Source organism: Falco biarmicus, chromosome 2, assembly GCF_023638135.1.
Source record: "Falco biarmicus isolate bFalBia1 chromosome 2, bFalBia1.pri, whole genome shotgun sequence".
Taxonomy (NCBI): domain Eukaryota; kingdom Metazoa; phylum Chordata; class Aves; order Falconiformes; family Falconidae; genus Falco; species Falco biarmicus.
The window spans coordinates 75,297,905-75,874,620 of record NC_079289.1 but is presented as its reverse complement, the minus strand read 5'-3'; the positions used below and the strand labels follow the sequence as shown (position 1 = coordinate 75,874,620).

Sequence of the window (576,716 nt, the reverse complement as noted above, 5' to 3'; positions counted from 1 at the left end):
TGAGTCAAGAGGATTAGCTTAATCCAACTAGTCTCCCCTCCTTGGGGGTAAGGGAGGGGAACAGTAGTTTAGGTCTGAACCTCAAGTGATACCTCATTCATTTAGAAAAAAAACCAGCTGAGAGAGGGGATGCAAGGCCTGAGATTTCTCACACACAAAATAAAGAGAAAAAAAAAAAAAAGCAAAAAGAAAATATCCAGTGTTAGCAAGTCCTAATCCATTTGCTGTGATAGCCATTTATCAGGCCATAAAGAAGCAATGAACAGACTCAGTTTTGCCTTAGTGAAGGCTCAGCTGTAAGGGAAACCTGAGCTTGTTACTGAACAACACGAAAAATTCAGACAAGATGGATGCTTCTGAATCCCTTGGGTCTGAGAGGCAGCTTACTGTACCTGAAGCGGCTCTGCACCCCTTTGGTGCACTCGTTTGGGTAAGGAATAAACAAGGCACACCTTATCTGCACTAGATCTTTCTGCCTGCTGAGCCTTAATTAGAAGCTGAGCATATTCAAGAAAATTGGGAACGATTATCTCAGACAGCATTCCCAGGAATTAGATCAAAGGACATACTGGCACCCACAGAGGGTCAAGGAGGAACAGCAGGAGCCAAAACTACCCACCTTGCCCTGCAGCCCCCGCTGTTTGGTACACAAACCATCCTACAGCAGCAAGGCTCACATCTGCCACAAAGAAAAAAAGCCTTTGTCCTGGAATGAGTGAAAAAACACAGAGGTGGGAAAGCGCTGAAAACAGGCAGAGGTGGGAAAGCATCCGAGGAATTGACTCGTCCTGAAGGGCACCTCACCTCAGGCAGACTCACCAGGATGAGGCACTGCCAGAGCACATTTATTCTCAGCCTAAGGGTGTTTTTACTGCAGTACAAATTTGTCGAGTCAGGCCAAAACCAGAATTTCATGAACTGTCTTTTCCGTGCCCTGCGCCCATGAAAACCAGACCACACGTGCTCATGAAAATGTTCTCATGCACACAAGCAGGACTTTAGTTAAGCCACTGTAGTAGGCAGGCCTATAATTAGGCAATTTTGATCTGGCGTTAAACATGGCTGAATCCGGGAGTCAAAATATAGGCTTCTTTTAGACAGCTGACATGCTTCTTGATTTCACAGCCTGCAAAGGGTGACTAGGAAAATGCCAGAACTAAAAGAATTTTTCAGTAAAGGATCCAGTTCTTATAATGATACCTGCCTGCAGTTGCTGAGCACAAACGAGATAATAACTTACTGAATTGTTCACATATAATCAGCCATCTAATTGTGCGTGCAACTGCCAGGCTGGAATATGCAAATCCACCTGCAAAATGAATATGTGCATTCTGAAAAGCAAACTTTAAAAGGTCTACGGTGAGAAGCAGCCAGCAAGGTCTAGTTCCAAATGTCTTCTACAACCTTATCATGAAAATAAATGGCACTCAGTTAAGTTCTCAATCCACTTCTGACTATCTGACTTTGAGGTGACTTTTCCTAGCTACTAAACTGCCTTCCCTGCAGTCATCCTTCACACTGCTGTGAGACTATAAACTTCAGGTTTCTTCGTCAAGGTAAAGTGCACCAACTCTGTTCCATCTCCTGGAACAGTTCAGAAAGCTGGTCCCCTCATTTCAATCGTAAAGCAGCTGACAGTAATTGCTTGTTCTGTCTTGCTTCCAAGCAAATGAGAGCAAGGACCTGAGGAACAATAGAGTAGAAATGACACTTGTGAAACAAGCATGTTGTAAGTCTTAGATAATCAACTATGACAAATGCATTCATAAATGTATAATTGTTACATGAGGGAGGGGTGGGGGGGGGGAGCTGGAGAGGTACTGTGTTCAGACTCAGAAATGATTGAAATTGGAGAGGGAAAAGAAACAAGCCACCTGGGGCCAGCACAGAATCATCACCAATGGTAGTGCATTAATAAAAGTTCATTAATTTTCCCTAAGGAAATAACATATGGCTAAATGGGAAAATTCAAGAGGCTATGCAGGCTGGACTAGCATACACTTGCATGTTTGGAAAACCAGTCATAATGGAGGCAATGGTAAATGACTGTGAGCAAAAAAACAAGAAGGAAATCAGAAGAGCCAAAATAAGAGTTTGAAAAATAAATAGCCTGAAGCATTAAAACAAATCAGCTAGAGGTCCTGTCAGGATTTGTCTACATTAGTGCTTCAGTTCAGATCAGGAGCATGCTTTTGAAGCAAATCTCTTCGTTTTCACTTCACATGCTGTGTTCATGTCTCAGAGCGACAATCTAGATTCTTCTCAGACAAAACTAAACCAGAAGTCACACTCCGGGAATGCACTGAATGTGCTCCAGCTGGTGGTCACTTTATGGGACCAGGCCAGAACAAATCAAAAATAAAACCCCTTTAAATGTGTAGGGTGTGTGGAACCTGCATCCTCATCAGCACCAACCATTCTGCTTTGCAGGCCTTCTCCTACTGGCCATCACCATGTGCTACCACCATGTACACAGCCTCAGTGTCTCTGAATCTTGAAATGAGAATCTGAAATGAAATCTGAACCAGAAAATGTGTGAAGTAATCTGGGCTTTAACTAGATTGGCGAGACTTTAGGGAAACAGGCACAGCTGAGACTACATATCAAAGAAGCTCAAGGATTCCTCTGCACCCACCTTTAGCACTAAAGACGTTGAGGTGATACTTACCCAAACCTGCATTTTTTAGCTCCTAAAACAGTCTGACATGGAGATGAACGTGTCAGCAATAGTGGCATCTGCTAGAGCACAGGAATGAGTTTTAAAAGCACCCACTTTCTAGGTTTACCTTCATGAGTCTGGGTGAAATCAAGTCATGTTCTTACAGAAATAAGTGAACTCATTAAAAACAGTCCCTGTTTTAATGGCTGGGAGGACAGCACAGTTTTGTACCTTTTTATGAGAAAGCTAAAGAGCTGAGCTACACACAACTAAGCCTCATATGCTAAAATAGTTTAAAATGAGAACAAGATATTCCCAGAAGGTCACTCAGACATGGTCATTTCTCACAAATGGTTTCTGTCCTGCAAAAGTCATGTCTCATCAGTTTTCTAGAATATATCACTAAAGGCACTGGAGAACCGTTTGACAAAGCTTTTCAGGCACTCTAAAGACTACCAACAAAGGCCCTGCAGAAGTCACTACAGGTGTGGGGTGGCTGTAAGAGTCACATTGGTTTAATGAGGCAGTACTCATCAGCTGATCTGCTGAGGCTCCCTATGCCATTGTAATAGAGCGACTTTCACTCAGGTGTCTATGCTCTGCAGACACAAAATGAGTCTAGGCTGTGAGACCAGGTAGACTCATGCAGCAAAAGTGATCTAAAAAAGGATCAAGCAGCAATGACGTGAAAATCAAAAGTTAATTTTCCTCACTGCCAAAGGTGGCAAGGAGACCCTTCCAGTGCCATGCCAGGTCTGCTGTCTTTAAGAATAGGCCCTGATGACCTGGAAAGGGAATTAGGCAGGGATTTCCAAATGGTACACAGTTATTTAGGTTAGTCAAGCAAAAATATTTTCCAGAGGGATGGACAGTACCTATATAATGCCAAGCAAAATTTAATGGTCATAAATAATGCATGGTGCAAAGGAAAACTGTCATTCATTGCTGCAGACCACTGCCAGAACAGCATCATTTCAGCAAAGGGCTATGTGTGCCACTTCAGATAAGTTCAGTTTGAGTGCAGTCAAAGATATTTTTGCTGTAGAAGAAATGGCCTGCAAAACAATGCAGAGAACTATAATTCCAGCTTCCTACATAAGCAGAGGTGCAGGCACAGCTGGGAAAAGGCACTGGTCACCTCATTTCAAAGTCAGCATTACAGAAGTCACTACTGATCACTGACCTCCTGTCGTTCTTTTCATCTGCCAACTCAATCAAAAGAAGCCAAGTTAATGTAAATAGTTTATACAGTAGGGGTTTGCTGCCACAGTAGACTCACTTTGATTGGAACAGGATAAGGAGTATGCACACAGGCAATTATGCCATCAAATCAGAGACAAAATAAGTTTTTTATGCAGTGAGATGTGAGAAATAGATGGGGACAAGCTTGGAGGAGTGTGAAGAGGTAAAGAATACAACATCACTTAACTGCAGCACCAGAAACAGGAAGGTTTGACTGTACCCAAACACGGGAAGGTAATTCCAATAAGGCTATTCAGTTATCTAACACCATTAACTCTAAGTGCATTTAATGCATTTTAATGTGATGGTAGATAAAATGTTTTGAGTACCGGTCTTATGAATCAATTTTTCCAGGCCTAGTGTGGTAAATGTTAAGCCAACAGGATCCAGAAGAGTAAACTGAGAGTATGTTGTCATTGAACTCTCTCCTTGGACATTCTGCAAGGCATTTGTGACTTGTCCCAGCTGTTACCACACAAGGGCAAAATGCCTGCAGTCACTTGAAACTCCAAAATGCACCCACGGCTGCCGAGGTAGCACTCCCGTCATCTAGCCACTATGCAGGCAGGGACAGGCAGTGGTCCCAGCACTCAGAAGTGAAGCTAAGCAAACTTTGTGGTCATCCTGGCAGCTGCAAAGCCTTATCTGCTTAGGTCAGCAGCTCATTTCACATGTACATAGAGGGCTTGGGCTCGTCAGCACTCTCCATTCACTTACGCTGCACAGGTCACTATCTAACAGATGTGCAGGGAGCAGTTCGAATTCACCAGGTGCTGTCACAGGAGAGGGATGGGGAAAGAGTTAAAAGCAGGCAGGCATTGGCTATCACATGGTACTCCCATTTTTGCATTCTCAATGCTCATATTTTTTTGGCCACAAAAGGATACGTATGTTGGAATTGTTTGTTTTGGGGTGGAGGAAACGGGTGTTAGGTTCAGCTGTAATTGTCGCTCTCCCACAGCGTTATACATACTTGCTCTGCTAGCCAGGAACCAGTATGCCCAAACAGTCTTATGCACACAAGTAAACAAAGCCTGAAGTTACTTAGGCTGTGCTTACATGGTTATTTCAATCCAATACAAGCCTATGCTGCCACTGGCTGAGGCTGCTGGGCTCTTGCCTTTACCCCACACATAGCACGACGTGCTCCTGCTCCCTGCCCCGGGCTTTCGTGCACCAAGAAATCAAGTAGCCAAACAGTGATCCAGATCAGGGAACCAACTCATCTGCAAACAGGTTTTCTTCCTGTAAGGTTGGTCTTCAGACAAGCAACCTGGCACAGCATTCAAGTGCAGTGGCATTAATACCACAAGCATTTCAGTGGAAAGGAGAGGTCAGGAGAATGTGGTGGCCTTCCCAGCATCATCATCTGCTTATCTATAGGCTCAAATTCTCTTGCTGTCAGAAGGAAATTAGGCACATACTTAAAAATGATCTTGTGTCTCAGACACTGTGTAGAACGTTTTTAGCCATTTTAAACTCTACTATAAATAAAACTCTATTCTGCTCATAAAATCTGTACAGGCAAGTTTCACAGAAGTAAAATTCTCGATGTATAACAATCACTGATATTATGCAGTATTTGCACATAATATCAGCAGCGTGAAGTCATAAAATACAGACAAGAAAGTGAAAATTACCGGAGATCATCTTGCAACTGTAGTTCCAACAGCGTACATTAATTCCAGAGCTGATCGAAACTCAGATCTTCTTTTCTCGTCCAAGTTTGACGTTATGAAATTTGGTTTTAATCCAAGGATTAAGTATTTCAACAATTTCTCACAAAATGGACAGTCTGGAGGAAAACAGGAATTAAGAGCTGGTTAAAATTAGTGAAATCAAATCTGGCTTCCACAGCCAATTTTAAGACTGAATTTTCATTTTACAATGTATTCTCTTTTATGGTAGTTCTCTCACTTCATATTTTCCTGTTATTTCATGACTAATCGATAGAATTATGCACTGACTAATACCGACATGTCATAATATGACATATCGTAATTTAAATATCTGTCTATTCTACCAAAAAGCATTATTTTTAAAACCATTAAGGGCAGTTGCTGCCTAGTACCGATCAAAACATCTTTTTTTCTCTCACAGGATGGTTTGATGCTTTGACACAGAAAACAAAGGAAGATAAAATGTTTCAGTCAGCACTAAGCAGAAGCTACTCTAAATTACATTTAGAATAAAATAAAAAATAAAATTTAAGTGATAGAATGTTTGAACTGCATGTCATACTGTATGTACTCCATCAATGCTAACAGCATATACAATACCTAGAAATAGTTTAAAACAATGGAAAATACAAATTAAAACAGAATTAAAATATTTTGAAATAAAAAATAACATTACAATTGTGTAAAATTATGCTATTTTCCAAACCAAACGTGCAGCAGGAGGAAAAGAGTAGTAATCCATTTCATCCTGCTGCAATTTTTGAGCCCAAATATGGCTCCATTTTACTGATGAAAGCATTTTTCTTTGAAGCTGATAGGACCACTTCTGTGAGAATAGAAGGAAAAAAAAAAAAAAGGCTCCAAAAGTGTCTTTCTCAAAGAGAAGTGATTAAAAAGTACATTATACCAAATTCCTCTGGTTTTTTATACACTTCTGTGTTCCTAGTAATTAACAATCATGCCTTATCTCTAAGTTTTCTCTAATAACCTTCAGGTGACCTGTAATATATGCGGATAATACCCAAGTAAATTGCCCCCAGCATCTTAAAATGCCAAGGCAACTGAATTCAACACATGGCTTCTTCGAGACTTTTTCATTGGTAGGGAAACGTACTTATGCAACATCTTTAGCTCTACCGATGCCTCTGCAGCAAAAGGGAAAAGGCCAAAATGCCGCCTGTCTGTTCCAGTGACCCAACAGGGACCCACCGAGCTGCCAAGCAAAGATAAAACAGGAATTTGCAGTTGTGGAGTGCAGAAAAGAGGCAAAACACCCACAAGCTGCGGCCGCGCAGCAGCACATTCCTCTTGGAAGATGGAGCTGCGGTGGGCAGCTCCTCAGAGCCAGCAGCAGGCCCACACCAAAGCAACATGCTGAAATATTGGTATTTTTCAGAGACCGCTCAAGCATTTCTGTTGCCTGAACTGCAAGACAGATTTTATTTCATTAGGTTTCAAAAAAAAAAAAAAAAAGTAAATAAATGGGGGGTGCAGGTTTCTGGGCCCTTGACATGCCATTTGCAATGTGCGCAGTGGTGCATGGCAGCCACTACATCCCAGGACTTACCTAACTGGTGGCCTCAGCAACAACAAGGTAAAATTAAAAAAAGGGGATTATTTTAGATTCAGGGTCCAAATGGGTGGTTGGCAGTGTCTAAAGCCCCCACTGTCAGGAGACCACCAGACAGGCATCACTTACATTGTGGCTGCCCATCCCTGCACACCCCAAAGGTGCCACGTGCCCAGGTCCCCTCCTGCCACTGGCTGCCGAGCCCTGCAGCAAGATGGACATGAGGCTTTTTGATCACGACTGTTGCCACCCTTTGCTCTTACATGAAGGATGAACACCTTCATGCTTATCACTGGGAACAGCATAAGGTGCTGGCAGGAAGAAAGTCTGAGTCGGTTGGGTGCTTGGTTTCTCCCGCTCCCCCCCTCACAGAGAGCCTTGAGATGGAAGGAAGCATATTTACATAAATGGAAGAAATTCTCCTAATGAAAAGTGGAGAAGAGAAAACAGCTTCATCACCAGAAGCAGCCTCCCGCTGTGCTCAAGATTGGTTTTCGAGAACCTGCACGAGACATACTCCACAGCGGGCTGAGGTCAGAGACAACGTCTGGCAATGACAACAAAACCCAACATCTTCTCAGGGGAAATAAACATTTGAAGCTGGAGGATGAAAGATGTGTATCTTAATATCAACCCTGATTTAATAGGAAACCTTTTCATTAAAACATGGTGGTGCAATGGGGGAAAACTTGTTCATGTCACAACATCTCCCTACAAATCTTACCCTGAGCACAGCTGTCGATGAGGAAAGACAAGGGGGAATTTTCTCCCAACCTGAGAATGATGGAGCATTATATGAAGGGAAACTCTGGCACCTGCTTTTAAAATAAGCAGCTAATTTCATTTCTGTGTGTCTATAAAGCTCATATGGGTTACAATGACACATGCTCAGATGCAGCCTTTCATTGCCAAGTGCTTTTCAAAGAGTTTTACAAACTCAGCTGATTCTGCAAAACTGTATAAGCACACATGCACATTAGCACATTCCTGCCTGTTCCTGAGGTGCAGCTGCCCAGTAGAGGAAATAAACCCCTTTTTTAAATCAGCAGTGCAAAGCAGGAGATAATTTAAGGAATGTAACAGAATGCCCTCAAGCATCTTCATTGCCCTTGCTGGGACATAGCAGCTCTTGAGTATTCATCTGCAGAGCTACCTGCACATTTTATCTAAACATCCCTGACCACACTGGAACTGCACTGACCCAGACTTCATGCAGCATCTCAGAGGGTACTCAGGTCCTGGCCCTATAAGATATGTAGGTAGGAGTCCCAGTAAAAGCCAGGTGCCTGCATGCCTGTGAGGCTCTAAATTCCAGATATCCTGGGATGAACAGCTTATGGACTCAGAGTGGAACAAACTCCCTGCAGTAAAAGCTAGTAGGCAGAGAATCACACAGCCCACACTTACCATTGTTTGCCTTGCAGTGGGTACCCTCCAGCCTCACAACCTTCTCATGCCATCCTGATGCCAGTCCCTTCCCAGGCAATTTTCCACAGAAGTATGGAAGCTAAATGACCCTTCCGGAAGGATGTTCTCTGTTGTAGTTAGCTACAGCCCAGAGCCTGATCCTCTGATCTATCATCAGCAGACTGGGACAGCATCTACAGCTGGCTGCAGAGAGCCTAGCAGCGTGGAAATGCAACAACTGAAACGCTAGGCCGGTGTGCGTATGCCAACAGGCAGCTTTAGGCATACAGACAATGAATGGGCAGTAAGTACAAAAGCCAGAAAACACAGACCCCTGTTGCTGTGGGAAGGTGTTAGAAGACTATCAGAACCTGGCTTATGGGCTTTGGTGCCCAGATTTTGGTTAACTTCTTACTGCTGCCAAACAGTTGGGAACTCTTTGTTTTACAGTGAAACTAAAGCCGAGTTCCCAGCCAAGTTCAAGTATCTGTTCCCAGCCAAGTAAGCAAGCCTAAGCTTTCAGAACAGTGCCAAGAGTTTGGTGTAAGGACAAGTGACCTGAAGCAGGAGAGTTTCTCCCAGGTTCAGATACCAGGTCATTAGATACAAAACCAAGACACTAGGTTTTTATTAACCATTCAGGTTCTTGCCATCAGGCCTTGCTCTGTGTTCTTACCTTCTTTAGTCCGACCTGCAGCAGCTTCATCTTCAGAGGACAGGGTTTTCTTGGCCATGCCAGTCCAAATACACAGCAGTCAGTCCCAAAGGCTGACAAAGTTCTTTGCCAGCAAAGTGGAAGTGGTGGACCACACAACAGCCACCTTAGTTAGGCAGACCTCTCTGCTGCTGTAAGTAAATTTTCATCCCTGGTCACTTTGACTTTGTCTACACTGTCAAGGTGGCTGGCCTGGAGTCCAGACCTGAGCTAAGTGGTGTGAGCTGGAAGAGCTTGACTGTAAGCTAACCCCCTCCTACACCTACCCTTTCCTGCCTGGAGAGCATACTGCTGCACTCCAAGCAATGGCCAGAGACAGCCAACACACAAGGAGTGTGAACAGGGAGTTCAAGCTAAAGTGTGAATACATGGCCTAAAACAACTAGATGCTACACACACATTTTCTGTGTTTATACCTTTTTATCTCAAACAATTTATGGACAACTTAGGAAATCACATGTAAGAGTGCTGAAGGCTATAATTCGAATGATTTTTCTCTCAAATAAATTTATTTCTTCAGTCTCTTTTAAAATTTCCTCTTCCTGATTAGACCACTTGCTTTTTTTAGTCAAGTGTTTTCTCAAACTATTTCATTATTTTCCTTTTTTTTTTACTGAAAAATATCAAGTTTGGCCATCCCTCTTCCCCTTATGCCATGTTTGGCATCTTTTGTTTCCCCAGACTCTCCCTTTTTCTCTTGTTAGATGAGGTATCTTGACTTCTACTGATCCTCCAGGGAACGGCTCTTGGAAGGAATAGATGCTTGATGGTAATATATACAAAGCTACAAATAAACATAATAGTTATATAAATATAGATGACCTTTCCTGCAAAAGGTCTCGTAAGACTGTTTCTACTAATGGGAAACTGTACATCAGAGACACATAATCATGAGCAGTGTAAGTCTTAAAAGTGAGTATTCTTATGAACACATCTTGACTTCTGCTTCTGAAGGTGACAGGTACAGTGCCTCATGCTGCCTTTTTTCTGAGCTTACACCTTCCATTTTGTGCTTCTTTCAGTCTTCCAGCAGTGGAGAATGTAAAGAAGCTTGTCTACAAAAGCAACACCAGTGACAGTACGAATGGTAGCAAGAACAGTGGGCAGATCTGTAAAAGCCCTCCATCTAAAAAACACTGCCTTAGCAACAACTGATATTGAAAGAGATCAGTTGCTTTTATCATGTCTTTGGGAGTGTGGAGAATCAGAGATCCCGTCTTTTTTTTTGTTTTGGGTTGTTTGTTTTTTTTTTTTTTTTTAAAGGTACATGAGACAAGGGCAAGGGGAAGATGCACTTCAGAAACCAAATCCATGGATTTTTGAAACCTAGAAGTGGGAACCTGTCTCTATCAAACAGATGGAAAATTGTAGGAAGCCAGGCAGAAGCAACACTCATTTTACCATAAGAGTGATTAACCAGTGGAAGAGGCTCTCCAGAGGAGGGACTAGAATAGTTTTCACCTGAAATCTTCATCTGAAGTTTGGCTACTTTTCAGAGAGAAAATCTATGCCAAATCGAACTTGTTGGGCCAACTCAGAACAGGCTGGAGTACAGCAGTAAGTGGAGTCGGTGACAGCCAGTAGATTAAACTAAATGATGTAAGGCACCTTCTGGCCCTTTAAGGTGTGTATGACTATGAAGCCAGGAGAGTGCAGTTCTAAAGAAATGTTTTGAGACTTGCTGTACACCTCACCTGATCTCCCCCACAATCTCTGCAAAGAGCATGATAGAGTGTTCCTCAAACAGCTCACTGGCCATGGACAATGGTAGAAGTGCTTGTCTAGACGAGCTCAAAAGAGAAGAAAGCGATTCAGGAATGCACTGAAGAAGAGATGAGAGAAGTGTAAAAGAGTATGTGAAAATTAACCTATTTATAGAAAGACATCTGAAACAGCTTGAAAATCAAGTATGTGCCAATATCTCCAAACTGCAGTTTCCTATGACAGAAAGAGGATTGACGTACTTCCTTTATTCCCTGACAATGAGGCTCAAATTAAACAATAAATTTGAACTTCTTCATGGTTAGAAGTACTGTGGAAAACCTACAAAGAACTGGACAAGGGATAATAGAGGATTCAGGCATTTCCACTGAAATTCTGTCTGACCTCCAAATAAGGGATGGAACTCTGAAAGATGTCAGAAACAAATGGCATCTGTTTATCTGAAGTCAGGAAAAGCCTTTATCTTTCCCTACGCATGCCTATAACACACCAGCCCGGAGAAGCCAGCAGGCTTTCCATAAACTCCAGAAGGCTCTCAACTGATCACTACAAGGTATTTTCAAATAATGGACACATAGCAAAATGGAGAAAACTCATTAATTAGCCCACCTAGAGAGTCTTCTCTCTGCCAAAAACTGCTTTTTCTTTCTTTTTTTTTTTCTTAAAAAAACCCCAACAACAACTTTTTTGTTAGCACTGATGAAAATCAAACCAGTTGAACTCTCAGTAAAATCTTCCAAAAATTTTACTTTCACCTAGGTCTGAGAAAAAACCTGAAATTTAATGAGGAAATAACTAGTATGCTGGTAACCTGCTAGACTTTATTTTCAGGATTTACAAAAAAACCAACTATTATTTTTCAAATAATGTATTTTAGAAGTCTTTTAGAAGAGCTCTGCAAAAAGCTTTGCTTTTTGGACCTGGATGACATTAAGCAAGTTGTTGATCCTGCAAGTTTTCAGGGATGCGCTTAGGTTTGTGCAAGTAAACAGATTGAAATCAACAGGACAAGCAAAGTAAACATGTTCTCCCCCAGATCCCAGGAGAAATCAGTGACATAGGAATGAAACAAAGCATGTACATGTGTTTGCAGGAACAAGATACCTCGAGGACCATCTGGACTTCTTAATTTTTATCCTCACAAAAATACCTTAGCAAATACTTTTGGTAAAACCATCTACCATGGACTCCAGCTGGCTTCGATGGGTTGGCCACATTTATCATTAAAAGAACCCATAGCGTTTCTGTGGATTCTCACATGAGGAAGACCACTATTGTATTTTCTTAAAAGCCAGCATTTAAGGACCATGTAATTCAAATCATAATAACACTCAGAGGGGGCTTTTGCTCTTCACAGTGCAATTAACTGAGGGTTTTGGACCACAGCTGTTTTTAGAGTTCCCAGAGGTCAAGAGGAATGTCACGTGCTGAAGTGATTACAATGCCATGATTTACAATCCTCTTCACAGTCATCAGCCCCACTCATCTCCGAGTGATTACTCGGTGTCAGCAGAGGCCGTGGAGAAGCCAGCAGCACAGACCTACACAAGAAGTACCGCACTTCTCAGTAGTGATTCACCCACCGAGCACAGAAAGCCTTCAGAGAAACCTGCTGCAGCCTTCTTCAAGTGGAAAGATGGGCTGTGCCTACACTGCCTTGTCAGCCTGCTTCCTGACAACCCTTCCCAAACCCTCCATGCTGCCCCGGCCCTCAGACTGTCTGCAGAGATACCACAAGAGCCCCTTGGTTGGTATGACAGGCAGGGAACCTCATCAGTAGCTTTCCCAGAGCTGCCCAAACCCCTTATGCACCCACAAGGTAACCCAGCAGCAGCCAAACCACAGTACGCCCAAAGCGCTCCCTTATCCCGCCACAGACAGCGTGTCTCCTCCAAGGTCACACATCACCTGCTGCACCAGTGTGGGAGGGCTGCAGCAAGCTCCAGTGCCGGGGCAAGTCCTGCTTGCTACTTGTCCTGCCACCAGGGCCACAGACTTCCTCCACCCACAGAGAGCCTGGGCAGTGCCAGCAGCGCAGTGAGCCTCTTCGGGCACAGCACTGCATGCAACTAGCCGGACACTGTTTTGTCATGTGCAAAGCTATTACTCCCCATAATCTCCATCCTGGCCAAGCCCTCTCCACCCACCCCAGAACCTAAGCTGCAAAGCCAGGTTGCTGTCTCCAACTCATGCAGGCACTGACCATCTAGTGTGGGAGCGTACCTCCTGGCACATGAACACCACAGCTCATCGAATCACAAATCATTTAGGTTGGAAAAGACCTTTAAGATCATACGTCCAACCAAGGTGATACACTTGTCCCCTGAGGACAGGGAAGGAGACGCATATAAGGATCCATGAAGTGACTCCAGCTCTGACCTACCCATTTACCAGCAGCTGTGACACCCCTGATCTCTGCCACAGGCCACCTGCCTGTCACAGCACTCTCCAAACTATCAAGCTGCCACAAGGTCTTTTACCATCTCATACCAACATACTCTTCACACCAGTTCCTCTGCCACCTAGTCTCTCCTCACCCAGGGCACACATGCTCTCTTCTCTTGCTTCTTCCTCCCCTCTCTTCATTGGCTGCCCAACCCCTTAACAGAACCAGCCACGGCTGCACCTGGTCTACAACAGACAACCCACCGCCCCTGAAGGCAGCCTGAAGGCAGTTGTATATTATTAATATTAATTAACCCAGCTTCATTCCTCTACACCTGCCCACACCTCATTCTGCCTCATGTGGTTTAACCCAGCAGGCAGCGACCCACCACCCAGCTGTTCACTCACTGTCCCCCCGGGGGACGGGGGAGAGAATCAGGAAAAAGGTAAAACTCCTGGGCTGAAACAAAGACAGTTCAATAGGACAGCAAAGGAAGGGAAAATAATAACGATAAAAGAATACACAAAATAAGCGGTGCACGGTGCAGTTGCTCGCCACCTGAGCTGACCAACGCCCGGCCGGTCCCAGGCAGCAGGCCACCGCCACCCCCTCGCCAACTCCCCCCCAGGTTTTTGTCCAGCATGACCTCATACGGTGTGGCATGTCCCTTTGGCCACTTGGGGTCAGCTGTCCTGGCTGTGTCCCCCCCTGCCTTCTCGTGCACCCCCAGCCTCCCTGCTGGCAGGGCAGTGTGAGAAGCTGAAAAGTCCTTGACTTGGTGTAAGCACTGCTCAGCAGCAACCGCAACACCAGTGTGCTACCAACGCTATTCTCACCCGAAATCCAAACCACAGCATATACCAGCTACTAGAAGGAAATCTAGCTGACAACTAGCTGAAGCCAGGACAATATCCACACCTTATTCTATACCATCTACATCATGCCCAGGTCCCACACTTCTCAATACATCCCAATTAATCACCACCACCTTTCCTGTCTTTTGATATATACATACAGATATCATTCCCTTAGTCCATAGGTCATCCCTCTAAAATTTCTGTTGAATTCATTTAGTACATGACTTCAGGCTCCATCTGTCACAACAGCCCTTCAGGGCAAGCAGGATGGTGTTTGGTGTTGGATCGTTGCATGCTGAAGCCAGTTCTGGTTCCATCACCGCTGCACTTGTCCAGTTCTATCATCGCTGCGCTTTGCTCAGTTTCATCAGAAATCATTCTTCATTAATCTGAGTAATTCTTACTGTAATACCATTGATACGGTATATAGCTACCATAGTAGTTATGACATACAGTATTATATAGCAATTAACATCATACAATCCAAATTATTGACTATTCTCACCCAAAATTGAATCCCCTTGAAGTATGCACCAGAATTCCCTGTTCTCCTACATTACCTACCAAGTGCACCCAGGTCCCTGAGAAAAAGCAATCCCATGGATGGGCCTGCCTTTGCCTGAGGCAGGAATAACCCTGACTGCCTTCCCCAGAATAATTTTTATGAGCACTACAGGGGCTTTATCCCCTTCTACAGTATGTAAAATTCTGATTGGGCAGGGCCAGCTTGATTGGTAGATCCCCTAGTGTTGACTAACTAGGTGGCTTTTGCTAAATGTGTATCCCAGTGTTTGAAGGTCCCACCACCCATTGCTCTCAGTTTAGCCTTTAACAGTCCACTGTATCATTTGATTTTCCCAGAGGCTGGTGCATGACAGGGGGTGTGATATACCCGCTCAATGTCATGCTCTTTGGCCCAAGTGTCTATGAGGCTGTTTTGAAAATGAGTCCCGTTGCCTGACTCAGTTCTCTCTGGGGTGCCATGGTGACTTAAGACTTATTTTCAAGGCCCAGAATAGTGTTCTGGGTGGTGGCATGGAGCACAGGATATGTTTCCAGCCATCCGGAGATTGCTTCCACCATTGTAAGTACATGGCGCTTGCCTTGATGAGTTTGTGGGAGTGTGATACAACCAATCTGCCCAGCGTCCCATGTTTATATTTCAGCCATTGCCTCCAGAGAGGCTTTAACTGTTTGGCTTGCTCAACTGCAGCGCATTTCACATTCATGGATAATCTGTGCAATACTGTCTATGGTCAAGTCCACCCCTCAATATGTTGCATCTTTTCTTTGCTGCCCCTGAGCTGTCACAAGTCCAGCGAGGTATAAGTAATTCACCCTTATCTTCCCAGTCCAGATCCACCCACGTCACTTCAAGTTTAGCAGCCTGATCCACCTGCCAGTTCTTCAGTGGCCCCACTCTTGGGTACATGAGCATCTATGTGATGTACTTTTGCAACAGGTTCTCTACCCAGGCAGCAGTATCTTGCCACAATGCAGCAGCCCAGATAGGTTTGCCTCTGTGCTGCCAGTTGCTCTGCTTCCATTGCTGTAACCACTCATACAGGGCATTTGCCACCATCCATGAGTGAGTATAGAGATAGAGCACTGGCCACTCTTCTCCATCTACAATGTCTAAAGCTAGCTGGATGGCCTTTTTTTCTGTAAATTGGCTTGATTCACCTTCTCCTTCAGCAGTTTCTGTGACTTGTCATATAGGACTCCCTAAAGCAGCCTTCCACTTCCGATACTTTCCTACAATAAAGACAGGACCCATCAGTGAACAGGACATACTGCCTCTCATTTTCTGGTAGTTTATTATACAGTGGGGCCTCTTCATCATGCATTACCTCCTCCTCTGGCAATAGTCAGAAATCTTTGCCTTCTGGCAGTCCATGATCACTTCCAAGATTCCTGGCTAGCTGGAGTTTCCTATTTGAGGCCATTGTGTGATCGATCGGTGCAATCCAATTACTCCACACAGCATCAGTTGCACAACGTGTAGGGGGAGCTCTCCCTCTGAACATCCAGCCCAGCACTGCAGCTGGGGTGCCAAGAGGAGCCATGCTTCAGCACCAACCACTTCTGAAGCAGCTCAACCCCTTTCATATACTGCCAATATCTCTTTCAGCTGGAGCACAGCAAGCCTCAGATCCTCTGTATCCCCGACTCCAAAAGCCTAGGGGTCATCCTCAAGTCTCCCCTGGTACTTTCTGCCAGAGGCTCCAGGTAAGGCCATTCTCCCTGGCTACAATGTAGAGCAGATTTTTTACATCTTGTCCTGCTCATACCGGCTACTTCATGAACTACCTCCCATTTAATTTGTTCAAAGGTTTGCTGTGGCTCAGGGTCACATTTGAAATTGTTCTTCTTGCAAATCACTTGATAGAGAGGGTTTACAATCAGACTGTAATTCTCCATAAACCCACATCTCTAAGAAAGCTTGTGTTTCCTTTTTGCTAGTTGATAGAGACATAGCTGTTATTTTGTTGATCACATCCATTGGAATCTGATGACATCCATCTTGCCATTGCATTCCTAAAAACTGGATCTCCTGTGCAGGTCACTTGACCTTACTTCGTTTTATGGCAAAACTGGCTTTCAGAAGGATTTGGACTATTTTCATCCCTTTCTCAAAAACCTCTTCTACTATGCTTCCCCATACAATGATATCATCAGTGTCTTGCAGGTGTTCTGGAGCTTCACCCTGTTCCAGTGCAGTCTGGATCAGCCCATGGCAAACGGGGGCTGTGTTTCCACCCCTGGGACAGTTGATTCGGGGTGTATTGGATGTCCCTTCAAGTGAAAGCAAACTGTGATCTGCAAGCTGATGCCAAAGGGATTGAGAAAAACGCATTAGCCACATCAGTTGTGGCATACCACTTGGCTGCCTTCAACTCCATTTCACAGAACACAGAAGTTCTAGCATGTCCGGCATGGCAGCACTCAGCAGCAGCATGACGATAGTCTACTGTTAGTCTCCAGTTTCCATTAGACTTTTGCACTGGGCACATGGGACTGCTAAAGAGTGAGCGGGCCCTGCTGATCACTCTTGGCTCTCCAGTCAGTGGGTCAGCTTATGGATGGGAATCAGGGAGTCTCAGCTGGTGAGATATTGCCACTGATGCACCATTGTGGTAGCAATTGGCACCCGTTGTCCTTCGACCCTCAGCAACTCCACAACAGAAAGCTCCTCCAAGAGATCAGGCAAAGCAGAGAGCTGTTTAATTTCCTGCATCTCCAAGGCAGCTGTACCAAAACCCCACCAGTAGTACCTTTTCAGGTCCTTGAAATACCCTCTCCTGAGACAGTCTATGCCAAGGATGCACAGACTCTCTGAGCTAGTCGCAATGGGGTGCCTTTGCCACTCATTCCCAGTTAGGCTCACTTCAGCCTCCAATACAGTTAACTGTTGGGATGCCCCTGTCACTCCAGAAATACAGATGGGTTCTGCCCCTTTATAGCTTGATGGCATTAGGGTACACTGTGCACTGGTGTCCACCAGAGCCTTATATTCCTGTGGGTCTGACATGCCAGGCCATCAAATCCACACAGTCCAATAAACCCAGCTGTCCCCTGGCTGGAGACAGGGCTCCTCTAGTCCTGGTCATAGTATTCATTACTCACTTCTTGTAAATAAAAATCAGAAGTCCCTTTATTAAGATCAGAAGTAAGATCAACCCTTCTACCCTGCCTGGGGAACTGCCCACTGGAAACTGGAGCAGCAAGTTTCCCCAAAGAATCCCCGTTAGCGATTGTTTTTCCTTGCAACGCACATACATGTGCCTCTAGGGTCAAAGCAGATTTTCCATCCCACTTCTTTACGTCCTCTCCATGGTCATGCAGGCAAAACCACAAGGTGGCTTGTGGGCTGTACCCACTATCTCCTCCCTCTTAGGCAGAGGAACGCTTACTCCTAATAGCTGAGATACGGGTCCGTGCAGGTGGGGAGTAGGACATATTCTCTGAACTGCTGGAACTCCCGGGACAGTTTCTCCACAGCCAAGATGCAAGCCCATAGGGAGGATGAGAGACTTTCTTTGTATTGACACTTGGCCAGTCAATTCATCCACCATTTGTTCTTCTCCATCTTTGCAAGTCATTACTGCCAATGAGTTGGCATATGATGATGGTGCACTCCACACAAAATTCTGCTACATGGGTCATGTGCACTGGACCTCATCTGGATCTTTGGATAACTGCTTGTTGTCCAGGTCATCATAAGTCACCTCCAGTATGGCTAATTCCCTCAGGTACTGGATACCTCTCTCCATGGTGGTCTGCTTGCCTGGGTTACATATAACATCTTCCTTGAAGGGATACCTTTCCTTCACATCTGACAGCAGTCACCTCCAGAGGCTGAGGGCTTGTGCCCCTTTTCCAACAGCTTTGTCAGTGTCCCTTTCCCTACCCTCTAATTCCAGGCTACTGGCCTTATTATTGCAGCATCGGACCAGCCAGGTGACAGTGTGCTCACCTGGACAACAGCTGAAATATTTTCACATATCTCACAGCTCACTTAGGGACAGGGATCAGGTGGTTACTGCCTCATTTATGAGTTCTGCCTTTTCCTCCTCCTCTTCTTCTGATGGCCCTGCCTTAGAGTAGCCTGCCTTGTCCACTTCTTCCTTCTTCATAGGAGCTTCTTCCCTTACTAAATGAGCTGACTTCTGCACCCAATATTTTTTCTTGTGAACAGGGGCAACTGCTACCGGCACAGGTTGGTTCTCTGGCTCAGCTGCAGTGCCTGTCACAGGGGTTGGAGTGGCCACAGTACCTGTCATGTTGCTGTCTGATGTAGAGACCTTCTCTTCCCCTTGAGGGTACTCAACAGTGTTGAACAGGGCTTGGTAGGCATGGGCCAGGCCCCAGCATGTCGCAGTGATTTGTGTCTCTCTGGAATTGTCAGGGTGACGGCATACTTTTCCCAAATATTTTACTAGCTTTTCAGGATTCTGCACTTGTTCGGGGGCAAAGTTCCAAAACACTGGAGGTGTCCACTGTCCTAGGTACTTTCCCAAACTATCCCACACACCCTGCCACTCTTAACTACCCAGGCTCAGGGCAGATCTCTGGGTGGCATTCTTAAACAGTTGTTTAATCTTAAACAAGATGTGAAATACATTCAGGAGACATAGCAGTAGGAACATGCTGATTTGAAAATCCAAGGATATTAAAAATTTTCAAGAGCTATTGTAACTAGCCTCGAAGAGAAGGGGAAGGTGAAGGAGCAAAGTGTCCCCTCTTGTCTCCCCCACAGATTGGCTTTCCAAGGAGGAAAGGTAAAAAGTGTAACTATTAATAGTTCCTAAAAGATGGTTCCAAAAGAAAGAGATGATGGCAATGCCAGGTACAAACACCACATTAGTTCTGTGACCAGTAATCTTATCAGATCATAAACCAGTGTTACACAGTAGAGCAAAATGATAACCTTAACCCAGCCGCCAGAGATGATAAACAACGCAAGAGGGAACACATACAGCCAGTAAGGTGTCAGATAGTGCAACAACTCTGACAGCAAGTAAATCAACACTGTGACAAGCGACTATTAAACAAACAAAATGAATCCTTATAACAAATTTGTTTTACCATGCTCTGGTCACATCTGTCATTATCTCAACCCTTTGAGCTCCACATTGGGTGTCTAAAAGGACTGTCATGGTTTAACCCAGCAGGCAGCGACCCACCACCCAGCCGTTTACTCACTGTCCCCCCAGGGGGACGGGGGAGAGAATCAGGAAAAAGGTAAAACTCCTGGGCTGAGACAAAGACAGTTCAATAGGACAGCAAAGGAAGGGAAAATAATAACGATAAAAGAATACACAAAATAAGCGGTGCACGGTGCAGTTGCTCGCCACCTGAGCTGACCAACGCCCGGCCGGTCCCAGGCAGCAGGCCACCGCCACCCCCTCGCCAACTCCCCCCCAGGTTTTTGTCCAGCATGACCTCATACGGTGTGGCATGTCCCTTTGGCCACTTGGGGTCAGCTGTCCTGGCTGTGTCCCCCCCTGCCTTCTCGTGCACCCCCAGCCTCCCTGCTGGCAGGGCAGTGTGAGAAGCTGAAAAGTCCTTGACTTGGTGTAAGCACTGCTCAGCAGCAACCGCAACACCAGCGTGCTACCAACGCTATTCTCACCCGAAATCCAAACCACAGCATATACCAGCTACTAGAAGGAAATAAACTTTATCCCAGCTGAAACCCTGACACTTGCTGCCAACATTTAAGCCCAGGTCTTACGAGAAGTTCAGGTGACTGAGCTGGCAGTCTCTGGGCAGCAGTAGCAGAGGATATTGGGGGAGTGCTTCTTGGGAGGTGGCTGAGGCAGGACAGGAGGAAGAGGAAGGAGAAAGGCAGGTGCAGCACCAGCACTCACTAGCTATGTCCCTTTGTGCACTCCATGACCCCTACGGCATATCCAAGAACCATCAAACGGGCATCACTGTCACCTCAGCTCTGCCAGCTGTGGACTGCAGCCCAAAGCACAGCTGAGACACAGTAAGATCTCAGGACAACCCCAAGCACCTAAGTCCACATTGAATGAATACACACACATTTTTAAAAGCCAAACCTTGGGCTCATCAATCAACAGTTGACAGTCCTTTTGCAGTTCTCTAACCAGAGAATAAAGTTTCCTTCAGCCACAGTGCAAATATCTCCCAGCAACTCTGCCAGTACATCCACCTCCAGGAGAGAAACCCTTTGCAGCTTGATCTCCTGATCCACTAAATCACTTTTCATCAAAGCTTAACAAGGGTTCCAGAGCAAGCCAGCAGTGATTTACCTGCGCATGTAGAACATGGAAGAGCCACTACATCCAAGCGGAGGTGGCTGCTACTGACCTGGAGGCCAGTCAGTGTAGGAACCCTGGGGTGAAAGTCCCCCTGAATGAGTAGCTGAGCACGACCCAATACATCAGCCCCTCCACCTTCCAACTCAGCCTGCATCCCACATAAGCAAGCAAGCCTCGGGGTCTGGAGTTTCTTGAAAACTACTTTTCCAGCCCAAGATTACGCAGATTTACCTTCCTAATGATAGTCGTCCTTCCTCTGGCAGAAATCCTAAGCTCTCCTAATGCAGCTCAGATGAATCTGACCAGCATCATGAGTGCACTAGTTCATTTCTTGTTTTGTTTTTTTTTTTCCCCTTTTGGCTGGGTGTAGCTGTTACGTAGATTTTTTTCATCAGTATAGGGGAGGGCTTTATTTATAGGGGATTACAGGGATTACTAAAGCAAACCATTTGCACTTTCCAGTGGCTGGTACAACTTGCAATATCTTATCCTGCCTCATAGCTGGCAAGTCGGAGGATCAAACAATTTTGGTTTGATTCTCCTCCAGCATGCTGACGCAGCACAAGTCTTGTGTCTACCCTTTGAGCATGCTGGGCACAGACACATACCCACCAGCTGCTTCCAGCACTCCTCTATGCAAACATACAGATTGCTTCAGGGCAGGAGGGAGTGATGCGCTTTGGTTTCTCCCCCCCAGCATTCCTACATGCCTCTGTGGCCTGTACTTAGAACGGGCTCCTTCAGCTTCTCCACGCAGACCCTTTACTCCTTCAACACCTTTCTCCACCACAGTTTTCACCCAGTGTGGTCTGTTATGACCATGGCTGCAGCCACTTACTCTTGAATGGGATGCTCAGTCCAACTCACCCCTCCACCCCAGTGCTACGGATATTAGCACTTCTAAGGTGCCTGCCTCCTTGACATTTAAGAAGTGAGAGTGTTTATTTCACGACACTCCCACTCACTGAGCAAGAGAATGGGAATGATGCCTGTGCATTAATAAGATAATAAACATCCTGCTCTTTCCATTTTCCTCAGTTATGTATCTCCCAGGTATTGATGCATACAGACAGAACAGATTATTTATGACACTTTCATTCTGCTCATCACATACAAAAAGAGTGGAGCAGAGAGCCTGCAAGCACACAGGGTATGGAACAGGCTTTCTCCACCCTGCCTCACCCCACTGCTTCTTCCAAGGTGAATTGTGAAGGGAAACTCAAAATTTAAGCCTTCTATCACCCTGCATGTAACTTCCATGTCAGGTCTCAGCAGAAAATTGAGCTGAACTTAGCTTATCACCAGTCTGCATGAGAGCCTTGCACGTTAGGCATTCTCCAAGGTGCACCAACAAGCCCATGAGCAGAAGTGTCATGTGAGCCTTCAGCAACAGGAGTTCAGAAGTCTGCAGACCCTCCTAAGGTGGGTAAAGGATTCCCCTTGGGAGAAAGTGTATTGTACTGTCAGGATACACATGCTCCTACATGTGGCTCCTACAGAGGCCTCTGATCCAGTGGAGCTGCACTATCGCCCAAAACTATCCTTGACATAAATGTGCTGAAGATTTTAATAAGGCAGATTTTCTATGTGCCTGTTGACATTCACCAAATAAGGTTGACTTGGCAGCCTAAGCCCCGTGCAAAAACAACAGGGATGAAAACTCTCCCAGGTTTACAGTGCACATTACCTCCCATTAAAAATGCTTTTAGAAGGCAACCTTTAGTACTCCAGAACTGGAATCTGTCAATGCATCACTCCCCCTCTTACCCAGCATTCAATAAGCAGCGACTCTCCCACTCCTCCGCAGCACTGCACAAATAGCTGTGCAAAGAGGAAGATCATTAGCCAAAGGTAGTCCACCAGCTGCAGCCTGCATGTTTTTAAAGGTCTGTTGAGGCAGCACTAAGCAAGCAACACATTACATAGGTCACATAGTAACACATTTTTAATTTTTCCCTTGTGCAGCAGTTGGGAAAATGCATGTTTTGGCTCCACACCAATTCTCACTTTTATCCTATCTGAACTTCAGAATTCCAGGAAAGGACACAATAATGATTCCCTTTTTAGTTTCCCTTGTTCTGTTTCAGTGGGTGGACATAGCACCAGTCCCAATGAATTTATCAACCAACTCATTGCTATAGCTTGTGGTTTTCTGAGAGCTCTTCAGTCAGATGTTACACGAAAATCATGCCAGCAACAAAGTTTGAAAAAAGTGATTCATAAGATCTGAAATGTCAATATAAGGAACTTCATATTTTAAACAATACTTACGATTTTTAAGCCCATGATTACACGCCACAAGTTCAAAATATCTAGGGGGCAGTTGAACATTTATGCTGGACACACTGGCAGTGCTGGACAGATCCTACAAGCCTCTCTGAGCAGAAATAGCGTGTAGCAGACTGGCGATGTCTTAAGTCCAACAGGACCGCTTTAAATTTCAAAGTCTTCCTTCTGTAACAGAGTGTAGCAACTTGCTAAACAGAAACTGATCTCATTAAGTGACAGGTGATATGTTTCAGCTATCAAAGCCTAGATTCAACAGTAGGGGCCCATGACTCATGTCGACTGTTGCCATTCTAATTACTCTTCGGATGACTCCCAAAGCAACACATCCCTGCATGCTGCTTGTAACCAGCTCAGCCTGCAGCTCCAAAGCAGAAGCCCAGCTAAAAATTACTTTCAGAGTGCCATTAAAACATTTAGTGACAGAAACATTCTGCTGACACTGAGCATCATGAAATTCTTTAAGCTCACGCTATCAACTAACAGGATTTTGACAGACTAGCCAGCTGTGCAGAAGATGCGCTCTCGGTCTGTGGGAGCAAATCCCTGCAAGCACAAATTTCCTGGTGTCAAGCTAAGGGCCACACTGCAGAGTGCTTTGACAGCACAGTGCCCTCCCTCAGTCTGCTGAAGAAACCTCCTGAGTGCAAGATTCAGCTGAGAGGGCTAAGATCAGGAAAAAGGAGTTATTGAAGACATACCTAAGACCTTCACCATAAAACCACGTGTGCTCATTTGTTTGCTGAAGGTTAAGTCAGAGAAGAGAAAACATTTCTGAGCCAGGAGAACTGCCAGTTGTTATTTTAATACTTCCCCAATTCTGTGTACCTCCACAATCCACAAACAAGAAAACTAGAGTATCTAGGAGCACAAAACTACTGATTTTATACACTCGGGAACACAACCTAAGTGAAGCTCTTCAACCTTTCCTATCAGATCCTTTGGCGAACAAAATTTAAAGTACTGGCATTCAAACTGTTTAGGTCTCTGGGAATACCAATGGAATTTGACATTTTAGCTATTTGGCTATGGTTTGGCTGGACAAGATTATTTTGGCTCTCCAGCAACACCACATAGCATCCTGAAATTTTATTCTTGGAGATGGAGAGTTGCTCTCAGCCCAGTGGGACAAACCAGCTATCGACAATCAAAAAGGCAAATACATCTGGAAGATGTTCTAGGGTTTCCCTTCCTCTCCAGGGAGAATTTATGATCATTCATGGTACAGTTACGCACTTTCCTCCACGGCACAACTGAGACTGTTTGCTCAAACCCAGAACTGTTCAGATCTTCTGATAGACTTGTGTCCATTCCTGCGTTGAGAGAGAAGGCGCACACTGTTATGCATTAGCTTCCCAAAATAGCTAACTACCAGTCTGGGTGGCTGACTGGGCTAAACAAATTGCAAACCAAGGCTCCTTCCTTAGACTCCCCCACCCCCCATTAAAAAAAAAAAAAAGTTCATATTAGAAACTATCAATTATGAAGAAAATAGTACATCCAGTTGAGAGCCAGCTATTCAGCAGACCTTTTATAAATAAATCCTGCTGCTGAGAAAGCACTAGCACTTATGTAATCACGCGCCAGTTCGGCAAGCACGGCTCTGCTTGTGGCCACTGGTTTCAGTGGTCATTGTTTCCATCCCGAATGCAAAGACTTTCAGTCACTCCCCTCTGTACGGTCAGTACTTCAGAAAACAGGATCTGCCGTGGCTCTGAGAGATACGCTACTGCCGATCCTCTCTTGGGATGAGATGGACACAGGAGCCCAAGTCTTCTGCCCTTAACATCCACCATTCTTCTGTCAAGATCAGAAATGGGCTCCACGGAAAAGAAGGGCACAAATGCCTGACTGACCAACGGTCCTGATTCACAAAAAAATAATGTCACATATTTAATAATAAGCTGACAGGTCCATCCCTAACAAACACCTAGGGTTTTCCTACTGAATGCAGGCATCAACCTAGAAATTGGAACAAATGAAATGCAAAATTTAACACCATGCTAAAGGAAATTGAATAAAGACAAACACACAACATTTGTATCTGTACAGCCTCTGTTGGCCACCTTCATTTTGGGAAGTTGAAAGCTTATATATTCTCCTTTCTACTCAAATGAAATCTAGGGCCCAAAGTCCTAGCCAGAGGCATAGTGACTAAACTACAGGCTTTCTGTTCACTTTTCACTTAAAGAAAAGCTCCTGAGAAACTCCGGAGTAAGACACATTTTTTAAAGCATTCTGTATTTGCCTACTAGTAGTTTGCACTTCCTATGCTGCGAATCTGAATTTTCAGTAGCCCACGAAAAAGGGCAGCTCAGGGAGCCAAACCCATGGCATAGACTTACAAACCCATGGCTCCTCCTGGCTAAGTTCACACCTGTATGGGAGGAAGGTCTGTCCTACAAGCGAAAATCATCAATAAGAAAAGCTCTGCCTGGAGTAGACAACGGGGCAGACAGCAACCACATGATCAAAATTCACTAAATACAAAAATAAAACCACACCTTATATAAAACCCAGCTTCAGTAAGCATGTAGTGCAATCCCTCTGTTCTCCCAACATTTTTTCCAGGAAACAGGAGACAAAATGTGACAGTCTGCTCTTGAAAGAAAAGGAGATATAAACCCAGAAAAAAAAACCAAACCTACAAAAATACACACATTCATGTCTCCTAAATAAAGTTGTACAGAAGGTTTTATTTTTCTAATGCACTTTTTCCTTTAACAAACCAATATACTCAGAAGAAACGTTGACTTCCCCCCCCCCAAGTTCTGCATCCAAAAGAAAAAAAAAAAAAAAAAAGCAGCATCCCCCTGCCAAAATGACCCAGCTATCTCCACCAAAAAAAAAAAAAAAAAAAAGAAAAAAAGAAATAAAGACGAACCTGTGATGAAATAGCATGCTAGAGTAGTCACAACAAGACCTGTCACAGCTCTCTAAGCACCTGGCCTTGGCCTCTGGCAGGCTGGCCTTCCCTTCAGCAACACACAACGCTGGAGCACCAGAGGTGGTAGCTTCTAGATGGAGCTCATTCAGGTAAGGGATATCTTCTTTGCGTAACCGTCTACTTACTTTCTTCTACAGATACAGCTTTCAGAAGGAGAAATGACCAGTGCATTCCTTCAGGAGCATGGGGGAAATACGGAGACCCTCTGGCAACTAATGAATTTGTGCCAGACCTGCAGGAGGTCATACTACATCAGTGACATCTTTCATGTGCATTGCTTTTTCTCCCATTTTCACAAGAGCAAAAGACAGACAAAATACACATTAAGGATTTTTGTCATGAAGTTTTCCTCAGTTTGAAATGTACACCTGGGTCTAGCTGATGGTAAAACAAAGGATCTTTTATTCTTCTGTTCATACATAAGCATGGTTATTCTCTAATCTGCCACCTGGCAGTTTCTGGCCTTTTCTATAGAGAACAATTTTTTGGCGGTACTTTGAATAGAGTTATTACCTTAAAGAAAGAAGTATGACATGTCTTTTGGCAGTGCAAGTTATTTTTTCTTGTACATTTTCTGCTTTAAAAAAAAAAAAAAAGAGTAATTTTATTTTTAATCACGCTTTTATTACCTTTTTCCAAGAACAAGCAAAAAAAACCCAAACCTCCAACAAATCACATCCTATACTGCTATATTTACACTGTAGACTTCTTAATCCCCTATGTAAATATGCATATTCTGAAGTAATCTGTCTTTGGAAAAGAATGCTATTTTTAGCATTCTGATGATGGATAAATCTTCATTATCAATGTAATGCTCTAAGAGAAAAGAAAATCAATTTTCAGAGTTGTCAAATATCAAGATAAACATACAGATTATGTTATTCAAATTATTTTAAACAAAAACACTCTCAAATATTACAGTAATTTAAGATAATGTACTATACCACACACACATCATGGCCAAAATAGATTATTTTTGATGAACATCAGTTATCATAATTGTTTTCCACAGCAGGAACAAAAAAGAAAAAAATCTTTAAAGTTTTCAAACATGCTATTTGGAATATTCACTTCTTGGCCTTTAGTTTATCTTCATAGTTGACTGGGATTATGCCACTGCATTCTTCTGTCTTTGATGGAGGATACTTTACAAAAGCACGTCTAATTACATCAATATCCCGTCCTAAATGTTCCATCATGGTCGATACAATCGAAGGTGGACCCTCTAAGTCTATCAAAAAATACCTGCAATGAGAAACATACACAGAGTAAAATAAAAAAATACCTGTAGTGCAGCAACTTTAATTCAAGTAACTATTCTGTAGGATACCTTAAATGAACCTTTCTATTTTTTTCCCTGCATTTTGGTACCACAATTGTTTTAAATAAAAGCTGTTATCTTGATTTCAAATAAGGGAAGTTCAATTGAAGCAGGCTCAGCCTGAACTCTTCTTTGTTGTACGGCACTGCTTACCCAAGGAGACTGAAGAGAGCTTTCTCTTCTTGTACCTATTCCATTAATTTCCATATCTTGATTTGAACAGTCTTAAAAAAAAGGCAGGGTGGCACATTCAGTTACAACATGCATCATCCTCCTTTGAATTCACAACATTGTTTCTTTGGGGAACAGATGCCAGCGTGAAACATCTCAAGCCTATATACATAAAGGCACATTTTTTCCTTTAATGTTCTGCTTCAGAGCTGAATGGAAGTATTAAAAAAAAAAACCAACCAAACAAAAACAGCAAAAGAAACCCAAGGAGATAGGCTTATCCCAAATTAGGCACATCTTTGATGTGAACATGGCTTAAATTTTCAATCTGAGGGCAGGACCTTGAAGCTGCATACAGGCAATGCCCACTTGCACAGCTGGGACTTGATGAGCCTACTGCTGTGCTGACCTTGGTGGGACTGGAAGGGTCTTACTTCCACACATGCACAGCACGTCTAAAACACACTGCTCCAGGGAAACACTTTGTGTCCACCACACAGCTATCTTTGACGTCCATAAAGAAAAAGCCAACCGCTTACCTATGGGAAGGAGAACATTGCTCCCCATGAATATCTGTAGGTCACCCAGGTTACATCTGCAATAAACTCCCTTCCTGAAGAACTGCACCTTCTTCATGACCTCAACTACAATTTTGCAAGAGGCTTTTAAAACTCCAGTACACCCAAATAAGCAAAGAGGCGTACTGCACTTCATAAGCCTCATTTCAGACAAGGGACACAACTGTGTACTAACTTAATCTCAGATATGCAAATTCAGATCCCTTCTCTTAATGTGAGGTGTACCTTAAATTCACTAGCAACTTGCAGAAACAGGAGATGTGATGTTATAAGCGACCTAGTGCCAGCCATCATACTAATGCAAGAGATGAGTGAGCCATGTCACTGGCCATCCCTCTTCCCTTGAAATGCTGTGAATGAACCAAACCAGCACTGTCAACAGAGCTGTATCCAGCATTTGGCATGGCACTAGCTACAGTACAGTAAAAGGACACTGCAACTTTCTCAGAAATCCTGCTGAAGACAACTAACCACTCACCTCAACTTTAAGACTATCAGTAATTTAAAGGCTAAATGTAAAGTACAGCACTTCCCACCTAGCTATTTCACTTTAATCTTTACACATCCTCTTATTAAAGCTCCTCTTTCCTCCTAGTCCACTCAAGCACACCTCCCCATAAAGCATCAGTATAACCTGAACGTGATATCCCTTAAATGAAGTCGTATTACCCAAGCAGGATCAAGCATCCCAGTCTGATTTAAAAACTGTACCTCACAGAGAGGACTTTGTTCTGCAAGGCATATGGATTCTTACTGAGTCAACTATAGCATGAACATCACAGTCCACCTTCATAAAGGTGATCTTGGAGGGCAAGTCCCCAAGACCAGAAGCTGAAATGGGAGTCCGAACAGGAAAAACAGGAGATGGGGTCATAAACAACAGACACACTCATATTCTTCATGCTGCACTGAGTTCATTTTCATCCAGCTAAGTGTATTACATCAGAAAACATTACACACAGAGGAGACCCATCAGGCCAGAAATGACTCAAGCAGCACGTGCTGGATTACTGCACAGCCATGGAATCCACCTGTGGAAAACACAGCAAAGATGCTTCTCCTTAGCCAGACATCCTAATCCTGAAACGCTTACACAGGCGCCTACATTAATAGACATGAATTATCTCTGAAATCTTTTTCAGAAAGACCAGATTGAAGCACTGAATTCTTGTACGTGAGAGGTCTGATGGCAAAAAAAAAATATCTCCCTGCAGCCCATGCTGAAGGAACGAGTCCTCCAGAACAGATGCCCAGCTGGTGTGGGCTGCGGCCGAGCATCACTGAAGCCAAGGGAGCAGTGCCAGGTCACGTCAGTGAAGGTGCTGCTCCTCTGACTGCAGCAGGGCTACCAAGAGCTACAGGAACAACGTGCCTCAAGAAGGATTTGGAGGAACTGTGATGGGCTCAGTCCTCCTCGCAAATCCTCACCAGCTTCAATGGGGAACAGGATTTGGCTTAATGTATTTGAGAAACTGAACCACCTACTATTTTCTGCTCTCAAGAATTAATAGATCCTACCTGGTTAGAAGTTTAAGGAGATAAACAATTTTTAATCTTGGCTAATTCATTCAAAATACTGCACAGCAGCCTCCGATGGACACATAACCCTTAAAAAGGGAAAGTCGTATTTTCTGTTAAAGCCTTTAAAAGCCACTGGTAAATTCAACAGATGACACTTAACTCTTCACCTTGGGGAGAAGCCTTCCAAACCCCCTTCACAGGTGCAATAACAGAAAGCAGGATGGGGGAGAAATTCTAGCTGGCAATCCACCACCGCTTTCACGCCCCTTCCCTTCGCAAGAGCATTTATTTGTATTGCAATCTGGGCTCTTTGCTGCACCATTTTAGTCCCATTTCTCGAGAATTTAATTTCACTTGTGCTTGCAAGTCGTATGCTGCTTTTCATTGTGCTCCTAAAACAGCAATAGTGTGGTGGTTTTTTTCTCCAAAGGCTGCTTTGCAACTTTGTGCTTTCTCTCACATTAGCAAAGGGTGGAAATTTCCACTGACGCACTGTTGATAACTGAAGGAGAAGGGGGGGATGGGAGGATGAGCTGTTACAGCATATCTTTATGACTCCTTGCAGAATAGGTATTTTATCTGAGGATACAAAACTGCAGTAATTGGGGACAATGTGAGTTTTTAAAAACAACCACCACTCTTCAACGTTAACAAGCAACGAGTGCCTTCCTGTGCTGAAAAAGATAGAAGGAAAAGAGGGCCAGTGTAAAAAATACAATTTCTTCATTAAAGAAAGAGAAGAAACTAACGGCTGTAGAAGCAATAACCAAACACAATTCACAGTGCAATCCCAGAGGAGATATGGAACCCCTTCCCCCTAAACACACATATTTAAATCAGCTGTCTTGAGGCTACGGGGTTTTTTTAACCCACCCTCAATAAGTCATGCAGCAACCTTAATTTCAGGCAGTGATCTATGACCCAATACGCAACACTAGCTACTGTTTGTGTAGTAAACAAAACCAAATCCCAGGGAGACTTAAAGACAGGGAAAAATACAGGAATGCAGGAGGGAAACCACCTCATTCTTGCAAGCAAAAATGCAAAAGCATTTAGGGCTTCTAGGAGTCGGTCATCAGGGGAGAAATGCAGGAAAATTCCACTGATTCAGTGTGAGACCACAGTTATTTGTCATCCGGCTCAACTGCAAACAGAAGGATGATGTAAATACAGGAGAGCAGACTGAGACATATTAAAACAATGCATTAACTGGAAAAAAATTAAAATATCATATGATCTCAAATAAAGCCTTTGCATATGAGAGGGGAAAAAAAAAAAAGACACAAAAAAAAGAGGGAGGGGAAGCCAGGTTTCATTTGTGCTTTTTAACATATTCAAGGCAGAAACTGCTTGAACCTTCAGTCCTACGGATACTCAAATATTTTGCTTTCAAATGGACAGTCTATGACTTCAAAAAACTCTGAAAAGCACTTGGATCAAAACTCAAATCCTCCTAGAATACGACTCTGTCAGCCAGGGGAGCCAAGGGAAAAGTACACGTATGGTGGACTTGGAAGAGGCTGCGTGGTCCCACGGCTGTGCCCAAAATATGTCTGTATGCTTAAATTTCTTCTTTACATAGTGGCAGTAAGAGTACGTAAGCCTCCCCAATGGGGAAGATAAGAAAGGAAAGGAAGTGTTCAGGCATTGAACAGGGAAACAGGAAACTACCTGGAGGAAAGCAAGCTGTGGCACTCATGTGAGAGCAGCTGGACACTTGTTCATTAACGTCTCATTAAGGTAATCCTACATAAATGAAGTTTTTTGCTACCTGAATGATCACTTCATCTTTGGGACCACGGCATTGCTCTGAAGAGAGAGAGTTTGTTTTTCTTCTCAACTCCTATGGTAACTACCCTTCCTCAGCAGGGCAGGCAAGCAAGTTCATGCTCAGAAGGATTATAACTTGTGTACTAGTCCTTCCAGCTACAATGTTCCTTTTAGCTTTTCACATCGTGTTCCTTTTAGCTTTTGAAAAATGCATATGGAATAGACAGAAGTCCCTTGAAAATCACTAGGACAGCAATGGGCAAGTACCAGATCAAAACCAAAGGCTGGTACCTTAGTAACTAGACTGTGCCACAGCAATGACACAAATGATCCATAATGAGCAAGTACTCCAGGGAAAAATACATTTTACCATCCACAGCCTTTAGAAATTTCTTTTGCCAAATTCTATACACAGATGCCTGTTATTAAGCTAAATAACTAATGGAAAGACATTTTGCAGCATTGCAGAAAATAAAAAAAAAAATACTGCTATACTGCAAAAGAGAAACCAGCATGACATATCTGAGTATTTGAAAAAGTCATGCTCACTGGGCAGCATTTGGGAAGTCTGCAAAATTTTTATGAGCAGGGCTGAAGTTACACAGTGAGTATTAATTCTGCTTGTGTCACTTCTCTGCCTCCCGTATAATTTACGGCTTAAAAAAACCCCCAAAAATGGTGACTAATTCCCATCTCCCACTAAGTCCACTATTTGAGAGCGGCCATCACATTTAATCCATGTGCTTGCACACGGATGCTACACAATTTAGTGCCTCAGAACTAGCGCCTCTACATAACAAACTATTGCACAGCACCACGTCCTCTGGTGCTGCACATCAAAATCGCAAAGTGCACTCTCATAGGTAAGGTGGACTGAAAAAAAACTTCGACATTTTAGGGCTGATACTTGATGCACATCCACACTTACATGTATGTGCACGTAGATAAAAACATTTGAAAGAAAAGTATTACTTGATGAGGTTCAACTCATCAATGAAGAAAGCCCCATCTAGTGGAAGAAGACAATCAATATAGCAGAAAATACGACAAATGTGCGTAATACTCAAACATTCAAACTGGTTTTGTTCTCATCCAAGCACATAACAGACCCAGAACTCCTTTTTGCTGTAACAGATCGAGGTGTTCTAAAATCTGAACAGAAACAACACAGGCTGTGATTAGCTGTACATTTAGTTTGGTGGTTTTACAAAAGGAAAGCTTGCCACCCTTTTCATCCGTTTTTCTTTCCTCTCCTCTTTGGTATTCAATAGCCATAAAAATTGCCAAGAAACTCCACCGGAGTGAAGCTAAACAGGCCGGTACATTTCTGGAGGATGAAGTCCTTTATACAATAGTTCAGATTTTACTAGGGGGTAGGGAGAAGAGAAGGGTTGTTAAATCTTGTAAACACTCCGGAGAACAATTCTGATGGGTAACTACTATTTTACTCTTACAAATAAATAAAATTTTATTCAGAGAGCGTGAGTTTTTGAAAGACACTTCAGCATCTCTTGTCCACATGGAATACTACAGTGTCACAAGCTGCTTGTTTAAAACTACGCTGCGTAAGTACGGTTCCTAAGCTCAGGTACTTTACGGACAGAAGAAAAGTTTGACCATGTAACAATTTACATAGCTATGCTTCCAAAATATTCAAAGGTCTTAAACAACATGATGCTCAGTTAGTGAAATACTCATTTATCTATTCCTTGTGCATTAGCCCACTGAGGCACCAAGAAACGAAAGTCACGCTCCCTCTCCTAAGCACGTGCTTTGGCAAAGCAACGTCACATCACATGCCACAATGACGGCAAAACACAAGGTGCTCCTGCAGGAGGGCCAACCACGTCAGACCCTAAACGAGCCAGAGGAGGTGGGAGTGATTTGTGGGAAGGCCAGGACAGCGTCCAAGCTTTCCATGCCATAGCAGAGGGGAAGCTGGTACTGAAGCTTGGCGAATCCCAGCTGCTGGGAAGCAATCGCAGCGCTGCAGGGTCTCGAAGCCAAGTTGAGTTCAGCATGCTGCGCCCTTGGGAAAGGAGCTCCTTGCCTTGCCATTTTCTCCCATCACACAAGTCCACAGCACAACTAAAACTGCAACTGCATTTTCTGACTCCCGATCCTATTAGATGCTGTTGGTATACATCCCACACTCCCCAGTGGACCCTGGCAATCACCAGGGTCCCTGCACACACCACCTACAGAAAATTCCCCATGCAGGTGTTAAGATAAGCTTCCAAAATACAATTCAGCAAGAACAAAAGTAAAACCTGAGTTTGATATTTCAGAGAACAAGTGGGCTGATGAGATAACTGGAAGTGAACAGCAAAACGAAAAGATTAACAGACAAGCAAGTAAATAACAAAAGAAAATTGCCATCTTTTAGAAATCAAATTTGAAAGGGAAAAATAACAAGGCTATGAAAAACTGGCAAATAGAACGTGGAAACTGTTGTGAATAATCAGAATTATAATTTAACTGAAGAACTCACAAATGAAGTAAATGAAATAATAAAAATGTGGGGGCAAAGCTCTAAAAACATTACCGTAGTATAGGTAGATTTAATAGGGGAAAGCACACACATACACAAAACAAAGTAGAAGAGAAAGGTCACAGTGCTCTACCAATTTGCAAAGCCTTACAAAATCTGAGCACTGACCAGGATGATGTATATCATCTTTTTCTATAATAGAAACAACAGAAATAAGAATGGAAGCAACATTTGGAGGGGCAGAGGGGAATAAAATCACTAACCACAAATCTCTAGAGCATAGCCAGGTATCCAGTATTTAAAACCCAGTTACACCTGGACACTTTCTTCTCCCCAAAGCCCTTGTCATAGCTTCTTCCAGTTCAATAGATGCCTGGTCTGCAAAAAATTACCTTCCCAAAGGAGTTTTTTTAAAAAAATATAAAATTCAAATCTGTTTTGCAGCCACCCTTGTACCATCTCCCCTAAAGTAAAAATATCCTGCATACCAACCACGTCCCCCAAACCACCTCCTTTATCTGATGCCCTGAAGCATGAAGCCTCACAAGCATATGATTAGGCATACCCTGGGAAGGCCAAAGAAAACAGGTACGCCACAAAGTGCAAACCCAGATTGCTGCTGAGATCTATCATTTTACAAGCAGTTGCAATATTCTCCACTTTAGCACTAACCAAATATGCACAACAGCTCTGCAATGTCATCACCCAGCCTCAGGCTGGACCCTTTATGTGAAAGCTGCTTTGAGGGATTCAATGCTTCTGTACCATCTTAAACAGCAAACAAATCCAGAGTTTAACATTCCTTGAATTCAAATACCAGTACACACCTTATTTAAATCAGTTCAGTTTTATTTGTTCCAGAAATAAGCACCTCCTGATACATGTAATACAATATTTCAAAAAAACCGCATCATGTGAAAAGCAATTTAAATACAACTCATAAAAAATTATAAACAAGTGGTAGCTAGTAAAACAAATACTTGGCACAAATCTATTGCTCAGTAAGAGAAAAAGTTGGTAATCCTTATTGACATTCTTCCACTTTTTTTTTTTTTTTTATCAGAGACACTGCCACCACGGGCAAGTTTCTCAGGCTCAGTGCCTCACTAAATTTACACACCTAACCCACACTAGAACCAACATGTGGTTGTCACATTTTATTGATCTATAAGGTGAATAGCATTTGCTACAATTTTGTGAGATGTTACTTGAATCATGCTCTTAAATACTTTAAAACCAAAATATTAATGCTCTACTACAGCAATTAATACCCTAAATGTGAATTAGTAGCCAAACCAACTTCCATTTAAAATATCAATAAACCAGTGATTTAAAAGTTTGATTCTTCAGACTTATCCAAACAGTTCCTGAAACATACTATTTTCATGCTTACTTAAATGCAAAAGCTGTCTAAAATCAGGTCTTTAAAAAAGGGAGGGTGCTTTCTGCCAAAAGAGGTGCATTTCAGAGAAAGACCTGAATTTGTTTTAATATACCCTCAATGCACATGCACCACCTGCTCACTGAATATAATTTCCTAGGAAGAAACAAGTCAATTATATGTATGATCTGAAGTCTTCAGAGCTGCCTGGGAGAGTAAAAGTGCTCATTCCAGTGACAGCTGTGGGCCACAATCCCCTATGGCAGGCTTTGAAACAATCGCAGCTTTACAGATCAATTGGCAGTAAAATTCTCATTCTCTGTAAAGTCTCCTGGATATTCTTAAATTTGTAATATACTGCATTACAGGCACATCTGAGACAGATGATGCTGAAGCACTACAGAACTCAGAGGGGAAAAAACACTTTATTAAGGAGACACTATCCTCCCTATTGACTTATAAATATGTATTTTCCAGTGTAATTCTTCACTGTTTACTAAAGACACTACCAAAACCTGGCTAAGTCCAGCAGTAGCTTGGCCGTGCACATGGTATTTGCACGTCCTTTCACTGTCAATCACTCAGTTTTATGATATGCTGTATATAAAGACTTCAAACACAGTTAAAAATGGAATTAACTAAATGAAGAAAAACATACAGCAAAAGCCTGAGAGGAGGACGACTACCAGGCATGCCACAGAGCAGGTCTCAACTGACCTGCAAATAGCTGGTGCTGGCCTACTGATGGCCCTTGGTTTGAGGTTAAGAGACACAGCTTGGACAGCACCAGGAGTTTTATAAGGGAGCAAAGCTAGCCTCATTATGCTGGTGAGGAAGATTGCTTTGTTTTGTTCTGTTTTTCAGGCAAACACCCCTAACAGGTGGGAGGATTCCATGCCATTCTGAGTGACGGGAAGACAGTTCATGCAGTGGTCATTAGGACAAGCGGTGTCTCTAAGGTCACACTATTAAGCTGTGACCCATGCCATGACTATTGTATCGCACTAATTTTCATAGGTTGTTGCTACAAATATTGTGTTCCACTACTTTTCATATAATTCACCAGCCAGGAGGTCCAACAAAGCAACAGATTCAGTGTACATTCTAAGTCTCCAACCACCTCCATACTACTGGAAAATAAACCAGCTGAAGCTCTGCTAAGAGCACAAAATTAAAAAAAAAAAAAAAAGAGCAGCAAACAAAAAAACTCAAAATGAAAAGCTTTGAAATATTTAACACGCTCCCCGCCCCAGACACAAGAGTATCATTTGCACTCTCATAGAAACCCTTTCAGTTACTTCAGAAAAAGTCCAGACTAAGGAAAAGGTGACACACACTGTACTAAATATACCACTCTACACCAACCTGCTAAGAAAGTGAACACAGACAGAATTAAAAATTTACAATGAAGGAGAAAAGACCTCAGGATTTCTTAGTAAGTGCAGGTGTATATTCAGTTTAGAGAGGTATCTTGAAAAGCCTTTTTTTTTTATCTCGCCTTTTTAACTGAGTCCTGTTAAAAAATTACTTTTTACAGATGCTGTAAAACTGCCTGATTTTACAAGGAGGATCAAGAACTGACTTTTCACTTCCTATTCCTAGATTATATTTAATAACCTGAGTAACTTACTCTCCAGACCATATAAAATCCTGGATGGTATACCAGGAATCCACAATACCTGTACACTGAACTGTAGTCTCCCCAGCAAAATCTACAGAAATACAATTCCCCTGCATTACCAGGTACTGAAACTGCCTGCTTGTTCACCTTGTAGTATCTCATGTCTCTTGAACTTGAGTTCTCCAATTAAAAGCACACAAAAGAACCACTTCCTCTAATACCCTCTCTCAATGACTTCTCCCTTTCAAGAAGCCAAGCAACTTACAGAAGGGAACTGTCATATTCAAATACAAAGGATCCAAATCCAGGGCAAGCAGAATTACTGCTCAGTATCCGGAGACAACTGAACTGGGAGGTGGAAGAGGAACAGCGATAGTGACAGTAATCTGATGGCTTCCCACCTGTGTTTCAAGACACAATCACAATTATTTGCTACTAAAACCTTGCCTCATTCAGAACACAAAATATGTCTGCTCCGAGGACTCTTCCAGGAAGAGGGTTATAGCCTACAGATCTCCTGGTCCTGCTTATTAAATAGCTAATCTACTACAGTAAATGAGTTAAGCTAGTTTACACATCTGAAAGATCCCCTGGAGAAATGGCTTCTATTCATGTCTGCTACACAGTACTTGTGATGCTGGTTACAGTCTCCTGGCCTGGTTTCCCTGTTGAAGAACCCAAGACTTGAACTGCAGGAGTACTGCCACCCAAGCCAAGCAGGAACTGTCATCTGAAGTGGTGAAATGTTAGAGAGTACTAAGTACTCTTGGAAAGGGGGTTGTTGAGGGTTGAGACTTTCGGCTTCTGGGTTCCACTTCAGCATCCAAAATTAGTGGATCTTAGTCCTTCTGCCTTAGCTCCCTACCTGTACAAGGAGAGTAACACCAGCTCCTCCTTCTGCTGAAGCCATTGGAAAAGACTTTAATGTTTATAAAATGCTTCTACTCCAACAGGATGAGGTAACTAGCAATTCTGTCCTAAGTCAAGGCTTTGATTAGCTCCTGTGTGTAGGCAGCAAGACCTCATCCTAAAATGCAAAACTGGCAGGATCAAGCCTTGTTGTGAAGGTCGCCAAGAAGCAGAAGTGCAAGACAGTCACGGCCACATCACCATTGCTTTTGGTTAAGTAAGAGGCATGTGGTGGAGATTTCTTCCCCTACCTTTTCTGTCAGTCTGCCTTAACTGGCAGCTGTCACCACTCCCACTCCAAGGAGAATGAAGAGGTCCACAGAAGAGGGAGCAAAACCATGAGTCACCCCTGGGGAGGTGGTTCAAGAAGGGCTTTGTAGAAGGTTGCACCTCTGGAGTCACCTCGCCTCCTCCAGCGCCGAACACCCCCCATGGGAGAGGCAGGTCGGATGGACACACAGTTGCATTACTGGGATTAGGAGACGCACATCACTAATTGTTATTTTGATTAGGGCAGGCAGCCCCAGTGCAGCGTGCGTTGCCTAGCAACACTTCTCCATCCTCCCAGAGCCAGCATCCATGTCGGAGTTAGCCCCAAGGAGCAACACCACACGGGGTAAGCAAGCAGGGATACATCCACAGCACCTTCCTCCTGCCCCGGGGGAGAGCCCAGCGACAGAGAGGTCTGTTCACAGCTTCATTTACATTGACAGCACTTCCCGTAAACCACACTGTCATCTTTTAACACCCATAACAAAAAGTGCATCAGAAACACAAGCAAGTCTTACAGGGTACACATAGTAATTAACATTTAGTTCAGATGCACCGGAGAAAAAGAACCAGACCAGCAATTAGCAGCCAGCAGATTAAGTATGGTTTTTATCAGCAAACAGCCTGACTACCTTGGAAAACAGTTATGTTAAAATGACATTGTGTATGTTGGGGAAAGCAGTTCTGCAGGCCTGGACTCAGGATACTTGTAACACAACAACCAAAGGCTGACAAAAAGCCAACACCACAGAATAAAAGACACAAAACACTCGAAGCGAAAACACACGCACGCAGAAACAGCCACACAACACCTTATTGAGATCACAGACATTACAGGCGTACTCCCAAAAAGCACAAGGAAGACCAAACCATGACAGTTACTTATGTACATTTTAAAAGGAGCACTTAAAGGATTTTAAGGAAAAAACACATCATGCATACCCTCCTCTTCTGTGGCGCTCATTGTGCCTGGAGATTTTGTAGGGTAGAGACCTTTCTCCCAGGTTCTCTAGGTTCCTCACAATGGCTCCTCTCTCCATAAGAGCCTCAACAGTGCGCTTCAGCACAGCTGCAGTCTCAGGCTTTAAAAGAAAAAAGAAAAAAAAAAAGTGGGAAATGTACACAAATCTGGTTACTCTTATTATGTGATTAAAAGGGATACCTGTACTTGCATGGCTCAGCACCAGAAGAGATCGTTCTGTAAACTGAGAGGGCAAAGTGGAAGCAGAAGCAGACCTCCTCCTAGGACAAAAATTTTTAAGAACAAACAGCCAATTCCTCTGTGAATTATGGCAACAGCAAAGTTTCCACAAATTTCGAAGTCAGGCCCCAAAAACAACAGGAAAAAGGAAACAGTTAATGGATTTGACTCACCTGGTATCACTTTGGCTGACCTTTGCACAGGTATAAGTAAATATATGTGGCAAAGAGCAATTATGAATTGGCAACAGTTTTAAGGTCCCTGGACCATCGATGCTCATTAATACTGTTCAACACAACATTTAACATGAACAGTGCTGGGGGAACACTAACCCATGCCTTGCTACAGAAACGATTAGCACTGCACTTATTTCATATTGTCATTTCAACCGCACGCGTGTAATACATATTGGACCCTCGGCTAAACCACTGCGCATCTCATTACTTTTGTACAGCCGACATTCAAGCCTTTTTAAGGGTTAAGAAACTGATGTGCAGTAATTAGTCTAACAGGCAGAGATTTCACTCCTTAGAAAAACAAGTTTGAGGGACAGGCAGCCAAAAAACAGTAGGTAAAACAGATGCAACATTTTCTTGCTCACTGTGTATCAGGGCTCCTTAGAGCACTGAATCATTTTGATAATGACACTCAACAATATCTATGAAAATGTTAATAGAGTACAAATTAGAATGTTTTGAAAACAACTGCAAACTTACATACTCTCAGCAACAAAAAGTATTTTAATAAACAGATCTCATACAGAGAAAGGAAACTAAATGGATGTCCAGTTGAACACAAACCAGACTATAGCTTTCTTCGGTGTTCCTTGCAACATTTCACAAGATATATTCCCAAGTCTACTTGTCCAGTGAGATGGCAACAGCTGTAAATGGAAAAGTAGTGAAAGAACTGATTTTAACAAAATAAAATCTGAATTAAGCTGAAAATCAGACCACCATAATAATTTCATCATCCCTTCTCAGCCAGAAGAAAACTTCTGTAAGCTTTCCACCACTTTATGTACACGACAACTGAAAGTTAGTTTCCTAAGTCTCTAAGGAAGAGGTGCACACCTTGCCTAAGAAAAAGGGTTGTTTAATGCCCAGATCCCCTAATGGAAATTGGTGGGAAAAGGTAGCATCAGAATCCCACAAGATGCAGTGCACCACATCCTCCAGCACGTGAAATTTCCCTTTCATTTTCCTGACAATACAAGGTGATATGAAGGAGTCTCTAAATGCAGAGCAGAGATGTTCAGCACATGATGTTTCACAACACTGACTGCTCTGTGAAAGACCTGCCTTTTGTGGCAGTCAAGAGTCAATCACGGATCACACCTACTGCTCCTCACAATAAATCAGAAATTTTATCATCCTGTCTCCAGCTGCATACACTGTTTGGAAAATTTATTTTCAACACAAAGAGTCTGAACAGTTCTAAGGTCAGCAAAAATGCCCGGAATTTTTCTTCAACGTATGTTTAGATTGTGTTATGAAACAATTATGGGACCAGACAAGAATGTTCACACATGAAGAAATGTTGCTACCTTGCCAAAATCCTTCAATGCATTAGAACAATTGTTTCTCACAAGAGACAAATACTAAAGGTACCTCTTGTTACAGTGTGAAAAGTTAGGATGAAGGGATTAAGAGAGTTCATATTTAAATCATATTTTAGCTCAAAATCAGCAATAACACTATTTTTCAGTTGACTTGGGATGGTTGCTTCCATTATCACTCATTAGATTTTCAAGAAAGCACCTTTCATGTTTAGGACCTCCTTTTCCAAAAGGTTTGCAGAACTAATTGTATCTCCTTATAATTCCTTTTGGCCTCTTGCCTCAAAGCAAGCCATTCCCACAAGTGTTACAGGGGTCAATTTCTGACACTTCCAAAAGTCGTTTGAGCTTACCTGGAAGAAAACCAGTGCATTGAAAACTTACGAAGGAGAGACTGACAGATGGACAGGCAGTCCACAACTATACAGCCCTTTGCTATAAAAATAGCACTAAACCAATTCTGTAAATCATGTAGGCATTGCATGTCGGTGCCACAGCTGATGATGCTGTCCACATTAATACTTTCATTCCCCCCTTTAAATCCGTCTCTCATCTCTCAAATACTTCTGCATACTAGATTCAAATACTAGAGAGCATCCCGTCAACCAAGGATTTTATTCCAAGACTGGATTCTTAACCTTCTCTATATGCTCATATTCTGCATTACTTTTCATCCTCAAATATGTCTGACAACTACCACCAAGCAGTCACATGCAGTCCTCTCTCTCTCCACAAACCCAAGCAGAAGGACAAGCAAATACTGCTCAGAGAAGAACTGGGGAAGCAGCAGCTATGGCACGTTACTCCCTCAGTACTCTGAGCAGTACTCAAGGAGCAGGAAGAGTGACTGTGAAATCCTTTGGCTGAGCTGACAGGACTGAAGGTGAGGAACAGAATCAAGAAAAGCCAAGCAACGACATCAAATAGTGTCTTCACAATAACGCCAGCAACTAGGAGAGCACATAGAACAAAATCTTACTCTGCATCACGTCCACATGTTGTTTTGCCATAGTGGAAAGTGTTCTTTCAAACTTCTGCTATTGGAGAAACATCAGTAACAGCCAGAGAAAGGTAGCAGCTCTGCTTTACTTGACCCTGTTCTCCAAACTCCACAAATGCCAAAACACCAAGAGAGAGAGGGGAACAGAGACTCTTTTCTTAAGACTTTCTCCATGATCTCAGCACTCAAACACATCTAGATCAGGAGCTACTGCTGAGACACTCTCATTTGTTGTCAAGCAGCAGCTTTACACAGGCAAGCCAAAAACTAGGGTAACAAAGCCGCTAGTGATACCCATTCTTTAATGCTGTAAGAACCACAATAGAAACCTGGCTTCAAAAAAGAAGAGGAAAAACAAGAACTGAGTTTGTGAAGCAGGTACTAAAGTATGCATTACTATCTAGAAAGTTTTGCTTTTTAAACAAGAAACTGACACCAACCATTAGGATTTTACTTACCCACATTAGTAAGAGAGATGAGCAGTTTTAGGAGGGAAAGGGCAGCTAACCTAACAGCTTTACTATTTTCTGTACTGCAGTCCACCTGTAGTGCTCCTGACCCCAGGCTTTAACAGATACTCTTGGAAAGGAATAGGATCTGCCATTCAAGTCATCTCCCACTGTGCCTGCTGTGTGTGGTTAGGTTGCAGAAGCCTCCACAGTGCTCAGACAATTATCACAGGAGCAATCTGTCAGGTCAATGAATAAAAATACTGTTGAGTTTACTATTGCTACTTGTCTCCCACTTGCGTAAAAAACGCTGGTCCATAAACAGAGCTTTGTTCAAAGGAGTTCTTAATTGACTGAGAGCTTGAGACAGACAGCTGTATGTCCAGCAGTGGAGCAGTCTGACATACCCTTCTTAACAACCATGCAGATTTAAGTTATATCTTATTGGGTAAGTTTACTCCTCTGATACCCTCAAATGACATATAAGCTTTTTGTCTCTTATACACACCAACAGATCAGCACATTCCCCGAGTGGCTACATGTCCAACATGATGTGCAGTTTCTAAACACAATGAAGTCTAAGATCAAGTCCCATGTATTTAAAAACAAAACAAAAAGAACAAGAAAAGAAAGCCACAGATTTCTACACTAAGGATTGTAAAAGATTACACATTTTTGCAACCTCCCCACTTGTGGCCATACTTTAAAAACGTAAACTAATTGTTGGTTTTGAAAGCTTGTCACTGTAATCCCTCTCATTCTTCCTCTCCAAAAAAGATCATGGTTTATCATAGCTTGCCTAAAGTCATCAACCAAACTATATATAGGCTAGCCTTTGCTAACCATAAGATCCACAGACACAGGTTCCTTGGTTTGCCTCAGAGCCAGGCCAGTTGAGGACATAGGAAATGGTATTGCCTGACTCCCAACCCAGGAGCCACAACATTTTTTTCCTGAACAGCCAGCACTAATTCCAGTACCACAGATGTGGGGAAGCAGAGATGTGGAAGAAAAAAAAGGAGAAAATGGAAGGCAGTGCCAGGATATCCATGCCAGAGAGCAGGAAGCGCTGGCAAGAGTGCATAAGCCTTGGTATGTAATTCTAGCTCTGGTTCCCCCTCCTGTCTGCATTGTCAAGCCAGAGTCCTTTTAACTGCCTTCACCCTTAGCGAACTTGGTGAACTCTGTTAGTGAACTGGCTTCAGTATCATTCAGCCACAAGTATTACCTTGTTCCCAGAAAGGTACAGCTCTACGGACCTGACCAAGCCATGAAAGGAAAAGGAGGGAGGTCACTGCAGGCTTTTTCTTGGAAAACTGCCCCTGGAAGAAGTACCTGAAGGACTGTTGTCTACAGGTCAAAATACCCTACTCCTTTACCCCTGCGTTTTTCAACTTGCAGCTGCCCAGAAGAAACACAATAACTAGCATGTCAACCCTGTATCTGCCAGGCAAAACAACCACAATGGGGTACATTACAAAACATACTTTCTGCATATCATTGGCTTTCTCCACGGATGAGGATTGCTGCAGCCTCATTTACCAGGTGGCTGCACTGCCAGGGATACCCCACACTGCTGCTGCTGCCACAGGAACTATGAGCATTGAGATCACCGGCCACCTTTCCACAAAGGGTCCAGTTCAGTTCATTAAAAGCTCTACTATTCCCATGAAGTTATACGTAGCCCCAGGTGCCACGCAAACCACAGCTGCATGCCATGCCCTAAGCACCATCAACTACTACCCAGGATCAAAGCCACAAACACACAGTAGAACAACCTGCAAGTACTGAAACACAGCACCAACAACCTCTTTTTGACTATATATCAACAGCTGAGTAAAAACTGTATCACAGTTTTTATCAGTCATACAGAACTTACATGGCAACCAGCAAGTGTATTAAAAACAGGCAAACAGAAAAAAAATGGCGAATACTCTGATAGCAAAGTATCTTCTGTTCTAGTGGAGGCCAAAGAGACATGAGCTTGTCCACCATGAAGCTGCAAAGAACAGCTTGGAGACAGACCAGAAATGTGGCAAGGGCCTGAAATAAAGCATTGGTAATGCTGATGTCTCGTAAAAAACAAGAAGACACCCACCTAAAGGGAAGGACAACGCTGTAGCTGGAACTGGAGCCATGCGAAAAGACTCTGCACCACTACTCAATTTTCCATCTTGTTAGCTGGCCAGAGGAGCTCAAGAGAGAGCACAAAGTCAAAGGGGTAAAAATACCAGAACTGGCTAAAAAAGCAGCCTTCTCAAGCCACCAAAGCTCCTCCAAAAAGAGTCTTTAGAGAGAGAAAAGGAAGCAGACACCAAATACTTAAGTTTTAGGGCTAGGACCATACTCAAGTTCTTCTGGCCACTTACAAGGTTCAACAGGAAGCATTTGAAGTCAGCGGGCACATCTCCTTGAATTATAAACAGAAAGAAATCCATCATAATTAGTTTGATTATCCTTTCAATGTAGTAATAGTAGGATAAAATTATGGGGGTTTTGGGTTGTTAACCAGTTACAAAAGGTTGTTCTGAGATTAATTGCCACCTCAGAAAATAAAGAATGCAAAATCTATGTTTAAAAGAGAGCTGCAAATGAAAAGCAGCGAAACTAGGGGGGGGGACGGGGACGGGGGGGACGGACGACAACAACTCATTACTGTCATTTACTACATAATAAAACACTAGAAACTTATTAGTGAAAATGATAAAAAAACCACACGCACATTTGTGAACTTGCCAAGATCAACACCAACATAAGAGCGAGCTTTGCAATGAGAAACAAGGGGAAACTGGAGTCATTTAATTGTCACACCCTTTTTTAGCGTACAAGAAGACACAGCAAGCAGATGAAAAAAATAATCAGCAGATTAAGAATGGACAGCAAAGAAAAAATTAGCGCTAGTATTAGTAAAAACCATAGCCAGAGATACAACACAGCTAGTGGCAGGGTTGTTCTTCATCTGCCTAGGGAACAAACTTGAACTGCTGGTGCAAGATGTAAAGCTGCAATTACTATATAAGCATAAACAACACAGAACAGCAGTCCTAAGTAGTGCACAACTACTGAAGGATACCTACTATTCAGAAATAAAGATAAAAGCAGTAGATGAAGTGAACAGAAGATGTGGGACCTGTGCTGCACCCCTGCTAAAGGCCTGCATGTGTCCAATGAGCACAATCAGGATGTCCAGAAACTGAGCAACAAAAATGTGAGGACTCAGGACACCTGCCTGGAAGTTCAGACCCAGGCAGGGGTGGGGAAGGACCAGTCTAGGGACAGCTGGACATAGGGCAGCACTAGGTAGGGACAGGGCTTTCCATAAGTATGACAGTACAATTTAAATGATACAGAATAAGGAACAAATGGGAGAAATCCAAGTGCTCCCAAACCACATAACCATTCTGTATTTCCATCAAACAGTGATTGAACAAAAAGGTGTGATACTACTCTAGAAGAGGATTTGGCAAATAGCAAAAAAGTTATAGCAGGCAGGTCACCAAAAATAAGTTTGAGGGAGTGATCAAAACTGACTCAGTCTGAACTAAAAATAACACCCCACCCTCAAAACAGATCTTTAATTAACATTTTAATGAGGTATAAGCTAAGGAACTAACAACTTCACCTGATGGAAATATGAAGCCCGGGGGCTTGGATGCAGAGGAAGCAGCAACTTTTGAAGTCAAAGTGATTCAAGTATCTCTTTTGTTGCAAAATCCACCTTTCTTCTTCAAAGAATCAAAATTCCGCTATATTTATAAATTTTTAACTCAACATTTAAGATCAAAGGAAATTATTACAGAAAGTGAACTAAAAAAAAAAAGTAATACAAGTACCCTATAAATACAAAGTCACAGTTAAAGTAACACATCTGTCTCAACTCTGAACTTAGCTCAATTTAATTTGTTTTAGAGCTGACACTCTTGATAATTTCTAAAGAGAACTCTAGAAGGTCTCTTGTAAGTCTGGAGTAAACAGCAACCAAATCCTCCATGATTCAGGGCCATTTCAAAGGTTTATTACTAGAAACAGTTAACATAACAGTTGGCCACAATTTTCGAATCAATTAAACATCTTCTAAAGTCCATTTAGAAACTTACCCTCTTCTTCCCAACCATAATAAATTATATTATGGACTTCAGTGTAATACTCCTAGTCAGCTAAAATCTACTTATCAGAAACTTGCTACGACCAAGCTTACCAGAAACTACAAGTAAGTTCTGTTCCTCTCATCACTTTCAGATGTGAATAATTTCATCAAGTTTATTTTATGTATTCCTGAAGCTTAAATTTTCAAGACTGGAAAGGAAAAAAAAAATAAAAAAACCAACAAATCAAACAACAAGCCAAAAAACAACAGAGGGAGTTATTTTCCAACACCTTTTCTCCCTGGCTTTTGAAATGCACACATGCTCACATACAATTTCTGTTGAACAAAAAGATAACACTAGGAGCAGAAAAACAGAAAAGTGAGAGGGGAAAAAAAGCCTTCCTCAATCTTGTGATACAGAAGTTGGAACCACAGTCAAGAAGCCAGTGCTTCCCTTCACCATCGCCGTATTTCTCACTGGTAAACCTCTTCCTGAGCCCACTGCAAGGGGATACATGGCTGCCGTTTCCTAATTCACGTCATCAATTCTACTCCCCGAAACAATGAACTGCCAGTTTTAAGACACCCTGGAACTGTTTTCAGCTTCTCAAACTCTCCCATTGATTCCTCAAGTGTTTGTACTGCAGTTGCCCAGCCTCACTGATCCACCTTCAGAAGACCCTGAGATAAGCAAAATGTAAAGCCAGACTTAACGTGCAGCATAGTCCAACGAAGATCTGCATCAAGCCATCCTTAAACAAGTTTAAAGAAGAAATTCTGTGCACAACAGTATGTTTAGATGCATTCAGCTTTTTAGCACCATAGAGAGCAGAAGTTTTGCTCTTTCTCCCTCCCCATCTTTCAAGATTACACCTGACTGTTACAGTTTACTGCTTTCTTGAGAAAGCTAGTTATGCCTCCTCTGGATAATAGGTCTTGTGGTGCAATTTTACCTGCCAAGATGTTTAATATGATGCAAGTCCTAAGAAAACAGGCTGTAAATGGAAGATAACGTATACAACTCAGTACCAGAATTAAGCTAGAACTTAAGTTTGGAAGCTTACTTCTCAAGAATGTCACCTATATTACCAAACTTCTCAAGACAAGACTGGTTTTAAGAATGTTAATTCTGGATAAGATCTCTATTCACAAATAGCCTCACTCTTTCATTCTCTTCCCTCTAACCCAGCCTTGTTTCCAGCTCCCCTAGAATTCTCTCTCATCAACTTATTTTAAGCTCTTCTATTCACCCACATATTTAACACCAGCTTGGAAAACTTACAGACGCTGACAGAAAGAGTCCCAGAGCAATGGCTGCTATTTCCAAGGTAAGCAGAAGCCCACCATCCCCTTTCTCCAAGTGTTTGAAAGGGAAAGACTGCCTGAACACAGAGCTATCATACCTTCAGCTGCCTGGCACCTCCGTTCACAAGCTTCTCTGCAAGCTGGGGAAGGGCCACGAATCAAACTACCTTCACGCTGCTGCTGTTATCGTTTGCTTCCCTGGATGCTTCTGGGGCAAAGCCAGTGGTGGTACCAAGAAGGAGGAAGGCTTCAATACATTTTACACAAAATGCTCAGGGCTCAAAACCCCAGCCACCTCCCTGCCACGCGATACTCAGCCTGGTACGTTTCTCCACAGGGAATAGCTTGCTGGCCAACATGGCACAACGCAGACAGCTCTAAACCCACAGAGGCTCTTCCAGTGTAATTGCCTTGGGCATGTTCAACATTTTCCAGATCAACTTTCATACCTCTCTAACTGGGGGAAATCTGCACAGTGGTGAAGGAAATAGGCACTTGCATAGCTTCCAGAAGAAAAACACCAGTTCCGTTGAGTCATGGCTGCAAAGGCCAAATGCAGTCAATTTTTAAATTCTCTGGGTTGGAGGCTTCCAGCCTTAGAGTGCCAGCAATAGTCCAGTCTTGGGAGAAATACCCGCAGCTGTCTAAAGCACCAACTGTAGTAGTCAGGCATCAGGATATATTCCAACCAAGTCCCCAACACTCCAGACCTAGGGTGTACCACTAGCACTGTCCAGACTAGACTAAGCCACTGAAGAGCTCTCTTCCATGAGAGAACCTTTTAAGGACTAGAGATCTGGTTCCTGACATGTAGCTGTCACACCCATCATGCACGCCCTTACTGCTGTAGAACAAAGAAGAGTCAGAACTAAGAAAAACCTGAACATGGTTAGCAAAATCCAAAGAGTGTGCTGAGGACTATAGCCACAATTTTTAAATCATCACACTTTTGCAGAAAACTATCTATCTTTGGCTCTGAACCAGAGTAGCATTTAATGTGGAAGCTGCACTGTTTTCACCAACTGGTGTGCGCAAGTGAAAATTAACCTCCGCAGCTTCTTGCTCAAATTCTCGCATGCACTACAGCATATATACTGGGATACTGCAAACTGACTTAAAAAAACCCTAGCTTCATGGTTCGGGTAAGCATTGAAAATAGTTGCTGATAAATTGAAGGTTATAAACATCGTGACCATGAAGTTAAATTATCACCTTATTCCTATCAGTCTACAAACACCTCAAAAAAAAAAAACCACCAAAAAAACACCATCAAAAAAACCCAAATCATCAAGTACAACCCAATTAAACAGGCTTGCCAGACAGGCAGGAAGAAAGCGTGGCGCTGAAACCTCCTGGCTTGTCCGCTTTCCTGGCACAAGAACTCGTACAGGGCAAACTGGGACAGCCACATCCAAGCAGGCAGAACTCTCATCAGAGCCAGCACGCAAAGAGTACACATTACCAGCACCTCCTTGGGTTTTTCCAGTGAACCCTCAAAATAAATGCTGCTGTGGCATTTACTGAATGTGCCCGCAACTTGCCTGGGCCGGGACTCCACACCCAGAGAAACATTAAGCCTCAGACATCAGTAAATTGGGGATCAGAGTCTTTGCTAATACAAATCAAACCAGCTGGTGATGAAGAGGCTTCTTGAACCTCTTTTAAAATCAATGAAATGGAAAGCTGCTCACCGAATAATCACCTAATAAATTAGATAACCAATTAATTAACAACAGCTAACTAATGAAAACACAGGAGTCCCACTCCCTCCTAGAAATCACAATGCTAAACCAAGCCTGCAGGCAGGAAACACTTGTTTATTTTTCATCCCAAATTCAAAGCCTCCTCCAAAAACGTTCTTTTATCCATTCCTTCAACAGACTGCCGCTTTCACTTTTCTTTTACAACACAGCAGCAAAAGAAGAGAATACCTAGATTAACTTTGATGAATGCAGTACTTCCTCTGCAGATGAAAACCTGGGTTTAGCATCTTTCTCACAGTTTTACCCAGCATCCCATTCCTAAAATAGTATGTTAATCCCCAACCCACGAGTGATTAAACACCAGGCCTGGCCACCTCCTTGTTGAACCATCATCACTGGACAACAAAGAAGTCACGATTCACACCACACTTCCCCTGGCTGTTAGTTCCAATATGTCCTTACGGGGGACACTGACAAGGCGGAAGGCTCACATTTGGTCTCTGCTTACAGAACTGTGTTGATGTCTTAATCTTTTTCAAATAAAAGTTGTGGAAAGGTATCCTTCCCTCCCCAAAGGCAACTATTTAAGTACTGACTACCACAAGCTGTCACTGCTTCCTACAAGGGAGGAGACAGCATCACATGCATCATTCTTAGAGCATGATTGCTGGCACAGGCTCCTTGGAGGACTTAGGCACCAGGAATGATTTCTAGATAAACACAAGACAGACACCGAGGCATCCAAGCTGGGGCAGTCCCAGTGGGATAGCAAAACACAACTGGAGCCACTTAAGGACACTCCATAATCAAGTAAGAAGGCGCCTGTCCCACTCAAGAATTGGTTAAGCAGCAGCTGAACAAGGCATTTAAAGAACAAAAAAAAAAAGTTAGTAATTTTGCATGATATCCAACACAGCCGCTCCGTTAAATGAGGGTTCACCCATATTTTGTTTTGCATGCAGGCTGCTGCTCTGCAGGGTGCTTCAGGCGTTCAGCCTTGCCTTGCTTCAGGCCATAGAAAGAGCAGCCCAGGCCACCCCAGCCCCACCTCCCCACAACATGAGGTGGGCTGAAGGTTCTGCAGTCAAACTCTCCACCCATATTTTGGATCCTTAAGTTCTTGCAGTTCTAAGAATCTGCTTTGGTTTGTTTCCTCTAACCAAACACCCACACCCTGCTTGAAGAGGTCTGCCTTGTAACAACAGGAAAAAAATTGAGAGGTATCTTTGTATAGAGGGATGCAAGGCTTACTACAAGGAAGAATATGTATGACACTTATAGACAAGTTCTCCAAAGTAGCTTCACAAATATCTGTTCTGTTGTTGTTTGTTGGGTTTTTTCTCTATTTTTATTGAAACTTTGTACAGAAGTTTTAAACATTTCCATACAATACTTTTAGACAGGACAAAATGCCATGGTAAAGGAATGTAAACTGCAAGAAACACAGTCTGAAGTATCCAAATACTCTCTAATAAGAGTTTTAGTTTGAAGACTAATGCAGTAGGCAAAATAATATGCATACAGTATACAAAGAACAGTATACACAGGGCCAGCAATGCTAACTATGAAAATTTTGCATCAGATTTACTTCAAAGGTTTATAGCAATATGATGATTCTATACACTAGACCAAAATTAATTTATCATACATCGTTTCTATGACAAAAAGCTTGTCATTAAGGACAGTAGCAACTTACAATATAATTAAGCTGTATTAATCTCATTAACACTTCTAAATCTATATTCCTACTACAGTAATTTTTTTCAGTATATTGTCTTATAAGATCTTAACAGACCTTTAAATAACACTTTACCAAAAGAGACCTGGATCCTTTATAGTGATCTTATCTACATGCCCATTTGGCTTATTTCAAAAAAACAAGGGACAAGCAAAAAGGCAAGTTTCAAATGCTATATGATATCATTTGGTTTTGGTCTGAAATGTATTTTAGTTGAATAGTTAAAAAAAACAAACAACAAAAAACCCAAAAAGGCAGTTCATTAACTGGTATTTTATATAAAATCTGCAGAAAAAATACAACAGCAACAAAAACCAAAAATACTTCACAGATATCTAAAAAAACATATCAGAGATACAAGGTAAAGCAGCATCACTTTGACACTGTGCTTTAAAAATAAGATGATGAATGAAGAGACTGCCCTAGTGATATTAGAAAATTTGCTTTCTTCTTGAAGAAGACTACTAACATTTTGCACAGCAACTATTTTTATAACCACCTCATTTAAAAACGTGTATTTATAGACACAGAGAATTGTCATATCATTACCATTTTTGCTCAAAGTGTCTGACTTTACACAGTGAAACTGATAATGCTAAGTGTCACCAGATGTCACTATACCATGAATTCAATATTAGAACAGAAGTGAAGCAAATGCCTTTAAACCAACACCATAAAAGAAATAATAGAAAGTGTTTTGTAAACAAAACAAACCACTTTGCAAAACAAGAGAGTTCAGAGATCTCACAGTGAAATCAGAATCCTAATTATATATGTTTACATTCTAGGACTACTCTTTACCTTAGGCCAATTAAAGCACATTAAACCATTTAATTATATACAAACATTTTCTTAAAAAAAAATTTGTAAAACATTGCACACAAGTCTGCTTTTTAACATCACATAACAAGGTTAGTTTTATTTTCAAAACAATTACGTTTAAGGGCACAGAACATACAGAATACCAAATTAACAGATGAGTATTTTTGCTTTGCTATACATGCTAAATCCAAAGATTTCCTCAAGAAAGCTAGAGCTTAGAAACTCCAACTTCTTCCATGTATCCTGTTCTCTGAAAGGGAGCATCTCCCAACACCTCCTTTATCTTAGGATTTAAAAAAATATATATATAAAAAAAATAAAGCTGTATGTTTTAAAGTTGTAAGCTTTAAGTGCTCGTGCAGAGACCCTTTGATGGCTCTGCCCGCTTCACTGTAACCTTGTGATAAATCCTCTTCACTACTCAGTTACAGTACTCTCATGACTTACATCAGAAGTCTCATGCTGGCCCTTCTGGGATTAAGGTGGAAAGGGGAACACAGAAGTGGAGAAGTATAAAATACACAAGCGGTATACTGAAGGCCATTTTAGTTTCTTACAATCTCTCACCGTTTCCTTTCAGGTATTACTAAAACCCAACAGGAAAAAAAAAATTCACAAAAATAACAAAAAAAATCCCTAAAGTTTGGCAGAGAATAGCATCAAATCAGTCATTAAAAAAAAAATTAAATAAGAATAGTCTCCCAGAATGTACTACTAAGCTCCCAAGAAGCCTTTTTTTGTTGTTGTTGGGTTTTTGGGGGGGGTGTTTGTTTTGTGGTTTGTTTTTTTTTAAATAAAAGGCTTCAAATAAATTTCTGGGAGAAAATTCAAATATCTTAACAGAAAAATAAGTTAAGGGAAATAGAAAAAAAAGTGTCATTCCAAAATAAGTTTTTCCAAGAGTGCCATTCTAAGCTCAAGGCAATAAATAAACCAATCTCTGCAAGACAGAAGCGCTCATCCTCCTGGATCTACCCCTGCATGACTAGCCAGTCCCACTGAGGAAGCAGTAGCCAGGCATTAAGATTTATGCAACTGATTGTCCTTATGGGAGACCCTTTGTAGTTTTGCTGGACAGAAAAGTTGGTGTTTAAACCAAAATGTATTAACCTGGGTTAACACCTCTTCCACAAAGATCATGATCAGCAGATTAGCAAAGGCATGTTTACGCTATAAAAAAAAAAATCCTCAAGCAACTTCTTACACTAAGGTCCATTACACTAGGCAAGGTACTTGCTCACCAATATAGACAGTTTGCTTGAAGCCTTTTTTTTTTCCCCTCAAATGAAGGCCTTTTATTAAGTGGTTATACACAGCAAAGAACAACAGCAATTTTTATGACCTCTAAGACATGAAAACAGCATATGACTGAAGAGGCTGGCATTAGGCAGAGAGTAGCATAGAAATACACTTTTAAACAACTGAAAAGAAAAATAACTTGCTTAAAAGCTTCTTCAAAATAACAGGTCCAAAGATAGGGGGGATGCAAGGTATTACTTTATTCAGATCCTGACTGAAACAGAACAAGGTCTTAAAAAGATTAGTCAGGATGAGTTTGGTACAATGCTCTGGGTGATGCTCTGTGTTGAGAAAGGAACGGACTACGAATAATTAGAAAAGATAAGGTGGGCACCTGAAGGAGATAAGGAAACCATAAGTCAGGAAATCGTTGAACGAAGAAAGTTGAAAGGTTTACTCCACCTAGATCCCACCTATTATGAACAGAATGATCAGATGTCAAAATCAAATGAATATATTGTAAAGATGTTGTAACCTCTCATGAAAACTGTATAAATTACCTGACTTTTCACTGAAAAGTTGGGAGCTAGTCTGTCCAGTGCAAACCAGCTAGATCCCCAACGTTGCATGAAATAATGACCTTTGCTGCTTAAAGACAAAAATAGTCTCTGAGCAGTTACTCTGTGCCGTTTTGGCATCATGACTGACTGCCAATTACACTAATTAATGCAGCAACTTGTTAGTTTAGCAGAAGTGGGAATACATTAGCTGGGAGATGTAGTATCTCAGATTCAATAGTCAAAGGCTGCACTGCACATTTGTGAAGGATTGTGACTCCCTACCACAGTAAAGGAAAATTTCACTATGGATGTACTGGAGTTATACTTAACAGGATTCAAGCATCCTATTTATTAACTCTTTAAACAGTGTTCTCTTTAAAATATCAAATTACTTGGGTGGAAGAGAGGAGGAAGATCAAGCTGGAAAAGCTATTATAAGCAAATCACTCTTCAGGTGGCAATAAAAGCCATGCCTTCAGCTTCACAACCATGTAAGGCACCCTGGGAAAAAAGCAAGCACAGATGAAGCAATGGCAGCCAAGCCAAGCAAAAGGGTCCCTGAGCTAACCTGGCTTCACAGGTTAGGAGGCAATGCATTTAATATTGGTCCAGAAAAATCCAAGTACCCGTCACCGATAGAAAAATGTGTCAAGTTACTAAGGGACAGTGCCTGGTACAAGAGTCTCTCTTTCCCTGTGCCAAGTTAAGCATGTTAACCAAATCCCAGCCTTTTCAAGAAGATATTGTTGGACTGAGACTATCATTACCCTCCACAAGTTGTTATTTTTCATCCCACCAAGATCAAATTTTGTACTAAATTGTTTTTATGCAGGATAAACTAATCAACTATGTTTTACACCTTTCTTACAGTACTGACCTTCCCAACTAAGCCCACTAATGAAATAACTTGAGATGCCATTAATGTATTTCACATACTACAATTTTACCATTAAGAAGTATTCAAAATGGTTTTTCTGATCAAAGCCAACCACACAAACAGTAAGAAGATGTGTCTTGTCACACCGTTACTAACATCAAGACTCCAGTACAGTAAATCTTCTCTTCTACATATATTGTAACACTGTTCCTACACTTATTTCCAGTTAAAGAGCAGTCTACTTTCCAGGAGCAACAACTAAAAGTGGAGAAAGGTGGGGCATCTCAGCCTCTGTTTAAAGTCTTGGAATGAATGGGATTTAACTGGCTTAAAAATGACATCAAAACAAAAACCCCCACAAAGATGGTAAAAAGTTATTTTTTCTGAAAATATGCATTATACATCACACTACTAAAAGCTATTTGGACGGCCTGCCATTTATGGCACCATTGTACTGGAAAGCAAACCTCCTCCAGCAGTCAAAGGCAGGATTAACCCAAGTTTCATTTCTACAGAACTACTTCACCCATAGGAATTGTTTCTTGTTGGTGGGCCAAGGAAACATTGTTGGACCCCTGAATCGATGCTGCTGAACTGTCAGCATGGTCCCTCAGACAGTTTTTGGCCTAGCCAGTTCACACTCTCTCAAACAAGTCCCAAGACGAGCTCAGGAACAAAGACAACTGGAGGGATTATTTTCACATGGAAAGCCTGGATGTGACCATTCTGTCCTGGAGGATAAAGGAGTTTAATACTGTAAGTGCATCCACACACTGCCAGCTGCCCTCTGTGTCCAAAAGCAGGTGAGCACCCACGATGGCAACACATTCTCCTGCTTTACCAAGGGGGAAGCGGACCAAGCTCTGCAACCTTTCCGTCTGCTAAGCTCCATCAAGCTGCTGGAATGTCCTCCATACCCAGAAACTGTTCATCCCTGTCTGTGGCATCCATCCTTCAGGAGAAAGGAACCTCAGGATCTCGAGGCCTACTGATCATCTATGAACACCTGGGAAAAGTTTAACTTTTTTCAAAGAATCATAAAGGCAGACCTCAATTGCCAACACAGATTATGACTGCACGTGCTCCTTATCTCCTGACACAAAACCCCTCAGTAGTCATTCCGTAAGGGAAAAAAAAAAAAAAAAAAAAAGTTTGACAGGGTGAAAGGGGAAGTGGGAGAAGACATGAGGCAAAAGGACTCTGGAGAATAAGGACCACTTCCACTTCTTTCCCCTCTTGCCCTTACTCTTGTCTTCCCACTTGTTTTTCTAGCCTTACAGGCTCAGTATGCAGCAACGGTAGGGCTGCAGAGTATTTCTTTCTAGACATACACAGCAGAGGCAGAGTTATTTTTCAGTGTGCTTACCAAAGTGAAGACATTAGAAGTCTCACACTTTTTCCCCCCATGATGGAACCTATGTACAATTTTTTCTCTAGAAGAGGCTAACCCTAATTATAGTCTAAAGTTTTGCAGACTGAAAAAGCTGAATAGGTACTCTTCTATTTCAATATAGTACAAAACCCAAATAAAAAGCATTCCTTTTTTTTCTTTTCTCCCCATCTCCTCCATTGCCAGTCTTATCACCTCCAGAGTTTTGGTTTGGTTTTTGGGTTTGGAATTTTTTTTGGTTAGTTTTTGTTTGTGTTTTTTTAAATACAGCAACTTTTCAGTAATGGAATTTACAGTGGATAGAAGTCAAAAGGCAAATTTTCTTAGGTAAAAAAAAGCTCTAACAGCTATCATGTTTTAAGTGCTAAAGATGAGACAAAATATCTTCCTGTTGTTGACGTAAGAAAAATGAAAAACTGGAAAAAAAACCAACAAAACAAACCTAGAAGCAGTGAGCAAAATTAAAAAGTGCCGAATTGGCAAAAGTAATACAGCTATGTTACAAAGAACAACTGCACAGCAATATGCATCACAGCCCTACATTTAAAAAAAAAATAATATTTTGACACAGTTTTAATCATTTAGATTTTACACACTGGTAAATGATCACTTGTTAGCATCACCTTAATGCTGACTGAGCTCTGTAACCGCCTGACTTCAAACACAGCCACCTGCCTGCCTTTGGTATATTTATACATGTATACATGGAAAAACAAAAGGTTAGTACTGCAAGTGGAGGAAGGGGGGGGAGGGGGGGAGGACAAAAGGGAAAAGAAAAAGACATCACATGACACATTCTGCTTTCAGGAGAGATAGGACAACATGTCTCAAATGGTCTCTACATAGGCTAGAGTTGATTTGATCTTACAATTATAGCGTAAACAATGCCTCAGTTGCAGTTACTGTTATTTGAAAAGAAAAAAAAAAAACAAATAACCAAAAATGCAAAACAAACAAAATCTCCAGAGACCTGTATCAACTTCTGTATGTTTAGCCATACCCTTAAAAGTTCACTACTCACTCACAAAGAGAAATAGACAAACATGAATATTCCAAGCGAACAGACACAGACCAGTCCAGTATTTAGTAATAGTTTAACTTTTGGAGTCTCTTCCAGCATTTGTAAACAAACAGTCTCTTCCTCCATCTCCCGAAGAGCTCTCTTGTTCATGTTTTTACTTTTAAAGCCACAGAACCAATCTATGAATTTCAAATGTCTGTCTCTATCATCAGTCTCTTCCTCGTGCTTTTTCTCCCCCATCAAAGCTGCTTGTCCATTTGAGTAACAATCAACTGGTGTCTCAACTTCAGAGTGACTCACAGAAATCACTGGGTTGCTGTCATCTCTGCAAGTAACCAGAAGATTGATATCCTCTGGCTTAATATTTTTAATATTTTCTTCTGATTTGCCATTTGGAATGATGTGGTTAGCGTTTTCATTGCACTTCAGGATGCTCTTTTCTTGCACTTTGTACAGCTCCCCCTTTGCAGCATTCTCTTTCACATTCCTGTTTTTCACTGCCCAGAAAGTGGTCGTCCGAACCTGCTCCTTCGTAGGTGGAGGCGTGAGAAGGCTTACTACAAAGGTCACAATGCCAGTGATCCAGAACAGAGCTGTTGCAACATACATGTAATGGATATTTTTGATAAAGCTTGGCCTAGTATCCGGCTGGTTACACTCCGGAGCACGATAGATAAATGCCAGTATCAACCGTATCGCTCCAAGAACAAACCCGGCCATTCCACCATAGAAAGCCCCCTGCTCATTGCAACGCTTCCAAAAGATACCCATAAGAAACAGAGCAGCCACCGGTGGGGTCAAGTAGTCCGCTACCTCTTGAATATAAAGGTACATCTGACCACCTTGCATTTCTACAATTATCGGCACCCAGGCAATGCTTATAACCACCATGAATGCAACAAAGACTCTTCCTACAATCATCAGTTCTCTAGACGTCGCGCTCTTCCGAATGAGTTTGTAGACATCAAGTGTGAATATGGTGCTAGCACTGTTGAATATGGAGTCCAAGTCACTCATTAGTGCAGCAATCATCACAGCCATCATCAGTCCCCGCAGACCAACTGGCACCAGTTTCATCACCAAACGTGGATAGGCTATGTTAGAGCATCCAGCTCTGCTCCCGCAGACTTGAAAACAGTGTTCCGGATTAATGCAAGCGATATCATCTGCAAACAGTATTCGTGAAATCATCCCTGGGACAACTATAATAAACATTGGCAGCAACTTTAAGAAGCCTGCCATCAGAGTGGATCCTTTGGCATGAGCAATGTTTTTTGCAGCTAAAACTCTCTGAACTATGACTTGATCGGCACACCAGTACCACACAGAAGCTGGTGTCTGTCCCAACAGAAATCCAGGCCAGGGAATATCTTCATCTGTTGGCTCACGCAACATTTTAAGAGCATCAGGCTTTGGGTTGACATTGCAGGAATTGGTATTGGAAATGTTGTAGGTTAACAAGATAGACGTAACATTTGGTGACGCTAACATGTACCTTCTTTTAACTTCTTCAAACCCACCAACCTCCGTAATACTTATGATCATAAGTGTGAGGGCACCAATAATCATAAGCAAAGCTTGAAGGGTGTCTGTATAGATGACAGCCACAAGACCTCCAGTCACAGTCAACAGTGCAGTCATTCCAATAAGGAGGATAACTGACAAATAGAGGTTCCAACCTAGCGATTCTTGAATAAAAAGTGCCCCTGAATACAAGTCAACTGAGAGTTTGGTGAAGATATAAAGAATTAGAGACAATGCTGCAAAATATATTTGAATTCTATGCCCTCCAAAACGCTTGGACAAGTATTCAGGCATGGTGTACACTCCCGACCGGATGTAGACTGGAACGAAGACCCATCCTAAAAGCTGCAAAAGCATTAAGGCGTTGAATTCCCATGCACCTACTGCAAATCCACTCGCCGCTCCAGATCCTGCGAGCCCAATGAAATGTTCACTTCCAATATTGCTCACAAACAAAGATGCACCAATAGCCACCCAGGTCATAGAACGCCCTGCCAAAAAGTAGCCACTTACGGTGCTCCGATTGTATTTCCACATGGCAAAAAAACCTATGCACATTACAAGCACGAAGTACAGTGCCACAATGGCAATGTCTGCTGTTTCCAAAGAAGCCCTCATTTCTGTAAACAAAATGACTTCGCACAGCTGACGTCCACTTCTCGCCCCCCAGCAAACGTCTGTTAAGCAACACGTGAACCAGTTAACATATATCAACACTGTGGATCAAATTCTTTGTCCCTTGGTTTGCTGTCCTGATGCTGGTGGTTGTGGCACATTTACTTTCTCCGCTTCTCAAATGGAAATTTGGAACTTAGCACGCACTTTTAATCCACATTCCACAAGAGCATCAGCCTTAACTCAGTTGATGTAGGAGAAATTCTTAGTTGCAGCTAAGTTTAGTGAGGCCTACTGTACCAACCCTGCAAGGCAGCAAAGACAAAAGACAAAGATTGAATTAGAGAAGAATTTCATGAAGTAATGAGAAAAAATTTGAAGTCTAGTAAAACAATGACTGAACACCACAGATTTTTTTCCCCCTTATATTTCCTGCTGCATTTATGCAAACCGTAACACACATAATTATTCGTAGAACTAAGTAGTAATGCCTTTTACAAATCAACTTTAATGTTTACAAGTACCTTAAGAGACGCAGCGATTCTGCAGTATTAAATGACCCCAATTCCCCAGACCAAGGTAAGGAACAGACATTTTATTTTTCTTTACTTTAGAATTGCCCAAGTCTGCTTCAAGACACTAAACAAGCCTTCCTCTATCAAGCGATCTAGGGGGGGACAATGGGGATGGCGACCAGAACACAAAAAACAACCACTAAGGAGCATTACTAGCACCGCACCCCACAAATCTTGATAGATTCTGGCATCACGTGCATGCACTTGAGACACCAGCTGGCTGCTAGAGCTAAAAATCAAAATGAAGTCACAATGCTGTCAAAAAACAACATAAATTTAAGATCAGCTGGAAAAATCAATGTTATTCCACAGGTTTTAGGTGAGTTTGCACCTGCCTGGGGTACAGATAATCACAGGGTTACATTTTGCTCTGGAAGTCCTTCATACATATCCCATGTAATCCAACTGAAAAAAAAAAAAAAGTCCCATTCAAGCAAGTGACAAAAGCAAAGCTACACCCGACATCTGACTACATCTGATACTCTAAAGAATATTTCTGTCTGCAGTGTGCTTTTTGATACCCACACCCGCATGGTTTCAGGATTTTTTGGGAGCACCCTAGACACAGGAGGGAGAACCAGATGGATTTTGGTAGCAGTTACAGTTGCCAGCACCATCTATCTGCATCCAAGCATGAAGAGGATCACTAACATCAGAGACCCAAGGTTTTGAAGGCAAAGCATACCCTGCCTCTCCATTCCTCAAGCCCCAATCACACCCAATTCTATCAAAGCATGTCAGGAAACAGGTACTCATTTAGGCAAGCAGGACTGAAGCACTCAGAGTAGAGGGAAGGGGATAATAAAAAGACTGCTAGCAGACAACCAGACAGGTGGGAAAGGAAGGGGGTCTGAAGGGCTGCACACTGGGGCTCCTACCTCTGCCACACAGACAGGATGCCTCTATCTCCTATTTATGTTTTGGGAGGTATCATTTACCAATACCCATCTGAAACCTTTCAATGGATTTAGAGGGTGCTGGACAAAGTTCGACTTCCTACACCGAATGTACACAGCAAAGGAAGAGAAGACCAAACCAAAGAATCTGTTTAGTCTAGTCTAATGATCAGAACACAAATCTTTAGTATTCAAGATTATTACAGAAAAGTAGGGAACGGGGTCTGCCTCCATTCCTCTATCCCACCCACCAGTAAAGGTAATGTAGGCACACACCAAAAAAACAAAACAAAACAAACAAACCCAAACAAAAAACCACCAACAAAAAACCTTGTTGAACCTTTTTTGTGACCATAAGGTCTACCAGCCTTAGAAATTGTACAAGCATCAGTTTCAGGCACTCCCACTTCATTTGCAGAAGTGCTCTGGCACTATGCTGAAACTCACATTTCCCTAGTAATTCATCTATGATTAGTACAAACACCCAGATAACGTATTCTAGTATTTGGGTGGGTTTTTGTTTAGCATTCCTGTAGCTTATTCATTTTGTTTTAAAAAAAGAATAAAAACATTAAAAATTCTCAGATAGACAATAATAAAAACTATAGTTGAGGTTGAAAAAAATCACACACTCCCTCCCCTCTGCCTTACTTTGTGCATTACTGAAGGCAGCAACAGTGCTGATATAAAAAAAAAGTGCACTTCTCCAAGGCAAATGTATTTTTAACATAGCTTACAGCAAACCACAACTTCAGCCTTCAGGAGAAATTCACAATCATGTTATTTGTACAAGCTGGCTGTTTTTCAAGAGTAGTTCAGAATCAAAAAAGATAATAAGGGTTCCCCACCACCACCACAAACCCACATGAGAATACAGATATTCATTCTGCTGGAGTTACAGCCAATAATGAGAGACTACGGAGACATGGCACAAAATGGACTGATTACAGTAGTGTGCTAAATTTATCATGCTCATAAGCCTCAAACCACAGATGTATTTTAAATTCTTCCACAGAAGAATTCACATTTATTCCCACCCACAAATGCAGCAGTAGTTAAATAGTCTATTAGTGTAATCCAACACAGAATTATAAACACTTCCAACCATATGATGCCAGATACAGGTATAATGTACTATTCTTAGTTTTAAGCACTTTTGAGCAACACTTCAGTGTTGTTGCATCTTTTACTATATTCGGTTATATTTTCAAATGCAACTACATTATAATGTTTATACCAAAACTATAAATATTGTAATGAAAGGGTAAGAAGTGATTTTACTCAGACACAGAAGAAAAAACCGCTACACAGAATATTAGAATAACGTGCAAGCTAAAGAAATAGTAATAACTGATATTATCCCCTCTTTTATTACTGAAAATGTTCAGACTTGAACTTCAGTTCACATCCCACCATCTTCCCTGTAGGTTAATCAATGACCTGGCAAACTATACTAGACAGTAATATCTATGAATCACACAAAAAAAATATTCTTAAAACTACATCTAGTTGATACAAGGGGTACCCAGCTCATAGCACAACTGTTACAAGCACATTCAAGCACTCTGAAAAGTGCAAGTATTAGACAGCTTCTCTTGAATAAATCATGACATTTCCCAATAAGGATACTTGCAAAACTACAGTGGGCTCAGCCTAACCAAAATAAACAATACATTAAGTTTCTTGAGCATTTTCCACTGGAAGGTACAGCCAGATGATGCATTTGAAATAACCAGTCTACAGAGACCCTAATCATCACCTTTGTAATCAACATCTGAATTTTGCAGGGTTTAGCTCTCTTTAAGCAGGAAGGTGGAAAGCTTTCAGTAGCTGCTACAAATTTGCTGCACTGTTACTAAATTACTGTACTAAAGTAGCTTCTTGTACCAGTTTCTTATTAGACCTAATTCTAAAATAACCCTGGAACTTTTTTTCATTACGAAAATGAGATTCGTCCCTCTGAACTTTCAGCAAGTTATGACCTCAAGTCTTAAGAAGGACTTTTGAGATGCCCCATGTGAGTTTAATCTCAAGTTATTAGAACAGCATACATTGTGGCACTGAGAAAAAAAAAAAAAGACAGAAAGACAGCACTGCTGCCAAGGACTGAAGTTTTTTTTTCCCTAAGGCTGTTTTCTGGCTGGATCATATCAAAGACACAAAATGATGTGCTTCCCTCTTGTCTGAAGATAGAGGGCTACAGCTTTGGTGAAACAATGCATATGTCGCTCCAACAGGCAGCCTGTCCTTTAAGAAAAAAAAAAAAAAAAAAAGTCAAGCAATTCCCTGAAGAGATATTAGCTAATGTGAAGCAGATTTAGGGTGGGATTTTTAGGAGAAATTTTTATGATTGTTTTAAAGGAAAACTTTCTCCACAGTGCTTTTCTAATAAGATGTGTCTTTTAATATGCCAGAATCAAACTGCTCCAGCCCTAAAGCAACTATTTGTTTTCTGCTCAACCTATTTCTCTTCTTAGCAGATGGGAAGTTTCTCAGTTGACTTCCCTTTTCTCTTAAAGAGTCAGTCCCAATGACCATTGCTTTAAGGGTTAGTCTGGGGATGCAAACACCCACATACGACACAGGAATGTCCACTGCTATCATCTGTTAGCAAATTAAGAACATACTTAACTTTTTTCACAGTAGTTTTGAGGCTCTTTCTTAGAAAGAACATTTTTCTTCATCTTCTTCAAGCAGGGGCACGTTAACTCATACCAATAGCATTTTACCTACTCAACAACTCACTTGCATGGAAGGAGTATACCCAGATTGTCAGGCTCAACAGATACATGCAAATATTAACAATAGCTCTCCCAAGGGGGGGGAAAAAAAAGAATGAAAAAAAAGAATAAGAGTCTTATGCCTTGAGCAGGCCTGTACCACATCCAGCTCCTCAAGTGTGTTGTCTGGCCTGCTCACACTGCAGGCTACCTGCTACGGACATGCAAGTTCCTACCCGTCCACTTCTCCACAGTAAAAACAAGGTTGTCTGAGGCAGCCCGTCTCTCAGGGGGAAAAACATAGGAAAAAGCTTTGTTCCATTTATTGCAGCACTCTAGAACACAAAAAAAAAAAGGAGCACAATTGTCCTTCATGGAGTAACTGATACACACCAACTTACTCTTACGTAGTACATGCCCTTGAGAAAGGAGGGGCTAGCCCTGCCAGCTGCTGAGAGCCCTAAACATCCAGGACCACAGTTTCAGGACCTTCCCTTGTAAACCAGGACCTGGAGCAGAGAGGCCAAGCAGGAAACCCACCTGAGACAAACCGGTTATGTTGTAGGAAGCAGGAAAGCTCAGAGGCAGAAGTTGGCCTGTAGCATCTAATAAATAACTTGAGTTAAGATCTGGACTGGCATTCCCAGCAGCTCAACAGTCTGGAGTAGAAGAAGAGTACCACATTTCCAAGTGAGCTGACCCAGCAGCAACCTGACTAACCTGTTTGCCACACATGCTCTGCTGCCCCAAAGTGGTACTGCGTCAATACATCTGCTGGCCTTGAAGAACACAAGTGCCACAGAGACAACTCTATAAACCATCACTACCGTAAAGGTCCAATTTGAGGTGCAATGTTCAAGTCAGTCACTCAAAGGAGTTGTTACGAACATATAACACTTTTTTTTTTTTGTCTGGGGTTTCAGGAATCGCTCCAGTTCTGGTCTTCATTTTACTGCAGCATCAGAAAGAGAAGCTTGCTCCAGAACACAGTCTTCTCGATTCTTTTCTAAAGGACTGCTGAAGGAGACATGAGAGAAATAAGTAACCTCACAGCATGCAGTTCAGCAGCAGAAAAAGAACTACACTGCATTTCCCAGTTGGAAATGTAATGCTACTGTGAACTATTACAGAAGCAAACTGGAGTACTTTAGGCCAACTGAAGCCGAAGGGCACTGTGACTGACAGTGTTAGAGTAATAAATCAATTAGTTGTTTTTGTTTTTAACCATTCTTCCCACCCCCCCATCCCAAGTGTATAGACCTATTTAGGTCTCCCACCAAGTCAGAAATTAAGAAGGGGGGGGGGGGGGAGGAGAGAAGGCAGAAGAAAGAGGATGCAGCTCTAGCAGAGTCCTTATTCAGTACTCCATAAAAACAGAAGCTCCAGTACCGTTAATTGCAAAGGGAGAGGAGGGTGGCTTGTTTTCTGAAACCAGTATCACTAGCAGTGCCTCAGCAAGCCACTTCATACCACTGCCTGTGGCATTCACATTTGGATGGTTTCTCTCCCCATGAGTCAGTCCCCAGCACTGTCAGGAACAGTGGATTTATTGGCTTCTACTTCTTCAGAAACTCCAAACACCTACAAGGGGGTGGGGTGGGGTGTTAAGCTGGGGACAGAAGAAAGGAGATAGAAGGTTCCTTTTTATTTGTTAAAATACATACCATAAAGAAAGACTATCTTCTCCACACCTACCTAGACATACTGTAGTCACCTTACTTGGGTCTTAAGCTGATGGACTTTCTTAAGTTTAACTTGGACTACTAGTTTAAAGAAAACATGTATGCAAGTACTTCCTTTTCCCCTTGTCTGCCCAAAAAATTGGCTTATATTTACACAGGTGACAGGTGTTATCTGGGTTCTCTGAAGAGAGCAGAAGGTTCAGCTGCTGCTCAGCACTGCTGAGGAACTGGGCTACTCTTCCCTGGCAAATAAGCCAAATCATTCATGCCTCTGCCATAACTCAAGCAGATGACTACCAGAGGCTTAGATGCTCAAATATGGGTTGTCACTATATGCAGCTCCATCCCTCAGCAAGGAAAAACACGCTTTTCTTTGCAACTGCAGACACAATGACATTCTTCCTTTTACACAGGAACTGGAAACAGAAGAGGACAGAGGATACTGAGGAGGCAAGTGGTCAACAGTTACTAAAGAGCACAAGAGGGCAACAGGGAAAGAAGCCATTTTAATGCAGATGGGAGGGGGTGTCTCCTCCAGGAGATGGTAAAAAGTAGAAAATTTTGGTATCATGCAGCACCAGGCCGAATTTTCCCTGCCAGGTAAGTGTGTCAAGACATCAGCTAACATACTAAGTTGGAAACTGCAGAGGGACACTTAGCCCGAAGACTCAAATTCCTTTTTGTGGCAACCTAAAGGTGAGAAGCGCAAACATATTCACTGTCACTGATAAGTACTATTCACCTAGTTTGATGAAGTACTTCATCACTAAGAGCAACAGCAAGAGAATGGGTAAAACAAGCATAAATAGGCAAGTATTTGATATCTGTAGAGGATCTGGGAGCACATAATCAAGTTTTCTGGACAGGGAAGTCAAACTTTACCACCCTGTTAGAAGCACACCATCAGGAAATTTTGTAAAATCTCTACTGCTGCCAAAGATGACCTTTTCTTTAGCTGCAAGGTACAAAAATGTGATCCAGTTAGTGATTATCACCATTCAGCAGTAACTGATGTAACTGGCATACTCCACTCCTAGCCTAGAAAAACATGCTGGTTCACCCAGTTTTAAGAGGATCTTGGCTAGGAGAGTACAGACTTCAGAAATTACTTGGGAAATAACAAAGGAGTAGCAGAAGCATTAGTCACATGCAACCAGACAAAATACTACGAATAACTTCTTCCTAGAATTTCTAGGGAGAATAAAACAAATTAAAACCAGACTCATTTTAGCTAATTTAGGACTTCCTCAAGTATCCAACACATTTATGGCTGCCCACACCTTTACAAAAACATAAAGCATCACAAGTTTTATTGAAAGGCAAGACAGAAGTTTCAGGGACATACATAATCCTAGAATTTAAGTTCAAGGCCCTCTAAGCTTCCTGCTCTGCAGTGTGCTCTTACAAGATTTCTAGTTCTTCTTGGGGATTTTTAAGACTCCAAAACAAGGCTTAAATAAAGTTATCTTGGTTATAAAACAACTAGCTAGTCTACATCAAGTTTTGTAATGACCTTTATTAAAAGCTACCAAACATTGATTTTTCTAGTAGTCTCAAACACATCAACTCCACTGAACACATTCCCCTTCTGCATCCATGCTCTGCATGTACCTTTGTTTTTAATTATTATTCCTTAAATATTTGCATAACTGAAGCACAAGGACTGGCTTACAAGTGGACAAACTAGGACTAAAAAAAGATGCAAGAAATAGAACAATAGTTCCTGTGTAGTTCCTCACAATCCTGTTTCTAGGGTTTGTGACCTTTCCTTTACTCCATCTGCTTCTTTCCCTTCCCCCTCCCCTCACCAGGGGTGATGCGTTTTCTTTAGTATCTCATTTCCAGCACCGCTATTTGCAGTAGTGCTCCCACAGCACAGGTCCTTCATTTACACCGATCTTGCCTTACTTTCCATATTTCTACTTCCCATCTTTCCTGTTCCACTTCTGCATAAAACAGTTATATTTTGTGTATCTGTCCTCCCTTTTATTACCCTACCCCCCTCCCCCTAGCACCTTCTTATCAGCTCTTCTACAGAATGCACACCAGAGATATTCCTGCTGGTCCACTGGGCAGCCAGTTTTGAAAGGAACAGCCTAGTGCCCAGTGGCTCCTGCTGCCCCTGGATAAGCAGCACAGAGGCTGGTATATGCAGCTCTATCAAGCAACTGCTTCCACACAAGCCATACTTGATGAAGTACTTAGTCACTAACAGCAACAGCAAGAGAATGGGTAAAACAAGCATAAATAGGCAAGTATTGATATCTGTAGAGGATCTGGGAGCACATAATCAAGTTTTCTGGACAGGGAAGTCAAACTTTACCACCCTGTTAGAAGCACACCATCAGAAATTTTGTAAAATCTCTTCTGTAACAGATGTAAAATCTCTTACTGGCAGACTTGTAGCAGAGGAGGTCTGGGCAGCTGTGGCTCAAATAATTACAGCAGCCTGCTCTGGCTGGAGTCTCACAAAAAGCAAGATAAGTTATGTGATCAATAATCAACAACCACCAACATAATCTTTGGGTGGAAACTGCCAGCGTTATGACCCTGGAACAAGGGAACTGGAGAAAACTACTGAATAAGCACAGAAAGCAAAAGCTCCATCATTAGAAAATATGGTATATATGATATATTAGAAGAAAGAAAACATATACACATGTTCATACTTGAATTAGTTCAACAGCTTATTCTAAGTGATATGATGGACATCTTTTAAAGTGTCAGTTGCTTTTGAGGGTTTTTACAACAATGGAGAGCAATAATTTTATTTTATCAGAATACGTTCTCCCTCCTTCAAACGTTAACAGACAGACAATCTGCCCTTATGAAGTTTATAAGCATCCCCCTGTTCATATACATGATGCATCCACATGTATACATACAGTGAACAAAGGAGGAGAGAGACACAGCCAAGAGAGAAGAGCACATTGCTAAGTAGGTAACGGGGGCAAAGAAAAAGTATTTTAAAGACTAAGCCACCATTCCTGCCCACTTAAGAGGGGCTAGCCAAATCTCACTGAAATCTGCCAGTCCCAGCATGGACACAAGAACCTGCCCACAGCTCAGCCTCAGCACTCAAGGCTTGCAACTCTACAGACTAGGGAACAAGAGTGGCAGAGTTAACCCAGGGCATGCCATTACATACACTCAAGCACACCACTTGATACACTGCGGAAACCTGCATGAACCAAGAGGATTTCAAAGCCTTTACTCTTGACATCAACAGAGCACTCACTTTGGACAACTTTGCCAAATCCACCTAGCTAACAACTATCTGCTATAAAAAGACAAACTATTTTGCAAGAGAGAATAATCCTCTACCTCCCCCCATACCCAAGACAGCCACATATCCCACACCTGGCAGAAACTTAGATGAGGACCACTCTCAAGTCTTAAGATTGAAAAGGGGCAAGCGTCAGCCAAGACTGTATCATTCTCCAATGCTGTCTGTATCTCACACTTCAAAATCAAGTTATTCTTATGGAAATGCTTAAGACAGAAAACAAAAAGCTGACTCCTACAGGACAGTCAGCACGAGATCATGTGGTTTTTCCAGTTTTGGCTTTTAGATCCAGATCTTTGGCCTTCTTTCCAGGACCACCCCCAACACAAGGGTCCTTCCCTGCTATGCATAATACTATGAAGAGGAGCCCGTTTCAGCCTACTAAAAAAGTCAAAGGAAAACAGAGAAAAACATTTCTGTCATTTTAACCTGCTAAGTAGGGGAGCAGGGTGGCAAAGATGTACAATTGAACTGTAAGAACAGGTAGGTTCACCAGAAAGGAAAGGCAATAAATAAAAACAGTATCTGCCTGCTTACTGCCTTCTTCACTCTCCCCCTGCTTCCTCCTAGCAACTAAGATATCAAAAGCCCAATTGCTGCAGCTGCCTACACAGCAATTAAGTGTAATAGTCAAGATGTCAAGCAACACTACTGCCCATTACTTTGGCTTTCCTAAAATAGCTAACAATCTCCACAGCAGGTAGGGAATTTTTGAAACATGGCAACCCACTCCAAAGGCAACAAACAGATGCTGGAGACAAATTATGTTGCATGAACGTGCCAGTCAAACTGAGAGCCCAGATTCACTACAGTACTACAGAGGTGGGTAGATGGGTCCCCGAATCCAGATATTTGCTGAAATGAGGTGATTAGGTTTTAGACTATGACACGTTTGTCCTTTGTTACACATGAAGTAGGGGAGAAGAGTACGCTGCTAATAAAATACTGACACGCTTCCTCATTTTTAGTGAAATACTCTAACAAAGTATTTGCAAACTGTCCATTCACTTCAGTTCCAGTTACAAAGTTGTTTTGTTGAAGACAGGTGTCCCAGCTCGCAAGAGTCGAGCAGCAGCAAGAACCGCATGGGAATATCGCCACCTTCTCTGTCTGTCCTAGGCTCCGCCGGCTGCCAGCTCTCCTTGGCGGGTGTCTCACATTGCCGCCCTGCGGTCAGTCTGCAAAACAGCATCAGAGCAATAGGAAGCCATTTCCAGCTCTTCCTTCCCTTTCCCCCCCCACTTCCTTCCCCAGGCTCTCAAGGGACTTTCCGCAGGACGAGGAGGGTAGGGAAGAAGCCTCCCTGAAGACCTCTCCTTTCTCCAGCAAGCGACGACAACTGCTAAATCACTAGCGGGTCACTACCCTTTCCTGCTGAAGGTCCTGCTCTGCCATAACCCCCCTGCTGAAAGCCAGTGGTGACTCCCCTGGGAGAAAGTTGGAAATAATTAGAAACTCATCTTTTGCTATGAATAGTGAAGTTTAGAGCACAAAACTGTGTCTTCATTCTGCACCTTCACTACAACTGCAGTTCGTGACTCAGGCTCTTGGGGTTAGCCAAACGTGCTGTTTACATACATCTATCTGTACACTACTGATAAGTCTGCCATCAAACTCCCCAAGCTCACCATACAAATTTTGTTGTTTGCATGTTGGAGGGTTGAAAGCCACACACGAGCAAAATTCATTATTTCCACCCTAAGTTCCAGTTACTTCACTGGCCTCATACTCCAGCCTTCTCCCAAAGCATCTCTTCCACATACTCACACAGAGTAACACAATCCAAGTCCCTCACTGCAGCTACTCTTCAAATATAGCGATACCACAGAGAAGTAGCTTTTGATTTCTTTATTTTGGGAGTATTTTAGGAGGGTTTATTATTGTTTTCCTGAAAAACACTGACTGGAGCCTCTGCTGATCAAGAACTCCATCCACAGGCAATTTACAAGTGCAGTATCTCTAGTGCATGTCAATCACCTGACCATACCCTACCTACAAAACAGGACAAAGAATGGCTGCTCATCAGAATAAACTCACAAGCTTTTGTGAAAAGTACATGCAGACAACTGGTGACAAAGTTTGAAAGCAAGAGTTTTCCTCCTTACACACACACACACCCCGCAAACTCTTTGGTGCTGCATTTTTAAGACACAAAAGGAAAGCTGAAGAGACTCTGAGGAAGTCTGCCAAGAAGCAAAGGGACATGGGAGCATCAGGCAGGACTGAGGGGTCATGCTTGCCCTGTAACCATGTCAAGGCTAGCTGTGTAGGGAGGAGACCAGCTGCGCAACAGACTCCATGGTTCACGGCAGAAGCCACATGGAAGAAAAAAAATGAGGCGGGATCCCCGGCTTGAACACAACCAGTACTAGGGAGCAAAAGAGTTTAAAGCAACAAAAGTGAATTTGAGGGATTTATTCTGCCTACATCTATGAAAATACCAAGGTAACTATTAAAACTAACTGGGGGGGGGGGAACCCCACAAAATCACAAAGTTTACCTCTGAAGAGAGCTGTGAAAGCCTACTGGCCTGTAGCTCTGAGACGGCTTGTGCTCAAGCTGCCAGGGAGCTCAGAGAAGTTGACAACAGCCCTAAAGCACAAGAAAGCCAGGCAGCAAAGGTCTGCCTTTTTTTTGTTTGTTTGGTTTTGTTTTTCAAGGCAAGGGAGCCGTCAGAGGTGAGGAAGGATGCCACAGACAGCAAGAGAAAAGTCAACACTTGCTCAAGCCTTCACACTAAAGTGGGCACCAGAGCACACAGCCACCACAGAGGGACTGACATCATGGCAGGACAGTGAACACCTGCCCAGGGTAGCTTCCTCAGGAAGCACTAGCGTTAAACAGCAATGTCATTTATTCAGGACTGTATATGATCTCTCAGACTTCTATAGGAAGGAGTTATGCAGTCACCTTATCATTTCAGACTGCTTAATTAACCCCATATTCAGGTGTCCGTCCTTTGACTAATTTAAGTTAGCATTACAGTCAAGATTATGCACTGCTATGGGGGTCACTAGAGCAACCCCTTTGCCAGGATTCAGCAGCACTGTATAGCTTACAACCACTACAGAAATTTTTTTCAAGTGTTCTCATTACACAAGAAAGGCAGCAGCAGCAAGATACTGGAACACAAAAAAAGCACCTTGATCTGGTGTACTGTCAACAGCAACAACAGCATCTAGAGATAGAATCTAAATTTTAGAGTTACAACAAGGGTACATTAAAAACAGCAGTACACCTGAGCCAAAACTTAAGTGTTTTAACATAAATCACAAAGCTAAAGAACACCTTAATATACATCTATCAGGGAAGAATATACTAGGCAGTCAAACTTCAAAGAGGAAAAGGTTGCAGATGTTAAATCCCGAGTGCATCGATGCTCATTAGAAGCATCTTACAGCTAAAAGCTTATCCCTGCATCTCTGTGTCAGATTCTAGGAACCAAAGATCCTTTCCACCAGACAGCACTCCATGGTATCCTTTCAGAGTAGTCAGTTTATTAGTCTCAGTATTATGTCAGACTTGCTATGCTTTCTGTCCTGCTCTGCATTTACACTGCCCACACAGCATAATGCACCTCCCACATTAACAGCATGTATACAAAAAGCATCTCATCACCTTACCTGTGGCTTATACCCTGATGGGGAGGGGTATGGAAAAAAATAAAATTACCATGTTGACAACCCAAGCCCAAAAGCAGCCAGCATGTTTTGTCAAAGCAAATGCTGCTCCGTGAGGTGGTGCAGCAATGTCACCAGATTTTTCTCTGTTGCTGTATTTCTCCACTAGAGGACTCACCTGAGGTCTACTACAGCTTCTGCAGTTAAGCCAAGTTTAAAAAAAAAAAAAAAGCCAACCCTGACATGTGGATGGTACATGTAAAATGAATGGAAATGTACTAGTATGTGTCGCACATGTAATACATGAAGACATGCTCCTATAACCACAAAAGAAACACAGTAATACTATTTAGCTTCCTGCTATTCTATGACAGCTATACATGTTCATTTAAATTACGGTTAAATGCAACAGCAAGCATGTCCACGCTGGGTCAGAGCAGAAGGGTTACAGCCTAGCAGAAGTGCTGCTACATTCCAACACCAGCACTGCATATTAAGCTGGCAAGTAGCAGATAAACAAAGGCTATAGAAGGTACTAGAGAAGGACCAGTATCAGCTATTATTTTCCAAATAAAGGGTCCCATCTACAGAGATGTTTCTGTAGTATTATTACGCACAAGTACACACACACCCCGCACTGATTCAGCTCTTATAAAACAGAAAGAGCATCATATAGCCTCACTTGCTCACGCCACGGCTTATCATCACGCCGCCAAAAAAAAAAAAAAAAAGCGGCAACGGCTAGCAACCCTTCCCGTAGGCAATACGGCGAGCCGTATCAGCAGAGCTCAACTGGTGTTAGCAACGGCGGGGGGGGGGGGGGAATAATTCTTGAGACTTCCCCGGCAGAAAGGTTGGCTGGAGAGGCAGGGAGCTGCCATCCCACGAGGGGATGCTTGCCAGAGCGAGTCCTTGCTCTCCCCCATCAAAGCCCACCGCAAGGCCTCCCAGAGGCGACGGGACCCCCAGCGCGGTACCCAGCGCGGCCATGGCAGGTGCTGGGAGTGGGGGGGCGAGCACACGGCCATGGAAAGCGCTGGTGCTGCGGGGGAGGACGGGGGACGTGCCGGCATCGGTGTGCAAAGGCAAGGAAAGGGCTAAGTTCACTGGCACCACGAGGGGCGGGGAAGGCAGATAAGAGAGGGGTAAATGCATCTATTTCGCTAAGCGCGGGATCTGCTTACCTGCGGACCAAAGGGGAGGGGGGAGGGGGGGGACTGCGGCTCTAGGGCAGCAACCAGGCAAACTCGCCAAGAGAGCCGGGGGGAAGCCAGAAAGAGGAAGGGGAGAGAGGGCAGAGGAAGGCACACGGCAGCCTGAACGAAGCACGCTGCGCAGCGCCGCTCCGGAGCGCGGCGGGCCGGGCGGGGAGGGCAGGGTTCGCCCCAGGGGAAGGGGCCGGCCGGGCCGCCCCCCGGGCGCCCGGGGCCGGGCCGTGCGGCTGCGGCGGGGAGGAGGAGGCAGCGAGAGGACGCCGGGGCGGGGGTCTGTCAGGTCCCACCTGGCTCCCTCCCTCCCGTCCTCCCTTCCCTCACTCACCCTCTGCATGGCTTTCAGGATCAAAGCCAGTTCATAGCGGGGCATCTTAGAGCTGGCTGTGGCGGTAGGAGCGGGGACGCGGCGGGGCAGAGGGTGGGGAGGAGGGGGCGGCGGCGATGCCGGAGAGGGGGGGAACCGGAGGAGGAAGGCGCGTCCCCGGCGGCAGGCGGTGCTGGCAGCGGCTCTGCCCGCGCGGCTCCCAGGCTGCACAGACACCCGGGCGGGCGGGCGGGCGGCGCGGCTTAAAGGGCGCCGGCAGCTACGCAGGCTCCGCCGCGCCGCCCCCTGCCCGCGCCAAGCGCCGCCTCCCCCGCGCACACGCCCGCCCGCCGGGGGGCCGCTACCGCCCGCCCGCCCGCGGGCTGCCCCGCCGCCCCGGCCCGGGGGAGAAAGGGGACGGGAGGGGGGGACACTCGCCGCCGGGGAGCGGGCCGAGCCGGGCGGGGCGGGCCGAGCCGCGGCACGGGCGCCGCCTCCCCCCCTGCGGCGGCTCGGGGCCTGCGCCCGCCTTCCCCCTTCCCGCCGCGGCGGCCGTGCCTGCTGCAGGGAGTGGAAATTTCCACTGTGTCCGCCCCCTCGCTCCCCCCTCCGCGCACACACACACCCGAGACCGCACATGGCGGGGGGGGGGAGGACAGCGCCGGCGGCGCGGGGGGCCCCTGCGCCTGGCACCCAGCCAACGGCGCCCACGGCCGCGGCGCAGCGGCCATCGTCCCCACGCACCTGGGTGGGGGAGCTGTGGCGGGCCGGGGCTGCACACGTGGGGCACCGCAGCCCTTCCAGAACCTTCCGCGTCCCGGCGCTTCTGGGTGCCTGTCGCCCGCTGACAGAAGCGCAGGTGGATGGGACCCAGCTGCGTGGCTGGGCGTAGGGGCCAGAGGGGCAGCATGGCTGAGGTAAAGCTGCGTGGCTGGAAGGTGTCTGGCCTCGATGCCCAGGTATTCCCGGCGAGGGAGCTCCTGGGCGAACGTGTCCCAGCCAGCAGTGCTCAGCCCTTGGCATTGTACTTGCACGCAGCCATCAAGGTCAGCGACACAGACACCCCCTGTCAGCAGCACGTCCAGCGCTGGTGTCCAGCTGTGGCTGTGCTGGAAGCCTGCAACCACCTGCACCCAGCAGAGAGGGGCATTTGGAAAGCCTGGTGGTGCATCAGGCTGGTTTGGACAGCATTTCTTCCCTCCACAGCAGAAACGCGTCCCTCCAGGCGTACCCCCTTCCCTCACACTCACACGTACCCCTGAGCACCCAACACATGGGCTGGCTTTAAGGAGAGCAAGCTCGTGCTGAGCTTCTGCCCAAAGTTTTGAAGCCCTCATCACTTGGCCGTGTCAGCTGTCAGAAAAGAAGGAATGAGAGAAGAGAGCCACTGTGTCGTGGCTCAAGGAGAAGCAGGGAAGAAGGCAGATACCGTGATTAAAAAAAAACACGTTAAATATCTATGCAATACCAGCCCCAGCACATCAAGAGAGGCCTCAGCATCTCACCTGGGAACCCCAGCCATGCCCTTGCACACCAACAAGCAGGGTCGCTTGCTTTTACCATATGTAGCTGGTGGAACGAATCCCAGGTACTGCTAACTGAAAGCTTTTCCCCACACCTTCCATCGTGACTTGCAGCACAGCCAGCACTAGTAGTGCTTGGCCCTTCCTCATCTTAAGCAGGTGTGAGTTCTGGGTAGTTCCCTACAGGCACAACAAAGCCTATGTGGGTGCTAGGAGCTGGTTTGTGTACTGCTACAAGTTATCAGCTGCTCAGGATGAGTTGCCTATGCAGAAGTGTTTACGCATATTCCCAAACTCCCACCCCCCCAGTGCTTAGGCAGTAATTGCCAGTCAGCTGACGGGTATAATTTACTGCCTGTTGGTGCTTACCGCTTACAAGCCCTCCCTGGATTACTCTGCTTGGGTGGTTTTTTGATATGGTGTTGCCTGGCCTGAGCTTCTTCCTTGTTCTGAACAGGCGCCCAGTCAGTTCCAGAGGAAATCCAAATAGTAAGTGATGGTCCCCAGTGGAGACAGGAATACCTCCCTGCCGCACACACACGATCAGACAGCCATTCCCACCCTGCTAGTGCGCCCTGCCAGTGGTGGCACAGTCACGCCTGAGCCATTCTGTTATCTTCCCACAACATGAAACCCCTACGCCCTGCCGCTCTACCAATGCTTTACCTGCTTAAAATGCTCCTCTGCCAGAAAAAAGGAAATGTATTCATCCAGCCCCTGTTCCTGAAGTCTTTCTCTCTCGCATGCAGAACTTTATGCAAATCCCCAAGTCTATATGCTGAAATATCTAGTGCTGCTTTCAAATGCCAATATTTGATTCTCAGTTGGGATATATTTATATTCACCATTCATACTCGTTTCTAACTACAGTCCACATGCAAGCCCCACAAATACACATCTGCATGTGGCCAACAAACTCTCCTTCCCTTTTCTGTGAATCCCACCCACACCTGTACTTAAATGCTGGGTCTCAGGGCCCCACAAACATAAGACTAACCTGAGTCCACTCACATCTGTGCCTGGGATTTGCTCACACATGCAGAAATACTTGAGCATGAGATCTGTATGCCTGAGGGTCTCTCATGTGTATTAGCAACACAGGTATAGTGACTGTCTATCTATATATCTATCCATGTCTGTAATGCTATGCACGTATGGACATCTGGTCTTGTGCATCATGCCTACACATAGTTTTGCACACTCACTCATGGGCTGACCACTGCATACACCTGCTATGTCCCGTATCTTTGTGGGACAGGAGTTCCTAATGCTTTCTGACTTTGACTACTGATGTAGTGTGTCCACCAGGTATGAGCTACCTCAAGTCTCACAAGTTTGTTTTTCCCTCAAAGTGCTAACCACAAGTATCCAAACACCATAGGAAACTCTCATTTAATATTTTAAAGCACACGATTATAGAGGAAGGTCTGAAAAACATGCAGTGCCCATGCCCTAAACACTCTGCGAGGAAACACAAGCTCTCCTAATAGACATTATTTTATTTTATTTTTAAGTAACAAGTGTAAACTTTTGACTTTTGAGAGACTCGGGTCATGACTTTTTCATGCTGGAGGCTAGGCATGCTACAAAGGCAAACTGTCCTCTCTGCATCTTGGTGTCTTTCACATCCATCCCTATGCCAGAGAGCAGCACAGGGAGCACTAATGAATAATATCACTTTCTAATAAAGCACAAGATAAAAATATGTCCTCATGCATTCTATCTGTATATGTAAATACAGAACCTATTCTGTGAAAAAGCTGTTGCAAATATTTTAGGGAATTAAAAAATGTCATGCAATATCTCATAGACTTCTGACAAAGAAGTTAGCCCAGCATGGCAGGATTAAGTGGGGAAATGACAGAAAAAATACTGCACTTTTAAAACCTCAAAATTGCCATTAATAGCCTCTCTAAGCACAACTATGTTGTGCTTTGGTGATCTCTTTCTTCTAATGGAATATACCTAGTTTTGAAACAAGTACTCTGTACCACAGAAAAGCCAATTCTCTCCTTTTAATAAAAGCTTTAATTTCTAGCTGTGATACATTGCACAATATCAAACTAAAATCAGAAGTTAACACAGGTTTAGGACTAGGATCTTGGCTGTCTTGAACTTCAGATCAGGACAGATACTCAGAGGTGTTAGCAGAAAACAGGAATTGCCTGTGGAAAGAGCAGTTGCGCTGCCAAGTGTGGTTTTGTTTGCTTGTACTGCTCTTTGTCTATAAACTACAGACAGGGATAAAGATGCAGATACAGATACGTGCCTGTTTGCCCTAGTATTTACTCACCTTCTCAGTAAGGTTTGTAGCTGAGCACTATACATTTGAGATAACAGCAGATGAACTAGGGAATACAAAGCCTGCATGGGAATACCTTCATGGCTCTGCAGTCATGGCAGTGATTGTGCTCCAGGCATACTCCAAAGAGTTGACTGGTGGAGCTGCATCATAACAGTGAAATACCAGAAGTCATCTGGTCTCAAGGAAGCAGATGAGTGAGCGAAGCTGAAGTGAAGGACATAGTATTGATAGGTGGGGCTGTTGTAAGCTTGTACATAGGCCCCTCAAGTATCTGGCTGTTGGACACACGGGCAGGGTTGCCCTGGAGGAAGGGTTGAAAGGAAACAAGAGCTGAGAAATGAAGGAAAAGTGGTACGTACTGTCAGGGTAGAGCATGGGCCACAGACCAGAGCAGGGACAAGTGGAATGTGGAGCAGACTGTGATGTGGTGCTCTCAAACTGGGACTAGAGTTTTTACATCATCTTTACGAGAAGATGTAAAAGAGAGGGTAAGAGGAAAGGAAGAAGTAAGGCTGGATAGAAAGAGACTAGGATGGAGAAAAGGCAGTTTTGAAGAAGACTAGGAGAAGGAAAAATAGTAGGAAGCTGAATGGGCTGTGCTGGAAGTAAACAGGAAGAATCATGTACTTCAGACCTAATAAAAGTGCATCTCTCTGGATTCCCCACACCCACTCACCCTCTGCCACCAGTCCTCCTCTGTCAGCAAATACCTGTGAATCCCACAACAAAGTAAATTTGTCTGATATTCCTCCTGTCCGCACATGGATGACAACCCACCGCTCTTACCAGTTTTCCTGTTAGCTCAGAGTGTCAGAGCTCTGCGGTAAAGCTAAAGGCTTCAGCCCTAATGACATTTACAACAACATGATGCTGCACAATGGAAGGGGTTTTGATATTATTATTTTTTTTACTGTTTGCTTTTTTAAAAGCTAGATAATTGCACATATAAAATCTGCTTTAAATGAGGATTAGGTTGCAAAATCAATACTACATAATGAGGAGTGTTATTTTCTCCTTCCTCTCCTTTGGATATGCATATGCAAAGTATATAATTGCATACTTTTCTTTCCGTGGGATCTCAGCCACATTTATTTTTCAGGGTGGAGCTGCTCTGGAGCTGTGTCAGGACTACATAGTGGAGGAGACTGCTGTCTACAGGACTTTTTCCACATTTGTTTCAGCAAATGGAAGATGTGCAGTAAATGACAGAACAGGATCATGTGAAAAAGGATAAGCTCTTGGTTAAAACAGCTGAACTCTGCCTTAGGAATGGATTCAGTCCCTCCTTTGCCACATAGTTCTTGTATGATGCTGGATAAATCAGTTAAACCACGCTTCTTGCAGGTGGCCACAGATTTCATTCTCCTAGTTTCTGGGTATCTGAATTGACATTTTGTGGTCTAATTTGCAGAAGTGCTGAATGATCACAGATGAAACTGAACTCAGTTGGTGCTAGACATATAAAGTGCTCTGAATGAAGAGCCTATCAACTTCTTGAAATGTTCACTTGAAATATTAACTGTGTCAAACCAAGTAAACAGAATCTACAAAACCTTAAACTACAGATAATTCTAACCCAAGCCCATCCCAAAGCAATCACACCCAAGAGGTAACAAAATGTATTTATGGCTGGTGATTCTTTTCTATGGAAAGGAGAGGAAGAGGCATCTTTCTGCTGTTCAGTCTGATACCCAAGGAGGTGTCCTGCCCACCAAAACCCTAAATTCAAGATGATACGCTAAGGTTGCTGTACCTCACCTGGCCCTCTCACAGAGAAGCTCTACTGCTTCTTTGAATGTGTGTTAATGGTTCTGCCAGGTAAGACCATGGGCAAGTCAAATACAGCTGCGTGGTGCTGGGAGTGACAGTGGAGGGGGCAGGGGCTCTGACAGGCTCCAGTTCTTCCAGGCAAAGGCCCTGGCTCTGGCACACTGGAAATTAACGTGTGGTTGGGAAGGTGGAGTCACCAGGAGGGCTCAGGTGAGTTTTCAAGAACTGCTGAGTGCCAATGGAGTCTAGGGAAAAAAGTGGGAAGAGAAGGTTCAATTGTCTAAGGCTTTAAACTAGGAGGTTGGCAGATCAGTAATATGAGTCCAGAAGTAATTGTAACAAATGGTAGTTTATGGGGAATACAAGATGACGAGGAAACATCTATAAATGCATGAGCAGGTAGAGAAGGACCCTGGAAAGAAAGCTGCAGAGCCACAGCAGGCACACCATTGGTTTCTGTGCCCCAGCTTACAGGTAGCAACTTGTTTAAATCTAAGTGGCTCATTAGCCCTCCAATGTGACCACACGCTACAGCAAACTAAGGACAAGAATAAAAGCATAAAAGGAGCCTGTAAGAATAAAATCAGAAATCACAAGGCAAAAAATTCAATATAATTAGCAAAGGAAAGAGAGAGTAACAAGAAAGCATTTCTATGTGTTAGAAGATGGAGCAAGACAATGGCCAAAAAATGATCTACCCTTCAACAGGGATGGAAAGCTAGTAAGAGGTGACACAGAAAACGTCAAAGTGATTAATGTCTTTTTCCTCTCACTCCTCAGCAGAAATAATAAACTATTATCAGTTGACTTAATGTCTAAGGCCAAATAACAGAAAGAACATAACAGACTACTTCAGTAAGTAAGTTATTTTCAAATCAGCCAGACCTGACAGAAACCAACTGAGACCACATGGGAAACTGGCTGAAGCAATCCTAGAGCCATGAGGGACCCTTACCCACAGCACCTGGGGAACAGAAGACCAGTGACAGGTGATTGCAGTATGCATTTTTAAAAAAGAAGAAAAGCAGCTTGAGGAATATAGGCAGAGAAAACAGCCTAACTTGAATTGCTGGAAATATATTGAAACAAATAATTAAACAAAGTTTTCTTTTGTGTATGGGAAATAATGAAATGATAAGTAGAGGCCAAGAAAGATTTGCCAGGAACAAATCATGCTGAACCAAGCTAATTTCCTCCTCTGACAAGTAGCAGGTCTTGTGGACAATAGATATTACATATCTCGACTTGAACAAGCCTTTCAACACCGTCTCTTGTGATTTCTTGTAAGCGAGCTAAAACGGAACTATTGTAAGGTGAACTCATAGCTGCTTGAAAAAAAAAAATACTAGAAGAGGAATTATTGTCCGTTCACTGTTGAAGTGGAAGAATTACAGAAAGCAGTTCCACAGATGCCCTTCCTGGGACTCATACCATTCACTGTTTTCATTGTGTTTTGGAAGACGGCATATCAAGCATGGCTACCAAATTTGTAGAGAAAGATCTATAAGCACCTTGGCAGGATTAGTATCTTGCTCAGTTGAAGAAATGGTCTGAAAACAATAGGATTTGGTGCTTTAAGAAACTATTTTATTAGTTAAGTGTAAACTATTACACTTAAGTAAGAATAAACCCCCAAATGGAAAGCAGCCAGCAAGGCAAAAGACCTGCACAAAAATGCCTTGGGGATTTTGGAAGAGTTCAAGCTAAGAATTAACAATGCCATACTTGCTTTGGAAAACCAAGTATTGTGCTGAAATCGGCTAGGTGAAAGATGTGAAATAATTTTTCCACTCCTACTCAGCACTGGTGAGGTCTCAAACTGGAAAATGGACTGATTCACTTTGGTCACTAAACTCAAGGGGCAAATGGACAATTAGGGAAAGTCCTGAGAGCAACAAAAAGTACAAAAATTCTTTAAAAACTGACCTTGGAGGGAATCTGAAAGAACTATTTGTTTAATCTAGAGAAAAGAGGACTGAGAAGAAACATGATAACAGTCTTCAAATATGTAAAAGGTAGTTGCTCGGTGAAAGGCAGTAGGTAACTCTCAATGCTTAGAGGGGAGCAGGGAGCTTAAATAGTATCTAGAGTTACAGTTTCTGCTACATATGTAAGGAAAAGCTTCCTAGGTAGGTGGCTAAGAAAGCCTTGATGCCAGTGGAGGTCACTGAGTCTTCAGCACTGATGGTTTTAAACACAGCTGAAAAAGGCATCATTTATGTATTGTTGGGCATGTTTGAGAAGGGGGGTGCTAGACCCAAGGACAACAGCTTGTGAGGCAAGTGTACATGATAATTTGCAGATACGTGTTTGAAAGGCATATGTAGCATGGCATGTAGTCATAGCATCGTGAGAGTGTCGTCATTAGATAAAGCATCTCTCGGCTCCCAGTAAGTTCTTTCCAGCCCGTGGAACCTCAAAGCAGAGAAAAATATATCAGATCTAATATGCAAACTTTCAAATATTTCTGACCCCTAGATAATTTCTTGAGGTCTCTTCCTACCTTCTACAATTGTAAATAGAAATAGGCTTTGCCAGAATGGCTGAATTACAGCTGCAGTGGTTTCCTGTTACAGGTGAAAAACAGATATTAAGCCTTCATTGGTAACTTATGCAAAAAAAACCCCAAAAAAACACCAAAACAAAACCAAAAACTAATCTACTACATCATGTGCATTTCTGGCAAAAGGAGCTTGAAATCCCATCACCTGGGAGACAACCACATACTAGCATTTCTCCTTTATGAGAGGACTGAAAGGTTTTGTCATGAACCTGAAAGACTGTTTTTGTTGCATTGCTTTGCAAACATTTGGGAGGCAACAGTCCTTGTCTTTGTCCTGGGGGCCTGCTGTTCTGAATAGTCAAGCCAAGAAAATGGTGTGAGAAACAGCAAAGGTACAAAGAGGGGGAAATGACACGCATCAAGCTGCACAAAACGTGTATAACATGAATGGGAGTAAAACCTAGGTCTTTCTGGTGTTGACACCAGTACCACCCATCTTCTTGCACTGCTGTCCTACTGTAACAGTACTGATTTCAACAGTAAGACTTCCTTTTGACAAAACTTGTATGGAGGTTGCATTTTATGTTGGCAATGACCATAGACTGTGCATATTGCTAAGGCATCCTTCTAGTGCTATGAAAGTGATAATGTAATTCTGTGCAATTAAAATGATGCCTCCTACATGCATAATGCCACTCCCTAGCTTTACAGCTGTTTGCCATGTTCTCTGTGAGGGCATTTGCTGATAATAAATTGTGTTGTGGAAATATAATAACATGAGCAAGGAAATCTAAACTGATCCAATTGTTTAATTTAGTTTAAGCCTACATTTTCTCAGAGGAATCCCTAACCCAGATTAAAGAAGTCATGAGGTTTGATCCCATCACCCTTATAAATCACACATGCAAAGCCCATGCTATTGTATTGCTATTAATAGCACTGACATGTATATGTATGCTCATAATCTTGTAAATATATAAGAAAAGCAAAAAATAAACAAACAAATACAATACTCCTTTGTTTCAGTGGAGCCCACCTGTCTCCTGATTCCCAGGGGAAGCCCTGCATCATTGCTTCAGATTTTTCTCTTCCCAAACTCTAGTTAATTAAAGCAAAGAATGTTTAGCCAGCTTCTAAACAGGATGTTTCTGTCTCTGCCTCTCTTACGGAGAAAATAACTTCTGTACCAGGTTACCATATACCCAGGTTTCCCTGGACGTTTATTCTTTTTCCATTCAAAAATTCTGCCTGGGCAGAAAACACAGATTTCGTATGTTTCTTCAGAATTTTCAGGTATCAGACAGTCTGACTGGAATTTGACTTTGGGCATGGCTGATAGAGGTCTCATTATCATGGGCTCACCTATTGCACACTGGCAGATCACCTCTATGCTTCATGTACAGTGAGGCTGATTCTTCCAAGAAGCTTGAGAGCTATTATGCATATATTGTAAAGCTGATTATCATCTGTGCAGGATTTCTGATGCAACAGGGATGTTTTGGATTTACTGTGCATTTGTAGACCAACTACACGACCTTGCAGAGCAAGTCTAATTTTGGTGCACATGTATTATCCAGAACATGCACAAGTATTTTTGTCTGAGAAATCCCCATGAAAAAAATAGCTTCTGTGGGTCTCTGTGGAGATACTAGAAATACTCAATAAACAAGAAATAGTTAAGACTTAAACATAACTTATACTATGTTTTTTCAAAGGTGCAGGGGAAAGAGCAGGTGAGAATCTGTTGAGAAGAGAGAGGAATATTTGTGAGAAATGGTCAGTTTATGCCAAGTATGTTTAGCAGGCAAGGAGGCAAATCTACCCCTCCCCAGGCTGCCTGCCTGGCGAGTAAGCTAGCTGTGACATGCTTTACTCCCACTTTGAGAAGTGCTATATATCCCACATCATTCATTCCACAAGATTAAGGAATTCTCTCTTGGCATGACACAAAGAGTATTCGTCAGGCACCTTCTCTGTTTCCCTCTCATGCTGCTAGCCAGAGAAAGATTGCTGTGAGGAAAAAAGGCCTTGCTATTAGTCTTGGTTTCTTTATTATGGAGCAACAATTTAGAATTGTCCATAACAAACAGGATCCCATATTTTTCCCAGTATTAACATCAGTGAACAGAGCTCACTGGATTCATACTACAAAGGAATTTAGTCCTAGCAATATTATACTATGAAAGCTATTCAGTGCAACGTGAATAATTTCAGTTACAGAATTTTAAATCTTTTGGATAATAGTTATTCATGCATGTGCAACCTGCAGTCGATGACTATTACAACCAGAAGCTTCAAGTTCAGTTTTTACAGATGACTAATGCAGTTGTTACTCAATTTCTACAATTAATATTTGTTCAAATATACTATCCTTTACAAAGGTCAGGCTGCTTACAGGTGTTCATCATTACCCATATCATCTACCTGGAAATGAGATCACCTGGGATTTTATGTAGGTTTTAAGAATTTAATAGTAACAGCCTTTCTAAAACTATTATGAAATATCTGGTAATTTGTATTTCTGGATGGATGGGAATTCAGTAGCAAAATGTCTTTTTGATAATGCTTCAAAACATGCACACAATAATGAGACTTCCGAACTGAAAGTAAAAGCCAGAACATTTGTCTGAAATCCCCCAGGATCTGGAAGATTTTGGGTTTTGGAATAAAACTGTACATCCATGTCTGAATCTTCCTTTATTTTTCATATAAAGGATCATATGATTTTTCTCACAAGAGAAAAATCCAAGTTCTGAAGAAGTTGTGAGGCAGCCTAATACACACTGCACTGGAATGATTTTGAGAGTCACTTGGCTCTTCTTGCATCAACAAACACAGTCACCTGTGTCACAGAAAAATGATAGGTAGCTTACGGAAGGTTGGCAGCTGGCTAAGGAAGCATTGAACAGCTCAGTCTGAAATCAGGCAGGACCAACAGGTGGGACGTGAAAAACTTTGTAAGAGGCTAGCAAGTCTACCAGCTTCTGCCAGTGTTTAAAGCTCTGCCCCTTCATTTAGCAAGGTAGTATGGAAGAATCACTCCAGATTCTGCAAGTTGCAAGAAATGCTTTCTCCAGGCTTCAGTTTAGAAACCATTCCACTTCCTCCCAATGAACACAGAAACAATCTGACTCACCCACTTACCTCTGCATCATTAGAGTAATCTCACACAGCACAATCAAGAGCAGAGAGTGGGGCTTTGTCCTTGTCTAACTTTGATCTTTCTGCACTTGTCAAGTCACACAAGGAAAAGCATAACCATGGCAAACACACTTAGCTGAAGATCATCTCTAACATAAAGGTTTTTCTGGGTACAAAACTGGTGTTTGGTCCTAAGGTCTTGCGGTTGTAGGTGCCTAATAAAATGTACAGACCACAGGGATGCTATCTGGTGATAGACCAGGATTATCCCTGACCTTTAATAACTAAGACTCCTGACAGATTTCTAAACCACTTGCTCTTCCCTTCTCCTCCTCCTGGCAGATTCAGCTCTGCCAAGATAACTCACCCAGATCTTACAAAACCAAAATTGTTCAGGTTTTTGTTTGTTTTCATCTGTCACATTAATCAAGAAGAGAAGACAGTCAATGAGCTAGGAAAAAGTGTTCAGGTGGGAAAAAATGATCACCAGAAAGTAAAGTTTTACAAATGCTAAATCATCTTGGTGGATATGGCACAGAACCACACTGGGAGAAAACTACAGTATAGGAAATCTTCACAATACAGAAATACTAATGCAAAAAAGGAGAGTAAGCCAATGTTCTTTCTGCTGCTAGGGTAGATTGATTTGGAATGAACTGTCGTGATCACCCAGATTAATTTCTTTCTTCCAAAAAAATTAATTGTTTACTAAAATATCCCATTGAAACTCTTTATGTAAGCAAGAGTATACAACACAGTTTTGGTATCACTTTGTTTTTACCTGTCCGATTCCACTAAAAGTATAATTTAAGTTCTCTTAAGACAAGGAACTGATAGAAGTTTACTGATTTTTTTCACAGAATACAATATAGTGAACACAAATACTAAACAAGTAATCTGCTGTCTTGCTTTTTAGTATATTTTTTAAATTTAAGTAAAATGTGGGATTCTGTGAAATTATTTATAGCAAGCAATACAACTTATCTGCGTGGTAAATATATTCAGCTATATATACAATTTCCAGCAAACAAAATCAGTGCATGGATCTACTGCATTTAAATCATGGGTATATTCAAACAAATCTACATTAAGAACTTGGTGGCTTTCAAAAATATAATGAACCTTGTAGTAAGTCTTCAGCGCAATATGCTGCAAGTTCCTCAGTGAATGAAGTGGCAGAACAGTACAAGTCTGTCTTAGTGACAATTACAGGCCAGTTCTGCATTTGTGAACATGAAACTTTCAATTAATCTGAATTTTTAATTAGGATTCTACCATGAAAAAAGGCCTGAAGTAGGAATCGGGGCTTCCATATTTTTGTCTCAATGACTTTTGCAGGAAAGTTGCTCCACCAAGAAATGAAAGCATACTCTGACCTCCAGACCTGAAAAAAGCATGGGTTCTGAGGATCAGCCCCAGGGTATTTTAATAGCACATGCACCATTTTGAGTCACAATGTTTGTTGGCCCTCTTATGCCCTTAATGGCACCTTAGCAATCCCATTGCCATCAGTGAATTTGAAGAGCGTTAACTCACTGTAGTACAGTAAACGACTCTGTCTCATCTATAAGAGGGAAAAAGCTCTAGCTTGTTGGGTCTGGTTTTTTATTCATGGTGAAGTAACAAAGCAAAAACCTTGGAAGAAAACACTGCAAGCAAGAATATCTGAACATGTAAAAATGGAGGATCAGCTATTTCTTACATACTTTGAATAAAACCACAGAAACCTCTCTCAGGACCACAACCTCAAAAAAAGAGACAAAAATGATACAGCTAACATATGAAAACATTTTGCAGCATCATTTCTTATAGATATCCGAGTCCAAAATCTCTAACTTATTACCTTTCAAGAAAATTAGTAGGACTTACCTATTAGTAGGACTGTCTATCCTTTCATTTGGCAAGGATAGCAACAGGTCTATCTATATCTATAGATAAAAATAAAAATATAGATATCACACAGCAAATGAGTTTCAAGTTTTGAACTGAACCTGTTGAAGTTCTGATAGGTTCAATCCCAGTTTTTTCTGTAATGTGACCAACAATTACTGCTTGTTATCCATAGTAGGGTGTTCCAGTTTAAAGAGATTCTCTTTGGTTTCTCAAATTCAGCAGGCAATACACAATGTCTGTACTCTGAAAGAATCCAAGTAACAGCTAGACTGTTTCATGTTGTGTCACATCCAAAACTCACTCCTTAGACAGATGATCGCTGAACAACGCACCTTTCCAGAAAATTGTATGCTTTCTAATACTAGATCTTTGTCAACAGACCAGCTCAGCTGTTTGCTATCTGGACTGCACATGAAAGAATGATCCATTTGTTTCTTGCTCTTCAGCTGCTCTTACAGAAGACAAGCAGGTTTCTGTACAGGACCCAGGAACAGAAGAAGGACTAATATATAATATGTAACTTGGCATTGCATGCTGTGAGAGTGGTGTTTGGGAACAAGGAGAAAGTGAAAAACAATATGTTCAGTGGAATTTTCCTTCATGTATATATTTTATCTGCAGCTGCAATGTACAGAGGCCAAGTTATTAGAGGTGAACTGGAAGAGAAGTCATAAAACTTTATGCCATTAACTTTAGCACTAGAAGTTAGAGATGGAAATGACCCATAAGACCTCTGCCAAAGAAAGATTGCTCCTTCCAGGACCATGCTAAGTACACCAAATAGGGAAGCATAGGAAGCACAATGCACCATACTTTAACCCTGCCTTTCCACCTTCTCGTCCACCCCCTGGGCTTTGCCTCTCTCCCTCTCCCAGGTGGCATGCCGTTCCAGCAGGTGCTGCTCTGATCCCATCATTGCCCACCCACAAGCTGTGCCAGCACAGGAAGCCAGCAGCATAGGGGGAAAAGGGGGGTGGAGGGGGAAAGTGGACCTTCAGAAACAGGCTGCTGAGTTTTCATGGGTGCTTTTCAACAAATAAACAAACAAATCGTATAATACGAGAAAATGAGAGGCTTTTCCTCACCGAATATGGATGAGAGATTTAATACAAAGAAAGCCTACTATCAGTATATAGTCGCAATATTTTCGTAAGGATTTGTCCTTCAGAGATAGATTATACAACTTTTCTTATTACAGGAATGTGAAGATTAAAGATCCCAAATGCTCTATATTTTTGAGTTGTTGTAATAAATGTGCCAGGAATCTGGGGAGATTTCAAAATGCACTTTAATCCATAGTAGGCTGAAAGCTGTGCACTGTAAGCAATTTTCATTGTTAGATAGAAGTAAATATAAATTACTGAAGAGTCAGAAAATCCTATTCCAACTAGCCACTCGCACAGTATTTCAATCATATGCATAAAGTCTTTTGGAAGGAAGGAAGGCAGGCAAAAAATGTGTGATAAACTACCACTTAATAACACATTTCAAAATTTAAATGTTGGTTTGCATATATAAAAGCTTCTCCTGCACGTCCTAAACTGCACAAATAGCTTTTCTATATGCAAACTAGCATCTGCAGCATGTACGTACCCATATCCAGGATGGTGCACACACAGAAATACATGTGAAAATTGAGACTTACAATTGTAGAGGCTGAGCTGAGGTCCCTTTTGAAGTTAGTTTTCAGATATTAATTTAAATATATAAAAGAGAAAAAATTGGAAGCTAATCTTTCTCCTTCCTCACTCTACTTATTTCAGAATTCCCCAACTGTTAGATACGAAAGGGTCTGAGAAGAAAGTATTATCGTAGTTAATGCAGTGCCCAGGGTATGAGTTATATACCAGAGTGGCCGCTCCTGCATGTGGACAGAGGGACTTGTAACACAAAAGGCTTGAAGGAGGAGAGCAGCACTTCAGCAGCCCCCAGCTACTGGGAGGCTGGAGGTGGAGCTGGCTGGTGATAACTGGATGAATTGTTTCCATCACATGGTTAATGACTCAGCATCATTATACCAAAGTATTTATTTTTTTCATCTTTACCAGCTTATCCAGCACACTTGTGTGGAAAAGAATGGGGAGACTGGGAGAGGGGAGGTAGGCATTAGTTTTGTAGCCTTTGCTGAGTGAACATCATGCATATTTTTCACTGCTGCTTTGCCATCTCTAGTATTGTACCACTACAACTGTAACACCGTCAGAGAGATTCCCACTGACTTCAATGAGCCTTGGATTATGGCTCAGGGGCCCCTCAGTCAATAAATACACCCTCCTCTTCCACAGCAGCAAGGAATTCTAACCTAGTTGCCTCTATGCGCATGTATTGCTTCTACACGCACACACACCGCTGGAAACCCATCACCTAGGTTGACACAGTGATGGTGCAAAGCAAACATTGACTACCTGGTTCCTGCATTCTCCAAAATATCAGGAGTTATGCCTCTCCACAACACTGGCAACTGCTGAGTAGAAATGGCCATGACAAGAGTGGGAGTAATCAGTCTATGTGCAGCATATACTGATATGTAGTCGCTGCAGTCGTCGTTCCATTTAGATGGTTCCCAGAATAAGAAAGTGATAGTATGTGTAGGTTTATTTTAAGTAGGGCTAGAACACACATATAGCTGGCTTGTACACAGTCCCCTGCAAATACTGCTTACTCAATGGGATATATTATGTCACCATGGCCCTAAATACCTCTGCTTAGCAGACCGCATTCAACACATAACTTTTGAAAAACAGTCGCTTCCAATATCTTTTCTGGTGTCACTGGAGTGGAGAAGTGTTAATGTGGATTTTGATGTGTATCTCTATTTACTGCTAGCCCGCTGGCTCTCTGTCACTACTGTTCATAAAGACACCCACAACAATGAACAGTGGAGCCTTGCTAATGCCTCCCACCAGCCACATGGCATGCAGAGCTTAAGGTTGGAAGGTCACGTATTCCTTCCCTTTTGTCCCTGTTTGGTGAAGATCTACCATGCAAAGGCACTCAGTTGCCAGCTTTGGACACTGTTTGGACTGGAAGGCCTTTCTCCAGCAGAAGGTACGCTTGCTCCCTAGTTTTCAAAATGAAATCCAACCAGCAAAAGGAGGATGGGCCCAATTCTGCACAGAAGTTTTTAAAACAATTGTTGTCATTGAAGTGTTAGGGACCATCCTGTCCCTGTGTCCTGCCCCAGTCAGCAAAGAATAGAGACACTGGGGACCCCAGTTCCTAAAGAGCACAATCACTGGTACCAGGCAGCCTGGTGCCACGGGATGCTCCTTGCTCCTCTTTCCAGCACCAACTGATAGCATACTGTATCAGTAGCTGCTTTTGCTGCTGAGGATAACACATGCATATGCTAACACAAGAAATAGCCCATTAGCTATTTTCTAGCTACTAAGAGCTACCTCAGTGTTCAGTCTCCTACATTAGCAGTATCTTCTAGGGCAAAGAGCAGAATTGTTGGCTGGGCAGTCATACTGCATGTAAGGTCACTACTTTGCACTAAGCTTTTCTACCATCTGTGCTTCTCAGCTCTCTTACTTAGTGGGGCAGCCAAAGGCAGAATTCAGCTCTTAATTTAGACCCCAAATGTTACATAAAAGTTATCCATCCCAGATGGACTCGGTCCCAAAAGTCACTGTTATAAAATATACTTGTTAAAGAGTTGATTTTACAAATGAAGATGAATCAATGCCTCCCCATGTTTATATGCTTGTTTCCTATTCCCTACTTCTAGGCATATCCTCACTTAATAACTCAGGCACATGCCCAAAGAGTCGGAAGAGCACCTTTGAACTTAACAAATAGGCTATATTAACCAAGTAAGAAAATGCAGTTTGTGCTTAATTTAAATTTGATGAGGTTTGACACTTTCCATCACCTTGCATATCAGAAACAGCTCAAAGAAACTAGAAGGACTATCGGCCCTGATGAGGGATATTAATACTTGCAGTAATTTGCAGGAAGAAAAGCAATATGGAAGCCAGCATTTTCAAAAGCACCACCCATTCTACATGCCTTCAAGCTGGGTTCACTTGAGCCTGAATTTCTGCTGGGAAGCCACCAATTGCTGGTGACTGAGGACTCCTTTGGTCCAAAAAATAAACCCCTATGTACCTCAACTTGATAGCTCAGAAATGAGGCATCCTAAACCATGGTACTCTTGAAAAGATGGTCCAAAGTCAGTGTGTACTTGGGAAGTCTGAGAAACACTAGGAACACTAACTTCACCTCTGAGTCCTGTCCTGAAGGACAAGGCTCGCATGCAGACCTGTTGGCACAACACACACTTGTGCTGCCTGTTCATGAGCAAGGTTACCAGAAGTTGTAGAAAAGGTGTGCATAATGGCCATATCCTCTCTTTTACAAGTAAAACCTTGGGAAGTGAAAAGAGGAACATATCAATTACATGAGCAAGTTCAGTATTTGTCCTCCCTTTAACCTAATGTTCTGAAGTGTGTGAAAGATTAGCATTAAGGATTGCCACAGACCATTTGCTGTAAACCTAGCTAGACAACTTCCTGAAATAAAAGAACAAATTTCAATTCCTAGGTAGAAACTTTCAGGCACATGAGAATATAACCAAAGAATAATTTACCACAAATGTGGGCTACGTCCAGAAATAAGACAGATCAGTGGTTTACTTGACTCAAGAAGAAGAGGTTCTGAAGGCAGAGAGTCTGCTAAAGTGCCTGCATTTGGCAACCGTAACCTCACTGAGGTATCTAAGATCTCATGATTATTTCCTTCTCTAAGTATAAAAATACACTGACATTTTACTGATACCATTACATGATGGCTGTGGCTAAAAGATGATTTTTAAATGCTGAACACCTTACCTGACGGTACCCTCTCTTCTCTTTTCAGGGAATTATCCCTGGCCACAGTAAAATAAAGAATAAATTCACATGTTAAAAATGCTTGGAAAAGTAATCACAGGGCTGAAGCATGCATTAACAAACCCAACGTACCACAGTCAAGTGGGAAGCCTTCTAATAGCCTTACAATATCAGACACAACAGGTTGCTAATTTAACAAGCTTCACTAAACCAGCATTTCATGGCTGTTTCTCCCTTAAGTAGGCATTTTTGCTAGTTTTGGTTCCTCACTAATTTTGATTCCTCACACTCATTTTTCTGATTTACTGATTTTCTAGGTATTTATTTATTTGAGTGTAACAAATCCATCTTCACAGTATACATGATTCTTAATACACCCAGAATGGATTATAGGAGGTTAGCTCCCTGAATGCACAGTAACTAGGGGACTCTAGAGCAATACCTGGGAAGTTGCTGGCTGCTAGTTAAACTCACTAGGTGCCCCCTTGGTGCCAGGTGTGCCTTCTGTAGAGCCAAGACTTCATCCCACATGTTTTCAGAGAATCCTAAAAAGGTGACTTGTAAGAATCGTCATTGCCCTGCAAGCCCATTCATATTATGGTGTGAAAATGTGAGCAGAAAATAAGCCAACCTCTCCACAATAAAAGGTAAAACTTCTCATGAACTCAGTGAGACTTTTGCTTCCTCTGCATATTGAATCTGCAATTCCATGGTAAGCTTTCTGTAAACTATCAGTGAAATAGCGCTGCCTTGTCCCAGCCAGTTAGCCAGCAGCAGGTTCTGCTCACACCACCTGCATCTGGCACAAGTTAGTGGGACCCTCAGCCTGGAGAGGCAGGAGCATGGCTGCCTAGGGCAGAAAGGCTGTCAGGGTGTGAGACTGGGCCCCCACTGCAGGACAGGGGAAGCAGTCTTTGCAAAAGCAGGAGTTGGGAGGCTCCTTTTTGTTCCTCTGCTGGGTAAAGGGTTGGTTGAAACAGAAAAGAGGTAAGGGTGGGGGTGTCAGGCAATAGCAGTGGGAGGCAGAAGTGAACACAGTGGGAACATATGTTAATTAACTCTTAACAATTAGTAAAAAAATTAATTAATAACTCCTAACAATTAGGAGATTGTTAATTCTTTCACCAGGTGATGGCAGGTTAGCGTGTGTTCACTGCAGTTAAGTGCATGTAGACTTGCACACCACATACAACAGCACATGTATTTTTCACTTGCATGGGTAGGCTTAGCCCATGGACAAGAAGTAGTGGGACTTCTTTTTTTCTGAGTTCTGGGTCTTCCCTGCTCTGGAAAGGATCAGTGCCTATATTGGCTGTCTAAGCTGAGAGAGTGTCAGGTGACCACAACCCAGGTGTTCTGCAACAGGTAGACACCTAATGGACAACCAAAGTGTCATCCAGAAAGAGGTACCTGGAAAAGCTTTTGCCACCCAGGACTCTCTGAGTATCACACATAGCAGCAGACCCTCTCTCAACTGACCAGGACAATTCTGCAAAGAATGGCAAGTGTCTCTCCTGATGGAAGAGAATTTGGCAACAGGAGGTCTGTCATCTACCCCTATAAGAAGAATGAGGCCAAACTGATCTGCCTCTGCTTCAACAGTGTCTTTAATGTTGTTGCTACATCTTCCCCCTACCTCTGAGCTCCCCCATAATCTTGCTTCTCTTGTTTGCTGGCTCCCAGTTCTTGCAGACAAGATGTGATGAAGCATACGGAAAGAATGTGCCCTACCAACTGAATGCAGGATTTGTTTAAATAAGATTGACACTGAAAAGGTACAGGGACCTGCTCAGACACACCCAAGCGCACCCACGGTCTACAGAGATATCTAAGTGTTGGCAGAAAGGCAGTGAGGAGGGCTCCCATCATCCTCCAGAGCTTCCCAAGAACTGGAAAGATCCCAGGGAGACCTCCCTACGAAGAAGGCCATGTGTCCATTGACAAACCTAACTACTGCCACCCACAGTTATGGTGGCTGCATTGGTAGGTGTAGCAGTGGAGCAAAGGCAGAGAGAGCATATAAGGACCTTTCCTTTTTTTTTTTTTAAACCTGTGTCACAATGATAAAACCCTTTGATCTCCAGTCGCTCCACCGTTCCCAGCCCTGCCAGTAACAGCTATAGAATGGCAGGCAGAGTCCTTTGCTCCAGCTCTTCTCTCCTGAGGGAAGAGCTTTTCTACTTTTTTTACTACAGAAAGTAAACTTTGGGTTTGAACAAACTGGATAATAATGTACCAAGGGTGCCCCTCCCAGAGAAGAGCAGAGGGGAGCACAGGTTTTGGGGCTAGGCCTAAGAGGACATAGCTGTTTTATAGGGATATAGTCCTTTCCTGGGTTACTTTCTATTGAAATGGTTTATGCCTACAGTTTTGTTTATATCAGACATAATCTGAGACAATTCTGGTTTAGAGTCAAAAAACCCACAAAGATGCAAAAGCTAGGAAGGAGGGTTTTGTGAAAAGCTTCCTTTGGGATTTGCAGCTGTCCGGTGATACTGACCCTGGGTCTTCTCAATGGCCAGCAAGCATGTTTTGGGTTTAGTCAATACTTAGTATTCACATCCAGGACAAGTGGAGTTCAAATTCTTCCCAACAGACTAATTAGACAAAATATTTAGAAATGCTGTAATTCCATTCATGCTTTTGCCATAACATTTAGAGAAACAACAATTCTTTTCATATACCAAGAGCCTCTGACAGTGTCTATGCTGGAAAAACAGATAGTCCCCGCAATGTACACACACTTATACCCAAGCCTTCATAGTATTTGCCACAGAAATACCTGCTGCACCAGTGCACATGCATCCAAAATTTGCTCATATGGGCACACCTGAGAAGCCTTTAATTGGATTCAGAAGGGCTTGCATCTGTTCAATACAAAGGCAATATCATTTACAGCAGTAGCAGAAAGATAATCAGACAGGTTTATTCTCTGCCAAAATGGGCAATGTATATTTACAAAGCTTTTCTAGTTCCTTTGTTGTGCATTCTTTCCATACACCATTACAGAAAGATCATGTTAACAGCAGTGGCTGCTGCATGGTATCATATTGCCTTTTTATTTTTCCAAATAATTAACAACAAAAAAAAAGAAAGAAAAGAAAGGATATCCTGGAAATGTTAAACAAACTATTCTATTTTCATTAGGCTGTAGCAAAATCATTAAAAACCTACTTATCTTTTTGGGGTTTTTTTGGGGGGTGGTGGTGATACAAATATTCTCTTGCTTTTTTTTTTTGGATTAGAGTGTGTCATGATGAAACCATCACTGCGTCATGATCAGCGTGCTTAAGAGTGCAGCCAGCCAGTTCCAAAAGGGTATAAAAGCTAATGCCCAAGAGTTTATACAGTGACAGAGCCAATTCTAGTACTGATTTATTGAAACTCAAATTGGAGCACTTAGATTTCATTTCTGCCAAATGATGTCGTTGGAATGCCTAGTTATTTTCTCATGCGAATAACTGAAAAAAAAAAAAAAAAAAGGAAAAAAAGGAAAAAAACCCAAAACCTGGAACTCTTAAAATTAAAGGCCTTCTCTCCTTTTGTCAGGCTGCAACAAAACCAGCATATTTCCTGGTGCTTCTCTTTTGCCAATGCTTTTTAAACCATTAAGGTGCTGTTTGTTTGCTTTTTTAACATAAAACTTGAATGGATCTTCTGGGTCCAGGTACCTTATGCAGCAATCCAGGAGGCATGGGCTCCTCCCTTGCCCTACTCCACTCCTCTTCTCTGGTATATGCCTAATCCTGTAAACACCTTAAACGAGAGCTGGTTTTGGGTTCTACTATTTGTGCTATCAAGTGGGAAGGCATTTCATTTTTCTGAAATGAAAGAGCCAATTTATGCCCTTTTATGGACCATTTGAGAACGCGCTGCAGTGGAAACTTTTCTGCAATAAAGGTTCCCTTGTTTATGAGCCCTTTGTATTGCAAGTTGCAGTACCACTTGTTACACTTAGGGAGCATCCTGCAGGCTCTGGTAAGGAAATCAGACCTTCTCATTCCTTCTCCCCAGGATTCAGTATGGGTTTTCCAACACTGTCATTAGCCTGCCATCAACTTATTGCAAAGCTAGTGAAAAATACTCTATCTAAAGATAGTTTGTTCCACCCATGATATGAAACAGTATTCCTCAATATGAATAAGTGCATATTTATGAAGTAAACAATACCATGGGCTCCAATACAGTAAAACACCTTTTATTTACAATATGAAACTTCCTGTCACGCAAAGCTTGACCGTGTTCAGCTGGGAACCACTTACCCCAGCCCCATCCTGTTTATATGGTCCCCCATTTGTTCCCCAAAGCTCTGACATAAGCCAAAAAAGCAATTATTAACAGGAGCTATTCTGCTCTCCGTTAAAACCAGTTCCATCAGTACTGACGCTGCAGTAAAAAAATAGTCTTTATGCATAAATTGGTCCTGCCAGAGGTATTCCGGTTGCCTTTTCAGCTTTGAAACAGTGCTTTTGTTTCCAATTTACAAAAAGCTTCCTTCACCACTGAGTGAAAGACCAATCTGACAAGCAGGCAAAGAAGAAATTTAGCTGACTGACTCTATCAGGTTTATAATAAAACTACAGAACATGTTTGTATCTCCATTTAAAAAATGAATGAGAGGGAAAAAAGAGACAAAATATCTATCTGCCTATCTATCTAATTTTAAAACCTCAAATATTACTTAATACAGCAGCATGTGGTAGGTGTTATTTTTTAAATGGGAACATAAAAATTCAGTCAGTGATAATCTTTTGACAGTATTATTTAACCACAAATGACAGATAATAATCAACTGGAGGAGCTGAGGGTCTCTTAATACCATTAAACTATGAAGTTGTAGAAATGACAGCAAAATAATTACTGTTCTGCTTGTTGAGTCGTAGGAGCTTAGCTCCATGTTTCCATGGATATAGAGTTTACGGTTTACGGTTTGGTCTTTTCCTATTTAAAGATCAATACTGTGCTAAGGAGAAAGCATGACCGAATTCAACATTTCTTTTGGTGTTTAAACTTCAATGCTCCAAAGTGCCAGACATCCTGAGCATGCACATACAACCTGGGCTCAATCCAGGTACCCCATGCACGTGATGCAAAGTGACTGAAAAACCATCTTAGCCACCTGGCAGAAGAACCCTGTCGTGTTCACAAACCTCTTGTCCCCGATACTAAACCTCCAGGGCAACTTTACTCCACCTCCAAAACCGTGACATGGCAAGAGGTAGAGGTGGCTGGGCCAGGGCCCCTTGGCTTTTGTGATTTCGAAGAAGACGTGTGGACTCACACGCCATCAGCTGTATATCAAAGTGGTTCTGTGATCACCCTTGAGTCGATCTTTTCCTTCTGGTGCACATTCCTGCCTCCTCTTCTTTCCCCACATGAATAATCATGGTCACTAGGGCAACCACGAGGATATCAAGGTGGAGAGGAACGTCAACAAGGAACATGCATGGAGGAAGGTGGTTGCATGGACTGAGATCAGCATAAAACTGTCCATAGGGCAGTATCCTGAGTGTTTTGATTTACCAAACCAGCCCTAAAGATGGAGTTAAAGTAAGAGCCCAATGTTTACTTCTCCATGCCTATGCCACACTGGGCTTGCAAAATGGAGAAGCTCATACCAGACAAGTGAATACCACCCTATTGCTGGTTTATCCGTTCTAGGCTTACAAAATCAGCTGGCATTTGGTCAATGAAGTTACTATTTATGAGCATGTTTCACATTCAGACCAATGTTCTGCTATTCAGTGTAGAAGTGCCACCCCAACTAAGTCAACAGGGTGTGGGAGAACAATGTCTGTGCAAAACGAATCACACCTCAGAAATACACGTGCCCCAGACTGAGGAGCTTCCAGGGCTGTAACCATGACACCAGCAAAGGCAAACAAGTCAGGCAAGAGATAATGAGAAATCATTGTGGAAGATGGAAATGGTGAGAATTTATGGAGCAGGTAGGCAAAACACACTTTCAGACCAGGCACTCAGTTGGCAGAAAATGGTAACAAAAACTGTTTAACATTTACTGGTGCAATTAACTTGGGGGGGAGGGGGGGGGGGGGGCGCGTGGCAGAGGGTAGCTCTAGCTAGCACATTTTTAACTGACCTGACCCCAGAGTCTCGACAGTGCCATTGGTGGGGTATGGCAAGCCTGTCGGATGCCAGCATCTGTGAGCATGAAGAAGGATCGGGGTGTTTCCCAACACTTCCTGGCGCCTGCCTCCTGGCAGCCCAGGCTGTCTGTGTCCCTTCCTGGTTGGTGCCCTCCGTGCAGTGCTGCCTTCCTTTCCCCACTATGCTCTTGGACAGGGGGAGTCAGAAAAAACAGAAGCTTTGAAGACAGTAAGTCAGCCAGCTGGACTGGAAGACCTCACTAAGAGTAGCATTTTAGATGAAGGGGATCTGGCAGAGGAGGATTAACATTATCAGTAGCCATCACTTAAGGACGTGAGAGAGAGGGAGAGAGAAATGGTTTTAGCAGTGTGGAAGGGGCTGAACTTCAGCTGTTTAATAGAGAAAGCTTGGAAATACCATGCTCGGAAACTCTGCAGGTGGGGTGACTAGACAGAGGTACTGCCAGCCTAATTTGCCTCCCACTCTTGATCAGAATACGCAAGTCTCTGGGGTAGCAATGGTTTCACTTCCAGCTGCAACACTGTTTTTTTGAATCCCATTATCACCCTTTCCTACATTTCTGAGCAATTCTCTGCTCAGACTGAAGTTTCCTCGCTTTGTCTCCTCGTCAGAGAAGATTTCGCTGAATCCTTTCAGCCACGGCTGAATTTTGCAAGAATAAAAAATACATCTGCAAGACTTGCAGGACCCGACAGCCTTTCCCATCTCCTCATCACAATGAGGAGCAAAGCCCTTCGCAGCGGTCTTCAGCAAGGCTGAGTGCTTGCATCTTCCCCCTCCCCTCATCTCAGTAGGATGTGCGTGGTACTCAGCCACTTTGGAAAAAATCAGGCTATTTCCACAGAAATTAAGTCATCTCTTGGCTAAATCCTATCATGTGCTGTTCAGCAGATGTAGGGGGCCTCTTTTTCTGGCCTATGTAGCTGATCAGGTTCTCCACGCTCAAGAAAGCACTAGCACAGAGGACCAGCTCACCATGTGGGCAAGCTCACGCAAGAGTTTACCACGGCGTGTGGTTTTGGGTTGGGGGGGGTGGCCAGTTTATTAGGCTTGCTAGCACGACAGCTGCCTTTGGAGGAAGGCCCGGGTGTGTTTTTGTTTCAGAATGTACTGCCTCAACCATCCCAAAGAATCTTGGTTTGGCCAGGAGGAGCCCTGCAACTCAGGGCCTTTCAGCAGTGTTTCCTCCTCCCTAATTCAGGCAGGATTTAGCTCTGCAAGAGCAGCACAGCTCAACCTTAAGACCATTCTTTTAAAATTTTTTTTCTTCTTTTTTGTTTTTATTTTTAAGTAAGGTATAATTACACACAGCACACAGACTCATGAATCAACCTGATTCTGTTGTGACAAGTTTAGCTCTGGGTGTGTGATCCGTCCTAGGAGATCACACAATTTTTCCTTCTTATCCCTTTTAATAGTAAAGTACTCTTGCCTGCCCTCTCTTTCTTCTTATTTAATCATCAGCTGTTAAAATGACATGGAGAATAACACCTCCATTTGCCCAAACTGTTCAGCTTGTCATTTGACATCTTTCTCTCATGATCACAAAACAGTTTCCCTGTTTACTCTCCACTCTGGCATGGACCTTCTGGTTCCTTCTTTGTTCCTTCCTTTCTGTGTGTGTCTAATACCAACTTGTCTACTGCTGTCCTGCTCTGGTGGAAAAATATGAAGGAAAAAAAGACAGCTAAAGGCCGTATCAAAAGAGATTTCTTTGAAAAGACAGGTGGCTGAACAACTGCTTATATCCACAAATCATCTGACAAGGGGCAGGTAGAAAGTACACCAACATTTGTGATCATGCGGTTGATCAGTGTCCTTTCACATCCTTTGCCTGCCTCCTTTCTTACTGCTTTTTCCCATCTGCTTTTTTGTCATATGAGTAGATGCCCACGATAAGGTCTTTGCAAAGAGGACTCTCTTTGTTATTTGTGGCTGTGGTGACCAGAGAAACAGGATTCTTAAAATGCAAGCAATAAATCGAATTTATATCACCCTATAAGATGTTACTTGTAGGCCAATTACCATTATACTCCAGATCTAAGATTCACCTTCACTCATAGGATTTGACCTCTCTCCAGTACTGATGTGGACCACACAATTCAGCACGCTGTAATGGTCTTACGACCTTGTAATTCTCTTTTTTAAAGATCAATACAGTTCTTTTAAAAGATTTTATGAGAGCAGAAATAAACACTGCAAGCTACCAGCTGTCTTAATCAGGCCGAATGAAAACCAGTCCCATCATCACAAATACTGAAAGATCAGATGGCAAAGGACAGAGTACTGTTGAAGAGAGAGTAATGGCATCTGAACAGTCCCATCAGTTAGTTACCTTTACAGCTCCTTGCAGCAAAAACACCAGCCTAGATGATATGTAAAATGCTGCCAAGAGGTACCTTGAAGAAAAAAGGCCACATTCCTCAACTGAAGCAAAAGCAAGTGGGCCTCTTAACCACTTTGCAAGGTGGAGCTGAAGTATGCCCTGCTGTCCCTGCTGGGCTGCAGCCTGTGCTAGTCTGCTGCCTAGAAGCTGCAGAGGGTGGAAAATCACCAGGTCCAGAAGCTGTCCCGCCATTGATTTATTCTGAGGCATTCATTATTGAGTTAATCTCTGCTCTGCAAAGAGATTGTCAATAATGCCCTTGTAAACAGACCTCTGCCTGCAGAGCAGGCACAACCCTGCCCCTTCCCTAGGTGGCTGGGAAGCAGGCTTGGGACTGTCACCTCCGGTCACTGCAGATGGTCCCCTATTCACTGCCACCAAGAGGAGCAAGGGTCTTGCTCCCTCTTCTCCATTACTTCCTTCTGTTCTCCAAACTCTGCCTTAGCATTCACCTGAGCCCTTGACAAACCAGTGTGGCTCACTACACCATCAGAAAAACCTTTGCTGGGTTTGTGACTCACTACCACCTCTTGGTGAGGACAGGTGAGCAGCCCTGACCTGCAGACTGGGCAGTGGGAGCAGGGCAGAGGGAAGGGGCAGGCACAAGTGCCGTACCAGCCTGCTGGGAGTCAGCCAGCTCAGCCCACCTTGATGAACATCACCTTCAGACCTTCAATCAGGCCTGCCATGACAACCCCTTCATACAAATGCACCTCTCACATCTCCCCATCCTCTTGCCCCACCTTGCACCCCGCCTTGCAATAGCAAGTCCTGACAGTCCCACTGGCAGCTTCCACCTTGGCCTCATAGGCAGTTAGAAACCCTCCCTATTATGCCAGGATACAACCAGGCCTATAAAACCTAGGTGGCTGTGCACTCGTGGGAGAGGGCGTGAAACGGATTTGGTGTGCCATGGGTCAACACTTGGAGCTGGGGCCCTCCTCATATGCAAGGCTTGCAGCTGGCTCCCACTGCCTGGTCTGTGGCTTGTCTTTGTGCCTTGACATACTTTGTTCTGGCCACCAATATAAATGACAAATAGCTGCAGTAAATTTTCGTCATTGCCCTCCTATTGCCTGTAGGTTGTTAATTGTACATGACTGAAGTTATAAATTGCTGCAATAAATTGTCATCATCAAGTTATCACCTTTGAATTGTTCATCAGTTAACAGCATCCAAAGGATAGCCAGAGTGACAGGGAGCAGGTTTTATGAATCCTCTGTTTATGGCTACAGAGCAGGCAGCATCTCCTCCATGCACACACAGGCATATCTGCACACCAGGCCACCCAAGCTACTCCGAAAAGGACAGCCAGTGGGAAGAGCAGCAGCAGTGCTGCGCAGGACAGCAAAAAAGCATGGCTGGACTGCACCTTTCCTTGTACCCCATTGACTCAGTACAACCTACAGATTTCATTAAATCCTCTCTTGTTTCACAAGACCTGCTCTCGTTTTATGATCGCACAGCTGCTGGACTAATGAGGATGGCCAGGCTTCGCCTCTCCATTCACCCCTGCCATAGCCAGTGGTCTTCTGCTCTCCATACGAAGGAAGCGTCTCCTGCCCAGGGAAGCATGCACCACTGGGTTTCCCCATTGCATGGAACAGAAGAGCTGCCCTCTGGCCAGGGCTGAGCTTTAAAAATAATAGCTACACTACTGCAAACTGTCATGAGGCAAATAAACAAGTCATCCAGACATCAGAAATTGTCAAGGAGCTAGTCTCCTGCTGCTTCTCCAGCACTGAAATAAAGTCCTGCTACCCTGGATTTATACCAGTTATATTTGAGGCGAGTTTTAGCCTCAGGTTTCCAAATCCTTTTATTGAATTAAGGGCAGAATTCCTGTTTCCAAAGTTTCACATCAACATGACAACACTGGAGCAAACAAGAATAGTCTATTTAAAAGCAGGCAAACATTTCACAGATGAAAGACAAACACTGTAGGTATTTATTAAGGCCCTAATCCAACCAAATCTCTAATCCATTTAGCAAAAGAAAAAAGCTTCAAACAACCATTTTCAAGATTCTCGAGAACTCCAAGGCATCTGAAATGCTTTACTTCATCTCCTTGCTCAAAGGCATCCCCTCAATGAGAACTTATTGGGTTATCTGGATACTGCGGTGGTGAAGGACCAGAGGACCTTTTCATGTTTTCACAGCATCACAGACTAAGAGACCCTCTTTGCAGCCCTTTCACTGCACTGCTTTTTAATTTCCCTCTCAAATCCACACTAGTCTTGAAAAACTCCATCAGTAGTTGGATTCAACACCTTATTTTGGAGTACTCTTGCCTCAATTTTTTCCCTCCATGGCTTTTTCATACAAAAGACCTAGAAGTTGGTGGCTGAGAATGCCTAGATAACTTCTGTCCTAATGGAGCAGTGCTTTTGAAGGCTCCAGACATCAGCACCGCAAAATATTTTCATGTGCAGGATGCTCCCTGCATACACATAACATATCTGAAGATTCCTCTGCCTTTCCCTTTCTTCCTTGGGCTTTTTTTGATATTGCTGTTATGGAGCTGCCACTCCTTTTCTGGGAAAAAATGGCATCTAATGTGGCTTAAGTATGTGTTCCCATCTGACACTTGGTCTAGCTTCCTCCAGGTGTCTTCAGTTCTGTCTTCTTCAGACCAGGTCACAGTGACTGTCATGAAATCCAGGTTCTCTTCCTGTGACAAAACAAAAAAAGTATATTCCTCTGGTGCCTATTCTGAGAGCCTAGACAACAGTTCTCCTCAGCATAGCTGGTATGGTAAAGAAGCTTATATACAATTCAAATTTTTTTCATTCCAATGGCTTTCCTCCTAAAAAATAAGGAAATATAAGTTTTAGGAGAAAAGCTGTATGAAGAGCTGTCTAAAATATGAAGTTGCCCAGAACTGCCTTGTTTCCAAGAAGAAAAAGAACATTTGCCTGTTTTTAGATTAGCAGAGGAATAAATACAGATGATTAAATATATCATGAGTCTGAATTTATTTTTATTTTTCTGATGATCAAATGCTGTGCCACTGGCTTTGTTGTGCAAGGTTTTTCCCATTAGTTATTTTTAGGGGTTTTAGATTGTATTTTTCCCTAACTGGTGACATAATGTCTTGTTAAGACAATTGACCCAGATAAGACTATGCCAACTTCATCAGAATTGGTCTTATGCATCTGGATTTTTGATATTTTGGTGGGTCACAGACCAATAGTCTCTGTGGCATGGAAAATATTTAATTTTTTTTTAGACTGCCAGCTTCAGCAAGACTCCTCCAAGCTGACACTAGTTAACAGTGACCTAATTCAAGCTTGATTGGACAAAGATGCCTGGCCCTAAGGAAAATAGTGCAAGGCAACCCACAAAATTCAAGGGTGAGGCAGAAAAGTCTTGTCTTATGGGTCAGCAAGCAACCTGAGGGAATATTGCTGTTTCAGAATATCAACAGCTACCATTTGGGGAAAAGCAAGTAATTGCATTAACATTTTAAAAGCTCCTTCAGTAGCTGACTAATCAATCATCTTCCTTCTCCAGACTAAAAAAACCCTTCCTAGTGGAAAGCAGTGTGCCAGCAAAACAGTGCCATATCTGCTCTGCACTTCTAGCCCCTACTACACAAGTGTGCAGGAGACTCTGAGAAGTGAAGAGCTTGCACTGCCCTTGTATTTTTAGTATCTTCTTTTACTTTTCTGTTCCTTAGTCTGGTTTCCCAAGGGCACAAACCTACAGCGATTCCATTGTTCGCCCAACTATTCGTTCCCACAATAATATTGCAAGCCAGTGGTCTATTTCTGCTAAAACTGCCTGAGAAGGGGAGGATTCAAAGAGGTGAGAGGTGAGGGTTTTATGTCTTCCTTTTAATCTGGCAAGGGAGAGGTGTGGGACCAGTGCCCCCATGGGAGCAAGCAGGCAGAAGCCAGCACCTTGTGTACACCACGCAGTGCTGGCTGGCTGGCCAACATGTGGGAAGCAGATGGGGCAGTCAGCCCACCTACAGCCAGCTGCTTGCTCAGCAGAAGAGGAAGAGAATTTAGGAAACTGATGATTGAGAGAGAAAGAGAGAGAGAGAGGGCACAAACCCACAGGAAGCAAAGCTTCTTCCTTGTGGAACAACTCTCATCTGTTGTTTTAACCGGTTGTGTGGGCAACCTAATCTCTTTCTTAATTTGTAAGGTGCAAAAGTACAAATGTAGCACTGTGGTTGTCCTGTGTACAACTGTAACACAGATTTTAAAAATACAATCTTCATCAAAGGGGCACCCAAAATAACCCTTTGAACAAACTATGAAACAACCAACAGATCCGGATCATCAATTTAAGTGTTCAATACAATAATGTACATGAGATTTATAGCAAAACTTTATATTCTACCTTCTGGAGTTGAGCTTAGGATTGCTTAGAGCTGGTATTCTTTTGGTGACTTAATTCTTACTCAGTATTAAGATTGATTTGCTTTTTATTTAATAAAGTATTTTAATCCTGTATCGGTGTAATTTTACTAATAATTGCTTCATACTGATCATGTGTCTCTTGGTTTTATTTTGCTTTTAAAAAGCATTTTAATTGCATTTCTAAAATAAAAGCTGGCACTGAGTCACTTTTATTTCAGTATGTAACATAGGTCCGGAATATAACAAGGCCTGCTACAGAGACCACATTTCCATCTGACTAGGTCTGTCTAGAGAACTAGGGGGTTTTATACTGTTTTTGTATTTTTCTCCTGCATTTAGAGCTGGCAATAAATTTCTGGGGGCCCTGGTCCCCTCCTTCCTGCCATTGACTCACTGGATGACTTGCATTGCTATCCAACCTCTCCCTCCTCCTCCTCCTCCCAGCCTTACTGCTCACCCCCAACCCTCATTTTATTAACGAGATTACATGATCATTCTTCAAGCAATGACTACAGTTAGAGGGAATGCAAAGCCACTTTGATCCTGACAAGCAACTACTCTATTAACTTGATCCTTGCAATTTAGTCCCAAAGTAATAGAAACTGTTGAATTCTTTGGCTTCAAATTTAGCTACAGAGCAAATCAGAAGAATCGTTATGTATTGAGCCTCCAGAATGCTGGCAAAGACCTTTCCAAACTTTCCAAATTCATCCCCAGACAAGTCTGCTTAGAACTTGACTGGTGCAAGGATACAACACACTGTGCCCTTTTATGGATTAATGAAAATGAACTATTTGAAATCTGAACTATTTTTGGATCTTGCCAATGCAGAATATGACTGTAGCTACTGAAAGAAATCTGGGCAAGGCCAGAGTGTTGATATAGGTAAGTTGCACGTGTCTAATTACTCTAGCAACCCTAACATTTACTCTAACAGAAGCGCTGTCTCCAGGTATAAAATCCAACCTACTTCTTTTCTGCAGTCAGGAAGAGCAATGAATGTAAACTAACTCCTTGGATATCGATGGTCCTAAGAGAGAACACTATTCCTGACTGACCACTACAGCTAAGGTCATGATACAGAGTACAACCCAAAACCCCCTGAGCAGGGGACGAAACATTCAAAATGAGAAAAGGTAAACTGCCTAAGCAACCTATATTCAAGACCTTCAACCAGAGCAAGTCAGCACTGCTCCACTAATATCTATAGCTCATTTCCAGCATGTGCACGTTTTGCAACAAGCACCTCTATTTATGCAACTGTGGTGATGAGCCTCCAGCTGCCCATGCAAATATCACTGTCACTGCACCTTCCTGGATTAAGGATCATTGTGTCACACTGGGCATCTGCAAAGCTAGTATGGCACATGCTTAGAAGCCTTAAAGCACCCTTGTCACAGTATGCCAGCCAAAATGCTGCTGCAGAGGTTGACATGTCCTTTGCCTTAAGCTCTTTTCCTGCTCATGTGTGCATTATTGCTGCTTTAAAGCCCTCTGCCCTGAACAGATACTTTGGCTTTAAATCATATAGGTTCAATTTCAGTAGTTGCCAATCTTGTTTCCAAGTGTTTTTTACGATGGCTTATGTCAACCACTGGAGCCCAAAATCACAGATTAAAAGCTAGGCCACTAAGGAAAAGCTGTTTCTGAGGATTTGGAACTATTTTTGCTCAAGGGGAAGCAACAGCCAGAAGACCTTACAGACATCTTACTCAACAATATAATTCTATCTTGAGCTGGTAGACTGGTATCACAGGAAAGAGGAAAACAATGTGTTTGTTTCAAATTCAACTCATTGCACCATCGAAGAAAATAATATGAAAAGTTTTCTAAATGCCTTGTTCATGTGTCATGAAAATAACTGAAACTAAGTGCTCAGGAATGAATCTAGATGAAATACATGGACTATTTAGAAAATTGGTGTCTTTTTGAAAAAGAAAAAAGCTCTAGAGCATCAGAAAGTTCCTTCAAACTCAAAGGCAAGAAAAAACATTCTGAAGGCTCAGCAGAACCTTTCCAACATTGTTTTTCAAGTTGTTTTCTATATTACAGCTCTGTAGTGCATTATCATTCCAATACTGTTAACCTTCATGCTAATACATCTTTTACAAAACTGTGTGGAGATCTGTTTAGAGAAACATAGAATCATAGAATTGTTTAGGTTGGAAAAGACTTTTAAGATCATCAAGTCCAAACTTAACTCAGGGCTGCCGAGTCCACCACTGAACCATGTCCCTAAGCACCATATCTACATGTCTTTTAAATACCTCCAGGAATGGTGACTCAACCACTTCCCTGGGCAGCCTGGTCCAACGCTTGACCACACTTCAGTGAAGAAAGTTTTCCTAATATCCAATCTAAACCTTCCCTGGCACAACTTGAGGCTGTTTCCTCTTGTTCCATCACTTGTTGGGAGAAGCTACCAACACCCACCTTGCTACAGCCTCCTGCCAGGCAGTTGTAGGGAGCGGTAAGGTCCCCCCTGAGCCTCCTTGTCTCCAGGCTAAACAACCCCAGTTCCCTCAGCCGTTCCTCATAAGCCTTGTGCTCCAGACCCTCCACCAGCCCCGTTGCCCATCTCTGGACACGCTCCAGCACCTCAATGCCTTTCCTGCAGTGAGGGGCCCCAGCACTGAACACGCCATGCCAGGTGCGGCCTCACCAGTGCTGAGTACGGGGGGCTGAGGCAAGGAAGGCATGAAGTACCTCAGTCTTTTACTCATCCTTTGTCACTATGTTTCCGCCCCCCCCCATCCAATAAAGAATGGAGATTCTCATTAGCCCTCCTTTTGCTGCTAATGCATTTATTGATACATTTTTAATTGTCTTTTATGGCAGTAGCAGATTAATGGCCCTTCTAATTTTGTCCCTGCATAACCTCACAACATCCTTGTAGTTCTCCTGAGTTGCCTGCCCCTTCTTCTAAAGTTCATAACACCTTCTTTTCTCCCTGACTTCCAGCCAAAGCTCTCTGTTCAGCGAGGCTGGTTACCTTCTATGCTGGCTTGTCTTTTGGCACATGGGGACAGCCTGATCCTGTGCCTTTAAGATTTCTTTCTTGAAGAATGTCCAGTCCTTCTGTACCCTGTGGCCCTTCCTGACTGCCTCCCAATGGACTCTGTCAACCAGACAACAGGCCAAAGTCTGCCCTCTGGAAGTCCAAGGTACCCGTTCTGCTGACCCCCTCCTTACTTCTCCAAGAATCAAAAACTTGATCATTTAATGATCGCTATACCCAAGACAGCCTCCAGCCATCACATCACCCACAAATCCTTCTCTGTTCGCAAACAACAGGTCTAGTTGGGCACCTTCCCTAGTTGGCTCACTGACCGGCTGTGTCAGGGAGTCACCTGCCACACACTCCAGGAACCTCCTAGACTGTTTCCTTTCTGCTGTGTTGCATTTCCAGAAGACATCTGGTAAGTTGAAGTCCCCTGCAAGAACAAGGGCTAGGGATTGTGAGATTTCTCCCGGCTGCTTATAGAATATTTCGTCTGCTTCTTCGTTCGGGTTGGGTGGTCTATAACAAGACTCCTACCATATCTGCCTTGTTGGACCTCCCCCCACCCCTTACCTCCCCCTGATTCTTACCTATAAACACTCAACCCTACTGTCACCATCATTAAGCTCTAGACAACCAAAACACACCCTAACATACAGGAATACCCCACCACCTCTCCTTCCTTGACTATCCCTTCTGAAGAGTTTATTCATTGCAGCTCTCCAGTTGCGTGAGTCATCCCACCATGTTTCCATGATGGCAACTAGATCATAGTTCTCCTGCTGCACAATGGCTTCCAGCTCTTCCTGTGTGTTGCCCGTGCTGTGTGCATTGGTGTAGATGCACTTCAATTGGACTATTGATCCTGCCACCTTTTTGTTGGGAGAAGCCCTAATTCCTACATGACCATTCTCAGGTGCTTCTGCTGTTTCTAACACACCAATAATCCTTGTGTCTTTGCTGCCACATGGATCTCCATCCCCTACCCCCACTGGGACGGCAGACCAATGCACCTCGCTAGCACTCCATGCTAATGGTAGCTGGTAATGCAGCTATTCCCACACACTAAGTGGGATACTTTCACCACAACAAGTGATTTTTGGCCTGGCATAACTGCACTCCTACTAATGACTATACCTTTATTACAACAATACCAAACCATAAAACCCACACACTTCTGAGACAGTTACATTGGCAAAAAAAAGGAAATGTAGGCCAGTCCTTAGCAAAGATAATGTTGAAACACTGGCAACTTTATGAACAGATGAATGCTCTGTTGAAAAAACTGTGACTAAGAAGACTGAAGATTGAGAGTATGGCTCAGTGGGATCTGGCTAGCACCCCATAAAACAACATCACACTTCCCTTATAAAAACCCTGCCACTGAAATACCACCCAAACATTAGAGTGCTTTGGAATGAGCAATGAAAGAATCAAACTGCTTCCCTCCTGCTGAATATAATCCTTCATCACTCACTCCCACTTGATTATCTCAGTCACTCATGGCCATGCCTGAACTGCTCTATCTTAGACCACAGTTAAGTCTTCCAATACCCTTCAGTTCTTGGGAGATTATGTATTTGCTGTTCAACCCTGCTGCTCCTCCACTTCCCATCACATCCAGGGCCTTCTCATCAAGTCCCCACTGCTCTCTCATCTGTGCTCTTGCTGCCTGCATGCTCTTCACAAATATCACCAATGCATGTTCTCCCAGCAAACTCCTTTCATTTTCACCCTCCATCAAGGAACAATGCCTCAGCCCATACTGCCTGTGGTTCAGTAGCCCACAGATGCTTCATCTCCTTCAGGTTGCCCAAAGGTGGCTCTCCCTGAGTCTCCACATTCCTCACACCATGTCATATTCCCACCAGGGCATTCAAGACCATGCAAGGCCATGGGCTTACTCTCAACTATTATTCCTGTCTTCCGTAAAGGCTTTGCTTTAGAAGATATGACACATTTCCCGAAACGTTAATGAAATGCTTAGAAACATAAAAGTACATGCCAAACATTGATTAAAAATTTAACATAGCTGCTTATGAAAAACATAAATGTTTGTTTGAGGCAATGCTATACACTGTTGAGAAATGTCACCATTTCATTGACTGAGTTAGCTTACCAAGTCTTTTTTAAGCAATAAGCTGTGGTAAGTCACTACCTCTTGCTTTAAATTAGGAAAACCTATTTTCTCTTTCATTCTAAAGCTTATTTATTATGTTTTTATATCCTGATGATAGGGAGAATCTAATTAACCCTTAATATAAGCTCCACTAGACCCGTTCCTGCATACCTGCTAATCTTGGTGTGAGCAAATAAACTCCAAAGATGACACAGGAGTGTTCACATGGCTCAGGTTACTAACTCCAGAAAGCCACTGCTGTTTCCAGCACTGAAACCACAGTGTGAAGATTATTGCATAGTAAACCCGTTTGAATATATGTGTACTAGCCTTTTAGATAATATTTAGAAATTACTAGCAACCTAAGCTACACTTAGGATAAAAACTGACAGTATAAGATCAGGATAATCTACAGTTTATGTAGACTTTGCAGCCCTAAGTCGGTCTGTGCTCAGCCCAAGACAAAGCTAAGGACCCAGGATTTACACATATACATACACAGAGTTCCTCCAGATCTGTTGAATTTAATCCAGTCTTTCCAAAGCTGTCGACTGCTACTTTATACACTCCCCACTATGTTAAACAAAATCCTCTTCTCAGTATCATACCACATAGGCCATTAGTGTTTGCAATTCCTTGTAAGGAGTATGCAATTAAAACAATGAAGAGCTGATCAAAATTATCACTGTCTAAAATGTTTCTCTCTTCCCCATGTGTTCTTGGTCAGTCACTGCTTCCATCCCAATTCCCTGAGATCCTCCACTCCTGGACACAGCAGAGGGGCTACAAGGGGAGGAACAAAGGTGGCTTCAAGCCACTTTCGTGTCTCATAACCCGTGCCAGGCCTGCTTACGCTGCGCTGGCTTGCAGGCAGCCCCCCGGGGGCCCTGATGTCAGCAAGAGTAACCAGTTGCAACACATTCGGGTCCCTCCCCGCCAGCTCCCCTTGGCTCTGCTCCTGTGCCAGGGGCTGCAGCAGGGGGTGGCAGCGAATCACTTCACCAGCCCAGGAGCCGTCCCTGCTGGTGCCCACACCCTGAAGGCTGACAGCAGCTACATTCCCTGCTTCTCAACTCACTGGCATGAGGCAGAGGGGCAAGCTCCTATCAAAGGCTGTGAGCTCTGCATAGCTGGGAAGTGGAAGGGACAGAACAAGGTGGTAAGCCTTGTTTTCCAGGGAAATTTTCCTCCAAATACTCATCCGAGGCAGATGAAAGTCCTGTTTCCATCATATAAAACATCACCATCCCTTAACAGCACTTATAAACAGGACACACAGTACAGCAAAATTATTTCCAGGGCTAATATAGCGCAGGAATCACCAGGGTGAGATAAGAGAAGTGCTGTTGGTCTCACTGCTCCCCATACATAAGCCACTCAGTTGCTCCAGCATCGCCTCCAAGTATAGCTTGGTTTAAGCTAGAAGCCTTGTTCTCTCAAAGAACTTGAAGCATTAAAAAATGTTGAAATACATACTTTCTTCTCCCTGCCCTTTTCCTACCTCTATTTGTTTGCTTGGTAATGATTACTTCAGCCATTTCTGTTGCAAAGTCACCAGTTTGGCCTTTAAAAAATAAATAAATTGGGTTTTTGTTTGAAATCATGGGATCTACACTCCCTGCTCTAGCTTGGTGCTTGGAAACGCATGTTCAATTCCCTGTTCTGCCACAGACGGCCCACATTGCCTTGCCCACTTCGTTTTCACTGTGTGTGGCAATAGAAGGGAGCTGGTTGCGTTTCCTCTGGGGAAAGAGAATATAAACCAAGAAAAGTAAATCCAATAAAGAAAGCACAATATTCCAATACCTTAGACAGACAGAAATACATGTAAATGTAATGTGATCATTAATTTTCTAGTCACTGGATTAGGACTCTGAATAGGCAGTGATAACATTTGCTACAGCACCCAGTTACCTGTATAATCAGTACTGGCACAGGAGGATTACAAAGCCTGTGACCATGATTACAAAGACTTCTGATTTCTGGAAGCTTTAAATGTCACTGATATCACAAATCTTTGTTAAACCTTTCTGGTTTATGTGGTGATGGTGTCACCAAGGAGAGGACAAGGGAGATGAGAAGCCAGGGCAGGGGAAGCTGGGAGGAAGGGGGTGGGTGGTGGCGAAGTGTGTGTAAGTCTTATTTCTGTGTTGGTACACAGCCCGATCAGAGTTCATTGGGATAAGTGGAAGGACTCCCACTGATTTCAGTGGACTTTGAACACAGACCCAGAAGCTTCAAAATGTAAACAGATACAGGTATGTGCCTGCCAGTGTAATTTCCCCTAAATAAAACCACTCCAGCATAAGAAGAGTTGCTCAAATGCATGATTTTAGGAGGCAAGCTTGGGGAAAAAGAGCATGCCAGCCTGCCACATCTCAGTAACAGAAGATTACCAGAGAGCCTGGGTCCCTCAGCTCTGAACAGGGACATTGGCACTCAAGGATGCCATGGCCTGTGCTCCCCTATGCTGCTGGAGCTGTCATGCCCTCTCCAAGAGGGGTCTGGCTCTCCAGGAGGTATGTACCACCTGGATGCAGGCAGCAGCCTTAGCTCCTGCGTAACCTTCCTCCTGGCTGTTGCCACTGAGCAATTCTTTCACTGAACATCAGCACAGCCTTGAGCTAAGCAGAGGGGAAGCTCAGCAGATGGGCTGGCTTGGCTCCAAGTTATCATAAGGTAACCAAAAAGGAGGGGAACTTATGAGTTGTTCCATCAGAGGAGGCCAGTTCAGATGTGCCAGACAGGGAGAGAGTGAATGTAAAGGGAATACCAGGATCAGGCTGTAGTTTACAATTCCCTCCAAGCTGGAAGAGCAGCCAATAGTACAGCCCCAAAGTGCAGGCTGCTGCTAGAGGATGTTGTAGTATGTCCTGCTGTTTCCTCTGATCCAAGTCTAGCTTTCACAGAGGCCAAGCAAGAGGCAAATCAGGGAACTGAAATGCCTGAAAATTAGCCCTGCCAAGCAGCTGAGACAACCCCTTGTCACACAAATACTGGTGCCTGCATGGGGAAGGGCAGCGCAAACTGGCCAGGGTCAGGTAGTGGCATTGTCCTCTCAGATGCAAGGAGAGCAGAAGTCAGGAGGCTGAGGGTGGGAAAAGGTTTCTACAACTGGGCTCAAAGCGTGTCCTCCAGATAGGGTACAGAGACAGAGGGAAATTAGGAGTTTGATCCTGCTTCCAGTGAGACCAGTGGTTGTGGCACTGACTGCAAGAGCAGCGGGATGGGCTTCAGAGGAAGTTGTCCAAGAACACGCACAGCACCTAGGAGCCCCAGGCAGAAAAGCCAGATGCCTGGGCTCCTAGTCAGTGTAGCAACCAAACACTTACTGAAGGGCATGTCACTGCAGTCACGAGGATTACCATTCACCCAGAGTCCATGTTGTCCTTCACAGAGCAAGTATAACTCTGTGAATTTAATCCCATGCCTCGACTACAAAGGATATTGTGAAATCAGTGTCAACACACCTCATGTTACATTTGTTATTCCTCCAGCCATTTTGCACCCATGCCTCGTGAAAAGCAAGTAGCAATGGAGACTACCCAAACATTTTGAGGGTCTGAGACTTTCTATGCAATTCTAGCTTCAATTGCACAATTTCTTTAGGCATTTTACACTTGTCTCAGTCAGTCTATTAACTCTAAATATTATAATAATGAGCAGAATATTCGCAGCAGGAAAATAGTTTTGACCTGGCATTAAAGATGTAATGATTAATGTCCATATTTAGCTATTCATAGTAAACATTTTTCTCCTACTTTCAGAACAGGAAAGTATTTCAACACATACCAGGATTCATTGTAACATCATTAATCATGATGAATTACCCTAGTATTCATGTGGATGCAAAATATAATTCCTTGGGAATTTCACTGTAGCTTAGCATTAATTTGTTTTTATTCTATTACAAACTCCCATTCCCTTTCAATCCTTTTTTTTTGCAGTTCCCCCAGGTTCTCTTGTGTAGTCACATACTGTAACATCTCATTTATTTAATATTGCTTCCTTTAAGTTTATATTATTTGTTTGTTGTTCTTTGCTGCTTTCACCCACTCAGCTATTCATTCATTCCTGTTAGAAATTAACAGGCTATGGCAAAAGCAACTTGTCCTTAGTGAGAGTCATAAATTCACCACCACACTTCACTAAGGATACATGACAACAATACAACACCATAGTCTCTTCTCTCTTTCCCAGCTACCCTACTTGGATTTTTGATCCTTGGTCCTGCAAGTCCATGCTGCACTTAAGCACCAAAATCTCTCTGTCTCCAGCTGGTTCTCATGGTATCCTGCACTTCTTAAACTCAAGTACTACAAGTTACCCATATTATCAAATTACAGATCTTAAAGTGAGGGAATTCCACAGCTTGGGATCAAACAACATCTCATCTTCACTGGGAACGGTCACAATGACAAAGTCATCCTCTCCTTCAGTTTTAATGGAGAAACCAGCATAAAAGCCCTTGGAATTAAGAAAAAGCATGAGCTCTACATAAGTTTATGCTTAAACAAGCTGTCCTGAGGGCAACTACTGAAGTAATCTGTCTGGAAAGACCAAAAAGCAGATTTGTCTGAATTAGTACACAGAAAAAAGACAGAAATTTTCCACTGCCCCAGAAAAAGAGGACTGCAAATACATCCCAATGATTTGTCCTCCGATGATAGCTATTATGTTTAACATGAAAAAAATCTTTATTCATAGCAGGCTTAGATAATATACTTCAAAATATTTCCTTGGCGCGTAGATGTGCATTTTGAACATCTGATTAAGACATTCTTACCCACGGGCACTGTGTATTTTTCTTCATACGTCATCCTTTTTACGCAATTATGTTGCATGTCATACATATTTGATGCATGGAATATTTATGTGAGAAGATGCTAACAGAAACATAGGCTCTGCCATAACAGATGAGGCAGTTTGTCCATCAAGCTCCAACACCCAGCCTGCCAGGAAAACATTCCCTATTGGTACAGTAGGAAAATATTACGTCCAAGAGAGGTCAGAACCAGAATTCTGGATCTGAAAACACTCAGATTTTGAGACAAATAGGACACATCTCCAAAGCAGTCATTTGGAGCCCTTCTCAAAAGACTCCAGATTCTAGTTACAAGTCCCTCTACTGTACTCCCTTATATATCAGAAAAGATTGAATACAGATTCAGGAAACTACGTTAAGTTCGTCTTCTTAGAGACCTTAATTAAATCACTTTATTAGAAAAATTAAACACAGAGAAGGAAAACATCACAGGGGACAACTCCATGTGTTATTGTGCAACCAGTGGTATGAATAAAGCCAGGTTTTCTGTTACTTGTTGCCCTTTATCCCCTACCCAAACCAATTCCCTGCACCTTTCTCTATGAGATTCCTATAAAGCAAGAAACAGCACACAATGCAGCTAGTCCAGGGCTACGTACAGGCTGATCATCCTGCAAAATGCTCACTATCAAACAGAGTGAGTAATGCCTGAATTCTTCCTGCCTGCCCCTCCATGGTGATGTTGAGTTGGCCTTCTCTCTCTCCAGATTCTGATTTTCATGAAACTGGTAAGAATATAGTATCTGTGAAAACCCAGACCCTCTATCTCATAGCTGCAATCAGCCAAAAGGGTCCAAAGTGGTAGGGAGGGAAGAGGAGACTGGCCGTGATTACACAAACCTCAATTCCTTAAGGAAGCAAGTTACAGCTAATGAGGATCAGTGTCACTTCTGACTCATACAGGCATTGGCTTAACCAGAGTGGGGCAAAGGGTCTTTACCCTCACCTTTCTCTTCCTAGCACAGTCTTTTGTCTCCTTGGCGTGTGACATTGCCATGTATCTGCACTGGCTGCCTTGTTAGGTAAGAGCTTATCTTCCCCAGCATATTCAAACTGTATCATCCAATGGCATTAGGTTGCTCTCTGCTATCAAACAGTAAATCTTCAGGTATCCATAAATCTTTGGTTATCACTTTCATTACACAAAACAGTGAGCAATTACTCAAAATGTTATGACTCATTACAGATTAGTTCATTGAGTAACCCCTCCTCATTCATTATGAGGTATAAATTCACTCACATACAGCATTTCATTGTATCTATACCCCTCTTCTACCACACACATGTATTAATATTATAGAAATGAGATAACCTGTGACATTTATCTATATGCAATTTGTGAAATACCAAGCTGTTGTGAGATACCATTCTGTGGCTCTAGAATTCACCATTTGCTGACAAGGACTATATCACTTATTGCAAGACACAGGAGCAAGACCAGTAAATAAATCCTAATGGTTTGTCACAGTATTACAGAAGGATTGAAGTTTGAAGACTTCTTGGCAGGGCATGTGGTCCAACCCCCCTGCTCAAGCAGGGCCACTTATGGCAGGTAGCCCAGGACCGTGTCCAGACGACTTTTCAATATCTCCGATTACAGCAACTCCACAACCTCCCTGGGCAGCCTGTGCCAGTGCTCGGTCACCCCCACAGTAAAAAAGTGTTTCCTGATGTTCAGAGGGAACCTCCTGTGTTTCACTTTGTGCCCATTGGCTCTGGTCCTGCCACTGGGCACCACTGAAAAGAACCTGGCTGCGTCCTCTTTGCACCTTCCATTGATAAGATCTCGCCTGAGCCTTCTCTTTTCCAGGTCGAACAGTCCCAGCTCTCTTCAGCCTTTCCTCACAGGAGAGATGCTCCAGTCCCTTCATCATCTTTGTGTCCCTTCACTGGGCTCTCTCCAGTATGTCCATGTCTTTCTTGTACTGCAAAGCCCAGAACTGGACACGGTGCTCCAGGTGTGGCCTCTCCAGCACTGAGTAGAGGGGAAGGATTGCCTTCCTCAACCTGCTGGCCACACTCCTCTTAATGCAGCCCAGGCTACCATTCACCCTCTTTGCTACGAGCGCACATCACTGGCTCACACTCAACTTGGTGCCCACTAGGACCCCCAGGTCCTTTTCTGCCAAGCTGCTTTCCAGCCAGTCATTCCCCAGCCCATGCTGGTACATGAGGATATTCCTTTCCAGGTGCAAGACTTTGCACTTCCCCTTTTGAACTGCAAGAGGTTCTTGTCAGACTCTTTCTCCAGCCTGCTACCATCCAGAGGCCCCTCTGGATGGTAGCAGGCTTCTCTGGCATATCAGTCACTCCTGCTAGTTTTGTGTCATCTGCTATCTGGCCCATCATCCGTATCATTAATGAAGATGTTGAACAAGACTGGACCTGGTATTGACCCCGGGTGTACACCACTAGTCATTGGCCTCCAAGTGGACTTTGTACCACTGATCACCATCCTCTGGGCCCAGCCTTCAGCCAGTTTGCAAGCCTCAGTCTTTGTCTACTCAGACAAAGGCTATGTGAAGCAAATTTTCTCCAGTTTTAGACTGGCAAATTCTCTAAGGCATGGCAAAGGAAGCAAGATACTGAGTAGCCTTCAGATATCCACAGGAATGTAAACGGGGAGACTCCCAAGTCCACTGAAAGAAGACAGAAACAGTCAGTCGATGCTCTCACAGTTGGGTGGGGTCCAGGCTACTTCAGACTGTCCAAAGTCAGAAAAAGCTGACCAAGATGAGCTGACAGGACTGAGGAGAAGCAAAAAGCTGCAGCAGAAGAATCATAGGCACCCACAAATAAAAAGCTCCCTCAGAAAACTGAGGCAGGGAAAATATACAGCATTTTATGCTTTATTTGGCAGGTGAGAGGGTTAGTAGGTCAGTGTATTTGTGCTATCAAAGTAAAAATTAGGCCCTATAAGAGTCTGACTAAAGTCTGGTACCTCTAATATGTGCTGCATCTAACACATGACCCTGAAAAACTACACTGTAACCGTAACACAAGTATATTGCTGCTCTGGAGGGACATGTTTGTGTGGTACCAGGTGCGGGAGGCTTGAACACTATACAGGAGTGAAAAAGAAGGAGCCTCTGTGCTGAAAATGAGATAGAAGACTTAAGCCAAGGTGTTAATGATACCATAGGACATGGAGTGGAAACAAGTGGAAAGCATTTTACTCCCTTGACAATTTGTTCTTGACTCTGTCAATTGAGTAAGGATGATTTGTGAGATTTGGTCCAACCTTCAAAGTTCACCAAGGACCTAGCAAGAAACACAGCGCAGATTGTAGACTTCCTCTCTGGTCAAAACCAACAGGGCCAAGGCCCATCTCTGCTGGCATCAGACAGCTGAAAGCCAAGATAAAGGCACATGCCATGCCACTCTGCTAAACTTTGAGCTTCCACATCTCCAAATGAAGGGCATCACGAGGCCCTGATCTGAGATCACAATATCCACAAGAGGTGAATGTTCTCACAACAACAGCTGCCAAATAGCAAAGTCTTCCTACTTAAAGATAACGTCACCCAAAGCAGACCGACTGTTTTTTTTTAAATAGACTAAGAAGCCACTGTATCCGGGTGGATCACACAGCTATTGTACGAGTCAGACCTTGAGATTTATTCCTTTATTACTCCATTAAGACAAACTGTCAATGAAGTCAGCGGGAGTTTAATCTGAAAAGTGAAGCGGGGAGCAGAACAAGGGAAACATTTACCCCCTGGCCATGTAGATCTTATTTCAGTCTTATTATATGACTGAAAAGCACTTCAGGTGGTCTATAAGGCTGAAATATCCTCTTCTTAAGAGCAGTCCACTTCTGTGAGCACAGAAGATTCTGCCAAATTCTGCACATGTTTTTCTACATGTTTAATTTCACTCAGGAGTATCCCAAAACAACCAGGATCAAGTTTAAGAGACGTAGGATGATCTGGCCAAATGACAGCATTTTATATTTGGATCTATTTTGGCATTGTTTGTTGGGATCTAAAATATAGTTTAAATTCACATCACCTTTAGCCTTTAATTTTTTAAGTAATCTTCTCTTGCAGTTGTAAAACAATTAGATCTTTTAAAAGGGCCCGTTCTGCTTGCACAACAGTGACAGGCTTTACTTTGCTGAGAAGAAGAACTAACCTCAATGCTCCACTTTATCAAAAGTGATGGTGTTTTAAAGGTCAGATGAACTAAGGAGCTTCAAATAATTGCATAGGCAGCTGGCATAATAAATAGTTAACTTGCTGTATGTTTTCTTCTGTGCACTGTTAAACTGATCAAACTGGCAGGATGCTTATAAGCTACACCTCTTCAATAACAGCATCCAAAACAAGCAAACCCTGCACCGTTTGGTTTGTACTATTCTTGTTTAATCTGGAACAATCTTGTTTAAAAAAGAATTGATCAGTGCCCAGCAAGATTTTGTGATTAAAACCAAACCAAAACATGTTGGGTCAACTTTCCCCCTGATGTCATTTTACTCATTTCAATAAAACAACACCAGGAATGCCTGTGATCTGTGCTACATACTTGCCAACATACTCTGATCAATGTACTACTAAGATAATAAACAAAACAAAAAAGCAGAGAGTGAAACTGGCCTCTTTCCTGCTCCCAGTGAAGGCAGAGTAAAGACCTGCCATTTGCTTGGAACAGCCAGCATGACTAATAACAATATGAATGCTAATTAAACCAACAAATTCTTTCCTATTTCATTTTTGTAGTTCAATGATACAAACGGCCACTTTTATCTTTGGTGCTTCTCAACAAAACATTTCCTTATTTTCACCGGAAAAGCAGTGTGGGCTGGATTGTGCTGCCTCTCACCAATTTTACAGTGGTTGCAGTGAAATTGTCCTGTACTTACACCAGCAGAAATGTCAGAGAGCAGTAAATCCCTACCTGTAAAGATACACGCTGATATTCATTCAATAGTGGATGTGTAAATGCTACTCACAACTCTCCTGGAGCATACACCAGTGTCAGAAGCTACACTGTCAGCCTCCTCAGAAACCTTTTTCTGCTTCTCTGCCATCCTACCTACTGTAAGGCAGAGTGGAGCAATGACTGGGACATTGCAGTCTGCTCCTGAGATCAAGTTCCCAGCTGTACTGTGGACTTCGGTCAAGATCTTTATCTTAGTCCTCACCTTCTGTAAAACCTCCCCTAACAAGTGCTTTGAGAGCTACAAAAGAAAGCCTTGATATAAGAACTGTCTCAGGCAAGTAGCAATCTGAATAATTTAAACAGCTATGTTCTCACCCAATCGTAGCTGCTTTCAGAGAGGACAAGAACCAGATACACTTGAGTCAGCTATGATTTGCTAACCTTGGAAGAAGAACTAAAAGTGATTATCCTGTTTCTCTTGGCATTTATGAAAGACATGTTACCATATATAAGAGAGGGAGGGAATGAAAGAAAGTGAAGCACTCATGTCATGATGAAAGGTTGACTAGGCTAAAATTGGATAGCTGATTTCGGTGTGATTCAAAGTGGCTCATCCATTTTGAAACACCAAAGGTCTGTTGCAGCATCTTCCAGGAAACAAGGGAACAGTTGAGGTGCAAGGCATTTGGGGGTTTAGGGACCAGATGGGAGGAGCAGATGACATGAAAAACAGTGGAAATCCATCAACCCTTGTTAACCGTTACTTAGAGAAAATTCACTACACAGAGGCTGCTATTGCTATTTCAGTCTGAAAGTGAGAAGAATAAACCAATAAACAAACAAAAAAGATAGGGTATGGCTTTTGAGGTGATGCCACTTCAGCTGGTGCTTACGGAGCCATCTCTTGACAAGCAGTGACCAGTAACCATATGAATCCCTTGAACCAGTTCTCACTGTTCTTTCCATGTCTCATAAAAATTACATGGGCAGGAAAGTATCAGAGGTGCATATTGAGATATGTGTGTGTGTATATATATAGATATAAATATATAAATAAATAATATAGATATAAGTATAGCTATGTATATATATGTGTAAATGTACATATATGTGTGTGCATATACATACTTCAAAGTATATCTATCTATATATGTACGTATAATAAGTATCAGTGACATACATTCATATATCATAGAATCATGAAATCATTAGGTTAGAAAAGACTTTTAAGATCATCAAGTCCAAACTTAACTCAGGGCTGCCGAGTCCACCACTGAACCATGTCCCTAAGCACCGCATCTACATGTCTTTTAAATACCTCCAGGAATGGTGACTCAACCACTTCCCTGGGCAGCCTGGTCCAACGCTTGACCACACTTGCAGTGAAGAAAGTTTTCCTAATATCCAATCTAAACCTTCCCTGGCACAACTTGAGGCTGTTTCCTCTTGTTCCATCACTTGTTGGGAGAAGCTACCAACGCCCACCTTGCTACAGCCTCCTGCCAGGCAGTTGTAGGGAGCGGTAAGGTCCCCCCTGAGCCTCCTTGTCTCCAGGCTAAACAACCCCAGTTCCCTCAGCCGCTCCTCATAAGCCTTGTGCTCCAGACCCTCCACCAGCCCCGTTGCCCATCTCTGGACACACTCCAGCACCTCAATGCCTTTCCTGCAGTGAGGGGCCCAACACTGAACACGCCATGCCAGGTGCGGCCTCACCAGTGCTGAGTGCAGGGGCACGATCCCTTCCTTAGTCCTGATGGCCACGCTGTTTCTGATACAAGCCAGGATGCTGTTGGCCTTCTGGGCCACCTGGGCACGCTGCTGGCTCGTGTTCAGCTGGCTGTCAACCAGCACTACCAGGTCCTTTTCCCCCAGGCAGCTTCCCGGCCACTCTGCCCCAAGCCTGTAGCAGCATTGCACGGAGTTGTGACTCAGCTGAAGGACCTGGCACTTCTCCTTCTTGAACCTCATACAATTGGCCTTGGCCCATAGTCCAGCCTGTCTGGATCCCTCTGTAAAGCCTTCCTAACCTTAAGCAGATCAACACTCCCACCCAACTTGGTGTCGTCTACAAACTTACCGAGGGTGCACTTGATCCCTTTGTCCAGATTGCTGATAAAGACATTAAACAGGAATGGCCCCTGTGCTGAGCCCTGGGGAACAACACTTGCAACCAGCTGCCAACTGGATTGAACTCCATTCACCAGCACCCTTTGCGCTAAGCCACCCAGCCAGTGTTTTACCTAGCATGGAGTACACCCGTCCAACCCATGAGCCACCACTTTCTCCAGGAGAATGCTGTGGGAGACAGTGTCAAAGGCTTTACTCAGGTCCAGGCAGACATCATCCACAGCCTTTCCCTCACCTACTAGGCATGTCACCTTATCATAGAAGGAAATCAGATTAGTCAAGCAGGACCTGCCTTTCATAAATCCATTGATAGTCGGGCCTGATCACCTGCCTGTTCTGCACATGCTGTGTGATGGCACTCAAGATGATCTATTCCATAACCTTCCCCAGCATCGAGGTCCATAGTTTCCCAGATCCTCCTTCCTGTCCTTCTTGTAGATGGATGTCACATAGGCTAACCTCCAGTCTTCTGGGTTGTCCTCAGTTAGCCAAAAGTCCTGATAAATGATGAAGAGTGGTGTGATGAGCTCTTCCACCATCTCCCCCAGCACCCTTGGGTGGATATCGTTCAGCCACATAAACTTGTGTACATCTAAGTGGAGCAGCAGGTCACTAACCGTTTCTTCCTGGACTATGGGGACTTTATTCTGCTCCTCATCCCTGTCCTCTAGCTCAGGGTGTTGGGTACCCTGAGGATAACTGATCTGGCTATTAAAGACTGAGGCAAAGAAGGCATTAAGTACTGCAGCCAAGAGGTAGGTACTTAAGAGCATCATGTAACTCTCTTCAGAAAGCTGCATCAAACAACATCAAATTGTGCCAAAGTCCAAATTCTACAAACAGGCACTGCAAAGTCTACCGTCTTGGTTTGCCCCAGCATTTTACACTTAAACCCAATTCTACCTAACTTACATTTTCAAGGTTTTCCAGTTTGCAACCCTAGAAAATTTCCAGTGGAGGGGCAGATGCCTCTGTAGTGATTCAGTTCCCACTCCAGTGGGCTCACTTTCTGTAAACACCTTTCAGTTACTGCAATGGAACAGTCACAGACCAAGAAGCTCACAAACTGCAGGTTGACGGTTGCTGTGTGCATATATGGCTATTCAGTGGTGATTTTTTCACCTGTATGTCACTCAGGCTTGTGAGAAGACCCAGACAACCTTTATTCTACTTGCACATCTACCTCAGGCTCCCATCCTTTCACCTGGGAAATCTCACCACAAAGAGATCATGCAGTGCTGGAACAGCTGTGGACTTAGTGTGGGCACACAGATCAACACTGTAGACTAAAAGCAGAGTGCTCAGCACAGCCCTGACATTCTGGACTCGTCACACATTCTTTGCACAGTTATTCTACACAGGCACAGTGGCCATCTCTATGGGACTTGGAACATCTGCCCCGCAGCTGGAAGTTCAAGGCAGATGCTTACCTTCTTCCTTTTGTGACAGCACAAGGTTTCTGGGTGGAAGAAGGTATATCTGGATGTGTGACGGTCCTGCTCTTGGATGAGCTGTTGCGCATGCAGAAATCAGTGGCAGATTTTAACTGTTATGTTTCTGTTGAAAATAAACAGATTGTCTTAAAATCCTGTTTAATTTTTTAAAAATCCAACCTATATTTCATTGTTTCGACCGTTATGTTAGCAGCCATTGTTCAGTCCTTTATATCACTTTACATATAATGAGCACTTGAACCATTCCAGTTGTTAACCATCTTCACTGTTTCGATATTTTCTACAATTCTGCAGCTGTAGAATTTGTCCATACAAAGCCTTTGAACAATGAAAGAAAAAGAAGGAAAATCGGGGAATATTTTCTCCCTCTTAATAGTTAATTATAACTACAAATCTGAAATTTGCAAGCTTTCTTCTGTCCAGTCCATCAAACACCAGCACCACAAAGTATTTAACAAGATTTGGATCCTGAAAATATTTATTTCTAGACTTAACTTTCAGCAAATAATTACTTGCGTTCTTAAATCCAGGGTTAGTTTTGTGTGGAAAGAGGTGTCAGAATGCCAATACATATGGCCAGGGACATTTTAGCTGATTGAGAAATACATGCTTTTTTTTTTTTTTTTTTTTTTTCCCCTGGAAACAGATAGGTCCATTCTAGAACTTTCTGTCCCCAAATGAACCTTGTTTAAATGCAAATACTGGAAAAATTTCTCCCAGAAATGGGGTCTTTATCTTCCCTCTTTGCATTACAAGTTATTCCAAACCTCTGGTCAGCAATCATGTTCTGTATTGATTTTCCTTCGCTGGCACCTTCCAACAAGGCAGCAAAGGCCACAGAAGGCTAGCTGAGCTCAAGGGTAGTCACAGCATTTATTGCACTAGACACCCCTATTCAACAGGAACCCACATGGGAATGTTTCATCTGCCAGTCAGAACAGGCCAGTGAAACATCAGATGGAAAAAGCACTTGATAATATCCTGTGGAGAAGCAGCTAAGCACTGACAGGGGCTGGTGAGCAAATAGATTTTCCCTACCCTGTTTCCTGTGACTGGCTCTTCAGAACTGTTTAGTGGATTACAATATGCAACTCATAAATATTAATTTTTATCTTTTGTTTATACCACCGCAGTGGTTTGAAAGACATTTTAAAGATAAATTAAATGAGATTCCTGTGAAGAGGTCACTGTTGATCAAATACAAACTGAAACTACAGAAGATGAAAACATCTGGGAGGAAGGACTGAGTGGCTATGTGACAGTTAGATGCAATAAACAGCTCTTGAAACTTGAACAGGAGCCCCTCCAACCTGTAGGCAGAATTTAACCTGACTTTTACTGGAGTATCAAGGCTGGAAACAGGACCACAAAGGTCATCAAGGGGAAGTCAGTGTGACAAGAAGGCAGAAACAATTTTTAAGCTGCCTATACAACAGGGAGCCTGGGTAAAGAGGAGGACTTCTGTCCTCCTGTCTGTCTTCCTTCTGTCCTCCTAACACCAACAAAGTGAACAGAGTTGCAAGGGAATGCTATGTAAATTAAACTATGGGTTAATTTATCAAGCCCTTCTCCACTTTTAGAGCAATGCAGCTCCCATGGTTCTAACTAAATTACCTGTGATCTTCATGGGGCATCTTAGCTCCATGAGTTCCATGTGCCCCTTGAGATCAGACTCAAACTCTCTAAACTAAAAAGCAAAAAGCGCATTGACTACATAACATACATTACAAGGGCGTACAATTTGCTGGAGTAAAGGAGCACAATGACATGCTGATTAAAGCATAGGTTGGCATCACTTTCATTGACATGCTGTCAACAACGGGTTCACTTTACACCGGAGCACAAACGTTACTACGCAGAACAACAGTGTAATATCAAAAGCTAGATCACATTACTCACCCAGACTGAAACAACAGATTTATTGACAGACAGTAAGCTGGCTATGGTAGTGCTGCTATTACCCCTAATCAGTACAGATACGTTCATGAATCAGAAAGATTGCTGTAACTGTTGTTCAATAACTGAATTTTTCAGTGAATTCTTAGTTCATAGCAACAGCATGGTTTTATACTGTGAGATGGCAACAACATTAACACAAATTCTAGGAACAAACAAAATGGTCCCAGCATTTATAAACCAGCAATCAGCAGCCTCCCGTGTATTGTATATAAAAATATCCAGGAGGGTGTTACTCTCACTGATCCAGGACCAGGGCAAAAAAATGCATGCTTAGATATTTTTGTAATGCGTGTTCAACTTCCAAACCAGCTTTTAGGATGCTGGTGTTAAAAATGACTGAATAAAGAAAGGAGTTATACTATTTTTAATTGAATTCTCCCCTCATTTAAAAAAGGAAAAATGTCTTGAAATATCTACATCTACAAAAATCCCGATTTCTTTTTCTTCTTTGCTTAGGAATGTTCCTTCAAACAAACAAACAAACAAAACCCCACAAAACAAAGAACCCATAATTTTTTAATTATTTTTCAATGTGTTGCAATTTGAAATATAAACATAAATAAATGTTTAAGGAAAATTAAAAGTAAATCTAAATGAAAGTAAATATAAACCCCCAAAACATCGTAAATGTGTGACTGCTTCTAGCAACATTTAAAATAAACTTTGCATACAAAGCCTTTGTGCGTATGTAAGCAAACCTGGGCTGGCTACTCTGCAACATCAAATCAAAAGTGCAAGGCAAAATGCAAGCAACACATTTTAAATAAGCATCAAAAGAATACCATCACAGCAAAGTCACATATATTACCACTCAAAGAGTCGCCAGAGGGTGGAGGGAGGAACTGCAGTTTGGGGATCAATGGCCTGCATTTTGCAAGAAGCCCGAGATGAACATGATGGTCCAAAAAGGTTTAATTAGCCTTTTACTGCATTTGGATTATTATACACTGCTATTACAAGACCAGATACTTTTTTCATTTAAGAACAACTACCACATTCAGTGCTTAGGACCAACAGCACTGAGCTAAAGAAGTTGACTTTTTTCTTTTCATCTTCACTAGTTAGCTTGTGACTTCTGCGTCATACTCTCCATGTATGCTTCCAGCCCTTCACTGGGAGGTTTTTTAAAGGCATTTCTGTCTTGCTTTCACCCTGACAGACACGGGTCTGGAAACAACATTCAGTGGTCGCCACCTGCTTCGAGTGGATGAGGTGAGTATTCTATGAACAAATAGCAGGTGACAATTTAATTAAAAGCTCGTCCTAAAACACAGGTGCAGAGAGGTCAAATGATCAGGCTAGTCTCTTTCTTTCATTTATCTGTTCTCAGGGGTTTGGCTCATAACTTTAATACTGTTTTTTAAAGTATCAGAGAGAGTCAAGGAGACCAATACCACCACAAACACATACCCATCCTATCAGATTGCACTTAATTTTTATTAATTGCTGGGTTTCACTTTTTTCCCCAATTATGTTCATTTCAAGAGTTCTTCCAGGTAGAGACATGTAACCTCTTTGACATAACATATATTTGATCACATCTTTATAGAAGAGTTCTTCTGCTTCTGAACATAACAGTGTGTTCTCCCTTATCCACACATACTAGATAGGTATAAAGGAAAGGGAAACATGCAAATAGTTTTTGGGGGAGACTAGCACTGGATTCAGTTCTTGTGAGTTTATCTGTGAAAAGTTTGTTCTGTTAGAGTTGTTTTTCAGATTATGTTGACCCTGAGCCATTTCGAGAGAAAGAAGACTCTGACATCTTATAGCATGAAATAAACAAACCTTAGTTCTTGCAAATAAATGGAAGGGGGGCAAATGAAGCTATGATGATAAGTTTAAGGAAGCAGAAGAGAAATATTGCCTTTTCTTCAAAAAAGAAATAATCGCAGTTTTCCAGTTAACTATAGGATAGTTTGTAGCAGCCTCCTCCCTTACTTTCTCACAGCAAATGCCTACAATTAATGGATCCTCTCTTCAAGCCAGGTGGTAATGAAATGATGACACAATATTTCCAGCTCTTAGCACAACGTCCAACTTGTAAAATGCTGAGGTGTGCCCATAAAACACAGACAAAAGTAGGTGGGGCTACTGCTTAATAGTAGTCATAATAATAAGATATTAATGATACTGAAAACTGAGTGGTATTTACCATGAAACTCCCAGAGAGAAAAAGTCCTTCGGCTATTTTTCTTTTCCAATTTCATTAGAGATTATCTTGTTTCTTTTTTTTACTCCTGCCCAACATAACACTACTCTGCTTTCTATACAGACTTAGACGCTTGCATGTGCTGCATTTGGCATTATTTTGTGGTAAGGTGTAATTTATCTTTTAAATTTTGCTGATGACACTCAGCCCTCAGGAAGGGCTGAGACAGATCATCATTTGTATTAAGACTCTACCAAGGTCTTGCAGCAGGTATAAATGATAGCAAAGTACCTTTCTGCTGCTGAAGCCCTCACGTTGGCAGGAACCAGGCATGGTGCCCTGGCTGTGCTAGACATGCGCTGGGTCTGGCTTTTCTTTACCGCTCACAGGTGTCCTGAAGCAATTCACACCTCTGCTTGAGTAACAAGGGGAAGCCATTCCTTGAGACAACAGTGAACGCACACAGTTACTCCCTTGGTCTTCATTCACCAAAAGTACAGCAGCTCTGTCCATTGTCAAGTGATCAGTGCTGAGAGGCTTTGTGAAGTGACAGAAAGATTTATTAATGTATGGTGAAATTCTGCAAATTTTTCGTACACCTTAATTTTTACTGTCACTGCTGTCAATATTTGTTGAAGCAAAAGAAATACCTTGCTAAAAATGTAGCGATAAAACAGGGCAATCATTCCAATTACAGTCCTTCAGGTTAAAAAAAAGACTGATTATGAATATTCTTTTTTATCTCACCTGACCAAAATGGCTGCAAACTAGGACAGGCTTGTAGATGACATGTGCCTGAAAGTACAAGAGGGATGATATTTCTCTTGGCTGTAGCAGTAGTTTTCACTCCAAAGTGTTAGATACATATACTCTCTCAGTGCAAATTCTGAATGTCTTCTCCTAGGATTAAATTGGCCTTATGTACAAACAAAGACTGAGGACCCTGATGGAGGAGCTGAGCCTCAGGCACTGAATTCACTTCACTATGCCGCAATTTGGTAGAAAACGCGAAATGGAAGTTCTGTCGCTGTCTTTGTTCTGCTGTTGGACAAATGCCATTGAGCTCCACGAGAACGGTTTCTGTATCAAACTGCAGTCACTGTGCTTCTCTGGGTTCTGTAGTGCAAAGACATATCACTCTATTGTAGAAAAGTCTTGATTTATCTGGTTCTACCATACACCCCAAGATGCAGTGAGGTGTGCCTACAATAGGACGGGTTAAGCTACAACTAAATTCCTGCTTTCTTCAAAAATAATTCTCGGACAAACCACAATTTTGCTGACTCCATCAGTGCTGCCATATCTGCAGTAAATGAAGGGTAATGCAGCTGTTCATCTCACAAACCGTTGTGTATTTTGACAGTGTGGTTTTCCCCTCTTGCTTCCCTCTTTGCTTGGCTCAAACAATGAGTCTGTCCGCTGATGTGCAGAAGAAAAACACGGTGTTCAGATGCCAGAAACTATCTGCTGCCTTTTTTCAGTTCTTTTGCATTCCTCCCTTCTTGACACCTGCAGTAAATGTTCAGAAAATTAACATTTTAGGTGCAGAGATTTCAGAACTATTCAGACCCTGTCCTGTGTAGAGCCTTTGCAGAGGCCTCTTTTGCCCTCGGACAAGACAGCTTCTAGTTCTGGGTCCGCATACCTGAAGCTAGCTGCAGATGCCATCTTCTCTGTAGCTCTGGAGACCAGGCTGTCTGTTGTTTGCCTTCTGTAATAACACCTCGGCTTCTTATGGAATGGGATTGGTTTTCTCTCTTGTGTGTGTGTGCATGCAACAGCTGGTTATGCAATCATTTTGGGGAGGGGGCTTGGCAGGCAGACTCCACTGAAATCACACTCAGTCTAAAAAAATGCCACTGGTGTTTGTGATATGAGCTCTCATCCAACAATGCTCTGGTGTGGAGGAGCCTCAAAAATATCCCAGAATGTCGAGTAAATGTCCCTCTCCCTCTCTTTGTGTACACAAACATACAGTCCTCACAACAGGATTTGCTTATGCCAAAGAAAACCAGTGTAGGGGGTTATATCTTACATGTGTTATTCTGTCTGTCACATCACTTTCACTGCCTTGTTATTTACTTATTTATGTTAAAGCCAACCTGTATTCCATCTCAGGCATGGCAAGTGTTTATATCTCAGGAATCACGCCCACATTTTACATACCCAGAGCTCAGCTCAGCCTGTGGCTGCTTGTGATTCCCATTATAGTCAACGGGAGCTGCGCACGTCCACCTGGGAGGCAGTGTACCTCAACCTCCTGGTGCCACCTCTGCTGGTGAGCAGAAAATTAATATTTTATAGCAGAGAAAAATAACTGGAAGCAGCCCTGCTACACCGTAGTAGCCAGTGCTGTGCGTGATGTATAGCATGCTGCCTAGTGATGTTGCTAAGCAACGCAGCACCATCCAAGAAAATCCTGCATTAGCTTGTAGTGGCTGGTGGGGTGGGTTAGACATGACACTTTGCACACAGAGCGGAGAGAGGTGTGCTTTGCTCAAGACTATTACAGCCATCTCTGATTGCTAACATGTCTCCCCTATTATTCTCCCCACACTAACAAACTACATCACGATGCACCATGCTGCAATAATTTTCCACTGAAAAAATACCTCCCCCCACCCCACCCCCCACGCTTCCTGTTTCTTAATGCTCTTCAAACCTGATTTAGGGAGTAGCGAGTAGTGGAATTTTACAGCTACATCCCATGATGCTCTCACTCGTTCTTGCTCTCAATCCCATGGCCTGGCTCATGCCTCAAACTAATCGTAAAGTCAGATCACAATGATGTGACTCACTATTATAACTAAAGATAGATCTTGTCAAAAGCAGTCATGAGCCCTGGATGCTAGAGGTTGGTTATTCAGCTCAGTGTTTTGGGGGGGGGGGTGGGTGGGTTCCTCTCCTCCCTAACTTTTGACATTCAGAGATCTATCCCATGTTAGTGCATATTTGGGTGAGCAGGCAGGTATGGCACAGACTTTTGGCAATCTGGAGGAAACCATAGATGGGCTGCACAGAAGTCTAGCTGCTGGTGTGTGTTCAGCCTCACACAGGTCCTAGATCAGAGCTTCAGAGCGGCATGGGCTGGGGACTCCCAAACACTGCGTGGGTGTGGGGCAGGACAGACACAGAAAGGAGGGAGAAACACTTTTAAGAGGAGTTTCTTCTAAACCAAGCAATCTTTGGGGGTTTGGTGGTTGGGATTTTTTATGTTTACATACCAGCTGTTTTCAAGTGTGAGCATTCATCTGGAGCATTTAATAGTCACACAGAACAAAGCAGTGCTGGTGCAGGAGACAAAGAAGCAACGTAGACATCAAGGGAGACAAGAGGAGCTCTCACCCCAAAATCAGCAGCTCCTGCTAAGGCCACAGAATGGCTCAGCATTCGATAGGAGCAGATAAGTGGCAGGACAGACAAGTCCTGCTCTGTTGTTAGCCACCCTGGCCACCCCCTGTGGCAGTGACCAGGCAACGGAGACACAGGGAATACAGGCTCTGGTGAAGCTCTATGGGCATAACAGCTCTATGAGGCAAACATACCGTCCTGAAGGAAACATCTCCTGCTGGTGCAAAGCAATCTGAACTCTATCCAGCCTCAGCCATCGAAACATGGGGAGAGGAGGACTGACTTTTGATTACGCCATAAACATAGATACGGAAACTGGCAGGTGAGGGAGCTGGAGATAGTTCTTTGTTTGGACATATTGGATCCCTTTCAGCCCTGTGTAATTCCACTAGTGTCAAAGGCATTACATCAGGGACAAAACCAATCCATTATTTTTAACCTGGCCATTTCCTTTTATGCCCTTCATTCAGGAAATCCCTATGCAAGTGCATGATTTCAGTCATGTGAATATCCTCACCGGAGGCAGTGTGACTGCTCATGTACTTAGAGTTGAACACATGCATATATACACATGGGACTGGGGCCTAAAACAGCATTGGAGGGAAAGAACAAAGAAAAGTAGTATTGGAATACCTGAACAACAACATACCGTGAGGGTCTGTACAAGGTGTCTGCCCCCTTGGGCAACAGTAATATTTCCTGCTATGTTTCCCCTTTTAAGCTTAACAATTTCTCTGAGACCAGCAGTATCTTTAGGAGAGCATTTTACAGTACGAATGCTGTAAAGGCGGGGGGGGGTGGGGGGGGTCAGTGGTGAGGAGGTGGTGAGGAGACCAAAATACCCAAAATGCTCCTAAAGTATTAAAAAAAAAAAATTAACAAAGAAGCTAGTTATGCAAATGTCCTTTGGGGACTGCAATCTACGTCTGTGACTTTCACAACCTTGCCCTGATTCCCTTCCCTGCACTTGCAGGGAACACCCTAGGGGTCTTCATAGGAAGCCTCAACATACGTGTTTTTCTGCATTGCTTCTGGTTTCCCACTTCTGCTTGCTGTTCCTTCAAAATCATTACTTCCTAACACCAAGAATTATGATGTCTCACCAGTGTCATATGTCAGCAATTGTCTACAGAAATCTTCTGAACAGCAACTTTCATCTCATATATTTATATCTTGGAGCAATCTAGAAGACAAATCAGGAAAACATCAACCAAATTTCTTTGGTTGATGAATCCCCATTCAGTTTCTGCATTACACCCAGACTAGTTTAAAAATTGCCATTTTGCTTTCACCACTTTACAAAGATCTTTTTCAAAATTCTGCACGCATATTATAATGTCTGGCTGCAAAATGAAATGTAATGAGAAACCTTGACCTATCAGGTTCAAGCCTTCAACATGTGATGTCAACAAGGGTGACTTTTGCAGATACCGTACCACAAGATAAGTGATTCAATGAAGTTGTCATAATCAGCAGAATTACTCTGGTTTGCAGCAGAGTAAATGAGATCAGGTTTGCTGTAATGAATCCGTAAAGAAGGTGCTCACATACATTGCAAAACATGCTAACAAGAGCCAGAAGCCTTGCCAAATTAATTTGTCATTACTATGGGGTAAGAGCTACTAGAAATAGTTAAGTCCATAACTCCTAGAATACTCTTTAATTTCTTATCTTCACCCAAATGAGGGAAAACACCATCTTTATTTTTTTCAAGTGCCATGCCCACCAAAATTCCCCTTACTTGCATGTGGACTGTTTAAATTTGCAAAGAAAGCGACCAGCTTAGTTTCGTCCTGACTTTCTGTTTCAGGTTTATATATTTGCCATTCAAATGAGACAGGCAAATCCATGAAATTCATTTCACAGGACATTGAGCAAATGGAATGTGGAATAATGTTCTTTAGTTTCTGACATATGATCAAATGCAAGTTTGCTACAAGGAAAGAGAAAGAGACAGGCAACAGCCTTGAAATGGATAAAAACCTTGCCACAATAACCACAGTTATTATACAAATAAAGGTATATTAGTATTGGCTTCCCTCTTGTGGTAATGAGTAAGCTGTAGCCCTAATATGTAACTAAAATCTGCTGAGGTATCTGTCTAGCACAAAATGCTGCAATATGCTCATCGGGCAAAATACTTGCATCTATGCACAAGACAGTTCAAGGCAAAGACAAAGATCTACATGTGGCGAGTGGATGGCAGGCTGGGGTCTCAGCTCTGCAGAAATACCTCGAACTTCAGTATTTTTGAGATCTATCCCATTATGACTCAGGCCAGTATCTGGCCCAAGCTTAAACTGAAGAGTGGTCTTCCACTTGAGGGTAGAGGATGGTTCACGTTTTAGATCTGTTCAGTCAATGAACTCTGCTGATTCTGCCACTTTAGTGAGCAATTCTGTGACAGACCTCAACAATATGGACCAAGACCTCTAACTCACTGTATATGTCACCATTCTGATTCCAGAGGTGAGTTTATATTAACATCTCATTTTCCATGGCAGTGATGCTGCTGGCATGATGGTCTTCCTTTTCTTTATTTTCTCTGTAGCCACTTACACATTACCAGAATTTGACTGACATTTGTGAATTTACAATTATTTTTTTTTAACAGCAGCATGTGTAAGAAGGTATCATTGCTCTTAATAAAGTGTGTTTCAACAACAGAGTTTAAAGCTGTTTATAAAGGATGTTGGTCTTATTCTTGCTTTTTTACAGATGGGGGAACTGAGGTGCAGAATAATTAGAAGCCAATCAGAAGACCCAATGCAGAGCTGAAATTAGATCCCAAATCACCCGAGTCTCAGTGCAATGTTCTAACTGCTCCTCTGCCAATGTGTGAAATGATAAAGCTCCTCAATTAGTACTACCTACACCAAAGCATGTCTATTATTCACATATTTTCCCAAACCAGTTCTTTTTTCCACTGATATTTCACAGGCAACCTCTAAAACAGGCAAATGTCCAAGTGAGCCCACATCACCTTTTCTAGTACAAAGCCTTGCACATCAGCCTTATTTCACCAACCTATAATGATCATATCACAAGTCACCCTTAAATTAATTTTTCATGCTTTCTAGGGTATCTTAAAAAAGTGTAGGTTTTTTTAAAGTCTACAATTAAGAAGTGTAAATATTTTGCCAAGGAAGCTACAAGCACCTTGTTACGGTTCTCTTCCTTTTTTTACAACAGATTACTATGGTAGCATGGAAAATAGAACTCTAACACCATGAGCATCCCAGAAGCATCATGTGCACAATAAAATCCTAATGATTAATCATTTTATCATATAACAATGCTAGATGGAAACCTCCCTTGGAGGGCAGGAAAATGTAAGCATAGGTGCTTGGTTTTGCAAATACCCCTATGAAGAGCTTTCAGTAGACTGTTCTGATGCTAAGGTCAGTGAATTCAGTCGCCTGATTCAATTATCATTGTTCTTGCTCCTAATCTGAATTCCCCTAACCATTTTTGTGGTTTTGCAACCATTTTTTCCAGTTTGGAGAGAAAAAAAAATGTTTTCTGTCCCCTGCCACTGAGTGAAAAAAACCTTTTCTGAACAGAAAAATGAATCAGGTCTTCCCCAGGCAGCAAGATTTTAGTGGGTGGGTCGCTCTGCCTGTAAAGGCTTAGTCCCTAAGGAGTCAGCATGACAGAGCACTTGAACTTACCTGCCCGAGCGGAACCGCTTATGGAGCATGGGTATGGAAAACAACCAGGTGAATTAGATTCAGCGAGAGTACCAACTGTTCCTGCAGAAGATAAAGGGCAGCCCCTGGGAGAGAGAAAAAAAGAAAACAACAAACAAAACCCTTCCTTCAGCAGCTGGAGGAACAAAAACATAGTAGCAACAGGGAAGTGAGTTGGGTCATAGCTTTTCTGCACAGCATTCTCTGAGCTTAACTTGAGCACCATGAGAGAAAAACTCCATTTCTTGTAAATAACATAAACATTTTACAGAGAAACTTGTCAGGAACTTGTTTGCAGCTATACTCTGGCTCCTCTGGGACTCCCCCATGCTGAATCCCAGGCTCAGCCAAAGGGAAACAGGCGGGTGCAATTACTGACCAGCAGGTGCAGAACAGCATTCAAAACAGGCCAAAAAGCTCACATTTCAGGCGAGTTGCAAGGTGAGGGAGACAAGTATTCAGTGTTTTCAGCATTGCTTAACAGATTTGAGTCACTGCTATAATTACTAGAGTTCTTTATGAGTGGTGCTTATGGAAGAGCTGGCCATAGTCTGGTGGAGGGTAAGTTTGGGACATTTTGTGGCACTGACCTGATAGGCTCTCAGCACTGTGAGGACCCAGATGCATTATTACAAACCTCATCTCCTTTTTACCTCTGCATGTTGCAAGTTCTTTGTGGAATGCTCTGAGCCTTGCTACAAGTTTTATGACACCTTATGCAGCTGGGCCCTGATTTTACTGCATGCCCACCACTACCACAGTTCAAGCATCATCACGTTCTTTCTGAAGACATGTGAGTGCTGATTACAGTAAACTCCGTGGCTGTTACACCTGTGTGAAATCCATGTGCCTTCAATAAAAGTGCAAGGGTGTGTCTAAATTTAACTAAACTCAGACCAACTTTTTTCAAGATTTCTCAATAAAAGGAAAAAACACATATTTTGAATTATTTCAGTTCTAGTCTGTCTCAAGAGGAGAAAAATGTGATGTTTATAATATCACCGCATTTAGTAAGAATGAGTACTTTAATGTTACAATCCTACAAGCACCAAAGTGGCAGACCCACAACTGAATGTTCTTCCAGGTGTTTCTCACAGAAGAGCTTGTAAATGTTCCAATGCTCCCTAAGTGATCAAATTGAAACCAAGGACAGAGGTAAATGTCAAATGATGAGTGACTGGCTGTATGGGGAGTTTAATTGCTTTGTAGGAGAAAAAAAATCCTAAAACCTCCCATATAGTGATCATTGAGGAATCAATTATGGTAATGGATATCCAAATACAAGAACAGCTTCGTGAGGATTTACATTTTCCTTCCAGTATAAGGTATAAAGGAACAAACTGTTTATCACCTGTGAGGTTTTACTTGTCTAAAATTGACCTGTGACAGGTGTTCCAATTTTAATTCTTGAAAGAACTATCAGGATTTGGTCCAGTCCCTAGTTCATTCAAGTACCCTCAGCTCTCAGTGATTTGACTGGCCTCAATAAGCCAGATTTTCTGTCTATTAAAATGCTACAAGATCATGGAGTGTTTCAGAGTTATACTAACAAAACTTGGGATACAGAGCTTCATTCCAGATAGATCATTTTTTTGCACCATTCCAAAACTTCCCTGCATGACTGTTATCATAAGAAAGGTAAATTTTATTTTTGCTAAAAATAAAACCGAAATTTTTTTTACATTTTAGATATGCTTTTCTAAGTACTGTAGTTATTAAAATTCTCGAGAAACATAGTGTTATGTCAGGCTTAAATCTGTCGTGGACTATACTTTTGAATGCCACAACAGCAAACGCAGCCAGGGATAGAGGACGAAACTGAATTACGACATCCGGAATTAGACCTGTTGGGGACACTGCCTTGTTCCTGGTGGGACGCTAAACAGTATTCCCCAAAAAGCGTTATTCTGATGCTCTGGTTTTGACGTTATGAAGCTCTCACTTGTAGCAACAGCAGCATCTAGTGTTTGAAGTCTGCCCTGCAGACCTCATGCAGCACGCTTTTTACTGACACCGTGCTTTGTGTTTTAATAGCAACGCTCACCTGAGCTGCTCAGACTTGGTAACAGCTCTGCAAAGCAGGCAGGCACTTTGCCTTCTCTTACAGAACAGACGGAAGGATTAGGGAGAGAAAGAGTTTAACCATTCAAGATAGTTCAGTAGTAGGCAGGACCTGAGTGAATTGCTCAAGGTCAAGCAAAGACTGACAAAGTCGAAGCTGCCTACCCTACGCTTTACCTGGAAGATGGTGTCTTTGCCCCAGGAGACATTTGGATCTAGTTTACCTAAGAGGAGGAAATAGCTCATTGTGTTTCAGAAGTAGTTTCACTGTGTTAAGAGGGCAGCAGAAATGTCTCAGAGGAAAGCACAGCTGACGTTTTCTCTGTTGAGCTCATGTGTCACTTGCTTTTCTGGTGCATCTGAACAGGGGGATGTGCGGGGGTGTGCGAGTTACAGGCCCTTAAAGAACGTGAGAAGGGGTGGAGGGTCGCTGCACCCTGCTACAGGAGCTGCATGGCTGCCAAGCGGCCTGTCACCCAGAGCTCGCTTCCGTGCCCTGAGCCCTCCACCTTCAGAGACACAGACACGGGCGCGGCGAGCTGAGGCGCCGGGTGTAACGCTGCGTGTGTGCAGGGCGGCCGGGGCCGCCATGAACCCAAGGGAGCCATGGCCCCGGGCACTCTGCGCCTCTCCGGAGCGCCTGGCGGAGCCACCTGCAACACCACGATGTGCGAAGGGGCAAGGAGGGGGGGCCCGGCAACTGGAACTTCGGCCCCTGCGGGGCAGGGGCGCCACAGGGGCCCCTCCCTTTCCCTCCACCGAGGGCTGCCCGCCCGCCCGCGCCCACGGGAGCAGCACGGGCGGCACAACCGCCCGCCGACGGGGCCCGGCCTCCTCTCTCGGTCTGGCCGGGCGGCTGGGGCGCCTCGGCGCTCCGGTTATCGCCCCAACTAGCGGCAGCGCCCGGCGAGGCTGCTCGGGCAGGGGGAGGCGGGGGCCGCCCGGGCCGCGCTCCAGAACTACAGCCCCCGGCAGGCGGCGGGGCTGGCGGAGGCCGGCCCTTCCCAGCGTGCCCCGCGGCGGGGCGGCCCGGCGGGCAGGGGGCGGGCGCGCCTGCGCACTGCCGCGCCTCGGCAGCGGGCTCGGCGGTGACCTCGAGCGGCGGCCGGGGAAGATGGCGGCGGCGGCGGGGCTCTCCCTGAAGGTGAAGTTGCGGGGGGGCGGCGGCTTCGGGGCCCGCGCGGGGCACGGGGGCGTCGGTGTCTCGAACCTCCCCCCGCCGGCGCGCGCCCCTGTCCCCGAGGCGCGCGCCGACGGCGGCCGTTATGCGCCCCGCAGGTGCGGCAGCTCAGCACGTCGGCGGCGAGGCCGCTCTCCAAACTGGTCAAGGTGAGGGGGGGGCGGGGGGCGCCGGCGGGGCCGCCGGCGGCGGGGGGGGGGGTGGCGGGGGGCAGCCGCCGGCAGCGGGGGGGGGGGGCTGCTGCCGGCTGCCCAGCTGGGGGCCGCGCTCAGTTCCCCCCCCGCTTTCTCGCCCCCAGCCCCCGATCCAGGTGTACGGGCTGGAGGGGCGCTACGCCACCGCGCTGTACTCGGCCGCCAGCAAGCAGAAGAAGCTGGAGCAGGTGGAGAAGGAGCTGAGCCGAGTGTGGGTAAGGCGGTGTGCGGCCTGCGGCCCTCCCGGCTCGCCCGGCGGTGGGAGCAGCGGGGTTCCCTGCTGCCGCTTGTCGGGAGGGGGTGGGCTCGGCTCCCGGGGGCCGTGACTCCCACTTACAGCCTTAAGCTGCTTGGGAACTGTTGGGGAGGAGTGCGAGCTCTAAAGGAAATACACTGTGAATGAGCTACACCTGGAGCTGCCGTTTCACTTCCCATCAGCTTCAGGCCTCGTTCTTACTCACGGGACGACCGTGTCGCCTGCTTTGGGTAGTCCCGTTAGACCTTGTAATGCCTGGAAAACTCCTGGCCTTTATCGCGTTTGTGTATCCTCTTAGACCCTCTTGAAGGACCCCAAGCTATCCAGTGTTGTTATGAACCCTCACACCAAGAGCACAGTTAAACAAAAAGCTGTGAACGATGCCATAGCGAAAGAGAAGATGTCCCCTATTATTGTCAACCTGATGAGTGAGTAACCATTTGACTTCAGAAAAACACCTAAAGCTACTCTTTACTACTGTTAGCTAACCAAATCTGCTCGGGGTGGGAGCTTTAAACCCTTTCAATGTATCTGCATCTTCCAGATTTGCTTGCTGAAAACGGTCGCTTGCGTTACACGCCAGAGATTGTTTCTGCGTTTGGAAAGATCATGAGCGCATACCGTGGAGAAGTGCTGTGCACAGTCACCACTGCACAGGTGAGTTAGGAACCTCTCGATTGAGCTTAATGGGTAGCAGTATAAAAGGCAAACTTCTTTAGCTTAATTTTGCTCTCTCTAGTTTAAATATTTGCTGTATGAGTAGTGAGGAAATATCTCCTCTCTACCGAGATTTACATTTTCCTGCAGATAGCTTTTTGATATCCAGCAATTACTGGTCAAAAATTAAACCTGTTCCTCCAATTTAAGTCTTAACAGCTTACATCTTTCCTTCCTATGTGTGAACCCAGTGGCTGATAAAAGTCAGCTTCGTCTGCAGATTGAGCTGCCCGCATTCTTATTTCTGTCATCAGGATCATACAGATTAGGTCAGAATTAACAGATCAGCTATTATTTCGAGCAAGGCAGATATCTGATAGGACTGAGAATGCCTGTGGTGCTTGGTGCTGTGCTTCACAGGGAGCAGCTACCTGATTCACCACCTGCAGTGATCAGGACAAGCAGCTAACTCTGAAACTGTAGGAATACTTTTTCAAAAGTAGCAGGCAAGGCAAGTCTGGCTGGTGCTGCTCAGGAGAGCGAGAGGGAAGATGGTATCTCTTAGTTGTAAATAACAGGCTGGAGGCACAGTGGTTCTGACACTTCAGTAACATCTTCGTTAACGGATCCATGCCCAGGTCTGCTAGGGTGGGAAGCTGGGCAGCTAGGTGTGTGATGTAAATCTATAGCTCTTGGGTAGGGATACAGTGAGCTACCTACCTGGATGAAATAGAGAGACTGATCCACTTCAGATTAACGGGCTCCCTTCAGGCCATAAGCACAGGTTGTCAGTCTAAGTGGTAGCCTTCAGGGACATGTGGACTCACAGGCCAGTGCAAACCTTTCCACAAGCTATCCTAAATATTTCATATGTAAAGTTACTTTCCTGCTGCTTTTTTGTTGTTGTTAGTTTCTTTTGGCGCTCAAACTGTTAGCTATTAAATAGAAACTATGTAAATTGCCAGTAACACAACGCCAGTACTTTTCAGTGAAGTCCTGTTTGTTTCTGTCTCAGTGGTATCTGAGCGACTTGTAGGGGTGGCAAGGACAGATTCACAGTGTCTCTCCCACAGGGATGCAGAGTTCTTCCATGGTGATGGAGACATGTACTTAGCCAGGAGCATTCTGCAAGCCTGCAGCAGGGCTGGGAGCTCACTGCCAGCATCCTCAGTCACCGCCCAGGGCTTTACATGAAACCATGCTTCTTCTCAAGCTGATTATCTCAATTGTTAGGAGCAGCAAAATTAAACTTTCCTTGTATAGCCTGAACACTGCTGTAAGGCAGATCTCAAGGTTTTCCATCAAGTGCTTGCTTACTTTGGCAAGTATGGATTCCTGACGCTTGCCATCTGAAGATGTCAGCATCAAGCTTTTGCTGGGAATATGTGCACAAATAACACAGTGTTTCATGAAATTAGGAGGGCACAAAGCGAGTGCTGTTTCTGTGCTGTCCTTTGATTATTCCTGTTCAAGAAGGCAGCTTAAACTGCCTTGCTGGTGGAAGTGTCTGTCTTTAGAAGAATCTGAGTAAAAAATCTGGGTTTTCATTATATCATTTGATTATTTTCAAGTCCTTTAATTTTCCTTGTCTTCTGTTCATATTTTTCAGCCCTTGGATGACGCCAGCCTTACTGAGCTAAAAAGTGCTCTGAATGGATTCTTGGCTAAGGGCGAGGTCTTGAAGCTGGAAGCCAAGGTCTGGATTTTTGATTCGTAAACAAATTTTATCAAGTTCCTGTTAAGCTGCGCTTTTTAACTTATTTTACTGAATCCAGTTGCTATATTACATAGTTCTGTGCTTTCTTGTAGACCTGGTGCTGCTTCAATTAATAAAATCTTAACTTTGGAATACAGGGACTGCAAAGTTACCATAAAAAAGGCTCTTTTGAAAGCTTTTTTTCTTTTTTCACTAGTGTAAAAATTGTATACTAGGCTACCAAATTTTTGCTAATAGAATTTCTGTTCAATGTTTCTTCTTTAGATTGATCCGTCGATCCTTGGTGGCATGATTGTCAATATTGGGGAGAAGTACGTGGACATGTCAACAAGGTCAAAGATCCAGAAACTCACCAAAATCATGAAAGAGACTATCTAGCAAGCTGTCCTAGTCACTCACAGTGAAACCTGTCAGATGGAAACAATAAAATACTTCTTCTTGAATAGATGGTGTAAAGTATTTTGATTTGGGAAGCACAGCACTGAGGGAGGAAGGTGATGAAGCTGCGGCGAGTTCCACTTAGTTCTCACCGAACACTTCATGACAGCTTGAAAACTCTTAACTCATCCTGAAGGCAGGTGAACGTTGCTCTGAAGGAAATGGAGAAAAATGCTCTAGAAGCTGATAAATGGGGTCACTGCTGCTGAGGTTCTGTAAGTCTCCAGAGAAATCTTAACACTCTGTACTGTCAGGATAGTGGAGCAACAGTCCTGCTGCTGCCTGTGCTGTTTCTGTGTGTGGAAGGTGTTGACACTGGAACTGTAGCTGGTAGATGCTTTTAGAAGTACAACGGCTGTTAAGACAGTTGTGTCATCAGTGTGTCTCAGCAGCAAACGCCATGTCAGGCCCAGTTGACTTCCACATCAGTATTGCTGGAGAGAGAAACTAAAATTACCCTGGAAAAGCTTGTTAGTGAGAGGCTAAGGTGTTGTTAACTTCCAACTGCATACAAAAACGTTTGTAACAGGACAGGAGTTCACACCTAGGCATGGCCAGCTGGATATGCTTCCTGGTTAACATTTGAACATGGATTTTTTTTTTCTTAAAGTTCTGTGCCTCTGTCTTCTGTTTAGATAATCCTCACCAGGCTTGTGAAGGGGTGTGAACTGCCTCTTTCTCCCTGTTGGTCCTTGGCCAAGAACTGAGTTTGACTTAATTTTGGATGGATACTGTTCTTGCAGGGGTGGGGTGTGGAATTGGTAGTGCTAGCTCATTGCAGTTGCGTTACTGAAACCTGTTAACCAGCCACCTAGTTTTTTTGAACGTTTTTAATAACAAGCAGCAGCCCCAGCAGGGGAGACTGTTTAGTCCTGTGCTTTCTCTGGTGCTTCAGGCTGGAAGTACTTTCCCCACCAGGGCCAGCCCAGGGCTGTGGGCCACGCGTCCTGCCTGGGGGGGCAGAGGTGCAGAAGTAAAGGCTGTGCAGGGCTGGGGAAGGGCTGGGGGTGGAAGTGCCCTGCGGCAGGATGAAGTGCTTGTCCTGGGGGCAGTGGGAGCAGCAGGGTGGGTGTGTGCTGGGACAGGGGAGGGAGCGCTGAAGCTTGAGGGGGCAGTGATGAGGGTGGGTGGCACTTGAGACCCCCAGGAGGCCCAGAGGCGGAGCAGAGGGTCTGCTAGAGGCCTGCGGACAGTGGGGCAGCCGTGGGCCCAAAGGGGCCTCTTGCACCCTGCTTTCTGCTCCTGGTGTCACACCGTAGCAGCGGTGAGGTGCTTCGAGCTGTTCCAGAGGCAAGGCAGCTTTCCAGAGGTCGGTGCTGTGCAGCAGAGATGCCGGCCCCTGCCCACTGGATAAATGTGGCCTCGACAAAGCAGTCCCACGCAGCTGGCGAGCTTCCTGACAGTCCCGTCTCACCTACTTCTACAGCAGCTGTGATCTACAAGCCAGCACTTCGGCTAGTCCCGCTGTGCCAACCCAGTGCCAAAACAGCTGTGAAGAAGTGAAAATAAATGCATCCTCTGAGCTGGACAAAGGGACCCACTTGCTTAACAGGATACGGAGGGTATTGCCCTCAGGGCAGCTGGCCAAGTTCAGTAATTATTCACAAAAATTAGGGGAGAGATCAGCGTGAGACTTGCTATATTCTCACGCAGCAATGGCACAGGCGGTTGCTGACAAGCTGCATGAACTGCTGCTGACGTAAAGTCATAATACGCACAAAGTAATGGCACCTGGCCTATTAAGCAAGTGCCTTTGGTTGGGGTTTCTTTGGAGGATGGGGTCTTACTATTTTTGAAAATTTGTTCTTTCTGTCTTACTACAGATTTGTTCAACTCAATTTTCCACTCTTGAAAAAAATGCAAATAATGCGTTACAGGGATTAAAGGTGGCGTCTGTCAGACATTAAATGCTGGTAAGTGATTTCCCTCCCTATCACTTCGCTTATACCTATGTAGTCTTTTATCAAAAATACTCATCTGGCAGTTTACTTAATGGGTCTGACACCGTATCACTCTTTTTCAGTCCTTCTCAAGAATGTAACAGTACACAGTTAAACTTTAAAAAAATCTGGATTTATTCTTGCATAATTTCACTTGCACAACTACAGTCTCATCTGTGTCAAACACACTGCACAGCCCAAAACCGTATTGGCAGTTTCCACCTCAGTGACTGCAGCCTGGGAAGTGGCACAATTCCTCAAACAGGTGAACACATTTTAAGGACTTCTGCTTAATTGGACCATGTCTGTAAATAGAATTATTTAACCAAGTATAGCTGAGGAAACCAGACATTCACAGCAACCAAAGTACAGTCGAAACTTTCTTATGAGAAACAGTGGTGTCCAATTCATAATTATTCATTATACCTATTACAAATGATTTAAAAAACCAAAAGAAACCAACTTCACTTTATGAATGTTCCACTTGTAGAATAGTTAGATGTGATGTAAATGAACAATACAAATTTATACCATTTTCTCTGGAAAAAAAAACCCAAACAACTTTTTCTCCTATTTGGTCAGGTCTTGTTTTATAATGCCTTTGTAATTTTTAGGATCATATGAATACTAGAGACAGTACAATACCTCCTTTTTTAAGGGGGGGGGGGGAAGAAAAAGAAAGGAACTAATTGATACCATTTGTTTGGCAGCAAAAAGTGCACTAAAAAGTAACATCACCACCAGCGGCGAGGGGGATTCCCCAATTCTAAGTATTAACATTGAAAAAAATACTATGGCTATCTTTTTCTTTTTTTTTTCAACAATTTACCAACACAAAGTAGAAACTACCCATTACACAGCCACAAAGGCTGCCAGAATCTAAATTCCTTTTCAGCAACTTGAGGACTGGAATAGAGTAATTCTGCACAAGCCGAAGCCTCCCAGGAAAACCTGCCTCATGGGGCTGGGGGCAGCTTTGCCTTTTCCCTGTGGGTTCGGGATTGTCTCACCATGGGGGGAGCCCGTACCTGCGCTGGCAGCTTGCTGTGGGCCTCGCCGAGGTGGGATGGATGCCTGCGGTGCAGGAGGGTCGGTGCAGATCCCTCTGCACTGGTGTGACCTTTCAGGCGGTGCTGCCCAGTCACCCCAAAAAGCAGCCCATCCTGGGGTGAGCGTGGTGGTGGCAAACCTGGGAGAGCCTAAAAGACATGGTGAGACGGGGCGAGAGGAAGCGAGAACAGGGGCAGCGAGCTGGCCAAGCACCCAGTCCAGCACTAGAGTCCTGCACCCAACCTTCCCTCTTCCTCCTGGCAAGAACAGGTTACACCATGAGGCCCTTCCCACAGTGCAGCCACCACAGCTGGGGGAGATTTCCCTTCCAATCCATCACCTGATGGATGCCCACCCACGATTTTGGGGGGAGCAGAGATCCTGCTGCTCACCAAGCTCTTACTTTTTAGCTCTGTCCCTATTTTTTCACTTTTTCTCCTACTCCCCTGCATGCCATCCCTCCCCTTTCACCTGTGCTCACCATGGCAAGCAGGAGCTGCTGCCGGGGTCTCAGAGGAAGCACCAACTCCCTTTGTTTGCATGATGCTTTAAGATCCCAGAACCAACCACTAAATCCAGGGTTAGTGACACTTTTGCAGCTTTACAAGCAACACAAGGAATTCACCTATGGTCGCAGCAGAGCCTTTGACAACTATATCAAGTAACTAGGCTAGTTTAATATATTCTTACTGCAGTTCTTTATTCTTTTAAATTAGGTCCTAAATATATCCTTCTATGTACAGAAAAATAATTTCCCAAGGACAGTCTTATTTTAAAATATTTAAATGAACAAACAAAAGGGTGCCTATAAATGCTTTTCTGTTAGATTTACTCAGTATTTGACAATGACAACAGCTGTGTTTTTATATATACAAATAATCACACAAATATATATATATATAAGCATGTATTTAACTATAGATACATTGATATGCATGTAGGACAAGAGTATTGGGGCTAAACAAATGCCAGGATACATGTGGAATGTACGTACAGAGCAAACCCCTCAAAGTTAAGGTGATGTAACCTGATTCCCAGCTTTTCTGTGTTTCAAAGGTTTTGACTGCTGGATTTGAATAAACTGAAATATCCCAGTGGCAAGCAGAGCAATATGAAACTAGACACCACTGTTGCAGTAGAAGACTGAACTTGGCACATCTTAGTTTTGAAAATGTATTTGATAATATTACAAAAACTGCATTATCCACGTTTCCCCCCCAACCCTACTCATATGTAACAAAAAGTGGTTTATTTCTTCTTAAAGGGTAAAAAAATTGTAAAATGAACATTTAAAAAGTTCCCTCATAAAAACTCATGCTGAGAAAATATATAATAATTAATTGCATCTAGAAAAAAGTTCTGTAATTGATCAGTTATTTGGCTTAGTGTCAGCTCAGCGACATGCTCCGTCTTTCAAGGTGCCCAAGTCAACGCACCAGCTGTGTGCAGCCTCTTAGGGCTTTACAGGCTGGCTTTCTACCAGCACTGTACTTGGCAAGGTACTTGGTATTTCCGAGGCCAAGGTCAGCCTAGTGGGTTTTTTATTTTACAGTCCTTCCAAATGTGTTGCAAATCTGTAAGTATAAGAATTATGATTTGCCTGGTAAATACAATTCTGGTGAGTTCAGTAGCCAAAACCACTTTTGGGAAGATAAGGAAGAAAACAGATCCAGCTGAAAAGACTATTGACTACTTCTGTATTTCATCTTAGTCTTGACTTTTTGTTTGATGCTCTATTGCAATCTTCCAAATCCTTACAGAGCTTGAACCGACTTCATAATGTAGGCTCTACATTATCGAAGCCGCCTGAATTCCTCCATGCATCCCAGCAAAGCACACAGGCACCCCGCTGGCTTTACATATGCCTTTGCACTGAATTTGGGCACGAATTAAAGTTAAGCATCTGCTGAAGTGCTTTGTTGAGCCAGGAGCTGTGGCAGAGGTGGCAGCTGCCAGATGAGCTGTCAGGGAGAAGCCTGGCAAGGAGTCCCTAAAACAGCGCTGTTCCACGTAACCGAGCTTTGGGAGTTGGGGTTAAAGGGCGGGAAAGAGTGATATTTTCCAAAGGACTTAATTAGTTACAGAACCAGAAGCGCCCGTTTACTCACAAGATGTGCACAAGGAAAACCTAGTGCGACCGCAACAGAGCAAGGCAGTGAGATGAGGCGAGATGTGTTTTCCAGTCACCCACTGCATCGATTTGTGCAATGCAGCCAGTGTTTGGCTTGGAGGGAGCCAACAGGCTCAGCAGGTGGGGAAAATCATGGCTGGGAGAGGACCTGGGTGATCTCCAACATAAGCCTCAACCCTAACGGCAACAAGCTGGAGGCTTATGGGCTCGCAACGTGGGCAGCGGGAGCTCACAGCCTGGCGCTGCTGGGAGGACAGCACAGATACATGCCCAGGTGGCAGGCTGGACCCCTGAAAGGGGGAGAGCTGAACCTGCCCCAGGCGTGGCTTCCACCTACACCTGGCTAAGCGCAGAGGACAATGAGCTCGGGTGGTTTCCCTCAGAGGCATCTTGGAAGGGCTGACTCCTGTCCACAGGGAGAAAACACTCTCCAGGCAGAGCAACAAGACCAGGCTGATTCTTACTGCAATCAGAGCAATGATGGGGGGATCCTAAAGGGGGAGGGATGCAGGTGAAAGCACAGACATCCACCCTGCCGACATGTAAAGGCATTGCTGGCAAATACCTCATGGGACTGTAGGCTGGGGGAACAAGTCCTTCGAGAGACAGAAAACTGGCACATTGATGCTGGTGCAGCCGGTTCCCTGTACGGAAAGGGCACGTAACCGTGTACCTCACAGATGGTCAGTCACGAGAGCTACCTGGATGGCACCAGGAAAGCAAAGAGCCTGACAGCAATGTTTACAAGCCTATAAAGTCCCTGTGAAAGCATCTTGAAACAACACAGTGCCTAAGCACCTCAGAGGTATATCTCAGAAGGTAATTCCTGGAAAGAGGAGTATGAGGGCTGTCACAAACACCAAAAAGCTCCACTTCTATAAAAAAGTGCATGCAAACTCCCGCATAAATACAGAGCTGCACTAAATCCAGCGTGGCTCTCCCAGGCTGAGGAGAAACACGTGGTTTATTAATCACTGCTGTTATATTATGAATGCTTGGGGTCCTGGAAAATTGAAGTTCTGCTGTGAGACTGCAGATCTGATTTTAAACTAAACACCATCACCGTCCCCCCCCCAAAAAAAGAAAATTAAAAAAGATTCCTTTCCTTTCTCCTCAGTATCCTGTCCTGTCTGCAGCCACAACAATATTGATGTTCTGCCCGTTCCCAGCTACCAGCATCTTTCAAAAGTCATTTTAGTAATTTCTAAAAGTGGTGTTCCCTTTCAGGTTCTGACCCATTAGCTCAGTTCTACTACAAGACTTAAAACCAAGGAAACACTAGGGAGAAACAATATTCTCATTCTCCTTGTTAAAATTAATGTGCCTAAGGGGAAAATGCAATTCCCAGAATTACAGGTTGAAAACTAAACTAGCAGTTCAACTTTTTCCATTGCATGTTTTCTCACAGCTGCAGGTTTTGCTCGCTCTTCTCCCAGGGCTTTTTTCTCCCGATTTATCTACAGCAAGACCACTGTTTCCATGAAGGCAGTGAATGCATTAAAAAGTCACAGTATTATTTTTAGAAAGGCTTGATTGCCAGCCAAGAAGTTTGATGCTGAAGAATTACTTCAAAGCAAAACATCTTCTCCAAAGAAGTGGAGCCTCCTAAAAGTAGAAACCCCATCTTAGAGCCAGTCCCAGTGGCCCATATACCAATTCAGTCTCGCCAGTGCCTCATTTTAAGGACGAGTAATGGAGAGACCTTGTACTCGGCCCCTCTACAGGGATAAATTTTACCAAAGCAAATGCAGCCAGCCAGTCCCGGAATATGTATGGGTTTACAACCTCTGTGTTTTAGTGGGGATGCTTATCTGCATAAATTTGCGCTCAAATCCAAAATGGGACCAAGTATTATCTGCCCTTCAATTTTGTTCTTGTGGTTGTTTTGCATAACATTAGGAAATGTTTACACACATCTAGATGGGGCTGGAAAGGGAGCTGTGAGCCTAGGCGTGCTACTTTACGAAGATATTCAGAGATCAATAACCAGGATCTGAAAGACAGGGTCTACATCAATACAGGTATTTCGTAGTGGTAGCACAGACTAGCAGCGTTTGGCCTGACAGCCAGCACGCGGCGCTCCTAAGAAGATGGCTCAACCTTCATACGTAGCGGGAAAGTCAGCTGGCTTTGTAAACACACACGGAGATGCCGAACTGCCTAGGTATCGCTGCGTGCCTCTCCCTTCCCAGCCCCTTCAGAACACAGGCAGTATTTAAACAAGCCTCTGAGAGCTCACAGTTTTCTCTATGAAAGCATTAGTAGGAAGGCAGATAATGAGTCTCTTTTCAGTGAAAGGCCTCCGCTTTTACAGCACGAAGTCCTGGATGAGAAGGAGGCCTGTGCAGCTACGGTGGCTAAGAAAAGCAGAAACCTGTAGCCTGTGCAGCTGTGGAGTTAATGGAAAGCGATGTGCAAGACTGCAGCATTCCTGAACAGGGAAAACCAGGCAGGAGGCAGCGTGTTTCTAAGAACCTTTGGTTAACCCTGGTGAAAAGCGGCTCAGTCTGGGAAGCCAACAGTGCCGATATGCTACAGAGCACTGAGGGCAAGCGGGCGAGCAAACAGCGACACCCCTATGCACAGTTGGCTGGCTCTAAGGGTATACATACATTCTGTCCTTGATGCACAGGGGTTAGGACGAGCTTCCTCTTTAGGATTAGACTGATTACAAGGGATTCATTAGATATCCATGAGCCAAACCCCAGCCTTTCATCCTCTTCATGTTCGCGTAACTCCTATTGACATTAACAGGAGCTTAACGCGGCTGTGCATTGAGGGTAAGCGGGAAATCAGAAGCGATGGTGATTGGGAAGGTGCTTGGGAAGGTGCTCAGTTCTGCTACAATCGTACATGCCCACGACAAGGGTCACAATCTGAGAGGAGCCCCTGCAGCTATGGGTCCCCCGCTTCCAACACCGGTTGAGTCTCAGAGGAAGATGCAGCTCCTTGAGGCTCCATTTGAAAACCTGGCCAGGATCTCTGTGTTACACCCACGGCCTTTTTTGTCCTGTTTATCTATTTAGTCGTTACCATAATTCATGCTGGTGAAATGATACCATTAAAAAGTGATGGTACTTTTTAAACACTGAAATGAATGTTCGTTGTATTTACAGCTACTGAGTAAAATTAGGACAGCGATAAAAGGTTAGACAATGACATTTAATGTTACTCCATTAATAGATTTTATCACTTTTTTTTATCCTACCACAACAATGTGTATTTTCATATACATTATATTTAATAAAATGTATTGATATGGAATTAGGAAAGCATGGGTTTAGTACTATTTACATATTTTAATTGAAACAATTTTCTTAACAACATTGAAAAATAGAAACTTAAAGTTCTCTTAATCGTGTTTTCAGCCAGTTAGTGGTAAACAAATGCATGCCTAGGAAGTTACACTCCCTCTAAAATGTGGTCAGTTGAAAGTTTCTAACTAAAGTGTGTATCTCTGTTTTGTTTCAAAAAATACATAAGTATGTCTGTCATTTCTGATACAAAATTCTACACTATCTTCAATAAATAAATAATAAAGCGATTCTGAAAAGTATGAAATGTAAACTTTGTTGTCCCTCCAACATACATTTTTTTTTCCCATTGCTTGAAACATTACAGTGGTCTTTTAGGAAATTATAATACACAGACACTTCCCAGCACAGTTTACACTTATTACCATACTGTATCTACCTATCTGTTATGAATATATCCTAATTTCCTAATGGAAATCAATAAGACTTGGAGTGCTAGAGAACACCGCCTATACAGGAAAGGTGGAAACCAGTACTGAAAGGACATGCAAGGAACACCAAAACCTAACAACAGGCTCCACAAGAACGTCCACATGCTAATGAAACAGGCTGACACCTCCCATTCGGAAATAAAATCCTTACAAAAATACCAGTGTATGCATGATAAGTCATGAACAAAATGAATCCAAGCAGAACAAAGAGGAATTTTACTCTTACGGGTCTATTCTCTCTCGAGTCCAGATTCAGCAAAGCACTTACGCATGTGCTTAGGGGGAAACGAGACGTAAGTGCACGCTTAAAGCTGGGTGCTTTCCAAACGGGGAGTTTGCTGGATGTGGGCCTATACGTGTGTATTCATAGAGTCAAATGGATATATAAACCCTGCCGTTCCCCCAGATGACAAGGCTTTTGCTTTGGGGTTACCCACTCAGCACCATCACAAGCACTCTGTTTCTGGCCGCGTCCAGTATCGCTGCCACCAGACCTGCGATCACCCTGGCTCGCCACAAACACCTTTGCGAGTACAGGACGCCGCTGCCCTGAACTCAGTAACATGATGTCGAAGAACACAGTTAGGCACGGTACAAGTTAATAACCGGTCACCAACGATTGCTTTGCAAACTAGATTCTGCAGGGTAGGAATTAGCTTCCTCAGCTAGAGCCATGGGGTTTTCTCTTCCCTGCTGCAGGGGACCGATCATCCATCTGCAGTCACACAATCAAGCAGCAGAAGTAAAGAAGTATTGAAGTGGTATAGCACAACATACAGCAGGGCTCTATGTTTAATCCTTCACTTACTGTGCGAACATTTACTGTGCTATAGAAAACAGCAACTTCCAAAGGTACTGAGTGGGTGGACTCTTCTGAAGTGCAACGCATCTCTGTGCAGAAGGCCTGTACATAATTTGTTTTCAGGGGCAACATGAGCCATGAAGTGGTATGTTAATAGAATCTTCTCTGTTTATAGATATAGACTATTTATTTTCTAAGTCTTTTCAGTACCATCATGAAGATCTTCAAAGATCTTCTTACTGTGTAACTGCTCCTTCCATTCACATAACATTTACAAACCACTTTGCTGAGCAATAGGCACAAAATTCCTTAAGGGGGAAAACTCTGCCGAAAGCCTCCAAAACATACCAACGTTGCCTTCTTCATGTAAATTAAAGAGTAGGGTAACTGGAGCAAGCACAGCAACCTATGTGGTTTGCCAGCCTTTCAGACCGGAGCACAATAAACAACGAGGTTATTTCATAAACCCAGGAAACTAACATCAAGTTCCACATAGAGAAATCGAGGGAGATCTCCTCACTAAATTGGGATTCATTTTTCAGTGAGAATTATCAAGGCACAAAGATGCTCCTGTTTGCTTTGATAACCCTCTTACATGTGAAGGGCAAGCAGCAGTTTCATACCACACCAGTAAGGATTTTGTGACAGCTTCTGCAGGCGCCTATTGCAGTGAACTCAGACTGAAATAAAACATTTGTCCCTTTCCTTCTAAGGCTCATCGAACAATTGCAGGTCTAGTCGGACGACTATCTCTCCTGTTGGGACTTCATGCAGAAGGAGACACTTTGTAACTGGTCCCTTTGAACCCTGATCCTTCTTAATGTCTGCCACACGGATCTCTGTTCTGCCCAAAAAGTCTGAAATGCAAAAAGACAGCATGCTCAGAAATGACACAACTGTTTTACGTTGCAATAAAATGCTCATTTGCAGAAGGAACTAAGCTTCCATCTACGCACAACCAAAGGAGACAACAAGTCTTCAGTCCAACTACATTTCTGCAGCTGAAGGCAGCCAAAGGCTGCCAGTCTGCATAGAAGAGGATTTTAGCTAGACCATATGAGACAGCAGCAGCATTACAATGGTCCCATAAGCAGAAAAATCCACTATGTAATTCACAGCTGCCTTGCTTCAGTAGCTTATTTCTTTTCTGAAACGTTAGAGAAGGGGCCAAAGGCTGCTGCACAGTTCAAACCGAGTGCGAAGCCCTCTGGAGATGACAGAGCCAAGCAGTGCATCACATGAGTGACGAGGTTAACGGGCCAACTGGCGCTGGCCACATGAATGACAGTCCTATCCAAATACTTCCTGAGAGATTATGACTCCAAAATACACTCTTCAGTGCTCCATATATTTATCCCAGGTTAAGACTGGGTTAGGAATCCTGGGTTCATTTCTGCCAATGTTATTGCATGTTCTAGGAACTTGACATTTCTCTCCCTCCTGCATGAACCTATCCATTTCCAAACAGCATCCAGAGTTTTTTAAAGACTTGGCAGAACTGTGAACTACACTTTAGTTGTTGTCAAGTTGCACAAGAAGGAACCCCCACCCAACCGAAAAAAAAAAAAAAAAAAAGAGCTTGATTCTTTTTGCAGATACTAGCATTACTCCACTAGGGCGCAAGGATGAGTAGGCTCCCGATATCCAAAGGGGTTCAATATTGGGGGTGGAACTAGATGACCTTTAAAGGTCCCTTCCAACCCAAACCATTCTCTGCTTCTATGATCGACCTCAGCAGGCGTGCATCTCTTCAAGACAGGAGATTGAAAACACCCTTGGAAGGGTGGCAGCCCCCTACGTACCATCTGGGGAGAACTGGTCCCTCTCGAACACTGTAATGCAGAGCACATCCTGCTCGAGGTCTTTGATAAAGAACTGGCAGTTGGAGTTCCACTTCGGGTTGAGGGTGTCCTGTATTGTCTTGGTAATGTGGCACTGAGAGCCCATTGTCACCTCACAGTACGGGTTACTCTTTCCTGGGAAGATGGAAACAAAGGGAAGAGAGTAATCACATTTTTAGGGGTGTGATCTTCCTCCTAAATATCCTTTTAGTCCTATAGCAAATATAATGGGGAAAAGACTGTGGCCTCACTGCCGTTATAATGAACAGGGACACAGTTCTGCAAGGTGTTGAGCACCTTCCACTCTTCATTTTGGGACTTGGTGACTTGTGATCTCTTATGCTGTGGCTTATGTGGCAGAAACTAAGTTTGCCTGAAATAAATGGGTTAATGCAGGACAACTGCATGACGGCTACTGAACTGCATGAAATCACTTCTGCATATTTTAAGTTCACTAAAACTGCTTCATTAAACAAAACCATGTTTTGGACAGAACCTCCTTCAAAGTCAGTCAGACAAATAGGAATGTCTTCTTCATAGAGCATATTATGAAAAATCCAAGGCAAAGGCACTTACCATGGGACCTGCAAGGTTTTAGTTCAATGCCTTCGACAATATTCACCATCAATCTCCCAATGCCTGTTGCTCTTTGTGAGCGAACTGTGGCGAAACAGAAGAGGAGAGAGAAAAGTCATTAACGTATTTGCCTGCCCTTGGGCTTTTCCACAGAAGATAAGACGCCCACATCCCATGCTGTACCTAAGTAGGCCTTTTCCCTCTTCTTCTTTTCAGTCTCTATGTATAGTTCTGAAGCAGCTTTGATCTTCTGAACCCAGGCAGTCCTTCAGAAGGAATGGGAAAAAAAAGTTGCAAAATACCATTTCCATTTTCCTTCCCCGGAGCACAGCAGACAAAAGTAAAGCTGTCCCTCCTTCCCAACCAAGGCTCTGGCCCCATCACAGGCTCTGCTACCCTGAAGCTGTCTGCCTGGAAGAGATCTTACTGGAATGTGTAGCACCTGCAGAAATGTAACCATCCTAAGCCAGGAGATCCCACCACACAAAGAAAGCTCAAGAGAATCACAAGCAAGGGGGACTGGATGAGAAACCAAAAGGTACAGACAACAGGCTTGCTTTCACCAATCCTTCTGCTTTATTGTAATAAACAAACTTCTTGTAGCTAGTAGATACAAGACAGCTATGTTGCAGAGCTGTCCCCTTTTCTTTACCCCTGAGGTTTCATACCAAAAATCTTTCTGAGCCTCGGGACACATGAACCACAACTCAAGGACTATATGGATGACAAAAGATCATGGCTCCCTATGAGGTCTCCTGGGAAACCATTTCATACTTCAGAGACTGAGTGGAAAGATTGACAAAGAAGTACAGAAGAAGGGGTATCAAGGGACTTCAGGGGTTTAGAAGAGTTGATGTGACATACAAGGGAGCCTGAAACCTGAGTCAAGGAAAAATGAGAGAACCTAGGAGTTGTGGATCCATTTCTGATCCAAAAATGAAGAGCTGCTGCTCTGATACTGGCTGGGATTTGGGTCTGAACACTCACATTCTGCTGCACAGAAAGCTGTTCAAGAAACTAAACACTTCAGGACAATTCTGCCTTCCAGCTCAGCCCTAAATGGCAACTTCAGAAGTATACCAAGCCTTTGATCATAAAGGTTCTTTTAAGATTAAATGGGTAAATGAATCACCCATTGATGCTAATGTTTTATTTGCTCTTATGTTGAAAACCTGAAAGTATCTCACTTAAAATGCTGCATTTATTTAGTAAGCAATTCTGGCATAAAAGAAAGTCAAAGGCATTTGACTAGAGCGGCCAAATTCAGATAACAGTTTTCACGGGTTCTCTCTGCAGTGAATGAAGAGAGACAGGCACCTCCAGAGGCCATTCAGGATGTGAAGATCTGGCTCCTTCCACTGATGGTCCAGCGTAGTGTGCCTAAGCATCTCACTGATGTTCCTCGAGCTAGGTAGGATGAAGGCAGTGCAGAGTTTAAATCTTTCTGACTGCTGCTCTGAGTGCTCTGACACAGAACGGATGATTATTGCTAGAGTCTGATTCGCACAACAGATCTTAAGGTGAAAAGGCTGTGCCAGTTTTCATCACCAAGGGTCTAACCATGATGCTCGTTCATTCTGTGGCACAGATGGACAGACAGCATCCCAAAGGACAAATGGGACCCACAAAAGTACAATCTTTTGCAAGGAAAAACTGTGTGTATAAATAATAATGAATAACACTGTCAGGCAGGCAGGGAGCAAAGATGTTTTATATATTTTTATGTATCAGAATTTTTAGGAGCCATACATTTGAAGCCGACATAATACAATGTCTATACTAAGGGAGGGGGGAGGTTTGCTGCACTTCCAACTTTCATTTTTTAACAAAAGTTACCTTTCAGGACCTTACATTTGCATACAGAAATGTTTTCAGTATAAGTCAGTGTAGTCCTCTCTCTGTAAGCTTGCCAGAGATAAAAATCACGAGCCGACATTTTGAGGTTGCTGTTCCTTTGACTGTTTCAGTCTGGACTGAACCAGATTAAAACTAACTGGGTTTAGTTTGATAGGTTTTTGCTTCAAGTTCTAATTCTGTCCTTTTCCTCAATCTAATTCAACTTACAGCCATAAGAATGCCTGCACTGGCACAAACAGATGGTAACCGAAGAAGATAGCATTGCATCTTTTGGCTTCCTTATGCTAACATAAATGTTAGGAAATACGGCCTGTATTTCAGCCCTACTAGCTATTTCACTGTTGGTCTTACCAGAATTCAGGAAATGTCATTATTTCTCCCTCCTCTTCAAATGCTGAGTACCACCGTATTCTCAAGCAAAAGTTTATCTTACAATTCTCCAGTCTTGTAAGATAAACTGCCTGGAGACTGCTATGCATGTGTATGTACATCATATACATTTGCACCAGACTTTTCAGTACTAACACGGCCTATACAGGTACTTACCTTTCATTAATGCTTTCAGCCCGGAGCGTATAGACTCTATCAATGTGGGAGATATGGAAGATGGGCTCATCTCCAGAAGGGTCTGTGGGTAATTTTACTAGTACCTCATTTAGAAAAATGGGCTGTAAAACATTAGGCAAAGCTAGAGTTCTACTGCACAGTATCTGAACAGATGCATTCAACACAGAGCAATTTATAACAGATTTATCTTGTGCTTGCAGTATCTTTCCCCTTCTGCCTGCCTCCCACCTTTCTTCAGATATGTCATTTTCAAAAACTTTCTTCTTATCAAAGATACAGCTGCCTCCAGAGTCTGGGAACACTTCCCCTGAAGTAAACAAGCAGCCTCACGAAGCATAGCAGTCTCCCCTTTCCCACAAAGAGTAGCAAACGCTACTCTCCCCGTTACTCCCTGACACACGTGGCCTCTTGTTGAAGAGGTTGTTTTAGCAAAACTCCAAAAGCATCTTTCTTACCTCACTAAGGCAAACAACCAGCTTTCTCACAATCAGTTGCTGGAATCTCCAGCGTACGCCAAAGCTTTCAAACCTTTTCTATATCAAGGCTATTGCCCACACCCCCGGTATGGGAGCTGCTGCCCGCTATATGCACTGTTAGCGCATAACCATCTCAGCCCCCACTTAAGAGGGGTACTTACAGTTTTGTACATTTTGTATTGCAGATTAGACTTGGGGCTGAAGACCTTGTCTGTGCCAGAAGAGCCAAGAGGTTTTATGATCTGAGTCAGGAGAAGGAAATCATTGAACAGAAAGCCATACAGCTCCTTGTTACTCTTGGCTTTATAGAGTTTCCCACTGTGCAGAAACTTGCGTGGTCCCAAGCAGTTTGTAACAGAATTAAATACGAGTTGCTGCGAAAAGTAGAAGAAGAACAACAACGCACTGTATAAAGTAAAACAATCGAGGTTCCCCTGAAAGAGATCAAATACAGTTTTGAGTCCTGACATTGGTTTCAATTGGTGTCACAGGGATGATGAGCAATGTCTCTGCCTTGCGCATGATAAGCAGTGCAAGTCATAGAAAGGCCACGTGAAAATTAACTTCAAGGCAGCCTATCAGTTGCATGTGGCATTGCCTGGACAGTCGGAGAGAAGCCAAAAATTCCTTTTGAGTTTCTCTGCCATGCGCATGCATCTCTGCAAGTGGAACTGAGCTGATGCTGACTTGTCCTGGATTAGCAGTAGCTATGCGAATGGCCTCTCCAAATGCTAAGCTTTCTTAACAAGGCCTGGGTTTCTGAACTGTCTTTGAGTTTCACCCAATAAAACATACCAAAGGAATTCCAGATAGCCTGTCTTTGTGTACACAAGATACCTGGGGTTAGAGGACGGCTGCTGACCGCTGGCTGGAACTGGCAGAATTTAAGACATCTGGAGGTTATTACCAGGTGGTTAGAGGCTTGCCCTTTCCTAAAGTGTCATTGTCAGGTTTATTTTTGCTAGGTGATGGTACAGTTCTCACCACCCTAGTTGGCTGGGCAGCTAGATCTGGGGTGGCTCCCTTCACAGATTAGAAACATCTCAAAACAGAAAACCAGGGGAAAACTGGATTGCCCCTTGCCCAGGACTCAAGGCTGCTGCTACTGGCATTACTGAAGCAGCCAGTTGGTCTTCCAGGTAATATTTTTGGTGTTCTAGGGCCAGACATCATGTACAAAAGATAAAAGAGGCCATCTTCCTTCAGGCAGTAGTTGTAAGACAGCTGAATGTGTCTTTGACCCTTCTGACATTGTCATACATGTCTTTATTCTGAAACAGATTTCGTAAGATGAAATGCAATTTTTTCCAGTTTATAAACCAACCAGTAATTATTATTTTTTATCTTCTAGAACTGAAAATTCAGTGCATACTTTGAAAATTAAGCTGTGATCTGTCTGCCTCTATTATCTTCACCAGTAATAGGGAGGCCATCAAAATACCCTCCATTCTTTTGCAAGATACTCTGACACAATATTTTCATTATAGCTTCTGTAGAGAAACTCAGCACGTTACTTTAAAAAGCAGTATGTAATGGGAGGCAGTAGTTCTCTCTGTAAAGTCTTGAGAGAGACTTGATCAGTATTCTTGAATTTTCAAAATGTCTACAAAGTTTTATCACAAAAAATATTTTCTGTTACGAGTTTTAAAGCACTCCAGTCCAGAATGGTCAGGTATAGCTTCAGGATGGCATACAGCAGTCCAATAACCACTGTATTATAAAGAGCTGTGAAACTGGAAAATAGTGGTTGAAAATTGCGGCATTGAACCTGGTACTAGCCCAGAGCCAGGCAACAAAAGCAGCATTTACCATATTGAAGGCCGTAACACGATCAGCAAAAAGGATCACGTGCAGGAGTGAAAGGGAGCCAAACAAAGATGAAAACAAAGGATTGGAGATTGTATGACTTGATTAATTACACTGTTTGTCCCCTGATGCAGTGCTGCAAGTGAGCCATGGTATCTTCCCAACTGGTGGAGAAGTGTGCCTGTATTTACATTACTCTAGACAGCACTTTGTTTACCTCTGACAGGCCTTCACACTGAACGTGAGCCTGGATCCACTCCAGCCTATCTGAGTTTTCCTTCTCCCGCACACCTTCGTTTACTTGAGAACATAATTCTTCTGCTTTCTCAAGAGCATGCTTCAAGTGACTGTGGTCAGGGTGGTTTTCAGGAGTGTTTTCTATAATCTATAGATAAATAAAATACATTAGCCTTTTCCGTTATCTGCAGTTAAAATGTATTCATATTGTCAGCTCTATAATTTTTATTTTTTCATTTTCATCAGAGCCAGAATGTTCCACATTCCTTTTCCTCTTTGACAAACATGAAAAATAGGAGACAATCTCACAGTCTGTTTGTGAACAGCTGAAATGAACGCCTGCCTGCAGAGCCTTTGCATCAGTACACTGCTCACTCTTCTGACATAAGTACACAAATTCCAGCCATACACAGAAATATAGCAATGACTGTTCTAAGGAATCTCTTAAATGTCAACATCCAATTTATAATTATTTCCTGCAAAAGTCTTGGGCCAAGTTCAATAGCATTATTCAGGATGGTAAGTGTTAGGCAACAAATGAAAGTTAGGAAAGGGTTGTAAGTTATCCAGTGATGTAAGCTGCACAGTAAGGTAACTTGCAACAATCTGGCATTCAGGCTTGCACACTGAATGTCATTTACCAGACTACAGGGAGGGAATGATACTGTGGAAAAAGGCAAAGATGAGCTTAAGATTGACCTGTTACTCCTGTTACCTGAATTTCAAAGTTTTCATTCAGAATTTACTGCCTTCTGGTTCTCTGTGCACAAGTTTCACCTCTGTTTCTAATGGAAATATTGAGTCATTTTGCTGAAGCCAAATGAGTTACTGCATCTTCTCTAGTGTGGTCAAACATAAAAGGCTTTCCCATGTTCCCTGGCACATCAGATATCTAACAGTGACAAAGCTTGGCACAAATAGGAAAACTACCCTCTAATCAAGCTATAAGCAAAGCAGCATCAAAAACATCATCTTTGCAAAAGAACGTACATTTTTAATTATTAGTGGGTATCTTGTTACCCGTTGCATAGGCTTTAGTAGAAAACTTGATAGTGGCATTCCTTTACAGCGAGGATCCATTGCTAACCTCTGAAACATTAGAGAGGTAAAATGTTGTTAGTCAGTTTGTTTAAAACCCTGGAAAATGAGCCCCTCCAAGAAAGGAAAAGGTAAGGCAATAAATGAACACCATGCCTCAGCTAAATCTGTTCTTAGATCACAGTCAGTGCAGTAGAATTTCTAGTATTTTTTTACAACGTATTCTTCACCTGCCTTGCCTGTACCAGAGAAGGGCCTCTTCTTACTGTCCCAGCACTTTACAGCAAAACCATGATTAAACAAACTATTTTAGAGCTCCAGAGCTCTTTGAAAACATGTACTCCTTCAATGAAAAAAACGTACTCCTTGAGTGAGTGCTTAAGTCTGAAGACTCTTCATTCTAGCCTAACATTGAGCACTATTTGAGACTGTGTTCTGCAAATTAGCAAAATGATGAGCTAAATTTAGCGTACAAAATTAACGGTGATTGCTTCTTCTCTTACTTTAACAAACTCCTTGAACTCAGGGACTTCATCTGTCTTCTGCTGGATGAGCGCTGCCCCATTGAGCTGGCAGCTACAGAACCGAATGTAAGGCTGCATGTGTGGCAGCTGAGCTGTCAGTATGTCACCAATCATTTTCACTGGCATCTTCTCTCCAGACATCTTCTTACGCACACGCAAAGCCCTAAACACGAAAAGGTCATGTGTGTTGTATAAGTAGACCACTAAAGAATGATTCCTCATTTCTGAAATAAATGGCAAGATCCTTATTTATTATTGAAACAAATAGACCCCTGAATAACAAGTAGATCAGCCACAAGATTTATTGCATATTGTAAGAATTCAATAATCAAGATTGCAACCTCAGCCAACATTTTTTCCTTCTTGTGGTAACCAAACTTTTATCTGACATCACTTAATGCAGTGCCAGATCAGATACAATATAAAAAAGAATATAATTTCCTTTCCTATTAGTTTAGAAAAAGACTAACTAATGTGCTAGTGAATGAGAGATAAAAACCTTCTCACTACTTTAAGCTCAAAGCAACTTCTACTTTTAGCCTGGTTTCCTAAGGAAAGGGGGTTTATTGACATTGAGCTGCCTTGGATATCTGTCCCATCACTGCCACTGTTTTCAACTTGTGGGCGGGCCCTTTTCAAATACATGTTACAAAAAAGAAGATACCTCAAAGTTGTAAAATTCCTGTAAGTTCAACAAAAGTCAGCAGTAGGGAAGAAAGGAACTTTGTTAGTCCTCTTGGTTATGATGATGCAGGTTTAACTCAATCCTGGCTCTGGCAATGACCAGATGAGCAACCTGTGTGCATGTGCCTCCTCTGAATCAGCCACAGCGTTTACTATGTCTTGCCAAAGCAATAGGGACGGGTGAGAAGGATGCAAGTAGGAACTGGATCCATCAGAGGCCACAGAAAATTAAGGGAGAAATAAGGGTACTTGCACTGCATGGAGTTTCATGGTAGACAGTTGGGGTTGCAGTAGCTGGAGACTTTGAAAGGAAGGGTGCACGGTACACTAGGCACAAATCCATAGGAAACCAGGCTTTGTGGGCGTCACTTCTCACAAAACAGCTCATTCAGGTGCTATAAGCTTACAATAATTAAAGGAATGCATTAGCTAACTCAGGATAAGGGAGGCAGAGGTTATTGTCCCTTGTTCTGCATTCAGGGGTAACAGGACTGGAACTAGGTATGAGCTGTGACAGAGGAAGTAAAAGCCTACAACAGGACTGTGGGTAGCCTTGGCAGGCACTATGCTGCAGGAGAAGTTGATCTTGCCTTCTCAAGCACATGTATGCTCAGAGCAAAGTAAATGCAAATAGTTACTCAGCAAAAAACTGCTGGATTTTTCTCAACAACAACAAGTCATAGGAAACGTTGTTAATACTTTGCTTTTTCCAACAAGGAAAAATGCATGGTCCTTTTGGTTACTATTTGCATAAGTGGCAAATATTTTCATGCAGCTAAAAGTAGAAGCAGGGGGAGAGGCCCATGATTTTGTTATTGCTAAGTATGGGGAAAAAACCACTTACTTCAGTAGTTTTATATTGCACATAATCAGCTCCTTCCAATTAACAAAAATCATAGCAACTTCTTTTTCTGTTAGCAGCTCAGATTCCATTAGTGGTTTCTGGAAGATCTAGAGATTCAGAAAATTAAGCAAATTAGAAAGTATATAGTAGTATAATCAAAGTGACTAAGACTGATGATGCTCATTTCCTTAGCCTGAAGGTGAGAAAATTTTACATCAGTGTAGCACCTGACACTCAGTGGAAGAGACTTCAGACATGCACTGTGCCCTAGGGATCCATGGTGTTCCCTAACAATATGTGAGCAGTGCATGGCTTTAAGAGAACAATTTCAATTTGTGTTGGTTTTGACCTGGATAATCTGTTTGAAACTTCGGAATTTTAGTCTGGTCTGAGGTCTCCTGCAAAATATCCCACGATTGCTGTGATAATACTACTGAAAATACATTTTACTTTGGACTCTTATGGAAGTTCTCATTTATCTCACAGTGTCTCAGGTTTGCATATCTTGACCTCTTTTTTTTTTTTTTAAAAAAAAAAAAGCTTTCCTTCTCTGTCAAAAGAATTGTCTAAGTCAGTTGCCTGTGCTAATTCCCTTTCTTCCACATAAGAGATGCACCTTTTAACATTTAAAGAAAATCACAGTGATAACCGAGTGCCACCATGAATGTGGAAAATGTGCATCAAGCTTCAAGAACTTCTACATGAGAAATAAACGTTCAAAATCAGGAGTAAAAAGGGTTTAGTAGAATGATACTTTAGACAGTGCTTTGGTGCCAGTAACACAAGGGCTTAACATTAATTTCATGCACACCCATACACACATGCATATGTGTCTACATACATATATGTATAAAGATGAGTGATTAAAACCTGCTACTTAAGCTGCTGTGCTGTCTTACCTCTGTGACCAACTGCAGATCATTTACATAGTTTTCTTCTGTGACAATTAGCTCGTGGATGTATCCCTGCCTTTTTCTTTCAGTAGGCGTCAACATATCCAGAAGATGCAAGTCTGCGCACCCTGGAAAACACAAAAGGATCCTAGATTTTAGTTACGGTCATTCGCAAATTGATTCAGATCTGTAGCAGTTCAAGTAACACTTAATGACCTGTAACTACTGCCTGTTCAGCTCACTTAATCATTATCCACATGTAATGGCACAACACTAACAACACTTCATCCCTCAGTGACTCAAAACATTTTATTTAACAGCTTGCCTTTTTTTTTTTTTTTTTTTTTTTTAATTGGTAACTCAAGCCCATCTTGAAATGCTATCTTCTCTCTGGCAGCAAAGCTTAAAAATCCCTCTCACCACCACTTGCCCATTTCCAACCTCACTCTGAGGTTCACTGTCCCCTTCAGTTGTGTCATTCAACTGGAGCCATGCTGTAAAACAAAACCTCAAATGGATGGCTACTAATAAAAAAAAAGGCAAAGACTTCATCTGGTATTACTGCCAATGAAAATGTAGAGATACCCTAAAATGGAACAGAATTAGGGCAAGAGCACTATAGTGACCTTAATGGTCTGATGGGCACTTTAGAATTCTATATAAGCCCTCAACTTATTGATACTCTAAATTCAAGGTTCACCTTTATCCTTCTAGTCAAAGTAGGCATCCTGACCAAGAAGGTACTGCAGAGCTTATTTACTTCTTCACACTTCAATTAAACATTGCTTCTAAGTGTTTGAAGGACTTGAGCCAGAACACATGAAGGTCAGTGGAGATCACTCCACATATTTCAGTAATTTACAGGCCAAACCAAAGGGCTGATTGTTGTTATCATTTATGTTTAAAAGCATGGGGTAAGTGTGTAACTAAGAACTCATCTTCCATCAGTTTCATCCTTTAATTTTTGCAAACCACCTCCCTTGTGTTCATCCTGTGTAGACGCTAGAATTTTTGTATAAATTCTAGAATCTCAAATTTTATTTCCTAGTCTGAATTAGACATTACATAATAATTAGAATTTTTTCTGTAAGCCAGTATTTTTCAGTTGAGCTTAATTAAATGCTCAAAGTAAACCACTAGTGGTCCTAATCCCATCACAACCTGCACAACTCTTCCAGTTCTGTGCATATAAAGTTAATACTTGTATAGTATTTACTGCATTTTTAGCTTCCTGAACATAACCGAGGAGCTGATTCTGTACTATGCTGCTAGCAAGGTCCCCATGTATCACAAGTAAGTTTATCGCGGACTACCTTCAACTGTTGTTTTAACTGATCTGTGCTCCTGAAAAGGTAGTGATAGATTTGACTTAAAAATAATAATAATAAAAAAAAAAACCAACCAAAACCAAGAAGAAAAGTAGATACAGTCAAGCTAGTTTCCTCTATGATTAAGAAGCCGATAACAGAACAGATTGGAAGCAGAAGCATGTTGTTCCACTGAGATACAGTACACTGCAGGTCTTTAGAAGATGCAACTGAAACTTTGCTTGAAATATAGGTTTTGAAAATTATCAATTTTATGACAAAATAATCAAAGCATTAGGCACATTTCAAAAGCCAAAACTTTCATTTGTTTAATAAATGGCTGCTTTCAGAGCATTTTCTTAGTTATCATGTAAATCAGAGGTCAAATAAACAGAACAAGTTCTCCCCACGCACTGTCAGCTTCATCAAAGGCAAACGAAGTGCTTAATTATTTTTCTCTAGAGGCTGGGGAAGTTTACTGTTCAAAGATGCTGATGACCTTGGTTTGAAGTGTGGTTTCCAACCACCAACCTTTCAGAGGAAGCATTTAACATTTTTAATCATAATATATTTTAGAGGTTAGCTTGACATCCAGCCAACTGGGCTGTAAATGGGTTACTCTGAATTTCAACAAATGGTCTACTTTTGAACATGAAATATTTGGGAAAATAGCCTGCTTCAATCTGAGCAGAACATGCAGGAGACACTTTTCTGAGAAAGGATTTTCTTCATGAGGTGCACAAGCACAAAGATTTTTCTCATCTTTGTATTAAAAACACCAAAGAAGAACTGAGTCCCCTTCCAAGTGGAAATGTCAGGCCACAGGGCTCTGGCTAGTTTTTCATGGATGCCAAAGTACTTTGATGAACATCTAAATTCCACTTGCAGCTGTAATAATATCATTCATTAATTCAATTTACTAAGAGGCTCCTGCTAGGGGCTAGAAAACACCCTTGATACAAGACATTTCCACTGACAGATGGGAAAGCTCTGCTGTGGTTAAGTACGGGGCTCTGACCTCAGCGTGGAATTGGTTAACGTTCCTAACCTAAAGCACAGATAGCTCCTCATGCATACAGCCACCCAGGTACTTAAAATGAGACACTGGCATTTGTCTTTTCAGCTATTGAGTGCCCTATTCTTTCCGATTTTCTCTCCTGCTCTGAAAAGCAGTGCTGGATCCCACCTGGAAGGTGCCGAATTTGAATCCTTAGCTATGATCTAGTAAACTCAGAAAAGAATGGGGAAATTACAATAGCTAACGTGAAATATTCACAGCACTGTGAATAAATGGATTTCTGCCTTTTAACTGGATAACCAGTACGACCCCAAGCAAAGGCATTTGCCCACAACTCACCAGACTCGTTACTCTGTCTGGACTTACAGAACCAACATACAAATGCTGTAACTATAAATCCGTGCTTTGGCCTCCTATCACCATAGGACTGTCCTGGTTTCTGCAGAACTAAGGGATTCTAAAAATGTAAAAAAATTATTTCAAATATCATTCTAAGTAGTAAACATGTTTCTTTTCCTTTCAATGTCAGCCCTGAAACTAAGCTTGAAAGCAATGCACAAGAGATGCTGCTTTTTCAGAAGGATGGTTCTGCTGTGGAACTCACTGATCTACATATATGGGCACAATTTCTGATTTCTTCTAATTCAGGGAGATTTTCTAAACAACTCCAGATTTCTCTGTAAACCTCACACTGGTCTAGTCCGTAATGACAAGATCACAGTAGAGAGGAATCTGTTCTATTGTAGGGAACCAGAAGCAGTAAAAAACTGTGTCACAGTTTCCCTCCAAATCCTTAAGCAGAAGGGAATAGCACACCATGATTGCATTCCTTTACTCAGACAAACTAACGTTTCACCATTCAGCCTTCTTATCAACTAGCTTCAGATGCAACCAATTTCCCATAAATATCTTGTGGGACGGGCCCTCCACTGAGAGACTCTCAAGCTTTAGCTGAGTACAGCAGAGTCTGGTACCAAACAGATCTCTCCATCTCAAGCTTCTGTGATGCAAAATCCCGTTTCACACCTATTTTCAATGACTTCAGCATGTTTAGAATTTCTCAGATGGACTAGTATGTCCGTTTATTGTTAGAGCAAAGTATTTCCCTCTGAGATGGATGGAAATAGGATCTAGAAACAAGTCTGGAAAGTCCCACTTACAAAATATTATGATTACTTTGTTTTTGCCAAGACCAGTCACCACTAACACATGTGCCACCTTCTCCTGTTCACATCACTCAGCTATCATCAGGTGGTTGCCACTGCTAATCCACGCAGGAGGCCAAGCATCTTTCATAACAATTTCGATTTTCCCTTTTTTTTTTTTTTTAATTCTAGAACATGCCTGAGTGTAGCCCTCAACACATAGACTTGTGATACATTACCACGATCTTGATTTTGCAGTAGCAAAATTTTCTGCAGTATTTTAGATTAACACCTTATTTTCTACGGAAAAAAGAAAAGTTTTAGTATTCAATCAAAGGAAGGAGGGGAAGGCAACAGGCGAGACAGTTGGGAAGGAAACCTACTAAATCCGGAAAAAACAGAACATGTCTACCACTTCCTTTTCAGAATCTGTCTAGAGAGAATAAAATCCTACACATGTGAGGGCATGGATGCATCTAAAAATATAAATCGGCAGAGTTAACCAACTCCTGGACTGGTTTATACCACATCACGTAACTTTAAATCTCACCTCTGATTTATGAACCAGGACCTATCTTGAGCCCCTGACCACTTACTGTACAGTAACAGCAAACCAGTCAAGAGCATCAGCCACAGATCCAAGCAGAAAGAACCGCACAGTCCAATTTTACATTGTCTTCCCCAAAAATAAAGATGCTGAACAGGTACTTCACTTGGAATCAGGAATGTGGTGACCAAAAGTCCAAACTTTTTAACAAACAACATTTTATTACTTTTTCACTTTATCGGGCAGACCTCCCAATGTCGTCTTTCCTGGCTTCAGGTTACACACACACACAAAAAAAAAAAAGAAAAAAAGAAAAAGAAAAAAGAAAGCAAAGGAATCAAACGAGATTGATTGTAGCACTCATCCGGATCCAGATTTACCCCAACATACAAAACAATTCAGCAGAGAAAACTGCTCTTAGCAGAGATGAGTACAATAGAAAAAATACGAATCCCATTTCAGCCACCTTGACCAGGGCACAGAAAACCTTTATCTGCGACACCAATTTGAGCCCAGTTCAGGCTAGCGTCTGCCAGCACTGGCACCAGTTCACACCTGTCCACTGGTGGGTGTTCAGCTGAGGCAGCAGTGTCAGAGCAGCACTCTGTGGGTGAAAGCTGGTACCGGCACAGATCAAACATAGAAGTCGGGAACCAAACGGCGTGTAGGCACAGAGCTTCCTTCTTGCTGCTAGGGCCAGCTGCTGCCGAGGGGTCAGGCTCAAAAAGGTAGGGAGGGGACGAAGAAACAAATTAGAAACTTGTGCTAGAAAATGGAGCCAAGGACCTCCACAAGGCCACAGGGAATCCTACACCTTCTAAAAGCCCTACACCCACTTGCTGTAGGACAGCTACCTTGGGTATAAACATCTTTCTACCTTTAGACACCAACAGCTACCTTCTCTATGAGATGCTTAATTAAAACTATTCCACAAGATTAAATTTGTTCTAAAAAATCTGACTTACTCTGTGTTGCTCCACAAGACTAGTAAGTTACAGAAGAAGAGTTACAGGTTTGATCTGGCTCTATGCAGACATTGTAATCTGAATTTTTGTGCTGAGGAGGAGCACTACACCAGGCTACTTCTTGCGGTTTAGAGCTTTTTTAATGATGTTTCCAAATTAAGGTTTATGGAAAGGGGAGGGGAACAAAACAGCTATGAAACTTGCTGTAACAAGTTTCTGTTGCGTGTATCGGAAGTAGGTTTACGCACACTGTTAGCATTACTAGGTTACACCAGATAGTTCAGATAACTCTCACAATTTCTCCTCACATGAACAGTAACTCAAAATGAATCCTTATTCATGGTAAAGTACCCCTTTGCAAGCTATCAAACAAGTATAAAAGCCCATAAAGTCTACATGTGGGAAATGAAGTCTTTGTGAAAATAATTTACATTTTTAACTGCATCCAGGTCAACCTTCTGAAAACATTCTCTAAGGGTTTGGAAGCATAAGGTCACCTCAGCGCTCTCTGTTTGGCTAAACAGCAGCCAACTACCCAGTTGTCTGTGTACATGTACTTATCTTGCAATTCAACTGATTAAGTAGTACTTGAGATATATTGTCCCTGGATTTATTGAAGTTGTCTAAAAAAAAGTTTTAAATAAACCAAATATTGTAATCAGAAGAGGACTGCATAGAAGGAGCTATTTAACAAGAAATTAAATAGCTGGAGTCAATAATCATGAAAAACTAAAAAGAACTGCTTTAAAACCAGAGAACAAACCCAGAACATGCAGTTACTTTGCTGTCTTGAGGGAAGGTTATGGTAATAGGCCATTTTAAAATGTGTTCACTGAGCTCACAGGGACTGAAGATCCGAAAGAGTTGAGATTTAAATAAAACTGACTCTGAATATAAAGCAAAGTGTTCTTGATAAACCTGCATTTCAGACTCTTAAGTTGTCTTGGACAGATTTAAAGTATTTGAATTGATATTAACAAATTCCCTGAAAGAACATTCATGGAAATTCTTCCTTGGCAGCTGAATACACAGGGAATTCTTCTCAAGGTAAACAGAAAAACTGTGAACAAAAGGTCCCACTACCACTTGGAGCGGCAGTCTCTAAATCCCGTCTCCTCTACATCCCTTAAGTGAGACCTCCTGTGCAAAGGAAAAAGGTACTTGGCACACGAAAGTTAACGTCAACAGAACGCATTCAGTTGACTAGGCAGCAGTGAGACTATTTTTTCCTTAATATTAACTTAAGAGACAAATAAAATCAAAAGTCATCTAATGGTTTCTTATTTTTGTCTACGCAAGTCTTGTTTCAGCCTTGACTGGCATTACTGTTGGCTTTGCAGCCACAAATTCAAGGCCCAAAGAAACAAGCGTGCGGGCACATTTCCATCGCAGGAGGCAGGCGTACTCTCGGGAACAGGTTTGCTTGCTGCAGTCTGGATCTGTGGCTGTGGGAGGGGGACCCTGTGCTTTAGGAGGTTAAAGATCTTTTCAGATGAACCAGGCAGAAGGAGAGAGGGTCAAAACTGGATTGAGACACAACCCTGAAAAACTATTCTTTTTGATGGAAATCATCAATTTTCTTTAATAAAGAACTGCTTTCATGCTCACTTTCTCATAAACATATATATAAAAATATAACAAAAGTGCAGACAGGTAAAAAAGAGTAAGTGCAATTATCTTGTTCCCTGCTGCTCAAGAAATCACTGATTATGAGGAAGATTAAACACTACCATGCCAAGCTATAGCAGTACACTTAAAAACTTTAATAATTGAGTAAATAAACATTATAGGTATTTCAACAATGTCCGTCGATATAAGCCACAACGGTTTGAATATCTTTGTCTAGGACATCTTAAATGTGTTTTTCGTGAGTTAACTATTCTCAATAATTGATTGATAAAGCCGTTGCTCTGTTGAGCAGTACACAGTACTCCTCTGCCTGAGGAGTCCTGGCACAACACACACCACTGCGTGCGTGCGTGCATCTACAGGAGGGACAACTTCAGGCTGTCGTTTTCACTTCGGTGGAAAATTGATCCCAGGAACTTTTAGGGCACTGTGACTCTGAAAATCCTTGATGAGACATCACTCTCAGCATTTTTAAAGAAGCATGTTCAAAAACATGTAGCCTGCAGATTATTATAATTAACAGCTTTATTTTTCTTCTCACTTGAAGTAAGGGGGGGGGGGGGGGAAGCAGCATCTGAATCCCTATACCCAAAGTATTGCCAATATTTCAATATATAGAGAAAGTATGTTTCTGGCCTTAAGTCACAAAAAACAATGCCCCTCAGGACAAAGGCTTTTAGTCAAATTATAAATCTTTCAACACAACAGCTCATTAAGGGAAAATAGAGATATCCTTTCATTAAAATAACATTTTAATGCACAAAATATTGGAATAGTGGAGTAAAATCTGGCTACATCACCCTCAGTAAGCAAAACAATGGGCACTGAAAATTACAAGTATTACGTTCTGTTCATTTCCTGTCATACTAGGCAGCATATTTTTCAGCAAGTGGCGATGATGGAGAAGAATTTTTTTTTAATGACAGAGCAGTAAAGGAAAAAATTGTGGATGTTAAATACTATCCTAAAAAGAAAGAAAATCTGTGCAATTGTGCATGTTTTAAGACTAGAGCTTCTGGCATAAAACACAGATCCTCTGTCAATGTAAACCCATGGTAAAACAACAATGAATACTTAATTCATCTACCAGTATAGTGTCAAAAAATATCAACTGCTTTGTAACACGTAGAAACCACTGAATAAAGCAAGAAAGGTGCAAAAAGTTTCAGATAGTCATGATCAATCTGAGTTATTATATTGAAATAATATTCAAAGAAACAAGACAAGTGTCATTCTGTAATTAAACAGGCGGGCTTCAGGCTATTCTGGTGGCATATTCATTACATGCACTATTGCCACTTGCTGAATTCTGTGTGTACACAGCAACAAGACAACAAACACATTTTAGTCTATCTTTTATATGAAGAATTTAATTATCTATACATGTAACTAATTTTAAAGGCTGTATTACAGTTGTTAAAGCTGCAGTTTTTTATATATTTATATAATTTACATTCATATTGATGAAATACTGAAGTGCAATTGAATAAGGAGCTTCACTTGTTCTTTGCACTGCACGACGGGTCAGAAGGTGGGAGATGGGGTAGGGTTAAAACGCTACAACACTGCCAGCATGAAATTTAGAAATAAATGAAATACATAAACCAGAACATAACTAAATGGTAAAGTAATTAGTAGAATGGCTATATTGTGCTTGAGGCATTGGGAAGGGAGGGTTTCTGCACTGACAGCACCAGGCATTTCATCAAAGGCTCGTAACTAATGCTGGAAAGACAAACATGGCTTAGCTACAGCACATCTACTACATAAATTTGACTGTAAGCTCCATTTAATATTAATCTGTATAAATTCCACAGTCTAGTTTAAAAAAATGTAAACATTGGAAATTAATTGCAGGGAGATATTTCTATACATTCTTTCTTGTCAGGAAAATTACTTGTTCAAAATGTGTTGTTCCATAGTCATAAGAAAGTAAAAATGAGAAATCAAACTTCATGTAACCAAGATGAAAATAAAGAAGTTAATTCTCAAATCCCACATGAACGTAGCATTCTATTGAGTTCTGATAAGAAAATGCAAAAAAATATAATATCTGAGACAAACACAAACCAGGGTGTTTTCTAACTGTATGCAGCTACAAGTAATGTGCAAAATAAAATTAACATAACTCGGATAACAACATTATGCAAGGTTAATATCTCTTGCATTGGAAGGAAGTTACTTTCTTCTCTCCACAATGTATTACACACTCAACAAGGAACACCTGATACATACAGTACAATAACTACAACAAAATACCTTATCTGTAATTGGGCACATTTAAAGTTCCTTAAATTGATTTAACTCCTTCTGCTCTTTTGTAATTTAAAAAAAAGAAAAAAATAAAAAAAGAAGACATATTGACAACACTGGACAAGTGAACAATAAAAAAGAAAGATACATAAAGTCTCAAATTTATGGACATTTGGAACAATTTTAATAGCACATGCAGCATTCCTTGATAGTGGGTCTTTTTGCACAAACAAAATTGCAATGAAGAAATTTCATTTATACTTTTCCTTTAAAAGGCTAAAATATATATTTAAAAATAATTTCAAAACTACTGAAAGCACCTGTGCAAAGGTGGAAAAATTAGTTTGGTAACTCTGAAAGCCACAAAAGGACCCACTATCCTCTGATTTTTTTGTGTGTTTTTTTGTTGTTTGTTTGTTTCATTTTAATTTTGTGTCTATATCTGTAGGTAATTAACTCAAACATTGCGATTACATGCAACTAATGTAAAATGAGGTAAACTGCTCTGCAGTGTGTTCTTCTACTCAGAAGGCAGTAGATGATCATGCTGGAAGCCACATGATCAAGGCTGCATCTCCCATCATCCCTCTGGGCAGTGATATGGGATAGTGGGTCTCTTTGAGGACTTTCAAGCCTGAGTGGGGGATGGACAACATATGATTCCTAGAAAAAGGAGGAAAACAACACATAAGCAAAACAAAACAATGAGCAAATTCAAGCTAGGAAAATGAGTCAGGCATGTAAACGGCATGGTGCAAAAATGATAAAGGGTAACATGCTACAAAAAGGGGATGGGAACTAAAAATAAAACAAATGTAAAATAAGGTTTGCATTACAGAAGGTCTTCAAAGAGACTTTGACAAGTGCAGCAGTGGTGAAGCTTTGAGTTCTGCAAACCACAGCAGAATCACAGCAATGCTGCATGTTTCATCTTAAAGTACTACACAAATAATCACAGCATGGCAGCAGAGAGGGTCACTTACATTGCTGGCTTGGGTCCATGTCTGTTGTCAGCTTCACATAGTTGGATGGAAAGAGACCCACTTGTCCATTCACCTCCCCTTTCCACCAGTCTGGGTCTTCCTTGTTAAGGACGTTTATAATCTGGCCTTTATTGAATGCTAGCTCATCGTCATTCTGTGCAGTGTAGTCATACATACCAATTACTTGGCACACTGTAAGATAAAGGAAGAGGTCTATCGCACTGGTAACATTTCAGCAAAACATAAGCTATGCGTACAGATGTCACAGTATGTTTCCAAGACACTACGCTGACCTGCTGTAGTCCTGCCGCTCTCTCCTGTGCCCCTGTACTGGTGCTTAGCCAAGCCTTCGACAAATTTGCTCAAGGTAGTTTAAAAACCACCAAAGAGTTTCCCAGCTTACTGAAGGGTCAGGATCACACTAGAGAGGGCAGAGCACAGCAGTACAAACTGACAACGGTGTAACCTGCCTGGAACTGTCCCCAAGCTACTTTTGCTTGGAAGTGCTTAACAGTAGGAGAAGATTGGAAAAATTTAGAATTCTAGTAAAGAGTCAAACTCTTCAAGAATGTTAGCTTTCTATTGGCACTGCTCTTTTGCTTTTTATATATTTTGCCCACAAAAGCACCAAATTTGTTGTACATCTATAAAAATTGCATATTGCATCCTCACCATCCTGTTCTGAAAAATATCCTTTCCACCAGAACAGGTCAATGGACTTTTCTGTCTGGGAAACATTTTAAGTTCCACTACCTGAAGCCTGAAAAAGGCATTCTTTTCTAATTTAGCAGCAGACACACTCAACACACCTCCATAATTCAAGAGAAAGCCAATGGTGATATACTTAAAATAACACTGAGGTGTTAGGAACACAAAGATCTTGGAAAGGATGGGATAAATAAAAAGCATCCTAGGCCATTTAGGCTGCCTTTCTGGCACCACAGAAAATAGGCTGCTGGAATCTGTCCTATTTCCTTACTGTGAAGCTCATCAAATCTGACTGGTTCTCAGAAAAAAGCCCTTTCTGTTCAATTATAATAGAGCAGTTTAATACTCTAAAGCAGCACAACTGTTTATTTAAATACATACCTTCCTTTACTTCTCAGTTTTCTCTATGCCAAGTCACAGGGCTTCTGGTATTTTGCTTTGAGACGTAAGACTATCTAATCAGCCATTATATTAATCCTAAAATTTTCTTCTATTTTCATTCTTGTACTCAACCAGCAACTTACTTAAATTCATCAAATAGTTCCTCTCTTTTTTTTACAATTTATATTTCAGAAATTATTCAACCACTTTTAGCTAAAACTTTATGTCTGTTCACAAAGTTCATAAATAAACTCCACATTTAACAGGAATCTGCATATGTCTCAATATTTAGCTTTGTTACTTGCAAAAGGGGGAAAAAAAGAAAAAAATTAAAAGGGGCACTCACTGTCATTTGTAACACCTAACACATCAACTAACCAAAGTGTACGTTTCTCTGGCATTCTGGAGATAAACCAGCATTTCTAAAGGAATGTATATTATGGTGTGCTCCTGTCTTAGGTAGTTTTATGCCAACATAAGTTCCAATGTGTGAACACCACTGATGTTCACATTTCCCTTTGAAGACATGTGAATCTGTTTTACGGCGTTCCTGTTAGAGGTTTACAGGTTATTACTAACATCAAGAATGGTAACAAATTTTAAGCTAGACCACACCTGAATACAATACATACACCAACAGATCTGTAACCAATTCTAGAGTTAATTTCTTTCAAGAATTTTTCATTGAGCTCATTCTCTTCTACTTCAAAGAATTTTATGAAATTTGGTGCTGTCCAGTAGTATCATCAAAATATCTAAATAGTCCAATGGGATCCTGAAAATCACTTTAAGCTCGGGGAAATAATCTTAAGAGCATTCTTGAAGAGATAGGACTCCTGAATTGAACCTGAAGCAGTGACCCCATCTTGATCTTACACTTAGTCACAAAGCTTAGAATACACCTTAGTCCTATGTACAAAGCTCTTATAGTAGTCCCAGCAAGGAAGTTCTTCACTTATTTTAAACTCCAAAAGCCACTGCTAGCTAGAGAAGCAACCTATAGCTTATCTTCTCTGAGCTCCAGTGCTTCTCATCCATTTGTTTCCTTTTTAGAAGGACTGTCTGTTGATTAATACTAGTCCTACTGCAACAGCAGAGGGAATCCAGGTCCCCATACAACACTCACAATCAGTACCATCAATAATGTTGTCTCTCTTTAAACAAGCAGAACAGTTGAAACACATTTCCCACTATTCCTATATTGTAAACTTCCTTCTGCCTGACTAGCTTCAAGTCACAGTAACAGTTCTTATCAGTCCTCAACACCAGGAAGGGCATGTTCATGATGAAAGTTTAGAAGGGGACACACGCAAAGCAGTCAAAGTTTAAGAAAACCTCAAAGTATAAAGCAAAAGTGTCCATGCAACACAATTTAAAAGGGGCAAAAAAAAGAAGTTGTTAAGTCATGCAGTTTGCATTACATTATGGCAGATGGAGAGCATATACATCAAAACAAAATGACAAAAGAAGCAGAGGTTTTGATGATACTAGTTTCTGATAGATACCCTTCCTCCAAAACCCAGACAGTCATGGCACTCTCAAAGCCTTCACAATGCACCACCTTGGGCATTACTCAACCCTTGCAGATGGTTTTTCTTCAGGCTTCCCATGTCTTTTGCTATAGTAAGCCTCCCCACAAACGTGCTTCCACTATGAAGATGCTTCTCAAGCATTAACCTCTTAACCTTTCACATCAACCACACAGCTAGTGAGGCCATCTAGCCTAATGGAAAGACAAGATTCTTTTTCTCATCCTTCAAAATGAAAGGTCTATAACAAAGCTGAACTTGATAAAAATGAAAGTCATTAAGATTTTGTTGGTTTGTATGCAACAAAAAAGTGCTAATAATTTCATTTTGTAAAGTTTTATTAGCATGTGTGAAAAGTCCCAGACTGTCAAATTTGAAATCATTTAAAAACATGAATAAAATTTTTAAAATCCCATCATATTGATTTGTAAAAGTATGTGTCTCAATGCTGAGTTACCACTTTAACTGCAGGACACAAACTTGTGAGTCTTTGTAGAAGTCTGATTTTCTGCATCGTTATGACTACCATCAAAGGAGCCAAATAGCACCATTTGTAACATTTCCCTTCTTAATATAATATAAAATTGCCTTCTAAGATAATATCTTTTATTTACACCAATAGCACATGAAACTAATACCTCAGTATTTTACTCTAGTTCCCTAAACAGCTTGATAATCCTTCATACATATTTAAAGGAGAAAATTATGCTCACTACCATTTTTCATCTAGAAACACTCACTTCATTTTAATGATAGGTAGTAAAAAATTGGCCTGGGGAAGCGGTAGGGTTTTATCCCTTGCCACTCACAACCAAATCCAAACTGATGATAGACAACCACATCAAGTCTTCTGGGTGGCTTATAGGAGAAGATACATCCATTCTGCATTATTTTGATTAACAAGAATCCTCTTTACTTAGTACTAAACCAGCTCACAAGCCCAAAATGGTTCGAGATTGAGTCACAAGGAATGAACTTCTTGTTCTCCGTCTTCTGTCTGCCTTCATACCTCACAGTAGACTGACAGGATTGTTTGATATTGCCTGCAGTGGAGCTGTAACAAATACCTTTAAAAATATAAAGGTCTACTACTCTTGCATCCGTTCATAAACCTTAAAGTAAGTACCTATACAGGACAAAAAGCTACATCTTCATTTGAGTTGTTTTCTCACATCTCACCTTTGAAAAATCAAAGGTTCTGAATGAGAGGTGCCTCAACTGCTAAGCCCACAGATCATCCTGAACCTTTAAAAACTCCTTTACTACAATTAGTGCAAAGAAATAGGACTGGTAATTTGAATGCTTATACTATAAGATGTAATGTCACAGATGGCTTTTTAGCATTCAACAGTTCATACTTGAGGAACCACTACTGTAAATACACAGACCAACTGTTAGGTTTTCTCATTTAGAAGAAAAAAAATAGTATTAGAGTTTAACAAAGCAGTTAGGATAACAGATGCTAAATATTCTACTGAATGTCCATAATTATTTTTCAAGTCCTATTGAAAATGACACACATTACAAAAGTAACTTAGTTAATGCAACTGCATTGCTTACCTGAAGGTAATGCTGTTGATTTAGGTAGCTCAGTTGGTGTAGTTTTACTGGTACCAGGGCTCAGAAGTTTTACATAATTAGCAGGGAACCATCCTATCTGCCGTTTTTTACCTCGTGCCTAGTAAACAAAAAAACCACAATTCTTTTAAGACAATTATCAATAGATCCTCATATTTAACTACTTGTAGTCACACTGACTATTTTAGAATAGAAAAATGCATTTTATAACAAAAAAGTCAGCTATTACTGTGGCAATAGTTTAATATTATGATATTGCTATTAAGAGAAGTAAACTTTCATAATATATAGAGTAAATAACTACTGTTCCAATATTATAAACTACTAATTTGAGTGATTTTTCACTTAACAGTGCTGCTACTTTGTGTGCTTTATAATCAATACTACAATCCTGATTCTTCTGAAAGATTTCTCCTGATTCTGTTTAAACCATAACTCTAGAATATTAAGCTAGCTATTCCGTTAATAAGTGGCAGCATTTAAATGCTTTTTCATTATGCAAAGAACTGCATTTAAACAGAAACCTAGATTGTGATAGTTTAAGTAGGGATTAAGAATCCAAATTACCTCTTCTCTTTTAAAGAAACAGTATCTAAACTTTTTAATAGTCTCTCCTGCCCAAAAAACAGAGTATAAACATATGTCACATTAACTAAGTGCTAGAAGAACAGCAAAACCTTATGGTGAGAAAAAATGGGCAAAGTTTGGATTCAGATACAAAATCCCAAAGCCAGATTCCCATCAAACAAAAACTAAGCTTTGACAACTACAAATACATACGGTCAGACACTGTCCAAATGATCCTAATCAACAGATGTTAAGGTTTTGCAAAGTACACTACATGTTCTCATGCTTATCTAATCAGAGGATATCAGTACAAAAACACGGTGCACACATGTATTAGTTCGCGTGTGGTCCACAAGTGTGTGCGCTGCGAGCAGCGGGTTACTGCACGTGGCCTACAGCAGCGCTCTCAGTTTGTAATGCAGCTGCAGTGAGTCACTGTCAGAGACAGGATACTGGGACAGACAAACTGCAGGTCCAATCCAGCATGCCAAAGCTTGTTTCTTTTGTGTTTCTCCACAAAGGATGAAAAAAAAAAAAATCACCAGGAGAGGCAAAAAGGGCAGGTAGTAATGTGGGAAAAAAAATATCTGAGTTAGTGTGAGCACCTACACTGCAAAAACAAACAAATTCTATTCTTTCATTTAACATTCCCTGTTAAAAAAACAAAACCAAACAAAACCACATTCGGTGGTAGTGGAGAAGAGAAGAGGTGGGAGGGAAGCAGATTTGCCACAAAGTCATTGAGAATCAAAGCTTCCAAACTGTCAACTTCTACTCTTAAAAAAAAAAACAAAACAAAAAACAACCAACCGGTTAAAATATTTTATTATCTATTATCTTCTAATACAACACCAAAGCTCTCTCCTACCCAATGCTCACAACAGACACCATTCTTTTCACTCTTCTACATTAAATCAAGCTGTTGCTGAGATAGGGCCTGGTATTCTACCCCGTCACATTCATTAAGCAACCTGAAAAAGTGGCGGCCATTTTACAAAAACACTACTGCTGTAAAATACTTCTCAATCTTTCAACAAAAGGGATAACCAAACTTTTGGCTGAAGCCATTTAGAAAGCTTCTTAGGAAGACATTCAGGACTGTGCACCCGCTTTCACATTGCGGACAGGTATCAGCTGATCCAAATGCACGTGATCTGCATGGTCACTCTTGGAACAGGGCACACAAGTAGACCTGGCCACTTAACCCAACAGTCCTTTACACTCCAGTTGCATTGCTGGCTTTCCCCACCACCTGACATGACAACTGCCTTTATGCTCACATGAAGAAGACTACTGGACACAAGACTTGGAGGATTCAAAAGCAGCCAAAATGATACACCCTAAAATCTACTCATTTTTCATATCTGAAGTGCCTCCAGGAAAATGTACAAAGGAGTGGAATGCACACTGGGTCTGATTCAAAAGATGGGTATCCTTGACTTACAGTGAGGTACAATGGCTTCCTCCTGCTGTCCTCCAAAGTTATTTCCAAGTTCAAGGAACTGGAATGTACGTGTATTTTTGTAAAGACATTTCATTTGTAAATGCTTACTTGCAGAACATCTTCATTTATCACTGATGCATTAAAAATTACAAATCTTTTTACATGGAATTTTATTTTAAAAAAACCCAGTAACTAACTTGGAGCTCTCCTTCCCACCAGCCACCTGGATTCTTCTTTCTGATAAGAATCAACTGACCAGGAGCAAGAGTAAGCTGTTCTGGACCCGTTGCTGTGTAAGAGGCAATAACTTGGGCAATTTCTGTTGAAGCAGGGGAAAAAAAAAAAAAGTTAAATTGGAAAAACCTGAACACATTCTATACAACATTAACTCTGCTGTTATGACTGGCACATTTTGAATTTTTTTCCATAAAATTGTTATGTATTTATGTAGCTCCATGAAAACATACGGTAATTATAGAACAGATCAGAAGTTCATAGCACTCCAGCAATAAAACAGAGGCGCAGCAGCTCTATGGGTAGGATATATAAAAAAAAAATAATATTTGAAACAGAGAAGAGTTATGACCATCATTAAAGCTATATGGCTCCTAAAATTAAGTATCATAATACTGTTTTGCAATAAATAAATTTCTGCAGCATCAGTTTAGACTGAACTCCCTAAACAGAGGAGACAATATCATGAAGAAGCTGCAGTAACAGAGTTGCAAACTAATAAAGGCCTGCAGACAACTTTTCGCCACCAGACTAGAAAAAAAGAAAGGATGTTTTCAAAATGTAGCAAACAACATTTATTTTGAAATCTTTATTCCATGAACATGAATAGAAAACTGGTGCCTTATATCACCTACCTGCATGAATCTGATGCAGAGTAACCTACCGTGAGCTCACAATTATCTTTCCATTAAATTAGCCTAAGCAAACAATGCAGTTTACTCCATTTTACAGCAGTTGTGGAAAGAGATAACTTAGTCACCACAAAGTCTGGCAGGGTTAACCCATTTTTTGGAACAAATTTGAACTGACAGGAGCTTATAAGCCACTGTAGGTATTTTGATGTCCTACTGATAGCTTTTAAGTCAGGTTTAGCATGTCATGAAACCATGTTTAGCATTGTGAAGAACATGTTTAATACTATGATAACTGGGAACATTTTGTAAACAGAAGATGGCAGCTAGCTTTTGGTAAGCTAAACCTTTCAGGCTGCTACATTTACACAGTCCCTTTTTACTCACGAGTTAAGGGGAATCTATGGGGAATTTTTTTTAGCCTTCAATTAATTGTAAAGGGTCTCAGACACCCACAGCAGCACAACAGTAGTATTGTTACTGCTGAAAACTCCACTTTAGGACTTTAGGATCCCAGCACACAGTCATTCATCACTTAAGTATCCTCCTTAACAGAATAATCCAAGGTTTTGTTTTTGATTTAGTTTGGGGTTTGGTTTGGGGTTTTTTTGTTGGTTTTTTTGGTTTGGTTTTTTTCGGGGGGGGGGGGGGGGGGGGGGGGGCGCGGGGGATTTGTTTTTTTGTTTTTATGAAAAAACTCTTCCTGGAATAGTACATTCTGACCCTGTGTTTAAGAGAAAGGAGGATTTTATTCGGCAACGCATCGAATAAAACTGGGGACCATCAAACAGCCAATACAGGCACTGAGTTTGATTGGTTATGCTTGTGGTCTAAGACTATCCTAGAACAAGCCCACAGCAGAGCTAGTATGAGACTGCATAAATGTGCCTCAACTGCTTCAGTGCAAAGACAGATAGCTTAATTTAAAACCTCTGCAATTATCTGACCACAGATCAGTACACTGCTTGAGATTTTAGATTTTATTTGAAAATCTTGATTAAAAAAACTGCATCACTTATTTTCATTTATGATTACTGACTGTATATATATTTTCAACCTAGTCTATCCTAAAAAACTGCCACTGGAAATCTAAGCAGAAGAAGGTCACACCTGCTGTCAGTTTGTCCCTTTACACAGCAGCAGAAAGCAACATGATCGTGAGTGTGAGGTGAACTAGCAGTCAACACAGCAACAACAGCAAAAGGGACTAAGGCTGAAGGGAGCAAGCGTGCAGAAGTGGCCTCTAGCTTTCTCACGGACAGCTGTACTAAAAAAGTAACAGTGCTGGGTACCATCCTGCTTTGCCCTCTGTCAACAAGCGCCAAACTTCCCATGGCCAAGAGAAACAGCAAAGGCGCTCAGTAACAAAACACCACCCACAGACTGAGAAAGGAGAGGAGGAGTCTGCTGGTAAAGCAGAGAAAGGGAGCAATCACTGAAAAGGCAGTTGTAGGCGGAGGAAACCACAAAGCCAACTCCCTTGGAATAGAGGGGAAGTTTTGTTGCAGGAAGAAACAACAAAGTGATTTGAAGACTGCCAGGAAAATGATCAGATGGTTTACTTAAAATTTAGAAGAAAAGTGCAACTACTAAAATTAAAAATGGTCAGAGAAGCATACAAGTTTTAAATGAACAGCATAAGGAGGATGAAGAAGCATAGAGATGACAAGCAACCTGAGGTCACTGCAAACAACACACGCAGAATTAACTACAGCAGAATCTCTCTCATGGTAAATCAAAGAGGGGAGAGGCAGGCACACAGAGGTGGAACCAAACAGGTGATGAAAAGGCCAGTAGCTGAAAGTTAAAAAGATGCTTTAAACATGGATCTGGAACTTGGCACACAAGGTGCAAAAGCAGAAGACAGACGAAAGAATTCCCAAGTAAAATATAGTAGGAGAGCAGAAAGGTTTACACAGAGAAAAGCCAGCAGCAGCAGTCTGTCTGTATGAAGGCAAAGCAACCAAGCTATTTGGCAGGAAACATGTCTATACTGCTAGAAAATCTGTAAGCTCTCTGCATTTGCAGGTTTTTCCACATTGATTCCGCCACCCTAGAGCCACTCGGGAGGCAAAACGAACACAAGCAAACAAATTAACTGTAGGAGTTTGTCAAAATCAATTACTTTTTAAAAAAAAAAAAAAAAAAAAAAAAAAAAGTCAGGCAAAACCTCTCTCACTACCTCGGCAATTATAATATTCAGGATATCATACTAAAAGAGCAAAAATCCTGTACCTTGCATCTCTCTCAGAACAAGAAATTTCTCACTTTTATCTACAAAAGTGGGATTTACAAAGTTCCAGGTATCTGACATCCTCTTTCACCAACCAGCAGCATAAAGAATTTTTACTGTGGACTGCATGTTAAATAAGTTACAGGTTAACATTCAGCTCTTGCATGTCTGAGAAGCAGAAAGTTAGAGAAAACAACTCAGCAAAAAAGTTAAAAAAACAGAAATAGCTTTCCTTCCAGGAAGAACCTTTTAATTTTTATTTATTTAAATACTAAAACACTGAGAAGAGATCCAATTCAATTACAGTCTAGGCCAAAATATGTGGCCTCTACTAACACAGGTACATTTGAGGGGGGGAAAGTCTTCTCACAGATATAATTGTCCTCATATTGCTGCTTAAATGATTTGTAGAGAGGAGTTTCTTTTCCCTTGCCCTTCAACACACACTGTTACCAACTCCCACCCACTCATCCTGCTGCTTGTAGAACAAACAGGAATATTTCACCTCGTTCATTACCATTTCACTTACATTGGCTGAGTACTATCAGCTCATTTATAGCACAAATATCCATGAATCTCTTGCTGAAAAATAGGCAGGACTGTTCCCAAGCTGTTCTTAAATTCCAAAAGATTGTTAACACAGCTTTTGTCAACATCGCCCCAGTCTCCACTGAAAGCTCAAATCCAGGAGACCAGCAATTACAAGGCTGGTACTCTAGGCTGAAGTCTTGCCATCCACCATTCTCCCACTCATGGAAGAAGCAGCCAGTCCTGTCGGTATCTTCTCCCTATTTCTACCAGGTATCGCTTCTAGAGGTTTTCCATATTTCTATTCTTGTCTGCCTCTTGAGCTTTGTATCTGTTAACATAACTATTTTTAATCATGCAAATGAAACTTAGAAAGGGCAGGCATAGTTTACTGCCAAGATCTTCTTTCCGCAGATGGATCAGTAAAATTTGACAAGAGCAACATTGCTCACATGTCAAGGTAAAATAAGCCAAATGAAGTTGGGGCTGCTGCAATCTACTGTCCTCCCATCTCACACAGTGAGCCAGTTCAGGGAGACAAAGCAAAACCTCCTCCCCACCCACCACCCACCCCCCACCCCCCACAAAAAAACCACAAACCACCACAAAAACAACCCTGCACATGCATATGCACGTGAGTGTGGAAATAAGGCAACATTTGGCAGATCACATCCTTGAACCAACTCGCTATGCAACTGAGCACGGCTCAGAGAAAGGGACAGTACAGAAGCACGGAGCACCCCGTATTTAGTTTGGTTCAGCTCAATGCAAAGACATCTCTTTACAAAAGCAAATAAATACTGAGAGAAAAAAAACTGAGCAAAAACTGAGAGAAAAAAAGAGGTGTCTCCTGGACAGTTTACAAATGTCTCCCAGTGGCAGAGAAGGTGCTTTTCTACTAATGATCTTTGGAAATACAATGGCTGTTTGGAAGGACAGCCCCCACTACCCCAAGAGCCAGGGGACCTCTTTCTAGCCAAAAAGTAACCTGCAACATGATTTTCTGCACTGTGACCAGGCAGTAAACTACATAGCATGGATATAAGGTATGTGCTCTTGAGGCACAAGAGCTCACAGAATCTATATATACCATGTTGTGTAGCATTCTGGGCAAAATTCTGTAAAACCAGTGTAAGAATGTGTACTTCATTTTCAGAGGCACTGGCAAACTTGGGCTTTTTGTAGGCTTCCACTGTTCTGTTTAGCAATCTATCATGAAGTTTACATTTACTTTTGAAGCACCACCTACATGCTATTTAGTGATTGATACTTACTAGGTAGAATGATGGACAGATTATGCATTATTTTATTACAGACAAGAGTTTTCACCAGTGCAAATTATAAAGTGACCAAGAGTAAACATAATTTATTTTCACAGAAAATATTTTGTTGCCATTCAACTTAAGTACTTAAAGAACAGATCTAAGGTGGTGTCACAATATGACTCACCAGGTTTCTTCCCTAAGCTTCCCGTTTTTCCAGCTGCTCCAGGGGCCTTGAAATAGAAAGATGTAAGTTTAGCACTCTTATTTATTTCTCCAGTATATGAAAACTATTTGCTATGCTTTACTTTCACAAACTAAACAAGCATGTTAAGTTAAAAAAACTCCCACAAGAAGATTCTGTTCTTACAGAAACCCTTCATATTTTAGATGGCAATTAATAGGTAGGAATAAATACCAAGCAGTGTATGGAAGTGGATGAATAACTATCTAAATGCATAGACTTCTTTCTTGAACTTTTCTTCCTTTCATGGACTACTAAAACCAATGTAACTCTGAATTACACAGCATTTGAATTGTAAATCTGCTTATCTACAGAATGTGAATTCTGTCAAGTTGAGTTAAAACAATAGTAGTTTTCAACTCTGCAAATAGTTGGATTGCAAATATGCCTAAAAAACTAACTGGATGTAATTATTTCAACACTGTCCATACTATGGTTCTAAAATTTCTCATATGGCATACTAGCATAGTCGGTGGAGTGACTGCATCTTTAAGATGAGTCATCTAAACTAGGTGGTGTGTATTGCAGTAGAGTAAAAACCCCACCACCACTTTTGTGCCCGAGTGAGAGAAGCATCGGACACTGAATAGCAAGGTGTTATCATCATCTGTAGCTATTTCCTCTGAACCTAGATGGGGTGAGATGAGGGACATCATCATCATCCAGCCCAAGAGATTTTCAAGAAAAACCTTTGAATAGACACAAGAAAACCAGTAAGCAGTGAAATTAGTTCAGTTCAGTTATGTATGGGAAAAGAGCAATACTGAAAGACAAAATTTAACATGAAAATCTTTCATAATTTACAAACTCAAAGTTCTCTTCCTAACAAAAAAAAAAACCCCAAAAAAACCCAAAACACTTTTCCCTTGATGCCACTGGTTATTTGAAAAGAACTATCTTTATCTCTTTATTTTAATGTACTCACAGGTCTACTGACACACATGCAATTACAGTATTCAAAACAGTGTGTGGTCTCAGCTCTGCCCCTTGCACACCTCCCTTTCTCAGTCATCTTCCAACCCTTTTACCCACCACCCCTGTACAAGACTGCTTCCCCCTGCCCTCTAAATAATTACTTCAGTTTCTTCCCGATACATTGCCAGTCTTATCTTCTGTAATAAAAAGGTCTAATATGGATAACAGCAACATAACAACTCTAAACTGTATTTTGGTCAGAAATGTTAAGCCACCATAAATACCCTCTTGTGTTCAAGCAAGGGTCACAACACTTCCACCTCCCCATAACTTCTTTAGGATCCTCCACACAAACTTGGAGCCTACATCAAACGACCTGAAGGTTTCCATAGAATCCTAATTCCTCTATGGAAAAGAACAATTTCATCCTCTGTATTCTCCACATTAACTTAACGCTTTGAAAACTTGGGGATTCTGGCAGAAACTAATATAAGGATTAACTAAAAAACTAGTTAAATAACTGAGAGAACAGAGCCATTTTAAACACATGTATTAGCTTTGGATGCCTCTATACCAATAGATTAGATAGATCTTAAGTCTGTCTTGAAGACTATACAGCTGCTTTAAGACATCCATGTTTTTAGTAGCTTTCCTGAAAGATATTCAAGAAGCCTGATCTTTCAGACTGAACTATAGCACCTCACAATACTGTATTAGCCAAGCCAGCCCCACCCAGTAACAGCAGAAAACCCAGCAGATGGCATTGCCTACCTCACAAGCTGTAACTGGTATTGAAGAGTGGGGATGGGAAGAATTTATTTATTTATTTTTTAATTTGGGACCAAAGCACCTTATACACACCTAGTAAACCATACTTCTCCTTGATATTTTCCAACTTAAATTTTGGGAAGGACTGTGGTAAGTGGATACTTAAATGATACTTGGATATTGCTGCCTCAGCGCTACTTTCTTATCATTGTAAAAGACTGATTATAATTACTTTCTACAAGACCAGCAAATCTTCCTTTCATCCCTATGTTCCTTTCTCTTCAGTTCTCCACCTTTCCCAACAATGACAGTGACCTATATTAACAAAAAAGTGAAATTGGAAAGCATCATGCAGAGGTCAGATACACAAAGTTTAGGTCTGGGGAGAAGCAGAAGATGATCCAGACAAAGTGACTGTATCCATCAGCAGTCCCAAGTATGGAAGATTAAAAGGTGTGGAACCAAAGGTGACAACCGGCACTCGTATGGCAATATCAGGAATTAATTCTGCTTTGGAAAGTGTTTCTGGCAAAGAAACATCCTTCAGAGAAAACGCTCCTTCAAGACATCTTAGTCAATAACTGTGTTGCCAGATTAGGACCATAGGGACAGATAAAACAGGTTGTAACACTGTATCTTTACAGTTAACCAGTAAACATACAGAGATTATTTTGAAAGAAGATTCAAAATCACCTTGACCAGACTGAGTCTGAATTCTGTTTGAGAATTCTCTGAATCCTTGGTAAAAAAGCAGAAGAAATACATAGAGAAGTCCTGCAGTACTTCAATAAATAACTAAATTAATAAACAATGCGTTTAAGATGGACCCAACTTCTGGACCACTCAGTAAATGGAGAAGTATTTTCTATTCTCTGTGTTGAAAGAAACACAGTGGAGAGGACATAGCCCATTCTATTTCCCTTTTGCACACCTGAGACACCAACTGCATTTGAGGGTATTTTGTGACAAGTGATAAAGTCTCTTGAAACAGTAGAGCAGAACTTGCTTTGTTAATTCAGTAAGACACAGCAGACTTGCCAATTGTCTTGTACAGTAAGATCCTTAGAATCCAGATTAAATACGTCCAGACTATTATTATTTTTAGAACATTTATGCAAAGTTTCATAAGAGACATCATTAGAGATGTCTAAATTTTTGTGTTTCCAAGTCCACCATATGAGCTCCATACCTTATGCAGAGTAATTATTACCAGTCTTAAAAGATGCAGAGTAGAATAAAAACCTATTACAGACCTGTATTCATCTACCTCAACCTAATGAAAACTCTTGAGAATGGACCACGAACCAGTGTCATCGTTTGAAGAACAGACTTTCATTCTATTAATAAGTTGAAACTTTAGTTTAATTTAGCAACTTGAGGTGAATGGGTAGCCTTGGACTAGGAACAGAAGAACAGATCCAAAAAATCTTCTGATGTATAAACCATTGATGCTTTGAGGCTTATAACCATTCCTACAAACTCTACGCTTGCTGTTGAAAGTTCAGCACTGCCTGACTTCTACAGGTCTAAGCCAATAGTGCAGAACACATTAAATTGATTTACTCTTTCATTAACATTTTCCACAATCGGCCCAGCTGTCCAAGCACAGCAGCACATCTGAAAGCTAACAGACAGCTGCTGTTGTGAAAACCTTTGTAAAAACTGGCTCTGTGAACAAGCTGAATAGCAAAACGCTGTACATGTAATGGCAATTATCCACTTGGAACAAGAAATATGTCCTACAGGGCATATGAATCACTATGAAAATAATCATCCTGAATATCAAGATCTCCATGAGCTCTGTGCTTTTTCCTCCCTCTCTTCAAGGTTTTATCTGAAGGTGTGATTTTCACCAGCAAAAAGGGCAGTTGGAGCACTTTTTGATGAATTGCCCTTAGCCGTTTCAGCCCCAAACTGAGATCAGAGGAAACAACAAACTGACCTCTCTAATAAAAACAGTTTTCAGTATTACATATCTACTTCAGAGTGCTCTACCAAGAAGATTTGCCAATATGTATACCTGTCTTCTTACCAGACAGGGCATGCATCCAGTCCTTAAAGGCACACAAAACGTAGCTCTGCACATGTGAACATAAATTTCCAGGTTTTAAGACTAAACTCTGTTGAGAAGATATTAAGGGGAAACAAAAACAGTTCCTTCACAAAAGTTCAAAGGAAACTTAACATTAACTAACAAGAATGTAGCTGAGGTTAAGTAACTAATTACCAGCTATTACTACCTACCTATGAAACAGGCCTCACAGGATTTTAGGAGGCTGACAGTGCAAGCTCCAACTCATCAACTACAATACAAACTTACAGGTAATATAAAGAGACTCAGGGCACAGTTTCATGATCACAAAATATTCCACTGGGCCAGGCAATTATCAGTACATTTGCTCCTATACCACCGTGGGGCAAATCACCATCTTTTGTGTGTGAAGAATTACTGGCAGGGCTGAACTATAATCCACTTCCTGGAGTGCAAAAAGGAGTGTTTTTCTTAACCAGGTAAATTCTCTGATACAGACCCACAAACATCTCCGCTGCTACAGCTGGCACCACTCAGAGGAGAATCAAGCTGCTAGATTTGGGGACTCAGAGCTCAGAATTTGTCTGGACTCTCACCGAGCTCAGCTGTCAGGGTAAACCTATACCCTGCCTAACACTACAACTTACTACTGTACAAAATTTATTCTAATTGTCAAAAAGACAAGCTAGCCTGCTGTAATGGGCTCCACAGTGCTACAGCTACAGTGCTTCCACTAACTGAACCATTAACTACTCCTTTTCCAGTCTGGGACCTGATCTAACTTTATCTGCTGCTCCATAGTCACTAGATTTGACACAACTGAAAGGTAGGAATGAGCACAGGAATATCCAAAACCTCATACTAAAGGTAAGGTATGATGTTTTGCTTCTAAAATAAAGTATTTAACACAAAAGCCAGCTAAGAATGCAGTTCAAAAATCAGCTCAAGCTAATCTAAGCTGATGCTGAGGCAATCCTGCCTCCTTCACTACTCTCGACCCATACCAATTCTGGTGCTGACGTTTTTGTAACCGTTGCTGACCTGATTCAGAGTACCATCTTAGAAGCACATGTTACTTCTGCTAGACTAGCTTTTTGCTCTGCTTGGTGTCCTGACCTTGCTTACTAACAGGTCAGATGAAAGACAGTGGCAGGAAAAATGTGGCAGGTAGGACCAGACCTGTGCTCACTTACAAAGGACTACATGTGATCATTCTGTATCGGAAATGCTGTGGCCATCAGGACTAAGGAAGGGATCGTGCCCCTGCACTCAGCACTGGTGAGGCCGCACCTGGCATGGCGTGTTCAGTGTTGGGCCCCTCACTGCAGGAAAGGCATTGAGGTGCTGGAGCGTGTCCAGAGATGGGCAACGGGGCTGGTGGAGGGTCTGGAGCACAAGGCTTATGAGGAGCGGCTGAGGGAACTGGGGTTGTTTAGCCTGGAGACAAGGAGGCTCAGGGGGGACCTTACCGCTCCCTACAACTGCCTGGCAGGAGGCTGTAGCAAGGTGGGTGTTGGTAGCTTCTCCCAACAAGTGATGGAACAAGAGGAAACAGCCTCAAGTTGTGCCAGGGAAGGTTTAGATTGGATATTAGGAAAACTTTCTTCACTGCAAGTGTGGTCAAGCGTTGGACCAGGCTGCCCAGGGAAGTGGTTGAGTCACCATTCCTGGAGGTATTTAAAAGACATGTAGATGCGGTGCTTAGGGACATGGTTCAGTGGTGGACTCGGCAGCCCTGAGTTAACGGTTGGACTCTATCTCAAAGGTCTTTTCCAACCTAAATAATTCTATGATTCCATGATTCTAGTCTATGAAACTACACTCTTAATGTGCACGGAGAAGAGTACTTCACAACACAAAGGAACAACTGATCAAGACTGGGACAGGACTTCTCCAGTATAAGACTGATTAGTTCTTGAACTAGTAGTGGGAGGGATTGAAGAAAATTGTTACATGATGCGCAATATAGATGAGAAAAGTTTCTAAAATATTTCTGAAAGCAGGATCACAACGCTATTTCTCCCAAGGATTGCACTACTAAATATCTCTTTTTTTTATATAATCGTGTCTCAAAGAATATTATTATTATTCCTCTACTATCTAGAAATTTATTGTATAGAGGCTTTTTACAGCTATTTCACTGCAAGTTTTATTCTTTGGCTTTCCCACCAACAGAAATAATTTTAAAGAGTGATTTTGCTCAAGCTCTACGTTGCAGATAGTCTCTCATTGAGTTGTGTCACGTATGTATGTACACATAAGAATTCGAGACTTGTTGAAAAAGTGTTACCACACAGATTTCCAAAAATCCAGTAATTTTTACTTAATTTACTTTTAAAAATCCTATTACATTTAGAGACATAAACAAGAAAACCTTCTCATCAAGAGATTAGTATTGAATTCAAACATGAGTCTAAGCTAACTCCTACTAGGAGATGAATTATCCTCTCAAACAGGTAAGGAATATAAATGAGAAAACATCTTTCTTTAGAATGCTTAAAAGAAAAAAAAAAATGTAATACAGACATGTTCTATCAGATTACTCCAGGATAAAAATCAGATGAAACAGAACTTTTATTATTCAGTCAAGAACTTTCAAATAAATATGGTAGTTAGCAAAATTTGTTCCCCTTGATTGCAAGAAAACAACAAGGGGGGCAGGGGGCAGATAGACTGAAATATTACTGTTTATTTTTTATAAAAGAATATAATAGCAGTAAGACACAATTTGGTCATTACTTTACCTGGGGAGCAAAGTAGTCATAGCTATTCTGATCTGTCTCTATAGAACTGCCAAGTTAACATATGTAAGATTCATTTTAATATACAATCCAGAGAGTTATTTACAACATTATGTTGTAAAATGCAACTATTATTGTCTTCCCTTTGCAATCTCACATTCAGTAAAACTGCAAAATACTTTTTCTTCCCTTATGATCCACTGACTTGCAGCTATTGCTACACCACCAAATAAAATATACCTCCCCCAGCTCAGTGTTATAACATTTTTATATGTCTCTACCTCAGAATCTTTGAGTCTCACATAATTAGATGGGAAAACTCCTGATTTATCACCCAGTGTTCCTGTCCACCAGTCGCCATCTTTCTTTGTCACAAGAATCATATCACCTTGTTGAAAAGTTAGGTCTCCTTGTTCAGAACTCTCATAAGTATACATAGCAATATATTCTGTAAGAGGGAAATAAATACAGAACATGGGAAAACACTTGATAAACTGCTCAATTATCATTTGCAAAACATAACATAATGTAGTCTATCCATGGGCTACCTAGATGAGAATTGCTATTCCTAGAAACCTCAATATTTACTGCATTAAATTATGTCTATCAGAACTAAATACAATCTAAAGGCTACTTCAAGGGGACTTTTAAAAAATAATTTTATAGTATAATTAAAATATACATAAACTATTTATTTATGTTAGAAAACACTCTTGAAACATGTTTCTCAATGGTTTCTGTTCTGTGCAGATGACTAGAATTTTCAGTCTTGGGGATGGGAAGTCTCAGTATCCAAATATCTGTACATACAGCCTTCATTTTACATATACTGTTTGGCTCCTGTATACAATGAATTCTTTCATTAATTGAAGCTTTGCATGAAGGGTGCACATCTCATTGCATCTTATGCAACAGATGGCTGGGAACTATTAAGACAAAGCCTGAATTTGTTCTGTTTTGTTACAACACGGTCAACTACTTAGTATTCAAGTGCAAAAACACTGAAGTAGTCTGATGTTGAGAAATGCAATGCATAATTCAATCACAGGACTACATGAAAAAATGTTTACATAAATGATTACAAAGAAGAATTTCAGACAATCCAGTAACATTTTCTATATGACCTGATACATTCTTATTTAACTGAGCATTATCACACTTAATACAGGCAAAAACAGGTTTCTGAAGATTATATCATACTCTGCTTCTAAGACCAGCTCTGGACCTACAAGCAATATTTCAAGAAGACTTCCATGCTTATGGAAAATGTTCAAGTATTCCACTGCAGCTGGCAATTGTTCTATTTGCTTGAACACTAAGTCTGATCTAAAATCTTAGCTCAGGAAAGTTCACCAAGAACTCAAACCACAATGACTATCCTTAATGAAAGCTAAGGCATAGTTTGTCTAACAACTGCAGCTGAAAAATACACACGTCTGTTTGTATGCATGTACACACACACACTAAATATCATATGTATGCTATACACATGCAATATTTCTTAAATCCTTTAAATGTAATAAAGTGCTAAATCCATGCTTTATTATTTCTTAAAAATACAGCTTTTTTGAAATGTTTTAATAAAAGTTGTGTTCCTTTTTAATACAAACATATGACCTGACATATCCCATACTTCACAAAAAAGATTTAGCATTTCTACAGTTGCTGTCCCTCAAATATGTAGTAAGCAAGGCTAGCTGTATTTTGAAATAACTGTGATTATCTCACTTTCCTTGTTACATGGTTCTTTACTATTCCCTTCTTCTAATTTCTGTACTGCTCATGCCAGTGGCAAATTAAATACATCACTAACCAAAGAGACTTTCACTTAAAATTCTATGTAGGATTGTAGTTAAAAAACTTAAGAGGTGCTGCAGAGATTATATACAAATGCTCATCTGTAACCTATATTTAGATCCACTGATTTACCCTGACTGTGATTTAAATTAACCTAGCTGACCCTGCACTGAAGTGGATTAAGAGTGCCCACACAGTCTGTTAACACAGCTCATGTGGAGGCATTAACCTCCAGCTGTAGGGTGGTAACAACCAGGAACGCACATCTTTTAAAACCCTTCAGAGGTTGGACAATTATCTGTCTGTGCCCCATGCTCCATCTTTAAAAGTAAGTGAGGGGTAGCCTTGACATTAACGATCACAACATTCCATAAATATAATTGTAATTTCTTTAATTAAGAGCTTTAATGAAACATTGGAAATGAGCTTTGGGTGAAACTGAGACATTTATTAATAAATTCCTGATGTCATGAAGTACACGTTCATATGTGCTTATTTGGCCTCCTGCAAAAGCCCAATCCAGACAGGGAATCGTTACTAAAATATTTATACAAGAAACAGTACAAACTACAGGAGATACTGTAATGGCATGTGAAATTATTCCTTCTATATACACAACATATATAAATTTTTACTACAATAAATTTACATCATTCTAGAGGCAAACTTATTTGTACTTCCATGTTAACAGGCCTGACCTTAAAACACTAAGATCTCTTGTTTCTGGTAATAAGCAGAATTATTCTATTTAATTACATAGTAATATACTATTAGTGCCATTCAGTTTGAAATGCTTACCTTCACCTGACATAGTTGCTTTTGTTGCTGGTGATGCTACTCTTTTCAGACTAGCAGGACTTTCTGAGGAACCAGAATCCATGCTTTAGAAGAAAATAACCGTTATTTAAGAAATTAAATCTCTTCAGAAATCTTTTTATCATATTTAAAAACTAAACCAATGCATATGCATCCACAAGCAATTAGCTGTATTTTAAAAGAAGAGATAGTATATGTGCAAATTAAAGCTTTTAAGTACAATGGCCAGTCATGGTTATACTTCGGTAACTGCCTTAAATACATAAGTTTTTGCACCTCCTCTTCTCCCTTCGAAAAAAAATATCTAAAATCATTCTCATTTGTATTACTAATGTTAATGTTGCTTTCATATTACACAGAACCAGTTTTTGATTGTTTCATTATCCAAGAGTAATGATAAGTCATTAAGTTTTGAGGCATACCTTTTTATTTTGGGGAAAGATAAGCTATGATTTACATTGCTGTAATTCATAAAATCTAATACACTAATTTTTGAGTTGCAAGTCACGTAAAATTAAGACTGTTCATTAAGCTTTAGATCTTCTGTAGGTGATGTATGACTCAGAGAACAGAGGTCAGTTTTCTTATTTTTCATACAAATTTCCAGGGTTGGAAGTCAAAACTCCCCAGAAGAAAGCCATACAAAGAATTTTATTTTTTTTTTTTTTTTTTTTTTTTTTTTACAGACTAGATTCTAAACTTTAAAATTAGCGGGCAACTCTTCATATTTATGTAACTATTTCAGTATAGAAGTATAGTAAAAGCAAATAAAATACCTCGTTGACTTCCTAATGGGGCCTGAAATAAGCTTCACATACGATTTTGGAAACCACCCCTTTTGTCCTTGAACCTCTCCAAACCACCACATATCTTGCTGTTCCAAAACTGTGATGATATCATTTTTGTTGAAATTAAGGTGGTTGTCTTTTTTCGCTCTCCAAGGATACAAGGCCTGTGCTTGAAGCCCCTCCACTTTTTCGCCCTAATACAATTGTAAAAAAATGAGAGAGAAGTCAGTCATGCACCACCTTTCATAAAGCAAGCTGCTTAAGGAATTATATTCTTATGCTACTTATATAACAACAAAATACACAGATTCTCCCTCAATTGTTTAAAGCAAAGTCAATTAAACAAAGAAATACCAGAAATGCTTACGGTCCTACATTTCTATCTGTTAACACATAATCAATATAATGCAAGATTAGCAGAGATTTTGCTTAACAAGTTAAATAAAATTTGACAAGATGCACATGTAATAAACCTTCATGAGGCTATTTTGGCAGGATTTAAAGAAAACTTTATGGAAAATGATGCTTTGCTGCAAGTTATTCACTGTACATTCCAACTTCTTTTTTTCTTTAAGATACTAAGATATTTAGCATTTTTTGAACACTTTAGCTTACAAGAACAGTTATGTTGTTCAGTTAAGAAGGAGGAAATGCCTTAACAGATGGACAGAATTCATCTGATGTGAAGCTTTGTCCATTGCTATTCCACTTAACTACATAATCCACTTTGGAGTGAAGGTTATTTTCATGTGATTCAGGAAAGCCCCACAGAAATGACCCAAAACAGGCATCCTGCCAAAACGTTAAGACTGGACCACCAAAGCCTACAAAAAGCCAGCACAGAATACCAGAACAGAAACTGATTCATGTTAAATTCTGTCATGAATGTTGCAAGTAGATGTACACTACCTGTTCATCACTCCGAACTGAAAGAGCTTACCTGTCTCAGGGGACTGTTTTAATGCATGGTCAATGTTCATACTTTGCTTTCCAAACATTTATGCTGGGTCAGAACAGTTTTAACAAATATAAGTGCTCACCTGACCCAAGACAGGAGAGGGAGATGATCCTGTAACAGTGGCAGGAGTGAAGGCTGATCGCTGCCGCAGTTGCCCTGCACTCGGAACAGTCAAAGATGGCTGAGCTGCCCAGGCATCCCAGTTATCAGTCTCCTGTTTATCACTAGTGTTTGTTGGCCATCTGGAAAAAAAATGAGAATGACATTAATTCCTACCATTTTCAACTGAATAAACACACTCACGCAGTAAGATTGTGCAGAAAAAAATTTCTACATTCTAGGTTAACTTCTTTTAATTGCATATTCCATGAGCATCATAACTCTCAGGTGTAAGTAGTGCAATCAAACATAGGCTAACAATAATATTAAAAAGGCAATCTCTAAACACAGTTACTTGTCCTTGCTACTTAAGGCCAGCTGTTCTTATAATTTAATTTCATTTCTTAGCTATGTCCCAATACAACAGAAGTCTATATAATACACAGTGGAAAGAAGTAACTCAAAAGGAAAGAAAAAATCATTATTGTCTTCAAAACTAGTTTGAAGTTTTCACACCTGAATGTCACTGACCTCTCACATTCATTTCCCTTATATATCATTTCACTGTTTCTCATTCAAATCCTTATCTTTTTTCTTTTACTTAAAATTGTTTCCTACTGACTTCATTTAGTTTTATGCAACCTCTTATCTTTTCATGTTATCTCTTGTCCTTTAAAATGCCTACTAAATCTCATAATCCACACTTCTGCCTCCAAATACTCACTTATATGAACATAATCCCCTGAACTCTAGGAGTGTAAACAAAGCATCTATCTTAAACATAAGTTTCCTTTGCCTGTTGCTTGTGCTATTAGTTGGAGTAATCAGTTGTTGTCCACCAGACTGTAATATTGTCCAAAGGCCACAACCATCCCTAACCCCTCTATCACATCAAGGACAGTATTATTACTATAAATGCTCTTGGACTTACTTTGTATTGAAACTGAACATTAATTTTATGAAAAGCATAAAAGCATATATTAATGCACCTAGGGTAGAAACAGCTTTGCCAAAAGTATAGTTTATTCAAAACAATAAAATCCAGTACATGCCAGACATCTCCAGAAAGCTCAAGACTTAGTCTTACCCTCCCCCCCCCTTCAGAAAAATGACTGTAGTAAAACAGAAAAAGTTTAAATAACTGGAAATGCTCCTGTGACCTATTTGATGAAAATTTTTAAATAGAACATATCATGTACTATAATATTGTGCTAAGATAATTTAGATTTCAATTTATAAATATGTATTATATGATCCAAAGATAAGACAATTACATACCCAACCCCATTTACATAGGGTTGATAATACTGCACAGAGCATTACACTGAGTTAACAAGACATATAGAGAAGGGCACATGTTCCACTTGCATCAGTCTTATTAATGCTGTGATAAGGAATTAATAAATCATCTTTTCATGTTAACTATTATTATCATATTTTACATAATCCAAGTTGGAAACCTTCAATGAGGACTGGTGTTAATTAATTTAAAAGGAGGAAGGTGACCACTTTGGGATTTCCACCATGTCACCATCCTCTTAGGAATGTCTCCTATTTGTGATATGTCCTTCTGCATTGCTCAGGCAGATATGATGGAAACATGGTTAAAGTTTCACAAGGCTGCGATTTTAGCTATTTGTTATGGAAAAAATGCTTCACTTCAAACAAGCTGGTTTCATTTTGCAATCCTGATACTCTGTTTTAACTGCCACCACAGTCATATCGATTAAAAAGGACTCCACCATATTTAAGGTAATGACCACTACCAAACATACGTTGAACTGAAGTCTGCCCAGTTATTGGCAGTTGTAGTACACTCTGTAGGAGCAGGAGTTCCTAGCGATGTAGTGGTTTCATGCACAGAAACTTTAGGTGCAGCAGCCGCCTCAACTGCTGGCTTTACAGAAGCTGGAACTTCATTTTCAGGTATTTTCTCTGCATAGTTTGCAGGGAACCATCCAGTTTTCCCCTTCAATTCTCCACCAAGCCACCCTGGTTCTCCAGTCTGGCTTTCATCCACCTGTAGACACATTAAGGTAGAAAGTTAAGAAACATAACATACAAATGGAATTTTTACTTAAAACAATCCACCTCATTCACAGTAATTAACTTTCTCTAGTTACAGAGACGTGACACCTTCATTACAAATACAAGTTCCACCTAGGCAGAATTTTGTAATTTACCTTTGAAAGTTGACAGCTATTCCTTCTATGGCATATTAATAGATAAAGGAATATTTTGCAACGTACTACTGCTTTGCAATTCTTTTTTTTCTTTTCCTTCTTTCCCCTCAAGCCAAAATTAAAAGGATTTATTGGTGGTGAGGTAGAGAGGTTTTGTTTCAGTTCTAATGCATAAACCAGGCAAGGCTTTTTAAACAGCTGCTTGAAAGTCTGTCATAGTACAGCAGATTTGGGAGAAGTGAGTTCTACAGAAATCCCTTAAATATTGATATTTCTGTTTTAACTAACAGAAAACACAGTTTAAAACAATATTCCTAGATTCTCTCTTACAGAAAATACAACAAAACCCCACAGCATATTACAAAAAACACCCATCCAACAAGGCATAGCCACAGATTTGCTGATGTATTTATACAGAACAATTCTGTGGCAAGATTTCATACATAAATTTGCAGGCCTCTGTTCTTTCACCTCACTCCAACATCTTTGCCAAGCCATAAAGGACAGGTTGAAACAGGGCCATTTTTGCAACTGCATTTCAATTCCTACTTATTGATTATTATAATCTTATTAAGCTATGGTTTTGCAAATTTCACACTTTCCTGTGAACTCTTCTTAAACATTTCACACATCTGTTCTCCAAGCTCTACTGACAGACTACTGTCTTAGTGTGTTATTTCAACAAAAATGATTAGTTTAATTTCTGTGAGCTGCAGCTTACTACATTCAGCAAGAATTGCAGAGAAGACAAATAATTCACTATGCTACCCCTGGTGAACTGATACGGTGGCTAAATACCTCCAAGGCCATGTCAGTTGCAGAAATTTTTTAGAAGAAAAAAAGGCAGTAATTGTGTTCAGTAATAATTTTGGCAAATTTGGTGTTCTAGCTATCTGATCTCTTTGGTAGGTCAAAAGAATCTCAGTTTTCAAGCAAATCCTTACATATGAATAGGGTTTGCACCTTTGATATGTAAATAACACCTACTTTGTACAACAACCTGCTGTGGTAGCTGCAGATTCCCCAGCAATGGTCAAGTCAGAAGTAAAATCAGGCCAGTAATGAAAAGTCAGATGACCAACCTTATGCTGTGGCTGGTCTTTGGCAAGAACTTCTCTCATCTGTTTAGCCCAGTAGCAATCAGTATTTCAAAATATGCAAGGGTTTCAAACAACAGTGTAATTCAAGAGTTGTCTGTAGCAGATAACAGTAGGGCAGGCAAGGATCCTTAAATCTGTACTTGTAAATCACCTGACACCATTCCCTAAAAATCCATTATCAATGTAAGGGATTTGTTGATAATGCTTTATGAGCTAAGGAATAAGAAATAGTATCCTTTTCTCAAAGGGGTTTTCAGTATATGACACCAGGAAAACCAGCATATAGTAGGGGGTCTTGAGCTAGATGCTTCTGTGGTTTGAAACACACCTATGAATTCACTCTATCAATTTTAACAAAATAGAACACCATCAGATGCCTGTTTGGAGAAAGAAAGGAAATTAGTGGCAAGAAAAATTATTTGTGGTAATGGTGCAAACTAGTCGCTCTAGACTAAAAGTGGGACCATTCTTTTGCCTAGAAGTGACTGAAATGGAAGCAGCAAAGCTTCTGCCTCTGATTACTTGTTTGATACCTACGAAGCTGATGGACCACTCACTTGAGTTGCTGATAGACTAATGCGCCTTAGGCCAGTTGTTGACTCTTTGACTGCCTCCTGTTGTAATTTGTATCCCACAACCCTCTTTTGAGGCAAAACAATACATTACTTCTGCTTTTTGTTGGGTCCATCTTCTGTCTCAGTCCCTATTAACTCAAAGCAAAGCCAGAGATATGGACTACATGCTTGACCGGTTCAATGTGGTTTTACTGCAGTGCAGAGCAAAATTTCCACTGCAGTTAAAGCAGCAGTATGAGTGATGGAAGGTCACAGCACAGGGTGACTCTTGGAAGGGGGAGGGAGAAATGGATTGTCAGCACCTGATGTCAAGTTGAATATCCTAAAAACCTAAGAATAGTCACATAGTTTCTACCCTCATTCAATTAGTCAAGTAGTAACTAGAAACACTGACATACAAAGAATAGGGACTGAAAAGCTAAAAAATCTGTTAGGTGATATTCTAAAGAGGGCATCTTTGAAATGAATCAGTCATACAAAAACCACTGTGATTTTTTCAGAAAGAAATGCTTTGTACAAGCAGAGAAAAAAACCAACCACTTCCCAAAGGGTGTCAAAACCAAGCAATTTAATGTCTCTTTAGAAGACAGTTTTAAGTTATAATAATTCATAAACCAGCCTATTAGGATAGTCAAATTTATGTTTGTTCAATTATGTTTTCTAGGTATACTTCCGAAAAGGCACTTTGAAGGATAATTTTAACTCTGTAACTCAAAAAATCTGGCTTCTTAGTTATTCGTATAAAATATAATTTGCATCTGGTTTTGTAGTGCAGTAGTGGAACTTTAAATAAATTCCTTTGAATTTTTTTTAAATGAATTTGTTCTAATTTCCTTATATTTTTACACCTACCATCCCCAAGCCCCTACAACAAACTATCCCAGATTTTTTTCCAAAATACAACTACATGTTAAATGTACACCTGTACAGAGAATTATAGCATGTGTTGTTTTATGTTTTATTTATTCAAATATGCTTTAGAGCCACAGCTTACAACTACTTAGTTCCAGCAACTGAACACAAGTGACAGGAGTAACAGCAACCCAAACCTTAGCAGCGAAAGCAACACATCCAGTTAGCAGCTCTGTCAACAGAAGGACTGGCTTTGCAGTGGTCTACTCCACTTTGACTTGGCTTGTGTATGCAGTGCATGCACACAGTAAGAGAAGCCCTCTTTTATGAAGCAACACCCTAATATTCTAACAAAAAGTATTTAATCAAAGCTAAACAGAGTACCATTATCTGTTTTGTTCAACTATCTATCCATTCAATGACAATTTTAATTCTAATCTACTTGTAGGCTTTTGATATAGATATTTTGAGACTACTGGAATTCCTGTTACAATGCTGAATATCAACCGTGGGCCAGAGGCCATATGCTGATTACGCCTACACAGGATCTAACACAACGAGGCTGTCTATGTGTCTAATACAAAGAACATTCATTCTAATTCTCACCATCAAACTCATAAGAAACTATCATTAATTTTAGACTTTCCATGGAAGCTTCTTCATGAATCTCCTGTTTAGCTTATGTCCTCTTGCTATCAGAGCCACTACAGTTCAGTAATTCAGTAACCCACCTGGATTTCACCAAATTACGCTTAAGTTTATTTAAATAAGCTTTATTACACAAAATATTATCAGCAACAACAGAATCCATTCATTTACTTCAAGCTGGACCCTAAGAGCAGCAAATGCCAGCAGGACTTGCTTTGTAGAAGAGCTATCCAAAGGAAAAGAATTCCATACATTGTGTACATATATTCATACACATCATAGAAACTTAAGCTCTTGAACAGACAGAGCCCTGAAAGAAGCACGGCCTTCTGGGCTCGGAATATTTGTTCCCAGACAAAAGCTTGGTTAAATTATAGTTAGGATTATAAATCAATCTATCTTACAGCGAAATAAATTTCAAGTACATAGTAAGGTAAGAAGCTGAGAAAGCAGAAATCCACATTAAGAGAAAATATAAAAATCCTGTAATTAAAAAGTAGAAGAATTAAAAAAATACAGCCCACACCCCATGCACTTGCTAAACCATTACACAAGACACACCAGTGCTACAGATAACTAATGTGTACTGGAAAGTCAGAGAGAAGAAAGCCCTCCTCAAATTTGCAAATACTTATTTCAGAATAAACCCTCATCCTTCTCCCTCATTTCCACCAAGACAGGTTTTAAGATTCATGCACAGTGTAAAAGTGCATTACACTGTCATAAAAACTATTTACAAGCTATACATCTATTAAAGCCACAAGTCATTCTGACATAATGAATTCTGCAGTCCTATTTACATCCAGGATTCAGGCCTGGTTTCCATGTGCACAGTCAATGGATTTGAGCTTCAGCTGAATTCTTTGCTCACGGCAGTTACAGTTTGGGTGGTACCTTCTATACAGCTATACGATTATAGGACATGATTGCACAAGCACACACAAAGCCATTTATAAGTGTTAAAATGGTGAAGTGTTAGATTTGCCTAAGTTAGAACACAGTTATTCTAAGCAATACTTATTCTGTTGCACACAAACTCCTAACTGTATAGGTCAGCTTAACTACAGAGTTGCATTTATGTCATAAATTAGACACACTTTAACATGTAAGCTTGTAAATTATTAATTTCCAAAAAACATCAACTCAAACCTTTTAGACCCACAGGACACAACAAACACTTAAAGACAGAGAAGAGTCTAGGAGTCCAAATGCCCATTATCAAAAGTAAGTTCTGGTCCATTGCAGTTAAATTACTTTTGACAATGTGAGCTTGCTTGTTAATTTTACCCAAGGTGAATTTAAAAACAAGTAAACTAAATGTTAACAAAATCTGTATTTATGAAAATGAATAAATTGCATAGACTTCCTAACAGTCATATAGCACACTTACCCATTCCCTTTTAACCTCCATCAGGAAAGCAATGATTTAAAGCAAGGTAAAATTATAACATATTTCACAGAAGTGTCTTACTTATATTAACTTTTCTAAGAGTAGCCCATTTAAGCAATTACTAAGAGCAGGAGATAAATCCCACAAGAATTAGTCATCAGGTTTAATTAGAGTCAGAAGTTAGTTAATGAAAATTGAGAGTAGTTACCCTACTTTTGTAGGGTAAGTTAAAATAGAAGTACAAAATTAACATATAGAAAGATTCAGATAACCTCAAAGTCTCTATTTGAAATGTGTGAAGTGCTCTTTAAAAATATACTTTTTCTGGCAAAAAATGTTATTTCCCTGCAAGTCTACCTAATAGTGATCGCTTTTTCTCAAGGATGAAAACAGTTTCCATGCCTAGGCTACAATCTATTTCCCAAGAAAGCCAGACAACACAGCATTTTTCAATAGCCTAAGGAGACCCATGCACCTGTATCCTCTCTCATTTAACTGCTGACTGACCAATACTATTTTCCTGACACATAATAACACTACGTTGCACTGTTATACAGAATGGCATCGGGCCTCCGAGTCATTCAGTAGTGCTACTAATCCAGGATTTGCCTTTTGTTTCCAAAAGCGCTTCTAATGCCTCACAAACACATCAGTGAAACACAGCTGAATCGATGAAAAAAACAAAACCAAAACGAAACCAAAAAAAAGGCTGAGACAGGAAGGCTCATCTCGCCAGAAAACAAGCTTTTTTAAAAATAGTTATCATTACAACTTATGAGAGTCTACAAAGAGTATTTTTTCAAAAAACAATTCTTACTAAATTGTGCCAAAATGCAATAGCTCTTAAAGTCTGTTTTGCTGGGTAGAACACTATAATGAATACACCTTCCCACAGTGAACAAGGTTTCATTTAATAGTAACACTAGGAATTTTCATTATGAATAGACATATGCTTGTTAAGATCACACTAGTAATTTATTAATATTAACATATACATTTAATAACTGCAGTCATTAACAATAGAACTATAATTTTAGAAATAACTAAAGACAAAAGCAGAATATTGCTTTAGAGTTTAACCTGACAGTTATAGGCTGACCACATCCCTGTATCTCATCATCTACTTAAAAAAAAAACCAAAAAAACCCACAAACCAAAAAACAAAACACACAAAAGAAAGGAAATAATTCTGTACGAACACACCTGCAACCAAATGTTTAACCTTTGAAGTTTCCACTTTTAGAAATGACGTTTTACCTACTGTGTATCCTCTTTAAATGTAAAAGTATCTCAAAAAAAGACTTAAGTAGATTAAAAACAAAAACAGTAAGTCATACAAAAAATTTCAAGTTACAATTACACTAGATCAGGGGTCCTCAAACTACGGCCCACGGGCTGGGTACGGCCCCCCAGGGTCCTCAATCTGGCCCCCACTATTTACAGAACCCGTCCCGTCCCGTCCGTCCCCCCCACCACCGGGGGCTGGGGGGGGAAGCCAAGCAGCCGCAGATGACTGCCTGCCACTTTATCTGCACGCCGGCCCCCTGGTTAAAAAGTTTGAGGACCCCTGCTCTAGATCATAATGTCAAGAACTGCCACCAGAAGAGCTGTATAAAAATTTCCAATATTACTGAAGAAGTGTCAGCACCATACAAAGACTATATGTGATCATGATGGAAGTATAGTCATCTTGTAGTTTATTGTAATAGTTTCACATAGTATTACACTGGACATCACATTCTCTTAATAAAGGCAATTTTCCAAATTAAAAACTTTACACCGCTCTTTTACTATTCTTATAAAAAGGTAAATTTCTTAATAAAAACATATTTCATCAAAGCTAGTTTTTGGTTCCACACATAATAGCCACTGTCTCAATAACAGGAACTTTACTCCCTAGGTACCCTGGAGGACAGACACCTCTCACTGAGATAACTTCTGTACAGGAACCTTTTTAAACACATTGACAGACACACCTGCCTCAGTATACTAAAAGTGATAACTATTTACTCAGATTATATTTAAACTTTACACTCAGAATGAACTGTTAGAAATTATCCATTATTATAATAGGGTTACTATGTCATATCACATAATTTTGGTATTCACCGAAATATTTTTCTCATGTCTATAAAAAAATCTTGCCATATATAATTTCAATCACACAAACACTTCTGTAATTTTTTCAAGTAATATCACAATTCTTACCATGACTATGTCGCCTGGCTGAATAGTGATTTCGTCGTGGCTTCTTGATTCAAAAGGATACAGTGCTCTATAGTACACTATTTTTACATCCTCCTGAGCAGAAATGGTTAGAGGAGCTTTTTCTGAGCAAAGGAAAAAAACCCCACACAGATATAAAGGTTAAGGAAAAAATAAAATATCACAACACATTATTTTTTAGATATTTGAAAAACAAGGTGAAAGTGGCAACAAAAATTAACAAACCATACATTGTCTGTAGGAAGTATATTGTCCTCTCTTTACACAAGGGAAAATATCAAAATGAATTATTTAAAATACAATTTTCTTACTATTTTATAAATACCAGGTAAAATATTACTATATTTTAACTTTTATGATATATACAACTATTTTTGTAGTAAGATTCATGTACTTATGATGCAACATATATGACTCTTCAAATGCTTCAATGATTTTTTAGGTTAAATCTTATCAGCCACAGGTTCAAACAGTGATGTTCTGGCATATATCAATGGTATCCCGAATACTTTTGGAGCCTGCTTGTGTGGCAGCTTCATTTGCAGCCTGACTATACTTCCAGGAAAGATGTTTCAAAATGTTCTAGTACATATAGATTGGCTGAAAAGAGGTCACTTACAGATGATGTATTAAAAAAATTACATGCTAAAGATGTATTATTAGAAAAAGAATACAGAAAAGCCCCAAAGGTATAAGCTAAATTGCTTTTGTATAATGCACTTCCTATTTTGTCTATTCAGTCATAAAAGTTCCCTCTGCTACTCTGCACAAACAAAACCTAGCAAGAGGACATATTAGATCAAGTCAATTCTAGATTTGGGCTAAAAGACAGAAGGTAATTTCCCTTTTATGCAATCCTTTGATCAAATTTTCAAACAAGTATCACATTCCCAATCAGTTCTCTTGTGTATGTATCAAAGCCACTTAAGGGGGAACCATGATTCCCAATAGGGGCAAAAATCAGGTTATAATGCAGAGAAAAAGCTCTCAGCTGAAAGTGATCATGTGCATAGCAGAAAAAAGGGGATTGAATCTTAGACTTCAGATCATTTGTTTGGTAAACAACATGCACGGGGAAGGGCGAAGAGAAAGAAGGATAACTAAATTAGATACTGCTACTATAAAAAATCCCAAGGCATATATTCCACATCAAAATAAAAAATGTAAAGAAAAACAAAGAAATAATTTTTGACATCTTGCATCACGATCTCACAACTTACAGTTAAGATTCTTCAGCTGGCACTGTGAGTCTCATTAACTGTGCTTTACACTCTGCTAAACACCATACTTTTAGGAAAAATAGTGAAGCCTAAAAGAAAAACTTTTTTTGGATTCTAGAGCTCCATCCATGCATGATTTACTTTATCTAGACTAACAAACCAACCTTGAAACATAATATTCTTCTGTATTAAATGGAAGACAGAATTGTTCAAGAAGCACATGCAACAGCTGTTCTTGATTATTTTTTTTTTACCCTACCTGCATTTGACCAAGGAGCCTGGACAGCTGGCTTGACGGGCTCTTGATGTGGTTGGAAAAGTTTACTCAGTTTCTCTTGCATTTCCTGTTTCCCCTTATCCTCACTTTCCTTCTTCTTAGATATTTCTTCCCTTTTTTGCTTTTCATCTTCCTGAACTTTTTTTTGCCACTGAAGTTCTTCTTCTGGTTGTACTCGATCAAGCCGCTGTTTATCCCGTTCCTGGATTCGCCTGTTGGACAGTTAAGGTGGGTGTTTTTAAGGCAGTCAAACAAAAGATCATAAACATTAGTTGTCTTTGTGTGTGATCTATAGTATAAAGTGCACTCTATGACTTTTGCATGACTCCATATGTATTCATAAAGAAAGAGCTGTGACTCTCAGACAATCAAGAGAATACTAGTTAATGTAACCTAATACTAAGCGCAGGCCTCCATTGCGTTGAGCTGCTTTTTTCTTTGCATTTAAATAAATATCTTTTTTAAAATTTTATTTTAACTCACATATCAATTCTGTACCTTTACAATACAATTCCACAGAACTCTAGAAGAGGTATTGAGCAACCTGAGCATACAGAAGTTATAAACTACTTACCTTTTGGAGCTAAATGTAAGATGGAAAAAAATATTATTCAACACTATTTTTTCTTGTCTGAGTTCTTCAGAGATTTGTAAATGCTTTACTTACTTTATTGAGGCTGTAATATCTTCTCTACAATAACATGAGAATAAATATATACCTGTGTTTTTCTATTTATTGTATGAAACCTCACACAGGTATCTTGGAACAGTGTCTTACTTTGGTCTTACTCTTACTCTGCAAATCATAAGCTTGATAACATTCAGTATCTTACACTTTCAGTCCCACCTCTTCAACTCAACAACGTCTGAGTCTCAGCTTGGGGATTCAATACTTTTATGTATTGTCTTTTCACTGTTTTCCATGGCATTCATAAATCCTATGCAGTTGGTTTTAGTGATGAACCATATGGAGAAAGGAGTAAGAAAAAGAGGAAGAAAAAAATTCTCCCTTGTGTGAAGAAACAAAACTTCTTGGCATCCAAGAATCCAGACATAAGCCCTTCAGTTCCACATAAGGCTGCTTTCGAAAATCTCTTCCCACGTGGTCCAATGTAAGCAATCTGTGTATTCCATTATATCAGCATTGCAAGTTACCTTTTTCATTTGCTCCACAATTCGTTTTATTTAATCTAGGCCTGTAGATATCAACTACAGCTATTGCCAGACATTTTCAATAATGAATTCTTACCATTGTTTTCCCTGAAACCCAATAAGCAGCAAATTACACACTTCAATTTTTATCTGTTCAGCATGGACTTCAGCTCAAAAAATACAGGAAGAAGTCAAGAACACCAAACAAAATGGTTCTGCTTATTTTCTCAAAGCCACAAACGTCCCTAGGTAAGATTCAAACCAGCCAAATCAGGGGAAAAAAAAAAAAAAAAAAAAAAAAAAGAAGAAGAAGAAAAAAGTAGTAATCAGAAAATATGGTAGTCCTGATCCTCCTGTTGAGCTGCAAGGAGTAAAATCATCTGCAAGCTTCATACAGCACTCCTGTAGAACTATTCAGAAAATTTCACATTCCCAACTGTGAAAACTAACAAGTCCTTCCCCTCTGACAGAGGACAAGACAAGAGTAAGTCATCTCTGCTAGAAACAATTTGCACCATTAAATATAACTCTAAAGGGCTATAACAGATGCACAGTGTGCTTTATTTTGTTCCACAACCCATTCCACTTTCATACTTTCTTCATACTTACAAAATTAGTGACAAATGCATCACAGCAAGCTGTTTAAGATGGCAGCTACTAACTTACAAGCTCAAAAAAATCTTTGGTTGTCAATTAAACCGCTGATATTGTTTCAATATTTTAGATCAGTACACCACGAGTAGAAGTTAAGATACCAGAGTGAAGAATATCACTTCCTCCTTTACGAAATACTGTTACACTTTTCTGCCTTAAATGCAAGTCATCTAACAAGTTAATAAATTCGCTGTTCTGACAACTTCTTATTTTAATTGCTGCATTTGTCCTTTGTATATTCACCTGCAAAGCATTCAGAGCCAATTACTCAGCAGTTTTGTTGTAACACTGAAGCTGTACCACACAGGCATACAGAGCTCAGTTTTCTTTTGACTTGAATGTTGTCTTACCTGGTGAGTTTAGTCAGATGGGCTTTAAATGGGAAACTGAGTTTTTAATTATGTTTCTAATAGAAGTGATTAAATCTTCCTATACTTAAAAACCACGTTTGCTCTAACTGCTGGAGCAAGCAGGCAACAATCTAGTGGGGCGGGGGGGGGGGGAGGCGTATGTTTGATTTCCTTTTTCCTTCCATAGAACCTGCAGAATTTTCTTGTTTGATTGTTATGAAAGCTAATTATCACAAGTTGAAGACAAAAAAGGTAGTAAGAAGAGACTGAGAAGCCCAGGCCCAAGTACCAGAACTTAAGGTTACGAACAGAAAACTTGACATTCTGCTCTTTTCCTTACTTCAAGACTCTCGATGTTTTAATTATTGTGGATATGGCCTCTAAGCTAGGATTTACCTGCACTTGCTTTTTACTCTTTCAATTTTTTTTTCTCTCACCAACTGCATTATACCACTCATGCAGTTCTTGTCCCAAACACCAAGAGTAAGCTCTATTCATTTTACTCAAATGTAGGGTTTTTTTCCCTCTGACCTGTATATTACTCCCACAATCATACAAATCTGCATGGAATTAGCGTTAAGTTAATAAAGACTAATTAGCCATAAAAGGTCTTAAAGACCTCTACCATCCCCAAATATGTATGTCTGTATATCTGTTTGCTCAATGAAGTATGTGCACAATTCAGTGCATAATTACCAATAAAAAATTGCTAAGATTGTTCTCAGTATAAAGCGACTGTGGATATCCATTAAGCCAAAGATTTAAGTGCACAGAATTATGATCTTAGATTATTCGTTCTTTCTTTGCTTTCATTAGAGCTACTACTACATGGCAGCATACGTCTGTAACCATTATGGTGTAGTATCCAGGTTATGAGTATTAATCATTTACCTTATTCATTTTGGTGTCTGTTGGAAATCAGTAAGACTTGGTAGACTGCTTGTTACGAGTTATACCAATTACAATTATTTAGAAGCTTGAATAGCTGCACAGCACAAAGTTTTGCATTACCAATAAAGTCTGAATGCTCAACTAGCATGAAAAGTCAGACATGAAGTTTTCCATGGCAGAAGTTTTTCCTTTTTTAAGTTTGTTTTTTAAATTTCCACTTTTCTGTAAGGAAGTGGAGTATTTTATTATTTACTATTTCTATACTTCCAGTACCTCAGCAGCCTTCTTGTTTTCAAGGAAAAGTCCCAACATAATTACCATATTTAGTGTCATTATTTCTTTGCGGCAGGAAGCTGTTTTCTTAGAAAGCTTGCTATTTAAGAAGTCGATCTTTAAGATTTTTAAAGGCATAGGTTTTACGTCAATTATTTAAGACTTATCTAAATGTAATTGCTTTCTATGTATAAGATTTCTGTTTGAAGACACAGTTTTCACTGAGACCTTGTTTTGGTTTTGCCTGAAATGTAAAAATTAACTTAACTCACCAAACAGTAACACAGGCTATCTATTTACTTCAGGTCACAGTCCATGTAATGTTATAACCAATAATTTAAAACCTCTTGTTCTCAGGCCTTTGTTTTCATCTCTTGACCCACATCTGTCTACATTAAGAGTTTAAAACCCCCACAGTTACTAAAAATAAAATCAAACAGCTACTGATTTTCAGATGTCAGAACAGAACTGGTCGCTAGCCTATATGCCACTCATTTTACATAAATATATTATAAATATACATAGAAAACAAATTTCCAAGTGTGTAGCAGGAAAACATTAGCTCTGTATTTTATGTTAATATAAAAGAGATAGTTAATTGCAGAGTTCAAGACCCTCTCGAGCTGTAGCATCACACTACACATTTACGTAACTGCTGAAATCTGTATGTATCACTGACAAGTAACAGTGACGGATGGATACAGAAGCTCATTTCCAGAGCACACTTCTCATTCAAGGATAAGTCAAGAGATTCCCTGAGCTTTAAAAGAGATCACCTGCACTGAAATGAAACTTGGTCTAGGTCTTGGGTATTCTTCCCATTTAGTGATATACTGTTTGAGATGAGATTATGCTCCTAGGAATGCAAAGTTTATTTTACCTGTTTGCAAAATGCTCTGCACTCTAACACATCTACAGAAAGGGCTTAAATTAAAGCAGTTTGTTACCTTTGAGCTTCTTTTTGCTTTTCCAGTTCTACTGTCTTCCTTTCTTGTTCCTTCTGTTTCAGCCTCTCAGCTTCCAAGTTCTTTTGCTTCTGTAGCTGCTGTTTGTTATGTATTTCTCTCAACTCCTACAGAAAAGAGTAAAATATGTGTAAACATTTATATGTGAATCATAACTAATGGTCCCAGATGTTTCATTGTGAAGTAACAAAACTTGCAAATGGTTAGGCATCTCTGTTCAAACTTACAGTATTGCCAAATGCACTGGCAGACCTTTAAGGTAGATTTCAAAGGGCTACAAAGCACTTAATGTTTTCCTATTTTTATTCATATAACCTGACATGTTAAAGGGTTAAGAAACAAGAAAGCCTTTTTTAAATGGGACTCTAAAAAATTGACAAGAGTTTGAGAAAGCTTAATCTGGAAAGTCCCTTATATTTAAGTTGTTTGCTGGTTTGTAAAATTCATTTATTGAATTCCATACAAAAACCTGCTTTCTGAGCTGCTTGTAATAGCAACTGTTTCAGTTAATGGGTTTTATTTCGCAATTAATGGAGATCTACAAAAGAATCTTCAGCATTGTTTTATATACCCAAGAGACTGAATTACTTATGCAATGTCTTTGGGATGAATCGTGGCACAGAGAGTATTCATCCATATACAAATAATTTTCCTCTAACTGGAAGGGCATTGCCTGAAACATTTAGAATACAATAAAACCATGATCTTTTACTCAAGATTTGTTTTCTGCTTAGCATCTATTAAAAAAATACAAATTTTATCCAGAATCTATTTGCATGACCTAGAGTTGTGTGTCTGAACTCCTCAGATTTACAAGGGGGAAAAAAGTACAGCTTCACCTATGCCAACTGAAATTTTTCATTGAAAATAGTTCACTTCAAAAAAAAAAATCAATACATTTTAATGCAAATATAGTACAAAAACATGTAGAAAAAGCTTGCAGCAGGAAACTCTTTCTAAATCCACATCTTAATAATGTCTACTTTTACTGAACTATGTTGTGACATATCATGCACATTTGTTTATCTTGGTATCCTTAAAAACTTTATCTTAATTTGTTCAGGGATTGAAACAATTAATCCTGAAAGTATTTGAATAGTTTTTCAGAAATTCACATCTATAAATTAGCCAGATGACGATTTCATGTAACTATCTTCATACACTGACAGAAACATACAAAATTGCACAAAAGAAAAAGAAAAAACCTAAATATCAAGTGATTCAAATGGCCAAAATGAGAAAAGTTTCAGTAAGTTAATTTCACAACATTATTAGCAACTTCTTAGCTATAGTTTCGTAAAAGTTGAAAGTTAATACTTGTTTATTTACAGACTGTACTTGCACTGTGTCTAAAAATTTTAGTTAGTGGAAGAAATACATGCATTAGTGCTGAACAACTGCACACTGTGCAATATCAAATTTCAAGACATCAAAATAACTACATTATGAAGAGGAGTAGCACGTGGCCTTGCAAGGTATTAAAAACATTTCTGATATATGGATGAAAGTTGGGAAAAAACTTAAATTGTGTCCTAGCTCTCATTCTCATTTAATAAATGATCATCAATTTTAAATTCAATGAAAACCAAATTCAACATAATTAAAAGAGATAATCAGTTCTTATACAAGTTTTAATTAAAACTCTGCTAAGGCCATGAAAGTCACTGAAATACAGAGATAATTTGGGCAAGACCATATTTCCATAGTCACATTAAAGCTTAGCAGATAGTTAGGATCTAGAATGGATATTAGAGAATGTAAAATAAACTACTCTTGCATAATTACCAGAATTATTCAGGCAGGATATTGCCTTTGGGAAAATTTTTAAACCCTGATGCCCATGGTTGTAAACATTCATACATAGCCTTATTTTGGTGTAATGAAAAGGGCTACTATAAAGGAAATATATTAGCAATATCAAACATAATGGGGTTTTAGCAGCTGGCCCATAAAGAACAACGAAAATAAAGGTATCAGAAGATTGCAGTGAACACACAGTTGGTTAACTGCACCTGGAGCTAGAGGTGACCTCTGACATGACTATAAATTTCTGAAGTGCTAACTAGAGTGAACAGTCATTTCCAATAAATGTATGTTGTTAATTCAGCTTCTTTAATGTTGTTACATTTGTAATATATTAAGGTACAAAGGATTTGACCCTCGTTCCAAATTGACTTCTATGGGGGAACCACAGTCCCCATCTTTTCTACACGATCACCTGAACCCTTATTTATATCAAAAAATACATAGAAGTGCAAAGGACAAATATACAACCATAAGAACATTAGCAGTGGAGTGATTAACAAGCACTCATCTGAAAGGACATAGGTTATAGAATGGCATAGTTGAAAGCAGTTTTCCCCCTGGCCAACAGTATTACAAATCTTTTTAGATTGCAGAAATCCATAAAACTAAGTATCTACAAAGTTTTGGAAGCTCAAAATACTGCTTCTGTGAAATATCAAGTATCTTGACTAGCATTAATGATTTTTAACAAGCAGTTTCTCTTTTCTGGCTAAAAGGACTGCTATCCAAAACACAGGTTTCTGACTCCTATGTTTAGTTCAGCTTTAGCACAGGCTTCCATCTAGAAATCCTTAGTTGTTCTACTTGCTTTAGCTGTCATTCACATTTATGTCCCCTCCTGTCACTTTACTTTGTATGCCAAGAAGCTCAGATTCTGAGTCCTGGCCAATAAAAACTCTTGCTATTGAACAGAGACACCTGGGATAGTCAAGCATTTTTAATAAGGCAACACTGAAGATAACCTGTTATTACTTGCAAAATCTTAAGCTATTTAGACAACAGTGCTTTTCAGGTTTGTTTCTTCTTCCCCTTTGCATATTTATCCCAAACCCTGTTGTTCGAGCAGTTAAACAGAAAAAATCAATAGGCAAAGAAAGAGGAACCAAAACCTTTTAAGAGTACGAAGCTTATCATAGTTAAACAACCACCCCCCTCCCCAATAAATCTCAAAGCTTTAAAGTGAGACAACCCAGACGCAAGTATCTGAGCTCAGTTTACTTTTTAACAAGAAATTTGTAAACTAGAAAGAGTGATTCCGTTCATCTATATACGCAGAATCAGGAGGAATCTACACCTAATTCACAATATTGCTACGCCGCCCCCTTCAGCAAAACTTCCTGAATTTGCAAATACAGAAAAACAAATTACAACTTGCAAGACATCTGTGCAGCAAACATTTACTTCCACTAGAAGTCCAGCTACAAGGCTAGCTCCAACTTTGTATTTTAATTGTAGTTTAGCCATTTAAGTTTATCTCACTGCTAAATGTACGATACATGCCGCTTTTATGGCCAATAGGTAACTGGGGAAGGTGCAGCTATGAGCCGTGCCTCCATGTCTGTCTGAAGCAAGTAGTTTCTTATTCTGAGTACATATAGCAGGACCATCAACTGCTGCATCACAGCAGTTAAGTGCTGCTGCCAACTTTAGTCCAAATAATAAAATTTTGTTTGCTTATTTTGCCATTTATATAGTTGCTCAGCTACACTAGTATCTCAAGGAACATTTTAATAATTATTTAAGTTTTCCATAGACATTTTAACACATTATCCCCTCCCAGCTAAGCCAATGTGCTAGTTCAGTATTTTGTGAAAAGATTTTTTTCTGTGACATACATTCTGTAACAGTTAAGAAAATCCAACCTAGTTTATAATCCCAGCATTAGGTGGAATATTTTTGGAGATTAAAAAATGCAATATATATCCTTCTTTGCATTAGCTAGGAGGAAATAAAGATTTGATCTGTGTCTCATGCAAAAGGGAGATGCTCTGTTGCTTTGCCAAGTACCAGTGGGTGGATGGGGGAGAAAGAATCAGCATGTCCCACAGCACTACAGGACACCAGTTGTACAAAATTATAGTAACACTTCAACAGTCAACAGAAAGAAACGTTCGCCAGCTGAATATTCAGCACAGTCCTACACTCATCCTTTACAGACACAAGCAACTTAAGAGCTGTACAAATCATATATTATAACTCCAAAGACATAACAATGCTTTTCTTGTTTCTGGTGTGCAGGACAAAGCATGACTTCTTACCTTAACACTAGAGAGAAATTGTTACCTTTCCACTTAATTCACAAACAGACTAACAAGTATAATTTTGAGATGTTACAATAGCCACATTTAGGTACCCACATAATATTGAATACGAATTAAAATAGGAGTTTCATACAGCAGAGTAATATTCACTATATACAGACAAGTCATATCGCTATGAAAACCTTAACATTAGAAATGTAGTTGTTTCAGCCCAAATTTTGCCTTTTGACAGAAAGACAATAGAACTTAGGATACTTGAGGGATTACAATACAAGGTTTCCATTAAATCTTCTTCCCTTGAGACAAACTAGAGCACTTGATCCCAGAGGGAAGAACCCTACAGTTCTGTGCTCACTGAGGCTTTCCCACAGCAATACTCTCCTATGTCATTCCCCAACTCCCAAAGCACCTGCTTTGTCCTTGACAGTTTCTCCTTTCACCCTGTATTATAGCTATGGGGGCTTTGATAAAGGGAATATATTGTCATCTCTCTCATACCTGGAATCACAAATTACAGTGCTGTGTAGGAACACTTAACGTGAAAGTGTTTTCTTTTTAAAAATTCAGAACACCATGACCAAAATAAGCAATTAACTTAAAATCTTGAGGTTTCAGATAAGCAAAAGACAAAAATAACTAACTAGTACCTTGTCCAAGTTGCAATTCAAGGCACACTCCTCATCTAGGCAGTAAGGATTAGATAAAGAATCAAATTATAAGCTCTTCCCTTTAATTCTGTTTTAGTGCTAGCACCTCTTATTAATTACTAGCTTAGTTAAACACTGCACACTCATCTGTTTATGGTAAAGTGAAGCACATAACTGGAGGAGGTTCATCACTCAGATTGAGACAGTTGTGTACTGCCTGAGTATGGCATGGAGACCTTTAGAAAGGAGTCTAAGTAGTTGACGCAGCCCAGGAGAACTGCCAGGCACTGCAGCATTGCATCTTCCATTGCCACTGACTGGAAGAAAGAAACGCTCAAATGTAAACAGGCATTCATATGCAAGACTTGTCCAGTGCACACTGACTAGACAGGGACTGACAACAACTGGAACATGACACAAAATGTAAAACATTTTTAAGAACTTGATTCTCCTTGTTCATCACTTTTTCCAAGCACTGAGAATAGCGTCTCAGCAAGACTAATGGATTTCAGAAACAGTATTATTCATTCTCTTTTCCTGTGCAATAACACAGATAAGCTCTAAATATTTAATTTTTCTATGATATATGAAATTATTATTTGCTTTTTGGAGAAAAAAAACTGTATTAAAAATTACTATTGTTTTATTTGACAGTGTGTGATGACTGACCTTTGTAACATTTAAATATAAATTCACACTGAATATAAAAAGAATTTGTAAAGGTAAATTATAGTAGGACTATAGGTATACAAACAGGAAACCTAATATAAAGCCTTCTATTCTACAGAATTATTCTATGAAATAGAGAAAAAGAAAAAAGTGCCCAGTTACATTTTACAAATATCTGTATCAATTTTAACTATTAGATTTCTAGGCTAGAATTTTTAAAGAGTAATGGAAGTTAAGACTCTTTCAACCTAATTCAGGACACAAAAATGTGGCTTACCTTTCAACCTTGTTACAAACTCAGTCACTTACTGTACAGCCAAATACAGCACAACCCACAAGACTATTATCTTCTCTGATAAAATGCCTCAATTCTGATTTAAAAGGATATCTGACCAGCTGCAGGCTAAGGTGCCTATTTCTCTGACTAACAAGTATTAAAAAGTTTCCTGAAACTACCCGTTTTGAAAAATTAATAACATTTTGTACTCCAAAAAGTTTTCGAAAGGAATCCAATTCTAAGAACATTTCCAACTCTTGAAATGTTAACTTCAAACAAAAGTAACTGAAGTACTTGAGCTCCAATGGACTAATCAGAAGAATTTTAAATCAGTTGTTTTGGAGGGATAACAAAAGATTCAGGGGGGAAAAAAAATTCATTTATCTCTCTAATCACTCATATATGCTATTAAGACACAAAGCAAAGATGAGGAAATTTAACACTTATTTTAAGTACTCACTGCAGAACATAAAAATATAATATGTAGGCAAATGCAGTGCAATCCACTGGATACTACTACACTGTTAACAAGCTGACCTGTAACCTAAACCATATTGGAATATTAGGTAAACCTTATGGTCTCATCAAAGAAAAGGCACACTAGATAATAGTGAAATTGTTCATTTTATCTTGTACTATCACAGCATATTTCTGTATTCAGTATCAGTAGATCAAGTGTAGCCTATTTCAAGAGAATGAATCAGAAATATAGTTTTGCAACAGAGTTTTGCAAAATTTAAGGATATACTCACATAAGAAATAATCTAATCAACATTCATAGCCAATAAGGAATAAATCTCAGCAATGATAACAAAAGGTTATAATTTAATGTTGCCGTTAACTTCACGGTCTCTTAAACATTTCATCAGAACTACTTTGGCATATACCTTATACTCGAGAGAGCAGTATCTTACATATTTAAAGTTTTGGTTATTTTTTCTGTTAAATTAAGCATTTTGACTAAGTAAAGACATGTATTAGTCCCTCTCTCCACAGGAAATAAATGCAAAATGTTGTAAGATCATATATATCTAAAGAGTATTTAGATATGCTTTTTTTCCCCCCCTTGGGAGTTCACAAACAGTAACACATCATTCTGCTTCTTGTTCAGAAGCTAGTTGTACTGCAGAAGATGAGGCAAGCACCAGTGCTGCTCCATCACTCGTCAGAGAACAAAAGCTGCACAAGACAGTGTCAATTATGGTGCTGCCATCCTAGCAGCCACCTCACCAAATGTCCATCTCTCAGTAGACTGAAGCACCAAGTAACAGCAGACCACCATAAAAATACTACCTATCAGTTTTAAACTGATAAGCAGTTAAAAAAAAAAAGCAGTTAAAATGAAAGGATAATTTTGAAACAGCCCTGATTAAAAATGGAGGTTTTAATGTATCTATTTAATAAAAATACATTTTAAATATAAATATTTCTGTATTTCCCATCTTTACATATTTTCTCTTACTTTACAAGATAAGAAGCCTTTAACATATTTAGAGCACAGATGTGGTGGAATTTTTGATGCATTATTTGAAAAGTATCACACTTAAATGTGAGCATTATACAGTTGACTGATAATTACACAAATTGCAAGGTACTGTAGCACCAAATGAGCCTGCTGTATTTATGCACCCAGTTACTAATAAGTAAACAAAAAGTTCTTCTGTTAATTGGGGAAGCTATTAATTTAGCAAGTATTTATAAGCCATTTTCTACCTATCGCAAACATGACAGTCATCTTTCCAGTGGCAGTTCCTCAAAGTTGTCTCAGATTTTTTATTTTTTAGGTAAAAGTACCTTAGAGTTACGCAAGTTCCTAGATGATTTTGTTTTGAGCATTATTACCTAAGAGATAGGTGTGTTCTGCCTTGGTTTAAGAACAGAACTTCCACTTCACACAAACCCTAAGAAAACCATGAGTCTCAGGAAAGCTTTCACTAGCTTTGTGCATAGTCTCATATGCAAAATATTCTAAGAGCTTTCTCCAAAAGAATAAGTCATTAAATCACTGCTGCACACACAGCACCTTCTAAGAAGTTTCTCTGGCACTTGGGAGTACTACAATCATTTCATGCTGAGTCCACAAAAAGGTATATAGGCTTTCATAGATATTTAAATCTAGTATTAAAACCATCCAGGCCCCTCAAAATACATCTTTCACATCTAGTGAAACTACAAAAGGGAGAAAATATAACTCTCTTTGAATTAAGCTCCCACCTCTCAATTTCAGTAGCACAACTGCACTGCCCCTCTTAAACTCATCTCTTGCAAGAAAACTGCAGCAAGGCAAAAACACCAACATACACCAACAAAAAGTGGTCTTCCTATTAAGCACCACTCGTACACATTATGAAATGAAGTGCACAATATCCAAAAGCCAAACGAAGCTTGCTGAAGTCTTCCCAAAGAACTGTCTACATAACTACTTGTCAGCATTTAAAGTGGTAAGTCTAAACACTTAAGATTTGAAAACAGAAATCAATTTTCCCATTAAACTGCAAAACAGTTTATAATTAGCCAAGGTATTCTTGGACAGATAGCAGACATTTGATAAATTGATGTCTTTGTTTAATATGGATCTTCAATTTTTAATTATCATTAGCTTATTTGTTAAGTCAAGTCCTTCAATATTTAAAATACTGGATTTTTTTTGGTTTGGGGTTGCTTTTTTTGTGACTGTGACAGTACTAAGATTATTCATCCCTCTGCCCACTTATAAACTGTTTAGGTCATTTATGATCAAACTGAATGCTGACAATTTTAGAATTAAATAACCTTTATTCATATTTATCTGCAAAACACTTCAAAAAGACTCAATTTTAAAAACAAAAAAAAGACAAATACAAAAAAAAGCACCCAAAAAGCACGATTTGTTAATGTGTCCAAAAAGTGTGTGTATATATATATATTAAAAAAAAAGGTAAACCATTCTGTTTTCTTTTACATTAAATTGTGCACATTTTGTTTGTCTTGTGTCTCTTATAACTCTGCAGAGGTTCTCCCCTTCCTACTTCCCTGCCTAAGATACTGAGAGTCATCTTTGAATTGGCACTGAAACAGGTAGTATGGTCTACAACTTTTCAGTCTTCCTATAATTATTATTAACTTTGATATTAAAACAAGCTATTCATTAGTTAACTTCAAACACACCTTCTATTCTAAAGCAGAAAATAGTTTATCTAATTTCAAAACAACTACAGAAATATTAACGTATCTATCATAGTTCTTTTCCTTCTAAATACTTGTAGTTCATTTTATTATACGTTGTGGGAAATGGAGTATTTTTCTCGTCAGCTTTCAGGAGAAACCATCAGTTGAATCATCAGATGAAGTACCTTAACATTAGAATATTTTATGAAAAAATGAACGCTATTAGAAGTTTGTTAACTGAAGACTGATTTATAACTTCTCTCTAAAGAACACTTCCTCTACTCACTTGTGCAATTTCTGTCATTTTCTTGTCCAGAAATAAACAACAAATCACATTGTTTTAACAAAAGACTGATCAATAAAGCATGAAACCACAAACAACAGACAACTACATTCAGGAACAAGTATAAGCTTACAAAAAGCAGATAAAAATTCTGTGTGTCAGCAGAAAATCAAGTCTCTCTAACAAAGATTTCAATCTGAAGTACTGATTCCAGCAGATTTGTTGACCTGCTATAGGCTTGCACTTCCTTGATGCAAAAGGGCAGAAACTGGCAATTTCATATCACGGATCCGGAATCAGAGCTCAAATCTATTCTTGCATAGATTCTGCAGATGAAGTTGATTCAAACTCTGAGTTCGGATGCCAAGTAGTACCTTCTTAAAAAAAATATTAAAAAAACCCAACAAAAAACCCCAAACCACCTCCCAAGAAAGAGATTTGAGAACATTCCCAAAACTGACATTCTAAATCAATCATTCTGGTTTTTTCCTCATAATCAAATTAAAAAATAATTAACTGAACATTTAGAAGAAATGGTTAAAAAGTCTAGGATTACCTTCAGTTGATTATTGAAAATATCAATTTCCTGAAGTTTAGCTCTGGTTTCTTTTTCTACTTCATCTAGCTGGTCTCGAAGTTGTTGACGTGCTAGTTCCTTGGCTTCTAAGGCTCTTTTGATGGTAAGAAGAGAGTCTCCTGTTTTAAAACATATTGTCAAATAAGTATTGCTATACACAGAGAATTTCAGGTCAGAGAAAGCAACATTTTTCAACGTGCATCTTGCAAAACAAAAAAAGAAATTACACGGTACACTGTGCAATGCAGTATCATGTCCTATACAAACTCAGACATATACAAAAACAGACTTACTGTGCAAACTGTTCTGTTGAACTTGCTTTAGCTGATCATTAAGCAATTGCTTTTCTGGAATCAACCTCCCAAGCATCTGCTGAGATTCCTGAACAGAGGACATGGAGGAGAGAGAAAACAAGAAACAGACAGAAAGGTGAGGAATGACTTTAGCTATAAGACCTCTCATTGTCATTTCTTCTGAAATGAGTCTTTACTTTTTCTCCCACTGAATTATGTATTATTGCTATTATTCAAGCATTATCTGTGTGATACTACCACTCAGACATCGTTCTCTGCCAGTACAAAAAAAACAGCATATAAAATTTAAGCATATTACTTAAGAATTGATCCTCATTGAATACGTAACTTGGCTTGGAATTACTTGAAATTCAGGGCAAAAAGACAAGGATAGATTTCAGGAAACATTAAAAAAGCACTTATTATCTGTTTAAATCTTATTTTAATAAATGAATATTATCTTTGATCAGGAATAGAAAGACAAATATTTGAAGTTTATATAAATAAAAGAAAATAAAGGCTTTCACTGTGAAGGAATATATTATGGACAAATGCTATGCAACACAAGCTCTGCTAGATGAAAATACATGATCTCTTGATTTAGCACTCTTGAAAGAGGATTATGATCTCTCTCAGTTTCAACACAGTCATAAGATTGTATACTGATATATTGCAGGAGACCCTGCAGATGACAAATTCCTCCTTGGGTGGATTTTATCTATCTATCTATCTATCTATCTATCTAACATAATCCTTGCTCATTCTGGAGGAGTGCTACTTCATACACCTTTTCAGAAGCCTTGACCTCCAGCTTGAAGTTGTCAAAACATAATATAGAGGCATGAGGAGAAACAGCTTATTTTATAAAAGCCACCTAAGTGTCAACATCCTGTCTTTCAGACAAACTAAGTAATTTATTTCGGCAGTTGTCTTGAATTGCAGGCTTTTGAGGAACCAACCACCTGACAATTTCCACTTGTCATGAAGGACTGCAAATGACATAATATAAGCCTAAGAATAAATATCACCTAATCACTTAATTTCAGAGTAAGTGCCATGAAAATTTTTAAATTTTTGTTACAAGAACACATGGTTGACCATACTGATGTGACTTCATAGCTGTCCCACTTTACTCATGGCAGCTTTTGATTGGGCCTCTGCGGTGGACAGCTCAGATCTTATGCAGTCATCTTATCAATCACCGGAAACTACTGTAATCTCATTATGGTCCGGAAAACATACTTAGATAGCAAAGCAGAGTCAATGACTTTATGATTTCACAAAGTATAAGATAAACTACGTAACTCCTAATACTCAAACGCACGTGTCCCTCACTGTTCAGATGCATTGCCTATAGCATCAGCAGATCTCTTCCAGCCCTTCAAGCATATCGTGAAGGCCAGATACTCCTACCATGGGACTATATTCCCCACTAGAACCAAATGAGAAACAGCGATATATAATGCACCATTTTCCAAATCATCTGCTTGAGGGGGCTTGCCTCCTTAACAACAACCACCATTACCATGTGCTTCAGCTAAGTGCAAAACACTTTCGCTTCCACCACATGCTTCCACCCAAATACCTGCATGCCCCACATGCCATAGTTTGCGATGAAAAATATAAACAGTATTATTAAATTAGTATAGCACATGGGCATTGTGGAAATAAAGTTTTCAAGTAGTACAACCCAAGAAAGGTGGCATCTAGTAGACTAAATGTATTGATAGATAAACTTCTAGAGAAAGAGGAAAGGAAATCACCTTTCAAGACACAAGGATATCAAAATTGTGTAACATAGGACATTTCAGCATGGAATGTAATCCTAACCTTAGTTGTTTATTTTTGAAGGTCAGAATACTTCTAAGCTCCAGATAACGCAATCTTAATAGACAGAATAGTTTGGAGAGTATTTAAGGACAGAGAATGACAAGGGATCGTGATGGTCAAGTTCTGTTTCCTGAAAGCACAGGCAGCCAAGTAATAAGCATCTATTCCAGAGCATCCACAACATGCTTTTCCACATCCTTTAGTTGTACTGAAGAAACAGATGGAAGAAATTAATGGCATCACTAACACTGCATGCAACAAGAAATTTCCAAGAACTGAATAATGTCCCATATAGCAGTAGAAGGCAAACAAAGCAATCAAAAAGCAGTTCCTGTCAATCTAACAAGGGAAAGTTATCTTCTGATCCTATGCTGTGAGCAAGAGGGCATATGAGAAACTGAGATACCACTATATGTCTTAAGCCTCTGCCACATACCCTGCTTTCAGTGCTTCAGAGGAAAGCCAAATTACTAGGGAGCCAAAGTGTTCATCAAGGAGGCAAATAATGTGCTGGTAACTAGCAGAAGCCCTGTAGACATTATAATACAGTTCAGGTGTTTGGAAGGCAGGATGTTTCCAAACATCCCTGGAAATACCACTCTACTAGATATCACGGATTCATATAGCTAGCACAAATTTTCTTCACTCAGGATTAATTGTTATATAAATTTCTTCCACAATTTTAATCAAACTCCATCCTGAAACCAATTAACAAGTTGAAGAATAATTACTCCTTTGAATTAACTCATCTTTTCATAGCAAGTGTCAGATGTATTAAAGTAAGATATTTCTAAGTGAAGATATATCGTCCTACAAAGATAATGGACAATACTGATGTCCTCGTTTCAGCTGGGACAGAGTTGATTTTCTTCTCAGTAGCTGGTGCAGTGCTGTGTTTGGGATTTGGTGTGAGAACAATGTTGATAGCACACGGATGTTTTTGGTTGTTACTGGGTGATGTCTATATTAAATCAAGGACTTTTCATTTCTCAGGCCCTGCCAGCGAGAGGGCTGGAGGGGCACAAGAAACTGGGAGGGGACACAGGACAGGTGACCCAAACCAGCCAAAGGGATATTCCATATGACATCATGCTGAGTATATAAGCTGGGGGAAGAAGGAGGAAGGGGGGAACATCTGGCCTTATGGCGTTTGTCTTCCCAAGTAACCGTTATGCGTCATGGAGCCCAGCTTTCCTGGGGATGGCCAAACACCTGCCTGCCCTTGGGAAATAGTAAATGAATTCCTTATTTTGCTTTGCTTGCATGCGCAGTTTTTGCTTCACCTATTAAACTGTCTTTATCTCAACCCATAAGTTTTCTTACTTTCACTCTTCCGATCCTCTCCTCCATCCCACAGTGGGGGAGAGTGAGTGGGCAGCTGCGTGGTGCTCAGTTGCTGGCCAGGATTAGACCACAACTGACTTTCTAATCTACTGGAGAGTTCAGAGGATCAAAATCTTCCTTTAAAAAGTCACTTACTGCTTGAGTCTTTCCTCTACAAATTAGACAGTAAAATTTACAGGATATTTGAGAAACATCTTTTTTTCAGGAAAAAGCTATCCACTCATTTAGGTTCTTCCCAGATAATGTTTGGCCTTTTCTACTAAGTAGCGACACTTCTTTTTAGGATCACAATTGTGATAAAACCCTCAAGAGACATTAACTGAAATATTAGTGGTTGGGATTAAAAACCACCTGAGAGAAGATAATACCACAAAGTCACAGCCAATGCTTTCAACGTAAAAAACCACCTCAAAACCAAAAATCCAACAAAATAACCACGAAGAAACACAAGCATGGTTTTCGTTACAGAAGTGCTCTGACAGTTATTGTGAACAAAGCAATTTAGAAAGTGCACAGACATTAACGGAGCTGCTGGACACATAACACTTACTACCAATTACAATGACCAGACATGGTTAAAAATCACTACAAATACAGTGGTGATTCCAAAACAAGAGTAAAATGTAGATAACTACAAAATCTGTGTACTTTGCCAGATGTTTCAATTAAATTTCAGAGAGTGGTGTTAAAAAACCATCTGCTTTTTGACCATTGTGGTTGGGTAGTAAGTAGCACAAACCAAATGTTAGGAAGGTGAAGAATCCCCCTGCCCTCCTTGAAATTTCTCTTTCATGGTGATGTAGTTGCATCACCATGCAATAAATAAATCACAATGCATAAAAGCTGTAGGTAGGGAAAAAGCACATCTACAAAGACATGACTAAATTCAAAAAATTGTTTAATGCAGCTACAGAGAACACTGCTCCTTGTTTATTTAGCACTTTCTAATAAGCTACTTAACACCTAGTTGTAGACGGATTACCTTTCTCATTACTTGTTTCCCATTGGTGTTGGTTTCACTTTTTTTTCTTCCCTCTGCACCTTCCATTTACTTAACCAGATGTGGAAGCTAATTCAAGCTTTTGATCATAGTAATTTCTCATGGTTTTTTAGGATGTCTGTTATAAGGGACTCTATCCCAACAGTAGCACATTGGTATTTACTATAATATAAATGGTTTACAGCTTTTTACTGTAACATATAATTTTTTCCTTCTTCATTTTTTTATATTATGACAAAAGCAAAGACATACTTTATCTTTTCTGACTACAGAGGCTAACTGACAAAAAGTTACCAAGTTAACAGAAATTACATACGAAAGTAGGAAATTAATTCCATTCAATTTGTTGAAATAGCATTTATCTATCAATGCTATGTAGCTGCTTATCTTCTTCTGAAGTGAGTTACAGTACCTTAGACCATTTCAATGAAAAGCTTTTGGAATAGAAGGGTTACAGAGAAATTGAGGTAGTCGTTGCTTTTACATGGAGATCAGCTGTGCACACAAGATCAGCAGTCTTTAACTTACTCAGGTAAATGGGGGGGGTTTCATGCATTTTATCAAGCAGTCAGTTTTTTGTCTCTTTGAGCCAGTACTGCTATGTGTAACTTAATTTCCTACACTTGATTCAACTCTGTTTGACTTCATATTCAGTTGTCAATACAGAAGCATTTCATGAAAGAGAGAAGAGTGGTTTCAAGCCTAGCTATGGCAGTTGTTTATGTCACAAGTGTTGCCTAGTAGCATTTCTTGTTTGCTATTGTATGCATCAAGTGGACAGAAACACTGTGCAAGAATATGACCCCTAAATTATACCTTTTATAATAAGCTGCTGCCAAAAGAAAGAAGTCTTGTAAACTGTGTAATGCTGTTATACAAAACTTCAATAGAAATGTAAGATGTTTTAAGAAATAAGAAAAAAACAGTCAAAAACCCTCATACGTAAAACAAAAAAAATCTGAACTTTCAAGTTCTGGTTTTGTTCAAATGAATGTACTATATGCCTAGAAAGTTGAAATGGAACAGTAGGATTAGGTTCTAAGAAAGGTTTTACACCTAAGCCCTCATAATGTAAGTGGTAGAAAAGCACTGAGAGCCCCACTACTGACCAAGGATTAATTTCAAGCAATATAAAATATTTAATAAAGAAAAAAAATCCCTAAATCAAATACTCATCTAGAAACTTTTACTAATTGCGAAGAACATTCTTTCACTAAAAGCAGACATCTACTCAATTCCATCTTTAATTTGACAGAGAATTTTAGGGAAGTAGGAAAGACTAATGCCAGAGTCAGACTAAGAACTAACTGGTTTAACTGGTAACTTCAATTTTGAGAGTTCATTATTTCATAAATTAAAAAAAAAAAAAAAATACGCATCATCAACAAGCTACTTCATTGAAGTCAATTCTTTCTTTCAGCACACAAACAGCAATCACTGCCAACAAAAATAAATGCCATAAAATTTCTTCCCCCTCATCCCCCCCAAACCCTTTAACATCTTCAGCCAAACAATTTACTTACTGCTCCCCACAACAGGATTTCATGAAGATGAAGTGATAATCACAGACACACCTGCAAGTGTAGGAAGCAATTCCTAGACACGTCTGAAGAAGATTCATTTAAAAGAATGACAAATTATCTACAACAATTCCTTATGTACAAGGAACAACACATCATATATTGTAGCAAGTTTGCTTAGGATATTGATCCAGCTGAGAAAGTCAAAATGTAAGGCTAAGAACATTTTCTCACCTGTAGCTGCTGTTGCAAATGGGTGATTTCAGCAATTCTCAGTTCTCTAGATTTATTTGTACTTTCAATTTCTTGTCTTTGGGTAGACAGCCGACATCTGATATCCTGAAGCTTTCCCTCCAATTGATTTTTTTTATCATTCTTCAGAAAAAAAGAAAAATATCTCTCTTTTTTTAGCAGAATGGTTTGTCATGCAAGTAAGGATCTAAAAAGCACTTATATTCCATATTTAAAAATTGAAATTATAGAAAATAAACATGGCCATATAACAGTCACTACTGTGCTTGTGTATTTTATCTGCAACACGATCACTTACTAGAGCTTCCAGCTCAAATTCTAAGGTCTTCTTCTTTGCCTTCAGAACAACTATGTCCTCTTGTTCTTTGTTTCTTTGATTTAGCAGTTCTTGCCGACGATTACGCTCCCACTCGAGTTGCCGTTGCCTCTCAAGTTCCCGTTTTGCAGCCTGCAGCATATGAAATAAATATTTTTATTTAATTTTTTTATTTTAAAAAATATGAAAGATCTATTTTGAGAAACTATTCTAATTGCTAATAGTCATTCTAATGTGCAATTAAAACAATATAAAAACTTCACTAAACTGTGGACTAAGTATGTGCCTCTAAGCATAGAAATTGCTCAATTGAAACCCTCACATGAGAACACTGGTGAAACGGGGCTTCACCATACAGCAGACAGAATCACAGAATCATTTAGGTTGAGAAAGACCTTTAAGACCATTGACTCCAACAATTAACCCACGACTGCCCAAGTCCATCATTAAACCAAGTCCCTAAGTGCCACATTTACACTTCTTTTTTTACATACCTCCAGGGATGGCGACTCAACCACTTCCCTGGGCAGCCTGTTCCAACGCTTTAGGTGACTAAACAGTTTATCACTCCATTTTAACCAGTTTCCCAAGATCCAGTTTTCTGATTTAACAAGTTGTTCCATGTTAAGACTTCAAGAACTCACCAAGATGGCATCAAAAATCTTTCAAACCTTCAATATTAGACATTCTGCAGCTTTGCAAAGAATAGTCAAATGCTACTGCACTGAATGCATCATTATTTGGCAATGTGAGAAAATAAAAAGCAATTATTTAAAAAAGCTGTTAATTTGTTAAAGAAAACGCGTGCTGGTTAAGTTATCACAGGACATGAATGTCAGCAATACCCATGAGTTTATCATCATTCATTCAAGTATATCTTTGTATCAAAGAAAAAAATAATTATTATTTTTAAACAAGTCAGTGGTTAGGAGCACGCTGTCCTAGATCTAAATGTCTCATCCATCCATTTCACATGAAAAATAAAGAGATAGCCGACCCTTTCCTTACTTTCAAGAACCCAAAAATTTAAGTTCCTTCTTTAAATGTTTACTTACTAAAAAATGACAACAAAATATTTAGTGTACACATTACATTTTGTTCTAATCAAACACAGCTGCCAGTGACATAACCACCTTCCTTTTATCCAGTTGGTTACCTCTCTCCTTTCTATTTCTTTCCTCCTTTCCTCTTCCCTCTGCCGTTCCAATTCCCGTTGTTTTTCCAGCTGTTTCTCTAGCTCCAGTTGTCTTTTACGTTCTTGCTCCTGCCGCTCACGTTCTTTCCTTTCTTGCTCTGCCCGTTCCAGCTGTGCTAGACGCTCTTGTTCTTTGCGTTGCTGCTCCAGGAGAGCCTGCCTCCGTTTTTCAAGTTCTAGGTTGCCACGTTCAAAGTTCTCCCGTTTTTTATCTTCAAACGTAACTTTAATGTGTGATAACATGGAGCAAAGGAGAATTAAACTTTGCTACTGACTTAAAAAAAACCCTTAAAATCCATATATGCTGAATCTAAGTGAAACAACCTTTCAACAATAGTAGATGTAGGTCTCAACTACTGATCATATAGCTCTACAGGTAATTCTAGGTTTTATCATGATCATATTGTAGATCCCCTTAAACCCACATCCTTAGGAAACCAAGGTGTGAATTTCAGTTCCTATTCCTCAGGCTTTTAGGTTTCTCCACAAAGCCCAACAGGTGGGTATAACTTCGACAAACCACTTGCCAGCTAATCCTCTGTGAGGACACAGGATCTGCAGTTCCTCTATACATTTGACAGTAGTAGCAGTAAAAGAACCAACACTTCAATTACTATAAGGCAACAAATTCAGCTGATTATATTATTAAAAAGCCATTATGCAAATGACGAAAATTACTCAGTTACTGTCAGGAAAAGAAATGGCTTGTTTAAGTTCTTGAGCAGCTGAACTGAGCAGTAGGAAGACTAGATTTCTGCAGATTTGCATCCTTATCACTTACTGTCCTAAAAAATTGACCTCAGTTCCAGCACAGGTTCCCTGACATCCTTCTACAATATCAGAGACTGTCCTTCCCTTGCTTCACATTCCTAGGGCCCTCTCTCACAGATCTCAAAATTATTTTTTCCATTTCACCTTGTAATTCTTTTCATACCCTGTATGTCCCATTGCCATATCCCACATTCGATATTGCTCTCCCTGCATGTCCAACATGTACATTTTTGGCATGCAAGTCAAGTTAAGAGATAGCGCATATTTACTTCAAAGTGTGCAGACACTGTTTAACACGTTGGCTTGATGTCTGCTGAACCAATCGAATTCTTGTCTTTTTCTAAGTCTGCCCCACCCTTTCCTATTGCCTATCACCAATTTTCATAAAAATAAAACTTGAAAAAATGTAACCACTCTGTTGTCTGTCAAGTTTGTTTAAAATTAGCCACTGGGTTCAAAGAATATTAAGATCCAGAGCTGATCTGTATCAGAGACACTGATGGACAATGTGACTAAAATCCCTACTGACTTAGAAAACCAAGCAAAAAGAGGAAAAAAAAAAAAAAGAAAAAAATATTTGTCAAGAAAGTCAATAACAAGGAATAGGTAGAAAGACAAAACAGTCGCAAGTAGTATGGACATTAAGATAACACATTTAAGGCTCAGAAAACATGTACCACTAAGAAGAAAAAACAGGTTCTTAGATGGCTGCCCAACAAGCTAGTATGGTCACTGAGCAAAATCATGGTAGCTACCAGAGATAACAAAACAAAGCATATCCAAAGTACAAAAATAGAAGAGAATGACTTCTAGCAAATTAAATAACTAGCTATTGGCTTGTGTTACTACGATTAAGGGAAAGCTTCTAAAAGCTTATAAAAGCCAACAATAAAAACTCTTTCAAATGTCTCAAAAGGAAAAAAACCATACCGAGCCAGATTAGCAAAGCCAATGAAGAATCAAGATGACATTCACTATAAGTGATCTTTATAATGGAAAATTTATACACCAAATACAGTAAAAGTCTTATACACTCTAGTTCCTCTTTAACTGAAAGCAGAAATGGCTTTAAAACAAAAATAAAACCAAAAAATTAAGATTAACAGTTTGCCAAACCCAGACAATGCTAATCCATGGTTCTAATACAACATTAATCAATTACGAGCTGTGCTGTACAATCTATCCTTTAATCAACGTAGTGCTGTAAGACTACAAGATGACAAGTGCAGCACCAGTCTTTAAGAAAAGATGACACAATGATCTTAAAAGCTACAAAGTCAGTCTACTCTCACACTGGGCAAAGTAGCAGAGGCTGTGCCAGACAGAGTTAGTTAGTAGACGTGACTAAACATGATACCATGGAAGAATCGGTGCAGGAGAGCTACCTCTCAAGTCTAATAGACCCAACTGTATCAATGAAAAAGCAAAAAAGAAGATCAGTCAAAATCCAATAAAGAAACTAAGCCAATGCAGTGGTTGACCTTCCTGACACTACAAACTGCATACCAAAATCCTCTGATTGCAGAGACACAAGACTCGGGCCTCAAAACAGCCAGTGCAGGAGAGTCATATCTCACCTGTGGCCAAATGTTCAATTGTGACCCTTCAGCAGACCCTGCTATCTCCCTTCAACCTATCATTATTACCCAGCAGACTGTCAGCAGCAGTTAGTTATAAAATAAAAACCAAAGACAAGAGTTGTATCTGAATAGCTCACATGCAGATCCCTGGAACTAACCTGTTATAGAAAGAGACAGAAGCTCCTTGGGAACTAACAGTTAACAGATTAGAACTGAAGGGTGAAATAAATTACCAACTTTCACAATGACAGAAACATTCTCAGTAGCCTCCTTCAAAGATCTCTACTAGCAATTGTGCTACTCAGTGTGCAACAATGATCTGGAAGAGACTACAAAGTAACAAGACAGCTTCTGGAGATTATGCCAGGTAGTCACAATATTAAAATAAAAACCTGACTGTGAAAAGCTTTAGAAACTGAGTTTCACAAAACTGAGTGATCTGGCAATGAAGAAGCACAGAAAATTCAAATATTGACTAATACGGAGCAGTGACATGGGGAATAAAAATAATCCTAACTAAACACACAGAGTCATGAGCTCTGAAATGGTTAATAGATTTGGGGAAGGATGCTGGCATTACTGCAGAAAGACTTCTAAAATATCAACTCAGATCTAAGCTGTGATCGAAGAGGCCACACAGTGTTAGGAATCAATTTTAAAAATTGAAAAATAATTTAGAATAAAACAGAAAAGCATTATTATGGCACTGTATAAATCTGTCATATTGCTACATCTTCAACTGTGTGACATTCTGGTCATCTTAGAATAAAACAGAGCAAAATAAAGAAAGTAGAAAGAACAAGGGGATGATCAGATGTGTTAAGATGTTTCCTAACATTTAGCATCTAGGAGGCTTTCTACTCTCCCCCCTCCCACTCCTCCCCTTTTTTCCTTTTCCCAAAAGCAGGGCTTCTAAAGCTTGTATAAAAGAAACATTGTTATACAGACTGCAATGAAAGGTCTCTGTATGTATACTGTGATCTTTTATAGAGTACATACGCCAAACTACACTCCATCCAAGTCAAAAGATGGAAGTAGTAAAAAGGTTCACTGCAGCCCCATTATAGGACTGCAAAATGCTGCCTCTGTTGAGAGTGCTTAAGATAGGCAGCCTGAATGTTGTTCATACCTCTGTTATCACTAACACAAAGGATCACACAACAGTCAGCAATTAGCTGGACCAAGCAATGTCTTGGTTATGTCTCTGACATGTCACAAACTGATCTGGAAACAAAACATTTCTTAGTAAGCCCTTATAACTCCACAGCATATGACCTGATTATAACATCTGGTAACAGCACACAATACAAATCTATTTTTGCTTGCTCACCTGGTAATTTCTTTTCCAGTTGCTGCTGTTCCTCTTCTAATGCTGGTTCTTCTGGTAACCTTTGGTCTACAGACACTGAACTTAGAGCAGATATGCCACTACCAGAGCGCACTCTTCTGTCAATAAAATGACAATTCTAAGTTGCTTTAAAAAGCCTATGCCTGCCAAATTTGTTTATGATTTAACAATGAAATCATGAATTAAATGCAACAGTTTAATGTTTAATGATATTTAATGTTCCCTCAGTGATGCCCAGAGGATTTTACTCAGCCATTGTCATTAAGACAACAGTATCCTCCAGAGTCCCAACAGCACACACTGGTGACCTGAGAAATCTAATTCTAAGTTCACAGTCCCATGCAATTTACCAATGTGTTCAACCCTGTTTCCAGGGTCTTTCACTTGTGACCACTCTGAAGTTGGGGAAATGCCAGCTTAAACTATAGCAAAAGTTGCAAAGACAAAGGAAGAGCTCACAGTCAAGCTAAAAGCAGGACCTCACAGAAAACAAAAAAAACCCATGTAATCTTCAGGACGATACTTAAAGAACATGAAGCTATGATTGTATGCAAACATTTCTTTCCATTGCTGTTACAGTCTTCCCACCCATTTCTCCACAAAAAAATAAAACAGAGAAACAGAAGTAATGACTCACCACTACTATTCACAGATAAAAATGTATCAAAAGACATCCTAATTCGGTAGAGTGCAAATTCACAGCATGTTTTGAGTTTCAATACATCCAATTTGCTCTACAAAAGTATAAACTTGAACTGTAACACTTCATACTTCTATGGCCAGATTAAGGTTTTTGGAAAGTATGTTGGCATAAAACATTGAACAAAACTATATTCTTACAAGGAATTCTTGCTACTTCCAGCATCCAGTATTTGTAATAAAACCAAAAAGATAGTCAAGCATTTCCCAATGAGAAAGCACTCTGTGCCATAGATGCAGTACAAAAAAAGAGAGCAGTTACTTTTCAATTTCTTGTACTTTACGCTCACAGGACAGCTTTCCCAAATGAAATAAAAATTTAGGAGCAAGATTCCAGAACTATAACCAGTTACCTAAATGAAGGTGGAATATACTCTGGAGGCAGTACAGGTGGCAGCGGCTGACCAGACATAGCTACATCAATTAAGTGCATAGCCAGAATAAACTCTTCAGCTGTAAGCTTTCCATCTTGATCAATATCGGAAAGATTCCTTTTTAAAGGGAAGGTACAAAGTAAGTAAATCCTTAAATATTAAAAGTCACTGTTAAAAAGCATAGTTTTAATGTATTCAGTTCCAAATTAATTCAACTTTTCACTATTTTTTCACACTACTTTACTTCTTTGAAACAGAAAGCAAAAACCAAAAATCAAATGCTTCACTATTTCCCACATTTCTGATGCATATCTGCCTTGGAACTATCCTTATAGCCATGGCTTCTACTTCACTTGCTTTTTGAGTGCTGCCTGTACCATATGCGATAGTAGTAATATTAACCAATGCAGTTTTCTTGAACACCTTGTGAACATCCACTTCACAGTATTATTTAGAAAAAAATCAGCTTAAGATGCTTGGTAGAACTTTATGGTTTGGTCTCCTTCTTCCATGAAGGCTCCTATCTCACATTCCAGAGCACATATTTGCATTAAAAATCAAAGCCATTCTAGTCCTGATAAGCACAAAAACATTTTAGCATTATGCACATACTGAAAATTATGGAGTAACATCCCTGGATGTCCTAAAATCAGTATTCCAACAGATGCAAAAAATGCTTTTACTCATGTTAAGGTGGTATTGGACAAAATTTAACAGCCTGAACATCAGCTTTGTTTCTCTAGTGTGCTGCACTCCAATCACGCAGAAAAATCTCCCATGATACTGTGAAAATCAAAGGTAAGCAACTGAAACAAGGTACAGGACTTTGTTTATGCGATTTAAATTTGGAGGAAAAATATTAATTTCATTTGATCCATGCTTATGTTATTGAACTACTCAGGCTGGGGCACAAGAACAAGCCCTAAAATAAAAATCTAGCATGCAAGGATATAATTGATCAGCTAACCTAATACTCTGGATCCACATCTTTGTTACAGAAATATCGAAACAGCTGCTACAGAATAGCCGATAGGCTGCATATCAGTACTTCACTTCGTATGCCTATAAATCAGTGAATCCAGTCCCAATACAGACTGACAAATCTTGCCCCAGAGAACAGCAACAGCAGTTCCACTGCCAGACAGTAAGTATCAGGAAAGGGAGCAATACTTAGGACAATAAAAGATGTAAAATCGATTCCTTATCTCATTAGACTTGGCAGTTTTTAATGTCAAAAATTAAAAGTTATGTTTAGAACTCCTAGTGTACGCTGACAACACTTCCATGCCCACTCAACACTGGCAACAGGCAGAGTGTATTTTGTTTAGTCATTTGCTAGCTGATTGGGTTGATTTTTTTTTTCCTTACAGTAGCTTTGTTAGGAAACAGAGGAGAGAGTGCTATTAAAGCAACAACACAACAGACATCCCCACACAGAAGTCAGACAGGTTAGTGAGTTGAAAATGGTTTTCAAGTAAAGACTTATAAAGTATAGAAGTTAATTAGAAGTAACTTTCCATGTGACAATAAGAACATAATAAACTTAATCAAACAGAAGTTGAAAGGAAAAAGAGAAGCTGAGACAAATCCTTTTAAAATCCATTATTTTAAACATATGTAACTCCAGCCTCTTGGAAATAAGCCCTTGGAAACTCACATAGAAGGCAGACAAGTCCCGAAGAAAGTATGGTTCTGAATCAAGCTTCCTTTTGTACTACCTGTGCAAATGTGTAAGTTTCACTGGTGCTGATATCACATATGGCTAGGGATGTAGAAGACTGAACAGCTGGTCTGCCTAAAAATCCTATAATTGAAACCCAGCTTACAAAACATCTATATGCTTAGCATAAAAGATGCTTTTTTTTTTTACTTTTATGAAGTAATATTAATATAACTGTAGCAGTGCAGGGTTTTTTTTTTTTATAAAGTTATACATTAAAAAAAGCAACGTATAATAATTTATCAGTGGAGGGGGACTGAAAAGGAAGTAAAAGCCCAGTATAAAGTATAGAGGTTTAAGTACATTTTCCAGTTTGATGGAAATTCATAGATTTATTTTTACCATATTGTAGCCAGCTGAGCCTGGGGTAAACTTGACTGCATAAGAATAGTTCTTGCTTGCGGACCTAACAAAGTGAAATAAGAATTAACAAACAAATAAGCAACTTTCTCCTTTTCTTGCATTACCAAGTAGCTAATACACAAGCCAAGCTTAGTTCTGAATAGGTAACACTGAAGAGATGTTACCAGCATGAACCTAGGCTCCCTCCCCAAAAGAAAAAGCTAAAAAAATACATAACCCTTCCCTTCTCTACAGCAATATTAATTTAAAAAAAAAAAAAAAGCTATGAAAAGCAAAGAGATCCTCCCAGAACTAGTAAAACCAAGCCAGTGTACTCTTCTAGTTTCTTTTTGAAACTGGGTAGGCACCCTCATCAGTGAGTGAACTGTAAAAATCAAACGTAAGCAATGAACAGTGAGTAAATGTCTGCACAAGTTTTTACATAACCCACTGTACCCTTCCCCAGCGCCAACTTATTTCACAGAAAATAAAGGAATAAAGGTGATAAAATGATCCAAGCTATGATGAATACTTGCTTCAAAACAAGATCATAAAGCAGTTGGAAGATTCAAACAAAAACACATTGAGGAGAGAGATGAGTCTCTTACTATCTGAACAGCATTCTAAATGCTATTCTAATTGGCCTTTTATGGTTCAAAAAAAGGAGACAACAAAAACTGCTTCAGTACCTGTTAAGTGTCCACTCATTGTTTTATCATGACTATTGAACAGCTGCCTGTACTTCAGTCTTGATGACTGAGGTACAGCCCATTCTGCCACAGGAGGAACACTAGAATTAGAAAGAGGGTAAGGGGAAAGGGAAATATAATATTAAATTTAATCACATGAAGCTAACAGGTACAACAGTGTGAGGTGCTGCACAGAGATCAAATTTTATGACTGAAATGGTACTTTTCACAAATATTTCCTTCTATCCCTGAAACCACAACAGCTTTGACTTCCTGTTTGAAAACATTCACCATAATGCAGTGTCTTAGAAGATGGTTTTTTGGTAAAGTTTAATGTGATAGGTCTAAGAGTTTTGCTTTTTTCTTTACTAACAGAGAATTAAGTTACCTGAACAGTGTAAAGGAGCTGAAAGCTTTTACCTAAACATATAATAGGAAATGCCTTACCACAGTCAGCAGAAGTAATGTCTCATTTTACCCTGTCTTTAACTTTTTGTCTTAACCAAACAATTCATAAGCTGATTCAGGAAAACAAATGTAAAATACAATGAAAACACAGAAAAAGTGTGAAAGAGCTACACGTGAAAGCAATCAGTTTCTCATAATGGAACTCAACTGACAAATGTAATATTCCCAGTTCTAATACATTAACATACTAAGTGTGTGCTGTTACTTGTACCTATAATTTCCCATGCTTGAAGGCTGACAAGCCTTCATGCTGAAAATGAGCAGTTTCTCAGTCTTTAGGCACATTCAAACTTTGTCTTTTTTGTTACGGTTCAAAAAAGATGAGGGGAAAAAAAAAAGCAGCCAGATTAAATAAGTATTTGTAACAGCATACCAAACTAGAGTTAAAAAAATGAACCAAAACTACCAAATCCCTTTTCCTGGGTCCACTGAGCAGAGTAAGATCTTTCAAAGTTGAACTGCAAAGAAATACTCTGCTATTTGACCTCATACCCTATTCTCACATGACAAGACCCAAAACAGCAAATACCTCTATTTCTATTACCAAAACACTGTGCTTTAATAATACTCTTTTACAGGAGCAAAGCTAAAAACAAGATGTATCTTACATAAGGAAAAGAGAATTGAAACTAAAAGAAAAAAAAAAAAGAAGAAGAAGAAAGGAAAAAGCTGACTATTTAAGTTTTATCTGTTGCTTATCTAAATAACAGGGCACAAGAAAAACCTGCAGAAGAAAATTTAAAATAGATAATTAAATAATGTCCCAAACCATTTTCTTTTTGCAAAAAAGATGTGAATTCCTTCCTCATCAGTTTTGCTAGATTTGGAGCTTCCACAAATTAGGTCTACCTTTGTCTTACATACATATGTAACTTGATATGTGAAGTAAGGTACATTAAGTAACGAAATTCTCCATCACTGATACTCAAATGGTAGTTTTGGAAGAAAAAATGCTGGAGGACAAAACAGTTGACTTGTATGCCAAACACCACGACTGCCCAAAGTTCACTACTCATGGCTCAGCAGAGTGATAAAAGCACTCCAAATGGCATACTGATTTTCACCCTTCTCAAAATTTAAAATAATTCTAAGCTATAAAAAAGAACCCAAAACCAAAAAACAACTTCAACTTCATATTTTGGTTTAATGGACTTAGCTCTTGTTGCTTCCTTTCCATAAACTCTGCAAATCAATTACTTTGCTATCTATTTTCTCCAAAGTAAAACCTGAAGACACACGCTAGTTCATCACTCAGCATTAGCAGCAGTCTATAGAAGGAATACCCCCTTCACTGGTGGCAGACATTTCAGAGTTACTGAAGTAACATCAATTGAGCTAAGGAAGCTCCAACCCTGGCCCAAACAGATTTAGAGAACCATGCATTTTCACCTTAGAAAAGTCGTCATTTCACCTGAGGTTCAGGCATCTGTTGGCAATAAAAGTGACCAGCAAGACTGAGATATCATTAACCCCAAAGCTATGACAGCCCTCTCATGGAATATCTAGAAGCCATTTCAGCTAAGTTTCTTGAACTTCATTAATTATTAATACAAAGTATTGTTACAGACAAAGCAGATAATGTCTTGTACCTCTGGAATTTGTATCAGAGCATCACTATGTTCCTGACAGTATTAGATTTCAAAGAGAAAAAGATTTGTTTTGAAAGATTTTTAATCCTATTTGTCAAGAATCAGTAGTGTTGCTTATCTAATAACAGGGCACAAGAAAAACCTGCAGAAGAAAATTTAAAATAGATAATTAAATAATGTCCCAAACCATTTTCTTTTTGCAAAAAAAGCTGCAGTGTAGACCTGTGAAAAAGTTTGATTTACAAAGACTTTGGGAAATTACTATCTTACCTCCTCAAAGTTTTATTTTGTTAGATACATTACTTAAGACCATAGTAAAATACATTTTGCCTAACCATATGTTTTTCTAGGCCTTGAAATAATTTTAGTTGATTTTTCATGCAGGGCTTGAAGAATATGTAAGAAATTGTAAGAAACAATTCTGTGAAGTGCATTTAAAATAAAAGAACTATTAAATATTTCACTTTTCAAAATAATCCTGGAGTTGCTAATTTTAAAGAACATCGCTTTTTAAGTTTTCACACTAAAAGTGCCTGTGCAGTTCTTACACAATGCAGATTGTATTTACAGAAGAAAATGCTTTTCTGAAAATCAAGATATCTCAATGATACACTACTCATGGACCACTCCTTGTAAAACCACAGCATCCTATGAAATCCTGAAGTAATATCTCAGCAGGAACTAATTTCTGCAAGTAAATATTATTTCAGAAAACAACTTTGAAAAAGAGAAGTAGTTTTTCTAACTCAGGGGAACCAGATACACAGATACACTAATTCCACACCAATTCCACACCAACTTACCTAGCCACATCAAATGATTGTGCCTTTTGCAGTTTTGTGTTTAGCTGTGATCCTGGACCAGATCTACTAAAGGAAGAACTCTTTGGCAATGTGGCTGTAAATAAAAGAATACACGTGTTTACTAGTATCAGCATTTTAAACCACAGAATTTCATTACATTCATTTAGTTCCTAACATCAAACAGAAGTAGTATGGTTCTTCTGATGGTATCCCTTTTAAAAATATTAAGGTAAGGTAACAGCGTCTAACAAAATAGGTGAAAACACACAGGCACCTCTCTCATGCCTTTTTTTACTTTTGCAGTTTTATGGAAACCCTGATTATACCAAATTATATTGTGATTAATGTTAGAAATCATATGTAGTCCAGTATTTTAAAGTAATCCCAAACAAACAGCAGTACTTCAATGGTTATAAATAGGAGAGGACCAATTTCTAGGCAACAGTTTACTGGCAAGCTGGATTTATCACGCTGCTGTATAACAGGGTTAATACTTTGCTCAACATGACTGACTGTTACAATACAGTATATCCATGTTTCCTCTTTTAACTTTTATAAAAGTTTGCTAACCAATTGCATTGGGCTAAACTGAAGTACAGTCCTTGTCCAAAGTCATTCTTTAAAGCAAGTTAGAATGGCTGATTTCCTGTCTACTATTCTGTAGATCCAAAAAAAGTGGCAAAATAATTTGTTAATAGCAAAAGAGTAAACAGTCTCAGTATGTAGCATACCAGGATGAGCAAAAGCAGGCAGAGGCTGTATAACAGCAGGAGCTCCATTAGCCAGGGGAGGTACTGCTGCTGCAGGAACAGAAGATACTAATGGTGGAGACATTCCTACTACTGGAATAGATGCCATTGGCACTGGGGCAACAGTTGTAAGAGATGGCATGCTGGCAATGCCCCCAATACCTATGGGTAAGAAAATGAGATTATTTTTTCTAAATTAGAGACTTCTAATATGATACAACCATTTAACTGCAGCCTGCAACCCAGCAGTAAATGCAGAATTGAAGAGCAAATTGAAATGGAAACTTCTACAGACCCCTTGAAAGAACTCTTACAGTCTGCTGCACCATTAGCATATTGGGGAACATAAAACAATGCAGAGAACACAACATAACACTTTATAATGTATGCATATAAGAGCACACTGGATGCAACACTGACCAAAAAAGTCTATTAGCATTTGCTGAAGAAAAGAATTGTTTGCCTTGAACTAAATGAAGAGCAGCACTGTCAACTTCCAGTGAGTAATGAACCCAAAGTCTACATTTAGCCACAGCTGAAAAGAACAAGTTTCAGGATAAATGCTTGCAGCCTATTGTCAAGATGAAACAGTGCAAAGCTAATAGGGTAAAGCACAGTAATGAGGTATTTTAGGTGTAAGCACAGTTGCATGGATAACAGGGAGGTTAAGGAGGTCCAGTCATGCCAATGGGAAGAATAAGGGTGTGTGCAAATAACTGAGATGAAGTCTATAGGGAATGAGAAAAAAAGAAAATCACATATTGTTCTCGTTTTCTTGTAGGTTTGACTTTATTATGCTGTTTCTCAATTAAACCAGTATTTCGTCTGTTCAAGTCACTGATTTCTTACAGTCAGAAATAACATTGTAGAACTTGTGGAAGTGACAACTGATCAAACAACATGGTTGCACGCAGTTTATCAAATGCACTATTCTCTTTTCTTAAGGACAGGCACCTATCAACTTGAGTCACAGCAACAACTAAAACAGAACAGTAAAGAACCTCTCACTACAGAATACAGCAGGACATTGAGGTGTCAGACGAATGTCCTGGTTTTGGCTGGGATAGAGTTAATTTTCTTCTTGGTGGCTAGTGCAGTGCTGTGTTTTGGATTTGGTGTGAGAACAGTGTTGATAGCACACTGATGGTTTTGGTTATTGCTGGATAGTGTTTGTACGGGGTTGGGGACTTTTTAGTTTCTCAGGCCTTGCCGGCAGCAGAGCTAAAAAGGCACAGATAAATAAGAGGGGACACAGCCAGGACAGCTGACCTGAACTAGCCAAAAAGGTATTCCATGCCATGGGACGTCATGCTCAGTATATAAACTGAGGGCGATGGCCAGGGCCTGAAGATCATTGCTGTGGGGCTGGCTGGACATTGGTCAGTGGGTGGTGAACAGCTGTATTGTGCATCACTAGTTTTCTTTTCTTCCTTCCCTTTGGATTTCATTGCTTTCCCCTTCTACCTCCTTTTCATTATAACTGTTGTTATTCTTGTTCTTTTTCTTTTCTTTTATCTCAATTATTAAACTGTTCTCATTTCTACCCTGGAGTTTTATATTCCTTTCTGATTCTCCTCCCCACCCCTCTGAATGAGGGGGGAGTGAGCGACCAGCTGGCTGGGGTTAAACCACAACAATGAGGTTCAGCTTTATTTAGTTATTTTCCTCTCACCAACCCATTTTCCCTATTTTTTCCTTGAAATGATGGCGACCTTGGCAGTACTTAAATCATGAAACTGAATCAGTCCCTGTTCTAGCTAATGCCAGTGTGGCACCGTTCATAAAAAAGCGGAGGGATGCATTACTACCATGACTTGTAAAAAGTCAAGAAAAACATAGCTAATCTTGTCAAAGCTGGAGATCCTTTGATGACAAAAGTTTAAATAAAAACTCCATCACTTTAGAATGCACTAGCCCTGCTACCTGATCCATCTTTTTTTTCCTGCAAACACTTTTGTTTCAAATGTACAGGGAGCAGTATAAGACCTGAAGCAAACAGAACCTCAACTTACATTATTCAGTATGGTTGGATACTAAAAACTCATTGAGATTATTTTTTTTGTTTTTAATATGTGCATGCATATGGGGGTTGAGTCTATGTACTTTTAGAAGTACTTTTTCCTAAAAGTTTCTTTTAGAAAATTAAAAACCACAATCAAATTCAGCTCAGGTTGCTACAATACAAGCTAAAAAGGAGGAAAACAAAGAACTTACCAAATCCTGGTGCAGCAGGCAGAGCAATAGGTGGCTGCTTCATGACAGGAGGCAGTGCAGATGGGAGCTGATAACCTTGTAGTTTTAATTTGATAAGTTTCATAGCTATTGAAAACTCCAACTGATCCATCCTCCCATCATTGTTCATGTCAGCTAGAGCCCTACAAAATACACCATTTTCAGTTAGATTCTGAAAGCATGAACTTCAAAAACTGACCTAGGAGTACACACACAAGTATGTATATTCAAGACTAATTAATTTCCACTCAAAATAATTATGCCAGGCTAAAAATGGTCATGAAACAAGACACTGTTTAAACTGAGAGCTTCTTGATCTTTCTCTTGCAGTGATTAATAAATATTTTTAAAGTAGCTTTTCAACTCTTAGAGGAATTCCAGTGAAGCATCTAGAGAACAAGGATTAATGTAGTTCTACAAAAACTTTGCAAAATCACACAACTGAAACTACATGGTACTACAAAGAGCACCACAAAGAATCAAATGACTTAGTCTGCAAACCTGTACTTTAGCTCCATTTAAAATGTTCTTTAAATCTGTGCTCTTTACTAAACACCATACACCATTACATCTGCAAGTATACAAATTTGTTTTCAGTTAAACAATAGTACTCGAGATAAAACACTGAGCCTAGACCTTGAATAGGCTTTCATGTAAATCAGTCTGACTTAAACAGTCTTCTTTTTGTTTCTTCATTTGACGGTTAAGAAAACCATACTCAGCAGGGAATAGGGTTGGGAGGTTGGGAGGAGAGAAGCAGGAAGGAGAATGTTAGCTCCTGCAATTTCAAACCAAAAAAAACAAATGCACATTAATAATGTAATTATTGTAAATTTAGTTGAAAACATTATGCTTATTTCTTAGCATTCATTTGAAGAATTAAGTACACATTTCAGAAATGGAATATTTTTTTAAGTTCATGTGTACATTTACATGTCATGAATGTGACAACACAAAGGACCCAGGCAGTCTAGATAAACTAGGGCTTTATTTCTGACCAAATCCCTATCAAGGAAAGCTTTCATGCCAGTATGTGAAAAGTTATAAAAAAAACACTGCAATAAATTGACAGTTATTTATAATTGATACTTAAATAAGTAGACAGCCAGGCAAATGCAGTGGCAAAGAATTCACAAAATACCCTCTCACCACAACTTAAAAAACACTAGAAAAACTCAACGAAGAGGCAGATCCCAGCAGAGGCTGTCACAGGTCAACCACACATCTTGTTTCCCCTGGTTTAGATCATCAGTAGCACTTCCCCCAAAATGGTGATAATACAACCCTTCCCAGTATTTGTAAGACAGCAGAAGATAGCTACACCACTGAAAAATCCACCAACTTTGACGTCACAAGGCTAAATACTATTACTGAAAATCTGGCAGCAGTATTTAAAGAAGAAAGTCTGGTGAGAAAACTGTAGACTCTGATGCTTACAGTTAAAAAGAAAAGTACACATTACACCACTCCCTGAAAGATGCTGAATTACTACAAATATTTCATTGAAGAACAAGTTTTAGCTGTGTGAATTTCTAGATGTTGTTTCCGGAAGCACAGTATCACAGGGAAGTTTGATTTACACATAAAATCTGTCTGTTCTTCACTAACTTTAAACCTTCCTCAAATCCCACTACCAGCAAGTCTTTGGAAGCCTAAATTTAGTCAAAGCTAATTCTGGGTCCCACATAGCAAAATGTGATTTGGATTCAAGTTTCAATCATGATTGCTCAGTATGTGGTTCACTTGACAAATAATCACTTTAAAAGATTGTACTGTAGCAGTTGGATTTGATATATGGTAGTCCAACTAGCAGAAGGAAGAGGGAAGGCCAGCATGGCAAACCTGGACCAAGAGAATTACGAATTTGGAATGGGTATCTCCTCTTCCTTGCAGAACACTACTGCTCTAGAGGTTCAGCTTCTGATCACTCTTCCACAAAGAGCAAGCAACACACTGGTACCTCTTGATGTACTGGCAGGCCAAGCCAAAGTGGAAGATGTAATGTTTTTGTCTTCACGCAATTTGTGGAGACAAGTGGGAGAACCCTCATGAAGGTAGAGGAGCCTCTCTCCTATGAATGTTAAGCAATAGCAAGGACAGACTGCAATAGCTGTTGACATGTATTACAAAATAAAAGGTATGCTTACTTCTAGCAAGAAGTTAAAAATACAAAGTAGGCTTCCCACATACTGTTACTGAGGTTATGTTAACTCTGAAGTACAAACGCTTTCTCAGACATGAAAGTACTGAGGTTATTAGCTTCCATCATATCTTTCTGTCCAGTGGGGTATGCATACCACAAGCCACTATGTGCTAACCTGCAAACAGACTGCATGTATGCAGTACATAGTGCTTTTCCTCTTACACAATGAAACAGGTATAAACCTCAAAAACTTGTTTGCATCTCTCTAAAATTTTCTCTACGTCAGAAATGTTTATATCAACTTAAAATTCCTGTTAAAAGCCCAGATTAATTTTCAACTAATTCATAAACTATGACAATCAAGAATATCCACTCTGTCTAGTTTTCAACAATAGCATGGAAGTGTTCCACAACACGCTGTAGGATTTTTGCTGCCCAAAATCATCACTTAGGCTTACAAGGGACAGCATTACTCAGTAGATTTTAATTTTCTTTTTTATACAGCTTTTACTTTTCACAACCAAAACACTTCCTATAATATCCATTAGTCAAACCTATAAACAGTGATGCTAGATTTCTAAAAGTCTCACTTGGGAGAAATACATGCAAGTCTTACAAACCCAAAACATTCAAGAGGCAAAAGGTGTCTGGAATATTAGAATGTCAGAAACTTAATGGCTAAACGTATTTTCTGAAGTGCTCCCTTTTGTGGGTTTTGCACTAGAAAGTAAATCAACATACAGTGAATGAATACCAAGAAAGCCTCATCAGAAAATTAGAATATTAAGAAAACAGAAACCAGGAGCAGATAATAAGCTTCACTTAACTGATGCTTACAAGCAGATACCACATCTTTTTGAGGGCAACTAAAGAAAATTCAAAAATTTTCAACAAGGAAAATGTGTGGGCTTTTTAACCAAAGTTTAGTTCAACACTTGCTTAGCCATCCTTCTGTCAGATGCCCAGTGGAAAGGGCAGTAAAACACAGGCTTATATAGCCAGCAAGCTGAGGACCTCTATAGGAACAAAGCTAGAGAAACTGATCTAGATAAACCTATTCTAGGAGATTTTTGACTGCCCTCCAAGCAGTCAACAGTCCTCCCAAAGACAACTCGTTCCTCAACATAAGGAGAAGCCACTCAGCTCCGTAGTGACCAGCTGGCACCAACAGCTCAAATAAATAGTCACAATGTTCCTTACATCTTTGCATTTAAGCAATCAAACATATTGTGTTTAATAGTCTCATTTGTTCAATCTAAGTGGCTCCTACACCTGCAAATACTTAGATTTATAAAATTTAAGCCTTTGCATTACTAAAGCACAGGCAGAGTCCCTCAACCTGTTATATGCATGGCCATGAAAATACAGTAAGAGTAAATATAACACTGCAGATGACCTTGATTCTCCAGGCGTATTTACAGAGTGTACAGCCAGATCACAGTAGATCTTTGCATTCTACATGAGAAAATATTACTTGTCCAGTAATAAGAAACTTTGATATGGACCCGTCTCATTGCTTTAATTGAAATCCTATTCACATAATCATCAGTAGCTTTAAATTTAATGTCTGACCTTCTGTTCAGCTCATTTACTCTATGTCAATGGCTTTGTTATTTAAATTAACAGCAAACATTTCAGTGAGAAAAATCAGGTACACACTACAGAATCTACATACATTTTTACAGCATGCTAACACAAATCAGCTTTTGTCTGACAAAATCTTTAGTGCAAAAATAGGACAAATTTTCATTTCTAATTACTGAATCTAGTGCCATGCTGCTAGATTACAGGGCTACTTTTGAATAAACAACACCTTAAATGCAGTGAATGGCTGACAGTAAACACTACCTAATTTCACTGTTTGGCTTCCAATGAAATTTGGAAGAATGTAGTGTCCTTAAATTTGTTTCATTTAAGGTCTGGCTCAAACCAGTGCAGAGCAGTAAATGGACTAAACATTGACTAAATATTTATCATATTTTATAGAACAGGCCTGTGTTTATAACAGGGGTTTTCTAATGAAAATAGCTGCAGTGAGCTTCATCACAATGCTAGGTTTCAGGTGCTGACAAAATTTTTCCCCTACAGATCTTTTCCTCCTCCTTTCTCTCCTCTTTCCTGCAGAATACAAAGACAACTGGATTATTTTTGCATTTATGAGGCACAGAAACTGAGCATGCACATTTTTTTCTGTCAAATATGCTTATGATTACCCTACAAAACATCTATCTCCATGAGAATAACACAGAGTGTTAAAACAAGGAAATTCCTTGCAGTTCAAAAAATCTCTTATTATACAATTCCATACTGCATTACAAAACTCAGCCATAATCAGAGAGGAGAAATTAGGTCTTTAGCATCAGTCACTTTATCAATGCATGCATAGTAAGAGTTACAACTCAGAATTGCCACCTATAATCTTTCACTCCCACACTAGGACAGAGATTTAAGAAGGGTGTGAGGGAAACATATGTCAGAAATACGTAAATCAACTAATGGCTTTAGTCTGTCCTGAAAAATAAGTAACTCTAAATGCACGAAAAACAGATGGCATTGATTATTTTAGTTCTCATTTAATTCCAGAGAGACAGGCTACACAGAAGATGCTTTTTGAGGCCACCATTCATAAGGGCTATAGAAGAAAGCCAGATTATTGCCTACTTAAAAACAGTTATCTTCCAAGCCACTGCAGTCTCAATTCAAAGCCTACTTAGAGGCTTCTTAATAGATTACCAGCTTGGCAAACTCCAAAGCTTGCAAAGGGTAGAATAGCAAAGAAGTTGTCATGACAGACCATAATAATTCCACTAATTTGCTCCACTTATGTCCCAGAAATTTCTTTTTTCTTAAATGAATGATGAGTAGAAGGGACACAGGAATTGTCAATGCTAAAAACTATGGAGCTACTATTTTTAAGAAATATTAATTATTTGATTAATAACAAACTTTGATTAATAGCAGAAATTACAATTAATCCTTAAGTCTCATCTTAAAAAACTGCAGAATTACACCAACTGCAGAATATTCTCAAACCAGCTCTTGAGGCAGAAGACATTTAACTGGTACTTCAGCTAGGTAGCTAGCACTTCTTGAAGTTCTAGAGAAAATTATTTTTTCATGATACAAAACCAGCAGTTGAACTTTAATTAAACTCTAAGTCAGTGAAAATCCTTATACTGCTCACTTATGCAAACAAAATTCTCTCACTCATGAGAACACATTTGGAAACTCATAGAGTGCTTGCTTTCACTGTAAAGAGCTCTGAAAGCAGTATGGCCAATCACTCATTAGGCCGATCCCCCCTGCAGTTCCTTTCCCAGTTGTGTTTTTCTAAACAAGAACCTCCACAACAAAACAGATGAAACTTTGTATTAGCATAAGCTTGTCTACATACAGCTGTAGGTAATCCTTTATGAAACAAATGCTAGGCTCCTATCTTGCAGAGAGATTTATACAATCAACTGTGTTCAAAGCAGACTCATTAAGAATAGGAAAACACTTCTAAAATACAATGCACATACACTTCCATATTACTAGGATCAGAAAGTGAATTTGAAAAGTTTTAAAAGTTGCTCTCAGAAAAACAACTTTCTTTCCTTAAAGAATGTTGTACCTCCCCTTCTCTCTCTAATAATCAAATGCTATCTAAAAAAAACAACAATAATTCAATCTATTCAAGAAATAAAGAATACTGACAGAAAAGAAGTTTTATGCAGCTCCCATCTCTCTCAGATATTCTAGGTTTATTACTCCCAAACTCCCCCCTCTATTAAAGTACTCCCAGATCTGTATCAATGTTAATAGAGATTTAGATAGACAACATTAGAATATTGCTATTAATCCACAAAGCAAGTCGGCCATGAGATCTTAACCCTGGGAGCTAAGACAAACAATGATTCACATTTTTCAATGAAGTCTTGAGCGTATTGTGACGTCCTTTGCATGCTGCAAAGGACTTCTTGCCACTAAACAGTCTAACTTCTATTGTTTCTGTGGGACAGCAGTAATCTGTGGTAGGTTACAAACATTCACTGATAGACCAAAAGAGTTAAATCATTTGAGTTGTGGGAAAAGAACGGTGTTTTCCTTCCCCGCCCCCCCCCTCCCCCCCACCCCCGGCCTTTTAAGGGGTCTTACTAATACAATGCAACTATTTTCCTACTTGGTTATTCTAATTCCAATATATACAAGTGATCTAGATTTTTACTTAAATATTTACTTCTCTTAATTCAGACAATCAAAAAAAAGAAGACAGTAAGAAAGGGATGTCTGCATGCTTTTTTTATGATTTATAAAGGCAGCATGAATAAGTTTTAGCTCAGCTTTATTTAAAAAAATGTGCAAGTTCAGGTCTTGTCTCTATGACAACTACAGAACTAGTGGAATGATTCTCTCCCTCTCAAGAGGCTTGAAAAACTGAGTAATTCAGAGAGGAAGAGATTTTTAGTCAGACTATTTACAACTGTTTAGTTTTGTTAACACCTATTTAAAGCTAATGCCTACGGAACATTTTTGGAGAAAGGATGTCTTGTTTAAGACACAATGTCTTTCCCTGTTTAATTAAGAGGCAAGAGAAGTTCCAAAGGGCCATCTGAACTTTTGCTGAGTCTTCAGCAAATAAGATAACCAGAACAAATTTGATATTTGTAAGATGAAGATAGTCTGAAAAGAAAATAAACTATTTATTTAAAAGCCATGTAAATCCAACCCCTCTTTTAGGCATCCATATTTCCAGAGCAACTGTTTTTCTTGTGGAAAATAACTCTATTCTTTCTCCAGTCAGACCAAGATTCTGGTTTTAGAAGTCCTTACTACGACAAAAATTTTTTATAACTGCAATAAGCTCTTTCAAACAGTTACAGATCTGTCACAAGTTATCCATTCTTCTGCTGCTTTTTTGCAATCTAGAATGAAAAACAGTATTATTCACTCTGTCCAGCATCAAAAAAAGTTTTAGTAGTAATATAATGTAAATTATTAATAATCTATGCAAGTTAGCATGTCCAAGTCTGGCAGGGTCATATAATTTGGAGCAGAAACAACCGCAATCCTGCATGAAGAAACTGCAGATTGTAGAAATGTTTGTGATGTGTAATATATAGCAGTGGAGACACTGATCTGTCTAAACTTAAAAAGGAATGGTAAAAATTTCAAGCTTTCAAACTGTATTGCTGACAACGGAAACAGTTATGCCAGCCTTAATTTTTATAACAATTTTTCCAAGTCTTACATAGGCTTTCCCATTAGAAGATTTTTAATACTAATTACTGTGCTTAGCAATTGCATTAGTACATTTTTAATAAAGTTGAAAGCATTTAGTAATTTAAAATGAGGGTTGTAAATCACAAACTTCAAAAGTACCATTTGTAGAAAGTTACCTATTTCTAGTAACTGTACAAGTATCGTAACTCAGCTAAAACACACTACAAAGAGTATTTGCCTTGTAGACTTCTGGAAAGCACACTAAATCAGTGATTTTAAACCCCAGACTCTGAAATATAATTAGTGTCCAAATCTGTGCCAATAAACTTCACTTTGTGACGTAACTGCAACTCTCCCATCCCCTCCCACTTACTCACCATATCTGTGCTAGTACTGGTTGAGGTAACCCAGATTGAAAAAAAAAGTTTCTAGCTTGATCACCTATAAAATAAATAGGACAATTTCAGAAAATGATAAGAATACCTGTAAGAGGAAAGAGGAAATCAGGAGTCAAAAATATCTAAACCAGAAGCAATAGTAAAATCATAAATACTTAATTCTATGCATACATAACAGAGTATGAGATTTAAACCAATTTTGTCACTTGTAAACTTACCAGGTATTTCCAACAAGCACATACTCTTTAACTCTGCAACAGTCGGCACCACATGAAGTCAAGTGGACATTAACTTTTAGTGCAATTGGGAATTCATGGTTCACAGTCCCTAATCTGTGTTAACAGCTCTCTTTTCAGGATTCTATGCCTTGCGAGAACAAGAAATTGTTTTCTTCTAGTAAAGTATGTACCAATATAAACTCTGTTTTAGTTTTTTTCCCAAAGTGCAATGCCCGTCAGCTACCACAAATTAAATAAAATGGTCTTTACCCTGATGTGAACCTGATAATCAACCACTAAAGCAAGCAATGGTATATTTCAGTGTCATTTTTCAACTATCAGTTAAAAGTAAGCATAGCAAAACCATTACAAAACCATTAAGTACTTCAAAGATTGTGGCCTGTAAAGGAAAGTTGCAAATGGACTACAAAGAGCACTAAACATCAAATGAGGTCAAAAAAACAGTATTTTGTACCAAATCTGTCATGTAACAGGAGCACAAACAATCAAATTGTATACTTGGAGCCATGTATGGCTGTGATGAATTCTGTGCTAAGAATCTGATTCTGATTTCACACTCTGGAAATCCTCTTGATGGATCAGACAGTAAGAAAGGTAAAACACTTCTCTACCTTTCATTTCAATTCACCATCACAGTTTAGATAGCACTTTAGAAAATTAAATGCAACAAAAAATAACAAAAAACTAGGCATCCTACTGCCTCTAAAATCAAAGCAAATCAGTGGTGTTCAATGAAAATCTAGTAGAATCACTGCAATTCCTTTACTTGCAGCTTTGCTTTCCACAGCTTTAATCAATTTTGCCATTCAGATTTTTTAAAGAGGTCATCCATGCTGATTTCACCAGTTTAAACAGTTTCTGAAACAGATTTCAGTTAAATTGATATATTTCATTTAAACAGACTTCTAAATCTATTAGTATTTTAGCATGGTGGGTTGACCCCAGGCAGAGACAAAGCACCCAGTCACTCACTAAGCAATAGCTTGGAAGACAACAGCCACCCCATTTTTTTTTTTTTTTTTTTTGAGCATGGTGGTATTGGATAACCCTTCAGCCAGCTTGGGTCAGCTCAGCTGTCCCTGCTGTGCCCCCTTCCCAACTTTCTGCCCATCTCCAGCCCACTCACTAGGAGGTGTGGGTGTGGGTCTGTACAGAGTAAGAAACAGTAAAAGCCTTTAGGCTTTGCAAGCACTGATCAGCCATGGCAAAAACATCCAAAACAGCACCATACAGGCTGCTATGAAGAAAGTTAACTCCATCTCAGCCAGCCTCAGTACAGTGAGTTAATTCACTAAGCACATTAAAGCATGATAAACATGATAAGGCATCAAGGTGACTCCGTGTCCTGAATTCTAACCCTTCAGTTTTTACAATAGAACTGCTTTGTAGAGCCACAATTATAAATAATTTTATTTCTGCTTACAGAACAATCAAGTGGCATAAACCAGCTCTACAGCTCGTAAATAACAGAAAATATCAGAAAAGATGGGGTTGATGTGGCAAGGCATATGAAAAATGGGATTTAAAATGAGTAAGATCTGCTCAATTTTTTAAATTCTCTACACTCAAATATTTCCCAGGCAACTCTGTACATATTTAGGCTTGTTAGTCAAGATTTAATTAGATGAAGTCAGAAGTGAAAATTATTTCATTACCTGTGATAAATCCAGATGTTGGTTTCAGACTATGGAACTGTTGATCATGTTTAGCTCTCTCCTCCACAGTAATAGCCCAGATATCCAGGTTGCCTAGCCCAAAAGAAATGGAGAAATAAAATTCAGAAACATTATTTAAAAAGTACATTATTTTTGTTTCTGAGTGTAATTATATCATATCATACCGGACCTCTGAAAACAACATACACAGAGAAGCCATTCATCTGAAGTCTATAGTTGGTATCTCCATGAATCCTTAAACAGCCAGTTAGGACTTAATGAACTTACCAGAACTAAGTGTTACTGAATTAAGATGACTACTGAGCACTGATCCACTTATCTGGCTCATACAGAAATTGAAGTTACAACCAGGCTGCTCAAAGTGCAATCAAATAAAAGACAACATCAGCATACCAGAGGATATAATGCAGAAGGTTCGTAAGACTAGATATTTAGGAGGCGGGAGGCCATTTGCCTCCCACAATACATACAGCTGAAATGCAAGTTCTTTTAATTGAAAAGGTACCTTGAACAATCAGTTGTGTACTCTGTGTTCTTGTACTATTATAAGAGAAGAACTCTCCTTACTTGTCTAGGAAAAGTGTGATTCAACCAGATAGTAAACATTTTTCATGGGCAACAATACCACAGGAAAGCATGCTCCTCATTCTTCTGAGAATGAGAAATCTGAATAAGAATGTTACACAGACCAGATCCGTCACACCACATTCATAAATTGGAGATAAATATTTAGTTTACACTGAGTTTTATTACCCTTCCACAGTGCCATGCTTCTACAACACGTTTTCCAGTTCTAGCTCCATTTTTGTGCCAGTTCCTCTCCTCTCTCTCCTCTTGCAGACATTTCACTTTCATCCTTCAGATTATCTGTACTCAGAGTAAACATATCTCAACTTCCACCTGAGACCTCCAATAAGCTCTCTAACACTGCATTTCAGGTTTGTTTCAACAATTTCTAACCAGTAAAATCATTATTTCAACATCTGTAGAAGTACACTGCACTGGTGCACCTTCCTATGGGAACATAACAACATGAAGGCACCTAAGTTAATGGAAACACTGTTTCATTGAAGCAGTATTAAAAGATAAAATGTAGACTTGCAGAAAAAATAAAGAGATCTAGCATTCACTCTGTCTCAGTACTACATTCTCAGATTAAATTTCAGGTAACAAGGTCTACAAATATTTTCAACAAATATTTCAAACTGCTTGCACACTGAGGCAGAATCAGACTCAGCAGTTATGAAGAACATGAGAATTTCCTGCCTCCTGAATTTCTGCTATTTAAAATCTACTTTCATGTGGCAAAATGTACTTTGGAGAGAAAAGAAAATGGACAAAGGGAAGAAAAACATTCCTTTAAATAGCAGATTTCACTAATGAAAGAAAAGCCACATTCTTAGTAAAAAAATATCATCTCAATTTCAGGTAAACCATGGATTTCTAGAAGCAGACTAATAATATCTAATTCAAGGAAAGGACATTTTAAGATTAGTCCAGAAATCCCAGAATTTTAGTGATAAGCTCACAGAAGCACTGTAAACAGATTTCATAGCTGTGCTCCCTGTGGGGATGGAACAGGACTCTTCCTTGGATATGAACATCCCAAAACACAATAGTTCAAGTAACCAGTTATCTCTTAATCGTCTCGTGAACCCCTGATAGGAGGAAAGGAATAGTGTTAAGACTTTATGACCAATATGCAAACTAGGCTGACTAGTCTAGGCCAACTAGGAGTAGAGGAACATCTCCCTGTATTGGAAACACGACTACTGCAGCCTGAGATCCTAAGGCTGGATGGGATAGCTTACACAAAGGGGGAGAATTTCTTGAACGTAATGGGGGAAGAAAAAAACCACCAACAAACCAACATGAAATTTGCAATGATTCACTGGCTTGCTCTCTCTCAATTTGAGGTATGCATGACTCAGTACCAAAAAAAAAATAAAATAAAAAATAAATAAATAACAAACCCCAAAAAACACAACAACAAAACCTAGCTCTCCCTATCCTCTGCAAAAAAAGCAGCAAAACCCAGAACTAAAAACTCTCATGGCATGAGGTAGCTAAAAATGTATTATAGTAACTATTTCAAAACAAAATTTGTTGATTTATTCTCTGGAGTCCCTGTAACTAGAACAAATTATTGTCAATATGTAATCTTCCAGATGGAGATTTGGTTGGTATTGGAACAGTAGGTCTCCTTGATTATTAACATCAAAAGAGCCAATGTTAAACCAAGCAACCCCAGTAGCCTCTTCAGTCAGAAAAGTATGAACGGCATCTGTGGCATTGACTTATTTCCTTCTTTTGTTGTTTGAGGAAACAATAAGACCTATGCAAGAGCATGAAACAGGACCTTACTCAACACTATGACATCATTCATGGCTTCAGATCCTGGATGGCAATATAGAGGTTGTGGAGCTTTTCAATGTATTTTGATACAAAGGAGGCAGTCAACAAACCACAAAATCGACTCATAAGCAAGCTATTCCTGAGTGCAACAGCAAGCCCTCTAACCATCTTTTCTTTTGCAGGGCTTAGCAGTAACCTCATCTGTAAAAGTGAAGCAGTGAGCCCTCATATATGGAACAGGCATTTTCTTCTCCGGACAAAATGACACAACATCAAGCATAACACATTCTTCCAACAATTATCAATATCCTACCATGCCTAATTTTTTTTTAGTCATCCTTAAAATAAGCAGTGTTCTGGAATATCAGTGAGTTACCCCAAATATAATATTGGATGCTGTGCTCTTTCCATACCCACTGTCCAAGCTGGCTTGAAAGATCCTTTAAAAAGAAAGAAAGTGAAATAAAAACAAAACTATCATTATTGGCATTCACAAGCACAGTGATACCAGATACTGCACATTTGGAGTGAGGACTTTCCGAAGATGGAGACTGCATAAATCTTCTTATTGGTAACTACAGGCAGCAGAAAATGTTGCATTCTCAAAAGGATGCTAAATGTCCCCATAAAAATTAGAATTTTCTTTACACCATTTGTTTCCTCTTACAACAATCTTAGCCTTTTGCTGTCATCTTCTAAGAGGAGGGACTGGCAGACTTGGTTCAGGTATGAATACCCTAAGAAACTTCCCTCACACTGCATTACAAATTAAAGATACTCCAGAAACTACATTAGCCACATACTTATTCCAACTTCCTCTTTGTAGAGCAGTCGGATGAAAAAAGTTGTTTGAGAAGAAATAATCAATTCCCTCCTTCTTAAAGCCATGTACTGGAGTTAACAGGATCCTGGACAACAGATGCAAGATCGAATGGTAATATATAAAACTGAAAAAAGAAAGCTGCTATCCATCTGTAAGGCAATGAGAACTCTCTGAAGACAGCAGAGGAGAATGCTTTGAAGACAATATTTCCATTAAGAATGTATGTACATGTTTAAATATTGGCACATGCAAAGCACAGCCCTGACTCTAAACAAAAGGAAATACTTGTCTGAATGAGATTTCTTTCACATCATGACTTCCTTACATTGTGAAAATCAGTGAAGCTATTCACAACTTTTTACGTGACCTGAAAGAGTATTCTACACAAAATTGTCCAGTGAGTTTATTTGATCAAAGCACCTAGTAGCCAGTTTCACTCCCAAACTGACGAAGTCTGACACCAAACAAGGTTTAATTCTTAGAGGGCTGGACTTAAAGATAACTGAGACAATGCATGGCAGCCTCCAATTATATGTTTGTGCTAGCTACCGTGTGTAAAGTGATGTTTCTTCTGTTGCGCTGCATGGACTTTTTCAGACTGGCAGAGTCTGCATCCAGTCAATTGTGTTTAGCAAGAACTGGGTATCTCTAACAACATACTCTGAATAGCACACATGTTTCCTGAAGTCTCCCATGGAAACAATAACACTAGACATAAATTTAGTTCCTAGCTATATCCAATCCAAAAAACTAGACTTCCGTATATATTTATATACAGACACACACTTTTTTTCTGTCTATATGTGTATGCATATGTAAGTATATATATATATATGTATATACACACACAAACACACATATACACACAAGAATTATACCTGCATCTCCAGAGATAAGCCCTCAACAGATACAACATTTAAGTGGAACTAAACTAGTTACTAGGTCTCAGCACTGAAATTTTTCTTTAGGTTTGTTGCAAAGCTGGCCTAAAAAATCTATTTTACATGAATAGCAAAGAGTAATGTCTCTATTGCACCACCAGGGCCCTTCCTGGATCTTTCAAAAAGACTGAAGTTCAAGATGCTATACCTTCCTCTGTTATAAATGGAGAGCTAAAAAATGCAGCACCTTTGTTCTAATCAAAATATGGGCTACGGGACAAGAAATTTGAAGTGATAGCATCCAAAGGCATCTGCTGTACTTTTTAACAATAAAAACGTCCAAGAACCCTCAAAGAAAAAGCATATCCACTTCTTAGCCACAATTAGTGCAAAATGAGGCTATGCTTTACTGCCAGTGGTTGAGTGGCCTGGATCTGCCTAACAGTTACATACTATATGACTGTAATGGATCAATGTACAAAAAAGGGATACAGCACAGCTTTTCTGTTTGACTCTTCTGAGATGTTGGGTCTATGTTCTATGGGTCTTCAAAAACATTGCAAATCAGATAAACCATCATCTCAGAAACCCACACTATCCATAAACACTTCCATACAACTTGGAAAGCAACGTTTATGCAGAGTGTTTGCATGTAAGAATAGTTCAGAATACACTATAAACAACTTACCCGCAAAAGGTGTTGGAAACTGAGCCATGGTTCTGTCACTTTTAGCTTCTTAATAGATGCCTGAAAAAGGAGAAAAAACCTCAACAATCAAACATTTACAGGATCTTCTATTTTCAATATATATTCTGTCCCCCCTAAAATTAATTAGTCAAGCAAAAATAAAGACAATGAAGAAGTAGGATCATACTGCAAGAACTGGTACTTAAAAGAGAATTGTCTCATTTTTTGTACTACCCTATGCATCCAGGAGTGTGTTTTCATACTAGCACACAGCCACATTATAGTTCTGCTTCAATTATGTCCTCAAAAACAATCTTTATTTATAAATAATCAGTGATGTAGTAAAGAACAGAGTTGAACCAGCCACAACACACAAGATCTCAGCGACACTGCCCAAGGCTGCATTACTTTACTGGGTGTTAGAGCTCTGCCCCTACTTAACAGCAGTCGGCCCTATTTCCAGCTGCTGAAAACATACAACACTGGCAGCGATCTGCTTTTTGTTCCTGACAGAAAAATTCATTAAACGCACTGTCTTGCTTAGAGTTCCTTTGTTTTAAACAAAGTACTTTAAAAAAGGAAACTAAATTTCAAGACTGCTTTACCCCCAAACCACCCCACAAATTTAATAAGTACATCCGAATTGACAAAGCGCTAAAGGTGACATCGCAAGGAAAAATATGTTAGCTGGTAGGAGATACTCTGAAGTCAGCACTGCTTGCTTTTCAAATACAAGCAATCTACACAGTCTAGAAATTTAATCTTTAAAGAAAAAAGGAAAAACATTTTTCTTACTCCACACAAAGACTGACATGAACTGCCTCAGCCAAGAGGACAATAGCTAGCAACAGACCCACAAAACAATGAAAAAGCTGCCTCTTCTCCTACTAGATTCCACTCATGTTTTCCAGGCAACAGAAGAAAAGCAAAAGGAAACAGAATCAGGAGAAGAATAATTTAGAGTGCTTGAACAGCAGCAGAAATTTATCAATATCACTAAGAAAAGGCATTAACTTGCATCAACAATTTCTTTTTGTCTGAATTTCTTGTTTGCTCCCCTGCCCATCCCCCTTTCACACTTCCCACATACTCTTCTGGCTTCCAACTTGGGAACTTACTATGTATACACTCCACATATGTCACTGCAGAGAAACCCACAGCACTTTTGTAAACCAGTCTTCCCATCAGTTTTGATTTAGAGAACCATGAAAAAAACACTTTTTTTTTTTTTTTTTCTCATAATTTGGCACAGCAACCAAGCATGGTACATGACTCAGAAAACTTCTTCCAAATGCCAGGTAATACAGCCCATACTAATTTCATGCACAGCATGCATTATCTCAAAAGTTTAAAATCACATGCATACTGACACAACATTTTCAGAATAAGCTATCTTAGTAGCATGGCTCTTCCAAAAGCATTTAAGTGCTAGAATCTTTGCTTATGTTTTGTTATCATGCTCTGTTGCATGCAATACCTCTATTATGCTTCTGATTTTTAAAACTGCAAGTAAACCCAGGGAGGGGCAGGGGGAAGAGTTCTCTGAACTTCCATGCGCATACTGTTGAATCTTACAGCACAGGCAGTTTTTACACACAAGTGTTAAAGAGGTAACATGAGAGAGACCAGCAGAGCACAGATTCTCTTACTATTACAGTTTCCCAGAGTATACAGGACAGGAAAAGCACTCGGGGCAGCAACGGGAGGACGAGGCTTGAGGAGAACTAGAGGGTGAGTTAGGTAAGGGCAGTGGTATTTGTTTTGTTTTTTTGGGGGGGGGGGGGGGTGCAAGCTAAGAAAACTTTAATATTGTAAATACTGGGACAGAAGAGTGCGTAAGAGGATTGAAAGTGTTTAGCCACTTAAGAGAATATACTCCTCTGCAAAGGAATTGGTAGTTTATTCCTCCTCTACCTTAACACATCAGAAAGAGGGGAGGGAGTGGGAAGTCTCAAGACTAGCCCTGCACTGGATGCCAAAGAAAGCATAAAACCAGCTAAAGAGTTTCTGGAGAGAGGGGGGAGGGGGGAGGACCTGGCAGTAAACAGATTAAATAGTGATGGGTAAAACAGAGAAAAGGAACACAAAGCTATGTTTAAACTTGAGAGACTGAAAAACAACATAAAATAGATTGCAGACAGACATACAATAAGAAGCAAATATAGGGAGAGAAAGATCAACATACTCCAGTAAGAGAGTAATTTAAATTTGCTGTTTATTGCCAATGTGACATCCAACTTCTATAACCAGAGGTTTCATTTTACATGCCTGTGGTGACACCAGGGGCTCTAACTCTGCAGGATGTGGACAGTTGATTCCAACAGCTCAGAGTTTGTTATATATGAAAATGAAGGTTAGAAAAGAGCAGGAACTTCACAGCATTCCAATACTGACTTCACATTTTTTTATTTACATATCAAAGAGCTGGAGAACCTGCCCTGTAGGGAAAGACTGAAGGAGTTAGGTCTTTTTTCCCTGGAGAAGAGAAGGCTCAGCAGGGACCTCATGACTGTAGTCCAGTACTTAAAGGGCAGCTACAAAGAGAACAGAGGCTTTCTTGTCGTAAGGAGACATGGAGAATCTAAGAAGCAATGGGTACAAGTTACACTGGGAGAACTTTCCTCTCAATATAAAAAAAACATTTCTTACAGTGAGAACAATCAATCATTGCAACAACCTCCCCAAGTATTTGGTAGGGTCCCCATCACTGGAGGTTTTCAATGTGCACTTGAACAGGGTGCTAGCTAACCTCATCTAGGCTCCTTCCTCTCCCATGAAAAGCTGGACCAGACAATCTTTTGAAGGTCTGTTCTCACCCAGGCTGTTCTGTGATTTTTCTTTTTGGGTTGAAGATCTCTGGGATGCAGACCTGGTATTATTTATCCAAAAGGCATCTGGCATTGTCATTATATTACAAATGCATCATACATTTGTAAATTATTGTAATGGAAATACAAGCATTGACATTTCCATTTGCAATGTTATTTTGAAATAGTAACAAGTTGTTCTAGATCTGCGTTCCTTGTACCCTAATCTCTACGGGTTCCACCACAGCGTTAACTCCTTTGCCTTCCTTGATCCTCCCGACAACCTCCAACAAGAAAGAATGCATAGTGGGAAAACAAAAATTTTGTAGGAGCCAACTGACCAGAAAGCTGAGAGAAAAACAGAATGAGTAAACCGAGCTCTGTGCCATTCCCTTTAGGAAAGCAGTAATTTCTAACTACTGATATTTGTATTTGTAGGAACTTAAGATAGCAATTTTTCGAACTCTTAACAAATTTGATTGACATTGACCAATGAGTTCAGAAATTATTCAAGCAGGAAGAGGAAGAGACAATAAGAGGAACCACAGCTGCACTGTCAGTCAATTGTATGCACTCTTTCCTTAGAAAGCCAGCCCAAAACTCTTACCATAAGCAAAATTATACTAGTAATTAACAGTCCATCAAATATCTTTTCTGCAAGAACCAGAAGATATAATGGATATTTTATACTGCTTTGAGAAAGAGCAGTAAAAAACATTAAGCTACTTGACTTTACCTGTCCACAAAAAAGCTTAAGCCAAGGCCACACTGAGATTTGCAAACATCCAACATCAAACGTTTCCTTTCAACATACATCACTTAATCTATAAGTAACAGAGAGATACATGTCTAATCCACACACAATATAAACTACCCAACACTATGATCATTCACAAGTTCCATACTTCCCAACTCTCCAGAAAAGGCATAACCACCAACTTTCAAATTCAGTGGGGTACCCACATCAATCATACTGAGCCCTCTCTCCCCACAAAGATCTGTGCAGCACCAGAGTGTTTGTGTTCCTAGGTCAGTGAAAGTAGCATAACGAACAAATGATGTTCCAGTAGATCAATAAATTGCAAATGCACACAAGACCCATTATACACATCTGCTCTGTGTAATTTTTTTCTGCTCAGAATTATTATGCTCTGTTGTTATGAGCAGGTAGAAAGGATGCTGGTTGTAAACACTGTTCCAGTTTCACTCAACATCTACTGTGTTCAGGGGTTTTACCTCTCTGTCACTTGGGAGGTGGAAAGCCCACAAAGTCTGGGAGTGAACATTTCAGGCAAGGAAAGTGAGGAAAGAGGAGAGCGTTCTCCCTCAAAAATTATGGGGCTGATAAGACCCCACGAGCCTACATTTTTCAGCCTAAGGAATAATGCTATTTCACAAAGGGAAGGAGACAGACAACACTTGGAGGTAGGTTCTCAGCCCTGATTGTCTTCCAATGTGGCAGTCCTACTGGAATAAATACAGTCCTCCCATCCATGATCTCACATGGACTTCAGAGCATGAGGCTTCCCCCATGGCTGAGCATGGGGGATACTGGCACATGGACATGAAGTGTAGAACAAACATCAGGACCAAGACATTGTGACAGACAAAACTTTTACATTCTGTTCAGTTAGAACTTTCATAATCTACACAATTATTTTTATATACACAGACTGTGTTAAAACACACATTTAAAATACGTAAGTTAGTTTATGAGAAAAATTTGCTTAGACCCAGCTCTGAGCAAGGGAAACAAGAAAACACCTGTCTCAGCTGTTAGCACTCTCTATTCCATCTTATGCTATTGTAGATAAGTCCAGAAATATTTCATTTCCCATTCCTCACTGCAAATAATTTCTTCTCATAAACCAAAATTCTATCTACAAGTAGTACTCTCTTTTATAGATACACAAGTACTCTTACCATTCTGCTCCTTAAAGGAGGGCTTTCTAGACAAGAAGTTATTCATATAAAGGTAAAACTGAAACATATACGTTAACTAACCCCATACATATAAAAGCCCAGATCAAATCTAAATCTAAGTACTGATGTCTTATCTAAGTTTTTACCTTGAAAAAATGATCAGGTTGAAAACAACTACACTAACAACACTTATGCATAAAAGTCAGGTGTATGAAAACTCTTTCCACTATTATATATGGACTTAAACAATGTGGCTCAAAAATTTATTACAGTTTCTAAAGTTTTCTGTGCTCTTCTAAGGACCTGTTTATAAAGAAAACTGCAATAAAGCCACAGGAAGTATTAATTAAGAGCAATTTAGCTATTTTGGTGCTATGTGTCTTTATATGGACAAGTTTGACATGAAAAAGATCATTTTTTGTTTGCCTCAATATGCAGCACAGCATTTCTATTCTTAAACAATCATTCACAAGATAATTTGGGCATACAATTCAAGAAGTAATTCCTGAGGCAACTTATCAGTCACCTTCCTCCTCCTACAATAAAAAAAGAAACAAAATCAACCAGATAAAACCCCACATCCTTCTCAAGAATTCCAAATTATGACAAAACACCCCCAAGCAGGATGTCATGTGAGAGTACTGTAGACTAACAGCAGGTTTTGTTGTTTTCCCATATTACATGAGAACTAGTATTAAAAAAAGGACTCTGATAGTTTCAGCAAAGCCTGGTAATTTTAAATAGATGCTGGAAAACAAAAACAGTTTGAGCCATTCATGTAATTTTGATTCTTGCTTTTTAGAGATCAGATCATTAATACTGTTACCAATTCCAGTCAAACTTTTCAGAGTTTCTGCTCTTTACAGGAATGACTTTGAACTGTAAAAACCTTCACAAATGTTAAGTTCTACTGTTTCTTGTGGTTTTTGCTAAGCACCCAAATGGGGCTGACAAAGCTCACCACTGCAAATGCTTTTCAATACCCGTAGCAATGATTAAACTTCTAAGATCACTCCTGTATTCACAATTCCCCTCTCTTCTATGAGGAAAGGATATAACCTATCTCAAAGGAAGAAAAATCACTATAAACCCACCAAGCAGACAATAGGTGTAGTAACATGGCACTCTTTTCTCCGCTCTAACTCAGAAGACATCTCAAGAGTCTAACAAAGAAAGAATTCCTTACTTTCTAAAAACGGGAAAAATTGAGAGATTTATCAACCTGATGTTAACATTTATCAAGAACTGTGGTGGAAGCCCCAGACTAACAATAAAAATGGTGCTTCTGCATACAACAAATCTGAAAGCAGTTAAGTACTGTTTATTTTCTTGCCATGGCACTGTCACTCTCTTGTTCTGTCCCTTAAGCTTTAAGTGTTTCTGCAGGAAAGCCCTCCACAACTGCTTCCACAATAACTACCAGGTTGTTGTCTGTTCTTGCTGAAATACTACAGAAGAGATGCACTGTCCAAAATACATTTTACTACTTCAAGACCTTAGGATCAAAGTTCAAGAGGATGGTTATGAGGAACAGTTTTGGTGCAATCAGACCTATACCGCTCAAAAATTCCCAGACAAGTTTAAGATCTAGGCAACAGCCTTATTTGCCATTCAGATTAACAGCTGGCTTGCTGTTTTCCACAGCTGGTCTTTCATCAAAACAGTACTGAGTTTTCCAGACTATATTAACTCATACACTTCTGGGTGAAGGTATTTCTAATTTTTTTAACTGACATCTAAATATTAATAATTGTTAATTTAACATGAACAAGGTGCTTAGAATTTGTCTTTAACAGACATACAAGATTATTTCTTCAGAGAGAGTTCAGAGATTAACTCCTTGAAAATTTAGTCCTTTTCTTCTCCCAATAAATGAGAATGCTTATTGGCATCAGGATTACCCCTCTGAAGCAGATGAGAATGACAATTCCCATTTCAAAGCTAGGAAAACTGACAGGGAAGTATTCTAATTCATTGTAAAAGTTAACTTGATCCAACTGTAACCTGGAACAGAAATCTAATTCAGTCTGATCATCAACCACAAGAACATATTTTGCACATAGGTATCACAAGCAGCAGAGAAACTAAGTGATAAGGTTGGAAATGAGAAATTAAAGAACTGGAGATCTTCCAGTATCATTATATTCATCCACATAAGAAAAGTTGCCGATGACTACATATTACCAGCAATACTCAAACAGTTCTCAAGCACTATAGTTAAAATATTTTAGGACAGTGCAGGCTATATAATGAAAGGAAAAGTCCTTAAGGAGTTCCCAGTTTAATTGAGTGGAATTAACATCACGAAGAAAGCAAGCAAAGGCTGCAATGATAAGATCATTTTGTTGTATAGTCTAGCTAGCACAATTTGAATGGCTGTTTCTAATCTTGTATACACATGGGCTGTTTTTAATCTTGACAGCATTTCACCCAGTAATTCTAATATTTCAGTCACAGTTCACGCAGTACTTTTTTTAAAGAGATGACTGGCTTTCATTTAAAAAGATTTAACATGATGGAAAATCCACTGCATCACTGAAGTGTTTCTAAAACCCTTACGAAGAAATAAAATAAATACATTGTTTTATTTTCAGTTGAATATTTGTTGATTTCATTCTGAACCACCAGATTGTGTAAAGTATGAATTCTTTTCTTATATTTCAAAACAAAACTTTTAGTACTTTCTTAGCACTCACAACTTTCATTTTTTTTTCTTTTTAGTTGTCTTTACTTACAGAGATGAAGTAGTAAGCTGCTTTCTTTTTTTTGTTTGGTTTTGTTTTGTTAAAAAGCTACATTAACACAAGTTGGCAACTTCTGACGCCTCCCCCTTCAATACAAGTTCTAAAACTAAAAATCTGAAACACAAGCATTACAGAGTTAGGAATGTGCACCACACCTACAAGATAGCCTTAACAGTAACCCACCACTAACTTCAGGGATGGTTCAGTAAGGAGAACAAGTAAATGCATTGTATTGTTGCTAGATATAAAAGCATCAAGTTCCCTTAGACCCCCAAAGTCTATTTTGTTTCGCAAACATGAACTTGAGCACTGATCTCAACTGCCAGTAAGTAATGGTTTATAGTTCTACAGAATGCTAATAGAATCAGATAAAGTAGATTGGTTCTGCTATTTACATTACATAAAACGAAGACAGTCATGCTTTATTTTGGAACTGTTAATCTGGCTGTCTCCATGGATCGCTATGCAATGGCGCTTAGAAGATACACTGCAGAACAAAAGAGAAAAGTGGCCACAGTGTGGAGTCCAGCCTTAGACAAAGGAAAGCAAAGTCTGAGTGCTCTGCAATACCTAAGTGCTAGTTTTATGTTCTTTGTGTATTATTCTTTTATTCTAAGAAGAGCTTGATAGTCACATCACACCTTTAACTTAGCCACCCTTAACTTTTCAACTCTAGCTTGTCAGAGTGTAGACTACAGTTGATCTGAAAGCCCTATGCAGTACTGGATCATTTCTATTTCTCTCCACGTTTTCCCCTCATCAAATTTCTAATCTCTCCAGTTCACATAATACGTAACCTTGTTTCTTCCTTTACAGCCTCGGCAAGAAATAGCCCAACTACAGAATAATATGATTAGGCGCTTTTTTCTTTCCCTTTTTTTTTTCTCCCATATTAACCCTTTCCTTATTCCTACATCAACTATCACAGCACAACTGCTTCCATGCACCCTCGGACCACCTCTTACAGTAAGGTGAACACTGCTATATTGCTTGTAAGTCAAGAAGATAATGTAAATATACTAGAGGGTAGTTGATAAATTTCTTACCTCACTTTCCTACAGATTCTCACTACACAACTCTGCATGAACTCTCCCATGTCTTACCATACTGGTCCAGCACTACTCCAGTGTTCCTGCCTTCTCAATGCATTATTTGAATCTATCCTTGCTACTTACCTCCACTGCAGCTGAAGCCACCCTAACCACAAGGATCCCTTTTCCATACCCCTGCATAAGCTCAGAAGTGATATGGGGCTGGAGACGATGGACTTGTGAGCTGTGTTTTCAGTCACAGGACTGAAAAACCAAAGAAATTGTGGACACAGTTTAGATCTGTGCTCCCCCTTTCTGCACAGGCCAATATAACAGTCTCTAACATCAGACAAATCAGACTCAAAAGACTCATAACCCAGCTGTCTGATGTTCTTAGAGGAATGAGGACAGCCAAAGGAATAGGTCAGAGGCATCAAGTCTTTCCTGGACAGCAGTGACAATCTTCTACTCCAAGATTTCATTACTTGTAGGCCTAACCTAATCCCATGTAGCAATGCTGTGCAAATCCAAATCCACATTCTTGTCTTAACTTGATGGATGACCATTTGAAATGGGAACAAAGAAAAGAGGAAAAGAAAATTATCAGATGTCCTGAGTTCTTTCACTTCACATTCTCCATCTCTACCCCAAAGTAACAGTTATGCTGAATAGAGGATAAGAAGGAAGAAAAAGCCCAGAGTCAGCACAAGTGTAAGTCAAGACAGTTCAGGATCTGTGTGTCCATGCCCTTTCCCCTCCTCCTAGGCAAAGCCATAAGATAAAAACGTCTAGTGGGACAGAGACAGGAGAAAGTTGGCGATATAAGAGAAGGTACAGATGGCTCTGTCCCTTGAACGAATCCAGCATAGGTCAGTTTGTCAGTCATAAGCATCTACTCTTCTGAACTCCTAGACGAAAGGGGATCATCAGTTACACAAATGCAGAGGTAAGGCAAAAGTAGTTTCCTACAGCAGATTCATCAAGCAGATTTTCAAAACAGTGCTTTAATAGGAGGAAGTACTCAGAATCTACCAAGCCTTATCAGCATCTCAGTACTTATGTCAGACAACATCACTATTGACTGAAGTAGCCAACATCTGCTACCCATGTACCTTCTGCTCTGAATTTCTTCAAACCTCTGTCTTCCTAACTCCTCTGCATCACACTAGGAGCACTTTCAGATCCAAGAACAGACATATATTATGACACTTAGACAAGTATTCTTGCCATTCACCTTCATTCTCGTCAAACTTAACACTGTTGTTCAAACACAGGTTGATAGTTGTCATTCTCTGTGGCTTACTCCTCTATTTTCATCTTGTAATTAGTCATATTGATTTCCTCGAGAACATCAATTCAAGAACTTTGATCTCAGGGCAAAACTCTCTGAAGACGACCTCATAAAAATATGTAAGTGTTCCTTGAACCTGCTGTGAACATAAGTGACATCCCTAAGGAATGACTAACTTCCCAGCACTTCACTGAAAGAAAAAAAGACCCCAAAACAATGAAGATTAATGGCAAAGACTCATTTATTTGTTTTGTTTTCAAAAAGAAAAAAAAATAATTTCAGAAAGAAATCACTTATCAGTGAATTGCCCAACATCACTGATCAGCATGTTGTGACAGAAGCTTGTTCTTTGAGGCAAGAACAAAACAGGCATTAAAACAAATCCAGAAAATGAGGATGCTTTCCAAACTTTTTTTGGAAGTTACTTTCTTCTTCAACAACAGAGCTTCTGAGGGAAAGTGGTCACATAAATGCTCCACAAAAAAGTTATTCCAGTTGTTGGGGTTAAACTAAGCAAACACTTAACAAAATTGTCAAGATTTAATCATGAGGCTTCTCATATTGAGCTAAAAACATCTTACTGACCTATGAAGTCACCAATGCAGCACACAGCAGGAAATTTTCCGTTCTGTGGGACTAAGACACAGGTACAGTCCTGACCCCAGCGCTGTAAGGTGACTAAATATATTTGTGTAGAATGTAGTGATCTAAGCACTCTATTCACCCGTTACCTGACCCTTTTGATTTCATCACAAGCAAGATATGTAGTAAAAAGTATATAGCTATAAAAATAAGATATATGTAGCACAAGCTTCATATGTATGGGTATCTACCTAGTGCCACATAACTTGGCATCAAACAGTAAGGTTAAACCCTGTTTGTTACAAGGATGAGTTCAAACAGTTATTCAGAGTGCAGGTGCCAGCAGTGGGGGAATGCAGAGGCAGGCCCTCCAGTACTCCAAAGACCCACCACAGGGCACAGCTGAGCCCCTCAGTCAAGATGGTGGCACCTCAGGGAAAGCATGGGTAAGAAAAGGCAAAACGCTGCCTGGCAGTGAGGGCAAAAGCTTGAGGAACAGCCCTGCCAGCACCCACATGAGAGAAGGACGTACTCCAGGTGCCCCAGCAGGGATCCCCTGCAGCCCATGGAGAGACCATGTTGAAGCAGGTATTGCCCTGCAGCTCATGGAAAGCGCAATGGAGCAGATACCCACACTGCAGCCCATGGAGGCCCCCAGGCCAGAGAAGGTTTACCCTGAAGGACTGCAGCCTGTGGAGAGGACCCATGCTGGAGAAGGCAAAAGCATACAGAGGAAGAAGCAGCAGAGAGGCGCTGTTACAGACTGACTACAGCCCCTACTTCCCATCCACCTGTGCTGCTTGGGGCTTGAGGGAGGCAGAAGAGTCAGAAATGAAGAAGTGAAGTTGAGTCTGGGATAAAGGTGATGTTCCAGTTTGTCTTTGTTTCTCACTATCCAAACCTGCTTTAACTGGTGATAAATTGATTTTCCCCAAGTCAAGTCTGTTTTGTCCATGACAGTAACTGTTATGTGATTTCCCTGTCTTTATCACAAGCCATGAGCTTTTTCATCTCATCTTCTCCCCTATCCCATTGAGGAGGGGAGTGAGTGAGCAGCTGAGTGGGCAACTGGTAGCCAGACAAGGTCAATTCATGATAAAATACTAAGTTATTTGAAGAAAACAGTATTCCATCTATAGATGATCCCAACCCCTCAGGAAATATTGGGGATGGCATAGGAAATGTCACAGAATTAGAAAAAGCATGAACAGACAAAACTGTTCTGACTCACAAAATTATTTTTATATAATATAAATATATATAAATAATAAAAGTACATGCAGACTGACTCATACAAAGATTACCAGGTTTTGGCTTCTACCAATTTGGCACACAACAGGCTTTAAGATGACTCCAACAAAGTTCTCTAAAAACAGTAACACAGTGAATGAATTACCAATGCTACATTTTAGTCAAGGAAATTGTGATAAATTGGGTTTAAAAAGAGATTAAAGAAGAGGACACAGTTTCTTTTCTACTTCAAAGAAGAAACATATACAATAAGCAGTACCTGCTCTACAGGACACAATTTAATAATCTTCTTTAGGAGAGCACCTGAAGGCAGGCACTTTTAGCAGAATATTTACAGAACTTCAGTAATAAAGCAATATAAATAATAGTTCCCAGGTGAATATAGAGAACATTTTAGAGTCTAAAGCAGCTGACATATTGCAAGGAGTTAGTTACTAAAGTTTCATTTCTTTTATGAAGCAGACAGATTCATTTATTTAAAGCTTTACTTGTGCCAAGATCTGAAACTCTTTTCCATGAGTAGGATCACCAGTTCTCAGCTTTACAGAAAACTGAAATATTTCTTTTAAAACCAACCCAATTAAAGCAATGGTACGTAGCTTGACAAAGGAAAAGATACCTTTGAAAAAAAAAATATTCCAAAGATTCACCTAATGTTACCTAAGAATAGTAGTATACCATTTAACACAAATATGCTTCCAGCAGACCATGAAAAGACAAAACAGCACTTTTAAATAGCAGCTTTATTGGAAAGAAATGCAAATGTTGGACCAACAGAAAGTGAAGCTTCCTGTGCTATTTTCCACATAGTGATAAGGACAGACCCTTGGGCATTTGTAAAATTAAGGTACTTCCTTACACTAGAAAGGTTGCTTATCAGATAACAGTGCATATGGAGGATAAAGGATTCTCTTACATTGTCAAGAATGCAAAAGTTGGGTGAAGCTTAAACAAGGAATTAAATGTTAAAGTTCAATTGCTAGAGGTAATGTCTCCTATTTATATGCTTAAGAATATACTACTGAAGTAACAATGGCTTAACTGCATAAGGCAGGGTATATCCCGAAGTAAGGTTCCCTTTTCTGATTCCCCTCCAAAATGCCCAGAAGCAATTTTCACGAAAGAGCAAAACCATTTCAGGTGTGTCCACCAGGCTAGGCAACTGATATATGCAATGGGATAAGGGAAAGAAAAGTGTTTTGCAAGACGAAATAGCAAAAGGTAAATACATACATAAAAATATTAAAAAGCATATTCCAACTTATAAATCCTATTTCTATATTAAACAGAATTATCAATTGACTGCAAGTGCAGTTGAGTGGCACAAAAAAATTGTGTAAGGTCATGTAACAAGTTTCCTTTGCAGATGACAAGTGTGCTTTCTATCAGTTCCACGTAAATCAGCCCCCAGCATCTCAACAATCAGAAAAGTTTCAATCCTTGGCTGGGATAAAAGATTCTTCAAATGTTAAGACACAAGGACAGCAATAATCCTGCTGAATATATTACCAGTGGTAATGATGAGTTCAGAGGCAGCAAAGAAATGAGAAAAACAGACACAGACACACACAGAAAGGCTTTCCGCTAGAGTTGAGGTGCAAGTATTTATCCAACACAGGCTCCTTCAAAGCACACATTCATTGAGGTTAAGGTTTTCCTCACTACAAAAAGTCAGGTAGAAGCAAGAGGTTATTGGAATAGACAGATTTCAGCTTCAGTCATAACAAACAGTGTTGCAAACACTAACCCACAGCAGCACTTTTTAACTGCTGAGCAGTTGAGGAAGCAATGGGATCACTCAAAGTGTCACCAGGTTCCAAGCTACAAACACTGCATTTCTGCCAAGGGTTGGGAATTATTTAAAGCCTATGCAAGAGAGAACCAGGACATGCACATAAAGAACCAACTCCAGGAAAAAAACTAGATACAGAAGACAGGACATTCTTTTAATAAGATACATATATCAAGCAGATAGAAAAGAGGTGCTCATTCTCACTATATAAATATTTCTAGCTAATGAGATGGCTTCTCCGAAGAATGCAGGTTACAGGGGGAGAGCACCATACGCACAAACATCTCTCATGCTTGATCTGCAAAGCAGGCTGCTTTGTTATGGTCCTTCTGTAAACGACCAAAAAAGTCTGTATAATACTAAAAGAGTAATTTTGCTGTAGTGAAATGCTTTAATACCTGTTTCCTGGATAAAAATTCCTTTCCTTAAAGAGGATAAGAACATTAACGTTATTGTTAGTGCTAATGGTTTACTTACTGTAAGTCACAAATCTGCAGCATGGGAAAGTTTATTTACTGTAGCTTACAAATTTCTCCCCTGTGGGTACTTCAGAAGTCATCTGTTTTTCAGTACCTAGTAATCAGTACAATTTGTTATAAGTCACATTATGGTTGTGGGGCTGCCTTCGACTAGGAAAAAAATGCACAATTTTAATACAATGCTCTGATTTTCCAACATAATAGAACTAGAAAACCTTTCAAGTTTGATTCCAGCAGAAAGTGAAGACAGCTATGAAACCAGACCTACCAAACTCCTTACAAATCCTCACATTTTTAAGTTTTTAACATGCTAACTATTAATCAGCACCCAACTACACACATAAGTACAGTTCTGCTGGTATGTAACAATATGAACCTTAATTCACTGAAGTTGCATAGTGGCAGCAGGTTGATTACTATGAAGAGATACCCTGAACTCTGCATCCTCAAGAGATTTACTTCCTTAGCAAAGGCAGGCACAGAAAAAAGTAAGTGAAGAGATGAAACATACAGAGAGTAATAAAGAAAGGTCACAGAGAGGAGGGCCAACAAAGAATGAAGCAAGACAAGCCTGATAAAAGCGTAGGAAGGACATGATGCTACAGTGGACTTCACGGTTCATCCACCTCAAACACCACTCATCCCCCTCCTCCACCAAACTCCCACAGCTCTTACAGCACTCATGTAGAATCTCACAAAGATTAAGCTTTCCAAGTTTCACACTTCGGAGAAGAGATCAAATATGCTTAGAAGATTATGTTACACCCATCACCCACTGATGACACAAAATTATGATCTGAACACAGAACTTTGTTTCAGGATCTGACTTGCCTAGAGATTAGTGTATTTCTTTTTTGAAAGTAGTCAACAGGATTGCAAGACCCCTTCTTTTTCATCTTCCATCACAATACAAGCCCTGAACAAGATTCTTGTTAGGACACCGATGCTGAACAAGACTCCAGCCATTTTGTTAAATGCATGAACTTTAAATTCCTACAAAAGTCATCAGCACTAAATCTCACCCAGACAGTTTTCTCTTGGTATGTTTGTTGCCATGAACTTACTTTGGTTCAGTGAAAGTTAGCGTCTGTTAAGACAACACCACGATTTGCAGGGCATCAGGCAGAAATGCCACCTCTAATATCAATTTAAACAGTTAACGAGTGAAATCCTGGGACTAAGTCAAGAAATTTGTATCATCCTCACTAAAATTAGAATCCCATGCCTAAAATCTAAGTCTATAAAGAGGAAATAACCACACTAAAAAATGTAATCTGTAGTGTTTGTTACATAATTACAAAGGCTATGAAGCTGTCTACTTTCTCTCTATTTTTAATCTTGTCATCAGTAACACCATAAAAGAAATTACAGAATGTTATTTCCCATGCTTTGTTAACAACTACAGCTCAAGCTCCTGAAAAACTGATTTAACTTGTGCATCTTCAGCATATTATTCTCTCTTATGGTTTCAAGATTGATAATATGAAAGACACACACTGATAGCAACCAATATACTGGTATGTCTCCCAAACAAACAAAAAAAAAAAAACCCACCCAAAAACACTAGTCCTTGAGCTCAACCACAAGACAGCTCCTTCCTTTCTACGCTGATTTCAAGTTCAGGATAAAGCATGCAGCTGAAGCTCAGAAAGATTCTCAAATAAACAGCTCACATAAAATATACGTGTGCACACATGCAGTAAGGTTGAAAAAACATTTTATTATATATAACAGAAGGGACGTTCTACATATGCTACCATGCATACTGGAAATATTTTAGTGAATTAGTTCTCCTGATGCAAAGGGACATTTCTTACTTGCAACAGTTTTAATCTTTCTCAAATTTTAAAAAGTAGATTTAAGAAATTCTTCTGCCTTTTAAAATGGTACGTTTTTTATACTCTGGCTGACCAGTTTTCAAGTCCTGTTTTTAAAATAGGAGTCCTCCCATTTTAAAATGGGACTTTGCATAGAGGATTCTAGTTTTTTCTAGCTGTTTAGGTGACTGTAATCTACTAATCTAATTTGACTAAGCAGTTCTCATAAGTCACTTGGTTTCCAGCCCAGAGAATACAGTATCCATGGCAAACATATGTCATACCTAATCCAGTTATCACTTCTCACAAATTGAAAACAGTACCCTAATAACATTTCTTCTAAAAAATATATTAAGTAACATTAGTTTTTCAAGATTCTCTACTTTTTGGTCATTCAAACAGGCACTTAGTATTCATCTATTCTAAAACAATATTGCTAGGTACCAAAAACAGCTTAGAGAAAGGGGAACCTCTTTGTATTGTAAGAACAGGAACCCACCTCACTAACAGGACCACATCTGCAGGTCGTGAATCAGGTTTACATGTCTGTGTATATATATATACACACACACATATGGGAAGAAATAGCAGAAATCTGTAGTTTAAAATTACAAATGAGATTTATTTTTCATTACAAATACATTAACATACCTTCATGCAAGTATGATAGATATGAAAAGTTTGTAGAATTTATAGCACAGGAGAAACACAAGCTTGCACAGTTTATAGCTCACACTTGCAGTACAAGATTAAAACCTGACAGCTAAAATGATTACAGTCTCCATTCATTCAACCTGCTCCAGAAGCTACAGCAACTTTTAGGGTGCTTTCACTCTTGAATCAGGAATACTTTATTTCTCCATCTGGCTTGTTAAAAATAGGGGCAAGTTTACCTTGAAAACTGAGTCTTATGACTCCAACAGAAGATAGCTTGAGGGCCATTTTCTGCAGCAGAGATATCATCAGAAGAGGCTTGGGGACAGCTGTGAAGGAAGCTTGAAAGAGCAGAGGCTAGCATAATTGGCAGTACATTCAGCAGTAATTTTTCAGCTCACACTGGCTGGCTGCAGTACAGCACAGCATACTCTTATGAGTTGGCAACTAACAAGATTTTAAAAATAAACTTTGGATTCTAAAAATACATTTCTGATTATTTACCTTCTAAGTTAAGACCTGAAAAAGAAAATTGCCAGTATAATGAAGCATCTACTTCACCAATCATTACAGCTAATAAGTTACCTTCTAAAACGGCAAGCAAGATTTTCTTGTAGTCACTTGTCTGTAGGAAAAGTGTAGGCTAAAGGTGTTTTACATTAAAAATTAAGTTGTCAATATTTCAGCTACTCAAAAACCTAATACTAAAGCACTTACAATGAAACCATCAGACAAAAAAAAAAGCGCCTTTCTCAAAAATTCAACAGTCTAGTTTTCTGAAAAATATACATGGCATTTACTGGCACTTGAAATGAAAGGCAAAAGACAAAATGAATTTATTGGAAAGAAGATTTGGTTACCTGCAGGGGAAAGAATCTGAACTTTTGCCTCAATATTAGCTTGTCCCCCTTGGGGAAAGATAAAGGTAGTAATACTCAACTATTATTTGGCATCAGAACAATGAATACATGTCTAATCAAGAACCAGTGGAGGCACTAAATATGCCAAGTATGATATACAGCATTTTCTATTAGGCATGTTCAGTTCCAAAGTTGTAAACAGTCTTAAGAGGTACTGTGAAGCAGTAAATTATAATAAGTGTGGGACACAGCAAGAGTAAGATTGTTAAATTAATTTCCTCTGAAAACCCAGTGACAATAACTAATTTTCCTAAAGCTACAGTACTCTTTTCCATCACTTTTAAAGCTTACAGAGCACCACTAGCATAAATCTGATATGTAAGTCAATTCAACTTTACTTTCTCACATCAATAAGCAATAAAGTACCCATTAGAGATAGGATTACATGAACATGCCTCAGTTCTCATCTGTTTAAATACTGCTGCTGACAGTTCCAGAACCCAAGTACTCAAAGTACTCTTTCAGTGTACAGCTGTTTTAGTGCAACTTCTAAGCAGGAAATCCCAAATTATGCAAGAAAAAATTCCAGTAAAAAAATGCCAGTTCATATGCTTAAAGGAGAAAAAAGCAGCAAGTAATCCTCAATAAAGCCCGCCAGCAAGCATTGCCAAGAGATGCACTGACATTCTAGACTGAACAAGCCATTTACTCACACACTTTTCTTTTTCCTTTATATTTTTAATTCTCCAGCAATGTCCACAAGAACTGTTTCAAGCTACAGGAGTTCTACCATATAGCAACAGTTCATGTTCTTACGTCAAGACCTGCTGAAAAATCTCACTAATTATTTTGACTACTGGTTCTTAAATGCCAAATACATGATGACAATTGAGAGAATAACACAAGTACCTGCAACACACATTTGTCTATGGCTCATTTAATCACTGCTTTTACAGCTGAAAATTGGAATGCTTGAGAAGTAGGGAGAAAGAAAAAAAAAAAAAAACAAACAAACCAGCACCTCCAGTTCCTTTGAGATGCTAAAAAAAAAAAGAAAGAATTTTGAATTAGGCCCAGCAGAAAAATCAGCATCTTCCAACCCTGCAATCATTACTTTCACCTTTTGAAAAGTTCCTCTTGGTTTAACAGCCCAAAAATGAAGTCTTAACAGAGGCCTCAAGAAATCTGATTGCCAGCAGCCGGTACATTGTCAAAGCATGCAGTGTTAAAATCCCCAAGAGAACTGAAGGTACCAGTTGGAAGAATAAAGTTGAAGTTAAGGCAAAGAAACTGGGTAACAGTGCAAACATTGAAGACTAACAAGAAAATGTAATACCTCAGGACAATGGGTACTATTTACTTGTCAGGAAATACTATGAAGAAACCTACCATCTAACAGCAATGGAAGAGGGAGGAAAACTTTCTTGAAACACAGACTGGTATGTCAGAACTAAAGCTAGAAATGACAGCTAGTGGCTGACATCAGGCTACACAAACAGAGTAGTAAGTTTTCTGTTCCCCTATACTAACATACTTCAAATTTTGGGTAGTCTTCCATGGGTCTTTCCAGGAAATTAATTTCCTTTCTGACAAGAAAGCTATCAGACCACTTCCTGAACTAAAACATTTAGAATACTAAGACAGAACTAAACATACCTGCCTGGCCACACAAACAATATACAGGCATTAGAACCATACACATGGCTTACATCCTTGAGAGAAGGCCATTCTTAAAAAAATTCGAAAGGGATAATAGACGAAGTGCATGAACCACCCTGATCATAGCCTATGTTTCAGGATTATTTATTTCTGAATAATAAAAAAGATTTTATTATATAGGCAAATCCTTAAGATTTCATCTTCTAGAGGACTACATATGGCAATTCAATTGAACCCTGGAAAAGGTTCTCTCTGTAACAGGAGAATTCATCTGCTTTGGAAAACAGCAGTATCAGAGCATCAAGTCCCAGCGACATGCCTAAATCATTTGTGAATTATGCACTATGAAGAAAAAAAGCCAAAACCCAAAAACCCAAAGGGTGGGGGATCCTAGCTGTTCCAAGTGGTATCTAACGGTTGCAAGAGAGATCCAATTTTGTTACTGGTTTAGTGCAAAGTGTTGCAGACCTATAACAGACTCAGTTAAACCTCATTTTTAAATGCTTATGTCTAGCTTGGTGTACCAACTGAACTGATGCACAAAGATACAAGGGGGAAAAAAAATGAGCCATAGCATTAAAATGCTACAGCCTGGCCAAGAATATGAGTAACCTGATACACAGTGCCAGAGGTCACAGCATCCACCAACAGCACTGTTCATGCAAACCATTGAAAAACAGTAATAAAGTAGTCCTACAAAGAGGCACTAAGCCAGCATCATCCCAAGAGAAAGAACACATTTTTTCAGTTACCTTGCCAATAACCTCCGCACTGTATCCAACCCCCTAAACATTAAAATCTGGAAGAGATAATGATTCTATAGCAACCAGCTGCTGAGATATTTTTCAAACAGAATGAACTGAATACAACTGCCAGATACTTTCCCAACAAATTTAACCTGTTCCTAGTGGGAGGAGAAATGTATGTTCACTGCTGTGATTCAAGACACAGTGCAAGTCTGAGGTCATAACAAAACTAGGACAATTTAAAACAAATCAGATAACCAAGAACAGGTAAATAGACACACACACACAAATTGTAGGTATGTAAGTTGCTGTTACCATCACTCTTTAAAAAGCATCTCCTCTGAAGTAGCACTTCTGTGAGACTTTTTTCCACACTGGTTACTCCCATCACCACATGACTATCAGACCAACTTTATTAATACTTCTATGTCCCCTGTAAGAGTCTATTAAGAAATCTTCTGGAGATTCAAAAGTCACATGAACATGTCAGCTCCACAGTGGTAGTTGCGCATATAAGTAATCTGGATTCTGTAAGCTCTCAAAAGAAAGCAGTAATTTGGTTGTGTCTTTGTTTAGATGCAAACACTCCTGCTGTAAGTTTCCTGATGTGCCTATCTATAACAAGGTTCAATCTCCCTAGTGTATGCCTATAAGCACATCAGCTAAAGCATTTTTATTAGCAAAACAAGAATGAGAGACCACGAGAATTCAAAAGCATTGTTTCCCTTATCCCATATACAAGACACAGGAAACGTCTAGGTAATCTGCAAAAATAACTAAGAAAGATCTAGCCTAATATTAAGTTTATATACATTGTCCCAAAGTGCGTATACTCCAGAAGACTTATTTTAGAGGTCTACAAACCAAAAGAAAGGTGGAAGCCACCTAACTAGGTAACCTGTCTGTTTCTTTTCATCGCAATAGGGCTTTGTTTCTACCTAAATCTTCATAGAACAAAGTCTTTAATCTTTAATGAGAGACAAAGCCAAGCTAATACAAGATGGAATTATTGGTAATTATATGCATCTGGTTCCATAACATAGTACAGGGATAACAAATGAACTCAGCAGGCAGATACAATACCTTAGTTAAGACAGGATCCCATTTTTCCTCTTTGGCTAATTTTGTTAACCTAGTGTTTTTCCATCTCTCTTTCCCAGCTGTAGAGCATGTCTGCTTACTTCAGAAAAGTACCTGAGGACTACCAGAAAAGCCAAGGGTTTCCTATTGTTCATGGCCTTGTACAGAACTGGAAATTGATGCTACCACCCTAAAAATGAGAATCGAACCAAACTAAGTTTGGAAATCTGCATACTGGTGTACCCTGGCTATTTCTAGCCCTCTGCCCTTTTCTTGCCCTTTATTTTCACTGTCTTTTTAAACCTTTCTAGCTAAAAAGTATCTCAGGTGGAGAGCAATTGCAAGCATTGTTCTCTTTGGAGGATTCAATTAACTGGTTTTGTTGTTGTTGTTTAGTTTATTATTTTTCCCCCTCCCCTTTTTTTTTTTTCCTTTTTGAAGCTGGGAAAGAATAATAAAGCATATAAAAGGAAATGAAATTTCACAATAATTTCAATATGTGGTCTTCCTAGGTTTCATTTCAGAGCACAAAGTTTAGTAAAGTCAACGTTCTTGATTTGTTCTTGCAGGTTTTTGACAGTTTGTGTTGTTTGTTGTTTTTGTTGTTTGTTTTTTTTTTAAAAAAAAAAAAAAGACTACATTTCTGTCACTGTTTTGAACTTCCCAAGCAGAATGCCTAATTTTGATTTTGAAGATGACCATTTAAGAGATTCAGCATGACTATATTCCCTACATACACTCCGGAAAGCTATTTTAATCTAGTTGTTGCCCTGCCCCAGCTAGCCTGTACTTTGCTTTTCCTAACTAAACCCAGGTGGTTTAATTCAGGACTGCATCAAGGTAAGCCAAGAAAAGCAGGAACTTGGCATTGCCATAACAAATTCCAGAAACTAGGAATTAAGCAGCTCCAGCAGGGAATCCCCTTTTCCTTGGAGCTACAGTGTAACATTTTCCTGCTTGAAGCATGTAAAGCAGGAAAAAAAAATGCAAAATTATTTCTGAAGCTTCATATGCTTGCTGGTTACAGAAACTGTATCATCTATCAAAACCACCAAAGGAAGAATCCTCCCTCTTATACAAAAGTCCTTAAAATTCCACAACACACAATAGGCAGAAGGTTTATTATTCCGCTATCAATGGAGCCTACCGAGTATCCAGAAACAACTACCAGCTGAAAAGACTACAGTCTTTCAGTCTGCTGAAATTTCAGCTAACATGTCATCCCTGGAATACGTTCAATTCCTCAAGCCAACAACTAGTAAGAGCCAAGATGCAGAAAGGTCACAGCTCCATTTCTCTTATCCTTGCCTCCAAGCAAGTGGTGAGACCAGGAAGGAAAAAAGAAAAATGATTCTACATATTCCTACCCTTTTTAGTCCCACAATTCTCCTTTCCCAGTAAGGACTCCAAGGTCTGTATCAAGAAACAAGCAGGAGCAGAGTGAAACCAGCATAGATCCTACCAGTTTGTCACCTGCCCATAAAATTCTGAAATCTCATATTGAAACCTAAAGTTTTATGCTGTAGTTTGACAAAGAAGCAAGCAACAACGTAAACAATGGTGCCTAAATACCCAGAGATACCATAACACATCAAAATTAGTCTTTGCTGTCCAAAGACCTTACCCAAATTAAGAGTTAGACTCCATAGGATCATGTGATGTTCAAATCGGAAAGGCTTGCCTTCTTTCTTTTGAAGAAAGGCCTTTCAAGTATTTTCAAACTTTTCTATTTTTCTCCCACAACACCAGTAGCTCTAATCTGGGGGCATTAAGATGTTCTGATACTAAAACAGCTAGTCTCAGATGCACACACCCCCAAAAAAATACTATGCTGCTTTTGTTAAACCAATATTCCTTTATTTCTTTCTTACTCACACAGCATGTCAAATACTACCACTTGGTTCTGGACAACAGGCTTCCAATGCAAATTTAGGTTTCAAATTCCATTTAACTGCCCGTACAAATGCTATCACTAACTAGTCCACAGTCTTCACCAGGATCTTCCCAATAACATCACATGAAAAGTCTTAGGTAACACAAAGAAATTAAAATAAAACTTTGCCAGATTTCCTAAGAGAGAGGAAGAATAGTAATGAGCACCAAACCATCAAGATCTTACATAAGTCTGTAGAACACATCCGGTAAGTTTGGAGAGGCTTTGGTTGTGGGTTTTTTAGTTAGAAGACAGTTTTACTTAGGGACATTTCTGGGTTATTATGTAAATACTGATGGGTTTGTTTGTAAGTTCTAAAATAACAGCAGGTTAAACCATTCAGGTTAAACTCACCCAACTAGTTAATACAAATAAGCTAATTTTTTAAAAGTCATACAATAGCATGTCAGCAGTTCAGAATAGCATTGAGTACTTGACTCAAAAGGATGCATCTTCTTTGCTCCTTCCAAAAAAAAAAAAACCAACCACAAACCAAAATTATTTTGTTTGCATCATCTATAGAGAACACACATTTTAAGCAATCCCTTCAGATTTAGATGTTGAGTTTAAATAGTAGCACCAAATGTACGTTTGCAACACATTTAAGGAATCAATCCATTGCTGCATTTGACATGTTAAAATCAGCACTGTATCTGGAGTATTTCATATTTGTTTCACAATAGTGGATTCCAGTTATTGTGCAGAGCTATGGGACTTAACAGTTCATCTATAACTTCTGATTTTGCAAAAATGATGACTAATTAATCAAAAAAGCATGGAACTGTTAAAATGAAAATGCTATACAAGCCTCAACAACATTCAGATTAATCTGATAAGAACTTGATAATGAAGCATGTTCTGAGCAGGGATAACACCCTCAGCAGCTTCCTATCAGCAAGCCTGGTTCAGAGACCATAATGGCCCAATAGTGGGAGGAACCCACTATTAGAGTGGGAGGATACAACTATTTTAGTTCCACATCAACTAAAGATCTCTTCAGAAGAAGTCCAATATCAGCCTCTTTGTACAACTAATGCCATCTGAAGGACTCTTGGCAAACAGGAATTTTGAACATTAAGACAGACATACTGATAAGCCAATGTCTCCTGACCTCAGCCAGTTAGAGCTTATCAGTAATGCCAATGTTACAGCTAGGCAAGTGCTACACCACACAAAAAAATGAAATGCATTTGCCTTTTTCCTCTGGCCACTCAGCACAGTTTGGCAATATTTCCTTGAAGCAGTATCACTTTTCAGCAGACATGATCTACAAGACAAACTTAATTTCTATCATATTTCTTAAAATTAGCATATTATGTTCAACAGTAGGTTGGTATTTGTTCTTTTACAAGCTTATTAGATTGCTTACTATTTTAACACTTCTATGTTTTGACGTCTTCCTCTGACTTTAGAGTTTTACAAACCAGAATTAAAAAGAGACAACTATAAGGAATAGTTGGAAAAGAATGGGGGAGAACCTTGTTACGTGTCTGGTTTTTAAAGTTAGTATTTGCCCAAACACCTACAGCAACTGAAATCCACACAACTTCATTGTACCAAAAAAGTCTTCCTTCTCATTGTTTATTATGCTATTCTGCAATTTGAGCATACACTGAAGAACAGAGGTATTAAAATGGAATGCTGCTTTGTGAGAAAATTTTAAAAGTATTTCAGGCAGCTCTACAAACTCTTTCCAGTAGTTTATTTTACAGTCTTTCCTTGCTGGGATTGGTTCTTACAAACATCAATGGAACAAAATCAATTAATATCAAAAAACAAAGCTTAAGTAGGAAAGAACACCTGCCACCCTTCAGATACTACTGACATATATAGGCCCATTAAAGTGAAAAAAACCAACCCAGATATAAGAGAGAAAAAAGAAGAAAAAAAGAATAGATAAGAAGAATGTTGACTGGTGAAAGCAAGGAGCTAGGAAAGCAAACATCGCAGCAGCACAGGTATAGCAGGTGCACAGAAGGACCAGACCAGAGAACTGTTACCTAAAAAAAACCAATTACACTGGATGCCCATGCAAAAACAAATAAAAACCCCAAATTTGAATATCACAGGAGTCTACCTGTCTGCCTGAGAAAACCAGAGCGCCAAGTTTATCCAACTGGGACTCACACGTGATTCAAAGAAAAAAAAAGTCAGTATTTTGTTCAAGAAATCAAACTATTACGCCATCCCCTTTGGTAATGGCCAAACTACTGACATTTTATTACAAAACAGAACTCTGAAGTTGTCAGCTTTCGTTTATGATTCTCTGTAAGAAAGAAAGAAATCTTACTTCCCAAAAATATCCTGAAGATTTATGGAAGCTATTAGAACCTTAGACTGGGTAATTGAGCTTCTGTCAATCTCCTCACCACAAACACAGGAATCCATCTGTACACAGCTGAAGGCCGCATGCTTGCAGGGAACTCTTCACAGGTGCATCTATATATTGCAACAGATTCTCTTCAACTGCCAGCTTTGTATGAGCACAAGCTCATGTTCATACAGAATAGCTTGCAGGATGAGGGCTTAACAATGTGAAGCTAATATCTAAATATTGTGTAACATAACTGCAACTAGGATCTGTTCAGCCTTTCTCATCTTTGGCTGCAAGACTGGCAGAAAAGATAACACTGAAGTTTTGACCAATCCTGCCATGACCTATCAAAAAACTTACTTTAAAAAACTTACAATATTATACCTCACAGTTTACAGGGCAGTCCATATTCCTGTGCTTGTGAATTTGAAATTGTAATACATAGCTAGGAAACATGAAAATATATTTTTACAGTTACTAATAAGAGACTTTTTTTATTTAAACACCTCAAAACACTAAATTAGCTCAATCGTATCTTCAGTTTTCAGATCAAGCATATGAACAGCTAACATACAAGCACTAAGTTTCCAAAACCCAACTATAAGTGTTAAGTTATACCATAATATGAAGACAGCCATCACTGATAAGCATCCAAGTGTCCTTGTATAAATTCACCTTGACCTTTGAAAGTTAAGCATTCAGCTGACTTTACACAGTTTCTTCAGCTAAATGGGCATCCAAGACTGTTCTATTCTGTATGGACATACAGTTGAATTACCTTCATAGCAGTCAATACTGAATTTCTCCTTTACAGTTCAACTGACAGGGCAACTAACAAAAAGTTAATGTATACTTCCCAGGATAAGCATTATTTAGAAAACAATAGATACCTTTGTTTCTTTTAGCCCCAAGATGGGTGGTTGCTCTTTCTTAAACTTACAACTAGACATAATTTTATTATTTTTCTCATATACTGTTTCTAGGTATTCACTGACAGACTTAAAAGTACTATCAGAAATTAATAAAAGTTCTTTTTTCTCCAATGCAACTCTAACATGGGTACCTTTGGATCTTAGCAGGCTTTCAGAATCACAGAAGGAATGCAACAATTCAATTAGCATATCTGCTACCATTGACAAACCTTTGTAACATGTTGTAAAACTGTAACTGATTTACAGGTTTTGATACATTTAATGTATCATTTAAGACTTAGCATGCGGTCTTTACCTCAAAATCTTAACAAGGTTCTACACATGGTTTTGCCCTTGCTTTGTGATCAGAGACAAGGAAAACTGCCTGCCGATAAGCTATTACAGTGGTGGTCCTCAAATCCTAATAAAACTATCAGCACAGAAACTCTGGCTGTCAGATTTGAGAAACTGGAAAACTGTTTTCTATGTTACTTGCCACTCAGTATCTTCAGTAAGTGCTCACAAATACAGCTTTAATTTTAATGCAGAGATGTTTATTTTAGTCCTTTAAGTCTTAAAAATTATGTTGAAGTTATCTGTGGGTAGTTAATACAGTGAAGGTAATTTTGTTATGCCTAACACACTGTTGAGTAAAAACTTAAATAAAACTAAATCACAACACTAAACAGTCAGAAATTGACTGCTTCATCCTCTAAAAAGTGTAGGACCAGAACAAAAAGATAAAAACTGTGGTTAACTATCAAGTATGTTGGGAAATCCAGACTACCTGGTCACAGCACATGCGATTCCAGCTGTAAGTTTCTACTATGAAGTATATATTCCATCAAAAACTTGACTTCCCACTGTTTTATTCTCAGTTGTAAAATGTGGGAATTACTTTTGTAATCTTTAGAATCATCTTTAGAAAGTATGGCTAAAAGATAAGCAGACCAGTAAACTGGTCCAAAGATACTATTTTAGATTTATTGTGTGTGGTTTGAGTTAGAAATATTCTAAATGCTGTAAACAAGTCCTCACATATACCTCAAGGTCACGGGCCATGGGTATATTTAATTGTTGTAAATATTATTTACAGTTAAGTATGGAAGTACAGAAAGCAATGTACTACACAAAGGAGTTTCGCTATGAGTCCTCCAAAGAAGTCCCAATCGCTTCGGGTGGCTCACCAGGAACCCCCTCTCAGAAACCATGTATTTAAACCCACGTGTTATGTGCATTTTGGAAGTATATTAACAACTATTACTACAAACCGTGCATTTATGTGAAGCAATGTAAAATGTATCTTGAAATGATGCGAAGATAAACCACTGTCCAGTCACTTACAGTAGATCAGTCATCCTCAGGTCTAGATCCTTAAAAGATATTTAGGTAAAGAAACCCCATGGAAATTAGGATCTACCCATCAAAATGCAAAGGAAAACCTGAACTCTTGAGACAACAGGTCTTCACTGAAATTATTTTAATAATTTAATAATTAAATATTTTAATAGTATTACTAGGGCTTGCTATAATATTAGCACTGGTATATTTATCTATAATACTAGAACATACCATCAAGCCCATGATTTTCAAGGATTGCCATCACGCAAAAACTTAACTCTTGGAAGTTCGTAATATTTAGACTTCAACTGTCAAAACTGTGGTTACCACAGATATCCTGTGGGCACAACCAACTATGTGAGACAGAATGGGGGGAGATCGAGAACTGCTGCGAAAGATAAATATACAGCAGAGATTTAGGTTTCAGGAAATGAATTGTATTTCAAAACTCTAGACACGCATTTTACAAACACAACACTTGTGAAAAGCTGACCCTACAGAGAAAAGGAAAGATGACCCCTGAAGCAATCCTAGCATTAAGCCAATTACCTTAGAAACAGCGCATGAAAAAGATAATATCCAACATATGTAAATTAATACATTTAATAAGAGAAAACCAAACCAAGTATGTACTACGTCATTTAGTTTTTCTGCGTTTTGACTGATTGCACTGAAGGGAGTGTTGTAAAAATGCATCTTTTGCATCAGAAATTTAAAAAAACCCAAAACTTTCTTCCTGGGGAAGACAGAGGATACCTCTCTTGACTTCTCCCCACACAAAATTATTTAATGTCCTTACATTTTCTATTAATCCTCTGAAACTGAAGTAGACAAATTCCAGTTTCAGTTGTAGAAAAGCATTAAAGATAAGTAATTAGAAACTAACCTCTCCTATACAAATGATGCATGGACTATCAAGAACTTGACCACCTCTATCGCTTGCTCACATACAGTGCTAGGGATTTGTTCTAGACACGTGGATTAACTAGACATCTAAACGTACACTCCAAAACTATACAATTTTTGTTTTGTTGTATGAAGGATTGGCAAATACAGTTATGAATACTGCAATCTGCAATTAAAATACCAAGACATACCTACAACAAAATGACACCCAAAAATAATCAGTGGAACCCGTTACATTTTTTTTTCAATTTTAGAAAGTGTACTCTTAAAGACAGGGTAAATACTTTTGCCATATATCATACAGAAATGTTAGCACCTCACAGTAAGGTTTTGTGTTCACAAGTAATCTATCATTAGATCTCAGACTGGACCAAATTTCTAATTGTCTACCACACCACCCAATTTCATGCTATGCAAGTAAAAACAAAACCAACTTACTGTGTAGGGGGCATTTCAAGTTCAGCAGCTGTATTAAATACAATAGCAACAAGCATTCAAAGTTTCTAGCAGATAACAGTAGCAGAAGCAATCTTTGTTTATTTTTACAGTAAAAAATAAAAATAAAGATCTGACCTCTTTGGCTCCATGCTTGTTAACTACCGAGCCATCCCCACCTGAAACATGTACTACATACAAATCAGTCTGGCTATGTTTTATTCTACTCTATTACTAAAGACAGTACAAAGAAATGTTCATAGCTGGTAACTCCCCATGACCACCTTCTCCCCACTCCTCAAGCCATTGTTCACATTTTCCTTAACTTTTTTATTTTCCCTTTTATTCTACAAATAGCTTATATTCCTATTTTCCCTGGTGCTATCGTACTGAAAACTAAAATTACAATCCATGATTACAGTATAAAGATGGACCTGAAAAGGCTATACAACATCATAATTTAGAATTATTTAATTGCTAGATTCACATTCTTTCCTGAATCCAAATCTATCCTAATTGCATGATTAGAGGTATTAAGGAAAGGGCACATAGACTTTCCACCAAACAGCTAACAGCAGCAAGAAACAGAGCAGGCACTTCAGGTCATTAGCTTATTTTGAGATACCAATTCTTATTTTACTCTAAGTAGTTATTTCACTGAACCAGGATATGAACGAAAATTATCAAGAAAACACAGCTACCCTGAAAAGGATCTTATCTGGAACGAAAGACAGAAGGATATTATAGAGAGAACACCAGAACTCGAAGAATTAAGCATGGTTTGTCAAGCAGCAAGTGCAAAGAGAAGCCTGCTCAGCTCAAATGAAGTTCGAGCTTAATACACTGAAGAAACTGTTCAGAAACAGTTCATCTGTACGAAACATGACCCCTGTAAAGCTGCCAAAATCACTGAGAGCATACAAGTACTAATCACGCAAGCTAAAATGGCTCAAGCTGCTTTGACTTACATGTACGCCTAATGCCTAGATGACTACATATCCTAAATTATAAGTTAACAAAAAGAATGCATCTGTTTTCTTTACCTGTACTTCTGTATGTAATCAATACACCTCATCATCATCCACAAGGAAGTACACCCCCTACTCCTGTACTTGGAAATCTGAATACAGCTGACATACAAGACTCCTCCTTCCATACCTCACTCGCTCAAGCAGGGCTTTGGAGATGCAATGTGAGCATTTTAAACAGACATAATTCAGTAATCAATTAATTGGTATGTTATCAAGTGTACTGTATAAAAATATCACCAGGTTGTATTCATTGAGGGAAGTTACTGGTTACTAGAACAAAAAGGCAAAAGAAAGAAAGGTTGTCAAAGACAGCATGAAGTAACACTGCAGTCTACACTCTCCAGAGTCATCAGTATCTAAAATATAATTTTGCTTTTTGATTTAGGAAAAAAATAACTGACTTCAAATATTTTGTTAAAATACATAGGTTATTACCTTAAATAATTACTGCCATACAAGCTCAAAACAAAAAGCATACTTTAGAACTGGGCGGTGGGAAGGGGTGGAGGAAAACAGTGTTTCTTGCTTTACTGAGTACCACACCATCACATCGGGAATGCTAGTTATTTTCCTAACAAAAATTATTTACTAACAATATCCTTTAATGTACTATGCAAGTGCTTTCCCTATCATGACATCCATGCCCCACAGAAAGGTAGAGCTGACAGAAAATACTGTTTTCTAAAAGCAAAACCCACATTTTTTTCAAAATAATGAAGCAGCTGGATCGAACCAGAACAAAAGATGTCCACAGGAAATATTATCCACAAAGTTGTCTGCTAATCCGAGGCAAACAGAAACGAAGGGACAAAAAACTGACCATATACCGGTTTCCTTTCCCTGACGCCCTGACAACATTCCCTCGTTCAATTGGTCGTGTGCCCTTTCCAAGCCGTCAGGGATAGCATTCCTACTTCCCTTCGCACTAGGGCGGACCGTACGCGTCGAAGGGGCAGGGAGCACAGAGGACGGAGGCGGCAGGAATAATCGTTATTTAACACAGTAAAGAGAAACCCGCTACCCGCAGCCGCACAACCCACCCCCTGCATTCCACGTCCGAGATCCCCCGGAGGACACGGGCGGCCGGGACACGGCTCCCCCCGGGAGCGATGGCTGTCTTGTGACGGCGGGGGCTGTGCCATCGCCGAGCCAGCGCACACGAAGCGGGGCGCTCCCCCCGCCGCATTGCCCCGCTTTCCTCTACCCACAAAACCATAGCTGCGAAAACGGCATCGGCCAAAACCACCCTGGTGAGGTGCCAATAAACATTAAAAAGAATAATAGTGTAAAAAAAGCCCAGCCCGAGGAAGGCAAGCAGCGGCGCCCGCCCCGGCGCGCAGCAGCCGGCGTGCACACACAGCCGGCCGGGGCCGGACCCGCACAGGGGGCGCATCCCGTGGGCGCCCGCCTCACGGCTCCGCGCCCACCCCCGGGCCGCCCACACCGGCGACGACCACGGCTGCTGGGGCAGACGAGGATGAGCCGGGCGCCTCGCTCCGTGCTGGGCACCCGGCGCCTGTCAGCGGGCCCGGGTACCGGGACACGCCCGGCCCCCGGTACCGCGCGGAGGCGGGGGGCGGCCGAGGGAGCGCGGGGCAGAGGCGCCGCCGCTCCACCGCAGATGCCCGCCGGGCGCCGCTGGCCTGGGGTGAACCGTCGCCCCTCCCAGTGAGGGTCCCCCGCCTCCCTCCCGCCCGCTCCCGCCGCCGGCGGGCTGTACCTCATATCTGCGCGGGCCGGGGGGCCCTACTCACACCCATGGCGACGGCGGCGGGGATGGAGGAGCCGGAGCGGCGTCCGCCACCGCCTCCCCCAGACGCACCATCCCCTCCCGCTGCCTCCTCAGCCACCGTCTGGCGGGCGGCGGGGGGGGAGGAGCCCTGGCTCGCGCTTGCCCTCACAGCCGCCGTACTGACGCGCGCAGCCGCGGCCCCCCTCCCGCCCCCCGCGCGACGGGCAGACGTGTGCCGCCAATCAGAGGCCAGGAGCGCCGCAGAGACCCGGCCTCCCCCGGCCAGCCCGGGCGCCGCCGAGCCCGCTCTCGCACCGAGGCGGTCAGCGCGCACGGAGCGGGGCCGCGGGGAGGGGGCGGCCGGGCTCCCTCCTCACCTCCAGCGGGACGCGCCTGCGAGGGGCGGGCGGGTGGCCCCTTTATTGTGCATAAGGGTAACTCAAGGCGGTGTCTCTTCCTTCCCTCACCCCACCGACCCCCCAACCCCCATCGATGTCTCGGCTGCCGGCCCCGCTCTCGGTAGGTCAAACAGGGCGGCAGCTGCCAGGCGCTGCGTCCCTGACGCTGTAGTCCGCCCAGCGGCGCCGCCGCGCAGCCTGCTGGGCCGCGTAGTCTAACACGCTGCCGGGGGCGCCTGCTCCCGCCTCCTCACGTGTACCGAGCGGCAGCCGCCCTAGCCAATCCCGCTCCGCTTTCCTTCTGAGTGGGGGCCTCCGTGGCCAATCACGAGCTCAAGCGGGGCCGCTCTGGACGTCCGAGCTAGGAGTGCGGCGTGGGGGCGGTGCCCGCCCTGTCTGCAGGGCGCTGAGGTGGGAGCGCGGCGGAAGTAACGGTTTGTCATGGCAACTGCCGGTTGCGGCGTGGCGGCGCTGCGTGGGGGTCGCCGGTGCGTCGTCTCGGCTCCGGGGGGCTCTTCCTGCTGGCGGCCCTGAGGCGAAGGAGGCTGGATGTCTCGGGTGGGGTCGGAGCCCCTCAGTTTGGCGTCGTCTCCGCGCAGGTTCCTCCGCGCCTGGCCCTCGGCAGGCACTGAGGAGCTGCTGCGGCGCCGCCGTGTCACGGTGCGGAGGCAGAGGCGGGCGCTGTGAGGCACTGGCTTCTCCTCCCGCGCCGAGCTGCTCTCCGGTGTAATAAACCACCGGAATAATAGCAGTGGGGTGGCGGTGGCACTAACGGAAGCGGGCGCTGGTTGGCAGCTGCCCTCGGGGAACGGGCGGGTGCTGGGGCCGGGGCGCGCCGAGTGCCGGCCGGGGCGGCCGGTACCTGCGGGGCTGCCCGGGGTGGCGCCGGGGCCCGGCCCCGGCTGCGGCTGCTCCACCCGTCTGCAGGGGCGGAGTGCCTCAGGGCGGCCCCTTCAACCCCGGGTGGCCCCTGAGGTGTTAGTGCCGGCTGCGAGAAACAATGGCTGCATGGGTTTCTGCCTCCCTGCTCTGTGCTTTTCTTTTTCCTGCGACTTGGAAAGACCTCTTTTCTTATTTCTGTTCTCTCCAAAAGGCTCTTGTTTGTTGATGACAACATACACCAAGCTGTGAGAGGAGACCAAAAACCCAAGTGGTGATTTTTAGTGAAGTGGTATGTAAGGTTCCTATATCGCCCTTTGCGCTGCCTTTCTTTGAGCTAGTCAAATTGTGTGCCTTCCAGCCTGGGTGGCAAGCAACCCATTTACTGCATTGGGCCACCAACTGGTAAATCCTGCGTATCATTCATTGCCTTTTGCTGTACATCCTCAGTCCCTAGGATTTGCTATGTTATGGTCAACAATACTGATGTAACCTGTTGCAGGTAGCACCATATCTTGCCTTTTCTGTTGATCTGGTTTAGAACTTATGTGTTGGAAGGACTTGTAGGCCCTGTGTTGTTTGCAAATGTTTGCTCTATACATACTGCATGTGTTACAGTTTGATTGCTGTGTCTTTTTCCAGATCACTATGAAGGCCTTGTATTGTCAGCAGAATTCACCTGGAGAGGAAATGACATTTGTCTTCCAGGAAAGAGTGAGTTCTGATTGTAATAGCACTGTTAGTCATTTAGTGGGAAAAGAGTGTTGGCTGAATTCCACAAGATAACTGAAACACCTAACTGTTCTGTAGACTTGAAAAAGAACTGGTGTAATCCTTGCACATACAGGCAGGTAAATGAAAGTAGGGGAGGTGTATTTTACCATCATCATGCAGCACTTGGCAAGACCGGTACTAGATTTCCCTGTGCTGTTTTGGTGTCCATATTTTAAAAACAAGTTTTGCAGGCATAGCAAATGAAACCTGGCTTCATATAGATAAAATCTCCTGGTTGGCTTTCCTGGTCACAGAAAAAGTAGAAATGTAGCTTAAGAAATTTATCGTTTGGAGTACTCCTACTGTTATTTTCTTTCCTCTTACATGTTCTTTGCTCTTAGCGAGGACTGAGATCACGGTGCAACATTTTTTTCAGAGGCACTAATAAGTCTCTAGCTACCTATTTTCCTACAGTTTAAAGGAACAACAAGATGACAACTATTTTTCTGTCAAATTTAGCTGAAACTATTGTGCTAAAGAGTCTTTGTCAGTTTGATCTAAACATTAATTGGATAAGTGTGTACACATGAGTTCGTGGCATAAAGCAGGCTATCAGTGACTATACATCGATGCAGTATGGGTGTCTGAACAGTAGATGCAAACCTGTATTCTTAAATCTTTTATAAGTACAAAATAAATTACTATCAATACCTATATATACCTGTGTAATATAGATACCTGGATATACCTATGCATATTACCTATGTAATATAGATACATAAATATACCTATGAGTCACTTATCAAAATGAAACAATATAGTGCTAGTGAGAATCAATCTTGCTTGAGCAGCTGCAAAATCCCAGTAGCGAAGCACATCTATTGAACCGCCTGAAGAGAAGGATGCAAAGACATGGGTGATTTTGATACAACCAAGGTGCATATTCATGGAGCAGTCTTAGATCTACTTAAACTGATTGTGAAATTGTGCTTTTGCTGAAAAGGTTTGTTCACCTTTCAGTGGCACATTTTTGTTCTCTTCGTTGTAATGGTTTTGGGAGTCATGCAGCTATTAGGTGAGATGGATCAGCTTATTTATCCAGGTGAAAACTAGTAATTTCTTGCAGGTTGGTTCACATCATTGTGATGACTCCAGGAGTGCTAGCTCCAACACAAAGGAGAGGATGGGAATGTGTAGATGTTGGCAACAAGTAAGCCAGGCAGTTGTGGTACAGTCTTAGGTAAGGTAAAGCCAATCTTGAAACTGCACTCCTGTGCATAGACTTGCCTATTTAAATCTCTTTAGACAGAAACTAAAGGTGTTAGTTACACTGCAGGTGTCAGTGTAATGACCAGCACTATGGAATCCTCATCTTAAATAGAAATAAATATTGAAAAAACTGAGGGAAAAGAAAGCCAGTTGGCTGAGGAGACCTTAATAGAACAGAAGGTGAATAACGAAAAGTCAGCAGCTTAGATGAAGAATTTCCATAGCAAACCTTCCTTATATGATGCTTGGTCAATTCCTAACAATGGCATATTTTAACTGTGAAGGCAGGAACCAGTTAATAGCACAAACATTTCATTGTCTCTTTTTGTTCTTAAGACTTGTATTCTTTTATAAAGAAAAGCAATTTTATTATGTGTATTGTAGCAGTACTTAGGTTCATTGAGCTATGCGTACCAAAAGGATAGTTCTAAAAGACAATATAATCTTAAACTGACATAAATTATGTAAGTTCCTTAGATTCTAACTTTTTTTTTTTTTTTTAAACCAGAGATGTGGTATTTGTATAGTTCAACAGTTTAATGGCTCTTCTGTTTTGTGGAACAAAGAGCCAGAACCCACTTTGGTTTGTTTGAGGAGCAGGAGGTCAGTCTAACTGGCAAAATGCCTTGCAGTTTTAAAGGAACAGCATGTATTTAACTCAGCTGGGGTGAGAAAAAGTTCAGCTTAATATTCCTTGGACAGAGGTTACTGTTCATGTTGCTAAGCCTAGGAGAAAAGTAACAACTGTTTCTTGGGAAGAGTTTAAAAAAAAAATCAAAGAAAGCTTACATTCTTACGAAGCTTAACTTCAGAAGTAGAAACAAAGTGCTGTTATGACTCTCTGATAGGTGTTTCACTTACAGTTCCAATAGACGTCTACACTGCAGACTACAGTATAACATGGAAATACATTTTTGCCTCCAGTACCTGAGGGAGCTCTTCAAGAGCTGTGTAACGTCAGCAGTCCAGCACTCAATTTGGCTAATTAGATACTTTAAAGTAGCAGTACTCAACTACTTCATTTCAGATATCAATCCCAAAACCAAAAGTTGAAATAGTAAGGGGAAGCTTCATTAGCAGAACACTATGGTATGTGAGGTAGCCATACTTTGTAGGAGTTAACACCAATTCTTATCTGTGCTGTTTCTTTGACATCTGGACTACTTGATTATTTACCTCAGTAAGTTTGTCAGTACAGTATGTCTGACATTTATGTCAAAATTCTCTTAATATTCTCTGTCATCCTTGCAATATAGTTTTAATATTGAAGATCTGTTAGACAGACATTAGGGATAATTACATACTAAAGTTGTTTCAAATAAAGGTGTGATATTTAAGTTGCAGAAAAAAAACCAACAGAAAAATAACGTCAGTGTCTGTTGAGTTTTAGTAAGGTCTAGCAGTCGGTTTGTAATAGTAACATACATGCACTCAGAATGGTGTTGTAAATCCATTGGAGTATCAGTTCCCTTTTCATTGAAAAAAAAAATTTTTGTTCTGACTACAACACAATCTAAAACAAAGACTCTGTGGAAAAGTGCTTTCAAGAGTTTGAGGGGATCCTACTAGCACATTCATGTTGCATTATATAATGTAACATCTGCACATTTGTCCTAGGAAGACCTTCCTCCTACGAGAGACAATGATGTGAAAGTACAAGTTAGAGCCTGTGCACTGAGCTGGATAGATACAAAGGTATTTGCTTATTGTTTTTATAAAACCTACAGGTGTTTACAGTTTTTGTTGAAGATCTAAGCCAGGGTATTGGCACAATTCCATTTATGCCATCTGAGGATATAGCTTTACTGCTGAGAAAGAGGGCACAGGATTGATGTGGTATTCTTGCATATCTCTTTAAATAAAAAGCACCTGTAATTCAGTTCCTAACTTACAGAGAAGGATCAGTTGTCATTTGTGAATTTTCTTACAGTAAATCCCTTTTATCTTCCTTTGCATACTGACTTGAAGTCACAGTTTGGCTTGCCTGTTACTAACTCTATTTTTTTATATGCTTCTAAATTTAAATAGGGAAAATCAGTGCAAAGGTTTTAATATTAAATAAGGAACATGTGTACTTTTTTTCCCTGGGTAACATTTTGGTAATGGCCCAACTTTCTTACTGTGAATATCAAACACTGTAAGATGATAATAAATATGCAAATTTTGAACCTTAGTAAGAATGTTGTAACCATTATTTTTGTTTAGCTTCTGTCAGAAATTAAACTGGAGAAGGAGCTTCTACCTGTTGGTCGAGAAATTTCTGGAGTTGTATTGGAAGGTAAGTTAATGTAATTGTCTTGTGAGGGTATGAAGCAAGAATCAAGGTCTAGTAATCCAGAACAAATAAATACTCTTTGTATGCTACACCTTTAATAGTAGGAACTATTTGCTTTCTTAATGAGGCTTCCCCAAGTCAGTAAAATGCTGAAATGAAAGTAAAAAAAGGAACTGGACTGTAATTGCTGCATATCTGTTCAGAGTTTAAAAAAAAATTAAAAATGCATGGCAGCTTTCTAAATAAAATATACTGAGATCTTAAGATATTACCTGCATCCTGCACATGCTATAACCATTTTTAATTTATTTGTAAAAATCATTTGTTGGAATAGTAAAGACAAAATAACACTCAGGAATCTCGGCAATGATTCACTGGCATCTGCACCTTTGATGTGTAGTTTAAAGCCTGGATCTTTCAAACACACATACATGTGTGTACTTGCATGTAAGTGGTTGTGGATGGGATGCCAGAGTTTAGTGAATCAAACATTTGGGTTTGGTATGTGCACATTTAATAGGAAAAAACTTTTTTTTTCAGTAGCAGGGTATATTTTTAGGTTTGTGAGCTAGTAATAAACAGTGCTTTCAAATTTAAAGACTTATCTTCATAACTTCTCCTTTTTATATATTCTTCATGAGTTGGAAGAAAGGTGACCTTCTTTCAGCCGGGTGATGAAGTGGTGGGTAAGTTAATACTTGTTTGCCTTATCAACTAGCACAATTAGCAATATCTTTATAATGAATGGCTGAAGTTATAATCATCGCTAAAGCTACAGTTTGACATATATTTTCAAAGATTCAATTAGTGTCACATGAATAAACTCTTACAAATGAGAGTTCTATTCTAGAAGTGTTTTCGTAAGGAAGCTTTTTGGTATAAGAGTGGAAGTTCAGGTCCCCAGCTAATGTAATCTGTCATATTCCTTATTCATTCACCAAATCCTTATGAATATATCCCTGGGTCCAATTAGCCATTGGAGTGAGTGTTCTAAAGGCAACCATCTGAGTACATACACAATTATTTGTATTTATAACATATCTTAATGTAATTGATAAGTATCTTTTGATTTCTGTGGATGATACAAAATCTAGGCTTACTTCCTGCCTTCTTGAGGATGATATAAAAATATGTTTTTAACTGCTAGTGATGAATCTCTTCTTCAAGCATACTGAAGACTGTTTAGTTTCTTTTAAGTCATCTCAATTCCTGTTTGAGTAAAGAACTCAAGTGTCCTAAATTTAAACATGCAAGTAGATTCACCAGTTCTGCTTGATTTTCTGAGTTGCCAAAAGCAACGCATGTACTCAGGTGTTTTGCTAAATACAAGGCCACATTGAAAAAGAAACAGTTTCAAGCTGCTAGTTTTCCAGAATCTTAATTTTTACTGCACATTAGAGTTCTTGAAAGGGAACTTGTTTCCCCCCTAACTTAACTGCAGGGAGTCTGTGCTTTGTGATTCTGCTATGACATTATTGTCAGAGAAACCCATCAGAAGGGCAAGTGGTAATCACTGTTTGTTTGTAAAACAGACTTTCAGGTCAAAAATCACATGGAAAGTGTTTGGGGGTTTTCTTTTCGTGGTAAAACTTGGGCAGACCTTTCATATCATTAGCTTAAATCTAATGGAATGTGTGGATTATTGTTATTTATTCACCACAGAAGGTGTAGTCCTTAAGTTGGGAATTAATATTCTATTTTATGGGGTACAGAAGTGGCCTTGCTTTGTTATATAAAGTAGAACAGTTACGGCCAGGCATTTCCTGATCTTGCATATGAATTAACTTCAAACTATGAATAGTATCATTACTGTGAACAGTATTGCTCATTTCATTAAATATCTTACTGACATATGCTGCATCTGTTGAATATTTTAAAATAGTATTTGTGTTTCAATCCTTCTGTTGTAGCTGAAGGAATACAGTTTCGGGAAGTAGTTAGGGCAAAAAAAACCGCTTTGAAAATATGTCATGAAAATATGAAAAGACTTGAGAAATCAAAGTTACATTCTAAGTGGCTGTTGGAGGGTTGGATTTTTTTGTGCATTAGGACTTCATTCCATTCTTGTTAGTTCAAATACAGAATAAGTAGTTTGAGTCAGCTGAGCTTCCTCAGAGTAAATCTGACATTAAGGGAACGGAATCTCTACTTCAGTCATAAAGACACAGATGCATTTTGTTTGAGACTTACGTTGTCTGTGTTTTTTTATTCTTGAATACTGATGTTTGCAAATGCAGGTACAGAAAAGTCAGAATTACATGTATGGAAGTAGGAAGATGAAGAAAACAGCATTAAATATTTTTAGCCCTAAAAGAAAGAAACCGCACTTCTTTAAATACTGAAATCTCATAGCATTCCCTTTCAAACAGCTGTTCAATCTTATGTGTCCAATATGGATGCTATAAAGACAGAAGATAGGAGTGAAATATTTCTATTATGCTAAATCTTTCCTAACAAGCACGCTTCCCAGTTACTATTGCTGTAAGTTTATCCACAGTTAATTAATGAGTGGATTTAAAAAGAAAATGAACTATTGCCAAATTATTTGGTTACTTGTGTGCTTAATAACATCAAACTGTCACAAAATGTACTGTATCTCAAGTTATAGTCAGTTTTACTTGTTGCTCTCAGAATCTTTTAGCAATCAATTATGCCATGTTCCTCATTAAAGTAAGTGCAGGGAAAAATATTCTGAGAGTTCACTTGGCCACAAATACTTTGAGACATGAACCTAAATATAAACATACCTGCTTAGATTTAGGTGGTTAGCTAGTTCGCATGTCAGTTCTTCCACATGTCCTGTTACTGAATACGTAAATAGTCCAGTGCTTTCCTGGATTTGATTATGTGGAGTATATCTGGCAAGTACGATGAAAAATCTGATTTTGTACTTCTGTCAAATACTTGATGTGTGTAGCATGTATAAAATAAAAGTCTATACTTCATGCTGCGGCTTCCGTAAACATTATGAGGTATACTAAGAGGCATGGTTCTTTAAGATGCCATGTCTTTCCCTTAGTATAAGGACCATGGTTTTGTGAATGGTTTAGAGACCCTGAAATCAGTGGGAGTTGGCAGCAATGTACAATGACTCCTTGGAGCCTGTCTGGAGTGTTAAGAGATAAAGTGACTTGTTTCTGAACTTTTATGTCTGTCAGGAAAAGGAATGTCTTCATGTATTACTCATTCTGTGTTTTCGTTTTTATATAGTAAGGTGTTAGAATGCAGACTGGTTTAGGTGCCAAGGCTATTTTAGTTTACTATAAGGAAATTTTTCTTAACATTTGAAATACAGTAGTGTATTAATCATAAAAATCTGAATGGTGTTTTAGGACAGAAGAGGTGTTTCTTAGGGATATTCTTTCATACATGCTTGTATTTTGTATGCTAAGTTAAAGGGTTAGGGCAGGGGTCCTCAAACTTTTTAAACGGGGCCAGCGTGTGGATTAAGTGGCAGGCGGTCATCTGCGGCTGCTTAGTTTCCTCCCCCCCAACCCCCGGGGGGAGGGAGGTGGAGTGGGGAGGTTCTGTAAATACCGGGGGCCGGATTGAGGACCCTGAGGGGCTGTATCCGGCCCGCCGGCCATAGTTTGAGGACGCCTGGGTTAGGGCATGACTTAAGTTATGGAAGTAAGAGAGAATTAGTAGTGAGTAAGATAGTAAGAAAGTGTGTTCTGTTCTGAGATTCTTGCCCTTCTTACGTTATTTCATAATTGCACAATAGCTGCTGTAAATAGCTGCTTTAGAATTTTTACTGTTATACTATAGATAAACCCTTGAGAGGTCTGCAGATGTATAAAAGCACTGTAGGATAACCATTTTTTTATAGAAACTATGGAAGACTGGAAATAACAGCTAAATTTCCTGAGGATTTTAAGCCAAAGCCTTTGCTTTGGTCTAAATGGAGTATAAGATTTGGATGGGAGAAGAAAGAAAATGCTGTTTTACTGAGGATAGAGGGTACATATAGTCAGAAGATTGATCAAATACCAGAACCTGCTGTTCATGAATCTCATTCTTTGGCCAGTGGAGGAAATAAGCACTGTTATGAACAGGATGGATTTCTTCTTTTTATTTCTGCCTGTTCTGTTCACTTTCTCTGTTTCCCATGGGTGGGGCTTTTTTCCCTTCGATTCTTCTCTATTCCAACTTTTTAAAAACTTACACCCACACATTCTTCCTTGTTCTTCCTCTGCTTCTTTCTGTCCCTTTATTGCTGCCTTTACTAACAACACATGTACAGGCATCAGGATGGAAGAGTAGGAGTTATCTGCAGCACAGCTTGGTCTGTGTCCGTCTGCAATATGGTAGCTCAATTTTATTCTTTGTTAATCATGGCCCAGAGTAGAAACAGGAGCACTCATCAGAGGGAGAGCAGTGTGAAATGAGTTCAGACACGACCTGACAAAAATTAAGCATGCCAGTAGCAAAAAACACTCAGTAGTGTCCCCATTCTTTCTTTCCCCCAACCCCAAAATGCTGTTTGGAGCACCTTTGGAACTATCTTGTGCACTGTGCCCATGGAGATTACAGGCTGTTACCTTGCCAAGTTTTCTTAATTTGTCATAAACCTGAGAAGAGGGCAACTGAACCACAGACCAAGTGGGAATAGCCATTTCATTAGGAGCTTGTTTGTAGCATATGCTTCTTTGAAATTAAAGTCTATGCTCAATTGTTTTTTTCAGGAATTTTGCCCCTGGATTCTGAAGAGTCAGGTCTTTGTGAAGTTATTCTAGTTCATGAGCATTATTTGGGTATGTAGTTCATATATTTTACTAATTTTTGTATTTACTATATCTTCAGACTTCAGCTTTTCTAATAGGCAGCTAATTAACTTGGACCTCTGGGCAAACTTGTTCTTTATAGCTTGTTCTGAAAATATATATATATATATACACATATATATTCAGACATTCTGTTTACTTAACCTGTTCATAGAAGCTTTGAATACTGTGTACTCTCAAGGGCTTTTTCTTTGCTGTTACTGTTTAATGGGTTATGTTTTGCCTGCACCACACAACCACCACCACCCCCTTCCGTTGTTGTTGCTTCATTGTCTTTCTACTTTTTCCTCATTTCATCTCTCACAAAACTAAATGAGGAAAAAGGCAACTTTTTCCTCATTTTGACTCAATCCAGGAGCATCAGTTGTGACCAGACTAACAGATGGGATAAAATTAGCAGACTAGAAGCTGGAGAAAAGAACTTTCAGGGTATGAGAATCAGGGAAAACCTGGCATTGAAACATTCTTTTCAATTGGGAGTTTCCAGTTTGCCCTTTCTGGCCATAGAGTGCTTTAATATGTAGAATACTACATTTTGGAATCTCTGTGCCTCTCCCAGTAGTTCATTGTGTTACTTGGAGTAAACTACTCTTTTGCTCAAATGAAACTCATTTGTATTGTGTTTCTGTGACTGTCCATGAATTCAGCCTGTGTAGTTATGAGGTGACTGCTTCAAATTTGTTTATACCAAAACTGAATATCTAATTCTATTGCATAAAATATGATAAAATATCCTCTCCGTGTATTTTTAATATATATGAGAAGTAAACGAGTATTATTTATATTGACTTGTTTGAAGGTGAAATCTTCCTGACAGTTTTTGCAAACTAAGTCATGGACTCATGGAGAAAGAAAAAATAAGGCTTATTCTTTCTAACACTTACAAGTACAAATCAAGCAAAATGAAATCTAGAGGTCTCTGCTGCCTTATCACTAGTTACAGTAACTATAGGCAGTAAATATCTCTGACTTTATATTACCTGCAGTAGCTTACTTCGTACTAAGTAGTATGAAGTGGCACACAAAGTGATGACCCCTAGAATTCATTTGCAGCACACTGATAAATGATTGCATTGCTTATGTTGTTTTATAGCTTCCCTGATTCAAGCTAAACTGCCAATTCTTATGCTTAAAGGGACAGACCAAACTTTTCCAGTCTTTCCTTTCTAGTGTGCCTCAAGAGGATTGCGCTTACTTACTGTGGTTCTGTGCTAGACTTTCAGCTAGGCTGTGATGATTTTCTAGCTTAATATCAAGGTCTATGCTAAATCATGTAAATGGCTTACATTAAAAATGGTGTTTGAGCTTCTGATTTCTAGTTAACAGAATACTTCATTAACATTACCTCCCTTTTAAGCCCATGAATCGAATGGGAAAACAAGTGTCTTCTATGTAGAGACAACAGAAAACGGATGACAAATAATGTTATCTTGATCTTTATCTCTCTTAAAATGTTGTATAACCTTCTGAAGCTGTTCATACCAATGGATTATGAAGTAGAAGATTCTAATTTATAGAGAAAGAGAATAAGCAACTCATGGGTTGGAACCCACGTTGTGTGTTCTTGTCAGAATTATCTTGGTGAAAAGGAGAAGAGCTCTTCAGATCTTTTCTGTCAGGAGGTTATGGTAGGGAGTGTGTGTCTCTTTTTTTACAGTTTAAATACTGTATTTGTATTTGAACTTGCTCACAAGAATGGTGCAGAAGTAAACTGATTATTCTTGCAATAATTGCTTTTTCCATTTTGACTCTATGTAGCTGACCTAACACTGCCATGAGCCACAACATTGGAGTATTGCCTGTGTGAACTAGATTATAATTACACCTGTAGACTATTTGATTTGTATAATTTTCTTTCGTTTTAGAAATTGGTGAAGTCTAAAAAATAGTGAAATGTCAGGGGCTTGCTGCTATTTTTTTCCCCATCTGTTTTGTTTGTTTATTTGTTTTTTCCCCTAAACTTAGTTCGTAAACCAGAAAAAGTTTGTTGGGTTGAAGCAGCCGGGACTGTTCGTGATGGTGTCCGAGCATACACAGCTTTACACTACCTTTCCCAAGTCTCTCCTGGAAAAACTGTCCTTGTAATGGATGGAGCAAGTGTAGGTAACAACTGTGCAGTAATAATTTCAGAACAGAAAGATTACCTCTGCCATAAATAACTGTCTTATCACCAGAACAATTGGATTTCTTACAACATGCTACACTTAAGTCTTGTATTTTATTCCTGGCAGCACCCTTATGCTTATATGGATTAATAGGAAGGGCCCTCCCACGTAAGATACTGAGCCAAGAATACAGTCCTTTACATGTTGTGCGGGTAGTGGAGAGAGGTGATTCTTTTCTGGTGTTTTACATTGACATAGTTCTACCTTAAGCCCTCAGGTATAACTGGAGGAAAGTGCCTTGATTTTCTTATTCCTTTCCCACCACTGCTTTTTAACTTCTCTTAGATATAAATAATTTCATTTGCATTACTGCAGTCTTTATTGCTAATGAAGATGTGGAGCTTGCCCTAGCCAAGATTCGTTAATGTAAATGTGGCTGGGGCTTTTTCCTTGGTAGCACTTCTTCCTTCAACAAGCAAGCCCCCAAGCTCCAAGTTACAATTGCAGTTATGGTGCTTGCATTATTGAAAGTAGAATCTGAGCTCTTTTGTTGAAAAGGAGAACTAGTTAATTACTAAAAGTTTGTTCAGAGCTTCCCAGTTAATGAAAAGACTTTTTTTGGCTTTACTTAGAGCAGAAGCAGATCTGTGAATATCCAAATCCTTGGTTCAGATGTGTTTTGTTGAAGGACTAAGTTTATTTCTGGATACTCTCCTGAGTTCTCCTGAATGTCCCTTGCAATATAATCTTTCTTAATTGGCATCACGTTGTTGCTGTAAATAAATTCATCTACCTTTTTTCCTCTGCAGCCTTTTGGTACAATAGCTATTCAATTAGCACAACATAGAGGAGCTAAAGTAATCTCTACTGCATACAGTCTTGAAGATAAGCAATACCTGGAGAGGCTTAGACCTCCTGTGGGTAAGTTACATTCTTCAGTGCTAAAGTTTACACTAAGGAGTGTCTCAAAATATTTTTTTTTTTCTTTTTAGAGATGTATTTCAGTAGCTGAAAACTGAAATACAAATCTGTAAATAGTCTAAATAGTTTTAAAACTTGCTCTGTACTCCATAGGTATTTAATTTCTGGTTTAGGTGTATTTAATGGCATTTTTATTCTTCATTTAAATTGTTGCAATTTAATTGACTGTCTCTTGGTACTTTCCAATAGTGCTTGAGTACTGGCTTTTGGCCCAACTACTCAAGATGTCTCTTCATTTTATAAAACTGTTGCTTGTGAACAAGAAAGCATTACTAAATCACCAATATATCACAGTATGTGATCTAGGTACCTGAGAAAGAGTTCAGGTGTAATCACATACTTGAGATAACAGTATTCATCAGACTCAAATTAGTTCTAATAGTATTTTGTCAAGCTGCATGGCAGCCCAGTTTCAAGTACTGTCATAACTAGCTGGATGTCCAAATGCTCTTCATTTTTCTATTTCCTAAATGAGCTTTGCATTAGACTTAATACTTGCATTTATCTATGACTTCTTCCATCTCTTTGATACTTAAGTCTTTGGGGATTTTTCCCTGGAAGTAACAATGCTGTTTGGACTGTGGCAAAGTACTCTATGTTGAAGCTACTAGCATCTTTGCCAATCAAACATTTTCTTATTTCAGTGTTGCAAAGTGGAGGAAAGTAGAATATTTCTTTATTATTTTAAAATAAAGGATGGCATTGCAAAGTCCTGTTTTATTGCAGTCTATGAACTTTGCTGTACAGTGAACAAAAGGTTAAAACCAGTGTCTGATATTTCCTCCTCAAAATGCAAAGACTGTCACAGTATAATCATCAAGTTTATTTTTCAGTGTGTTATTTTTTTATTGTCATTCAAAGAAGTATATGTAAGAGTAGCTGGGTCTCTTGTAAGACTGCCTTTGTGGGAGAAATAATTGTGTAGTCGTTATCACATCTACATATATTACAGTCATATCAGCCAAAATATATATGCATTAAGATGAGATCTGATTAAAAAGATAATGTCAAAGTTAACTGTCTGTGACTCTGACTCCTTTCTCCTTTGTTATTTTGCATAGTAATATTGTTAGCAATCTTGGCTTTCCAAATTGAGAACTAGAGCAGTTTTCAAATCTCTCTTGATCTTGGTGACTCACTAAAACCAGGCATTGCTGATATGCAGGTGCACATAGTATTGTCCTTGTGTTCTCCCGGCTGACTCAAGAATAGTAAACTAGCAGAGGGATGAAATAAGCCAGAGAGCTGCTCTTTAGACACAGAGAGAACAGAGTTCTTGTGAATTTTGATTCCTTTCTGGCTCCCAAGAACAGAACTGGCAGTGGAAGCACAGAGACAACACAGTGTGCATGTGCATTCTGGGGCTGCACGTTCACACACATCTGCAGTGCTGGGGAGTGATTCACTTCCAGCCTACCAAGTGAGTATTTAGCTCTTCAGTAGTGGCTTTGCAGTGCTGATAATGCAGCAGGAAGTGGAGTGTCGTGCAGAGAGGTTATTACACAAGAGCAGGGAGAAAGGCGTTTCTTCTGCTGCCTGAACTTAATGATCTTCAACAGGGAACTGCAAAGTGTTGTGTTGGGAACGTAATCATTACTTCTAAGACGTGGCAGGCTTATTTCTCTAGATTTTTATATTGTCTCCACAAAAAAAGCTGGTTTTCTGTTTTCTTATTTCAAAAGTCTTTGTTTAGCGTATAAGTAGACATTACAGACATAAGAACATAAAGCATTTTTGTGAATGCGGCTGATGCGTAGAGATTTGTTATGCCAGCTGTTACAGGGTGAAGGGAGTAAATACAAAAGACCTAAAACTTCACTTTGTAATGTTTTATGGGTATATTTTGCAAAGGATATGAAAACTTAACTATTAGCTAAGAAAGGACTTTGCAATTAATGTTATTCCTGTCAGCACATATGCCAAGGAACCCGAAGTCATATTTATATTTACTTTTTGGTGCTGTTTTGAAGTTATATGAATGTTAATACAAATAAATGCACTAAGTAAACCAAGTGTAGTTAGCTATATCTAAGCTGGTTTCTAATGTCTATGGGTGTAGGTTTTTTCAATTTTGTACTTGTTTAGTGGGTTTTGTTTAGTTTTTTTATCAGTTGTCACTGAGCAGCAATTTGTGTTATCAGTGTATGGCATAACTAGCTGCTTCATAAAATAGCTGAAATAGCCATCTCTTGCACTGAAAAGGCCATTGCTTATATGGGGGGGGAAAATTTAATTGCAACCTCAAATAAAGAGCTATCACCTGGGTACAGCACTAAAAAGAGAAAACAGGGTTAAAACAAAAAGCCACTGATTTTGCATTTTCGGGTTTTTCATTGTTGTTGGGAAGTTGTGGGATTTTTTTGGTTGTTTTGTGTTTTGTTGTGTTTTGGTTTTTAATAAATATGATTCCAGTGCCTGAAGTAGAAGTTCTTGTTAATGTTTAAGGATTCATATTCAGACCAACAGCATGGGGTCTTTGCATATCTTCAGTAATCTCTGGAGTAAATATAATAATAATATGAAGGAGGGGATTATAACAAATTTTGAAATTTTAATGCCCACATTTCAAACTAGAGACAGACTATTATATAAACAATGGGATGAGTTTCTGTTAGAGAACAGAAGAAAAAAATAGATATATTTCTCCCGTTCTCTAGATTACCTCATTTTTTTTTGTTTGAGGTTTTCTGGGGTTTGGGGTTTTGGGTTTTTTTTGGTTTTTTGGTTTCTTGTGGGTTTTTTATTCTTCAAAACCAATGCAGAGCTTTCAGTGGGTACATTGCTGGTAAGAACTCATCAGTGATCTCATGGCTTTTGAGCATATTCAATAAACCAAATAGCAGATCTTTTGTATGACAGTTTTTAAATTTTTGTAGCTGAATTTACTGCGTAAGAGTAAACTCTGGTAGCTGTGGAAATACTGGTATTTCTACTTCTCACCAAGAGTGAAAGGAGAGAGAAACCGAAGCCTTTTTGCCGATCAGAATAATGTTACTTTAGAAGTTGTGCAAGTCACAGAAGAAGAAACTGAACTAATTTACAAATGTTTTGTGAGAAATTTTGAATAAATGACAAAGGGTTATATAAAATTATAATTTGATGCTCTGCCTTTTCCACAGTGGAGAGAAATTGTTACAGGAATTTGCTAGGAAAGAAAGTGAAGAGGATTTTTAAGAGTACTGTAATAACTATTGTATTAAGTAGCAAAACTGGAAATGTTTGCTAAAGAGAAGATAGTCAAACTGATTATACTGTTGCCTTTCTTTTTGATAGTCAGGCTTTGAGTCTATTAAATCAGGATTATTCTCAAAAAGTAAAACTATTTGCAGAAATTTTATACCATGTCAAATTGCCCTCTTAAGAAAAACCTTTTAACTTTTTGACTGAAGAAACTAATAAGAAAAGGATATTATGGGATTTTATTTGCATATAGGGAATATGACTATCATTATTAATTTAATGTGACATCTCTATTAAATTGCAACCGTGTGTGTTCTCTTTAGCCAGATAATTTGACTTCAGTGAAAAAATTAAATGGTTGACCTAGGAATCTGAATGCATCTTGTGATTTGATTGGAAGGAAAAAAAAAAAAAAACCAACCCCAAAGCATTAACTGAGTATTTCTTCTTAATGACCATTTTCTTGCAATTTTTCTTCTCTCCTTCTTTCCCTGCGATTGAACTCAAGAAGGTATACGGCAGCCTTTAGTGGGTAAGTACACATTGCAAATTTGAGTTTAATCTGTTATGCTTTGGAAATATGACTTCAGATTTATTTGACATTATTTCAGTTACCGTTTTGTTGAGAAGTCTTTGGCCTCTTTAGTTTCTAAATGTTTATTCTACCTCGTAATTATGAAACAAAGCTAAAACCCGTAGCTACTACTTCCCTGCCCTAGTTATTCCTGAGTCTGTGATTTATCTTTATAACCATCTATAAATATATCATCACAGATACAAGAAGAAAATGTATTAGTGACTTCAGAACTATTTCAAGAACAGATGTAAATACTTCTGTCTAACTATTTAATGATGCAGAGAGCCATTTAGAGGTTAAAAACATCATGTAGAAAGTAATACAAGTTTATCTGGGCTGTGGATTAATAACAAGGTTACTAAGCATTCTTTTAAAGAAAAAAATGGATTTGACTTGCTGGAATCATAAGAAAATTCAAGTCAGTGCCTCATAATTCACTGAATTTGTGTTTTTACATGTTAACTTCTGACTTGCACTGGGAGACAGAGCTCCATGTCAGGGAGAATAGGTTTTTGTTTCCCTCGATGTGGAACTAAGAGAAAGGCTCTGCAAGGGACTGGAAGGAAGTGGTTATTTCTATGTCAAGTAAGGGAAGAAAGCTATGCTTGGAAAACTCTCCCAATACATGACTGCTATGGTTATTTGATTGGTAATTGCAAAGTAGGGAGATGTGAAATAATGTGTCTTCTTATGTTTTGGCCACTCTTTTTTTGCTTCAGTAACATGGCTAGTCACTCCAGAACTTGCTAGTTTTGAAGGTGCTTTCGGAAAAGTAGAATAGTAAAGAATGAACTTTACAGAAGGATTTCTAATCCTTACAGTGGCATAGTTTATCCTTTTTGGCCTACACAGACTTGTCAGTTTTAGTTCTGCATCAGTATAAAGTTCATACATATTTTTTGGTGTTGATCTTGCACTGCATTGGAAAATTAAAAAAACCCTGACTATTGGCTAGGTTTTTTGACTTAGCTGCAAACTTGCTTATGTAATACTTCCAGAAACGAGAAACTCTCTGTTCAGTTCTGCATCTAAGCTCTACATTTGTATTGTGGTTAACCAAATGTACTGCACTTTCTAGCTCGGGTGATAGATGTGTCAAATGGGAAGATAGATGTGGCAGAAAGCTGCTTGGAAGAAACTGGGGGCCTGGGAGTGGATATTGTTTTAGATGCTGGAGGTATGTAATTGGAAGAAAATCTGGTCTTCAGAGCACCATTGGGGGGGGGAGTTTATTATTATTTCTAGGTAATATAGGTGAAGGATCATCACCTCAAAAGATAACATTTAGTTGCTTGTTCGCATGCAATTTTATGTATCTATCTGTTCAATAGATCTCCTCAAGGAAGATCTTTTTAAGATCTCCTCATGTCACCCTCTAGTGGAAGCATCTAATACTGTTAGTCATCTGCTAAATTTATCTGAAATTTTCCTGTTTAAAACTGAAAAGAAACAATGTGTTTGAAGAGTAGAGCTGTGACATCAATGTTACATCAATTACGGTACCTTATTTTAATATAAAAATTATGCCGTAATAGCCAGTACTATCAACCTGTATTCTCAAACAATCATAATAGTCGTAAACTCTGAAGTTACTATTTTTAGCTGAAGTAACTGAGGAACTTCTTAAAGTTCTGCTGAATTAAAAGAAATATATATTGAATTTCCTAAATCTTCTACTTGAAGATTTACTTGAAGATCTACTTTCCTAAATCTTCTCATGTGACCAACAGCAAAATTTAGTTGTAGTGCTGTTCCAAACAGCCACCTTTCGTTGTGTGTATTCATATGCATACATTGCAAATTGTTTGTATCTGAAGACATAGGACTGTGAAGAATCCCAAGATAATGTGGGTTTCAGTACAGGAAGAGATGGATTTTTCATTCTGAATAGAGTTTTCTTCTGAGCTCAAATTAAATTTCTTCTCCCTGCTTCCCCCAGTGAAATTATATAGTGCTGAAGATGAATCAACTTCAAAATCACAGTTTCTGCCTCATAAGCATGATATCATTACCCTTCTTGGTGTTGGGGGACACTGGATAACAACAGAAAAAAATCTTCAGGTAAAGATCTTGTGTGAGTAAGGTTAGTTTGCACCACCGTATATTTATGGATGTGTCTGTGAGCTTCTGCTGTGGCCAAATGGTTCCTCACTGTTAAACAGTATCAGTTTTAAATAAAAAATTTCACATCCAGAAAATGGGAAGTATACAGCATTAATACTAAATGTTTTTATTTTCCTTTTGGACAGTTTTGGGGCTCTCTTCTCTGAGATGATAGTAAGTTATGTTAATAGCCTGGCTGTACTGCCAAATTTTAAAGGACCTATTTTGTCTAGCTTGGGGTATTAACCTGTTTGACAAGACAGAAAAATACTTAAAGCTGTAAATATTACAAGTTCGCTAAGTTTTAATGGACAGGAGATGGTTTTTTGTTTGTTTTAACCATCTATATAAAATAACCATTAAACCTTTATTTTTGGGTAGGAAAATGTAAATAACATTTTTCTTCTATTTGTTTAAGCTGGATCCTCCAGATAGCCGTTCCTTGTTTCTTAAAGGAGCCACAGTCTCCTTTCTGAATGATGAGATATGGAACTTGTCCAATATACAGCAAGGGAAGTATCTCTATATCCTTTCGATGGACATTTTGAATACTGACAGCTAATGTATGGAAATGCAACTGAGAAACCAACTAATAAAATTGTTCTTTTCTACTCAGTTATGTAACCACAGGCTCAAAGGTCAGCATGGTTAAGCATACAGCATAACTAAAATGTAACATGCACTCATGTTTTATTTAAGCTAGTCTCCACATGCCTTCTAAATACATGTCTACATACTTCGTTAAAAGCAGTGCTGAAACAGAAAAAACACATTCTGGAGAAAATGCAGTGTTTTGGTTCAAGACTGAACCAATTAATTGAAGATTTAATTCTTCTAAGTTTTTATATTATGCATTTGATGTCTGGGGAATTATTTTTTGTTCTTTTGGGCAGTAGATGGATCATCTGTAAATCTTAATGCTATTGGTTTAACCATAAAAGTTACAATATTTTGGCTTCATAACCTCTTCATCATTTGCAATGTTACATACATAAAATTTATTGAGCAAATATGTGGGTGTGGGAAGAGGAATGCCTCCTTCATTATTTGCATTACCTACATTTGGTCTTAGCAGCTAGACTCTGAGCTTTGTACTAGTGTGACAGTTTTCCGTGGACCACTTCAGGTAATGGAAGGTTTGTCTGTTTATGGCTTTAAGGACTCTCCCTGTTCTCTACTGCACTGCAGATCGAGATCTGCTGAATCACTTTTGCAGTTTAACAGAACAGCAGAGGCAGGTGAGGATTAAGTCATTATACTTGTGAAACGACTAACTGTGCTGCCAGGAAGTCCTCCCCTCCTCCACTGAACTGCAAAGTAGATTAGGCAAGGTCAGGAATACTAAGGAAATATTTATGGGATGCAGGTTATCATGAATCATTGTATAGTTTGGTATTTTGGTTGAATGCTTACTGAGTAGTTGTCCACATAAAAAGTAAGCTGACTAAACAAGTAAGATTCTTCTGTTGTCTCCTGGGGTATCTCTAATAACAACAGCATGTTTTAGCACAACAGGCTTTAAAGTTGAAAGGAAAAATCTGGTTTGATTTGTTTTTGGTTTTTTTTTAATCTGTATATCTTGTGAAATTCTTGAGCATATGGCATTAATATCATCTGAAGAAATCACAAGGGTGACCACTTTCAAAATTAATTGAGCTTCAAATATTAACCAGATTGCTCTTAAAATGAAGGAATGTTATTTTTTAGGTTTCATGTAAAGAGACTAAATACAGCCTCATCTGTTGCATTGACATGAATGCTAGTCAGTAACGCAAAGATCCCTTACAGATGCACAGTAGTGCTCCAAGAATTTACAGTCTCAGCTGTATTCCCAACTTTGTTTTGATTTTTACTTGAGATGTCTGTCTGAATGGTAGGGATAGTTAACTGGTACTGAAGTCTGTCATCATCATTCTGTACAAAAAATACAATTACCATTCTCACTGATTAATGTTGTACTAGTGTGGGCTGCACTTGTTGATCTTAACCCTTTTGCCTTATTTTTCTAAATTCCATTTTTCATATTTCATTTCTACTTACTGATGCAGGAAAGGACATTTTTGATATATATAAAAGTGCATAAATCTGATCTAAAGATTGAAATTAAGGTTAATTTTCATTTTGCATAATGTATCAGTACAGGGCTATTGCCAGCAAACGTGATTATAGAAGGATTTATCTGTAAATACATTGTTACCTTGACAATCCTTTTAGATACCCATCTTAGAAGATGTCATGGAGAAATTATCAAGTAGCATTTTCAGGTGAGAGATGTGATTATTATTGTTTTTTAATTATTATTGTTTATTTACATTTCTAATGTTGAATGAAAAAAATTATTGCGAGCACTGTGCTACAAATTTCTATTGGGATGCTTAGGAAAAGATGTTTCACAGTTTCTGTGGAACTGTTTATGGTCTATTTCTGTTTTTAATATAGCAGGCTAAGCACAAGGAAATTTGCTAACTCCACGATTATGCTGTATGTCAAAATTTAATAGAGGCAGCACATTCTTTTCTTGGTGGAGGAAGAGCATATATCTGGCTGCTCAGCAGTGTATCTGAGAAACGGTGTTGGCTGTAAAAGATGGTACTGTCTAATACTCCGCTAAGAGTGACAGCTTCACTAGATACGAAGATTCCCATAATAATGTGGGAATGGAAGATCCTTTCTCTAATGCAGGATAGCTGTACTGCTGTTGAGCAAAAACCTCACCATCTGGGTGGTTTTTTCCTCCCATAAGAAGGGGATCTTTTAATTAACTTCTGTTTCCTGTTTGCTGTAGGGCTCTTCCCTTGTTCTGTGAACGAAGCAAAGCTGTAGAAGTTTTATTCTGTTTAAAGAGTAAAGTTTACATACTGAAAGTAAAGTCTATAGCAGTAGTCCTGCAATATTTCTGTTTATCTGAGCATGCTCACCAGATGCTTCTGACATACTGTTCCATTTTAGGCCTCAACTGGATGAACCGATCCCATTGTATGAAGCCAAGGTTTCTATGGAAATAGTTCAGAAGAATCAAGCAAGAAAAAGACAAGTCATCCAGTTCTGACACAAAATTTTCTGATTTCTAAGCCTGTGGAAGACAAAGAAACGTAATGTATTTGAAAACTAAATTAGTGTACATTTTCAAATAGTTCTGTAACCAGAATTTAAAGATCTTTGTACCTCAACACAAATGGTTTCTGAAGCTCCGGTGACTTCAGGGTTGGGGTTTTTTTGATCCACTTGAGCAGAATGTTCCCATCAGCAACTTCTAAAGAAGCAGTCTTGACTTAGAAATTTTGTCTGCCCTGCCTCAATTACAAATGTCAGTAGCATCTACAGGCAAACTCAGTTGCTGTTGTTTTTCAACTGTAAGAAATTAAAGGAAAAAAAATAATTTTCTGGTGTTTTTTATTAGTCCTCCCTTCTCCAGCCCCCCTACCAATAGTCACCTTTACCTTTTTGTTTTTGACTGCATTGAAACTGAGTGCTCTCTGCCATACTCTTAAAGTATTTAATCCACATTTTAAATTGTTATTTAATTGAAAGACAGGCGAAACCATCAGAATTGGCAAGGATGCTAGAGGGGAAGGATAAGGTACTGACTGTAGGAGTTCTGCCCCCAAGCTGATTTTCTTCATTTTAGCAACCAGGCAGTAAACCTAGTAAATCTAGAGTCCATAAGCCAATACGATCATGTCATTGAGATGTTTGAGGCACTTTATGTATCTTGTTACTGTAATGTTATCTTTGAAATCTTTCCAGTAAGACCTTCCTACACTCTGCACTTCCACTTCCCCTTTTCCAACCTCAGTCCTATGCCTAGCACGGCTCAAATCTGTTTATCCAACATTCTCTATTACTGACATCTGCAAATCAGCAGGAGGGAAGGAACTGCTGTTTTTCTTTCTTCAAAGCATGTGGCTTCAAACTTGCTCTTACTTGAGAGCAAAAATATTTCTATTCAGCTGTGCTATTCATTTTCACTGTGTGGATGGCTCAAACAGATACTAACACTTTAAACCAGTGTAAGAAGTTGGAATATTTGAGTGCAAATAGATTATTTAGAAGCATGATTAATCTATCTTCTGTTATTCAGAGAACTTGTAGTAGGTTCTTGATAAATGATACAAGGGAAGCATATAAAAGCATGAGTAAATCTTACTTGACTACTAATGTGATGTAATGCAGCCTTGAAGATAAGCAGTGCTATTATGTGTGTACACACACATACGAAGCATGTGAATCTTCTTAGTTAGCTGAAGCCTTGTACCCAACTGCTTATTTTTTACTGATTATGTTCATTTTAGCTGAAATGTTTGCAAAATGAAGTCGATCAGAGCAAAGAAAATAGGTTAAAAAATAAGGTTTAATAAAACAGAAACAACCACTGACAAAACTGCAAAAGTAAGATTTTTCTCGTACAGTTTTTATTTTATGAGATCTTTTGTCAGTAGCTGTGTTGCTCCTAACTACATGTATAAATGCCTTTTGAACCCTGTGGTACTATAGACCACTTCAGCAATAGCTAGCCTTAGTTTAAGTCTTTCAGCTGGCTCAAGTTATGAAGCAAATGTCTCTGCACGGTTGGGTGTTAAGTGGCCTATGGGTGCATTTAGCTGCCTGAGATGTCTCAGCATTTTGTAATGCTCTTCAATGATGCTAGCTTTAGGTTTGTATGTGCTTGAACAGGAAGGATTCACGAGGCTGCCTAAGCAATTACTTCCTCTTTCCTACATCCCCTGACGAAAGAAAGCAGAAACTAGTTTTGAATGTGAGCAAGGCTTCCCGGCTGTGGGGGTAAAGGCTGCCAGCTACTTGCCTGTTCCTTCATAGCTTGGACAAGGCACATGTGCATCGCTGTTACCTGTACACTGCTGTGAGAGCCCAGTGGAAGGCTGCCTGTGGTTTGTCATAGTGCTAATAATGTCGAGAGGCATGCCAGGAGCTGCACCAGCTGAGGCTTTTGACCAGGTTTTGCTGAGGATGCTTCTGCTCTGGTGAGCTCAAGCCCTGCACAACCAGAATGTGCGGGTAATGTGGGTTGCTATTAAGGGCAGCCACACGTCTTCAAAAACAGCACTGTGTCTAAATTAGTGCTGTAATCCATCATTGCTTTATTTAATGGCCTTCAGAGCTGTTTTGGCAAGGATAATCTGTCTAGGATGGGCTGAAAACTACTGCCTGTTTTTTGGTGGTGAGAGGATGGGCTTTCTGCAGTTGTCTGAAGTAAAATCCTGCAGCATGGGCCCTAGCCAGTGCCATGAATCGCAGTCAGAACTAGTCTTCTACCCCCAACACACACGGAGTGTGTTTAGTCTCACGTTTCACACAACTGGAACCGCGTTCTACTATCTCCACAGGTGATTTTTGTCCTGGTGCAGCCATGCGGCGATCTCAATACCCGTCTTGAGAAATTCAGGCTGGTTTCAGAATGGACTCCGAAATCTATTTGTGGGTTTTCGCGGTAACGCTTTTTTTTTTTTTTTTTTTTTTTTTTTTTCCTCCCCTCACTTACTAGCCAACGCGGGGCGGAGAGCGGTGTCAGGCGAGCTGCCGAAGGAGCCCGCCCCACCTCACGGAAACGTCGCTTCAGACGCCCCGGGGCCGGCAGAAATGGCGGCGGCCGCGTTACCTCAGCTCCGCCCAGGGGCGGTGCTCGGCCCTTTTGGCGCCAAGCTGCGACTGCTGCTCCCGCCCAGCCGCTGCGCTCCGCTCCACGCCGCCCGGCCATGGCCTCCCCCGCTGTACCCGGCTACTCTCCCGGCTTCAAGAAGCCGCCGGCGATGCTGCGGCTGAAACGCAAACGGCTGCGGAGGTGCGAGCCCGCCGCTCCCGCGAACCCCCGCTGCGGCGCGGCCCCGCGGGCCCCCTCCGCGCCAGCCCGCCGCAACCCTTTCTCCAGCCTGGACAACGCGCCGCGGGCCGGCGGCGCCCCTCAGACGGTGGAGCGGGCCCGGCCGCCGCCGCCGGCTGGAGGAGACCCCTTGGTAGCACCATTCTGGCAGGTAGGACCGACCCCGGCCCCGCGGGGGGGCGCGTTTTCTCTTCCCTGTGGTGAATGGCGGCGGGGAGGTAGGGGCAAGGCCGCGGCCGGGCCGGAGGGTGGACGCTGACGGCGGGGACGCGCTTGGTGCCGCCCTCGACGTTTCCCTACCAGGGACGGTTTTTGAAATTATCGACCTAGTTCTTATTTTGCACTGTATCTCACACTCCTGTTCCTGTTCAGCTTTTAGAGCCCGTGGGTGAAGTTGAGCCCCCCAGGAGAGCAGAGCCCTCGGAAACAATGGACATCCTCGCCCTAACCCGTGTGAGCTGCTGAAAACTTTTTTAGCCGTTCTCAGTTCACACAAAAAAACACTTAATATTTGATGACGCATCTCTGTATAATCAGGAAAATTTCTTAAATTGCCTTAACGTTTACTGAGTGACAGCCTTCTGCCTGACTTTACTGCTGTTGTAGTTCTAATTGACAAAGGTTGTTGTCTTCTGCCAGTTTTATTACCATGTTTACTATAATTCTTCTTTCTTAGTTTTTATGTTTTGTTGAGATAAGGACGTTCTTCAAAGTAATAAATCTCCTGCAGTCTTATTCAGCTACAGAAGGGGAACAAACAACTTCACCAGACACACTGGGAAGAGGGAATACCTGAAGGCCAGTCCTTGCAAGAGGGTTTCAAGCAGGCAACATCTAACGTTATAGGTTCAGAAACTTAAGTTCAAACTAACGTAGCAAAATAGAAAAATGATCTCTCAAAGAGAACAAACTGTCCTAGAGCTCCTCAGTGGGTTGTTTTGCATCCTCTAGGAAACGCCTGACATCACAATCACCATGAGAGGATGATGGGAAATAACTGTTTTGGCATGAAAATTCTTGTCTTCATAAACTTCAGGCTGAGTTTTCGGGTTTTTTTAATCATTCATCCTTTTACCCATTCTTAGTTTATGACTTCTGGAAAGACAGCCGTGAACAAAAACCCTCATTGTGGTTTTGGAAGCAATATAATGCCATATTTCTGTTGGAATCCATTACTGATTAAAATAATCAGTTGAGTATAAACTGTGACTTTGGTTAGCCTATGAACAGTCAAACTTCATGTAACTTGGAATCTCCCTGCCACAGCTATTTTTTTAAGCATGCCTCTTATGCAAGTACTTCCTTAGGATCCGAATGAGCATTATGATCCAAAACTGACATTTTTGCTGTTGCACTGAACTGGCCAGAAATGTGCAGGAGACAGCAGATTTATCTTGTCTTTTTACAGGCTGCTAAACTCAAGACATTATATGTAGTAGTGGTAGTCCAGTATCTGGTCTGCCTGCCACAAAAGTCATATTAAATTAATACGGGAGGAAAGCTAACCATGCTAAAATATAAATAAGTAGCGACATAGGTGGTTTTGGTGGTTTGGTTTTGTTGGTTTTTTTTTTAATTTTCTATGAATTAACTCGTGCTGTTTCTGTTTTGTAAGGACCTTCATTTACCTGTTGCTGTACCTGAAATTCCCTCTGCACCAAGACATGAATTTCCTGCAGACTGGAGTATTAAAACACGACTTCTATTTGTGTCTTCCCACCCTTTTACATGGGCAGAACATTTAAAAGCACAAGAGGAGGCTCAAGGATTTGCTCAGCATTGTAGAGCTACAGAAATAAACTTACCACAGAGTGTGCAGGTAATGTGTTGGAGGGTAGCTGTAAGCTCGCCTTCAGAAAGGAAAATGTACCTTTGCGCCTTTCCTTAAACATGCTGGCAGTGAAGGATTGATTCTTTTTTTATTTTGGTCTTGCATTAAGAATAAGGCTCATTTAGACTACTAACCTAATTCCATCTGTGGTTTGTACCTGAAATGGCAGACAGTGATAAGTAAGTGGCCATTCAACTTTAGCTGTTGGGGGCAGGGGGGCAGCAGTGGTGTTTAATACTTAGTATTTTTTTAATCTGTCTCTTGCAATGCTGCCTTAAGTAAAGCATTACTGTCCTCATAAAATACTTTTTTGACTTCTAGGAACCAAAACTGTCAACAGAACTGCGTTGTGCTTTCCAGCAAAGCCTCGTTTACTGGCTTCACCCTTCACTGCCATGGCTGCAGCTGTTCCCTCGGATTGGAGCAGATAGAAAAATAGTTGGAAAGGCTAGTCCTTGGTCACAGGATGAAACCTTGCAACAAGTGCTGATGAGTGACTGGTAAGTGGAAGCAAACAACTAGCGTCTTTAGCAAGATTAAGACAATGGGATTTTATTAATGCACAAGCTCTTTGCAGTTTTATGAGAAAACTTTTTACATGATTTTGGGTGGTTTTTTTCCTCAGCTAGAATCCTCATTATTTTGAGGACCAGGTTAAGGAAATGCAAGATTGAAGCAACCTTCTTGTGTTAAATGCTTGTCTCCAATTCTAGTTTTGGGTAGAATTCTATAAATCCTGTCAGCAGATTGTCTTTGCTTCGTGTAAAACCACATGCTGGACAGCAAGTAACACTGGAAAGGCATAGCATTGGCAAACAGGATGCCTTTCGAACCACGTGCTTACAAAGCAAGTATGGTGGAAGAGCACAGCACTGACAAACAGGCTGCATTTCAGAGGAGTGCAGCTTCCTAAATCTTGAGCATGTGTGAAAATCTGGCTAATCATTCAGTGTGCATCACTAACACCCAGCCAAGTCCAGTCTGATGTGTCAATAGAGTTGTGTTTTTCTAATTTGCAGGTCTGTCAGCTTTACTTCTCTGTACAATCTGCTCAAAGCCAAACTGTGTCCCTACTTCTATGTATGTACCTACCAGTTCACTGTCCTGTTCCGTGCAGCCGGTCTTGCAGGAAGTGATGTTATCACAGCTGTAATTTCTCCCACAACTAGAGGTTTAAGAGAAGCCATGAGAAATGAAGGTGAGGTGAAACCAGTCTAGCTATGATTTGAATAGCTGATAAAGTGCATTAGCTTTACAATGGTGTTAAAAAACCAACCATTGCTTTCTTTCCTCCTTTGTTCAAGGCATTGAGTTTTCTTTACCTTTGGTAGAAGAACATAGAACCAGGAAACAGAAAAACTCTGAAGTGAACTTGGAAACAGAAGTTGCCAACAGCCTTGAAGTGGGTAACAGCATGGAAGATGGAGAGTATGTAATAAGTCTTCTACAATGCTAGAAATCAAGGGCATCTACAGACTCCTGTATGTTCCATTTGGAAAACCTTCCTATGCAGTATTGCCTTCTTATTACTGATTCTGTGTTTCCCAGACAACCAGCTCCAAGCGATGATGATGATGATGAAAGTTTCTCTTGGCTTGAGGAGATGGGAGTCCAAGACAAGGTTAAAAAACCAGATGCTATTTCCATTAAGCTGTATCCTTTCTTTGCATGACAAGATGTATGACACTGGAAAACCATGCAGATGTTACCATTTTGCAGTATAGATAGTTTTATATAGGAGTTTTATAAAAGCTTTTGGGAACTTACTTCCAAGTAATAATCCTCATACTGCTGTGTATTAAGAGACTCTGCATGTCTTTTGGGGTTTCTTTATGACAAGTATTTCTAGATGCTTCTCTTCTTGAAGGAAAAGCCATTGTGAATTGTTAATGTAATTCTGTAAGATCCGTTAGCTCACAAATTGATTGTGTCACTTCACATGTAGGCTCACTGGAAAGACTCACTAGACTTTTTTTATATGTTTAAAGAAAAGGGTGTATGTTCATGTAGGCTAGGCTCACACTAGGTAGTAGTGTGGCACAGTGAGGATGCAGCTGTAGACCAGAACAGCTGTTGCTGAGATCCTGTATGTTTCAGAGGGACCGATTAACTCTGTCTTCCTGTGTTTTCATTTGCACTTGGAGTACCTGAAGTTTTTAATAATGAGATCAGAAGTCAGGTTTAAGATGCTGCTTAACAGCTGAAGAAATAATGTGGATCAGTGTAAAGCTTGGAGGGTTTATTTGGTTTTGTTTGTTTAAATGACTTGATTGGTCAGGGCAGTGGCAAGGGGGTGATTTGTGGATTTGCACTGCTCCAGTTCTTCCTGTGATGCATTGATGGTTTTCACTTCCCTCATGGTTGTCCTTTGACTCCAGTCAATACAGGCATAAGGAGAAGCACGAGGTGCAGATGGATCACAAACCCGAATCCCTTGCATTAGTCAAAGGAACAAACACATTCACCTTGCTGAACTTCTTGATAAACTGTAAGAGCCTCGTGGCTGTTGCGGGTCCACAAACAGGGCTTCCACCAACTTTGCTGTCCCCTGTCGCTTTCCGAGGTGGTACAATGCAAACACTCAAAGTAAGTAACAACCGTCTCCCATTTTCTCATAAGGAAAAGAAAGTTGTTTCTTCAGCCCGTAGATTTAGACACTGACTTGGTATAGTTTCCCTTGGGTACTGCAGAGTCATTTTTGTTGCTATAGCCTGAGTTAGCGTTTTGACTGCAACTCATCTCTATCCACATAAATCTGTGCTGCTAAACTGAAATCCCAGTACTTCCATCCTTCACACCCTGAGACGTAAGAGGTTAAACAGACTTCCCAGATACTAAAATGGTTCTTAAGAGACTCTCCTGAGATCATACGGGGTCTCAAACCATCACAGCTACTTGCAATGAGGGAACCTTGGAACTGTGGCTTGCCAGCTGTTACTGTAAGGAGGTGGTGGATGCTCAAGGGTACGCTGTTAATACAGGTAGCGCGGCAGTCTTCCACCAGAGTAGTTGTTTGTACTGTTCTTCTGCAGTTAACTTTCTTAGTACTGCCCAGCATTCCTGTGTATGGCAGTCAGTACATTTTAGAGTTGTTCCAAAGTCGGTAAACCCATCAAAATAACCATGTATTGACCAGTAAGTTGACAATGTTGAAAAGTATTTTGAATTTTTAATGGGATGTGGCACTGCAGTGTTAAAGTACGTGAGAATTAGGGGTTGACATCGTGTGTCAAAATGTAATCCTATGTCATCTTGTCTTCAGGCTAGAAGTATAAATGCCAAAGCCAGAGTTCACTTGGTGTACGAGGACCGGTTCAGTTTGGAGGTTGTAGGCCCTGTCATGCCTCATTCCCTGCATGCATTGACCATGCTGCTTGGGTCCGCACAGAGGGGAGCGTTCTCAGCTGTGCTATACACACACGAGCCAACTGCGGTGTTTAACACAAATCTTGACAGCGCAAGCCCCGCCTTAAATAAGGTAAGGGAACTAGCAGCAGCAGTCTCCCCTGTTAGGAAGAGTATCTTATTACAGACCATAGGACACTGAGTGGCACAAAACTTTCCCTTAATGGGTTTACACCCAGTTACTGTGATCCTGCCTGGCAGTCCTCATGGCTTGTCATTCCCTTGGAAATGGAAAAATCAGAAAACTATCTATCCAGGAATTCCCCAGAGGTACACAAATGAGCGTTAAGAACTAGAGGCACTTCAAACAGAAATACCTATTCCCCGTCTCTCTTCATGTGAATTTCTGCAGGAAACCGCATACAAAGATCTTCCTATGTATGGACTGCATCCTAAGACTTTGGATCAACTGAGGCAGTGTCCAACACTGGGGAAGTCTTCCATCCGGTCTTTGGAAATGAAGGATTATGCTTACACCTGGAAGTCCTAGGTATGCTCGTTCCATTTAATGGAAAACACTACTCTCTAGTGTGCAGGCACTGTACTACAGGGGCAGCACCTACGCGGTACTGGGGGGATTGCACATCACAGACAACAACTATTGCATGCCACCTGTCAAAAAACACTTCAAAGGACTTTTGGAGGAAAAGGCCTTGGAAATCTCCTTTTGTATTTTAGAAAGCCTTTTTCAAATAAAACTTGATAAAACACAATTACCTGTTTTATTGGTCTGACTTGGGTCCAGAAGGTTGTATTTCTCACACACATGCAAATTTGATTCTGAAGTACAAAATTCCTGCTGCTGCTCTGTGCAGTAACTCGTAACTACATTGGTTTCTCCAAGAATTCCACCCATCCCCTTTCAAAACTGCTTCCAGCACCTTGCGAGAAGCTTGATAGCTGCAGCTTGGTATGTTGCACCTCTTGGTTTAGTTGGCTCTGACCTCCACAAAGATAGATGAAAGTCAGCTGGACACAAGCAGAGTTCTGGCTGCAGCCAAGTCAGACTAAAAGGTTAAGATTCCTCGGAACAGCTTGGCATAGCTGTCTAGCATTCCCATACCAAACACTAAAATGAGCCGAACTTTCAAAAAGCTATTGGTACAAACTATGACCTGAATCAGACCAAGCTGGGAAAAATAGAATAGTTGCACCAGGTGATTGGAGATGTGGAATGTGAGAGGCAGCGGGGTCTGCTCATCCAACGCTGCGTGTTCACAGCAATAGCGAAGCCTATTGACAGGTTTAATCGAGTCTGTTTCACTTCAGGTTGAGTAGTCAAAGCTGTTCTTTTGGAGGTGTGTACACTGCCTTTTAGGGGATCAGACTCCTGCAGCAGCAAACGCTGCATCTGAAGAGCAACATGTAGAATACTGTCACACTGGTGTACTCCAGCAAGATTCTCAGTTTGGCCAGTATTTTGCACAGAAACAAAGCAGTGTTCACACCACACGGTCACCGTTACTACAGGGCCGTTTGCCTGCCCTCTCAGAATCCACCTGTGATTCTGAAACAGTAGGAGATGAGAGCCAGGTCTTGAAGAAACAACTGGTAAACTTTAAAATGTGGGCAGGTGAAGAAGTTACTGTGGATTGAGGCATGGCCTCCCAGTTACTTTGTATGGACACCACTTGAAGTATCCTACCCCAAGAATACAGTGTGTATACAATTACACTGGAATACTTCATGTTAGTATCTCTTACTTGACAGTAACTACCATGACACTGTCCGCCTTGTGGTACACTGAACAGGACATCTAGAAAAGCTCAAGGAAAGCCCCTCTCTTTTGATGGAAAAAGGTACCTTAGAATATTAAGTACTTTGATAATGTCAAATACTTTTGTTTCCAGTGGAGTTCAGGGTAGTGCAATCCATTAAATCTTTACACTTCTAACTAATCAAAAAGGAAATTACTCAACTTTTCCCCTTTGATTAGTATCAGACACCAAGAGTGAAAATCCAGTGCTAAGGGCATCATGAGGAACACCAGAAGACCAGGTTTCTGAAGTGGCTGGTGTGTTAACGCTCCTTTCCAGTCACTTTTTACAAGCAATAGCCATCAACTCGATGCCTTTTTTATCTGGCTTGTCTGCCTCCGTCAGTCACAGCCTCTGCTGCTGGGTTCTGCAGTCTGCTGTAAACGAACTGTTAGCCCAGCGCTACGGGTCACCACGAGCAGTTCCCAAAGCAACCACGTTCTGCTGCACTGAACAGAGCGCAGCTTCCCTGGCTGTTGTAGGTGTGAGCCCCCCCCACCCTCCCACCCTGGAGCCCCGGAGCCCACCACCCCGGTTCTGAAACGGGCACCACCTCCCAGGTGCACGCCTGAGGAACAGGCCTGCTCATAGCGTGTTAGCACATGGGACAGGTGAACTGAAAGCAACAGGAAAGCAATTTTAATCAAGTTAATAACCATTTTGGTCTGGGAACTCAAGCCCGTTTCTAGGAAATACTTTTTTCTATTAATTTCACTTCCAGTTTGTATTTTCACATCTAGCCTGCGAGAGTGCCGGAGGGACACTAACACCAAGGAATAGCTTGCAGTCATTAAAAAACAAATTTGAATTGCAGTTACATTCTTGTAGTCTAGAACTGTAATTTCAGAAATGCGCCACCAAGTTCTTTACCAGATGCTCTGCACCATCACCTGAGCTGTAGCAGCTCCTTGCACTGTAAACTGTGCGCGCTGGGTTTAAGTCACAGCTTTACCTGTGATTTCAGCAGCGTACTGCAGCTGCTAACGGCTCTGGGATTCAGTGCTCCCCTTGAAGCATACTTGGCTCCCGTGGGTGAACTTTCCCTCTAAAAGCTACAGCACCGCACTAGCCAGCCTGCTGCTCTTCCACCTACATTTGCAGTAGATATTACCATTATTCCAGATGCTCTTAGAGCATTAAGTTTTATTTAAACCTGTCTGAATGGCTGAGTATTCATCACAACTATGATTTGTTTGGGCCGACTGGGACTTCATAGAGGTTTTTGCACTTCAAGAAGCAATTTCAAATTTTCCAAGACAGAAGAACTTCCCCTTCCTGCTCCTCCAGTCCTAACTATGAAAAACCTACAACTTAGAAGACTGCCAAAAAAATAGTTCTGGTGGAAGCTGGCTGCAAGTTCTCAGGCACCTGTTTCAAAATGCTCCTCCCCTGCATGACAGGGAAGTCAGAAGCACTTTCAAGGTTACTTCTAGGAAAATAATTCTGCAGCAAAAGGAAATCAAACGGCCAAACAGATCACACCTTCCATCAGCGGGAGTCACAGACTATTCACCTTTAAGACAGCTGAAGTGCTGCATAAATAACCAGGTTCCAAGAGAGTGTTTCCTAGTTGTTCTTTTTAATATATCACTACTTATCTATTCCTGCATGCAAAGGACACTCAAACCAATTCAAATTTACATATTTAACAGAAACACATTGCTGCACTAGCTTTAGATTCATGTATCATTCTAAACAACAAGGAATGAAACTAAAACAGAAACCTCAAAATCAAGAACTGTCATAATTAGGGCATTACAGACCTTAATTTTTTTTTTTTTTTTACAAGTCTTCCTTAAGACCAAAGATTAAATCCACATACAGTACCACATCTTTAAGGCATGAAATCCAGAACTTTCCTAAATAGTTATTTTTTAAATGGAGTCTTCAATGGGACTGAATTCATATCTGCTCCTTGCTGCTGTGAGATAACATGTATCTTTACATTATACATGGGGAATACAGACCAAGAAAAAAAGAACAAAACAACAAGTACAAGAGATTGCATGTTCCCAGATTTGATATTGTACAGCCATGAGACCAGCGCTGACATGGACGCCACAGACTAAAAAGAATGATCAACATCTCTGGTGTTGCAGCTCTATCAAACCAGACATTTAAGCACGAGGGTAACTGGGAGCTGCTCCCACATCCCGAGTTAATTACTTTGAGTTGTACATCAAAAAGCCAGACTTCAGCTATGACCCCAGTTCTCCCCAGAGCAGATCTTCCCATCACTGTACCCTATTTACTTTTGGCTTTTTAGACACACCTTCCAACTAGTTCGGCAAGCAAGGCAAGGAGATCTTCAAATATTTAGTCAGAGACTGAAGGCGAGAAGCCAAAGGGAAAAAAGTTTAATTCAAGACAACTATCTCCATGAAAATTGAGATTAACTTAAGCATTTCTAGAGCACTTTGACAGACTAGTAAGGGGCTTTGTTCCTTGGAAGCGTGTGTGGAGAACCAAATACCATTTCTCTGCTGTACACAACATGAGACATCGATCCTCGTCCCTTCAGGGTAAAGACAAGACACCTTGTTCGTAACAGTTGACAAAATACACACAAGTCACCTTTGTGGAAGAAGAGGTACTAGTCGTTCTTCACCTCCATGTTCCTACCACCCTTGCAAAGATCATTGGCTTTAGGCCTGAGCACAGCCTGACTGTGGACAAACTGTTTTGTTCCTGTCCCAGATGAAGCTCTGGTCAGTAGGTGATACAGGAGACCTCAAAAAGACTTCTGAAATAAGCACCTGAACTACTAGAATCCGTAAATCCTGGCAACACACTCGTAACTCAGACAAATCTGGCAAGAGGTGTACAATGCCTTTTCCAATTCAAAGTGCACATAACTAAAGTACTAATACTTCTTAAATTAAAAAGAAAAAAAGGGAAGGGGGAAAGGAAGGAAAAGCTCTCGACATCCTCCCCCTTGTCAAACTGCCAAAACTCTGGATCAGGCCGTCTCCTTGAAGGCAGAGTACCATTACACAAAATTTAAGCCCAAGGAGTTAATTTGGTAATCGTCCAAAGCAACCAAGAACGACTAAAACTGATTCTGCAACCCTAACAGCTGCTGGTGATCTTCATAAAGCGTACTTTTATACTGTGCGTCTCTTCAAAAAGTTGTTTTGGCATACATTTTAATTACTGCTTACTGACCAGTGATTAAGATTATGAACTTGTGCTGCTTTATTGACCAAGTTGGGTACAACAATTTAAGCGTCATTCTACCCCCTCCCTCCCCCCCAAATCCAGTTGTAGATCTGTTAGAGTTTAAAATTCACATTAACCACAAATTCATACAATCAACATCAGGCAGTGTGTTAATTTGTTTGGAATAGACAACTCCATCATCCCCCTTCTTAGAACATGCAGGGAGAGTCACCTTTACATCGCAAGTCTTATCGGTTCCATTGCTGGACTTTCTGCCATCCCTTTGAAAGCAAGTCTTTTTGCCTAATAACGAAGGTCCTAGAGTATGGGCTGTATGGCCAGTTGCAGTGCACTGCCAAGTTAAACCCCCGAGCAAAATTCAAAGAGAAGCCGCAGCGTTAACGCTGTACAACAGGGCTAGCGCCGCACGCTCTCGCAGGGGTCACAGTACTGGCCCGGTATCTGTCCAGCAGTACACGCCAGCCTCGACTAGACTAAGGTAAGCCACACGACCTTTTACCAGCTGTAGGCAAAAGCGCACGAGTAGCTTTACCGAGACCAGGGAAAACTGCAGCATAGTACAAAACAGTATGAAAGTGTTAACATTCCGTATTGAAGAGAAATTGCATGAGTTTTAAAACAAGGGTTTAGATTACTGATGCCTCCAGAGTCTGTCGTCTGATTTAGTCATTTAAGAAATAATTACATCACTAATGTAAACAATATAAACATACCAAAAACTAAGTATGATTTAAATACATTTTGATGGTACAAAAGAAAAACCTGAAGGTGTCTGTACAGTTTTTACAACGTGGGAATTGCCAATGTATTTACAACATGAAAGGGCAAATACCATTTTTTGTGCAGAGTAAAATTATCTGAAATAATGTCAATATAAAAAACAATATCTAGCGGTGTGAGGCACTCCTAAACATGGTGGTATTAACCATGCTTTCCTTTGGTACAAGTCCCATCGCTTGGAGAGCCGCAGTTGCTGCTGTGGCTTTAGCATGCTTCTTATTAAGGCTGGCAAAAGTAGGCCTATATTCATTTCCATTGACTCTCACCTGTTTGGGAAAGAGGGAGGAAAGAAGAAAGTGTCAGCAAGTGCCTCTCCACTTCTGTTCTGAGCCAGCCCTGCACAGCTCCTTTAAGCACATTCTCTACGCAATTCCTCTTTAGCGGTAGACAAAATCCACACCTGGTTTGGAAGCAGAATTGTTTCCAAAAAGTAACTGCTAATACAAGATACTATGTGAAAAAAAAAGCCCGCATCTTAAGATAAAACTGAAGGACAAAGAACAACTACATTTTGCTCATTACCTTTGCAACAGTAAGACTTAACATCACACCTGCAAGAATATGACACCACATCGGTTAATCATTTTATTAAGAAGTGAAATGGTGTGTTTCTTGACAGATTTTCAGGTTAATGTGCTCGAGAGCACTGATTTGGCCTGCACAGAAACAGGACTTAGCATCGAGACAGTGCTTAGCAGTCCTCAGCCGCCCCCGAGACGGCTCACATGTTTGTATACAAACACAAATTAGGAAGCCAACAGCAAACGAGGAAACTCAAAACGTACCTTAAAGATAAAATGTTTGCGATGATCAGGCCCACTATCATCCACCAACACAAATTCAGGTGGTGACCATCTTCTTTTGTTACAGATCTCCATCAATGCAGAAACTGGGTGTTTACCTTAAAGATAAAATGTATTTGAAATTTCAATGCCACTATCAAAGCGGTCATTTTAAATGAGTTTAATTTTAGATGAGTAAGAATCTTACCTGAAAGATCCTTCATCACAACGTAATGTCCAGATCTCTTTTGTGCCTTCTCTCCCACAGCAACAAGCCCTAAACAAAACACAATACAGTTTACATTTACGATTCACACCTGATTTCTGTATTCTCATCACTAAAGCACTAACATGTATCAGTGGAGATGAAACCTGGAGACACCATACAACTATCTTTTCAGAAGTCTTTCAAACCTCCCTTTCATCCAGCATTTCTTCCCCCTCCGTACTACACAACATTCTTCTCAACTGCTCTAGTCAGACTCTTAACAAACCAGGTAGTAGAAAACTTTAACTGACCTTATGCAAGCCAGGAAACACCCAGTTTTCAGTGCCCTCTTTGGAGAAACACTGAACAAAGAGATACACCTAAAAAAAATTCTCTCGCAGTATTTGTTCTGTGCAACCCAAAATTCATCCACTACCTTAACAGTTTGCCTCTAACATGCTAAGCATTTACATTATGTCCATTGAACAGTAAAAAGCGTACCTAGTATGTTCTTTTGCGATACGACTGATACAGTGTTCTTGTAACATTCCCTTTTTACTTAATGGTATTCATATACTTATCCTTTATGTACAAGTTCACAGCCCAATTACCGTAATCTCAATCACATCTGAATACAAAGCAGAAGCAAAGCATCCGACTGGGCCTCAAGTCAGTACAAAGAGCACAAGTTCCAGTGGAAGTCACTGTGAAACATGGAAGCTGGACATTTTTCTTCTTAAAATCTTACAAGAGTAAGAAATAAAATGTAGTAATTGCCAAAAACGTATCACATGCCAGTAACCATGCCATGCGTAGGAAGCAACTCAATTTTCTCTCCATTCATTTTGCCTTCATCTTAAATACACACGAACAAAATACCTGTCCGTTTTTTCAGAGTTTCTTGGACTTCAATCCTTCAATATTACTTTTGTTTCTTACCTCAATTTGTTTCTGTTCCTGGTGTGAATAAAGACAGGGAGATACTGCAATTTTTCCAGTTTCTTCCTGTTCCTTCATCTTTGGTTGGCATTTTGATTTGTTTTGCTTTACAAGAAAATCCTCCCCTCCTTACCGGATTTTCATCCTAATATTCACGCAGCTCCTAATTAGGGACTTTTCAAGTGGTATGAAACCCTCACAGACAACAATCATTGAAACAAAGTTGTTGGTTTTTTCCTTACAGAATCTTATATCCAAAATAAACACAAGACTTCCACCAAAGAAAAAGCTCTCATGTCATTCTTCACATTAATACTGTGTCCCACTCACTCTAAGTTGCTGACACTTGTCTTCCACACCTGGTACCTGGTACCTCAAAAGGTATTTTCAAAAAAGCTGCAATGGACTCTGACAAGCTTTGCTGACGGACCAAGATTCTTTGAACACGGACAACCAACAATTTACTGGCTGACAGCAAAGGTCAAGGAGGGTTTGTTTTCAGTGCTGCCTGTGAGAGAACTACAGGTCTCACTCAGCATCTGGAAAAAACAGAGTCTAAGGGAAAGCTATGGCAAAGGCAGACAACCTTGCGGTTCACCTCTTAGTGCAGCCTGTTGAGTAACTCCTCAGCAAACTGCCGGCTCCTGTATCTAGAAACAGTATTTTATTTGGGGGATAAGTTCTAAAAACGTGTGTAAAACCCTTACAAAACAATACTTAGTAACAGACTTAGTAACAGTTACTTCATAGCAGATACTCCTTACAGTCTGTCTTAATAACAGACTCCTTGTATAAATTTCTGCATTTTCCTTAAACCTCTACACAGAACTTTAAAAAAATAGAACTGACTTTTTATATATTTAAGCATCAAAAAACACTAATGTTTGAATAACCTTTTCAGCTACCCATCATACGTGTACGGTCACTATTCAGTTGCTTCTTTGTAACGCATGAAACATGCATGCTGCCTCTTCATAATGCAAGCTGTCTCCCTATATTATAGACTTGGTTGGCTCAACATGAAAGATTATTCTTTGTCAACACAGAACCCCTCTATATTATTTGTGGAAATTATGGGATATGGTTGCATATACGATAGTAATATTTGAGAACTATTGAAATTATGCAAAGCCTGGCCATCACTAGGGTTATCAGTATTTTCAGATAAATCTGTCACATGCCAGGGGAGGCATCCTTTAACTCCATCTAACATTTTCAATTGTTATTGAAGACCGAGCATTCTGAAGCAGAAAGAGAAAACTCTGTTACAGAATGCCTAGCAAATTGAGGACTGGATCCTGTCTCAGGCCTTAGGGCTTGACGCTTGAAACTTCAGTATCAAATTCTGCAGACGTTAAGGAAATTTATATCAGAAACCACATGAGAATCCCAGGGCACACTTCTAGAACTGGAAAGCTGAGCTGTGACACAGGTGTGTATCACCAAAATGTTTTTAATGTTCAAAACAATCACAGGTTGTGTAGCAACATGGTCTCTTTCCTATGATGTGACAAGAAGCAAGCAACATAATGAACATAATGAACAGAACTCTTCCCTCCTCACCACAAAAATCCTGCTGGAGAAAACAATACTGAAATTGACTGTTTTCCATTTCTTCCCTCTGACTAATATTAATCAAGCTAAAATGAAGGAACTCTTACCAGCAGTGAGAACTTTACAAGACAACATCTACAAAGATCACAGTAACTAAATAACAGGAACAAAATGTTTTTCAAAAGTTTTCTTGGCAATCATTCTGTCATGAAGTATCTTTTTTTTTTTTTGTTCCCTCTCCTTTCTTTAAACAGAAAGGTTGCACACAGAAGAAAAACAGCTGAAAAGCAAATTTGGTCATTGTTCATATAAAACAAAGTCGTCTGTATTATTGTGTTCTGTACTCTGAGACTGTTGCACTTCTCCATTTATACATGCTAGGAGGTCTTCAGAATTTAGAAAGCCATGAGTATTTTCATAACCTAGGCTTGTTTTCTCATTTTCTACCTCTTCGCATTTAATATTGAAATGTTTAAATTATACTTTCACCACTAGCTTGGTCACCAGAGCAGTACTGAACTACACCTCTGTGTTAAGATCTAGCCATTTTGACAGCTAAAGATTCCTTCAAATCCAACAGTATCTCTGCAAATGAACTTCAGAACATGTGCATTTACATGCATTGTTTTCTTCTGAGCTCAATTACGAGCACTGAAAAAAGCTAACACAGACTCATAATTCAAAGTATTTTCATGCACTGATATTAGATGTGACCTATTTAATATAGTAATAAATTCCCAGTTTTATAAAAATATTTAGGAGGACAATAGTAAGAATTTGTTTTCCTGCAAACAGTGTTGATTTTGGTAACATGCATAATAGAACAATTAAATTATAAATCTTGACTGCTGAAATTCTACATCTTGTATTTAAAATGGTTAGAACTTGTATAGGTATTTCAGATAGAAAATGTTCGTAAACATTCACTCTGAAAACAGAACTCTTGCTACATATGCTGGCAAGATGGCCAATCATACAAACCATGCTGCCCCAGCTTAAGCAGCAGCACGCTGCCTGTAATTAAAAGGACAGTTCTTTTGAATCAAGTCAGACAAGTGCAACAGTTCTCCATCTGTGGCCATGGACTATACAAAAAAGAAAAAAACCAACAAACCCACAACAAAAACAAAAGAGGAGGGAACTGCTAAAGCAATCTTTGGAAACAATCAGAGAAACATCACTGTAGCTGAGCAGAGGTGCTTGCCTGCAGCAGGATCAAACTAGGAGATGGAACAGCAATGAGATCAGATGGACAAAAAAGGAAACAATCCATTTCTAAGACCTAAAACCATCGATATGCCAGCCTGTTCATGTCAGGACTTCAGCTGAAAGGCAGCAGGAACTCAGCTCTAGCTCTCACCTCTGTCCTTCACCCCAGTTGAGAACCGACTGAACCACTCAGTCTCCTATACTGCCCCAACTCCTGGCTTCAGCCACTTTCTCCAGAACAACCATGGCAACTTTTCCACAATTCACTTCCCTGTCTGTGCATTCTCCATACATCCAACTAAACTACATCTCTAATTAAAGAACCACTGAGAAGCACTTTTGAAAATGGAAAGTGAAAGTTAGGAAAGGCACAGAATGTCTGGAAGAGTTCACAGGTGTAAGGACAAAGCCTATATATATAATCCAGGGCTTGAAAAAACTAGTACCAAAATCATCTGCATCATTCTGTTAACTTTTACAGTGAAGCTGTACCCACAAAAAGCTTACTATTTCAAAGTTATTTTGCCTACCTCCAAAACACACATGGTAAGTTTATACTGCCATAAGACATTTAAGGAAGGGCTTACCTTTTCGATCTGTCTTAAAATCAACCATTATCGGCTCAACGCTGCCTTCTTTGTTTTTCCCAAGCCCTTCTCCTTCTCTCCAGCCCATTTTTCTCATCAGTTGAGCTCCCATTCCTCCAGTTACAGGGGCTGCTCTTAAGAACTGATCCTATCCAGAAAAAGAAAAGTAAAACAAGTCCTAAAGTTAGCACTGGGATTGTAAAAAATAAGTGGGAGCTTCCAAAAAAATGTTTCTAACAACCTTTCACAGATTCAATTAAAAAAAAAAAATACACCTTAGCTTTATATACATTAACATTTTGTATAAACCAGAATTCACGCAGACACACGAGACAAATCAATGTTTTCAAAAAAGAACAACTTAAGAAAATTCTAATGCAATCCAAAAGTGGCAAGTGACCGTTTCAGACATATGTATTTAATAAAATGATAACCGTCCATTTTTAAACACGCTACTTTGGTTCCAATGCATCTCTTCTCATCTTGTGAAAGGAGGCAGTGTTAACTGTTTAACTGGCAACACGTGTGCCAAGTGTACCTAGTTGTTGAACAAAATACAAGCACATTTAGCAATGACATTCACATAGTGTTTAGGCATATTTTAAATATTAAAAAAACCTTCCCCATTTTATTACACAGCAGTTGCACATTCAAGTTCTACTCTGAAAATCCACATGAAACATACAGGTTTCTCTTTTTTTTAAAAAAAGGAAAAAAAGGCGCTTAGCCACACAGTTTAGCAGCAGCAGTCTTCACATTCTTTCAAATCATCATTAACATAATAGTTGTTAAATGGTGAAAGCTTATAAACAGAAATTTTAAAAATCTGTTTTGATGTAAAGAACTTTAAAAACTCCTTAAATGTTTACGTACCTAGGCCTCGATGGCCGCAGTGTTGTGAATAGTAGGGCTGGCATTGACCGTGGCAAGAAGGCAGCTACAAGGATTTGACCCTGAAACAAGTTTCCATATAGAGGGGTGAAAGTTCACAGGTTATTCTGTGAACTATCATCTCTCTTCTGCCCCCCCCACTGACCCAATAAGTAAGTCAATCATTTCCATCACAGCAAAAAATTGCTTGCCTTAAAATATACAAGTTTACACACTGGCACTGATAAGTCCATCAGTTATTTTGCATAGTAGGTTAGATGATACAATGCCTAGTAGTTTTGTGAAAATTTTACTTACTATCAAAGCAAATTAATAGAACAGTGTTGTTTTTTTCCTCCTTTAGTTTGAGTTGTGGTTGCAAAAGTAAGCATTTCCCAGATTTGGACAAAGGACTGAGGTCCTTGGTTTTGATTTGTACGTAAACAAAACCAGAAGTCTTACTTTTGCAGAGACTAAGGATAATGTATTTTTAAGGGGATTTCAAATTGGCAACTGACACACACTATGGTGCATGTGTGTAATCCCCACCATACGTGGTGTTAAAAAATTCTAAAAATTCTAAAAAAAAAAGTAGTTGTTGAAGATTGTGGTAGGACTCCTCCAAATATTTATCTATTAAACAGTAAATACCTATCAATCATGCAACTGGATGCTGCACTTAGTAACAAAGTGGTCTGATGGAAGAGTAGAGGCTAAGTGCACCTCTCCAGTTCAACTTTTTTTCTGACTGGTGCAGACCATGCAGTGTGTGTGTACACAGAGATAATCAGTTTCTTTGATACGAACTGCCTCGAGCTATACACCTAAAATGACTTTTACTTACTTCCATTTTCATCCTCCCCTCTCTTTTCCAGGAACCTCTCATTAGAAAAGGGCAACCATGCCGAGAATGATACAAACCCCAGTCAATGTCACCCTGGGTTCCGATTCCTCTTTTGTACCTGCTTTGCAATGATAGAATTTTCAAAATAAACATCTGTTTCATTATCACCAGTGTGTATTCAGTTCACAAATGACAAGAGTGCAATTTCTTGATGAGGTCGTTTTAATGTTACACAGCCTTCTCACCACACCTGGAAATGCACTGATGTGGGGTTAGGATTGGTGTAGGAAGAATGGAACCAAAATACTACTATTTGTAGTTAAAAATCAAAGCCCTGAGCTCCTGTATAGGGATTACCAGAGCCTGAACAAATTCCAAATACTGTAAATAGAGTTCTACATTCCGAAGTGCACTTTACTAAAAACACCTCTTCTAATGTGTGAATTCAGAATCCTATCTGGTAACTTTAGTGTGAATTTTTTACACTATGCTGACTCTCAAACACATACAGCAGAACCAAGACAACAAGGAATTAGATATGTAAGTTTTGTTTCTTTACAGAAAAGCTGTACTTGTACATCACACTAAAAGGCTAACTGAAGTAACTCTGGTACCAACATGAAAGGAGCCAGGAGAAGCCTACTTCGATTCAGTTTACTGAAGAAGCAGAGAAGACCAGCCGCAGGGGAAAAAGTTCATCTTTCCATCCTGGTTTTGGTTTTTTGGTTGTTTGGGGTCTTTTTAAATAATAAACTGAATATAAATTCTAATGTCACATGTACTATTATATTGTCTAACTACTTTTTTATAATTTAATGACATACTTCACTCAGCCCATGACTTACTACAGTATGGGTAAGAACTAGTGCTGTATTTGTAATTCCATTTGAAAACATAGAAATAGTAGAAACGTTACCAAGAGCAGGGAAGACATACGTTTCTTTTCAGTTTTAAAAATCATAAAAGGCCAAGTCTTACAGAACTACTTACAAGCTATGTACCCTTGCAGATCTGGCCCATAAGGAGGATATAAAATTGAAAAGTATGTAATACAATAAACCCCCAGGTTTCTAAGTTATTTGGTTACTGTTGCCAGAATCAACTAATTATTCACAAAACAATTGTTTTCTTTCATTCATTGATCTCAATTTGAGTAAGCCTGCATGAGAATTTAATACAATTTTTCTCATCTTTTGATCTCTAAAATCCATGAAAGGTCTGCCAAATAAAGCACACTTCCATTCTGCCAGCAGATGGACACAACTAAGTAAGCCACACTCTTTTGTCAACACTTATTCTTTAACAAGAAGGCTACAGAGTAAAACCAATCGCTTAAGAGGGTTTTAAATGAACTTTAATTAAGACCATTCCTCTTTTAGACATATGTGAGGGCAGCAAATCTGGGAGGACATGAATGCCTGAATTAGCATTTAAGGGTTCAAACAAGCAAATCGTAATTAAAAAAAAAAAAAAAAAAAATCACACCTCAAAGATTATTTTACAGGGTTTTTTTCTGGAACACAAGTTGGACACTCACAGCTATTAACTGCAACAGCAGTCTTCAATGCTGTATGCTGTCCTTTCCCCAAACTTAACAATCTAACAGCACCCGCAACATCCAAAACATTAAAGCCATAATTATGTAAGAGATCTTGAAATACATCATCAGTTTCTGCTCTCTGAAAAGAAAATACCCATTCCTTCTCACAATGCTGACATGGCTCTAAAACTTAAGTTCTGTCAGAAGGAAGGTTTATTTCTTTTGAGCAATAATTCATTAAGCAAAAGACAACAAAGCCTTAAAGGCACTAGGTGGACAGTTTCAGCTAAAGCAGAATGGGCTGTCTTAAAGATTACTTTAAGACTAACTCCAAAGAATTTCTCCAAGTCAAGTACCAGGAACAAGCATCTATCTTGGCAAAACTGCAAAGTAACTGAATTTTCCATAAAATAAACTGGCACTTTAAGCAGCAGCCACATTCCTTCCCCCATATAAGAGGAAGAATACCTTTCTGAAGAATCCCATCAAATGCCTCACAAAACCTACGCTCACCATCAGCTTCAAGAGCTTCTGTTCACAGCTTGTACATACAATCAGCAGAAATTAAACTGAGGATAGCTGGAGGAAAAAACATTTTGAGTACTGAACAGGGAGCCAGTCCAAGATCACATCAAGTTGATTTGCCTTGCCATGTGGCCTTCATTTCCAAGAAAAGCTCATTGTGTTGTATAAGGCAGTGAAAATACAAGTGGCCTTGTCAGAAGGTCAGCAGTCCTTCTCCAAGTGGCAACCACAAGACTTAGTTTTACCTCCATTATTAGCATGCGTTTTACTCATCTGCTATGGCTGTGAATAACGGAAGGAACGCTTTAACTCCTCAGAACCTACTACACAAAGCAGAGCATTCTAATGTGCCATACATGGCACAACTGTGTCGTGCTTTAGCACAACTAAATGAAACTGATCCTGAGGCATTACCCTGTGCACATAAAATGTTGCAGAAACCTTGTTTTGGAGAGCAAGTTTAGGCTATAGAACTAGGCTGATAAATCCAGAAAAGAAGTGGTGAGTCTGGGAAAGTCTGAGTAAGTAGACCTCAACAGAATTTGCTTGAGAAAAAAAAAATAAAATTGACCACTTCCTCTGATCTGACGTTTATTCAGCGGCATAGTGTATTTGTAAGAAACAAGGAAAGAAACAAAAGAAGCAACCTCCAGAGTAAGTAAGTAGTATTTGTGAACTGATTACACCAATGATGATAAACTGAAACAGAAACCACTTTTCAAAAGAAAAAGATAATACTGTTCATAAGTCTGTTTTAATGATACAGGAAACCTAACAGCATTATTATGCCTTTATAAATACTGCTCAGAACCCTAGGCATAAACATTAAGAATAAGCACATTACTTAGAAAAATAAACCATACTTCTAATTGGTATGCCGATCATTCAAGAATGCCACATTAACCACTTCAGTAACTAAATCCCTCAAAAATTACATTGAGATAAAACTGAAACTGCAGGCATATTTTGGTTTGAGTACATATTACCTCTCCAGAGTAATTTTTAAAGTACAAAAAAAGAGCTGAAATCCAAGAAATGCAAAGTGAAGACAGCGCTTATCAAACAGGTTCCTCAAGTACTTCAGTTCTCCTCCTCTCCTGACAGCACTCTTTTGTTACATCTATCCAGTTTTGTGCCAATCACAATGTCTGCACATGTTCTAATTCTTTGTTTAATGATACACAAATAACTAGCTGACACGGGCTCTGTTTCTGCTAAACAGTGCTTGACCAAAAGTCCTCTTATGGGAATCACTTAAGGTAATTGCCGACACACAATGCCTTAATGGCAAATACCTTCAGTCAGAAAACTGCGCTAATTTACACATACAAGACAGCCCAAGAAACTCCACAGCCCTACTAGCAAATGAAAAATTAAAAAAAAAAAAAAAAAAAAATTTTTTTTTTTAAAACATTAAAATGCATTTTCCTAGGACAAAAAAGGGGGTACGAATCCGACTTCAGTGCTACACTGTGTAATTAACAGGAACGAAGTTATACAACTTCAAGTGCCTAAGTAGAATACAACCTGTGCTTTGCATTTCATGGTTAGTTTGCATTCGTATCACTGAGAAAGATAACATGCATTCATAACCCATTATCCCTACTTCACTTTTTTTTCTGTGAAATTACTCTCTAACCACAGTAAGTGACTCATTAAGTTCATCAAACCTAGGTTTTGTGAAGGCTTTCACAGACCCCACCATCCTAAAAAAGCCAGGTTGAGTCTTGTGTAGCCCCTAATGCATTTTGTAGAGGGCGCATGACTATCACTACTTGTCATTTCATGAGTTTGATGGAATGTGTGTGCAAATATGGAACCTGGAAAGAGCAAAAGAAGTCAAGCTGAGGAATGCCAGAGCAGGAAAAAGAGGACTGTGTCCTCATCTTCTTCACCCAACAACTCTTCTTGTTTCCAGTAGCAGCCTCCTTTCTGACAAACCACATGATGCTTGCTAGGGAGGATGCCTACTACTGCAAACCTCTGCGTTTTTACAGCTATGGGAAGGACAGAAGTGCTTCCTTCTGCTGGCTCACTCTTATTTCTAGATTCAACAAAACGTTCCAATATGCTTCTGCTCCTCACAGTAGTCATGTCCACAACCCAAAGACCAGACTCTTCTCTCATTTTCCCCATACAAAGCATTTTGTTGATTTTTTTTTTTGTTTTGTTTGTTTTTTAAAGTAGATCAAAGAATGACGTTGAAAGACCGAGGAAAACACACTTGTCTTCTCCACTTATTTTTTGTTAGTGGACACTCCCGTTACTGTAAGGCACAGAAAAACACCACAGAACCTCAAAGAATGAAAGTGAGGTGAAGAGGCTTGGGAAAGAGATAATCACAGATGCTCCCTTTCCACTGCCTTGGGAACTCACTCAAGGAAGGGAGAACCCTCGTAGGCTTGCTGATCCCTTTCACAAGCCTCGTGGTAGAAAAGCTCTCCTTTTCTCACCAATACATCCCTGCCGAGTGCTTTGTATTTCTAAGTTCCTCTGCCAGGGACGATCATTGCAATCATCAAAAGCCAACATCCTGTTACCATCTCAGAAATTAATAATTGTTAAAATAAGACTTTATCATGTATGCTTTGTATTAATACTGAGCAGAGCTCAAAAGATTCCCATCTAGCAAGTAACTTGGATGTCTGTGTTGCCTGGCTCTCTGTATTGCCTGGCTATATAAAGTGGAAAAACAAGTTAGTGAATCTTGGCAAAAATATTTCTATTTTTGGGATGTTGTAATTCCAGACTTCTGTGTTCAGTTTACACCAAGTTTTATGGAAAATTCTACCCTAAGCCTCAAATCTAACCTACCAGTTTCGAGGGTTGTCTTAACGCTATGTTCTGGAAGGATAAGCAGATACAGCATATACTCAACTATATTACTAGTTAAGACTGACCAACATAATTAATTATTCTTTTTGTCTGAAAGGTGGATATTGCTTGAATTCCTCAGTTCTACTTCTTGAAGAGAACCAGTTCAGTATGCATTTTCAAAGATGAATCATGAATTATTAAACTTATAAAACGCATGTATGTATGACGCACCACACCCCAAAAATAAGCCAGTATTACCCTGGAGTAAGAGGTAACTACTTCACTGTAGGATGACATTAAACTTATTAACCCAACTGCAACTCCTGGTTCAATACTCCAAATCTTTGGCTCCCAGAAAACCCTGGTGATACAAATAGAGGCAAAGTAGCGATCAGGTAGAACCAAGTCAAACAAAATGGCAGTTCAGGACTTGGTTCACTGAAGTTGATGCCAAAACATCACTGACTTCAACAACATCAGGATCAAACCTTGCCTGATCTGTTCCAATACCATAAAAGTAGTGATGGACCTACCACTGCAACCATACCAGAATCATGAATGCCATTTCAGTGTAAGGTAACAGTATATATGAACCAATCTGACTCAAATACCAGACGCACACCTTATTGAAGTACTCTGCCATGAGCAACACCTTAATGCACAACAAAATGGACACAGCAGGAGCAAGTATCTAAATTGATCAAAGACAATGATTTAACTCAACCTGTTGTACTTGACACATGCATTACCATAGGTTTTTAAGGCACATTTTTTGCATTTTCCGATACTTCCACTGCTATTTAAAATGTGACAGTTAGACAAGTATGTCTGCGTAACTTCTACCTTTCTAATCCATGCTTGGGGACCACTGTTGGTCAGCTCATCTGAGGACAGTATCTGTGCTCCAGTACTTCCTGTGAACTGGCCAGGTATGGAGTTTGATTGAGCCCAGGCGTCAATCTACAAAATAAAAATCGAATGTAAGACCAAAATAGAAATTTTCCGTATTTTTCCTTTGCAATTCTCTGTTGCTTCTCAATAATTTTCATGACGATGCCTCACTGATGTTTAGTGCTGTGTTCATTAACACTCATTTATAAGCAGATGCTCCAGAAAGCAGAGCATCTTTGTAAGTTAACCCTAAAGCCTGAGCAGAAAGTCTAGCAAGTTTATGGTTCATGGTTTGCTTATCCTCAAAATCACTGTTATGAAGTGCAAACTGAAAGGTAGAATTCTTCAACAAGTGCCTATAAACTGGGCTTCCAAAAACCTGTACTTAAAATACCTTAAGAAAAATCAGCTGGTATGAATGGTAAATATTTACTTTGCTTAAGTTCATCAAAATGCTGATGAAAATTTTCAACATACCTGTTCCTGTGCACGATTTAACATGCACATGGCCTCTAAATCAAATGTGTTTTCATTAAGCCTTTTCTGAGCCACGGCTCGATCATTCATAGCTGTAGTTATGTCCACACCCTAGGAAGAAAAAGATTATTTTTAAAAATACATCAGACCACAATAACATTCATTTGATCTGGAAAATGCTGTTGTAGAATAAATGCTACAAATGCTACAAAGTTATTTTACACATCAAATGGTTAGTTTGATATACAATTAGGTAACACTGAAAAAAATCCTGGGACTATTTGTTAAGTATATACAATATAGGCTTTCCTAAACAAATACAACATCTGAAATTAAATTATAACACCCTGATAATTTAGCATCACCTGTACAGACAAAATATCAGAAAAATTATTTTCAAAGAACTGCTTTGGGCACCAAAAGTTCTGGTGTGTAATACTTAAATAGAGAAGCACATTATTGTCCAACAGAATCTTATTAACCAACAGAATTAAATGTAATTTAGTTATTAAAAAAAAAAAATGCCTTCAGAGAGCTGTTCACATGAGCACTCTACCATTAAGTCACACTTGAGCTTCAAAGTTGTATGTACAAAAAAATTACAGCAAGAATCAGACGTATGCCACGATCTTGGCTTTAGTGTTTCAAATCCTGAATCTTCAGCCTGAGGTAAAACCACACTCAAAAATTTGACTGATTTGGTAAGGATTATTTAGATCTGTGCTGCTAAAGTATAATGAAGTTTAAAGAAAAAGAGATTTGAAACTCTCTCGCACATACTAATCAGAATCACTTGTGTAAAAAAATACAGAGCAAATCAAGAAGCTCCATGCAAACCTCTACTCTGTGTGCACAGCAATCAAAAGAGAAATCCAAAACATTTGGGGGTATAAAGATGTAATAAATTATGGCTAGTATAGAGGTATTCTGTAAAATTACTTGTGCCTTGTTCTTCAGAAGATACACATTTTACGGATCATTCTATTTTGAAAGGACAAAAAGAACAGTGCTCAGAAACAAGTGACATTTCTTTGGAGATAAGCATGTTAAGGAGACAAAGGGCTGGAACTGTTTGAGGTAGGGAAGAAACCAAATAATCAAAACAGCAGGCGGCATATAGACATAAAGTTCATCATTTCACTGGTTTTGTTTTACGAAAGACTTCTACCTTTTGTTAGTCGCTACCTCATAACCTTAGCCTCTCACATTATACTACAGAGGCAGCAGAAAAAACTGAAAAGAATTTAAAATTGACTGCTAAACAGAAAAATACAGTTAATCCGCAATACCTCTGTATCGAAAACCAGGTCAAGATTTTAGAAAATACTGGAAAACAGTAAGGGACAGACTTGAATATCTGCAACTGCATGAAACAGAGTAATTGGTTTTGTGCTCTATTAAATCTTCACGTAAGATGGGGGATTTTTTAGTATTTTTACTGTTCAGGAGAAAAATTATTTCTGTTAGGAGGATCATTGCTGAAACATCTGGCACTGACCAAGACAGACTTAAAATCCAGGAAGTCCTGTATGTCTGTGAAACAGAGGTTCAGTGTTTATTTATTGTCCCAGCTGACAAAAACACAATCATAAACAAGGCACAAGAAGAAGTAAAAGGCTTTCTAACAATCACCTAAAGCGATGGTCACATACGTAAAAGAATGCCTGTTTAAAATACATACTTTCTTGAGTTACTAAGCTTCCCTTACATATTAAAGAATTATTTTAACTGTTTGTTTGTAAAACTGGTTCAGGAGATAAATAAAAGTTATTCTACTCACCAAAAGCTTCAATCCAGCAATACACATAGGCATGCAAGTAGTCCACTGAAACCACATTGGGACCACTCACATACTTAAACATACATGTGTACTTTAGTGCTTTACCGGACTGGGGCCTATTAGTAGATACCCTGGTTAGTTAGAATTCCCATACACTTTCCCCACATAGTCAGTCACCATTTTGGAGACCATCGTGGCTTTGTATTATGTCAAGACACTCGATGGCAGCTTTGGATCTTGAAAAAAAAAAAAATCTCTGCTTGAAGTATGAAAAGTTGTTATTATAAAGTCAAGTAAAACAGTTCCAAGTTCAGCATGCTATTCTCCGTAAGAGTTCTGCCTTTCCGATCCTGACTTCTAGTAACATTTCCCCACAGACACAAATCACAAAATTGAAGCAAGAAGAGACTAACAATAGAAAGCAGGCATTTTTGACCATACTGGGTAGATCCACTGATACACCAAATGCATTTACCACATTTTTAGACCACGGCGGCTTCTCTGCAAAACAGTCATGTGTGTATACTCCAAACTTAAATACAATACTTCAACTCTGTACTCAAACTTTCAAATACAGCTTCTTTCTCATAGGTTTCTCTGCCTTCTAGAGACATGCTGATACTTGAGATTACTCAAGACTTTTTCCTCTATCTCCTACTACCCCAAACAACTGTATCAAGAGCATAATGTTTTATTAAAACAATCAAGAGCATAATGTTTTATTAAAACAATCTCTAATGTATTAGCTGGGCCATTTCAGACTGCTTATTCCCATAGCTAATTCTGTGACTTGAATAAAAACGTAACAATAAAACTAATTATGTATTTTTTAATGCCAATATAGACTTGCATCAGAGTTGTCACAATCAGATTTCAAAGTTAGTAACAATGAATGGAGGCAAATTGTATGTCAAACTTCCTGAGGATCCAAGCACACTCCCCCTCTACCCTACTGCAACAGCAAGGGAGCTTATCTGACTTCTTTTGCTCAAAGGAAGCCATTTCATCCACAAAGAGTCCTCATAACCATTTGAAAAAAACAAGCAGAGAAGCACTCTGTTGCCTTTCAGACTCCGTGGAGAAACATACAGGGATCCTGCTACTACAAGAGTATTTCTTATTTCAAAATTAAGGATTGCTAAACCCAAGGGGATGGTATGCTCTGCTGTCAGCTAACAACCCTTGAAATCACCCTTAACACAAACCAAGTTAAGGTAAATGCAAATAAAAATATTTATTTACAAAATATAAAAACAGACAACATTGTTACAAGCATTTATAATGATACATGTGACAAAAAGGAAAGTTGTTAAATATATTTACTCCAATATCCATCTTTAAGGCCTCTTCTACAAAATCAGTACACAAACCATTAGCGCTTAGGTAACCCAATTTGTGAAAACACAAGTCTAGTGTCATTGGCAACCTGGATGCAGACATCTACAGAGCCTGCATGAACTATGAGCATTATCATTAATTATTTGAAGGACAAGACTTTTTACCACCTGGCAAAAACATGGCCAGATGTTAGTATACAATGTTTCTATGCTCTGGACTTTTTACATATACACTAGTAGCTGGGAATCACATTTTGCACAAACATTTTCAAATGTTTGTCTTATTAGTGGTTCATGACAAAGACCAAACAGCAGTTACCATCTACACTGAGAGAACAATGAACTGGGTGCCTGACTCAAACTGAGGTATACCAAGAAAATGTCTGTTGAGTAAGTCATATTCACTGTGCTTTTGGTGCTGTAGAAGACCCAGAAGAAAGTACCTTCTGTGTTTCAGGAAATGAACTGCACAATCTCAGAAAGTTCTTGAAAGACAAAACTCACCAAGTGAAAAGATTGTTTCATCAGAAATTGATGCCAAGGGTTTTTTGTTTAGTTGCTTTGAAAGGTATGAGAACAAGCCTTCAGGTAAGAGTAAGGTAACAACAACTTGAAAAAAATTAACATCTGTCTTAAATACTTAATTTACGTAATTACAACCCCCCCCCCGAAAATATCCTTTTGAAGACATTTCAAGGGGAAAAACAGTTGCTTGCTTTTTTCTTTCCCCCTTCCCATTTTATTATACATACAGTTAATTTTTTTTCCTTTGGAAGGCCACACGGAAGACAACTATGTGAGAAAATGTGACTGTAAAGCTAAAAATTCTGTAGATACAACCAGATGAAATAGCAGTTTCAGAAACTACAATCATATCTGTTTTTAATGTATTACATTTCAATTTGATGTTATTGCTCTAAGATTGGTAGGATGATTTCCATTATTATTAAAGGCATTATTATGAAAGTCTCAACTTAGGGTATTAACCTCTGCAGGAAACTGGACAAGAAATTTGCTTTTCATCTTCAAGCTACAGTTTAAATTCTATTGAGACAAAGACGACACTAGTTGACAAAAGTATGGGTGTACATTGCTTTCATCGTGGCCCATGTGAGCATGGCAATGAAACTTGAAGACCCCAGAGGTTCAGATAAGTAGCTTATTAAAGTGTTAGATATTATCTATTTAAGCTTTTTTTTTTTTTTTTTTCCCCACAGACTGCAGTTTGATACCAGACTGATCAGATAACGGTTTTGGTTTTCTTATATGATATGCTTTCCTTCCCTTCCTTACCTCGATGGATGGTTTGGGGAAAACATCATCCTTGCTATCTTCTTTGCCTTTTTCAACTGGAACCCATTCTCCATAGACACTATCTGCTTCCTTCTTCCTATGTTGAGACCCAGATGAAACAGGAAATTCCTTTGACAGGCTGACCTGATTTTTTGGTTGTGGTGGTGGTGCTGGTTTTATGCTGGGAGTCTTAAAGAAATAAAATTATAGGGTTAAAACTTGAAGAAAAAAAATACTTACATGTCTTTCAGAAACAATTTATTGCATACACTCAGTATTACATTTAAGTTATCCTTCTTACTAACATCAAACCAAAAGCTTATCACAAATAATTTTAGCACAGTGCTAAAAACACCCAAGTGAGCAACAAACTGCAGTATAACAGAAGGTGAAACACCTAGAAGCTAAAAAAATCACTTAAATCAGCTTCAGCAGCCAAAAATATGCAAAACTTCACTCTTGTAATTAACCTGCTTGCTTTCCCTCCACCCCATCATAAAGAGAACAATCTTAATCTGTCACACATCTGTTTTTCTATGGAAAGCTCCAAAACAAAAATCCTGGGCAATAAAAAACATCAGCTGTGATATCCACATCATGACAAAAAGCTCTATATTACTATGCATAGAGAAAAAAGTTTTCAACATTTTGTTTTCTAGGTTTTGATTATTTTAAATAGCAGCATGAATCTCAAAGTAGATTAAGTCTATGAGCTTGTTTTCCTTGGAACAGCATTACTAAATATTAAGAGTGCAGAAATCTCCAACAGGTACCTCTTCCAAGACATAAACGAAGCCAAGACAGCTCACAATGTTAGGCAAGCTTCTACTATCAAAGGAACATGGATGGGAATAGTAGTAAGACTAGAATCCAGGAAGAATGCTAAGAATGATACTAGAAGAGTCAAAGCTGTGGAGAACAGGCAGAGCAGCCCACAACCACTAAAGAACATTCCTCTTCAGAGCCTTTAAGACTCCCAGGGTCTCCTGATTTTCATTCTTACCACTTTCTAACAGTACAACATAGAATGCAGATCTACTTCTACCTTACATCTTATATAAATATGTATTACTGCTAATTTTGTGTGTGCCACAACCTATATATATTTTTCCATAAAAATATAAACACTATATATTTTCACTTAGCACATTAGTACTTCTATAGCACTTCATACCCTGCAAAATCAGAGCACTTTCATGAGCACAAAGAAATCCCAGGATACTGTAAAAAACCACCACCAAACTACAAAACAAAAAACAACCCAAAAGCTACCCCCCAAAAAAACCCACAAACAGAAAACCTAGACAAATTCTAATCCACACCTGAAAGCATATGAAACCCAGACGCATTTAAAGGAACACTCCCTCATTTTATTCCTCCCAACATGCTCACAACAGAAAGTGTTAACACCAGCTCTGACAGAGTGAAAAAAAAAGAGTCCCCCAAGGAGGGGGTTTAATGGGACATTTAGATCCTCTTAGTAAAAAGCAACATCACTGATCCTCATTCTTAACACAGCATTTACTTCTCTATTGGTTAATCTCAAAACTAACAATTTTTTTTTTCTTTAGCAAGCACTTAATATCTACTGAAGAAGCAAACATACAAGACTTGGAGTCTGCACAAAGCTGATGCCATCATCTTATTCAGAACACCTCAAAATTATTTTAGAATTTTGCTGGGGGTATTTTGTTTGTGCTTTAAAAGAAAAACAGTGCCATTCCAAAAGCATTTTCCAATTCCAATGTTGTTTGCAAATTCATACTGTTATTTTTGAAATGAAAATGTGATCCTCTTTATGTTACTGAAGCTCTAAAAGCTGTACAGACATTAATAAAATTAAGTTTCAATCCAATTATGGGAACTACCACAATTTCATAGACTGCAGGTGAGCTTCTTATTGCAGCAAGAGCACTTTTAATAACATCCCAGTGCAATTCCACCAAGATTATCAATCCCTGTTTAAATTCTGTAAAATTACTTGCATTATTTAAAAATTGTCACAATTTAAAATACTGAAAATTAAAGTACTCACACTTAAATTGAAAAAAATAGGTTTGGGTTCACTGAGCTTAAAAGGATGATTGTAGAAAGGACGTTCTTCCTCCTCTTCATCAGAAACATGAGGTTTGTTAACTATCACATCATCTGTGCTTTGAGCAATCTTCTTACATTTCTAAAAAAAAAAAAAAGGGGGGGGGGGCACACAACAGAACATGATGGCCATGAAAAAACTTGGGACTTTGAACCAAAACGTACAAAAACCACATTTTTACATTTTTTCTTTTCTAAAGCAGGATGTATAAACTACGAAAATCTTTCAGCAATGTCATCAATGTATGTACTTCTGACATTTTACACACATTATCAATCACCTACCTAGACCTACCTAGGTTTGCTAGGCACTCATGCAGTGAATAATTTCAGAGACCCAGGATTTCAGCAGCATGCTGCAAAACCTGCCACACAGTGCTCATTGCAGAATGTGTGTCTAAGGCTGCAAATGTTCCAGAGCAGGAACTCACTGGCTATTTGGTATCAAACGTAACTAGCATATTGCAATCTCACAGAAACGTCAATCTAACTCACTAAAGTACTGCACAGGAAAATCTAACAATTAATAGTCACTAATTTTAAGTGCACTGGTAGTGCAGGGACCTAGTCAGAAGCAATGGCTCCAAAAGATTGCAAATTTCTTCTGAAATATTTTTGATGTTGGCCAGGTACACAAGACACCCCCCATTTTGTATTCAACAGAAGCTGAATATAAAACATATAGGTGCTATGGGGGATACTCTAGTCAAATGGAAAGAGAATCTCCAGGGAAAAAACAAAACAAAACACACGTTCTAGAGAGGCTAGAATTTTATGATGAAAAAATGCTTTACTAATCATGGTTATCTGCACTGACTGTTTATCAGTAGCAACTATAACTTGTCAGTCCAAAACACATTTGAGAATAATATAGTCTAGTATCATGCTTCTATTATGTCCCCATTCATGAAAAGTACACTTACAAGACATCTAAGAACATATTATTTGAGGAAATAATACTAGCATAAGTGCCATCACCTGATGTGGTTCTTGTTCCAGTTCATAGCATTGTAAATCACATCTGTTTGATGACCTGACTTGGCATGTAAGGAGCAAACAGGTAGCTCCATCACTAAAAACCAAGACACTCTGACACCTTTAAAAAGTGACTCAAGCACATTCTTTAGGCAACAGGAAAAGGCTGCACTGTTTCGAGAGCTACTCAACAAGATGTATTATCTATACTTATTAGCTGGCTCCCAAATAATTGGAAGCAGTTTGTCCAGTTTGCAGGCTACACTGCAGAGAGCAAAGACAATACAGCCAGTTTTGCAAGAAGCTGAACAGGCTCTGCAAGGGTTCTCCACTGGGGCACACTACCATATCGCTATGGCCTGGGCTGCTTCTGTAGCCAATTTTAATTCAACAGAACAGGAACATCATCCAACAGATTCTCACAGTTAGAAAGGGCAGCAAAGGGGCAGATTTCGGGCTTCCAGATTAGCACTAGCTACACTGGATCTTGGTCAGGTTACATAAAAACCCATTTAAGATGTCTGCACAGTGTATCTGCACAATCTCAGCTTTTTCACTAACAAGTACTGCTGCTTCCACTAGCCCACACACAACTACAGGATTACTTTTCAGCATTCTGACATTGCTTAATTTCAGGATGTTACTGCCATAAACAGGTATTTCAGAACTGTGACGCTAATGATGCAATTTAAAAAAAAAAATTAAAAAATCCCCAAAGCACTTTTTTTTTAATCCATTCCACATTTTCTCTAGTTTCAGGGGGGGGTGTGGGGGTGGAACTTAGAGAGAAATCAGCAAATTGAACAAGGTGACATTACTGCAGCAAAAGGACAACTCGCAATTTTTTCCCCAAAATCAGAACAAAAAACATCCCATTTGTAGACTTGAATTGCAATGCAATAGAATTGCAACAATAATCCTCTGAAAGTACCTTGGGAGTATGTATTAAAATATACAGAACTATATCAAGTGGGCACTAGATTTTTAACGCAGAGGTAACATTCAACAATGTGAAATTCACTAACTAAACTAAGTATATAAGTAACTAACAACAACAAAACCGAAAATGTGACAAGAAAGCTTTGGGTTTTATTAACAGGGCTGCAAGGAGAACTACCAATTCGTACAAAATTAGAACAGAATCAAAACAAACAAAAAAAAGAAAAATAAATGGATTTCATGCACTTCCATTGAATTAAAAAGCCTGTTTTCATGACTTAAAACATTGCAGAGAGTAAGGGCTCAAACCACAAGCCAGCTTAGACATGAACCAAGAACACAGAATGACAGCTGGCCTAGAAGTCACAAAAGACCAACTGGCTTATTTTCAGACTTTATACTATTGCTCTCACTTACCTCAGTGAGCTCCTTCAGTGTATCTCTTGATGACTTTTGATTGGCTTTGTCATCTTTCTTTTGAGATAACAAAGGCATCAGGCTCGGTGGCAAGGGAACACCAGACTTAGCACACATGGCGGCTGCATTAGCTTTGGCTATTTCAAGTAGCTGGGCCTTGTCTAAAAAGTTTTTTAAGAAAAATCATTATTTTTACAGATTCTTGTTTTAATAATAAATATGCATTTCTGGCAGACTAAACAAATTACTAAAAGAAAACAATATTTTACCTATTTTTTCTATTCTGTGAAAATAACTAGAACTGTACTTCATTGCTCTGGACTTTCTAAAATTTGGTCTACCCAACAGATGAGCGAAATTGCAAATTTAACACAAAGTACGGGGACTCCAAATTACAGCACTCGAAACCCTCCAAATCCCAGAAGTTCTGATGCCCATTTTACTTCACCAATTCATTCCACTTTTGGAAATACCGAGTCATTTCAACACAAATTCCAAAGTCTAACTCCTAGCCATCTCTGAAAAGCATTCAAAGCTCTTGAGGAAGTTCCCCTCAAGTCCCCCAGTACATAGCCTGAAAGCTACTTACAACCAACCAAGAGAAAAACATAAGCACTGAACAAAATGTGCATTCGCATAAAATGCAGTTACATACAACACTGTTCCTAAAACAGTATTGCCTTACTAAGGAAAAAAGCACAGAAACAGGGAATGAAAATAAACTACATATTAACTGATCTGCCAGTCTGCAAATAATTAGTTACTACTATCTCTGTAAGCATACAGCTTTACAAAAATCCTGTAAGGCCAACATTCCTTTACTTCTTAAGCAGTAAGTGTATAAATACACACTTGCTGCATAATCAAAGCATGAAGGCAGATTTAAGGATGCTCATCAATTCTCATGGTCTCTACAAAAATACTTCTCTGGTAGAGGCGATTCCATGGTAACTTTACGAGACAAGACTAAAAAGGTCAGAATGCAAGGTCCACAAAAAGACACTTCCTCACACACTGCACAAGAGCTTGTCACTCAAAATTAGAACCTTATTTCTCCTTATGTTAACTTACTAACTAAAAAAACTACCAGGCCTCTCTTTCTCCACTCACAGAGGCAAGATACAGTTCACTAGGATCTTTTATTTTCCTAGCAGCTAGGTCCAGGAGTATTTCATGAACCAGTCTCCTTCCCATTAAGTTCTTACTGTGGGGAACAGGCAAGACAGAATAACGAATAAAAAGCATTACAGCTGACAACAGCGCTAAGAACTCTCCAGCTGGCACTTACTTTCAAATGTTCTTTCATGCCCTCATTCTCAGGAAAACTAGAAATTCTTAAAGTTTCTTACAGAGTATTTGGTCTTTACCAACTATTACAATGGACAGGGTTCATCAACACTGCACCATACTACTTTTGTATAAAAGCTCCATAACCAAGATACGACCTCCTCTAAATACACCACCTAAATGATAAGCACTGATTTAGCTCCAACATAAAAGCTCCTAGTGGAAGTCATTACTTCTACTAAAAGTAATGCACACAACTTCTAAGAAATTCCTTATGAATACTATTGAGACATGTTAAAATAAGACTATATAAACAAACACAGTATCACCTAACCATGGAACTACTGAAAATAAAATTATCACTTACCCAAGTCTGTAAGACGTTTAGGCGACCTGCTTGAAAATCGTTCTGATGACCTTGACCTACGACGATCAGGTGATCTGCTGTATCTTCTTCTCCCTGAAGATCTTGATCGCCGTAGTCGAATTGGTGACCTACTAGAGCTCCGTCTTCTTCCCCTTGACCTTGATCGCCTTTGACGAATAGGTGTTCGACTCCTGCTCCGTAACCTGAGTGATATTCTACGATCTCTTGAATCTGATCTTTTTCTTCTTCTGTCAGTAGATCTTGATCTGTTTCTCTGAGATCTCTTACGCCTGTCTCTTGATAAAGAACGCCGCCTTCTTGATGCTGACCTTGACCTACTTCTCCTTCTGTGCCTTGAACGCGACAACGAACTAGATCGAGAGCGACGATTAGATTTTGATCTTGATGCTCTTCTCCGTGTTACTGATCTGGAGCGATTCCGTCTAGAGCGAGACTCTGTATCATATCTCTGGGATCTACGCTGAGAAGACCTGGAGCGTCTGCTTCTAGATCTCCGTGAAGATTCTTTGTCTGCTGTTTTATCAACAGATTTGGATCGACTCCTTTGGCGAGCAGCGGACCTGGAGCGTCTTCGTCTAGACCTCCGTGAAGACTCTTTGTCTGCTGCTTTTTCAACAGAAGTCGATCGACTCCTTTGGCGAACAGTGGACCTGGAGCGTCTACGCCTAGACCTCCGTGAAGATTCTTTGTCTGCCATTTTTTCAACAGATGTTGATCTACTCTTCTGGTGAGCTGTAGATCTGGACCGTCTACGTCTAGACCTCCGTGAAGATTCTTTGTCTGCCGTTTTTTCAACGGATGTGGATCGGCTCTTTTGGCGAGTAGGAGATTTTGAGTGTCTACTTATAGATCTTCGTGAAGACTCTTTGTCAGATATTTTATCAACAGATCTGGACCTAGATTTTTCACCATCAGAAGACTCAGAATGCCTACTTTCAGGTATAAAGGAAGAGTCCTGTTCCTCCAGCCTCTCAAGAGGCATGGAATCCTGTTTATCTTCATCTGCCAAAGAGGGCTCCATATCCTCACCCTCTTCACCAGTGGTAGACCTTGACTCATGCTCATCTGATGATGTGGAGTCTCTTCGTTCAGCTGTCAAGGAGGGCTCCACATCATCTACTTCTTCACCAGTTGTAGACCTCGATTCACGCCCATCAGGGGATGTGGAACGTCTGTGTTCAGCTGTCAAAGAGGGTTCCATATCCTCTACTTCTTCACCGGTGGTAGACCTTGACTCATGCTCATCTGACGACGTGGAATCTCTTCGTTCAGCTGTCAAGGAGGGTTCCATATCCTCCACATCTTCACCAGTAGTAGACCTTGACTCACGGTCATCAGAGGATGTGGAGTGTCTACGTTCAGCTGTCAAGGAGGGCTCCTGGTCCTCTGCTTCTTCACCAGTGGTTGACCTTGACTCGCAACCATCAGGAGACACAGAGCGTCTATGTTCAGCTGTCAAAGAGGGTTCCAAATCATCTATTTCTTCACCGGTTGTAGACCTTGACTCACGGTCATCAGAGGACGTGGAGTGTCTGCGTTCAGCTGTCAAAGAGGGCTCCCCATCTTCTATATCTTCACCAGCGGTAGACCTCGACTCATGCTCATCAGAAGATGTGGAGTCTCTTCGTTCAGCTGTCAAGGACGGTTCTGCATCCTCTACCTCTTCACCAGTAGTAGATCTTGACTCATGTTCATCAGAAGACACAGAACATCTACGTTCTGATGTCAAAGGCTGCTCCAGATACTCTGCTTCTTCACCAATGCTAGATCTTGACTCATGTTCATCAGGGGATGTGGAGCGCCTATGTTCCGATGTCAAAGAGGGTTCCAGATCATCGATCTCTTCATCTACTGTAGATTTCTGGTCATGGCCCTCAGGGGACACAGATCTTCTATGTTCAGAAGTCAAACAGCACTCTAGACCCTCTTCCTCCATGGGAGAATTTGGCTCATGACCTTCCTGATACGAGGATGTGGAATGTCTACGTTCAGGTATCAAAGAGGGCTCGAGATCCCCTGTTTCTTCACCAGGGCCAGATTTCACACTGTAGCCATCAGGGGACATAGAACACCTACTTTCAGGCATTAAAGAAGGCATTGCATCATCCATTTTTTCAACAGGGATGGATTTCAAGTCACTGTCATCAGGGGACATGGAAGCGCCATCATTTAGCACCAACGGTTCGACACTACCTACTCTTCCATCAGTGGAGAATCTCAAATCCTGGCCATCAGGGGATGCTGCAAGTTCATTTTCAGGTGCTGGAGAAAGCTCTCGTCCATCTGTGTTTTGTACAGAGGTGAATCTTACCTCCTGGCTCTCAAAAGAAAAAACATGGTCATTTTCAGATGTCAAAGAAGAATCCATATCCTCTGTTTTCTCAGCATGAGTCAATCTTGATTCATACTCTTCAGGGGACAGGACATGTTCATTTTCAGATGTCAGAGAAGGTTCCTTAGCTTCTACTTTTTCAGCAGGGCTAGACTGCAGCTCCTGACCTTCAGGGGACATGGCACATTCACCTTCAGACATCAAAGACAACTCCTGCACCTCTGTTTTTCCAGTAACAGCAGACTGCAACTCCTGGCTATCAGTGGACATTGAACTTTCACTTTCAGATGTTTCAGAAGGTTCCTCTATTTCTTCTTTTTCAACAGGACTGGATCTCAAATCACGGCCTTCTGGGGACACATCATACTCATTTTCAGACAACAAAGAACACTCCTGCACCTCTGTTTTTTCAGTAAGAACAGAAAGCAACACCTGCCCTTCAGGGGACACATCATGTTGGCTGTCTGATATTAGTAAAGGCTCCTGCACCACTGCTTTTTCAGCAAGAGTAGACTGTAATCCTTGGCCTTCATCAAAGACGACATATTCACTGTCAGACATCAGAGGAGGTTCCTGCACTTCCTTTTCAGCGGGGCTGGCTATCACCTCCTGGGCCTCAGGAGATACAGCATATTCATTTTCAGATAGCAGAGAACACTCCTGCACCTCTGTTCTTTCAGCAAGGGAAGATGGCAAATCATGATCTTCAGAAGACACAGCATATTCATTGTCAGGTACTACACAAGCCTCCTGCATCTCTGCCTTTTCAGGAGAGCTAGATGTCAAATGCTGGCCCTCCCAAGGTACAGCATATTCATTTTCAGATGCCAGATCAGGCTCTTGCACTTCTACCTTATCAACAGAGGGTGACTGCAACTCCTGGCTCTCAACGGACACCGAACATCTTTCTTCAGATATCCGATAAAGATGTCTCATCTCCGTTTTTTCAGCAGGGGTTGAAGTCAATTCTGGGCCATCAAGCCCTATTATGTATTCATTTTCAGACACTTGACAAGGCTCCTCTACCTCAGCTTTTTCAAAAGGGGTGGGTGTCAACTCATGACCATCAGAAGAAACAGAACCTCTGGTTTCCAGTATCAGAGGTGGCTCCTGCACCTGTATTTCTTCATCATAGGCAGATCTCAACTTGTGGCCATCAGGGGATGCAACGCATTTCAGTTCAGATGATTTTTCCACCTCTGCTTTTTCAGCAGGGACACCTCTCAATTCATGACTATCAGGCAACAGGAAAAGCCCACCTTCAGATGTCAGAGAAGTCACTGGGGCCTTAAGTTTTTCAGATGTGCTTACTGATTCACAAACATCAGCAGAGTTGGAGAACCCACTTTCCAGTGGGAGAGGCAGCTTCTGGATCTCCATTTTTTCAACTGCAGTGGATGCCACTTCATAGCCTTCAGGGAAGACAGAATGCCTAAGTTCAGGCGCCAGCAACAGTTCTGCACCTTCTGTTTTCTCAAAGTAATTGTGTTTTGATTTATGGCCATCATGGCACACAGGAATTCCACTTTTAGACATCAAAAAAGATCCTGTACCCTCCATTTTTGCAGCAGGCAGGTATCTTGATTCATGCATTTCAGAAGATTCAGAGCAGTCAATTTCAAGTACTTGTGAAAGTGCTGGACCATCCAAGTCTTTGTCAACAGGTGTTCTGGACTCATGAACTTCAGAAGACTTAAAGCTTTGTTCTACAGTTGTCAGTACAACTTCCTGCCTTTTTTCAAAACATGCTGCTGAAATGACACCACCCGAGATTGTAACAGGACCGTATTCAGACGTCAGGGAAACATCCAGGGCCTTGACTTTCTCAACAGATAAAGATCTTTGTTCATTTCCATCAGCTGATTTAAAGGACCCACCTTCAGACATCAATGGAAGCTCTTCTACTTGTGCAGCAAAGGTGGATCCTGATTCATGTCCATCAGGAGACTTGAAGCATCCGCTGTCAGAAGCCAGACAAGGCTCCTGCATCTGGCCCTTTTCAACAGCCAAGGAGGCTGACTCACAGACATCAGGGAACATAGAGCATGTAACTTCAGGTGCTAGAAAAGATTTTTGAGCCTCTGGTGTTTCAAAAGATAGTGACCTTGACTCAGGGCTGTCAGCTAAATTGGAAGATTCACTTCCAGGTACGTGCAAAAAATTCTGAAGCTCTGTTTTTTCAACCGGGATATGTCTCAACTCATGACCATCTGCCAAGTCAGAGGGTGTATTTTCAGACATCAGAGAAGACCCCTGAACCTCCATTTTTCCAGGGGATGAGGAGGTTGTCTTGTAATCATCAGAAGATGCAGAGCATCCACTTTCAAGTGTCAGAAGAGGCTGTGGACCCTCTATTTCTTTGAGGGAAGTAGATCTCGACTCTTCATGGGATGCAGAGAGCTGAAATTCTGTTACCAAAGAAGTTTCTGGATCTCCCCTTTTTTCAACAGATGAGCATCTTGACTCAGATGTGGAGTATGTAACTTCAGGTAGCGTTGAAGACTCCAGAGCCACTGCTTTTTCAGCTGATCCGTTTTCAGATGTCACAGAAAGCTCTGAAACCTGTGCTTTTCCCACAGATGTGGATCTCAGTTCCTGGTCACCTGCGGTTTTGGAGCTATCAAATTCAGACATCACAGAAGACTGCAGACCTGTTGTTTTTTCAATAGATGAGGAGCTTTCCTCAAGACTGTCAGAAGTTTTGGAAAACCCACTTTCAGATGCTGGAGGCAGCTCTGGACCATTTATTCCTTCAGCAGACAAAGCTATAGACGTGGGACCATTAGAGGATTTTGAAGAGCTTCCTTCACTGGCCAAAGAAGGTTCAGGAACTTCTTTTTCAAGACATATGGTTGACTCCTGAAGTTCAGAAGACTCCATATGCTTGCTACTGCCCTTTACTGAGGATAACTTACTCTCTCTTTTTTCTGTGGATTTGGATCTTGACTTAATACTATCAGAGGACTTGGAACGTTTCCGTTTGGATTTTTTTGAAGACTCCTTGCGTTTTTTTTCAACAGACCTAGACCTTGACTTGTAACGGTCAGAAGATTTTGAGCGGCGACGCTTAGATTTTCGTGAGGACTCCTTCTTTTTTTCCACTGATTTGGATCTAGACTTGTAACGGTCAGAGGACTTTGAGCGCTGACGTTTAGACTTCCGTGATGACTGCTTTCGATCTCTTTTTTCTACTGATCTGGACCTAGACTTGTAACGGTCAGAAGACTTTGAGCGCTGACGTTTAGACCTCCGTAGAGATGCCTTCCGACCTCTCTTCTCAACAGATCTTGACCTAGATTTTGAACGATCAGAGGAACCAGACCCTCTATGTCTGAACCTCCATGAGTATTCTTTGCCTCCTCTCTTTTCTGAAGACCTGGATCTAGATTTAGAACGGTCAGAGGACCTGGAACGTCTGCGGCGGGATCTCCAGGAGGACAACCTGCTCCCCCTCTTTTCCACTGACCTGGACTTAGATCTGTAGCGGTCAGAAGACCTGGAACGTCTGCGCCCAGACCTTCGGGAGGACAGTCGCTTTTCCACTGACCTGGACTTAGATCTGTAGCGGTCAGAAGACCTGGAACGTCTGCGCCCAGACCTTCGGGAAGACAGTCGCTTTTCCACTGACCTGGACTTAGATCTGTAGCGGTCAGAAGACCTGGAACGTCTGCGCCCAGACCTTCGGGAAGACAGTCGCTTTTCCACTGACCTGGACTTAGATCTGTAGCGGTCAGAAGACCTGGAACGTCTGCGCCCAGACCTTCGAGAGGAAAGTCGCTTTTCCACTGACCTGGACTTAGACCTGTAGCGATCAGAAGACCTGGAACGTCTACGTCTGGACCTTCGGGAAGACAGTCGCTTTTCCACTGATCTGGATTTAGACCTGTAGTGGTCAGATGACCTGGAACGTCTACGTCTGGACCTCCCAGAGGACAATCTGCTCCCCCTTTTTTCTGCTGATCTGGATTTAGACCTGTAACGGTCAGATGACCTGGAACGTCTGCGCCTGGACCTCCGGGAAGACACTCTTCTCTCTCTCTTCTCCACAGATCGGGACCTAGATTTGGAATGCTTTTTTCTGGAAACTGAATAGTTTCTGCTCCTAGAACGTGCTCTTTTAGATGTCAAACGCCTGGAAGTAGAACGTGACCTGGATTTTTTCTTCCGCTTCCTAGACCTGGACTGAGACTTGGAGCGACTCCTTTTTTGTTTCTTTGCATCATGTTTTTTATCACTGCTTCTATGGCTACTTTTCTCAATAACTTTCTCAAGTCTCATCAGAGTCTCCCTCATTCGTGCTGCCACATCAGGCTGCACATCAGATGTTTCTGAATCTCTTTTCTCTGACTCCTGTTCTGGAGTTGCTTCTTTGACAGCCTCAGCCTGTGGAATGACTTCTGACTGGCCTGCCTCTGCCACAAGTACTGGAACTCCTTCTGTAACAGTCTCGGGTACTGGAGCTGCTTCCAAATCTTTTGCCTCTGCCTCCAACCCCACAGCTGCTTCCGCATCTTTCAGCTCTACAACAGTCTCAGGAAGAGGAACTATTTTCAAATCTTTTGTTTCTGGCACATCAGCCGGAGCTGCTTCCAACTGGTTTGTGTCCCCGATTATTTCACACTCAGAAGCCGCTGCTGAATCTTTTTCATCTGCTGTATGTGAAGAACTGAAAACTGTTTCTGCTATTACTTTGGCTTCAGTTTGCTCTGTATCTTTCTTCTCAAGCAGCATCTCCCATTCCTGAGCTTGACCTGGAACTCTCACATCCTCAATTTGTTGACCCTGCACCCCTTCTGCATATTGTACTTCTGCTGCAACTTCATGTTGCTGTGTTGTTTCCAAATCTTTCACATCCCCTGGTTTTGGAATTGCTTCAGAGAATTTCATTTCAGCAGCACTCAAGATCTCTGGAGCCCCTTCTGTACTCTTCCATTCTGCAGCAGTTTTTGCCTCTAGAACTGCCTGCAGATGTTCTTCCCTTTCAGGGCGCAAAGATTCTGGAACAGCTTCTGAAGCATCTTCTAAAACATTCATCATCCCTACACTTTCAGTCTTCTGGGAAGTTTCCAAACCTTGGATATCCATGCGTACCTCAGGCTCTTCAACTGTTTCAGAATCTCTCACTTCTACTGTTGCAGACTCTTTCATATGTTCCAACAACCTCGCTTCTCTAACTTCTGATGCTGGCTCCAAATATTTTGCTTCCATTGCTTTCTCCATTTCTGAAGCATCCTCCAAATCTTTTACATTGATAAGCGAGGGCTCATTTCTTTTTGTGCTTGTCCTCCTTGTTGCAATTATATATTCTACAGTAGGTCCCTGAGTTCTCGGATCTGTTGAAATCAGATTTCTCACTTCTGTCACTATCTCTGATGCCATAGTTTTTTCTTCCACTCTGGACAAAGGCTCTAATACTGCTTCTGAATGACCTACTATTTGTTCCTGGTCAGATTTTGAACTTGTTTCTGAAGTTTGCACAGGTTCTAGTATTGCTTCTTTGCTCCTTGCCTTTGATTTGTTTGGATCTTCTGCAGGAACTTCAGAATGTCCCACTTCTCTAACCACGTCAGATGCCAACATCCTTCCCAAGCCTTGCGTTAGCGTCCTTGTTTCAGATCCCACAACCATTTCCAAATTTTTCATCTGTGTTAAGTGTGAAGTTTCTGATCTCGCTTCCACATCTTTTATCTCTGCAACTGCCTCAACTTCTGACAAGTTGTCTAAGCCTCTCGCTTCTACACTGGCAGAACTGGTAGCTACTTCAGTATCTTTTATCTCCCCTACACCCTCAGTCTGTAAGGTTCTTGTATGCATCATGACCTGGGACTGCGAAATGATGGAACTCTTTGTTTTGTTTGCACCAAGAGGTTCTGCAACTGTTTCTGCATGTTTTGGTTCTCTCTGTGCTGTGGTTTTCAAATGCATCCTCCCCGCTAATGCCTCAGACTCTATAACTGGTTCCATGCTTACACATGCAACCACAGAATCAGGAGTTCTTTCTGACCTTTCTTCTGAGGCAAGAAGTCCTGGACTTGCTTCCAAGACTCTGCTACCCATTTTGGCTTCAAAACACACATTTTCTCCTAATCCCTTTGCCACTGCAAAGGTTCCAGGCTGCAAGACTGTTTCCAAAGCTTGTACATTTGCCCTACCTACAGATGCTGGATCTCCTAAGTCTCTCACAACTTTGGTGTAGAGGTGTGATGCAGATGTCTCCATCTCTGTCCCAGCCCTGTCACGGTCTGCTTCTGAATCTTTCCTTTCTATATCTGCCACAGGTCCTGTAGTTGTTTCCAAACTTTTCACTGGTCTCACAGATCCGACTTTCATCGCTAGGAGACCGGTATCCGAACCTGCTTCTAGATTTATTTCTGAACCTTTAGACACTACTGTTGAATCTAGTGCTGCTCTGGCCACAGTCCCACAATGCGCAGCTCCTTCTGAAGCTTTCACACCTTCCATTTGCCAAGACAGTGAGGCTGTTTTCAAAGTTTTTGCTTCCACCACGACCATTGGTCTTAGGACTCCTCCTGGACTTTTCACACCATCTTTCTGCAAAGAAAGGGAAGTTGCTTCCAAACCTCTCACATTTGATTGAGTCTCAGACTTTGATTCTCTTATCTCCTCTGGTTGTCTAAGTAATGAAGTACCTTCTGAATCTTTTGCCTCTGTTACAGCTACAGGCTTGAGAGTAGGTTCTGAAATTTTTGATGCATTAGTACTCTCCAGTTGCAGAGTAGCTCGATTTGTTTCTTGATCTTTTACTCCTGATAGTGCTGCAACTTCTGTGGTTGCTTGTAGACCTTTAAAACCCTCTACCATCTGGATTTCTGGAGTTGTTTGGGGAACAAAGGTCTGCACAACTGCTACAGGTTCTGAAGTAGCTTTTAAACCTTTCGCATCTGCAACTACATTAACACCTGTCAATTCTGCCAGAAGTGCAGGTTCCTGGGTTCTGTCCACACTCCTTGTTTCTATCAAGACTTTATGTTGTAGGAACATTGCTGGTGCACTCGGCACTGTTGCAGCATCAGTGGTACCTTCTACACCTTTGACTACTTCAGCTTGCAGACCTCCTTGAGCTGCTTTGACATCTTTTGCTGTAACACCCACAGGTTCTATGATTGTTTCCAAAGCTTTGGGCTTTCCTACAGCGGTTGGTTGCAGAGCTTCCTCCAAAGCTTTCACGTTTTCCATATGTGTAGAGCTTCTAGCTGGTTCAATATCCTTCACTTTTGTAACAGCTCCTGATCCCAGGGGTACTTCAGTACTTCTTATTTCCACCTGGGTCACAGCACTTGCTGCAGGTATTTTAAAAGAATGCTGCAAAGATACATCTGCCTTCAAGACACCTGAACCCTCCATGGGGCTGCACTGCATCACTCTCACATTACCAGATATAACTGAGGGCTTCAGGGCTGGCTCCAAAGGTCTGCTCACATCCCCTAACTCCAAAGATCTTTCCACATTTCCCACATGCAGAGATTTTTCCATTGCTTCTGGAATTTTCACTTCTTCCATGGCTATAGGCATGTGAGCTACCTTCACAGTATTCAGATCTGCCTGATTAGCAGTTTTAGGAATTGCTGTCACATCCCTTGCCAAAGACACAGATTCTGAAGTTGCTTCTACCTCTTTTGCTCCCTCCTGTGCCACAGATTGTAGAGATGCTTCATGATACTTCAACACCTCCCCGGTCTCAGACCCAAGAGCTGTATCCAAAGCTTTTAATTCCCCAATGTCTTTAGATTTCAAAGTAACTTCTGAATCTTTCAGTGCTTCTATTACCTCTGAAGCTAGAGTTGCTGCTGAATCTTTCTGAATTTCAGATCTATTGGCAACTCCAGATGGGATGCTAGAAAAAGTATCATTTCCAGTATCAACAAGAACACCCTTTTCACTCACATCAACAGCTGTAGGATAAATATTTTCATGAGACTGTTTAATTTGTTCTTCTCTAGTGCAAATTTGAGTTATACTAGCATTTTCTTGGATATCAGATTGACTGCCTTCTAAATTAAATGGAGGATTTGTTGCACACACAGTCCCCTCACTTCCAAGATTTTCTGTAGATTGCTGAGAATCAGTTCTTGAATGAGAAACAAGTCCTAAAGCTTGTCTATCAAGCTCCTCATTTGCTTTTAAGCACAGTTCTGGCTGCACGTGGACAGCCAGATTCACATCTCCAAATCCTCCATGCTGTACACTCAACGTGGAGCTCGGTTTCTCTGGCATCAAGTGGGAAGCAGGCTGCAAGTCTGCATGTTCTCCATGACGCGTACTCAACTTTGACTCCTTTGGCTGCTTTTTATGCTTCTTCTCTTTCTTCCTTTTCTTCTTCTTTTTCTTCTTCTTCTTACTTTTGTGTTTCTTGTTCTTCTTTGATTTTTTCCTTGGAATTTCATCTTCACCAGTAGAGCTTCTTTTTGTAGACTGAGTACTATTTTTCACAGTATTTTTGTCTACATCTAGAAAAAATGATATTTTCCTTGTAAACGTTATTAAGGCTACATTTTACAAATTATTTTAGGCTAGTTACCAAATACACAGGGACAAAAAATTTAAACTTGAAACCCATGCCTTCTTCACTACCATACACAAATAGCATACACTCCCCTCTCAGCCCTCTTACTCTCCCCCCTCAGGGGTCACTAAGTAAAAAAAACTCTAATTCTGCTTTCAAAAAGTTAACCAAATCATCTTGGTCAGCTCCAGTGGGAACAAGACTCTTTCCAAGAAGTAGTTGGATATACTTCTACCTACATTCAACTGGGCAGTGCACTCTTCCAAGAGGCTGGAAATGCGCTTTTAAACCACACCAAGCTGCACATGGAAGTGAAACAAGAACTCCCATTTTCCAGACTAATTACCTAAGCAGTGGTATGCTTACTGTATAAAAAAGTGGCTAACCCATTATCCCCTGCTATGCTTTAACTTGTGAGCGAGCCCAATACTACTACTGTGTTGACATTATCTAAGCATATTTACTGATTAAGTTCCTCACCAAGTTCTTCAAACAAATTTAGGGAAACAGCATCTACTTTCCCAATCCCAAACAAGTTTTGAGGCACTACAGGCAACCAGCTGCTCAGACTGGACTGCAGCTGCCACAAAAAAGTACCTAATAGAGCTTTTGCTTCAAACAGGAAACTAACTAATAAATTCAGGTGACTGCAAGGACAAGCAATCACTGAGGGGTCAAGAAAAGAGGAACACTGAGGTTCTGAAGGAGAGTGAAGGTTCTCAAGGGGACTGCAGTGATCACCTTCTTTTAATTCTATACCTCATTTACCCTTGAATTTAACCTGTATTAGGTTCTTACCCTTCTCTAGAACTAGCGCTATCTTTTCATGAGAAAGGCACTTCTATAAGGCAACTTGTCCTAAATTCTGTCAAAGACAAGCTATGTATTCAAATCCACTTGCATGTTACCTCCAACGACTATATTTATACTGGCCAGTGCAGCAATAAGGATTCTCCAATTATAATCTGGCCACAATTACAAAGCATACTCTTTCAAGTGAACAATGCAAAACGATCAAAAAAATGTTAGTTAATTGCAATACTATTAAATGAACGTGACTTAGAAGTTCATAAACAAGTACCTTAAGGGGGGTTTAAACACACACATTTTTACTGAATAAACAAAGAAAAAAGTGTTTCCACCAACACTGTTGTGAATGCAATTAAAAAGTACAATGAAGCAGAGTCAAATGACAGCATTTTCAGATAATATCTGTTGATCAACAGCTACACTAACTCCTTTCCAGATATAAACAGTGAGAACATTTATCATAGGTTAAGTTTATTAACTTCCAGGTTAATAGGTCTTACTTATTACGTTAGCTTGCCTCATTCTTCCACACCAGAAAAATACAACTAAAAAAAACCCCAAAACCCAACCAAAACACCCACCCAACACCCCCACACCCCAGATTCCAGCCCAAAGTGCTGCAGATAAATGAAAGACTGTTGAAAATGCTCAATGTAAAGAAGCTGCTGTGCATAAAAAAGAAAAAGCAATTCCAAAACCTTGCAAACAATCTCTGAAATAGTTTCCTACACTGATTCTTGAAGAAAAAAATAAAACAAACAAAAATAAATCACTCTGGAACTATACTTACCAAGCACACAGATGTTTCAACTCCAAAAAATTAGAAAAATACAGGAATTACACCTTCATCTCACTAACTGTCCCACTTCAGAAATTTTACAGAAAAGACTAGTTCCATGAGAAGTCATACTCATATGCAACTTTTGGCATAATTAATCCAGTAATTTATTGAAGTTATGAGATGGCTACATAAAAATTTCTTAACCTTTGGAAGACTGCAATTTGAGTATCTACATTTTAAAGATAAGTGCATTATTCATTTTAAAACAACAATATATCTTACTCTGACAGAGCAGTAAATCATACAGTTCTGAATTCTAGTAAGTGACTTTTGGAAACCATCTTGCAAACCAATCCAAGACAACACAAAAAATAATGCTTCTATCCACCAGTAACAGCTGTAAGAACTGCTCACTGAGACCCTGAAGTAAGTATATACAAAATAAAGCACGATTTTATATATAGATAGCTATTATTTATATGTTTTAGCAGTATTGTAATGGAAAGAAAAATTAACTATTTTGCACACTAAGTAATGCTTTCATACAATAACTAGCTTAAATTTTTACATTATGTATTTCTCTGTCCATCTATGGTTGTAAATCACAATAGACAAAAAAAAACCTTAAACATTACAATAAACATACAACTTGTCAGATGAAGCTTGGTGAGAGGAGCAGTACTGAGAAGTACTTTCCCATCTCTGTAAAACTGATTCAGTTTTAAGCACTATGACAACCTTCTTAAACAAGAACATATTTGCCAAATGTATTTTCATTTACCTGATTTGCACTGCAGCTCTGTATCAAGGGCTCCAGAGAGCACTTCCTCTATTTTCTGCACTATCTGATCATTCTGACGACTCCCAGCACCAGCAACAGTGTCATCTGAAGGGTTGGCTTGCTCAGCTGGGACTGTGTCACCATTGGGCTGGCCTTCTACCTTTCCACTAACCAAAAAAAATATCAACATAATACAAGCAATTTTGAGCCTTTTTTGACCTTTTTTTAAATTCATAAGCATTTATTATACTCAACCCTTCAAAACATTATTTTAGCCTCCTGAACAAGCCATGCTTTCAGTGAAACATCTATCTTTTGATTAACTTTCACTTATTCACAACAGAACTATGAGGCACAAAGGAGGAAAACAGGTTCTTGAATGTGCCAGTCCCCATGCTTTATGCAAGAACTTTTATAGGCTCCCCTCACAAAATAAGCACCCATCACTCACTCTTCTCCAATAAGTTTTGTCTGCTTTCCGAGATAAGGCTGCGAAAAACTAGGCCAGCTTAAAACTGGTAAGATCAAAAAGACAAATCGCGGAGACGCTCACCCGTTCTCCTCTTGCCCCAACACAAGATACCAACACAGAAAACCCATGAGTGAAAACGGGTGCTCGTTCGCCAGGAGACGACGCGTGCGTCCGTCGCCCTCCCCTCCCCCGCACTCCACCCCCACCCACCCCCCTGCCGTATTTTCCCTCAAGGCGCTCGCCAGGGCGCGAGCCCCCGGGCTCCGCCATGTTGACGCCCGAACGATCCGCAAGAGCCCTAGGCCCCGGCCCGTCTCCCTCCGTCCTGAGGCGGGGCCCGCGCACTTCCCCTCCCTCCTCCAGCACACCCCTCCTCTCCCCCCGCGCTAGGCCGCGCCGCGACTGCGTCGGCTCCCCGGGTAGGCTCGTTACCCGCCGTGCTGCTGCTCTTCCTGGATCTCCCGGTATCTGCTAACCGCAAAGGACCGAAAGATCTGCTCGATATTAGTCGCCATGACAGCCCTGCCGCACTGCTCCCCCCCCCCCGCGCTCCGCTTTCCTTCCTGCCGAGACGCGAGGCCTCCAATATCCCACAAGGCACCGCCGCAACTAGAGGCCGAGGGCCGCTGCTGACGTCCGCGCTATAAGCCCTCTCGCGATTGGCCGCCCCCTAACGGGTGACGTAGCGGAGGGGGGAGGGGGCAACCCGGGCCTCCGGACGGCCGCTCTAGCGCCCAGCAAGAGCTACGGACCGCCAGCCTCGGCTGCTTCCGGCGGGGGGGGCGGGGGCACGTCTCGTGTCTCGGAGAGGTTCGCCGTCCCCCCTCCCCCCGCAGGAGCGCGCCGCGCCGCCATGTTGTTGCACTCACCCCCCACCCCACCGGCCGCGCGCCCACAAGCAGGCGGCCGCGCGCCTCCCCACCCCCACCCCCACCCCCTCCGACCGGCAAAGCCCCGGCTGGCTGCCCTGCCCCCCACCCCCCCGCCGCCCCCTCCCCCCGTTACAAACGTTAACTGCCGTTTTGCCCCCACCCCCAACCCCCCCGCCATTATCGGCCCCTCTCGCGCCCCGTACGCCGAAGGGCTGCGCCTGAGCCCCCGGGAGCGCGGGGAGGGGAGGCCAGGCCAGGAAGGGGGAGTCGGTGGAGGGCACCATGGTGGCCGGTGGCCGCCGGGCCCTGCGCCCGTCCCGTGCCCCCCACACGCACACACACGCACCCTTCCCCCCCGCTTCCCTCGCCGCGACCGCGGCCGTCTCCGGCGGCCAGCAGGGCCCGGAGCCGCCCGGGCCTCCGCGGAGAAGCTCGGCGGCCAGCACTCACCTCGCAGCGGGCGGGAGCGGCGGCGGCGGCGGCGGGGCCATGGTGGGCTGAAGCGTGCGGCTGTGCGTGGCGGCGGGCTCGGGGCCGCTGGGGGTGGGTGGGAGCGATGCCATTGGTCTCCATGGAGCGGGGCCAAGCCCCGCGTCTCCGCCGCCCCGTGTGCCGAGCGCAGGCAGCGCCTAGCAGGGGGGCCTGCCCGCACACGAGTGCTGCATCACAGGCCCGGCGCTGCGCTGCCCTCAGCTGCCGAGCGGCTCCATGCGAAAGGCGCCCTCCCCCTCCGCCGTGCGAGCAGGCAGCCCGGCTGTGACACGCACATGTGCTCCGGGGGCTGTCTGCGGGGCCGGGCGGCGCAGGCGGGCGCCCCGCGAGATGGGGGAAAGTTAAAGGAACAAAGGAAGAGGAGGAAAACGCCGCCGCTGCCGTGAATAAATAAATGACACCTGAGTGAAAGCCGGCCCCGGCCTCAGCCCACTTGCAAAGCCGTGCCTTCTCTCGGGTGTTTTAGCTGGGACGCGCTAAAATCAGTTTGTCCTGGCTGCAGACACCCTGGGGATCCCCTTCATGCTGCCCCAAAACCGATTCTCAGGGGGTGTATACATGTGCAAATGCGACTTTCCACCTTCAGTCCTGTAAAACTGGGTAACCCTACAGCTGGAAGACTCTGCCCACCCCCACCCCCAGTTTCTTCTGGTGTCATGAAGCAGTAACTTGCGGGGGAGTTGACATGTAATAAATTTTAAATACCTCAGAAACTAGGTATAACCTGCAACATCAGCCTCAAATTCAGTGTGGTTTAATAACCAATTTCAAGACCCTTCAAAAGCAGCATGGGTCTTTATTGCGTATTGCTGGGAGGTAGTCTGCCTTAAATACTAACTTTGCAAAAATAATGGATCTGATACTTGGATCAATTTGCTTACTTTTGTACCACAGTGAATTCATTACATTTAAAATAGAAAGTGGTTATATTTAAGAGGCCCTTTCACAAATAACCTGTACCTTTCATGCCATGCCAACACTGATATATTTTAGATCTTACTAGTAGAATACTGTATGTAATTTCTGGTGTTCAGTGAGCCAAAGAATGAAAACGTTTCACTTCAACAATTTCAGACATATTGAGGTTCCCCTGATGCAAACAGCCTTGTCTAGACCAGGCATGCTTTTACCCAGAAACAAGTAGTGATAATCTACATAGGCATAAGTTTGCTAGTAGGGGCCTGGGTGTAACAACAAAGCTGCAAAGGCTTTCAGCACGGTATAATGGTAACTCACCCCTTCAAAAACAAACAAACAAACAAAAAAACCAGCTGTAACCAAAAGAACAGCAGGTTTGACTCGTGTAACTTGGCCTGTGTTAGGGGCTTCAGACAGAAAAGGTGTTCCAGTTAGGAACACAGGTTTGATGCGGGCCACAGGGAACCCACACCACGAAACTGCCCACCCTTAGGAAAGAGACCCTTTTCAACTGCAGTTAATTCATTCAAAGTAACTTAACTACACAGATATCCCTGCCAGTGTAGGTCTCCATCTATGCAAGGAAATCCATGAGGAAAGCTACAAAAAAAGCCAGAGAGGGATTTTAGCGTGTGCTGCATATTTCCCTCCCGGTCTTTAAAAAAGGAACACAAAACAGTAACTACAAAAGTCACCACTCATACAAATGAGGATCCACAGCCCCACTGTGACAGGAGAATAACTATTCTTGCTCTCCCTTCCCATCTCTGCTTGCTGTATAAAAACCCCTTTAGTCAAACTATTTTTATTCAGTTAGGTGTTACATAGTTTTCAGATTAATTCAATGACGTCTTTTACTTTGACCTTGCCAAGACCAGTGATTGTTGCCAATACATTTAGTGTTCAATTTGTAAACATAGTATTATGGGACTTTAGTAATAGCAGTTCTGCTGCAATCATAAATATTCACGACTGTTCCCTCTTAAAGCAAGAGTCAATGGTGTGCTTAAATATGGAAACAATATTATTAAGCCTGTATTTCATAAGCTAATTTATGAAGAACAGTGAGGTTTTCACATTATAGCTCTTGGGGGTGGTGGGGGTGGTGTGTGTATAACAAAACCATGGATCAAATCTGGTTTTATTAACAGTATTGTTGCACAACTGTAATGCCAAATTGAACTACATGTTGCCCAGTACTCTTTGGTTTCATAAAGTAGAAAGTGCGATATGGTACAAACTAAGGAGTTGCTTCTACCCAGTACTTAAAGATCCATAAAAGCATTTCCCCCTGGGAGGGCACAGAAACAGAACCAATCTTTGTGCAGTCCTGCCCAGCCAACTTCATCAACCATCACCTTCACCCTCTGGGGTGATACTCTACTTCCTAGATAAAAGTAAAAACAATAACCTACATATAGATAAGGTTTTTCAGCTGGTTCTGGCACCTTCGCGGCCCGGCTCAGCACGCTCCCCAGACAGCAGCCACCCCCAGCGGAAGATATTTCGAGACTTGAGGAATTACGTGCAAAAGCCAATTAGTGACTCTCCGGGATGAGACATCGATTACCCTGCCTGCCTGCCTGCCTGCCTGCCTGCCTGCCTGCCTGCCTGCCTGCCTGCCTGCCTGCCTGCCTGCCTTCTTCCCTCCCTTCCTTCCTTCCTTCCTTCCTTCCTTCCCTCCTTCCCGCCCTGCTTCCCGGCCCCCGCCCCCGGGCTGACCCGCCGCCATGTCGCGGCGCCCGCTGGGTACTGTAGTTTTCGGCGCGGCACGGCGGAGGATGCTTTCCCGCTCCTTAAAATCCCCCTGAAGGAAAGTAAGTTTTTCTTTCGCTGTGGAGAAGGGCGTGCCCCGCGGGCCGCTCTGTGCCGGTGTCCGTAGCCAACCTCCCGCGGCCGGGCTTCTCGGCGGCGGCGCGGGAGGGGCGAGGCGGCGGCGGGGCCACATGCTCCCCGCTGCCCGCGCGGTAAAATGGCGGGGTGGGGCGGTGCGGCCCGCCGCCTTCCCCTGCGCCCGGGCGGCGGCGGGCAGCGGGGCCTTGCCTGGAGGGCCGGGAGGGCCGGTGTGGCCCGCGGCCCGTTCTGAGCCGATGAAGGGGCGTGTGGAGACAGGTTGCTAACGGGCTTATTCATATGAATACTTTTTTTTTTTTTTTTTTAAACTGTGGGACTCCTGCTCAGATTTGCTTCTGGGGAGCTTGATGTGTAGCGTTTTTAAATGTACCGCATTTTAAAAGATTTTAAAATGCACATGGCTTTTATTCTTACGAGTTTGGGGCTTTTTCCCCTCAGCTCTGTTTGGCTTTGAAAAAGTGGTGAAATATTTGCTTTAAAGTAAACATTAAACTTATAACCTCTCATGTTTTGGACTTTGATTCTTTGTCTGCTGTTTGCAGAGTTGGGGGTTTACCAACGTTAACATTGGCCCCCTCTTTTATTTTTTTTTTTTAATCTACCCCCTTGAAATTAACGAGCAGTTAACACTTACTTCACCGTGTGTGTAAAACTGCAATAGTGACACAGAGAGGGTGTTATGATTCCCCGTCCTCCCCAATCACACACACACACACACCCCTATTCTGGTAGTAGCTTCTGCTGAGGCATCCATCGATGGTTAAAGACACTGAGCACTTCCAGCTTCCTAGGTAGAACCTGACGTGTCAAAATTTAGTACTTTGAGGGTGGCTGTAAAACTTTATGATCCTGTTTATTTTTAGCAATGAAACTTCAGGTAATGTTTTGCCCAGGAAATGCACAACCTGGCTGTGTGGAAGATTGCACCAGAAGGCAAGGTGCCTGTCTTGCAGAGCCTCAGTTTAACCCGCGAAAGACATGTGTTCTATTCTCATCTGTGATTCAGGCCTTCAGTGTGATGCTCCGATTTCTGCAGGGGTGAAACACAGATAATAATGACTTTTCTTTGTTTATTTTGTTTTATAAAGTGATCTGATATACCACACTATATGGCCAGGTGAGAGAGGAATTAGTCCAAAGTAAAACACATGAGCAGAAGAAGCTTGTTTAAACCCAAAGCTATAACTAAAAACTGTAATTGCCACCTGATTCTGGAGGCCTCTGAACTCCTTAATTAATTCTTCATGATATTGAAACCTTGTAGAAATTAAAAGTTATCTAAGGCCATGTTTTCTTTCAGGATGAGCCTGATGCAGCCCTAGCTTAAACTTGCAGTTCTGTCATCATATTTTGGCTGTTTTGCCACTTCGGGTGCCATGGCTGTTTGTTTGTACCTTAAGTTGCACCAGCAGAGCTGCCTGCACAATTGGCACGTTGAATTCCCTCTGGAAACCGATCCACATAGGAAAAAGACATGACAAGGCATGGAACTCTTACTGTCCCCAGCCCTTATTTGATTCTCTGATCCAACCTGCTCTGTGACTGTAAACAGGCTGGGGCAAAAGGTAGGAATGAGTAGTTGGGTGAGAAGGTAAATTGTGAAGCAGCATTTGCCACTGATTGCATTACAGTCTCTGGATCAATCAAAATGATCTGAGGGTGGCATTGCACAGGACAGCTGGTCTGACAAGCAGTTTGCTGTGGCATAACCAAGCTCTTTTCACCTTCTCTGGCTGCCTGCTGCTGCTGCTTCCCTCATACTCTCTGTGGTGATTACTTCATCCCTCGGGAAGTTAGTTTAGCTCACTAAGCTGACAGAAAACTACTTCCTTTATATGTGCATATAGATATCATTTACTTTACTGACTTGGTTGCTGTTGTAGTGTTGGCTTTCCAGCATTTATTGTCTTGCTGATTCAAGTGACTGCACACCCTTGGCACACATGGGAGGGAGAGGGAAGGAGAGACTGGAGGTGGAGAAGTTGGTGGAACCAATGGGAAGCTGCACCAGCAAAGGGCAGCACAAGCCAGTTGTGAAACACCAGTCAATGAACCTGCAGTTTGCACATTTCAGCCCCCCAGTTCATCTCCAAGCTTGGATGGTGTCCAGCAGTTGGCAGAGGTTCACCGAGAAGGCCAGCCTGGAGCTCACTTCACGTGTACTGAGATCTGTGCGTACTCATAATGTGCAGCGGACTCAAGAAGTTACTCGGCCTGACGATTAGAGTGTTAATTCAGAAAACAAAAGAGCTGGGTTCAGCCTGAGAGGGTTTGGGACCATGCGACCTGGCTGCTGGTGAGTTCAGCAGCCAAGGAAAGGATGGCTAGTTCCTGGGAGGGAATACAGCAGCAGTCTAGCTGTTGAATTTGGGAGGAGGAAGTTCTAGGTTCTGACTTCTCCAGTCCATTCTTTCAAATTTTGTAACCCATTACAGGTCTACGAAAAAAACACATAAATGGTCCTGACTGCTAGGGCTAGAAACTAATACTACACTCGATGGGGTGGTGGCAGAATTGCACAGCCTCCCCAGTTTTGTGTTTTTTTCTGTCCACTGTGAGTCTGCTTTTCTTTTTCATCTCCTGCCTAACTTCAAGAAGAAGAGTGAACCTTCTCCTTTGGTACAAAAGCCAAGTGATAAAGAGTTCTTTTCCAGGGATGGGTGTGTGTGGGTCTGAACCTTCTCAGTGACTCTGGGCTTGGGTTCTCTGTGTTTGGGGTAAGTGCTGCCACTGCTGGGCCATTTTGTAGACTAAGCTCTAGGAAAAGTAGGAGTTAAGGTGCTCTGGGCAAGGACCATATCTTTTGTATAAAGAAACTTAAATGTCTGTGTCAGGTTTCCTAAATCCCAGTGTTAGGAAGCTAAGGTATTTCAGCTTTCAAATAGGCTGCAGCAAATATTAGATGTTACATGTTGCAGCGATACAGTAGATTGTTGCTGCCTGAAAGGCAGGTCTTGCCCTCAAATTCTTCTGCTCAGCTCTGTTGTCTCATCCATTCATTTTTGGTGTCTCTAGACCTTGACTGATTGCACTTCAAGCTAGCTGAGCTTAAAGAAATCTGGGTTTGATTGTTTTGGGTTTTGGGGTTTTTTTTTCCCCGCTTAGGTTAGTTCTATGAAGTCTCAATTAATTGACTATGCTCAAGTCAGCACCAGAGCTAGTACAAGGAAGGGGAAAGTGTATCTGAGTTCATGACATCCCCTTTCAATGACAGTCAAGGTATATAAATGGGTCCAACATGGGTAAATTTTTGCTGCAAAGTGTAAACCTGTTTGATCAGCAAATAGATTTTAGTGAAGGGCTGCAGCACTTTGGATGCTGGACAGTACAACATTTTAAATATATCTATATGTCCCATTGTCCCTCCACCCTTGTTGCAGCACTCTCCAAACTAACCAGCTGCAACAAGGTCTTTTACCATCTCATACCAACATACTCTTCATGCCAGTCCCTCTGCTCCCTTCTCCTAGTCTCTCCTCATCCCAGACATGCATTCTCTCTCTTCTCTCTGCTTCTTCCTCCCCTCTCTTCCTCAGCTGCTCCCTCTTCATTGGTTGCCCAACCTCTTAACAGAACAGCCACAGCTGCACCTGTTCTACATCAGCCAACCCACCGCCCCTGAAGCCAGCCCACAGCTGTATATTATCAATGCTAATTAACCCAGCTTCATTCTTCTACACACCCTCAGCTCAGATTTTTTTGAAAGTAAGACACTACAAAGTCTCTTCTTATACTACTTTGTTTTGTGGCACCTTTTTCACACATGTTGTCAATATTTGGCATAGTTGTGTCACCTAAGCAAAACACACTCCACCCAGGTCTTTCAATCAAGGAACACAGAGAAAACCAACAGCACTGGAACTTAATTTTAAAAAAATAAAAAAGACACTATCTGAAGCAGTGAGCTGCCACTAGTCATACCCTTTACTGTCTGTACTATATTGCATAGATCTTATTTTAATTGTGCCTTTTTTTACTGCTTTAGTTAGGGGGTGATGTAATAAGGCAATAATTTAGTATGAGATTCCACTTAGTTGAGATAAAATATTTCAATAACTTGCACCACACGCTTATGATGTGAAACTGAAACTTGGGAAAAAAATCGCTTAAGTTTACATTTTCTTATAGTTATCTTTGTAAATGCAACCAAGGAGCTGAGTTTAACTCCCAAGGCTGTGTACAGGATCAGTTCAAGAAAAAGTCAGTGACTCCTGTCCCTTCCCTGTTAGTTTGTCACCTCATCTCACTTCTACCTGTACTTAAAATCTCATAGTGCCTTGTGGAGGAGTCAGGATGGGGAAAGCTATCAGATACTGTTGGGTTTGCCTTTCTTATTTTATTTTCTCTGCTCCACAGGCCCTGACCTAGTGGAAGAGTTGCCCAGCTTCTTGGTGAGCCATACCTTTTGTGGAGGATAAAGGTCTCTAGGCTGATGCTCTTCCAGTAAGGCTGGTGACTTACTACTGGCAACTTCAGGGATAGGCTCTGGGAATCGACTTGTCTTCACTCCATTTTTGTCCTCTTTTCTTGGATACACAAAGTGATTAGCTTGTTTCTGCTTTCCTGTTCCTACTTCATATAAGGACCTAGTAATAGACCCTTGCCTGAAATGCCACTTGTCTTTCCTTTAAAACATCTTTTAAGCAAACATATCTTCCTTGTTTACAATAGCAGACAAAGGTTGCTGAAGGTAATTTCGTACCATGTTTTGGAATCTTTAAGGATTTCACCTATTGCTTCCAAAAAACCTGAGTGCGTGATAATCCTCACAGAAGAAATCATCTACCTTGTGAATGGCTTTAGGTCTTTTGAGAACAATTTTTTGACTCCTGGATTAGTGACAAAATAAAAAGAAAAGTCACCTCTCGGAATTTTTATTTTTAATGCAAGATCTTGCTGGGCAGCAGAGGGCCTACACAACATCTTTCTATGTTAGTGTGAAAAAGAAATGTTGCCACTGCTAGATTTGAGCCTCCTAAACTGGGACTGCCACCAGAAGTTCTCAAGCTACATCTCTCAATAAAAGTTGCTAGGATACCACTTGTGGGATGCACAAGTAACACTGAGTTTCAAAACAAATGATTGAAACTTGGTTTTTACTCACATGTTGTAATAAATGGTTACATTTTATTTGAACGTATGATACACAGCTTGTTCTATTTACTTGTTCCATATAAAACTATGCTATATATTATTTATTTTTTTTTCCAGCTGACAGTACTATTAGAATATGTTACTTCAGGCAAAAAAAGGAAGTGATTCTTTGACTAAATTGCCAGCATGGTGAATTAATTTAGCTGGCAAGGTGTCACTGGATCTTCAAGCCTGTCCTACTGTTTTTAAGCAGTAGGCTTAATGGAGCATGAATATGCACCATGCACCTTGTTCTTTCATACTGTTGATATGCAAAGGACCATGCATAGCCTCATTTTTATGCACAGCAAAAACGCATGGCCTCTTTTTTAGATAAAAAAAGAATGTTTACAATCTTATTAGTAGATGTTTTTTAACTGCAAAAAATATCTGGATTGGTACAGAATTTATTTTGCACGTTTAGAAACAACAGGATGTGTTGCTTCTGCTCTGCAAAGTTTTTGCTCCTCACTCCTAAACCATTTGTTTGTAAGTTTCTGATCCCTCTTCCCAGCTGGAATAGCAGGACTTTCCTGTTCATTGGCTAGCGGCAGGGTGTCGTCAATGGGGCGGTTAATGATGGGACACGGTACTACATTTTAACCAGAGGCTGCTTATCTCCATTCTCTTTGCGCATCTGAACTCTTGAATACTACTTTCCAGCACATAGGAGAGAGTAAGTTTGTTCTTTGTTTGCGTTTAAATCTCTACACTCAGTTCTGAGGTACCTGTAAGAAAAATACGCAATGTGTATAGTTCAAGCTCTTAAGACAAAATCTGCCTTAAAAATTACTATTTAATGATGACTGTCTCTGGATAGCGCTGTGAAACATGCTCCCTTGGTTTAACTTTAGTGTAGGAGATAGCTGCCTGATACATGATAAATGTGTATTCTTTTATATTGCATTCTTTTGTCCTTGGTTACTGTCTTCATCTAATTCATCCCTTTGTTGTAGCCAGTCCTTTATTGTTATCTTTTCTTTTTGCTTGAATTGTAATATAAAAGACGTTTAGCATAAATTGGTGTCCCAAATATGTATATCATAACTCATAATTTTTACCCCAACGTACTTTTTTGGTTTGTAAGTAATCCTGGAGTTTTGTAATTAAAACATCTCTGCAACATGTACATTTTGTCTAACACTTTGACTAAAAAGCTGCTGGTCTCCCCCAGCCTGAAACTACAATCAAATTTTAACTCCAGTGTGTTTAGTTCATAGTTAACAACTCTGTGCTAATATTCTGTATTTTATCCTTCTATTCATGTGTATTTTGTCTTTATTCTGACTGGATGTTTTGCCTAAAAGTATCGCTCTGAACAAATCCTTCCTTCCTTAATGGATTAAAATACATTAGCAAATGGCATAGGAATACCTTCTAAAACACGTGAGCTCTTTCTGTCTGAAGTTTATTACAGAGGGCTTGGATTTAAAAATTAGGGTCACCATATGCATTGCATAGTGCCTTCAGAGCAGAAGCTTTTTCCTGCGTAGTCCAGGTCCTCAGGAAGGCAGGTTTCTCCAGGGTCACAGCTATCTGAACAGCTTTAAAGTCAGGCTGTAGCGGCGGATGTGAGGGAGAGGCACGTGCCCCTGACATATCAGTTGGCTGAAAATTTGCCTTCTATCATGTCTTTTTGCTTTTCCCTTAGAAATCTGTTGAGGGTTTTTTTTTTTCCTTTTATTTAAGATGTGTTTTGTGCTAGTTGTCTCTCTGTCCTCCCACAAAAGAGAGGACTGCAGAGGAGATCTGACTTTTTGCTGCTTTTGGAAATGGAGCTGTCACCTGTGTGTATTCAAGCTGCATTTTGTGTCAGGGGTTTTTCTCTGAGCTGGCCTTGGGAGGCACTGTACACATGGGCAAGCACAGGTCAAGGACCAGGTGCTTAATGGAAGAAGCACAGGGAGCGACCAAGGGTTGTGTGTTACGTGTGCCGGGATTACAACAGGGACACTGGTTGTTCCGTTTGACTAAAACTCTTATCTGGACTGCGTTCCTCCTCCTGATGAATGGGAGGTGATTTGTATAGCAGATGGACACATCATTCCTCTTCGCTGGCTGTGCAAAGGCCTTTGAACAAATTGTGCCCTTTTCAGCACAAACCTGTTCTTGTTTATTCTGATTACATAACAGTTTAAGCCATTTTTATAGGTTTAGATTGTTATTTTGCATATGCTAAGATTTAAAGTTTTTAGATGATTTTTTGCAAGTAGTGCATGTAGCACTTGGGCTTAGGACCACCTGTCAAATTGTAGCTGCTTGCTTTCTGCTTTGTTGAACAGGTTCTTCAGGGACCATTTGACTTCTGTGAATAAAACTCTTACTTTAACCAGTGCAGTGGCGTCATTTGTATATGTAATTTATATATGGCTGGACTAATGTGACTCTAACAGCTTATTCTTTGAATAGCTTAGGAAGCTAGCCTTTGCTTTTCAATGAACTCCACAAATAAAGACGTATGTACTTATTTTATAAATTATGTACCTACTTTATTTCTTTATTTACTGTTTTCTGAATTCCAGTAGTTTTTTTCAGTGTAAGTGAAAGTGTTAGCTGTGTGGTATCATTGTTGGGATAGCAATTCTGAGGTGACATACATCAGCAAATATGTAGAGAATATGCATAGAAGTGAATGTATCTTAAAAAGCAAAGGCTAACTTTCAAAGCTGCTCAAAGGAAAAAATGTAATCTTGATGTCAGTCCAATATGTGTAAGTTATGTGTACACACAGAGATAACGACATAGGGAGGGCAAAACAGAGTTCATTTCATTTTTGTGACCATTTTGTTTCCAAACTGCTGAAAAGGTTTTGGACAGTTTAAAATTGTAATGAAATTGTGGCCTTTGTTCATACACCTACTTTCTGCAGGCCAAAGGAGTGTTAATGTGTTTTTGTAAAACTCAGTAGAACAGGAGGGAGGAGTGGATGTCCAGCAGTACCTTCCCAGAGTGAGCTCCTTTATTAGTGACACCTGGTCTTCCCTGTTGTTTGCCTCGTGGTTATTCTCTCCTAAGGAAAGCTAGAGCTGGAAGTTGATTTCCCTCTCCCATTGCTCGTAGCCTTTCCTTCTCATAAAGTATTTAGAGCTCTTTCAGATATTGCCTCTAAAAACCCTTGAGTGGCCCCATTCAGCGTTTACCACAGTAATACTGTGCTCATATAGTTAGTTCATCAGAAAGGCTTTGCCCTTTGCAGACTTGGATTCTCCAGGAATTTCTGTAGGCCACAAATCACAGCCTGGTCACTCATAAGGGGTTTTCCTATATCACAGCCTTCTGAATGACTTAGAGCAATTGCCAATCTGACTAAAGGAAAACCAGGACAGATTGCCCTGTGGGTTAATTCTGTGTTCTGGAGCGTTTCAGTCTTTGACATTTAGTTTATATCTGATTAAGTCAGATACCCATTTTCATGTACATATCTCTCTCTTTTGTTTTTTGATCAACAAAACCCTTATAGAAATACTGTTGCCTGAAACTAAGTGACTTTCACCTCTGTTGTGAGTTGTGTTGCACCCAGCGCTTAAAACCAAGGTCTGTGAAGCTCTTGCTTTCCTAACCTCACGCAGCTAATTCTGGCTGTTCCGCTTGTGTTCTGGTTTTATGCAGACTAATGGCTGACCGAGTGCTTGTGATTGGCAGTGGAGGGAGAGAGCATGCGCTGGCCTGGAAGTTGGCCCAGTCCCCACATGTGAAACATGTTTTTGTTGCTCCAGGAAATGCAGGAACAGCTGACAATGGAAAAATTTCAAATTCAGGTAAAACCAAAAAAAATATACCATTTTAAAATTTTTTAACCAGTAAGTTCTCTAGTCATCAATCTGAAATCACAACTGTTAATGTGGAAGGATTATTATTACTATTTTTTAAGGGTTTGGACATGTGAAATGGATTATACAGATGCAGTTAAGAAGAGCAAAGCCTTGTGCAACAGCCATTCATTTTATATGATCTCAGTTGTGATACTTAATTCTTTAGGTTTGGAGGATGCAGCTAAAACTCCGTCTGTCTGCTGCATGTTCCTCCAGGAATACAGCTCTGGATAGCTGCTCCGGTTCCCGCCTCCCAGCAGCCTAGCAGGGAAGGGGTGGCGGTTTCTTTGTACACACTGAAGATCAACAACTGGCTGGTGAGCAGCTGAAAAGTGCCTGAAGCAAATGCCAGCACCTAAAGTACTAAATTCACTACTGTATTTTCAGAAGTGCATTGAAGCCCTGTGATCCCTGCAGCCTTTGATGGGAATACTTTCTCACCTGAAATGTTCAACCAGAAAAAAAAAAAATCATGCCTTTGTCTTAGTGACCTTAAGAAGTTAAGGCTATTTTCAAATCTTTCTCTCTTTGTGCTGTAACTGCCTGTTTTGAGATTCTAGCTTAATATGTTAAGCTCTGACTAGCTGTAGTTGAAACTATTAATAGTTAATAATTTTGAGAAATCAAGCTTAAGGTATTTCAAATTGAGCATCCAAAATTACGTGCTGCATTTAAAAAAAAATACTGGTCTAAGGTGCTTGCCTGGAGGCACACAGTGAATCAGTACAAACCCAGGGGGATTACTCAGATATTCCTGTGTCATGTCCTTTATATAACAGATCCTGAATTAGGTACTTTACAGCAAGCAACTTAAGTTTCCACTTCAAAACATGTGATAACATACAGAATTAAAGTTAACATAGTATGCATATGAGCATGAATTATATACATTCTCTTTCTGCATTCCTATTTGTGAGTAAAATCTTTTTTTTGTTACCATCTCATGTGGAAACATGAATCCTGTCAGATCTTTGTACAGCAGGTAATTATTGTATTTAATTCCATTGGAATGCTTAATTACAGGCTGTTTGTCCTTAATTTCTTTGACTAGTCACAGTATCGTAAGTATTTTTTTTGTTCTATTTGGCCTCTGAGGAGAGGGCCCAAGGGAAGAGCATGACAGAAAAGTCATACATTTCCTTCTCATCCCAGAAAGTCAAAGATTTTTACCCTTGTGCTAAATGGAGTCAATGCCAGCCTGTATGGCTTGCAGAATGTTCATTTCAGCATTTTTTTGCAAGTGGTGTCTTTTAAAAACTGCTGCACTTTTCTCTCACCTTGTTATTTCATAAAAAATACTGAACCCTCAACTGGAAAATATTTGAGCATGCTTGAGCCAGGTCCATGAAATCTACCATATGTACTAAAATATTTTTTTCTAGAATATGGACTCACATGTACTTTGGGAGAGAAATCCTCAGCCAACTAGGAGGTGGGAAGAATCTAAAATTTGTGAAGTGTTTGACTTCTTTGGTTTTTAATATCTGCTCAGGCATTTTAGTCCTACCACTGGGGTTTAGATTTTAAGTCAGGGGAGAAAATGGAAAACAGCTTTATAGAAGCCCTGTTATATTGTGTGAGCCTGGGCAGCAACATCTGTGAAACTGCTACCATTGTTTCTGGTTTTTTTGGTATAATCAAGATTTGACTTTGCAAGTTCATCCTCCCTTCATGGTTGATGAGATTGCCTTTAATTAGCATTGCAACTCTAGTTCTCAGATGATTTCTGAAACATATAAAGGTGAGCTTAAAATTATAAATAACCTTGCATTTTCAAAACTTGCCTGTATCTAAGTAAAAAAAAAAAGAAGTTTTATGGTTAATTTGAGTCAGTAATCATTTCTGACAATAAAGGCAGATTTAGGTTAAGTGACTAGTTTTATAGTCAACTTATATGTAATTAGCAGGGCAATTTTGGTGCCAGAAGCACACAGAATGGCCTGATGAACCCAGAGATAGACATATGAATGTCTGTGAATGGACTTTACTGGCCTGACACCTCCTTCCGTCACATTTTTAGCTCTCCGTGTAACGTACACTCTTAACTTTAAGCTCTAGCTTTGTAAACCTTGATCCAAGGTCCTTCTGTCTGGTTCAAAAGGAGTGTTCAGCTGTCATTTTGAGAAATAAAACACAGCTACAAAAATGTCCCCTTTCTGTCTACATCCTGAGGAAAATGATGTTTGGGGGCAACATTGAAATTATGTATTAACAATGTGATTTATTCCTTTCCGTTTGTTACTAGGACATTTCCACGTCATATAAATCCTCTGCCATATTCACTGTTCATATCACTAGTAGATCAGATCTGTGGCAAGACAATTTGGGTTGAAAAGCGCAATTACCTTACAGACTCATTCCTTCCCTGCTCCCCTTTGCATGGATAGATGTCATGGGTAACAGAGATCATCCCTCTGCAGTTGCCCACCAGAGCTCCCGCTGTCTTTGGTTGGGATCTCCTGTTCTCCAGCAGCTTTCACAACAGCCCCATGGGACTGAAAGACAATTGACCTTCATGTTAATCAGTACTTTAAAGCCAAGTGTGTTATGCCTTTGGTTTTGCTCTGTTTTGAGCCAGAAGTTAACTGGCATAAATTGCTCCCAGAAGTCAAAGGCCTTGGCTTCTTACAAATATTGGTGAAACAAAATAATTGAACTGTTAAATGAGTATCAAGGAGAAACTTTTTATTAGTGTTCAGTCTGGTTTTTTCCCCCACTCCACCCGAATAGGGTAAATCTATAACCAAAATGTAGGTTTCTGACAGTTGCTTTTATGACATCTCTTAGGCAGAAATAGCTGCTTCTCTTGTGGAAGGAGGCAATTTACTCATGCAGGATGGCAGGAGCGCAGTGGGTACCGACACAAGATATGTCTGTCCAGCAGAAACTGCTGAATCACAGCCTCTCCCTTCTCTTTTATCACTTCCCAGGAAACCAGTTGGAAGAGACCATCAGCTCCCGGCATGCTTGCCAGTACAGTCACTAACAGGAGATCACAGGCAAAACTTAAAGCAAAGTATTTCAGCTGCAAGGAGGGTCTGTGCTGTGCTGTACTGTGCTCCCTTTGCCAACTTCAGGCCCTGATGTGTTAGTCCCCTTCCTGCAGGGTCAGCCAGTCCACCCCGGGTTGTGCTCACCACTTTTTTGGCTCTCTCTGGGATCGTGTTCCCATCCTCTGTAGACCTTGGCTTTATTTATTCTTGATAAAAGCAGTGGAATTGCATTGCCTTTGCGTAAACTTTTTATCATGAGATTTGACATTATTGTCTTTTGTGCAAGCTTTTTCTTTTGTTTACACAGGTTTTGGCATCCCAAGTACCGTCATATTAAATGTTTGTCTATGGAAAGCCTAATGGTCGGTCATAAAAGCCTAAGACCAAATATCCTTACCTGTAATTACAACACCTGCCCTTATTAAGTTTAGCCTACAGCAAAAAAATGTTCAGATTCCCCTTTGTTTCAGTAGGGTCCATTTAGTGTGGCAATTTTTAGCTGGCGCTACAGAAAGAAGGAAAAAAGAAAGCAGCTGCAGTCTCACCACCAGCCACTCATTCCTGTCCCCTACACTGTGCTGGCACAAGCATGTGTAAAGCTTCATTTATGGTGACCCTACTCAGGGAGAAGAGTGGCTGAAAAATGCATATATATATATATATATATATATATACACACATATGTAAAAATATGTAATTTTGCTTGTGAGTTATTTTTCACTTGGATCCTTCACAATGATTCTTGGGCTTGGAAACAGGATGTTCCTAGATATGAAATCAGTTTACTGTATAGCCCCAAACTTTTTTTCCTCACCTTCAAGAGAAGGTGGGTTGACAATGCATATCAAACCACAGCCTTTGCTTGAGGGTTTGGTGGTGCATTTTGTTCTAAGCCTTGTGTGTAAGTCTGTGTATCAGTGTGCGCCTCACTATTCCAGATTCACAGTGACCTGCCGTTCCAGAGTATGTGACTGGTGAAAATGCTGCTTCAGTGTTATGTGATAAATAAGTGCTAAACAACAGTAATTAATACAGTCTTACCGCCCTTTTGTATCTTCAACAGCTGTTTCAGTCAGCAATCATGCTGCACTTGCCCAGTTCTGCAGAGATCAGGACATCAAGCTGGTTGTGGTTGGTCCGGAGGTTCCTCTTGCTGCTGGTAAGAGAAAACAAACAAAAAATCATAGCCTTCATAATTTAGGAAGAAAATAGATTTTAGTCCCTATCTTCCGTGTACCACTCAACAGTGTCTCAGTGTCTTCAATAGGAATGGAAACAGCTCCTCCATGGCAGTTTGCCTGAAATGCAGCATTGTGCTATGATGAAAATTAATTTTTGAAGGGTATTGTGTGAGCAATATAACAGTTAAAATATCCTTAAATGTTCAGTTTCTTTTTAAACGTTTGTGATTAGTAAAAGAGGTGTCAAAGTGTTTCCATATAGGAACCTTAACTAGAATTTTGATTTTCCTATGGAGTTTTCATTTTTTGAAATAGTAATAATTTGAGACTTGGTAAGAAAACCCCACATTTATAAACATGCTGGTAAGTTTTCTATTTTAACCTTTTACGTGATCCAACAACTGTCGTCTTCACAAAAGACTAATGTTGACTTTTTAGCTAAAAGCTATATAAACAAGGGGGAATTGTCATCAAATGCAGCAGATCTTTTTAGCCCAGAATGCTGCAGAGTTACCTGCTCCTCTTTACAGTGAACAATGCATGTAACGCCCGTTTGGTAAAACAGGCACATAGGTATGTATGGCGTACTTTTCCTGAAATACTTGTTCCAACAAATCAGTACATCTGTAGACTTGGACTATCTTACTCACTCCTATAAATCATCTGGTGATTTATAAAATTCTTTTGTGTTGTCATTTTTAGGAATTGTTGATGACTTGACAGCCGCTGGAGTAAGGTGTTTTGGTCCAACAGCAAAGGCAGCTCAGCTGGAGTCCAGTAAGAGCTTTACCAAAGCCTTTTTGGATCGTCATGGGATCCCAACTGCAAGATGGAAATCTTTTACTGATCCTAAAGCAGCATGTAGCTTTATTAATAGGTAAAATTACCGTAATTTTAGAAATATTTTTGTTTACAGCAATGTATGGTGTGCTAGGTATCCAAAACAATCACATGATTACTAATGTATCAATGCTTTTGGCTGTGATAGAACATCTTTAAAGGTTTTGAAGGATAGTCTAACATGACACTATCACACTGCAATAAGTCTGATAATTAAATGGTTCTTATTTACTGCTCTAAAATGAAAATTAATTCAGTGTTCAGTTCACAGGAGAATATAGGGCAAGCTTTCATTTTTTTCGAATTGCCTGCTGTGGAAACCCAGCTTGCAGTCTGATAGTCATATGTTCTGCCTTCTTTGTGCCTTTTCCACAAATATAAATTCTGCATTGGAGACTGACTTAGCAACTGCTGATCAGAATACAATCCAGGTGACCCAAAAATGATACAACAGTAAATTATTAAAAAGAACGCAACCTTACCAGAACAGCAATGAAATTCAGTGGTGGGGAAAAAAACAAGAAGCAGAAACTCTTCATAGGCATAGCATAACAAGAGAAGCCTGGTGTTTGTGTGTTATTCAACAAAGTAGAATGGTTGCTATGAAAACTGACAAGTATTTTGATCTTTCAGCTGTTGAAATGTTCAAAATGTCACAGAATATATTTGCAATACAGAGTGTTTACTGTTGAATCTCTCTCCTCTGTCTTTGAAGTGCAAACTTCCCTGCTTTAGTTGTAAAAGCTAGTGGCCTGGCAGCTGGCAAAGGAGTAATTGTGGCTTCCAACAAGGAAGAGGCCTGCAAAGCTGTTACTGAAATCATGCAGGTGAGTAGAAATGTCACACACTAACTGAAGGAGTTCTCACAAAAAGTTATTAACCATCTCAGAGTCCAAAGATACTAATTTCTATGTAATAGGAACTTGGCTAAAAGATATCAAATCTTTTACCCATTATTTGGACAGTTATGAAGCTCCGTCATATTTATTGCTTGGGGCAGGGTACTCTTTTTAGGCATAGTTCCTGTAGGCTAAAATAAAAGAATTCTGAATGAAAACCCATGCTTATTTCCATATGGTTTGGTGGTTGGGGTTTTTTGGTTTTGGTTTTTTACCATTTGAAACCTCTGCAGCCAAACAGGTACTACAATGCTGTAATATTAACACGGTAATTGAGCTGGATCTTGACAAGAAACATCAGCTTTAGGATTCTAGTCACACAGCACTTAAATGTGTAGTGAAATTCCAGTGGAATGATTGCAAGTTAAGTATACATTTAGGTAGGATATTCAACAAATAATTAGGACCTTCAAAATCTGAAGAGAAGCAAAAAGAAGCGATTTCATCTGAACAGTTAAGACCATGGAGCTGGAAAATAAGGCATATACAGGCCAGGTCCTCAGCTGGGGCCAGCAGCACAGCATCTTACAATTCAGGGGAGCTATGCTGATTCATAGGAGATGTTATCTGACACTCTTGTACTTCAAGAATCAAGAATATAGGGTCTGCACTCACACTTTGCTGTATGTGTGTGTGTGTATGGTTTATGGACAAATACATGTCTTAACATGTGGCCCAATGTCTTGAACAAAAAAATGTATATTAGAGTCTTACAGACCCACAAAATCATCTTGTCGGTGTGGGTTCGATGTTCTTAATTGTCTAAATATGCAGTCAGTGTTCAGACATTGCACTGGAATATGAAAATATTGACCCCTTCTAATGTATTCTATAGAATTGCACTTTCTTACAAAGTAAAAGTTCAGATTATGGACTTGACAGCCATTGCTATTAGTCTCAGTATCATGGGCTCATACTAAAGAAAGTAGAGCATGAGGGATTGCTAAGTCATAAATATCATCTGCAATTTAAAAATGTTCAAGCATAAAATCTGCATTTATTTAAGAACAAACAGAAAAGAGGAGCAAAGATTATACCATTGCTAACATACGCAGGGTGGAGAATGGATTAATAGTCTTAAAATTGTGCTGCGTTTTTCTTGCTGTATGAAAAATTTATTTTCTTGTTATTTTTTTAAGTAGCATAACTGAAACAGAACTAAAGAGCTTTTGTTTTTACTGTAGGATAAGACTTTTGGCACAGCTGGGGAAACTGTTGTTGTTGAAGAACTTCTTGAAGGAGAAGAAGTTTCTGTAAGTGTGCATCTCAGTGTAACACTTTGATTATATCTGTTCTAAACTATTTAGGAAACACTATGTAAGTACCTACAGCAGGGATGTGTAGGATTTTATTACTTAAATTGAAAAGTTTACCTGTTTATAAATAAAGTTGTATTAATTAGGCAGCTGTGTGAAGAACCAAATTTCCTGCAGTCTGTTAAAATAATTCAAATTATGTAAAAATAACTCCAACAGTCATCAGTGGTTGTTGCCACATGGGAAAAAAAAACACCTTAAAAATTTTGAATGTCATTGAGCATGTAGTTCTGTGTTATGATTTCTCTGACAGCAAAGACAGTATAAGGTGTCCCTTCCCTTCCCCTTTGCTACTTCTTCACTGCTGTTTGCTTTTGATAGTTCAGTTATACTAGTTAGCTGTTTGTGAAGCTACAAGCTAAAGACCTTTTTTCAAAGAAATCAACACCACCACCTTGCTTCTTTTCAGTGTTCTGGTTTAGAGCCCAGTGCCATTTGAATCAGTATGAGTAACAGGATGGTGAAGTGCAGATCAAGGCAGGGAGTGGCTGGGAGTAAAGGAGGATGGAGACTTTCTTTAATCAGCTTTGCTGAGGAGGGGGAAACGTTGAACTGCATTGTGAGGGAGCAGTAGGCTCCTTTGGAGCAAGAGAACAATCATCTCAAGACAGGCGCAGGCAGGATCCTCTAACCAGTTTCATTGCCAGAGATACTGCAACTTGGAAGTGCACCCGGGGACAAAGGACCTGGAACTGTTAAATGGCTGTAGAATGTTTTGACAGTGTTGATGTGCTCTGCAGATGTAGAGAGAACATTTCCTTCATTTTAAGCTGATTCAGTCCTTTGTTTAAAAAAGTGTATCTGATTTAATTAGCAGAGTGTGAAGGAGAAAAGGAGAATTAGAGCCTAGACTTTGAGGTGGCAGGGCAACTTGACACCTGCATCACACAAAGTAAAACAGCCAAGCACCAGCTCAGGTTCCTGGGTCCTGGAGCTGGAATTGACTTATGCTGAATGTTGTAAACATTCATCTTGGAGGTGGTGGTATTTATAAAGTAAGCGATCATCTTGAACTGTTGCCAATCTTTGCATAGTCTGGTTTCCTGCCCAATATGAAGAAATTAGATGTGCAGATACTGGTCTTATAATCCTTATTCCTTCCTGGACGGCTTGACCTTTTTAGGAGCTAAGGGGTTATCCAGATCTTAATTTTCTGGTGGAAAACCTGTAATGCTCTTAATTAGTTTTTAGAATGCTAGCAGGCTTACTGTAATATAACACAATAATATAAACGTGCAGTTTAAAAGGTTTTTATTCTATGAGGACTGACAACAATGAAGGAAACATACTGCTTGCCTTGCCTGTCAAAATAATTCACATTCCACAAATGACTGGAGTTTTTAATTTATTAGTATTTTGGCATTTTCAGGTTTTGTAGCAGAATCCTTGCTTGTTTTTTAATTAGCATTATAAAATGTTTTTGAGTACTGCTAGCAGTAGTCTGCACAGTGAACATCACCATCCAGTTACAGAAGATGCCAGCAGGCTTGTTATTATGAAGATATTGAGGATAAAAGCATTTGCTATATAAGTAATTTATTAATATTTCTAAAGTAAATAGCTTTATCAACAAGGAAAAGGAAATCTTGAAAGGAATGTAATGCCTTCCTTCTGGGGCAGGGGGGAGGAAGAGGGAGGGAAGAAGCAGCTTCCATTGTGAAGTATTTTAGGTTTTTTTTTAACCTTTTGAGTATCTCTTTTCAGTACAACTACTGATGTTACATTATTTTTATATGTTATATTAAAGGTAATTTCTGTAGGAAGGTCATACAAAATGAGGCACTGGTCCCTGTGGGTACTGAGGGAAAAGGGAAATGTTTAGTATACTATAGTTTGTTTTATCAGGGAGACAGAATTTATACTCTTAAATATCCATTTGCAACACTGAAAATCAAATATATTTGCACTTTTTGTACTTCAATTTTAATCATACATTGGAGTTTTAATTATTGCCGTGTTTTCTAGTGCTTATGTTTCACTGATGGCATCACAATTGCTCCCATGCCACCAGCCCAGGACCACAAGCGATTAATGGACGGAGATGAAGGCCCTAACACTGGAGGGATGGGAGCTTATTCCCCAGCACCTCAGGTAAAAATGTATTGATAAGGAGACATTTCAGTGCAGCTGTACTACAGCTCTAGTATTGAAAGTATATGTGAATTTTTAGTTCCACCACGAGGAACAGGAGAGAGTGAGTCTTGTGGATGGGAAGAGTTGCTTGAGTTGAGTTGTTGAGAAGAGTACACAGTCAAGTCCTTAATAAATCTGTTTCTCTAAAGAGGAGGGTATTACTACTGCATTACTTTTAATTATAAAGGTGGAAGTGCTGTTATTTCTGCAACCTTGTATTTTGATTTGGTTTTGTGCTTGAAACCATGTTTTTATCTTGGGCCAAACTAAGCTAATGACAGATTTTTGCTGTGACTTAAGGTAGTTTGGTTTCTGTGTGGCAAGGAACTTCTGTTTGCAAAAGGACTTACTTTGCTTTCTCTTCACCTATGTCATGGTCAGTGATTTTTATTTTTTTCTTTCAAAAAAATATGGTGTTTGTTCCTCAGTAAAGCTATTCTTTTTATTTATTGAATAAAATTCAATCACTGATCGCTATACTTTCCAACTGTGATTTTGTCTTTGGGAGGCCTTATCTAAATTTAAGTGTCTGTGCAAATGGTTTGTTCCCGTGAAGGCAGTGGGATTGCTTGCAGATGTAGATCTAAGCATGGAAAAGTGTCTGAAGAAATGCAAACAGTTGTTTTAATGCTGTGGTATGTTGTCTGAGGAGAGAGAAATAGCATTAGCTTTTCATTGTATGAAATGTTTTGAAGTGACCATCCAAGTGTTCTGCTTGGCTCTTAAAAATGCTAGCCATCACAGTAGGAAAGATCATGCACTACCTTTTTACAAACACTGTTTTCTAATCCTGTTTTATTAGATTTCTAAAGATTTACTGCAGAAAATAAGAGACTCTGTTCTTCAGAAAACTGTTGATGGCATGAGGAAAGAAGGTGTCCCCTATTTTGGTATGTACAAAAGTCTGGGCTTTTTAATCATAAAGAGAAAGACATATTTTTTCACTTTGTCCTCTTTATGGGCCTAAGTTACACTGTAAGTTAAGGAAGATAACTTCGATTTTTTTTTTTTGAAACTGCGTTTGGTATCAGTGGCTTGTTTTAGAGTCCATTGAAATCAATGGATATATATTTTCATTAATGGTGGATAATCATCAAGTAAGGAGGAACAGAAAGGAAAACATTTGAAAATAAGCTGCAAAATTTTAACCACAACTATTTTTGCCTGGTTTATCTTTTTCTCAAGTGTTAACATCCTGCTTTTAAATGAGCACAGGTGTCATCCTTTTAAACAATATTATGAATAGATTCAAAAGAAATGATCTATGCAGCTGCTTAGATAGCTTTTTATAATTTTTTTTATTCTAGGTGTGCTTTACGCTGGATTAATGCTTACCAAAGATGGACCTAAAGTTCTTGAGTTTAACTGCAGATTTGGTGACCCAGAATGTCAGGTAAGTTATTTTGTGTGTAGATACAGTTTGGCATTATGGGAGGAAAAAAGTCTGTTACCATCTACCATTATTCCTAACTAACTTTCAGATCAAGAATTAGCTAATTGCACTGAGTTTTAAAGTATTTGGTTTGTTTATTCAAGACAGAAGTTCTGTTATGAAATGATTCTATTCCAGAGAAGATTTCAGCAGGTCATACTCGAATATGGGCTTTACAAGGGTAAGCTTGAGTGAAACTCAGCACTTTCCTATCTTTTCTGGAATGGAGTTGGATTGGTTTCGGTTTTTTACTTTAATAAAGAGGTGAACAATTCTTTTCCCCACTCCCTGTTGACAAATGGAACCAAACACTGAATTTCTATCCTTCAGAACAAAATAGGGTTCTTTGGTTTCTACCTTTTCCCCTCCACATGAGCAGTTCTTTTACCCACAGAAATTAACTTTAAGGAAGAGTATTTTTAAAGGTACATAGATCCTGCACAGTATGTATATATATGTGAAAATACAGTATATGAACATACTTATTTAATGTTATTTTTACAGTTACATTAGTATTTTTAAAAGCTCAGTGAAGAAAATGTAACAGCGTACATTGTTTTATATAATTTGCTAATCTGTGTTTTCGTAGGTAATTCTTCCACTGTTGAAAAGTGATTTGTATGAAGTTATGCAAGCAGTTATCAATAAAAAGTTGTCTAGTTCCATGCCAGTTTGGTTTGAAGACAGTGCAGCTGTGACAGTGGTCATGGCTAGCGAAGGATATCCAGGAACATATCCCAAGGGTTTGGAAATAACAGGTAAATATAGCAGGAGAAACTGGAAATCTGATTCCCCTCCTGCTCTCTCTCCTTTCTCTCTTTTGCTGGATGAAGGTGAGTCACTGTAACTCGGATTCATAGAAACTGTAGATCTGGTGGTTATGGGTCAGCAAGAGACAACTGAATTTTCACACTTTAGAGTTTACTGGTAATACACCTGTTGTGTTTTCAATTCTCTGTACTGTGTTAAGTTCTGTAGCATTTCTTTAATACGTGTTACAGTAAAGTAGTTCTGGGCTGATCACTAATTCTTACATAATCTTGATGCTGGTCTGTTTTGTGGTCTGTATGCCAGTGAAGTATAAAATCCAGCTGGAATTAGATGTTGTATGCAGATGTTTCAGCCAAATACCTCTTTCTGTGTCTCCGAGCATGCAACTAGCAGACTTGTCTTTCCTCAAAACGTAGTTTTTACAAATTTATTCCTATTTCCCATCATGATAACACTGAATTTGATTGTGGTTTCTAGACACAGTCAATAAGTGCTGAGTATCTATTAATTTGCGATTTAACAGAGAATGTTCTAATAAATTGATTTTTCCTGCATTTATTTTCTTAAACAACAATCACAGGACTTTCTAAGGCTAAGCAACTAGGACTGGAGGTGTTCCATGCAGGCACAGCCCTGAAGGATGGCAAAGTAGTGACTAGTGGAGGAAGAGTCCTTACAGTAACTGCTATTAAAGAGGATCTCATGACAGCACTGCAAGAAGCCAACAAGGGAGTAGCAGCCATATACTTCAAGGGTGCCATTTATAGAAAGGACATTGGTTATCGGGCTATAGCTTTCCTGAGACAATCCAGGTAGATATTTGAAATACTTGAAATGGAAATAACTGGTGTAAAAGGGACTTAAAGACATCACTAGTTTACATTAATAAACTGATGTTTATATTATCTGTAAATCTAGAAAGTTTTAACTACCATCCTTGTAAGCAATCTAAGCAAGACCAGCCAAGGAGGGAACAGGCTGATGGAGCTCTCATCCATGCTCTTACTCTCCCAAGTCTGAGTTAAACTACAGTGACAAGCATATAGGAATAACTTGTACTGTTGCTATCTGTTACGTCTGTGTTAGGGAAGGTGAACTTCTGGTTCTTGGGCTTTAAATCATAGCTTTTGCTCTAGGTTTGTATTGTCCAGAAGTCTATTATTAATATAATGAAATATATATGAAGAAAGTTTCATTATTCGTTCATTTTAGAGTTTTTAGAAATGGTTAAAATTATCTTGAAACACCTACCTTGTTGGCATATGTGTTTTAATGGAATAACTGGCTAACAATGTGGGTAGGATTTATTGCTCCTTCTTATTCTTATGTCTTTTATTGTCACAGTATTCAGTTTAACAGTCTTGAGATTATATGGGTGCAGGTTTTTTTTTAAAGCAGTGTGTCCAGCTGTCTCTCTAATGGTATTACTAATGGTAAGAACTTCTTACAGGTTTTTAGACTAATTTTTACCTAATACAAAGCATATCTTCCTGCCTATGCTCCAGTTAGCTCAAAACATAACTTTCGATAACAGGTGTTTTTGAGGTCTATGAAGTATATTAGTAAGAGCTCCATTTTTGCTGACAGCGTATACTGATTAGTATATTGTAAAATTATGATCAATAAACTTACTAAATGAACAAGGGTGTTTGTATTTAGTGTTCTTTCTCTCTCAAGTACTGTGCATCTTTTGAGAAATTTATGTGAAAATATGTAATTGGTATCTGTATTGTAGAAAAAGGTCAGGTCAGTGTGTGTGAGGCAAGAGAGTAAGGTACTTTACATTATAAGGTTCTTGAAAACACTTGAGTTCAGTGGCCATAATCAGCAAGTTTCTTGACTGGAGTGCCTGTATGCTGGGAGGATCCCTGGCTTATGAAGGAGACTCCTGGGACCTGTTTACAATCAGTGCCTGTTTCACTGCCCTTGAGTCTGTACCAACTTTTGCTCAGACGTCCCGAAATTGGAAAAACAGGCAGTCAGGCACATTTCACTGTGGACTCTGTGTTGCACATGCTTAAGGAAGGGTGATGGTTGGCTCTGTAAGTTTGAGGATGCACCTTCTCTTGGCACTTAGCAGGATTTGAGTCCTATGCATTTCACACTTCATGAAAATATCCAAATATTTATTTAATAAAATATGTTTAAGAAAATCTGAAGAATTAAAGATTCATTTAAAGAATCAAGGTAAATACCATGCTTTTAAAAATAAAGTGAAAATATGGTGAATATTTACCATGTTCAGACTGAAAGGGCCTGACTTTGGTCTCTTACCACAGGCTAGTATTTCCTTGAGTCTTACTCACAGGCTGAACAGCTGCTTCTTATGATTATTTTCCTCTTGCAGATTTTTGAGCAGTGATACGTGTGTGCAGATACCTTTGTATTTTCCTGGTAGCGCCACTCTTTGGCCAGCTGTTTTGCTGTATTTGTCCTTGTTAATCAACAGCGTGTTTCACCCTCAGCATTTAAACTTAACGCTGAACCACATCAATAAGAGACCTAAAATAGGTATGAACCTAAAATAGGAATGCAGCAGGTAGCCTGGTTCATGCCACTCACAGCATAGAAATAACAGTCGCTTAACTGGAGCGAGATATGTTTGGTACAAGTAGTGATGAAAAGTCATTAACTCACTATCTCCAAAATGAAAAGGTTCTTCTGTAAATATGGGATGGTACTTAACGTCCCCAGTCTGTCGTATGGACAGACACCACTTAGTACTAAGTGTGTTTTCTCTGTTGTATGGCTGTATATAAAAAACCACCTGGAGCTTATAGACGTTTCTTTCCAGATTTCTGAAATGGACCTCAGGGACATAGGTCTTTTAAAATAAACTTTAAAATATATACTTTAATAGAAATTCCATTTAAGCAAAAAAGATGTGTTGCTTGTTTTGTGATGGTATCATTCCAGGTGATAAGGAGAGGCAACCTTTAAGCTACAGTTGTAAATGTCAAAGTATCATAGAGGACTATTGATTTATGCGATAATTCTGTTTTGAAAAGCTAACTTGAGCTTGATCCTGCACAGTGCTGAGGTGTTCTGATTCAGCAGTGCATTTTTGTATACATTTTGGTTTGAGCATAGGAACTATACTACAGATACCTCAGTACCCAGGCCAGGGATTTGAACCTTGCAAAATCAGATCCATTAGTCCACTTACTTTACCTTGTTGATGTTTTTTTTTCATTTGGTTGGGTTTTATCTTGGTATTTGACTGGATGATGTATGATACTGATGCTCTGATGCTGTCTTCAAGATACCTGGAACTATTTGGAAAATGCTTATGGCAGACTGTCTGTGGTACAAATCCATGAAGTTTTGTTCCTTAGTTATAATACTCCCTATCTTCAGGTATATGTGTGAGATCAGGTTCCAAACAGGAAAAAAAAATAACCTTTGAACTATTGAACTTGCCTGAAATGAGTACTGCAATACTTAGAAATGTTTTTATATGAGCAAAGTTACTGTACGTGTGGGAAAATGGTGGTACTTGACAGCAGAATAGGATTCTAAATGGTTAATGCCCATAATGATGCAATGATGTAAAGAAGTAAATATTTTTAAATATATGTTTATGCATTTAGTTATCAATTGCCGTTAACATTTTTAACGTTCTTTCAGAGGCCTGACTTACAAAAACAGTGGGGTAGACATTGCAGCAGGGAATACTTTGGTTCAGAAAATTAAACCCCTAGCTGCAGCCACATCGAGGTCAGGTAAGACTTGTATCTTCTCCTCTTATTTCAGTCAGTTCATGGCAAGCAATAAAGCTTATAATTTGATCTTGATATGAAAGCTCATATTTATGTGTTCTGTGTGTTTCTAGCTTACACAAGAAGTCTGCAGTAAGCAAATGCCTGTGATTTCTTCAAAACTTACTTCGTTAAATTTACAGATTTGCTTCCCAAAATGACTAATCTATATCTCCTGAATGTTATGAATGATAGAGCATAGAGTTAAGCACTCTAAAAGGATAAATGCAAGCAGAAATCCTACAATTTAGTGCTATTTTTGATTACATGGATTATTATTTCTTGCAGAGTGAACTAGAGTTTTTGTAGATGGATGTTTAGAAAAGCGTACAAGATGTAGACTTCCTCAGAGACAGTAATACTTTAGATAGATATGGAAGACACATCTTTTGCTTGGTTAAAACAGAATCAATTAATCCTTTTTTTGTTGTGATCTCAGGCACATCTTGCACTAGCAGGTCCTTGTAATTCTCTTGATAGATTTAAAATATCATTAATTTCTGAAATAACCCTTTTACTTCAAATTAACTGATAACCTTCAAATAATGTCAGAAAAACATAGAGAGAAAAATATAAATACATATACACACACTAGTAAAGCTAATAATTTCTTATCATGCACAGTATTTTTCACTTATGCTTGTTTCACTTCTAGGATTTAACCAATTTTAGTTTTCAGGTTACCATACTTACCTATCACAACCAATTTTAGGAACAAGGAGTCTTAATATGCTGTAAGTAGCAGTATTAACAAAGAGATAAATTTCAGTTGGAAAATGCCTAGTTATCACCTGTTCCCAGGAGGCAGTGGGCTTCAGTCTGTTACCACAATTCCTTTTCTGTTTTTTGGAAAAATACTAAGTGCAAGTGTGAAATATATCAGTCACAGTGATTATTGAATGTTCAATCAAAAAGCTTTGGATTATTAGCCTTAAGTAATAACGAAGAAAAAAGACAAAGCAAACGTAAGAAGATTAGGAGCTCCTGTGCCTCTGTGAAGAGGCTCTAAATGTCAGAGAAGTTTCCTGGTGACAAAGCAAAGTCATGTTGACAAACATCGGAGAGAATTTGTGTTGGAGATCCTGGAGAAACCCATGAAAGTAAAAAATGATTATTTTTTCCTGTTTTCTGGCTGGCAGGCTGCAATGCAGAACTTGGAGGATTTGCTGGCCTCTTTGATTTGAAAGCAGCTGGTTACAAAGATCCGATCTTGGTATCTGGAACTGATGGTGTTGGCACAAAACTCAAGGTAATATGAAAATTTATGTAAAGGAAGGAAAATAGCACAGAAGGGAAAACGTTTTAACAGAAAATATCAGTTGTCTTCTAGAAATAGCTATTTGTCTTTCTAAAAAGGCAATGAAAAATAAAATTGCCTTCCTTTAGGCAAAAAAAATCAAGAATACATTTGACTTCTGGCATGTAAATAACCATACTTGAAATGATGCTTCAAATAACTAATTTTTAATCTTAATTATGTAATCAGGGACTCCATTAAGGTAGAATCTCCACCCTCAAAAAGATTACTCATGGGGAAAAACATTTAATTATACGGTTGCTATTGTGTTTATGCAAACTGCAATGAAGCCCTTTCCAGTTCAATCCCTTTCCATAAAGTGCCTTTTGTACTTGTCAATTAAGGAAGTAACAGTTCCTAAAATGAAATGTTAGGAGAGGCTCACAGCCATGATAATAAATTAGGCTGCTCCTCAAAAAGCATCTAGAGGAACAGCATGATTTCAATCCTCTTCCATTGCAGACTCTCTGTTTGTGATTCAGTTTCTCGAAGCTAACCAACAGGTTCTCTCGCTGTGTTTTGCAGATTGCACAAGTGTGTAAGAAACATGACACCATAGGTCAGGACCTGGTTGCCATGTGTGTCAATGACATCTTGGCTCAAGGAGCAGAGCCCCTCTTCTTCCTCGACTATTTTGCCTGTGGCAAACTTGATGTTGAAGTGGCTCAGGGTGTCATTGCAGGAATAGCTGAAGCCTGCAAAAAAGCAGGATGTGCTCTTTTGGGTAAGAACACTCTTCTTTGAAGGATATGAAAAATCTTATCCAATATCTTTATAATTGGTTTTAATGTGTTTGTTTTCTTACTCTGTTGAAGAATCTTAGAAAAAAACCCCAAAGCATCACATGTCTTTGTTTTCAGAGGACATAATCTCTACCCACTTAAAGGAGACAGTACAAATGATGCCATTAGCTCAGGAACTTGCACATAAATGTTCATATTCATTTATTTTCATTTGACTTTGCAACTCTAACAGCTACCTAGAAAACTAGCAATTTGTGTATTTTAATTCTTTGTATTTTTCAAGTAAATTTTAAAACATGCCAAATAGGTTTGTTTATTTTTATCCTTTATCCTGAAGGAAATCCTCAAGCTTTCCTCTAGAAACAAGATTTATATGCGTCACTGTGCATGCACATGTCCTTCTGTGTGTACATAACTAAACTTCGAACCTTTTAGCTGATTTTAACAAAACTGGACAGGAAAGGTAAAGATCTCTCAGTTGTGTTCCCACAAGCTTCATAAAACTAGAAGGCCTGAGAATGTTTTTAAGAATGCAACAAAAGCTTCAGCTGGAGCTCACTACTTCGGATACAGAAGTTAACCACAAGACAGAAACATAAAAGAAACCAGGTTTTGTTAGTTATAAAACTAATACCAAAATTATTTGTCTAGTGAAGACTTGCTGAAGGTTTATTTCACCAAGATGTTAGGACTCAAATTTAAACATTTTCCTTTTCAGACTTATAATACGAGTACTTAATACATTTTACTAACAAATTGTATATGTATTCTGGTATACAGTAATCTAGTTATCCATGAAAATGATACAGTATTTCATGTATTGAATCTTTAGTTTACATACATAAAGCTTAAAATACAGCTTTAACGCTGTTCAACTCAATAAAAATATCTCTAGGTCAGTGAAAAATACATTCTTTTGTATAAGTCTTTAGTTTAGAAAAGAAGTACAACACAGGGTTAAATTTTAAAGCAACGAAACCCAGAAGTTCAGTTTGTTCACATAGGTTGTTTTTTTCCTTCTTTTTATATAAAAACAGACATGGAGAATTACCATGATTTTTCAAAAAAGACCTTTAAATTGACACTACAACTGACAGTTCAAGTGTCTTACTTTAGGTACCATTTTATAACTGGTAATACAGTAATTCTGTCCTTTTTTCCAGTTCTGTAAGAAAGTTGGTAACAGAAGTCTTTCCTAAGTGGGAGTGTGTCATTTTGAGGTAGTTTGCAAGCTTTGACCAAGAGGCTATTCATGTTCTCATTTAATTTCTTCTGCATGAACAGTTAGCTTTACATTTGTCTTAAGGTGTTCTCTCAGTTTATCAAATATAATCAAACAATTCATACTTCAGCCTAAGTACATGTTATGTTAAATCTTGCTATGAAATTTCAAGATTTTATTCCCAATTGGAAGACTTTATAACTACAAAGGGCTTTGGGTGTTGTAAAATTTATTATCGGACTTTCAGACTGCACTCTAATGAGGTCAGCCAGATAAAACATAGTTTTCAGGACAAAGCAAGAAGATGTTCTAATAATCAGGATATAAGTTAATAGCCTAGACAACAGTTCAGCTGCATGGATGGGTAGGACAGGCCCTCTTTTACAGTGTTCTCCCAAAACAGTCTATAAACCTCAGATGTTCAAAGTTGGTGTGATAATGATGGCCAGGCCGTGGGCAGGAGTGTCGGGCAAGATAGCGCTATATACAAAATCGTCATGAAGGCAAGACTAATAGCTGTGTGGTTCCTTTGATGCTCTTGTATGAATGTCTTGGTATCTCTTGCACCTTGTAGGTTTTTCATGGAGAATATTAAGCCTGGCAGAAATTTGGAGATATGAACAATTAAATATATGCTTTGTTTTTAAAATGTGAATGCACAGTGATTTGGTACTGGTTGTCAGAGTGAAAGAGGAAGTGTCCTTTCCCAGTCTGCTCTTGCTTGTTCAGTTGAAGGGCCTGTATTAAACACGTTTTTAATTATTTTTAATGTTTATTTATCCAATTAAAAAACCTAATCTGTTAATGCCTTATGAGTTTAAAACTTTGAAAAATTGCATGCCTACGGGTCCCACTGGTTTTCCAACACCCCCTTTCTGTTTCTTTTGGGTTCCCACAGGAGGAGAAACTGCTGAAATGCCAGGCATGTATCTACCTGGAGAGTATGACCTGGCTGGTTTTGCTGTTGGTGCAGTGGAGCGAGGGCAGATGCTGCCCCAGCTGGAGACAATTGCTGATGGAGATCTGGTTATTGGAGTAGCTTCGTCTGGGGTTCACAGCAATGGGTACAGCCTTGTGAGGAAGATTGTGGAAAAGTCATCGTTTGATTTCTCTTCTCCAGTTGGTGTCTCCGGTGATCAGACATTAGGTACCACTGATAATGTAGTTTCTTGCATTATAACTTGAACTTCTGAACATCACACTATCGTTTTATCTGTGCCTTTGCTTTTGTAACTTTTCTAAGGTGCTAGAAAAATTATTCCGTTATTTGACATGTTCTCATCTTGTTTTTTCCTGTGAATCACATATGCAGGAAAGAAACTAAGGGAGGGGGATAAATGACAAATTGTATGTTAAAAAAGGTAGATAGAACATTGTGTTTTTCTCCCTGGTACAATGCTCATTAGATTCCAGCAAATTAATATTTTGAGATTTCCTCAATTTAGTATTGATTAACATTTCTTTCTGTGCCGTAACTGGTCTTCTTTCATCTCTTTCCATTTACAGGAGATCTCTTGTTAACCCCAACTAAAATCTACAGTAAGACTCTGTTGCCTGTCCTTCGCTCAGGCCATGTGAAAGCCTATGCCCACATCACTGGAGGGGGCTTGCTGGAAAACATCCCCAGAGTTCTCCCAGAGTCCTTTGGTGTCGTTTTAGGTGAGGTAAAAAGACAAGCTGTGGAAACAGCCTCATGTTAATATGGACTGATGTGCAAGCCTGTGTACATGGGGCCATGTCAGCTGACTTGTGCTGTAAGAGGTGGACTTGTCTGTCTAGAAATGTTTGCTGAACCTGAGCCAGACAAAACACTTTGTAGTCTTAAGACTGCTACCCATCAAATTAACTTCCCCTGAAGGTGTTTTGGTTTGGATTTTCTAGGAAACTTTTTCCATGCTTGCAAAAATAAAACAACTTTAAAAGCAATCCAAAATGAGCTGTCATCATTTGCAATAACCTACAGAATTATTGCTAATTAAATGATATTCACAAAGTCTTCAGCATTCAGATATGTTTAATAGCTCAAGTACATCTCGTACTATTCAACATACCTTAATTAATCCTCATCATGAGCTCATCAGGTATGCTAGAAAGAGTATTTCACTTAGGGGGAAAGTGTAGTATGGAAAGGCAAATGACTTGCTAGAGGTTATGCAGTGTTCATTGGGTTGTAGAATAAATATTTATTTTAATAATTTAATAAATAAATATAGAACTAATATTGAGTTTTGCACTCCAGAACTGCATGTAAATCGTTCTCCCACTTGTCCACAGTGGACACTAGTATAGGTAGATGGGGATAACACCATTTTAAAGATAACATAACAAGAAGGAAGCTTATTGTTTTTGGAATTCCTTTGCAGTGGCTTGTCCAGAAGCATTTCTCATGCTGCTGTAAATCATTCTTACCTTGTTGGAATTGGGTGCAGTGTGAGACTGTTGTGACAGTTTTTAAGGCTATTGTTTTGGTACAATAGTTTCTCTAGAAGCAGAGTTGTCACCTTTGAGAAGAGTATTTTCCAAAGACTGCCTCAAAGCCCATTTTGGATTACTGATTAATGTATTGCAGTGGAACAATATGATTAATTTCCTCCCAGAGTGACACTTCCTTCTATTCCCAAGTCTTGTTCAGTGAGGAAGGAAAAAACATCGTGTTTCCATGCATGGAAGCTGATTTCACTCAACTTAATGCTGCTGTGGGACTCTGTCTGTGCTTTCCATCCAGATCTTGATACTCTAATAATTGTAGTATTTGTCCATTGGTAGTGATTGCCACGCTTCATTTGTATTTTCAATTTTCTTCAGATGCTCTTACCTGGAAGATTCCTGAAATCTTTTGCTGGCTCCATAAAGAAGGGAACCTCTCTGAAGAGGAAATGACTCGCACATTTAATTGTGGGATTGGTGCTGTCTTGGTAGTTCAGAAGGAGCTAGCTCAGCAGGTCCTCAAGGACATACAGAGACACGAGGCAGCCTGGCTGATTGGGAAAGTTGTCTCCCTGCAAAAAGGTTATTAAATTTTTATTTTCCTTAAAAAAAAATGCAGAGCTAAACTCCTTAGCTGGTGAGTCTCCATGGAGGTTAGCTGAAAATCTCTTAACTGAAACTTCCATGCTTTTTTGCACAGCATATTAGAATGACAGTCCTTACAACTTCTTAGTCCATAGAACACGTGCTTAGCAATGTGAGATGTCACCAGAACTATAAATAATTAATGAGAAGTAAAGCAGTGCCATTAATCTCTTTTCATGGGAACTTTTCTCTCTGTTTCTCCTTTTATTTACATTTTGTTTTGTTGTTGTTGGTTTTTTTCCTCTATGTGTTCAGGCTCTGCCCATGTTAAAGTCCATAATCTGCTTCGAGCCTTGCAAGCCAATAGGTCACTGTCTCTGCACAGTCATATCCAAGGCAAAATCCAAACAAACAAAGTGAAGGTTGCTGTCCTTATCTCTGGAACAGGTGAGAGTTATATTCTTTCCTACAGTGTAAGACAGACTATTGAAAAAGGAACTTCAGCTCAAATTTAAAATCTCTTAAGTCCCTGCAATTCTCCATGGAGGCTCTGGTAGGCTTCTAACAGGCCTTCAGTAACAGGCAGAATATATTTTGATTAGTTTCAGTAACAAACGGAATGATCTTTAACCTCTTCTGCAAACTGATAATGAATTGCATCTATGTTCATATTATCTAGAAATTTCTGCACATCTCCAGATTCAGGTAACCACTGTGTTGCACTACAGGGACAACAGCATTATTTTGCAAAAATATCAGAATTTCTTCTTGCCATATAGGTACTCCTAGGGTTTCCAGTATTCTCACTTGCTAAGAAGTAGACCATCATTCCAATTCCATAAATTGCAGTTTAAAAATGTAATTGCTAGTAAAAGCCCTGTAGCCTCCAGCTGTCAAATTCAGGTCCCAGTAAGATCAATTAAAATAGGACTATTGTTAATGGGTTTTAGATTGGGTCTCACCCACATTGCTGCTTATTTAAAACCTATTCTAGTTGTTAACTGTATTTATTGTCCAGGAACAACTTGATATTCATGAATAGTTTTTTCACTTATAGGCACAAACCTGGAAGCCCTCATAAATAGCACAAAGAAGCCTACCAGTTTTGCACAAATAGTTCTTGTTGTTTCTAACAAAGCTGGTGTGGAGGGGTTAAGGAAAGCTGAAAGAGCTGGTATTTCTACAAGGGTAAGTATTTCTCATCTTTTTAAAATTAGCCATCATTATCTCTGACTGTAGCAGGAAGGTACTGTGAGATAGTGAGTTTTGCTAGGGTAGGAGATGGTTTGATAAGGCCTTAGCTTTTCTTTTTTGGTCTGTCCTGAACTTGGGCCTTTGGGCAAACTACCTAACATGGGAAGCAAAGTACTTCCTTTTTTCCTTCTCAGAAATGCTGCCAGCAATCCTGATGGTTTTGGGAGCAGTCATTATATTAAACCAACGCAAAACTTTCACAGTTAGAATTTAAACTTTGCCATTTATTTAGCTGCAGTGCATTTATGCTAAAGTAACAAGCTATTTTATCTGAATTTAATTTTAAAATTACATGCTGAACAGACATGGTAGTTCATTTGAAAGAAACAGAGAGGTCAAACTCAGTGGGACCTTCCACTGACTCCCTGGGCATTGCTTCAGGCTCTCCAGGATTCATTCAAAACAAACTGTTCCTCTTAGTGTCACTAGACCTAGCGCTGCATTGCTTTGCCCTTTGTGCAGTCATTTGTATTACAGATGTGAAATGTTACTGTTCTGACTTAGGAGCATTTTACAGTCACATTTCACTGATAATTACAGACACAGGGAAGATCTGGGCCCAGTGCAAGCTTTGTTATTAACTTGAATAATAGCAGGATCTGAATGTTAGTGCTGCTGTCTCTTATTTGGGAGTACACAAAGATCACAAGTAAAATATGTCCATGGTACGCAGGGGAAGAACAAACATATAATGAGGAAAAAATTATAGTCTGGGAGAGCTGATGGTCTCAGTGGTTAAGATGGAGAGTGAATGGTGAAACAGGCACTGAGGAGTACCTGCTGTGCCAGTTACTACCAGGTAGCTCCTGGCAAAGTTCAGCCCAGTCTTGAGCTGGGCTCTGTTCCTAGTGCCCTCTGCCACCTTTTCACCTAACCCGTTCTGTTATTCAAAACTAGTGTGGTAAACCTGGTAGGGATTAACAGGCACTTTTATTTAAAAGACTGTGGATGTTTTAAGTTATGTAGCACTGCCTTCTTCCTGCTTAAATTAGGGGATGTATCCTGGATGACAAATACATAACTCAAGTATATTGACCTTATGTGGCAGGGGCTGTTTCAGGAGTTTGCGATTAGCCTTTCTTTCAAGGTTTTGTGTTACAATTTTCAGCAAGATTCAACAGCTTACAGCTATCAGAGGCCTTAAATTGTTTGGAATCATTGCAAGGCTTTAGGTTGTCTTAATGACCTACATTTGTAGGTTGTTAAATTGTGTCAGAATGCTGGGGCCTGCAGCTATGGGCCAATTAAAAAAAAATTCTTGTTTATTCTGATGATTGCTCTTTGGGAATAGGAATAAAGACTGCACGTTTGGCTGTTAGCTGCATGCATTCATGAAATGTTCTTGCTGTGGATGTGCACCCAACCTGAGCCACATGTGGAGATTTGCTTGTTTTTTATTACTCCAGGGTACCATTTCACTGTGCTCTTAGGGCTTTTAGATTAAATTGACAGTGTCCAAATTTCTTTGTCTTTTGGGTTATCACAGGTTATTGACCATAAATTGTACGAAAGTCGCACTGAATTTGACAGTGCAGTTGACAAAGTCCTTGAAGAATTCTCAGTTGAACTGATCTGTCTGGCTGGATTTATGCGAATACTGTCAGGTCCTTTTGTCAAAAAATGGGAAGGTAAGCACAGCATAGCAGTGTATGCATTTTAAAAAAAATGATTTTATAGCTTATCCTCAGGAAAAAAAATGGGAAAAATATAGAAAAGGGACCATGTTATTTCTAGGTTTGCAGGAAACTAGAGTGTTCCCATCTTGTGAGGAAAAGGATGAAAAAGAGAAAGGCTGTATTTTTCCCCTTCCCCCTATAATTTCTGCAGAGATTCAAGGAAGCCAAGGGAAAATACAGATCTTGTAGTCTTTGATTTATTAGAAAATATTTTACAATAAGGCTGTGAAGACTTTAGACCTCTGCATATGTTATGTGCAGGGCAAATTGTTGCCTAGGCAGTAGATGTTGTTTGGGGAGAGGTGAGCCTCCAGCCACTGAGAATTCCTTCTCTGCTTTGGCTGCATATAAAACTGCAAAACTGGCCAGCACTATCCAGTTCCTGTTAAGAAGACCTTGCTAGTCCTCTGGTCTCGAATCCCAGGAGCTGTCTGAATCCAAGGGTGGCACGTTTCACAGGCAGATTCAGCTCTTGTTTGTCCAGAGTGTTCACAGTGTCTCCATTCTGGTCATCTACGATTTTTCCAGGTCTTTGTTAGAGGCAGCCTACTTCACCTCTGCCTACTCTGCTCTCCCTCCCCTAGTTGTTACATTCCTCTTCTTATCTCTTATTGTTTTGTTTAGGGAGTCCTGAATCACACACAGGCAGCTGCTCTTCTCACTGTTTGCGCTGCTTTGGATTCAGTCACGGTTACTTAAACTACTTCTTGCTTATACCAGTTACAGGCTGGTCAGCCAACGCATTGCAGCTTTCTGGGCGGCCTTTGTTTTTCACATGGTGACTTTTGAGCTAGCTGGGTGTGTCTGTCACACAGGCCTTTTACACCTGAACTGCTTTTCAAACCTCTTTAAAATCAGGGGAGTAAACAGGCATTCCTAGGAGGCAATTCGTTTTATGCTATTTCTGTCAGCTAAAGTAAGTCAGATGAACTCTTTTTGGTTTTTTCCATTCATTACAGAGTCCAGAAGATGAAGGTGTTGGATGTCTGGTGTAGACAGCTGTAGTTAGGAGAGAGGAATCCCTCACTGCAAGAGATGTGTATTGAGTAGAGTATTTGTGTAGAGGATAGAAAAGAGCTTTCTCTGGTGCAGAGATCTTGTGCAAATGAAGGATGAGCTTAACTCCCACTCATGTAGGGAGGACTTCCAGTACTGATGATTGCCCTGCACACTGCAGGATTTGTTACATATTTGACTGCCCTGGGAGCAAAAGAAAATATTTTCTTCGGTACAGGATGGGTAACTCATTTTTTAGATGTCCAGAACTGAGCTTGAAAATAGATACCTACCTGAGCTCTGACCAAGGGTATGCTTCAGCTAGGTCTTAGATATGAGCTCAAACATTCAGTTCAGCTCAGGGATCTGTGCCAGCTAACAGGAGCCTGCTGTAAAACTCTGACCCAGACATGCCTAGGCACTGACTACCCTAAATTACCCATGGGTAATCAATTCTTGCTGCTGCTCTCTTAAAAGCTGTTACGTTTTCTTTCTTTTGCAGTCACGAGGACGTAGTGTGAAGTTAGTTGTGAAACTCTTGCTTAACGGCCCTGAAATGTTAATTTTGGATCTTAAAATAAAGGACACATGATAACTAAAACAAAGCCAAGCAAACAGAAAGCCACATTCCTTTAGAGCCGTTTCTGGTAGAACGTAACGAGAAACTGAGGAAACTCAGAAGTGCAGAGCGTTGTTTCCAGCTCACTGTCCCCAGTACCTTTTCACTCAGGCAGCAGACAGGGAGATGCTGATGCTTAAAAAGGGGTATTTTTGAGATACAATACACATCTGAGATATTGTTGAAGATCAGTTGATACATTGACCTCTTTAAGTTGCATAGGTCAGTATCTGCACAAGTTATTGCAGTGAGAGTGCGGGTTTCATATGGTGCTGCCAGAAATGGCCTTCACTGCACATTATGAAATCATAAGCCTCTATTTTGGTACACTGCTGCCTCCGCCAGCGTATGTCAGCTCAGTCTCGCTGCTTGGCATTTAGGTGGTGTTCAATGAATCCTGATGACATACAGTCTTCCTAAACAGGAGGCATGCAGAGACAGCGTGGGTGTAGCATACTGTGGTATAAATAGTATTGATGGCCACTTTTTTTTTTATCCTGTAAGGCTTTGTACTGAATCCAAGAGAAGATCTAGGGCTGTCAGGCACCTTTTGACTTCACTCTGGTTCAGAATGGGCAGGAAGAGTTGTCACAGACATATTAGAAGCAGACGGGGAAGTCTGGCAGAAGAAAGAAGGTTTTCTTACCGTTTAACCATCGCATTGCTGTAGTGGTGAGACCCTGAGGTCATGGGCAGCCACTCTCACTTACTGTACGTCTGGGTAGGAACTCAGGTATATGCTTTCTCTTTTAAGGGCAATGTATGGTACAGGCTTCCCAGGGTTACAGCCACGGTCACACCTGGTTGAGCATTAGAGGTTACCTTCAGGATCCCCCAGCCAGATTTCTGTGTGGAAAGTAGCAGTGGTAGACAGGTGCTTTTCAGAAGGGCAGAGAGAAGGGCTCCTATGTGAGCAGCTGTTGTCTTTTATTAAGCCGAAACAGGTGTGGAGGAAAAGTCCAGGCTAAAGAATTTTTGCCTTGTCATGGGAGCGGTGAGTGGGGGTGGAGTGTCTGTTACATCATTTTAAACTGCACCAAGTTTCTTCTGGGTGCTGAGTTTGTAAGAAGGAGGATTGTGCTTGTGATCAAAGAAGAGAAGAACAACATGCTGAGGGAAAGGACAGCTACATCAAAAAACTAATTATTATTAGTCACTGGAGAAATATGCTTTAGCCACGCAATTAATTATAACTGATTGCTGTCTTGATTTTTCTGAAATAGTGAGACATTCTGAAATGCTTTGGGTTGGTTCTCTGTCACTGTCATCAAAAAGTGAGCATATGTGAAAGTCATGAAGAATCTTTTTCACAGATTTTTTGTTCTTCTGTTGATTATGGTACATGGAACACTCTGGTAAGGCTGAATGCTGTAAGTAATGCCTCACAATTTTACAGGAAAAATACTGAACATCCACCCGTCTCTACTGCCTTCTTTTAAGGGAGCAAATGCCCACAAATTGGTGTTACAAGCTGGAGTCCGAGTCACAGGCTGTACTGTACACTTTGTAGCTGTAAGTACTTCCTTCTCCCTCCCTTTACAATTTATTAGTCTTAAGATTTTCACCTCAGAGCTTGCTTGAACACCATTATACTATCACATTTGATTACCTTTTCTCCTTTGTTCATAACATTATTAGACAATACAGTGCTTTAGTTTGCTGTCCCTGGAAAAGCAACTGGAGATGAATAATCTATACAATAGTTTAAGCTTCACCTAGGTTAACTTCTTCCCTGAACATCCTACTGCTGCCTTCCATCAGTTGGAGTGGATGTACTAATTCCTATAAGGCCTTGGCTAACCCAAAATATTTACACAGCACCAACAACTTAGATTTTATCAGACAACCTCCTTATTTGTTGCTCAAAAGAGAAAAAATAAAAAAACAAAATGACACTAGAAATGATACAAGAAGCTTAGTTTTCTTAGGAAATAATCCCGTGTTTGTGGGAAAAGAAAAAAACTTGGCAATTTATGTTAATCAAAAACTAAGAAAACAAAAGCCAGAGATCTCTTGACTTGGAAGGTGCACATTTTTATCAGTTCAGGGAGCATTTTTTCCCATCTTGTTCAGTTCTCAGGCTTGACAGTAACCGTTCTCCCTTCCTCTGCTGCATTCTTCAGATTATCTTCCCCTTTTCCACTGCTCCTGAAATCTGTTCTCATGTTTTTTCCTTGATCTTGGAAAAAGACAAAAGCTATTTTTCCAGATAGAAGGAAAAATTGCATTCCTTTCTTCATGATACGACTTAAGAGTTTCTTCTATGTGTGGCAGTGTACTGAGAAACAATAACTAAACAGCAGGGATCTGCCTCATTAATATGCAAAAGAAAGATCTGCTGGGTCCTCTAGTCCGGCTCTGTGCCCAGGCTTGGCTAATTCACTCTTCTGAAATGAAATGTCATTGTTTTGTCCAATTTAGCCCATCATGCCCCCTGTTAACATGGCTTTTGTGGTTTTCTGTAGCAGAAATGTTGCTTGCTGGTGTTCTGTCTACCTCCTCTGTTTCTTTGAACCCTACATTTCTGTTAGTTCCTCACAGGCCAGAGTGAGTGCCAGCATCTTTTCTGCATTTCTCACATTAGCCCAAATTCGTGTTTCCTGTAATAACTTAATGACAAACAGATCCCCGAGGCAGCTGGATTACATTCCTTGCCGTACAGCTGGGCCCTCTTCTCTCTCTTCTTTCAACCGTACAGAATTTCTGGCTGTTGCTTTTGCAGGAGGAAGTCGACGCTGGAGCAATCATTTTCCAAGAGGCAGTTCCAGTTAAGGTTGGTGACACAGTGGAGACCCTGTCCGAAAGGGTGAAGGAGGCCGAGCACCGAGCCTTCCCAGCTGCCCTGCAGCTTGTCGCCAGTGGGGCTGTTCAGGTGGGAGAAGCTGGCAAGATCTACTGGAAGTAGGAGCAGCATGTCCATGAACGTCCTCAGATGGGACGGCTGGGGTGCCTTAATTGATCAAAACAGAGATCTCAGACTAATAACATGGACACTATTCTCTTCACAAAGAGTTTTCAACATAGAGTTTACCATGTCATGTTCTCACTCAAATGGCTAAAGATTCAAAGTACGATCCGGAGAAAGCCACAAATGGGAATACTGAGGCAAGGGGGCTGCTGTTCTCAGTAGTTTCAGCAACGGCTCTGTTACATGCTTCCTAACCATGATCACTTCCTTGGCCGACATTTCGGTTCTCAATCACTTTTTTAAAAACAAAAAAAACATTCCTTTGGTTACAGAGAGATCTGAGCATCTCTGAGATTGACTTAGGAACATCAGTATTACCCTCTAACAGACCATACAGGCTGTAACAAGGGTTCCTCTTGTCATGTGCTGTGAGGAAAAGTAATGGAACTAGTACAATGGAAGAGATGGCTAAAGGCAAAAAACTTTGCTCACCAAAACCTCTAGCCAAAACAAGATAAACCGGCCTCCCAAAACACTAACTATTTCTGCAGATAATGAAATAGACTTTTTTCCATATAATTTCTGGTTTAATGTTGGTAGATCTTGTCTGGCCCAGATTCTCAATATATCCCATGATTTCAAATACTGGATCTGCTGTCAATCAGATGCTAAATAGAATTAAATGTCTGCTGACCATTTGCCTTCAAGCATCCCCATGTGAATTCACATGTGAATTCCCCTCAGAGATTTGTTCAGAGCCAAAGGAGTTGGGTTGGGTTTTTTTCTTTCAGTTTTGGGGTTTTTTTATGAATGAGCAGAAAGGGAGTTAGGACTAGATACAAAAATTCTGTTGAAATAAGTGCCTTTATTCTTAAAACATAATACTGATGGAAACACAGTAAATGTTATTCTGAAAGCAAGAATGGTTTTTGCACAGCTCAACTCTTATGAAAAAGCACCTGGTTTTCTTTTAATGTTTTACTATAGTTGTGAAAACATTTGAAGGTACGTACTAAAATCATCAGTTTTCCCCCATACAAACCAGAAGCATCTGACTGAAGCTGATTATGTATGTTTTAGAGCTCCCCTTTAATACAGAGAAAGCTGATTTGTATTCTGTGCACTGATGTCCTTACGGTACTTCTGTGTTGACATAATCTCAATTTGGATTTGAAATAAAGTCTAATAAAGTTAAAAATTTAAATATCAAAATCCTTCCTTGGAACTCCCTTACCCAGGGTATAAGCTGGGGGAGGAGTTTGTGAAACAGAATTTGACTTAGTCTACAGTACAGCAACTGTGAACCAGTTTGTGAGGTTACAGCCATGTGCAATCCTGCTTAAGGTGGTATCCGCCGAGTGTGGTGACCTTACTGTTTCAGTGGCCAGATGGTCCGTGATGAAGTAACTTGCTGACAGAATATTCCCGTCATTATTTGCCACCGAGGATAAAGCTGAAGCAAATACAGAGGAAAATGACACGGTCAAATTTAATTTGCTTGTAAAAGGCAAAGAATAAAAGATAAGTCTTCATCCCAACTTTTTTCTGTACGAACCTGCCCTCCCACAGCAGGGCCTCCCCCGCGGGCAAACTGCCCACCGAGGCTTGAAATGCAGGCTGTCTCGGAGAATGCAAAAGATGTGGGGAGCGTCCAGCTCTGGCAGGGGTTCAGTCTGCTCGAGTCCAGTGCCTTAGCCATGACAAAGTAAACATTTTACAAGTCAAAAGAAATTGTACTTCAATGAACTCACACGTTAGAAGAAGTAGGACTGCTAGGGGTGAAATCGCTACCTGTACAGTTAATAAATGTAATGTCAGTGATAAAAGCCGTTTGATAGCTGCCAGAAAAGCCAACAAGCTGCTGGAAAATCCGACAGCCCATTCCGTCACAGGTGGCTCAAGCAGGGCTCAGGTAATTTGCCACTGGAGGCTGATAACAAATGGGATTTGAGCCCCTAGCTGTATTTCGACAAATGCATAAAAAGAAATTTCATAGTGAACTGGATCTTAGCTGGCTTTACTTCCACTGCCAATCTGTAAAAAAAATAAACAGATTAACAGACTGTCACCACACCCAGCCTCAGAGGGCTGCCAGGAACACAGGTACAGAGTGAGTTGTTCTAGACATGATCATCTGGAGACGGATCAGAGCACAACAACTAGCACCCTATTCTCTGTTAACATTTTATTTGTTAAGTTTGGAACAATCAGTCATGCGTGCTATGCAATTCAAATAGTATACAACAGGAAGTTACTACAGAGTTACAACAGGCCAAAAGCAAACTCAGCAATGTCTTTAATCAGAAATATTATCTATATATACCAAATATTTGTTGATCTTGCCTTGTTACAGTTCTTCCTATTTCTCCCAGATCATGAAAAATACATGTTCCTTGCTCCAGTTGCTGAAATGCAAGAACACAAACGTAGATTTCTGTACATAAATGGCAGAGCTTTCTGGAGGAAGCTGAATCTTTTCTCCCCTCCCTAACTAGGTACATATATAAAATCACTAGGTACATATATATAAAAAAAGAAAAATGTAGATTTTTTCACTGGAGCTGACTCATGTGCTTGAACAACCTGATACAGCCAAGAGCGAGACATACAGTATTTCTGTTTCTAGGACAGTACATGTGATACCAAAACAAAAATACATTTTTTTTCACTGCATTTAATTGCTGTTAGTGATCCCTCCACTAGAAAGTTCAGCGCTGGCTGCTTCTTTTCTAGTCTGTTCAAGTAACTTCTTAGGTAGCTTTCTTCCTCCAATTTGTTACGTGGGTGAAAGTCATTATTCTGGCAGATATAAAATAAGCTTCCACAGAAAAAGCTTTTATTTTACAGCAGAACTCTCTGGACCAAGCCAATCACTCAGTCAACAAAGAAAACTGAGATTTTCCTGCTACTGCAAGTTAAGCTGAGGATGCTTTGTTCTGTGTATTCTAATGATGAAGGAAGAAAAATGCCTGAAATCTGGTGTTTCTAGTTCCTCTAATCAAATATTCATCCCTCAAGATCCAAATGTTTTAATATGAAATTCTGGGAATGTCTATGCACCGCTCCCTTTCAAGGAGTGTGGGCAAGTGCCTAGGTGTCTGTTCGGTATGCACTGTCACATACTGACAATCTGTGAAGGGGGGCTTGTTTCATTTTATTTTGCCCTCTGAAAGTTCCTCACCTTTTTGGCCTTTGGGTCTTCTGCTTGGCAGCTCACTAGTCTCTGGCTCCCACACTGGTGAACGTTTACACATCCTTTTCTCTACCCTGAGGTGCTCCCTCAGTGATGGGGCTCACAAGGACAAGGTCCTTGTAGGCTCCCACCTCCTCTCCCAGAACAATGCGTTCATCCCTAATGCTTGTTCACCCTCAAACCCACGGCTCTGCCCCGACACGTCTGGCCTCTTCCATCCAACAGGAGCTGGTCACCCTCTTGCAGCGGAACGGTTCCTGCTTGTAGCTGCTTTGTGAAGCTGTTCATGCTCTGCAATGTGATGCAGCCAACAAAAACTGGTACCTCGGACTGATTTCTCTCCAAAGCACTAGACCATTTTTACAGCTTAGGCCCCCTCTTTGATTTGTAACAACAGTATCTCCTTTACAGATGAAAAAACAGAACAAAGAAATTCAAAATCTGAAATGATCGCTTGGCTTCCACTGCCGATTTTGCAAAAGGACTGTAACTAAAGCTGCAAGCTGAGGGAAGAGGATCACAGCCCAGAATGGAAACCTGTGACAGTGATATGTCTGCAGTCAAAGCAAAGCACATCAAGGGCAGGGAGGAGGAGGGAGGAGGGAAAGATGAGCAGAGAGCAAACCACTCAGTAACCTGGCTACACCACATCGTTTTCTGGAGGCTCCAGAGCCACAAGAGGTGGTGTGCAGGCTCTCTTCTCTTCTTGATGACAAAAACTCTGGCTCTCTTGTTTCCAGCAGGTTTTACCATCAGCTCTCAACTGCACTGCTCCACTGGCCACCAGCTGCAGGGCAACGGGAAAAGCCCGACACTCGGCTTCTTTAACCTTTTCTGACAGTGTCTCCTCAGTGTCATCTGACTTCACAGATACCAGCTCCTGGTGGATCACTGCTTTTGGACTAGATTCCTCCTAAAATGGGGATATTGGGAGTCTTTTAGAAGAGGCTGGAACGTTATGGAATGTCTCAAGAAGATTATAGATTATGTGGATGGAGCAGAGAAAGCCTCATGAGAGATCTCGACAAGCACATGTGTAGTTGTGTGCAGGAGGCTTAAAGGATGCCAAGAGAGGCTTGCCACCTCCATTAGGGGCACCTACATTATGCTAGGGAGTACAGTGTGAAGAGAGACATGGGCTAGAAAATTCACAGAGCAGTTTGCTGAGAGTAGGAGAAACTGGGAAAAAACCCAACCCCATGCATGATATGAAGGAAGAAGACAGGACCTCAAGAAACCACAAATGCAATGTAACTGCCTCATCTTCCTGTTTTTACTGGTAACAATCCCAATATTTCCACACATTCCTGTTACGTCTTCCTGTTTCTGCCTTCAGAAAGAGAAGAAAAAAGCAAATTCCTTTTCATAACTTACTCAATGTTAGGCAAGAGGACACTTACCAAGACAAAATGCACAGTGCAGCCTGTGACTTTGAATCCACTTTCCAGAGCTTGCTGATGGGCATTTCCATCCTTGACCAGTGGGAAAAGTGATGGGGAAGCATTCAAAATTTTCCCTGGGCATTGGTGTGAGAGGAGGAAAAAAATAGAAAAAAAAAATCAGTTTGAACTGAATTTCCTTTAAAAACGAAAGTGAGATGTGATCATCAGTTCCAAACAACAGCACTGAGCACCACTTGGGAGTTTAAATGGTCTCAGCTACTGTCAGAATGTAACAGGGCATGTTCAGATCCAGGTTAAAAAGCAAAATGTATACATGGGGTTACGGATCTCTGCAGAAATCTGAGGAAGGGCTGCTCTTCCAGAAACACAGGTGATGGCATGCAGGCTTTGGCAGTAGCCAGGCAAGCATGTTTCAGTTAAGGCCAAGAACCTCATTTGCTTTTGCATCTGCGAATGGACAGACAGGTCAGTCTCTCCCCTCCCAGGTGCCCAGCCCTCATGCTGCAGATGACGGGCTTAGAAGCAGAGGACTTCACACTGCAGCCTCCTGCAGAGCCGCCGGGCAGGTGGAAGTGATTCTCACAGGAAACACCATCCCCAAAGAAGCCTATACCAGGTGCATAGTGAGCGAGTAACTTCTGAGCAAGGTCTCAGGAGCTGGCACTCGGCATCCAGAGCCAGGAGGAAAGAGGAGTGTGCGTTCCCCCGTCCACTGGCCTGGCACGTATCTAAAGAAAGCACTGCCCTACAGCAGTCGGGGTCTGTAACGGCTGTATTCCCAGCACACAGTGCAGAGTAGTGCTACGCAGCACAGGCAGGAGGTGAACTGAGAAATCAGTCTCTCACTCGTTTGTTTCTGAGCAACAACTGCAGGAGCATGTTCAGCAGAACTCCCCAGCACAGCTCCTTGACACGGTTAACTCTGCCTGAACTCTTGCCTGCTCCACAGGCATTCCTCCTTCCCAGAAGGAAGGCAGACAGACCAACTCAGTGATTTTTCCCCTCTGCTACTCATTATGCCAACACAAGGTGTTTCTCTGCCAACGCATCGTCAGAATTCTAGCACAGTCCCACTGGCTGGAACAAATTAAAACATAGGGCAGCCCCACTGTCTAACATGCAAACCTCAGTATCAGCAAGGCTGTGAGAGATTTAACCAAACGATAAGAACTGTGACTGTGTAATTCTGGTGAGACCAAGCACCCATATTTTAATTTCTCTTTTACACTTAAGAGTTTCTTACCTTTCCATTTTCTGAGAAAAGGACTGGACAAAATTCTCATAAATCCTGAAAGACATATCAGTTCAACAGCGAATTCTTCAAGAACTCGGTCGATCGTGCTGTCAAATTTAGAGCGACTCCCATATAATTTATGATCAATCACCTAAAACATTAAAACACATCAAAAGCCATATCAAGGAAATAACCGTGTGAATGAGAGCAGCTACTTGGGCAACAAAGAGAAAGCAAACTGGATTCATTCTAGGATACTCAAGGCCTTAAAAAGTTCTAAGTTGGTACATTATTCAGGACATCTGTGATTTTTCATATTCATATAAACATACCTGGGAACACCTCAATCACTAGCTAACACCGTATCACACAGGATGCTTTCTAGGATGTGTAGAAAATCTGCACAAAGAGAAGCCAACTATGAAAAGGAAAATGTGGTTTAGAGGGAATGCATCAGAAGATATGGACCTCTTAATCCAGAATGTCTGGCCAAAGACTAAAGTAAAAATAGTAATGACTCATTGCATTGACAATATCACTACCAGTTAGTCTGTAGTGGCTTACTGAAAATCACAAACTTAGCTAAAAAGACCAACAAACTGGCCAGGCATTCTGTGTAGGGGGAGGAGGAGTCAGGAACTTTTTTATTTCTACTCCACCTCTCAGCCTCAGCTCCCATGGTGTCGATTCCTGACTCTGTTTATGAGGACATTCAAATAAGGTGTTAACAAAGCTGTCATGCTCTTGCCTATGAAAATGTGAATGAATTTCGACGTAATTTTTTCTCTAGAGATGTGTCTTTACACTGCCAGGAAAAAAAATAACAAGTTCGACCCAGCTGCTGAGGAAGCTTGCTGAAAACTTTTTAATGCATGAAGAGCCTCTAACAGTATTTATTTCCATCTGTGCATAGCTGTACAAACATGGTAACTGCTCAAAATCATTTACCATTAGAAGGAGGAGTTCCTGGTGGTGGGCTCCATTTGCAACCCCAAGTTGTTGAATGTTTTCAAAAGTCGTGTTCTATACTTTGACAAATACGATAGCATGATGGTAGCCCCTTTCTATAGCTTTTTTTATTGAAACGAACCAGTGAAGGTTTCTGTAACACAATGCTACTTTACTGACCACAGGCAGGAGAAAAGACTTGTAGAGTGCTGCTGGAAGTGACTGAGAACAACATGAGACAAAGGTCTTTCTATAAGAGGGATGAGCCAAGGAGACCACACGTTTACGTGTTTTGCAGAGCATGAAGTCTTACTGATTTCAGTTAAAGCTTGAAGCTCCATGGGCTACAGTCTCAGACTCAAATCATCGAAGCACTTGCAGTTTTAAGTCCCTTCCTAACTCTGGACTGTTGCAGTCACTGAAGAGACGGGGGAGACTCACAGCCTCCTGCGAGCACTGTCCATACAGCTTTTCAGTTCTGCCTTTGCTGATAACTCTGACAGCTTTGTGCTACATCCACTTATCCCCAGTAAAAGTTCTAAACAGAAGCGAAATATGAATTCTTACCAAGCATTTCATAAAGACCTATAGATTCAGAATCTGTGAGTTGGTGACAAAAAGGAAAGGAAATGGGTGTCTTTACCCTGGTGGGAATTCCAGCCCGGGCTGCATTTCGTAGTTCTTCCACACCAGACTTGTTGGAGATGACAAGGACAACTTGAGCACAACTGCCTGGCTCTTTTGCATAACTGATGAGCGCAGCAAGGTTTGTGCCTCAAATGAAGAGAAAGCAAACATTGATGAAATAGATGAGCACCTATGTCATGGGGAATTGGCTCTCAATCCTGTTTATGTAACAAAAATTTTTTTCAACAACTGCACAAATAGAAGAGGACAAAGGAATTCGTGCACTGATAAAGCTCATTTGTTAAGCAGTGCAACTTCTTGATTTCCAGTCAAAATGCAACCTTGGTTTTAGAGGGCTCCACGGACTCTACTGAAAAGAAAGGCAAAGTGGATGCACTTGTATCAGGGCTGAATTCAGTCTCTCCCTTGTAAGGACATTTCTCTGTGTGATGACAAATGAAAGCTCACCTGTTCCAGAGATGAGAACAGCTACTTTAACTTTGCTCTTTCTGGGTTGGTGTTGACTCTCAACAACAGCGTTATTCAGCAGATGCTGGGGGCTGCTCAGCTGCAAAGCTTCTAGAAGATTCTCGACTTCGATGCGAGAACCTCCTCCAAATATGTGAGGAAAATGTTAAAATACTTCAGATTTTACTTTTCCATCTATATTTACTTTGTATAGTTTATTAATCTTGTTTCGATTAAGAGAAAACTTATCTGCAATGAATTTGTGCTAGCACTGACTGAACTGCAAAAACATGTATTTACTAGAACAAACCAACTCACCCTAGTTGTGCTGATCTCTTTTGTGTTACTCACTTGCAGAATTGTTTACAAAGGCCCAGGTATGGGTCTTCTCAAAGGATTATCCCCATCTTTTATAACCATCTCCCTCTTCCTCTCGTGTTGCAAAATTACACAGACAGAACTGAGGTTGCATTTTGGCTGCCTGAACTGCTCCATAACCTCTTTGGTTTCCAGTGAGATTTTGGTTCATGTCTTGCTGTATGTCACCCGATGGACATGCCAGAATGAAGACTTATCATCATATATGACTATACACAGCTGTGGCCTACCCACAGTCTTTACAGGGAATCTGTGTGGAAGGGCTTGAAAAGGAGGTGGGTTGATTACCACAACTGTGGTAAAATATAATCACCTAATGTTTAAGACCTTACAGAGAGTCATCAGAGTGATTTACTCAAGTCTCAAGCAGGTACCTAAGTAAGACATTATTCAAGTACTGTCACTCTGAAAACAAGACATTCACTTCTCACTTCATTTAATAGTGAAATCTAGATGTGAAGGTGTCAAGCAGCCTCCAGCCTAGTGAAACCACAGGAAGAAGATGTGAATTACACAAACTTTGCAATAGGGAGTCTCCTCAGTGCCTACAGAACTGAGGACAAGAGGACAACTGGTGCCTCCCGGGAGATGCTCAGCACTTCATAGAAGCACACTGTAAAACAACTTATCCTGTATCAACTTAAAAATTAAATAGCACATCCTTAAGTGGAAGCCCCTCTAAAGTGAGACAGATGAATTTGCTACACTTTGAATCAAACCATAGTCTGTTTCATTTTGTGTCTTAATTTCCCATCACCTGCTAACCTGTGTGACAAGGGGCAACAACTTTCCCAATCAGCCAAGCTTCTTCACGTCTCTGTATATCCTTGAGAACATGCTGACCCAGGTCCTTCTGCACAACCAGGACTGCACCAATCCCACAATTAAATGTCTGAGCCATCTCCTCCACAGAGAGGTTTCCCTCTTTGTAAAGCCAGCAAAAAAATTCAGGAATCTTCCAACTGAGAGCATCTGAAAATGATTGAAATATGTATACAGTCAGCACAAATGTTTGCTACCCATCTTTTATTATATAGAATGACAGTGGTACATTACGAAAGCTAGTAAGAAAACAATTCTTGCTGTTCTAAGAATACTGTTGAAGTATATGAAGGACACTGACCCAGGTTCCAGTCAACTTTATGGCTGCTGTTTAGCTAGAGGTTTCTAGCCGTAATTTGTGTAAGCCAAGGCCTCTCTAGGCTTTCTATTGAGAAAATGTAGGGAATGATGGCAAATTAAAATGTATTCATCCCCCATTGGCCACAGGGAAAAAGCTACAGATGACTTACATCTCTTCCATAAGAGATAAAGGAGCTGTGGGACAAATCGTCTTCTGGCTTTTTTGGACTACTTAAGCAGATCCTGGTTTTCGGTTTCAAAGAATCAATAATTAGCTAAGAGTGTATATTTAATCATGTTGATGAGCAGACTGGAACAGGGCTGACTGTTCAACACATGGATGGGAAACATGGATGGACTTTCACAGTGATCCTACTCCACAGACATGGCCTTAGGTGGCCTGTGAAAAGCTTAATGGTGCAGGCTTGCCATATGGACTTCATTTTAGAGAACTAAAAATCCCTTGGGCTTGTTATCTTGTCTGTGGTTCCAGGCACTGGCAAGCAAGCTAGACACCACCTTAGTAAGCTAAGTTTGTTTTTTTCCTTTCTAATTTTATTTTAAAGAAATACAGACAGGCACACAGACGCCTTCCTCCCCCTCTCCTCATCTCCACAATATTTTTGGACTCACATGAATATGGTTTTCTTCAGTATTTTGAACTTTTTAATACTTTGCCCAATTTTGGCTTCAAAAGAAGAAGTTCTACCTTACTTACAGATGTCGAATACTAGTCTTGTGGGGAAGCTACCACCTACCATAAAACTGCATTAAATATGTTTGTGTGTGTGTGTACATGTACTGTGGAGAAAATCATGCAAATTAATTCTCTCAACAAGCTTCACCATTTTGTCAAAATGTTTAGCATGTAGAGGTGTTTTGCAGAACACACAGTCTTTTCAAACACCTGTTGTCCTAGAGATGAGCTGCCCTCAAACTCTCCTTAAATTTCCCTTCTCCAAAGGGAAAGTGGTACTCATCAGTGATGCTTACTTGAAACAGGAATGCACTTGTTAGGCTCTTTGAAAAGCATGAATGTCAAGTCATTCAGTCTCTAACTGTGTAGACACATACATTTCTGAGTATCTCTATAAGTGAAGCTGAGAAGTCAAGTCCATGCTGTATATAAATTTTGTCAAACAGAAACAGTGATCCTTGATATTTACCTAGGACAGCACTGACATGTTCTGGCAGGATTCTGGAGATCCCTTCCAGCAACCCCTCCTCAGCAATGAAGGCAAAAGTCTTCACGTGCCCTGAGCGAAGGACAGGCAGCAAAGATGGACTGTACATTTTTGCTGGGGTCAGCAATATATCTCCTGCAAACAAAAGTGTCGGTTCAATCAATTTGTTTAGTGGGAATTCTTCTCTGAACAGATTCCCTTCTGGTCTTTGTGGCAGACTACCTTGGAAAGCAATGAAAAGTGCTGGTCCACGCTTCCAAAGCTGTGGATACAAGCCCATATACCTACCCCAAAGATTTATAAACCCTAAGCCACCCTGAAGTAAACAGCCCTTGGCAGCACCTAATTATGAAAATGTCTGAACACAATTAATTTGCAGGTTTGCTTTTGAGAAGAAAGATATTTTACCTAGAGTCTTGTCACCACAACTGCCAGGTGCTGGTGAGGAGTAGCGTAAGGAGGACATTAAGAGAATCTTCCTTATGACACTAAAGCCACAGCCGTGAATTCCAGAAGAGGCCAATCCAATAAGAACATCCTCCTCATCAGCCCTCTGCAGCCCCAGAAGCATCTGCCCTCGCTCCACTGCGCCAACCACAAAGCCAACCAGGTCATACTCTCCAGAAGAATACATGCCAGTCACCTCAGCCACCTCCCTGCCTAAGTGGGGAAAGAAAGCAGTCAGCACTAGCTGCGAGTATGTTTTATTGTTAACTTTAAATCTATAGCATCTCCTAAATTAAGCAACATATCCAGGACAGCTGTGGAGACATGCAGCTTAAGAAGTGTATTCAGATACATTTTTTAAATCCTTCTTGGTTTCTCACTTCACCTCAAGACTTCAACAAAAGAAGGCTTCTGAGGTTACTGAAAAAATAAACGTTTTAAAAAAATGTCATGCTACTTATCTGGCACCTCCCTGCTATGACTGAGTATCAGAGAGGGAATGAAAACATGTTAAGGCTTCAAGAACGTGAGGCATCCAGTTTTGCTCTCCTTTGTACAAGGATAAATAAGCAAGAATTAGGATCCAAATGCATAAATTGTAAAAAACATCCCTCTATGCTGACCCATTTTACAGATATAAGGAAGAGTTTAAGCCCAAATGCTTGATTGTTTTTTCCACCAAACAGAAACTAACAGTTCTAATATCACATACTGCCTCTGTCTACAAAGTTTGTTTCACTAGAAATTGTTTCAACATCAGAATCTTTAAATCTCAGAGGATAGGAGTGTTCATACCCAGGAAAGCGCATCCTGCATTTCTGCAAGCTTCGTCTATTCCTTCTTTGATTGTTTCAGTCACTTCAACATCAAGTTTGCCACAGGCAAAATAACTGAGGAAGAAGAGAGGCTCTGCTCCTTGAGCCAGAATTTCATTGACACACATGGCAACCAGGTCCTGACCTATGGTGTCATGTCTTTTACATACCTGTGCAATCTGCAAAACACAGTGGGAACCAGCAGTGGTGACAAGAAATACACAACACTCAGATATTAATCAGTCAAATGAGCAGAAAACTTGTTTTCCCTGAAAGGAAGCACTATAGAACATGCATGGAGAACATAACCTGGTGCATCATCTAGTCTAAATCAAGAGAAACGAGCTCATTTTCTTGCAGAGAAGAGAAAGATCTATTTTGATTTTTGAAACAATAATTCAAATTCTAGCTCCAACTACCCAGAAATTGTCATTTGGGGTTGTTGTAATTTTCTTCTTCTTCTACAAGACCACAGGGAATGAGATTCTTTACTCTCACCCTCCCCAAGGAGTCTTTTGATCTCAGATATCTCATGTCACAGGCAACAACCTGGGACTGGTCTGTAGGATCCCTTGAAAGACAGGTCTTTCAACAAGCAATAATATGTCTGTCAGGAAGGCTGCTATTTGGATTTTTAAAAATGTATCAAGGTGTTTACATCCTACAAGTAATGAAACCTGATTCAGGCATCATGGCTTCTATCAAATGGTGACATTTACACTCCTTTATTATAAGCAGATGTTTCTACACTGTCATGGATACACCAGAGCAGTTCTGCCTGTGCCAACTGCTGATGTAGATGCACAGCACCAGCTCACACAGTGCAATTCATCTCTGTCAGTTGCCACTTCAGGGTCTGAAGCAGGACAAAGATTGCATACGTATGGATAAATTTTCAAGGTAACCACCTTTTACTGATACAGCTGTATCAGTGTAGTTCATAGCTGTGCAGAAAAGCTTAGTACAGAAAGATGGACAAGGGAAAAATGCAGATAAATACAATCACTGGCTTCAAAATGGTAACAGATCAGCAACTAAACACTCTGAGTTTGCATTACACACCGGATTTCTTTCACTGGCTGATGGATTTAGAAGTGCTATGGAAACCAGTCATCCCACGTTCTTTGTTGTATTATAACATTTCCCTCCCACTGATCTAATAACAATTCATATAGGCATCGGCCAACTTTTTTTGGCCAAGGAAGAGTCTTGAGAACAGTCTGTGTAAACACAGTTGGGAATGTCTCTCTGCCAAGCAGTTGGAACAAAGACTCACAAGAGCCAGCACCAATCACTTTTTCATGCTCAGAGGTGTCCAAGGCTGTAAGACTGCAAAAGGCTGGATTATAATGTTCAGTCTCCTGCTGTTGCAGGAAGCCACAGCGTATCATCCCATTATTGAAGATAATTACACCAACTTGAAACAAGTTAATTTGCTATGCCTGATCAGTGAAAGGCAGCTTCACACCTCCACTCCTCTGATGGCTGAAAGCCTTCTCATGATTCAATATATAAATATATTCCTGACTCAACTTCTCCTATGCATTCTTGTGTAATTAGCATTCTCTAATCCCCAGTGCCCTGGCAGAGGTAATTGCACTACCTCTCTGCATACGATTTATTAAGCTAAGTCTGACAGTTATCATTTCAACACTCCCCTGTACTCCTCTGAACTGACCTTTCTCAAAGCCAACGGAGTCTCTATTTTATAGCATAAATTCTGGTTCATAGTTCCTCAAGTGCTCAGCTAAATGCTTTGGGTTAATATCATTTCATCACAAAATATCCAATGCCTACACATTCTCAATGACATATGCTCAGGCCTTGCTCAAATGACCATTCCAGTGGACTTGAGATGTATTTATAATGCTCAGAAGGATGCAGATGGTGCTGTTGGCTGTGGCATTTAAAACAGTTTCAGGAGATAACATAAACTTTGCTACAGTCAAGTTGCAAGTTACCTGCAGTTTAGGTCCAAGGCCTTTAGTTTGAGATACCAAGATAGGATCATCATAGCCAGATGCTTTCAAGTCAAAGAAACCAGCAAAGCCTCCTACTTCTGAATGACTACCTGCCAAGTACAAATATGTCAAGGATCAAATTTAGGGGAAATAAAAAGACCCAAAACACTCACTGAGGCAAGTACTGAAAATTATGATTTCTTGGAAAAGACAGCACTGTGTCCACTGACAGAAACATGCACAGCTTTATAAAGCATGGACCCCAGAGTCACATATGTCACCGTGTTGTAAAAGATCTTTATTATTCTGTATTTGTGGCCTATGGATTGTGTATAGCAAAGGTTAAACATTTTACCAAAGTGCTAACAGATTGCCTTTTTTCTTTACATAGCTACCTTTGTCTAATGGGGAAAAAAAAACCAGCAAGAAATTTTCCTCAGTAGATCACTGCTAAAAGGACATGGTCTGAGGAGCAAATATCAAGTTTAATGATTGTTAGCCACACTCTAATAACTGTCTGGATATGGTACTCATATATACAGCTAATAGGATCACTTCTATCCAGTGAAGTACAAAACTATTCCATTAATCCAGGAGTTATTCTGTTCACTAGATTAACCTTGGAAAAGTACAATCATCCCCATAGTAAGCCAACTATTTTTTAATTAAGCAAAAGAGGAGTGATGAGAAAGAAATGAGAGTTTTCTTTCTTCACTGTGACCTCTGGGGAAAAAAAAAGTTCTGTTCCATTCAGTATACTGAGAAAATTCAAAGATTCTTCCCAATCTTACCTGATCTGGTACCACTTACAAGTGATGTTTCTGGCTGATGAAACAAAACTTCACCAGTTACAGCTTCCAGGTGTCTCTCTTTGTATATTAGACCCCTGTGGAGAGTAAAGGACATGCTAGCAGCAGTAGCAACATTTTCCACATAGACTATCATTCATCACACAAATGGGAACAATAGATATAAAGCTTTGGACTAGCATCTGTTTCTGCTAGTGCCTTTGCTTACATACAGAGACTGTTTGAGAAGCCGTATACCCCGATGGCCAATGTCCTTCCTGTAAGTGGCACCCTTGAAACGAATGGCTGCTACACCCCTGTTGGCTTCTCCCAGTGCTTTCATCAGGTCCTCCTTCACAGCAGTAATGGAGAGGACTCTGCCACCACTTGTCACCACTCTGCCATCCTTCAGCGTTGTGCCAGCATGGAACACCTGCAGCCCTAACTCTTTGGCTTGCAGCAGCCCTACAAAAGCAAAAGGAATTCTCTGAGTATTTTAAATCACATACTGTGTTGGCAAAGCAGGGAAGATTGAAGTTCTTTCTTCAGTCAAGGGAGAAAAACCCTAAAACTACCCACCTTACCTTTCTTCTGAGAAATAGCATTACCAGTGGAGAGCATCCCACTCCGCTGGCCCTAAGGCTCCCCTTCTGAGATGTACAGTAAGGACACAGATCACACAGGAACAGAAATAAGGGATCCAGGAGCCATAACAGGACATATAACTACCCTGTGACAGGGCAAAGCTGTGCTATATATTGTAACTGAATAGTCTTGCAGGGCTTTCCTGTATGAAATCACAATTCATAGCAGTTTACTGTCTGGTTTCTCCCCTCTCCCTGACACTAAACCATTAATGCTAATGTTACTGCAGCACTCCCCTAACTATTTGGCCTGCGCACTCCTCACAGTTCCCTACCCTGCCTGCTCCACAAACACTCACAGGTGGCTGTCCAACAGCTAAAACACAAGTGATGTATTTTGTTCTTTTCATTTGTCTCCATGTATTTTCCTGTTAGAGGAAAGCAAAATTGTTTAGGGGGTTTTTAGATTTGTATTTTGAGGAGAAAAGGATAAGGGAAAAGGAGGAACTGCAGCCATCACCTGGAAAAAGCAAAACAAAATACGGTTTTCTCTTTGCTATCAGCTAGATAGATTTTATAAACGAGTAGAAAGGACATTTATACTTGCTGAAGGTAGTGTGTGCTACATTGCCACAGCACTGACCCAGCAAGGTCAAATCTAAGCCCCAGCTGTCCTTGCTGCAATGGAAACCTAACCCCTTCCCATCGTGTTTTAAGGAATACTCCAGAATAAAATGTTTGCTAAGCCATTAAAATGTGGGAATCAAGATGAAAAAGAGGAAAAAACTAATAAACCCCACACAACTCCTGAGGCTGGATTATATAATAATAAAATAATGGATTGAATTTCATTGTTTTGACTATCTTTTTTTGTGATTAACAAGCAAGGGGGTCATACCATCTCACTCCTAAAGGTATGAATATCAGTTTGAAAAAAGTTAAGCTCCCAAATCTGACTAGTGAAAGGTAGCTCACTAGAAGGATTCATTCAGTTATGTTGTTTGGATTTTTGCAGTTACAGAAATGCGGAGTTCTACAGAATATCACTGATGAAAAAAAATAAATGCAGTGAGGGAACTGGAAGAGGAGGGTGGGTGCGGAGAATGTGACAGCAGAAATCTTGACAAAAGGAAAAAGCAATATAACATGACCTTCTCCCTCGTGATGTAGGGTAACTGGAGTTCTGACAAAAATAAGGCGGCCTTGATACAAGATCAGTTGTCTGGTTAGCTTTACACAGGGCATGGTGTTGGACTGGCACAGCAGTAGCTGAGGGGGAATGAAACAGGACTGGCACAGCAGTAGCTGAGGGGGAATGAAACAGTCTGCAACACTTCCTTCTGTTTTTAAACATTTTAAAAATCTTAATGAGGTAATAAAGCACAAGAATTTTAACACATAAAATTAATATTGATCTAAAGCCCATGTGCCCACCTTTCCAAAAACCCTTCAAGCCCCATGAAGAAGAGGTCCTTGTTAGTACTACACAGCAATGAACCTGGCTGGCTTTCACAAGGGAAGGAACCATGCTGATGGTGGAGGCTTGCACTGCTCCAATTTTAAAGGCCAGAGGTTCTCAAGTCTCACCCTTATCACTTGGTCAGGCATTAGCTAAAATAATGTGACCTCCTGATAAAAGACCAAAGCTAGGAAAAAGCAATCATGTACTGAGAACATTGTGGTCCATATTTCCAGCACAATTTGCAGAAGTACTCCACATGGATGCACCAGAGTTGTTCCAGGAGGACGTAATTCCCCATCACCTTCTTATCTCAGCACCCAGCTACAGGCAGAGCTTTATAGAATGAAGTAACTTTAAACATTTAGCCCCTGTGCTACTTTGGACAGGCATACACTCTAGTTTGAAGATCTTACTGAACAGCTATCCCTTCCATAGGGATGAGGAGTGACAGACGAAGGCAGACTCTTAGGGTGTGAGGGGTGGGGTGGACAAAAGTTATACAGATCTCTGGAAGATGAGGCAAGTGCAAACCTACTGGAGTATTACGCTGAAATTAAGTAGTACTCAACCTACTGCAGTTACCTGTTACTTCCATGCCTTTGTCATAGTCTCCTGGGTATCCTGGACTTGCCATGACCACACACACAGCTGTACTATTTTCTGACCAGGCTGGCATGAAGCTGCAGAGTTTGCCATCAATTGTTGCTTGAATCACTTCATAAAAATCATTTTTAAGCAGTGGAAGAATTACCTGCAGAAAAATTTCATAGTGATAGTAGTTAATTTTTATTTTGTTGACTTGTTCAAATTCCACCTAGGGAAAATTAAATTAATAGAGTAAAATCTGTACCTGCCAAACTCAAATCACTGTATTTGCTTATACTGGTAGATTTGGAAACTATAGGTGAGTATTAACTTGCAGCATCTTTTTGCAAGTCATAAATTTACAAACATGAGATGTGAGATTATGTAGAAGGAACAGGAATTTAGGCTCCTCCCATTCTGCTTCTATCCAGAAAAATAAAATCTGAGGAACAGCTCTTTAATTTAAAATCTTTAACTGATAATTTACAGAAGCTGACTAGCCAAACTGTTAAGTTATGTCATACATTGTCTAAGAAATTCACATTCAAATCTGCATGTTCAGGGGAAGGAAGACATAAATCCGAATATAGCATGCAGATTTCCCTAGAGGTAAGCTAGGACAGTCAGAGTAAACCAATGAAGCATATTGAAGTTTTCAGTATCTTTTACTCACCTGGCACTGGGGATCACCAAACTGACATTTAAAGTTTAAAATTTTCACACCATCTTTGGTAAGCATTAAACCTGTTTGCAGCACACCTGAACAGAAAGAACACAGCCAAGCAAATGAATTTTAACCATTATTTTTCAAGAACTCCTTTAAATGCAACACAGTATTTTGGAATGAGGGATGCATTTCTGCAAATCATAAGGAATTAGGAGCAAGGATTCTGCAAGCACTTATACACAAGTCATAGTAACGACACAAAAAACAACAAAGTGGCAAGCAGCAGTGTGAGGAACATTGCATTGCATTTTATATTGAACACAACAGAAAGCCACAGATCACTGGATCAGAAAGTCAAGTTCTGCCTTTTGCTATAGCTCTCTAGATGCAGGTGTTCAAAGACCAGAAGGAATTGACAGGATGAAAAAAAACCCAACCAGTTCCCATAAACCCCTATTCATTACACAGACTTTGTGATTTTCTTACCATTAAGTGTGCTATTGTTATGCATAAATATAGGTGTATAACTCTGTATTTCAGGCAGAAATACCAAACCACAATTCGCTACTGCTACTAACAAACAAAAACTTCCTGAGGTTGGTATTGGGTAATTTCTACTGCAACGCATATATATGCACATGGCTACCTAAAGCAGACCTTTCCTTGTATAATCAGAAAACCAATCCCCAGAGAATAACAAGTGTTAAATTTAAAACCCACAAAGCATCAGGTCCTCCAGCATCATCACAAAAATACTCAGCACCCGCTACATTCTTACTGTGGATTTGAGCATTGTAAAAAATTTACCAAATAGCAGAGAATACATCACAGACCAGAACCCAACTCTTTACATGTATGTGATCTAGACATTCTTCGGTACCAAAAGCAGCCGTTGGCGTTAAGTGACAGCTGTAAGCATCACCTTTCTTTTTCAAAAGTCTTAAGACAAAGATCTTAAGAAAACTTACACCGTTGTATACAGAACTGAACAGTACAACTGAATTTAAGTATATATTATACCCTGAACTACAAAGAGTCTGGTTGCAACTGTTTTAATAAAAAATATTTAATAAAAATACAGTATGTTTTATGAAGAAAAGGCAAAACTTCTCTCCAAAGGAAGAGCTATAAACCAAACAAGTAAGGCTTAATATGACATGAAAAATCAACTACTATTTTTTTTTAAAAAATATTATTTGGAATTCAAAAGGACTCTCTAACAATGAAAATAACCTTGCTAAGACTTTACCTTGTTTTTCAGTTGAATGCCCACTTACCTACATAGGCTGTTCCTTCTTGTCTCATACTATCAACAACATGCTGAAGGATAGCATCATTGATTTTCTCTAGAAGAACTTCTGGAACCTGACGATCAACATCAAACTTATTGAGACAGTGATGACATTTTCTGCACTAGCTCATAGGACCTGGAAGGACTGGGGTAAGTAAATGCCTCAGCTGTTTTCTGCTCTCCCAGCCTCAACCAGTATGCTTTCTCCATTAGGGTGCTGCTGCCTGAAGGACAGATACGCTGATCTGTCTCCCAAGATTTTTTGTTTGGTTCTTTCTTTAAAAGGCCAGTTTTAAGGAGGTTTGAGACACTGCCAACCTGGGCTGCATACAGTAAGAATGTTTCTGTACTTAGAGAAAAAAAACACTCCTAACGTACTCGAGTAGCATATTTAGAATGATGCAGTGTGCTTTAAGAACCAACAACAAGAAACCCGAAGTTATGTTCAAGACACAAAGACTCCAGGCACGCAGGGAATTTTGCAAGGACATTGCAAGTGATGCTAGTTAGGAGCAGAGAAATATAAAGTTTAGGAAAAATGGAAAAGGTAAAAGAGAGATCATTCCTCAGAACACTGGCTCATTAAATACCAAAGAATGACTACTAAAGTTTGAGCCCTGTATTGCACTTACACAAGCAAAGCATCAATTCCAGAAGAAATTGGGCCTATGTGGTAGAAATAAGATAGAGCCCAAAGGGAGACCTATTAACCACAGATGTGATCAGCCATATTGCAGGCTGAGGAGGAGAACTGCTATACCTGAGGAACTGGGCAATAGGCTCCCATCCCTCCAGTGTTTGGACCCTGGTCACCATCCAATAATCGTTTGTGGGCCTGGGCTGGGGGCATTGAAGCAACAGTGACACCATCCGTGAAGCACAAGCACTGTTAAGAGATGCACACAACATAGGAACACTGACAAAGTTCTGTCCTAAGGGAAGTTAATACTGCTGGACACAGGCTGAGGCTCAGTTCTGCCAGGAAAATTTAGGAATCAAAGACAGAAATCAGTAAAACCCATTTATTCTGCTCCAAGCAGACTGTTCCAAAGGATTCATTGAGCTTTCGTTCCCATTTTTAAACAATCAAGAGAAATGGTGGCCCTCATGACAATTCCTTTCTGATGAATTAGATTTTGACCTGTTAGTCACGAGGACATAAGCTTACCTTAAGGCATGTGAATAGTCTTTATTGACTTGACAGAATTATTAATATACTTCAAGTCAAACCTGTGTGCTTGCAGATCTGGGGCCTGAATGAGTGTGAAGTATTCTCAGTGCAGGACAAACCTTGCACAAAGGAATAATTTTCAGTTGTCATGTGGCATATAATATACATGCTTATGTTTTATCCTGCCACTGAGTAATAATCCATGGTAAGGGAACTATTAAAACAGGCACTACATATTAGCACAAAATTACTGATGTAACAAGAATTACCAATACAAAGTCCATACAAACATGGTTTATGTCACCTTAGGAAAAAAAAGATAATTTTCTACCTACAAAGATCACCATAACTGCAATTTTATGCCTAATGTAGAAGAAAATTCTACTGAAAACATACATTGATAAGTATGACATCAAATTGCCTAGATTGCATATTTATTTAAGTGCAAATAAAACAAGAAACCTATTTGAAACAATAAACTTGTATGTTTATGCATAGAGCATAACAATAATGGCAAAGAATAAAAGGATATAACCACACCATTGATCACATACAGAAAGTTCTTCCCCTTGAAGAAGTTCTTCAATAACAACCATATCTCCAAACATTCTGTCCTGTACCAAAAAAAAAAATCTGCAGTTAGCAAACATGACATCTACTGGCTAAATCCTCTTTATTTTCTTTTAACAGAAAAAACAATGTATATGAAAAGTACAAGCTTGCTTGAATTTCTGGTATGTTGAGCAAAGCCAACAAAATCTCATTTGGAAATAAGGAAGAGACTTTGAAATGCACCTTATCAGACCCTGGGAACCAATGAAAAATGGAAAAAGTCAGGGGGGCAGGGCAGCAGGTCTCAGTGCTGGTACAAGAGCTCAGTCACAAACTCTACAAAGCCCCACTTGCCTGTCTGAAGCAAACATGAGGAATCTGAGGATAATACCCAGAGAAATTCCCAAGTTGAATGGGCAGATTCCTCCTGAAAATGCTTGCCCTCTGTGGCCGAAATTACAAACTCATAGGCTACAGAACATCGAGAATTGCATTCCTACTGGTTAATTAAAGGTTTAATCACCTGCATAATCTCTTGGACAGCTCTGCAGGCTTCCTCTTTGCTGGCTGCAATAGTCACTTCTTTTCTAGCAGCAGGACCCCTTGCCCGTACGACTCGTGCAGGAAAGTCTGTGCTTTAAATGAAAGCAAAGGTGAAATTCAAGCATCCCTACTGCATCCAGTGAAATTATAATTTTTAAGCTGAGTGCCTCCCACATTCTTCTTTGTTTTCTGAACAGTTGAAAAGTATCACATCAGAAAAATGCATTCCCTGCTAGCCTATCTGTCATAGAGGTGAAGGGACTCTTATAGCACCCAGCACCGGATTGTGAACCAGAAATCTATGAATTCTGTTGTTGGTTCTGACTCAATGTATATCCTTGGACAAATCACTGAACTTTAACACCTTACAGTTTCTTCCTCTTTTCCCTGAGCTAGGTTACTATTTATGCCTGTCATAGGTTTAGAAAGATGAACTCATTGATGATATATAGTTTTGCAAAACCAGATTACAGTACATAATCCTATAAACCACTATGGAAGTTCTGTTTAGAGTTGTAAGGTTAGGACTGAGTTAGGTCTTGCACAAAAAGGACATGGTAGAACAAGTGTATTAACACTGTACCCCCAGAATTGCTCCACTTGGTCTTAAACACAAGCTAAATATAGAAGGAAAAAAAAAAAAAACCAACCACAAAACAAAACAGCATAACAACATATTCTAACTACACTTTGCCCATTCACCTCTCTCTGGCTTGTGGACAGTCAAACAAAATGTTCCTTTTGAAGAGCTGATTCTACACACTACTAGCCTGTTTTCTGAAACAACATCTCATTTCTCCTTTCCACTTTATGATTTATACCAGGATAAATCTCAACTCTAGATTTATACAAGCAGCCAAAGCAGGCTCACACAAGGCCCCCTTTCTCCACATCTCAGTGTGCTGACCTGAGACAGCTTTCCTTTTCAAGCCTTAGGCATGCTTATAGACATAGAAGTTGTTGGTCTGTTTCTATACATGGCAGTAATACAGACTAAATGCTGTTGCAAAGTGAAGTCAGTGAAAAGGCTGGTTTTATTTAGAAAAAAAGAAGTTCCACTAGATCATACCACGTGTAGCATGTGACAGCAAAGACAAAAAGTCTGTGAAACCAACACACAGCCACAGACCAGCACAGTTGAACACAGCAGCTGCTGTGAGACTGGACCAAAATAGCCACAGTGGTAGGTTACTCTCCCAAAGGATCCTCAATGACTTCAGAGGCATTACTGCTCAAAGCAATTGCAGTTACATTTCTCTCTCCATGTAAGAGAGATGCTGTCCGGCCTTGAAGAAGTAAGAGTATCCTCCTTAAGTAAAGAGCGTTTGACCAGTCCCAAATCACTCCACAGATAGCATTTTCCTGGTATCTGTCTGTGTATAAATTATTCTTACTCTAACAGAAAGATTGACTGAAATACTTTGTCACAATTTGTTTGTCTTTTAAATGGCTAACTAGCATCCTGAAGAAGCTGATCAAAGGGAAGAAGAGCTGTGATCTGTGAACAGAAAAATCAACTTGTTAAAGTTCCCTGCACCTTCATCGTCCGTCTCTAATTACAAAACTGATTCATTCAGTAGCTATTTGAGAAGAACAACAGTTGAAAAATTACCGAGTTCTAGGTAACTGTCTCGGGTGAAGGCCAAATGCATAGATAACTGAAGAGAGATGTTTCCGGTATCAAAATATTTACCTGATAATAAACCTACAAGCTTCCTGGGGATTGGTGAAGGCTTTCCATCTTGCTGTTGGGATCCCATGTCGATCCAGAAAGGCTTTGGCAAAACTGGTGTTGGATGCCAGCTGAGCTGCTTTTGCAGATGGTCCAAAACACCTAACTCCTGCTGCCTTCAAGTCATCAACAATCCCTAATTATCAAAAATGGCAAAGGAACCAAATTGTTTCTTTGGAAACATCACGTAATTTTGACAAAAGGAAAACCACACAACCATTCTGGCACTCTGTTACACTTTTCCTTGTCCCAAACAGCCAATTCATCCTTAAAATAAGGTTCTGCATATCTAATGACCCGTTTCATTATTTAGTTTTAAGAGGTCTTTAGCTCTTTACATTACTAAGCACTGTCACAGTTACCAGCCCATAACTACTGTTAGGACTCTCTGGTACTTCTGTTCACTGTTTAAGAGGTAGATATCTTACTGTACCACATTACAATAAATGCACGTGATGGTCTGAGTACTGTTGCATACAGCAACAATGTTAGGACTACTGCAAGAAAACTCTTTATATAAAGGAAAACAGAGAAGAAGACACAAGAGTACTTATAACCATTACTGATTCTCGATCCTGCGTGATCTTCCCTGCTGATTTCTAACATACAGCTACGAAGCCAAACATTTTAAGTGACTACAATTTACATTTACAAGATAATCCAAAGTGTCTTGCTCTTCAGTTTAATTAAGTCAGTGTGTGTCCCAAGAGCCAAAAGAGGTCATTTTAAAGCAGAATACAAGATGCTGATTTTTACTGTGAAGTTAATTTATTTCAGCCTTACCAGCTGCCAAAAGAGCTTCTTGTCCAACTAACACAAGTCCAATGTTATGATCTTTGCAGAACTGGGTAACAATAGTGTGATTGCTCACTAATACAGCTGAAAAGGAAATATACTGAAGTTACCACTGTAAAGCCTAAATAAGAGATGGGATATGATAATGTCATTGTTCCATCTCCCTAAGAAGTATGATTGAAATAATGAAACAGCCCATGAAGGGCGAAGTAAAACAAACACTGTAATAATAGCAGAGTCCAGAAAGACAGTAAACATTTCCAGTTTGCAGTACTGTTTTTAATACACATCTGCTAACTCATTAAATTCATTTTATTTGCTATATGTAAGCAATATAATTATCATAACAGAATAAAACTGTTTAAAAAACCCAACCTCTAAGTTTACAAGGAAACTCAATTTCCACACCTGAGCAAAGATTTACTCAATGCTTGTGCATGATGTAGCTAAATTTAGCTGAGCAGCCTGGGCAGACACCAGAGAAGTTTCTAGCCAGAAGTTAATAACTCTGAGCCTTCTATTCCTCTGTTAAGTTTTGCTGAAATTGGTCAGTGAATTCAAGCATAACAGTGGGAAGAAAGAGATGAGGTGTAGAAATACAGTCTCACATAAGCCTCACTGTCTTAAGAAGCTAGGCTAAAAATAGGTACAGTATGATGTTTTATTAGGCAGTTCTAAAATTCAGAAACAAAACATACAGAAAAAATAAATATGTGCCTTACATAATCTGTGGTACCAGCCAAAGAAAAAAGTAATTGTTATCTCCTACCAACTCAATACAAATATGGTCAGTTTTGTTTCAGTTCCAACACCTGTATTACTGATTGCTTGGCACAATAATTAATTTTTTCCCCACTTTTTACCTGAATTTGAAATTTTTCCATTGTCAGCTGTTCCTGCATTTCCTGGAGCAACAAACACATGTTTCACATGTGGGGACTGGGCCAACTTCCAGGCCAGCGCATGCTCTCTCCCTCCACTGCCAATCACAAGCACTCGGTCAGCCATTAACCTGTGCAAACCCAGAATTATCATATATAGTACTACTTACTTATTTCACAAACCCATGTAAAAACAAGCAAAAAATACATAAATTATATCTCTCACTTATACTTGACAAGTAGTATCAATCCAGTTTGTATTAGAAAGGTACCTATAAGACATCTTAACAAAGTGACTGTACCAGTAGTGTCACTGGATGGATGAATCATTCACATTTGGTTTCAATACTGTCAACAATGGAGTAACTGAGAATCTTTTCCACTTGTTTCAGCATAGTCAAGATTTCCGCTTTTATGTATCCAGACTGAAATAATCTTGTCATGAGAAGGTCACATCAAGCCCTTTGCACAACTACACAGGGCGGGACCAAAAGTTTCACACAAGTGCTTTGGGTAACTTACCAGATAAATATATTCCATACTGAACACTCAGATCAACCTAGGAACTTTTATGAGTGTAAACATTCTCAGTAATAAATGGCAAAGACAATTTTCAGAACAGATTTTATACTTTGAAAATTGCTAAGAGGGCAACTTCAGCAGAACAGCATGCTCAATAAAAGAACAACTGTTAATTTCAGTAGCACACTGACATTTAAAACAGATCCTCAGTAATATTTCTTGGCAAATTAGTTTTGATTTATTTCAGAAATATTATCATACTCAGCATAGGTCACATCTGCCAAACTTAATTTTTCGGTATGTGCTGAATGTGGACAAATGTCAGAAAGAAAAAACACCCCAGAACATGACCTTTAAGGACGATGTTAATGGTGTAAACCAGTCCTTACCCAGGAAATAGACAATAAATTAAAGATAACATAAACCACCAGCTTTGCAAGAAGCATGTCAGCGGTCTTTTCCCAAGAAATCATAACCATTGGTTTGAATTCATTACATAACTTCCAAAGAAAAACAGAAGCTACATGGTGACACTGAAGTATAATATTTCAGAAAAGATATTCATAGAACACATTGATAAATCAATAATTATGTTTAGATTTCCTGAGACAGTATTAAAATGCCTTAACCTAATACCAACAAAATAAAATTTAACTATATATATTTTCATAATTATTAAATTGTCCAAGTACAATGTAACTACCTTAAGTAGCATGTCCCTGGGGAATACAGACCATTATGGATTATCTAAGAGGCTAATTTTGAGTTTTAGGTATTGTGCTCTGGATGTACAAACACAGAGTATACACTTAATGCTCTATCAATCACCGGATTGTTTTTCCTTGCAAAAGACTTTTCTAGATGTTTATACCATATAACTATCCAATATGTCAGACTTTGTCTTTCCTTTTGTCACTGCTTGACAAATAATTCTGAACTTGCTAGGAGCTTAAAAGTAAAGGGTTACAACTGCTTTATCTCAAACAAAAACATCAACATGCTGTCCAAAAAGCTTCATTAGGCATGGCTATCCAACCATTATTAACAAGAAGTGAAGTTTTTTTAAAAGCAAAATTATTTTTTCCCTTAATATAATTTCACAATTCACTGAAGTTTTCTAAGGCAGAATAAATTAAAGTTAGTGACTGGGAAACCAAGCAGTGCCTCCTACCCTATGGAAATAATGCAATTTTCATTCCACAACATAGTGAGGACACTAAAGAAATTTTTTGCAAAGCAATTCAAAAGTGTGTTGAAAGAAAAGACAGCTGGTAAGACAGTTGGTCCTGGAGGAAAGGCTATAGAAGGGGACTGATCACTTGAATTGTCTTCCCTTACCTTTGTCAGACCCTGCTGTTTACCTACACAAAAGGCTGAGAAGTCCTCTTGACCAGTCCAAGTTCTTCCTTCAGCTCCTGCTTCAGATCCAAATGATTTCTGATCTCCTAAGGCCAAGTATAAGGGTGAGAGGGTGAAAGAAGCAGACAGACCTGCATGCTGCCCTGTCCCCTTTTATCTTCCTATCTACCAGGAGAATCCCCAGCAAGATCCCCGTAATGCCACCCGCCCTTCAAAACAGACCCTCCCCACAGGCTTCAGCAGTGTGGACCATTCTCCTGTCTTCTCATTTTTCCTCAGCTAACAGCAAACAGAACTCCTCCCCACCCATCGGTCCTACAAGTATTCAACCTTCGGGGGGAAAAAAAAAAAAGCAAAAAAAAAAAAAAAAAGCTACAATGTGGTATCAAAAAGCTGACATCCTTGTTCAGTTCAGATGTTAAGACCAATTTTGTATCCTATGACAAGTAAAGGATCTTAAAGACTACTTATAAAAATATAGCTGAGCAGAAACACTCTAGTTAAAACCTGCACACATAACTCCCACAGACCTATTCTTTGTAGTGGAACACATCCTTAGAGGTATATATAAAGGTTATTTTACTACCTAGCACACACTGAAATTGTATCCCCCTTAATTACTACCCTTTTTACTTTTTGAAGAAATTTAATACAAGCAATGCCAGAGATACAATGTATGTAGTAAGTGTTATTTTATTCTCCCCTGGTTACTGCACCATCCTCCTCAACAGCCTAATCCTCTCATGACAGCATCTGAAATGCTCTGGTTAACATTAGGCAAGCATGCAATGCTACTGCTCTTTACTGAAAACAACGCACCTCAACACAGCACCGAGCAGAATCTGTGTCTTGAAAGTCAGGCAGTGAGAAATAATAAAATACATTAATAAAAACACAAGAGTATCCCTTTCACACCACTGAACAATTATTAAAGGAAATCTGCAAAGTTTGTTTAAAACTGTGGAATTAATGGGTTGTACTGTTGAACAGATGCTGTACTTGAACCTCCTGGTTTAAGGAGACTTGCCTGCTACAACGTTAAGCATCTCTTACCACGTATCCATAGCCTGCCTTCCTTAGATTTGCAAAGTCACAGTTCTACATTTTCTACCTGTGACTGAACAGCCAACGACCACGTGCAAAGAAGAGTCCTATTTCTTACAAGATTATAAACTTCCTCTCTTTTACAGCTGTTTCACATTTTATTCTCCTCATCAGGAGGCTGTGACAAATAAAGTCAGAAACAGAACTCGCGCAGCCCTGAAACGTCTCTCTGCTACCTAACTTGCCAGAAGAAGATAATTTAAACTTGCATTCATTCCAGCAGGTCAATTTGTATTGCAATTATTTAACCTCTTTTTTTTTCTTTTCCTTAGGTGATGAAGTGAACACGCAGTAGAGAAAGACAATATACATGGTAACTTTCAATACCAAAAGCTGACTTTTACAGAAAGCAAGTCTGAAATAAAAAAATAAACGCAGAAAACCATCGCCTAGTGAATAGAAGAGAAAATCTCTGTGAAACGATGTATTTTAGTGTTGTTTATTCGCGAAGATAGCATACCCCCAAAGCCGTTACAGGACAAGCAGTCAGAATATAATACTGGAAGCTGTAAACCAAAGCAGGTTGCTCAGTGTGGCTGTTGCTGCCTTTCAGGCATCAGTGCCACCGTGCCACTGGCTGGGTGCGCAGCATGCCCCGTCACACCAAGTACCATATAGAAAACACAAGGGCTGGGTTGGTTGGGTGGTTTTTAATAATGCACACTGGTGTTTGGGGAGGAAACAAACTGTTGTTTCACTTGCTGGGCCTTTAGTCATGCACCTGGGCCCTCCGCTCCAGGCTGAGGACCAGAACGGTTCCAGGGCTTGGGGATCCTGCGGCCGAAGCTGCCGTTCCCCGACAGCCCCGCGGCCGCAGGAAACCCACCAGGCGCCAGCCCCCCGCAGCAACGGGGCCGAGGACAGGAGTTCCGGGCCACCGCAGGTCTGGCACTGCTGTTTGGGTGAGCTCGGGCACTCGCAGCTCACCCTGCCCCCGGCACGGCGGCGCCCCGAGAACCGCGGCGGGGGCAGCGACGAGCGCGCGCACGAGGCCTTGGTGGGGGCGGGGCGCCGGCAGGCAGCGGGGCTCGCGCCCGCTGGGGCGGAATCCACCCGGACGGGGGCGAACAAGCCAGTACGGGCGACGCGGGCGCGCATCCGTTCGAAGGGGGGATGGGGACAGCTGCGCCTCCCGCACGGCCGGGGGGCGCTGAGCCACCGCCCCGGCGCCACGTCACACGCCACCGAGCCGCGCGCCGGCCCGCCCCGCCGCCCCGGCCCCCCCGCGGTCACGGCGGGCCTCGGGCGCCCCCTGGCGGCGAGCGGCGCGGACCACCCCCCCGCCGCAGGGGCAGCGCGCCCGTCCTTGAGCGAAGGGTGCAGGCGGCCGCCCCGCCTCTTCCGCCGCTCCCGGCCCCCTGCCCCTCGGCCGGCGCCCGCCGCGCCCCCGGGCCCGCGCCGCTGCGTGGGCGGGGGAAGGGAAGGGGAGGGCGGGCGGCGGGACCAGGTGAGGCGGCGGTGTGGGGCAGGGGGCTCGGGGAGGAGGAGCGCGCGTCGCGCTGCGGGAGCCTCCCCCGCCCTCCGTAACCGCCCGGGGAGGGGAGGGGGCCCGGGGGCCCGGCGTGCCGCCAGCGGCTCTGCTCGCCCGCCTGCGCCGAGCGCGGCCTTGTCCCCGCAGCCCGCGGGAGGGGGCGGCCCGGGCCGGCCTGCTGGGCCCCGCGGCGGGCCGGGGCAAGGCGTGCGGGGCCGCCGCCCTCCTCGGCCTTGCGGGGGGCTCGGGTTTGGCACCCCTCCCCCAGCCCCGCCGCGGGGAGCTGGACTCCAACGGCGGGGGAATACCAGTCCCCCGGCAGCCGGCACCCTTCGGTGCGGGGGGGGTGGGTGCTATACGTACAGCTTGGTACGGTTTTTAAGCACAAATATATTGAAATCGAGGCTACAGTTGTGCGAAAGTCTGCGCTTCTGATCAGTGCATGGAATTTCAAAAGTGATTAAGTGCATCCGTTGATCTTTTCCATGTAAGTACTAGTTACGTGGATTTTTATGGCCACGCGGAACTAAGTAAGCATCCTTGCCAACTGCCTAGAAGGAAAGAAATCGCTATATATCATACATGAGAAGCTTTAACATGTTAATCAGGTCCATTTATAATAACTACTCAGGTACATTATAATAACTACAAGCTGATGATTTAATATGTTACCTGGATCAAAATCAATTGAAAACATGCAGGATTGATCCATTCGGGCCAAAGTACAGCTCCTTTCCCCTCCCTTTTCAGATGGGTTAGGGCAGAAGGACAGTTTGTTACACGTGGAACGTAAAAACACTCTTGATTCCTTAAGCTTGGTTTAGCCTAGTTTTTTGTTTGGAAAGGAAGCCAGCAAAGGATATATTTCAGTCACTGGTGAATCTATGAGACTCCTTAGCACCGTGTACGCGGTGTTAGTCTTAGGATTTTCATTAATAAAAAGAGATTGGCTGATGCGTAAATTGTGTGTGCAGTTTCTATAGCATTTTTCTACTTTTGATTTTACATGAAGACTTACTTATGTCGTAGTTTGCTAAAGGTGTTCCTTCTGCTGTTTCCCAAAGTAATTCAGAAGCACTGGTATTCCTGACAGGATGATATACTGTCTGCTGTTAATTTGTTCTGAATTCCAGATTTATAACCTTACCTGGCACAAATGAAGGAGATTGGCCACTAGGATGTGATCGCCCTGCTGGGATACAAGAGTTAATCCAAATGAATCTGTAACACCAAAAGGGTACTGTAATGAAATCCTTTGAGAATGTACCAGGGAGTAGATCTTGAGGCAAGGATGTATGTAAATAGAAAATTCAGTTGATGACTGAATGTAAGTGTATAGAGGAAAAGGGAGAGGTTTGTTTCAGCAGTTACCACTCAACACACAATCACAGAATCGTCTAGAAAGTATTACGTTGCATGGAGTTTGCAGAAAGGCAGTAAAGCTTTGGCCTTTCGGGAATTCTGCAGTGCAGAACAAAGCTATGCTACTGTTGCTATACCAGGAGAAAAGTATATTGTGAATTAATTTTAATTCATATTGTAATACTTCAATAGAAATTAATAAGAAATGCCGATTTCAATATCAATCTCTAAAAGAAAAGAACATTGCATACTGTTCTGAAATTTTGTAGGGGTTTCTTTAAATAACAAGTTAAAGATCAAACAAATCATTTAAGTTCTTTTAAAAAGCATATTTAACAATTTTATAAAAATGTGTTTATAGGTCATTGTTTATAATGTAGCTGCATCTGAAGAAACATAAAGTGGCTTTCTGTCATGCTGACTAACAACATAGGGCATCACTTAATGGTATGCCAAGCAATGATTCCAAGAAACCTGAAGCCGTTTCCCTACGTTTGTTGCACCAGAATGTTGTCAGGTTACAAACCTAAAAGCAACATCAAGGACTCTTACAAAATTCTTGAGCTTGAGGAAGGATGTTCCCTTGACGATATCAGAAACTCTTATCGAAGTCTTGCCAAAAAATACCATCCAGACAGTGGTTCTGCCACGGCTGATTCCGAAGCATTTATGAAAGTAGAACAAGCATACAGAGTCGTGCTCAGTGATGTGGCAACCAGAAAGAAATCAAAGGAGAACAATGAAGAGGAGGAAGATCCATTCAAATTAAAAGCACCACAGCATAGACACTACTTGAGTTTTGAAGGTGTGGGTTTGGGAACACCAAGCCAAAGAGAAAAGCAATACATGCAATTTCGAGTAGACCGTGCTACTGAGCAAGTGTTGGAGTACCGGAAGCAGAGACTTGAAAGCCAGTATACTGTGACTGACCTAATGAAAGCCAAAGATGTGAAGCAGAGCAAAAAGGTGAAAATAACTCAGGCAGTTGAACGGTTGGTTGAGGACCTCATCCAGGAATCGATGGCGAAAGGAGACTTTGACAACCTCAGCGGCAAAGGAAAACCTTTGCAGAAATTTTCAGACTGTCCACATATCGACCCTATGACTCACAATTTGAACAGGATTCTGATAGACAATGGATACCAGCCAGAGTGGATCCTGATGCAGAAAGAAATACGGGAAACTATCGAGCGGTTAAGGAAGAGTATAGTGGCGTCTAGGTGTAAGCTTGGAGGGCCAATGACACCATATAGGCAAAAGCAATGGAATCGTATTTGTGAGCAATTTATAGAAGATATCAAGAAATTAAACAAAAGAATTGACAACTTCAACTTAGTTGTTCCTATTCTGAGCAGACAAATGGTGCACTTCAGTGCAGACAAAGAAATTGTTCGAGCACAAAAGACTTACGAAGCTTTGATGGAAAACAGAGAGGCTTCTAATTCAGACACAAAGGAAAATGAAGCAGAAAATGTTAAAAGGTTTGGGTGGAAGTCTTCTCTATTGAAGTGGTTAAACCTTACACTGAAATAAGATAATACAAATTCATCTGTCTTGTCAAGATTTTGAATGCACTTTATTAATGAAACTTGTAGCACTGGAGAATTTTCATGTACACTGAAAATGTAAAATTGAGCTTTCCACTGTTACACCAGCTAAAAGGAATTGGGTTGTTTGATGTGCATTTGCATGTCCTTAATCAATTTGTTTGTGAATATTGTTAAGAAACTGTGCTGATTTTGACTGGGGTAGAGATAAATTTCATCATAGTAGCTAGTGTGGGACTGTGTTTTGGATTTGTGCTGGAAACAGTGTTCATAACACAGGGATATTTTCGTTACTGCTGAGCAGTGCTTACACAGAGCCAAGGTCTTTTCAGCTTCTCACACTACGCCACCAGCAAGTGGGCTGCGGGTACACAAGAAGTTGGGAGGAGACACAACTGGAAGAGCTGACCCCAGCTGACCAAAGGGATGTTCCATGCCGTATGATGTCATGCTCAGCATATAAAACTGGGGGAAGAAGAAGGAAGAGGGGGATGTGCAGAGTTATAACATTTTGTCTGCCCAAGTAACAGTTACACATGATGAAGCCCAGTTTTCCTGGACATGGCTGAACACCTGCCTACTGATGGGAAGCGGTGAATTAATTCCTTGTTTTGCTTTTCTTGCGTGCGCGGCTTTTGCTTTACCTATTAAATCATCTTTATCTCAACCCACAAGTTTTCTCACTTTTACCCTTTCGATTCTCTCCCCATCCCATTGTGGAGGGAGTGTGAGCAGCTGTGTGGGGCTCAGTCGCTGGCTGGGGTTAAACCACAACAGCAACAAATTGGTTATCCTCTTGCATCTCATTTTACTTCTGCTTAAATCAAAAGTAATGCTTCACTTTCGCATAATCACTCTCACAGTTTCAAAAGGTGAAACTGAGGCATAACAAAAACATTAAGGACAAAATGGAGGAAAAAGTCTTGCTGTGCCCTGTTCGACCTTTATCCTTTCTTATTTAAATGCTTACAGCTAGTTCATAAATTGTTGGCAGGTTTCATGCATTTTTTTTAAAGTACATTCGTCTCTTCAAGGTTAAATTAAATGGGAATGAAGGGAGGGTTCTGGATGTCTGGGCTTGGACTGTGCATCCTGCAGAAGTCCATTTTTGGACCTGGCTTTTGACACTGAGGGAGGTTTCAGAAAGCATCTGAGCAAATAAGTAAGAGTGGCCAAAACTGTACCCTACTCTAGTTGGAGTCAAGAGAAGGGAATATTCATTTTCAAAAGTAATCGCACCATTTAAGTATTTTAGGATACTGGCATCAAAGCACCTACTGTGAAATATTGCTGTACTATTAAAGTTTCTGGGCAGTGGCTTGGAGGGTGGGAAAATCTCCATGATGCCAAAGATTTATTTATCTTTAGTAACCTCTCTGCTCCCCACACCATCTGGTTTTCCTGGAGGACTCTGCCTTTGAAAAGGTGTCACTGGATATATCAGTATCTGTGTGGGCCCCTTCCTCACTCATGCCTCTGTGACTCAGCCTGTCACTGTCTCCACCCATGCAGGAGTTGTGCTGTGCCCTGCCAGTCTAACCACAGGCTCTGGTATGCAACGGAGGGGGAATTTACACTCTCAGAGTTTCAGAAATGAAAGCTAGATGATGATGATGATGATGATCACAACCATCCTTTGGCAGATGCCCCAGTGCTGGCAGTCTGGCTTAATGTGTTCGCTTTTGGGTGGATAATGCTGCATGTGCTCCTCTTGGTCTTTGTGCTCTTGCTCATCTAGATGAGTCCTTAACATGCAGGCAGAACATTATTTATATTTGTTGGTAGAATGAATTAATTGAACCATCATTTGTCAGAGGGTATTATATAATCTAGTAATATAACTGAATATAGTTTATTTGTTGGTAAACACTATAGGTCTTTCAAACCTTTATGTTACAGCAAATAAATAATAATGGCAAGATTTTTTTCGTGTTTTAGGACATAGGGCTAATCTCGGCTTCCTTTAACATACCTTTTTGTAAGAATGAAGGTGGCAGAAGTAAGAAGAAGGGCATTATGTGACGATGGATCTGTTGCCCCCAGGTCATGCCACTGGGAAGCTTGTGCTGTGCTGTGCCCTGGCGCTAGCTGAAAGGGTTAGATCGTGGCTATTCGTTCCTTTCCGCTGAGATTCTGTTGGGAGGCAGGGGTACACTAGGAGCGTGCATCGGTTGTGCCAGCCAGTAATTAATGTACTCTTCAGTGGCTCTCCCAAGTTTGCAAAGATGGTGAGAAATAATGTCTGTCTTGCGTATTAGGAGAGAAGTGTTACACAGTGGTCAAGTGGGAACAAAATGTGCATGTGGCCTTGATCTGCCGTATCAGTAGCCTCATTCTAAATGCTGGGAGAGAGCAATCAGGTTACACGGCAGCCCTCTGTTTCTGGGGGCTTGGTAAGAGTTCAGATTGCTGTCCTTTCCTTCTCTCCTTTGTGGTACAGATACGACTCATTGAGATGGTGGTGTTAGACCAGGGGATAACAGAAATCTTTGACTTCATGAGCTCCTCACTCATTTTAGCAGGTATGTGTATGAATGTTTGTTCATTTCAATAACTTACCTATGCATTCTTGCTCTTAACGGAAACTGTAAATTCAACATACTTTTATGGAAGTGTTTTGACACAGTACTCTTAAAAAGATCAGATTTTGATTCTCATTATGATCTATAGGAATTGGATCTGAATTGCTGTTTAAACTAATCCAGTGACAGATTTAAAAAGAGCTAATTGCAAACTGAATTCATTGTACAAGAGTAAGTAGAAACCAGCTTGCAGTAAGTCCAGCTTTAATGGCACCCACTTTGGCTCACAATGAAGATAAGTATCAGCAGTTTAAATATTTAAATTGCCATAATGGATGAGTCAACATACTGAGTGAATTTTATGTTCCTTTTAAAACGACTTGGTTTTAAATAGAGCAGATGTGACCTGACTCTCAGCACTTTAAGTCAGCCTTACATTGTTGTCATGAAAAATTGCCAGGCACAAAAATCTACTTCAGCACTTACGGCAATGATGATGAAAAAAATTATCTAAATTTTTATTTTCCCCAGGTGTGTGGAGGAGTATATTTTTGCAGTGCTGGTCTATTTTTTTTGTTGCACTGAGCTCACAAAATCTTAAGAGCAGAATTTAGTCATTAGTCCTAGAAAAAGTAATACCAAGTTCTTGCATACAAATTGGAAAAACCCAGGAGAGAATGACCTTCAGAAGTCATTTTTCTGTCTGACACTAGACTGTTAATTTGAATTTTATAACTGTTATCTTATTACTGACCTCAAAAGGATAAAATCACTGCTGATTCCAGATACAAATACATGTTGCTTATTCCCAGAACTCCCTATGTGTTTGTCTAATTACCATACAGCTTATCTAGATGACATCTGAATACAAAGGCAAAATATTATTTATATGCATTATTAGGATATATTAAGTGAGGTATCAGGTTTTCTCAGGGTGAGGAATCTGTTTCTTGCCCAACAATCTGATGGCTCTTTCAAGCACTATTAGCAAGCTCTACAATTATACATGTTAGTGCTTTCCAATTAAAGGAAAAGACCTATAGCTGTAGGCTGTCTGAAATAATGTCTCAGGCTGTCCTATAAACTAAAGAGTTTCGATGTATGCTGTAAGTGTTGAGGCCTGCTGAATATCCTTCTGTTTCAGAGCAAGAATGCCTCTCAGGATGCACCTAGAGTTTCAGAGAAGGCTCTGAGGAGAAGAAATAAAAGTCACGAGAAGCAAGAGCAGGGCATGCTGTAAGAGACAAAGACAAACGGTAAATCTTTGTTCTTAGTGGGAGAAACTCCCTTCATGAGGGAGAAGGGGATGTGTGGTGTCTCCCTTGCAGTTATTTCCCTACCAGTTGTGTTTCCCTGGATGTGGCAATCACACAGTTTACCTTTCCACAGCTGAGATCAGCTGTTGGGAAAACAGAAACGTGTGTGTGCATGCACTGGGGGTGGGAGGGGTGATAGGAAGGACCTGGAAAGGAGAAGAGATTAGGGGGAAAGTAAACTGCACGTAATGCTTCCAGATGAGAGTGAGAAGATGGTGGCACATACTTTAACAGGTATAGAGGCTGGAGAGTAGGCATGTGTGAATAACAAAAAAAAAAAAAAAAAAAAAAGAAAAAGAAAAAAATGGCTGTGATCCTTCTCAGTGAACAGCAAGGCAAGAGTTTTGTTACAAAGTTTTTTCTTCATGGTATGGTTCTGAGCATCATGAGTAAGAAACAACTGTTCCCATTGATGCTGTGTGCAGGAGAGAGCCTCTTCTCTGGGCTGGATAAAGTGAGAAAGGATGAGCTGCTTCGAAGGAAGACTGTGGCTTAGCTCCAGCGCTGGTGGAACACAGTGAGCACATGTAACTGAAGGCAAAAAGGAGGAGAGGCTTTGAGTACAGCTTTTACCTTTTAGTGGGATTTCATGGGGTGACAGCTTAACTGCCTTTTCACAAGAAACTTAATATTGTTGCCATTTGGTAGCATCAGTAGGCCTTGCTCCCCGGGCTCCTCTTCGTAGTGCCCCATATTGCTCTTCCTTGCTCGTGAGCAATATCCTTAAAATGCCTTCCTCTTTTTTTCTTTTGTTTATCCTTGTCGTACTCTTTAATTTCTACTTCACACTTTTCAGATTGATTCTGTACTTTTTTATCTTACCACAGCGTGAATTTTCAAGACTAATCACTTTCCTAACTTCAATACTTAAATTAATTCAGTTGCAGCATTTTCCCTTGGTATCTTGACATCGAATCTTTTATAATGGGCAGCTGTGTGTGCTTTACAAGATCTTTCTTAAGGCACCTCTGGTGCTGGTGTGGCCTTTCCAATGCTTTGGAAAGCAATGGGCCGGAAAGCCAGGCAAAAAGAACCGATCCCGTCTGTGGGAAGCGTGAAGGGAATTTACCCAGAGTCTAAAGCCTGGGGTGGGTTAGCACGGCTCGGGCACGTTCAGCGCCGCGGTGCCGGCAGACGTCAGCTCACGGCCGTCGGGCGGCTGAAACGGGTAGATAGCCCCTCGGCTCTCCCCGGCCGCGGCGGGTGCGGAGAGATCCGGGGTGAGCAGCGCCGGTCAGGGCTCCCCACGGGCTCGGCCCCGGGTCCTGCTCGCTTGCGGGCTCCGGGGAACGGCGGCGGGGCCGCTGCTGCCGGCGCCGGGCGGGAGGCGGCTCGGGAAGGCGGAAAGCGGCGATGGAGCCGCTTCTTCCCGGGGGCTGCGGGAGGGACGCGGGGTCCGTTAACGTTATTGTTTGGGTTTATCACGGCAGGCACGGGGCTAAGGCCTAACAGCGTCCGGCGGCGAAGTGCGTACGCTCCCATACGGATGAGCAGCGGCAAGGTTAGCGCGCCGTGCCGCACCGTGAGACGGCCCGCGGCGCTCCGGGGGGTGGCACCCGCACCCGCGGGCTGGGCGGGGCGCTCCCCGGGCGGGGGGCGGGTCTTGCGCCGACCCCGCCTCCCGTCTCCGCTCCGGTGTCTGACGTGCCCCGCCGCGTCGGCCAACCGCGGCGCCCCGTCCTCACCCAGCCTCCGGTGACGCGCGGCCCTCGCTGCCGATTGGCGGGCGGCCGCGTCGCTCGCGGGTCTCTCAGCCCCCCTCCCACGCCCGCGCGCCGCCGGCGGAAGGCTCTCGCCCTGGACGGGGGGTACGTGCGGGCGCCGCGTTCCTGCCGCGTCGCTGGGGGCGAGGGGCGGGGGGGCTGCGCGCGCCGGAGCCGGGGGCGGCCGCGGCGGCGGGCGGGAGGGCCCGCGGGACGCCCCTGTCCGAGCCTGCGGCGGCGCGCGCCCGCCAGCCTGCCCCGGCCAGGGGCCCTCGCGCGTCCCGGTGCCGCCTCGCCCGGAGCGCGGGACCCGCCGCCGCCCGCCCCGCCGCGAGGAGAGGCGGCCCTTCCCTCCGCCTGCGCCCCAGCCCGGGGCGGCGCCGTCGGTCCGGCCCGGCGCCCCTGCGCAGCGCTCGGTGCCGGTCGCGGGCAGCGAAGGGGTCTGCGCGCCGCGGGCTCGGGGCGGGGGCGGCCGCCCCCTGCCCCTCCGCCGGAGCCGTGAGCTAGAGCCGTAGCGCCGCCCCGCCGCGGGCGGTCAGGGCCTCTCCGGGGGGCGGCAGGGCCCGTCCCTCCCCTCTGCAGGGCCGCTGCCATCGGCCGCGCACCCGGGAGCGGTGGGACCGCGCGGGGAGCTGGCGGTCCGCGGGGGAAGTTAAAAGCAACAACAAAAACATTAACTTATTTTTTCCCAAGCGATGCTGCCCTCGGTAGAACAGTCGCTGTCGGGGCTGCGGCTCTGGGGTGCTGCCTCATAGTGCCCCGTCACGGCCTGAGCCCGTGCGCGCGGCACCGGTGCACGCAGCGCGGTGAGGGGCGCGGGCGGGCCTGTGGGTAACTGCAGGACCGAGTCGGTTTATTCCTCTCTCAAGTCCTCAAACTTCAGTCGCACTCACAGAATACCTGCTGCAGGCGGCAGTCACGCTGCTCTGGGGCTGATCTGTGCGAAGTGGTTACCTCTTGAGTAATTTTGCCACGCAGCCTTGTTTTTGTATAAGCTCATTTGAAAAGTTCCTTTCTTTCCTTCTGTCTTTCTGTAATACTTGAACTAGACTACAGATACATCATAGTGCTGTGGTGTGGGGGAAACTGAAAGTGAAACTGCATGTAATTACTGAAATGAGTGAGTGTCTGAAGATCCCCCTTTAAAAAATCCAGTGGGCTTAGTAGAAATGTTCAGGTAAGCCACTTACAGTGAGCGTGCCGAGTGTCTTTTCATAGTATACGCATATGGGGAAAGTATGTGACTTCAAGCATATTCTGATCAGTTGCTTGTGGAAGTTGTTGTCTTGTTTGAGGAAAATAGGGTTTTCTTCTTGACTTTAAATTTCTCCTCTTCGTGTCTATCTTTTACTTTCTTCTTTGAAAAGAGGAGGTTCCATTCTTTGCTAACCTGATGGTATTCTAGGGCCCTAGCACAGCTTAAGACAGATTCCTTTTGGCGGATTCTTTTTGTATTTTTTTGTAACTGCTCTTAATATTTTGTTCAAGTGAAATCAATTCATTTGGGGAGGGAGAAACTGATTTTCTGATGAAAATTTTGATCTCCGATTCTTGGGTTTTCATTTCACCTGTCTGAATAATATCCTAGTTGTTTTAACCTGAGTGCTAGCGCCTACCAAGTATTATTTTTACAGTAAGTGTAACTGTCTCCAGCCTCCGGTTTGTTCTTGCAAGCGTTCTTGTGTTTCTGTTTATTGGACGTGAGTGATAAATGTTTCCTGAGAACAGTGGGAGAACCTGTCTGCCCTTGGAAAAGGGGAGGAGATAGATTGTAGGAAGGGCGTTGAAGGACAGCTAATGCAAGGAGTTTTACCTGTTTCCTTGCTGTGAAGTATGTGGATGTAAAAGTTTAAACCAAGAGAGTGAGTGTTGTACATTTACTCAGATAAGAAAGTCCAGCTGAAAGCATCAGAATCTTCTGGCTAATAGGATACAATTGGGCTAAAACCTAGGTAGGTGTCCATACCAGGATAAACTTTAGCCCAGCTCTTGTGATCTCGGTGGATACTCAGATTCACAATGTCACTGGTCTTTCACAGTTGAAATACAGCTTATTATTTTCTTCCTCCTTTGCTAGGCATGTTGAGAACTGCATATATATGGAATGTTATCATAGAGTCACAGAATGATTTGGGTTGGAAGGGATGTTCAGAGATTATCTAGTCCAAGCCCCCTGCCGTGGGCAGGGACACCTGCCACCAGACCAGGCTGCTCCAAGCCCCATCCAGCCTGGCCTTGGACACTGCCAGGGATGGGGCATCCACAGCTCCTCTGGGCAACCTGTGCCAGTGTCTTGCCACCCTTGTAAAAAATGTGTTCCTCACACCCAATCTAAACCTACCCATTTCAGTTTGAAACTGTTGTCTCTTGTCCTGGCACTACATGCCCTGGTAAAAAGTGTTTCTCGAACTTTCTTGTAAGCCCCTGTTGTGGCTTAACCCCAGCCTGCAACTAAGTACCAACCCCTCCCCCAAAGGATGAGGAGGGGAGTTGGGAAAAAGGTAAAACCTGTGGGTTAAGATAAGAACAATTTAATAATTAAAATATAAAAATAACAGTTGTAATGAAAAGAAAGAGAGTGAGAAATAAAATCCAAAAGGGAAAAAACCCAAGTGATGCTCAATACAGTTGCTTACCACCCACTGCCGGATGCCCAGCCAGTCCCACAGCAGCGGTCGGCAGGCCCTGGCCAGCTCCCCCCAGTTTATACACTGAGTGTGATGTTCTGCGGTGTGGAGTAGTCCTTTGGCTAGTTCGAGTCAGCTGTCCTGGCTCTGCTCCCTCCCAGCTTCTTGTGCCCCTCTAGCCACCTTTCTGGCAGGCTTTTAGAAAAGTCCCTGACTTAATATAAACATTACCTAGCAACAACTAAAACATCAGCATGTTATCAACATTATTCTCATACTAAATCCAAAACCCAGCATTGTATCAGCCGTAAAAAAAACGTAACAATCCCAGCTGAACCCAGGATAGCCCCTTTTATATAGTGAAAGGCCACAATAAAGGTCTCCCTAGAACTTCTCCGGGCTGAACAACCCCAACTCTCTCAGCCCGTCTTCATAGGAGAGGTGTTCCAGCCTTCCCAAATGGGAGGCCCCCATTTTTGTGGCCCTTCTTTGGACCCACTCTAACAGGTCCGTGTCTGTCTTGTGCTGGGGACCCCAGAGCTGGATGCAGCACTTCAGGGGGGGTCTAGCAAGAGCAGAGCAGGAGAATCACCTCCCTTGACTTGCTTCTTTTTATGCAGCCCGGGACACAGTTGGCTTTCTGGACTGCAAGTGTGAATTGCAGGCTCGCATCCTTTTTTCCACAGGGCTGCTCTCGTTCCATTTGTCCCAAAGTCTGTATTGATATTGAGGTTTGTCCCAAGCCAGGTGCAGGACCTTGTACTTTTGTTGAACTTCATGTTGTTTGCATGCGCCCACACCTCAAGCTTGTCAAGGTCCCTCTGGATGGCAGCCCTTCCCTCTAGCATATTAATACCAATACTGTATAGTAGCTAACTGTTTATTTAGCAGCTTGTGAGAGGATGGCCAACCTGTTGCGTTTGGGTTGGCTCTGTACATCCTTCCAGTAAGTCTGATGGGCACTGTGCCTACTTTTTAAATGAGAGCACGGGAAAGTAGTTGGTTGAACTTCAGGCTGGATGAATTGTTCCGGCATCCTGCAGTCTGCTTCTTGTCATCCTTTTTTTTTTTGGAAACCGCATGGCCCTTATTTGTCGTGCCCTCTACGTGTGGGAGCCCTCGATCAGGTGTGTGTTTGATCACAGTTGGCATTGTCCTCTCATAGAAAGAGGAGTATCTGCATGTTGGTCACAGAACATAGGCACGTTCAGTAATGCTGGGAGAAACGGTGTATCACTGCTTTTTAGTCATGTGTCCTGTACACATGGAGCTATGCCAGTGGTGAGAGATATCTTTAATTATTTCTAGTGTTAAGTGGGGCTCTCTTGAAATACCTCTAAGAAAGACTCCTTTCCAGAATTCTGAATGGCATTGATTAATGTTTAGATTGTCTTAGAAAAGGGCAGCCACATCAGCACCTCCGTTTCCTTTTACTGCTGATTGTGTTCTTGCATGTCAGCTCTATCACCAAGCTTTCTTTGTGAAATCGAAGCTAGTTTCTGCCATTAGGCACATGTAGAAATAATTCTAGCCTTCTTGTCTGTGTTCTGCTGCAAATTCTCTGCACCTTGTTTCTTCATGTTTGTCATTTATTCCAGTGAAACAGGAGAATTGTGTTGTCAGTCACTGGTTCTTGCTGTAGAAAGACTGCCACCTATTCACATATTCATTATGGGTGCTTCTCTTCTGAACACAAAGATAAGGTTAAAACAAAGTGCAGGTTTGTGAGCCTGTATTAAGCACCAAAAATACAATTTCTGGTAAAATAATATGCTTTGGCAGAAGGCTGCTCTGTATCTTAGAAGGTATTAAAAAAAAAAGTAAAAATCAGCCTTCCGGTCTCCCTAGCTTCACTCATTTGTCACTAATGCAGCTGTGAAAACTCCATTTGATATCCAGTAAAGTATTGGGAGAGGCTTTGTCTCAAGTTTCTGTTGTAAGTGAAATGCCTCTGGTTTGTCACCTAATGTTTAAAAAACACTTAATTATTAAGACAGGGTTTTGTGCAGTGTATGGCATCCATAATGTTTATCATTACTGACTTTGTGAAGTTGAAAGAGTTTTGCTGGAATAAGCGCTAGTCAGCATTGTATTGGAAGTTGGTTTAATTATACTAGCTGACAAAACAAACTATATATACCCTTTAAGCCATAGAAGGGAATGATTTTTTTCATTTTGTTTCAGCCTTTTGAACTAGAGCAATTTTGTAGAAGTAAGAAGATTTCTTTCATTAAGTCATCCAAGGATTTAACAGGCTGTTTCTTAATTTTCACAGACTGGTTGAGGTTGGAAGGCACCTTTGGAGGGCACCTGGTCCACTCCCCCCTGCTCAGGCAGGGCCACCCACAGCCAGTTGAGCAGGGCCATGTCCAGATGGCTTTTGAGTATCTCCAGGGATGGAGGCTTCACAGCCCCCCTGGACAGCCCCACTGTAGAAAAGTGTTTCCTGATGTTCAGAGGGAACCAGCCTCCGGTGTTTCGCTTTGGGCCCATTGCCTCAGGTCCGACTGGGCACCACTGATAAGAGCCAGGCTGCATCCTCTTTGCACCCTCCCTCCAGGTGTTTATATCCATTGATAAGATCCCCCTGAGCCTTCTCTTCTCCAGGCTAAACAGCCCCAGCTCTCGCGGTCCTTCCTCACAGGATGGATGCTACAGTCCACCATCTTTGTGGCCCTTCACTGGGCTCTCTGCAGTGTGTCCATGCCTCTCTTTACTGGGGAGCCCAGAACTGGACACACTACTGCAGGCCTGGCCACAGGAGCACTGAGTAAAGGGGAAGAATCGCCTCCTTCAACCTGCTGGCAGCACTCCTGATGCAGCCCAGGCTACCGTTCACCCTCTTTGCTACGAGGGCACATTGCTGGCTCACACTCAACTTGGTGCCCACCAGGACCCCCAGGTCCTTTTCTGCCAAGCGCTTTCCAGCTGGGTGGCCCCAGCACATTCTGGTGGGTGGGGTTGTTCCTGGGTGCGAGAGCTGGCACTTCCCCTTGCTGAACTTCATGAGGTTCCTGTGGGCACATTTCTCCAGCCTGTTGAGGCACCTCTGGATGGCATCCAAGTAGAGGGTGAAAAATAATTTCTATTGTTGTTGTTGCCATATTTGAAATAACTTTTTTCCTGTGGCTTTGCTTGACCTCCTCTCTGAATTGCAGTTGTACTTTTAAGTTTGAAGGAGGCGATTTTATTTAGAGATGTTAATATTATTTAGATGGTCCGTTATGGGGAAAAAGATCTGAAGGAAAATATAGCTATGAAGAAACACGCCTTCAGTCATTCAAAAAATGACTGAAACTGTATTTGCAGGCAAAGTCGTAACTTTTGTAGATTTGACGTAACCACCATCGTGTTCAGTGGGGAGGAGGAGTAGTGCAGTGTGTTAGCTTACTCCTACCTGCGGCCAGCCGCCCCACAGGGTGAGAACCCTCTAGCCTGTAGTAGCTGCAGCAGTGGGAACCACGAGCTGTGTTCCAGTGCAGGTGGGCAAGGAGCTGGGACGGGAAGGGGGGCATTGCTGCAGGATGAGGAAGAGACACATTCACGGTTTGAAGAGGAACAGATAAAAGTACAGATGGAACCATTTTAAAAGTGGAAAAGAAGGAAGGGCTGTTGGAGCAGTTGTAAATCTGAGACAGTTCTGCACAGCAGTTTTGTGCGAAGGTTGCAGAAAAAATAGGGATCTGGAAATTGCTAGGTAGAAGTATAATCTAGGAAAATAACTATATGGTTGGGCCCAGATACTATAAAAAAGTAAAATACTTTTGGAATTGAGGCATTGATTTTAATGCTTTAAGGTATCATAAATAGGGATGGATTTCTGGAACTAGATTCAGGAGGGCAAACTTTCTTATCTTATTCATAGGAGATGGCCTGTGTTTGTAGTGTAGGCAAACTCTATTTATTATTTATTTATTATCATTTAACTTCTTAGCGTAGACTGCTAATTACTGTTATTAACCAGAAAAATGTTCTGCATCATCCTGTTCTGTAATACAATTGTAAAGGACATTTGGCTGTTGTTAGCCTTTAGCAAATATCTGGAAATTATTTATGGCAGGTTGGGAAAATACGGAAGCTGACAATACTGAAACAGGACAGAACAGCATTAAGGATGGCTGTGAGTCACTGCTGGACAGAAGACGAGTAAACGTTCTAACTTCTGACGCTCAAACTATATGTGCTAATCCTCTTACAGTGTGAGAATAGATGTAGTGTAGTGCAGAACCCTTTGTAGCTACTCGCTCACCAAACTGATGGAGAACTGTGTTGTTTCAGTAGTCACTTTGTAATACTAATTAACCTTGCGTTCCCCTTCATGTATTTAAAGTTCTGTGTGATCCTCTCTTTGTGAAGCAGGACATTCTTTACCCTTGTCATTAGTTGATTCACTGAGCTGATCCCTTTTCCCCTGTGTTAGAAAGGCACTATTTTATCGATCTTATTTGGAGACTGGAAATACAGGTATCTTATGCAAGATTCCATGGCCTGACTGAAAGACCCAAGTTCTGGTCTATATATGAAGCCCCGTTGTATGTATCTTACTTTTTCTAACTGCTAATGCCAGAGAGAGCATTACGGTTTGAAGATGAAACTTATTTTGCTCCTGGTTTTTGCTTGCTTTTATTTTTGTGTTTCATACAGTTGAACAAACAATATATTCTATTTAATTTCTTTTGTCTCAGATATGATGATTTATATGTAATACATAGGTTTTTGACTTGTGTGATGATTTTATTTTGTAATTCTGTTTGCAAGGTTGGTTGTTTTTTAAAATATAGCTCAATATAGAATCCATAGAGTAAATGGAATACTTCATTCTGTAAAAAAAACCCACAACCCCACATGGTAAAAATTCCTCATGAGAGTTGTCAAGCATCTCAAGATTTTGCTGCTGTGTATTAAGTGCAACTTTGGCTGTGTTTCAGGTATTTAGGGCACAGTTGTTAATGGGAAAATTAATGTGCAAGTACAAAACCAGAAGAGCAGTCTAATCTCTGAGGAAATGGCAGGATTCCTAGACAACTTCAGGTGGCCAGAATGTGAGTGTATTGACTGGAGTGAAAGAAGAAATGCCATCGCTTCAATCGTTGCAGGTGTATTGGTAAGTTTTAAGACAAGGTAAATCATGAGTGTGTTGAAAAATTTGGAAGTACCACAGTTACATTTTTGTTTCAGATTTTGTGAAGTTTCACTCCTAACTGCAGTTCAATCCAGTATATTTCTTAAAAAAATTTTGTAAAGTGTAATTATTAGACAGCTCTTTTAAGAGTCACATAACTTTGCATTTTCTCTGATAATGACGTACCATTTCTGCTATCTCTTCTTTATAAAAGATTGATTTTCGTAGTGGATGAATCTCATGTGTTTAGACCCTGGATTCTTGTTCTTAAAGCTGTACAGAGAATTTAACCATACATTGATACTTAATTTGAATAGAAAATGTGACTGATTTTCAAGTGCTCCTCTGAAAACATTGTTAAGGTTTATGCAGAGCTTGCATATCAAACAGATTTAGAGTCTGACTTAAAGCTAATGACTTTCTAGAATAGTTTGTAATTGTTAAAAGACAATTAAACAAATGGTTTGCATGAACATTTGCCACTTTTTGTCTCTGTACCCTTCCAGCCTCATAATAATGGTCTATTTTATTTCTAGTTTTTCACAGGTTGGTGGATAATGATAGATGCTGCAGTAGTTTACCCTAAGCCAGAACAAATGAACCATGCGTTCCATACCTGTGGGGTGTTTTCAACACTAGCTTTTTTCATGTAAGTGTATACAAAGGGAGTTCTTATAAAACAAACATGAGCTGTTAAACACAGTTTTTACTAGACAATATGATATATGATAAAACTTTGAATAACTTTGTTATAAATTACTTATAAATAATCTTCTTGTACTTTTTTGCATGGCAATGAAAGCCCTTTTTACCTTTTACCTGTGACCTTTGTTTCTGATTGTGGTCTGTTCATTCATTGATTCGTTGTTCTGCTTCCTGCCCCCCCCCCCCCCCCCCCCCCCATCTGTTTAGGGTAAATTTCTTTTCCTATGTACTTTGGCTGAACATAAAGCAGACCCTCTTTTATGCAAGTGGCTTTCTATAATAAGTAGTTAGATTCCTAGATGAAAATTAATGTAATGTTGCCCAGTTACTTACCTCAATATAAAACATTTTCCCTGCTTTTAAAATAATTTTTACAGCTGTCTCTGGCCCAAGACCTCTTCAAATAAGAGAGGTGGTAGTATTCTAGCTATTGTTACAAAGATGTAAATATGGCAGGCTTGAAGAAGTAATATTTTTTATTGAATTGTACAACATTGGTGAGAAAAAAGGATGCATTTAAATACATGAAACCTTCTTGACACTTGGTGTCTGAAAGTTTCTGATTTTATTTCCTCAGCAGTGTAACTCTTTTTAAGAAAATACATTGTCCCTCACTTGAATACTTAGGGTGTTCATTGTGAAGGAAAGCAACTTGTATCATAATCATGAGAGCACAGTGTTGATGGCTATTATTATTCCTGTGAAGTGGCTTTAGATATTTTAAAAACTTAAACAGCCAGAAAGTGACCAGGAATATTTCAGTCACTACAAAGGGCAATTCTTTTGTTTTACAGGTCTGTTAATGTAAAAATTGAAGTAAAACTTACGAAAAAATATGGGATTTGCTTGAAATCCAGTTTAAATCCTTCCATTAAGGGACATGTAATAACATGTTACTAGACAGAATGCCAAATAATTTTCCCAGAATTTGTTGCATCTTAAAAAAAGCTAGCTGTTTACTTATAACTTCAAATTTATTTTCTAATAATCTGAAGTGTATACACATTTTTTTGTTCCTAGGATAAATGCTGTATCAAATGCACAGGTGAGAGGAGACAGCTACAGTGACGGATGTTTAGGAAGAACAGGTAAACTAACTAAAAATCAGGCTGAGTTGAATGAATGATTATTTTGGTGCTGGGTGGTTTTTTCCAAGTGGTAGTTAAACAAATCATAATCGTAAGTTAAGGAGTAGGAGAGAACTTCTGTGAAGGTAATTTCTTTACAAAATTAACACTTGGAGATAAGTATTGTCTAAGAGATGAACTTAGAAAAACTCGACATCTGTATATCTTGAATACCTAAGCTTTCTTCTGCGAATCCCCCATAGCTGTTGGCAGAAATTTATTTCTGCCTTGTGGTAGGCTATGGAGCAGACATCCCTTAAGAATGTCTTCTTTTAGAAGGTATCACAAGCATTCAGTTTCCATTGTATGTCACCTACTGTTTGGTGTCTGTGGACCTGCTGTCCTCTCTCTGCTTTCATTCATAATTCCTTTACTGTTTCTCATGCAGATGCCAGCATCTGTGTTCATGTGATTTGTAGAATGCTGGAAATCTGGTAGGATTTACTGAGTTTTGAACTAGCGTATGAGGCTTTTCTGTGTGTCATTCACAAGTCAGCTCGAGAGAATCTTTGCATAGAAGTATTATTCCTTTCCCATGAGTGAGCAGGTTGATTATTTTTGAGTGTCATCTTCCTTTTTCAGCAGACAATATCTAGTAGCTATGGTAGATGTTGCCCGTCTGAATATATCTTTCTGAAGTAAACACAGGAAGTATTTGCTTTATGTAACCTATTGAAATGCCATCTTTAGCTCAGAAACACTATAGTTTTGGCAAAGTACCTCATCATTAGCCACTCCAAGTTGTGTTAAATAATACTATAAGCATTCCCTACAGATAAGGGGAAATTTATGGTAGTTGTATCTGTTCTCTAAAATAAGGGGAATCCAAGCTACTATGTGCTTTACTAGAGAAGGCAAATTTGGGTTATCTTGTCCATGATACAAGGATTTAACCCTTTCCCTTTGTGCCTTCAGCAAGATAACATATTGTATCATAATAGAGTCATAGCTTGGATCATCTGTCCTCATGGATAACAGTCTACATCGTTCTCAGAGGTTTTAATATTTCCTGCAGGTGCTCGTATCTGGCTCTTCATTGGCTTTATGTTGATGTTCGGTTCACTTATTGCTTCAATGTGGATTCTTTTTGGAGCGTACGTTACACAGAGTAAGTTCATTTATTTTCACATATAGAAAAGTGCTTTTGCTGTCAGCCAAAAGGCAGAAACCCCAGTAGAACGGAAATGTGTGGTCTGTTCTTGGCAGAGCTGTACCATCTAGTTTTGTAGGCAGAGAATGATAGTATGAATAGTGTTTTAAATACACCTTCCAATACAAAAGAACTTAATATTTCCTTTGTTACTTACTTTGCAGACACTAATGTTTACCCTGGATTAGCAGTGTTTTTCCAAAATGCATTGATATTTTTCAGGTAAGTTGTCTCAGCAAATTTCCCTCCTTCCAAGGGGGGTATATGACCTACCTGCTTCCATGCACATTGATACTCCTGGAAAAGAAGTTCTGAAAGCTGGAGGCTGACTCCAGGCTTGGACCTTCCACAGCACGGAGTTTGCTGCTGTCAGTGCAGGACCCTTCGTATTACACTTTATTACCCCCCCTAGCCTTTATTTGAGGATGGTGGCATGTAAGTCAAAGGGACCCCTTAGGTCGCTGAGTAAACTGACATTGTCCAGAGAACTGAGGTGATATTCAATGCCTTGACTGATGAAACTGTTTCTTAAAAACGCTTTTCTTTTTTTTTTTTCCCCACTCTGCTACTTTTTACTACTCCCTTTGCTCCAGTGCTTAGAAACAATGTTTTATTTGCCCCTTCTCAGCCCAGGAAAGGCTCTTCAGTCCCCCTTGTGCTCCTGTTAGTCCAGCTCTTTCTGATCTCACTGAATTTACAGCTCTAGAGTGTGGATGACCAAGAATATAGACAGTGTTCTGGGTGAGATACTGTCAATGTCTTTGGATAATGACAATAATGCTTTCATCCCTGTATTACAAATACTTTGGCATATGTCCTAACAGCACTAGGCAGGAGATCCTATTGCCCTTTTCCTGACTGTTTCATACCAATGGCTCAGTTATCTGATAATTGATACACCTAGATTTGTTTCTACTGGATGAGCTCTCAGTTATTAAGAGGGATAATTTATTTTTTCTAAGAGCATGATGGTACATTTTGTAATATTACACTTAAATCAATTTCTTTTATGTAGGTTAATTTCATTAAGTATATCGTATGACACTTTGAACATACCTGTTCTGTAATGACTCTTTTTATATGTATAATGCATTCTGCAATCCATAAATTTAATTAATAAAAGACAATGAAAGCATCAAATAGTGTAAGTTCCCAGATCAGTCACTGAAAAAGTTCACATAACCTCCTCTTTTGCAAGTTCTTCCCCACTTAAATTACTGAGCTAGCAATTTTCCTTCTAGGACCATATCAAATTCTCTGCTAGTGACCTAGATTGACTGGCTCCACTGTGCTTCCCTGTTTGGAGTTATGTTCTTGCAGAAAATAGCAGTTCCTAAATCTCTTCTGCTCTTTTGTACCTGATTGAAATGGGATACTGAGGAAGGCTGACTTGAGAATAGTTTCACCATGCCTGAAATCTTTAGTCTTATTTCAGTAGTCGAACTTACGAAGCTGCTTTCTGTTTCTGAAAGTGTCTTTCCTTGTTTTCTATTGTACTGCATATGTAGATTTATTTCAGGTTTTTGTCTTCTAAAACTTGTTTTCTAGGTATGCACTATGAGAGAAATGACAACCTTTTTATTAAAACAAAAAAAGCCTTTTTTTTTTTTTTTTTTTTTTTTTTTTTTGTATCTCGCTTTGCACTTTAGGCAGTAACGTTTGCTAAGTCCATCTATTGCCACAGACTCCTTTCCTTAGACCAAACCTGGGTCAATCAGCAATGTCCTTATCCAAAACTTTTGTTTTGATTGAATCTGGTTCTCTTCCATCGGTGGTGTTCCCTAATGTCTGTATTCCCTGAACCATGTGTCCCCTCCAGGACTTGTGCGTCAGCCCTGGTTGTTACACCACCAGTTTTTTTAACTTAGTTTAACATGCTGTATTAGTAGTTCTTTTCTCTAGTTAATCGCCCAGGTGACTAGCTTGTTTTACTTATTGCTTGTTATTGTTCTCAGTGTCAGTGTTTCTCATTTCCCTCCCTTTTCATTCTGTTAAGATTTAGTATGACTGTGTCCTTCTTTACTGCCTGTTTGTTGGCTGTAAGAAAAAAAAAACATGGGGAGCAATAAGGAAATCATGCTTGGTTTTGTTCCCATAACATTTTTTTAATTTGTGACAATATATAATTGCATCCAACTTTATAAAAGGAGTTTTGGAAATCAAATTGCAATCTGGATCTCACTTATCCACCACAGGATCAATATTCTTTTTGATTTGCTCATAAAAATGTAAGTGCTTAGATTCCATCCTAGCATGATGAGTTATGTTCAGCTGATTGTCAGATGCCTGGATGAGGCTTGCTGCTCTGTAACTGTGTATTGGTCCTAGAATCTTTTAGATACTGGAATTTTTTCCTTCAGAAGGGCAGATGCTTTTACTGTGAGAATGGTTGCTTTTTGAGCAGTTGCTTCAGCTGGATCTCATAGGTTTAGCACTGCATCGTAAATGAAATGTAAGTACAAACCCCAGATAATGACTTGTATAAAAGTTAAGGTTACTGGGGTGCTGTTGATTTGCAGTGTACGTAGTAGATGATTATAAGTATACTATTAAAATTACCTTTTCCATCTTATGTATGGTCTGATTTGTTAAATTTTTTTTTTCCTCTGTAGTACTCTGATCTACAAGTTTGGAAGAACAGAAGAGTTATGGGGATGAGAGATCACGTATAGTGTTGTCTATTCCATAGTTGCTATGTCGTACTATGTATGTAGAAATATTTACATTTATTTGTTCTTGTTTTGCTTTCTAAACTGTATGAACTGAGAAATTACAGGTTCTGTAATAAGCTCCCTCTTTTCACAGGATGGATTTGTGAATATGTACATACAACTGTATATATCTTAAAAAGGGAATGTCGGGCTTTCTTTCTGAAATCTTCAGGTATATCTTCTAACATGTGGGTTTCCGTCAGCTCCCAGGACCTGATCTTCCAAACCTTCCCATGTGTCAGAGACTTCAGTGGAACTGTTAGTGAACAAGCAGGATAAAGCCCATGCCCTGTAAAAGGGGTTATTAATTTTATGCTTAGGTGAGCTAGAGCCAGTATTGCAAGGGCTGGCAGCAAGGGCTGCCTGTGGAACCTGAAGGAGTAGTCAGCGCGTGGAAGTGACGCAGCTAAACCTGTATTTAATGAGGGCAGATTCTGTTGTGTGCCGAGGTAAGAGCTGCTTTTAAGAATTTTGTATAACTGTTCAGAAAAATACAAAGTAGCTATTTTTTGTAAAAGGTTATGAATTTTTAACAAGGCCCTATATTAAGCAGGTTCTGCATGGCAAATCAAACCGTTCTTGACTTCTCATTGCTAGCACAAATTACATTTGGCAGCACCACAGTTCTTAGAATTAATTTCATGCTGTTGAGCGTAATAGATACCAATTAGTATTTAATGTATTTACTGATACTAGACTAAAAAACCCAACAAACTGATGCCAGTCATACTTAAGGAATATAAAGAATAAATGAGTCAGACTACTATCTTTAAAATTATGCTAGCATAATTTTCTTCAGGGGAAGCTTTTTGCGGACAAATGAGCAGTTATCCTGCTACCTATTATCTTTTCTATTTAAAAGGCGAGCATTTCAAGTGGGGATATAGTAGATGTATTTATTGCTCACAAACTTACCTTGAAATAATTGCCAGTTTTAGGACTGCCATTTGCCCCAGTTAAAAATGTATTTATCTCCTAAATTTCATGGGCACTTTATGGGAATGCTTCCATTATTGAAATCCAGTTTCTTCTAGCTGGAGTATACAGAAAGGAAGAATAGCGATGTTTTATAGCTTTGGACTGATCTTGTATATTCATCTTGCTGTTGATTTAGGAGTTCTATGTGGTTTTTAAAGCATTTGAATCTACTTTGTGTTTAAAAGCTTTTATAACTTTCCATGTATCAAGATTGCTGACCAAATAGTATTAAACTGCAGAATGTAACTTCTGTGCATGATTACCATATACTGTTAGTCATCTAATTGCTCCCTTGTGGGAATCTCTCCAGTGGACAGAATATGAAGCAAATACTGCAGCTGAAATTGTGCTACTGGCTAGACTAACTTTATCCTGATTTTGCCATCCTGCAGTGAGTTACAATATATTCACTGGTGTTGATCATAGCTTTGTACATAAGTTGTCTTGGCTGTAATTTCAGAAAACTGCAATAAACTTTTATGTTCTCAAATTAATGAATTTCACAAGGTAATTGTACAGCAGTACTCTCTGTAACAGGCCGGTAGTACTGACTTTCAGCAAGCCTTACACCAGCTATTAAGTAAAAGCAAGGTTTTTGTTTTCAGACTGGTTGATTTCTTGCTTAGGAGATTGGGAACATTTGTTGGCTTTTTTACTAAGTGAGAAACAAGCATGGCCTGTAACTCATACCATTTACAGTATCTTGTACCTGACACGTGAACAGCATAAGCTGAGGGTTTGACTCTTAACAGTGTGCTTTAACTCAAGTTCCCGGTTAAGAAAAGAGTTTTCTTAAGAGCAGGGCAAGAGCTTCTTTCTGAGGTTACCTGTATTTTCTACCAGAAGTTTGCTTTCTTCCAAGTATTTTTTAGCCATCCCTTCTGGTTTTAGAGAACCGGAATGGTAGTGCTCTCTCTAAAGCTGCCAAGGGGAGAAAAGAAACAGCTTTGAACATGTATATATGCAAGTATTGCTTCTGGAGATACTCAAAGCCCACCGGGATGTGATCCTGTGCAGCTGCCTCTAGCTGTACCATTAGGTGGACTAGATCTCCAGAGGTCCCATCCAACCCCAACCATTCTATGATTCTGTGTGTCTTTTCTGCTAGCTGAGGCTGAAAATGGGCTTAGTGCAAGAACCAGGCAGGCTCCATTCAGAATAGCCCAAGGTCTGCTTCTACACCACGGGTAGTTCCAGCACAGGCCAGAGTGGATAGGGATGGCTCATTTTAGGTAATGCCTTGGCCTGCTACAACTGGCAGTTGTGAAAATAACCCTTGAATTATCCCCAACAAAAGGTTTTTAACTTTGGCCTATTTGTGTAAAAAATATTTAGTTAACAACTATCTCTAACAGAAGTCTTGTGTAAGGCTTGTTCAGGAAGTTGTATTGCTAAATACTCACAGGAGGAGTCTCAACTGTCTTCTCATTTACACCCTCTGTTATGCAGCTAGGTTGTTCCTTCTGTAAGCCTGTCATTCTTCGTTTGTTTACAGCACCGTATATAAAAAAGAACATGGATGAACTTAAAAGTAGGTATTACGCAGCTTGTGGCCAACTTTAAAATTCTTGCCAGACTTCAAGTATCACTAAGTCTTCAGATAACTACATTTGTTAGCGTGTTGCCTGATCACAAGTGACTAGATTAGTTCTATGAGAAAACAACCTCATAAAGCTTTTGGAAAAAAAAGTTACTGATTTTACATGCAGTCCTGTATATTCCTGGAAGGGGTGGAACAGCATTACCTCAGCTAACCCACAGCTCTGACAGCGACCAGGTTTCATTAAGAGACCTAGGTAACTTGAACAAGTCATTTGCAAATAAACAAGCATATTTATGCTTGGATTTTTCTTTTTCCCTCCAAAACAACTTGTATCAAACCCAGGAAAAAAGTCAAACAAATAAAAACAATCTTTCTAGTACAGAAGTGGTTAATTTGTGCTTTATTAGACACCTTCTAGACCCCACAGGCTTGTGATGTGAGGGTTAACAACTTCTGCTTCTGCAACCAGAACCCTCAGTCAACTTCCATTTGCAGGATAATCTGATAGTCAACAAGTGATTTTAGTGTCTGATAATTATTGATACATGTTATATAAATTCTGAGCAAAGTTATCTTAAAAGTTTGTTTTGCTGTGGAGAGTGACTGTCTCACTGCAGGAGCAGAAGATTAATGCTTCTCATGAATGTGTTAGGAGGCAGATGTTAGGAAGTCCTTCTTGGAGCAGTTCTTTGCACAGGTTCATGTTGAGGGAAGTACTATAAAAATGACAGCCTAAAGAAATTTTATCTGGAGGGAAGAAGCTGCCACAGAAAACTGCATGTACTTAAAATGATTCAGAAAAGCATACTAGGGTGGATATAATATACGTTGAGTGCTAACAGACTGCACAAATATGGCAACAAAACAAAAGCCATTATAAAAGTAATTCACGGTGCAATTATTCATCACTGAAAAATTTTAGGTTGTTCTATATCCTACCATAAAGTGCCATTACTTCTCAAAGCTTTATTTCAGTTTGAGCTGGGAAATATGATGATGTCAATATAACAGTTTTAAAACTGTCTGTTTGCAGGCAATTTAGTGTTCATTTCCCTTTCGTGCTCCACCTTTGAAGTCCGTTTGGCAGAACACAGCTGCTGTTGTAGCTCTGCAAAAGCCATTTAAACAAAGGCTCCGCGCTAGTCTCAGGAAGCAGCATCTCACTCAGGATTTGTCAGTGGCCGTATTTTGTCCAGAGCTCGTCATCTGTCCTGCCAGCAGCCACACGGCATCGCTCACAGGCAGGAGCTTCTGCAAAGGTGTGGTACAGCACTCTCACGAGGGTGCCGCTTAGGTGACTTCACTGCCACTGCAGACACTTTGTGAATGATGAGCTCGACCATCCAAACTGCTGCCACAGGTTTGGCTTCCTTCTCCACAAGATACAACAGATAAGGAATCGTGGAGATCATCCTCGGCATAATTGTCCAACCCCTCTAAAACAGGCATGCTAGGGTCCTTCAAATACTGGAAAAAGCCAGAAACAACAGTTTAGGTATCTATCCACAAAACAGATGTATTAGAAATTACAAAGACAGAGCAGGTATCACCACCTATAGGCAAACTGCTTCAGACCAGAATTCACAGTGAAAATTAAAAATACCTTATTTCTGGGGGGGGGGGGGGGGGGGAAATCAGTTGTGCAAGCATCCATTTAAGTGAGTTAAAGGAGCCTGCATTTCCTTTTTTTTTTTTTTTTTTTTTTTTACTAAATTTTGGCTAATACTCTTTTCATGTTTAAGCAAATTCCCACTTGTTAAGAACAAACCATAGAGAAAACTCTTCTCTGTTACACAGCTGGGGACATAATCCTCCAACTGCAGGAATCTAGTGACTGACAGCTTGGCTAAAGCACTAACAGAGCAAATGAGATCTAAGATTTGGTTTGCTCAGTGTCAGGCAAGTCCAGTCTGCATCTGTTACTGTTACCAGAAAACTCCAGTGGCATTCTTCTCTTGTAGTTACTTTTTGCTTTGACTTCCTCTGCTCCCCTTTCCTCCAGAATTAAGTCCTCAGCTTTACAATGAGTGAATAATCAAAGAAAGGAGCATTAGAATAAAATGTAGGCCACAGCTTTCTGTTCTTTCTGCCCCACCCCCCCATACTCTCCTTATCACCAAGCTGATCTTGTGTTTCACTGGGAATTTAAGCCATCTATCACTTCATGTACTGAAAAACAACAACAAAAAATCATCTGCCACCACTCTTCCCTTGATTTGAAAAAATAAAATGTCTGGAACACAGACACTTTTGCACTGGTAAGAGACTGATGTCGCTTGTAATTTTACTCAAAAGCTTGTTCTGTACTGCAGGAGGTTCATAATCTGGCTGAGACAGGACCGCAGCTCGACTTGAGCTGTTGTGGGATAAAATTAACCTTAGTTTCGATTAAGGCACCACTTCCTCTGTAACCATAGCAAGGCTAACGAGCAACAGGATTATTTTTTCAGGCATCTTAAATGTTTCATATGGGAACCTCAAAAACATCCACTTCAGCAAATTCAAGACACTATGTGGCTTTGCTATGTGAAGGCGTTTCTGCAGCAGAACTGCTCCCTATAACTCAGGCACCAGAAGCTTAGATCCTTTTGTAAAAGAAGGAAGCATGTGGTTTTTTTCTGAAAATCTAGAAGAGTACATATGGTATTACCTTAAAATAATCAGTTTTAAGAGGAGAACCCCCAAGCTGGTTGATCCCCTTCTGAAACACGTATATCTTATTTTAAAATCAAAATAAATGTTTTGCCCAAAAGCAGGCTCACCATTGTTCAAAGAGTACCTGCTCTTGCTGCATGTTTTCTAGATTAATACAATTAACTCCAGAACACAATGACAGACTCTATTCTTGCAAGTCCTTTGCATGAAATGCTGCACTATTTTAATACACTGTACAAGGATTAATTTTTTTTCCTATGTGAGATTTGCTTGATATGCGATACAGCTGTCTCCAATGAGCCTCCATGAAACGGAAGCTGTGTAAGCATGAAGAAAGAAAATTTACTCAAGGCTCTGCAGAAAGTCTGGGTTCATTCACCCATACATCTGTAAAAGTCTGGAAAAACAGCTCCACAATCACAGAACTACCAGAGTACATAGACTACTCTGACATGCAGGTATATACAGAGAAATACACCTAAAAAAACTGCAAACAAATACAAGCTTTTAAAAATATGGAATGTTTACTGAACAAGAACTTTTAAATCAACAACTTCACTAAAGACTACTTCCTGTTTTAAAAGAGGAAGATGAACAGGACTGAAACAACTGTTTAGTACAGAAATGTGTGAGCTATAAGGAAAAAAAAAATCCCAGGATGACTTTTTCATCTGAGTAACCTACAAGGAAAAAAAAAGCCCAAGGACATTCTCCTAGGTGGTCCATCGTCTTCAAGTCAGTCCTTGCAATTAATCAGTATTTGCTTTTCCATATTCGATTTCCAATCAGAGACCTAGGTTCCAAGTACATGCTCTGCAGCACAAAAAAGCTTTTTTCTTAAAGTGAGCAACTGTTTCAGGCCTGATGACTTAGATAAGCAAAGAAAGGGGTGGACAAGGGGTAGTCAAGGAACAGAGAATCTTACTCCAGTTTCATAACAGGATTACGGCAGCATTTGTATCTTAGTGCAGAGAAAAACAAATCCGTTGAGTAAGAGAGGAACAAAGTGGGAGATCATAGGTGAGAAAAGAACAGTTTACACTGAGTCAACAATTGTTTGTATCTATTTCTGTTACGCAACAACTAGCTTTGTTCATATTCACTCCAAGACCGCTGCTGTCTTTTATAGGGGGAGTGGGGCAGGAGGAAAGAAACAAAAAATGTCTACACATACCTCTTCAAAGTGTGATGGGATTTCTAGAGGTGGCTGAGAACAATATTTAATTGTTTTGTGGTATTTCCACAGAAGAAGCAAACCAACTGCCACCAGACTTACAAAAAGCAACACCAACAGAAGTACTAGTATACTATACCCAGCTCTGGTTGCCTCTGAAAAAGAAAAAAAAAAGCAACAAACAAAACCCACAAAAAACCCCATGTATGTACATATGGTAGGTTCATATTTATACATCATCAAATGTAAAACAACATACAGCAAGCTGACATTTACACTTTGATTACCAAGTATAGTAATTCCCAAGGCTAAGATCACAACCCTACTACAGATGCACTCTGAACACCGGTGTTCAGAAGTAGCTTGTTTTGTGACTCCACGTTGAAGTCACCAGCTCCCACGAGCTTCCTTCCACCCCTTAATCACGCAGCCTAAGGCAAAGCTTCTACTGTACATGCTAGCAGGGCAAATGCAGAGCTGGAGGAATCGCCGCTGGCGGGCAGAGAGCCCGTGGGGAATGCAATCTGTCTTTCCACCCTCCTGTTGTCAGCAAGGGTCATTAATGCCAGGGGCTTCTCTTCCAGAACATGCATCACCTTTCTGCAAAGGGAGCATCAGAGACTCCAACATCACAGCTCAGGGGCTTGTGATCACGTACTTGGTCAACACTACCCGGGAGGTCAGCTCCTGTGGGGCTTCCGAAACTGCATCAGCATGTTTCACCTACACATCTTCAAGCGTGTTCAAAGCATGCTAACAATCGGTTGTACCTGTGTGCTGGCGATCAAGAGAGGGACAAACTCCCATTACCTTGCACACACCCTCTCCTCCCCTCACCCTCTCTATCTTGGACAAAAACAAGGAGCTTTAAATGTCGGAGGAGGAAGCAGGTGAAAGAGGAGAGGGACATTCCTGTCCTGCAGGAGGCAGTTCATGAGGGAAAGGATTTGCAAGAGTAATACCATCTTCTCCATCAATGACCTCCTCCAAAGACCAAGTATGTGTATTTTCTTTCTTTGCATATTTCTAGAAAGTAATACCCATCACCCATAGTATTTATGAAGGAAAAGGACAAGGGGAAAGAGTACAACACAGACCCTCAATTAACGATTAAAAAATTCCTTATTATTTTGCCATTAATGACAATGGTGAACTACTATTGGCGGCGCTTTCTTAGCACTCCTGACAAATACGGGTATGCAAGTGCCCAGTTAAATGATCTAAGACTCATGGTCTACACTCATCCCACTATATATAAAAAACAACAAAATTTGATTTTTACCACTCATTGTAGTCCTGTGACACTCTGGGACACTTTGCAGCCCAAGCAACTGGAAATCCGAATATGTAATCAATTCTACTTGGATTCTAAAACAATAAAGTGTTAACTCCTTTAGATTTCTGATTTTGAATAGTGTACTGCTTGTCTTTGTCTCCTGTTTAAAAGGCAAGAAAAAAAAAGTGTTACTGTAAAAAACAGACCTATCTTCAACACAAATCTCCACCCCACACCCCCAGTTTAAGTTTCTCATTCAAAAAGCACAGATTTTATTTTTCATAATTCAGTTTTCCCAACCAAGAGAAGCAATGTGCTGCTGGATGCTTTGACATGGCCTCTGTAACAGCTCAGGCAGTGAGCACAATATAGGAAGTGGGAGGGAAAAAACAAGCCATGAGAAGTGCCTCCACCATCAGAGGAGACTGATGGAAGTGTAGTTCAGTGAAAAGCTTCCACCATCTTAGCTCCTTCTACTGAGAACAGCTGATGGGCAGTGCAAAATCTCCACAGTCCCCACACAGCCACCACAGCCTCTTGTGAATTTTTAACCTGTAAGGGACTAAGATAAGGGCCTCGGTGAAGCCTACAAGCATGACTTCTTGTCTGAATCTCAAGCATGAAGGTATTTTATGTGTGTCAGAAAAATACACATTGGTACAAGAGAGGAAGTAAGTGGTGGTCTTTCAGATTTAGCAAGGTCTTTGAAACAGAAAATTTCTTTAAATTATTTTTTTCTGCTTCAGTTTTTTAAACATTTGACTTCAGAATGATGGTTTGGGTTTTTTTTAGTGCAGCTTAAGCCCTCCCTTGCAACGCTAGCCTCTCAAGAACACAGTTCCCGGGGCCTCAGACAGCAGCATAAGTGCACAATGAGACCAACACCTCTAAGTCTCAGTATGAACAGGGATAGCTCATTCCAGCTGTGTCCAGCGCATGTTTCTAGCAACTCTGCCTTTCTCTGCCCTAGGAACAGGTGACATGAGGCCAAAGCAGCCTGTCACTGAAGCTACCAGCACAAACAAGCCCAGCGCAGGAAAGGAGGAAGGAGATTTCGGTTTTCCAAACTGCCTAAGCAAACTTTGGAATCTAAATGTAAATTTAAAGATATCTTTGACACTTTGTGGATTCTCTCCCTTGAACTGCAATGTGATTCAACCTTTGTTTCATATGGAGGAAAAGAAGGTGCTTTCAGAAGTTTTGTAATACGTGCAATACTTGTACAAAGACCAAATTAACTTTTTTTTCAAGACACAAAATGGTAGCCTTCACTGCTAGAGAAAAGAGTTAGTTTTCATCCTCCATTTCTGCTGTTTTGCCAAAAGACACTGCCAAGAGACACTGACTCATCTCTCTTAGTCACGAGGGCACCAAGAACAAAATAATTGAGAGAGAATTCTTACTTTTTTAGTAGTACTTGTGTTCTCCCAGTAGGACACATGATACTGAAGAAAGTCACCTGCTTCAGATCCAAAAGGGGATGTGACACTAATGAGAAGCGAGTCAGAGCTTACAATCACGCTGTTCACTTTAGGGGGCCCTATAGTAGCTGAAAATGAACACAGAAAGAACAGTGAACCTCTGGGATGCTGAACAGCTCATCATACCATCTCCAGCTTTACTTAGATACTCTCAGCAAACATGCTAAACATTGACAGCTTTTTCTCAAGAAAGCAAATACATTTTCTCATCTACTTAATGCATTTAAAATGCCTACTTTACTACAAATCTAAGGAAAGAGACTTGAAAGCCTAAGAAACTAGATAATACAAAAGTTTCCTGTTAACTTTACCTGGAATATTCAGTAAATATTCACTAGAATGTATCTGAGTTTATCTGCAGTTAATGGTGATAAAATATTGGTTTGTTTGTGGTTTTTTTTATTCAAACAGCCTGATACATATTCCTTGTTCTCTAAAAAACACAGTTTGGGTCAATACATTGGAAGAGGAATAACTAGTTTCCCCCTCCTTGCTCTCATGAATCCATCTTTCCTAAATGGTAGAGGTGACGACTTCCTTTTGTGAAGTACTCTGAGGTCTAACCCATGAAAAATGTTATATAAAGTACTGTCAGTCCTAATGCATGAGACTTGTGTGATCACAGGTCATATATGGACATCAGTCATTTATCTGTTGTATCTTGACTCCTTTCACCAGTTAAGCTTTGTATTTGTAAAGCACTCCAGGATCTTAAAAAACCCACTCATGCACATACTAGTGTAATTAACAGCTGCTTGCATATTAAAGAGGGGTAACTATTAAAAGTAAAAATCAACCTTGCATGCAAACGTTGCTTATTGTACCTCAAAAAACCTAGCAGAACCTGCTGTCCACTGTTACTTTAGAGAAAACTGGTCCCCATGATCTTTATATTGGTAGAGAAATTTCAGTTTCTTTCTACTTCCTGTTGCTGTACAACTCTAAACACCTTGTTGCGTGCCCTCGCAGATTCCCAAAGCTCCCCTCTTGAGTGGGACTGATCTAAACATTAAAAGAAGAGAATACCCAACTAGTAGTCCATGGTCTCGGTGCCTAGGAACCGATCCCGAGGGCTGTCACACAAGAACGATCACGTAACGTTCCTCTTGCTCTCCCAAGGAACAGACACACAAACAACTCTCCCACACCGAGCCTCTGCTTTGTCTTGTATTGCTATTAGCCCAGTGCCTTCCCAACCCCCAAAGCGTGCCACTCCTAAACAGCCCTGCATCACAAGCTACAGATAGGTCAGTTGCAAACTTCAGTTCAGGATTCAGGCAAGTCCTCACCCCACACTCTCTACTATTAGAGAAAATCCAACTTTTAGAACTGAAGTCCACCAGTCCCCAGGGAATCTGGTCATGGTCATAGCAGCAGAGACTACCACTGCTCCTTGAAAGGTATGGGAGAGCTTGAGCTAAAGAGTTAATAAACCCGTTCCTCTGCTTCCTTACCATTTCAGACATATTTTTTAACTCAGTATTTACATTCTTCTAATCCTGAAACCAATCACAGCAAGGCAAAGAGCAGACCTTATACAGAACAACAATATGCTTGTTCGCACATGTAACAGGATTTAAAGTGTACTCTTGACCCTTCCGCATGTAGTCAGGACCATTTATATTTATTAGAAAAGGGATCTCTTCAATTGAAACAGGTACTTTGTACTTAGACTACCACAAATCAAGGGAGTGTATGCGTGCACGTGGCAGTGCTAAGTAGGATATAAGAAAATGGAAAACTACCAAAATAACATTGTATACAAGGCTCAGCCACCCAAGGAAACTCATCTCTTTCAATACCTGATGAAAGAGCGCATTACTAACCCTAGTACAGAAGAACTAAGTAGTATCAAATTCCTAGTGACACACTGAGGCCTTGCAGTCTTCGTTAACCAAACACCTACAATTCTCTCACTTGGCTTTTGTACATAACAGAGTCAAAAAAGTCTTGAACAGACAACAGACTTTTTTTTTTTTTTTTTAAGAAACGTCCTTTAAGACAGAGACACTGAAATCATCAATAGCACTTACTGTTTCTCTCTGCCACAAATGGATCTGTTTCCACCCAGTCAGAAGTCACATGCCCTAGCTCAGCCCTCACGCGCAAAACAACAGTCCAGCGCCGCTCTTTAAGTGACCAGGGCAAACTGCATTCAGTCTGGGCGATACGGGTGCAGTTCATCTCATCCCAGTGGTTAAAGGCCCCCCTGCAATGCAAAACAAAGGACAAATAAAGTATCAGCAGAAGAGTGCAACTACCTAAAATACAATCCCTCCCACCTAGACAATTTTTGTAATAAAAGAATGTGTTACAAAGCTACCATTTTCATGCAGGTTTAATTCCACAGCCCTGGAATTTCAGCACCTGCATCTATCTGGGAAAAATTAAAATTAGTGAGTGAGAATTTGGTAAGGCTAAAATTGTACACGAAACTATGCAACATTTCTGGGTGCTCTTCAGGCCTTCAATCTTTTCGCAGTTTAGTGGACACATCCCAGGCTAAGAGACTGTCAGTTTTCAGAAGCGGCTTTTGGACACACATAAAAGCATCAGTAACAGACAACCCTTTCATTTCTGTGCTTATTGATTTTTAGGTTTGGGGGGATTGTTTTAAACCAATTGTGTTACTGGATTTGAACAAAATTAGTTTGGTTGTTTTTAGAACTATATACTTACGTTTTAAAATTGACTGTATATAACACCAACCCTCTATCCACTTTAACAGGAGACCACCTCAGCACACTATGAAAGTTATAGGAATAAATCATCACATCCTTCGGTGCCAGTAAATGGGAAGAAGATTCTAAAGTAAGAAGAGGAAACCAAATAATTATTGAAACATTCAACTACACAGTAACTAACTTTTGGTCTCCACATGCTGTCATCATACATTACATTTTCACCATTTTGCGGGCAAAACCATTCCTCCTCGTTCTGTTTCTAGGTGCACTAGTACCAATACATTTAAGTATTGCTGCTACCCACAAAGCACTGAATTGCAACTTATTGCCTTTATTTTTTCCATACAGAACACAGCACTGAAAGTACCAAGTCCAGCACAAAACAATAAACCCCACGCAGCTCCCCCATGAAATTATTAATTAAGGTCTACAGCCACTTATCATCACAGAAGCTCATCTGTTTCAATGGTCTGCATCTCACATTTTACTATGTTAACGACTTGCAACATGTTTTCCCTGACCATTTGCCTCCTGCTAAGCTGTTTGAAAATGTCGAGGTCACTTCACTGAAACTTTCAAAGAAACAGGTGAAGGGGGGAAAAAAAAGGCATTCTCATACTTAAACATTCACAAATACATGGTGTGCTGTTCTACTTGCAAGCCTAAAGTTTCATCACTTTTGAAATAGAACTCACAAAACAGAGGACAGAAACTTCTGTTAGAGAGTGCCTTCTACTAGTAGGAACGTCCACCCAAATTCGGTCAAGTTATAAACTCCTGGGGGTTAACAAAGACTGCAGCCACTCTGAGCAGCTTGGCAGGAGGTCAGCAACACAGAAGCGGAGAGCCAACAGTTGTGTCTCCAGTACAGGGGAAGAACCACTCCCCTGCTGGCCTGAGCAGAGCTGAGGAGGAAGTTGTCTATTGGGACTGGAGCACAGCCAAAGGCCAGGCACCGAGCTGGGGGCAGAGGGACAGAAAAAACAAATGGAGGGTGGGAGGGCAGATCACCAAAAGGCAGAGAACCAAGGGCTGGGGAAATGGGGGTGGGTGAAGTACAGGAAGGCAGATGAGAAAGAAGTTAAGTGGAAGAGCAGCTGGCGGGAGATGTTAGCTGGCAAACTGGGCAAAACAGCAGGCTGGAGAACCAAAAAACACTGAAAGACAAGGAGACCAACAGCAAGGAATTGGGATAGCCAAAAGAGACTAAGATTAAGAGAAGTAGGCTGAGGCAAGGAATACAGGAAAACACAGTTACCTAAATGCCTTTAAAACCAGAAAAGCCTTGCATTTTTAACCACAGCACTGCAGTCACTCAGGTGGGAAGGCCAGTCCAAGCCCCTGCCCCAAGCAGGGCCAGCTCTGGCATCAAACCAAGCTGCTCAGTTTTCTCCAGGCAGGTCACAGAACCTCCGAGGACAGAGCCTGCACAGCCATGCTGGGCAACAGCTTCACTGCCTGCCTGCCCTATGAGGGAAAAAGGTTCAGGTTTCCTTCTACACTTGACTTTTATTTCTCCATGTAGTAAACATACTGGGGCAACAGCTGCTGAGCTCAAAACAGACTGTGACAAGAGATTATATGATATCCAATGTGATAAGATTTCTTTTTTTGTTGTTCTTAAGACAATAAAATATCGTCTGTTTATTTTTACATAAATAAAATCAAAAGATCAAGCGCTTAAGCTAAATTCTGGCCCCATCCTTCTTTCGGAATATGGAGATAATGTTAAAAAGTTTTCTCTTTTATTTCTAGTGCTGTGTAACAAAGCCAGATGTAAAAAGCACACTGATGCTGACAGCACTATCTTTCAGAAGAGGCCTCAGGCCAGGCTCTTAACATCCTCCAAGCGCAGGAAAGAGATGATACAAATCTTTATAAACCTGTGTTGAACCCTAAGCCCAAAATACAAAATAACTAGCTAAGCTCTCAAAGTTTTAATTACATATTTTACTAATTCCTTAGCTTCACCTTTTAAGCAGTGCTCTTAAGTAAACACATATCGCCTTAGGCTACAGGCCAATCATTCAGCTTTGCAAACCTATTTGAGATTCCTTACAGTTACAAAGGCTACCTAAACCATTAATCTCTGGTGTATTTTAAAGGCTAACAAGTAGCCTTTTCTTCATTCAAGAAAAGTTTTCACTGTCCAGTCATGCATATTCTTTCTTGCACTCTCACTGCTGGTCTAGCATGTGGCAAGGTATCTCACACCATCAGTAATCTGTGCACTCAGACATCCACTATAAACTAATTTTACAAAATTCAAGAAACCCCTCAGAACAAAACACAAGCACTGGTGTTCTCTTTTCTTCTCTCCCTCTCTCTCTCTCTCTCAAAAAAAAAAAAAAAAAAAAAAAGGAAAAAGAAATGAAGAATGAGGGCAGCTAGTTCACCTCCTCAGTCAGGCCTACACACCGATTATTTTGCCTTATATTAGCATTCAGAAACAGATTATTTCCCCTACCAGCTTCAGAAACACTGCAAAAGTTATCAGATCTATGACTGTAGTTGATCCTCAAGATGCTGTGTGCCACAAGGCATTTACTGCTGCACTGAGCATCTGGTCTCATAGCACACCATGGGAAAACATACGTATTTCAGTTAGATATCTCAACCTGGCAAAGGAAGTTACTTACATTTCTGAAATCACAAAATGAACTCCTTAACGATTTTTAGTTTGTATGACCCAAAGTAACAAGATGCACTCTTCAGAAAAAAGCACCTACATATGCAAGTATCCTAGAAAACCAAAACTACCTAGGTCAGGGAAAGGTACAAATGCCTTGTCCTTTGTTTTCATCTGGAAGGTGGTCTTGCTGAACCAGTTCTTCTAAGGCATCTGCCAAACACTGCTCAGATTGTTTTTTCCTGATGCATAGACTTTCTGACTCTTCAAGCCACAAGTCAAAGCTTTCACAGAGCAGAGTGTGAAGCCACAAGCTACACTGAGTGAAAGCTGCTCAGCTTGGTCTAGCCATCAGTTTTGCAGCCTCCATTCCTGATCCTGAATGGTTACTGATCCCTTCCCCTGCATCTGCCTGAGCACACATCGTTTTCCTAAATGGGCAAAAAAGAAGTCTGGGGTTTTTTTTGGATGGACTTTTGCTGTTCTAGTGCAGCAAACTGGCTTCTTATACTGTCAGACAAGCACCAAAGCCTGCAAAAGGTGAACAGCAGAAGCCTGTGGCTAGGTGGGGACATGCGACGACAGCTGGCTATTCATTTGGCTTTGATTTTAGCATCTCCATTCGCAACAGAAGAAACACAACACACCATGCCTGTGAAAAAGTGCAGAGGGGGAGGGGGCCCCACGCTCAAGCCCAACACCAGAATGGCTCCCTGTGAAATCCCACTGATGCCGATGGGATGGGACTGGGCAACACGGACTGCAGCAGGTCCCTCAAACCACCCATGGGCATTCGGGCTCCCAAGTCTGGCCACGGACTGCAGGCCTGGAACAGCAGCTATCCCAGAGAGCCGGGGAGCCTCGTCAGGCTCCCCTGCCAGGCCCTGGCACGCGCGAGGGAGCATGGCAGCAGGCATGCCGAGCTCACGGAGGCACACGCCTGCCCCAGCAAGGACCACGCCGCACACTTACCTCATTCAGAACATGTCACAGCAGCTCTTCCCACTTGCCGGAATACATACAGAAGCCAGGATTATACCCTCTGACTCTGAGACAGCTATAGCTCAGACCTGGCCTGAAGAGCAACACACGCACACACACCCCTTACGGCAAGAAATTTACATCGAAGCCTAAAGCCAATCCCACCTAAACTGTCAATTCACAAAACCAAACGGAGGAGGCTGTTGCGCGGGTACCACATCAACAACTTACACCGCACCAGTCCCGCCCGGGGCTGCACCCAGGGCCGCACCCGGGCCTCTCGCACAGCGGCGCCGGTTCGGGGCCGCGCTGCCTGCAGCCGCCTGCGGGCCGGCCCGGGCGCCGGCGGCAGCCCCGGCGCCGGCTGGACAAAGCCGGCCTTGCTCTGCTCCAGCGGGCCGGGCGAGGAAAGGGGAAACTCGCGGCAGCCCTGTTCGCATCCCCCCCCGCGGCTCCGGCACCCGCCGGGGCTGCTTCAGGCCTCCAGGGCCGCCTCAGCCCGGGCCCTCACCTCACCTCACCTCACGGGCCGCCGCCGCCCGGCCGGAAGCCCGTGGGGAGGAGGCGCGGAGAGAGGCGCCGGCTGGGCGGCGGTGGCAGCCGCCAGCCCCCCCTCCGCAGCACCTACCTGCGCCCGAGGCCCGCAGCAAGCCCAGGAGGAGGAAGAGACGGAGGAGGCAGAGGCGCGGCACCCGACACGGCATGGCCTGGCCGGCAGAGCCCCGTCGCCCAGCCCCGCTCGCCGCCAGAGGCTGCTCGCCTGAGGCTGGCCCGGCGGCGGGCAGGCCTGGCAGGGCCGCCTCACGCCCGCGGCCCGGCCCCTCGGCTGCGCCTGCTGACGGCGAGCGGGGCGGCCGCTCCCTCCTGGTCCCGCTCCGCCTTCGCCTCCACCCCCGCCTACGGGGGGCTGAGCCCGCCCTCGGCGCCGCCTGGCGCGCTGCGGGGGCCGGGGTGGCTGCGGGCGAGTGGCGGCGGCGCCCGCTCCGGGCTGGGCCATGGGCCGCGGCGTGGCCCCGCGGCCTGCTCGGCCCGGCTTGGCCCTGCCCTGCCCGGCCCGGCCCGGCCCGGCGCGGCCCGGCGCGGCGGGGGTCCTGCTGTCACCGCCGCATGCGGCGGGGCCGGGAGCTGCCTGCGCGGTTATGGAGTGTGGTTGATGTGGAAAAATCTTTCCATTAAAGTGGTTCAAGTTCCCCGGCTTTCTCTGGCTGCGTCTAGCACCAACCCGTGGTTAAGCCTAACCACATACCTTCCACAGGGCATTGCGATTAAAAAATGTGGAGGTGATGCCGGGGGACAGCGTTCCTCCCAGATTACTACTATTGTAATAGAACGACAGCTTATTTTAAAATTCACTAGGCAGGGGTCTGTTGTTTTTAAGAGCTTTGACACTACTTCAGACAAAAGTGCCATAAAGCGGAGGAGTGTTTCATACGTCTCCTGAATAAAGTCAAATACTATTAAACTCTCTTATATTAGTACAAGGTTGGGCAGTCATCAGAACTATGACTGGCAGAACCACCAACAGAGGAAACCATGCAGAGTTAGGGTACTTAAGGCATCTTTAATTAATATTAATAAAGATGATGTTTGGCCACCTGAAGGCTCCCTGAGCAAAGTTTACACCACTGCCGTTGGATTTCTGACAAAAGGAAAGCAGGCAAGTACAGCAAGAGTATCTTGCATTCAGAGCACTAGGTAAGGACTGGGCAGCTTTGATTTCTGAGTAAGATTGGATGAATCACTTGATTTCACTGTAGTTCAGCTCTTCCTCAACCAACAGAGAGATTCCTCCCTTTCTCTTAGCCCTTTATGGCCTGCTCTTACCAACTGCAAGCTTTCAGGGCGAAGATCCTCCTTTTGCAGGGAGGTACAGTAATAAAGCTGGTCAGAATCTCAGTCAAAGCTTTTTAACACTGACACAAATGATAAAAGCTAGAAAAGAGTATAAACAAAAGTGGGGGTGGGGGTTGGGAGGAAGCAAATGCTGGAAAGACAACTGGTTGGTTGGTGATTGTCAAAATAACGCAGCCTAGAAGAGGGTGGTAGAGATTAAAGTAATTCAGTTAGAGACCAAGCCTGTTTTCTCTGCACTTAACATGCCTGACCTCTTTTTGAACCCTTCTGGGAAAAGTGACTCAACTCTCTCAGTTGAGCAACTGAGCTCTACCGAAACCCTCCACTCCACAAGCTTCTCTTTGGGATTTCCCCAGTGCCAGGCCTGTGCTGAGACACAGATCCTTCAATAGTGATGTCTGAAAACAGCAGAGGAATTCAGTCACACACTGTTAGCATGATTTGTGAAGCATTTCTGGTGACAGGTAGCCAAGCAGGTAGCTGGGAAAGCCATTGGCAATTTCCAAGTATGAAATTTAAATCAGAACAGCATGTCCAGAAGGCATGTTAATTTTGGTGGCATCTCTAATTCACACATTCACAGAGGAAACTTAGTTATGTTAAAGAACAAGTCAAAACATGAATTCTGAAGCGGGGTTCCCCTCTACCCTTGCACTGAAAGACACGTATTTATTGCAACTGTTAGAGAAATCCCATAACCGATCATGTGTGTTTTCCCATTGCCAAACCAGACAGGAAACTTGCAGGCTTTTAGTTTTGCTCCAGCTGATCTCTCTCTTAGCTGGAGCTTCCTAGTAAGTCAAAGCCCAAAAAATTACTGTCTTACAGTCTAGCAGGCTGTTGGGAGGGAAGTAGAAATGACTGGTTGTGCCTTCATGGAAAAAGGTTATGAAATACATGGTTTTCACCATCAGTGGACGAAGGATGACTTCTTAAGACTGGTAGCTTAAGGAGAGCTGAAGAGAGAAAGGAGAGAACTGAGAACAAACGCTAATTTAATGAAGACAGAAGATAGAACTGGAGTCAATGCAACATCTGATCCTATCAATCGGCTCCAAAAGAAAAAAAAATCATTAACCCAGGAAATCTGTACCTACAGGGGTTCAGAGATAATTATGTATATTGTTTTCTTTTCTTTGAGCTTAGGGAGCAAAAAACAAAGTTAATGTCAAATTAGAAAGTAAGGGATAAATTATTTTTTCTTGCAGATCCCTTTCCCTCACTAAAAACTATCAATATAAGAAAGTGGAAGCTAGCAAATGAAGGTAGAAGGAAATACATTTTGAAGGAGAAATAGCTCCATCTATCATTGCAAGTTACAGTCTTTTAAAATCACTGAAAAGTCTTATATGCAGAAAAAAAATATACATTATGGCACATAACTGCAATAAACTGGCATAGTAAGTACTTTTGGGTGTATTTTTCTATTTGCTACTCTAAAATCCCAGCCTGGCTGATTATTATATGTGGATGCTTGAGTTCACCCTTGTAAAACTGAAACCAGCTCATCCATAAGAAGACAGCTAATCAGTATCAAGCCAATAATTTTCCTGCAGCCAAATTTCTGGCACATTTGAATCCACAAAAGACAAGGAATTTCTCCAAAAATAATACATAGATAGAGGTGAAATGCATGCACTGTAAGATTCAGGGACACTCATACATCAGTTAGTGATTGGTAGGTGAACAATTCTGGGGCCGCAGTGATCAAGCAACTTCCTTGTGTTCCTCCATTACCCCTCTTCTAGGCATCTTATGTAAAGAACCATGGCTAACTCAGTTAAGAAACCAGAAAAAGGAAGAAGATAAAAAGAAGAATCCCCCCTCCTCCCCAGTTTGTAAATAACAAAAAATTTTTAACAGGCACTGGAATTCATCTGTGGTATTTACCCTGCCAATATTTTGAGTAGTACGAATTGACACTTGCAAGACATGTCATTAATGTGCAAGAAACAACACAAATGTACTGAGAACAGGAAACAAGCATCAACGCACACAAGAAAGCCCACTGCTATTCAAACTATACTTCAGCAAGCCTTAAACAAATTAAAGACTTTGACAAAAGCTAGCTCTTCAAACTCTTCCCTCCTTGCTTCCAACTCATGGTGTTTGCTGCTATGATTTTTAATCTTACTGGAAGAGAAATGTAATTAACTGGTTTGATACTTACCTAACATGAAAAAAAAACCCAAACCAAACCCCAGATCTTATAGAAAAACTGTACTGGTCTGTTCAGATACAAAGCTTCTTCCCCCTGCAAAATTCGCTGTGGTAGCTCTACTGACTTGTGGGAGAAAACTGGAATGATCTGGACCCTCCTCTGCAACCTGGGTCCTTTTGGAGGCAGATGGAAGGGTATTTAGGCATATAAAGGGGCATCTCCAATTTAGCAAGACATCTTCATTCTCTTAAAAGTTCTGTTCCCTCTGGAACTTTCAATAACTAAAATGTTCTGGTCCCCAGCACCTGACAGAGTAAGCCTTCTGCAGCCCACTTCTGCTCGCAAGGGGTTTGTAATGGGAAACATCATTGCATAGCTAATGGATGAAGACATTGAGCTCTTTACCTTCCCATGCTCTTATTTCCAGCCTGTAAAGGCAGAGGTGCTATCATCAAATAGCTCAAAAGTTAAGAACAAATCACAATATTTAAAAAATGCTCCTAATATCTTGATATTTGAGATAAAGATTATATTGCATTGTTGCATTCAGGCACATGCCATATATACCACCCTCTGTCTTTGAATGTTTGAGAGTGAACAAGTGTTACCATCTACTCACAAATGCATGGAAAGAGGTCATTTGGGGTGGTGCTAGAGAGCTAATAAACATCTGTTTATTCTCTTTCTGTTGTCCCTTGATACAGCCACCTAAGTCTTGGTCCCCTGTGCAACAGCTCTCTTCCCTGTCAGTTGCTCTCTTCCAGCTGTGTTTATGCTCCTCCAGCTGCTGCAGGATCCATTTCTGACGCTTCTTCTTGAAAAAGGTGAGGAAGAGCAAAGAAGAAAAAATCCAAAACTGGGAAAGAGGAGCCAGGAACACAACTGGGAGAAAAAACATGCACAAACTGCTGCACAGCCATGGCAAGTGGGCTGTAGCAATGCCTGTTCTCAGAAAGAAATGCTGGGTAGCACAGACTTCACCCTGCAAGGAGACATGAGCCCCCACAGCTACCAGCAGTGTCTGACCCTGCTCCTGCCTCGAGGAGTGTCAGGAATACTTGAGTTTGCATGTGACCCCGCAAACTTGGTATTCTGGTGACTGGGGGTGTGTGTTGATGAGGCCCCTGGTAAAGCAGGCAAGTGGGCACAGGTTTTCCAGGCCAGCACCTGGAGGACTCTTGCCAGCTCTTTGCTGAGCCTGATACTCTTCATCATCTCTCAGGAATCAGCAGCTCCGGCAGTAAGGTAGATGCACACTGGTTTGGGAATTCATTGGTTCAGTGCCACCACGGAGGAAGGCTCTGCTGCTGGCTGAAGGGGATTCCCACAGTGTCACACAACCAGAAAACACCCGAGTCATGTGAAGTGAGGTTTCAAAGATCAGCCCTCTCCTTGGGGGAAAAAAGTTACTTTATTTCTCTGAGATGTTCTGAGCTAAGTTTATAAAGTGAAAAAGAGAGTTAAGGAAGTTATGTCATACTACATTTGCTTTAGATGGTTTTTGAGTTTTAATTGGAAAGTTGGTGCTGTCATGCTTTGCATTTCAATCTTGTAGCACAGGGAAGTGTTTTTAATCACAGGACGTATCAGTTAGTTCATATCCAGGCAAAAGGTAGGAAATATTTTTGTTTAGTATTTAATATAAATATATTACAGTGGGAGCTTGGCCCCACTAAACTCTCTCCAGGTTGTCTTCTCCCACTCACAGGTGCAGCAGCAACCTGTATTCCTGTGAGACTCAGGTTCTACCGTTTGTGCCTCTCAAAAGGAGAGAAGACTAAGAGATCAGGAAGAAAAAAAAGAAACGCCTCCCTCCCTTGATTTTTTTTGCATATTCTGGATGAGAGCATTATTTAGGGTGTTTACTGGTGAACTGAGAGCTAGAATAGGCTTTCCTAGAGGCCAGTGGATTTGAGCCCATTGTGGTGTGTGCATTTCAGCACGCTGTGGTGCTTAAATTTTAAAAAACAAGTTTTACAATTCATTCCAGTAACAGTCTAATGAAATAAAGTCTCCTAGAAACAGAGAGGAAGTATAATCAGTTAGTCATGGCATGTCTACTTAGAGCAGTTGTAATCAGCAGAAACAGAGATGTGCTTATGTGACTAGGTAAACACCCTGTATCTGCTACAGATAAACTTGTATTCCAGCTCATTACTTCTAAAACAAGGCATGTCCTGATGTCTGAAACTGATCATAAATTTAAGATGCCTGGGCATGTTGTTGATAGTTGTCGGTAGTTGTATTAACAGAAAGATCACAGTGACAGAAAAAAACCAAGTTCTTCAAATATTGATGTTTAGATGCAGAATTGTTCAGAAGGTACAACTTTTGGTGTGGGAATTTTCATGGGGACGGGATGGGAGGTTAAAACAGATTAATTTCATAAGTCATTCTTCTCTGAAGAGCACACCCTAAGGAACATTACTTCATCAAATATTATTTCTGGTAATGGAAGGCTTGCAGCACTGGGAGGTGACTTACAAAAGCACCCCTGGTAAACATGACTGTCCCAAACAGTTGCATGTAAATAACTCCTCTTTCTCCTCTGAGTTCTTGTCTAACATATAGATTTATACTATGGGCAAGTACAGGCAGTGACCACATTAAAATGCCTGGGAGAAATCCCCGACTTCCTACCCAAACAACAGCCAAGCCAGCCGCACAGTCAGCTGCACTGTAAAGAGGAGGCTGTGCCCCTTCTCTGGCTCGTGGCCCTGGTCTGGCCCGCTGGCCTGGCTGATTTGACACAACTGATGCATCCCAGCACCATGCACTTACTAGATCCAACATGAGGCAGTGAGGAAGGAGTTGGGAGAGGAAGGCTTGAGGCTGGGGTAAAAGAGAAGCAAGACTCATCCAGTCCAACAGCTGTAAAACTAGCTCTTCTGTAAGGTTAAATCTCAACCTGCAGGACTACCTTACCCTTAGCAACATCCCTCTTTGATGCCTGAACTAGACCATAATGCTTGCTGAAAAGCACAAGTGGAGATCTATGGCACGACCTTCTGGATCTCACCTATTACTGGAATTTCAAATGGATGTTGCCACCACTGCTCAGGTTCTTCATGAAAAAAGTCCTGATCAGATTTTGAGACCCTGCCTTGGCTCCCTCAAAAGTTTTCAGAAGCAGCTTTCCCCTGGGGCATCCTTCTCTGGGAACAGCCTAGGATGGTTAAATCATCTTGTCTTCAAGCTAGGACAAAGCATGTCCTGCCTGAAGTAAGGGAAGGCTCAAAAATAGAGCTTTAAATTTCATAAGACTTCAGAGGAAAACATACGGGTTCACTTAAACCAGATGATTAAATTCTGGCATCACTTTAGGTTCTGTTTGAAATTTGGTATCAGATAATTAGTTCTTAAAATAAATAAAAAAAAAACCAAAGGAAGAAGAAAAAGACTAACAAGGTTCATCTTTAGGACCTGAATCTCTCCTACCCATCTAATGGAAATAATGGCTACCAAAAAGTCAGACATCATAAATAAAGGTGGAAAGAAGCTGCTCCAAGTGTTTCCTCTTGCAGCATGACTAAGGCCGTGCAGCTGCTGGCTGCTATTGCATTACTTCTCTTTCCTTATTTATTCTGGTCATTTTTAGCTGTGTATTAAATAACAGGAAACTATTTGCTTTTGTCAGGTCTGGGTTTTTTTTTTGTTTTTTTTCCTGCTGGCTTACTGAGCTCTGGTGTGTTGTGGTTTAGCCTTGGCTGGCAACCAGGCACCATGCAGCCACTCAGTCACTCCCCCCTCACCCAGAGGGAAGGGGAGAAGAATCAGAAAGGAAGGTAAAACTTGAGGGTTGAGATAAGACCAATTTAATAGGTGAAGCAAAAGCCACGCACGCAAGCAAAGCAAAGCGAGGAATTCATTCACCGCTTCCCATGGGCAGGCAGGTGCTCGGCCATCCCCAGGGAAGCCGGGTTCCGTCACACGTAATGGTCACTCGGGAAGACAAACACCATAATGCCGGATGTCCCCTCCTTCCTTCTTCTTCCCCCAGTTTATATATTCAGCATGATGTCATATAGTATGGCATACCTCTTTAGCTAGTTCGGATCACCTGTCCTGGCTGTGTCCCCTCCCAGTTTCTCGTGACCCTCCAGCCCTCTGGCTGGCAGGGCCCAAGAACCTGAGAAGTCCTTGACTTGGTATAAACACCCAGCAACAACCAAACCCACCAATGTGCTATCAACATTGTTCTCACACCAAATCCAAGCATTGCACCAGCTACTAAGAAGAAAAATAACTCTATCCCAGCTGAAACCAGGACAGTATCCACCCTTTATTCTATACCATTTACATCATGCCACACTTTCCAATATAACCTCGTTAACCACCATCACACTTCACGCCCTTTGATATAATACACAGATATCATTCCCCTAGTCTATGCACCACCCTTGTAAAAATGTCTATAAAATGTCCACAAATGTCCACAAAATGTCCACTGAGTTCATTTAGTCCATGAACACGATCTCTTATGGTGGTCACTCAGGAGAGGAGAGGTTGTGTTTTGTATGGGGTGATCAGGCATCAAAGCCAGCTCGGGTCGAGTCACCGCTGCACTTGCACTGCTTCTTGTAAGGCTTGTCCTCCAGTGGTTCTGGTGATTCCTGCTATAGTCATTCCTATATCATGAAACTCAAATCATGGCTTACAACAATTTAAAGATATATCCATTAAAATCTTCACCACAGGTCCCTTTGTACCAGCCCATAGTGTTTAACATTGCAGTGAACTTCTCCCCTTGCCCCTGCTCCGGCTTGGACTTACCCACGGACTGCAGTCCCTTAGGGCTGTACCTGCTCCAAGTGGAGCCTTGGTTATGAGCCACAGTCTCTCCAGGGGTGTACCTGCTGCGGCACAGACTCAGCCACAGCCACAGTCACTTCGAGGTGTACCTGTTCCAACATGGCCTTATCCATGGGCCATCACCACAGACCTGCTCCAGCACGGCCTTACCTACAGCCACAGTCCCTTCAGAAGTAAATCAGCTCCAGCATGGCCTTATCCCTGGCCACAATCCCTTCAAGGCTGTACCTGCTGTGTCGTGGGCTTATCCATGACCACACACTTTGAGGTGCTCCAGCATGACCTCCTGCACAGCCACTGATGCTACTGCAGCACGGAATTATCCACAGCCACAGATGTTTCGGGGTGTATGTTCTCCAACGTGGGCTTGTCCTTGGGCCACAGTTCCTTCAGAGGCATACATGCTGCAGCACAGACAGAACCATGGCCACAGACACTCCGAGATACACCTGCTCAGGCATGGGCTTATTCATGGACACAGGGGCTTTGGGGTGTCCTGCTCCCACGTGGACTCATCCACAGCTCACAGTCCCCTTGACCCAAGTTCACACTGGAGTTCCAGCCTGTCCAGCACAGAACAGCAGCCATGCCCTGGCCACCTGCCAGCCCAGGCACATTGCCATGGCTGTTACCAGAATGTTCCCGGGCACAGCGCGGTGAGATGATAAGCAGTGCAGCAGCACAGCAAGCAGTGAAAGCAAGAAGCAGCCACTAATGAGCACTAGACCCTAATATACAGTAAGGCAAGCAAGCCCCAGGGCCAGCACAGAGACCTGCCCCCCAACAGCTGAACAGCAATAACAGCTGTGAATTTGAACTAGCACATTCCAATCAAATCAGTTGTTATCTCGAACGCTTTGAGCCCACGTTGGGCACCAGAAAGGACTGTCGTGGTTTAACCCCAGCCAGCAACCAAGCACCACGCTGCTGCTGGCTCACTCCCCTCACAGTGGGATGGGGGACAGGATCAGAAGAGTAAAAGTGAGAAAACTCGTAGGTTGAGATAAAGACGGTTTAATAGGTAAAGCAAAAGCCGCGCACACAAGCAAAGCAAAGCAAGGAATTCATTCACCGCTTCCCATGGGCAGGCAGGTGTTCAGCCATCCCCAGGAAAGCAGGGCTCCATCATGCGTAACGGTTACTTGGGAAGACAAACAACATTGCTCCAAATGTCCCCCCCTTCCTTCTTCTTCCCCCAGTTTATATACTCAGCATGACATCGTATGGTATGGAATATCTCTTTGGCTAGTTCAAGTCAGCTGTCCTGGCTGTGTCCCCTCCTAGTTTCCCATGTCCCTCCAGCCCTCTGGCTGGCAGGGCCCAGGAACCTGAAAAGTCTTTGGCTTGGTGTAAACGTTAACTAGCACAACCAAAACCATCAATGTGCTATCAGCATTGTTCTTACTCCAAATCCAAGCATTGCACCAGCTACTAAGAAGAAAAATAACTTTATCCCAGCTGAAACCAGGACATGAATATATGCTTGATGTTCCTTATCAAAGCAGTAAAAGTCATGGCAGCGGCTGCGCAGGAGAGGAGACCCTTCCGCCACAAGAAACATGTCTATAGGCAGCCAGAGTTTCAGAGCAGTACACAGAACCCATGTAGAAAAATCAGTATGAAGAGAAAGTGGGGGATGAGGGAAAACTGGTCATAATAGCAAAGTGAATAAGCTTTTAGGAGGTCAAAAAGGGCCTTACAAAAAAATAAGGCTGTTTGCTAGGAAGGCATGAAAGGAAATTTGCTATGACTCAGTCAAGAAATTCAGAAGAACTGAGAGGAGACACACACTGCTCCTTTTATAAATTTATAGGGTATGTACAGGCAGGAATGACTGACGCAGTCATGGTAAAGAGTAGTCTAGCCAGTACAGCATGTACGTGTAGGCTGCTTTCTGTGGTTGCAAATCTAGGTTTGTACTTGAAGGAGGATTTAGATTGTATCCATTTATACTTTTACAACCTTAATGCCAGCACAAATTAAAAAATAAAAAAAGAACAGGGCATGAGTCCTGCAGACTGAGCTACAGCAAAAAAACTTAGATGACCTGTATACTCAAAGGAAGAAATTGGCTCCTAAAAACTTTCAGTGGGGGAAGAGGAAGATATACTGGTGTATGTATGCATGTACATACACCACACACAGTTATAGAGAGGTAATGGTTTAAGAAAAATCTTTTTGAGCTTCTCATGGAAAGATTTACAAGTTTTGAGGTACCATCATTCCTATAGGGAAAAGACACAAAACTGCTAACATCTGCTATATTTTTCAGCTTTTCAATGATGAAATTTCCTCTGTGTGTTTTACTTTAACACAAAAAGATAAGAGACTGTGTGGTCACTATGATCTTTGTCATATGCAGGAAGGAAGAGATGTGTTATCATACAGAGCTACAAAATCCTCCCCCCCACGCCCCCCGCCTTTTTTTTCCCCCCTTTTCTAGCCTTTCAACAAAATTCTCAAGTTGCATAGTTGCATAAGAACACAGGGCTGGGGGGACACAGGTTGACAGTGGGGATGACTGGAGGGTAGCAACTTAGATCCCACCAGGGGTCAAACAGAAGTAGCTCACCTAGCAGGTATTTTTCTGGCAAGGTTATGCATACATTTTCCATGGGTTGTAAAAGACCTTTTGGCTCAAAATGCCAACAGGCATCTTTCTTGGGATATCAAGCAGGGTCTTACGGCTAGACCTTTTCCAGGATTGCTTGTATGACAACCTCCCTCAAATGTGTAGGCATTTAGGAGCTCAGTAGATGTTTGTTCTGTATATTATGAAGTTAATCATCTTCTCAGTGTAAGGTTATATGGAGGGAGAGTGTCTGCTCCTTTAAGGGTATCTGGTCCAGAAGCTGCTCCACCAAAGTTATCTGATCAGGAACCTTGTCAATTAGGAAACAAAGGATAAAAAAGGAAAACCAGAAACAAAGTACACAGAGACAAAGACCTGACAAAACAAACCTTGCCACTCACACTAATAGATGGGCTCTTCAGAAACTACAGGCACTCTCCCAGGACTGGGAAGTCCCAACTTGGAATTTGCAGCTGATTATGACTGTAAAACAGGGAGATCCCAGACACTGGGCTGGGTTGCATTCAGGAATCAACAGAGCTGTAGAAAGGACACGCAGGGGGAAGGGGGAGCAGGAAGGAACAAAGTTGGGGGTAGACAGAAAAGGAGATAAAAGGTGCTGGCTGCATGTAAAACAGCGCTTGTCGGGCTGAGGCCTGGGCCTAATCACTGCAGCCTAGCCTGTCTTCCTGTGTCTTATTAAATCTTTTCTTAACTATTTATTTCTCCATGTAATCTCATTGTCTATCTCGTCTGTATATGTAGGGTGAGGACTAAGTGCTGGCTACTGGTGAGAGCTGTGCGAGAGTGGATTTGACACAAGCTCCTGGAGTCAGACGGGGGCTGTGGTGTCAGCTACTGGAATAGGGGTCTTTAAGCTCCAGCAGCCACCGGGGCAGGAATGGTACGTGCCCTCAAAACCAGCTCCTTGGGGGGAACAGCAAGGGTGAGACAAGTGAGGGGCTCAGCACTGGCAGCTGGAGCAGGACAGTGAGCCACAGCCTGTGTGCCTGGTGTTGGGGGGCAGATGTGACACCGGTCTGTATCTTCCCTAATCACGGTGTGCATGCGGTGTACATGTGTATTCACCAGCAGACTCCAAGCCAGACTAGCCAGCAAGCTGTGGGGCAAGGGTTCTTGCTGGTATCCAGGGGGACTTGGAAATGAGTATTTGAGTGTGCTAGCAAATGTGAGGCTGGACTAGCCAAGGAGCAGGAGCGATGAAGGACGTAAGATGGTCTGGGACCAGGGTAGGGGTATACCAACAAGGCAGAGGGGCTGTGCTGGTGCTTGGGTGATCAATGCATGGATGTGTGCTTTTGCTAGTAAGCTTCTGTCTCTGCTAGCTGGAGAGGAGGAAGAGGAATTGGCTGTCGATGCTTTATGAGTCCTATACATAGGCACACCTCATTCATGGTAGTCTGTGTAACCAGCCATGTCAGTGTCCTCTGTGTGTGCCCCTGGGACACGTGCTCAGCTTCACTACTGGTTGACCCTGCAAACAAGAGACTAGTGGCCACATCCCTCAGCCTGGGCAGAGACTCCAAGTCCCAGGGCTGGGGTCCAGCAGCTGGGCAGGAGGGAGTGCTGAGACGGAGCAGCTGGAAAAGGGTTTAGAAAAAAACCCCCCAAACAAAACAAAAGACAGAAACTGGCAAAGCTAAGTGAACTACATACATGAAACCTACTACAGTATTAATGAACACAGAAATTTAATTTCCTTTGTCATACACTATGTGGCACACCAACTCATTTCACAAACACCACCTTTTTTGGAAAAGGACTGCCCTGGGTTTTCTGCAGAAATGCTTATCAGGCACCCCACACCCAAGGAAATGACAGTGTTGAAACAAAAGGGCTGAGAAGCGTCTGTAGGTATCAGCTAATATGGATATACATACATATCAGTCTAGATTAAGTGTTTTCAACAATCAGTCTAGTTTAAATGTTATTTCAGGGAGAGTTAATATTAGAATCCTCAATGGATATCCTCAAACAATGCTAGAGAATCCATTAATGAGTCAAAAGTCTTAAGAGTCAGATACAAATTGGCAAGACGTGCTTAAGCAGATACATGATGTTCAAATAATTGACAAAGAGCTTTATGTCAATTATTGTTTATTCCTGAACATTCTTTGTTTGGTAATAGAAAAATAACATCCTTCTGGTTGTCGATACTTATGATATTAATGTGCAGAGCACAGAGACAATTGCCATAAAGTACAGGTTTCTTTCAGAAGTGTTTTTTAAAAAAATTATACATTTATACACTGACCTTGAATCTCATTTGAAAATAGAGGAGAGAAAAAATAATTCAGAAAAATATCAGTATTCTGATTTACTTTAAATCAACAGCTTTGCATTACTGCGCAGCTAGTCGGTTACAAGTATATACATATATTTGGATTATGGGCAAGGACCTAAGGATAAAATCATTGTGGCACAAAATTACTGGCTAAATAGTTTGGATATTTAAACTTTAAGTTAATCTTCTTCTAAGAGACTGTGTAATGAATTTAAAAAAAGAAAAAAAGTGTTTTTACAAGGCTGTTTGAATATTGCCCCTGCCCTCGTCCCGTCTTCACTCTTGGGTGAGGATTTTTAATTTGCTGTTATAAAACCAGTAGAGGGAGCTCAAAACATGAGGTACAAGCACTGCTTCTGGCAAGGGATGCCGGGGGGTGACGGGGGGGGGGAGTAAAATCGCTTTTCACATAACTGGATAACAATACTTGGCAGGTTTTAGTAAATACGTGACACTCAATGAAGGAAAGGAAATATAGTTACTGGAAGCTAAGCAAAGCTGCCACTGCCACCATTTTCTTTTCATGTACTCTTTGCTGTCTTAGGAAAAAAGCAGCAGCAAGGCAACAGAATTCGATTTGGTACGAATTATGAGATAATTTCAGGATGCCAGACACTGCACAAAGTAAACTAGTTAAAAGTATAGGATTTTTCAAGTTTGATGTCTCCATGACAACACATCGGTACATGGTCAAGCACGAGTTCCTTTGATTCTATGCCACTTCCTGTCAGACTAACTACATCATGCCTTCTTTACACCATGGGAGCTCCCACCAACTACAACAATTTTGCACTTACTAACCGATGCTTAGATGGTCATTTTGGCTCCATCAATTCAACATCACTGAATAAACTCCCACAGTCCATACCCATCTACTTTAAAAACAGGATTTCCTGTTATTACAGTTGTTTTCTTTGCAAAGAAAACAAGACAACAAGCTACTGTTAGTGATTTCAAGACCTTTTGGACTCTGTTGTGAAATCAAGATACTTTGACAATAGAAATTTTTCCAGTGTAAAGTTTGCCACAGTATTTTCCAAGGAACTAAATAATTTGTCCTGACTGCCTACAATGTCATGTTATTTTCATTTAAATAGAATATTAGTTACAGTGACAGTTTTAAAGGTTGGAGGGGTTTTGGTTGTGGGGGTTTTGTTTGTTTGTGTTTTCCTCAGTAGGAAAGGAGATACCCAGGAAATATTATCTGTGATGAAAACAAAAATTGACTAAGGCCACCATTACTCTAATGCAGTCAGAAAGCCTTCATCACTGGGATGTGTGTGAAATTCATTTGCCAGCTAGCTGCAGTGTCAGACATGCCAGCAATGTCAAAAGAGGAAAAAGGTCTACAAAACCCAACTATGTTTTCTGCTGCATGCATATCCCCAGCTCTATAACCCAAATGCTTGGAGTAAATAAAAGGTTGATAGCCCAGGAAAAGATGCTTGCAAGTTTTCTAGCAAGAGAATCTTGTGTACATTTCTAGAAATTTACTTAAAATACTCAGCACACAATCAGTTACTTAAGCAAGTCTTTTGAAAGTTCAGATACCTGTCTCGGACAGCAATGGCAAACAATGCATTTGTCAAAAAGTGGCATTTCTGATGACTTAGGATTCTTAATGCATATCACTGTGCTTCTTAGTTGGGTGCTATGGATAGGGAAATTTGGGGGAAGGATAGGCAGAAAGTTAAGAAATGCAAGTTAAATGTCACAGAATTTTCATTTTATTCTGATGACCATCAACCTGCAACAAGACAATATTTTTCCTTAAAAATGATTTCTCTCAGTGCCACAAGCCTATCTGTCAGAAGTTCTCCAGGCTGACTTGCAAACTGGTTATCAAGGACTATGCCAAGTCCAAGGATGGAGACTCCACAGCCTCCCTGGGCAGCCTGTGCCAGTGCTCAGTCACCCCCACAGTAAAAAAAAATGTTTCCTGATGTTCAGAAGGAACCAGCCTCCGGTGTTTCGCTTTGGGCCCATTGCCTCAGGTCCGACTGGGCACCACTGATAAGAGTCTGGCTGTGTCCTCTTTGCACCCTCCCTCCAGGTGTTTATGTACAATTCCTCCTCTACCAATCTCCTTTGCTTTCCCTGACCCAAAAGACACTGAAATTCCTAGCAAAGTGAGAAATAATTCTACCATCATGCAACTTCAGATTTTTTTCCTTGAAAATCCCAAAGTCAAACAGCAGGACGTAACACAAATATGACAAGCACTTTAGTACAAAGTACAGTCTAGTGCTAATGGCACAGCACAATCATCATTCAGTAAAGCATCCATACAGAAATGATTCAATATTCCATAAAGATTTACCAAAAGGGTTCTACTGGCTATGTTTATATCTGTATGTTCTTACCCGGGTTTCAACATGAAGGATATGATCCTAAATAAATAAATTAAGCCCCCCCCAATCCTAGTAACAAAATCCATTCCAAAAGCAGAAGTCATGGGAAAGTCACAGCATGTGCGACCCAATGTGCAAAATTACTACCAGATGCTGGTTTCCTTTTAACTAAAGAGTCCCACGAAAGGAAACTTCTTCATTGCCCCTCCCCACATCAAGTCTTAAAGCTGATTATATTACACATATTCCACAATATCAACATTGGTTAAATGCTTCTATTTTCAACAACATTTGGTTAACTTGTTTGTTATTTTTGTTATTATTACTGAGAAATCCAACTCTACATTGTCCAGTTGAAAAGTATCAACTATTAACAGGGCTGTATCTCATCCCACAGATAAGTTCAGTGAAGAGTCAAATATAGTTCCTGCTCAGACTTCTTCCATACCACTTAACAAGCATTAGCTTTCTATTGTTAGAAATATTTTGAACAGGGAAAACACTTCAAAGGTCTTATTCTTTAGAAAAACTTTGGAAATTGAGAAGAGACATTCAAACAAAGGTCCTTTATGCACTGTAATAAACTGCTTTTATAAGGTGAACTGTATAAGTTATGTCAATTTATTTTTCTAGTATTTCTGGATACATCTGAAATATCAGAATGTGATTTCTCCGTTTAAGTATTAGATATTCTCTAAATAAAGTTAGTAATTCCATCTTACAATTCTGGTTTTGATTCTTCTGGCAACACTGAAAACAACCTATACAAGATTTTCTGTAACCTGCCTTATAACCAAATTTCAAGCATATATATATATTCATTACTACTCATTTGGTTCTACATTCTGAAGAAACATATGGATTGCCTGCAAACTATGAATTCTGCCTGTTTCAGAAACATCCACTACAGACTGCTTTGCCATCATTTGAAATCTGACAGGGAAATCCTTCAGGTTAAATAGCTTTCTTCCAGAATACTGAAACTCCAGAAGGCAAACAAAATCTTGTGCCACAGAAACCAAGTTATTAAAATCATAGCCCACAGTTACCTGCAGAAATATCAGATGAAACATTTTGATCTAGATGAGCAAGGAAAAAAAACCAAAAACCCAGAACTCACCACTCCTTACTTGAGTAAACATGTTTAGAGTAGCTTCACTTTTGAAAATCCCCCAAATGAAAATATGTCCCCAAATTCTACTGTAGAAGTAGGTGACAAATAAGAGAAATTGACTGAAATTGAAGTTGTCCAGGAGAAAACACATCCAGGATGGCCAGCTACAGCTTAAGTAGCCAAGAGGAACAGTTGCATTAACAAGTTGCATCATCACAGCAAATTTAGGTAATACTGAAGTAGACCACACAAATACAGATAGCTTCATATCATCTTTCATTTAAGTATGTTGCAAGAATTCAGAGATGGAGGCTATTTAGCCAAGACCACAATGACTGGAATGCTCATGTTCAGTGGTCTCATTTTAAGCTCTGATTTAGAAAGTAGATTAGCACTTTCTTTCTGATTTGTCTAAATCACACAACACCCCCAAAATAAGCCCTAATTAAGTTTGTATATGATATTCTTCACATAGGGTTTTTTGGGAAGGACAGTAAGACAACTTACGGGAACTTCCTAAGTATACATGGTGTAGCTTCAATGTCATTAAGTCAAAAATATATGGAACCAAGAAAGGTATAAAGAAGTAAATGTGCAAAATTTATTATGTTCTTCAATGTTCTTCAATGAACACAGGAGCATAACATTTGTAAAATCAGATCACATCTTCAAAATTAAAAAAATTATATATAAACAATAGTTGCTTGTTACAATAAACAACAGCCCACATGAAGCTCGAAGCCATTCATAAAAAAATAAGCTACTTAAAAAAAAATTCCTTCAGAAGAAAGTGGTATGCAAATTGAAACAGCATTGCAGCGTATCCTTATAATTTGTACAAAGAAAAGTCTGTTGACAAAACGAGACTACGGTGAAAAAGCTTTGAATGACAAGCATCCTCACCAGTCTGTTAAAAGCCATTTTATAAATTCAACTTGGATCCTTCTAATTACAGAAATAAGTTTCTTCCTTGTTCAAAGAGTCACATTTCTAATTGAATTGTATTTGGAAGTAAATACTTTGCAATTCTAGTTATGTAGCCATGGGGCGTGGGGTGGGGCAGGGAATATAATCAATAACAAGCCTCTTAACACACCTTGTCATTTCAGGTAACAGTATTCTTTAGTTTCTTCTTGGTGTACATCTGGGTTGGATGTTTGTTGGGTTTTTTTAACCCTAAAACCAGCACAAAACAATTTGCCCCACCCTCTATTTACAAAGAACTTCCACTATGAATTTTTTCTTCATAGTAAAGTGAAACAAAGCTCCTTCCTGCCTTTTTTCCTCCCCATACTTGCCCAGATTACTGTGTGCTGTGGGAGAAAAGCACTCTGATGCAGGGACACAGATACATGAACAAGCAAGAGAGCACTGGGAGCATCCTGCAGCCGTGGCCACAAGGAATTCTACAAGAAGGCTCAGAAAAGCCATCTCACTGAGGCTACTGTTCATTTCTTTGCATCTTTTGCTCTGGAAAAAAGCCAAAAAGCACCTCCCCCAAGGGGGCTGGAAGAGAATGTCAGAAGAGTTCTTAAAATTGTATCCAGCATCAACTTCCTTCTGCCTGTGTAAACACTGTAAGATCCAATCCTGGAACGTAAGGCTTCTGTCACAGTACATACTGGCATTCAAAATAAACCTCTAGGACAGTGAGAAATTCTTGTGGAACAGAGTAGGTTTTTGCTGAGGTTACCAAGTTTCAGTATATAAAGTGTACAGATCTGCTCCTCTTTATGTAGATGGCATTCTTTTTATCATATGATGAAAAGTCAGTCAAAGTGGCACAAAAAGAGTCAACTGCATTTTAACTCCAGTCAGTTTGCAGCAGAGAGGGTGTGTAAGTTTCCACTAACAAAGTGCAGATTTGGAAACCTGGAGACAAAGATCCCAAAGTCACACTGTCTTCCTTAGGCTGCAACTTTCATAAAAAAAAAAGTTTTAAGTGTTTATTACTCTGTCAGTCCCATATGTTAATTTTCTTAGGAGTTATGCTATTTCCTTTTCTAGCATTTCTTCTGATGCTTTGCTCCCTGAAGTATCATCATCGTTAGAATAATTCCCTGAATCTCGACTGCTCTGTTTAGAATGCTTGTATTCTGTAAAATCAGCTTGATTTACTTCTTCTGTGATGATAGTCTCAATTATAGAACAATTTTCTATTGGTTCTTCTGCAGTTGACAGATAAGGACAGTTCAATTGCTGCCTGCCAAAACCCTGCAAGGAGAAGCAGGAAAGAAAAAAAAAAAAAGATGAACATCCATATGTAATAACTAAACAATCAATCTGCTTAACACCACAGCTGTACAAGTATGGTTTACCATATTCAGTAATATAACGAGATTTTCTACCTATAATATGCCATTTGTTGCCTGAAGTTCACAAACTCAAAGATGAAGCTTAGTTGCATCAATGCAATTGAACACTAAAGAACGAATCTAACATTAATCTTCACTCTTCATATGCTCATAGTTGTCTACCTTCTATAGAATTGCAATATTTCATTGATTAGTTCTTGTGTGGCCTTGTAAGGCTATAAAGGAAAATTCTAATTTTGAACCTTTCACAGATCATGTGGTAGCACAGGAATGACAGGTGTGCGTTTGCAAAGTCTACAAATCATTATCAGTTATAAAGCACCAAACCTTATTACAGCTCCCAACAGTGCACTGCTGTCTACCCCACATACTTTAAATCTGTTTTCTGAAGTGGTCATTACATTAAATCCATCATGAAAAGTTCTAGATATGCATTACATTAATTATGTTACCAGTATTCTACTGAACAAATGAGCTGAAATGCTGCCTTACAAGTAAATTAAATTCAGATTAGCCATTGTAAACAGAGACTGTTTTTAAATTACAACTTTATTCAGAAAGTTTTGTATACTACATATCCTAGGAGCTTCAGTGAGAAGACGACACGTTAGGAGGGCCATACACAGCTCAACATCAAATGTTCTGAGACACACAGAAGAAAGCACAGTGAAAAGCAGTTATTGCTACATTTCAAAATATACCTACACTTAACGTGTTGCCCTGGTCATTCCAGAACAGGATCCCTACCAAGTACTACCTGTGCCAAGCTGAGCTGGAAACTGGACAACATCTGCCTTTTTAAAGACCATCCAGGAGATGGTAGAAGCATTTTCTGCCTGCTGCACTAAAATTTCCTCTGAAAACTGGGTTTGCATTTTTGTATCCTCCAAGTTTTAAAGGACAGCAAAAAGCTTGGAGCATGATCTTCCAGACAACGCTATCGGAAAACATTTCTGGTCTCACATAGCAGGCCAAAAGTACATTATCACATTGGGTATACATGCACACTCTCCAGAATGAAGAATCATTAACAACACTTTAGCACAGATAGAAATAAAAACCATGAAAGTTAAAGTATTTGTCAACTACAGAATTATAGACATTGGTTCTATACCTGTTTAGCCCATAGTAATTCCTGCACTTTGTTAAAACCTATACAACTAATCTTGGTATACCCATAAGACCACAGGGTAACAGATAACCAAAATTATTATGATAAAGTGTTCAATTTTTCTAAAAATACATCTGCTTAATGAACAAGAAAAATATGTCTCATCTTACCTCTATGTTCAAAGGAGGCTGGCATGATGGAAACAACACATATTTTATTTTATTGTAGACTTGATACAGGGCAAAAACAAGTGGTGTAGCCACAAACAAGACAACAATCAGGGCAGCTACAAATGTTGCCAAAATGATCAGAGGTAAAACTTTATCTAAAAAAGCAAATAAAACAGATTCAGTCTAGGCATTCATAAACTACAAAGATTAAAGAACAGATTATCTCCAAATCTGCTACAGTATTTATCATAAAATTTCACATTTCTGCAGTACCTAGCCATGACAACCATTGGAAAAATGGTGACATTCCAGTATCTTTGATAAAAACACAGCACAAAATATTTATCCAATACAAGAACACCGACATTTGCAGACAGGATCAGACAAGATCCAGTTATTCCCAGTTACACATTACTATTTGACAGCAGGACAAAAAGGCTGCACATAGACAGCTACCACAAAGCACCTGACGCACGTAAGTCTATTGTGCTGTTGCTTGTATACATATACCCTCGTGTGTTTAGACCACAAGGAACATAATATATAATTGATAGAGCTCTCCTTTGAAAAGGCAGAGATACAGGAGTAAGAATTCCCATGGAGTAAGAATAGGCAATTTCTACAATGAAGTGGGTCCATGGTTATTTAACCAGGAAATGATTAGAGTGCCTAGACTTGCAGGGTCTTCAGAGGCCCAAAAATATCCAAATGGTTTCTTGGACAGGTGCAGAGCTCCAGCTGTAAGCTTCAGATGAGTTCAACATAGCCAACAGAGAAAAAGCGAGCTCGCTCTTCTTCCAGTAAGCATCTGTTTCAGTAAGCATCTGTTTCTTTCAGATGCTTACCTAAGAAGAAATCAATCCTACAGCTATTCCAGTTATTTTCTACACTAGTAGTCTAGACACTAGCTCTTCACAAGATTTTATTTTGTCAGTATAGAAAGGAGAGATGAATTTCACTTCAATGCTCAAACATGGTGTCATCAACCTGATGACATCAAGCTGAGCGGTGCAGTTGATTAGCTTGAGGGAAGCGACACCATCCAGAGGGACACTGGCAGGCTTAAGAAGTGGGCCCCTACGCAAACCTCATGAAGCTCAACAAGGCCAAGTGCAAGGTCCTGGGTTGGGGGATGAAAATACTGAGAACAGTCCCACTGAGAAGGACTTGGAGATACTGGTGAATGAAAAATTGGACAAGAGCTGGCAATGTGTCCTTGCAGCCCAGAAAGCCAACTGTATCCTCGGCTGCATCAAAAGAAGTGGCCAGCAGGTGGAAGGAGGTGATTCTTCCCCTCTAACCCTCTCATGAGAGCCCACCTGGCATGCTGTGTCCAGTTCTGGGGCCTCCCGCACAAGACAGACATGCACCTGTTACAGCAGGTACAGGAGGGCCACAAAAAAGGTCAGAGGGTTGGAACACCTCTCCTAGGAAGAAAGGCTAAGATAGTTGGGGTTGTTCAGCCTGGAAAAGAGAAACCTCTGAGGAAACCTTATCACAGCCTTTCAATATTTAAGAGGGGCTTAAAAGACAGACAGAGACACTTTATACCAAAGCCTGTAGTGATAGGACAAGGGGTAATGGTTTTAAATTGAAAGAGGGGAGGTTTAAATTGGACATAAGGAAGAAATCCTTCACTGTGAGGGTGGTGAGGCACTGGCACAGGTTGCCCAGAGAAGCTGTGGATGCCCCATCCCTGGCAGTGTCCAAGGCCAGGCTGGATGGGGCTTTGAGCAACCTGGTCTGGTGGCAGGTGTCCCCTGCCCATGGCAGCGGGGTTGGGCTAGACATCTTCGAAGGTTCCTTCCAGCCCAAACCACTATGAGTCTATGGTCCTGCATTCCTGTATTGAAAACCTTTTAACAGGTTAGGCTCGGTTCCAGGACTTAAGGCTGGGACATTGTGGTAGGAGTTTATAACAGAATCCAGCTTTTGATAGTAAGATATTGTAGTCAAAGAAACCTTTTATCTGTACAGCCACAAACTATTCAGTACTTAAGTTCGAGCCTTGCAAACTTCCTTCTCCCCTCCCCTCTTCTGCTTTACAACATGTTCTCTGGCACTACATCTAACAAATGAACTGAAGGGAGTTTGAACATACTGAAAATAATACATACCAAGAAACATTTTACAAATAATCAAGATGAGACAATCAGGCCTTTTTATGTCTATTTCCAGTTAGTACAAATGATCAAAGAATGAAAGATTTCCACACTGGAATATAAAGAACATATGGAAAGTATAGGACATGATCTGTATGACTGTGTCTCTCAGTAGAGAGTCTTGAATGTACTGCTCCATCTTAAATAGACTCATTATAGTAGGAGGATATGGGAAAGACTAATAACTAATTAGCAGAATGGATTAAAGAATTTCTTTTATGAAGGTAAAAAAGTATTTGTTCCTTTCTAGGCCTGATAAAAACTAAGTAGCAAGGATTAATTTTTATTGCAGTCCTAAGAGCTTAAGATGTGAGAAAACAGCATTATTATTACTAAATTTTCTAAGCTTTAAGTCAGTTTGGATATTTAGTATTTTTTCCAGTGTTACAACCTGTTATTAGAAGATAATTGGCCAAATTAAATTCAACAGATAACTTGCTCTTATGTTCTGAGTGTAATCCATCTACAAATGTATTCTCATTATGCACAAAAGTGAGCTTTCAGTTATAACAAGTCTAATGATTTCTCTTCTCACACTTCAGCAGGCAATTTCTTAGAAATGCATTTAATTCACAGAAAAATTAAGACTATTTCAAGAATAAAATGTTCTTGAAAAGATAGCATTTAGTGATTTTGCACCCTCCTAAAAATATCTTAGAAGTATTGGGAATTAAGGCTTGCCTATTAACAAGTCATTGTACAGAATAAGTTTTATTCACAGTCATTAGAAATTATCACAAATTAATAACCATAAAGAGAGTTGTGCTGTGGAATAACCAGAATGTAATTTTGATCAGGTCAGAACAGAAGCAGTTTCAGTTTAGCTATAGGAGAGAACACAGAGCCAATGCAGATCTCTGCCCAACTAGGTGCTAACTCTGTGAGGCCATCAAGTCATGCTGCAAATAATTTTTTTTTTTTGCTAGTGAGACCTGCAAAGGCCTATGAAGTGTTAACAATTTTGTTTCCAGAGGTGTAACAGTTCTCAGGCTCATCCTACCTCCAGGTGTTTTGATGCATTCCTCTTTGCTGTAAGGACTGCTTTTGTTGTAGACTTTTGAGAATGCTTGTACTTTTACGCAGTACCAAGTCAAGGGTGTTAGATCAGAGACTGTCCCTATTGTCTGTTTTATCTCTTTCATTTTGATTTCCTCCTGAAAAAGGAAAATTTGCAAGAATAAGATGCACATAAATAGCACAAGATTCACTCAGATTAGAATTTTGGCCTCTGCTGAAGAACCCTGTAAAAAGTTAGACATCATTTTGCACTTGGATTAAATAAAAGAAATCAAACAACTCTTTCCTAAACAAACACATTCAAGAAACACCACAAGAACCAACTGCTTTCACTATACTGAAATTTTACAGTTCAAAGCTGTGTGCAAAATTAAATATCTTCCTGTCGCAATTTGTTTTCTTCTTTTCCTCCACACATTTACACACACACATTTATCAGTTACTTTAAAATATTTTACTATAAGCAGCATTTAAAGAATATCCATCTAAAGAAAGATCCATTATAACAGTAGCTAAAAGCATGCATGACTTCATTGTTTTATGATACATATAACTATAAAACTGCAAATACAGAAAGAAAAGAATTTGAGGAGCCAGAAGCTACATTAAGACAGTGCACAGAGTCATACCCTAAGAAAGACCGCATCGCAAGAACCCTACAACTTCTATTCAGCAGTGAGCCATTTAGCAGCTTGTACAAAACTCAGTGCAATTCTGCAAATCATTACGTATAGACACATCAATGGAAAAAGATCAAAATCTCAGTTTTTTGGCAAAAGTCATCTTGACCAAATTTTTGAAAAAGTCTTTCAGGAAAAAAAAAAAAAACCACCAAAAAACACCACTGAAACCCAAAACCCGAACCAAATTGACTGCATGCTTGATATACCATATATGTGCCTCTCTTGAAAATCAGCTTCTTGAGGAGAACTCAAACCCAGTATTTAATTATTAATTTTATATACTGTTTTAAGTATTTAACTAGTTCATACCTCATTATCTGATGAATTCTTCCAATACAGAATCCGGTAAGACAACTCATAACGGTCCCTCATGACTTCACACTCAGGTCCTCCTGGAGGAGAAATCTGGATATGGAGCAAAACATCACTGATGTCCACCTCTACACCAGGAGGGCCAATCTCATCTAAAGACATTTCAAAAGAGAAGTTAGAAATAAGACTGAAAGAATACAAATAAAACCACTACATAAAATACTGTAATTTAAATCTATGACAATTTTTAAGAAATACATACTTAAAAGCCTTACTTAACTAAGAGCTTTACTTAGAATCTTGAGTTCTGAGAAATGTTTCAATTATTTTCTCTTTCCACATTCATATGCTTCTGCAAGTTTCAGTGGCATGGAATACACAGATGGGGAGATTAACTGTGCAAGTCAAACTACTAAACACTTCTTAACCACATCAGGATACGGTCCCTCTTTTTCACATATACCCTCTTTCAGTGTTGCAGCAGAGTTGAAGAGTAAGAAACATTACAGTTTGTGTTTTCTTTTGTTGGATTATTTACCTAGGTCATCGATATCTTATTAAAGAATTATCTAATTACCAAGAGCTCGGACAAGGGAAAGCTGACATATAGAATAGCTATGGATTCCATCTTCAATATGGAAGGTAATGGAATATAACACTACATATTAGATAAACACTTCTTGATGTTTATGATTGATAACCTCTTTGAAGTCAAACATTTTAATAAAGTCACATTTCTCACAAAAACAAAACACAACAAAGAAAATTACTATAATTTCACTCTGGAGAGCATTACATGTTTTTGACTTAGAAGTCACTATCATTTAAGACTGCTTTTTTGTGAAGCTCTTCAGGGTTGTACATGAATGTAATACTGCTTCAGCATAAAATTCAGGGGTGCACTGTGCAGAGGTAGAGAGGAGGAGGTGAGAGTAGATGCACAAGAAAATAGAGGCAGTGAATTCCAAAACTGTTTGACTTTGGCATCCTTTTTCTGATGTATCAAAAAGCGCTCCCTGCCAATGGCAGAAGTCAGACTAGGGCTATTTCTAGTACAATCTCACACAGTGATTAATGTAGTATACAGGGAGATTATAAAATGCCATATAATGCTTTGTGAATTAATTTTGTAAAGCAAATTATATGATTCTAAATATAGTGAAATACTGGCTGTGCTGAATAGAGAAAACTATGGAAAAATTCCTGCTTAACTTGTTGAGACCAGGATTCCCAACGGTTTCTGTAGGGGAAAGACGTATTCCACTTCATTAATCTAGCAAGTTTCTTTTTGCAAATAATAGCATTAGGTACAAGTTTGTTGAAAAGTGAAAGTTTAAGAAAACACGTTTGCTTACTTGTTATCAGAGGATCTACTTTCACTTCATTAGACAAACATGATTTATTATATTCACTCATGGCCTGCACACGGAGATAATAAAATCCAAAAGTAGTAGCAATGATAGAGGAGAAATTGCATTGTGTATTGGTGATGTTTTCACATCCAGGTACATTGAGCCATTTCATTGAGTAATCATCATCAAGTTTCTTTAGATACCCACTGCAAGAGATTTTAACAGGTTTTGATGTGAGGTCCTTGAACTCTAAAAAAACCCACAACATGTTCACTTGTGCTACATAGGCTTTTTTTTTATTTTTGGAAGAACGGGCCTCATGGAAATCTCTCATATTTCAAATACTATTTTTTCATGTATAACTGAAACAATGGAGTTAAACTGGATTATGAAATACAAATTAGTGCTTTAGTCAAGCCTCAATAGAAACATTGTATGTCTGTTTTAAAGTTTTTAAAATCCAAATTAAGTTTTTTCATACAGTCCTATTAAGTCAATTATTTTTCTGTTATGCCAAAGAAATTCCAAAGAATGCTAGAGGTACTTCTCCTCTTCATTTACATGCTGGCCACAATATTTGTGCAACAACTAGATACTAAAATACAGGTTTATAGACATGATGGGGGTTTTTCCCCCCATGTTGGGATCTGACCAGAAATAATCAAATATGTTGACAACTGATACCTTGAACACTTGTAATTTTGCTCACTTCTGGTAATCTTTTTTCATATTTGTAAAGATATGAAGCAATGCAAACATATATTTTAAAAATATTCCTTAGCATATATCTAGTAGTCCATTTCATAATGTATTTAATACTCTTAAGAAAGAAGCCTAGTACCCTGAAGTTGTAGGATACGATGTTATATGCAATCCTCTTAAAAGCCGTACTGTGTCCAGATGAGGTACCCAGTGTTTCAATTAATACATTAAGCCACTTTTGCCAAGTATTTAACTTCTAGTAACTATTTGCAAAATACAATGGGTGACATTTAGAATGACATAACCTGTTTAAACAGGGATATCAAAAATGTTTAACTCACATGAGATACTGTACATTGTAGGTCACATGTTGTTTATATGTGTTATTCCAATGCAGATGAAATTTCATATTCAAAGCAAGAACTCTCACATTTGTTGCACAGAATAGGTCAGTCACTGCTCAAAATGAAAAGGAAAGGAAACCCACAGTTAGTGAAAAGTTTTTTATTAACTACGGCAATTTCTCACTGAATGGGCATTTCTCATGTAAATGGTCATGGTACATTTTCAGTAGTTAAAAAATTGTCTGTTTTCATTATAAAGACGGCAAATCAAAGTGTGATATATGCAGCATATTAAGCCTTTAATAAAAAAATAAAATCAATTCAGAAAAATTAAATACAGAAATGTTGCAATTATTACTGAACCAGTTTATTTCTACTAACGCAATGAGAACAACTGCATTAAAAACACATGCCTAAAAATAAAGTAATTTTGATGTACCATCTGTTCAGTTCAATGTTTTACTTTCTATAATCCCACGCTGTTATTTTTTTCCTGAAATAAACATTTTAAAATACTTAAACTGACACCTGAAGAGCACACAAAAGAATTTAGTTAGACATGCAGCACAAGCCACTGGCAAATTGCCACCAAGCCATTCTTCAGAATCTATGACAATAAACTCCCCAAGGCTTACATAACACCAGTATTTTTTTAAGCTTAGCTCAACTTTATATGCATTCATTTAGTGCCAAGTATACAAAAGCCTTTTGTACATATCCCTTTCCTCCTCAAAGTCACAAATTCAAAAATATCCAAGTTTTCCAAAATACAGAGTAGCTTTTGCAATCCAAATTAACTGACAGAATTTGCCTCAGAGCAAAAAAACTTTTTGTACTATTAAAGCTCTAATACTGCCAAGTGACATTTTATATTGATTTAAAATAGAAAATGTACTTAACTGTCAAGATTGCCATTATACCAAAGAAAGTAGGAACTTCGCACTTCTGCCTATTTCTACTGCTTTAGAACAATTTACTTCCTCAAGTTTAAACTGTTGGGAATAATTTTAAAATAAAACTATTTTACTTTGTACCTTTACGAGTAGTTTTTACACAATGAACAGGACTGAATAAGCCTTCTTTTGAGTCCAAAGGAAGAGTTGCTTGAACTTTCAAACAGTAGGTAGTGTCTGGTGCAAGATCATCAATTACGTGATTAGGAAAAATTGTTTGACTTCTGAACTGTAAAACAATTGCAAGCAGCATATGAAGATAACTTCTTCTCGATGAGCTAATTTTTTTTTTAAACTATCTTTTTTCTTCCACAGGTTTCAGCCTATTTGTATAATATGCCATAAAAAATACTAAAATAGGGAATGAAGGAAAATATACAAGCTGCCTAAGTGCTAAAGTGAACTTTCAAACTTAGCCACGTGATTGAGAGGAAGGAACTTGTCATGCTCCTTTAACACATGAAAGCGGGGAGATATTGCAGCACTGCTCTATGTGATCCGTAAGTCACCACACAATTGTTCAGGGACATATTTGGAAAAGAAACCATACACTTCCCTCCCTCGACTGAACAAGGGAACACTCTCCCCCCTCCCCCTCCTGCTACCTCTCTGCTTTTGGTTTACTAGACTTTTCAGTGACTGACATTTGTACACAGCTTGTCCTTAACTTAAAGCTCTTTTTTCTCCTTTGATGTGTAACGATTATGACTCAGTCTTCCAGATGAACATGGATCTCTCTTCAACTTGTACCCTAATCTAGTTGGCACCCATTTCTCTAAAAGGATATAAAAATAAAGACTGTTTCTACCTTGGTCTTTACAGAATAGCTGTACCTGCTGTGCAAGACACACATTATAGCTTGGAAACTAGTTCATTATTACAAGACCTCAAAGAATCCCTAGAAAACCCACAACCTACAGTGGAAACCCAAAGAACTTAATGACACAGAACAGTGCCCTGACAGCTGTAGTCAAGCTAAGGTCTTATTCTCAGCAACATCAAGTTAGCCTCTTACCGCTCCCTCCCCTATATCTATGCCTTCTTGCAAATGCTGCGTCGAACAACATTCCCTCCCTGTTCCTGATGGCTAAGGGCAGCTCCTGCTCCAACACAACTGAGAGAATTTCATCTTTTTCCTCATGCATTGGAAAGTGGCTCCAGCATTTAACAGAAAAGACAAACTCTTAACACAAAGTATCTAATACAATCCTCTAGTAAAAACAACCCCCAAAAAATCACCCCTTCTCTACTTTTAAACTGTGTAGCAACAGTTAAGACAGAGTTACATAATTAAACAATCCCATTTTACAGCACAAAGCAGTTAAAGCACATCTCTGACAGTTATGTTAAGGTTAAAAAGTAAAAAAAAAAAGTGATCATACCTCTGCATTTGACGAATTTTCCCAGATAACTAGATTGTATTTAAAACTTAGATGAGCTATCCACATTTTTCGGACCCGATTTGCTTCTGGAGGAGAAACCTTAATTTTTATGACCCCATTTGTGGACTGCAACTCTACTCCTGGGGGACCAATCTGAGCTGCAAATATTAAAAGAAAAAAAAAAAAAAGTCAAACATGACTATTTAAAGACAAAAATATCAAGGGAGCAGTTAATAAACACACAGTAACTGCCTACAGGTTCTTGGGTTAGATTTCTATTATACACTGCCTGAGGTACATGAAAACTAACAACCATATTACCTGGTTCTAAAAGCAGTAGAGTTAAAATGCAGTATTACTAGTGAATGTTTTCCTGAATCCACAGTGAAAAAAAATCAGTTATTCTAAAACATGCAAGGCAAGAAACCTAGCTCAATCAAATGAACCCAACATTGAGGGAAGGCTTCAGTACCATACCAGATACTGTAACTACTGAAAAGTCACAAGGTCAGAAAAAAACTCACAGAAAAGTCCACCATCAAAAAGGACTTTTCTGAAATACAGAAAAATATAGAGTGACAGAAAATTCTGTCAGAAAAACAACATCACTTAGAGTACTTTCCCCTTTCGAGAAAGGAGAGAATCCTAACATCCCTTAGCCTGCAAATACCTTACCTTATATTAAGGCTGAAAAAAACCACTAGCTTATGTTATGAGCAATGAAAACAACAAGCATTTTTTCCAAAATAGTGTGCTGAAGGACAATTAACTTGAAGTGTTAACAGTACATATGGAGCTCATACCTATAAAATATGGAATCATTTCAAAAGTGCTAGACCATGGAGACACTTCTTCCCTTCTTTCAGCTCTTACACGCACGTGATGCGTCTCATAGTATTTGGTTATTGCTGAGGAACAGTCACATTCCATGTGAGTAACATTTTGGCACCCAGGCAACTCCTTCCATTCTGTTCCATTCCCATCAAAATCTTCAAACCTGTAAGAAAGAAAACGCCACAAGAATAAAATCAATATACAATCTAAAGTCTTGAGATTCTTTCCTAATAAGTGTCACACCATTTAATGCTGTTTTATCACCAGCACCAGTGTAATCAGTGTTCTCTACTTTGTTACCCTAGAATTGGTACCGCCATGTAACTCATTAATCTATTAATTTGTTAGTTTAGCCTTATTACCAAAGGTTAACTATTGGTCTACAAAGCCTGATACCAGTTTGCTTTAGTCACCATGTAAACACAGAGTGTCAGAAAACAGCATTAAAGAACTATTAAAATCCAGACTTATATCCTTAGTACACGATCGTAGTCTGGCAATGATTTATTTTATAATTCATTGGCAAGAAGTGCTTAGAAGAGCATAAGAGTGGCACCTCCCCACCCCCCCCCCCCCCAGTTCTAACATTAGCAAGGAACGTAGATTAGTGGAAAAACACAAAAGAGAAAAGTTCAGCAATAACTGTTGGCATAATTAGCTTTACAGAAGCTATTTTTCTTGTGAATTAACAGTCATCCATACCTTACTTAAGAGACATTTCATATAGAGTTTAAAAGTGTCCTGACCAAAAAAAGAAGCACAGACTTGAAGTGGTAACTGTTTATCCTCAACTCCCATCTTATCTTTCAGACCAGTATTACATTTTAAAAATAAAACTATTTTCAAAGCAGCTGTTTCTCAACTACACATTGAAGAAGGTAAGTTTTTTTCTTAAATCCAAAATTATACACTAGGAAATCTTAAAATCAAGAACTAAGTGATTTTTATCTTAGAAGTGTTTTTTAATATTTACTTGTCAGGAAAGTGCCACAAAATACCAAACGTATATGTATGCATAAGTACTGGTATATAAAACAATTGAAGAAAACCAAGCAAACATTTAAGAACAAGAATTAAATAGTTTCAACTGGCAATTAAAAATCTGCAGGTAAGAAAACTGGATACATTATGGACAAATTATTCAAAAGCCACACTGAAAATTCTCTCAATTTCTCTGTGTGTGGGGCCACAATGTAGCTTCATTAAAAAAAACCAAAACAGTAAATAAATCTAAATACTATATTTCTCAGTGTACCAGTTAATCTTCTCAAAGAGCTGCTCTAGTATTAAGCATTACTACCAGGCATGTTCTGTATTTATAACATGTCGCTATCAGTAAACAATCTAATTTTATACATATGAATTAGACAAACAAATGACAATATGAGGATTCCACTTCATTTCAAGACTTAATCTTCCTAGCCTCTACTTTCTGGATTTCAAAAAATTCTCTAAAATTTTACACGGCAGTATCAAGAAGTACAGTAATCAATCAATCAATATGCTTTTCTACACAAAGAACCGTCAGACATTCCTGGTTCCGAATAAAGTTACTACTTACCACCGGTATTCTGCTGAAAATGTCACACCGGTATCATTCCCAGTGTAGTTCCAACTTAGAGTGAAATTTGTATTTACAATGTAGACCTGAATATCCTGTGGACTCTTCAGATTAGCTTGGCCTACAAGAAAGTAAAATAAAGGTATATAAAGACTGAGATAAAGTATTCATACTTAACAATAACTTATATTTGTTAAAAAACAGGTAGAGTTATAGTGAAATGCGATAACAATAAACATCAGCATTGAGAAAACCTCATGCTACTCAAGTGGCATTTCAATATATAGCTCAGGAGCTGTGCATCAGGTTGCTCCTTTGTCTATCTGACTATGCAGCTCTTTGTCCCTAAAGTCTTTCTCCCCACACTCCTTTAAAAAAAAGTATATACAGTTGTAACATTCAAGATCTGTGTTCACTGTCATGCATTCATTATAAGCAGTCTGAATTATTTTAAACCAGTATTTTATTGGTTGGATCCAACATCTGGATCTCAGCTGCAAAATGTTAGGGATTGACCCAAAGCTGACATTTCACAGTTGTGGAACAGATTGAGGACACCAGACTTGTTTTACATCATATGTTACTGCCATAAATTCAATGTATTGAACATAAATCCCTTTCAGCAAGGCTTCATCACATAGCAGATCTTGTATCTTGCTCATGGTAATCCCGTGTTTTCTTTTACTCAAAGAACAGTGCATAAAATGACTTACAGAGGGCAAGGACTAAGTCTCAGGACACATATAAGGATGTCCGTAACATCAAGGGAAGGACTAGACCACAAGAAGAGAAGGCTGAACAGGCAGACTGCTAACAGGAGAGAAGAATGCATGCTAGAAACATCTGTGGGATAGCGTTCTCTTCTTTATTTTACACCTTTCAAAAATAATTATTAACAAATCCCCAACTGCCTCATAATCACCTTATATTCCACTTCCTAAAGATGACTTCTTCACCATTAATTTTGACATACGTTGAATCCTAGGTGTTCCATCTAATATACGATTCAGGCATAATAGGACAGATGAGAGTAACAATGTGGTGGGAGAAGGAATTACTCTGATAGCTATGAAAATTGAAATTTGTCTAGCTTTTTATAAGGCACATTTTGCTTTGAATTATTTCACACTAGTCTGGCACTGCTTCAAAGCAGTGAGGATAAAATGTTACAACTGGAGCTGAAAGTTAAAGCTTAAACTTGCATCTAAGTCCTTCTGCCCGGTATGCTATGCTAGGTACCTTTGACAACCCAGGCTATGTATAATTCGGGCAGTGCATGCCTCTGTCCTCCAAGAATGCACTTTAAACTTCTAACATGTCAGGGGAATAAAATAAAATAATAATAATAAAAAAGTAATCAACACACACACCTCTCTAATTTGGCTTTCTATTTTAACCAGTTGTGTTACATTATTAACCACTTCCCAATGGCTGCAACTCCTAAAAGCATATGTTGGCGATCACAACTGAAATTGCTTTTTGATGTCAGTCTAATATTTGATTATATTGTGAAGAAATCAGAACAAATACATCCTATGTCACCTGAGCAGTCAAAGTCTGTTTGCACATCTCAAAGGTTATCCTAAGTTTGATTTTAAGAGTGGCTCTTCATTGCAAAAACTATTTTGTATTTTACACAATGACCAAGTTCTCTTTATAAAAGGAAATGTGTCTGGAAAAGTAATCCACAAAATCCTTTAAGAGAATAGAGTTGAGGTGGTATCCACAGACTACTGACTTTCAGTAATAACTCCTGAAAGCGCACAGATTGAAAACAAAATATTTGGATAAAACCTCATGGATCCCACCACAGAATTTATTTCCACAATGCATGAATTTGTTACTCTAAGCCAACAGATAAGCCCAGAGAATGCCAAACTACATTAGATCATCAGAAGACAAGAAAGCAAAGGAAATAACTTTTTATCCCCTCCAGATATTTATCCAACACATGGTTACACTTCAGCCGAAAAGCTTATGATAACAAAGGCAGCTATCTCAGATTTTGGCAAATAGAAAATTTGAATATTTATATCCTTCACAAAGAAAATACTTCATGGGAAAGCATGATTTTTCACTTTGAGAATGTTTGCATTAAATTTAAGAATCCAAAAGCCTGGAACAAAAAGGTTCCACTAGCTTTTAACTCTGCTATTACCATAGAAAGTACAAACCTGTCAGAGCTGCCTGGAAGAAAAAAAAAAAATTAATTTGAAGAATACCACCACCTATGGTAACTGACAGACTGAAAATTATAATCTTGCTTAGTAAAATTAATTGCCTTATGATGCAGTGGAAGATCATTTAAGTGTTGTGATACAGCACAACACAGTTCTAAAGAAACATCAACAGATTGACATCTTTCATATCTGAAGTGCAGGCTAGTGCTTTTGTCTGGTATTCACCTATTTGCAGACTTTAAAAAAAATATCACTCATACACTCAATCTGTTTAAATATTTATTTGTAAAAGATCTTAAACAGTATAACAGAAAACCTGTTTCAAACCACCTTTTTGGAATGCAATTCGACTGCTCACATTTGAACAGCTTCCTAAAGAAGACAGAAAGTGAGATACAGTTTCCTCAGATCTCTAACAGTACACATATACCAGGTTTAAAAACCTGCCATGGCAGTACTAAACAGAAGCAGTCTTTACTACAGGAGATTCCCAAGCTAGATTCTTTACCCTGAACACCACAGAACCTTGAAGCAAGCAGTAAGAAGGCAGGATTAGCATAGTATTGGCTGAGAACCACACTGCACCTACAGAGCTCCAACACTACTATATGTTAAGGCTATTATTTTTTGTTTGCCTTGGGTAGAAAATAAAATACTACACTTCCAGAGTATATTTCCCACATTGTAAAGCTTCATTCATGCGATGTTTAAGATAAGGATTTGACAATAACTCCTGTTAGACCTTTTCCATTTGACGTCAGATGGGAAAAGGAAGACTGGAAAGAGAAACAAAATAATTTCAAGATTCATGTTCTAAGGAGATACACCTTCTCTCCAAGTTACAAAAAAATATGCTGACGTAAAATATCCAACTAACTTTTTAAGCTAGGCCAGCTTTTTCTAAAGCTGGTGAATACCACAGCAAATAATCATATCCTCCCTGCGGATACAAACAATGTTGTAAAAACACAGCTCTGGATTCTGGCATTTGGGAGAAGACAGTGTTCCAGTCCTGTAGTAAAAGCACACACAATGAATTAGAAGGGATTTATTCCAGATTAGCTTTGGTTAACGGCCCAAAAGACGACTGTCACAAGTCTCAGATTAGACTGCCTCTTTCTCCGAGAGCTTCCTCATCCAAGTTTGAACAAGGTTGGACTCAGTCTTGACATTTATTCTTTTTTTAATCCTCCTTACAAACTCCTGAAACCAGGCATGAAGGAGCTGTTTTCAGTGGCACATGATAGGCTTTACAGTACAGAGCTTTAATAAACAGAAACGTGCTACTCAGAGGCATCACCCGTAAAATTCAAATCCACTACAGTTACAAGTAACTTGTACCAATTGCTCAGGGAAGACCCTATAGTTTTCAGGGAATTCTCAGGAAGTTGTTCAGTGTCATGTTCAACAACAATGTACAAGTGTGAGAACTTGCAATCAGTGCTCAACAGTAGTCAAAAAGGGGGAAAAGTTAGAAATGGATATGGAATTAAGGGATTAAAAAAGAAAGCTTAATGTCATTATATAAGTTCATTACAGACTTCTCTTAAACACCAAGTGCAGCTCTATAGAGTACCCACTCTCATAAGCAGATAGCAGAACAGAATAAGGTAGAGAAGGGTGACAAGGGCAACCCAAGGTATGGAAGGTATCCTGGAAGGAATCAGGCTATGATTCTTCAGCCTGGAAAGGGTATTGAGGGCAGGATATGACAGATCTACAAAGACTTAAAAGTGGCATGGCGAATGCAACTGGCAAAAGATGATTTGCTGTGTTCTTAACACCAAGCCAGAAGCATCAGAACAAGCCCCGCTCTTGTGCCAACAAAGTGAAACAAACATGAAACTGTTGCTTCACTGCAGGCTTCGGCTGTGGAATTCCTTCCCCTAGGAGCCTCTGAAGGCTCAACTCTTACCTGGCTTACCAGCTCAGAGTCAGATACAAAGTCTCAATGCTACAGATTGCTGTAACACCACCTTGCCAAGTGCAACCAAACTAACTTTCTTCCTCTTTCTACTCTCCCACCAACCACTGCTGTAGATGAACACTGGACTGGATGGTCTTTCGGCTTCACCTAGTATAAAACCTAACAGGGGGAAAAAAAACCCCAAAAACCCAACCACCTGAAAAAAGCCACAATACTCTTTGTAGATCTCTCTCAAACTTCATTAGGTACTTTCGTCCTTGACCTGGTCAGAAAATCAGATTATTGCTTCAGAAGGATCTCCCAGTTCTGACAGACAACCCTGATACAATTATGCTCTTTCTACTCACTTAATCTCCTGTTGCAGGTAAAAAGAGATATAATCAGAGAACCAACTATACTTTTATACTCTGAGGAAAGTATTTGGTTGACATTTATTATAAGTTAATGATCACCATTTTGCAATTCAACACTTCATAACCACCCATTCATATACTGGAAGCATAGAAACAGCCAGAATAAATCTTGCAAGTTCACCTATATTTCATATTGGAGAAAGCAGGTGGCCTTTTCTATATACATCATCAGATGTTTGTGTAGGGAAGTCCTACAGTTTCTATCACTGCATAATCTATCTTTACAGGCTTCCAATCCCTGAAATATTTTGCTATCCTTACCATCAGAAAGCTTTCTGTAAATCAAAAGCAAGGAACTCCCAAATCAGATCTAGTAGATCCAAGTCTCCTTACAGCAAGGATGCTTGCTTAGTTGTTGTTCATAGTCCATGGAAAAGACTGCAAAACCCAGAGTCCAACCTGTGTCTCCTCTATGCACATTTAGCCCACGCACTTTTTGGCTATGGATATTAAAGCACATTACCCTTTACATCAGATGTATTTGAAAACTATGTTAAACATGACTAACAATGAAAACTGAATGGCAGCAACAATTCTTTCAGTTTTCTTTTTAAGCCATATTTTCTAGCTCTCTGAAGGTCTTTTATTGTCCTCTTTTGTATTCGCTCCAAGTGGCTCAACTTGCTTGAAACAGTCTATTTCAGAACATCGCAGTACTCCAGCTGAGATCAGTAAATGGAAGTCTAGCTTACAAAACACACAACCTAACCTTTTCATTCTAATTAGCACTGCTGTGCCCCAATACTTTTGGGCTTTTCTACAGCGTAGCACTTAAACTTCTACACATAAATTACAAGACATTGTAACATTGTGGTTTTTCCCCCCAGAACTGATCTTTAGACTAACCTTTGTCATCTGTTTGCCTAAGTACACAGCCCGGCATTGTGCCCTTTTTTCAATACCACTGTACCTTCTCCTGGAGTATTTCTCCAGTTTGAGGATACTTCCCAATTCTATGTCTGCTTTTGAAAAAAACTGTGAGCTCCTCCCACTTAGTTATATATGGATTTAATAAGATTATAATGTTTTATCACACAGATTATTAGCATGTCCCTACTCTATACATCCTTACTGCTTGAAAGCGAACTGTAAAAAATTTTGATGAGCTGGAAAAAAAATAAAATCATACTTAAACAGTTCAACATAATTTTTTCCAGTATGCTTATGAAGTTAGTATACAATATAGATTCAAAAGCAACACTAAGTCAAAATACATGCTATTGGAGCTCCTCTACCAACACAGCCTATTATTTCAGAATAGCAGATATTCATGTTGCTTTAATGTAACATTTATTCTCAATACTACAGACACACATAGGTGGTCCACCCATCCATCCTTTCACACAGTACTCTTTATTTCCAGTAAGTGCTTTGTGTTTCCTTCCCTAAATTAATTTCTTAAATCCCAACGAACAGTAATCTGGGAACGAAGGAATAAAGTCATCAACATTTAATTACCACAGGAATGTCATGATTTAACTAGAAAACAGATACACAAAGTAATGTCTAAAAATCAAGACTTCTTCCTGGTTTATTTTACTAATATTAAAAGCCTGACTTTTAAAATCAATTAATGTTTCTTCACTTAAAGCATGATGACACTTTGGTGCTAAGGACAACATTATAAGAGATTCTTTTTATGGAAAGAAGAGATTAAAGACCAGAAAAGCTTTTAGCACAATTGCCTACCTCCCTTCCCCTGTCAAATTTTCATAAACTAAAATAAATACAAACCTGTTCTAATAAATAAACATCACTACTTAATTTACAATATTTTAATTAATATTTTCAATAAATTATGGTTAAAATAATAATGATTATATATCAATAAGAAACAACAAGAGACATTCAACAACAGGAGAAAGTAGTCTTAGCGAATCAGAAATAAACTCTCTCAGGAGACAATGAAGGGGAAATCCTGTGAAGGATACACAATGGCTCACTGCATATTAGATTAAGTATGTGGTAGAAGCAATGGAAACTTTAATTTAACATTTCCATGTAGGAAGGGAGGCCTTTTATATGTGATAAAAAATACCACAAAGCCACAACCAAACACACATCAACAATGACCCAACTGTTACTGGTACTGTGAGCAGAAAGGTGCTCTAGAGAACCAAGAACTCTTACTGCAAGAACTTTTATTACAGGAGCAGCGAAGGGGAACTGCTGGTTTTGACAAGGCAGAAGGTAAGAGGTCACTGCAGCACAGCAATTCTAACTCTATGTGGCATGTTGGTCGTTTGTTATAACACCCATAGGTTAATCAAAGGAGCTAACACCTATCACAAGGCATCCAGTTTTGGGATGAAATGCAGGGCTGATGTACCAAGAATTCACCTACAAATCAAACAGCTGAAAGAAAACAAAAAGAAGTGGTCCCAGAGCTGCTTCTCTGCCTGAATCCTACCGTGAATGCAAAGTGTTGCCCCTGAAAACAGCCTCACCTTAGTCTCCTGGGTATGCCCAACCAGAACAACACAATCCTACAGTCAATTCAAGAGTTTAGGTGGCATCAGAAGCAGCGCACGCACACCAGCCCACGGCTGTAATACTTCCATTATCCGAACTAGCTTAGCCCATATACTCTCCGTTGCATGTCACAACGCCCTGTAAATACACAGGCAGGGAATTTACGACTTCTCTGGGCTGCATAATACTTCCCCCTTGCAGAAGGTTTTGCACAATAGTTGTTTCTGGCTGTCTAAGGGTGTAAGAAGAGGCTCATGCCACCATCCTGCCAGACAGAAATTCTCACCCTGAAGTTTTACTTTTCTCATTTCCGTATTTACGGTTCGGGCTCCGCCAGGCCAGGCTGTGATGCCTTTCATCCAAATCAACACGATTCGAAGCCCGTTTGCCCCACACCGGCGCTGGAGCCGCTACGCTTCACAGGCAGCGCGCAAGCCCGAAGCGGACGGGACGAAGCCAGACCACCGAGCTGCGAGTAAAGCCCGCGGCACCGGGCCCCGCTTACTCCCGGGACAGTCACCCCGACCCACGGCCCGGGTGCCACCGGTCCCCGCAGCGACACCTACGCGGCCGGCTGCGGGTCCGCGCCGCCCCCCCACCCCCGCACGCCGCGGCACCGGGTAGCCGCGGCAGGACCGAAGCGGGCAGGGCCCGCAGCCGAGCAGCGGCGGCACGAACCCCCAACCCCTGGGGAACGGGCACCGCGGCAGCCCCCAGCCGCCGTCCGGGTGCCGCACCCCGCCCGCTCACCGGGACCTACCTCCGCAGCGCAGGGGCAGCACGGCCAGCAGGCAGGACAGCAGAGCCGTCGGGGCCCCGCGCCCGCCGCCCGCCGCCGCTCCGCCACCCATCCGCCCCGCGGTACCGCCGGCCCCGCAGCGCTGCCGGAAGCCCCGGGCGGCTGCGCATGCGCGGGGCGCTGCCGCGGCGCGCGGCCGGCGGGGGGGCGGGGCCGGCGGGAGCACGAGGCGCTGGCCCATGCCCGCGGCAGGGCGGGAGCCCGCTGGTCTTCGGAGCGGGTGGGGAGCGACGCGCCGCGGGAACCGGCGCCCCTCAGGCGTTTATTCTGCGCTCCGGCAACAGGAGGTGCCGCTTAAGGGGCGGGGCGGGAGGCTGGGCGCTCCGCGGAAAGCCCCGGCAGGTGGGCGGCTGCCCGCGTCCCCCCCTCCGTCCGTGACCGGCCGTCAGCCCTTGAACCGGCGACCACGCTGTGGCCGCTGCCCCAGGCCCAGTGCAGGCGGCAGAGGGCCGGCATAGCCCCGGCGCGGGATGTCCCCTCGCAGGGCCCCTGTATCTGCTGTCGGGTTAACTGCGGTCCCGCCTGCCCGTAGCAGCCTCCGCCTGGCTGGCTGGGGCCCAGGTAGCGCGAACGGACTGTGTCGCTGCGGCTGGCGGCCCGGTACCGACAGGGCGGGTGCCCGGTGTTCGGGGCGGGCAGGCCCGGCGGGAGTCTGCCCTGCAGGGCAGGGGTCAGCGGCTGTGCAGCTCTCACACGCTGTCCTCACAGCGCTCGCGTTTCCTCCCTTTGTTCTGCCCTGGCTTTCTGGTCACATACTCCGTGCCAACCGATAAATGTCAATAGAGCCTATTCACACAGCTCACATGAAAAAGTGCGCTGTTCAGCTTAATCAAAAAATTAAAAATCGTGAAACCACAAGATGCATTGATTCCTGGAGAAGGATCTTAATTCCTCTCATTCAACAGTTAGGGTGCCTGTCTGTGGAGGGGGAAATCTGTGTTCTGGTGCTGCCTGCCCTGACTCTTGAACGAACGAGTGCTGCAGTGAGTATTGAATGCAAGCCTGCATGCTACAGTCCCTGAAGTGAGCCTTGGACTCAGCTCACTTTTTGCAGGCAGAAGTTCCGGGTTTATGTCTAAAGAGCTCATCTTTTTTTTCTGTTTGTTATTTTTACAAGATCACCCCAGCTGCAGTGGTTGGGAGTGTAGCAATCAGGGTTTACCTTTCACTTCCTACCTCCTCAAAGGAACAATACTCCTAAGTGGTCATAGCAATGTATTCAGAGATGAGGATTTGTAACTGTCATAGGCAAAAGTGTATGCCCTCTACATCCTAGGTGTTACAAACATTACACCTTTTATTGCTTGAGGAGATGACAATCCTTCCAGTCATACTTCTGGATAAAGGTGTTCCTACCTGCTGTTGATGCCTCTTGTGCTATGAGGTGTTCACACATACTCTCAGCATGTCTGCAGCACCTAGGCTCTCCTGGGACACAGATGAAGATATGCATAACTGGAGCTTTAATTCTTTTGGTCTGAAATTTTTAAGAAATGTTTGAAGATTGCTAAAGGGCAAGATAGAAAAATCAACAAAATTATCTTGCGTTCTGAGTGCAGGGATCCCTCCCACATCTGTGAAGCAGTCAAGTCACGTGTACCATCTAAGATGGAAAAAATTGATCCAGACAGATTATGTCTATGGTTTGCATAATTTTTTTTGTGTGTGATAACCTCTCAGTGATTTCCTTTTCTGAGGTGGTCATCAACAGGTAACCACAATGTCAGTTTTGCTTGTTAAAAGCCAGTACCATTAACTAACTGTGCTCGTGAAATGCAGATGCTGTTGATACCTGTAAATGAATTAGCATTAGCCAACTCAGGGTTGTAAAAGCTGCAAACCTGTCCTATCATAAAGACTGATGATTGAGAAGGGGCTGATAGCATTATAGCGAAGGCTGTGGACAGGAGGTTGTGGATAGCCATGTCCTTTGAAACATACGATGTCTAACATTATCTAGTGTGCTACAGGTGCCTGTACCTAGCACAGTTTCTTTAAAGAAAAAATAGTTCATGGAATGCTTAAACAATCAATGTAATTTTAGTTTCTAGTTTCTATTATTAATTTACTTGGATCAATAATTATGCAATGCAATAAATATGTAATTTAGTGTATTTATTATTAAAAGTGTATTATGTAACAGAACTGAGTGAAGAATGGCTATTAAGTACCCCTTGGTGTGGACTGTCATATCTATCACGATCATCGTGTGACACAGTTAATAGACAATTAGCGAGGAGAAAGCGTGTTGTGATGAAAGTAGCAAAGTAGGACATAATCTGTGAAACAGTCAGCTCCACCACAACTTCCTGTGTGATTTTATGTAAACTGATTCTCTTTAAGATAGAGGCTGTTATTTATCCTTTTCCTGAGGCTGTACAAAAAAGAAGTCAGTATATTAGTATTGCTGAAGTACCTTTGAAATCTCAAACGAGAGGATTTCAAAGCAACATTCAGCATAGCTGTTGTACTGTCACTGCTCTTTGGTAAATGGAGTGAAATGACAACCTTTTACTAGTTTGTAAATATTAGGAATGCCATTTTCAGGAGATAAGCCTTTCCCATGGCAGTCACATTCCTGTTAGTCTGCTGTGGACAATTTTTTGGTAATTTTCTAGTATTAATCTTGACTGGGGCTCTTCAGGTTGGCAGTCTCCTTGAGAAGGAGCCCAAATGACATACTGTTATGTCCAGTGTTAATGGCTGACACCAAACAGGCCTTCGCTTTGTGCATCACTGATGCTATGCTTCTCCAGCTGAGGAAGACCACCAAGCATCTTATGGAGTCAAATGGAGCCAAGACAGCTAGCTCTTTCCCATGATAAGGTGGGCATTATTGCTTATAAGCAGCAGACTTGTCCCACAAGAGTCGCTCCACACTTTCCCAGGGGTGCTGGATTTGCTGTACCTGTGCAGACCACGTGTGCAACATATGCACACAAGGCTCATTGTTTGCTGGAAGTGTCACATCTTCTGACGCACATGCACTTACAGGAACACTTACACAGACACCTGCGAGAAGCGTGCTGCTTCTGTGCCTGCAGCCTGTTGCTGCAGAGATCTGAGCAACGCTCAAGAAGTGTGAGTAGGAGCAGGCTGCTGCTATCAGAGTGGCTCATGTGGCCTCTCTCAGCTTCCCACACACCTACACGCTCTTGAAACCAAGGTGGGGAGCCCAAGGCTATGGGCTGTGGTGGCAGCACTTGCTACATGATGAGAAGGCGGCTTTGGACAATTGAAGATGTTGGTAGCTGAGAGTATGTGACTGCCAGCTCTTGGCTAGTACAGGCATGAAGTGCTAAAAGCTGAGAGACGTACTTAGTACATGTTTTTTCCATCTTAGTGGAAAAAAACCTGTGCCCTTTAAAGTTAGAGTTGGCTGCAAGAATTATGCAAAATGTATTCTTGCAAGATACAGGGTATTATGATACTAAAATGCTGACTTTGGTTAAAAACATCTATAAGGCAGAGCTGATCATGGTAAAGTCTGCTCAGCTATGAAAGCCTTGCCAGAAAAAAACCTCCAAAATTCCATTCTGCCCATCAAGAGTGAGCTATTACTGAAATAAGTGATGTGTTGTGGTTGAGCCTGTAGAAGATAAATGCATGGATGTAACATTATACTTAGGAGAATATAGTGTTGCGGGGCATTTCTGACCTTGAGTCAGATTTATGCTATGATAATTTGTTATCTTGTGCTCAGACAGTTTATAGGGAAACATTTTTCTGGCAAGTTATTTATGTAAACCACACTTCACCGTAACCACTTTGTAGTCTAGATCATGAACTACAACTAGCTTACTAGTTTATTACTGGTAGAAATATCTAGTAACCTGCTAAATTTACATTTTATATTCTGGTAAGTTTGAATGCAACTTCCTCACTGATTTTATAGAAGAAACAAACAGAAACTGGTGTTGATAGAATCTTTTAGAAGAGAAGCTCTATCTCAATTACACAGGCAACTAAACAAGGAAAGACAATGTCCACTCCAGTGGCCATCAATGTCAATACTAAAACATATGTGTGATGGAGGAAACTAACCCATGCAGGCCTCAATGAATTTATTTCAGTTGGCTGACAGACAAAGGAGAAATCTTTTGCTTGTTTCTTCTTATGACAGCTCTGGAACAGGATGAAAGAAGCAAATGCAGTGTTTCATCTCATTTGAAAAGTGTAGAAACAAAGGTTCAGGAAGGAAGCACCTTAAGGAGTGCAGTGGTTTATTGTACAGGCCCAAGGGAGGATCCGTTGGATCTACCCCCTCCCTAATGCACACTCGGTTTTAGTTGTTGGGTTTGTAGGTCTGGGGGTGGGGGTGGTTTGTTTTTTTGGTTGTTTTTTGTTTGGTTGGTTGTTTTGGGGTTTTTTGTTGGGTTTTTTTTTTTTAATAAGCCACTTCTCAGGTAATATCTCCTATACTTTTTCTGTTTTCATCACTAGAAAGCTTTCTCATTTCTGTCTTGTTGCAGCCCTGTAACTGCTTTCATGTCTGTCATGGACATATAGCATACTAATTTCCTGTTTTCAGATGCCTTTCACATTTTTGAAGATTGTCATGTTGTCATCAGACTTCCTTTTGCCAGACCACATAATACCATATTCCTTCACAAAGCATTTTTTTGTCCTCATGCTGACTTTTCCCAGCACTGGTTATAGCTCTTCACATGGCCTTACTAGTGCTAAATAACAGAAAGGATTATTTCATGTGTTTCATGGACTATAGTGTAGTTTGTGTATTCTGTTTGGCATTTGCCTCTTTCACAACAGTGAGACATTGTCTCATTTATAGTTTGTGACCCAGTATAAGCTCCACATTTGTCTCCTTTTGCCTAGACCAGTTTTCCTTAGTTTGTCTGTGACAGTATCTTGTAAGAAATTATGAAAAATCTTGCTAAGGTCAAAATATAACTTACTACTTCTGCCTTGTGCACAAAGTTCGTTGATGTTCACTGAAAGGAATTAGATAAAATTTTTATTAATAAATTGATATTCTGCAGGTGAGTGATAGTTTTTCTAGTTTTACAAGTGTAGTATATATTAAAAATACCCCACCTGCTTCTTTCCCAGCACTGTGCTTGTATATTTGGCCTCAATTTCTACATCTCAAATTTTCCAAAATATTTTCCAAATTTTCCAAACTACAGTTTAAATTTTCCAAAATATTTCAATATCCCTCTCATTCTAATTTGCACTTCAATCTGTCCAACTGCTCTGTGGTTTTTATTGTGGCAAAGATGGGATGTTACATCCCTGGATTCTGATACTGGTTTGTGCATCTTTGCAGGTTTGTACCACAGTGGGAATTTCTCCCCGATTTTGCTGGTATTGTCCAGGACACGGTTATAATTTGAGATGCAAACTGATCAGGTAACTTCAGCCTTCCAGGTAGCGCTTCTCCTCTACCTTGCAAATGCCACCTCTTTTTCTTCTACAGTTTCTTAAGGAGTAAATTCCTCCATGTGGTCTGGGTGTCCTGTTAAAGACTTCAGCCACCAGCAGAGGAGCAAGTGAGTCTTCTAGGTAAGGGGGAAATGCCTGACACCAGTCTTAATCTTTTTATTTGTTGCTCCAGCAAACTGCCCTTTCTCTTTAAGAAAAATGTGAACAAGATCTTGCTTCCAGGAGAGGCTTCCAGAGGAGTGAGAGTGGCTCTTGCTGCTCCAGAGTCAGAAGGCCCAGTTCCTGCTACTGTAGATGCTCCAGTGCAATGACAAAAGCTGAAGTAATTTATTTCTCACAGCTGCTCCCATACTGGTGCTGAGATGACACGCTTTGCCTGCTCTGTGCACCCTTCTGGTCTTGCCTTTGCTGTGTTCTGGACATACTGAACTGCAGATGCCAGTTTATCAGTTTTCAGAAAGGAGCAGGATACAATGAGCAAGGTCGGGCTTAGAGCTGCAACAGTAAAGATGGTAGAGCTACACTGCAGGACTTGATTATTAAGGGTATTTCAAAGGATATTTCCCACATCAGTATTTTATTTTCACACTCATGGTGTTCTAGAAAGACCCTTAGGTTTAACTCTTACCCTTTCTTTTTGACCCTCCATCCTAAGATCTACAAGGATAAAATTGGGTTTGGAACAGATGCATTTCTGTGTATCAGAAATGTTTTTAGCCATGAGACAGCTGAACGTTTCAGTACATGAGAAAACTCAGGTAAATAAAACACAGGCATCTGGTCAGAACAGTGCATTAAGTTTTGAAGGATGCCTGAAAAGGTGTTATAATTTGCATTAATCAGGCTGAAAGAATGTGGAAAGCCTGCTGTCAGCTTGTATTTTTACAGACTGTGAAGACCTATCTAGTATCTTAAAAATGTCTGACTATAATACATCTACAACATTCATCTTCATAGATAATATTTCATAATGACCAGCAAGTTGTGCTTGATTAGGGCGAGTTTCAGAGCCTGGTTGCTCTGTTCCGTCAGCATGTCTGAAAATATAACCCATGTGCAAAGCTCCAGTTGTGATTCACATAGTTTTTATGATTATGTTACATAGATTAGAAAAGAAAGTCCCTACTCTGAGATCCTTGGAATCTAGTTTTAGGAAGTGTAATTTAAACAACAGGAGCTCAGAGAGGCAAGTAGAAATGAGAGACCATATTGGAGTGATGCAATGTCAGTCGATGGGAAAATGGAAGAGCTGGAAGTTATTAGACAGATTCTTTGGTCTGGTGATTTGTTCAGGGTGAAATTCTAGCATTAGTGAATGCACATCAGTGCTGCTAGACCCACAGTTTCTTCTGTAAGATTTCTCCAATGGTTTCTCATTTGTCTTTTTTAATATCATTATCATTCCATGCCTTCAGTCTTTTACAGTAATTGCTTGAAAGCATGCAAAATTAACTGAAGGAGATCTAATTTGTAAGGAACAAATAAGAAAGGACTCTGTATTAGGAAGTGCAGATGAGTGATTTCCAGTATATTGCATGCAGGTGCTCAGCTAAGCCAGTTATTTACAGTTCTTCCTGTAAAACAGCTATTTTCACCTTCCTTTTTCAAGACAGTGCAATATCAAGGGAAGGTGCCTTGATCTGCACAGACACTCCATACCACTTATTCAATAACCAATCATTACTAGAAAATTACCCTTTGCCAAGTAATAACGGTTCATTCCCAACCTGCCTCAGAAAAAAATGGGTAACTATCACAAATTCTTATGCTGTATTTCTGGTTAAGAGTCTATGTAAAAGCTTTTCCTATAGCTTGTCATGGATGCAGGGGTCCTCAAACTTTTTAAACAGGGGGCCGGCGTGCAGATGAAGTGGCAGGCAGTCATCTGTGGCTGCTTGGCTTCCCCCCCCAACCCCTGGCGGGTGGGGGACAGGATGGGACGGGTTCTGTAAATACCGGGGGCCAGATTGAGGACCCTGGGGGGCCGTATCCAGCCCGCGGGCCGTGGTTTGAGGACCCCTGATCTAGAATTAAAGTTTCTGAAAGCCTTTCTGGCTATGCTGATCAGCTGGAGTCCTCCTGGCCAGGCAGGCAGCAGATGTGGATTGCACTCTGCAGCCAGCCAGCCTATCTTCCCTCCTGCCTCTAGGACCTGCTGTGGAGGAAAGACACCAAAGTTACCAATATGGAGAGCAAACAGAAAAACGTGGAGCTGGTGGGTGACCTCATCCTTTGTCCTTCAGTTGGCTGTGTGCTCTGCTATTGTCTTTCTCCCTGAAATACTCGCTCCACTCCATTGACCAGAACCTACCGAACTGCTGATCCTTCTCTTACTGTCTTAACTTGCTGCCCTCTTCTATAATCCGTTTTGTTCACCAGAAGCCTAGATGGCTCGCCCTCAGTTTTCCCCACTTCTCCATTCCTTAATCATCCTGCTCTGCTTTGCATTTCATGTCTGAAATATTTTCCCAATAATCTCCAGGTCTTCAAAGTGGTCTGTCTTACTCATCACTTTGCCAAAACCGCTGGCATGCTGGGCCAGTTAGCAAATTGCTGTACTTTGCAGTTTAAATCATAGCACAGTTAGAAGTTCACCTATTTATTGATTCATTTTCATTGTACTCACCACAAGCTTAGCTTAAGATCAACTCTCCTCTACATTATTGATTCTCTGAAAAGACACTAGGTGCTTTGTACTGCCTGGGGTACCTGTGGGGCCATGCAGCCCGTTTAGGTGCAGTGTCTGGCTTTCCCTTTTCATAGGGCTGTGAATTCTTCATATCCTTGTTGCAATGCTCTGTATTTGTGTTTTGTATCATGTTTCTGAAATTTTACATAAAGTTCCTTCTACGTGTGGTAGAAGAACCTCTTTTGTCTGTGGCAGGTTCTTTCAACTCCTGTGGATCAGCCTGGAGGTGAACATGCTCCACGTTTACTGCAAGTCAGGTCTCAATGAGCACCACATGTAGGAGCTCTGAAGTACAGCTTATCACCATCTTTTTAGTCATGAACCCTCTTGTGAGATCAGATGAGTGAAATTTAGCAAAGAAAATAGGAGTCATCCAAGAAATGCCTCACCTGGTTCAGCAAGCTCAATCTGTCTTCTAACAGTCACTGACCACACATCCTCCCCTGTCCCCCTCACGGTGTGTTCAGCAGCCTTGCTGAGATGTCTCGGGTGCTGTATGTGTTAGCTATAGGCCGTACGCCTCTCCTGCTTCCTCTGTCATTACTCACACAACGTCCATTTGCTTACCTGGGGAGCTTCCGTTTCTCCCATAACTCTTGTATCTGCATACATAATCCTCATTTAAGAGTTGAGGGAATTATAAGAACAGTGTAGCTAAGCAATTGAACCTGAGGAAAGAATTCAGCAATGAAGCACTAATCACAGTCCTCCACAAGGTCAAATCATTCTTTAACATTACTTTTGAATTCCTTTATAAACAGAAACACAAATGATGCTTTACTGCACTGCACAAATGCACATGCTGGATGCTTATATGACTGCAGGGAGAGCAGACAAGCAAGCAGACATCAGTGTTAGAGGATGCCCTGACTACAAGGTTAGCTCTACATGAAATAAGACTCCTGGCACCAAATAATTGAATCAAGATTTCACAGAATATCTCGCTGCCCTTTCAGGATGATCTTTATTAAATATATCCTGCATTGGAGCCTTCATTTCTGTTCTGTGTGGCATATAATCTCCTAATTTTATTTACCAAGTTATCTGCATTAGAATAACACTAGCAATGGTGTAGTCAAAGAGCTCTGTCAACTTGATGTCCTCAGACACCTGTAGCATGGTATGATTGAGGGTTGAACCTCTGCTAGGATCATACAGGTCTCTGGACTTTCTGGAAATGTTGGCAACTTACTGAGATGCAGAGTCAGGGAATTAATTCCTATTTCATACTAGTCACGGTGCAGCTGGAATCTTAATATAGTTTTAATTTTGGTATTCACTATAGAAAGGCTTTTTGATGATGACATAGTAGGTTACAGATGGGCTCACATGAACTTAAAACAGCTGTTTCTTTAAAGACACCATGTTCCATATGAAAAAAAAGTTAAACAAAGCAGTCAGGACAAATCCTTCCTTCCCCCACCTGTCTGGATACATTGAAAGGAGAAGTATTCTGAGAACGGTCTTTCCCTCTTCTGTCATATGATAGTAGAACAATTGGTATTGGCAAAGATGTGAGGGGAAACGCTTCCTCTTTCTAACTGAGGGAAACCAACCCCTCAAAATTTCAGACTATGTTCTTGCACACATCCTTCCTGCTTTAATCTAAAAAGACTGTATCTCTGAATACCTAAGATTTTTTTTTTCTCTCCCACAATTTGGCTTACCAATAAACCTGTAATGATGTGGCACAGCACATGGGATTGCCTTATGTGCCCTCATCATAACCTTTGAACCAGCTGACTGATTTCAGCCACATTAGATGGACAGTAACTTCCTGCTCTTCCATAAAAATAAGCCACCGCATAGATGAAAGCAGCTCTACTGAGAGTGAGGAAAAGGCAGTGAAATCTCAGCCCCCTTTGGACAGCAGCTGGCCAGCCAACTAGCATGTGCATTGGGCATATGAGCTCTGCTACATGTTTTTTGCCTTTCTGAAAGCCAAAAACCAAAAAAACCAAACCCATCCCAAAACAAACCAGAAGCTCCCACTGCAGAAGAAGGGATAGGGAACACACAGGGAGCTGAATTTTTACAGTGGGGAGGTGTACTAGGCACAGGACATCAGCCTTCATTAGGATCAGCACTCACAGAGCAGCTTTGGTGAGAGGTGAAGAAAAGCACTGATGAAGCAAAATGCCTTAAGAAAACCAAAACGAAAATGATTCCCCATTTTTTCCATTATTTCACAATTAAAAAGTGCAGAAATACACATGCAGATTACATATAGCTGGCTGGTAGAAAGAATCGGTGCCTGCTCTCCTTATGTTTTCTTCCTGCAACAGTTCCCAAGAAGTGATTATTTATGCATAAATTAACAAACCTCAAAACTGTAGCCAGGCAATTCCTACATGAAATCATGATGTACGCTCTACTTAACTAGTGGCAAGTTACTTTTGCTGACAGAATTTAATTTTTCACTCTCATTTTGATGCAATAATGCCCACAAAAAGATTTGCATCACTCACAAAATTAGTACACAGTGCAAAGATCATATTTTATGCCCCAATGTCAGTGTGGACATAACCTTCAGATACATGAACAGGGCTATGCAGGTAAGATTGTATTATGTAGCATGGGAGTCACATCAACCTGGATTTATTTTTTTTTAATTAAGAATACCTATCAGTAGATAAATAAAATGAACCTACCTTTTAACTTCCACTTCAGCTGCAAAATTTTCCACAGACTTCAGTGGACTCTGGATTAGGTAGGGAAAATTTAATTAGCCATAGAAACCACAGGGCAGAGAATTGGGGACTGAGCAATACTTGAACATGGAGGGCTACCTGGAAGTACACTGCTGTGTTCCTATTATCCTTTAGTGATGAAGTATGAGTTAACACCTTGCAAAACACACTGAATACTTGTGCTTTGTTTATTCATACCAAGTTCATACCATCATAACAGCTTTACAATTTTGCATCAGGTAAAAAAATATTCAATATGGCGCTAGGGATATCCTTAAGAAGTACACATAATTTCTCATTAAAAAAAATGTCAGCTCAGGTCTCTCTTTACAAAATAAGATTTTCTTTTACAAACCTTATCCTATATGCCATTTTGATTAGCTTTGGTAATAAATAGTTCATCAAAGTTAAATTAATATTTTATATATATAAAAATTATATATATATAATTGCTTTTTAAATTAATGTCATAACACAGTCACAGGTATTGCTACAACTGAACAGTGAACCACTATAAACAGTGGCAAAAATCATGTATCGTTTAATTCCTCACTTATAGTCAAGTTTCTTGCACTTTAAAAAAATAATGATTCCATCCAAAGTCTGTGTACACATCTTTCTGTATGAATTTTTACTGTCTTAAGAATGCAGCAATAAGAAGACAAACTCAACAGCCCATTTGCTTTTGTTTTGGCATGAGTGAAGCATAAGGAGGGCGTTTATGCCTTTTCTAAAGCTGGTACTATTCTTGAATCAGAATCTTCTTGTTCAGAGTCCTGAAGGTGCTCTGTTCTCTTGTTGGCCTCATCCCCAGTCTCATCACTGTGATTTTTGGATTCTTCTGAAATGACAGTTACCTTGTCACAAAAAAGATGCTCTTCTTGTGGGAAGGGAGAAAAAAACTGTGAACCACTGGGAGGCTTGCTCAAAAACTGTGAAGGGAAGAGGAAATGAGAGTTAGGCTGCACCAACCATAGCATCCTGTTAGCTTACAAATATTTTTATATTGTTTTCCACACATCAATTGGCTTTCTCAATCCTTAGAAGTCCCAGAGTGGTGACAACATAATAACCTCTCTGCTTGCTTCAACATCCTTTGCAAGGCTTGGAAGCAAGTCAGAAGTGCCTTTATTTGCAAGAAGATACCCCAGGGGTTAGTGACTTCTTTGGAATATAAACTTTCCTAAAAAAAAAAAATAATACCTAGGTTCTGTACAAAACTAAAAAAAGGTGCCTTGACTGTCAGTGAAGAAGTTCGCAGAGAGATTTTTCAAATGGTTTTAAGAGATGTGAACTGTTCCTGCCACCTCAGAGAGCTGTCTGCTCACACATCAAATAGTGACACTTTAAATGTCAATATAAACCATAACCATTTAGTCAAGGAGAGGCAGGGAGATTTCCAGGGCTATGCAGTTCAGTGACAAAGATAACTTAATTTTAGTACCAAAACATCACAACTTCCACCCACTCCCTGTCCTATTGACTAGAAGAAGCCACCTTCAAGAATCAACACGGACTTCACAGGATGTCATGACTGTATTTTGAATGTCAACACAAGAATAGCACATCTACTCAACAGAGTAATAACATGTCAACCACTCATTTTTGCAGCTGAAGTGGCAGTTCATTTTATTGGTAGCAGCTTAAGGAGTGCAACTACATTTTGTTCTCATGAGCTGACCACTGTCTATTACTTTAGTGCATTTTATGTAAGAAACAAGCTGCTTGATCAGGAGTCATCTTCAGATTTTTGTATTGAGAAGTATTACAATAACAAATACTAATATTATCACTATTAGACCTTTTTCTAGCAAACTGTGATTTGAAATGTTCTGTCAGTAACCTGCAAACTCAAATGTTCATGTAGTGAAATCACTGCCTTTGATAAATGTCATTTTAGGTAAGCATGACTGACCTTAGATTACTGTGATTAATCACTATAACCTACTAGCACAAAATGAAAATTCTCCCTTTCTTGTGTAAACAGCATGTCATCTGACCCCATCCTGTATTGATCAGAGCAACGCTACCCTCCTGACAGCTGGGCTCCAGGTTCAGCAAATTACTGTGCTGAGGATGTGCTCAACTTAAAGCACAAGACGATTGCTAAGTCAGCAGCAAATCCTTAGTCTCTGACCTCTAGATGAGTCAAAATTAAGGACCCAGAGAAAGTGCAGGAAACTCAGAAGAGTAGAGGTTGTTAGCTTTAGTGTACGTAACACACTGTACAGCCTTGTCTCTTGGAGGAGATTCTGATACAGCCTTTTTATGTTGCTATATGGATAACAGGGTCAGTGGTATACCCCAACAGTAATGCCTAACATCTATTGCTCTTGTTTTATCTTGAATTTCAGATTTCACTACATTCTTTACTTAAGTTAAAATTCATTATGTTTGTGAAATAACTTTGTCCAAGGAGAACAAATGTGTACTTCTATGTCTAAAATGGGATACAGGAGTTTCTCAGTCATTCACTATCTAAAAAGAGGAACTAGAGGTTAACACCTGTTACTCTCACTTTAAAATGAAAGAAAACATCCTGTTTCAAAGCCATATAAATATTCATATTACAAATTATGCAGTTGCTTTAGAAATAAAAAGTCTATGCCAAGCAACTTTTAAATATTTTGGACCATTCTGTGCAGAACAGTGCAAAATGACAGTATTTTAAAGTTTATTATACATCAGTTTACTTCAAAGGGAAGTGTAATTTCCCTGCTTTTTACTTACGTCTGTGCAGCACCACAGAACTTGATGAAAAAACAGAGGTAACATTCATGTAAATTTTTGATCTTATAAAGCCAGAAATTAGATATTAAGTGAACTAACTTCCACTACCTTTCTCATGCTGAGAAGTACCTTTGTTTGTCACCTTTTTCCAAAGTTCATGACTTCATCACTTATGCTCATTTGAATGGCTTTTTATGTTTGGCAGAAGAGCAAGTTTTACCATACACAACTATATAACAATAGATAACCAGCATTGCTCCTTATAGTCTAAAACCCCCTCAGAACAGTCTGCACTTTACAGATGCCCAATGATTGGGTGCAAATGCAAGAAGGCAAAATGTAAGAAGCTCTAAAGATTTTGGCACACAGAGCCTTTGAAAAGCAAATTGCATTAGGTAGAAAACAAACCTCTTTCAAGTGTTGTGGGAAAATATATGAAGGGCAGAAAACATGTTTGGTGAGTCGATACAGATACAAAAAAGAAAAGAAACAAACAGGAACAGATATTATAACGACCAACATTGATCCTATAAGAACGGCCACAATTACCCACGTGGGAGTTATACCTGCAAGATACAATAAAAAAAATTTAAACGGTGATATTAATTTTTGAATGTATTTTTTCAAATTTTCACTTTTTCTAAGGAATTAAAAAAAAAACCAAACTATTACAAAACTGCAAACATATGTCTTTGTTTCCAGATGCAAAACACTTCTTAGCTCTTAAATTTTTAGTCTGGATAGGCTGAGGAGGTTCTCAATAAAGTAAGCTTACAAGCCATCATATATAGACATTTACAGTTACACGTGCTGGTGATTCTACATGTAATACTAGGCAAATGATTAAAGGAAAAAAGACCAACAGAGTCATCCACAAGGTAACATCACTTAAAAAGCTACTGTACACTCTTTGGTGGTTCAGGAGTGTAGGACAGACAGAACACTACCAGACTATAGGCTTCCACTGTTCTCCTAAAGAGACTTGTAAAATGGCAGGAAGTAAAGACAGAAGGGGACAAAAGTCTGTAAAATTATAGACTACTGAGCTTTTGCAAAAAATTATGTCATGCCCAGGGATGTCACAACAGGCAAGGGGAATGAAGACGTATCCATACATCACTTTTAAACCAACCTATGCTTACTAAGCACTGTTCTATCTACAACTAACAAGCAACACCGCCACCAAAGCCTACCTGTAATTCAACAGCACTGCATGCAGATAATATACATGTAGGAAATATATATGAGGCAACATTTTATGAGGAAAAACATATGAGAAACAGGTTAGCCCAGTAGCTTCCCCATGCCTTCCCTGGATGGCCTCCTCATTAACTTGTGTTTCTGCCTCTGATTTTCCACACATTATCTGAGGGTGTAAGTTAGCTAAAATACACATTATGCCTGTGAAAAAACCAGTATCTAGGGCCCCATCCTTTCTTTTAACTAGGGACATGAAGCTCCCAGCTAAGATGACAGGGTCAGACCACATGGTGGTTGTGGCTGGATCCCACATGCAGCAGCTAAGGTGGCATGGCTGAAAAGGAAAGCGCTTTTGGTATTTAACTGCCTTCAAAATGAGAAGGAAAGTATCTAAATAAAGTATTTGTTCATATTATTGATTAATAACTGCTGTGTTTGACAGAGAAAGGGCATCATGGCCTAGCCTCGTGACAGACACTGGCGATATCACCACAAATGAAGCAGACCGCAACACAGGGTTCAATTCCTTTCTCAGTTACAAATACATGGAACAACGGCTTCCATAGGATGAATACAGCTGACTGTAGAAGAAATTCAGACACACAGTGTGAAGAGCCTATGTTCCATTTAACTCTTGATTTTCAGAGTGTGAGGAACACAGAGGCCTCTGCAGCAAAGTCAAGCATCATGCCGCTGGTGCCATACGGCTTGTAGTTTTCATTTCCAACTCCTTTGCTCCAAAAGTACACATGTATTAACGACCAAACAATACAAAAGTAACAGACATATCCATTTTTTGAAGGTTATACATTACACCTATTTTAATTTTGAACAGCGTTGCACATTTCCCAGTTCCGTACAGTACTCCCCAGCTCCCACTGTGATGCACAAGGTATTACCGTTGTGGGTTGTCTGCTCACAAAGTTCTTTGCTCAGTTTCCCTGTTTTGTTCCACTCGGGGATAACTGCTTGCACTTGAATACAATATACTGTCCATGGTTCCAACTGAGATAATATTTCAGAGTTATGTTTAGTATCTATGTGAGTTACCTAATAACAGAGAAAAACACAAAAAGTTTGAAAAGCACAAGTCCAGTGAATGGACTAATTAATTAAAATTACATTTAGTAAGACAAATCCTAGAAGTTACAACTGCAACATGAATAAGCCTTTTAAAGGCAGAATGAAATGCCCTGCCTATGTCAAAAAACTGATACCTCTACATTGATTTCACCTGTGGTTACTGTGAGACCATTCACACCACCGACTTTCTGGCTGCTCCTAGCAACACTAATGAAGGTTTAGGCTAAAGAGCCCTACAGAGAAGAGATAAATGAGAGAAACAACTGCCTGACCAAATGAGATCAGCTAAGAATGCTGTTACAGACAAACATAATTTAATTTGAGACAGAGCAAGTAGGATGGATGATCTAGACAAAAAAATCCCTGAAAAAATAAAAAGAGAAAGAAAGAAAAAGGCTTGTGGAAGCTATTAGGTGACTGACAGCAGATGCAACTTGCTGTTTAGAGGCACGATTGGTTATGTCCTTGTAATTATACGGTTCCTGCAGAGTATAGGAATCCCTACAACATGCTCCATTACGTAATAACAGGTTTTTCTCAGGGGTGAGTAGACTCTATAGCTAGGTTTCAACACTTCACACAAGCATCCACTTCAAAAACAACCTAGGAAGTTAAATAGTCTATGCCTTTTGCTTCTTTGGTCCCTATGAAATTTCCCAGACTCGTGCTCTGAAGTGTTACAAGCACAGATTCTGCCTGAAATTCCCACTTGCTCTGGTAATCTGCCTACTTTTGCATCCCATATGCAGAAATACCTTCATTTCTTGTAGTCTGGGAACTGAAAACCAGTCTGTTTTTTTGGGGAAATGATGATCCCTCATTTTCTGGAACTGAATGCCAGAGAATTTTGCAGGGTAACAAATACAAATCCGAATTACATGTAGTAGAGTCCTATTATATGAAAAATGTACTGAAGTACATAGCACTAATTATACTGTGACCAGTATCTTCCAGAACTCATGACCTTATAATTACTATATTATTTATGATCTTTCTCCACACACTTTGTATGGAGAAGTCTTTTCAGCTGAGTAACATATCCATCTGTGTAAGAGGCTGCCCATGAAAGGAAGAAAGCAAATTACAACTGACAGAACCTGAAGAGGTGAAGGTGACCATGGTTAATATAAGGCCTCAGCCATGGTAGTATTCAAAGGCCAAAGTCCTATGAAAAGCACAAATACTTGAACGACCTAAGATGTGAATCTAAGTCAGCTTGTCGCCATGATCACAGATACTGCTGATGTTACGGCTTCTAAGTTTACCCTTGCTCATATGTGTGAAATACAGATTTGGTGGGGAAGACTGCATTGCAAATAAACACATTGCTAAACTGAGGGAATAAATGCTGGTAATGTAGCAGTTATTTCTATCTATGGAAAGAGCAAATTATATCCATGGTACTGTTTAACTACACAGCTATCTGCCATTTGCTCTGAATAGCAGCTGTAGTGACTAGACTTTATTACACTGTAATTAGTAGAGATACATTTTTACTTCAGTACTGTTAACTTTCAGAACTTTATCGGTATGGTATTTTACCAAGAAAAGCATATATCGAAGTCACGGAGTCACAATACCCCAGAAGCAGAAGTTACGTCTGTATTGCTGCGTTTCTTCCAGTACAGTATTCTGTAATTCCACGAGCCGTAATACTGCTTTAGAGACCACTTGTCATGTTCATGTTCGGCAAAAGGGCCTCTGAAATCCACATGCAGGAACCCAGACTCTGACTTCACTTCCACATCAGGTGGCCCAATGACTGCTATATATTAGAATGGTAGAAGAGAAGAAAGAATGGAATTCAGTTTCATGTTATTTTCAATTTCACATTTTTATACAACACATGAAAATTCACGCTTTAATATTTTAAATTAATAATTTTAGCTATTAGAAGAAAGTAATTTCCTTTCATGAGTCAGGCATAAATAAATGCTTTCTTTATAGAACTGTTCCTGAAAGGGATTTATTTTTGTAGTTAATAACATATACTATTGCAGACTACATTTCCCATACACTAACTCGGTTCTCTTTTGCCAGCTGTGGTGGCTCCTGGGAGAGGAAGGACTATTTCTGTAGGTTATTACTCACTTCTCTATCTGGGCCAAGCTGTTGCAACATCTGTCTTTTCATAATAGAGCCTCTAGTGAAGTGTTTTAATGTTTCTTTCATTGTGATAATTTTGAAAAACTGAAACATTGAAAATATTTTTGCGTGTATTACCAATTGCATTCCTTAGACTGAGTATTATATTCTTGCATTTTGTAAATGGCTTGTCATTATTATGTTTTTGTGCCACTATCTAAACTATTTAATGAGTAGCTGCGTTATCAACTACATTGTGTTGGCAATGAGCTCTCCATTAAAGGGTCTCCTGTAATTTCAGCAAACTACTCTGCCGTGTCTGCTTCTACTAAGGTTCTGCGTGGATACAGTCATGCTAGAAACTTTCTAAGAAAGGAAGAGATCAATATACAGACAATCTTACATTCCTTTCAAAATATGTACTTCTACAATTAAAAATAAAAAAGACCCCTGCTTCCTGGACTGTATTCATGGTATGGTCAACGCTGATGAATACATTGTTGAGCTTATGAAAAATAACATGAGGAGGGTCTTGGTTACTCTTTTTCTTAGTCTTTCTATTTCTAGTATTTCTACAATACAGCATGGAGTTTATTAAAAAAGCACTAGCAGAAGTAACAACATAGAAAGGAATATCATTTTGTCACGATGCCCTGCTCAAATGAGCTATGACAACATTAAAAATCCTCATGTCCCCCTGGGAGATTTGGCCAGTTGGCCAGTATTCCAGTTCTTTCTTTCCAGGTAGTTTTACACTGAGAATTTCCCATTCAGGAATAAGCGGCCTTTCCAAAGCTAAGCCTGCTCTGAAAGCCACATGCTCTTTCAAATATACGTCAAACTACAACTCTGTTAATGGTTTACAAGTTTACTCTCTACTCTGAAAATCCATCTATACTTTTTGTATTATGTTTTCCTTTGGCTGTAATTTATACTTGCAAGATGTTTTGGTTTTGTTTTGTGGGGTTTTTTTTTTCCTTCATGTTATGCCTCAGTGCTTCTGTTCTATGCAGATTAAATTATATCACTGTTATGCTTTTGGAGAGAAAACCAATAAAAAGCATTTTGAAAAACAAGGCTGTAAACAGTAAAACTACACTCTGGAATCCAAGTAACAGAATGATCAAATTCAAGCAGATGAAGAAAGAACAAAGACAAAAAAAAACAGTTTTTCTCGAAGATGAGATATAACAAGCTTCCTGCATGGTTTTGTATGAATAGCTGTGAGGAGAAAAAAGCCTTGGGTACCATTAACTACTTACTCTAAGATAATTTTATTTTTGCTTACAAGTAGAGTAAGAACATACAAAACAAAGGACGCTCACTGGTAAAAACCACTCTCTCATTCCCAAGCTCAGGTGACAGCAACATGACTAACATCTCTGTTGTGCACTCTGATGCAAGGCAATGTCTAAATCACCTCTCACAAAAGACTGTAAAGCTTCACTAAGAGAATGGCAACGTTGTGCAATGAAGATTTCTTGACTAAAAAGTAATCTCACTCTCTTAAATTGTTTTTTGGTTTTTTTTTAAATTAAAGAAATAAAAAGAAAGCCTTTTGCCTGACATAGCAATGAAAAAGAAAGTAATTGAACTGATTTAGATATACAGAAAGTCTGAATTCTTGAAGAAAAGCTCTCCCTGGCTGAAAAACATAAATTATCCTTATTTTAAGGGAAAAATGCACATTTTTTGAAAACCTCCTCAAAAGAGGTTTCAAGTACCAATACTAACATATAGCTATAATAGCTAGAACCTAGTATGCTTTCTGACAGCAACTTCTGCCTTCAAAAAACAAGTGTTACAACTAAGATTTTATAGCTCAATGTAATTACATTTGAAGGTTATCTGCATGCTACAGCTCTTCTTACGGAGCCAAATTGGAAAGGTGCATTTAATAGCAGACAGTATTTTTTGTGGAAGATTAGAAAAAGCCTTACTGTCATCCATTGGCTTAAATCTGACAGTCACCCAGTCTGAATGGTTATTTTCCGACTCCGCTCTGACCCGTAGAATGTAGTCTCCATATGCAGACAGAGAAGAGACATCGCACTCTGTGAGTGTCAAGTTTGTGCTCACATTTTTGTATGCGTTTCCCGGTAAATTGATGCTGTATGGAAGAGAAACAAATTGTATATTATGTGTAAATTATAACTGACTAAATGTCTTTCCTCTCAATTAACTGGAAAAGTGGCATATCTGTTTGTTAATACAACCAGCTATAACTCATGAACAAGAAAAAATAGATCCAGTGTATAAGAAACATCATTACTAGTGTGCACACACGTTAAACATCTTATATGCATCTATAAATCCATGATAAAGGTAGAGATTAAAACTATGATTCAGTAAATAGATGTAATTTTCTTGCCAGTGGTTACAAAAGTTCATTTAACAGATAATATTTACAGACTTGTCTGATAACTGTTAAGACAATATTGCTATATATGGCTTTGCTGTCTAACTCAGACTTTGTTCAGAACAGTCTTTAAGATATTCATATAAGGAAAAGCCAGATAAATAAGAGCCTCAGAACTGACTGGGAACCATTTAATATATGATATGCTTTCTGTTTTGCATCAAAAGTCCACCTAGGAATGTAGTGATCAACAGGTAATTGTTACCAGAACCCAGAAAAATCTTTCAACTAAGATGCCCGTACCCTCGGTTCAGGGACTTCTCCTTAGCAGGCACCTGCCTATGGGTGCCGCCATCTCCACTTTACATCCTATCCTGTCTTGGCCAAAGAATTCAACCCTCAGCAGGAGACGTCTGGCCCATAGCATGGTTTCCTCATCAAGCACAGAGGCAGGCAGGGAGCCCACCGCCGTGCCGGGGAGGCGGATGCCTTCCTCAGTATAGCCGCACGGACCACCTTTCCCAACAGGAAAGACCAACTCAGCAGGACACAGTGGCAAAACCGAATCAAAGCTAAGTCAACCTATCAAAAATGACAAAAGGAGACCTCAGAAAACACGTCCTAAGTTTAAGGGACCGAACAGATGACCCACAAGGCTGCAGTTCATCGGGCATTTCCACTAAGGGGGCAGGCAGGCTGACTGCATTTGTGGCAGAGCACAAAATGCTGCTGCAGTCAAAGGTCAGATAAGGTTCTAATGCTCAGCAGGACTAAGTCTCTTGAATTGCAGGTAACAGCTTACACGATAAACACACACACAGAGCTAATAACAGCCAACATCAAAACGTGTTTCTGGTTCCAAAAAGTACGTACAAAGCTGCCTTGGGTGTGAAATGTGTAGAAAACACCTCTGCCCTGTTATTTAGCTCAGAAAATAAGCCTCTTACAGACTAAAAGAAAGGGATAGCTACTGATCTTCCTATAGAAAAAGGAAACAAATCACAAACACACCCAGCTGTAAAACATGAATTAAAGAAAGCACAACTGCCCCGGACTTACCTCTTAGATTGGACAGTGTAACTTATATTCCCTTTGTGAAAGCTAGGTGCATCCCACTGAAAAATGCTATGAAGATTAACTGAAGTGATTCTTGCATTCTGTGGCTTTGGCACTGTTGCAGATACTGTGGGAGCAATCAAAACCAAACATTTTAGTGTGTGTTTCTCTAGTGACTTCTCAGTCATCCGAAACTTAAATACAGCCTCCTTTCTCTCCCTTGCCTCACTTTTGAAAAACAGACTTAAATACAATTAATTTAAATCCTGATGCCTATGGCTTTTTCTGAGCTTATGCAACAAAAACAAATTAGCCAGCATCAGTGACTTCCAGTAACTACAGTCTTTATGATATCATCATTTGTTATGCGTGACTGACTTGTTACTGCATGAGACTCAGGGCCCATTAGGCTACGTGCATGGACTCTCGCTGAGATTATCAAAATCAATTTTTGCTAAGTAGTGCTCCAGTAGCACTTTGAATATAACATGGGCGTGCTGATCAATTTGTTTTTTCTTGTTTTGTTTTTCTGAAGAGGAACACAAATAGTCTTTCTACATAGACCTGGATATAAAACTGAAATGATTTTTAAAAATCCCACCATAAGCATGTTTATACCTCACTGCATGGATTAGCATTGCCATTTGAAATGCTTTACATATTCTGTCAAGCTAATCTTTTGAAAAAGGGAGATGAAAAAGAAGTACCTTTGAAGGCAAGAGAGCTATAAAATATAACATACGGATAAATGTATCATTAATTGGCACTCTTCACAAGGGATGAAACCACCATTGTTTTGCTTTATTGAAACTGAATACAGGAAATCCTAAAGTAGTATTGATGAACGGTCCATTACAATTATGACTTAGTTCTTTTAATGTAATTGTTGGTATTGAAACCAAAATAGAAAAGATTTTAGCCCATTATTGCAACACAAATGATCAATGGAAACCCTGTCAAATCAGATTAGTGCTTAAATGTCACAGGAGTAAAACCTAATGGCATACGCTCTAAGATAGGTAACATATTCTATGTCTATAGTTGATGCGTAAGTACAAGACACGAACGGGCAGCTACCCACCTTTAGCAGACAAGAGTTTGAAATCTAAACCCTGCTTACAGGAAAACTATTTCACAGGCTCGATTCCTAAGTTACCCTTGCACCCAATAAAGCAGCTCAAACACACTTCACATGCTGAAAACAGGAGCTGCTTGCTCCCTGCGCCTCCCAGAGATGCCGCCCTTCGCCCAAGCGGCCTCACCACCATCACTTCGGGCACTTGTCCTCGGCGGTCCCTGCCCGGCTGCTGCTCCCGCACCCGCTCCCGGCAGCTGAACCGGACGCTAAGGAAGGAAGGTGGGTGCAGGAACGCACCGCAGGGATTCGGCGTGAACAGCAAAGCTGGAAAAAAGTTTGGCTGGCGCAAGGCATCCGATTCCTCCTCTCCCGTCCAGCAGGACGTGGTCCTCGCTACCACAGACCCTTGTCGGGGCGCTGCCCACACCTGGGGGCAGCTCCCTCCGGCTGTAACCCCCCAGCAAAAAGCACAGCGCCCCTGAGGGCCCCTTTCCCTGACAGCGTCTTCTACTGGGGAAGGCCCCAGCTCCAGCTTTCTGCTCGGCACCCGCGTACCCGAGGCGATGAGGCAACACCGCGGGGCTTCGCGCCTCCTAAACGGACGGTTTGCACGCGGCTGGGACACGGCCCGCCCTGGGCAACGTGCGGCCCGGCCCGGTTTCGGAGGCGGCTGCGCGCTCCCTGCGCCGAGCTCCGCGGGAACCGCCGTCCCCGCGCCCAGCGGGTACCGCGCCCCCCGGAGCGTGGCCCCGCCCCCACCGCCGCGCTTCGCCGCTGGCACCTGCGCAAGTGTCCAGAACCGGGAAGTTCCCGTTTCCCGGCACAGAGGCCGCCTACGCGCCGAGGCACAGCGCCCGGCAGCGAGCCGGGCCCCGCCAGCGCTGCCCCCGCCTCCGGCCCGCCCGGCCGACCCCCGCTCCCCGCCCGGCGCGGCGCAGGGCGCCCGCTCTCGCTGCCGCTCGGCTCCTCACGGCAGCGCCGACTCCCCCGGGGCTGCCGGCGGCCGCCCGCTCCCTACGGCCCCCGCCGGGCTCTCGGGGCGGCGCGGCGGCGGCGAACGAAGCCGCCCGCGCCCGGCGACCCCTGCTCCCGCCGCCACCCCCTCCCCGCGACGAGGCGGGGATCGGGAGGGCCACCCCCGCCGGGCCGGGGCGGACTCACCGCAGAGCAGGAGGCAGCCGCAAAGGGCGCAGCGGAGGGCAGCGGCCATGGCGGCTCCCGGCGCGGGCCTCCTTCAGCGGCGGTGGAGCCGGCACCGGGCGCTGCCCTCGCAGGCGGCGTGGCGGGGCCGCCCCAAAACCCTTCCGCCTTCCGGGGGCGGGGCTGCGTCCCCCGCCGACCGGGCCGGCCGCCCCCGGTTCACCACCCGCGCCCCAGCCGGCCACAGCCTCCCCCGCGGCGGGACCGCCTCCCCTTCCCGGGGGGAGCGTGCCCAGCTGCTGAGCCTGCCCCACGGGCGGGAACGCCGTTCGTCGGCGCCGTTTACAGTACATTGGTGATGTAAACAGGCGGGAGATGGGAGCTCAGCATAAAGTGGGTAAGCAAAGAACACGTAAACCGATGTCAGATGACCCGTAATGTCAAACCTGATCTTGAGGGAAATTCCCACTGCAGGAAGGAAGAATGTTACCCGAGGAAAAGTTTATCTTCTGACTTCAGGATCTGCCCTGGACCAAAGATGCCGATGCCGCTACTTCTACCAGAACATCCAGCACCCCTGATCAAAACCAGCATGAACTTGGGGGGAAGCAGTTTTATCATTCACCAAGAGAAAAGTGTTCAGAAAAGTGTACAGAAAAGTAGTACCTAAACAGATCAATGCAAGGTGAAAACAGCTGCATTTTTTTTCAGCTATGTGATACCTAAAAACCTTCGCATAAAGAGTAAAATCTTAGCAGGCTAACTCAGGTAGCTTTTCAAAGGCATGCAAGACTCACAGTAAAAAAAATCAGACAGGGATATGAAAAAATTAAACTGTACACCACAGTAACTTTTAAATGTCATATTTAAAAACTATATTTGTATATATATTATGCAGTCATATTACAAAAAAATATCATTACAAGGTATATTTAATGCCTTGATTCACAGTAAGAACTCGTATAAGCCGAGTATTCTTATCTATGCCCCCACGATTTCACTTATCAGCTTTCTCTGCACAAATGTAGACGTCGGTGAACTGACTTGAATACAGCAATCCATCCAGCAAAACAGGTTTCAGAGTAATCCATCCACAGAGCTGAATAAAAAAGAAAAAACTTAAAAAGCAGCCACCGTACTACTACTAAAAAATATTTACTTCATAACAGCTAGAAGGTAAATTCACTACCAAACTGCAAAATGAAATAGCTACTCTTTCTGCTGCACCTGAATAGTCATTTTTGTTTCTCTGTGGATAATCCAACCTGAACCATACCTGGAACAACCTGGAGAGATCAGATTTTATTTATTAAAAATGAGTGTTACGTATTTTAAGGGTTCAGACATATTCACGGAATGCTTAAAAAAAAGACAAGATCAGTATGTTGAGTCCAGAAATAAAAGTTGGACACTATCAATCTGTATGTTATGAAATAATAGTAGTTCTCACAATCATCTTCTTATGTATTCAGTGTTTTGCTCCATATCTGAATCTGATGAGTCACTTTCATTGGAAGAATGACAGGAATTTTGCCATTCCTGAGAGTCATTATGACAGTTTGGTTTCTGCATGTTTTCTGTGTCATCCAGATTTGCTTCAAAAGAACGAGCACATTGCCAGTCAACTGCATCTTCTTGGGAAGAAAGAAGAGCTGCAGAACTATCCACGTCCTCTTCAGAGGCTCCCAACAGCACAGTTTTTAAGTCAATGGTAAAGCAAGGACTCTCTCTTTGCCTAGAAGAACAGTTACTATTTACCTTAGAGAAAGGATTAAGTAACTCACTACTTGTGTCTTTGTCTTCTTCAACGTCCATCTCATGGTTTTCAAAATCTTCTGGGTTAGCATCTGGATTTTCACTTGCCTGGCTGCTGCTGTCATCACATGTACTATCTGTAGAGTACGGCACAAATACATTCGACGTGTCAGAGAAATGAGGTACTCTACTTAAAATATCACGCCTTGTATAGTCATGATTACTTATGGCATTGCTTTCACTGTCATCACTGTCATCTTCATCACTGACACCACCACTAGATTCATTTGCCTTTTTCTTCATCTCTTTGTAAATGATCTCTACAGAGGCTATTTTTTCAGATTCAAACGTCCAAGGTGAATAGGTTAATGTCCTTATGAACACCTAAAAGAGCAAAGTGAATTAAAACAAAAAAAAAGATCAGCCAAATTTGCACACACGCAAAAGAAAATATGAAAAAAGTACCCCCAGTCATGAGCTTGCCAAACGAACGAATCCTTCTATGCTGCTTCTGTGCTTCTATGCTTTTTCTGCAGAGTTTAGGGCATCTAGGATTGTTCCCTCTTCTCTGTTCCTGTAAACGTGACAGCCTTCACTATAAATCAAGGCACACAGCACAGGAGAGCCTCAAAGAAATGACACTACTGCCAAGCAGTGTCAGGTACTAAATGTTTTAATTGTAATTTTTGATATCTTTCTAAGACTAAAAGCTCATTTTAGAAATACAGTTTAAACCTGAGGTGAGTCTTGCAACTCTCTATTACCTCTTGCTGTTACCCTGCAAAAGAGAAGCCTTATAGGATGATCAATTTTAATGTCCTTTAGAAATGTACCACTGGAAGCAAGTCACTTTCTCAGCTTTACTCTACACTATATTTACAGCATTGGGGAAAAAGGCTGACAAAAAACCCCCAACAACTAACCTTAGACACTACTCGGCAAAGTCATGTTCAGCAGTCTTAGGGATATGAAGGTAATGACATAGTAAAGGACAGAAACATGAGGAAAAAAGTCTTAGGAAAAGTTGATACCAATCTGCTCTGGATATGTTTGTAGAAAATGTAAAATATTTATGCTGAAAACCCAATAGGGTTAAAGTTTTCTTCCAGAGCTATATTGTTTCTTTTCTCTTCCTTTGCTTTTTGTTTTCATCCAACTCCAATATTCAGGTAGATCATGACAGCCTGGTTCAAGAGTTAGTTTCTAAGATACTATGCCAGCTCTAGATTCTGGCAGAGTTAACTTGCATATGGATATCCTTTTTCTCCTACTAAGTGTTCTACTATCAGGCATCGTTTTCACTAATACCAATTTATAACAGAGTACAGTAATAAATCATTACTGAGACCGGAGAAGGAAGATAGACATCAGGCTGCCCAGAGAAGGGATCCTGCACTTGCTAGTAACAGTTTGGAACTAACAGCTAGGATACTTTTCTGGCAGAGACGTATCTCCATGTAAGTGAATCCCAACCACAGGTATGAGACACCTGTGAAACTGGAAGGTTGAGGACCTGCAAGGTATGTCCGATTTCAGTAAACAGGATTCTTCCTTTGACTGAGAAGCTACTGTTGACATTACAAAGTAGAGTCAGGTTTCCTGAGAAACAAATATGCTTTAGAAACTGCTTCCTCAAAGCAGTATCTCATCTCTATGAAGGCCTTTGAAGATCCTTTGTCTCCTTGTTGAGGTGAATTGAGAGTAAGCTCTCATTTACTGTATGTGAGATCATTTCCAACAACCATTCAGATCTTGCTTTTACCAGACTGCTGAACTTTTTACTTTTAGCACTTCTCATATGCTGTTCTTGACTCCTTTGCATAGCTTTAAGAAAAAAAAAAAAAAAAAAGAAAGGAAAGTCTTGGAGCACTAACAGTGACTCTTCTCCAGATGTGCCTAAATAACTGTCCCATCTTTTGGCGATAATGAGACCAAAACTTCCAGCTCCAGGCCATTTTTATGTATCACTACAGAAAAAATATGCCCATACCCAACTAGGCCTTAAAGCTACCTTTTGTCTTTTCAGCTTACTTTCCTATGGAAACATCATAAAGAAAAGACCTTGAAGGCAAGTTTAAGATACTTGCTTTCAGTTGTAGAATCTCTCAAAATTTCTTTAAACTCCAGCAATCAGGGACCTGGCTAAACTACCCTCAAATCTTCAGGGAATGCTCTGATTTTTGGTGTGATAAATGGAAAAATATTATAGGGGTAATTGGTTTTGTTCTTAGAGTACAATGCTGTAGGATCAAGTAACAGAGGCAAAATGTGCCAGAAACTGCTTTGCTAAGGAGCAATGGATACACATTGCTCCTGAATGTTTTCAGAGTGTCCTTCTCGGTGGAGAACAGGTCTTTTCCCTATGTACTTCACCTAAGAACTGGAGTAGGCCTTTTGTTTTGGAGTTATTGCCCTAGCTCAGAGAGTAGGAGAAATTTGTCTGCTGCAAGAAGGATTTACATATAAGGTAATTTTCAAAGGGCAAGAGGTTAACTGTCTTACCCTGGGTGCTCTGCTGTAGGACCTAGCCTGCTTCTGTGTACCATAAAGAATCAATTTAAAAGTTACTTTGCGGGAAACTTCTCCCCTTCGCTACTGCTTACCCCCTCTAACTTCACAGAATCATAGAACAGCCCAGGCTGGAAAGAAACTTGAAAGACCATTTATGGTCCAGTCTTTCATGGAGAGGGAGCCTAGATGATATCAGCTAGCACCCTGTCCAACTGCATATTGAAAACCTCCAGTGATGGGGACTCTACCACAGCCCTGGGGAGGTTGTTCCAGTGATTGGTTGTTCTCACTGCAAAAAAATCTCTTTCTTATATCAAGATGAAACCTCTCATGGTGCACCTTGTGCCCATTGTCCCTTGTTTTGAGAGCTTCTGTCCTGTTTGTAGCTGCTTTTAAGTACTGGAATACTGTAATGAAGTACCACCTGAGCCTTCTCTTCTCCAGGGAGAAAAGACCTAACTCCTTCAGTCCTTCCTCACAGGCCAGGTTCTCCAGCCTTTTGCTCATCTTCCTGGCCCTTCTCTGGACCCTCTCCAGTCTGTCCACATCTTTCTTGGGCTGTGGGGATGAGAACTGGACACTACATTCCAGGTACAGCCTGACAACCACTGAGTAAGGTGGGATGATCACATCTCTATCTCTGTTAGTAACTTGTCACAGAACTAGCAAGAAATGGTTTTGAAAAGACTGTTCCACAGAACAGACAAGATTTAGCAGCCTATAGACTATCTTTGACATAAGTAAACTGCAAGTTAAAACATATGTACTTGCATAACTTGTACCTAACGCACAGGTTAGAAATTTCAGATAGTAAACTTCCTCCTTCCAAGCAGGAAGCTTAAATGTGAGAATTATTACATACCAAGGCACGTGGAAGTGCTTGTGTTTGAAGAATATAGCCTCCTGCATGCAAACACTTCAGGACACCAGCTAACATCAGTGAAACACACATAGCACCTGCGACTGCAGCTGTATGATAATCTGCAACTGAAAAAACCCGGCCAAATAAACATACATGAATGAAGTTTCCAATGACCACATTTCATATTTCACATTCAGAATAGCTATTTAGAATCACAGAATAATCTTGGCTAGTAGGGACCTCTGGAGGTCATCTGGTCCAAAGTCAAAACAAGACCAGATCTCAAATTAGATTCAGGAAATAAAGAAGAAATTACACCATCTTTGATAACTATATATGCAGTTAGTGGAGATTTATATGGCTCACAGGAATAACATAGATTTATAGCCCTAAGTGGATGGGTTTTTATATTTCACATAAATCCCCACAACATTTATCACACAGAAGGTACTTTTTCTCTTACTATTTTTAGGACTGACTTGCAAATCTTCCTAGATAAAAAAACTCCACTTGCACATAATCAAGTCAGATGATCCATTCTTGCACCACAGCACAGTTACCTGGTTCAGCTACAGAGTCCGCAGTTACACATTTCCAGGCTGATGGGATGGAATGTTTGTTTATAGATGCAGTGATCATAACAGACACACAGTAATTTCTATTTGGATACAATTCTTCAATGACAGTATTAAAAATTTCTTCAGTGGTTTCCTCCTGCGGCCTCTGCCATAAAAGACAATGTTTTAAAGTTAGCTATTTGCCTAAAAAGAGATCCCCAGCCGCTGATAAAATGTTATAGCTATTTCAGAGAAATGCAGTAGCATGCAAAACCGCAAAAACTGGCACAGTAACTCAGCAGTTTACCTAGACAGCTGCTTCATCTCTAGTTCTAGCTGATATCAAGATGCCTACCTTATGCCTGTTTGTGAAATATTGTGTTATGAAAGATAAATTGTCTGCTCTCTCCAACTGTTGATCACAGTATGTCCCCTTGAAGTAGCCTCACACAGATTCTACAGATTTGAAACTGCAAGTGATATTCCGATTCAGAAATCAGGGGAAAAATATCCACAGCAGGCAAGCTGAGGTCCTTCTGTGACTGCCAGCAGAATGAGTTACTCTGGTTAAATCCCCAACAGGTACCCGTCTGACCTGCTGTTTAAAACTTCCAGCGCACACACCTGCTAGCAGTTCCTGCTAAACTGTCTTTCCCTTGTCCTCCCAGAGGATAATCACTTGAGCCAGTGCCCCATGCTTTACTTCAGGTAAGGATATGGGACAACTAGTATTTTTCTTCTAGGCCTGTTACTCTGCAGTAAAAGTAAGCTAAGATTACATTGGCCATTCTCTTTGTTTTCTTCTAAGTATCTTCCATTCACATATTTTCTTCTGTGAATCTGCTAACCATCAGAGCCATTTTATGCTTTCTGTATTTCTCCCCTAAAGCACTAATAAACTAAAAAGTTCTTTACCTTATGCTCTCCATCAGGTGTTTTTAGTGTTATAACATAATAAAGGCTTTTATATATATCAATTAAAGACAGGAGCTTTTCATTTTCTCTGTAGTAAGAGGTTGGCAGCTTTATGGTAACATTTATGCAGTTGAGACAGGAACTGATATTAATTTCTGGTGGTCCCAGGAATGCTATTGAAAAAAAAGATTTAAAAAAAGTTGGAAAAAATATACATTATGTATTCAGTACCAATTCTGTTTCCCTGACAGCTATATACCTGACTAAGATTCCAAAGTATGTCACTGTTGTAAAGCCACAAGGCCTTGCAATATTTAAGTTCCCTAGTAAAACAATCTTTTCCCGCGTGACTAGATTTTAAAAACAGAAAGCAGGGAAGGTGAGGGAAGAAGATGAAAGGTGACAGAGGCTTTGCTTTGGATCCACAGATATGTGAGCTTTTTATCTATTTGAGAGGAAAGTGGAAGTTAATGTATAGGAAAAACTGATTACTTTCTTGCTCATCATCATCTTCTAGTCACTGTCTGGAAGGAATCTTTGTAAAGTTCAGTGGTATATAGCCCTGCACATATTCACACTGGTTGCAAGGAAGGCTACAGGTCTAAACTTGACAGCTGAGCTTCAAGACTTACTGACAGTGCGATAGAGGACCTAGCAAAACATAGTTATACTTCTGTGAGACTTCCACTGAGTTCAGAGCAATCTCTCAGGCTTAGATCCTCAGAACATGTATATGTTGGAAGAGCTATGCACACTAATTGCCTCCTCTCTCCAAAACTACACATCCAGCAAGATCAGAGGAACTTCTATAGTGAATCAAGCCTAAGATATTCTTTCCTCCAACACAGGAAAGAAGTAGGAATGCTAGAAAATGGTGTGAAAACAAACTATCCACATAATCCTCCATTGCTGCATAGTATGTGGGGGGAAAAAAACCCATGAAAATTTAGAGTTTGCATTTCACTTTTGTCTTTTCCAGAAGCGCGAACATTTTGATCAAGGTGGACACTGGTTTGCCAACCTCTGCAAAATTCAAAGAAGCAATACACATTTGCTATCTACTTCTGTTCCTGATACAGAGTAGAAAATAGTAAAAAAAGTTTCTATACTTAGAACAAATGTGAGCCTTCATCTACTCTCAAACAGGAAAGCATGTCCTAGTGAAATGGTTGCACACCTACTCCTTTCTCATCTTTTAAGTTACAAACAAATATTAGCTTAAATCTGGTTACAGTCAAATGTGGTTGTTCTCCTGACTCTGTTATGAAGCTTTTCTGTCTTTGCTTAAATCCATTTGTCAACAGGAGTGAGATTCCACTGTAGGTATTTGATATCAACTACACCCAGTAGGAAAATATCTCAGAATATTTATTCTTTGATATTCAGGCACAGTAAAACAAGAAACTATAGGGTTCATCTAAGTCCTGTACCCTGGAAAACAACACTTCACTCAACTGATTATGGTTTAAACTAGAGAACTACTAGCAAAACATCCAATTTCAAGTTACAAGTTGCCAGTGATGGACAATCATTCAGAGCACCTGACAGCTTGTTCCAGCAGTCAATTCAAAACATGCCTCTTGTTCCTTGCTAAAATTTATCGAGCTTCAGCTTCCAGTCAGGGCATGCTGTTATGCTGCGTTTACAAGACTGAAGAAGCCTGCCATCACATTAACTAGTGGTCAATGCATCTTCTTATCCTTCTGTTTATTAAAATAAGTCTGAAAGACTGAAGGCCTCCACCTCAGATGGATGTTCTCATATTCTTCAGTTATCCTTGTGGCTATTCTCCCCATCTCTTCCAATTTTTCATCATGTCTGAGAGTATAAGTGAACACAGCAGCAGCTACCTCTGCGCTGAATTCAGAGGTAACATGACCTGTTTCTCCTCCACAGTCCTCCAGTTGTTCCTCAGTCTTGGTCTCTGTTACTTCAAAACTGAGTATTAAGCAGAACTAAGGATGAAGCCACCTCTAGCATTAGAGTATGTTGCAGCTAATAAGCATCTTCTTTCAGAAGGAAAGGGAAAAGAGCAGGCTGATGAACAAACAAGTAAATCTCTTCCCCTAGACCTAGTGCAGACATAGGACTTCTTTAACTCTTAACACTGATTAACTGAAGTCATAAAAGCAATATGTTTTTTCTTTATGTACCTTGTGCACATCAGAGATTTTTATTTTGTGCTTGTCAATGCTTGACACAATGCTATTTCCTGTATATTTTATATATATATACATATGATTTCAAAACCAGAGCCTTGTCCATTTATCATAATTATTGTAGCCATTAATTTTAGAAAGCTATCTATATATTCTAGGTCTTGTAACTGACACATGACAGATTATATACAAATTCATATTGTCTTAAAGTGTTAAGCTACTGATCAAGTTAGTTTGGAGTGTCTTACTATAAAGCTAGCAGAATATCATTTATACATCAGCTACAAATGAACTACTAAAATGAGCAAATGCAGACAGAGAACTTACTATCAGTAAGTGGCGCAAAATGAAGTAGAGAAGAATTGAAAACTTCAGTTCCTATGATGCTCTCAACCAATGCAGAATACTGAGTAAAAGTCTCTTTAAAATCATCTGTCAGATTACAGGAGAGTTGCGTAATATCTGAACACTGTTTAGCAATCTTCCAGTTCCTGTAAATCAAACCAAGTTAAAAACAAAGATCAAAATAATCTGGATTCTCTGATAAAAGAAAGCACAGAGGGAGACATTTCCAAGTGGAAAAACAGACAAAGCAGGTCGAAGGAGGTGATTCTCCCCCTCTACTTTGTTCTCATGAGACCCCACCTGGAGTACTGTATTCAGCTCTGTGGCCCTCAACATAGGAAGGACATGGATCTGTTGGAGCAAGTCCAGAGGAGGGCTGTAGGGTACTAAAATAAGTTGACCTTGTAGAGAAGCAAGGCTGAATTGACAAAGCTGTTAGTGTACAGGTAAGTGGCCACATTAGGCAGTGAAATCGCAAGTGCGTGAACAGCTCACAACAAACAACTGCTTTGCTACACATAGACAAACTCCCAGGTGCTTGCTGCATGCAGGCACATTCCAGGGCAGAACCTGGGTAGATAAGTGTTTGTATGTAACTAACACTTATGTATGCAAAAACAATCTCACTTCTTCACTGACTTAGGGTCCGTACCTTCATACGCCACAGAGGGCCACAAAGATGATCAGAGGGCTGGAGCACCTCTCCTACAGAGAGGCTCAGAGGGTCGGGGTTGTCCAGCCCAGAGAAGAGAAGACTCCAGAGAGACCTTACAGCAGCCTTCCAGTGCCTAAAGGGGGCCTACAGGAAAGCTGGAGAGGGACTTTTTACCAGGGTCTGTAGTGACAGGACAAGAGCTTTAAGCTGAAATAGGATAGATTTAGATTAAGTATTAGGAAGAAATTCTTTACTGTGAGGGTGGTGAGGCACTGGCACAGGTTGCCCAGAGAAGCTGTGATGCCCCGTCCCTGGAGGTGTTCAAGGCCAGGCTGGATGGCACTTTCAGCAACCTGGTCTAGTAGAAGGTGCCCATGTCTATGGCAGGGGGTTGGGTCTAGATGATCACTGAAGTTCCTTCCAACCCAAACCATTCTATGATTCTAAACCAAGAAACCCCCAGTATTTTGAGTCATTAAACATTAGAAGTGAAGCTTGTATCTATAAGACTTGCCTGCGGTCAGTATACAGCACACGATAGTATGTTGGAAGAGCTGGATCACTTTTTGCCTGCCAGGACAAAATATGCTGAAAATTGGATGATTCCATTTGTAGGTTGTGAGGTGGCCCTCCCAGAAATCTTTCTAGAAAGATAAAAAAAAAACAAAAACCAACACACAACCCACAATCAAGAACAAAAAACCCGCTAATACGAATGGCAAACAAACGTGAGATTGCAACAGTTCTAATAAGTAAACCCAATTAGAGCAGCCTAATACTTGCCTCAAAATAAAGCAACCACAGAGCAGAGTTCAAGCACAATAGAAACAACAATGCAAAGGACTGTCCTCCCGTATCATATTTCAATTAAGTTCTTGAAACAGCATGAAGTTTTAAAATGATGCTTGGTGAGAATATGCAAGTATTTTGAGCTGTGTTAGGAGAAGCATTTGAAAGACAATAAAAACTCTTACCAGACAAGCTGCAACAAGCTGCAGACAGAACGATGATGTACACTGGAAAATGAAACTATGTATTAATGCATTTGTATGTCTACAATATCTGACTATTAGCAATATTAATCTGCAACAATTAGAGACAATACTCAGTGTTCCCTCAGTGGAACTGTTTCTTCCTTTCACATCATCTTCCTACTTTCCTCTACCCTTCCCTCCTTCCCCAGAGTATGGGATGTCCCCTTCCAGCCTCTGTCATTAATCCGACGCTTCCAGGGGCTAGTTCTTTGATAACTACACTGTGGTGCAGGCTTATGCCGATCCCTGCCAGATGAGGTTCGAGACCCCGTGTGAAAAAACGTACTTCAGGTGTTCTTAGCAACTATTGTCTTAGAGGATTCTGACTATTTCAGGTAGCTCACTCTGTCTATTAAACACCACTTCAAGTCACAACAAGAAACTTAAAACTGGTTTGGGAATATATACTATTACTGCTTGAAGTACATTACTGAACTTCACAGATGTCCTTCTTTGCTAAATGTGGGGAGTCCTCAAGGCTATAGTTGTTGGTGTATTACTCATTGTCTTCAGTCAGCTAACTCCTGTAACTCCCCATTTCAGGCTCTGTTTAGTAACTCCCTGTCTATTTTGTGTCCTGTTTCTGTAACATTTCCCTGTGAGTGCTTACAGCATTCTATTCCCTGCTTGCAAAAGAAAAGAAAACAGAACAACAACAGGTACTGCAACACTTCTGTTACAGGGTATGGTTAAGGCCATATTCAGCCTGTCAGTCGGGCCTACTGTCCAAGTAATTTCTGGAACCCAGCCTTCTTGCAGATCCTGATGTTCTAGAGGTCCCCACATCTTCTTGCATAACCTTCATTAAGAGACTGTCATCCAGATTCTCATTGTACCCAGAATTCTTTTGCTTAACCAACCCAGTCTTGCATCATTCATCTTTTCAGCATGGGGCATCAATAACATTCCTGAAATTCTTTTTTCTGACCCTTCTGCTTTTTTTCAAGATCCTTCATCTCCCTTCTGCTTTCTGACTGCAACAAATACAAACTTCCTGTCCTCATTTCAAAGGCATTTTGTGGTCTGTCCTGCTGAGGAAATGCTGACTCCCATATTCAGTTGGCCAAAGAAGTTTAGTTTAATTTCAGACATGCATATTTTTTTCCTCATGCTTTAGACAAACTCCATGGAAATATCTGCAAAATTACTTCAATATTTTCCCTAAAACTGTTCTCCATGAACTCGTTTTGTCTTGACACCTAAACCTTCTACCCTGAAATATGACAATACCCAAAACACTGCTGGCCTGCTACCTCTGTTGAACTGTGTTGATTACTACTGCCTTAAGATTTTGTTTTATTCTCCTCATCTCACTTAGAATGATAACTTCCGTAGCATGACACAGGTCTTTGACTTTACATTTGTACAGCAACTAACACAGTAGCACTCTGGTCCACAACTGAGGTTCTCAAGTGCCACGCTATGACAAATAAGGTAACAGAACTGCCTGATGTCTCAACAAGATATATCACTAAGAATGACTGTGAAAAGACAAAGAAATCTGGGACATACCTCATAAAAAATTAAAACAATCCTTATGGAGATTTAAAAATAATGGATAGGACAGGACTCTCACAGAACAGCTGAGGTTGAAAGGGACCTCTGGAGGTCATCTGGTCCAACCCCCGACTATGTAAAACATAGTATAGAATACATATTCCTGGTAAAGCAGAGGGAATTCAGAATAGTAGTGAGTCAGTGGGGACTGTCCTGTCCCAGACACACTTGGGGAATTTCCTAATGGATTAATGCAATTACTTATGATCCTTGTCTGCTTTTGCAGACAGCACTGGAAAAGGAAAAATCTTCTACTCAATTAATTAAAGAGATATCTGCACAGAATCTTTATGGCTGCAGAGAAGTGCCTTAAAAATTGCTCTTTAATTAGCAGTGCGCACACAATTACACTTGGGCACCCAAGTTTGCTGAAATCATTTGGGATGGATATTTAGCCAAGTATCTCTTATAACTCTGGCTCACAAATATTAAACTATGCTCCCAGCATCCCTTCTGAAATTAGATGCAAAGAGATTAAGCAGCTCACTTGGGTTTTGCACATGCAGCAAATTTATATTTCCACAAGACAGAAAATTCATCTTTCTCAAGCTTCATTTTGCCATTCAAACCACAGACATCCTCTCTTGCACATCTTCCTTTTGCACTTGTCCTTCTATGTTACGACTGAATAATAAACAACCCCTTAGAGAAGTGCAGTTACAAGTAGAACAAATAACTTGTAACAGATCACCTATCTGGAAAAAACATCCAGTGAATATGAACAACAAAGCGATGCTTTTAACAGTTATTGCTCAACTGAACGCAAGCTCACATTTGTAATTGTCTGTGGCAGGAATTTTCCCTTCTCCCAATACACACACGGCCCTTAGCACGTTAAAGGGTATTCCCATCACAGAAACAGTGTCAGTGCACAGACTCCAGTAATGACATGCTTCCTTGGAGCAAACCCTTCGGATTAGGGGATGCAGTCTTTTGCCATTATCTCTTATGCCACCCACCTCACGTGTCAGATGTCTTGCTGATATATTTCCTGTTGACATTAATGTTTTTTTGTTCTGTCTATATTTGTGATTTTCAAATGCCTCTCCAAATTCCTTTCATCTAGAGTTCAAACTGCCTCAGAACTTTGTTTCAACAAACGTGTTTAGCAAAGATAGCTGGAGAGCTGCAAAATTTTGTACCTTGCACTCTCACGTGAGAGGCACAGACAAGGAAAAAAATTATCTTAGACAAAATAACTGGGAAAATCAAGACTGGAGAAATAAAGACAGTCTGTAAACTGAATGGGGAATCTTCTTTGCTGTCTTATCTTTTTTAGAGAATTAAATGACCTTATCAAAACAAGTTGTCACTACAACTACTACTCAGCCAACAAACTATGTTTGTTGCGCCTGCTAATCCAGAAACTAAGAAGTCCTGAAAAAAAAATAATCAGAATTATAAAAAAAATAAAAGCCAACACATCCAACTAAGAGTTCACTGGACATTTAGAGAGACAGAATGCAGTATGCTGTTTCAAAGCATTTCTTTCTTACAGGAAGATCATGGTTTATGTATAGAATGGAGTATGTAGAATATAATACCCTAGATTCCTGAATCTGTGAATTACTCCAGGCAGAGTTCTGTAATAAGATGATGGTATCTTACTTCAGTAACCCAGGAGGAGTGTTAGTGAAAAATTAGCTCTTGCAATATAAAAGGTACAGGCTACTTACCAAGCTGATAAAAATGCATTGGTACATCCATCAGTGTTTCCACAGTGATTAAGAAATATAAACTACTGATGATAAAATCAACATTTTGCATCTGCACCTGCAAATAAATAATAATAATTTTAAAATCACATTCAGCAAATCTTAGTACATTACTTGCAAGTAAAACGAGGTCTATGTACAAAGAGTTATTTTAACCTCTTCAGTGTTTTTGGGGAGGCAATGGTACTGAAACAGTTACTGTTATCAGGGGTGGGGTGGGGCAAGGATCGTCAGATTAGACAGGCAATTTTATTACAATAGCACTTTCCATTTTTCTCATGGAAAGGGTTCTTAACATTTCAAATAAACACAGAAAGTGTTGTATGGTTATTTGTATTACTTTTGCATGAAGGTAGTCCCTGAAAATTCTACACCATTCACACCAACTTATTAAATACAATGAAAATAAACATTGCTTGGCTTTATTTGAAATATTACAAGAACTCACCACTGTTGTAAAAAATGTTTCCAAAAAGAGGGTAGATCAAGAGGAAGGTTAGGAAAAAAAACCCAATTATAGAATTATTAATTATAAAGAAGTTATGAGGTTTATATTACAATTTTTTAATACATAAGGCCTATTAAAATATTCCCTCTCCTCCACGTTATTATTTTACTTTACTTATTATCCTCATAGCATTAATATTTGCAGGATCTGGTTTTGAATTATAGGCATAACACTAAGAAAAATCTATGCATCTACAGACAGCTAGGCAAGGGTATAACTATTTCCAAGGAATCTTCTACTCAGGTTTAATGCCAATAAATTGTTTTTTAATTTTAAGTGATTTTAAAATACAATGTAAATTATTTTCTCTGCAAAACAAACAGCTTAAAAATTAAAATCATGACAAAATGTGCTATGGTCAAACTTAACACAGTAAAAACAGATGAATTTAAAAAAAAACCTCAAACCTATCTGAGATGCCAATCTTCCTCTGCTCAAACTATATGAAGTTATTGGATAAAAGTTGAGAACCTGTATCAGTGCAACTTATAATCATTCCACAGACAAAGAGAATGTTCTTCTCATTTCAGTTTGGTTCATTTTATTGATTCATTCAAGTATGAGGAATATTTAGGGCATATAAAATACTGGTCTTCCAAGATAAGATTTACTAATTACAAAATCTTTAAGGTCATCGCTGCTATCAGCAGACTAGAAAGCAATGAAATCACACATATCTATCAAGTCCATGTAGTTTTGGTGCTGGCAAATGTGACAAAATAATTTGACTTTCTCATTCAGCTCAAACTTACAGATTACACAAGCAGGGGAAAAAAAAAAAGGTATCTTTCTACTCAACAAGGTTACCAGCTCTGTTCAGAAGTGACAGAGAACAATGTTACTTTCACAGTCACTTCAAAGTTACACCTGCAGGATCTGATTTTTCAGGTTGTTCCAAATTTTCTCTTACAGGGAAAACTTTGAGGATCCTGAATTCACTTAGCAAAATATTTCTTTTATGCCTTCATCCTTGCAATTAGTTACAAGACATGTTCAAAGCACTCCATATGTACTATTAGGCAATACAGTTACTTGCATACTTTCGATCCCTGCCTGTACATGCTGTCACGAATAAGAACTATGCCACTCTTGGAATCTGAAGTGGCTCATGTGTGACTCTGTAGGCTGAACACCACATATGTGTTACATGATGCATATTCAAAGCCAAGTTATGTATTTAGCACCTTAGAATATGTAAGAAAACCATGACAAAACAGGTTCATCCCAGAGTTTGCACAGTTGTCTAAATCCGGATGTGTTCTGCAGATCTATCAATGCCAGTGAAGCTCCGGGGGAAATTCCAGGGGAAAACTATTTCTGTCAGAATTCTGATTAGCTTTTGTTACTCGCCCTCTTCAGAGCTTCAGCAAATCCTGGAAAGACGTCATACAAATCCTAGTGAGTCCAGCCCCCACTCACCTTATCAGCCTGGGCTCACAGTAACTCCCCTGGGAGCTGTGTGAAGCCCCCAGCACTTTCAAAACTCAGCTTCATCCTTCCTCATAGTCTTCGGTAGCGGCCCATTTTTAACTGGAGTTCAGATTGGGTTGTTTTGCGTTTGCTTCTCATCAGAAAAAAAGCAGCCTTTGAAGTTTTGGAAGTCACCAGCTTGTATTTCAGAAAAGCTCCGCATCAGTAAAGCAGAAAACACACCCTGTTCTTTCAAACAAGCAGGTGGTGTATTTATTTATAGAAATCTAGTTATCAGAACATCGACAGAGAGACAAGACACCACAGGAAATGTTTCAGGCACAGAAGTCAGCAGAAGAATGTTCCAAACCGACGCGGGTAACACAGTGTATGGATCAACTTGTAACGCTATGGGCCTTGCAGGGGTAAGTCGCTTGTACGGAGACCGAACTCAATTAACCCTAATGACCCAAGTCTGTTAACCAGAAGCCCATTTCCCACGCTGCCAGCAGTGCTCCTGCCCGGCAGCCCAGGCCGTGCGCGGAGGAACCACCGTGGGACGGGCAGCATCACACCCAGCACAGCCCCGCGCTGCCCCTGCCGCTCCGGGGGGGCGGGGGGCGCACGACGCGACACCGCCTGCGACAAGCGGCTCTCTCAGTTCACCGCTGTGTTTTCCCTTACAGATTTCTGGCCTTGAGCTACACGATTACCTGCCACCAAAACCTGCTACAAACGCACCTCACCGAGTGTCGCTAGGGTCAGTTTTACACTGGGTGACACTGCCGGCGGGGCGATCCCAACAACCCGCTGTTTCCATCTGCGGTTCGGTCGGGCTTGCGCCACAACGCGCTGCGGGGACGCGGAATCCGGCCGACAACGGCCTCCACAACGCGCCCGACAAGCGCCAACGGCGATAGGAGACCGTCCTCCAGGAGCCGCCGCCCGCCGGCGCCTCCCCTCCCCGAGGGAGCGGCGGGAGCGCACCGCGGCGGCGCCGCCGGCCCGGGCCTGGCGCCGTTAGGGGCCGGCCCAGCCCTCGCTCCGGCGGCCGTAACGCAACAGCTCCAACGCCCCACGCCGCAGACGGGCACCCCGACCCGCCAAGGCGAAGCGGGGTGACGCCGCCGCCCCAGCCGTACCTCGCAACAGGCGGCACGCCCGCGGGCTCCGCTCCGCGCCGGACCCCCATGGCTGCCCTGTCGGTCCGAGGGAGACGCACCGGCCGCCGGCGCCCAACGGGAAATGGCGGAGGGGGCGCTGCGGCGCGCGGCCGGCCCCGCCCCGCCCCGCCCCGGGGTAGGGCAGCGCTGGCAGCGGGCAGCGCCCGGGGGGCGCCGCTTCACCCAGAGCGGGGCCTGCGCCTGGCCGGCGGCTGCCCGGGCGGAGCGCAGCTCCCCTGCCGCACCCACGGAAACCGGCTCCCGCCCTTATTTCCCTTTCTTTTACGCGCCCCCCCCGCGCCCCTCCCCCGCTCTGCAATGCTCGTCCCCGTGAGGGAGGCCTCGGCCTCCGCGGGGCGCTGCGCAGCGCTCCCCCGCCGCCTTCTCCGCGGTCCCGACGCGGGGCGGTGCTGCTGGGAAGGTTCTGTAAAGATTTGCCTTGATGGGCACCGAAACGGGTGAGGTGTCCTCTGCCCGGGCGTTTTCTGCATGCGGGAACAGGAGTTCTGTGGCGTTGAATACATCCCGTGTCTGCCGCGTGAGCGATCTTCATGAGGTCTGGCACCTACCTGAGGCGAGTGAGGGGTGCGAAGCCAGGAGTGGTTCATGGCTATGTCCGCAGGCCCTGCGGCCTCACTGACACCTCCTTGCCCCTTTCCTCCACCGTAGGTTTCGTCCCTCATGGAGACACACGTAATTTCGGGAGTTGTTTGGCGGTGGGACGTGAGGTTACGCTACATGTCCTTCAGCTGTATGAGGCAAAGCAACCAGAGGTTTCCCATCACCATCTTTTAGGCACCTACAGACTTTCTGGTTAAATATATCTATTGCTTTAACACATGAATAGATCATGTATGAAGACAGGTTTTTTTCCCCATTTTGCTGCATGAAGAAATAACGTTAGATCGCAGATGTAAACTGAAAAAGTCCCAGTTCTGACTAGAAACTCCAGGCTAAATTCACTGTACGTCTTTGCATCAGTTTGTCTTACAAGTATGATATGTGGCACCATGATTTGTGTTTTCTGATTCCGGTTCCCAACTAGCTTTTTGAAGGGCAGAACGTTTATCTGGAAGCAGAGCCTGGAATGAAAATCAGAAGGGCAAGTGAAATTTTAATGTTACTCTGCTGTGATCAGTTCTGCCACCACAGTACTGTGCCTTCCGGCATGCCTACATCTGCTTTATACCTCTGACACTACCTTCCCATGGCTCGCTCAGCTTCTGCCTACCCAAACATAAAGGTCTCCTAAACTCTGATTTTTATTTTCTTGTTGTTTCACTTGTTCCAGCACACATTTTTTTTTCTTAAGGCTGTTTTACCTGTAAGTCTTTCTATTTTTCAGCTGCTTTTCCAGCATTATTTTTACTGAAACCTCTTCCCAATTTTCTGCCATCTTTGCAGAGGTTTCCCAAACTCCGTTGTTTTCCTGCCTATCAGATTAATTCACTGGCTCTTGTGGTCTCTCAGCACTTCGTGTTGAAGATGCTGAAATTTAGCTGTGCTTTTCTTCTCTTAACATTTCCTTCTCCTTTTTTCTGATCATTTCTTGTCTCTCCACTTCTTTAAACTATAAACACAGCAAAAAGTGAGATCCTCAGCTTTCTCGCCAGCCTTTCTCGTTGTCTCCAGTGATGATGTTGTCACTTGGTCATCCAGAGAATCTTCTGTCTGGCCTAGGTAGAGGAGGGATGAAGTAACGTTCAAGTCATCGGCTCCATTGTATGGGGGAGAGAGAAGGGTGAGGGGAAAAAAGCTTAACTGAGCAACAGCAGGAGGGTTGAACAGTGAGTTCAGCAGCTTTGGCTCATGCAGGAATCAGCTACTTTGCCCTTGATTCTTCAGATGCAGGGACTCTTTCACCTGCTTGCCCGCCTACCTATCTACCTACCTACCTTGTGATGAGGAAGCCAGTGAAAAGGTGACCATGTTGTGGCAGACTGTTATTCACCAATATTTGTAGGGGGGAAGGGAGAAGAATTTTGCTGGGATGAGTGAGGACACCAGCCTTCAGCAGGGGTGACTGGCAAAAAAGCCAGGAAAACTGTGAAAAACATTTCCAAGGAAGCCTTTTGGATAAGGTGTAGCTGAAGATCCAGTGGATCAGGTTCTCTTTTTATAGGTTCCCAGCTACTGGCTACAGGGAACTGTTTCCATCTGTGCAGTGACTGCTGAGTAAGCTTGGTTGTAAACTTGCAGTAAACTTGCAGTTTGCAATGTCAGTTGTGTGCTGGTGCCTGTGTTGTGCTTTACCCATGCTCAAGGCCAACTTCACAGTCTCTGGTGTCTCTGAATATTTTAACTTTAGGATATGTCTTTTTTTGCCTTTGCTTTTTCCTTTCGATGGCTGCCGGCTTATTCTTTTCACTCAGACTAACAGAGTACCCAGAGCTGAATTGTTCCCTTGGCTGGTGTAGCGTATCCTTGAGCTGCAGGGCTGCTGAATTACCTGAAGAGAGCTTGGTCCTTTTTGTAAGTTTTAATCCCTCTCACTTACATGTGGTATCTGTTAACATTCTACTTTCTTCCTTCATGTAGAATATGTCTTTTCCAGCTAGCCTCAAGGTCTTTCTTACATTGTTTCCCATTCCTAGCATTATGCCTTTCCTGCATTTGATTATTTTTTAAAATATATTTATTTATTTTCAGACTTTCCTTATTTGGACTAATTTTTCATAATACCATACTTTTTACTTCTATTTAAGTAGGGCTTTCTTTCTGTGGGCTTCAGAGCCCTTTGCAGAGAATGGGAAAAATAGTATTATTTCATGGGTGAGGTGACTAAAGCAGAGAGGTAAGAAGGTGTGTTTTCAAAGGTGCATGACCCTTCCACCCCCTGGTGATTTTAGGATGAATTACATGTTGTTTGCAGTTCTGGTAACTAGGATTAAAGTCAGAAATTACTTGTCTGAGGTTATCCTGTATGTTGGTGGTGAAGAAGAGCTAGAACTCAGTTTTCACAAATTTTTGGTCAAGTCACCAGGTCATCGCTATTACCAATGTAAATATAAATTACCTCCTATCCCATGATCTGTCTGTGACTTAGAAATAAATGTATCCTTGGGTGCTGAATTATTACTTCCACCTCTAGCTGTTCCTGATTCTGGAGCACTCAGCAAAGTACTCTCACTCAGGTACTGACCCAGCACAGGTGGGGATAAGGGTAGGACTACAAGCAAGGAATTGTGAAGATTTGTATAGTGCAAAGTATAAAGCCTCCCAATTTTGGCAGCTCAGCTTGCATTTGCCATGAAAGAAAAATTGTGCTGAAATCAAAGGGATACTCAGCTATACCAGGAATAAGATTCTGCAATGAAATCTCTAGTAGGTTTTTTTGGTTGTTTTTGGTTGGTTAATTGGTTTTGGTGTTGGTATTTAATGTAGAGAATGGCTCCATCCCTTGTAATTAATGTGAAAAATTGCCAGTAGAATTTGTAAGTGCAATAGGGGGTCAGGCCTTGAGCTCTGTCCTAGTAAACACTGACATTATTCTTCAAAGAAAATTGGGAAGAAATTGCACAGACTAAATACACTCATATCGCAATTATTTTCTTAGTTCTGTTAATGTGTGTGTGTATGTGCATATGTGTGTGTTTATACATACATATCTATTAGTGCGCATGCAGCTGGTTGATCAGTTGCTCTCTGAGAGATCGTCTGATACATTGCTTGCACAAGGTCCACACTGAATGAAGAACAGCTCATTACATGTGAAACATGGTGTAAAGCTGATACTGAGGAGGAAGGCAGGTATTTTGAGGAAGTAACTGAGGTGCTAAATTTCCTATTAATGAAGGCATCTGCCCTATATTTCTCAGTTTCTCTTTTTGCAATATAAGGTTACATAAAATAATCTGGAGAATTCATTGTGATTCATCTGTTACAGTGAAGCAAATTTAATTTACAGTAAAATGAATCCTCAGGATTAAATGTGCCACTGCTAACCCATGCCACACATGATTGGTAAAAGAGCAGGAAGTTTTAGAACTAGTTTCAAAACTCATATAAGAAAAGCAAAGTTTACAAAAGGCCAACTAACATAGAAGAAGTCATTGTTACCCATTTGTTCCGTTCTGGGCGTATAGAGGGGTGGTTGCTTTTTCATTAGGGCAATGGCAGAAACATTTCCTTCTGTGTTTTAATACTTTATATCTGAATTTGGAGCAGGAATCTTAACACCCAATGGCTGGGTTAAAAGTTGGATTTTGACGCTGGTGAAGTAAGCACCCTCTCTTTTCAGTTGTCACTTTGCTGTTCGGTTTTTGAATGCAAGGCTGTCTGGAAGGAAAATCTGATCAGTCATGACCAACACAGGGTCAGACCGTTGCTGTCTGTGCAGGCCAAAGCTTATGGAGGTTGTTCAGAGGTCCAAAGTATTCTAAGCATATCACAACTAGCCAGCCTGGTGCTTGACAAAAATATCATTCTGTTTCACCTCTGCAGCTACTGTGGTATCTAGACAAGGCAAAGAATTGCCAGCTGTGGGTGGGTCTGTGAGTGCAACTGCTGCTGTAGAACTGGAGGAGTAAGCACAGCAGCTAAACACACATGGCAGTCCCCATGCTGTGGTAGTTTGCAACCTTTATGGAGTAACAGACCATTGTTATGCCGCCTCTCTTGTGGCTGCTCAGCCTAATTGTGCTCAATAGTTTTTACTATTAAAGATGATCATGTGTGTATGCCACAAGCACAGGAAGTATCATGAAAATAATTCAAAAGCTTATTTCAAAATAGCTCAACAAGCTGGTATTTATCCTGAAGTTATGCACTGGTACATCTGGTTTTTGCCCTGGTCTGAAGGAAACTCCTAGTGTGCATGTAGGTCTTGTTTGGCTTGACCTAATTTCTGCTGATAGCTTCTTGTGCTTGCACATCCTGAAACATCCTGTTTTCTGTCATTCGTACATCATGTCCACCTTTTTGACTGTATTATTGTTACTGGGGATTTCAGGTGGCAAAATAATTGCTATAGTAGTTGGCTACTGATAGGTTTGTTGGTAAAGTTTGTCCCATTACAAAGAAAGAGAGTATAAAGGAAGATGAAGAAAGACAGGACTGAGTTGCTCTTATTTTCTTTGTGAATTCATGGGGCCCTCATTTCATCTCACACATCTAACCGAGGTATCCTCAACTTCCCCATGTCCTGTGTGATTTCATTTCTTCTCCATACATCCTATTACTTCCCCACCACTGACACTTCTAGTAAGGGCTGATCCTCTATGCAGGCAGGGTTTCACTGAGTATACAAATGCAGGAAATTGATTTAAAACTAGTAAAATACTAGGACGTAAGCCTGTCTTCCAATTGCTACTTACTGTTAACGTGACTCAGTGATAGTGTTAGGGAGAACATTGCTACACAATTTCCAGGTATAGGCATCTTTATATAACTTTCCCTGATTATTTGCTTCTGACACGTCTATTTCTATTAAATTTTATTTCTGGTTTTGCTATCTTTATTTTGTTCTCAGCTCAGCTGTGTGGACTGTTCAGAAAACTCAGTGGATCCAAAACTAGGAGAGACTGCCCCTTCCCACCCCCCTTTTTTAAAAAAAATTTTTGTACAGCCCTATAAATTTTTTTGTATGCTCATGTTTTGCAATCTAGGATCAGAAAAAAATAAAAAATGTGCAATATTTTAGTAAGTAATTATTAAGTCTTTTGCGACTAAAGAAATTGGAATGCGATCTTTTTTGGCCTGAAGGGGATGCTGTTTCTCTAGGAAAAAATACTGGAAAAGCCATTGAAGAGGAGTATTTTGAAAGTCTTGTAGAAAGTACTTATATTAAAATTAGATATACACCTATCTATGCTCTTTGACTTTGTCTTAATAAGATTTCGTCAACACTTTGGAAGACTGAAACCTCTCTTAGGAGAAAACCAAATGTACTTTAATAAACCTTCCAGGGTATCATGAACCAGCACACCTAAAATAGGAGCCATTACATTTTTTTATTATTATTCATACATATCTTTAATATGTCTTTTTGTGTTGATCATATATTTTGAAATGCTTTCAGATTTGTTGGTGGGAGAGAGGTGTGGTTTCTCTACAAGTCCCCACACAAGATGCTAACACTCATTTGTTCTGAAAGATTTCACTGTGCAAAGCTGAGAGACAGTAGATTTCTGGTATTACTTAGGTACCTTGCAAATGACTCATTTCAGTCAGTTTTTACCACCTCCATGTTTTGACTCAAATTGCAATAAAGGGCAAATTTCTTAATTTTGGCCCAACTCCTTTGTTGCTTTTTAGGTTTAGCAAACTGGTGAGATCCTTCTCCTTTTTACTAAGAAATATTTTGTTTCTTGAAAGATTGCTTAAAATCCAAATCCAGTCTTAGATGCTTCTAGGATGTGGCCTGTCACCTTCAGTGTCACCTGTGTCACCCCTGTGTCTCACCTTGCAGGCCAATTAATCCTGATGGGGGAGAGAACTTACCTTATCCTCAACTTGGGTGGGTGGGGAAGGGTGTCACCTATTGCCTTTTGGTGGAAGGGCCTGAGGTATGTTTCTGGTGGGGGGTCAAGCACAATCCTTGGGTTTTTTTGGAGTATGAGGGAATGCAGAACTCTAGGATAGGTTAGACAGTGGGTGTAGGATGTGTTTCCTCCACATAGGCATTTGTTGGGTCTGCACTGTTCAGCACATTCAGAAATCATTTGGAAAAGAGAACAGGCAGACAAAGTTTACTGCTAGTGTGAATTTATGCAGGGTAGAAATATTTTGCAATACTTCCGAGGTACCACTGGGCTACAAGATACAGTGGCAGATGGCAGATGAAATTGGATGTTAAGGTATAACTAGATGCTTAAACCATTTTTACATTATTCCTGAGATCTGTGTTGCTGGCTGCTGCATGAGACAGGACACGGGTGTAACTGAATTTTAGGTACGATGAAGTCTGACTGAGCTTATGTCCTTAAGGCTGCAGAATCAGGAGGACAGACTCAGACTGCATGACATCCAAGCCAGGTGTGCTTAAGGATAACAGGATTTTGTGAACATGGGCTGTTTCAGTGCCTGTGAACTCCCAGAGGTTCCCTGTGGATTTTCAGGAACTGTAAAGGCTCCAAACTCTACGTGAACCCAGTAGGCCTAATGGCCCCAAGAATACAGCTGAGTTCCTACATACAACTGCCATGTAGCAGAAATAAAATGTGCAGGCATGCCAAGACGTGTGAAACTCAATGTTATGTAGACCTGGTCGCATTTCAACTGCACAGGGGAAGATTCTGTTTTGTGTTTGCAGAAAATGGATTGTCCATCAGATCTTTTCCTTGCCTAAGACTCTATCCCTGGGTTGTGGAGGTCCTTGCTGTACAGGTTCTGCTTCTGTCTTACATGCCTTGCACTGCCTCCTGCCTGTGTTACACTGTGAGTCATGCAGCTCTTTCAGGGTAAAGATAGCTGTCAGGCCATGTGCATATGAAAGGTCACTACTGCTGATTTCTGATCTTTGGCTGGTGTTTTGAGACACTTCTATAACAGCAATGACAAATACTACCTTTCTACACTTTATTCTAGAGAACCTGCTAACTTTTCTCTGAAAACTGCTGCCTTAAGTAACCTTGATCATTTTCTCAGGGGATGCACAGGTGCTAGACTGAATCCTTGCTTACTGTGATCTGTAAAATTTAATTTGATCTCTGCATGGTTCATTATGTAGAGAATTACAACTGGCAACATGATGTTGTACTTCCCTCCTTGGACTAGGGAGACGTAGAAGAACGGCGACTCCCTGTTGTCTAGTGAATACCTTTCACCCTGAAATCTGTCCTGTACTCTTTGTCTGGAAGAAAAGAACTAAAGATGGGAAACACTTTCAGTTTTACAGTGACTTTTATGTGCTCTCTGAAATATTGTTTGTTTTCAAAAATGGAGGTCTGAATAAGCCTTTTGTTTCTGGTTGGGTAATCAGCATTGGCAGCTTACCAGTTGTTAAGTGGTCTTAAGAAAAGTTTGGTTACATTTCTATGTAACTTTATATGACAGATAGGAAAAGAGTACTACTTGCCCATGGCCCTGCTCTTTGACCTTTGCAATGGTCTTACGAAAAAGGGAGCACTTAAAAATATAACTCATACTTGCTTTGAAAATTTGGCTGAAGATCTAGTCAGGGATTAAAAAGAAAGTTTTAAGTACGTACAGTGAAGTTACAGTTCATTCAGTATTTCACAGTTCTAGGATAGTCACAGGAGTTTCTGTGCATGAGGACCATGTATATACATACCTCCCAGATGGGTGGGTGGGAAACAGTGCTTATCCTTACCTTATAATGGCACAATGGAAGTCCATGATTGTGCTTCTAGATGGGACACTTGCTTTGGTTAGGAAGATGTGGCCACTTTCCAGTGTAAATTCAGCCTTTCAGGAAGTATCACACCTCTTTTCCTAAAGAGGGTGGTCTCTGAAGTCTAAACCTTGGAAAAAATTCCAAGTTGCTGCTTTTTCCTTTGTATAATGACAAAGGACTTTTTCACCTATTACTGCAGATTTTTACAACTTACTCTAAGTGCATTGTATAGAATAAATTCAAATTACTTTCACTACTAGTAGTAGTACTAATTGCGTGGAGACGGTTTTTGTATAAAGAAGTTAATATATGAACTCTTTTCCATGTGACTACATCTCTGTGCTTGGTACTTGGCCCATAGTTTTCATTGCCTGTAGTGCAATAACTGAAACAATATAGGTATGACTTATTAAGCCAAATTCTGCATGAACCCATGCCACCTCAGTGAGGTCAATTAACCTAGTAGGGTTTGCAGTAGGGTGGTACAGAATCTGCTCTCTGGTGATTTGTATTCATTAAAAACTAGCACTGAGCTAGAAGACTATTAAATGTTTTGTGGGGCTGCTAAACTCTCAGAAGTGGTTTGATTTTTTTCAGAATACCCAGGTTTGGAAGAACTTGAATCAACCTGTCATTGATGAGCGCTTAGCAGGGGTAGAGAGCTGCAGAAACTGCACAATCCTGGAGCATATGATAACATGTTATTCCCAGTTTGGGACCATTAGTTTCACAGTTCTCTCAGATAAATATAAACATAGAAACATGTAAGCATGCATCACCTGGGATTTCACTCTCTGCAGGTTTTAAATTCACTGGTGTCTCCAAGGGTTAATCAATATTGATGGCAATTATTCTTAGTCCACACACCAAATGAAATGAACATGTACTCTTCCTGTTTTGCTTTGTTTCTTTGGTAAGATGTAACAGAGAAATACCAAAATAATAAAAAGATTGTGTTGGAGCTGCAGAGGGCTGACAAAGAAGTTAGATTTATTTTGTATCAGGTATTGTTTAATAACAGTCTCATTGCCTTAGTCCTTTGAGAGAAGGACAATGTGTAGCAGCTCTCTTTGGTGCAAAAGAATGAAAAACCCTCAACAACCTTCATTCGAGGGACATGTGAAGACTACCTGAGAGGTTTTTATTTCTGTTCTCCCTTTTGCAAACTTCAGCTTCTGGAAAGCTGGCGGCTTAGATCCCTGGGAAGTTTTTCCTCAGTATTTGACAGGCACTAACATCTAACATGAAATGCATGTAAACCATGGTATGGTAGCTAAATAAAGGTGATGAAACTTAGGTGTTACTGTAGCCCTGCAAGCATTTACATGCATCCTTGGACTTGAACAAATTGTCTCTGTGAAATAAATAAGATTATTAAATCCTTACATGACTGCATGTGAGTAAAGTGCCTTAAAATGGTAGAGAAGGGGTGTAAAATGTTCCATTGCTCAGCAGCAGGATTTTCAGCCTACAAAAGCTATCAGAATCTGAACATTTTGTTTGCAAACAAGCAGCCTGCATGTTAGTCTGGTACAAAGACTTCTGCTGTTCTCCTTGGTTTTTGACTACTCCTTTTAAGCTTTGCATCAGGTAAGGTGTTTTTTTGCCTCACAGGTGTGTTTGAATAGATGTGAAAAGAGCAAGTGAATGGCGTTAGAAATTACCCAGCTAGTGAAGGGCTGCAGGTCCCACGTGCAAAACGTGCTGTGGTAGACCTGGGAAGTAGGCTTCACAGGTGTGGGCAGAGATTTCTCTTTCTGTGGATATTTTGTTCTTGAGAGCATAACTCCTGTAGTCTCAAACACTGAGTCTCACTGTTTTAATGCTTCCCCTCCCTTGATGTCCTCCTTCTTGTAAGTAATCACTTAATAACATGTCAGAGCCCAGGAAAATCATTGTTAATATTATAATGATGTAATTTGCAGCTCAGCTGGCAGTAACCAACTGCAGACTATGTTTCTACATGGGGTGATAATTTTTAGCTTGCCATGAAGATGCATTTCCATTAGTTCTGTAATAGGAAGCCCAGAAAAGAACAGTTAATATAGGAATTTGGGTAGAAGTGTGGAAAGAGGGTAGAAGGAGTGACCCAGGAAAGTCCCAGAGAAGATAGGTGTGCAGTTAATGTGACAACCCAGTGGTTTCTCCCTCTTGCAAATCCAGAGCAGCCTCAGTTTACTGAACATCAGTGAACCCAAAACCTTGAGCAGTCAGGTTTGTTTTCTGGGATGTGTCTGGATGTGTTGACACTCTTGGAACTGCAAGGTTTCCTAAATGGCAGGGCTGAAGGGGAGAGCTGGAGAGGAGTGACTTCCCCTTCAGCCCTGTATTCTCCAGAAGCTTTTGCTGGAGGGCAGTGGGTCTGATTTTTTTTGCTGCAGCTCATTAGTCCTTTATTTCACAAAAGTTTGAGGTCTTTGCCCGTGCTTTTAAGACCTGTAGCCTCCCCTGCTTGTGCAGACCACAAAAACTTCCACCTCAGCAAGATTCAGTGTGTTTGCCTTCACCTTCTATCGATACAAAAAATCAGAGTTTCCAAGCCCCCTTGCTTTCGAGCACTCCTTGCTGCTGCGGGAGGCTAGGTGTGGCTATGCCAGGATTCCCAGATAAAATGCAATAACGACAGAGTCGTTATTAAGCAGGTATTCTTTATTTACAGCACCAGGTGCACAGAGGAGCACTCCTCCCAGTATGCACATCCCAGCTCTGGTTCTCACTATTTTTATGCTACAATCTAACACATACGCATAACATCTCCCGGAAAACTAATACATATTCAAACTATATTGCCAAAATGTTTTACATATTTTTCCACCTCCTCAAGCACGCGTGCTGCCACGCGTGCTGGGGGTCTTCTCAGAGGGTCTTCTGAGGAAGTCAAAGTCTTCCTTAAAGTCTTTGTCTGCATAAACTTTTGACCCAGGGTCTCTTGTGCATGTGCAGTTCATTTCTACTGATTTAAAAACTTTTTATCTTATTGTTTGGTTCTCGAGTTACAGAAAACTTGTATCTTCCTTTGCAGTGCTTGTTTACTATTGTCCAAGGTTATTTATGACATACTTTTATGGTTCTATATCCCCAAGTCTAAACTCCCAGGCCACAAATATGTAGCAACTAAGTATTTTCCTACATTCTGCATATCTTACCACATTGCACAAAGGTTAGTGAAGCCCTGCCAACCCACCAAAGCTGACCAATCTCTTATTCTTTTAACCCTTACATATCACTATGGATTTTTTCTGCTAATGTGAGCACTTCCTTGAGTATGGTAGGTAGCATTCCACCTCAGCGAGAACACAGACCTGTCTGGCCACTGGGCACTCAGTGGCTGCAGTAATATGGAGAGTTACCTAGGAATTTGGTTGTTCTTTATTTTTTTTTGCAAATTACTGAACAAACTGCTTACAGTCATTGTGTGAAAAATGACATTGTTTAGACTGATTAGTAGTCTTTATTTTGGGGAAATAACGTGTAGTTTTACCAGAAGATGGCAATTGGAAACACTTATTGTAAAACTCTATTCATTTAATTTCACAGTTTGGAACACATAATAAAGGGATTGGGTTTGTAGTGGGGATGTGTTGTTAATTATCATTACACCTCTGCTTTTGATTAATGCTGCTAATTAGTTTCTGTCCTTGACTTTTCCAATTAAGGAGTAGGTGCCTTGGTGAGCATATTAACATGTGGGCATATTATCTAATTAGATGAAAGAAACATGTACTCTCTTTGTAGGTAATTATTTTAACTTTCGGTAGCGGCATTGTACTAGACAGGTAGTTCTGGCTCTTTGGATGATGGCACAGGAAACATCAAGATACCGGTGAGCAGTGCAGTAGGTGTAAACCAGTTCCTGCTGGTAATTTTTGTGATTTACACGTGTGAGAAATGATCACTCTTCTACTCCTGGCAGACATAGGGCTTAGGAAGGAGGAAACAAAGCAAATTAAAGTGCAAGAGAAGGAAATGCAGCCCAGCTCCTTAAATAAGATTAGTGGGAAAAAACTTGCATTGCTTTTAGAGGAAGTAGCCACCTGAATACATTTAAGATCCTGATGGAGTCTGCTGGTGTATGTACTTGAAAACTCTCTACTTTCTGGAAGAAGCAGCTCCTTGTGTAATGGGCTCCCAGGACACCTCAGGGGAAGGAAAAGGATCAGCTTCAGGAAAACAGCCTGCCATCTCTCAGCTGCACCTCTCCCTGGCCTCCTTCCTGAAGGCGCTGCCCAGATCCACCTGAACATGACAGTAACATCTGCCTGGGAGACCTGACAAAAGTGAATGCTGTGTTGTGTGGACATGGCTGTCACAAGCCCCTCTGTGGGGCTGTGCTCCCTCCCTCTCTTGTGGGATGAGTTATGTGCATCTCCTGTCACTCTCTTATCTGCTGCCAGGATTTGAGGCGCAGTCCTTAATCTCCAGATTCTGCCTGTGGATGGTTACAGTTCTGGCTGTCTGGGGCACAAGGCAACTTCTTTACGGGCAGGCTTTACTGAGAAGAGAAACCAGCTAGAAAACACCATCTATTGATCCTTAGTTTTGGATTCCACAAGCTTTTCAGAACAGAAGACTTTTGAATAAGAGGTTTGTCTCTCTTGTTAGCTTTGTAAGATGCATTTTGAAGATCCTAGCTGAGACTGAACCTGTGCAATGCAGGTAGCATATAAAGCAGGCGCATCCCACAGACTGCATCTCCAAGTAAGCATCCCAACCCACTTTGTATAAACAAATAAGGTAAAGTTTCAGACTCAAAGAGCTTATTATCTAAATTGAAAACATAGGGACCACCATATCTGGAATATGGGTTATCCATATTCTGGTCTTAAACAACAACAAAAAAAAAAAAAAAGGAAAAAATTGTTACTGAGTTTTGTGTGTATTGGTGAGGACAGAGAGGAGACTCACATGTCAGTAAGGGACAGATGGGGATATGGAGAATAGACTGTTGCATAAGGAGACAAGAAGAAACTGAGAAGACTCTGAAGAGTATTAATGCTGGCATGTGACATTTCAGTGATGGAAGGGTTGACTGGTGTATAGGAGGGAAGGCAGAGGATTTTAGTGTTATTGTGGTGAGATTTTTTGATGTGTGATTTCTAAAGCAGCAGAAATAGGATAGGCAATGGTGTTAAAACAAGAGAAGCACCCAAAGCAGCATCTTGCCACTCAGAGCAATGACAACCTTCACATCTTTGTCTCAAGAGTAAGCTGCTGTGTCAGGCTTGCCAGGCTGAGGAACTAGACAGGCTGCAGTTAACTGGCAGTTCCCAAGCTATAGGACAGTTGTCTAGAGAACACCCCTCATCCCCAGTATTTCTTAATTCTAAAAAGAAAAATAAACAAGTATCCTGTTGAGCGTTTTGGATTGATGTCTCAGGAGAAGCAGATGTGTATCAAATATCTGCTTGACTGAATGACAGAATCATAAAACCATAGAATTGTTTGGGTTGGAAGGGACCTTAGAGATCACCTAGTTCCAACCCCTCTGCCATGGGCAGGGGTGCCTTCTGCTAGGCCGGGTTGCTCAAAGCCCCATCCAGCCTGGTCTTGAACACTTCCAGGGATGGGACATCCACGGCTTTTCTGGGCAACCTGTGCCAGTGCCTCACCACCCTCACAGTGAAGGATTTCTTCCTAATAGCTAATCTAAATCTAACCTTTTTCAGCTTAAAGGTGTTACCTCTTCTCCTGTCACTACATGCCCATAGGAAGCTAGCAAGACCTGCTGGTGCATCTTAATCGTAATCTCTCTTTATACAATCCACTGAACTATTGGGAACATCTGTAAAGTTGCAGCATGCAGGGAGCTGTGGGGGACTACTATGCAATTAAATGTTGATTTGCATATAGTATTTATTCAAAAGCAACAGTTTTTGAACCAGTTGAAATTATAAAACATTTCCATTATGTTAAATACAGTTCAACTGAGAGCAGTTGAAAGATTGCAGAACCATATTTTCCTAGTCAATTTGGCAATATAAATTTGAATGGTCAAAGCGACAATTTCTTCAGTGCTTTGAATTCCTTGTATGGAAGTCACTATAAAAGTGCAAAGTATTATCATGCTAATAATGCGTTGTAGTGGAATGTCATGATTCTGCATATACAATCAGAAAACTATAATTTTCCTTGTTTGCATAAACAACTCACTTTACATTTCTAAATAATAAATGGAAATCCAGAGAAGATTAAAATAAATGAAGGAAGGAACAAATGATTTTCAAAGGCTAAACCTTTACAGGTCCTGGAGTTACAAAAGAATGAACTAACTGCATTTCCTAAACTTTATTTTAGAGAAACCTTAGTGTCTATTTGCTTTGAAAATAAATGTTACCCAAATCTATATTTATGCTTGCAAGCATGGTGCCAGATACCACAAAGCAGTCAGTTCTGATATTCCCTTTGTAAAGTTGTTCAAATTATCTTTGTGTTACAGCTGATTAAAACCTGAAGTTGTAATAGGGTTCCCAGAAGTTTCAAAGACAGCTAAGCTGGTTATCTGGTATTTGTTGAACTTTGTGTAGTAACTCTAAGGTCAGTGTTGTGTCCTTGGACTTGGGAGACCTTGGGTCTGTTCCTTTCTCTTAATTGGCTTGCTGATCTGTGCTTACATGTGCCTCAATTTCTTCTCTGTGACATGAAAAGAATTACTTTCAAAAAGAAGTTTTCTATCTTTAACTGTGTTTGATCCCAGTTATAGTTTGTAAGTAATTTTTGCAGCTATTCTATCAGGTGAGGTCTGCTGTGAAATGTAAAATTTGGTAAAAATAAATAAACACCACTAGAACTTCTTTGGGATAAAAGAATTTCTTGGTGTCTGTGAGAGAATTACCCTGTCTCATAAATATGTATTTGTAATCGAGGCATTCTTTTTATCATCTATTTATTTTTAATCCTCTTCACATGCATAAATGGTTCACATAAGTGTGGCCTCTTGTGTGTTGTTCTAAACAAAGAAATTATCTCATATTATACACAGAACATACATATCTCATAGGGCACATAGGTTTTTGATCATTGAAAATGTTAGTACCTGTTGTGGAAGAGTAGTTTCAAAACAATGCACAGCGTGTTTTTTGAGAAAACAGATGTGATACAATCTTTTTAATTGTAATACTTCATAGGATTCAAGAGAAAAACCTCTTCTTTTGGGAGAAAATTGTAGTTTCATCAGTTGCATTTTGTTTTCATGGCTTTTTCTGTTATGAGATTGTATTTCTTTCTTGGAGGAAAATATATTTTAATTCAGAAGATAAGGAAATAATTTTCATCGTATTATTTCTTGTTGTGCTGTAACTACCCTAACAAATCATACCCAGAGCCTGGGTGTTCTTCAAAAAGATCATTGACTTTAATGTGGAGGTATGCTAAAATACAGTTACTCTTCAGAAATAACCCTTATCCATTCCTTTATTGTGTTTTCTATTGCTAAATCTAATAGTTCTGTGTTAGCTTTAATTCACTGAATTTATCAGAGGGATTTGATGCAATTGATCTCAAATGCTTAATGATAACACCATATTTGGGGTTTAACAGTGGGTCCTCCAGCAGTTCTTTCTGGGAGCGTTAATTTCAAGCTTTTGGCTTGATGAGTTTAGTTTGACAGTGGCATATAATAGCGACAGTGTTCAGGACAGTCCATATGTATAATGCTTTAAATCAAATAGGTTTGATATAGTATATATATATAATATTCAGATTTATTTTTCTGAAGGTTTCTCCTTGGTTTTCCTTTTCAGCAAATCTTTCCAGTGGGGTATACATAAACTGCTGGCACAAACCATGGCTAAAAGCCTCAAGTCCTTTTACAGTAATTCCTATACAATCCCTTTGCTAAATTCTGCCTCCAGTTTGCATGTGGTGAAGTCCAGATTTCCAGTGTTAGCCTTCCTTGGATTAAGGTAGAAGATGGGAATTAGACATACACAAGTGATTTTTTCAAGCAAAGTGACAGCTTATTGAAGTACTTATTAGACATTTAGAGTTAGGCTGTCATGTGGAAATGAAATATTATTTTCTTTCTGTGTGCTACAGATAACTTGATTGAAATGATAAATTTTTGGGTTTTTTTTCAAAGATCACCACATTTTGACTTTCAGGCTATTTGTTCACTAAATAGGTTTCTCTGTGGCACTGAAACTAGACAGGTGATGTTGGATTTCATTCCTAGCCAGCTCTGAGGTGGAATGAAAGCCTTTCGTGTATGAGTGTGATATAGGTAACTCATGAAAGAATTCCTGTAGCTTTAATCCAAAACAGATTTTCAGTGAGTCATCTCTAGGAGCATGGAAGAACTTCGCAAATTGTTAAATGAAGTGGCAGCTTCTTCTTTCTTAACAGGCAGGAACACAGAGGAACACTGAGGAAATGAGGCACTAAGAGCAGCTTCCAAAGAGGCAGTAACCTGACTGTGCGGGCAGCACCTGTCCTGACTATTCCTAGAGAGAAAAGTATCAATAGACTCATGGAAAGAAGGGGAGCATTCATGCTGTCCAAATCATGCTAAATAAATTGAACATGCCTATTTGCTCAGTTGGGATACTTCAAATGCCATCACTATAATATATAGGGGCTGGTTTGTGCAGGGTCAGAAGAAATGTGCCTTGAGCCCCACAGCCTGTCTCCATGCATTGGACCCAGACACACGTGAATGCTCCTACAAGCTTTTCAAGCACCTACAATGCAGAGAAGCAGGAAAACCCCATAGGTGGTGTTGGCCATGCTCGCAGTCCTTGTGTGTGATGATGAAGCAGGGCTACGCTGGTGAATTAGAGAGAACTGATGATCACACAGGTGGGAAAATTGTTGTTCATCTCCCAGGCTGACTCAACAAGTGTGATGTGATCCACCTCAGGTTTGGTGCTCAACCTATGGGCTTGGGAAAGCAGCAGAACAGCTTGCTGTCCTCCTGCCTGCTTGGTTAGCACTGACAGCCTTAGCTGGCATTAGGGACTGTGAGAAAGTTTGTGAATACACAAAAGAGACAAGATCCTAGGTTCTTTTTCTAGACTGTCTAAAATGGCTACTCTGACAATTCATTCAAACCCAGAGACCACTGGCTAGTGTCAAGGATTTAGGCAAAAAACCCTGAAAACAGGTAAGGACCCACTTGAGCCAGAGAGACACACTGAGTCATTCCATTTTAAACGTGTTGTCTGACCTAACAGGGAGCTGAATCAAAGTATTGGTTGCTATTTCAATTATTTTGTGTTCTGCTAAACTGAGACTGAGCTTTTCCTGTCTTCCTATTCTGTGAAGACCTTTGTGAGTTTGTAGGTTTACATATTGTGTGGTAATGATGCTGAAGGGAGAAGGTAACCTCAGTTAGCCCAGTTCTTTCTGAAGTGTGGAGTCAGTAGACAAAACTCCGCTGCTTCATTACTGAGTAGGGGCAGTAATGAAGTACCAGGCTTTGCAGTGGGTTTAAAATTTGCATAGTGCTTTGAAGATGTCTTCTATACATGCCTAGAATGTACAGGTTTCTTACTGTGCTGTTTTCCATGGTTCTGAAAAGTCCTTCCAAACTTTGCAGGTTTGCTGTTGTGCAAGGTCTCTTTTGATGGAGATTCCCAGTGATTAGATTACGTGTCTTGAACCCATCACACAAGCAGTGTATAAGTAGTTCTGGAGGCTTCCCTTTGCTACCGGGCACGGGACTGCTGCTGTTGCTGCACATGTTCTTTGGTCATTTGCAGTGCATTGTTCTATTTGGATTATACCTCCTCCAGTACTTCTCCTGATCAGGAATTCTTCAGATGCAGATAGACTTTCACCTTTGTCCTGTCAACTAAAGCCAACCAACTACCCGACCAATGACTGACAATGACATAAAAAGTATATTCTGTTAAGTTGTTTGGGTTAGCAGACGTGGAAATGTTAGCACACTGCACTCTCATTACCATACACAACAGAATTAAATGTAGATTTCCAAGGAGGGGTAAGCAGAAGTTTGTGCACAAATCCCTGTGAACAATGCAGTGGGATTTGTGCAGCCCTCTGAAACTGTCCCCCTTAGTGTATGTGAGAGCATTAACTCCTCGTGGATGAATGTGTTATTGACTCTGAGTAAACAGCTCTTTTTAAAGACCCTACAAAGTGTTATTGGCCAATAATACACAGTAAATAGACAAAGAATTACACTGTGACAGTTAGGACAAAAGAGAGAAAGAGAGGGATACAGATAATGAATCATTAATGATCAGGAGTTGTGCGTTGCTTTTTAAGAGTTGCCTGAGGGAGGTAAGTGGGAGGGCTAAGACTCCTCCATGTGGTATGGACATCAGGCTGGCTGTGGGGAACACTAAAAGGCAGGTCCTTTTTCATCTGAATGGGGCTCCCTCCTGATACCGCCAGACCCAGAGCGGTCTGTCCAAAGGCTTTAACCATAGTCTTCTGCTATGAGCTTATTTGAAAGGCAAGGCCAATAATAGAGAACTGAGGAAAAGAAAGGGTCTCAGAAATAATATATTCTCCTTTCATGACATTTTCTTCATATTTTTGGCTGACTGCAACCTACCAGAATGTGTTTGGCCTACAAGTACTAGGGTTGACTTGCTTAGATTGGGAGGAAGACTTTCTTCACATTGTCCTGCTGTCTGCTCATCATGTAAAAGAGCCTTGCTCAGCTTCATTTAACAGACAAGAGGAGGGAATATTCTTCATTTCAAAAGATACAAAAAAATTAGAAGCTAATTAACTTTTACACAGCATATTAGAAATTTCCTGATTCACCTTAACAGAAAATCCAAGATGTTCAAAGGCAGTTGACACTTTCTTAAATGCGAAGATTAGCTCAAAACCCAATAGTGTGATTTCTGTAGGGAAAAAAAAATAGTCTTTTGCTAACTGGCTACCTATTTATGGCTCCGCAAGTGACTATAACTGAGCCATCCATAAGGAAAAAAGAGTCTGAAATTACCTTATTTGTACATCGTGGAGATTAATCCAATAATCACAGAAACTAGTGTACCTACTCTTAGTTCTGCTTTGGCGGTGTGAATGCGAGCTTTTCCTATTGCTAAGCGGAGTCTATAGGAAAAGATGTACTCTGACAATTACTGTGCTGGGAACAATGGTTTCCTGCTGCTTTTAAAGGTTCCATGTGAAAGGGAACATGACCCCTCAAACGTAGCCAGACGTGGCATAGAGAGATAGCCTCCACCAAGGCAAATGTACAGCACCAGCAGGACAGCAACGCGTGGTAAAGTAGAGATGGAAAATTGTACTTGCTTTCTGCATTATCTATAAATTAAATTATAGGTCAGTAATGCACTGGCTGAACATACAGAATAATCCAAGTCTATTCTGCAGCATTTTTATGACAGTTTTAAAAACTTCAAAATGGGGGAGGGAATAAGAGGAAAAGTGGGATCCTCAGTCTCCATATGTGTCTGAGTATATAGAGCTAGACAGACATGTGTATATACAGAAATGTATAGAAAAGATCAAATTGTCTTACTCATGAACCAATGTAGGTCTCTTGTCTTTAACCTACAGTTGCTTTTGGGCTGTAGTTCCCAGAGCAGCAGTTTCAACAAAACCAACAGATTCAACTCCCAACAGGTTCCATATATAGATTTCATTATTTACAATTTCACCCTGTGCAGAGCTTTACAGCTTTAAATCTAGCCAGTTTGCGTTGTGTGCAGAAAAGGAGTATCTGCTATCATTTTTAAGGCAAAAATACACTGGTTTCTTTGACTGGGAATACAGATGTGTATGGGATGCTTTTGAGACTCTTCACATAATAGTGTTTGGGGTTTTTTTTAAGCCGAGAAAAAGGTTAAGGACAAGAGTAAGAAAGTGAATGTGTGAGTTTGAAAGCCAGCAGATGCACAGTCTGGAATGGAGGCACTGTCGCAGCCATGTCTGATAACCAGCAACATTTACTGTGCAGAAGGAGCACACGGGGACTTACTAATGATTCTTGAGCCTGGCGGGAAAAGCTGCTGAGAAAGAACCATGTACGGGCTGGAAAATGAAGAGAAATTTGTTAATTGGTCAAGTGAGAAGCCTTCCTTCAGCACTGTGAATGCAATCCCTTTGTGCTCCTTCCCTTTACCCCTCCCCATCTGCCTTTGAGTGCTTCCAAATTAACTTTACAACTCTTAACTTCTGATAAAACTGAGGAAAGAGACAGCACAAGGCACCGCAGGTGACCTCTTTCGAGCAGCCGGGAAGGGGGCATTTTCCTGGCAGGCTTTCAGGCTCGGCGCTGCAGCAGGCTGCTTCCCCTCCCTGTCCTGAAAGGGAAACGTCCTTGTCCTTTTGGGTTGCCGCCTCTCCTCTCGAGCGCTGGCCCCAGGCTGCGGTGTCAGCAGTGTGATATGGAGGAGCAGCAGGGAGAGCAAAGAACAAGTGACATCTTTGACTCGCCGGCTGCCCCGCGCTGCTGTGCTGAGTCCAGGGCTTTTCCTGGCTCGGTGCTTCTTCGCTGGCTGGGCTACTGCCCTGCGCCACTCCAGCGAGGCCTCTGCAATGCGCCGCGGCCTGAGGCTGTTAACTTGTCTTGTTGGTTAATTAAGGCTGGCTGCCTAGGAAGGCCCATCTGTTCCCAGGTAAATTGTGTTGCTATTTTTTCCCTTTGGCAGGCATACAAGAAGCTCCCATCAGTTCTTCCAAAGGATGGATGGGTAGTCTCATGTGCTAGAGTCTGCAATCTTTCTCTGCTTTCCTGGAGGCACAACAGCCAACATGGAGTCACACTGAGACTGCCATGTGTTGCTATAAAAGACAGGGTAACACCCTCCCCTATGGCTGCACACTGAACGCTTGCAAAACATCCGCTCCTCTTGCTCCGCTTCTGGCAGCTCCCGTGTCCTTTCCTTTCTCTGATGTCTCCGCTGGCTGTGGCTACGTGGGCACCTCCACACCTCCTTATTGTAAAGCTGGTCTCTCATCTGATATAGGTCTTGTCTAGTGCTCCGGAGAGGGGCATGGGAAGGGAAACATTCACCTGGTGTGCAAGTGTGATAGTGAGCTTGGCACATCACACATATTCACATGCGGGTCACTGTTGTCACAAGAACAATGGGTTTATCTTCACAGTGTCCACGCTGGTGTGTAAAGAACCACTCTTTCCTCCATTTCAGGGACTGGCAACTGAGGAAATAAAAGGGCAGAAAAACAACTCACCCCAAATCTGTGGCATGTCATCCCAGTCTTCCCAAAGCGTAGAAAATGCCTGGGTTCCCAGCCACCTTTGCTGTTGCTCTGCTTACATGATGGGGAGGAGATCATAACTGTCATGGACAACTGAACACTTGCCAGCCACACTTTAAGAGAGCCTTGGCAAGGCCACAGCCTGTCCATATTTCCCCTCCTAAGCCCGTTTGTCCCCTCCCGGCTGTGACTGCTGTTAGCAGCACTTACCAGTGAAGAAGAGAGACTTTGGGGGGAAACAGCCTGGGGACTCAGTGATACTAAATAATGACTTCATCACAACAAATCCTTATTTAAAAATTGCCTTTATGATACATACCCAGATATCTGGGCTTGTTCCAGCAGTAATTGAATCAAAAGGATAAAGGGGAGCTAAGAAGAACAATCTAAGTCATACAGAAATTGGATAGGAGTGTGGAGACTGCTCTTCTCTCCTCCGGTGCAAGGTGAGGGTGCTGGGATGGGGACAGTAGCAGCATGGTCATCCTGTGCTGAGGGAACATGTCCACCACAGGAAACGGGGAGGTAAAATACAAGAAGTTTTAACATTCTGAAAGCAGTGGGCTCTATTTCATCCCCTGTTTGACAGTCTTGCCTGGCACTTGTCAGCCTACTGCTGGCAACACAGCGCCTGACCAGAATGCTTAAGAATGTGCTGGAATGTGAGAGCTTTTAGTTGTTTTAAATTTTTTTAAATTGGTTTTCATTCTGACTAGAAAGTAGGATAATGTGTGAGGGCACTACTGTTCGTCCTCAGATTCAGCTGGAGATGAGAAGTTCTCCACAGAAACCAAGTATATCAAAGGAGCATATTTGGAAGAACTTTACTAACAGTCCTAAGTAGGGAGAGGAAAATGCAACACAAATATTGCATGGAAGGAAAAAAGCGTAGTATTGCACTTATACAGCTAACAGCATTAAAACATCTCAGTTCTAAAATTTTAAGTAGCACTGAGAAGGGACCAGCCCTGTATGGGTAATGCTTCCCAAAACTTCTGGGACCATGCTCTGAACAGGGCAGGTCTTGTTGTGTCTGCTCTTAGAAACATCAGCTCAGGTTAAGTGTCAGAGCAGCTCTGTCTCTAGGCAGAGGTCTTCCCACAAAGTGAACACAAGGCTGCATTCCCCAGCCTCACCGAGCACAGTGTGTCTGGTGAAACAAGCTCCAGCTAGCCTGGGCTTGCTCTGTGTGGTTAAGTGCAAGGGCTTACACAGGTCCTAAGGCTTCTGACTTCCCTTGGCTGGGCTTTATGTGACATCAGCTATGTTAGGTTTTAAAGTATGTCTTAGAAACCATAAACCATTTGTTTCTATAAAACATCCAGCAGCTTTCTAGAAGACCTGTAGATGCACAGCAACCACCTATGGTTTTATTTGTGTGACCTTTTTATTTGTGTATCCTCTGCTTGCTGCTCCAAGGAGAGGCCGTAGCTCTGACCTTGTGCAGCACGGTACTGCTGCACGCCTGTGCTTGGAGGTGCGGCTTGGATCCTGACAAAAACACTGCGACAGGGAGTCCCTTAGGCATGGGATAAATCTGCCCAAAGCAGGCTCATTGCCATGGTGGGAGAATGCAGGGATCAGAGCATGGAGGTTACTGCCCGGGCCCCACGACTGTCCTTGTCTTGGAAGGGCGTGAACAGTAACCAGCCCCATCCATCAGGACAGCCATGAAGCTGTTGCTTTGAGCCTGCCCTTATTGATGCTGTTACAGCCTTGTTTCTCTGCCCTGCCACGTACTGCAGGAGTGGGTGGGGGCACAGTGGGGAGGAGAAATCTGATTCTACCTTTCCCAAAAATACCCTTTTGCGTCCACCGACGCTACAAGCTGCTCCTGAAGGAGACAGTAGGAACTGGCCCCGTGTGTCCCCAGACAGCTGGATCCCCCACTTTTCTCTGTGAAAATAATAGTAACAATAATCCGTCTGAGAGAGATCTGAGCCGGCACATTTGATGTTGCAGTGAGTACCAGCTACCTATGCACAGCAAGGATGAGGAAGGTCGTTGGGGTGGCTGTGGTAACTGGGTAAGCCACCAGAAGAAGGCCACAGCTCACTACATGCCATATTTCCTATAGAAAGACACAGGCATTGCTTCTCCCGGGCAATGTGCTTTTGGTCAGCCGTGTTGTAACTCAATTCATGGAAGTAACATGATGTAGGGAGCTTATGCTAGGGGGGTGAGATGAGACCTACTGAGAAGAACAGATTGACAAGTTAATGCAGTTGCCTAAATTATAGGTATATACATATATATAGGTATATATAGGTATGTATAGGTATATATAAAATATACAAAATTCCATAAACCTCAGGCCCTGATATACTGCCCTCCTGAGGCGCTGGGCTGCACATATTCTCACTGCAGGTTCGGTGGCATCAGCCTTGTGGCTTTGCTGTGTGACAGACTTGGTGGTTTACACTCAAAAAAAGTTTAAGTTGTATATTGCTGAGGCAGACCGGGACATAGCTGGAAGTGTCATGTGCTCTTTGTTAGACATGTTTTGCTTTTGTGAGCTACATCCGTGGCCTTGGCATCCTCACCTTTCTCCTGGAGAGCCAGTCGCGAGCTTACGTTTTGCAGTTTCCTAGTCCTTTCTCTGCTACGAAAGATAAAATGCTTTTATTGAAACGTCCCCCATCTGATACACAGCATGTCAGACAGTAAAGAGGTATTAAACCGAGAGATGGGGCTAATAAAGCAAAACATTACTAGTCTAGTTACGAAAAGATATGAATCTGAAATGCATTTGCTCAAAATTAGAACAATTGTTTTTTGTTTATTTTAAAAGAAAAGAGACTGGGGGAGCACAGCTTTAGGGCTAATGTAGCTGAGCATTTTCTGCGGTGGGTTTCCTTCTCCCTGTGAATAGGTTGGAAATGAAAGACAACAATTCTGTCGGAGGTGTTCAGATCACACTGGCAACAATCAGCACATGTTTTGAATGAATAAAATAAGGACATTCTTGCCAAGTGGTTTCACAAATGCTCAAATATAGTCAAACAAAGACTTAATCTGAGCTCAAAGACACGTATCTCAGCAGATGTGTGTAAACTAAATCAAATCCCCTGGGAACAGTACTTAGGAGTTATTCTTAGGCGTTGGAAGGACAAGGATGGTCCATCTGTGAATTTATTATACAAGATCAGAAGCATCATATGAAAGTCATTGCTGGACTGGAGGACAGCATGGTTGATTTTTCAGAAAGTTTAGAGGTCATTCCTAAAATCTCTGTTTAAATAAGACAGAATCCCTCAGAACTGGAACAGAATATAACATATGAAGACTGTCATTTACAGAGGTGTGGCCAGTTACTAGGAAGACAGGTAATTTTGCTACTGGGTTCAGTGGGGCCAGGATTTTGAGGAGTGATTGGAGCGATACAGAAGTTTTTACTGACTGTTTTGACATTGCCTTGCTTGTCAGAATAAGTCTCTTGAAGTGGCAGGAGCATAAATGTTTTAGGAATTTATGGCTTAAAATAGTATGCAAAGATTCTGGTGCAAAGATACCAGTTCTGTGGTAGCTTATTACAATTACACCCCATTAAGAAAGCCAAACTGAAATGGTGCGCTCTTAAAAAGCATAATACAGCCCTTCAGCTTAAACCTCTAGAAGAACATATCTCCACAAGGCCTTAGCTCCTCTCTCCCTGTAGCTGAGCTTACTGAAATAGATGGGCTCTGCCGCCTGCAGAATTCAAAGCTGTAGGACTGATCTGGTGAGAAGCAGATACCGAAGCTGAGAGGCCCTTATACTTCCCTGGTACCTCCAATATAAATGATGCAGTGGATTGCAGCTGGGTCCCAGGTAAAACATACTGTCCTTCAAAGAGGAATGCCCCAATCCAGGCAAGGTCTTTCAGACCAAATTCAACACTTCAGTTTTAATCTGGATGCTCAGCTGTTGGCAGGTGCAAATCTGAAAGCATTGGAACCACTCCTATGGAAATTTATCTTGTACTGCAAACAACCCTTCCCTTCAGCCTGCAAGCAAACAAGCTTCGTACTCCAGAAAAATCCCTGTGATAGTATCCTGTTGTGGATAGTGTGGCAGCTTTTTTTTTGGAAAAGAGAGTTTAAAAGATATTGGGTTTCAGTCTTGATTTGGTAAACTGCAGCTTTGAACAGGTTTTTGTGTTAGCTGGTTGGAACAATTCTTGTGCTCTGCATTGGTCTGAGCACTGAGTGGTGCAGACCTCTCAGATTTTAGGGCTGAATTTTCTCTTTTTCCATGCAAGGCGTCAGATATGAACACTAAATAAGAAAATACGTGGAACAGCAGGCTGTAGCAGTTAAAAATCCTATCAGATCAGAAGCTTTTTCAGAAACATCTGAAAATAAATAGTTTGAAATAGTGCCTCCTTATGTATCTACAAACCATGGATACCTGGGAGAATGAAGGAACTATGAAATGCTTTGTGTATGTCAGAGGAGCTCTGCACAGCATGTAAATGTGAATTGTAACATAATTTTAATTCAATTGCAAAGAGAAAATTAAAATGTTTTTTTTGCTATAATGCCAAGGTGTTGCCTTTGGAGGCTGAATCAGTGCTAAGACTCCAGGAAGAGATTCTGTCAAAGAAGCAAAACCAGAAGACCGTCCCAACCAAACCAGGCAGACAACCATCGCCACCCACAGATCGCAGCAACTGAATTAGAGTTTGCTAACTGAAAGAGGTCAGCAAGGCTGGAGTGAAACTCAGAGTGTGAATGGTTTGAATAAAAATGTCTGAAAGGGAGCAATATGAGGTCAGAAGGCATTTGGTTGGTGAAAGTCAGACCCACAGGAAGCTTTGCATGTTCAAAAACGTGTTGCAAAAACATGTTGCAAACAGCTGCATGAACTTCAGCAAGACAACCCCAACTGTCTGCATGGGGCTGGAAGCATCAGCCCAGCACACGTGAACAACAGCTTGGAAAGCACAGGTGGATTCTCCACTGGAAGCGTGGATGATGTCTACTGAGGACAGACGTGCTGCCAGTCTGAGAGCAAACAGGGTCGTGACTCATGTGAAGTTGGACTTTGGAGCCCAGGTACTCATCAGCACGAGCGAGTGAAGTTTGGTTTGTGCCAGTGACCTCGTCCTCACAAAGGTGTATAAAATGGCTGTGAACAGCCATGAACACCATGTGACCTTTAATGGTGCTCACTCTGAACAGAAGATCCATTCCCTGATTTGTTGGAAAAGAAGTATTAAAACAAATTTACATATTAATAGTTAGCTGCCACCTGCAAATTACTGGGGTAATTTTCAAGGGACCCATTCATCTGTGTATTTGCTTCTAGGAAATGTTTCCATGGACTATTTCAAATTATTCTGTTTCCATCCTCAAAATGTATACTGGGTAATTTCACATTTCTTCACTCCTTATTGCTAAAGAACAGTGATTTCCAGAAATTCAAACTTTACCAGCACTCATTCAGCCTGACATTTCTTTGCTATATGTGGAATATGAATCTGAAAGAAAGCAGTTGTGGATGTTAAAAACAGAAACGTGGTGAGAGGGAAGCAGGCTCTGCCAGCACGATGTGTTTAAGATCTGATCCTCGGAAGCATTCAGCATTTTCCACTCCTGCTGTCCTTGCATCTGTAGGATGTGAAGCTCCAGCTGGATCTCTGCTAGTTTCTGTGCTACCATTGCTGAGATTTTAAGCTGTGAATATTTTTCTTTTTCCCCAACAAAATATTTGAGCAGACAGAATTGCTTTCCCCAATCTTTTTCTTCATCAGAGTTTAAGGTTAGGTGGAGGAAAGGTTGAAGGTGACCTTCCATGCTGGAAATCAGTGCTGAATTTAATTGCCACAGTTCAGCCTTCCCTCGCCATCTGGAAGCTGTAGCATCACTGCAAAACGTGGATTGGTGTCAGGAAAATACCAGTAACCTTTACAGTAGTGCCTGACTTCTTCCAAGGCATACCACTGCTTAGCTTTTTTGCAAGAATTAGGAGTGGATGACTTCAAGAGTTTGTAAATATTTTTAAAGTTTTAAATATTTTGTAATATTCATAGCCGCATTCTTGAGAGAATAATGACAGTTTACACCACTTGAGGATTTACCCTAGAGGAGGCTTCTGAATGACACTTTGCAGTAATCATGCAAAGAACACAATCAAAACTTTCAGTTGTGTTTAATTATAGACTCATAGAATAATTTAGGTTGGAAAAGACCATTAAAATCATCAACTCCAACCGTAAACCTAACACTACCAAGTCCTAACACTACCTAACACTACCACTAAAACTTAGAAAAAAGCTTAGATACCTTTTTCTCTCAGAAGTTGTTTGTTAATGGTGAAAGTGAGGCAAGGTCTTCAATTCATCTGTTAATAAATCTAGCTTGCTTTCATCATCACAAGGTCTCTGCAATTCTCTGTTTTCATGAGCACAACTGAACAGCTGCGGGTACTGGCCATTCTCACCAAAGTGTCTCACCAAATAGGCTTGAGAGCAGTCTGAGCAGAGGGTGGGCAGTCTGTGCCACCTGAAGGCCTGGGCGCCCATAGGCTCCCGAACTTACAGCCTTAGATGATCAAGATGCTGCCTAACCTTGGAGCTGCATAAATGTCTACTTAGAAGTGTGCCTAGCACCGCTCTGATCCAGATGATGCTTTCTCCAAATCTCTGCTTAATCTGACATGTTGAGCTGAGACTCATGAATCCATCATTCACTACCAGTCTTGCTTCCTAGCCACGGTTCACCTGGCATCCTCAGAGCATAGCTACTATGTTCCTTGCAAATGCTGCTTTCTAGTAGCCAGCAATTTGGTTTAACTTCCACTTGTGCCCAAAGGAGTTTGAACCTGGGTCTTCCACCACTGTGAGGAATGCTCTCAGGACTATACCATAAGGCCTTACAAGAGTGGGGCTAGACATTCAAAAGGAAAAGTGGGCATTAATATATTTTGTTAAAGAGAAGGCTGACAGCGGTTTAAACATGTGTTCTGGTAGAAACAAATACCCGAATCTCTGTTTCATGTTGTGACAAGTGCTCAGTGCATGGACATCATGAGTACGGCCCTTTCGAAATAACAGGAATCCAGTAACTGGGGGTCCCAAGAGAATAGCATCTACTGCACCTTATCTAAAAGACCAGACTTAGGCATTCTGGGGAGAAAAATAAATAGTGAACATATTTAAAATATTTTTATATAATATAAATATTATTTTTATTATATAAATATAAATTTATAAGTAAAAATATTTAAAGATTAAGTAGAGCAGGGAGAGTTGCCCTGGTTTCTCCTGTCCCACATGCTGTAACTGCACCAAGAGGACGCCCTTCCCTCCCCCTGCCAATGTGTAAGTGTGTGTGTTGTGCAGAGCGGGCTCCCACCTGCCACACTGCGCGCAGAGAAGTCTGGGCAGGACATGGCAGTGCCTGGTGGCTCAAGCTTGCACTCAGCAGCTAACAGAGATGCATCCTCCTCCCTTTCCCTTGCAAACGGAATTGCCTCGGGGTGTCCTGGGTCAGGAGGTAGTGTTCTGGGTACAGGAGCATCACTGCTGACCTTGGCTTTATCTGTGGGTGGGCCGTAATTCAGGCAGCTCAGA

General features: G+C 40.8%; 15 protein-coding genes and 1 long non-coding RNA gene across 50 annotated transcripts; 7 read left to right on the top strand and 9 right to left on the bottom strand.

Moving 5' to 3' along the window:
• Window positions 1-26,863: 26,863 nt before the first annotated feature.
• On the bottom strand, window positions 26,864-73,837 carry MRPS6 (mitochondrial ribosomal protein S6). 2 transcript variants are annotated; one of them, XM_056329813.1, is made up of 4 exons: window positions 73,702-73,825; window positions 39,457-39,536; window positions 39,237-39,376; window positions 26,864-27,506 (listed from the first exon to the last, which is right to left on the bottom strand). In XM_056329813.1, exons 2-4 carry the CDS (start codon window positions 39,466-39,468, stop codon window positions 27,329-27,331), a joined length of 330 nt encoding a protein of 109 aa, XP_056185788.1. In that variant the 5' UTR covers window positions 39,469-39,536; window positions 73,702-73,825; the 3' UTR covers window positions 26,864-27,328. The 2 variants fall into 2 exon arrangements, with proteins under 2 accessions (XP_056185788.1, XP_056185787.1); XM_056329812.1 differs by lacking the exon at window positions 39,457-39,536 and having other exon boundaries at window positions 73,702-73,837.
• SLC5A3 (solute carrier family 5 member 3) lies at window positions 50,912-73,843 on the bottom strand. The gene is made up of 2 exons (XM_056329811.1): window positions 73,702-73,843; window positions 50,912-59,688 (listed from the first exon to the last, which is right to left on the bottom strand). The coding sequence occupies exon 2, from the start codon at window positions 59,384-59,386 to the stop codon at window positions 57,245-57,247; it is 2,142 nt and encodes a 713-aa protein (XP_056185786.1). The 5' UTR covers window positions 59,387-59,688; window positions 73,702-73,843; the 3' UTR covers window positions 50,912-57,244.
• Window positions 73,844-77,085: 3,242 nt separating this feature from the next.
• On the top strand, window positions 77,086-82,793 carry LOC130145215 (uncharacterized). Its single transcript, XR_008820408.1, has 2 exons — window positions 77,086-79,326; window positions 80,059-82,793. It is a non-coding gene; the product is annotated as an uncharacterized LOC130145215 (long non-coding RNA).
• Window positions 82,794-137,165: 54,372 nt separating this feature from the next.
• Window positions 137,166-140,598, top strand: ATP5PO (ATP synthase peripheral stalk subunit OSCP). Its single transcript, XM_056328939.1, has 7 exons — window positions 137,166-137,295; window positions 137,430-137,480; window positions 137,630-137,740; window positions 138,080-138,209; window positions 138,326-138,438; window positions 140,048-140,134; window positions 140,420-140,598. The coding sequence occupies exons 1-7, from the start codon at window positions 137,266-137,268 to the stop codon at window positions 140,531-140,533; spliced, it is 636 nt and encodes a 211-aa protein (XP_056184914.1). The 5' UTR covers window positions 137,166-137,265; the 3' UTR covers window positions 140,534-140,598.
• An 8,257-nt stretch (window positions 140,599-148,855) lies between these two features.
• On the bottom strand, window positions 148,856-285,439 carry ITSN1 (intersectin 1). 6 transcript variants are annotated; one of them, XM_056328932.1, is made up of 39 exons: window positions 285,344-285,439; window positions 253,648-253,707; window positions 248,880-248,972; window positions 246,965-247,028; window positions 239,225-239,385; window positions 236,993-237,172; window positions 236,262-236,355; window positions 233,402-233,502; window positions 232,713-232,776; window positions 230,630-230,767; window positions 229,560-229,675; window positions 225,840-226,102; window positions 224,666-224,815; window positions 224,350-224,490; window positions 218,422-218,509; window positions 218,108-218,247; window positions 208,444-208,568; window positions 204,159-204,388; window positions 202,662-202,783; window positions 195,481-195,725; window positions 193,689-193,848; window positions 192,637-192,842; window positions 191,843-191,925; window positions 189,529-189,695; window positions 182,735-182,780; window positions 177,856-177,977; window positions 175,630-175,747; window positions 171,452-171,643; window positions 161,611-161,732; window positions 160,712-160,818; window positions 159,163-159,346; window positions 158,612-158,710; window positions 157,602-157,769; window positions 155,740-155,952; window positions 155,082-155,203; window positions 152,862-152,944; window positions 152,679-152,762; window positions 152,064-152,237; window positions 148,856-151,118 (listed from the first exon to the last, which is right to left on the bottom strand). In XM_056328932.1, the coding sequence occupies exons 2-39, from the start codon at window positions 253,673-253,675 to the stop codon at window positions 150,970-150,972; spliced, it is 5,142 nt and encodes a 1,713-aa protein (XP_056184907.1). In that variant the 5' UTR covers window positions 253,676-253,707; window positions 285,344-285,439; the 3' UTR covers window positions 148,856-150,969. The 6 variants fall into 6 exon arrangements, with proteins under 6 accessions (XP_056184907.1, XP_056184908.1, XP_056184906.1 ...); XM_056328933.1 differs by lacking the exon at window positions 285,344-285,439 and adding an exon at window positions 284,989-285,112; XM_056328931.1 differs by lacking the exon at window positions 285,344-285,439 and adding an exon at window positions 284,955-285,092.
• CRYZL1 (crystallin zeta like 1) lies at window positions 285,423-307,610 on the top strand. 8 transcript variants are annotated; one of them, XM_056328941.1, is made up of 15 exons: window positions 285,423-285,485; window positions 286,458-286,535; window positions 286,886-286,957; window positions 289,844-289,921; window positions 290,432-290,505; window positions 291,141-291,187; window positions 295,187-295,255; window positions 297,251-297,384; window positions 298,200-298,311; window positions 302,060-302,083; window positions 303,207-303,305; window positions 304,068-304,189; window positions 304,650-304,755; window positions 306,450-306,495; window positions 307,181-307,610. In XM_056328941.1, the coding sequence occupies exons 3-15, from the start codon at window positions 286,892-286,894 to the stop codon at window positions 307,278-307,280; spliced, it is 1,077 nt and encodes a 358-aa protein (XP_056184916.1). In that variant the 5' UTR covers window positions 285,423-285,485; window positions 286,458-286,535; window positions 286,886-286,891; the 3' UTR covers window positions 307,281-307,610. The 8 variants fall into 8 exon arrangements, with proteins under 8 accessions (XP_056184916.1, XP_056184920.1, XP_056184922.1 ...); XM_056328945.1 differs by lacking the exon at window positions 285,423-285,485 and adding an exon at window positions 285,725-285,798 and having other exon boundaries at window positions 302,063-302,083; XM_056328947.1 differs by lacking the exon at window positions 285,423-285,485 and adding an exon at window positions 285,725-285,798 and having other exon boundaries at window positions 304,650-304,758; window positions 306,449-306,495.
• Window positions 307,611-309,797: 2,187 nt separating this feature from the next.
• Window positions 309,798-316,019, top strand: DONSON (DNA replication fork stabilization factor DONSON). The gene is made up of 10 exons (XM_056328937.1): window positions 309,798-310,221; window positions 310,443-310,523; window positions 311,686-311,889; window positions 312,223-312,401; window positions 312,921-313,099; window positions 313,206-313,329; window positions 313,450-313,554; window positions 314,289-314,487; window positions 315,164-315,379; window positions 315,659-316,019. The coding sequence occupies exons 1-10, from the start codon at window positions 309,946-309,948 to the stop codon at window positions 315,794-315,796; spliced, it is 1,701 nt and encodes a 566-aa protein (XP_056184912.1). The 5' UTR covers window positions 309,798-309,945; the 3' UTR covers window positions 315,797-316,019.
• A 2,603-nt stretch (window positions 316,020-318,622) lies between these two features.
• Window positions 318,623-360,136, bottom strand: SON (SON DNA and RNA binding protein). Of its 9 annotated transcripts, none has more exons than XM_056327411.1 (12): window positions 359,799-360,115; window positions 358,005-358,171; window positions 344,756-355,576; window positions 343,102-343,262; window positions 340,712-340,852; window positions 338,677-338,865; window positions 334,267-334,377; window positions 333,742-333,858; window positions 326,303-326,450; window positions 322,014-322,082; window positions 321,809-321,924; window positions 318,623-321,289 (listed from the first exon to the last, which is right to left on the bottom strand). In XM_056327411.1, exons 1-12 carry the CDS (start codon window positions 359,909-359,911, stop codon window positions 321,131-321,133), a joined length of 12,312 nt encoding a protein of 4,103 aa, XP_056183386.1. In that variant the 5' UTR covers window positions 359,912-360,115; the 3' UTR covers window positions 318,623-321,130. The 9 variants fall into 9 exon arrangements, 6 of the variants coding, with proteins under 6 accessions (XP_056183386.1, XP_056183387.1, XP_056183388.1 ...); XM_056327412.1 differs by lacking the exon at window positions 359,799-360,115 and adding an exon at window positions 358,909-359,123; XR_008820025.1 differs by lacking the exon at window positions 318,623-321,289 and having other exon boundaries at window positions 321,843-321,924; window positions 322,014-323,491; window positions 359,799-360,122.
• A 2,421-nt stretch (window positions 360,137-362,557) lies between these two features.
• On the top strand, window positions 362,558-401,819 carry GART (phosphoribosylglycinamide formyltransferase, phosphoribosylglycinamide synthetase, phosphoribosylaminoimidazole synthetase). Of its 2 annotated transcripts, none has more exons than XM_056327418.1 (22): window positions 362,558-362,575; window positions 371,355-371,503; window positions 375,614-375,709; window positions 376,434-376,608; window positions 377,287-377,398; window positions 378,655-378,723; window positions 380,752-380,877; window positions 381,722-381,809; window positions 382,227-382,312; window positions 382,941-383,109; window positions 383,703-383,934; window positions 386,750-386,844; window positions 388,020-388,129; window positions 388,703-388,901; window positions 391,041-391,289; window positions 391,649-391,801; window positions 392,948-393,151; window positions 393,470-393,601; window positions 394,212-394,342; window positions 395,895-396,036; window positions 399,096-399,211; window positions 400,422-401,819. In XM_056327418.1, the coding sequence occupies exons 2-22, from the start codon at window positions 371,359-371,361 to the stop codon at window positions 400,602-400,604; spliced, it is 3,012 nt and encodes a 1,003-aa protein (XP_056183393.1). In that variant the 5' UTR covers window positions 362,558-362,575; window positions 371,355-371,358; the 3' UTR covers window positions 400,605-401,819. The 2 variants fall into 2 exon arrangements, with proteins under 2 accessions (XP_056183393.1, XP_056183392.1); XM_056327417.1 differs by lacking the exon at window positions 362,558-362,575 and adding an exon at window positions 368,275-368,421.
• On the bottom strand, window positions 401,646-425,583 carry LOC130144161 (trifunctional purine biosynthetic protein adenosine-3-like). The gene is made up of 21 exons (XM_056327419.1): window positions 425,421-425,583; window positions 424,546-424,641; window positions 423,724-423,898; window positions 422,011-422,122; window positions 421,490-421,549; window positions 420,525-420,650; window positions 419,751-419,838; window positions 418,480-418,565; window positions 417,804-417,972; window positions 415,409-415,640; window positions 415,179-415,273; window positions 414,388-414,497; window positions 412,407-412,605; window positions 411,573-411,824; window positions 411,147-411,299; window positions 409,624-409,830; window positions 408,481-408,624; window positions 408,029-408,159; window positions 406,447-406,588; window positions 405,201-405,316; window positions 401,646-404,713 (listed from the first exon to the last, which is right to left on the bottom strand). Exons 1-21 carry the CDS (start codon window positions 425,563-425,565, stop codon window positions 404,441-404,443), a joined length of 3,111 nt encoding a protein of 1,036 aa, XP_056183394.1. The 5' UTR covers window positions 425,566-425,583; the 3' UTR covers window positions 401,646-404,440.
• Window positions 425,584-429,754: 4,171 nt separating this feature from the next.
• Window positions 429,755-433,470, top strand: DNAJC28 (DnaJ heat shock protein family (Hsp40) member C28). Of its 5 annotated transcripts, none has more exons than XM_056327276.1 (3): window positions 429,755-429,870; window positions 431,028-431,131; window positions 431,618-433,470. In XM_056327276.1, exon 3 carries the CDS (start codon window positions 431,671-431,673, stop codon window positions 432,787-432,789), a length of 1,119 nt encoding a protein of 372 aa, XP_056183251.1. In that variant the 5' UTR covers window positions 429,755-429,870; window positions 431,028-431,131; window positions 431,618-431,670; the 3' UTR covers window positions 432,790-433,470. The 5 variants fall into 5 exon arrangements, with proteins under 5 accessions (XP_056183251.1, XP_056183253.1, XP_056183252.1 ...); XM_056327274.1 differs by lacking the exon at window positions 429,755-429,870 and adding an exon at window positions 429,904-430,381; XM_056327278.1 differs by lacking the exon at window positions 431,028-431,131 and having other exon boundaries at window positions 429,769-429,870.
• Window positions 433,471-433,625: 155 nt separating this feature from the next.
• TMEM50B (transmembrane protein 50B) lies at window positions 433,626-453,368 on the top strand. 4 transcript variants are annotated; one of them, XM_056327281.1, is made up of 8 exons: window positions 433,626-435,325; window positions 436,470-436,581; window positions 445,900-446,075; window positions 446,630-446,742; window positions 447,819-447,886; window positions 448,941-449,033; window positions 449,240-449,297; window positions 451,688-453,368. In XM_056327281.1, exons 3-8 carry the CDS (start codon window positions 445,977-445,979, stop codon window positions 451,731-451,733), a joined length of 477 nt encoding a protein of 158 aa, XP_056183256.1. In that variant the 5' UTR covers window positions 433,626-435,325; window positions 436,470-436,581; window positions 445,900-445,976; the 3' UTR covers window positions 451,734-453,368. The 4 variants fall into 4 exon arrangements, 3 of the variants coding, with proteins under 3 accessions (XP_056183256.1, XP_056183255.1, XP_056183257.1); XR_008820012.1 differs by lacking the exons at window positions 433,626-435,325; window positions 436,470-436,581 and adding exons at window positions 438,295-438,449; window positions 451,436-451,527; XM_056327280.1 differs by lacking the exons at window positions 433,626-435,325; window positions 436,470-436,581 and adding an exon at window positions 438,295-438,449.
• A 1,316-nt stretch (window positions 453,369-454,684) lies between these two features.
• Window positions 454,685-468,029, bottom strand: IFNGR2 (interferon gamma receptor 2). The gene is made up of 7 exons (XM_056327279.1): window positions 467,816-468,029; window positions 463,573-463,699; window positions 462,927-463,102; window positions 460,816-460,961; window positions 459,419-459,572; window positions 458,137-458,291; window positions 454,685-455,774 (listed from the first exon to the last, which is right to left on the bottom strand). The coding sequence occupies exons 1-7, from the start codon at window positions 467,889-467,891 to the stop codon at window positions 455,598-455,600; spliced, it is 1,011 nt and encodes a 336-aa protein (XP_056183254.1). The 5' UTR covers window positions 467,892-468,029; the 3' UTR covers window positions 454,685-455,597.
• Window positions 468,030-484,935: 16,906 nt separating this feature from the next.
• On the bottom strand, window positions 484,936-507,300 carry IFNAR1 (interferon alpha and beta receptor subunit 1). The gene is made up of 11 exons (XM_056328203.1): window positions 507,007-507,300; window positions 499,255-499,375; window positions 497,663-497,856; window positions 496,860-497,017; window positions 495,559-495,706; window positions 494,522-494,636; window positions 493,482-493,684; window positions 492,124-492,278; window positions 491,115-491,268; window positions 487,953-488,107; window positions 484,936-486,570 (listed from the first exon to the last, which is right to left on the bottom strand). Exons 1-11 carry the CDS (start codon window positions 507,224-507,226, stop codon window positions 486,343-486,345), a joined length of 1,851 nt encoding a protein of 616 aa, XP_056184178.1. The 5' UTR covers window positions 507,227-507,300; the 3' UTR covers window positions 484,936-486,342.
• A 10,697-nt stretch (window positions 507,301-517,997) lies between these two features.
• On the bottom strand, window positions 517,998-530,809 carry IL10RB (interleukin 10 receptor subunit beta). 2 transcript variants are annotated; one of them, XM_056328708.1, is made up of 7 exons: window positions 530,580-530,809; window positions 528,344-528,467; window positions 526,866-527,035; window positions 524,421-524,605; window positions 522,657-522,807; window positions 520,966-521,123; window positions 517,998-518,759 (listed from the first exon to the last, which is right to left on the bottom strand). In XM_056328708.1, exons 1-7 carry the CDS (start codon window positions 530,626-530,628, stop codon window positions 518,547-518,549), a joined length of 1,050 nt encoding a protein of 349 aa, XP_056184683.1. In that variant the 5' UTR covers window positions 530,629-530,809; the 3' UTR covers window positions 517,998-518,546. The 2 variants fall into 2 exon arrangements, with proteins under 2 accessions (XP_056184683.1, XP_056184681.1); XM_056328706.1 differs by lacking the exon at window positions 530,580-530,809 and having other exon boundaries at window positions 528,344-529,511.
• A 609-nt stretch (window positions 530,810-531,418) lies between these two features.
• Window positions 531,419-547,971, bottom strand: IFNAR2 (interferon alpha and beta receptor subunit 2). 5 transcript variants are annotated; one of them, XM_056328239.1, is made up of 10 exons: window positions 547,684-547,876; window positions 546,551-546,828; window positions 544,585-544,681; window positions 541,292-541,333; window positions 540,832-540,961; window positions 539,645-539,808; window positions 537,159-537,331; window positions 536,247-536,409; window positions 535,687-535,811; window positions 531,419-532,697 (listed from the first exon to the last, which is right to left on the bottom strand). In XM_056328239.1, exons 3-10 carry the CDS (start codon window positions 544,673-544,675, stop codon window positions 532,011-532,013), a joined length of 1,575 nt encoding a protein of 524 aa, XP_056184214.1. In that variant the 5' UTR covers window positions 544,676-544,681; window positions 546,551-546,828; window positions 547,684-547,876; the 3' UTR covers window positions 531,419-532,010. The 5 variants fall into 5 exon arrangements, with proteins under 5 accessions (XP_056184214.1, XP_056184213.1, XP_056184212.1 ...); XM_056328238.1 differs by having other exon boundaries at window positions 546,551-546,790; XM_056328237.1 differs by having other exon boundaries at window positions 546,551-546,785.
• Between the last annotated feature and the right edge of the window lie 28,745 nt (window positions 547,972-576,716).

Coding starts and splice junctions, on each gene's coding strand:
- IL10RB (XM_056328706.1), bottom strand. CDS start 528,528: ATGACTGAGAAGTCACTAGAGAAACACACACTAAAATGTTTGGTTTTG. Junction 527,036..528,343: donor TACACTGTCCAATCTAAGAG/GTAAGTCCGGGG, acceptor TCTTCCATACAG/CATCAATTTACCGGGAAACG. Junction 524,606..526,865: donor ATTTAAGCCAATGGATGACA/GTAAGGCTTTTT, acceptor TCTAATATATAG/CAGTCATTGGGCCACCTGAT.
- IFNAR2 (XM_056328241.1), bottom strand. CDS start 544,675: ATGCAAAATGTTGATTTTATCATCAGTAGTTTATATTTCTTAATCACT. Junction 540,962..541,291: donor AGCTTGTTGCAGCTTGTCTG/GTAAGAGTTTTT, acceptor TTATCTTTCTAG/AAAGATTTCTGGGAGGGCCA. Junction 539,809..540,831: donor GTGCTGTATACTGACCGCAG/GCAAGTCTTATA, acceptor TTTGATTTACAG/GAACTGGAAGATTGCTAAAC.
- LOC130144161 (XM_056327419.1), bottom strand. CDS start 425,565: ATGGCTGACCGAGTGCTTGTGATTGGCAGTGGAGGGAGAGAGCATGCG. Junction 420,651..421,489: donor TTCAAGGGGAAGAACTTTCT/GTATGTGATCAA, acceptor ATCTCTTAACAG/TGCTTGTGCTTCACGGATGG. Junction 404,714..405,200: donor GCACTGTGCATTTTGTCTTG/GTAAGTGTCCTC, acceptor TCCCCATTTTAG/GAGGAATCTAGTCCAAAAGC.
- TMEM50B (XM_056327281.1), top strand. CDS start 445,977: ATGGCAGGATTCCTAGACAACTTCAGGTGGCCAGAATGTGAGTGTATT. Junction 446,743..447,818: donor TCAACACTAGCTTTTTTCAT/GTAAGTGTATAC, acceptor TTTTGTTCCTAG/GATAAATGCTGTATCAAATG. Junction 447,887..448,940: donor CGGATGTTTAGGAAGAACAG/GTAAACTAACTA, acceptor TATTTCCTGCAG/GTGCTCGTATCTGGCTCTTC.
- SON (XM_056327411.1), bottom strand. CDS start 359,911: ATGGCATCGCTCCCACCCACCCCCAGCGGCCCCGAGCCCGCCGCCACG. Junction 358,172..359,798: donor CCGCTCCCGCCCGCTGCGAG/GTGAGTGCTGGC, acceptor TTTTTTGGTTAG/TGGAAAGGTAGAAGGCCAGC. Junction 343,263..344,755: donor TAAACGTCTTACAGACTTGG/GTAAGTGATAAT, acceptor AAAACTTTTTAG/ACAAGGCCCAGCTACTTGAA.
- GART (XM_056327418.1), top strand. CDS start 371,359: ATGGCTGACCGAGTGCTTGTGATTGGCAGTGGAGGGAGAGAGCATGCG. Junction 381,810..382,226: donor AGAAGGTGTCCCCTATTTTG/GTATGTACAAAA, acceptor TTTTTATTCTAG/GTGTGCTTTACGCTGGATTA. Junction 382,313..382,940: donor TTGGTGACCCAGAATGTCAG/GTAAGTTATTTT, acceptor GTGTTTTCGTAG/GTAATTCTTCCACTGTTGAA.
- DONSON (XM_056328937.1), top strand. CDS start 309,946: ATGGCCTCCCCCGCTGTACCCGGCTACTCTCCCGGCTTCAAGAAGCCG. Junction 310,524..311,685: donor ACATCCTCGCCCTAACCCGT/GTGAGCTGCTGA, acceptor CTGTTTTGTAAG/GACCTTCATTTACCTGTTGC. Junction 313,555..314,288: donor GATGCTATTTCCATTAAGCT/GTATCCTTTCTT, acceptor CAGTCAATACAG/GCATAAGGAGAAGCACGAGG.
- SLC5A3 (XM_056329811.1), bottom strand. CDS start 59,386: ATGAGGGCTTCTTTGGAAACAGCAGACATTGCCATTGTGGCACTGTAC.
- ATP5PO (XM_056328939.1), top strand. CDS start 137,266: ATGGCGGCGGCGGCGGGGCTCTCCCTGAAG. Junction 137,481..137,629: donor CGCTCTCCAAACTGGTCAAG/GTGAGGGGGGGG, acceptor TCTCGCCCCCAG/CCCCCGATCCAGGTGTACGG. Junction 140,135..140,419: donor TCTTGAAGCTGGAAGCCAAG/GTCTGGATTTTT, acceptor TTTCTTCTTTAG/ATTGATCCGTCGATCCTTGG.
- ITSN1 (XM_056328932.1), bottom strand. CDS start 253,675: ATGGCTCAGTTTCCAACACCTTTTGCGG. Junction 208,569..218,107: donor TTTTCAATAATCAACTGAAG/GTAATCCTAGAC, acceptor TCTTTTCTGTAG/GAGTTGAGAGAAATACATAA. Junction 189,696..191,842: donor AGCAACTATGTCAGGTGAAG/GTAAGCATTTCA, acceptor TCCCTCTTACAG/AATATATTGCTATGTATACT.
- DNAJC28 (XM_056327276.1), top strand. CDS start 431,671: ATGCTGACTAACAACATAGGGCATCACTTAATGGTATGCCAAGCAATG.
- IFNGR2 (XM_056327279.1), bottom strand. CDS start 467,891: ATGCCGTGTCGGGTGCCGCGCCTCTGCCTCCTCCGTCTCTTCCTCCTC. Junction 463,700..467,815: donor GCTGCGGGCCTCGGGCGCAG/GTAGGTGCTGCG, acceptor TTCTTACTTTAG/AATCTTCTTCCCATTTACTG. Junction 458,292..459,418: donor TCACAGGACTACAATGAGTG/GTAAAAATCAAA, acceptor TTTCTTTTTCAG/AGGCAACCAGAGCTGGGTAT.
- IFNAR1 (XM_056328203.1), bottom strand. CDS start 507,226: ATGGGCCAGCGCCTCGTGCTCCCGCCGGCCCCGCCCCCCCGCCGGCCG. Junction 497,018..497,662: donor AATGATTCCATATTTTATAG/GTATGAGCTCCA, acceptor TAATATTTGCAG/CTCAGATTGGTCCCCCAGGA. Junction 494,637..495,558: donor TGTAAAAACTACTCGTAAAG/GTACAAAGTAAA, acceptor CATTTTGAGCAG/TGACTGACCTATTCTGTGCA.
- CRYZL1 (XM_056328941.1), top strand. CDS start 286,892: ATGAAGGCCTTGTATTGTCAGCAGAATTCACCTGGAGAGGAAATGACA. Junction 291,188..295,186: donor GCCGGGTGATGAAGTGGTGG/GTAAGTTAATAC, acceptor TGTTTTTTTCAG/GAATTTTGCCCCTGGATTCT. Junction 298,312..302,059: donor GAGGCTTAGACCTCCTGTGG/GTAAGTTACATT, acceptor ATTGAACTCAAG/AAGGTATACGGCAGCCTTTA.
- MRPS6 (XM_056329812.1), bottom strand. CDS start 73,746: ATGCCCCGCTATGAACTGGCTTTGATCCTGAAAGCCATGCAGAGG. Junction 39,377..73,701: donor TCCTGAAAGCCATGCAGAGG/GTGAGTGAGGGA, acceptor TTTCTTTTAAAG/CCTGAGACTGCAGCTGTGCT. Junction 27,507..39,236: donor GAGCGCCACAGAAGAGGAGG/GTATGCATGATG, acceptor TTCTCATTGCAG/GTATTTTTTGATAGACTTAG.